This window comes from Staurois parvus, unplaced genomic scaffold (assembly GCF_062004578.1).
Source record: "Staurois parvus isolate SC_StPar_1 unplaced genomic scaffold, SC_StPar_1.0 ptg000601l, whole genome shotgun sequence".
NCBI classification, from domain to species: Eukaryota; Metazoa; Chordata; class Amphibia; order Anura; family Ranidae; genus Staurois; species Staurois parvus.
The window spans coordinates 1819586-2270715 of NW_028318397.1; the positions used below are offsets into that span (position 1 = coordinate 1819586).

A 451130-nucleotide genomic window follows, 5' to 3' on the forward strand; every position below is an offset into this window, starting at 1 on the left:
TCTTTTTATCTGTAATTTATTACTTGCTGCAGGAATAACTCTTTTTATCTGTAATTTATTACTTGCTGCAGGAATAACTCTTTTTATCTGTAATTTATTATTATTTATTTCAGGTACATTTACATATATATTGTATTCACTTCAATCCCTAACCCTCAAGGGGCGTACAATCTAAGGTCCCTAACTTACATTCATACATACTAGGGCCAATTTAGACAGGAGCCAATTAACCTACCAGCATGTCTTTGGAGTTTGGAGTACTCGGAGGAAACCCACGCAAGGCACAGGGAGAACATGCAAACTCCAGGCAGGTGGTGCCATGGTTGGGATTCGAACCAACGACCCTAGTACTGCCAGGTGGAAGTGCTAACCATTTAGCCACTGTGCTGCCCGTGATGAGGATGTGATGCTGACAGAAGGACATAAAGTATAGTTGCTGTTTAATGCTTTTCAATGAAATTGAATGTTCTTCTTTGCATTCTGCAGCAGCAATGGTCACAGTTCATAATTATAGTAAATGAAACGTGATTATGTAACTTCAGTGATATTGGTGTAACGACACTCTAGATAGCCAGGGGGAACGTGTTACATTTTTTTTAGTTAGAGGGGCTGGGTAGCAGCCTGGGCTATTTCAGGTCAGAAAAAGAGGCTCTGCAGACCAGTTCCTTGATACCTCCGCCTGCGCTAGAAACTTGGAGAAAATTATAGAAGCAGTGGGGATGAGGAGGGGTTGATCTGCATACTGAAGGATTCTGACCAATCCCCAGGCAGGAGGCTTGGCATGGGTTCAGAACAGCTTATAAGTATGATTGAGCTCACTCAGCAGCGGGAGATTACAGGTGGAAGATGTGAGGAAGGCTGAGATGCAGGAGCCTGGGAGGGGGTCCAGTGGAAAAGGGGCCTACCTACAGGTGGGGATCTCGAAAGGGGGATCACTCAGCCTCATCTGTCCCCAGAGGGAGGATCACCTGTGGAGTCAGGGAAGGAGCCAGCCCAACAGAAGGACTGAAGGCAGCCAGCTCACAGGCATGGACTAAAATCCTGCACTGCCTGGGCCAGTTGAGGGGAAAGAGCATTCTGGTGGGAAACCTGATTTGCTCTACACCCATGACTGTTCCATTTCAAGTGGCAGCTTTGGATTCCCTTGCCCAGGGATTCTTCTAGACAGCTGTGTAAAGAAGAGGATTTATCTGAGGTAGTACACCAGGAGAGGCTGGAGAGCTCACCTAGAAGAAACGTTCTATCTTGGACTTGTACCAGTTACCAGGAAGTTGTCTTCAGTTTTCGGTTCCCTTGGGCATCCCATACACCCCTTACCCCATCCAAGTTCAATATCCTTAATAAAACTAAAGAAAGCTCAAAGACTGTTTACTGTCTCTGGAATGAAAGTCTGTAAAAAAGTGATTTGCCTGGCTGTGCAGGAGTATAGGGGGACCCAAATCTTCAACAACACCTAAGAGGGTAGTGGTACATGTGGGGGCTTGTCCGGGATCCCTTATGTTAACCTGCATGGCTGTTGCCCCTAGAACCAGCAACCAACGAGCCAAGGAAAGTGTTTGCTGCATTGAAAGTGTCACAGAGTCTGGTGGGAAAAGCAGAGTGGGCTGTACTGGTGGAATAGTGACTGCTGCTGCGATTTGCTGTCATTACTGATGTTGCCCATGACAACCATGTTGGGCTCATCCCAAAGTCTCCTTGCTGCTCAAAAGGTGGCTGGCGAAAGAGACTATGTCCTTTATTCATCTGCAATTATCAGAAAAATGTGTGATACTGTCCTGCTTGCCATTGTCCAGAGCAACCAGAATCGCCCATCATTCTGCAGAAGTCCCTTTGCTGCTCTACAGGTGGCTCCTAAAAGAGACTATGTTTGCTGTGTACCTGCTTATGACAGTAATATGTCCGTTGCTATCTTGCCTGCCGTTGTCTGGAGCAACGGAGCGGCTCATCAGTGTGTGTGAAAGTCTTTTTGCTGCTCCATAGGTGGCTCCTAAACAAGACTCACCATGTACCTGCTTGCTACATTGATCTATGTTGCTACTACTACTGTACTCATCGTTGCCCATAGCAAAATGTAGCAAATAAATAAACTTTCTTCATAAATCTTGGCCACAATTTATTCAGTTATCTCTTTAGTAAAAAAAAAATAACCCAAATTAGTTTGTAACCAAAAATTATAATTTTTAAAAAATTGTTTTACATTTTAATTTAATTTTTTTTATATTATATATATTTTTTTTTTCAAAACATACTGTCACCCTATCAGTACAGTGTCACCATAGTGACACTGTACTACTTGTGGGGGGTGATGAAGATTTTTTTTTTTTACACTGATTGCTTTTACACCCATAAAGGCTGTAAATACAATTATTTCATTTTTTGAGGTTTGTGGGTGCAGTGGATACCCTGGCTGCCATTGTGCTATATGCTGGGTGTCCGTGCGCTCCTGCGCCTTTAATGAGGGGTGGGCTCCCTCATGTCCACCTGCCCTTGGTCTATCCATTAAATGCATGTTCCTCTACTATGAGGACTCTCAAAATTTGAGTTAAGACCACAGAATATCAGGGTGCCATGATGTGGCTCTGTGGCTTACGTATGTATTTGCAAATGTGTGCTAACTAAACCCCTGTTTTTAAACGCATGTTGTTAGACAGGTTAATTTGGTTGTTAGCTAACTGGCTGGCAGATTGAACTGGCTTTCTTATCCCCCTTTTTGATAAGTGATACCTATCCATGTTCCTTGCTGATAAAAGCCATTTTTAGACTGAAGCTGCTGACCAATGTTGTTGGTTAGCTGGCTGGCAAGTTGAACAGGGTAGCCCTTTTTATATTTCAAATGCAATTATTTATCTTTCTCTCTGGCTGCGTTCTTGCAGCCTTTGAGAAATACTGCGAGAGCTGTGATTGGTCACAGCTTGTCACATAGTACAAGGCTGTTGTGAATAGCCTTTTACCATGTGATCTCTGTGATCATTCACAGATTTCACACGTAGTAAGCAATGATGTCAGAAGTGACATCTTGCTTACTACTCTTCATGTGATCACTGATTGACCAATCAGTGATCACATGATCGGGACCTCACACAGAGGTCCCGTACAGCGATCAGTGTTCCACTGTGTCCGGAGGACACAGCGGGCACCAGACCGCGGTGCTGCATGCTCCCAGGGAGCGTGCACAGTCTAAAATGGCGGGCGCCATTTATAAATGGCAACCCGCCCCTGCACTGCTCCTGTCTGGTCACTTATATACATGGGCCGGACTGGAAGTGGTTAATAAAGCTAAAAAAAAAATACAAGCTCAAGGACTGTTACTGTCTCTGGAATGCAAGTCTGTGAAAAATGCGTGTTGCCTGGCTGTGCAGAACTATAGGGTGGACCCAGGTCTTCAGCAACTCCTAAGGGGGTATAATGCCCTCCAGGTTAACCAAATAGGCTGGTTTGTTTTTCTTTCTTTTTAGGAAGAGGCTGAGTAGCAGACTGGGATGAGTCATCCAGCGAGTGAGGTCACCTCAGGACAGGCTAGGGAGGTTCTGAAGGTCAGAGCTTCTGGAGTCCTCCCACCTCTCCAGAAACCTGAGAGATTTCTGGAGGAGGGGAGGAGGCTCAGATATGCATGTTTGAGGGTCCTTGGCCAATCACCTGGCAGGAGGCTGGGCATGGTGATCAAGGCTGCCCTTAAGTATCACAGAGCCTGAGAGCAGCCAGTGCAGTGTTGAGTGGAAGGTGGACTGAGAGGAAGGCTGGAGTTAGGAGCCTGAGAGGGGGCCCTAGGGAGGGGAGCCCACCTGCATGCCAGATTTTAGATGGGAGGATCTCCTCTGTCCCATTGTCTCCTTGGGAGGACAGCCTGTAAAGCAGGGAAGTAGCCAGCCCAGCATTATGCCCAAAGACAGCTACCAACCCACAAAGCAAACAGGGAAAGACAGAGTGAGTACTCCTATACCCCCTAGCCAGATAAGGGGAGAGGGCGGTCAGGTGCATTAACCAACCAGTCTTTATCTGGGACTGTTCTAAAACTACAGCTCTTGAGCCCTCTTGCCCAGGGATACCCTCAGGCAGCTTGGTGAAGAGGAGGATTCATCTGGGGTCTGAGGAGGTACACCAAAGAGGTTTGGATGCTCATAGAGGAGAGACTATTTTTGTCCTCCGTTATGCAGTTTCTTATTGCATCCAGTATAGCCCTAGTACCCATCCATAGAAACATAGAAAAGTGATAGCAGAAAAAGACTGAGTGGTGCATCGAGTCTGGACCACATCCAAGTTGTTAATTCCTTAATAAAAAAACAAAACTTACGGTTGGATGGGTAAGATTTTTTGCTTTTCAGATGGCTTGGTCCACTGACGTGACTCTCCGTAATTCTGATGGGGCGGAGACCTTGACTGGCCCTTGTAGGGCGAACTTTTCGTATGTTTTCTGTAGGTTGCGGGTTTTAGTCTTACAGTTTGGATTATTCTTCCGTGCAACACTGGTCCTCGTTCCCCGCTGCCTCCTCGCTATCCAATTTTGAGTTGAATTTCTTGGGTCCCTTTTTTTTTGTGTGTGTGTGTTTCTGCTACTGTTATTGTTTATCCAGGATTTTGGTTATGTGGATCGGCGGCTCCTGGGGTTTTTTTTTTTTTGTCTGGGAGGGGGGGGTGTTATTGTACCTCTTTATATATGCCTTCCTGGATCATGGCCTATGCCTTATACGATTGGTGCCGTTTCTGATCTTACTGGTTCGCGACCCGGGAATGTCTCCTTTTCATCATGCTAATATGCCGATGTATCTGCCTTAGTTTTTTCTATATCTTATGGTATCATATTATGCATTCCTTACGGTAATGTATTTGACGTTGTCTTTTTGCCTGTTATGTTCCTCCCCCCCCCCCCCCTTCCCTTTTTTTTTCTCTTTTTTCTCCTCTCCTTCCCCTTCCCTTTCCCTCCCCATGCAGGTTTATTATGTATTATGTTGTCTATGACGCACCCATGTTCCCGGTGGTAGAGCCACCCCCTATGTGTGTCCTTGCGATTGGGACGCAATTTCCACTGATTGTGGTTTTATTACACTACCTTACTACATTTTCTTCTTCTGTTTCTCTTTTCTTGTCTGTTTCTTTTTTCTTTCTCACAGATCCAGGGCAACCCAGGGTAAGGTTGCATTTGAGGAATGGACCGTTATTCCTAGCGTACTTTGGCAGCTGAATTCCTTCGACTCAGCATGGCTTTAAAACCTTTGAAGATTTTTTCTCAAAATATCCATGGTTTTAACTTTCCGACCAAGCGTTCTAAAGTGTTCCTTCATCTTAAGTCCCAGGACGTGGACGTAGTCTGTCTGCAGGAGACAAGGTTTTCTCAATCCTTCGCACCGCACTATCTTTCTCACCATTATCCAACCTTTTTTCTCTGCTTCGGCCATTGAGAAGCATAGGGGTGTAGTGATTGCTTTTAGACGCAATCTGCTGTTTACTTGCAACCTGGAAATAGCTGATACCACCGGCAGGTATTTGCTCCTCCGGGGAACCCTTTGGGACCAGGAGGTGACCTTGGTGGGTTATTACACGCCAAATAGATTCCAACACAAATTTTTTTCTCACTTGTTGAAGGTGATTTCGCACCGCCAACGTGGTATTCTTTCACTGCTGGGCGATTCGAATGTTGCTCCTAACTCATCTGTCGATCGCCGTTACCCGACGGGGGGGACCCCTAACCATGACCTTTCTCAGGAATCTAAACTGCGTGATACGTTGCAAGCTTATGGGTTGGTAGACGCCTGGCGGGAAATGCATCCTACGTCGCGGGAATACACTTTTTATTCGACGCCACACTTGAGCTTTTGTAGAATAGATCACGTTTTCATTTCCTTCAAACATTTATGTTTAATTCAAAAGATTGTCATCTTGACCTCACCCTGGTCTGATCATGACCCTTTGGTCTTCTCATTGTGTCTTTCTGGTATGGCTCAGCCCTCTTTTTCGTGGAGACTCAACGAATCCCTACTCACCACTCAGGCTTCTTGCTCCCAGGTTCTCTCGCACATTCAGTCCTATTTTATGGACAATGTGGGCTCTGTACCCTCAGCCGTCACTTTGTGGGAGGCTCACAATGCCACCATTAGGGGTCATTTGATTCAGATCGCCTCGTCTAGGAAACGGGCCAGAGAGAAGAGGATGTCGGAATTGACCTCGAGATTGGCCGTGGTGGACGCTACTTGGAAAGCCTGCCTGACTACGGCCAACAGGAAAGCTCGAGATGTGGTGGTTTCTGAACTTAATCTCCTCTACACTACTCGAGCTGAGAAGGCATTGAGTTGGGCTGGACATAGGTTTTATACAAGCGCCAATAAACCAGGGCCAGTGTTGGCCAAGAAACTTAATTCGCTTGGTCGCATGCATAAACCTATTCGACTCCGAATGAGGGTCGTGGCCTTACAGTTGCAAGAAAAAGTATGTGAACCCCTTGGGATTACTTGGAGTTTTGCATGAATTGGGTATAAAATGTGCTCTGAACGTCATCTAAGTCACAACAATAGAAGAACACAGTCTGCTGAACATAATACTACACAAACATTAGATGTTGCCATGGTTTAATTGCACATAACATGTAAACATTCACAGTGCAGGGAGGAAAAAGTATGTGAACCTTTGGACTTAATAACTGGTTGACCCTCCTTTGGCAGCAATAACCTCAACCAAACGTTTCCTGTAGTTGCAGATCAGACCTGCACAACGATCTGGAGTCATTTTGGACCACTCCTCTTCACAAAACTGTTTCAGTGTAGCAATATTCTTGGGATGTCTGGTGTGAATCGCTCTCTTAAGGTCATGCCACAGCATTTCAATCGGGTTGAGGTCAGGACTCTGACTGGGCCACTCCAGAGGGCGTATTCTGTGCTATTGCAGACATTGTTTTGTTGAATTACTTGTATGCTTTGGTCATTGTCCTGTTGCATCACCCATCCTCAGCGGAGCTTCAGTTGGCGGACAGATGGAAAACTCCACGTAATCCCAAGGGGTTCACATACTTTTTCTTGCAACTGTACCTCGGATCCTGTGAAGATTACATATAGATTTGCGGAATTTTTGTCCTCTCTTTACCAAAAACCAAACATCTTTGTCACTCAAGATGCTGATAGTTTTTTTAATGAGCTGAACCTACCTTCTTTATCCGTTGCAGCCCGAGATGCCCTGAATGCGGATATTTCTGAATATGAACTCTTTCAAGCCATCAAATTTTTGAAGGCCTCCAAGGCTTCAGGCCCTGATGGGTTTTCTGGGCTTTACTATAAACAATTTGCCACTGTTTTGGTCCCTCAGTTGACGGCCTTTTTCAATTCTTTGAAGCAGGGTTCACGGCTTTCTTTGGAGTCTCTTCATGCGCATATTACTATGATTCCTAAGAAATCTGAAGATGCTTTTGAACCGCAAGCTTTCAGACCGATCTCGCTGCTAAATGTGGACTTGAAGATTTTGGGAAGATTTTGAGCACCCGAATTAATAAGTATCTACTCTCCCTTATTCATCGAGATCAGGTTGGCTTAGTTCCGGGATGACAAGCTGCTGATAACATCCGTAAAGTTATCCATTTCATTCATATTTTACATTGTCGCAGGATACCAGGGTTCCTTTTATCCCTAGACATTTATAAAGCGTTCAATTCACTTTTGTGGGAATACTTGACATATACGCTGTCTAGGTGGGGGTTTAGTGATGCATTCCTGGCATGGATCTCAGCTTTATATTTGTCTCCCTCGGCCTCTGTTAAATATGCAGGATTTTTTCCTCGTCCTTTCCTATTTTCAGGGGCACGAGACAGGGATACCCATTATCACCTGCTCTTTTCGTTCTTGCTCTCGAACCTTTAGCTGCAGCCATTCAAAATCACCCAGATATTTCTGGTGTCCCCTATGCCGGCACTCAATACAAGGCCAACTTCTATGCGGATGATGCCCTTTTGGTTTTAACCAATCCTCTCATCACTCTCCCCAATCTTCAAGTCATATTGGACCGTTTTTCGACTATTTCTGGTCTCCGCATTAACTTGTCTAAAACCACGGCTTTGAATATTACGATCCCTGCCGACCTGGTTGAACGGTTGCAGACACACTTTCCCTACCGTTGGGCGTCCCATTATCTGGCTTATCTTGGCGTTACACTTACTTCCTCCTATTCTACTTTATTTTCCGCTAATTATTACCCCTTATTGCGCTCTGTTACTTCCCTGCTTCATTCTTGGCAGTATCCTTCTCTATCATGGATTGGCCGGATACATGCTGTCAAGATGACTATTTTGCCAAAGATCCTGTACTTTTTCCATTATCTTCCTATTCAGGTCCCTGCGTTTTTTCTTTGTGTACTGCAAAGCCGGATTCTCAGTTTTATTTGGACGCATAAACAGCCCAGAGTGCCTAGAGCCACTCTATATACTCATAGATTTCAGGGAGGTTTGGGAGTCCCACACGTTTCTAGATATTACTTGGCGTCCCCGATTTCCCAGTTGTCTATGTGTAAGCCGTGTACCGGGGTGGGCTGCCCAGGATACAGTGAGTCATGAACGAGGAAAGCAACCCCAACACCAGCTTTTGCCACAACAGAATTTTACTTAGATGTGGCAAATAAACACAACCACAAATGCTGAAAACATACAATAAATTTACATACACCCAGCCCAAAGGCTGAGACCCTTGTGCTGCACAGCACGGCGCCTTCTGATGGATGAAGGTAGAAAGTGAAGTAGTTTACCTACTGGTGGGCACAGCTAAGCTGCCACACTTTACCTGTTATTACCCTAAAAGAGCAGGAATCAGTGTATGGGTGTATTTTATGGGCTAGCCTGCAGTGCAGCACAACAGCTTACAATCTTACACAAATCTGCAGTATTCCCTCTCCCATAACTGGTCCTGTAGCATGTGCCTGAGTATTCCTTCTGAGCAAAACGCCAGTCTGGCTTGAGTTTGTAGGATTTTAGCAGCTCTCCGATGTGAAATGTCACTTTAAGTTGTGGAGTCCTTCCAATGATCAGTAACACTTGTGGCCTGACACAAACAGAGACCCTAACTAACTAACTATAGGCCTGGACTCAGTCTCAAGGCGCCAACACTGAAATGAGGTGCGTGAACGATCTTACCGACCCGGGTCTGCTTTGCATCTGCTGGTGACTCTGAACAGAACAAATGTCTCTCCAACAAGCATGCGGAGGGGTGCTTTCACACCTGGATGTCATCAGATTCTCAGCTCACAGTGCCCCTTATTCACCATGCTCCAAAAACATGACTGCTCTCTCTCTCTCTGTAAAAAACTCCACCTCTTCATGAATATAGAAATATCTATGCAGTCTGAGGCTGTGTTAGAAAAACAGTGACATCTTGTGGCTAAACTTCAGAATGTCAGTCAAAACATTTAATTTACTCCACACAAGCAGTATTCAAACAATGAGAGCTGTTTCCCCATCTCACATGCTCCATGCCACGACAGATATCCCGTTATGGGTACTATTGGAATTACCCAACTGTGCTCCGCTTTCCTTAACTGCACTGCTTTGGTTCCCGGCTAAGCTACGCCCGCCGGATTTGAGCCCTATCATGCTTCACAGTTTATGAACCTGGGATTCTGTAAAATATTCTGGTAATTTGATTTCATCATTTCTACCTCTTTTGCCGATCACGTATAATCCTTTATTTCCGCCAGGCCTAGAACCCCCCTTTCTTTCTCTTGGTGGACCTCCCATGGCTTTGTTATCGTACATGATTTTTTGAACGCTCGTACGTTTCCCTCATGGGAATCTCTTCAAGCATCAAAGGGGTCCCGCCACAGGAATATTATCGGTATTTGCATTTGCGCCACTGGGTCCTTTCCCTCCGTCGTACTTCTACATACCCTTACCGCAAAACGTCCTTTGAACACGTTTGTCAGCACTCCCCAGGGTCCCCTGGTCTCATTTCTGTAATTTATGCCTCCCTTAACAGTAGGTCCTCCTCACCACCCCTGTCTTATGTCTCTCAGTGGGAGCGAGATCCCGGTGGCTCGATTGCAGCTGAGGATTGGCGTAGGGCCTGGGGGACGGTGGCGAAATGTTCATTCAATACAGTCACTCTTGAGGCAGCCTACCCTGCGGTGGTACTGGGTCCCGGCTCGGACTACGCACTTTAATCCGACTGGCGGAGATAGATGTTTCTGGAATTGTGGTCTACGCGGGGACGTCTTATACATTTGGTGGTCGTGCCCACGATTGATTGGCTTCTGGTCTAGGGTTTTTGGTTTGCTACAAACGCTATTTCACATTACAGTCCGTAGGGATGCAAGGGTGGCCCTTCTACATTGCCCAATTCTGGGTCTGTCTAGATCTCAGCAGAAACTGGCATCCTACCTATTTATTTCGGCCAAACGCGCCTTAGCTCAAGCTTGGAGAACCCCTTTGGTTGTTTTCCAAGGGGTGAAGACCCGGATGAATGATATGTTGATCAATGAACAGATGTCTAGCATTCTTCATGATTCTCATCCAAGATTTCTTAAGGTTTGGGAACCTTGGATACGATACTCCTTGCCATCCCTGCCCCTTACTAGTTATGACCCCTTATAATTGCTACCTGTGCTAGCCATGGATCCGTGATTCTTCTAGTCTCCCTTTCCTCTATGTTTTCTTTCTGACTCTTCTTCTTTTCTATCCTCTTCTCTTTACCGTATTCTGTTGGACTACTGCTGATAATATTTGGTTTGGCTTTTTGCCGTCCTTCCTTGCTGTATTGGACATTTTATTATTTGGTTAATACAAGTCAGCAGGATGTACCTGTTCCTGAGTTACTCTTACGCTCGGCCCCTGCGTGGGCGTATATTGAGCTTGTTGTGTTCATAAACAAAACTTTCTTAATAAAAATATTGAAACAGAAAAAAACAAAACTAAGCTCAAGGACTGTTTACTGACTCCATTGTGCAAAGTGTGGAAGAAAATGCATGTTGCCTGGCTGTGCAGAGCTTTAGGGGGACCGAAAACTCCGCAACTCCTAAGGGGGTAGTGCTACACTATAGCACGCCTTTACCGCATTCCAGCATGCCGTATTTCACCATCGCTTTCACTGTATCTCATTATATTTTAGCTCACTGTCACTTTCACTGTGTTCCAGCATGCAGAATTTCACCATCACTTTCACCGCACCCCAGCATACAGCAGTACACCATCACCTTTCCCATTTTCCAGTATGCGGTATTTCACCATGACTTTTACTCTGTTCCAGCATGAGGTATTTCACCATGACTTTTACTGTGTTCCAGCATGCCGTATTTCACTACCACTTTCACTGTGTCCAACATGCTGTATCTCACCGCCACTTTCACCGTGTTCCAGCATGCGTTATTTCACCATCACTTTCACCGTGTTCCAGCATGTTGTATCTTACCACCACTTTCACCATGTTCCAGCATACTGTAGTTTATTGTCACTGGTGACTGGGGAAAAAGAGAAGGCAAATATATTTAATACCTTCTTCAGCTCTGTGTATACAAAGGAGCATGGGGTAGCTCTTGTCTATAATGGGCATGGTATTGACACAGCTCCAGATGATCCACATTGGCTCACAATTGATATGACCCAAAAATATTTAGACAGCATAAAGGTGAATAAAGCACCTGGACCGGATGGCATACACCCATGGGTCCTTAAAGAATTGAGCTCTGTCTTTTCAAAGCCATTGTTTCCAATTTTTAGGGACTCTTTAATGACTGACATAGTACCACTGAATTGGAGTAAGGCAAATGTGGTGCCAATATTTAAAAAGGGGTCAAACTCTTTACCAAGTAATTATAGACCTGTTAGTTTAACAGGGGATGAGCAAAACCTTGGACAGAGGGGTGGCGGTGGACATGGTATACTTGGATTTTGCAAAAGCGTTTGACACAGTTCCCCACACACGGCTAATGTGTAAGGTAAAGTGTACGGGCTTAGAAAAATCCATATGTAAATGTATAGAAAACTGGCTAAAAGATTGTATTCAGAGAGTAGTGGTTAATGATTCATACTCTGAATGGTCTGGGATCATCAGTGGTGTACCCCAGGGTTCAGTGTTGGGACCCTTACTTTTTAATATATTTATAAATGATATAGGATCTGAGATTAAAAATCCCATACAGTGGAATAATGTCATTACAGGATGTCTTCCATTTACAAGCAAACCTCAATGGTAATTGGGCAACTATGTGGCAAATGAGGTTTAATGTTGATAAATGTAAGATTATGCACTTGGGGGCTAAGAATATGCATGCATCATATATATACTAGGGGGAGTACAACTGGGGGAATCAATGGTGGAGAAGGATCTGGGAGTTCTGGTAGATCACAAGCTTAATAATGGCATGCAATGCCAAGCTGCGGTTTCTAAAGCGAGCAAAATCCTCGCTTGTATTAAAAGAGGTATAGACTCCAGAGAGAGAGATATTATATTACCCCTGTACAAATAATTAGTAAGACCTCATCTGGAATATTCAGTTCAGTTTTGGGCACCAATTCACAAAAAGAACATTGGGGAACTGGAGAAAGTACAGAGAAGGGCTACCAAACTGACGCGAGGCATGGAGGAGCTCAGCTATGAAGAAAGATTAGAGGAACTGAATTTATTCTCTCTTAAGAGGAGATTAAGGGGAGATATGATCAATATGTATAAATACATCAGTGGTTCATATAGTGAACCCGGTGTAGAGTTATTCACCCTGAGGTCATCACAGGAGGACAAGGGGGCACTCTTTACGTCTGGAGGAAAAGAAATTTAATCTCCAAACACGGATAGGTTTCTTCACAGTGAGAGCTGTGAAAATGTGGAATAGACTCCCTCAAGAGTTGGTTTTGGCCAGCTCAGTGGATTGCTTCAAAAAAGGCCTGGATTCTTTCTTAGATACACAGAATATAACTGGATACTAACATGTATAGGTGAAGTTGATCCAGGGAATATCCAATTACCTCTCAGGGGATCAGGAAGGAATTTTTTTCCCAGCAGGAGCAAATTGAATTGTGCTTTCTGGTGGGTTTTTTGTCTTCCTCTGGATCAACTGTGGGTATAGGATTATAACTTTTTTTTTTTTCTATGGTTGAACTGGATGGACTTTTGTCTTTTTTCAGCCAGACTAACTATGTAACTTTAACCATGTTCGGGCATGCCATATCTCACCGCTTTCACAAAGTTCTAGCATGCCATATTTACCGGTGACTTTCATTATGTCCCGGCATGCCATAGTTCACCAACACTTTCCTGTGTCCCTGCAATCTGTATTTCACCAAGGCTTTCACTGTATCCCAGCACGCCATATTTTACTGTCACTTTCACCATGTTCCAGTATGCCTTATTTCACTAACAATATATGAAAAAAATTATTTTAGAAACTTTTAAAATGATGTGCATGCCAGACAAAAATCACTATAAGGGCCTGTTCACACATAAACGTGCATTAAAATGCTCGAAAAGTGCATGTTCTTTCCCTGCCATTGACGTGCACTGATGTACATTTTTATGTGCGTTGACATGAATTTTAGCGCACTTTGACGTTCATTGACGTGTTTTTATGCGTAGTAATTTGCTATGCATTTTGCAGGTTATTTCCTCTGACATCACATCTTTTTAGGTTTCATTCACACCATATGCACAGAAAAACTGATAGAAACTGATGTGCAGATTTCACTTGCAGAGACATCAGTTTACATCAGTTTTCATGCATGCTTCAATTAATTTTATAGACGTTGCAGATTCCTGCGCAGAAAGAAATCTGCATGTGATATTAGTGTTGTGGTATGAACAAGACACATAGAAAACGAGTGATTTTGTTGTGCCCTTTCAGAACGCGTGCAGAAAAACTGACGTCTCTGTGCCATGGTGTGAACGAGCCCTTACTGTTTGTGGTTTGAGAGACGGAGTTAGGGAGAAAAATAGAGACAGGGATGGACACATTTAATTTTGGAGAGACATTAGCAATTGGGATGTCTAGAGCAGTGTTTCTCAACTTTTTTTTATTCAAGGCACCCTTTAAAATTATGGACAGTCTTGAGGCACTCCATTCTAAAATGTGAAAAACTAGAGGTGATTTATTCTTCCAAAGCAAATACACTTATGTACACTGTTACTGAGTAGTATTCCATGGTTTCTCTTCTCTCTCAGTTTTTCTCCATCACTGAGCTAATGTGACCCCAGCACTGATGGAGAGGGGCAGGGGAGGGTCAAACGAGGATGCTGTGCAGGCAGCTGACATCTCCTTATCAACTGAGGATGTCATTGGTTGGCAGGACACCGGCAGCTAGAAGGCCGTAATGAAGCACAATGAAAACCTGTGGCTTTGTGTAACTAAAAGGCAGGCTTGTTCCACCTGCTGGCTTGTATACAAGCTTTGGGCAATTTTTAGACATTTTGCCAAGGCACCCCTGAAGAAACCTCAAGGCACCCTGGTTGAGAAAGTCTGGTCTAGAGCAACTGCCCTAATCGTGTTTGCACTAGCTATATTGAGAACAACGGAGATTAGGAGATTGAGGCAAGCAAACAGCACTATTGAGTGCCTCCATTGCCCAAAACCATGAGCGTAAAGAGCAGTTTTGGACCTTATACCAGGCTTTACAATGTCACTCTTCTATTTCTATAAACCCTGAAACTGAGGCATCTCACTAGACAGCTTTCCGCAGCACACTCTACTTTCCCTCTAAAATGACTGCCATATGGTTCCTTGTAAGGAACAAAACAATATTAAAAAATGTTCTCAATAAACTTGTATGTAATATATAAAAAAATGTTAAGCTGGTATAAAACTTTATTACATTGTTATTATTGCATACAAACACCTTCTCATAGCCCCCACCATAAACTGTATCAAAACACTCTCCTTTATATTCTCAGTGTATATACTGTACATTGTGACAATGCTAGGCCCTGCCACAGTGTGATAATAGGAAAAAGACACACTGTAAGTCTCTGGAAGAGTGAAGAGCCCGGGGAGCTGGGACAACTCTATCTAGATGCCAGGAGTGGGCCCATGCAACAAGGTACTGTAAAAAAAAAGGCTGAGAGAGCCAGGGAGTTGGGTGAAGTAACCTGAGAAGAGCATATGGGTGGTACTTATGCTCCCTAGTGGGGGGACACTAGAACTACCCTTGCTAATTGCCTAGGTTCTAAGTAGGAGTAGGAGATTGCTATCATGTATCAGTATTAAGGCATAACTCCAGCAAACCACAATGAACAGCGTTAACCCTCTATTAACCCATGGCTAACTGACTGTACTGTTAACACAAAACACTTCAGACACTACCACAATTAGAGAACACCAACAAAGTGTACAGCATTTCAGAACTGGTGCTGCAGAGATTGCATCGGCAACCACCAACCCAGCAATACTTGTCACTTCACTCACAGTGACAAGTCCACAGTTACTAGTGGATACAGGAAATGAACCTCACTCTGTAACTAAGTGCTTGCTCTCTCTGTCTACCTAGGTACCTAAGTACTCTGTACACACTCAAATCTTATCTGCGTGGATTACTTATCCGGGAGATTACCACTATTAAGCGTAGTTCTCGGGAATGGGAGGAGGAGGTCTGTGCAGAGGTCCAGCGCAGGGAGGTAGAGCTGGTGGCCAATCCTAATCCTACCTCTCAGCAACAATGGGTAGAAGCTCCATCATTATATAATAGGGTGGTTTTGTCTGCCGCGGAGAAGAGGCGCTACTTTCTTCAGCAAAATTAATTTGAGAAGGGGAAGAATACAGGTCATCTTTTGGCAAGGGCCCAAAGGGACACCTCTACTATTGATGCTATTGCTTCTCATGCTGCAGAGGTGGTTACGTCTACTACTGAGGTCATTGACACTTTTCACCATTTTTATACCACATTGTATGAATCTAGATCCGCTTCCTCTCCTGAAATTTTAGGGATTTTTTTTTAGATGGTTGTCCTTTCCCTCAATTATCTGACTCTGAGATGGCAGAATTGAATTCCACTATAATTATTGAGGAGCTTGCGGAGGCCCTAGATGATGGCCCTACTAATAAATCCCTGGGATCCGATGGGCTCCCAGCTGAACTATATGGTAGATATGGAGAAGTCCTTCTTTCCTCTTTGCATGGAGCATGCGGGAGGCATATGATACTGGGGATCTCCCGGACTCTAAGAAAGAGGCTATTATTGTGGTGATTCTGAAACCTAGGAAGGACAAGCTACACGCTGACTCTTGTCGCCCCATGTCTTTGCTAAATACAGACGTTAAACTTCTGGCTAGGGCTCTTGCTACCAGACTTTTTCGGGTAATCGGTAAACTGATACATCCAGACCAATCAGGATTTATCCCTTCTAGATCAGACGGCCAATAACATTAAACGATTGTTTCTTAATTTGCAGATACCTGTGGATAATCCAGGAGGTAGGACTATCCTTTCCTTGGATGCAGCCAAGGCTTTTGATAGTGTTGAGTGGCCCTATCTCTGGGAGGTTTTATGGAGTTCTGGTCTGGGGGAGGGTTTTCTAAAATGAGTGCGGGTCCTCTACTCAGCCCCCTCGTGCTAGACTTCGTATTAATAATGTGCTTTCTGCCACTTCCCCTTTATACAGGGGTACCCGCCAGGGTTGCCCTCTATCCCCCTCCTGTTTGCCCTAGCAGTGGAAACCTTGGCAATCATAGTTCGCAGACACCCCTCGATTGTGGGATTCTGTAGAGGTAATGTGGAGGATAAGGTATCTCTCTATGCTGATGATATGCTGATTTATTTGGGGGACGTATCTGAATCCATTCAAACCCTAATGGAGACCATAACTGACTTTGGTAGTTTTTCAGGTTTCACTATTAACTGGACGAAATCTGCTCTTATGGCCCTGGATCCTATTTCCTCTCCTCTACAGACATGTGCTAGGCAAATCCCTGTAGTTCAATCCTTCAAATATCTTGGAGTTGCGGGGTCATGTTATACAGCTGGTGGTGGTTCAGAAGTGGGATCGGGAGGGCCGACTTTTGGAGCTTCATTCTCTACTGGCCTCTGCGGATGCTCGTTGGAAGTAATTTCCATCCAAGGCCCATAAATGCTCATGGGACGCTCTGGTGCCAGAGTTGGACCTACTTGCCTCTTCGGAGGTGGAATGGGAACTGCATTGGACCAAACACACATTTTATTCCTGTGCTAATAAGCCGGGCCCGATGCTGGCCAGGAAACTCAATTCTGTGGGGAAACCCCATAAATCAATCCGATTGCGACTTCCCGCGGGTGGCTGTACTTCTAATCCCCAGCAGATTGTCTTCCGTTTCGCAGACTTCCTTTCGCACCTTTACGGTAAACCAGATCCCTTCCCTGTGGCTCAGGCAGAGGCATTCTTCCAAGATCTCAGACTTCCTGGATTATCCGAGGCAGCGCAGATGGCCCTCAATGTCGGTGTTACCATATCAGAAGTGCTCCAAGCTATCAAATCTCTACGGTCCACCGTAGCCCCAGGTCCCGATGGCTTCTCCCGTCTCTATTATAAGAAATTTGCAACCCTGTTAGTGCTCTTCTTGGCTGACTATTTTAATGAGTTACGACAGGGCTCTTTGCCCTCTCCAGATGTGCTTAGAGCTCATATCTCCATGATTCCTAAAATGTCCAATGATGTGCAGGAACCGCAATCCTTTCGGCCCATTTCTCTTCTTAATGAAGACCTGAAGATATTGGGAAAGATTCTTAGTCTTCGTATCAATAGATATTTGCATAGTCTGGTCCACAGGGACCAAGTAGGTTTCATCCCTGGGAGGCAGGTGGGTGATAACGTTCGTAAGGTGGTCCATCTTATACATTTTCTACAACAGGGGAAAATCCCGGGATTCTTACTGTCCTTAGACATATATAAAGCCTTTGATTCTCTATCCTGGGAATATCTGCGGTTTGTGCTGTCTCATTTGGGGTTTGGGGACTCTATTCTTTCTTGGATTCAAGCCTTGTATTCTTCCCCTTTCGGCTTCCGTTAAATACGCTGGGTATTTCTCAGATCCCTTTCCTATTTGGCGAGGGACGATACAGGGCTGCCTCCTGTCCCTGGCGCTCTTTGCCCTGGTGCTTGAGCCGCTGGCTTTAGCACACTTCCTCAGACATTCCTCTCTGGGTCCTGCTGGAACTACCTAATTGTGCCCCTATTGCGACATCGATGCTTCTATGGCTTTCCCCTGCCCTGCGCCCTAATTCACTGAGTCCAATTTTGCTCCATGGCTTACAAGTGTGGGACTCGGTACGTTACTCCAGTGGCCTGATGTCCTGCCTTTGCTCCCAATTACTAACAACCCTCTCTTCCCACCTGGTATAGTTCAACCAAGGGCGTTTTCTTGGTGGGTGGCCAAGGGTATTTTGAAGGTGTGACACTTTTTGACTTCTCGGTCCTTCCCCACCTGGAATTCTCTTCGGGAGTCATGGGATGTCCCTCCGGCGGAATTTTTTTTGTTACCTTCAATTGCAGCATTGGCTGATCTCACTGCAGGGCACATCCGCTTTCCCGTACCAGAAATCTGCCTTTGAAGAGCTTTGCCAACAGCGTCCGGGCGCCCCAGGCCTTATTTTCCTTCTTTATGCAGCTTTGAACAGACGCTCGACGCATACTTCTCTTTCATATGTTGTTCAGTGGGAGCACGACCTAGGGGCAGTTGTGAATCTGGAGGACTGGAATAGGGCCTGGTCGCTTATAGCTAAATGTTCATTTAATACGACCACGCTAGAGGCGGCATACAAAGTATTGTTTTGTTGGTATTGGGTTCCGGCTCGTTTGACCCAGGAGAACCCTGCCTGCAGTGATCCATGCTTTCGGGGTTGTGGCCATCGTGGTGATGTATTGCATATCTGGTGATCATGCCCGAGACTGTTTCGTTTTTGGTCCCATGTGTTTGGCCTCCTTTTCACCTTCTTCCATCTCTCCATACGCTGGGATGCTCGGTATGCTTTGCTTCATTGTCCCATACCGGTCCTCTTGGCTCATCAGCAGAAGTTGGCTTCCTATTTGTTTTTGTCAGCCACTAGAACAATTGCTCAGGCCTGGAAGAGCCCGTTTGTCCCTCTTCAGGGGTGCGGGACCGTATTACCACTATGATGCTCAATGAACAGATGTCGAGTATCTGCAACGACTCCCAACGTAAATTCTTGAAAATATGGGAGCCGTGGTTGCAATATGCCTTTCCCACGCTCCCCTGGCTAGTCTGGGGATGTGATGTTGTTCGGTATTGGCGTTCTCGGACCCCTGCTCTTGGTTTTGTTATTTTTTTTCTTTTGTACTCCTCCTTCTTTTTCTTTTTTTTTTTTTTTTTTGGTGTGGCAGTAAATAGCTGGCTTTAGTATGAGCTACTGTCAGTGTTCTACTGTTTTTGTCATTTATGTGCCATTGATGGCCCCTGCGTGGGAGCACCTTTTGCTCTGTTGGTGTTAGAGCACTGTTTTTTCTATTTTTTTATGTGCAGTTGATAGCCTCTGAGTGGGCATTATTTGTTGCTCCTGTCTTAAACTGTTTATAAATTAATAAAACACATTGAAATACAAATATCTTGGAGTAATAGTGCAAACTGCCTCTTTCGGTTGTGGGAAGAGTTAACCATATCAAAATGATATGGGCTCAACAATTCCTGTACATACTTCATAACTCTCCTATGTGGATTTCAACGAAATGGTTCAAAAGGGTAGACTCCCAATTTAGGGCCCTTATTTGGAGAAGGGGGACAGCTCAGATAAGTTTATATACCCTACAGTATGGTAAAGATGGGGGTTGTTGGCAGTTCCACATGCTAAATGGTATTTTCTTGCAGCCCAGTTCCAACAACTTGCGGGATGGGGTCGACAGGACAATCTAGATCCGATTGCTAGATTGATAACTGTTCCCAATTCAGATTTACTCCCTGTTTCTCATTTGGACATGGATCTCCCGGATCTCCCCTCCCCAAGTCCCACTGCTGTTCACCTGCTGAAGGTCTGGGAAGCCTTGAAGGTAGTGTTAGCCATATCGGGTTTCACGGTTTTCACCCCTATTTGGCATAATCCTAGATACCCAGAATTAAATAAATGAGAGGGTTTCTCTGAATGGAAAAATAGAGGTATACTTTATCTTAGTCAGTTATATTCTGATGTTCATTTTAAGTCATATGGTCAGCTAAGTCAGGAGTTCTCATTGCCTCATAAATATTTCTATAAATATCTTCAACTCAGACATGCTATACAAGCTCAGAAGCAAACTTTATCCCTCATCAGATGCAAGTCTAGGCTGCTTCTTTGCGCAATGGTCTAATATCCTGCATCTACAAGGTATTGCTCTCCTCTACCCAGGACCATGCAAGTTTGAAATCTAGGGCCCAGTGGGTCACGGATCTGGGGGAGATAGGGGGTGATTGTTGGGATTTGGCATTGGAGTCGGTACCTGTATCATCCCTGTTTGGCCTCACACAAGTTATCCTAACTATTTATCCTTTATAGGGCATACCGAACACTGGTTAGATTGTTTGAATGGGGCAGGAGAGATACAACTTTGTGCACAAAGTTTATGGCACACAGAGGGGACTTTATTCACATGATTTGGAGATGTCCAAAATTAGCAAGCTATTGGGAGGATGTTCTGGGGGTTGTGTCTTCCCTCACCCAGACTCCTGTCCCTTCAGATTCATTAGTGTGTCTATTGAGAGCGCTGGACCCTGAGCTGTACTCTCTGGGTATATCTATATCATGATTACTCGTCTCTTGTATTTAGCAAGAAAACTAATAGCTAGATATTGGCTGTCTAGTACAATACCTTCTAAGAAATGTTGGGTGGAGTATGTTAATTCTCTCCTTTTACGAGAACAAATTACCTATCGTCACCGTAATGCCCCACGTAAATTTGAGTTAATCTGGCAGAACTGGTTAGATACGCCTGGCTTGGCACCTCCAAGACTGATAATGAACAGGCTTTTACAAATCTGATACATTACGGCTAGTTGATTGTTGAAATGGAACCTGATGGCCCACCTGCAACTGTTTTTATCGTTCCTGCTGTGTGTTCTGCTCTTCTTTTCTTTCTTTTCCTTCTCTGACCAGGGGCAGACTGACAACACATGGGGCCCCCGGGCAATAGGGGATCATGGGGCCCCTGTGTCCTTGCCCAAACTCAAAAAAGCCAATGAAAAAGGTACCAGGTGCATCTAATGGGGCCCCCTACTGACCCCGGGCCCTCGGGCAGTGCCCGAGTTTCCAAATGGTCAGTCTGCCCCTGTCTCTGACTTTTGTTTTCTCTACTCAACCATTACACACTCTAAATTTTTACTGATGTGATCTTAAAACTCTGCAACAAAGAGCTATAAAGATGTAATCCTACTGTGAATGCTGTATATGAACAATGTACATTTTTCTTGTACACATTTGTATGATTGTCTACTGCCCTGCTCTTTGCTCCTGTATTTCCCTTCATTTTTCAATAAAAAAAAAGTTTGGATTAAAAAAAAAAGCACTCTGTGCCGCAGGTGTGAATCCAAAAGGCAGGAACCGGCTGCTAGTGAAGGGGACAAGCACAACACCCTTTTACTACCAGAGTAACCATCACCCTTTGCCAAGTCACTCATTCTTTGGCTGGTTGGTTGCTTTAGGCATATAACACATATACAGTTGTCTCTAGCAACAGCACTATAGCCTACACTAGTCAGCAAACTACATGCTGGACTAAAATGTACTGCATTCCTCTAACAGTTTCCTTCTAACAAGCCCTGTTCTTTGGACCCCATTTTCCACTACATTTCTAATCCTATTATGTTTCATTTATGCAGTGGGTGTATTATCTGCCCCTCTATTGTTTTGGGACAGAGGAAGGCTAACATTTCTTCCAAGAAACAATTGCTGTTTATGCTGAGTTCGGTTGGACATTGTCTGTGGGAGTATTGCATTTATCTCTAATAAGGTAATGAAGGGCCTGGTGTTGCCCTTCTTTATTAACCACTTGCCTATAGGGCACTTATACCCCCTTCCTTCCCAGGCCAATTTCCAGCTTTCAGCACTGTCAAATTTTGAATGACAATTGCGCAGTCATGCAACACTGTACCCATCTGAATTTTTTATCATTTTTTTGTGACAGATAGAGCTTTATTTTGGTGGTATTTAATCACCTCTGGGTTTTTTATTTTTTCTTAAACAAACCAAAAACCACTGAAAATTTTGAAAAAAAAAAAGTTTTTTCTTAGTTTTTGTTATAAAATTTTGTAAATAAGTGATTTTTCTCCTTCACTGATGTGCACCAATGAGGCTGCAGTGATGGGAACTGATAGGCTACACTGATGGACACTTTTAGGTGACACTGATGGGCACTAATGAGGAAGCACTGGTAGGTGGCACTGATGGGCACTGAAAGGCAGCACTCATATATGTCACTGATAGGTGGCACTGATAGGCGGCACTGATAGGCAACACTGACGGGCACTGATAGGCAGCACTGATGCACACTGATAGGCGGCACTGACTGGCACTGATAGGCAGCACTAATTGGCAGCACTGATAGGTGGCATTGACTGGCATTGATAGGTGTCACTGACTGGCACTGATGGGTGACACTGAAAGGCAGCTCAGATGGGCACTAATATGTGGCATTGATGTGCACTGGTAGGCACTGATATGTGGCATTGATGTGGCACTGATGGGCACTGGCAGGTGGCATGGATGAGCACTGACAGCTGGCACTGATGGACACTGACAGGTGGCACTGCTGGGGCTACACTGATCATCAGGGCACACTGATCATCAGTGCTCTGATAATCAGTGTAGATGTCCCCTCCGAGGAATGCCGATTACCGGCTCTCCTCTCCTCACGAGCTGTCAGCGTGACAGCTCGTGGGGAGAGAAATGCCGATAACCAGCATTTCCCTGTTTACATGTGATCAGCTGTGATTGGACACAGCTGATCACATGACCGAGCCAACATCTTCGGCTCTTTCCGTGGATCAGTGAGGGACACAGCGCACCGCCGATTGCCGCGTTGCGCGCTCCGGGAGCCGCACATGCGCGGTTAGAATGGGAGGACGTCATATGACGTCCTCCCAGAATGAGAGAACCACCTTGCGTCCGTCATATTAGTATATGGCGGGCGGGAGGCGGTTAAAAATGTGAGTGGCCTGGTGTTTTGATGATTGATATAGCCGGGTGTTTCAGTATTATGCTATGTTATTTTATCTCTCCTACATTACATTGAGTTTCTCTGGGAAGTGGAACCTGGTGGTGTTGGAAATTGGAGGAAAGCTTTCCTGTGGTGGAGTGGAGTGCTGGAGGCATATTATAAGGGTCTAGGATCCCATAAATACCTAAAAGGCGTTTATTTCACCATAATCTGGTGAGTGCGGTATATATTGGTTTGAGCACTAATTTTTGGTGGAAGCACACTTCTTTGGAATAAGGACTTTCTGAATATTTAAGGATTTTTTTCTTCATTTTTGTATTTTTATTTTTTCACTTGTCATATTTTTCTTCACAAATTTTGGAGTGGGACTATATTTTACATGTCCCCTCGGGATGCCGATTAATCGGGATGCCGATTACCGGCTCTGCTCTCCTCTCGAGCAGTCAGCGTGACAGCTTGTGAGGAGAGAAATGCCGATAACCGGCATTTCCCTATTTATATGTGATCAGCTGTGATTGGACACAGCTGATCACATGACGAGCCGACATCTTCGGCTCTTTCCATTCATCAGTGATCCGCTGTGCCCCAGGGACACAGCGCACCACCAATTACCATGCTATGCGCTCCCAGAGAGGCGCATGCGTGGTTAGAATGGGATGATGTCATATGACGTCCTCCCAGAACGAGAGAACCACCTTGCAACCATCATTGTACTATATGGCGGGCGGGAGGTGGTTAATATGCATATGCATAGCTTATATGATTTATATTTAGAACATTTCCTATATTTGTATTATTGAATTTGGGATGCCCTCTCCCCCTATGGCCAGTAATATCGCTACATTTGGGTCCTCTGTCTTGCCACGGAAGCCATTACAACATAACATAGTGTGTAGCATTATACCCTGGACTCCTGGATATGGCACCCTTTAAGGAAATCATTATGATAGTGAATTTCTGATTAACATGTATTTACCATTGTATGTGATATTTGATATACAATGTGATGTTTTTTGCTTTTTACGTGTTTCTCTTTGTATAGTGACCAGGGACGGACTGACCATTTGGAAACTCGGGCACTGGGCCATTTGGAAACTCAGGCCCAGGGTCAGTAGGGGGTCCCATGAGATGCCCCTGGTACCTTTTTCATAGGCTTTTTTGAGTTTGGGCAAGGACACAGGGGCCCCATGATCCCCTATTGCCCGGGGGCCCCATGAGTTTTCAGTCCGCCCCTGATAGTGACATCAAGTGCAGTGCTTATTAAACTCCTGAAGAAGCCAATTTATGGTGAAACATGTTGAATAGAAGCTACTGCAAATATACTCAGAGTCGTCTTGACCTCAATTGTAATTGAGTTATGATTTTATTATCAATACCATATTACTTGGTGTTTGCTTTTATGTGTTGTTATTCAATAAAATTGTTATAGTTTTTACAACATTGTGGAATTGGATTATATGGTGACACCGTTCAAAAATCCCTCTTTTTTTCAGTATTTGGCACTTTGGATACACAATTCAATGCACTATTTAAGATTATTTTTTTTATCATACAGGATTTATATAGCGCCAACGGTTTGCTCAGCACTTTACATTATAGTGGGAGATAATACAATAACGATACAGTTCAATACAAGAGGGATTTGAGGGCCCTGCTCCTTGGAGCTTACAATCTAGGAGGGAGGGGTTAATGGTACAATAGGTAATAACTGTGGGGGATAGAGAGGTTGGAAGAGTAGAGGAATCCAGTATTAGCAGAGGGCGGGATAGGCTTTCCTGAAGAGATACTGTAGGTTTTCAGTGATCGCCTAAAAGTACATAGAGTAGGCGATAGTCTGATAGATTGGGGTAGCAAGTTCCAGAGGATGGGGGATGCCCTGGAGAAGTCCTGGAGACGAGTATGGGAGGAGGAGATAAGGGAGCAAGAGAGTAGGAGGTCTTGCGAGGAGCGAAGAGTACAGTTTGGGTGATATTGTCCTCACCTCTAGGCGCACTCAGGTTTATGACTGTGGCCTGGTTCCTAAGAATCATCCCCCCCTATTCATGTGAGCCTTATCAGCTTCTAATTGGGGCGGAGTTGAATGCTCATTTGAGCATCTCCCTATAAATTTAGTTCAGCTCATGGGGGAGATCTCTGATGGGGGGCACAGTCTCTGATGGGGGTGCTGCTTATGATGGAGTGCGGCTTTGAATGAGTGCAGAGCAGTTAAACACAGCAGTTGAACTAAAGCAGGAGAACTTAAGCAGCAGGAAGACACAACAACAGCAAGAAACTCTACTGCATGCTGGACAGACTGCAAGGAAACACCCTGGGAAACATCTCTTACACACCTGAGTCCCACTCCGTGTACCTTTATATAATACACCCCTCTTCTGCTCTTCATATTACTATCCTCTGTTCACAAATCTCATTTCTTTACCCCTCTGCTCCACCCCAAAACTTGTACATCTCCCCCTCATTGCTATCATCTCCCTACTATTGCTTTCATCACCTCCCCAAAATGCCTCTTCCACTCCTCCTTCTCATTTTCCTCTCCTCCGTTCCCAAAATCCATTCACTATATCCCTCTGCCCCTCCCAAACATTTGTATATTGTGCCCTCACTGCTTCCCTCACCCATTTATGGCACCCACCACCTCCTCCTATTACTCCACTCTCCCACTGACCCCAACACCTCCACTAGTAGTTTCTCACGCTCCTGCACATCCCGCTCCCATGCCACCTTTCTCACCCTTCTCCTCCTCATAACCGCGGGGGACATCTCCCCGAATCCTGGCCCTCCACCACCTCCCTCACCCGCACAAAACCCTCCCACCTCCACGTCCTGCCACAACCCCCGCAACTTAGTATCTGTCCCCCTGCTCCCTAAAATCTCCCCCCCGTTTTCATGTGCACTCCTGAACGCCCGATCGGTGTGCAACAAGCTTACCGCCATCCACGACCTCTTTGTTTCCCGCTCCCTCAACCTCCTGGCGATTACGGAAACCTGGATCCAGCCCACTGACTCTACCTCCCCTGCTGCACTCTCCTACGGCGGTCTCACCTGGACCCACTCACCCAGGCCCAACGGTCGTAAAGGTGGTGGGGTTGGCCTGCTCCTATCACCGCTGAGCACCTTCCGAGTCCTCCCAAACCCCCCCTCCCTATCCTTCTCCTCCTTCGAGGCCCACTGCGTCCGACTATTCTCCCCAACCCCCCTGAAGATTGCTGTGATATACCGGCCTCCTGGATCCATACCCCGCTTCCTGGAAGACTTCTCCTCCTGGCTACCCTTCTTCCTCTCCTCTGAGCTACCCACTATCATCCTTGGGGATTTCAACATCCCTGTCAACCTCGACAACCCGGACACAGCCCGTCTCCTCCACTTAACCTCCTCCTTTGCACTTGCACAGTGCATACAATCCACCACCCACTCCGACGGTAATATCCTTGATCTTGTCTTCTCCAACCGCTGCGCTCCCCACAACCTCACTAACACCCCCTTCCCTCTCTCTGACCACAACCTGATCACCTTCTCTATCTCCTCATCCTCCAACGCCTACCCCTCCAAATGTCACACTACTACCAGCCGTAACCTCCGCAACCTTAACCCTGCCTCCCTCCACTCCGCAGTCGATCAACTCCATGACAGCATCCTCCCCCTGTCCTGCCCCGACTTGGCTATGACCGCCTACAACAATGCGCTGTCAACAGCCCTTGACTCACTAGCGCCTTTAACCACACGCAACATCAGACCCCGACCGCTCCAGCCCTGGCAGACTGATCACACCAAAACCCTCAAACGACACAGTCGTGCCCTGGAGCGACTATGGCGCAAAACCAAATCCCAACAAGCCTTCACCCGATACAAATCTGCCTTCCACACCTACACCTCCTTCCTCCATACTGCCAAACAAGCCTACTTCCTGACCCTCATCAAGGCCCTCTCCTCCAATCCTCGCCGACTCTTCTCCACCTTCAACTCTCTACTCTCGCCACCCCCACCTCCACCCAGCACCTCACTCACTGCCCTTGAGATTGCCAATCACTTCAAAAACAAGATTGACACAATTCGCAAGGACATTGCCGCAACTCACACGCCTTCTCAACCCGTCCCCTCTCACACAGCTACCCCCTCATCCCCCCTCCCCCTCGACATAACCCACAGGGACTTCGTCGCTGCTCAAACTCCCTCCAACCCCCTTCCCCCTCACTCAGCTACCCCCTCTACACCCCTCTCCCACGGCCCCACCACTGCTCTGACCTCCTCTCCCACCCCACCCTACATTCCTCATACTGAAGCTCCCCCAACACTCCGCACCTTTGACCTTACTACCATCGAAGAAGTCTCCAAGATCCTCTCTGATGCCCGCCTCACCACCTGCCCCCTTGACCCTATCCCCACACAACTCCTACAACCTCCCTCCCCCTCCATCCTACGCTCCCTCACCCACATCTTCAATCTCTCCCTCTCCTCCGGCACTTTCCCTTCCCCTCTGAAACATGCACACATCACCCCCATACTTAAAAAGCCCTCCCTGGACCCCAATGACCCGAACAACCTCAGACCCATCTCCCTGCTACCATTTACATCTAAACTCCTCGAGCGCCTAGTCTACGCCCGCCTATGCTCTCACCTCAACGACAACAACCTCCTCGATCCTCTACAGTCCGGCTTCCGTCCCCTACACTCCACCGAAACTGCCTTACTCAAACTCTCCAACGACCTGCTAACCGCCAAAGCTAATGGCCACTATTCAGTGCTCCTACTCCTTGACCTCTCTGCGGCCTTTGACACAGTCGACCACCCCCTCCTCCTCAAAAAACTACACTCCCTCGGCCTCAGAGATTCTGCTCTCTCCTGGCTCTCATCCTACCTGTCACAACGCTCTTTCAGCGTTACCTATAATGCCACCACCTCCCTCTCACTCCCCCTCTCTGTTGGGGTCCCCCAAGGCTCTGTCCTCGGGCCCCTTCTCTTCTCCATCTACACCTCCTCCCTTGGCCAACTCATACACTCTCACGGCTTCAACTACCACCTCTATGCCGACGACACACAAATCTATCTCTCAACCCCCCACCTCACCCCCTCGGTCTCCGCCCGAATCACACACCTGTTGAGCGACATATCAGACTGGATGTCGCTCCACTTCCTTAAACTGAACCTCTCCAAAACCGAGTTTCTTGTCTTCCCTCCAGCCCGGACACCACCCCCCATTGACTTCTCCATCATGTCCAACAACGCCACCATCAAACCCGCCCCGCAGGCCAGAGTACTTGGTGTCATTTTGGACTCCAACCTATCCTTCCAGCCCCAAGTCCACTCTTTAACAAACTCATGCAGACTCCACCTCCGCAACATCGCCAAAATCCGCACGTTCCTAACTCCAGAAACCACTAAACAGCTCATCCACTCCCTCATCATATCGCGACTCGACTACTGCAACTCCCTCCTCACTGGCCTGCCTCGCCGCTGGCTATCCCCGCTTCAGTCCATCCTGAATACGGCTGCCAGACTCATTCACCTTTCCAACCGCTCCGTTTCCGCCACCCCCCTCTGCCAATCCCTCCACTGGCTTCCGATTGCGCAACGGATCAAATTCAAAATCCTAACACTGACGTACAAAGCTGTCCACCATACTGCCCCGAACTACATCACTGACCTAATATCCAAGTACCGCCCAGCACGCACACTCCGCTCCTCACAAGACCTCCTTCTCTCTAGTTCCCTGGTCTCCTCCTCCCATGCCCGCCTCCAGGACTTCTCCAGGGTGTCACCCATCCTCTGGAACTCCCTGCCCCAACCCATCAGATTATCACCTACTCTCCTCTCCTTTAGGCGCACCCTGAAAACCCATCTCTTCAGGGAAGCCTACCCCGCCCCCTGCTAACTTGCCGACCTCCTCCACTCTTCCTACCACTCCATCCCCCACAGCTATCTCCTCCTGTGCCACCATCCCCTCCCTCCTAGATTGTAAGCTTGAAAGAGCAGGGCCCTCGATCCCCTCATGTTTTGCATTGTATTGGTATTGTTCTGTCACATGTTCTGTCCCCCTTTGTAATGTACAGCGCTGAGCGAACTATTGGCGCTTTATAAATACTGAATAATAATAATAATAATAATATTTAGAGACAAGATCGGTTATGAAATTTGGGGCAGAGTTGTGGATGGCTTTATATGTCATTGTTAGTGTTTTGAATTTTATCCGTTGGGTAACTGGGAGCCAGTGGAAGGAATGGCAGAGAGGGGTGGCAGATACAGAATGGTTAGTAAGGTGGATGAGTCTGGCAGCAGCATTCATGATGGACTGGAGTGGGGATAGCCTGCGATGAGGTAGGCCAATGAGGAGGGAGTTACAGTAGTCGAGGCGTGATATGAGGGAATGAATAAGTTGCTTAGTGGTTTCCGAGGTTAGGAACGGTCGTATCTTGGAAATGTTGCGGCGGTGAAGTCTACATGATTTTGTCAGCGATTGGATCTGGGGCTGGAAGGACAGATGGGAGTCCAGGATTACACCTAATACCCTGGCATGAGGGGATGGACTGATGATTGTGTTATAGATATTTATGGTGAAGTCAGTGGAGGTGGCACGGGCTGGGGGGAATACTTAGAGCTCAGTTTTGGAAAGATTGAGTTTGAGGAAGTGGAGTGACATCCAAGCCGATATGTCACTTAGTAGGCTAGTGATGCAAGTGGAGACTAAAGGGGTGAGGTGTAGACAGATAGATTTGCGTGTCATCAGCATAGAGCTGGTAATTGAAGCCGTGGGAGTTAATCAAGTGACCAAGGGAGGAGGTGTAGATGGAGAAGAGAAGGGGTCCAAGGACAGAACCTTGAGGGACCCCTATAGAGAGAGGGAGTGAAGAGGAGGTGGCAGCGTTATAGGTAACACTGAAGGAGCGCTGCGATAGAGTGTAGTTTTTTGAGGAGGAGAGGATGGTCAACCGTATCAAAAGTATCAATAGTAGGAGTATTGAATAGTGTCCGTTGGTTTTAGCAGTTAGTAGATCATTAGAGAGTTTTAGTAGGGCAGTTTCATTGGAGTGTAGAGGGCGGAAGCCAGACTGTAAAGGGTAGAGAAGGTTGTTCTCGGTGAGGTGGGAGCTCACACGATTGTAGACTAAGCATTCTAGGAGTTTAGAGGTAAATGGCAGCAGGGAGATGGGTCTTAGGTTGTTCAATTTGGTGGGGTCCAGGGAGGGTTTTTTAAGTATGGGAGTGATGTGCGCGTGTTTTAGAGGGGAGAGTAAGGCACCTGTAGAGAGGGAAAGATTGAAGATGTGAGTGAGGAAGCATAGGATGGAAGAGGAGGGTACAGGGTCCGGGGGCAGGTGGTCAGGTGGGCTTCTGAGAAAACCTTAGTGACCTCTTCAGTAGTAGCGAGGTCAAAAGAGGAAAGTGTTGAGGGAGGTATAGTATGAGGAATGCTAAGTGGGGTGGATGTCTGTGTAGTGGCGATGTCCCTACGAATTGCGTCAATCTTGTTTTTGAAGTGGTTTGCAATCTCGTAGGCAGTGAGTGAGGTGCTAGGTGGCGGTGGAGGCGGAGAAAGTAGAGAGTTAAAAGTAGAGAAGAGCCGACGAGGACTGGAAGAGAAGGTATTAATGAGAGTGACAAAGTAGGCTTGTTTAGCAGCGTGAAGGGAGGAAGTGTATGTTAAGAAGGCAGATTTATATCGGGTGAATGCTTGGTGGGATTTGGTTTTATGCCATAATTGCTCCAGCATGCGACTGTGTCGTTTGAGATTTCTGGTGTGGTCAGTCTGCCAAGGTTGTAGCGGTCGGGGCCTGATGCTTCGTGTTGTTAGGGGAGCAAGCGAGTCTAAAGCGGTTGAAAGCAAATTGTTGTAGGCAGCAGTGGCCAGGTCAGGGCAGGACAGAGGATTGATACTGTCATAGAGTTGGTCAGTTGCAGAAAGGGAGCCGGGTTCAAGTTTCGGAGATTTCTGCTGGTAATTGTTTGCTGTTTGGTGAGATAGGTGTTAGAGGATGAGGAAACTGTGAAGGTGATGAGATTGTGATCAGAGAGGGGAAAGGGGGTGTTTGTGAGGTTATAGGGAGTACAATGGTGAGAGAAGACAAGGTCTAAGGTATTCCCGTCGGAGTGAGTGGAGGATTGTGTGCACTGTGCTAGTTCAAAAGAAGAGGTTATGTGGAAGAGTTGGGATGTAGCCGGGTTATCAACCTTAATAGGGATGTTGAAGTCTCCAAGAATGATAGTAGGTAGCTCAGAGAAAGGAACTTTAAGAGAGGAACTTCTCCCTTCTGGTCACAAGTTACAGCATTTATCACAGAAACATTTGATCTACTTAATGTATGTTGTCCCAAATGGTGCCTTCTAGGTATATTTGAGAAATTGGAGATCTCTGCAGTGACCAAACGTTTCCTTTTCTTGCTGTTTTACTATGCAAGGAAAACTATCACTCTGCACTGGACCCAAACAGAGGTCCTACATCTTGGGTTATGCAAAAAGCTTATTAATCAGGCATTGCCCCTTTATAAATTAATGTATGAGGCAAGGGGATGTTCTAGCAAGTTTCATAAAGTGTGGGGCCCATGGTTACACACTCAAGACACAAGCCGTTCTCTGCTAGCTTTGATCTCTGACCCAGTTCAGATGGCTTAGATGGCTCTCTGGCCACTGCACTATTTTTTCCTGTACTGTTTGATTTGCTGGGTGATGGAAAGTGTATTAACTATATAGTTTATGTAGGGTTATACTTGTTTGAAGTTTATTCATGCAGGCGTTCCCCTGTTTTATAATTCTATGTATATATTTTTTTTTTCTCTACACGTAACTATATTGAAGAAAGTCAAACATATAGGAACAGTTTTTGTAAAGCAACTTCTCATGTGAATTCCTGTACAAAGATGCTTTAGTGCCCATAATTATCATACCTGAATATCATCAGAGTCCATAGTCCTTTAGAGTGTCCATGATCGACAAATAATCCACAGGATAAGTACATCCAAGATTGGTAGGTGAGAGTCCTAAGGGTTCCCAGCCTCTCAGGGAACCCTGGCTGCCCCACCCAGCTAGGGACACAGTCCATCCAGCAACGTAACGGTCTATAGTTTGACAATGTTTCCAGCAGCTCTCTCCTGGGGCACTGAAGGGCCACTTTTTAGGAGGTTTTGTAGGAAATTGGCAAGATAAACTAGCCAATCCATTCCTCAGATCCAAATATCAACATTGTAACTGAGGAACATGAGTCAGCACAGAAGAAAAAGATTAAAAAAGAAGTAGGGCTCCCCCCCATTTTCCCATTATTATTATTATACTTACCTTGGTGGATGCAGCATTGGTCCGATGCTGCATCTGTCCATCGCTAGCTCTAAGGGTGAGAACTCAGGATATGACTGCTGAGTTCTTCTCTCCCCTCTGAGCAGAGAGCAGGACTATCAGTCACCGTCTGCTTGACCCCTCCCTGCACTCACTGGAGCGCTGGGCTGTGCAGGGGGAGGGAGCGGCTGGTTCCGGCTCTCAGCACTTCAGCCCGCTATCAGCTGAAAATGGGTCACAGGAGTGCAGAACGAACAAGCTTTTGCTGTACTTCTCCTTTAACCCCTCTGTAGGCACCTACCTGCAAACAGCAGTAAGTTCTGACATGATTCCATATTACTAGCAGTGTACACAGTGAATAATGAGAGTGGGGCTTCTCACCTGTTAGCTAGGTGTATCATCACACAGCTGAAGCAAAAGAATGTTACATCATTTCTGCTTTCAGCAGGAAACATTGTCACTTTCACACCTGAAAATCCTGTAACGTTTCCATATTTTTGTCCAACCCCGTGTGTGTGTGTATGTATGTATATATATATATATATATATATATATATATATATATATATATACATATACGCTCACACACTATATTGCCAAAAGTATTGGGAGTATTGGGACGCCTGCCTTTACACACTCACATGAACTTTAATAGCATCCCAGTCTTAGACTGTAGGGTTCAATATTGAGCCCACACTTTTTATATATATACAGTATATATATATATATATATATATATATATATATATATATATCTGGCTGTGTCCATGCTGGCGGCTCCTTGTAGCTGCACCCGCTAGGTATGCTCCAAATAGTGACTGGAGTAGTCACAGGCTGGGGATTCTTCCAGCCACAGCAGGATGCCCTGGGAATCATTGTTCCAAGTGCTGGATGGGTGAGACCTTCAATATACTGAAGATTTGACATGCTAGTGGGTCATGAGAAACTTTATACGCAAAGGATAAGTGCCATGGGCATTTGGAACGTTTGAATATAGACGTTACTATGGCTTTGTTCCACTCAGATGCATGCCGCCGGTCTACTCAATGTCATCTGCTGTCTAACCTGCTCCTCATTTGTCTCCGGCCATTGTTCCAATACAACAGCCTATACACAGTACAATGCTGGTTGATCCAGCTGGGGACTATCCATAGTGGTGCAGTAATGATCTGCCATTGAATGCGTTACTTCCATACGTTATGAGGCAATTAATCTTTTTGGATCCGGTCTCCTTTTGGACATTTATTAGGACATTTACCCATGCAATTAGTATCTCTGTTGCCATCTGCACCATTAGTATAGGAAGCACTGCTGTTTAGTATCTTCCCTTGATGCATCTAGGTGTTTGCCTTTACTTGCTTTCAGTATACCACAAGGAATATCAAGTTCTAAGTACCTGATATCTCATATGAGATGGCAATTATATAAGTCTGCTTGAACTGCAGCTGTCACGTACCTGGGTAGAATGCCTGACGTGAAGAGGCAGACCTCTCGTACAACCCCGGCTCGGGAACCGATGAGAGTGGGACAGCGGTCGCAGGAGCTCAGTGGGATAAGAGGGCCTGGGATCTGTCCGGTGAGAACGGTTGGATCCGTGCAGGATGGATGGATGCGGGTGCACTGTATAGCGAGAAGCAGAGTCAGACAAGCCGGGTTTGGTATTGGACGAGACAGATCAGACATGAACAGCAGGCAGGAGAGTAGTCAGGTCACAGGCCAGGTTCAGCAGCAGGAGGTCAATCGATCAGAAGCAGGCAGAAGAGTAATCCAAAGACAGGCCAGGGGTCAGGGCAGGAGACGATCAATCAGTAGTCAGGAACAGGCTGGATTTGGCAACGGGATAATCACAGAAGTCAGGAAACACAAGCAGGGGAAAAGACCATACGGCAACTAGATAACCGCAGCAGCCAGTTTAAATAGCCCGCTTGGCGTCAGCATAAGTGACAGGCGCACAGCCGCGTGCACCTCTGTCCGCACATCTGTTTGTCTTGCTAGAATCCTGCGCATGCACATATTCGTACACCGTGGCGCTTTTCTTGTACAATTGGAAGGCCTTTCCTGACAGGAGCATTCTCTGTGGTACAATTTTGTGGTATTGAAAGCAAATTGTGCTGATTAAAATACTCACTATTGAGTGATATGCATGTGGGTATGACTGTAGCGTGTGACAGCCCGGGCTCAAATGGAGTAACATTGAGGTGACAACGTTGTCAGCCCCTATTTTAAAAGTGATTTGGGAAAATTCAGTTATATTCACCTTTTGATGGGGATGAATTTTTAAATGTGATCTGTATTTAATAAAGGTTGTTTTTTACATTTTTTTCACAATATACTGCAATTGGTTTCCTTGTGAGGTTGCTCTCTATAGGTTAGTGCCTCTTTGGCGCTACCTACAGTATATACATTTTTGGTTGGTACCGTGCATAGCCCTATGGAATCCCACCCTATTTTGTGAGTCGGTTTTTGTGAAGCTTTTCTAAAAAGGGCCACCTTATTATTGATCACATAATCACTGTATGGGTTCAAATTAGACTTAGAACCCAAGACACACTAAAGTTTTTTTATTTTTATTTTAGGTTGGTTGACATATGACAACTGGCCTAAGCTCGACGAGGTCACAAAAGAATAAAGGTCAGAGATCAGGCCTTTCGAATAGGGATCCTTTCGGCAATGATTCTCAAAAGAGGTCAACTGCTTTGGAGGTCCAGATTAGTGCCTAAGAAGGCTGCAAATATGGTAAATGAACTGGAGGTAGAGAAAGGCCTCTGAGGCTGGTACCTTCCAATGTTCCTGTAGATAGCTAAGGAATTTGATGCCATCTAATGTTAAAAGTTCGTAGACATATTTAACTCCTTTTTCTTACCACCAGCGAAAAGGCAGCAAGTTGGCAAAAGGGCCAGTAAAAATTGGGGCGTGTTAAGAATACCCAACAGTGGGAGATGGGGAGAGATTGCTGGAGTATTTCAAGGAATCCCAAATGCACAAATTATGAATTAGAGGCGGGTTTTGGATCCAAGGACAGAGTGCAGGGGGATCCAAAGCGAGCTGTATAAAGGAAGGGGGGCACACTCAGAAATTTCAAGTGTACCCAAATGGGCATTACGGATACAGCATGCAACGAGGCATCAGAGTCACTTGAGCTGTAGTATAATAGTATTTAAGATTGAGAACTGCTAATCCACCTGCCAATCTACATTAAAAGCGGCACCACTGAGAGCTATGGGTGATGGGAGTGCCAGATGAAGCATAGAAGCCTGTGCTGTTCAAAATGCAGGATATAAGTGGGAAAGGGGACCAGTACCCTAAAGACATACAAATGTTTTGGCAGGTAGGGCATACAGAATGCATGGATCCTCCCAAACCAGGAGATTGACAAGGAGGCCCAGGTAGCCAGGAGGGCAATCAGTTCCCTACTAAACAGTGGGGGGTCGGGGGTAGTTAGGTAGTTAGATATAAAAGAAAAAGCAAATGAATGCTGTAACTCCTGCGCTGGACGATGGGCTCCACAATGTCAGTAACCCCACATGGAGTGCTTTTTAGGAATGGAAGCCTTGCTGCCCTCGACGTACCAGGGAAATCCAAAGGAACTGTGTGTGAAGAAACAAACAGAGGGCGCACAGGCCTAGTGCATTACCTTCTAAAAATGAGATTTATTGAATAAAAAGTAGTATACTCACAAAAGAATAAAATCAAAGGCATGTCACAAGAATGACAGCACGGTCCAATCTCCCTAAATGGTAGCTAGTAGGAGACTGTAGACCTCCAAATGGCTGACGCGCTTCGAGGCTGAACCTCTTCCTCAGAGCCACTGATTTTATTCTTTTGTGAGTATACTACTTTTTATTCAATAAATCTCATTTTGGGGGGGGGGTAGTTAACCTGGTAAAGAGACTCAAAAGTCAGAGACAGTTGGATCCCCAGATAGGGGAGTGAGGCAGGCCAAGCAAAGCAATTGTTGGTTTGAACTTCCCGGCGTTGAGTAGGGGTCAGGGAAAGGTTTAATGCCTACCCCTGCCATATAACATAGAGAGAATACCAAGTTTTATGACTTCCTCCTCCTATGCTCTGTGACCTTCTCACTGCCCTCCAGGGATCTTAATTAGTCTGATGTCCTACTCCCAGTGTAGGTCAACTTGTTCCCTCATACACTCTGGGGAACCCCAAAAACAGGAATATCAAATATCATGGAGAGGATGCTAGATTTTACAGCCTCCCCTTCTCAAGCTCAATGGCTTCCCCTCAGCCCTCTAGGAGTCTTAATTACTCTGATAGCCTCCCAAAATTACCTTCACACTTCCCTTTGAAAACCTCACAACAGGGATGCCAATGTCATGGAGGGGATGCTATATTTTAGTCTATATTTTTTCAATTTTCCAGGATCTCCCCACTACCATCTAAGGCCCTAAATTACTCCGAAAGTCCCTCTCACTTTTCAGAAAGCTCTGGAACCAACTTAATTCTTCCCTGGGACCCCCCACAGGTTTCACTACCAGCATTTCCCATGCCCGAGGACTTCTCCACTGCTATCTGGAGATCTTAACCACTTGCCTACCAGGCACTTATACCCCCTTCCTTACCAGGCCAATTTTCAGCTTTCAGCGCTGCCGCATTTTGATTGACAATTGCGCGATCATGCAATATTGTACCCATATGAAATTTTGATCATTTTTTTCTCACAAATAGAGCTTTCTTTTGGTGGTATTTAATTGCCACTGGGCACTTTACTTTTTGCGCTATAAATAAAAAAGTGCAAAAAATTTGAAAAAAAAAAAGTTTATTTGTTTCTTTTATAAAATTTTTCAAACAGGTATTTTTTCTCCTTCACTGATGTGCGTTGATGAGGCAGCACTGATGGGCACTGATAGGCGGCACTGATGGGCACTGATAGGCAGTACTAATGAGGTGGCACGGATAGGCGGCACTGATAGACAGCACTAATTAGGTGTCACGGATAGGCGGCACTGATATGCAGCACTGATAGGCGGCACTGATAGGTGACACTGATTATGGGTACTGATAGACGGCACTGACTGGCATCACTGCTGGGCACTGACTGGCGGCACTGACTGGCACAACCCCTGGGCACTGACTGGTGGCACTGACTGGCAGCACTGCTGGGCTGCACTGGTGGGCAGCACTGGTGGGTGGGCACAGGTGGGTGGCACTGGTGGGCACAGGTGGGTGGGTACAGGTGGGTGGCACTGCTGGGCACATGTAGGTGGCACTTCTGGGCACAGGTACGTGGCACTGCAGAGTGGCACAGGTGGGTGCACTGCTGGGCACAGGTGGGGGCACTGCTGGGCACGGGTGGGCGGAGCTAGTGGGCGCACTGCTGGGCGGAACTTGCGGGTGTCACTGCTGGGCACCGATCATCAGGGCACTGATCATCAGTGCCCTGATGATTGGTGCCGATCCCCGCTCTGACAACTACCGGTTCTCGGCAGTACTTTCCTCACGATCTGACAGCGTGAGGAAAATACAGCCGAGAACCGGCACTTGCATTTCCCTCTGATCAGCGTGTCATTGGACACCGCTGATCACGTGGTAAAAGGCCGCTGTGATTGGCCTTTTACCACATCACGTGATCAGCTGTGTCCGTAGATCGCCGGGTGCGTGCCCCCTGGGGCGCGCAGGAGAGCACGTTCTGGGAGGACATCATATGACGTCCACCCAGAACTGGCCGGCCGCGGTGAAGCCGTCATTCGGCTATGCGCGGTCGGCAAGAGGTTAACAACCCCTTCTTATTTCAGATCAATCCCTAGAAACACCTCCACCCACAGGGATCTGCAACACCAGGGAGGCCATATATCATGAGAGGGATGTGAAATTTTATGGGCTCCTATTCCTACACTACCACCACTTCAATCTTTTCACATAGCCCTCCGTGGATATAAAATTACACCAACAGCTTCCCCCTACTTCAGGGGAAACCCCAGAACCGCATTCACTATTTCCTAAGATCATCCATACCATGAAGGGGATGCCAATTTGACCTTTTCTTTTCCTGGTCGAAGACCTCCCCGTTGCCCTCCTTTGGTCTAATTTACTCAGATGGCCTTCACTTGCTTCCAAGAAAAATGCATAACCACCCTTACCACTTTCCATGCTCCAGGACGTCCCCCTCTTCACACCTCAATCACAGAAGAATGCAAGATTTCACAACCTTTAGCTTCAGAATGTCCCTGCAGCTCTCCAGGGGTCTAAATCAGCCTTTCTCAACCATGGTGCCTGGGCACCCTGGGGTGCCTTGAGGTTTCTTCAGGAGTGCCTTGGCAAAATGTATAAAAATTGCCCAAAACTTGTATACATGCCAGCGGGTGGAACAAGCCTACGAAAAAAAAAACAATGTGAACAGAGAATTCACAAGAGAAAAGCAGTTAGATAAAGGACAATGCGATACTCAAAAAATTTAATCAGAACACGCTTTTATTAGCAAATAATGAGACAATTGAGTTAAGACTGCAAGGTTGCCATCACCCCAATAAGAAACAGTACAAAAAAACCAACCTAAAACCAAAAAAGAAAAAAGAAAGACATCATGGCTAATCCATAAGTAGTAATATGCTATACAAGCTATAAAGTCTTTTGCTTATGCAGAAAAACACATCGGGGTGTACCACCGTGGTGGGGATACATGTATTATGAGACAAACACAATGACGATGCTTTTGACCAATCATAGAGTAGAACTGGTGTAGCCTCTATAGTAAAGGAAACAGAGACCCAATCAGGGAAAGGTCACCATTAAGAGATAGACTTGGTACCCATGTGGGTAGAGACAGTCCATATATGAATACGTATGTAAGGAAATCCCGGTGAGACGATTGGCACAAAGAAATGCGCGATCGCGCACGTGCACATGCACGGTGAAGATTGGCGCCAGATGGACTATTTAAAAGGTGCCTCTGCCTGTGCTGAGTGCTGACTGGTCTTCAGCTGTTCCCCGTTTCCTGCTCGTTCCTGTGTGATTTACTTGTTGCTGACCTGGCTTGTTTCTGACCTGACTGATTACTCTCCTGCTTGATACTTGTTCCTCACTTCGGCTCTGCTCCTGACTTTGGCTTGCTTATGATTTGGTACCTCACTGTCCACCCGTTGATGACCCCAGTTATTCCTATGACATTGCTCTTGTCTCCCATCCCAGCTTCCTGTCTTACTCTGGTGCACACCTGGCAACCTACTGTCAGGAATGGACTTGCCAATAATGGTGGGACTCACCTGCCTTGTGGGCTGCAGTACCAGGGCTGGCCAGCGGGTGCTTTCAGCAATCAGAGACTCAACCCTGCAGTCAGCCAAACACCTGAAGCTGATTACGAAGGTGTATTTAAGGGATGGCCAGACAGGCAGTCTGTGCCTTGGTGTGTGTTTTTCCATGGGCCCCTGTATCTTGTTACCTGCATTCCTGTTCCTGCCTGACTGACTCGTTGCCGACCCTGCCTGATCCTGACCTCTGCTGACTTCTCCTGTTTGATCCCTGGCTTGTGACCCCGACCATTCTCTGCCTGACCCCCTGTACCTACCTGCCCGTTAGTTGCTGTACCCGGCTCGTGACCTGACTACTCTCTGCCTGCTCCTCCTGTTCCTACCTGCCCGATTGTTATTGACCCGGCCTGCCTGACTACGCTTGCATTGTATGTATTGTTATCTGTGGGTGGTTTGGTTTGGTTCGTTGCACTGTGTTTACATTTTAGTATTGCACTGCGTTTTGTATTGTTAGTATTAATAAATTATATTGTTTATAACATATCTGAAGCCTGCGTTTCCCTGCGTCAGTTCACATACCTCTGGTCATACCCGGAGCCCTGACATTACACCAAGGCCAATCCTGACCAGAAGTGGCTGCACAGGGAAGCCATCTTGGCTTGTTGCTGGGAAGGATGGATCTTGATGAGGTTGTGTATTTGTCGCTGCTGGTTTTTGATGACAGAGAATATGCTTATCAGACTCTGAAGGAGTATAACCGGGATCAACTGCTAGAGTGTATACAGATCGCTCATGTTCTAGTAGATCAGGGCACAGAGTTCTCTGATGTGCAACCTTTGATTCAGGTTTGTGTAGAGTTGGCTTCATCTGGTACCCCTGAAAGCAGGAATGACTTTTTGCCACCATTTAGTGCAGACCAGGTAGAGTCCCTGGTATGGTTATTAGAGGATGATGTGGATTGCTTCTTGGAGCATTATGCTGCATGTTCACCACAGGTATTAAGGGATTGTATAAACGCAGTGCAGTCTTTGACCAGACAGGCTTTGTGTAAGCTCAGCTTTGTTCAACCCATACTGCAGACATGGTCAGACTTGTTGCACCCAGCCTCAGTCAGCTTGCAACGTCATTCCTCTGCTCAAAGCACTCTTCCTGCATCCCCGACAGCACCCCCAGTGACGGCCCAGTATACTCTGCTAACTACCACATACCAGTCCCCTGCTCCCACTCGCTGCACCTATCCTTTCTTTGGCCCTGTGGAGAGGTCCTCTGTGGCGGCTGCTCCCTCCTCTGTTCCATCTTCCAGCTCTTCTCTGTCCTCAGCTGCTCCATTCGTTTGCAGACCTGCGTTTACTTGCAGTGCTCCAGTAGTTAAAACCAGAAAAAAGCGAAAATTCTTTCCAACCAGTACCATCCTGCCAGTATCCAAACCGGTGAGCCTGCCGTATGAGAACCTGCCTTCCGTGGTTCAGCCTGGTGCCTCGGCACCCGCACTTCAGCCTGATGTCTGTACCCAGCCTGCTGATCCTATCACGCCTGATGACCCAGTGCCCACTGTCATACCTGGTGACCCGATGCCCGCTGTCGAGCCAGACGATCCAATGCCTGATGACCCAGTGCCCGCTGTCATGCCTGGTGACCCGATGCCCGCTGTCGAGCCAGACGATCCGGTACCTGATGACCCGGTGCCTGCTGTCATACCTGGTGACCCGATGCCCAGTGTCGAGCCAGACGATCCAATGCCTGATGACCCAGTGCCCGCTGTCATGCCTGGTGACCCGATGCCCACTGTCGAGCCAGACGATCCAACGCCAGATGACCCGGTGCCTGCTGTCGATCCAGACGATCCGGTACCTGATGACCCGGTGCCCGCTGTCATGCCTGGTGACCCGATGCCTGCTGTCGAGCCAGACGATCCAATGCCTGATGACCCAGTTCCCGCTGTCATGCCTGGTGACCCGATGCCCGCTGTCGAGCCAGACGATCCAGCGCCAGATGACCCGGTGCCTGCTGTCGAGCCAGACGATCCGGTACCTGATGACCCGTGCCTGCTGTCGTGCCAATTGACTCAGAGCCCACTGTCGTGTCTGGTGACTCGGTGCCCACTGCCTTGCCAGATGATGCGGTGCCCGCTGTCGAGCCAAATGACCTGATGCGTGGTGACCCGATGCCCGCTGTCGAGCCAGACGATCCAATGTCTGACCCAGTGCCCGCGGTCATGCCAGTTGACTCGGAGCCCACTGTCGTGCCTGGTGACTCGGTGCCCACTGCCTTGCCAGATGACGCGGCGCCCGCTGGCGAGCCACATGACCCGATGCCTGGTGACCCAATGCCCGCTGTTGTGCCTGATGACCCGGTGCCCGCCGCTCCGCCTGGGGGCCCGATGCCTGTCGCTCCGCCTGGGGGCCAGGTGCCTGTTGCTCCGCCTGGGGGCCCGGTGCCCATCGCTCCTCCTGGGGGCCCGGTGCCCGTCGCTCCTCCTGGGGGTCCGGCGCCCGCCGCTCTGCCTGGGGGCCTGGCGCCCGCCGCTCCACCTGGGGGCCCGGCGCCCGCCGCTCCGCCTGGGGGCCCGATGCCTGTCGCTCCGCCTGGGGGCCCGGTGCCTGTCGCTCCGCCTGGGGGCCCGGCGCCCGCCGCTCCACCTGGGGGCCCGGCGCCTGCCGCTCCGCCTGGGGGCCCGATGCCTGTCGCTCTGCCTGGGGGCCCGGTGCCCGCCGCCCCTCATGGGGGCCCGGTGCCCGCCGCTCCGCCTGGGGGCCCGCCGCTTTGCCTGGGGGCCCGGCGCCCGCCGCTCCGCCTGGGGGCCTGATGCCTGTCGCTCCGCCTGGGGGCCCGGTGCCTGTCGCTCCGCCTGGGGGCCCGGCGCCCGCCGCCCCGCCTGGGGGCCCGGCGCCCGCCGCTCCGCCTGGGGGCCCGGTGCCCGCCGCTCCGCCTGGGGGCCCGGTGCCCGCCGCCCCTCCTGGGGGCCCGGTGCCCGCCGCCCCGCCTGGTGGCCCGGTGCCCGCCGCTCCGCCTGGTGGCCCGGTGCCTGCCGCTTCGCCTGGTGATCCGGTGCCTGCTGCTCCACCTGGTGATCCGGTGTCCAGCCCGATGTGCCTCTGCCCGGAGTCCAGCCCGATGTGCCTCTGCCCGGAGTCCAGCCCGATGTGCCTCTGCCCGGAGTCCAGCCCGATGTGCAAGTCTTTGATATCCCGCCAGTTACCAGACCCGGGCGGTGGAACATTTTGCCCAGCTAGGACTGTTTGGAGCGTCCTGAGGCCGCTCCTTGAGGGGGGGGTACTGTCAGGATTGGACTTGCCAATAATGGTGGAACAGCTTGTTTCTGACCTGACTGATTACTCTCCTGCTTGATACTTGTTCCTCACTTCGGCTCTGCTCCTGACTTTGGCTTGCTTATGATTTGGTACCTCACTGTCCACCCGTTGATGACCCCAGTTATTCCTATGACATTGCTCTTGTCTCCCATCCCAGCTTCCTGTCTTACTCTGGTGCACACCTGGCAACCTACTGTCAGGAATGGACTTGCCAATAATGGTGGGACTCACCTGCCTTGTGGGCTGCAGTACCAGGGCTGGCCAGCGGGTGCTCTCAGCAATCAGAGACTCAACCCTGCAGTCAGCCAAACACCTGAAGCTGATTACGGAGGTGTATTTAAGGGATGGCCAGACAGGCAGTCTGTGCCTTGGTGTGTGTTTTTCCATGGGCCCCTGTATCTTGTTACCTGCATTCCTGTTCCTCCCTGACTGACTCGTTGCCGACCCTGCCTGATCCTGACCTCTGCTGACTTCTCCTGTTTGATCCCTGGCTTGTGACCCCGACCATTCTCTGCCTGACCCCCTGTACCTACCTGCCCGTTAGTTGCTGTACCCGGCTCGTGACCTGACTACTCTTTGCCTGCTCCTCCTGTTCCTACCTGCCCGATTGTTATTGACCCGGCCTGCCTGACTACGCTTGCATTGTATGTATTGTTATCTGTGGGTGGTTTGGTTTGGTTCGTTGCACTGTGTTTATGTTTTAGTATTGCACTGCGTTTTGTATTGTTAGTATTAATAAATTATATTGTTTATAACATATCTGAAGCCTGCGTTTCCCTGCGTCAGTTCACATACCTCTGGTCATACCCGGAGCCCTGACACCTACCATACCAGCTCTGCATATCACTACGTTCCTGAATCGGAGGTTCATCAGTCTTCAAAAGTCTCCAACTGCAGGAGCTGCAAACATCTGCTGGCGCTCTTGTCCCCCTGGTCCCTAGACACCCTCTGTTCCACTTCCAGTGGGGTCAGGTCTAGTGACACAAGTGAGGTCGACCTAGTCATTTCAGTCTCCATTCAGGTACGTGACAGTACCAGTCAGCCAGTGATGGAGTCTGAAAGGGAGGCCTCTGCAATGGGGGACATCTGTCAATCAATCTCTGCCTTGTCTTACATGGTGCAGAGTTTGCAAAGAAACCGTAAGCATATGGAAAACCAACTACCAACCAAGTCAGATGTCATGGGTCTCTCTGCAGTCTCAGACATAACTACCCAGACAAAGCTAAGCATGATTCATGGATCTTCTCTACCGGAACCCCGGATGCCAATACCTGAGTATTTCACAGGAGGCTGCAGGAAGTTTCGAACCTTTCATAACTCCTGTGAGCTATATTTTTCTCTGCTACCAAGAACCTTTGCATCACAAAGCACCAAAGTGGGATTCATAATTTCACTCCTTCAGAATGAACCCCAATCCTGGGCACACCACCTTCGTGAGCAACATGATCCAGCTCTGACTTCTATGGACTCTTTTTTCTCAGCGATGTCACAACTTTACGCTGATACCTTCCGTCATCAGACTGCAGAATCTATGCTTAGCAAGCTACAGCAAGGCCAAAGGACTATAGAGGAATATGTCACTGAGTTCCGTATATGGAGTTCTGACACTCAATGGAACGAGTCTGCTCTCCGCCATCAGTTTCGTCTTGGTCTCTCTGAAACGCTGAAAAATGAGCTTTCCCGAGTTGGGGTACCAACCAGGCTAGAGGACCTGATTAACCTTGCCATTCAAATCGATGGATCCGGGAAAGACGGGATGAAAGATTTAGCAGGGTTGTCTTGATCTGCTCAGAAATGGAGACTCCTGTCTCCTCACCCACTGCTGTCATATCAGACATACTCCAAAGCAAAAGAGGGCAGCGTAATTCTCCTAGAAGGAGCTTTTGGAGACCACTTTGGAGACTGTTGCTGAATGTCTTCGATGACAAAACTCCAACCTTTGCCTCTACTGTGGTGATGCGGGTCACTATGTACTGACATGTCCAGTGAGACCTCATAAGCCTTCTCCTAGCTGGTTCCATATAATGCACCCCCAAGGAATGAGTCAAACGCACCGCTCCTTCCATCTTCACTTACAACTTGCTGAAAGAACTATTATTGTTCTAGCAATTATAGATTCTGGTGCCTGTACAGTAGCTTCTTCATGGATTCTACCTTTGCTAATCAAAACAATATTCCTCTCCGTACTAAGACACAAATATTTTTGGTCCATCTGGCTGATGGCTCTGGTATCACTTCTGGCCCAGTGACACAAGAGACTATACCAATTTTCTGCCACTCCTCCTCGGGACATCAGGAATTTCTATGTCTGGATGTCATAACCTCACCAATGTTTCCTGTCATCCTCGGCATGCCCTGGCTAAGGGCACACAACCCATCCATCGATTGGCTTTCCGGGGAGATCCTCTTCCCTTCCGAATACTGTCAGACTCATTGCATTCCAAAGGAACCATGCGCTGTGACTCCTCTTCTTAGTATCCATCCTGATTCAGAGATGATGAAACTTGTCCCTGCCGCTTACCATGACTACTTGGATGTATTCAACAAGAAGAGTGCCAATGCTCTTCCCCCACACCGGCCCTATGATTGTCCTATTGAACTCCTGCCCAGTGCTGAGATCCCTTTTGGGAGAATTTACCCTCTCTCCGAATTGGAACTAGAGGTCCTCCAGAGTTATATAGATGAAAGCCTGGAAAAAGGGTTTATTCGGCCCTCTACATCACCAGCGGGAGCTGGCATCTTCTTTATCGAAAAGAAAGATCATACTCTTAGACCATGTGTGGACTATCGTGATATAAATAAGATAACAGTCAAGAACCGCTATCCTCTTCCCCTGATTCCCGAATTGTTCCAAAGGCTACGAGGGGCATGTGTCTTTTCAAACTTAGATCTGAGAGATGCATACAATTTAGTCAGAATTCGTGAAGGGGATGAATGGAAGATGGCCTTTCGAACACGCTTTGGTCATTTTGAATACCTGGTGATGCCATTTGGCCTCTGTAATGCCCCAGCAACATTCCAACATTTCGTGAATGATATATTCCGGGACTATCTTGATCTATTTATGATCGTTTACTTGGATTACATCCTAGTCTTTTCCAGCTCAATTGAACAACACCGGGATCATGTAAAGAAGATACTGGTTAGATTACGCCAACATCACCTCTATGCCAAAGCTGAAAAGTGTGAATTCGAGAAACAGACTATTCAGTTCCTCGGACTTGTGATCACTCCCGATGGCATTGCTATGGATCCCCAAAAGGTGACCTCTGTATTGGAACGGCCCATTCCAAGAGACAGGAAAGCGGTACTACACTTTGTGGGATTTGCCAATTTCTATAGGAAATTCATTAAGAACTTTTCCGGTATCATTGCACCAGTGACAGAGTTAACCAGGCAACATGTTGCTTTCAAGTGGACTCCCAAGGCTCAAGCCTTGTTTGAACAATTAAAGACCTTATTCACCTCTGCTCCTATCCTGAAGCACCCAGATCCTACCTAAGCTTATGTCCTTGAAGTAGATGCTTCTGAAGATGGACATAAGCTGTTGGAGCTATATTGTCGCAACGACAGGGACTCCAATCCCTCCTTCACTCTGTTGCCTTCTTCTTTAGAAAGGTAAGCTCCCCTGAAAGGAACTATGATGTGAGAGACAGAGAGCTGTTAGCCATCAAGGCGGCCCTGGAGGAATGGCGCTACTTGCTGGAGGGAGCTTCCTACCCTATCCTCATCTTTATGGATCACAAGAACCTAGAGTACTTGAGAACTGCAAAACGCCTAAGGCCACGGCAGGCAAGATGGGCACTGTTCTTCTCCTGCTTTGTGTTTCTCTTAACATACTGTCCAGGATCAAAGAACGGCAAGCCCGATGCGCTCTCGCGCATGTTTCATGACCCAATTGTACCATCCGAACCTGACATGATCCTGCCAGCTAAAAATTTTTTACTCCTACAAACAGATCTTGTAGCACAAATAAAAGAAGTGGTTCATGATCATCCACCCCCCTTGGAAATGCATCTTCAGATAAGAGACGGCCTGTATCTTCACAAAGAATAGATTTATATACCAGAACAACTCAGAACTCTCATTCTTAAAAGATGCCATGATCATCCTTTAGCTGGTCACTTTGGGATCCACAAGACCTCAGATTTAGTCTCTCGTTCCTTCTGGTGGCCAAATTTAATGAAGGATTGTAAGAACTATGTTAGATCTTGCTCAGTATGTCTCCGAAACAAGTCTGATAAAGCCAAGACCTGGGGCCTATTGGAATCCCTTCCAGTACCTGAAAAGCCATGGAGTATGATTTTTCTGGATTTTATTGTAGAGCTTCCCCCATCTGAAGGGTTCACCACCATCTTTGTCGTGATTGATCGTCTGTCAAAAATGGCCCATTTCATTCCCCTGAGAGGGACTCCTTCTGCTGCTGAGACTGCTTCTGCTTTTGTTAAAGAAATAGTGAGATTACATGGTGTTCCTAGCAATATCGTATCCAATCGGGGAGTGCAGTTCACTTCTAAGTTCTGGAAAGCTCTGTGTGAGGCACTAGAGATTGAACTTTGCTTTTCTTTTGCATATCATCCGCAAACAAATGGACAAACTGAGAGGACAAACCAGACCCTTGAACAATACTTACGATGTTTCTCATCTTATTCACAGGATGACTGGGTGTCTCTCCTTCCATTAGCTGAATTTGCATACAACAATTCCATCCACTCTGCTGCCAAACAGTCCCCTTTTTACTCCAACTATGGATATCAGCCTTCCTTCCTCCCTGAAATGCCGGTGGAACCCGCGGTCCCGGCAGTACAAGAAAGGTTGGATTTCCTCAGTAGGAACAGCCAAATGCTACAAAAAGCTATTTTAGAGGCTCAAGCAAGTAACAAATAATTTTTTGACAGAAAAAGGAGGGGGAATCTAAATCTGAAACCAGGAGATAAGGTCTGGTTATCTGCTACAAATCTGAAATTGAGCTGTCCTTCAAAGAAGCTTGGTCCAAGATACCTGGGACCATTTACAATTAAGAGAAGGATTAACCCTGTGGCTTTTGAATTAATTCTACCAAAGAATATGAAGATCCATCCAGAATTCAATGTCTCCCTATTAAAACCAACAATACCAAGTTTATTTCCAGGTCGAGATCCGGAAACTCCTGCTCCACTGCTGGTCGAAGGTAATGAAGAATATGAGGTGGAGGCTATCCTGGCTTGTAGAAAGAGGGGTGGTCATACCCAGTTCCTCATCTAATGGAAAGGCTACGGTCCAGAGGATAATTCCTGGGAACCATCTGCTAATGTCCATGCTCCACAATTAGTTCGAGCTTACCTTCATCCTGAAAAACAAGCTTTAGTGGGCATCCGGAGGCTGCCCCTAAGGGGGGGGCAATGTAAGGGAATCCCAGTGAGACGATTGGCAAATAGAAGTACGCATGCACAAAGAAATGCGCGATCGAGCACACGCACGGTGAAGATTGGCGCCAGATGGACTATTTAAAAGGTGCCTCTGCCTGTGCTGAGTGCTGACTGGTGTTCAGCTGTTCCCCGTTTCCTGATCATTCCTGTGTGGATTTCCTTGTTGCTGACCCGGCTTGTTCCTGACCTGACTCTGATTACTCTCCTGCTTGATACTTGTTCCTGACTTCGGCTCTGCTCCTGACTTTGGCTTGCTTATGATTTGGTTCCTCGCTGTCCGCCCGTTGATGAACCCAGCTATTCCTGTGACATTGCTCTTGTCTCCCATCCCAGCTTCCTGTCTTACTCTAGTGCACACCTGGCAACCTACCATACTAGCTCTGCATATCACTACTGTTTCTGAATCGGAGGTTCATCAGTCTTCCAAAGTCTCCAACTGCAAAAGCTGCAAACAAGATCTGCTGGCGCTCTTGTTCCCCTGGTCCCTAGACACCCTCTGTTCCACTTCCAGTGGGGTCAGGGCTAGTGACACAAGTGAGGCCGACCTCGTCATTTCAGTCTCCAATCAGGTACGTGACAATGTATGTCAAAGTAGCGGTGAGTGAAGCACTGAATGCAATCCAGATAGTATGTGACCCATAAGGCCAATTCCTGGGATCGATAGACACAGCCTCAGAGTGTATCATGCAATGGTAAACTTGTAGGCCCACAGTAGAACAGTGAACATAGACAAATAAAGTCCTTGAAAATGAGTGCCGTATCATCAAATAAAGAAAAAATTGCAGCTCCCTGCCAGCTGGATATAAAGTATAAAGTCATTATCCTGAATGATGAATAACTGGAAGGAAGTCCGTAAAGCAGCCGCTATGTAGAGACTTTGGTTGGCAAAACTCTGCCGTCATGTATATCCATCGTGTCCGCCAGGTGTGAGTAGAATGTAACTCACCACCTACACCATCGGTTGGAGATAGTATGACCTTCCCTTAGTTGCTCGGTTCCGTGCTCGGAGTCCTAAAGGCTACCACTTTATCATGACCTCCGGTAACAAGGCTCCGCTTCCTCGAGGGTACACCGTGGTGGTCTGCACCGGAGAGTAGCATGGTACTCCATGTCTGGGACTGGGTGTGTAAGGCCGATGTGCGCAGCTAGCTGTGACGTCACTGACGTGTGCCGTCAACGAGTTCCGCCGATGGGCGTATCTTACTCAACTTCATCAGGACCAATGGGAGACAGGCTAGCAGACCCATTTATAGCAGTCAAACTCATGCATGTCACTCATATGTTGCCATTTTACCCATTGGTAAATCAATTAAAATGGTCAATACATACACTTCAAAGCAACCACGAGGATAAATAAATTAGTAACCAGGTAGTCTGCTCCATTGGATTATAGTCAGAATGGATTAGAAGATTGCCCAGGTTTGTTGCTCTTCTTGCCACCATCTGTGGGCGGTTACCTACAATTCTACTAAGTTTAGGACATTGCATAAGTATCCTCCAGTGTTTTTCTAACACCTGTCTAACTTCTTTCCACTGTGTTCACATCTCAGTCCTCCTTAGGGGCCAGTAGTGTTTTCCTATCACTTCCATATGCTCTTTTCCTTGCCTTCCTAAATTGAGAGTGTGAGTATCCTCGTTCCCTGAACCTCTTGTATAAATCTTGTGCCTCCAACTTGAAATCATTAATATCGGAGCAATTTCTGTGACACCGCAGGAACTGCGCAATTGGAATTCCATTGATTAGAGACCGTGGATGATAACTTCCCGCCTCTAGTAATGTATTAGCTGCTGTAGGTTTCTGAAAGATATTCGTAACCAATTTACCATTTTCATGTCTAATATTAAGATTGAGGAACGAGATTTTAAACCTATCATAGATATAGCAAAGTTTAATATTCATTACATTGCAATTCAATTCTTCTATGAATAGATTCAAATCACCGACACTCCCCTTCCAAACGAGGAAAACGTCATTAATATATCTCAGCCATATCTGAACATGGGTGAGAAATAGCAATGACCGATAGACGAGCTGCTCTTCCCAATATCCAAGATGCAGGCAGGCATATGCTGGGGCCAATGGTGCTCCCATGCTTGTGCCTCTTATTTGCTGGTAGAAGTAATTGCTGAACTGAAAAAAATTATTTTGCAATGCATAATCTAAGAGTTCAAAATTAAATTCATTTTGTCCGCCCATATCCAGATAGTGCATGTCAAGAAAGTAGCAAATAGCTCTGAGTCCATATTCATGAGGAATGGACGTATAAAGGGACTCAACGTCCACTCCTACCAAAATGGAATCCTCCTCAATAACAAGTTGGTGAGTCTGAATGATCTAGGATACCTCTCTCCATTGGTTACATTTGATTAGTACTGGTAACCAATATAACCTGTTCGTTTTTGTTTATTACCAAAGTACTAATTGATTTATCCTCATGGTTGCTTTGAAGTGTATTGATTGTTTGTATTGACAATTTTAATTGATTTACCAATGGGTAAAATGGCAACATATGATTGACATGCATGGGATGAGTTTGCCTGCTATAAATGGGTCTGCTATCCTGTCTCCCATTGGTCCTGACGAAGCTGAGTAATATAAGCCCATCGGCGAAACGCGTTGATGGCACACGTCAGTGACATCACGGCTGGCCGCGCACATTGGCCTTACACACCCAATCCCTGTGGGGACATGGAGCACCACGCTACTCTCCGGTGCAGACCAAGCACCACTATGTACCCTCGAGCAAGCAGAGTCACCAGAGGTCATGTTAAAACGGTAGCCTTTAGCACGGAGCTGAGCAACTAAGGGAAGGTCATACTATCTCCAACTGATGGAGTAGGCGGTGAGTTACACATTCTACTCACACCTGATGGACACGCTGGATATACATGAAGGCAGAATTTTGCCAACAGAAGTCTCTACCTAACGGCTGCTTTATGGACTTCCTTCAAGTTATTCATCATTCAGGATAATGACTTTACACTTTATATCCAGCTGGCCGGGGGCTGCAATTTTTTCTTTATTTGATGATACGGCACTCATTTTCAAGGACTTTATTTGTATGATACACTCTGAGGCTGTGTCTATCAATTCCAGGAATTGGCTTTATGGGCCAAATACTATCTGGATTGCATTCAGTGCTTCACTCACCGCTACTTTGACATACGTATTCATATATGGACTGTCTCTACCCACATGGGTACCAAGTCTATCTCTTAATAGTGACCTTTCCCTGATTGGGTCTCTGTTTCCATTACTATAGAGGCTACACCAGTTCTACTCTATGATTGGTCAAAAGCATCGTCATGGTGTTTGTCTCATGATACATGTATCCCCACCACTGTGGTGCACCCTGATGTGTTTTTCTGCATAAGCAAAAGACCTTTGAGTCGTTGCTTCTACAACATATTACTACTTATGGCCTATCTATGATGTCTCTCTTTTTTATTTTTTGGCTTTAGGTTGTTTTTTTGTACTGTCTATTATTGAGGTGATGGCAACCTTGCAGTCTTAACTCAATTGTGTCATATTGCAATTTTGCTAATAAAAGCGTATTCTGATTACATTTTTTGAGTGTCACATTGTCCTTAATTTAACCGCCTTTCTCTTGTGAATTCTCTGTTCACATTGTTTTTTTGTAGGCTTTTTTGGTTATTGGACAATACTTTATATTTCCAGCGATACCCATTACTTTTGATGCCTCCATCTGTATGGTTATTATAGGATAGAACAAACCTGCCTTTTAGTTATACAAAGTCAAAGGTTTTCATTTTGCACCATTACGACCTTCTACCCGCCGGCGTCATTCATGACAAGCAACGATATCATCAGTTGATAATGAGGATGTCAGCTGCCTGCACAGCATCCTAGTTTGACCTTCCCCTGCCCCTCTCCATCAGTGCTGGGGTCACATTAGCTGAGTGATGGAGAAAAACTGAGGGAGAAGAGAAACACTGGAATACTAGTCAGTACCAGTGTGCAAAAGTGTATTTGCTTTGGAAGAATAAATCACCTCTAATGTTGGGTGCCCTACATGCGTGGATGTTGCTGCCATATATAAAACTTTTGGAATAGTTTTTCACATTTTAGAATGGGATGCCTCAAGATTGTCCATAATTTAAAGGGTGCCTCGGGACTCTCCATAATTTTAAAGGGTGCCTTGAATGAAAAAAAGGTTAAGAAACACTGGTCTAAATTATGATCACCAACTCCTTCAACTTCTGGGGAAGCACTAAATTCACTCTTAACCATGCCAGAGACCTGCAACACCGGGGATGCCAAATATCATAGGGGATTTTATGTCTCCACCTTCCCATGCTTTTGGATCTCCCTAGAACCCTCTAGGGGTCTTAAAGCAGAACTTCACCCAAAAAGAGGAAGTTCTACTTTTCTGCCTCCTCCCCCTCCCTTTTTTGGATACTTTTTTTTGGGGGGTGGGAGGGTACCTAGTTTTGAAAGGTACCTGCTCTCATTTCAGCACTGATCGCCTTGGCGAAACAGAAAACCTGCCTCATTTCTCTCACTCTCTATTATATTGCTGCATAACCAGGCTGCTTGCATACTGTTCAGACATTGAGCAAGATTTGTGCTTATTGACTCTCAAAGTTCATTCTAATTTTATTGCAAGATAAAGTCCACCTTGCCTCTTTCTATTTGATGCCTGTTCATGTATTCGTGCTGTCCTGGCACTAGTCTATTTCTACCACACATAAGTGAAGTCTATATTTGTAATATTTTGGGAATAATTGGGGATACTGGGCAGCACATTGGCTAAATGGTTAGCACTTCCACCTGGCAATACTAGGGTCATTGGTTCAAATCCCAACTACAGCACCACCTGCCTGGAGTTTGCATGTTCTCCCTGTGCCTGCGTGGGTTTCCTCCAGGTACTCCAAACTCCAAAGACATGCTGGTAGGTTAATTGGCTCCTGTCTAAATTGGCTCTAGTATGTGTATGTATGAATGTGAGTTAGGGAGCTTAGATTGTACACCCCTTGAGGGTTAGGGACTGATGTGAATGTACAATATATATGTAAAGCGCTGCATAAATTGACGGCGCTATATAAGTACCTAAAATAAATAAATAATATAGGGATCGGAAGGGGTTCAGAAAAAGAGGGGTGGTGGTTTTTCAATGTTTCTGTGCACCCTGTTTTGGCATTTTTTGAACCTTGACAATGCAGTGTGGTACTAAAAATAAAGACGCTAACAAACATTACTATGAAATTCTTTTGGCACTGGCCAATTTTTATGATGTTGGGAGCTTTAGCTTTACTTTTATTTAGAGTAACCTTTCCTATAGTTTTTAGATCCGTTGTGACAGCCACATCCATCCAATTAATTCAGGACTATTAGTGCTAGATTAAAAAAAAACAGCTGTTGCAGTCAAAGCTCCCTAAAATAAGCATTTTCTTTTCAGGTTCAAATGATTCAGATTTGGCTGCTGCTACCGTATTTCAGCCAAGATAAAAAAAAATCAATTACACAAACTATGTGATGCCAGAATGTTGCTGATGCTGCTCTGATCGATGCTGTAGCCATCTGAGTATGTATGTTTATTATTTTGGTTTCCCGCACTTCTCTTTCAAACATTGATAAGCTGCAATATACTACATTTTTGGTTTTGGGTTTGTTAATGCTTTCAATATAATTTACATGTAATTTGTCACAAACACCACTAGATGTCCTTAGAGATCCATGTCTCAAGTTATTCCAATTTATTCTAATACATTTGGGAGCTATGTTGTAGCAGCTAGCCTCTTTATGGTTTACATTATCATACAATAGATACAGATACATATATACTGTATGTTTTATTTATTCATTTATATTATATGGATTTATACTGTTTATTTAATAAATGGTTGTTTTAAAGTATATGCATGAGGGATTCCTATGTTATATTTATAGTGGGTGTGACTGATGTTAACAGTTTACAAATGTATTTTGGTTTCACTATTCTCTTTCAGAAATGATGCTACAAAGATAATGGACCTTGAAAAAATGTAAAAACTGTATAAGAATGTCCTCCTGCGCTCCACAGAGTAACTAAACAAGACCAGCTGCTATCATCTATACCCTATACCTCGGGATGAAAAAATATCTAATAATGGATGAAGCGCTCAGCCATGAGGGTAATAAGCTAATTAGACTAAATATAAATGAATAAATATATAAAAAAGAAATAAAGTGACTAATGTTCCAAATAAATGTGCAAACAAAGCAAAATAATACAAAATAAATATAAATATACAAAAATCTCCAATACATAAATATTTATAAAGTGAAGGTGACTGGTGCTTCAAATCAAACAATTTGTGCAAACAAAGCAAACGACCAGTCTGCCACCCAGTGGCTGAAAACTGGTACTAAATGTACACACAAGTGTATAAAAAGTGACAAGTGCCCAAAAACTAAATATATATATGTATATATATATATATGAATACACACATAATCACATATATTAAATATGTATAAGTCATCAGTATTATCGGAAGTTAATCGAGGTGGAATATCTGAATAAAGGAGGTGAGGAGGCACTCTAGCCACTGGAGGATGTATGCACTAGAGTGTCACTCCTTTTTTCTGAGCACAAAAGTTTGAAGTGGAAAAGCATATATTTATTTATTTCACATCAAAAGAGTGATAGCACGATTGTTGCACTTTATTTGGACTTGTTTATTGTTTTACACTTGTCACTTTAGTGATTTTTCACTTTGCATCAATTCACAGTTTTATACATATTTAATATATGTGATTATGTGTGTATTCATATATATATATATATTTAGTTTTTGGGCACTTGTCACTTTTTATACACTTAGTGTGTGTACATTTAGTACCAGTTTTCAGCCACTGGGTGGCAGACTGGTCATTTGCTTTGTTTGCACAAATTGATTGATTTGAAGCACCAGTCACCTTCACTTTATAAATATTTATGTATTGGAGATTTTTGTATATTTATATTTATTTTGTATTATTTTGCTTTGTTTGCACATTTATTTGGAGCATTAGTCACTTTATTTCTTTTTTATGTATTTATTCATTTATATTTAGTCTAATAAGCTTATTACCCTCATGGTTGAGCGCTTCATCCATTATTAGAGACTTGAAAAAATGTATGTGATGATCAGAGACTTGTATTGTTAGCACATAAATTAGTCCAAAAGAAAATCTTCCCTCTTTTAACAAATAATCTACCTATATATAAAACAGCAAGACCTTCCCCATATAATTATATACGTGAACTAACAAAAAATCATAAAAGTCCAGTGTCTCAATAATCAAAAAAAACATAAAGGTCCAGTGTCTCGATAATCAAAAATGGTAGAACTAAAAAAGATATATTTCTTGCAGTGTTGATTGTGTTCAATGATTTTTGTGAAAAACCTCAAAAATAAAGAAACTCACAATAGTGTATTACCATAACATAATCAAAGAAAGGAAAAAAAAAATAATACACACACACATATATATATATATATATATATATATACACCTATATATACGCATACATGCACACACAAATGTGTATCATAAAATTGTGCAACACTAAGTGATATAAAATAGTGAAACACTTGTGAAAACCTTCCAAAAAGAAAATATAACACTCGTGCTCAAAAATTATGAAATCCTGAAGTGATCCACTCAGTGAGACTCCTACCCACACGTGACACTTCTAGTGAGTAAGGCAAATATACCCTTACCAACAGTAGGAAAAACCCACGCCTTTATAGTACAATTTGTAGAAATCCTCCAAAGGAACTTTCTCCTCCTCTCCTCCTTCACTTATTGTTAGGGTAATGTTGTAATGCCATCCACATTCACAGGTCTATGATCATGAATTTACCAGGCTCCAGTATAATGGAAATTAACCATGACGTACCTCCATGTATATTCAAAGTAGTAACATTTTAATGAATCAGCTTACATTTAAAGTTAAGAATTTGCGATTTGGAACAAAACCCCACTTTGTGGGGATTACCAGGCAGTTCCCACAGTTTCCCAGGCAGTTCACACACGAGGTATCCAGCGATTCCCCAACAAAGATGGCCGCTGTAACACTTCCGGTTCCTGCTCCTTGCGTATGACGTCACTTCCTCTTGACGCGTTTCGTCACATCCGGGACTTAATCATAAGAGATAGAGACGTCCTAACACCTGGCCGCAATAAATACCGCTCCTCAATTGACTGACGATACTCCGATCGCCATATTGGAACAGGGAAACATCGCCCTTACTAAACCGCATAGGTGTATATATATATATATATATATATATATATATATGTGTATATTTTTTTTTTTTTTTTTCTTTGATTATGTTATGGTAATGCACTATTGTGAGTTTCTTTATTTTTGAGGTTTTTCACAAAAATCATTGAACACAATCAACACTGCAAGAAATATATATTTTTTAGTTCTACCATTTTTGATTATCGAGACACTGGACCTTTATGATTTTTTTTGATTATTGAGACACTGGACTTTTATGATTTTTTGTTAGTTCACGTATATAATTATATGGGGAAGGTCTTGCTGTTTTATATATAGGTAGATTATTTGTTAAAAGAGGGAAGATTTTCTTTTGGACTAATTTATTTGATTTTAAACTTTCAGGGGTTGAAAGTTTTTTCCAATTTGGAATTAGTGTAGGTTTAAGGGCTTTTTGATTTGATATCATATTCACATTGTATTTATATTGTATTGTTAGCACGTCTGAATGGATGTATCATTGTGTTTCACTAACAGTACGTCAGGTCTAATAAGCATTCAAAACCAACATTTTCTTCAGAAGTGTTCAGTGATCATTTCTTCTGTTAAACCAAATATATGACCGCAACTCTATTTTCATGCTAGGAAAAAAGTAAGTATACTATAAAGGGCTCAGATTAGCATCTGCAAAAACACATTAGCAATGGCAGCTCCACTGTCACATTACTAATATCGCTGAGTGACCAAGCACAATAATAGGGAGTTCCTACCTTCCTTTTATTACCGCTTTTTGGAAATTACTTAACATGAATTCACATTCTCTGGGAATATGCCAAGGCAGTGCCAAAGTATACAACAATAAATAAATACATAAATAAAAACCCCAGATGAGTTACAGTAAAGCGGACCAAACTCTGTACTAACTCACTAGCCGAAATTCACTCAATATGTGGCCCTGTCAGCTGCCTTCTGCCCCACATTCCTCGACTGAAAAATTGAAGGAGCCAAGATGAAAATTATCAGATGAAAAGTGGCTGTATTCAATCAGATGCAGCTGCTGTTCAGTAATTGTGACTACTTGCTAGACCAGCTATCAAAATACAGTAGGTACAGCCAGGGGTTCATCTGCAGGCTACATGAAAAAAAGAGTAGCATATGGCCAGCTTCAGTTAGTAAAGTTAATTTCTGGTCATCAACAATTTGTTGAGCCTCTCAGGGACTCTGGTGAGGAGACATTTGAACTTGGGTTGCCTTATCTGCAAACCAGGTGCAAGAGTATTTATGGCAAGGGGTGCAAGTCTGCATGATCAGGCCACCAGACGGAAATATCACATTCAAGTGGACTGACCCTTAAGCCAGCCACACACATCAAGATTTCTCTCCTTCAGCCTCCAGAGCTGAACAAAATAAATCTAGTAGATTCCTGCATCCATGCTAAACAGATTGGTTGGATGCAGGGGCAGACTGACAACTCATGGGGCCCCCGGGCAATAGGGGATCATGGGGCCCCTGTGTCCTTGCCCACACTCAAAGCACACCCAAAAAAGCCTATTAAAAAGGTACCAGGGGCATTTCATGGGGCCCCCTACTGACCCCGGGCCCTCAGGCAGTGCCCAAGTACTCGAATGGTCAGTCCGCCCCTGGTTTGATGATTCTCCTCTGCCAGCTCTTACATTCGTTTAGCCTAAAAATCAAAGAACTACACCAAAGTAGATTTTATTCCAAACAATAAATAAGTGCAGTCAACACGTCAGGGCCTTAAGAAGATATGAAATTAGCTGCTGTAGACTCAGGGTTGTGATGTGATTGGAAAACTTGCATGAATAAAGAGATACACTATATTGTCAAAAGTATTGGGACGCCTGCCTTTACACACACATGAACTTTAATGGCATCCCAGTCTTAGTCTTAATTAGGGTTCAATAGCAAGTTGGCCCACCCTTTGCAGCTATAACAACTTCAACTCTTCTGGGAAAGCTGTCCACAAGGTTTAGGAGTGCGTTTGTGGGAATATTTGACCATTCTTCCAGAAGCTCATTTGTGAGGTCAGACATTGATGTTGAACGATAAGGGCTGGCTTGTAGTCTCCGCTCTAATTCTTCCCAAAGGTGTTCTATCCGGTTGAGGTCAAGACTGCAGGCCAGTCAAATTCCTCCACCCCAAACTCACTCATCCATGTCTTTATGGACCTTGCTTTGTGCAGTGTTGTGCAGTCATGTTGGAACAAGGGGCCATCCCCAAACAGTTCTCACAAAATTGGGAGCATGAAATTGTCCAAAATGTCTGGGTATGCTGATGCCTTAAGAGTTCCCTTCACTGTAACTAAGGAGCCAAGCCCAACCCCTGAAAAACAACCCTACACCATAATCCCTCCTCCACCAAACTTTACACTTGACACAATGCAGTCAGGCAAGTACCGTTCTTCTGGCAAACTCCAATCCAAGGCACATCTATTGGATTGCGAGACAGAGAAGTGTGATTTGTTACTCCAGAGAACACATCTCCACTGCTCTAGAGTCCAGTGGCGGTGTACTTTGCACCACTGCATCTGGCGCTTTGCATGGCACTTGGTGATGTAAGGCTTGGATGCAGCTGCTTGGCCATGGAAACCCATTCCATGAAGCTCTCTACGCACTGTTGTTGTGCTAATTTGAAGGTAACACAAAGTTTGCAGGTCTTTAGGTATTGACTCTGCGGACAGTTGCCGACTTCTGCACACTGTACACTTCATGACGCTCTGTCATTTTACGTGGCCTACCACTTTGTGGCTGAGTTGCTGTTGTTCCCACTTGCTTCCACTTTGTCATAATACCACTAAAAGTTCACCGTGAATTATTTAGTAGCAAGGAAATTTCATGGATGGGCTTATTGCACAGATGGCAATCTATCACGGTATCATGCTTGAATTTACTGAGCTCCTGAGAGCGACCCAAAGTAGCACAGATCGCCTGCAGGAGTGCTTGTAGAGATAATCTAACTGAGGATGCTTGTCAGAGGTACACCCAGGAGCACAGCTGATTCACTGGAATACTATCTGCAGACAGGTGGCACCTGTGAGAGATAGCAGGCCTTCAGAGTAGCAGAGGACAGCAGAGTAGTAAGTTCGGAGCTAGGGTCAGATGCCAGGTGGGCTTAGAGCAGACATAGTCAGATGGATAGCTGGAGTCATACACAGAAGTGCAAGTGAAAATATCCATCAGCCACGCTGGGGTCATACACAGGAGAGCAAGTGAAAATATTCATTAGCCAAGCTGGGGTCATACATTGGACAGCAAGTGCAAATATCCATTAGCCAAGCCAGGGTCATACACAGGAGACAGGCAGGGAAGACAGAACCAGGAACAAGCCAAGTCAGTAACAGCAGATCACAATAGCCAGGGAACACAGGACAAAGGTACTGGGGAGCCAGAGATTAACCAGCAATTTGAGAAAGGGCTTCCTTATAAAGGCTGTCTGGCGCCAAACTGGGCTAATGCATGCGTAACTGTGCGCCAGTGCGCATGCGTGTTCCGGCTCGCATCCGTGCACCAATGCGCATAGATGTTCACCGTGCATTTCTGTGGCTATGCAAGGTACTGGCAGGAATACCAGGTCACCGCATACCTCTGTTGTGGACAGAGCCTTGACATTTCCATTCAAACCTCACCACCACATCTAGTCAAAGGATGTCAGGAACAAGATTTTAGACATGCACAAGGCTGGAATGGGCTAAAAGACCATCAGCATGAAGCTTGGTGAGAAGGAAACAGCTGTTGGAGTGATTATTCGCAAATGGAAGAAATACAGAATAACCACCAATCTCCCTTGGTCTGGAGCTCCATGCAAGATTTCGCCTCATGGGGTAAGGATGATCATGAGAAAAGTGATGGATCAGCGCAGAACTACACAGGAGGAGCTTGTGAAAGATCTCAAGGCAGTTGGGACCACAGTCACCAAACAAACCACTGGTAACACAGTACGCTGTCATGAATTGAAATCCTGCAGCACCCGCAAGGTCCCCCTCCTCGAGAAGGCACATGCACAGGCCCATCTGAAGTTTGCCAAAGAATATCTAATTGATTCAGAATAGGATTGGGAGAAAGTGCTGTGGTCAGATGAGACCAAAATTGAGCTCTTTGGCATTAACTTGACTTGCCATGTTTGGAGGAAGAAAAATGCTGACTATGACCCTAAGAACACAATCCCAACAGTCAAGCACAGAGGTGGAAACATGCTCTGATGCTTTTTCTCCAAGGTACAGGCCAACTTTGCCGCATTGAGGGGCCAATATATGGGGTCATGTATTGTAAAATCCTGAATGAGAACCTTCCTACCTCAGCCAGAACACTGAAGATGGGTTGTGCATGGGTCTTCCAGCATGACAATTACCCAAAACATACAGCCAAGGCAACAAAGGAGTGGCTCAAGAAGAAGCACATTAAGGTCATGGAGTGGCCTAGCCAGTCTCCAGACCTTAATCCTATAGAAAATTTATGGAGGGAGCTAAAGCTTTGAGTTACCAAGCAACAGCCAAAAAACCTTTGGGATTTAGAGAAGGTCTGTAAAGAAGAGTGGACCAAAATCCCTCCCGAGATGTGTGCAAGCCTGGTAAACAACTAAAAGAAACGTCTTATCTCTGTGCTTGCCAACAAGGGTTCCTCCACAAAGTACTAAGTCATGTTTTACTTGGGGATCAAATATTTAGATTATTCACTGAACTGCAACTTTTTTCTGGATTTTTGGTTGATATTCCGTATCTATCGTTTAAAATACAAAAATGATAAAAAAATATAGACTCTTAATTTCTTTGTAAGTGGGTAAACAAAATCTGGAGGGATCATATCATTTTTTCCCCATTGTATATGCATCAAAAGTTGTGATACAAATGGGTCACTAGACAACACACTCGTGTCTGTTTCACAGAGCCACCTGGCTGACAGCCATCAGACAAACAGGCTAACTCTCAGCCAGCTCACAAAATCACAACACCAACAGCTCCAATCTATGTTTCTCACTGCAAACTATTGTGCGATATCAAACAAATGTAAGAAATCTATTACTATGCCAGATGATAAATTCAAATAAAGATGCAATCTTAAGTGCAAATAATAAATGATTTGCATACAAGCCATGAATTGGTACAATTGGGTCTATTGATTGCCACAGTATTTATATTGTGGCAATCAAAAGGCCCAATTGTACTAGAAAAAGAAGAAAACAATTTACAAGAAAATTCTAATACTATATATAACACACTATGCTATATTAGACTCAATACCTAGCTAAAATAATAATTTTTTTTAGGATGAAAATAAAAAACAACGCCCAAATTATTATTGCATTATTATATAGGATTTATATAGCGCCAACAGTTTACACAGCGCTTTACAATATATAGAGGGACAGTACAAATACAATACAGTTCAATACAGAAGGAATAGGAGGGCCCTACTCATGGAGCTTACAATCTAAAAGAAGGGGAGGTGATAGCTGCGGGGGATGATTTGTTGGAGGTGTTTCAAGTACAGTTCTTAGGTGGAGGCTGGGTAGACTTCCCTAAATAAATGAGTTTTCAAAGATTGCCTAAAGGCAGACAGGGTGGGGGCTGACAAGACATACTGGGGCAGGGAGTTCCACAGGATGAGAGAGGTTCTGGAGAAGGCTGTGATGTAGCTAGGGGCAGTGTTGTGGATGGCTTTGTACGTTGTGGTTAGTATTTTGAATTTTAAAAGCTGGGTTAGTGGAAGCAAGTGAAGGGATTGGCAGAGAGGGGCAGCAGTCACTGATTGGTTGGTAAGGTGTATAAGTCTAGCAGCAGCATTCATTAAGACTGAAGAAGGGGTAGCCTGTGTAAAGGTAGGCCAGTGAGGAGGGGTTGCAGTAATCAAGACAGGATATAACCAAGGCATGGATAAGTTGTTTTGTGGTGTCGTTAGTCAGGAAGGGGCAAATTCTGGCGACGTTTGAGGCGGCAGGATTTAGCCAGTGATTGGATGTGGGGACTAAAGGAGAGGTCAGAGTCTAGGCTTACGCCTAGCACACTGGCATGTGGGGAGGGACCAATGGTTGTGCTGCTGATCTTAATGTCATGAGTGGGGGATCGGGCAGTGGTGTATTTTGATTTTTTTCTGCCCCAGTCAACACAAAAATTTTGCCCGCCCCCCATAAGAGAGAGAGAGAGTCAATAAGTGTGTGTATGTATAAATCATTCTCTCTCTCTCCCTTTCTTTCTTTTCTCTCTCTCCCTTCCATCTCTTTCTCCCTCTCTCTTTTCCCTTCCCTCTCTCCCTTCCCCCCCTCTCTTCCCTCTCTCTCTCTTCCTTATCTCTCTCTCTCCCCCCCTCTCTGTTCCCCCCCTCTTTCCCCCCTCTCTCTTCCCCCCCCCCTCTCCCCTCTTTCTCTTCTCTCTCTCCCCCCCTCTCCCCCTCTCTCTCTTCCCCCTCTCTCTCTCTTTCCCCCTCTCTCTTCCCTCTCTCTCCATTTCCTCTCTCTCTCCTCTCTTCTCCCCCCCCCTCTCTCTCCTCCCCCTCTGTCTCTACCCTCTCTTTCTCTCCCCCCCCCCTCTTCCCTCTCTCCTCTCTCTTCCCTCTCTCTCCCTCCCTCCCCCCTCTCTCTTCTATCTCTCTCTTTCTCTTCCCCCTCTCTCCCCCTCCCTCCCCCTCTCTCTCCCCCTCCCTCCCCCCTCTCTCCCCCCTCTCTCCCCTCCTTCTCTCTCCCCTTCCTCTCTCTCCTCTCCCTCTCTCTTCCCTCTCTCTCTCTCCCCTCTCTCTCTTCTCTCTCTCTTCCCTCTCTCTCTCTCTTCCTTTCTCAGATCGTATTGGGGCTGCACACACACACCTCCTCCAAGGGCTGCTGATCTCCGGGCAGCAGGAGGGGGGGGGGAGGTATGTGCAGTCCCATACGATCTGCCAGTGTAGGGAGGGAGGCAGGGAGATCCCACAGAACACAACACAGCTCACCTCCTCCGGGCTCTTTCATCTCTGCCACTTCTCCTCTCCCTGCTCCAGGCTGTCCCCTGGTCCTGGCTCATCAGCTGCTGGAAGGAGAGGTACATGAGAATCGCTCTGCAACTGCCCTCACTCACATCAATCCTCCTGCTGTCCGGGCCTGCAAGAATACCGAAGGTACCCCTCTGATGGCGGCCCTGCATGGCTCTGTCTGCTGCTGCTCAAAAGGTCCCTTCTTCCGGGGGGGGGGGGGGCGTTGCCACCCTCCTAAAAACTGCCACCCTAGGTAAATGCCTTGTTTTGCCTCGTGGTAGATACGCCCCTGGGATCAGGGAGGAGGAAACAAGCTCAGTTTTTCAGAAAGTGGTGTGACATCCATACTGATATGTCACTTAGTAGATTTGTGATACATGAACAGTTAGAGGGGGTGAGCTGGGGAGTGGAGAAATAGATCTGGGTATCGTCAGTGTAGAGGTGGTATTGGAAGCCATAGGAGGTTATCAATTGGCCCAGGGAGGAGATATAGAGAGAGAAATGGAGGGGCTCAAGGAGAGAGCCTTGAGGTACCCCTAAGAGGAAGAGGAGCAGAGGAGTTGGTTTTGTATGTGATGCTGAAAGTGTGCTGAGAAAGGTAAGAGGAGAACCAGGAAAGAGCAGTTAGTAGGTCGTTTTGAGTTTTAGTAGGACAGTTTTAGTGGAATGTTGTGGGTGAAAGCCAGACTGTAGGGGATCAAGAAGGTGGTTGTCGCTGAGGTGGCAAGCTTGGAGGCAAATGGGTGAAAGAAGATGGGCCTTTAGTTATTCAAACAGGTGTGGTCCAGCAAGGGTTTTTTAAGTATAGGAGTAACCAATGCATGTTTGAGCAGGTAGGGAAAGGTGCCAGTGGAGAAGGAGAGCTTGAAGATGTGGGTTAAAATGTCGATGATAGAGCAGGATAGAGTCTATCCTTTATGATTAAGTCCCGGATGTGACAAAACGCGTCAAAGGAAGTGACGTCGGACGTACAGCAGGAACCGGAAGTGGTACGGTGGCCATCTTAGAGTTTGGAAACCGCAGAGAAATCCACCTGGAAGCTGCCTGGTAACTCTTTGAATTGGGAATACATTCACTACGCCTGGTTTTATTTGTTTGATGAATCTCTGAGAGATCTGGGCAAGGCTCATGTGGTACCATGATGGGAAGGTAATAAAAGTGGAAAGCTTTAGGAGTAGAGGAGAGGAGAGGAGAAGAAGCGTTTCTGATGATACCTTCCATTGCTTTACAAGGCGTTTTATCTTATGATTTCTGGTAAGGGTATATTTGCTGATTTCAGTAGAGGTGACACACCACTGGAGTTGTTTTTGGCACAGAGTGAAGCACATCACTGATTTTGCACAGTGTTGGTCTATTTCACAAAACATTTTTTTCTTTTTTTTTGCACAAAAACGTTTTTTTTTTTTTTTGCACGAAATAGAGTGATATTGAATATTGATATATACCAGGTATTGAGGTAATACACTATTGTGAGTTTGTTTTTTCTTTGAGGCACTCTCCAACTTCGTGGGAGCCAGAGGAAGGGCTCTACATCTTTAAAGAATTATCAAGTTGGAGTTTGGACATTGCTTTATTTGTTTATAATTTTGGACTTTAGTGACACTGGGTATTAATTTTATTTTGTGAAGAAGACTTTATTTACCTCATTTTTCATTTCATCTCATTTTATTTTATTTACTCATCTTTGTATTAGTACTTTTTGGAGATTTATTTCCTAGGATTTGTTTGCCATTAATTATAGGGTGGGGATTTAATAAGGTGGGGATTCATTCATATTGTTACATGATTATTAGCACTTTAAAGGGTGAAAGTTTTTTTATGAATATTGGGATAGTTCAGTAGATTATTGGATACCGTATCTCACATTTATAGAGCAGGAAGGAGGCCGCAATAATTGTGAGGGGACAGGGTCCAGAGGACAGGTGGTGAGGTGAGCCTCGGAAAGGAGTTTGGCAACTTCCTCCGTGGTAACGGGGCCAAAGGAGGAGAGTAGTGAGTTTGGTGTTGGACCTGGTATGTTGGTTGGAGGAAGCTTGGCACTGGAGATCTCATCACAAATTGTTTTGATCTTGTTCTTGAAATGACTGGCAATCTCCTGGGCAGTAAATAAGTTGGTAAGTGGAGGAAGTGGGGAATTAAGTAAGGAATTAAGGGTAGAAAAGAGTTGATGAGGATTGGATATGGAGATTTTGATGACAGTGTTGTAGAAGGTTTGTGGAGGCTGGAGTTATATTTGAGAAGGGTGGATTTGTAGAGCGTGAAGTCTTGCAGTGATTTAGTTTTAAGCCACGTTCGTTCAAGAGCACGGCAGCGTCTCTTGAGACCTCTGGTGTCATCTGTTTGCCAGGGTTGTAGCAGACGAGGCCTGGTTCTGCATGTATGGAGAAGAGCAAGTGTATCCTGGGAGGATGATAGTAAGTTGTTGTAGGCAGATGTGGCCAGGTCTGGGCGGGACAGGGGTGACATTTTATCATAAAGGCACTTGGTAGCAGAGTGAAAAAGAGAAGGGAAGGGCTGAGGTTTCTGTGAGTAACTGACAGGAGAGTCAATTACTGAGAGTTACTGACAGGAGACAGGGAGAGTGTGAAACTGATAAAGTTCTGATCAGAGAGAGATATTAGAGAGGTTACAGGGAGTGCATAGGTGGGAGAATACAAGATGGAAGGTGTTGCCATTAGAGTTGAGTGGTGGTCTGTGTCCATTGTGTTAGGTTAATGTATAATACTATGCAAAAAGGAAAAAAAAGATATAAACATTTTTAATTCTCATCATAAAAAATATTAAGTGAAGATCCCAAAGCTACAAGTATATAGAAATAAATATGTAAGGACTAAATGCTAAAACAGAAGCAAAAGAGCAAGGGAAGGGAGGAGGGGAGAGAGAGAAGAGACGGGAAAGGGGAGGCAGGGAAAAGAAAGGGAGGGAAGGTGGAAGGGGTTAAAGGGAACAGCAAAAAGAATAAAAAAAACAAACAAAAAATGACCAGAAAGGAACATTTAGCTCTTTTCCATAATAGTGGATAATATCCCTTTCGTACGTTAATCCTCCTGGGATATGGGTGTCTAATTTAAAAATCCAATAAGCTTCTCTCTTGCTGACAGAAGCAAGGCAGTCTCCCCCCTTCTCCTTCATTAGAGCGGTCAACTCTTTCTATAGTCTGTACCCTGAGGAATTGTAAATCAGACGTATGGTAATGAAAAAAATGACTTTGTATTTCTAGTAGTATTAATATGTGGCAAATGATCTCACAGACATAATTCTCTTGTAGTGCATCCCACATACTGTATGTTGTAAATAGGGTAAATAGGAAAGGTGGTGGTGTCTGTCTCTATGTGAGAAGTGATCTCAGAGCGAGTGTGAAAGAGGACCTAGTTGATGGAGAGTGTGATGAGGCTGAAGCATTATGGGTGGAACTGCACATGGGGGTGCATATTACAAAAGCAATAATTGGTGTTTGTTGTAGGACTGCCAGTGTTAATGAGGAGGTGGAGACTTAGCTCCTTGCACAGATCGAAAGGGCTGCAAGGGCTGGGACAGTGATGATAATGGGGAATTTTAACTACCCGGAAATTGACTGAAGTAATGGTACTGCAGAAACAGTTAAAGGGCAAACATTTTTAAACCTACTACAGGACAATTTTTTGGTATAGTTCATAGAGACCCCTACTAGGAATGATGTTCTGCTGGACCTGGTAATCTCAAACCATGCAGAGCTTATTACGAATGTCCATATAAAAGAACATCTGGGTAGCAGTTGAAAGGATCTAGATAACCTCCATAGCTTTTTGCAGATATATTAGAAGTTTAATGAAACTTTTAGTTGCTCAAGGATGTATCAACAGAAGCTAACATGACCCTGACAATGTCTTTGTCTGGTTGTTTCTCAGAAAGTTAGCCAAAACAATTTGTACCAAGAAATGTATATGTTATGTTTCATGTAGTTAGCTCATGATGGAAATTTACAAGTTACAGTTTTGAAACTCGCTTCCCCCTCCCTTATTTTATCTGTAGTCTATATAATCTTACTAATGCCTAATAAACTTTGAACATCTCTGAACATAAGCTGCCGTTATTTCCGTGTTCAAGGGGTGTTCCCAGAATTCTGCTGATAAACCAGGAATCTCTCCGCAGATCGGGGGTCTCTGAGGGGATAAAGAAAATCATTCCTTTCAGCTGGGGGCTCGTCCGGGATGACCACCCACCTCACTTGGTAAGTAAACCTTTTGTCTTTTTATGACTAAAAGCTCTTTCTTGCCCTGTGTTGAGGGAAGGTCTTGAATTATTCTGTATTGTCTATATAGACCCGTGATAACCTGTAGCTGCTTTTGGTAAGCAGACTTAACTCTTTGGTAGAGTTACAAAATAGTGCACTATAAAAAAAAAAAAAGAGTGTTTTTGGTAAACACAGATTGTTCTCTGGTAGAACACACTGTTTTTTGGTAAAACAGTGAAGAGATAACTTTTGGGAAGTTATCAAAAGGTTAATAAGTCTGTGGAGCAGATTCTGGTTTATCTGTCTTTTGCTTTTTCTTTCTGTTGCGTAGAAGTATAAGATAATTTGTTGTGTGGAACAAAATAAGATTTTAAGGTAAAATTGTCTTATCCACTGTCTAAATTTGGGTCAAGGAGGTAGTTACCCACCAGGTCCCCTAGAAAAGGGAGAAAATTGTAAGGATTATGTTGCTAGAGTTTGTGGAACGGACTATTATTTAATAAATCCCTGGGTGGATTGTATGGCAGGTTGGACAGAAGCTATGGGAAGTACAGACCCATTCCAGAGAGAGAGGGAGAGATTTTATGGGAATTTTAGGGATTTCTCTGAGAGTAACATCAGAAGGAGGTATTGTTGCCAGATCCTCCAAAGTACCCATAATACCCACCTATTTCAATGATGAGAGTCATCCCTCACACATTACACCCCCTCCTGATACACATCCAGTTTGGGCCACAAATTCTATGGATATAGGATTAATTTCATATACACCATACACAGTCACACTCAAGGAAGGGGCATTGCCCTACAAACAGAGGCAATACAAATTGTTGCCAGAGAAGGAGGAAGGGATTGCTCCTCTAGTGGAAAGATTTTTAGAAACAGGTATTTTAGAAGAAACTGTTTCTCCTTACAACACACATATCAATCCTGTTAAGAAGCCGGATGGCTCTTACAGGTTTGTACAAGATCTGAGGGCCATAAATAATTTGGTGGTTCCATTAGCCCCAATAGTGCCTGATGTGCCATCACTCCTCACCTCCATTCCGTCCGATGCAGAATATTTTACCGTGATTGATTTAACAAATGCATTTTTTTTGGTTCCTGTGGACAACCAGACGAGGGCGCTATTTGTATTTATATTCTGAAAATTGCCAGATGAACTGGTGTAGAATGCCCTAGGGCTATGTAGATTCGCCTGCAGTCTACTCACTTGCCCTCCAGACCACACTGAGGTCCTGGACCCCTCCCAATGGTTCGGTATTCATTATATATGTGGATGACCTATTGATTTGTAGTTCAAGTCAGGCGGCCAGTCAGGAGGATAGTTGGTCTCTGTTAGAATGGTTGTCAGGGAATGGTCACAAAGCATCTAAAAAGAAATTGCAATGGTGCCAAAAACAGGTTGAGTACCTTGGTTTTATTCTAAGTCATGGTGAGAGGAATGTCAGTCACAAAAGAGCTGCGGCTCTCGTGGGTCTGCCCCGCCCACAAACAAAAAAGGACATGCTAACTTTTCTTGGTATGATTGGTTACTGCCGCCAATGGATACCTGATTGTTCATTCTATGATCACACTCTGAGGTCTGTCACACTTTCAGAATCACCTGACATTCTCACATGGTCAAATGAAATGGTTGATGCCTTTGTGTACCTGAAGAATGCTATGGTAACGGCCCCTGGTCTTGGACTACCTGATTATAAGAAAATGTTTCATCTGTATGCTAGGGAAAATTGTACAACCATGGCGGGGGTCCTGGCTCAGGAATATGGAGGCAAGCTCCGCCCTGTAGCTTTTTTTTCCAAAGTAGTGCCAACTCAGGTTCAGGGCATGCCTGCTTGTCTGAGTTTTTGCATTCTGCGTGATGGTGGTGGAGATGGCTATTTCTTTCACATTGGGACATGAAACTACCCTACACACCACACATCAAGTGTCCTTACTACTGAAAAACATACACACTCAACACGTCAGCACAAAGGTTGAGCAGATATGAAGTGATTCTTCTATCTGATCCCAACTTGATTATTAAATATTCTTCAGCAAATTCCGGCCCTGCTCCAATTTTGAATGCCCTATTGGGGCTAAAGGGGGAACAGGATGAAGTGGCACCAGAACACAATTGTATAACCCACATACAGCAAGACACTTCCCCTAGGTCTGACATGTCAGCTGTGGCTCTTGATGGGGCCCCAGATGTGTTTGTAGATGGTTCATGCTGTAGGCCAAATGATAATACTTACCACCCCCTCAGCATTTACCATGCAGGATATGCCATTGTGCAACTTCCTGACAAAATACTCGAGGCAAAGCCAATCCCATATCAGTCAGCCCAAGCAGCCGAACTGATTGCCCTTACAAGAGCAGGTCAATTGTTTGCAGGACAGGATGTCAACATTTACACAGACTCCAAGTACGCCCATGGTGCTGTACACGATTTTGGGGTCATTTGGGAGAGAAAAGAGGATTCATTGCTGCTGATGGCAAAACCATATCTCACTCTTCTTTGATATCTGATCTACTCAAAGCCATACAGTTACCAAAAACATTAGCCATTCTTCATTGCAGGGCACATACAAATCGCAGAGATCATATTGCCAAAGGAAATTGTCAGGGCTCCGGGTATGACCAGAGGTATGTGAACTGACGCAGGGAAACGCAGGCTTCAGATATGTTATAAACAATATAATTTATTAATACTAACAATACAAAACGCAGTGCAATGCTAAAACATAAACAAAGTGCAAACGAACCAAACCAAACCACCCACAGATAACAATACATACAATGCAAGCGTAGTCAAGCAGGCCGGGGGAATAACAATCGGGCAGGTAGGAACAGGAGGAGCAGGCAGAGAGTAGTCAGGTCACGAGCCGGGTAGAGCAACTAATGGGCAGGTAGGTACAGGGGGTCAGGCAGAGAATGGTCGGGGTCACAAGCCAGGGATCAAACAGGAGAAGTCAGCAGAGGTCAGGATCAAGCAGGGTCGGCAACAAGTCAGTCAGGCAGGGGCAGGGGCAGGAACAGGAACAGGAACGCAGGTAACAAGATACAGGGGCCCATGGAAAAACACACACCAAGGCACAGACTGCAAGTCTGGCCATCCCTTAAATACACCTCCGTAATCAGCTTCAGGTGTTTGGCTGACTGCAGGGTTGAGTCTCTGATTGCTGAGAGCACCCACTGGCCAGCCCTGGTACTGCAGCCCACAAGGCAGGCGAGTCCCACCACCTGTGGTGAATCCATTCCTGAGCTTGTTGTGGAAGGTGGTGTGCAGGCTGTGCTCTGAGCTTCCAGAGGCCTTTGTTGGAACCGGGGACTGGATTCCTCTCCCTGCCCAGGAAGGATGAGTGTTCCTGGGCAGGATCCTGGTGGCGGGGGCCCCCCCAAGGGCCCTAGTACCGGCCCCACAAAAACACCAGTGGAGGACCTGGGAATGGGCCCTAGGCCAGGGGAGAAATACAGTGCATACAGAGAGCGCACTGTGGCCCATATCAACCGCTTGAACAAGGAGGAGGAAAAGCTAAGTGGGTTGAGACTGGAGTTGAAGAAATTCAGAGCTTCGTATGACCGGGTCTGGTCCACCAAGCGCCATACCATGAAGCCTCAGTTGGAGATCTTGGAACAGCGTGTCAGCGAGCAGGTCAAGATGGTTGCTGCACTAAAAGCGGCCAGTGGAATCCTGCGGGAAAGACATACTAATGATGACAGGTTTAGATCTGCAAGGAGCAAGCTTGTGGCAGAGGCCCGTGGTCATGCTGAGGAGGAGTCATCTCTGGAGGAGTTTTCTGATGCACCAGCAGGTGAGGGAGCCTGCCGGGTGGAGGCTGATCCGGCCAGCCCCCCCATGCATGCTGAGGAAGTATTACCTGCAGTAAAGGTTGTGGGGTCCGGCTCCATCCCCCCCCAGCAGCAGCAGCAGCCCCTGGACTGGGGGTCTCAAGTGGAGGTGGCTGAGAGAGCTGGAACTATGCATTTTATTAAAGAAATGGAGTCCCCTTTACATGTAAAGCAGTTTGCTTTTACATCTGAGGAATCAGAGGATGAGGATGACAGGTGTAAGAAGCCAGCTAAGCCCAGAGAGAAAGAAAGAGCGGTGTTTGTCAGCTTGGAAAGGATCCCCAGCACGTTGGTGACGTCTGCAGCAGCAGGAGTGAAAGTGTCAGAGGTGTTGGGAGTGAACCCATCCAGCAGTGAAGTGGTGGCTGAATCCAGTGATCTAAGTCAAGGAGAGCGGGGTGTCCCTGCCCAGGGATGTCAGCATGCAGTCTGGAGGTGTGAAGGAGAGCGGGGTGTGCCTGCAAGTCAGCGTCCTCATGGCATGGAGGAAGACAAGGTGTTGCAGCCCAGAGGCGGGGGTGTGTCTGCAGCTCAGATTCCCTGTGGCTTAGAAGATCATGGAGTGTCCCCGCCCACTGGCAGTACAATGCTGGCTCTGGGTCTCTGTGATGCAGCACGGGGAGGACTGTCCCTGCCCAGTGGTGAGTCATGTTCTGGTCTTTGTGATGGGATGAAGAGTGGAGTGGCCCCACCCATAGGTGGAACTGAATCTGTGCTCAGAGACCAGCGTGTCTGTAATGCTGGAGGACTGGCTAAAGCCATGAGTCTGGTGGGGGGGAAGGAGGAGGAGATGATATGTGATGCACCAGGTGGGGAGAGTGTAAAGTCTGTGATCTCTGTTTCTGCTCTTACAGTTCCTGGGTCTGTCTTTGTTCCATGTGCTTCTCCCATCCCTGCTGCCTGTAAGGCAGTCCCTGCTTCTGTCATCCATGCTGGCTCTGGGCCAGTCCCTGCTCCCTCTGCTCATCCCATCCCTGCTGTTCAGGGGTCCATCCCCAGTCCCTCTGCTCATCCCATCCCTGCTCCCTCTGCTCATCCCATCCCTGCTGTTCAGGGGTCCATCTCTGCTCACCCTGGATCCATCCCAGCTGCGGGCTCTGTCAGTTATTCTGCAGCGGTCAGGGGAGGCCAGGGGGTGAGAGGGGTGTTAGAGTCCCGGGTTGGGGGTTCCCCTTCTTCGGTGGCACGGCGTAACGTGGTCCAGTTACGGTGGACGGGTGAGGGTGCCTCCCCAAATAGGAGGGAGGTGATAGACAGAATTATAGAAATGGGCTTCAGGGCTAGTGAGATCTTTGCCTTTATTGCTCCTTTGGGTGCAGGTGAATACGATGTATCTTTTGTGAGGGCTGATGGCCTGGATTTATTCTGGCAAAGGTATGATGATAAGTGGAAGGGGTCTCCCAGGTGGGCGGGTTTAACCCCGAGGGTCATCTCTCGTCAGCCTTTGGTAAAAAATGTGACCATTCTGGTGAGGAATGAGTCCATCCCAGCAGCGGACATTATGGTTTGGCTAGGCTGCTATGGAGATGTGTTGAGCCCATTAAGGAAGATACTAGATGACAGGGGAATTTGGACAGGCGGCTGGACGGCTATGATGAGGTTGAAGGTCACTGATAACGTGATCAAACACCTCCCCTCCTCCGCTTTCCTTGGGAAAGACAGACTTATCATTTTTTATGCAGGCCAACCGAAGTTATGTCATCGGTGTGGGAGCAAGCAGCATTTTGCGTCAGGATGTGCAGTCCTGAAGTGCTCATTGTGCCAGGGGATTGGGCATCTGGCTAAGGACTGCAATGAAATCAGGTGCAACCTGTGCCTTAGGCTAGGCCACTCATATAGTCGTTGCCCTGAGGCACTCCATAACCAGCCGGAGCTAATAGACGAACTGTTGAGGTTGGAAGCGGAAGAGCTTAAAGAGGCCTCCAAGGCTCGGGACGATGCGGTGGCTGTAGCCGCTGCATCGGCGGAGGGATCATCTGTTGTTCCTGATGTTGCTTCCCCTGTGTCTGCCTCTTCCCCCAAGGTTGGGTCTGTTTCTGTGAGTGTGTCTTCCCCTGCCCAAGTGTTGTCTGTGTCTCCCTCTGTCCCTGTCCCTCCGGTTAGGAGGAAAAGAATTGGTGAGGCGGCTAAAGGTGCTGGGCTTGTTGGGCAGGGTGTGCCCCCCTCTCCGGTTCTTCTTCCGCGGCGTCGCCGCAATGTCCCGGGGGTGGCGGTGGAGGAGTCAGGAGGTGGGAGGGAGGCCTCAAACCCAGATGGGGGAACCCCGGTGGAGAAAGGGGGGGGTGAAGAGTGGTCTGTAGTGGGAAAAGGTGGGAGAAATAGGACAGTAATTTCCCCCGCCACATCCCTTTCATCTCTGGAGGTGGATGATCTACCTTTAGAAAATAGGTTTGGGACTCTGTCTGGGGATGGGGAGGAGTTAGGGGACTCCCCTGCCTCGATGGAGGAGGAGGCTTCTGGTGTGTCCCTGAAAAGGACCAGGCCCTCAGCTAAGAAGGGGAAAAAGAAGGCTAAGAAACGCCTCTCTCAATTACCTTAATGGCAGTTCCCGCTCCGATAAATGTGGCAACCATTAATGTTGCCAGCATAAAGTCTGTGAGTGCTAGAAGTGCGGCCTTATTTTTGCTCAGTGGTGTTTGTGCTGACATTTTGTTTTTGCAGGAGACCCAGCTTGAGTGCCTTGCCGATATCCACCTGGCAAAGAGGGAGTGGAGGTGTGGTCCCTCCTTCTGGTCTCTTGCGGCCGAGCCTTACAGCGGAGTTGCGGTGCTTTTTTCCGGCATGCTAACGTTTCGGCGGGTCATTGAAGTGGAGGTCGGAAGATGCATGGTCTTGGACGTCCTTGTGAAGGGGCAGGAGCTGAGGCTCATTAATGTTTATGGCCCGCAGTCAAAGTGGGACAGGAAATGCCTCTTTACAAGGATTAAGCCTTTCCTTTTTACATCCCGGCAGGTTGTCTTTGGAGGTGATTTCAACACCGTTACTAGGCCAAAAGACAGGAAAGGCTCCAATGACAGGCTGGGATATGACAGCGTTTTTCTAAATGCGATAGTCAGGGAAGCAGGTCTGGAGGATGCCTTAATTAAGTGCAGCCCGGACAGCACGGGGTTCACATTTAGGCGAGGTAGGAGTGAGAGTAGAATAGACAGGTTTTTTTTAAAGGGGGACTCCGCTTTCTCGGCACCTGTGTGTCAGGCAGTGGAATTCTCTGACCACCTTTTGCTAACTGTGTCTTTGAATGTTGCAGATACTCCACTGAAGGGGAGGGGTGTCTGGAGATTGAATTCGTCCCTGCTGGACGATGAGGAGGTGAGACAATCCTTCGAGGATTTTTTCCAGGCTCAGGAGACCATCCTGGATTTCTGTGACAATAAGTCAGAATGGTGGGAGCTTACCAAGGTGCGGATTGGCAGGTTTTTCAAGGCCCTAGGTAAGAGGATACAATTTGATAAATATGTTACCTACCAACGGTTGAGGAGGAAACTCGATCGCCTTGTCTCTGAGGGTGGAGATTCTGGGGCAATCTCAGAGGTTAAACTTCTCCTCAGAAAATATCAATATGATCGGCATGCCTCCTTGGTTCTGGAGAGGGACTATGGGAAATACCATTCACCTGACCCTTACCAGAATTGTAAGCAAGGTATAGCGGTTAAGATGATCACTGGTCTGAGAGACAGTACAGGTTCCCTGACAAAATCCAGGGCGGGAATCCTGGAGGTCTCGAGGGCTTTTTTTAAGGATCTTTTGGAGGAGAAGCACCTCGACCAGGCAAGGATGTTGAGTTTCTTGGAGTCTACGCCAGGTCTAGAAAATAATGTTCTGCCCGCGAATTTGACAGGTGAGATTACAGCTGCCGAGGTTGCCAAAGCCATAGATAGTCTGGCCATCAAGAAGACGCCTGGGCCGGATGGTTTGACAGCTGAATTTTTTAAGATCTTCAAGTCCAGCTTGGCACCCCGTCTCGCGGAGGTCTTTAATAGCTGTCTTGATGAGGGCTCACTCCCTCCCTCCATGAGAGTTTCGGCTGTAATCTTGTTGTCAAAGGGTAAGGACCCTTCGGCGATTGAGAATTGGCGCCCCATCAGCCTTCTCAACGTCGATAGAAAGATTTTGGCCAAGATTCTTTTCTGGCGCTTGTCGTCAGTGGCAGACGAGTTGCTTTCACAACATCAGCACTGTTCGGTCCAGGGCAGAAGTACGTTCTCAGCGGTGTTAGCTGTCCGGGAGGTTCTGGAGCGTTGCAGGGCTGATGGCAGTGGGAAGTATTTGCTGGCGCTGGATCAGGCTAAGGCGTTTGATCGGGTGGACCACGAGTACCTCTGGCGTCTCCTTGACCGGTATGGCCTGGAAGGGAGGTTCATTGGATGGCTAAAGACATTGTACAAAGGGGCAGAGAGCTTCATGCTGGTTAACGGTTGGGTTGGGCAGCCTTTCAGGGTAGGCTCAGGGGTGCGCCAGGGGTGTCCGCTGAGCCCCTTGCTTTATGCTTTTGCCATCGACCCCTTCATCAGGAGGCTAGATGGCGGGGTTTTGGCTGGGGTGCTGGTGGGCGCAACTGGTGAGCCGCCTTTGAAGGTTGTAGCCTATGCTGATGATGTGTCTGTTTTTATCTCTGGGGCTGAGGAGGCGCAGGTGGTGGTTTCGGAGATGGAGCAGTATGCGGAGGCATCAGGCTCCAAGATTAATCGTGACAAGTGTGAAGTTTTCTGGATGGGTAGGGATGGTGAGAACTTCTCACTTCCGGAAGCCTTCCCAGTGCCCCAGTCGAAGATCAAAGTGTTAGGCATCACTTTTGGCCCTGATGATTATGGTAAAGAAAACTGGGAATCCAGGTTGTCTGATGCCGAGGTCAAGGTGAGATGCTGGAAGGGGTGGCGGCTCTCCTTAAGGGAAAGGGTCGACCTAATTAAGACTTACTTGATTCCGGTCTTTTTGTACGTCAGTTATGTCTGTCTCTTGTCAGAGTCTCTCTACACAAGGGTCTACAGCTGTTTTTTCCAGCTATTATGGGGAAACAGGCTGAACCTCGTGAAGCGGAATGTGACCTATCGACCCAGGCGGGAGGGTGGCTTAGGAATGGTCAACCCGATCGTTTTCTTCTCTGTAATGTTCATTAAACATAATTTTGGTAACATGCTGAAAGAGAGGCCGCCTGCATGGGTAGGTTTATTTCTGATGTGGTTTAGACCTTTTCTGAACTGTTGGGAGAGTGGCGGGCCAGTGAAAAGCCTGAGAGTCAAGCACGGTAAGCTCCCGGCTTATGTTGCCCCGAGCTTGAAAATTCTTAGGCGGTGGTGTGTGACAGCGGAGGAGGTCAGATCGCTTCCTGGGAGATCTCTCAGGGAGAGGGTCGTGGCCACCGTTTTTCATGCACCTCTGGCCTTGAAGGATTGCCCAGGCCATAGTTTGCGGGAGGGTTTAAGATTGATAAACATGGAAAGGATTCCCTTGAAATTTAGGGACCAGGCCTGGCTTGCGTTCCATGGCAGGCTATATGTGAGGGGGAACTTGAAGTTCCGTTCTCTGGATGACCGCGGTTGTCCGAGGGCGGAGTGTGGGGGTGAAGTGGAATCTATGGACCATTTCTTGCTTCAGTGCCCCTTCAATATAGAGGTGTACAAAGAGGTGGGGAGGGCTCTAGACATCCCGTTCCTGCACCGCATGTCTTATGCGGAGTGGGTATATGGGGCTTTTGAAAGACGTGTGGGGTTTGATTTTGACACTCTTTTTTTAGTTGGTCTAGTGGTCCGATATTTCACCTGGAACGCACGGTGTCAGGTCTCCCTTCGGCAGAAAGTCCTTCCTGTTTCGGTGGTGGTGTATGACATTCTTGGTGAGGTTGGGAAAATTCGGGGTCTTGAGAAAGACAGGCTGCGGCGAAGGGCCTGGATAAAGGCGTGGAGGAATATCAGGTCTGTAGTCGCAGTCTGTTGATCTCTGGGTGTGGATTCTGTTCTTTCTTTCTTCCTGTGTGTTTTACTCCCCTAGATTTGTGAAGAAGAATTTTTAAGAGAGGCTTTGTGCATCCGAAGATCTATGTTTCTTAGCCTTGGATTTATGTATTGTTACTGTTATAGTGTTATAGGTAGCGCCTGAAAGGCTCCAATATAGCTATTTAGTATAAAGCCATAAAGGCCTTTTTTTTTTTTTTTTTTTTTTTTTGTTTTTTTTGTTTTTTTTTTTTTTTTTTTTGTTTTGAAATGTGTTTGCATTTCCTTTTATGATATGTTTTCTTTCATGGTGAAGTAACCTTGTGTAATTGTATTTAAGGCCGGATGTGTGGCCATGTGTTTATTTATTTATTTATTTGTACTTTTATAAGAAAATGTATGCTGGTTGCAAGATTTTTTACAATAAAAAATCTCCCACCATTACTGGCAAGCCCATTCCTGACAGTACCCCCCCTCAAGGAGCGGCCTCAGGACGCTCCAAACAGTCCTAGCTGTGCAAAATGTTCCACCGCCTGGGTCTGGTAACTGGCGGGATATCAAAGACTGGCACATCGGGCTGGACTCCGGGCAGAGGCACATCAGGCTGGACTCCGGGCAGAGGCACATCGGGCTGGACTCCAGGCAGAGGCACATCGGGCTGGACTCCGGGCAGAGGCACATCGGGCTGGACTCCGGGCAGAGGCACATCGGGCTGGACTCCGGGCAGAGGCACATCGGGCTGGACTCCGGGCAGAGGCACATCGGGCTGGACTCCGGGCAGAGGCACATCGGGCTGGACTCCGGGCAGAGGCACATCGGGCTGGACTCCGGGCAGAGGCACATCGGGCTGGACTCCGGGCAGAGGCACATCGGGCTGGACACCGGATCACCAGGCGGAGCGGCAGGCACAGGGCCCCCAGGCGGGGCGGTGGGTGCCGGGCCCCCAGGCGGAGTGGCGGGCACCGGGCCCCCAGGAGGAGCGGCGGGCACAGGGCCCCCAGGAGGAGCGGCAGGCACCGGGCCCCCAGGCGGAGTGGCAGGCGCCGGGCCCCCAGGTTAAGCGGCGGGCCCCCAGGCGGGGCGGCGGGCGCTGGGCCCCCAGGCGGAGCGGCGGGCACTGGGCCCCCAGGCGGAGCGGCGGGCACAGGGCCCCCAGGAGGAGCGGTGGGCACAGGGCCCCCAGGAGGAGCGGCGGGCACCGGGTCATCAGGCACGACAGCGGGCATCGGGTCACCAGGCATCAGGTAATTTGGCTCGCCAGCGGGCACCACGTCATCTGGCAAGGCAGTGGGCACCAGGCACGACAGTGGGTTCCGAGTCAACTGGCATGACCGCGGGCACTGGGTCAGACATTGGATCGTCTGGCTCGACAGCAGGCATCGGGTCACCAGGCATCAGGTCACTTGGCTCGACAGCGGGCACCGCGTCATCTGGCAAGGCAGTGGGCACCGAGTCACCAGGCACGACAGTGGGCTCTGAGTCAATTGGCACAACAGCGGGCACCGGGTCATCAGGTACCGGATCGTCTGGCTCGACAGCAGGCACCGGGTCATCTGGCACTGGATCGTCTGGCTCGACAGCGGGCATCGAGTCACCAGGCATGACAGCAGGCACTGGGTCATCAGGCATTGGATCGTCTGGCTCGACAGTGGGCATCGGGTCACCAGGCATGACAGCGGGCACTGGGTCATCAGGCATTGGATTGTCTGGCTCGAAAGCGGGCATCGGGTCACCAGGTATAACAGCGGGCACTGGGTCACCAGGCATCAGGTTATTTGGCTCGCCGGCTGGCACCGCGTCATCTGGCAAGGCAGTGGGCACCGAGTCACCAGGCACGACAGTGGACTCCGAGTCAACTGGCATGACCGCGGGCACTGGGTCAGACATTGGATCGTCTGGCTCAACAGCGGGCATCAGGTCACCAGGCATCAGGTCATTTGGCTCGACAGCGGGCACCGGGTCATCTGGCGCTGGATCGTCTGGCTCGACAGCGGGCATCAGGTCACCAGGCATGACAGCGGGCACTGGGTCATCAGGCATTGGATCGTCTGGCTCGACAGCGGGCATCGGGTCACCAGGCATGACAGCAGGCACCGGGTCATCAGGTACCGGATCGTCTGGATCGACAGCGGGCACCGGGTCATCAGGCATTGGATCATCTGGCTCGACAGCGGGCATCGGGTCACCAGGTATGACAGCGGGCACCAGGTCATCAGGTACCGGATCGTCTGGCTCGACAGCGGGCACCAGGCCACCAGGCACAACAGCGGGCACTGGGCCATCAGGCATTGGATCGTCTGGATCGACAGCGGGCATCGGGTCACCAGGCATGACAGCGGGCACCGGGTCATCAGGTACCGGATCGTCTGGATCGACAGCGGGCACTGGGTCATCTGGCGTTGGATCGTCTGGCTCGACAGCGGGCATCGGGTCACCAGGCATGACAGCGGGCACTGGGTCATCAGGTATTGGATCGTCTGGCTCGACAGCGGGCATCAGGTCACCAGGTATGACAGCGGGCACCGGGTCATCAGGTACCGGATCGTCTGGCTCGACAGCGGGCATCGGGTCACCAGGCATGACAGCGGCACTGGGTCATCAGGCATTGGAACGTCTGGCTCGACAGCGGGCATCGGGTCACCAGGTATGACAGCGGGCACTGGGTCATCAGGCGTGATAGGATCATCAGGCTTGATCAGTTCATCAGGCTGGGTACAGACATCAGGCTGGGTAGAGACATCAGGCTGAAGTGCGGGTGCCGAGGCACCAGGCTGAACCACGGAAGACAGGTTCTCAGACGGCAGGCTCACCGGTTTGGATACTGGCAGGATGGTACTGGTTGGAAAGAATTTTCGCTTTTTTCTGGTTTTAACTACTGGAGCACTGCAAGTAAACGCAGGTCTGCAAATGAATGGAGCAGCTGAGGACAGAGAAGAGCTGGAAGATGGAACAGAGGAGGGAGCAGTTGCTACAGAGGACTTCTTTACAGGGTTAAAGAAAGGATAGGTGCAGCGAGTGGGAGCAGGGGACTGGTATGTGGTAGTTAGCAGAGTATACTGGGCCGTCACTGGGGGTGCTGTCGGGGATGCAGGAAGAGTGCCTTGAGCAGAGGAATGACGTTGTAAGCTGACTGAGGCTGGGTGCAACAAGTCTGACCATGTCTGCAGTATGGGTTGAACAAAGCTGAGCTTAAACAAAGCCTGTCTGGTCAAAGACTGCACTGCGTTTATACAATCCCTTAATACCTGTGGTGAACATGCAGCATAATGCTCCAAGAAGCAATCCACATCATCCTCTAATAACCATACCAGGGACTCTACCTGGTCTGCACTAAATGGTGGCAAAAAGTCATTCCTGCTTTCAGGGGTACCAGATGAAGCCAACTCTACACAAACCTGAATCAAAGGTTGCACCTCAGAGAACTCTGTGCCCTGATCTACTAGAACATGAGTGATCCGTATACATTCTAGCAGTTGATCCCGGGTATACTCCTTCAGAGTCTGATAAGCATATTCTCTGTCATCAAAAACCAGCAGCGACAAATACACAACCTCATCAAGATCCATCCTTCCCAGCAACAAGCCAAGATGGCTTCCCTGTGCAGCCACTTCTGGTCAGGATTGGCCTTGGTGTAATGTCAGGGCTCCGGGTATGACCAGAGGTATGTGAACTGACGCAGGGAAACACAGGCTTCAGATATGTTATAAACAATATAATTTATTAATACTAACAATACAAAACGCAGTGCAATACTAAAACATAAACAAAGTGCAAACGAACCAAACCAAACCACCCACAGATAACAATACATACAATGCAAGCGTAGTCAAGCAGGCCGGGTGAATAACAATCGGGCACGTAGGAACAGGAGGAGTAGGCAGAGAGTAGTCAGGTCACGAGCCGGGTACAGCAACTAACGGGCAGGTAGGTACAGGGGGTCAGGCAGAGAATGGTCGGGGTCACAAGCCAGGGATCAAACAGGAGAAGTCAGCAGAGGTCAGGATCAAGCAGGGTCGGCAACAAGTCAGTCAGGCAGGAACAGGAACAGGAACGCAGGTAACAAGATACAGGGGCCCATGGAAAAACACACACCAAGGCACAGACTGCAGGTCTGGCCATCCCTTAAATACACCTCCGTAATCAGCTTCAGGTGTTTGGCTGACTGCAGGGTTGAGTCTCTGATTGCTGAGAGCACCCGCTGGCCAGCCCTGGTACTGCAGCCCACAAGGCAGGTGAGTCCCACCATTACTGGCAAGTCCATTCCTGACAGAAATGCATTAGCAGATAAGGTAGCAAAGGAAGCTGCATTACAACAGGTGGCCAGTGAGCAGATGCCTTTGCTCACTTCAGGCGTCACAACCACCCCACATGACCAGATGTATGCAGATTTACAAAAATTTGCTACAAAAATCGATTTAGCAGACTGGAATGGTTCTGGAGCACAACTAGATCCAGCTTCTGGTCTAGTGTGCTTAGAGGGGAAACCATGCATTCCCATGTCAAGTGCCCCACTGTTCATTGCACAGTACCATGGTCTAGGACATAGAGGATGGAAAACGACATGTGAAACATTATTGCAGGATTTTTACATTACAAGTTTATCTAGGTTGGTGAAAGAATATGTTTCCAGGTGCATTACATGTATAAGGAACAATCCACAGAACCCAAAGAAATCACAACACCAGCATCTAGTGTACCCAACTACACCTTTCACCCATTTACAAATAGATTTTACCCACATGCCAAAAACAGGACAGAGGCAAGAGTTTTTGTTGGTAATGGTGGATATGTTTAGCAGATGGGTGGAAGCATTTGTCACTAATAAAGAAGACGCGCAGACTGTAGTCAGAATTCTTACAGAGGAGATAATACCCAGATGGGGATGTCCACTGCAAATAAATTCTGATTCTGATAACGGACCAGCTTTTGTGGCCAAGGTATGCCAAGACTTGGTAAAAGTACTTAAGATAGATTGGAAATTTCATATTCCCTATCATCCTCAAAGTTCGGGTATAGTAGAAAGGATGAACAGGGCAATTAAGGATAAGTTGAGGAAGGCCACTGGAGGAACCTATACCCACTGGAAGAAGATGTTACCTGCAATTCTATCAGAGGTAAGAATGACACCTAATAAGACTACAGGGTTATCTCCTTTTGAAATATTAATGGGAAGACCGTTCCCCACTCCTTGGGCTAGACAGCCACTTATGTTAGAAAGAGGGGACCTTGACCTGGTACAACAAGAATATGTGAGAAAATTGATTCAAACTTTAGATAAGGTTGAAAGAAATGTTGCTCGCACTTTTTCTTTTATCTTTTCAGGAACCAACACACCCTTTCCAAGTGGGAGATGTCGGAGTGGTCCGCCAACTCGCTAAAGACAAGAAGCAAGGCTACCCCTTTGGACCACCTACTACGGTGATAGCGGTTACCAGAACGGCTGTTCTGGTGGAGAATTCCCAGTCCTGGATCCATGCTAGTCGAGTGAAGAAGGTGAACCAAACATCTGAGAAACATGAGATGGAAAAAGGAGGTGAAGTATGAGAGGAAAATCCTCGAAGAGCGGGTGAAGTCGGTGAGAAAGACCCTGAAGATGACATTCCTTACTGCCCCTCATGGTGCTTTGAAGCTCTGGGTCCTATTGGGCACACTGACTGTGCTCTTTTTCCTGCCAGTATGGATCCTAACTAACTGTATTTATCACCCTGAGGACTTGGGTCTAATAAAAGGTATCTGTGGTCAAGGACTAGTTTTAAATGAGACCCAGATAACCAAAAGTGAAAGAAAGTCAAAAAGAAATTTTGAAGAGAACAATCCTTTTTCAGGAAAAATGTTGATGCAGTTTAAATATGCTTATGCTCAAAAGTCAGGTTATGATAAATGTTGGATATGTAGTAAGTTACATCCTAGCACATATGAAATTCCTCTTCTGACCGCTCCAGTCAAAATATTTTTGTTAATAAAAGGGAATGTAAGTATTGGTTTGACCAATATTACTTCTAATGCCACCATACCTTTTCCAACTCTGGGAGTCACTCAACTCCCCGATTGGTGTTTTAGACTGGGGAATACTTCCCACAAGGGAAAGGGAATGTGCTCTCAGTCCATATTAAACATATCTGATCCTGGAAGGAGGGATGGAACTTCTTCTGTGAAACTCTGGCAAGTAAATGGTAAAACCCTGAATGAAAGTTTAGAAGGGATACAAGATAATGTGGGGAAAACTATGTTTGGAAAACTTCTTTTTTTATTTTACACTTGTTGTCACCCCTGAATTTCATTCTGCAATACAAAAATTGCCAATTTCCTTGGGAAACAATACCTATATCTGTGGTAAGATCTGTTACCCTTGGATACCGAGTATTGTCCAGGGCTGGTGCTATGTAGCCCAATTAGTGCCAATCATGGCAGCTATAGACCAAAAGGAACACCAGGTAAAAGCCAGTACATACCTAAAACACCAACTAACTCTGAGACAGAGAAGGGAAACCAAACAAGAAAAGGTAGATCTATTCTCTACAGGTGATAAGGTTTGGTCATGGGTCCCTACCTATACGGGATGGGGAATAACACTCATGAACAAAATAAATAATTACACAAACATTATTGATGATATACTGGAGAGGAACTCTAAGGACATAGGGTTGCTAAATACCGAGACCAGAGCTATTAGAAAACAGCTGGAGATGCAAGAATTAGCTATTGAAAGCATGAGTGCTGCTCTGACAGGTTTGTGTGAGATGACAGAGGATTATGAATGTTGTACTTGGATATATAATACCACTAGAGATGAGCGAATTATTCAAAAATTCGATTCGGCTGATTCGGTGAATTCGTAGAAAAAAATCGATTCGAGTCGAATATATTCGCTGCGAATTTAACTTATAAAAGGGTGTTTCTAGGCTTCAGAGAGCCTTTATATTAGTGCAGAACACTGTACCTTTAATTTAAATGCCCTTGGAGTCTGCTGGGGAAGAGAAATAATACTGTCAGTCAGTATGACATGCAGATGAGTGCCGTCGATCTTAGAATCACCGCACACCGCACACTTCACTCATTTGGGCAGTCACGGGGCCAAAACCAGAGTGTGGAGCCACAGTGTGGCGGTGGAGGCAGCAGCAATGGGAGGCCATACAGCACCCTATGACAAAATGGAACCCACCAGCAGTGTGAGGAGACCTGAAAGTGGCACATGGCAGAGTGTGGCGATGGAGACAGCAGCAATGGGAGGCCGTACAGGGACCCATGAGACACTCTGGACCTGGCAGCAGCATGAGGAGGCGGTACAGGGGCCCATGACAGATTACGGGCCTGGCAGCAGCATGAGGAGTCGGTACGGGGGCCCATGGCAGATTACGGGCCTGGCAGCAGCAATGGGAGGCCATACAGCACCCTATGACAAAATGGAACCCACCAGCAGTGTGAGGAGACCTGAAAGTGGCCCATGGCAGAGTGTGGCGATGGAGACAGCAGCAATGGGAGGCCGTACAGGGACCCATGAGACACTCTGGACCTGGCAGCAGCATGAGGAGGCGGTACAGGGGCCCATGACAGATTACGGGCCTGGCAGCAGCATGAGGAGTCGGTACGGGGGCCCATGGCAGATTACGGGCCTGGCAGCAGCAATGGGAGGCCATACAGCACCCTATGACAAAATGGAACCCACCAGCAGTGTGAGGAGACCTGAAAGTGGCACATAGCAGAGTGTGGCGATGGAGACAGCAGCAATGGGAGGCCGTACAGGGACCCATGAGACACTCTGGACCTGGCAGCAGCATGAGGAGGCGGTACAGGGGCCCATGACAGATTACGGGCCTGGCAGCAGCATGAGGAGTCGGTACGGGGGCCCATGGCAGATTACGGGCCTGGCAGCAGCAATGGGAGGCCATACAGCACCCTATGACAAAATGGAACCCACCAGCAGTGTGAGGAGACCTGAAAGTGGCCCATGGCAGAGTGTGGCGATGGAGACAGCAGCAATGGGAGGCCGTACAGGGACCCATGAGACACTCTGGACCTGGCAGCAGCATGAGGAGGCGGTACAGGGGCCCATGACAGATTACGGGCCTGGCAGCAGCATGAGGAGTCGGTACGGGAGCCCATGGCAGATTACGGGCCTGGCAGCAGCAATGGGAGGCCATACAGCACCCTATGACAAAATGGAACCCACCAGCAGTGTGAGGAGACCTGAAAGTGGCACATGGCAGAGTGTGGCGATGGAGACAGCAGCAATGGGAGGCCGTACAGGGACCCATGACACACTGTGGACCTGGCAGCAGCATGAGGAGGCGGTACAGGGGCCCATGGCAGATTACGGGCCTGGCAGCAGCAATGGGAGGCCCGTAATCTGCCAGCACCCTATGACAAAATGGAACCCACCAGCAGTGTGAGGAGACCTGAAAGTGGCACATGGCAGAGTGTGGCGATGGAGACAGCAGCAATGGGAGGCCGTACAGGGACCCATGACACACTGTGGACCTGGCAGCAGCATGAGGAGGCGGTACAGGGGCCCATGGCAGATTACGGGCCTGGCAGCAGCAATGGGAGGCCCGTAATCTGCCAGCACCCTATGACAAAATGGAACCCACCAGCAGTGTGAGGAGACCTGAAAGTGGCACATGGCAGAGTGTGGCGATGGAGACAGCAGCAATGGGAGGCCGTACAGGGACCCATGACACACTGTGGACCTGGCAGCAGCATGAGGAGGCGGTACAGGGGCCCATGGCAGATTACGGGCCTGGCAGCAGCAATGGGAGGCCCGTAATCTGCCAGCACCCTATGACAAAATGGAACCCACCAGCAGTGTGAGGAGACCTGAAAGTGGCACATGTTTGGGGCATGATTCATGGCGGATTTAGTCAGTTGTGTCAGGAACTGGTGGTTTGAAATCCAGACTAATGCACGCCTGATTCATTTTCACAAACGTGAGTCTCTCCACACTTTGGGTGGACAGTCGTGTCCTCCGCGGAGTTACAATACCTCCTGCTGCACTAAACACGCGCTCCGATGCCACGCTACTGGCCGGGCATGACAGCCTTTCAAGGGCAAATTCAGCTAGTTGGGGCCAAAGGTCAAGTTTCGTTGCCCAGTAGTCAAGGGGATTGTCTACCTCGGTTGGCAGGGTGCTGTCCAAGTAGGCCCAAGCCTGTTGTTTGAGGTCCTGCTCCAGGTCCACCTGATGCTGCTGCTGCTGCGGCTGGTTAGTAGTTTCCTCACTGCGCTGGTGAAGAAAGCTACTCATCATCGACTGCAGACTGAGGCAGCCGCTGCTGGTGGAGCTGCCACTGCTCCTACCACCCCACCCCTCCCCTGCTGCCATGGCAGCGGAACGCGAGCGCACAGGGCCCACAGTGTCTGAGGATGGACGTTGGCGCACAAAGGCAGAGACCAACTGACTACATAGGTGGTTTTTATAGTACGTTATTTTGGCCTCCCTCTCAGCAGGTGTGAAAAAGGCCACCATTTTTGAACGGTAGCGAGGGTCCAACAAGGTGGACAGCCAAAAGTCATCCCTCTGTCTGATGGTTATTATTCGGCTGTCGCTACGCAAGCAACCGAGCATGCTATGGGCCATTTGTGCCAAGGAATGCAAGGGACTCCCTGCCTCCATCTCCACAGCATACTGCCACGGTGCGTCTGGGTCCTCTGTCTCCTCCTCCTCCTCTACCAGATGCTCCTGCTCCTCCACTCCTGTCCGCTGAGTGGAAAAACCACCCATTTCACTCAATAATTCCTGAGCACCAATGTCCTCCTCTACCTCCTCCTCTTCTTCCTGTCCTGCCCCCACAGGGGTCATGTGGCGTTGAGATCTGTGCGCCACGTCTACCGCACCCTGACCAGCCATTGTTAACAGCATTTGTTCCAGGACGTGCAACAGAGGAATGACGTCGTTCATCCCATAGTCCTGCCGACTCACGAATAGCGTGGCCTCCTCAAAGGGCCTGAGCAAGCGGCAGGTGTCACACATGAGCTGCCAATGGCTGACATCGAAGTTACACAGGGGAGTACCTTTATCCGCTTGTAACATCAGGAAATCGGTGATGGCCTTTCGCTGTTCGTAAAGGCGGTCTAACATGTGTAGGGTTGAATTCCACCTTGTTGCAACGTCGCAGATCAGGCGATGCTGTGGAATTCCGTTCTGCCGCTGCAGCTCAAGGAGGGTGTGCTTTGCGGTGTAGGAATGGCTGAAATGCATGCAAAGTTTACGTGACATTTTAAGGATGTCTTGCAGTGGGATGGTGGATTTTAGGAACCGCTTGACAACCAGATTGAACACGTAAGCCATGCATGGCGCATGGCACAACCTTCCTTGACGCAGAGCAGACACCATGTTCTTTCCGTTGTCGGTCAACATGGTTCCGATTTTCAGTTTGCGCGGAGACAGCCATCTGTCGATTTCTCTGTTCATTACACTCAGAAGTTGCTCCCCTGTGTGACTACGTTCGCCAAGGCATACCAGGTGCAGCACAGCGTGACACCGTTGCGCCCTGCACATGTGATATGCCGGTCGGGTAATGGGACTTGGCACGGGGGTGGCGGCTGAGGACACGGCGGAAGAAGAGGTGGTAGAGGCGGACATCTTTGCTGGACCAAGGACGTGCAAACGTGGAGGCAAAAGCGGCGTGACCTGTCCAAGTTGCTGGTGCGGCTGTGCCGGCACCACGTTCACCCAGTGGGCCGTAAATGACATGTACTGTCCCTGACCGTAGTTACAGCTCCACACGTCGGCGCTGCCGTGCACTTTGGCAGAGACTGACATGCTCAAAGACTGGCCCACCATCTCTTCTACATGTGAATGCAGGGCTGGCACTGCCTTTTTGGTGAAGAAATGCCGGCTTGGCACTCTCCACCGCGGCGCGGCACAAGCCATCATTTCTCGGAAAGGTGCTGAGTCCACCACTTGGAAAGGGAGGGACTGCAGCACCAGCAACTTGGACAGGAGGACGTTCAGCTTCTGCACCGTCGGGTGCGTGCTCGCAAACTGTTGTCTCTTGGAAACGGATTCCAAGAAAGACTGCTGACGGAATCCGTGAAGAGGAGTAGCAGGAGAAGGAGCATCTGAACAAGCGGAAGATGCCAACGAGCGACAACTCCCCTCAGCAGAGGTGTTGGAGCCTTGACTGGCTGATAGAGGGCGATTGACGTCGGGTGACGGAGCAAGTAACGGAGCGGGTGATGGAGCGGGGGCTGGGGCAGGCAGAACCGCCGTATCTTTATCACGGTTTTCCCAGGCCACCGAATGGCGACGCTGCATATGCTGACGCAACGCTGTAGTCCCAACATGGGCCCCCTGGCCACGCTTGATTTTCTGGCCACATAGTCGACATACGGCTACGTTTACTTCCTCGGGCGGCTTGACGAAAAATTGCCACACCGCCGAGTAGGAAACTTTGCCCCCGCTACTCCTCACTGGCTGACTGCTACTTCCTCCGTGCACACCGGCACCACTACTGACCGTGGTGGTAGGCTGCAGTGGAGCTGGTGCTCTACTCCGTGGCCGTTTGCCTCCACTGACACTGCTGCGACCCTGCTGCCTCCTGGGCAACCCACCGACTGTTTTGCTCACTGCCAAGCTGGCACCCTCTTCTCCTGTTGATGCGGAAGCAATAGCCTGATGACGACGAGGCTGCCAAGTGCGATCAGCCTCATCATCATCAGTTAGGGTCTCTGCCTCACTACTAGCCCCCTCGGCTGCGTGTGGGTCAGGAGACAGACCTGTCTCTAGACCGGCTACCGAGCCACTCTCCTCGCCAGTACTTCTTCGCCTGGCTGCTGAAGAGGCGGATGTCTCCCCCCGTTCCTGACCGCCCTCTGTTAGCTCTTCCTCACTGTACAGTGGGGCTGAGCCCACAGCATGCGATACTTCGCTTGGTGAGGGAACACCAAAGGACAGGGGCAGGTAGAGGACACGTGATTTCAGTGGGCTTGCTCCCGGGCCATGCCAACTAACGGTTGTGTCTGACGTACCCACCGACCGTTGGCTGTAGGTGTCAGAGGTGACCTGGGAAGAGGAAGACGACCGAGCCAACCAATCGATGACCGCAGGGTTGTCGGTGGAGACACGACCGCTGGATAACACCGGGAGCACTGGCCTCTGGCTGCGACTAGTGCTGCCTCGACCCCTTCCTCTGCTGCCACGTCTGCTCGCTCCTAAAACATATCCTCCTCTGCCACTCCTCTGCGTGTTGTCTGACATACTCTTTAATTCTATAAGCACCCCAAAAATAACGTAACGATTCTGTGTCCCTCAGTAACAATTCTGTGTCCCTGAGTAACAATTCTGTGTCCCTGAGTAACAATTCTGTGTCCCTGAGTAACAATTCTGTGTCTGTCCCTGAGTAACAATTCTGTGTCCCTGAGTAACAATTCTGTGTCCCTGAGTAACAATTCTGTGTCCTTGAGTAACAATGAGTAACAATTCTGTGTCCCTCAGTAACAATTCTGTGTCCCTGAGTAACAATTCTGTGTCTGTCCCTGAGTAACAATTCTGTGTCCCTCAGTAACGATTCTGTGTCCCTGAGTAACAATTCTGTGTCTGTCCCTGAGTAACAATTCTGTGTCCCTGAGTAACAATTCTGTGTCCCTCAGTAACGATTCTGTGTCCCTCAGTAACAATTCTGTGTCCCTGAGTAACAATTCTGTGTCTGTCCCTGAGTAACAATTCTGTGTCCCTGAGTAACAATTCTGTGTCCCTGAGTAACAATTCTGTGTCTGTCCCTGAGTAACAATTCTGTGTCCCTGAGTAACAATTCTGTGTCCCTGAGTAACAATTCTGTGTCTGTCCCTGAGTAACAATTCTGTGTCCCTCAGTAACGATTCTGTGTCCCTCAGTAACAATTCTGTGTCCCTGAGTAACAATTCTATGTCTGTCCCTGAGTAACAATTCTGTGTCCCTCAGTAACGATTCTGTGTCCCTCAGTAACAATTCTGTGTCCCTGAGTAACAATTCTGTGTCCCTGAGTAACAATTCTGTGTTTGTCCCTGAGTAACAATTCTGTGTCCCTGAGTAACAATTCTGTGTCCCTCAGTAACAATTCTGTGTCTGTCCCTAAGTAACAATTCTGTGTCCCTCAGTAACGATTCTGTGTCCCTCAGTAACAATTCTGTGTCCCTGAGTAACAATTCTGTGTCTGTCCCTGAGTAACAATTCTGTGTCCCTGAGTAACAATTCTGTGTCCCTGAGTAACAATTCTGTGTCTGTCCCTGAGTAACAATTCTGTGTCCCTGAGTAACGATTGTGTGTCCCTGAGTAACGATTGTGTGTCCCTGAGTAACGATTGTGTGTCCCTAAGTAACGGTTCTGTGTCCCTAAGTAACGGTTCTGTGTCCCTAAGTAACGGTTCTGTGTCCCTGAGTAACGATTCTGTGGCCCTAAAGTCTCTGTGGCCCTAACTCTGTCCCTCAATACAGACAGGTCTGTCTCTCTTGAATGACTGGAGGCTAATGGAGAATTCTAAAATGGCCGCGATTTATAGCTCCACCATTACACAGTGCTGGCTGGCTGGCTGCTGATTGGCTAATGCGATCACATGTCATGAATGAATGCATTATGGGTCAGTGCGCCTTGTCTGCGCGCCTTCCCAGAGATCCCCGCTCCGTCGCCACACATGTCGCCGCCATTTTTGGGAAATTTCGATTCGCGCGTCCGAAGTTGGCTAATCTTCGGATTCGTCGCGAATCGAATATTTCCCAATATTCGAAACGAATTCCACTTCGCCATGTTCGATTCGCTCATCTCTAAATACCACAATGACTATTCTAGATTATTATGAAATAATAAAGCAACACAGGGAACAGGTAGATGGTTTAATGGAAGAAGTTAGAGCTATAGGAAAAGATGGATGGACTCCTTTTGATTGGCTAGGATCAGGATTTGGTTCCATCTTTTCATGGATGAAAGGTATCGCTGTAAGCATAGTCATGATGTTGTTTTTTGTTTTATCTTTATATCTATGTTTTAAATGTTCATTATATTGCATTGCTAGAGCTACCAAGCCGCAAAAAACAAATTAAGGTTATCTGGCTATGTACAAAAAGATGAATGAAGTAAAGAATTGAGATCATGTTCATGATCTCAGAGGGGATTGAAAGGATCTAGATAACCTCCATAGCTTTTTGCACATATATTAGAAGTTTAATGAAACTGTTTTAGTTGCTCAAGGATGTATCAACAGAAGCTAACATGACCCTGACAATGTCTTTGTCTGGTTGTTTCTCAGAAAGTTAGCCAAAACAATTTGTACCAAGAAATGTATATGTTATGTTTCATGTAGTTAGCTCATGATGGAAATTTACAAGTTACAGTTTTGAAACTCGCTTCCCCCTCCCTTATTTTATCTGTAGTCTATATAGTCTATATAATCTTACTAATGCCTAATAAACTTTGAACATCTCTGAACATAAGCTGCCGTTATTTCCGTGTTCAAGGGGTGTTCCCAGAATTCTGCTGATAAACCAGGAATCTCTCCACAGACCGGGGGTCTCTGAGGGGATAAAGAAAATCATTCCTTTCAGCAGTGACCATAACATGATTTCATTTATTGTTAGCTGTAAACATCCTCCTCGCGCAGTTTAAATCCTCCTCGCGCAGGTGTATTCTGGGAAGCGCGGTGACGTCATTTTCGGCGTGGCGGCCATATTTGAAACCCCTATATCTATTACCCATGCAAGGCAGGCATAGCATGAGGTGAAGGAGCCATATATGTACATGATACATGAAAGATGAAGGAGCATGTGAGTAGATATCTTTATATACAGTTTACCCAATAAATGCGGTTTTACACTATGGGAGTCTTCTGTTTATGCATGAACCGGAGAGGAATATAGAGTATACAACGCTTGGAAAGATCCTGAGATACACCACAGTGGTGTTTGTCCCTTGAGGCGAGGTGTCCCTGTGTGATCTGTGTAAGGAGGAATCGGAGAGGGAGCTGGTTATAGAGCATACATCGCTGGGGAGTGGTGTTTGTTTCCCAAAGCGAGTTGACCCTGCAGGGTCGATGTAAGGAGGTGAGGGGCCATTGCAGCCAATTTTGGATATTCACAGTGTGGACACTTGACAACACTTGCATGAAGATTGTGTATGAGATACACTATATATATATATATATATATATATATATATATATATGGACATGTTCACACAGAGTGGCTTCTTTAGAGTATTTTGTGTTATATAGTTTGTTTGGTCACTTGGTCACTTTGAATATTCCCTTATAGGGAATACACAGATTGCACTGTATTGAGTAAAATTGATCACTTGGTCACTCTTGATGATTCCCGGTGCAATACACGTGTTACACTTTATTTGCACTGTTGCACATTTATATGATATATATTGATTTGTATATTTATTTATTTACATGTATGTTTGTTTTAGTATTTAGCGCTGCACTATTTATTTATTTATTGATTTGACTCACATTGGTAGGAGGTTAAGTGTCAGCAGCTATAGGGAGAGGGCCCCATTCTGAGCACAGGAAGTTATTTCTTAATTCGATATATAGGGTCTGGGATTATAAATACCATTTCAGTCTTTGCAGATGACACCAAGCTGTGCAGTGGAATAACGTCCTTACAGGATGTCTTCAATTTACAAGCGACCTCAATGCACTGTTTAATTGGGCACCCACGTGGCAAATGAGGTTTAATGTTGGTACATGTAAGGGGGCTAAGAATATGCATGCATCATACATACTAGGGGGAGTACAACTGGGGTAATCAGTGGTGGTAAAGGATCTGGGGGTTCTGGTAGATCACAAGCTTAATAAATGTAATGCCAAGCTGCGGTTTCAAAATCCTCTCTTGTATTAAAAGAGGTATAGACTCCAGAGAGAGAGATATCATTTTACCCCTCTAAAAATCATTAGGAAAACCTCATCTGGAATAAGCAGTTCAGTTTTGGGCACCATATCACAAAAGAACATTGGGGAACTGGAGAAATACAGAGAAAGGCAACCAAACTGATATGAGGCATGGAGGAGCTCAGCTATGAGGAAAGATTAGAGGAACTGAATTTATTCTCTCTTGAGGAGAGGAGATTGAGGGAAGATATGATCAACATGTATAAATACATCAGTGGTTCGTATAGTGAACTCGGTGTAGAGCTATTCACCCTGAGGTCATCACAGAGGACAAGGGGGCACTCTTTACGTTTGGAGGAAAGGAAATTTACTCTCCAAACACAGAAAGGTTTCTTCACAGTAAGAGCTGTGAAAATGTGGAATAGACTCCCTCAAGAGTTGGTTCTGGCCAGCTCAGCAGATTGCTTTAAAAAAGGCCTGGATTCTTTTTAGATACACAGAATATAACTGGATACTAACATTTATAGGTAAAGTTGATCTAGGGAATATCCGATTGCCTCTCGGGATCTTTAAGGAATGTCTTTTTTCAGCCAGGCTAACTGTGTAACTATGTAAGTAAACTTGGTTTAATAATTTGCAAGTTGACTGATGGGAAAAGAACCCCCATGTGTACTGGAGATAACTGTGTGGGGATGCCCAATATACAGTATTCACAACTAGTGCATCTAGTATTCCCACATCTGTATACTCCTGTGGTATTTAACCAAGTAAATCTGTGTGTGTTATATGTAAAGAGGCTCGGTGAAAGAAGATTGCCTATAGTGGCTTCTCTCTTAGCGACAAACTTAGTACTCTGTGTAACTATACAATTGTGCTCAAACGTTTGCATACCCTGTTAGAAATTGTGAAATTTTGGCATTAATAATGAAAATATGACTAATCATGGAAAAAAAATTGTCTATTTAAGAATAGTGATCATATGAAGCCATTTATTATCACATAGTTGTTTGGCTCCTTTTTAGATCATAATGATAACTGAAATCATCCAAATGGCCCTGATCAAAAGTTTACATACCCTGGCATGTTTGGCCTTGACAGACACACAAAGTGACATACACAGGTTAAAATGGCAATTAAACAGGGGGGGGGGCAGGTTGCAAACATGACGCTCAGAGCTGGCAGGTGTTAGGAGCTCTAGACATCCACCGTATAATGCCAGAAAGTTAAAGCACCTACCCACTTACCCTGCAAGTGTCCGAGGGGAGTCCTGACTGGAGAGGCTTGGTCTGCCTGGCCCTGAGCGTCCATGGGAGCGGGGTCCCGAGGCTGAGAGAGGCCAGTGAACCTCTGTGCAGATGAAGAGAGGAAAGGTCTGTCAGAGGAGTGAGGGACGCTGGGAGTGACCACGTGACCCGTCAGGTGTCAGAGGAGAGGGGTCCCGGAGCCCGGAGTAACCAGAGGATACTGCACGGTCCTGTGGAGCAGTAGCCTTTGCAGAGGGTGACCCCTGACATCAGAGGTACCTCTGGAGACCCAGGAAGATTAAAGTCCAGTAGCCCAGTGCCGGAGGTGAAGTCGGAGGAAGAGGCTTGTAGGTGGAGAGGGTGAGTTGCCGCGGGAGGCGATAAATCCCATTTACGATACTAAGTCCATTTCTAATTATACTGGATGAAAAGAGGAAAATTATAGAAGTAAGCAAAGGGTCTCAGAGGTTGTTGGGGCAGTGAAAAAGAAGTTTAATGGATAAGGGGGCACCCTGGAAGTGGTAGGTGGACTATAACTCCCAGAAAGGAAACTGAAAGGGGCTCAGGAAAAGCTGGATTGTTATCCCTGATAAGATCAGTCTGCCAGAAGATACAGGAAAACAATGAAAAGATGAAGAGCAGATCAGCTAAATGAGGAGGTATAAAAACTCCCCAACCGTGTTTAAATACTAGCACAATAAAGAAGTACATGCCTTTACAGGAGAAAAGCCCAGAGGATCTAATCCCTGTGAGACAAGGAGAAGTAAGTGGTATTGGAGATCAAACGAGATTATCTTTTGGAGCAATGGAACCAGAACCAGACTAAAGAAGTCACACACCAGGAAAATGAAATAGGGAAAAGAACAGAAGAGCAGCAAATGGCCACAAAATTTGAAATTGCAGAGATGTTTGCAAAATTGGAAAGCTCCATAAAAAGCGATATGGCGGTATTACATAAGGAAATGGGACAAATTCTGTCAAGAGTAGAAGAAACAGAAAGAAATTTGGAGAAACAAGATCAGATAATTAACAAATTAGAAGGGCAAATAGAGGAAATGAGAACAGAACAGAGAGCACTCTCATATAAATTGATGGATCAGGAAAACCGAGATAGAAGAAACAATCTGAGGATCTGGAGTTTACCAGAGGTTTCTCAAGGAGAAGATCTACTGGAAAAGATGAAGAAAGTATTTAATCCAATAATAGAAAGAGCAGAGACTGAACAGCTATAAATAGACAGAGTGCATAGGATAAGGAGGTACAAAATAGTAACATCAAATACCCCAAGAGACTTGATAGTGTGTTTCCATCAGTACGAAGATAAAGAAAACATCTGGAAGAAGCTGCGTGGGCTTTCAACAATAAAATTCGGAGAAATAAAGCTGCAAAGTTTCGCAGATATTGCTCCAGAGACATTTGTAAGAAGAAGACTCCTAAAACCACTACTGGACCAGATGGGGTTTCCCTGCATGCTTGATTGGGTGGAAGGATGGCAAATTGGCAATATTGAGATTCCGAGAAGATATGAGAGACTTTTGTGAAAGACTAGAACTACAGTCAGTGGACATTAAAAGGTGGTCCGGGGGGTTGAAGGAGAATGTAGTACTAGGAAAAGAGAAATGGCAATGAGTATCTAAAAAAAAATAGTAACAGGAAAGGATAAGGGGGAGGTGGTATTGGAGCGGTAAGAGTTCGTAGCCGAATTTTCGGACATGTGTTTCTTTCCCTCTCCCCCTTTTTTTTCTCTCTCCCTCTATATGTGATATTTCCCTCTTTCACCTCCTCAACATCCTGGAGTTAGAGAATAAACCTCATACAGGGCCTAGGGTTGAGTGGAGCAGTGGGTGTTTTTTCTTCTTTTTTGAGATGTATGGCGGGTTGTCTGGAGGCCAATCACTCTGCTGAATTTTAGACCCAGGATGAGAGTGGGTGTATTTAGGCTTTTTGCTGCCCTAGGCAACAAAAAACAAAAAAACTGGATCCCACCCCCCCCCCAGCCAGCATCTGCCACACACCCGATCCGTTGCCGCGCCCACCCCTGCTGTAGAGAGATAGACTGACCTTCACAGCTCCGGAAATTTCATTGCCCTCCCCTCTCTACATGGCAAATGTCAGGAAGTACCAATTTTTGGATGCGTGCCCTCCCCCGCCCAAAATAAATAAATAAATTGCACTTGGCTTTGTTCCCTACCCAGCACACACAGTCTACTCTCTCTCACAACTCAACAATCTGTGAGAGGGAAAGTGAACTGACTGCATATGCTCAGCTACTCATTTCTGTGCCCTTCCAATTCCATCCTGCAGATCCCCAGCAGCACCACCTCCAGCGAGCATCATCTCCCTCCCCTCCCCCTGGCAGGACTCCCTCTCTCCTCCACAGACAGCACCCATCCCTCTGCTCCATTCTCCCCGAATCTCCATACAGACAATGGACAGAGTCAAGGTAAGGCAGCACTCACAGATCAGCGGAGGCTCCTCCTCTCTTCCGACTCATGTGTGCCCTGCAGATCTGGCTGCTCAGTGATCCCAATACCTGGGGGTGTGGTCAGATAAAAGAGAGGAGGGGTTGGCTAATGCTAACGTCAAATGGGCAGAGCGAGTCTAGCTGGGCTAAACAGCCCACACATGGCACGGCATCTGCAAGTGATTCGGTCTGGGGAGTAGGACACTGGACATCTTCTCCCCCCCCCCCCCCGTCCTCCAGCAGGCTATCAGGGATTGGATCCATTCCCATCCAGGGAACATATATGAACGCATTGGAAAATTAAACAAAGATGAGGGAGGAATCATTAAAAACATATATTACAGTTAGACCAAAGGAGGGTAAAGATGGATCTCAGTGTACCAGTTGTAGACCTATATCTTTTGTTGAATGTTGATACAAAATGATATGCAAAGGTATTAGCAACTAGGCTGAATGAACTGATACCGGACTGAATACACTTAGATCAAGTAGGATTTATTCTGGGTAGAGAAGGAAAGGTTAATGGATTAAGATTATTGCTCCTCCTACAAAAAAGTAAAGAAGGTAAGGTCCCTGGGGTCATACTATCAATCGATGATGAAAAGGCCTTAGATAGAGTTGATTGGAGATTCATGATAGAGACATTGGAGACCCTAGGAATTGGGAATGGAATGTTAAAATGGATTAAAGAGTTATATAGAGACCCATCAGCTGCTGTTAAGGTTAATGGCTCACTGGCATTTTTTAGAATGTATATTGGAACAAGAAAGGGATGCCCACTTTCTCCCCTTCTGTTCATGGTATTGTTGGAATTATTGTTGGCTACGGTGAGAAGGAGTGCAGATGTGAGTAGAATGTGGGTAGGAAATGTAGAGTGTAACGTTGCAGCCTACACAGATGACATGTTATTTTATATAACAAACCCTAGAATAACTTTACCTAATTTAATGAAAATATTAAAAGATTACGGAGAGTTATCTAATTTGAAAATAAATCCATCAAAATCAGAGATATTAAATATTAATGTCTCAAAAAAGGAGAAACTAATTCTTCAAAAAGAATTCCCTTTTACATGGAGAGAAAAAGAACTAAAATATTTGGGAATAAAATTAACCACGTCTTTAAAAAATCTATACCAGGTAAATTATATCCCACTAATAAATTAATTAAAGGATCAATTGAGGAGAATTTCAGGAGGTAGAGTGTCCTGGATAGGCAGTATAAATATGATAAAGACGATCATAGTACCAAAAGTCTTGTATACGTTTAATATGCTCCCAGTACAACTACCAAGGTCTTTTTTTGTGATTCTTAAAAAAATGATACTCAGATATATATGGATGTAAATGGAATGAAAGTATAATTCACTTATGATTCCATTGGTGGAAACAAAATTTTTCCTACCAGGGAATGAAAGTATTTCGGGAAAATGGACAAAAGATAATAATACATATTTGAAAGATATTGTAAATAATGGGGAATTATGTTCTTTTCACAATTTAAAAAATGAGAGTGGACACCCACAGGCCAGAGCTTCAGGCAGAAGAGAAGAGCACTGGTGCTTGCTGGAAGGGGGAATAGGGTTTCCCAATATACTGGGAGGAGGAAATACCACTCAAACCATCCCTAATTATCCATTGAGGCTCAGTGTGGAAGGAGGAATAAGGGAGACCTCTGGTGGCAGGAAAATGGCAATATAAATCCACGGCATGGATGGAAATATATATATAGCATGAAGATTACCACCCAGTCCTGATAGGACAAAAGTGTTGTTAGCCACTTTGTTTGGCTAATTAAGGAGGTGAGCGCACACCTATCTATAGAGCACGGGGAGTGTGGCACAACACTGTATTTGTCACTGAAAAGAATTAAAGCACAAAGAGGACTATTTATGAATTTATTTTTGAGTATTTAAAGCACTAAACACTGCACTGATTTGAAGCACAAAAGTTTTTCACATCACTATTTATATGATCACTTGTATATGATTTTATGTTTATATTATGGAGCGCGACACCTGTATATGTATTTGAATATATATACATTTTTTTATATATAGATAGTGAAGGTTAGTATACCGCTAGGCTCCGGGGATTTGCCTTTTTCACATATCTTAAATTTACGTGAAGCACTATAAGAACATGATATTGTATCATTTAATAAATGCGGCTAAAGGCCTTAATCCTAAACTCTGGAAAGAAACCGAGCCCCCCAAAATAAGACAGAATATCTAGAGTGGAGTATATACATAAGATGGAGGAACTATACCATATGAATGAGGACAAAAATAAAAAATGTAAAAAGTCTTGGGGTAGCTGGTATGATTTTAAAAATCAAAAAGATATTTAGAAGAAGTTGGAATGTAATGAAAGTGAAGTTATAGAAATAAGAACACGGGAGAGAAGGAACAAGTATAAGAGAATGGATAAGTTTAGTAGGAGGACTAAGTGAAGAGAATGGGAGGATGATGGGATAATGTGGGGGGGGGGGGGGGGGTAAATGTAAGACGAAAATTTAACCTTTTGTTATAAAGTGGATTTTGTTTTAAGGAAAAATTAATAGAGATATAATATAAAAAATAAACAAATGGCAATTAAAGTGTAATTTCCCACATCTGTGGCTTTTAAATTGCAATTAGTGTCTGTGTATAAAAAGCCAATAAGTTTATTAGCTCTCACATGGATGCACTGAGCATCTAGATACTGAGCCATAGGGAACAGAAAGGAACTGTCAAAAGACCTGTGTAACAATATCCTGAGTCCTATGAATCCAGTCACCAAAAGTGGATAAAAAAAAGCTCCTTTAAAGAAGTAGCTTGAAATTCACTAATTCTACATCCACAATCAAAAAGGCTATTTTCAGAGAAAAAAAAGCTGGAAAGAAGATCCTGATAGGGGCTCAAAAGACACTTGAATGATAACTTCCATAATCAGGGATAAATCCCACTTAGGACAGATCCTAACTGATACAGTTCTACTTTTCGATAGAGTTCTGAAAAATCTCAATATGATAGGATCCTCCAAAAAGGACCCTGCAGAAATTAAACTCTATAGACACACCACATGGTTCATCTGGAGTCAAGCCTAATGCCAATCAATCTTCTGAATTTTGTCTTCCTGTAGAAAGCTCTTCTGCTCTATGGAGGTGATAGTCTGAGAGGGTTTACAGTTTGACTTATCTAGGTTGATTAGCCATCCCAGTCCTTCTAGTCAGTTCTGGGTGAACTGCAGATCCGATTACAACTGACCTACCTGAAGGAGACTGTCCAGGTAGGGTACTACTGAGATAGAACACAGCCTCAAAAGTGCTAAAGCCTTCCACAAAACTTTTGAAAAAATCCTTGGGGCCAAGGAGCATCTAGATGGTAGATATTCTACCTATATCCTCACTGCCAGTCGTGGAAACTTTGAGAAGATGTTATTCCATTGATTAGCATACTTACCAAGGGGATGAATGTATGAAAAAAAAGAGCACATAAGAGATGAACACTTCTAAAAGTGAATAAATCACTAAATAACAAATACAGTAATGGTAATATTATTATGTGAAAAAGTCCATCTATATAATAGAAAGAAATGCACATCCACTAAGTGCAGGCTTCTTACAAGGAGCAGAAGCTGACTCCAGTACATGCAAAAGAAAAAAAAGAAAGAGAGAGAAGCCCCTCTATGTGTAGACACTGTGTGAAATGTTTATTTCTTTTTTTTAACATTCAAGTTTTTATTTGGTTTTCAGAGGAAAACAGAAAAAGAAACACCTTGAGATAGAACAATAACATAATGAAAATATTAGAATGTCTTAATATAGGTGTTACAATAGAATGAATCAAACAGAAAAAATTAGGTAATTCCTAACAATCGTGAAAGTTAACAGGATTAATCAATTGAAGCAAAAAGAATAAAGTCTTGCAGAAATATTGAACATAGTTTTTTCTTTTCCGCCCTTTTTTTCCCTTTTAAGATGTGGTTTTAAACTAGTTGGACCAGGGTTTCCAATTTTTATCAAATATGGTAATTTTGTAATTTATATATGCTAAAGATCTTTCATAAATATAGTGAGTTTGAACTAGCTCAATAACCTCTTTTATTGAAGGAGCAAGGTCTTTTTTCCAGTGTCTGGTGATAGTAAGTCTAGATGCTAGAAGGATATGTGTCACCAACACTGGATATTGAGTTGGATATGCGTGTATGTTGACGCCCAGAATTGCTAAAGTGGGATTTGGTTGTTTTAATATTCCAGTGATATCTGATATCATATGAAAAATTTTGTGGCAATAGCTTCTAATGTTTTTACATGTCCATAGTATGCGAACTAAGGTGCCAGTTTGACCGCAGTTTCTCCAACAAAGGTAGCTGTGTTGTGTTGGAAATGTAGCCATTTGGTAAGGCGTTAGTTACCATCTTGTAGAGATTTTGTGAGTTAGTTCCCAGAGATTAACACATCTAGTTGCTGAAAATATAGACGGAAATGCGTGTTCCCATTGTTTATTAGATATTTTGGTTTCTAACTCAATTTCCCATTTAATTAAGGGATTAGTTTTATTAAATTCTGATTTTTGTTGGAGTAGTTTATAAAAGAGGGTTATACCTTTCAGTTTAGGGGTAGTGGAACAGTAAAACTGCAGAAATGCTTTGAGTATATAAATTGGTTTTATTGGATGTTTTAAAAAATAATAGATTATGCGTATATAAGTTGGGAGGGAGGGATATTAAACTCTCTTGTAAGAAGCTCAAACTGCTTTATATTATTTTCTGTGCAAATATCTGTTATAGTTATCTGTTATATCTGTTATCTGTTATAGCAAATATCTGTTATAGTTTGTACGCCATTGTGTATCCAGTTTGATATATTTATACTGGGCATTATAACTTTCACAGCCGTTATAGGTATAGGAATAGGATTTGTTTGGGAATGATCCATAGAAATGGAGCATAAGTACTTCCAAGCTTGAATTGAAGTTTGTATTGTTGGTGATAGCTTATTAGTGGATATTCATTGCCATGTACTTAGTATAGCGCTTAGGTCAATAGTTGAAGTTAATGTTTTTTCAATATCACACCTTTGTGTATTATTATCTACTATGAACCAAAATTTAAGTTGATCTAGTAGCAATGCTTTATGGTAGTCCTTTATGTCAACAAATTCCATACCTCCTGTTGTTTTATGTTTAATAAAGTTAGTATGTTATGTCAACATCTGGGTCTGCTGTTGTACCAGACATATTTCTTAACCATGGATTGTAGTCTTGTTAGGTATGAGGACTTAATTAGGACTGGAATTGATCTAAAAAGATATAGGATTTGTGGAAGTATGAACATTTTGAATGCCGCAAGCCTACCAGACCAAGATAATTCATGTTTGGCCATTTGATTCAGATGGGCTTGAATTTTGGGGATAAGTTTAGAATAATTTAAATCTACTAGATCTGAGGACTTTATTCCTAGATCTGGAATAGTTTCATCCTCCTAAATATAGGGGAATTCCTTTTGAATATATGTTTTTTGATTGTGATCTACACCTAGGTTTAGAATATTAAATTTAGATGCGTTTATTTTATAGTATGAAATTTTACTAAATTGTGTGAGAATTTGCTGTGTGTTCGCTAAAGAGGTGGAGGGATTAGTTAACATGAGGATAATGTCATCCTCGAAAAGGGTTATTTTATATTAAGAAGCCCTGGATATTTGAGTTATTTCTAATAGATTCAGCAAAAGGTTCAATTAATAGGTTAAAAATTTTTGGAGATAGTGAACATTCTTGTTTTTGTACCACCAGCCCCTTCCTCTTAGATTGTAAGATCCAAGGAGCAGGGCCCTCCCAACCCTCTTGTATTGAACTGTATTGTTGCTGTATTGTCTTCCTTTATATTGTAAAGCACTGAGTAAACTGTTGGTGCTATATAAATCCTGTATAATAATAATCCTGGTCTGGTACCATTAGTGATTTGGAATGTTTTAGATAAAATATTAGATACACATACTTGGGCAGAGGGAGTCGAGTATAGTGCCAAGATAGCATTAAAGATCATTCCTGAGAATCCAAACATAATTAATACTTGGTACATGTATGTCCAATGTATCCTATCAAAAGCCTTTTCGTCATCCAGGGCTAGTAATAAAGAGGGGATTTTTTTGTGATTTTGCGTGATGAACTATATTAACCACATGCCGCCCAGCCGCTGTAGAAATACGGCGGCAGGGCGGCACGGCTGGGCAAAACCACGTTTTAAAACATGTGTTTTTAAAACAGGTAGGGGTCGCGCGGGGCGCGCCGCTGCCCTACCTGTCCCGCCAATCACGGCCATGGATGTCCCGGCTATGTCCCGGCGATTAGCGGCAATCAGTGACAGAGAGCACAGCTTCAGTAGCTGTGCTTTCTGTCAGTTCCCTGACAGCTCCTGACACGCTGATCGGGACAGAAGAGTTTATCTGTCCCGATCAGCGGTGTTCCCTGCAGTACACACCCCCGCCCCCTAGTAAAACACTCCCCTCACACAGTTAACCCTTTCACTGAATAATAAATTTAACCCCTTCCTCCCCAGTGCCATTAGTACAGTGTCAGTGTTTTTGTTTTGCACTGATCACTTTATTGGTGTCACTGGGGATGTCAGTGACCCCAAGTCAGTTCCCCCCCAGTGTCAGAATGTCCGCCGCAGTCCCGCCATAAGTCGCTGATTGCCGCCATAAGTCGCTGATTGCCACCATTATTAGTATAAAAAAAATTAAAAATCCCAGTATCTTTACCGCCATTTGTAAACGCTATAACTTTCACGTAAACCAATTAATTTACAGGTATTGGGGTTTTTTGTAGCAAAGACATGTCGCAGAATGCATTTTGGCAGAAATTTATGACTAAATTTGATTTTTAAATTTTTTTTTACTGGACATGTTTTATAGCAAAAAGTCCAAAAGTTTTTTTTCCTCAAAATTGTCAGCTTTTTTTTATATAGCGCAAAAAATAAAAAACGCACAGGCGATCAAATACCACCAAAAGAAAGCTCAATTTGTGGGAAAAAAAGAATATAAATTTAATTTATGTACCGTATTGCATGACCGCGCAATTGTCCATTAAACTAGTGCAGCGCTGTATAGCAAAAAAATGGCGTAAATTGCAGTATCTATACCATAGTTTGTAGACGCTATAACTTTCACACAACGCAATCAATATACACTTATTGGGATTTTTTTTACCAAAAACATGTAGCAGAATACATTTTGGCCTAAATCTATACCTAACTTTGAGTTTACTATATATTTTTTATAGCTGAAAGTAAAAAATATCATTTTTCTTCAAAATTTTTGCTCTTTTTTTGTTTATAGCGTGCAAAATAAAAAACAACAGGTGATTAAATACCATCGAAAGAAATCTCTATTTGTGTGAAAAAAAGGACGTAAATTTCGTTTGGAAGCAGCATTGCATAACCAATTATCAGTTGAATTAGTGCAGCGCCGAGTAGCAAAAAGAGGCCTGGTCATTAAGGGGGGTAAATCCTCAGAAGGGCAAGTGGTTAATCAATCTCTGAGTGGCGTCAGATGTCTGTCTTCCTTTAATGAAGCCTAGCTGGTCAGGTTGGATCAGGTTTGGAAGTATGTTTGTCAGTCGAAAAGCAATAATTTTTGCATAAATCTTTATATCAGTGTTTAATAAAGAAATAGGCCGGAAATTCTGTGGAGTGTCTGGATTTTTCCTGTGTTTGGGTATTGTTACAATTAATGCTTGTAACATTTCAGAAAGTAGTGTAGCTGATACAAATGCATTAGAATATACGTGGGTTAGGTAAGGGCTTTTAAAAACTTTATAGTATTTGTTAGAGAAACCATCTGGCCTTGGAGATTAACTGTTGGGTAGTAATTGTATTGTTTCATGTACTTCAATTACTGTATTGTTTCATGTACTAGGTGTAATAGGAGAATTGAGAGTATTCACTTGTGTTTCTGAAAGAGTAGGTAAATGAATTTGTGACAAAAATTCTTGTATATTCTTTATGGAAGGTTGGGGTGTTGATGTGTCTTGATTTAGATTATAGAGTGATTCATAGTAGTAAGCGAATTAATCTGCTATTTCCTGAGGATTGGTGATTTTAGTGTTATTTTTAGGGTTGATAAGATAAGGTATTTTGGTTTTTGCTTGAAATTAATTTATTTTATTTGCTAGGTATTTCCCTGCTTTAGTTTCAATTGAATAATAGTTGAGTTTTGATCTTTATGTGTTTTTATTACATTGTTTTATTAATAATGAGCGCAGTTAATTTCTAAGTTTGAAAAGCGCGTTTGATGTGTTTTGATTTGGTGCTGTTTTATTTTGTGTTTATAAATTCTGAATGTTTAATAATAGGTCATTAAGTTGTTTTTTTCTTTGTTTTTTAGCTTTAGCACACATTTGTATAATAATGCCGCGTATATATGCTATGTGAGTACACCATAGAATACTAGGGTTTGATACAGATTGTGAATTAATATGGAAAAATTCCTCAAGATTTTTTTTGAGCATCAGAGTATTGTTAGGAATTTTAATAACAGATGAATTCATACACCAAATATAATGTGGTTTCAGTTAATGGTTATCTTAAAAAGTAATTGAGACAGGTGCGTGGTCTGTCCATGTTATATTCTTAAATAAGACTGGTGTCCGGCAGAAGAAAAAAGTGTAGTCTCTTTCGTCGGCATGTTGACACCTCCAGGCATCATATATGTCTTCATTTATCAAAAAAGGATATAGGGTTGGAGTATTTCTATTTTGAGATTTTGTAGAGTCTAGATCTCTATCTACTATGAGGTTTTAGTCGCTGCAGAGTATCAGAGATCCAGAACAATTCCTGGAGATTAGTTTGAAGAGTTTAGTGAGATAACTTTTTTGGTGAGTATTAGGTGCATATGAATTCACAATAGTATAGTTAGTGTTATCTACAGTATAGCAAGAATTAAATAGCGACCTTCAGGGTCTGAAATTATTTTGTGTACAACAAGATTCAGTGTGTCACTGATAGCAATAAGTACTCCCTTTTTTTTTCGGAAGCATTAGCCGTATAAACATGCGGACATTTGTTATGGGTGCATTTAGGTAGAGCCAAACTTATAAAATGGGTCTTTTGAACGCAAATTATGTCACCTTTGTCTTTAAGTGTTTGTTTCCACATGTTTGTACGTTTAGCTGGGTGATTCAAACCGTTGACATCAATTGATATAATTTTTATACCCGTTTTCGAAAAATAGTTATGATTGTCAGATGTGGTTTAGGCATAGGGCCTCTGAGTCGATAGCAAAGTTCTATAACTGTGTTGGTAATGTCATACAGATTGTCAGGAATATTACCATAATAATAAAAAAATAAAGAAAAAAAGAAAAAAAAAAAAGAAAAAAACCCCTCAGGATTTAAAAAAAGATTGGCGTAACTGAACATATGGCAAACTGCTGAAAAAATGGATTTTGGCCAAGATCTGAGCGCAGTGAAAATTGTGCGGTATTTGCGCGGTAATAACATAATATGTGGCCCTACCATTGAAAGACATACATAAAAGTAATGTATCTGGTAAAGGTAGTGTTAATACACGTCATTTAGTGCCTTGTTTAGAAATTGCTTGTACATTTTTGCAGGATGCAAAAAGATAATATGATTGTACAGTCAATGCTTGGTTTGGGGTTTATGAGTGACTAGATTCCATTCTGGAGTTGTTCTGGCAACCGGGGAATGTTGGTTTTCATTTTCTGGGAGTATATCCCATTCTCTAAGGCACTGCAGTCCTTCCTCTAGATTGCTGATTGTAGTAGTCGAATCGTTCCTAAAAACGATCAATTTAGTAGGATGTCCCCGGCGATAAATTATTTTATTATTTCTTAAGGCTTTTGTTATTGGGAGGAGATTTTTTCTGGTTTGCATGGTGCGCTTAGATAAATCTGTGAAGATTTGTATGGAAGAGAATTGAGCGGGAAGGTTTTGAGGTTTACGCATGTTTTCCATGATTTTTTCTTTAATATGAAAGAAATTAATTCTCATCAAGATATATTGTGGAATTTTTTCTGGGAGATAAGAGGGCTTTAAGAGATGGTGTATTCTGTCAATGGTCAGATCTACGTTTGTAGCATCAGGTATGAGAATTCGAAAACGTTCTTGAGCGTATGTTCTGAGCTGATCAGGCTGGATCGATTCTGGGATGCCTCTCATTTTAATATTGTTACGTCATGATCTATCCTCTAGATCTGCGATTTTGTTTTTTAACCAGTCTATTTCTTTGTCTTTCTCATTATGTGCATTTACTAGAGTATTGAAAGAAGATGCATATTCTCCCATTTTCCTTTCCACATGATCAACTCTATCTCCAAGATCATTAATCTCTAATCTGATTTGTTGCATAGAATTAATGATGTCTGATTGTATAGAAGATCTTAACGAGAGAAGCATCTCTTTCATTATCGTGTCAGAGGTAGGTTGGCTGGTAGTAGGAAAGTTAGCGATTGGATCATTCACAATATTATCAGAATGAGAAAGATTAGTATGAAAGCTTGTTTCAGTATGGAGTGTTTTAACATCTGCCATTCTAGGTTTAGATTTAGCTGGACTTGCTATGGAGGAGATAGAAGAAGGAGAAGCAGGCTGTATATAGTGGAGCTGTTACTGTGTTTTACAGGTGTCTTGGGTGCCTCAGGAGAAGCTGCTGGAACTTGTCTGTGTGATGAATGGAGATCCGGAGCTGCCGCCATCTTGGATTGTGCTTTTTTTTTTTTTTTAAATTTAAAAATTTAATACTTTTCCATATAAAATACATATTTCATCATTACTCTTATATACATAAAAAAACATCAGTTACATCCCTTTCTATCTTTATTCCCATTACCCCCCACCCCGAAACCACCCTCCCCCCAATAATAAAACCACCCACTCTGCATTTCTCCATTGTCTCTTTTCCTAAATAAGGGGTATTTTCACGTATCCCTCTCTACTGCTTCATTCACTCACATTTGCCAAATAACATACAAGCTGTTTCCCATAGCATGGGTGTATGCGTGTGGCTGAGGGTGTACCAAGATGGCGCCGCGCCGGAAGTGCGTCACCACGTATTGCCGTCGACGCGTTGCGTCACGTGACCCCGTGACTTCCTCAGGACAGCTTGTATGTTATTTGGCAAATGTGAGTGTATTATACATTTATTTTCCGGCATTTATTAAACGGTTTTACACTATGGAGGATGTCTTTTGCTTCCTTTATCCCATGGGGGCTTGAGCTGGGATGCATCCTGCTCAGCTCACCTCGGAGGATACCACAGGAGAGGTGGAAGCTGTATACTGGGGATATACCAACCATCCACTCAAGAAGAAGCATACCTTGACTCAGTGGGGATCTGATAAAGCTCTGTGGCCCTGCAGGGTCGCAGGGAGGAGGTGAGAGGCCACTTCAGCTGATTTCGGATTGCACGTGGTGGTGTGCGGGCCCACATACAGTCCAAGGACTCTGTTTGAGTGCAAATATTGATACAGGATCACTGGACTTTATATTCATATATGTGCACTGTGTGTAGGGGTTACACATCTGTTTTCCATTTTGTCAGTATCATCACGCACATATATGTATTATGTTCATATAGGATTTTAACATCATGCTGCATGTCCTAAGGCACTGACGCTTTTACTGGGTGTTTTAGCGCTACATCATTTGTATTTCTTCTTTAGTAGAATAAACCATTTCTCCCTTGGGGTTTCTTATTTTTTCTATATAATTCCTGTTTTTCTTTTTCCTCAAGGCTCTCATCAAATATTTTCCTGGTCTATCTCCCCATCTATACCTCTCACTTGCCACTTTATTAAAAACTCTTCTCCTCTCCTCTTCCATCAGTATCTCTAGTTCTTCTTTCTTTTTTTTTACCTTCTGTCTTGTCTCTTTTGTTATTCTATTTTTATGTATCTGCTTCAGGTCAAATATTTCTTTTAACAGCCCAGTAAGTTTCTCTCTTCTTTCCCTTTTCTTTTTTTGCCCTTGACGCAATCAAAATACCTCTTATGTAGGCTTTGTGGGACTCCCATACTGTAGCCACCGACACTTCCCCAGTCTCATTCTCCTGAAAACATCTTTCAATCTCTTCCCTGATCTTCTGATCAATCTCCTGATCCAGGAGAAGAGCCTCATTCAACTTCCATCCTATACCACCTGTCAACCGCCACCCCCATCCTAATTTCAATGTAACAGGGGCATGGTCTGAGAGAGACATTGCCTCTATCTCTACTTTAGCCACCATCTCAATAAGTTGATGGTCCACCAGTATATAGTCCAGTCTCGAGTACATCTTGTGTGCATTAGAGAAGAAGGTATAGTCTCTCTCTTTTCCATGTATTATTCTCCAAATATCCACCAACTGGCACTCATGCATCACCTTCTTTAAAGTTCTCAGAGACCTACCTCCCTCTCTCTGCGCAGAAGAGGTCGTATCTATTTGTGGATCCATACAGAAATTCAAGTCCCCTGCCACAATCAAGCGCCCCTTTTTGAAGGCCATCAATTTCCTCAAAACACCCTTCAAATATAACTCAGGTCTCTTATTTGGGCAATAAATATTTGCAAGTGTACATTCCATTTCTTGTAACCTGCCTCTCAAAAACAAAAATCTCCTCTCAGGGTCTATTTCTCTTTCCTCCAGCTCAAGCCTTATGTTTTTGCAAACCCTATTGCTACTCCCTTAGCTCTCTTAATTGGGGAATCTGCGTAAAACCATGTTGGATAGTTTCTAGAATTCAACTTAATATTTGACTTAATCTCAAGATGTGTCTCCTGCAAAAAGACCACAGAAGCTTCTCTATGTTGCAACTCCTTCAATAGCTTAAATCTTTTCCCAGGACAATTCAACCCATTTACATTATATGTTATAAACCGTAGATCTTCCATACTTCTTGTATCTCTTTTTTTTTTCTCCTCAATTTCCTCTTTTCCAGCCTCAATTCCCTTGTGCGTCCCTTCCTTATGCAGAGTGTTAACTTTAATACCCTCTCCCCTTTCCCTCTCACCCACCCTCCCCTGTTACTTCCCTCCCCTCCCCACCCAATAGCCCCCTTTTTTCTACCCAATCCATTTTTAGGCCTCTAAGTTGCCTATTAATCATTTGTGGGTCTATACCCACCATTGATTTAAACCTTGGGGTTGAACTCCTCCCATGTACGGCTCTCCCTCCTTCCACCTCCTCCCCCCCCAATTACCCTCCGTCTATCCGTTTATTTCTGTTAACTTTAACTTTCACGGTGCGTTTGAGAAAGAGAAGAAGAAAAAAAAACAAAAAACAGATCTCCAAAAGAAACACCATAAGGAGGAAGAAGTAGAGAGGAGACAGAGAGATAAAAAAAAAAAACACTCCCCTCTATCTCCTCCCTACCTCCCCCCTCCAACAGTCTGCCAATCCTCCTTTCCCCCAATACCTATTTCTCCCCACCCAGTAATCACTGTTCTATGCAATTCCAGTCTATCACAAAAGTCTCTAAAGTCCTCTGGAAATCTCAAATAAGCTGTAACACCATTCTTCCATTCGATTAAACACTCTGGGTTGCCCCATCTATAGTGTACATTCCGTTTTCTCATCTGCGCTAACAGGGGTTTCAAGGATCTCCTTCTCCACAGAGTCTCATACGATAAGTCCGCAAAAATCGGAATGTTTATTTCTCCGTACTTAATAATTGTTCTTCCTTTAATCCTTCTCCAAATCACTTCCTTATCCCCATACTTGTTCAACTGAGCAACCACATCTCTTGGTTTTTCCTTCTCATTTCCTTGGTGAACCTTTCCTGTTCTATATACTCCATCAAGTTTGATTAACTCTGTTTCAGGTCTGTCCATAATGGAGTTTAAAATTTTACAAACTATTTCTTGCAGTTCTCCCCCTTTAAAGATTTCTGGATTCCTTGTATCCTCAGGTTGCTTCTCCCATTCCTGTTCTCTTGTACTTCCATCTTATACAGTAATTTTTTTCTGCGTGTTCCTAATCATAGTAGTCCTTTTTTCTAAATCTGAGATGTTTTGGGTATGTTTTTTTACTTTTCCCTCTGTTTCTTCCATTCTCAGTAACAAATGCCCTAGGTCCTGCCGTATACTTGTCATTTCTTGTTTTAAAGGTTTTTGCAGATTTTTAAACATTTCTGCCATTTCTCTTTTATTCAGTACTTGTAAATCGTTTTCAGGATCTTTCCTCTCTAAGTTTTCTGTCATTTGTTGGCTGCTACTATTCAGACCCAATGATAATCTAGGCCTCTTTTCCAGGCTAGTTTCCATTTGCCTTTTTTCACTGCCACCATGGGACCTTTCTGGAGTCGCATTCCCCTGGGACGTATATTTTTTAATCGTACCCGTCTGGGACCCTTTAAGCCCACTTCCTTTAGCGCTTTTGTTCTTCATTTCTTCTGTGTAGGCTATTCTCTTTAACCAACCCAGAGGGAGACTTTAGGATATATGTTAGGGTATCAGTCAGATCTTTGTCAATTTAACACTTCTTTTTCCTCGTCTCTTCTAGAGCCATTTAACCTTTTCTTTCTCTTTCCTTCTCCTTCCCTCTTGCACTCTCAAGACCCCATGGGAATCCCCCGTCTCTCTTTTACAGACAGTTTAGATTCACTTCCCACAATCCAAGACACTATACATTTAAAATTTACTATTATCCTGGGTCGTTTTCACTCACCCTCCTTCATTCAATTCCCCTGTGAGCCAGCCCAAGTCCACACCTGTTCGCTTTTCTCTCCCAGATTGTGTCCCAGGGGGATTCCTTCAGGGTCTCTTGTGGCCCTCTGCAAATGAATGTCCAACCGCTGTCTCTGCTGTGCGAGGGGTTAGGGATTGGACCGGCATCTCCCTCTCCTCTCTGGGCGCCGGCATGCTTCTCTCCTTCCCAGTGCTCCTTTGCGGCCGACCACGTGGTCACGCTGCACCGCTCTGTCACCTCGGCAACCCTGCTGCTGATTCTCGGCTCGCCGTGGCGGAATTGTCTCCTGGAGCTCGGCGCCCGCTCTCTCTCTCCTTCCCCTTTTATGGCGTCGGCATCTCCTGTCAGAGGACCTCCTCACCCAGGTAGGGCTCCACACACCATGCCGGGAGGGTTCTCAGGGTGGCCAGTATGGAGGTTACCGGAGAGCACTCACATAGTGCTCTCCTACGCCGCCATATTTAGGCTCCGCCCCCACCATTCAGAATTACTGACAAAGGGTTCTCCTGAGACCCATCTTGGATTGTGCTTTGATCCGGCCGGAGGGAGAACTCCATTATTTTCTGGAGTTTCCTCTCTGCTTTTCTTTTTTATGTCATGATCCCAAGGGTCACCAAGGTTTCAGCTATCCTCCAGTGCCTTTGGTTATTATCTGACCTGCCTCTGCTATGTGTAGGCACTATGTCTTCAGAGAAGCTGTGTGCTCAGGTTGCCATCCCGTTCAAGCGTTGGCCACGCCCCCTGAAATGTTTATCTCTAAAAGTGGGCAACTCACATATAAATGAAGAAAAGAGGCACATTGAGGTAAAAACACCGCTTTATCTATTTTAGATCTCTTACTAGATCTAGCATTGTGGCTAGTATAGGTCTATTTGTACCTCTTGATATATTTATCACACTGAGCCTGTTGTAACAGCTACCACATCATATTTTTAAATATTAAAAATACATACATATTTTAAACATTTTTTTACCATCTAATAATTTATTGAGTCCGGTACCATGCCTAATGTAGGTCATTTTATGTTTTTTTCATGCATTATTTACACTGCTGAAAAAAAATTAAAGGAGCACTTTGAAAACACATCAGATCTCAATGGGGAAAAATATCATGCTGGATATCTATACTGATATGGACTGGGTAATGTGTTAGGAACATAAGGATGCCCTATCGTTTGATGAAAATGAAAATTATCAACCTACAGAGGACTGAATTAAAAGACACCCTGAAAATCGAAGTGAAAAAATGATGCAGCAGGCTAGTCCATTTTGCTGAAATTTCATTGCAGCAACTCAAAATGGTACTCAGACGTTTGTATGGCCCCCACGTGCTTGTATGCATGCCTGACAACATCAGGGCATGCTCCTAATTAGACGACGGATGGTGTCCTGGGGTATTTCCTCCCAAATCTGGACCAGGATATCAATAATCTCCTGGACAGTCTGAGGTGCAACCTGGGTCGGATGGACCAAAACATGATATTCCAGAGATGTTCTATTGGATTTAGGTCAGGCGAGTGTGGGGGCCATTCAATGGTATCAATTCCTTCATCCTCCAGGAACTGCCTGCATACTCTTGCCACATGAGGCTGGGCATTGTCCTGCACCAAGAGTAACCCAGGACCCACTGCACCAGCATAGGGTCTGACAATGGGTCCAAGGATTTCATCCCAATACCTAATGCCTAGCCTGTAGTGGTCTGCGCGTCCCTTCATGGATATGTCTCCCCAGACCATCACTGACCCACCACCAAAACAGTCATGCTGAATAATGTTACAGGCAGCATAACATTCTCCACAGCTTCTCCAGACCCTTTCACGTCTGTCACGTGCTCAGGGTGAACCTGCTCTCATCTGTGAAAAGCACAGGGCTACAGTGTCGGACTTGCCAATTCTGGTGTTCAATGGCCAATGCTCTATGGTGCTGGGCAGTGAACACAGGGCCCATTAGAGGATGTTGGGCCCTCACCCTCATGAAGTCTGTTTCTGATTGGCCAGAGACATTCACACCAGTGGCCTGCTGGGGGCCATTTTGTAGGGCTCTGGCAGTGCTCATCCTGTTCCTCCTTGCACAAAGGAACAAATACCGGTCCTGTTGATGGGTTATGGACCTTTTATGGCCCTGCCCAGCTCTCCTAGAGTAACTGCCTGTATCCTGAAATCTCCTCCATGCTCTTGAGACTGTGCTGGGAGACACAGCAAACCTTTTGACAATGGCACATATTGATGCGCCATCCTACAGGAGTCCGGCTCCCTGTGTAACCTTTGTAGGGTTCAGGTATCACCCCATGCTACCAGTAGTGACACTGACCCTAGCCAAATATAAAACTAGTGAAAAACAGTCAGAAAAGATGAGTAGGAGGTTGTTTTATTGTTGCCCGTCTGGTGCACAAGTTCTTAATTTCATTAACATCAAAGCAGCTGAAACTGATTAACAACCCCCTCTGCTACTTAACTAACCAGATCGATATCCCAGGAGTTTAATTGACTTGATGCTATACTCTGATTAAAAAATGTTCCTTTACTTTGAGCAGTGTATTTAATTACCTATATAAAAGAAAACAAACAGAGGGCGCTCCAGCCTAGTGCATTACCGTAAAACACATTTTATTGATATAAAGATAAGTGATATACTCACAAAAGATGAATATGTCAAGAGCTCACCATAAAAGGAACAGCACTGTCCAGTCCACATTGCATAACTTTTCACAGTAGGAACCCTGGACCTTCAACAGGCTAAAGCGTTTCGAGGACTTGCCTCTTCCTCAGAGCCAGCTAAGTTGCCTGTTGGAGGTCCAGGGTTCCTATTGTGAAAAGTTATGCAATGTGGATTGGACAGTGCTGTTCCTTTTACAATGAGCTCTTGACGTATTCGTCTTTTGTGAGTATATATCCCTTATCATCTGTACATTAATAAAATGTGTTTTAAGGTAATACACTAGGTCGGTGCACCCTCTGTTTGTTTTCTCTGTATCTAGTGTTTTCGGACTTCCCTAGTCCTTTGTGGGCAGCATGGCGTGCACCATCCAGGACAGAGTTGTAGCCTTTGTCAAGTTCACCCTCAAGCGCAGGAGTATTTGTGCTCATTTAATTACCTATATTCTCTGCTATACAATATAATTATAGCACAAATCTATTAGCTGAGGCTGAGCCTTGTAGTCCTACGGCTGCTTGAGCCCATGCCAAGTTATTCTTTAGACTTCGGTATTATATATAGCTTTATATTTTATTTTTTATACTTTATTACATATATATTGTGTGTATTGAAATTAATTCCTGTAATTGATTGCTTATTGTTAATTACAAATTTTGCATTTAATTATATATATATATATATATATATATATATATATACACATAGTGAAGGAAATAAGTATTTGATCCCCTGCTGATTTTGAATGTTTGCCCACTCATTAAGAAATGATCAGTCTAAAAATCGAATGGTAGGTGTATTGTAACACTGAAAGACAGAATAGCAACACAAAATTCAAAAGAAATGCATGTCTAACAAATTATGCACTGATTTGCATGTACATAAGGGGAAATAAGGATTTGATTCCCTTCACAAAACATGACTTAGTACTTGGTGGCAAATCCCTTGTTGGCAATCGCAGAGGTCAGACGTTTCCTGTAGTTGGCCACCAGGTTTGGACACATCTCAGGAGGGATTTTGTCCCACTCCTCTTGGCAGAATCTCTCCAAGTCATTAAGGTTTGGTGGCTAACGTTTGGCAATTCAAAATTTTAGCTCCCTCCACAGATTTTCAATCGGATTAAGGTCTGAAGACTGGCTAGGCCACTCCAGGACCTTAATGTGTTTCTTCTTGAGCCACTCCTTTGTTGCCTTGGCTGTGTGTTTTGGGTCATTGTCATGCTGGAACACCCATCCACAACCCATTTTCAATGCCCTAGCTGAGATAAGACGGTGCTCACCCAAGATTTGACGGTACATTGCCCCATCCTTCGTCCCTTTGATGCGGTGCAGTTGTCCTGTCCCCTTAGCAGAAAAACACCCCCAAAGCAGAATGTTTCCACCACCATGTTTGACAGTTGGGATGGTGTTCTTGGGGTCATAGGCAGCATTTGTCCGCCTCCAAACACGGCAAGTTGAGTTGATGCCAAAGAGCTCGATTTTGGTCTCATCTGACCACAATACTTTCAACCAGTCCTCCTCTGCATCATTCAGATTTTCAGTGGCAAACTTCAGATGGGCCGGGACATGTGCTTTCCTGAGCAGAGGGACCTTGCGGGCACTGCAGGATTTCAATCCTTGTCGGCGTAGTGTGTTACCAATTGTTTTCTTGGTGATTGTGGTCCCAGCTGCCTGGACATCATTGACAAGATCCTCACGTGTAGTTCTGGGATGATTCCTCACTGTTCTCATGATCATTGACACTCCACGAGGTGAAATCTTGCATGGTGCACCAGACCTAGGGAGATTGACAGTTGTTTTGTGTTTCTTCCATTTTCAAACGATTGCACCAACTGTTGTCACCTTCTCACCAAGCTGCTTGGCGATAGTTTTGTAGCCCAGTCCAGCCTTGTGTAGGTCTACAATCTTGTCCCTGACATCCTTGGACAGCTCTTTGGTCTGTGCCATAGCGGAGAGTTTGGAATCTGATTGTTTGATTGCGCCTGTGGACAGGTGTCTTTTATACAGGTAACAAAATGAGATTAGCAGCACTCCCTTTACGAGACTGCTTCTAATCTCAGGTTGTTATCTGTATGAAAGATACCTGGTAGTCAGAAATCCTGCTGAATGATAGGAGATCAAATACTTATTTCCCTAATGAACATGCATAATTTGTTAGACATGCATTTCTTTTGAATTTTTTGTTGCTATTCTGTCTCTCAGTGTTACAATACACCTACTGTACCATTCGATTTTTAGACTGATCATTTCTTTGGGAGTGGGCAAACATTCAATATCAGCAAGGGATCAAATACTTATTTCCTTATATATATATATATATATATATATATATATATATATATATATATATATATATACAGTGGGGCAAAAAAGTATTTAGTCAGCCACCAATTGTGCAAGTTCTCCCACTTAAAAAGATGAGAGAGGCCTGTAATTGGCATCATAGGTAGACCTCAACTATGAGAGACAAAATGAGAAGAAAAAATCCAGACAATCACATTGGCTGATTTGGAAAGAATTTATTTGCAAATTATGGTGAAAAATAAGTATTTGGTCACCTACAAACAAGCAAGATTTCTGGCTCTCACAGACCTGTACCTTCTTCTTTAAGAGGCTCCTCTGTCCTGCACTCATTACCTGTATCAATGGCACCTGTTTGAACTTGTTATCAGTATCAAAGACACCTGTCCACAACCTCAAACAGTCACACTCCAAACTCCACTATGGTGAAGACCAAAGAGCTGTCGAAGGACACCAGAAACAAAACTGTAGACCTGCACCAGGCTGGGAAGACTGAATCTGCAATAGGCAAGCAGCTTGGTGTGAACAAATCAACTGTGGGAGCAATAATTAGAAAATGGAAGACATACAAGACCACTGATAATCTCCCTCGATCTAGGGCTCAACGAAAGATCTCACCCCGTGGGGTCAAAATGATCACAAGAACGGTGAGCAAAAATCCCAGGACCACACGGGGGGACCTAGTGAATGACCTGCAGAGAGCTGGGACCAACATAACAAAGGCTACCATCAGTAACACACTACGCCGCCAGGGACTCAGATCCTGCAGTGCCAGACTTGTCCCCCTGCTTAAGCCAGTACATGTCCGGGCCCGTCTGAAGTTTGCTAGAGAGCATTTGGATGATCCAGAAGAGGATTGGGAGAATTTTATATGGTCAGATGAAACCAAAATAGAACTGTTTGGTAGAAACACAACTCGTTGTGTTTGGAGGAGAGAGAATGCTGAGTTGCATCCAAAGAACACCATACCTACTGTGCAGCATGGGGGTGGCAGCATTATGCTTTGGGGCTGTTTCTCCGCAAAGGGACCAGGAGGACTGATCCATGTACAGGACAGAATGAATGAGTGCAAACCTCCTTCCATCAGCAAGGGCATTGAAGATGAAACGTGGCTGGGTCTTCCAACATGACAATGATCCCAAACATACCGCCAGGGCAACGAAGGAGTGGCTTCGTAAGAAGCATTTCAAGGTCCTGGAGTGGCCTAGCCAGTCTCCAGATCACAACCCCATAGAAAACCTTTGGAGGGAGATGAAAGTCCGTGTTGCCCAGCGACAGCCCCAAAACATCACTGCTCTAGAGGAGATCTGCATGGAGGAATGGGCCAACATACCAGCAACAGTGTGTGCCAACCTTGTGAAGACTTATAGGAAACGTTTGACCTCTGTCATTACCAACAAAGGATATATAACAAAGTATTGAGATGAACTTTTGATATTGACCAAATACTTATTTTCCACCATAATTTGCAAATAAATTCTTTCCAAATCAGCCAATGTGATTGTCTGGATTTTGTTTCTCATTTTGTCTCTCATAGTTGAGGTCTACCTATGATGCCAATTACAGGCCTCTCTCATCTTTTTAAGTGGGAGAACTTGCACAATTGGTGGCTGACTAAATACTTTTTTGCCCCACTGTATATATATATATATATATATATATATATATATATATATATAAGTTCAGATTGTCTACACTTAGAGGGTCTTTTCTCTTTCTTTTTTTGTCCATTACCAAGGGAATGCACTAGTTCTAGGGGTTGCTGTCAAGGGGCTGTGGCATCCTTAGGCATTGCTTTCCCCAGGCACTTTTACCAGGCACAGAAGGAAGAAAGACATCAGGCCTCCTTTTGTCTGTAAAGAGGAGTCCTGGAAGGACAGCTTAGAAAATAGGCTCCTCTTAATGGCAACATGTCTGCTCTCTATGGCGTAAACACTACAACTAAGATTGCCTTGAGGACCTCCTTTTAACATTTTCCCTAGTATTTCCTTTCATGCTGTGAGAAGCTATATGTCTCATAGGCTATCCTGAAAGATGACTGGGGAAGGTTAGTTGCGAGATCTCGCTGGAAAGCATTGATGACATGGCCTTACCAGGAGGCAGCTGGGAGGCCAGGGCTACATTCCCAGTTCCTTGGGAGAAGTGTCAGAAAAAGTTATATTGTAAGTTTATTAAAAAAAGAAAGAGGAAGTTTTACTTACCAGTTACAGTATTTTATTATTAAGCATGCAGAGCTGCATGCAACTTTTTTTTTTGTTTCGGAAGTTAGGTTTACTTAAAAAAATGATAGTTGTCTGGCTGTTATGTTGGTCCAAAGGCATTAATGCTTTAAAGAAGTCATCCCCCTGGGGCACCCTGTGCACATAGCACTTGTCCCTGTTAAATTCAGTGCTGTGGTTTGGAAATAAAATGCAATTTTTTATTAATGTCAGTGCTGGCTGTAGCTTCACCCAAGGCAGAAACCCAAATTATGAGTTCTTTGAGGGAGGTACAGGCAGCACTGAAGTCACAGCCCCCTCTCAATTTTGTGGCACTCCTTACCATGAATCCAAGTAGCAGCTGTTGTGTGAATGACAGCAGATGGAGAGCAGTCCTAGTCATTCACAAATATGAGTTGACAACAGCTGATGCCAACGGCTACTACATTTGTCTGCAATAGACTATTGCAGTAGCTGTCAGTGTGTGCTGTTGTCAGCTTGTGTTTATCTGAATGGTTTTTGGCTGTTCACACAACACAAGTTGCCGGGTACTATTGTAGACATCTCCCACTACCTGGAAAATGTTGGGAGATTTTGGGCTTAGACTTAACGACAGAAGAGGAGGCATGCGGGCTCAGTCTTAGCAACAGAAGAGGAGGCACGGGGGCTCAGTCTGAGCAGAAGAGGAGGCATGCAGGCTCAGCCTTAGCAACAGAAGAGGAGACATGTGGGCTCAGTCTTAGCAGCAGTAGAGAAGGCATGTGGTCTCAGTCTTAGCAGCAGTAGAGGAGGCATGTGGGCTCAGTCTTAGCAGCAGAAGAGGAGGCACAGGGACTCAGTCTTAGCAACAGAAGAGGAGGCACACAAACTCAGTCTTAGCAACAGAAGAGGCATGCGGGCTCAGTCTTAGCAACAGAAGAGGAGACATGCAGGCTCAGTCTTAGCAGCAGAAGAGGAGGCATGTGGGCTGTCTTAGCAACAGAAGAGGAGGCACACGGGCTCAGTCTGAGCAACAGAAGAGGAGGCATGCAGACTCAGTCTTAAGAGCAGAAGAGGAGACACACAGGTGCAATCTTAGCAACAGAAGAGGAGGCATGTGGATTCAGTCTTCGCAACAGAAGAGGAGGCATGTGGATTCAGTCTTTGCAACAGAAGAGGCATGCAGGCTCAGTCTTAGGGTGGTGTCTGTGTTCCTGACGTCATCACGCGGTTTCTGATTACCAGGAAGTTGGATTTGTTCCCGGGACCAGAGGCCTTATTTTTGTATACTGCATATTTTTCTACTTAAATGTGAGTGGAATTTAACACTTTTAATAAAATTGTGTATGGTTTTAGGAGATGTTTTCTCTCCTGCTTCATCCTTTATGGTCTAATTGAATGCACACATCGGAGAGACATATAAGACGGGGATAGACTTAAAGCATCCTTTCCGCTCATTGTGATTGTCCAGCATCTTTCCTCTGCTTCAGAGTTATGGTGGATACACATCTTCAGTCCATTACATTCATGTGTTTATGACTCTTATTAGTTTAAGGGTCCACATGTTTCGGTAAGAGTCCTACCACTACTTGGTGGTGGGGCACTTGGTTTATTTGAAGACACGCTGTGTTGGATTACACATTAACAGGACTATACAATTTTTCACTTGGGACTTGATTATATGTTGATATTTTCTTTTGTACTATTTTCATTATTTATGTATTTATTTGATAATAATGATGGTGTAGCGCGGCAATTGATTTATGTTTATTTGTACACAATTGATCTGATTGTTTTGCCAGCAGCAACTTTTATTTTATTTTTAAATTTTTGCGCGACTTTCGTGTCACTTTCTTAGCAACAGAAGAGGAAGCATGTGGGCTAAGTCTCAATAGCAGCAGAGGAGGCACACAGCAGAAGAGACAGGGTGCTGTGGGAGGATGTGGGCTCAGCCTTTTATTTGTACAAATGGAGTAGAGGAGGCACAAGGAAGCACAGCAGGATGACTGCAGATGTTCTGTGTGCAGCATTCAGAGGACGCAGGGATGTTAGGACTCCTCCTGTGTGCAGCTAACATGGACCATATCATAAGCAGTAACCAATCATACCAAGCACAGATATAAACAGTGTAGTGTTCATCTGTGAACCCTCCCCTCCTTTTAAAACCAGCCCATTTATTAGTTCCAGAGCACAACAATGATCTCAGCAGTAGCAGATAAGGATAGGTTTTTTTTTTTTTCTTTAACCCTTTCACACCTTTATTCTCGCCTACACAGCCAATCTCCAGTTTGTCTCTGTATGTGACCTTGCCTGCATATTTGTACATTACACCCCTCATCTTCATCCTCCCACTGTATGTGACCTGTACATTAACACCCTTTTTCATGTTCTACAACCTCATTGCTAGCATGTTTCTTAATTTCTAAAAAAAAAAAAAAGTGGTAAACAAATTAGATCACATAAGGGTGTGAACTTTCCAAAAAACAGGTCATTTTGGGGGTGTTAATGCTGTCTTTTTATCTTAACTGAAAGAAAAATACTTTTTAAAAAGTTTTGTCTTTTATTCCTTATATACTTAAAATAAACAGTGATTATTAAAGCTTACGTTTAGCTAAAAAGAAAAAAAAAAAAACAGCACAAGGGACATTTTTATAAATGAGGTGTCCCTTGTGCTGCTGGCTCCTGTTTAGTTGCAATTTTCCTTCTTCAATTCCCTGCACCCTTACTGCCACAATCTCTTAGTGCAATGAAGGTTAATAGAACCAAGGTAGTGTTTCTATGAATGGAGGGGGGAGAAAATGGTGGGCATAGTTGACTGACACTCTTGATGAGTGTATATGACAGGTCCCCCAGGGGTGGGGTTGGAAGAATGATTTCATCTACAGCGGGAGGCAGCAGCATAGGACAACACATTACATTGATAGTAATGTTCTTTGTGCTGATCTTTTAAAATGTTTGACTAAACATAGGCTTTAAATACCACCAAGTGAAAGCCATGTAAAAAAGTATATAAAATTAATTTGGATACAGTGTTGCATAGCCGAATAGTAGTCAAACTATCACAACACTCAAAACTGAACTGGCCTGGAACAAAGGGGTATGTACAGGCTAGTACTCAAGTGGTTAATTAGCGTGGGGAATTAAGTCTGCTGTCCTTGTGGTGGCACGATGTGGTTTGAAGTTATTATGTTTCGTAGACATATTGGTGCTAGTGGTAATCTTACGACTGTGGTTTATGTACATTGTCATAATACAGCAGCCTTTTCTTCAACAGTGTGTCGGCATACTAAAATTTAATTCCTAATGATTACTGTGCAGATATTCACAGAGTGTGAAACAAAAAATTAATCCACTGTTTTTGCATGATTGTTCAATTCAAACAAAGCTGACAATGGCATGGATCATGTCTGTCACAGAAAAGAACTTCAAACATTTGGCTTCAACATTGCTTTATTATGCATTAAAAAGCAACACTAGAATAAATGAAATAAAACTTTGCACTGTTACCATTTGCATTTGAAACCTAATTAAAGTAATTTGAACAATACATTCAGCATGGTCTATAAACTTCATTAAAATTCAATCTGAGATACAATTACAAACGTATTACTAATACAAGTTAAAATAAAATAGGATAAAAAAGCATGAGCAAATTAATGCATGGAACTCCTGCGCTGGACGATGAGCTCCACAATGTCAATAACCCCACATGGAGTACTTTTTGGGATTGCAAGTCTTGCTGCCCTCAACAGACCAGGGAAATCCAAAAGGAGCTGAGTGTAAAGAAACAAACAGAGGGCGCAAGCGCCTAGTAAATTACCTTCTAAAATTGAGAGCCCCTGAGGAAGAGGTTCTGCCTCGAAACGCGGCAGCCATTTGGAGGCCTACAGTCCCCCAACAGCCACCATCTAGGGAGATTGGACCATGCTGTCTTTTTTGTGATGTGCCTTTGATTTTATTCTTTTGTGAGTATACTACTTTTATTCAATAAATCTAATTTTTAGAAGGTAGTACACTAGGCCCATGTGCCCAATGTTTCTTTGCACACTAAAATCAAATAGGAACTGAATAAATATTCTTTAAACTTAAATATAAACAGGAAAGTGCAGCGCTAAAATATTGTCCACGTAAATATGAGTAAAATTATATAAATGAATATCCCTTCTCTGATCCAATAATAAAATATAAAAAGTTCCATTGTGTAAATAATGTAAACCAGATAAAGTAACTCTTTGTGCTCTGGTGACTCTGGACCCGGTATCCGTGCAATAATGGTAACGGTAATGCACACTCACCGGACGCGCATGTTAATTGCGCCTTATGTAAATAATCCAGATGTCATCAGATAAGGAGAAGGTCAGAAGATGGGTGGTCCTCCCTCTAAGGGATGGTGGATCATCAAACTGGGTAGTGTGAAGCTGGGGTGGCTGGTTCTCGTCCTCTAGGGGTCACCCTTTCCAAGGCTTGTTGTATCCCTCTAGGTGTGCTAGGTGTGTAGATCTCCACTATGAAGCAATGATCTGTCCTGGTGGTGGATCTGTGGATTAGAGCACTCCCCCAGGGGGTAGAAACAGAGATACTCCCATAGTGTAGTAGGTGTTTAAGATACTTTATTGTGATGCATCAAAGGTAGGTAACATAAAAAAGCAGACAGAAATCGATGAGGACTAACCATCTGATAAAGCAAAATCCACGCTCCACGTTGCTCCGGCGGTGTGACGTCACGGCGTGGTGTGGCTCCATGCCGTGACGTCACGCTGCTGATCATGGAGATCTGCACACCTAGAGGGATACAACAAGCCTTGGAAAGGGGGACCCCTAGAGGACGAGGACCACCCCCACCAGCTTCACACTACCCAGTTTGATGATCCACCATCCCTTAGAGGGAGGACCACCCATCTTCTGACCTTCTCCTTATCTGATGACATCTGGATTATTTACATAAGGCGCAATTAACATGCGCGTCCGGTGAGTGCGCATTGCCTTTACCATTATTGCACGGATACCGGGTCCAGAGTCACCAGAGCATAAGAGTCACTTTACCTGGTTTACGTTATTTACACATTGGAACTTTTTATATTTATTTATTGGATCAGAGAAGGGATATTAATTTATATAATTTTACTCATATTTACGTGGACAATACTTTAGCGCTGCACTTTCCTGTTTATATTGATGTTCCAGGGTGATATTGGTTACCTTTTTTGTGCATAGCATCTTTTTTCTATATTAAGGCGCTCACACTTCTGTTTACATATTCTTTAAACTTAGCACAGCTTTATATATTGCACAAGTCAAAAAACCAAGACCTGTGTTTTTCTCCCCATTTGGAAAACATTTGAAAAATAGGATTACTATTACTGCAAATAGGGTATCATAAGAGTATAATGTCAAGTCAATACAGCAACATACATATGAAGAACAGCGCTCAACCATCTGGACTGTCAGAGTTGGGATTACCAGTGCTCAGGCTGGGGGAACATCACACCCCACAGGTCATCTATCCAACAGAAAGAAGCTGGCTACGTGGTACCATCCAAAAGTGGAACTACTTTATTGACTCTATGGTAAAATCCAACATAAGGGCAGGCTTATGCCCTAATGCATTTCAATTAGAGAGCCTTTAGCACCATTAGTCCTATGACTAAGTCTGCCTTTCCTTTGGATTTTATCATGTAGCCAATAAAGTATTAACACTTTTGGATGGTATCAAGTAGTCAGGTTCTTTCTTTTGAATATCAATTTAATACCAGTCTTGCCAGATAGCTATAACAATACATTGCAGTATGTAATCACCTGTATGTGAAATAGATTGTGTGAAAATCGAAGGGGGCAATATAAACCAACCACTAATTTCATTTTCAAGTAGCAGTTAAAGAAATGTCTGTATAGACAAAGAAAACTAACAAAAAATTAATATTTCATACAGAAACTTTATGTCTTTAGTATCAGGCAAGTGCTGCTAATGACAGCATTTTATTTCACCTAGATTGCAGATTATTTCTGAAAGCCAAAACATTTTGATTTTTTTTTACAGATAGGAATGTTTGCTGGTTGACTTTTCACCCAGAAAAGTATTATTGCAGAGTTTACTATACATACAAGTTTTTATAATTATACTGACAGTATTAAGAAAGAATGGTATGTTTTGCTGTGGGGTAAGAGGCAATAGTTTATTGCATCAACAAAAAATGGGGGGGGGGGGGCAATTTTTGACAGCATACCACAGAAATATAAAATGGAGGGATATTGCTCAGTCACTGCTCAATGTGTTATTTACTATCCAGAAATGAAGTAGGAACCTCTTTAGTGGTGTTCACAGTTTAAACCTGTTTAATGTACACTTTTTTTTTTTTTTAAACACATTACTAGTAGATCAACCCACTCGATACTTATATCTTGTTTATGCAAAAATGCTGATAGGGTGAATCACCCACTGGCCTCTGATATCTTTCAGACTTCGAAACCAACACCTCCTGCTGCAAATTCATGCCTCAATAAGTAATAAAATATCCACCAGTGTGAATACCCCACTAGGACTCCCAGGGATACTTATAAGATGAATTGTGATTCAACCTACAGCGATTAGAAATAGCAGCTTTGCATGGATGTATACTTAGGGCAATACACCAGATTTGGGTGTAATGCTTCTATAAAAATCTTCATCTTTAACCTTAAAACTCATGTACTTAGTCATACAAAATATGCAGTAAATTACATTCAGTTCAGGGACTTTGGATGACTTGTTATATGGTAAAAATACGGCAAACGTTTGAGTACAAGAATTGTTGTTTGAAGCATATCCAGCAAAAAATACATGAGCTTGAAAAGTTTAGGAACACTCATTCTGATGTAGCGTATAATAAACACAAGCATACCTAAAAATTGATGTCAGGGTATTCCTGGACATTTTCAAACCATCTTAATATTTATGATCTCCAGAAGACTAATATTTTTCAGGCCAAAAAGTTCCTATATTCTTAAAATTGTATTGTTTTGCTAAAAACAAGGCAATTTTATTGGGTCTGCGCAGCACATAAAATAATTTTATACATATTTTTGTAGGTTTCATAGATCAAACCTGAATACAATATATTCTCACCAAAATAAGGGACAGTATAGAGAGATATTTTTTGAAAAATATTTTGACATAGTTGGCTTTCTTTGACCCTAACAAAGTTCAGTACTGTCCATGATATTTTTTTTATTTGCAAATTTATTTTTAGGACAAGCTTTTAGGAGTCTGCACCTTTCTTTTTGCTCCAGTCAGCACTGTATCAGTAACAGTGTTTTCTGGACTGTAAGAAGGGGGTAGACCCCCAAAAACGTGTCCTGGAAAATCAGGGCAATTCTGATCCCTTCTGATTAATCACAGTTTGCCATTTCTCTTGAATGTGTGCATGTCGATTAGCATATTTGCAAAGAATCATGCAACTACGCAATAATGGTTGCTTGGGTTAATAAACTGCTTAGTTCACAGCAGACCTGACAAATCTGATTATTCAGAAAGGATCAGCTTTAAACTTACTTAAGCTCAGCAGAAATTGATCTCCTTTAAATTCCTAGCCACGCGCCAAACTAGAGCAAGCGTGTGGTGTCAACTAACTTTGAACTTCACTGAAGTGAAACAGAAGATAATGAGCACTATGGTCAATGAAAAGCTTGCTTCTATATTGAATGACATGAATTTGAAATCCCTCAAAATATGGTCTCCTTGACTAAAAAAAAAAAAAATAAGATCTCAATCTTTCGCTCTTGTCTCTTTGATAGATGATGAGCTGCTTTATATAGCGACCCCTGGCCAGGTCCTCACTATCTCCCCTTTCCCCCCCCCAACTCTGAGCCTTCTTATCCTTCCTATGCTTGTCTCTAGCTTTCTCTATTATTTTTGCAAATGCAGCACCATTAGTTTTCTTTTTACGTTTCCAGCATCCAAGCATGGTTTTCCTTTTTTCTCCTCCTTCCTTTGTTTACAGGCCATTACCATTTTTGATCCCTCTCCCCAACACATTTGATATCTAAAACCAGTTTGCCAGCCATATCTAGGATTGAATTTGCTTTTTGTGCTGCCTTCTTCAGTCTTCTGGTAAAATGTTGCATTTTACTTCCTCATTACTTGACTTTTAATTTCCTTGTGTACCTCAGCTTTATTTACATTGCATTTGTTTGTCAAAATTCCTAATAAAATCTTTTTAAGGGCTCATGTACACTGCAGCTACTAAATTGACATTCAAGAGCTGTTCAGCGTTTTTTTCAGCAGCCCTGAACTCTCCCTAATGTTTTCCTATGTGTCCATGTACACATAGTTGTTTAAGTCATTTACAGGCACTTGAGTTTCCGTTCGTTTTTTTTTTAACGCACCAAACTTGCATTCAGAAGTAGATTTTACCAATGTTTCAAACGCTAAATGCTTGTAAACACAGTTAACCGCGTTTAAAGGCGTTTGCAAGTGTTTTTAACTGTTCCATATCCAGAAGGCCAGAGCCTTTTTTCGTCACCAGAAATGCATGCAAAGCATTTTCCATGTATTCAAATGGACCCAGCACACCAGTGCAGTCAGTTCCAGGTTTTGCGTGAAGGAAAAAATGGTAGAACATGCTGCATTATGCTCATGATGGGATCCATATTGAATACAACCAGAAAAGACAGCTAATCTCAACACACACTGCTCTCTCTGCTTCTGCTCTCTCTATTTCTCTCAAAATGTCTGAAATAGTTAATTATTTACTATTTTTCAGTGCATTCTAGGAATTTGGGAGGGTCTCCTGAGGTTATCTTTTAAAAATGCTTCTGAACGCAAATGCACATAAATGCGGCCAAACGCGCATAAATGCAAACGCGGCTAAACTGATGTTTTTTAACCTATGTTTTCCAGCACTCAGCTTCCATCATTTAGAAGAGTTTTCCAAACGCCCCGTGTACATGAGCCCTACAACAGAAAGGATCAGCTTCACCCACTCTGACCAATTCACAAATTATTATTAGCTCCACCTTAAGTAGGAAAAATCCCAAGTGTTTCATATCATCTGAAGTCTCACCAAGCACAGGCAGTGTGCAGATATTTCAAATTAATAAACATAATATGTGGGACTGGAGGTCTGCAGAGATCTCATCCAGCCATATGGTCAGTGGTTGCATTCCTTGCATCCTTGTTGCTGGATCAAATGTTATAGAACACATAGTCTGGCAGTCAAAGTGACTAAAAAGCAACAACGAAAAAAGAAAACTCTTTCATCCAAAATTCCAGGTTATCTCTTGAGAACCACCACAGGTCTGCACAAATATCTGCAAGTCAGGCAACCTTCATCTCTTAAATTCCCTATTCATGCCCTACTTCCACTCTGTCTGCCATAACACCTAAGCATTGTCTAGTGGATTATTCTGTTATGTGTTTGTCTGCTCTAATTTTTATTTAGGTGAATGTCGACACCTTTGTTTATACTCTTACAATCTTAAATTATACGGTTTTATTTATTTTTATAATGCTTTTTAGGGTTTAGATGCCCTTCTAATAATGTTGGTTACCCTAGTTTGGAAAGGCTCAAAACTGAATTAAAGTAATAAAAGTCACTTTATTTGATCACCATGTGCACAGCCATCACTCAAACTTACAAATTATATCTGTTAAAACAGCAGGGTGTGATTGGGGGCTGTAGGCAATACAGACAGTCCTAATTTAGCAAACATTAATAAATTAGATTTATTTTCTAAAAGTAGATGGAACAGATAACAGGGGTTATTAAAGCTGTAAAATTGATTTTAAAAATGATAATTATAAACTATTCTTTTAATTTGTACATTTTTTGTGGAAACATTGTGAAAATTTTGCTGCAGAATTTAAATATGGTTTTTTAGTAAACCAATTCCATGTTGCTGAAAATTAACAGATATTACTGGCAGTGAACTGCAAATGTATTGTTCCTTTCTTCAGTACCTATGGAATGTATCACATACTAAACAGGAGGAATTTCCAATTATGGTGAAAGCAGAAAGAGTTTGTAAATTGGCAGTGCAATAACAGTAAAATGCACTTAATATTCAACAGTGAATTACACAAACTTCTTCAAATTCTATCTATAGCCATTTATAAAAATGTGCATAAAGTAGGAAGAGGCTAAACCTCTCGTTTTTATTATTGTCCATGTCTCTTCTGTGGAAATTTACCCACTCAAGTTGTTATGGTGGAAAATGCGAGAGAAAACCCAAAACTTCTGAGTTTCCCCCACAATCAGGAATTAATGGGGGGGGGGGGCAGGGGTGTGGCAGAGGGGGTTTAATGGTGACAACTGTCTAACGCTGGCCATATGTTGATTGAAATTCAGCCAGTTCAGAAGGGTCCATTTGATTTTGATCAGCCTTCCACTCAACAGAAGCTTGCGCTGGGTAATAGGGCATTGTCCTTCCTGTACAACACAGAAAAAGGTAAATGTCTCCAACTGGACACAGACCGCAAAAAAAAAAAAAAAAAAAAAAAAAAAAAAGCTTGGTAGGGGTTTAACCATTCTCTATTCTATCCAGCAGAAGAAAAAAAAAATGTTTGGCTTATATATACCGTATTTTTCGCCGTATAAGACGCACTTTTCCTTCCCCAAAACTGGGGGGGAAATGTCAGTGTGTCTTATAAGGCGAATATGGAGTGGCCGGTCCGGTATTTCCACCGCGGCCGTGTCAGAATACCGGGCCGGCCGCTCAGCTCTGCAGCGGGACCTTACCTGTTCTTCTATCCAGCGGCGCGCTGTCTTCCGGCTTCTGTAGTGTGGGCACTGGGCATGACAGCCGGGTGCCAAGTGCGCATGCGCAAGAAGCGGTGCTTTTTGTGAATGGTAAGGCGGTACCTGGGACACATGACAGATCCCAGAAGCCGCCGGACCAATCACAAAGCGCAAGTGCTTCTCGCTCATGCGCACTGGGCACCCGGCTGTCATGCCGAGCGCCATTACAGAAGCCGGGAAGACAGCGCGCGGCTGGATCGAGGAACAGGTAAGATCAAAAAAAAACTCTGCGGAAGTAAGAGCGGGTACCTGTCCAATTCAGGTACCCGCTCCCCACCTCCCCAAAGGTCAGCAGTCATCTGTACTGTCCGCAGTCTCTGGTCATCCCTGTGCTGTCCGCAGTCTCTGGTCATCCCTGTGCTGTCCGCAGTCTCTGGTCATCCCTGTGCTGTCCGCAGTCTCTGGTCATCCCTGTGCTGTCCGCAGTCTCTGGTCATCTCCTGTACTGTGTCTGCAGTCCATTAGTTCAGAATTTTTTTTTCCTGTTTTCTGCCTCTAAACCCTAGGTGCGTCTTATGGTCAGGTGTGTCTTATACGGCGAAAAACAAGGTACTTTAATTTATTAAATTATCAGCAATATGACAAAAACTGGTGTAAAATAGTGGCTCTGTATGCAAAATATTATAGGTTGACATTAAATCCCAGTTTTATATTAACAAAAAATGTTGCCTCTTTAGGAAAATTTTAATTTTGCTGCACTAATCATCCTTTCTACCTTTCAGTACTGCCCTTTTGTTCGTCATGTGACTGGCTGGAAGACACCTGAGATTCATTTGTATGCATTATATTTTTTTACAATATTTGCAAGCGGAGGGAACATAAATCTGGACTTGGGCTTTAAGGCTGGCCATAGAGGACAGTGGGCTCAGAACACAAAAAAAAAAAACTGAACAGATTCCCCCTATCCACACAAGCAAGGTGGGTGTTGAAATCTTCCCTGTTGTGCCTTTATTGAATACACATTTGCTGAAAATACCAGTGCCTGCACCCAATTGTCTGCAGCCAGCTGATCAATAAATTTTATCATTAAATCGATTTCTGTTGAGTGGGAAAACCCATAGAGGGATTGAAATGTAGCAGTTTAGCAGGGAATTTCAATCCATCTTTGAGTAACTTTTGTTTCTCAAACTCCATTTAATATACAGAAAAGACACTTCTACGAAGAAACAAATTGATATTGTTATATTGTTTTAGCAATTATTTCTTTTAAAAAGCCATGAACTGGTGATCAACAATTATGTAAGCACTTTAAGAAAATAGCTCCAGACTTGAGAAGAACCTCTGCCAGGTCTTTGGTAGCACAAACAACCTGCATTATAATCCTATGTGTACATTTACAGCATATTTGAAATAAAAAAAACCCTCAAATTTCAGCATATTTGAAATTAAATTGTTGTAATTTATACAGTATTAACCCCTTCCCTGATAAAATGCAGTTCCAAGACAGAAATTGATGTGCGGCATCAGTAATCAACAGAAATTCATATTTTACTGGTTTGGTTACAGAAAACTGTAAAGTGACATGTGTGGGTTAATCTACTTTGCACATCATCACTGTCTTTTGCACTGCATTAAACATGTTTGCCTTACAGCTGTTTCCATTAAAGCTCTGAGGGTTTTTGAACTGTATCATTAAAATGTTGCTTGTTTTCTGTCTTTATTCTGTACATACAACCATACATTTCTGCCATAAAAGTTATATTTCATTGCTACTCTATGATATATAAGATTAGATCTAGGCATCGGGTTTAAGCAGGACTGAGATGCTAAGGCTATAGTCAGACAGGCACTTTATGCAATTTTTCAAGTCAGAATTTTCCATTGATGGTTTCAAATATTCTTAATTTACATGTGATCAACATGTAGCAAGTTCTATAAAAGGTGATGTATCTTCTTCCTCACACCAATACCAAATGAGAAGCATCATGGTCTCATCACATACAGAAACATGCAGAGCCCCAAAGCAAGTTTGTAAAGTATTCCTGAAAAATGTTTAATATAGTTTCTAAGGCTAACGATACACAACCTATTAAGTTCAAGAAATGTGACTAATGAAAGCATGGCTTGAACTAATCAGGCCATAACGACGTGGTAAAGATGGCCACCAAACTTTATTGTTATTGCACAAAGAGATCTTCCAAGATCATGGATCAAGAAAATGGTGACAATGCTAATTCACAGGAAACAGATGGATTGTGTATCTCCATCTTCTCTTTATTTCATTAACTTCCAACTAAACGTTTTGCACAATTATATATAAAGATTATTTAATGCGATTTGTGCTAATGGCCAGTCTAAAGCACTATATTTTTATTATTCACTAAGATCAAGAGAATGGTTTTATGATTAGTTGTGTTTATAAGTTATTGCAAGTTTGACAGATTTATACATATTTTATGCCTTTATACATAGAACATGTCATTTGTTATCCATATTCTGCTTTTGTTACTAACCTTACAACACACATTGTGCAAGTGTTGTCCTTGATCATTAGTGAAATTATACAAGGTTGTACATCAGATCACTGAAGTTTTACGATCTGTTGGGGTCTAAAGTTTTTGTGGAGTGTCTTTACCAAAAAATATGGAAAAATAATTAAAATGCTTATCAAATGGCTTTACAGTGCATTTTAAAAGAGATACAGCATACTTGTACATAAGCAACTTAACAGTGCAAACTTGCTGATTAGTGTTACAGGAAACACTGAAAGCTGAAGGGCAATTTTCTGTTAAAATGGTGTGCAATTCATCCCAAGTATTGTTTACATTCACAGAATACACATATTATCTCTCTGCAGAGAAACAATGAGAAAAAAGCAAACATTTTTGGAAGAGATACAGCTGGGTAGAAATCTATAAAGCAACACAAATAACATATAATATTGCAGAAAGTATTTATATACAGCGTATGCTATGTAGTAACCCAGCAGTCAACATTTTAAAATAATTCCCAGAAATATTGGTAGTTGTTCCATCTAATCAACTATAGCTTACCATAAAGGTTTCACTTTGGAATCACACAATGCCCTTTAATAAATACTAACCCATACTAGCACAGTTCCACATCTCCAGTAGTTATTAAATAATTGAATATAGATCTTTAAGCCAATATAAAGCTTATAGCACAACTAATAAAAACAGTTATCAGTATCCAGAAATCTTGAGTTTGGTTAGCTGTAAAGGACATTCCCAGTGCCAAACCTTTAAAACCGAAGTCTGCTGCTGAAAACTCGAATTTTGGTTATATGTCAAGTGAACTGTATTGTGCATTTCGTATTTTGTTAAGATACAATTTTTCCATTGACGGTTTGTTGGGAATAGCCACTTTCATGCTTTCTACTTTACCATACAGCTGGTCTGGAAACGATACAAACCACCATACACTTCACACACCAAACAGGAAACAGTTACACACCTTACTCTGAAATCACAAAATGCATGTGATAATCGCACATAAAACTACACTGTCTGTTGAAAAGGAGATCACAAGATAAATAAGACATTTTCAACATAATACAAGGTGACCCTTCAGTGGAAAATTTACGTTGTCACCAACTTTAGTTGGTTTATTCAGAAAAAGAAGGGATTCTTCCTTCCACTAATGGATTTTACAGCCCATGTAAATATATTTGTGACTAGGTATGTACTGAAAGGATGTATACATTTCACCTTATTTTTTTGTGGACTTGTTTAACAACTATTTCTAAAACATCACTTCACAAAACTCACAGTAAAAGGAAAGCACATTTATGCAGCATAAAGTCACCCACGGATGCCAAGGAAGTCAATCAGACAACTTCTCCTTGGCAGCTCTATGGGTAATAAAGAGGCTACGCCTTTGTTGCTTTTCTTTAAAATTTCATCCTGAGGATCCAACAAGGAAAATAACACTGAAAAGATAGTCTTCATTTAAAATATACATCACTATAAGATAAAAAATACACACACTTTATAGGATTCTACAACATGTGCAAATATATGATCTTTGTGATCAAATCTTATAGCAACCCATCCAGGTTCTTTTGAACAGTCTGCTCTTCCTTTTCACTGTCTGGTTGCTCCAGAGGTTTATAATTGTTTTGGTATTCTTGAAGGATTGTAACAACATCATGGTGTCCAAAGTGCATAGCTTCATCCATAGGAGTATTATTCCATCTATAAGAGGAAACATGGGGTTATTTTTCCATTGCCTAACATTTGCCAATAGTCTGCTGTTCACAGACATAGGCTACATGTATCTTAATGCATACTAACTGACAAGTAAAGGGAAGAAGATGCTAGGACACTGAGCAGATACATAGGAAGGAAGACCCAGCAGTGAACTATCCAATCTTCTTCCTTTGGAACCTCTACTTTACGCCAAAACTTGGGTATCAAACTTTTTGCTGCATTTAAGTAGTACCATACACCTGTTTCTTTATATTTATTTACTGATAGTTCTGTACTATGAAGAAGGCAAATTCTAGGGTTCAGTCTAATGTCTATTTCCGTAATCATCCTAATTTGATGTACAATTTTCTTCCAGAATACTTGTATTTTTGGACACTCCCACCATATGTGATACATTGTGCCATTTCTCCACACCCAACACCAAGGTAGTTTCTCCCCACTCATCTTGTGTTCTACACTCGGTGTAATATACCATCTTATCAAACATTTATAATTCATTTACACCTCACACATACAGTCATGGCCGAAATTGTTGGCACCCTTGATATTTCTCCAGGAAATCATGTATTTCTCACGAAACGTATTGCATTAACACATGTTTTGCTATACACATGTTTATTCCCTTTGTGTGTATTGGGACAAAACAAAAAAAGGGAGGAAAGAAAGCAAATTCGACATAATGTCACACAAACCTCCAAAAATGGGCTGGACAAAAGTATTGGCACCCTTTCACAACTGCGGATAAATAAGAATGTTACAAGCATGTGATGCTCCTGTAAACTCACCTGGGGCAAGTAACAGGTGTGGGCAATATAGAAATCACACCTGAAAGCAGATAAAAAGGAGAGACGTTCACTTAACCTTTGCATTGTGTGTCTGTCTGTGCCACACTAAGCATGGACAACAGAAAGAGGAGACGAGAACTGTCTGAGGACCTGAGAACCAAAATTGTGGCAAAATATCAACAATCTCAAGGTTACAAGTCCATCTCCAGAGAACTAGATTTGCCTTTGTCCACAGTGCGCAACATTATCAAGAAGTTTGCAACCCATGGCACTGTAGCTAATCTCCCTGGTCGTGGACGGATGAGGAAAATTGATGAAAGATTGCAACGCAGAATAGTCCGGATGGTGGATAAGCAGCCCCAAACATGTTCCAAAGACATTCAAGCTGTCCTGCAGGCTCAGGGAGCATCAGTGTCAGCGCGAACTATCCGTCGACATTTAAATGAAATGAAACGCTATGGCAGGAGACCCAGGAGGACCCCACTGCTGACACAGAGACATAAAAAAGCAAGACTACAGTTTGCCAAAATGTACTTGAGTAAGCCAAAAGCCTTCTGGGAAAACGTCTTGTGGACAGATGAGACCAAGATAGAGCTTTTCGGTAAAGCACATCATTCTACTGTTTACCGAAAACGGAATGAGGCCTACAAAGAACAAAACACAGTACCTACGGTAAAATATGGTGGAGGTTCAATGATGTTTTGGGGTTGTTTTGCTGCCTCTGGCACTGGGTGCCTTGACTGTGTGCAAGGCATCATGAAATCTGAGGATTACCAAAGGATTTTGGGTCGCACTGTAGGGCCCAGTGTCAGAAAGCTGGGTTTGCGTCCAAGATCCTGGGTCTTCCAGCAGGACAATGACCCCAAACATACGTCAAAAAGCACTCAGAAATGGATGGCAAAGAAGCGCTGGAGAGTTCTGAAGTGGCCAGCAATGAGCCCAGATCTAAATCCCATTGAACACCTGTGGAGAGATCTTAAAATTGCTGTTGGGAAAAGGTGTCCTTCCAATAAGAGAGACCTGGAGCTGTTTGCAAAGGAAGAGTGGTCCAAAATTCCGGGTGAGAGGTGTCAGAAGCTTATTGATGGTTATAGGAAGCGACTGATTTCAGTTATGTTTTCCAAAGGGTGTGCAACCAAATATTAAGTTAAGGGTGCCAATACTTTTGTCCAGCCCATTTTTGGGGTTTTGTGTGACATTATGTCATATTTGCTTTTCTGCCTCTGTTTTATATTTGTTCCAATACATACAAAGGGAATAAACATGTGTATAGCAAAACATGTGTTAATGCAATACCTTTTTTGTGTGAAATACTTGATTTTCAGGAAAAATATCAAGGGTGCCAACAATTTCGGCCATGACTGTACTTATATTCTTGTGAATCAATCTATATATTTTTTTCTGTTTGTCCTCCTCTTTCTCCACCCCGAAATATCTTTCCCATTTTGCTATATACAATAGTTTTGTGTCTGTGCCTAACTCAGTGAGAATTGTATATATTTTAGCCGTGCCATGTTTTTCATCTCCCCGTGATTCCAACAACCTCTCAAACAAATTCCAATCTTTTCTAGGTCTCAAATGCTTCGCAAGATTCCCAACAAAATATTTCAATTGATTATACCTCCACACATCTATCTTAGTGAAAATCTCTCCCTCTTCCTTTTCCAAATCCTTAGGTGATCTCAGTTCTACCCCCTTCACTATATCTCTCAACTGGGCGTCCTCCTTCTTAATCCATTTTCCTGAAATTTCCTCTCTACCTGGAGGAAAAAACTCTGAATTCCTCAATGGCATTAAAAAGGAGTTGAAATCCTACTTCATCTGCTTGTGCATATTATCCCATACTCTTAACCATTATCCGACAGCTTTATGACTATTAGCTGAAGCTTGACCCCCTCTGTGTGAGTGTTTTATCCCCCCCTCCCCCCCTTGCTCTTGATGTATCTTATCTGTAGCCTTTTTTTTTTTTTTCTCAATCCCTTCTAATATTCTGCTTAAACTTTGTGATTTGTAATAGTACTGTTTGGACTTTGAAGAAGGGGACATACCCCGAAAGCTTGTCCTCAAAATTGTATGTTAGTGTTGTTAGTTAGTTAGTATCACAGACAGTACTCAATTGTTTCTATCCCATACTCTTAAAACATTTAAAGTATACACACTCGTGCTCTCTTCTAAACCTCTATACTGTGTTGGCACCCATATTATCTTACTTAAATTATTTCCACTGAGTGAATTTTCAAATGTAACCCAACTTTTCCCTTTTGAATTATGCGTCCAATCAAATATTCTTGCTAAAATTACTGCTTTATAATAGCTCTTAAAATCTGGCACTTCCAATCCACCTTTTTCTTTATTTCTACTTAACACTTCATAGGATACTCTAGGTTTTTTATTACTCCATATATATCTTACCTTTTTAATTATCTTAAAATATACCTCTGGGAGTTTGATAGAGACCTTTTGGAATTTATATAGGATTTTGGGGACAATTACCATTTTTATCAAATGTATGCGTCCTATCCAGGACAGGTTTCCTCCTCCTAATCTCTTTAATTCCTCCCTAATCTCATTTAACAATGAAATGTAATTTGATTTATACAGGGTTTTATATGAAGAAGTAAGTTTTACCCCTAAGTATTTTAATTCTCCCTCTTTCCAAACAAAGGGAAACTCCCTTTGTATCTTTTCTTTTTCACTATTTGGAAGATTTATATTTAGTATCTCCATTTTAGTAGGGTTGATTTTTAGATTTGACAACTCCCCATATTCCTTCAATATTCTCATTAAGTTAGGGAGCGTTATCCTAGGATTTCCAACATAAAACAGTAAATCATCCGCAAAAGCGGCCACCTTATGTTCTGTATTTCCTATACGTATTCCCTTTATATCTACATTTTTCCTTATTGTGGACAACAAAGATTCCAAGGACAAAACATACAACAATGGGGACAGTGGGCAGCCCTGTCTTGTTCCATTTGACATCCCAAAAGACTCTAACATCTCCCCATTTACCATAACCACTGCAGAGGGCCCCTTGTACAACTTTCCTATCCACGCTCTCATTCTAGCTCCCACTCCTAAAACATCCAATGTGTCCATCATAAACCCCCAATTAACTCTATCAAATGCCTTTTCCGCATCAATCGAAAGCACCACCACCGGAGTCTTCCCCTTTCTACTTTTCTGAATGAGCAACAAAGATCTCAACCCATTATCTCTGCCCTCTCTCCCTTGGACAAAACCCACCTGATCCTCATGTATCCATTCGGGCATTAAATCTTTCAGCCTATTTGCTAAGATCTTTGCATATAACTTCGTATCTGTATTCAAAAACGAAATTGGTCTATAACTTGAGCACTGGGAGACATCTTTTCCTTCCTTGTGAATAAGGACCACCTGAGTCTGCAGGGACTCCCGTTTCATTTCCATCTCTCCCCCCAAAGCATTCATGTAGGACTTCAGTTTAGGTATTAACAATTCACTATATTTTTTAAAATATCTAACAGGGTATCCATCTGGCCCCGGACTTTTACCCGTCATAGAGCTTTTTAATGCTATTTTTATTTCTTCATATGGAATTTCAGAATCTAGGGAATTCAATAGTTCTTCATTTAATTTTGGTAAACCTGCATTTTTTAAATATATCCTTTTTTCAATATTTGCTATTCCATCCTTATTTATAAAATCCTGGGAGGCAATATTATATAACTTACTATAGTAATCCTTAAACACCTTCGCAATATCTTTACTTGAGTGAACCAGTTCTCCCTTGGGGTTTTTTATTTTATCTATATAGCTCCTATTCTTTTTCCTCAAGGCTCTCATTAGAAACTTTCCTAGTCTATCCTCTCATCTATACCTTTCGCATATCACTTTATTAAAGGCTCTCCTCTTTTCCTCTTCCATCATATTCTGTAATTCTTCTTTCTTTTTTTTAACCTTCTGCATTATCTCTTTTGTTATAGTATTTTTATGCAACTGTTCAAACTCAGTTAGATCCTTTAGGAGCCCACTAATTTTCTCTCTCCTTTCTCTTTTCTTTTTTGCTCCAATTGCGATAAGGATTCCTCTTATATACACCTTATGGGCCTCCCACACTGTAGCCACCGACACATCTCCTGTTTCGTTCTCTTCAAAAAAATCTCCTGATCTCTTCCCCAATCTTCCGCTCAGTTTCTTGGTCCAGAAGAAGTGCCTCATTCAACCTCCATAATGAGACTCCTAACGGCCTCCTTCCCTATCCTAATTTCATTATAACAGGAGCATGATCCGAAATGGACATTACCTCTATTGTTACTTTAGCTAAAAACTCAATGAGTCGATGATCTATCAATATATAATCCAATCTAGAATACATCTCATGAGCATTTGAAAAGAAGGTATAATCTCTATCTTTCATGTGCATGATTCTCCAGCTGTCCACTAGTTGATACTCCTTTATCACTTTCTTCAATGATCTCAGGGACCTACACCCCTCTCTTTGTACACAAGAAGTTGTATCCATTTGTGGATCCATACATAAATTAAAATCTCCAGCTACTATTAAATATCCCTTCCTAAAATCCATCAATCTTTTTAAAACTCCTTTCAAGAATATCTCCGGCTTCTTATTTGGACAATAGATGTTAGCGACTGTACATCCAATATCTTGTAGTTTACCGTTTCTTATATCTATACACAAATGTTTTACCTTTCCTTTCTATTTTAAACTGAATGGGTTGTTTTACAATGTGAGGGTTTACATATTCTTTAAGTGAATGGGCACACTAAATAAAACACAACAGGATAACACTGCAGTAAAGCCGTTCATTTTTCAGTGCCCGTGTGTAGTAAGAACATTAGAGCATTCTGCAAACACAGCTGCATTCTGAATTAGCAACAAACATTTTCCCACATGATACAATGGCTATTTCAAGAACTTGTATGTATATAAGAGAACAGAAGTGTACTAAATGCAATAAAAAAAAAAAAGTGTTATTTTTGCTGCTGTGCCTTACAATGTTGAAATCATCAAGTATTGCAGATGAGCTTTATGATATCAGCGATGTAACCAATGTTTATATTTTGTTACTAGCAAACCGATACCCTTATCTCCCAGCGTAATTTTCGTATTCTACCTAATTGTACAACTCTGCTGTGTTCTCATGACAAAAGAGCATATACCGTAATAATCCCCAAAACAAGGCAGAAAATAAAAAAAAGGAATCTTCATGTGCTGCTCACCTCCACCTAATGCAATTAAAATATAATAATCAAAAATAAGGCAGACAACTATAAAAACACTTCACAGTTCAGTTCGAAGTGTGTTTAAGAATCCTTTGTAAATATCTCATAGCAATCTGAGTGCTAACCAAAGTCATAGGATGGAACTTTGAAGCATTTCACAAATTGTGTCTGCTATGCTCTGTGATATTGCTGGCGGTGGAACTCTTGAGATCATGACCCATAAAGGAGATTTGTTGCTGCATGTTCAGCTGATATGCATAGATATACATATATATATACATATACATTTAGTGAATGTGAGTTGTTTTGCCACATAGTTTTTAGATTTTTAAATACGTTGTAGCATGCCTTTTCATTTTATTTGAGCCAATCTACATTACCGATTTATGAATAATGAAATAAATGAAGACAAGAAAATGTAATATGATGAAACTGGATCAAATTGGGAATAAGTGGTTGCTAACATTGTTTTAATTGGAGGGAGGACTTGATTATTTGCCTTATATTAGCTGCTTATAATCTAGAGGTTTGATCTGGTGAGTGGTGTCCAAAAGGTGCTGGGTCATCACTAGAAAAAGATTACTGTGCATGGTGGAGATAATTTAACAAAAATTTCATCCTAGTAATCTCTAGATGACAAGGCTGCATTAATTTTCTGTTTGTTTTCCCCACTCATTTCACCTGGTGCAGGGATGTTCAATTTATATCACCTGACAGCTGAGACATGTAATTCCTGGGTGCTGGGCAGGTTGCTTTTTATTTAACCTTTATCCCTGCTGCAGGCAAGCAGCAGGGCTTACCTGTTAGGTGGAAGCATTCGGGCTGCTGCTCTGCCACCCGATTGCTTACACACAGCCCACTACAGTGCCAGCCTCACCCCTGCCCACTATGTCTCCTGGGCTCCACTTGCCCATCTGCGGACCTGGGAACTGTTCAGAGGGTGCAGGTGGGTATAGGGGAGCAGACACATTCGCTCTCCTCCCCTTCTTGTCCTGACACGGAAGTGACATCACTTCTAGGTCACCGTTGATAGATTTCCTGGCCATCAAGGCTGGGAAAAAATGTAATACAGTGTGATGTACACTGTATTACATCCAGTGGAGTACAGGGGAGACATTAGAGTTCTTTTAGACCCAGGAAGTCTCAATAAAAGAGAAACGGTCACCAAAAATCATCACATAGGGGACTTTTTGCCCGTATGTGATGGGAAAAAAAAAAAAAAAAACTTAAGCAAATTTTTTTTTCTAATTGTAAAAAATACATCCAAGTGTAGCAATTGTACATACAAATATGGACGCGAACATCCATTTTGGTAAAGACCCTCCATTTTGTATCGTTTCTCACTCCAAATCAGCCCCCCCCCTCTCCCTCTCTGTTGAGTGACACGTGGTCCTTGTGTGCTGGGTTCAGAAATGCACAGGACACAGTTGAATATCCTTCATGGTTGTAAACCCAATTAGCTGATGCCAGGGTATCTGGCAAACTCTTGCTCTGAAGCTGATCGTAAAGCCATAAACCCGGCAGTCACTGGACTTCAAAAGCATTCCAGGATAGCAATAAAACATATATCTCATGTGAAAACACTTTTTAATACAATTTCTCGTAGGTAATACATACCATAAAACATATATTCAGATTAGTCATTTTAATGCGAGTCGCCTGATATCTTACACCCCTAGTTAAAGTCTACAGGAGAGTAGGAAGTCATATAGTTCTAGCTGAAATAGTAAAATATGGCATATTTGATGTCTGGACATTCAGGATATCATTCTGCATATTAATCTACTAGAGGCTAGGCTGCTACATGTGCCTAGGGAAGGTTATTGACCATGATATAAACTGGGAGGGATCTGGTCATAGCCTGAGTTCCCCGCTTAAACCACCCCTCCCCAAATGAGGCAATTGGTTCTCTGCTTTAAGCAAACACCCTGCTGGGTTCCTAGAAAAAGGCTGTTATGCTTGGAGCAGTAAGGGAATTCTCCTTTTTTAACATCAGGAACCAACTTTGGGAGAAAAGGCACCCTTTTGCTCTGACACTTGACGCTGCTTAAACCAAGGCTGACGGCAAGTATTCTACCTCTCTAAACTTCTTTCTGTTACCTCTCTGTTGTGGTATTGCTCTCTGTATTTATATATACATATTGGCTGCATCCTTTTCTGTAAATATTTTTATTGCACCATTTTGACCCTTTTTAGTAATAAATCCTATTTTCTGAAAACTGTTGAACTGTTTCTAAAGCTCTTTAATGTAAACTAAGAATCCCTGTCTCTGAGCGCTACTGTGTGTTTTAAACTTCTGAATACATCTGCCTGCGGTGACAGTGTATATACAGACGCTTATTCAAACATCATAGTGTTACTGTTAAGATTGGTGAGTTTCCTCTTTCTCTATACAAAAAGGAGGCGGTGGCAGTGTGAAGGGTTAATTGTGTAATTAACCTGACCCAGTAACAATTGCTCTCAGGCTGCGGTACCTAGATTGTGGTCCATTAGCTGGAAAATCTTTCTGCAGGGTGCAGCTGAGCTTGGTATTGTTACGCACGTGACAGCGCGGTTTTAGATTGGCTAGTCCTTCGGTCACGAGTTGGTGAGAAGGGCTGGGGGTCTGACACCGTGACCGTCACACCAAGCATATAACCCCCCCAATTTTTTTTAGAGGTGCCCCCGATCACCGTACATGCACACATATAAACATAAAAGCACACGCTGGGGCACCTATGCATGAAAACATTGATTGCGACACGCGTTACACATCACCGAGCATGCCAGGATTAGAGCAATAATTCTAGCACCAGACCTCCTCCATAACGCTAAATTGATGACCTATAAGGGGCTTTAAAATCATCGTCTATAGAAAATATAGGGTACTAAAGTTTGTCACCATTTCATGAGCGCATGCAAATTTAAATAAATATTTACTTTGCAACCTCATCTTTTATATTTTACCAAAAAAATTGGGTAATTTATTCCTTTGTTGTTAAAAAATTAAAATTAACTTGTGTATTTTTTCTGAACACCTTTGTGGTAATATTGTGACATAAAAATTTGTAACTACCACTATTTTATTCTCTAGGGTCTCTGCTTTCACAAAATATATAATGTTTGGGGGTTTTGTTAAATCTTCAGGCCTAAAATGATTTTTTAAATGCGTGCAAAAAAAACACAAAAACAGCTCTGGCAGAGAAAGATAAAGGATAAGATAGACACTCCCCTTTCTTGAAGAGCACCCAATTGGTGCTCATTACACTGCAAGGTGTCTCCCCTCCCTGCTAGTCTCTGGTTGTGGTGCTGGAGACAGGCAGGACAGGGAGGAGTAGATAAACAGCGCAATGTTAAAAATATTAAATGCTTAAGTAACCATAAAGCCCCTTTTGTTTTTGAAAGCCCCAGACATCACTATAAGCACCTCAGATTTAAATATGGTTTGGGTTAAAAAATTTTTTTTTTTTTTATCTGGACAAATAGGTTGGGACACCAGTTTAGGCCCTGGACAAGTAGTTTTTTCAACAATTTCCACACCCCTGTGGTGATCTGGCAAGTAGCAAACATCCTGTCTTAGTCACTGATCGCACCGCTGTGATTTGAAATCAATTTGTGTTCAGCGCGATTATCAGGTGCCATTTTTGAAGACTTTTTTGCTACTTGTGAAGACTTTCATTGATTTCTTGCAATTTGCAGTGCAATTTCCATTATACTCTATGTATGAAAAATCGCAACAAAACTTCAGAAAAAGTAATGCAACTACTTTATAAATCGCGTTACAGCAATTCATGCATATTAAGACACTGACATTCACATTCATTAGATGTGATTTCAGGTGCGATTTCAATTCGCAAATCACACCGGTATGACCGGGCACTTAGGGTGGCTCCTCCATTTATGGAGGAGAAGGGGAGACACCTTTGAACAGCCGCACTGTCTAGAGAGGGTAGTGTTACAAGAAGTGGTATATTTAGATGGATATTACATAAGTGACTTAGGCTTTCATTTCTAAAAAATTTTAAGCAGTTACAGAAATGGTTTGTTTCCCTTTTGGGATAACATTTTTAAATAAATGAATGAAAGCTGTCCATAGTCAGTTTAGTTCTACTTCACCCCTCGCACTCATCCTCTCTACCCTAGCACAAATCCTCTCTCCCAAATCCTCCTACCATAAATCCCCCAATCTTGCCTCCTAGCACAAATCCCTCCAAATTACCCTTCGCAGCACAAATCCAACACCCCTGTCAGTGTTAAATGGTTTATCCCAACTTCTAACTTCCATTTTTGCTGCAAAGTTTGGTCTGTTAAAGGAAGTTGAAAAATAACAACAGGATCAACAGATGAAAAAAAACAAGTTACAGAGGGACTCAGAAAAACAAAGACTGCTTTGTTAAGTTAACGTGAGTGACAGACTGCATCATATATATAATTTTTATTTTGCCTTTAGTACATTTTTTTTGGTGAAATATTTCATATGGGCTTTTATTTTCTTGAAAAAAAAATATTATATGTCTACAGACTACTATATAAAGTACATTGTATGTCTGGAACCAGATGAGTCTTATTACTGGCTCTATATATATTGCACTACTTTCGTCTCTTCTGTATGGTGAAAAAAATAATAAAAACTACATACAAATATAAAAAAAGGAAGAAAACATGTAAATATCTACTGGTTTACAAAGGCAAAGCTGTTCACAGTATTGTAGATGCAAAATGTTTAATAGTTTTTGGCCTTCATCATAGTCTGGTTATAATACTCTTTGTTCCACAATCTTTAGAAGCCACAGTTACAATATTGTGCATGGATGTATGCTAACATGCCTGAAAAAGCTGTATGGAAGCTGGAAAAACACTTCTTTATTCTCAGTTGTATCTGTGCTCTAAACTGAAGTTGTACATACACAGTTGGATAAAGAAGCAATTATTTTTGAATTGGCTACTGAATCAATGATTTTCAGTAGACCTAAAGTGTATCTAAAGCAATGTTGTTTATATTATTGATAGAGAATACAGAAGTGTTAAAATATTACTTGCGTTTAGTCGCCATGTATGACTGTGCTGGGCAGATTCATCCTTTCCATTTATCCTGATGAACACTGTCACTGGGACAGAAAGTAATGGCCCATCTTCTAATGAGGGCAGCTATTCAGCTGTCTAGAACATGGTTTCTCAACTAGGGTTCCATGGAACCCTAGAGTTCCTCCAGAGGTTGCTAGAGGTTCCTTGAGCAATGGGCAGGTTCTGCCTCTGAGATAAGTTACTACTGACACCATTGATCTTTTTTAGCTATCTATAGGAGAGTAAATCTTCCCAGTGACCACAACTGTAAGGAGCATTCTTCCCACTAACCATCACACTAATGTATCATGAGTTATAGATTGGAATTTTAGCAGAGGTCCCCTGAGACCAGAAAGGTATTTCAAGGATTCCGCTTTGTTGAAAAGGTTGTGAAAGGCTGGTATAGATGGTGATTTTCCTTGATATAGAATAGATCTTTTTCTCACTGAAAGTATCTCTTCAGGGTGACAGGAACAAAAATGAAATAAAAAGAGACCTTAAATCAACAAACGTTAATAACTAATATTCTGGCCTTTGATGTACTTTAAAGCCCAACTGACACTTCAAGTTAAAGTACCGTATTTTCTGGTGTATAAGATGACTGGGCGTATAAGACGACCCCCTACTTTTCCTGTTAAAATGTAGTGTTTGGGCTATACTCGCCGTATAAGACTACCCCTCTTCCAATGCACACCAGTGGGAAGAAACGTGCCCCATCATTGGTGTCAGTGGGAGGAATAGTGTCCCATCATTGGTATTAGTGGGAGGAATAGTGCCCCATCATTGGTATTAGTGGGAGGATTAGTGCCCCATCATTGGTGTCAGAGCGACGAATCGTGCCCCATCATTGGTGTCAGTGGGAGGAATAGCACCCCATCATTCGTATCAGTGGGAGGAATAGTGCCCCATCATTAATATCAGTGGGGGGGGGAATAGTGCCCCATCTTTGGTGTCAGTGGGAGGAATCATGCCCCATCATTGGTGTCAGTGGGAGGAATAGCGTCCCAACATTGTTGTCAGTGGGATGAATAGTGTCCCAACATTGGTGTCAGTGGGAGGAATAGTATCCCATCATTGGTGTCAGTGGGGGGGTGGAATAGTGCCCCATCATTGGTGTCAGTGGGGGGGGGGGGGGGAGGAATAGTGCCCCATCGTTGGTGTCAGTGGGGGGGAGGAAAAGTGCCCCATCGTTGGTGTCAGTGGGAGGAATAATGCCCCATCGTTGATATCAGTGACACCAATGATGGGGCACTATTCCTCCCACTGACACCAATGACACTTGCTGACCCCTGTTCCAGTATGGTGCTGGTGCAGCCAGCATATGTGGTTGAAGCAGCACCTCTGTACGGCACACTTACCGGCCGCTCCTTCACTTGATTTTCGTGGGGCCGCTTGGCTCCGCCTCCTCGCCAGTGATTGGCCGCCTGTGTGCCTTTCCTGAGCTACAGTTCTGGCGGCCAATCACCGGTGAGGAGGCGGGGCTGAGCAGCAGCGCGAACATCCAGTGGCCGAACTGAATGAAGGAGCAGCCGCGCTTCCTGGACCGGATCGTCGTGGGACTGGAGCCAGGTAAGAAACAGCAGCCCCTGCCCACCCCTGTACTTAGTGTCCCTGCGCCGCCCCCCTAAAAAGTGTCAGCATGCCGTATACCGGCGTATAAGACGACCCCCGACTTTTGAGGAGATTTTCAAGGGGTAAAAAGTCGTCTTATAAGCCGGAAAATACGGTATGTAAAAAGGTGCAGAAAGTAAAGATTCCATTTACATTATATAAAAAGGCAATTCTGTGTGTCACAACGTTTTAGTGGTGGGCTGTCTGATTCTGATTGGTTCCTTTGCCATGACCAGGGCCAGTGCTAGACTATTTTGTACCCTAGACAAGACCAGCTACATGCACCCCCCCCCCCCCCCCCGAAAAAAAAAGGAAAAAAAAAATCACCTGTAGTTCTACTTCACCGCTCAAACACTTCCTCTATACCCTCAAATTTTCCACCCTAGCACAAATCTAACCTTCTAGCACAAATCCCCCTAAATTCCTCCTCCTAGCGCAGGGGTCTGCAACCTTTAAGACATAAAGAGCCACTTGGACCCGTTTCCGAGAGGGAAAAAAAGACTGGGAGCCGCAAAACCATTGCAACATTTAAAACAAATCCGACACTGCATATATTGCAAAAAGCGCTCTGGTCATGAAGGGGGTTTAAGGGCCCAGTAAGCAAAGGGTTAATCAGGGCCACAGTGTATCATCATAATCACAATCATAGCCTTAGGTCAGTGGTGGGCAACCTTTTTTTTCAACTGAGCCAAATCTCGCCAAAACCACGATTGAAATTTATTTTGAGAGAAACATTTTTAAAACTGAAAATACATCCCCCATATAGTAATTCATCCCCCATATAGTAATTCATCCCCCATAGTAATTCATCCCCCATATAGTAATTCATCCCCCATATAGTAATTCATCCCCCATATAGTAATTCATCCCCCATAGTAATTCATCCCCCATATAGTAATTCACCCCCCATATAGTAATTCAGCCCCCCTATAGTAATTCATCCCCAATATAGTAATTCATCCCCCATATAGTAATTCATCCCCCATATAGTAATTCATCCCCCATATAGTAATTCATCCCCCATATAAATTCATCCCCCATATAGTAATTCATCCCCCATAGTAATTCATCCCCCATAGTAATTCATCCCCCATAGTAATTCATCCCCCATATAGTAATTCATCCCCCATAGTAATTCATCCCCCATATAGTAATTCATCCCCCATAGTAATTCATCCCCCATATAGTAATACATCCCCCATAGTAATTCATCCCCCATATAGTAATTCATCCCCCCTATAGTAATTCATTCCCCATATTGTGTCAATTCACTTACCTTTGCTCCGCGTGTTCCTCTCGCTGTGTTCCTGTGCCGTTCTGGTCTTCAGGGCGGACTGTGAGAGGAGAGGAGTTCGTCACGCTGCCCCGCCTACATCCTGACAGCCAATGTTTGCCAGCGGGCGCCCGGCACACAGAAGAGCTGCATTAAAAGAGCCGCGGCTTGCCGACCCTATTGCCTGTCACCTGGTGGGCAGTGTGCTCCGGAGCCGCAGGAAAGGTGAAAAAGAGCCGCATGCGGCTCCGGAGCCGCGGGTTGCCGACACCCGTCCTAGCGCAACCCCCACCCTTTGCAGCACAAATCCTTCCTCCTAGCACAATCCCACCCAACTCCCCCCAGCACAATCCCCCCCCCATCCTCTCCTCCAAAACCCCCCTCTTAACATAACTCCCCGATCTTGCCTCCTAGCACAAATCCCCCTAAAGCCTTCCTCCTAGCACAACCCCCTCCAAATTACCCTTCCCAGCACAAATCCTTCCTCCCCACCCAAATCCCCCCTCCTAGCACAATTTCCCCCCCAATCCCTCTGTCCGAGCACAAATTCCTCCCATTCTCCTCTCATAGCACATATTCCCCCCAATCCCCTCTCGGCACAAATTACCCCCAAAAAAACCCTCTTAGCACAACCGCCCCTTCCCCCCTCCTAGCACAAATCCCCCCTCCATCCCCCTGTCCTAGCACAAATTCCCCTGAATCCCCTCTCAGCACAAATTACCCTCAAGCCCCCTCCTAGTACAACCTACCATCCCCCCTTCTAGCACAAATCCTCCCCAATCCTCCCTCTTAGCACAACCTCCCCCCCAACCCCCTCTACTAGCACAACCCGTACAACCCCCCCACCCCCCCTCCTAACACAAATCCCCCACAACTCCCCCCCGCTAACAGAAATCCCCCCCAACCCCCTCCTAACACAAATCCTTCCCTGCTAACACAAATCCCCCCAATCCCCTCTCCTAGCACAAATCCCCTCAATCCTCTCTCCTAGCACAATTTCCCTCCCAATCCCCCCTCCCAGCACCAATCCTCTTCCATCAATCCCCTCACCTTGGACAAATCCCTCCTCTAGCTAAAACCCCTCCAACTTACCATTCCCATAAAATTCTCCCACCTTACCCAAATCCTCCTCCCTTTTAGCACAAATATCCCCCCCTTTCCACAAACCTCCCTCCTACTCCTAGCACATATCCACCCATTCCTTCTCCTAGCACAAACCCCCCCCATCACCTTTCCCAGCACAAGTAGCCATTATCCCCCCCTCCTGCACAAACTTCTCATCCCAGCAAAAGTGATTGTTACCCCCCTCCTTTCAGTGTGTACAGTTCCCCCGCCACACATCCTCTTTCCCCTTAAATATTCCTCCCTAGCATAAATCCTCTCCTCCAAATCCCCCCTCTTAACATAACTCCCCGATCTTGCCTCCTAGCACAAATCCCCCTAAAGCCTTCCTTCTAGCACAACCCCCTCCAAATTACCCTTCCCAGCACAAATCCTTTCTCCCCACCCAAATCCCCCCTCCTAGCACAATTTCCCCCCCAATCCCTCTGTCCGAGCACAAATTCCTCCCCTTCTCCTCTCATAGCACATATTCCCCCCAATCTCCTCTAGGCACAAATTACCCCCAAAAAAACCCTCTTAGCACAACCGCCCCTTCCCCCCTCCTAGCAAAAATCCCCCCTCCATCCCCTTGTCCTAGCACAAATTCCCCCGAATCCCCTCTCAGCACAAATTACCCTGAAGCCCCCTCCTAGCACAACCTCCCATCTCCCCTCCTAGCACAAATCCTCCCCAATCTCCCTCTTAGCACAACCTCCCCCCCAAACCCCCTCTACTAGCACAACCCCCCCATCCCCCCCTCCTAACACAAATCCCGCACAACTCCCCCCCCCCCCCCGCTGACAGAAATCCCCCCCCCAACCCGCTCCTGACACAAATCCCCCCCTCCTAACACAAATCCCCTCCAATCCCCTCTCCTAACACAAATCCCCCCAATCCCCTCTCCTAGCACAAATCCCCTCAATCCTCTCTCCTAGCACAATTTCCCTCCCAATCCCCCCTCCCAGCACCAATCCTCTTCCATCAATCCCCTCACCTTGGACAAATCCCTCCTCTAGCTAAAACCCCTCCAACTTACCATTCCCATAAAATTCTCCCACCTTACCAAAATCCTCCTCTCTTTTAGTACAAATATCCCCCCCCTTTCCACAAACCTCTCTCCTACTCCTAGCACATATCCACCCATTCCGTCTCCTAGCACAATCCCCCCATCACCTTTCCCAGCACAAGTAGCCCTTATCCCCCTCTCCTGCACAAATTTCTCATCTCAGCACAAGTGATTGTTACCCCCCTCCTTTCAGTGTGTACAGTTCCCCCGCCACACATCCTCTTTCCAAATCCCCCCTCTTAGCATAACTCCCCAATCTTGCCTCCTAGCAAAAACCCCCCTAAAGCCTTCCTCCTAGCACAACCCCCTCAAAATTACCCTTCCAAGCACGAATCCTTCCTCCCCACCCAAATCCCCCCTCCTAGCACAATTTCCCCCCAATCCCTCTGTCCGAGCACAAATTCCCCCCAATCTCCTCTCATAGCACATATTCCCCCCAATCCCCTCTCAGCACAAATTACCCCAAAAAACCCTTCCTAGCAAAACACCCCCTTCCCCCTCTTAGCATAAGTCCCCCCTCCATTCCCCTGTCCTAGCACAAATCCCCCCGAATCCCTTTCAACACAAATTATTCCCAAACCCCTCCTAGCACAAACCTCCCATCCCCCCTACTAGTACAAATCCCCCCTCCTAACACAAATACCCCCCCATCCCACTTCCTAGCACAAATGCCCTTCAAATTCCCCCCAGCACCAATCCTCTTCCTTCAATCCCCCCACCTAGGACAAATTTCCTCAAATCCTACCTCTAACAAAAATCCATCCAAATAACCCTTCCCAGCATAAAATCATCCCCTCTTACCCAAATCCTTCACCCTCCCTTACCCAAATCCTTCACAAATCTCCAAGCCTCCCTCCTACTCCTAGCACATATCCACCCTTTCCTTCTCCTAGCACAAATCCCCCTCCTTCCCATCATACCCATTACCTTTCCCAGCACAAGTAGCCCCACCCCCCTCCTCTCTGGCACAAACCTCTCACCTGAGTACAAATGACTGTTACCCCCCTCCTTTCATTGTGTACAGTTCCCCCGGCCGGTAAGCCCCCCCCCCCCCGAACCTACAGGCGAGAAACCAGGTAGAGTTGGGGATTGTACTGTGCTCTCACTCCTGTCAGTGTAGCAATCCTCCATACAGCAGATGACACAGGATTGCTCTTGGTTCGGGCTGTACACATATCCCACCCCCTATGTCCTCCAATGACCGTTCATTTCTTGGTAGCAGAGAGCCAGGGAATTAAATACTGAACATGCGGATGTAAGAGCGATCCTGAGTCATCTGCTGTATAGAGGATCGCTCCACTGACAGGAGAGGAGAGCACAGCCCGGCTCTCTCTTGTCATTTCTCCTTTACAGGCTTCACTACTCCAGGCTGCTCTCCCCTATGTCCCAGCCTTGAGTACGGGGATGGGGGAGGCACTCAGTGGCCAGGCACAACATCTATAGAAAGACCGGTCTGGGGGGCACAACTACAACTACTGTAGCTAATGTTTCTCATTCACAACGGGTGAGCTTAGTAACCGACAGCTAAGTAAGGGAGGTGGGAAAAGGTGGACAAACCCTTTCCTTTAAATTATGCACATCAGAGTATACTAGGTGGAGGGGGCCTGGGCCACTTGTTAAGATTTTAACACATTTTATTTATTACCAAAACAACTAATGTATTCCACAAGCTTTGGAATACTTCGGGAATACTTTTCCTACCATAAATGCCATACATTGCCTTTAAAAGTACATGTCCTGAAACAATATGTCCAGATTATTGAAAAATTAATATAATCTACCACATAGATGTACTGGAAGAAACACAAAGAAGACTCTTCACAACAAATATATATAGTATATTTGCAATGTCATCTTTAGCGTACTCACCTGTCTTTTGGAAAAGGATTAACCTTGCAAGCTTCAAGGAGAAAGCGCACAACTTCAACATGACCTGTAATTATTAATAACAAAGTCTATTACAAGGCTTCTACTTATTATTTGTCTACCGTCATTTCTGCAATATTCACACAAGCGTATTTATATATAATCAAATTGTCTAGTACAAGGTCAGTGCGGTCTATGTCCTTTTTTTTAACTTAACATTTATAAGACTGGAAAGTATGAAGGTACAAAATATATTAAAAGGAATGAGACAAATATCCCCAGTACTCATGGATCTTTATTAGTGGTACACTGAAATGAAAATTCTGGTTTCAAAACCAAAACTTCAAAATGCACTTGGCCAAAAACCAAAACCAAAATGCGCAGTTTTTAAAAATGAATATATACTTTTTGGAAAAAAAATACATTTGATTAAAAAACAACAAAAAAACAACAACAATATATACCCCAATTATTTAGTAATATATGAATGTTGTTACGCGAGTAAATAGATACCCAACATGTCACGCTTTAAAATTGCGCACGCTCGTGGAATGGCGTGAAACTGCAGTACTTAAAAATTTCCATGGATGATGCTTTAAAAATGTCTACAGGTTAGCAGTGTAAAGTTACAGAGGAGGTCTAGTGCTAAAATTATTGCTCCTGCTCTGACGTTTAATGGCGATACCTCACGTGTGCGATTTGAACACCATTTACATATGTGGGCATGGCCTATGTATGTGTACACCACTACGTGCAAGCACGGGGGGACTGGGGCACTTTAAACTTTTTTTAAAAAATGTATTTAATTTTTTTTTTTGCATTGCATTTAAAAAATGTTTTAATCACTTTTATTGTTATCACAAGAAATGCATGCATCCCTTGTGATAGAAATAATTAGTGACAGGTCGTCTTTATGGAGAGATATGGAGTCAATAAGACCCCACATCTCCCCTCTGCAATGTAAAGCATTGGATAAAAAAAAAAAGCATCGATCTAGTGCTTTAAAAAAAAAATAGCAGGAACGGGAAGTGACATTGCTCCAGTCCTCCAAGGGCACCTTTCCTTCACTCATCTCTATGCCCAGCGCTGGGATTGCTCGATGGTTTCTCAGGTAAGGCTGAGAACTACTGAGTGGTGGCCGGTGGCGGCAGTGGCAGGGTTCTTCGGCACCTGTATCTGTGCTTTTTTTCATTTCGGCCGACGGCTGAAAGGAGTGTTATCGTCCGAAACTCTTCGGCCACCAAAATTTCGGTGCATCTCTAATCTTTATAACTCAATCCTTGACCATAATACTCCCTATCCAGAGTTTAATGAGGCATACACAACCTTAATTTTAAAAAACTGGGGAAAAACCCTGAATTAGTTGATTCTTACTGTCCTATATCACTACTCAATATGGACTATAAATTAATTTAGTAATTTGACAACATAATTAAACTAATCAACATACCAGGTGTTAAAATCTCAAGAGGATGTAAACAACTCCTAATTGTCTTATCCCTTGTAGTACAAAAAAAACATTTTACATAAGCGGATCTAACCAGAACCCCCCACTATTTCTTTGCTTACAGACAAACCCTCATGTTTTTCGCATGGAATGGGTGGAGGCCTCCTTGCATAAGGAGTCACAGGTCCAAAAATTCTTTGATATCTGGGAATCTTTCATTCAAACCTTGCCTACAGATACCCAAAAAATGATTACAATGTTTTCAGTATACGCAATGGTTTTAAACCAGACTGTTAACCAATGACACTGCAATTGATAGCCTACTCTCCAATTAAAATGAAAATATATTTTATGCTTTAACAGCTAAAGCCGCTCTTCATTCCATCATCGGCTAGTTGTTAGACCAACCGCCATCCGTCTTTTTTGTTTCTTTATGTCCATCCTTTCACCCAGCACTGATACCCGGTTCTCATACTATAATAACAAACTGTATACTTTCAGTTTTGTATTGTCCTACTGACCAAATGTTGTGGTTATTTGTTAACTGCATTCTCGCATCAAAAAAATACAAAATTTTAAAAACTAAAAAAAGGAATGAGACTGTACTAAAAAGGATAATAAATACATATTGTGTACAGTTATGAATTTGTGGAGAAAGTGGAACTGAAAAGGCAGACTTTTCTTTCATACTGAAAATCCAACAAACATTCTGTTCTGTTCGCAAATTTAAAGGCAAAAAGCTTGTACGAATTTAATCTCAGACAGTCTTCCTAGACACAAACATTTTGACTGTTCAAAGATCTCAGGATTGGTGAACTCAGCAAGGATCTGCAGGTGTAAACGTTATGATCTGTCATGCTCCTGCTCACAGCATACCACTCTTAAGCTGGTCGCAGTTAGTTGACACTGCAAAATTCGGAGGTTTTCTACAACAACTAGCTGCTGCCAATTGACAGTAGACCAATTCTACCTTCAGAAGATTACTCCTGAAAATCCCTTGATCAGTGACTTGTAAGTGAAATGCGCATCATAATTCTAAACCCACCCCAATCCAGGTATGATTGGAATGTGAAAAGCACATACCTTCTGCTGCTGCTACATGCAAAGCTGTGCGAGAATCATAATCACGCTGCTCCATATCCATTGCTGACAAAGCAAATCTAGAAAGAAAATATGGTAACATTTTGAAATTTAAGGCAGTGGACAAAATTAAGGATTCTTAAAAGATGCATGTCATTAAAATATTAAAACAACAAAGACAAATGCAGGTACTGTATGAAAAAAATACATTTATTTTAAATGCAATTATTAAATGGACTGAATTTGGCATGGTGTCTTCCTTTTCTATAGTAGCTGTTGTGTTTTTTTGCTGCTAATTGGTAGAGGTTTTCCGTTTTTGAACCATTGCTAAATAGTTACCAAGCAAATCCAAGGCCGATCCTACTCTAGTCCAGCCTAGCAAATACAGTATACCGTGTTTCAATTCAGCCTGCACCATGCAGTTTATTTCCTAAAACATTATGCTAAACAAAATTCTATCAAACACAACTGCGAACATGAGCAGTGTTTATAATCCACATTGCAGTCTTCTCTCCCTCTTCTCACAGGAACGTGGGCAGCAGAAGGAACCATTGGCTCCTGCTGCTGTCAATCAAATGCTGTGAGGGGGGACAGGGTGAAGCCAATCCACACTGTGTCTATGGAGCATGGCTCCATTGACACACACATACAGCTTAGGAGTGAGCATGCACATGCCCCCTGCTATGCCACTTGCTATGGGGGCACACAGAGACGAGGCGGCACCTGAAGTGCCCGTGGGGACCCTAGAAGAGGTGGTTAGGGGCTGCTCTGTAAAACCATTGCACAAAGCAGGTAAGTATAACATGTTTTTTATTTTAATAAAAAAATCTAGACTTTACAATCACTTTAAGCATCAGTATTGGAGGGGTATTCAAGCAGTGTAATTGTTTGTTTTTAAGTGACCCTGTCAGCACCTCATGCAGATCAGAACTGCTTACACTGCAATAACTGAGGCTCTCTTTCTTGTGTAGTTTTGTTCTGCTCTTATTTTGAACCACCTTCGACGGCTCTATGTGCCAGACAGACACAACGGCTTCCCCTTCTCAGTAACCTGTACTTCAGGGAAATGTCAGAGAAGGCCTGGTCAAGATTTCTGGAGATCACATTAGACTTTCATGGCCACTGCCAGGGGCAAAGGTGACATTAATCGCTTCCATACAGGGCACTTTTACTCCCTTCCTGCCCAGGCCATTTTTCAGGTTTCAGCGCTCTCACACTTTGAATGACAATTGCGCGGTCATACAACATTGTACCCAAACTAAAATTTTATCATTTTCTTCACATAACTAGAGCTTTCTTTTGGTGGTATTTAATCAACACTGGGGTTTTTATTTTTTGCTAAATTAACAAAAAAAGAAAATGTAAAAAAAAAACAAAAAAAAACAAAACACGTTTTTCTTTGTTTCTGTTATAAAAGTTTGCAAATAAATAATTGTTCTTCATAAATTTAGGCCAAGATGTATTCTGCTACATGTCTTTGGTGAAAATAACCCAAATTAGGATGTATTATTTAGTTTGTAGGAAAGTTATAGAGTTCACAAACTATGGGATATATCTGAATATTGATCAATCCTGACGTACTGATGGCCAATCTAATTTCTTGAGGTCCAAGAATGTCAGAACAGTACAGATATCCCCCAAATGACCCCTTTTTGCAAAGTAGACAGCCCAACGTATTTCATAAGAGGCATGGCGAGTTTTTTGAAGTTGCAATTTTTTTGTCATATTTCGGAAAATGAAAAAATTTTTTTCACTTTTTTTTTTACATTCTGTCACCAGTGCAGTACAGCGTCATCATATAACTGGCATGGCGGTGATCAAGGACACTGACTGGTGACAGTACAAAAAAAAAAATTATAATTTTTTTTTAATTTTAAAAAATTTAATTATTTTAAATTTTTTATTACTTTTTCAGATTTTTTTTTCATATTTCACTATGACCAAAGTAGTATAATGTTACCATAGTAAGTGATCAGTATTTTTTTTTTTTTTACACAATTTACTTATAGCAAAGAATTTACCTGAATGACATCGATTCATTTCAGAGTTTTTTTTTTTGTGCTTAGCTGTGATTTGGCCATGGCTAATCATATGACACAGCTGGGCTGTGATTGGCCCAGCTTGTGCATGTGATCGCTGTGACCATTCACAGCTAGACACACTTGTATACAATGGATGGCATGAAAAGGAAGCCATCCATTGTATACAACTCTCATGTGACCTGTTGTGATTGGTCACAGCAGGTCACATGGTACTGACAACGGGGCCGGTACACAGATCTGTCATCGGCCATGTCTGAGGTACACGGCCGGTGACAGATTGCGCCGCAGAGCGGCCTTGCGGGCAGGCGCACTGCCTGAAAGGATGCCATATGGCGTCCACCCGGAGGGACGAGCTGGTTAAAGGAAAAGTTCACCTTTAGTAACATGATACACCTGTACTCCAGCTTTCAAACTGACAGCCTGTGCTGAGGTATGGGCAAGAAAGGTGGAGGTGGTGTCTGTCATTGCACCCGCTGTCTACTGATCATGGATTCAATGCTCTGCAAGCTCCTGAGAAAAAAAAAATAAATGCAAATGTTTTACCTGCAAAAGTATGTGATGGTATTATTTTTTTTTTAAGTGAACTTAACATTTAAGGTTGGTAGTAGTTATTTCAATGGGGGTACTTTTACTTGATACTTTCCTTTGAATGATTGGTTTATGTTATGGTTATGAAATAAATATTTAACCTTTATCTATCAACTAGAGTTGCTACATACAGGCAGGATATATTCCCTTTACACACATTTCTTGCAACCTTCCCTCTCCATGACCCTTAAGGTTAGACTTAGCTACTACACTGAGAATATAGCCATACACAGGCCTATTCAGCATTTCTAAAAAGGTCCTTCCTTCTCATTTGCATCCAGAGAAGGACCTGACATTGTTAAGAAAGTCGTATTTTCCACTTGGGGTTAAAGGTGCCCGGACTCCCAAAATTGTTGGCAAAACCACAGATTAGGTAAAAAAATGGATCTGAGAATGCAGGGCCTTCTCATTGCAGTGGCTGGTTTAAAGGATGTGTGCAGTAGTTTGGCAACAACTGTTATAAACAGACTATTACACAATAGGACGACAGCTTGCAATTTAAAAAATCCAATTACAATAAATACCAAAACACAAAATTTGGCAAAGGTTTATTAAGCCCATTTTTTCTTTTTTAATTTTAAAGAACTCTGCCCAAAACTGATATTTCAGTATATAGTTCGATATGCAGTATATAATGTGGTTGCTGGCAAGTTAAATTGCATGCTGGTCTCTTATCTCTATAAGGGATAAACTTTCTTGGCAGTAGTTCAGGTCTGAGTCTGTACAAGATAGAAAAAAACAAAACAAAGGTGTCTTACTCTTCCATTGTTCGTAGTGTGGCACTGCATATGTGAACAGGTTTAGCCACTTCACAAGTATATATAGTTTGAGTTCTATTTTGCTTTATGTATGATCATAGTAGGAGTACACACATACAGTATCTCACAGAAGTGAGTACACCCCTTACATTTGTGTAAATATTTTATTATATCTTGTCATGTGACAACACTGAAGAAATGACACTTTGTTACAATGTAAAGTAGTGAGTGCACAGCTTGTATAATAGTGTAAATTTGCTGTCCCCTCAAAATAACTCAACACAGCCATTAATGTCTAAACCGCTGGCAACAAAAGTAAGTACACCCCTAAGTGAAAATGTCCAAATTGGGCCCAATTAGCCATTTTCCCTCCCCGATGTCATGTGACTCCTTAGTGTTACAAGGTATCTGGTATGAATGTGGAGCAGGTGTGTTAAATTTGGTGTTATCACTCTCACTCTCTCATACTGGTCACTGGAAGTTCAACATGGCACCTCATGGCAAAGAACTCTGAGTATCTGAAAAAAAAAAATTGTTGTTGCTCTACATAAAGTAGGCCATAAAGATGGCCTACAGTCAAGCATGGTGAAGGGAATGTCATGGTCTGGGGCTGCACGAGTGCTGCCGGCTCAGGGGAGGTACAGTTCATTGAGGAAACCATGAATGCCAACATGTACTGTGACAAACTGAAGCAGTGCATGATCCCCTCCCTTCGGAGACTAGGCCGCAGGGCAGTATTCCAACATAATGATCCCAAACACACCTCCAAGACGACCACTGCCTTGCTGAAGAAGCTGAGGGTAAAGGTGATGGACTGGCCAAGCATGTCTCCAGACCTTTTTTTTTTTTTTAATTTAAATATTTATTAATTTTTCATGTTATTACATAAAATTCCATAAGAAGAGACATAATACATATAAATAATCCATACATTTCTACTTTGTCCCTTCTATTTACCTCTTTTCTTTCCCTTCCCTCCCAACCCACCTTTTCCCCCCTTCCCCCCTCCCTCCCCTCTGCAAGGTCTCCAATCTCTCAAGGCCCAATAACTTTAAGTAACTTCCTAGTTTAGAGTTTTCTATATTTCTCTTTCAATCCTGATTTTTCCCATTTTTCCCATCGCGATTGGTATAATTTCAACCTGTCTTCCTGAGTATAATAAGATTTTTCCATTCTACTAATCTGGTTTACCCTATTGATCCAATCCTCCTCCGTCGGCACCTCTGTCTTCCACCAAAACTTGGGAACACTTCCACCAAAACTTTTGCAGCACTTAAATAGTACCATACTCCTGATTCTTTGTATTTATTTACTGTTGTCTCAACATTATGTAGGAGACACATGGTTGGGTCTAATCCTATGTCATTTCCAGTTTTTATTTCTATTAATTTGACTATTGTCTTCCAGAAAACCTGAATTTTTGGACATTGCCACCAAATATGAAACACCGTGCCCTCCTCCTCACATCCTCACATTTTTGAATTCTCCCCCCTCATCCTGTGCTCCGTGCTCGGTGTAATATGCCATCGTGTCAAACACTTATAATTAATCTCAACGTCTCTCATACTAATACTCTCGTGAACTAATCTAAATATCTTATTCTGTTGATCCTCATCTATCTCCACCTCCATATCTCTTTCCCAATTTGTTATAAAAATTAATTTTGTGTCTGTGTCTAATTCTGTGAGAATTCTATACATTTTTGTGACACCGTGTTTCCCATCTCGACGTGTTTCGAATAGCCTTTCAAACATATTCCACTCCTTTTTTAATCTCAAGGGTTTTGGGAGAGTTCCAATAAAACATTTTAATTGATGATATTTCCACTCATCTATTTTAGTAAACATATCTCCTCCCCTCTCTTTTAAGTCTTTAAATGTTCTCAATTCCCCCTCTACCAATACGTCTCTCAATTGGATATCTTCCTTTTTAAACCATCTCCCTGATATCTCATATCTCATCTTTTCCTGGAGGGAAGAACTCCGTGTTTGCAAGAGGCATTAATATAGAGTTGAATTCCCATTTCATGTGTTTATGTAAATTATCCCATATCCTTAAAACATTTAAAGTATAAGTACTTGTGCTTTCATTAATTCTTCTATAATGTGCTGGAACCCATATCATCTTACTCAAATTAATTCCACTCAGTTCATTTATAGTTAAAAGTCCAATCATAAATTCTTGCTAAAATTACAGCTTTGTAATATCTATTGACATCAGGTAGTCCCATCCCCCCTTTCTCTTTAGTCCTACTTAGTGTTTCATATGATATTCTTGGTTTTTTATTCTTCCATATATATCTTGTTAACATTCTTCTCATTATCTTAAAAAACTCCTCTGGGAGTTTGATTGGGATCATTTGAAATCTATAGAGTATTTTAGGTATAATTACCATTTTAATTAGGTTTATACATCCTAACCATGATGGGTTTCCTCCTTCTAATCTTTTTAGTTCGTCCTTAGTCTCATTTATCAGAGAAATATAGTTTAGTCTATACAGTTGTTTATATGAGGTAGCAAGTTTTATTCCTAGGTATTTTATATCTTTTTCTCTCCACATAAAGGGGAATTCTTTTTGTAGCTTTTCTTTTTCACTCTTTGATATATTAATGTTCAGGATCTCTGTTTTTGTTGGATTAATTTTTAGATTTGATAGTTCACCATATTCCTTCAGGATCTTCATTATACTTGGTAGTGTTATTCGGGGATTGCCTACATAAAACAATAAGTCGTCCGCAAAGGCCGCTACTTTATGTTCTATATTTTCTATCTGTATTCCCTTTATCTCTCCACTATTCCTTATTATTGATAGCAGGGGTTCCAATGTCAGGACATACAGCAAGGGGGACAGTGGACATCCTTGTCTTGTTCCATTGGACATCCCAATGGATTCCGACCTCTCCCCGTTTACCGTGATGATTGCGGTGGGCTCCCTATATAATTTACCTATCCACTCACGCATTCTCTCTCCAATCCCCAACACCTCCAAGTTGTCCATCATAAAGCCCCAGTCCACTCTATCAAACGCCTTTTCGGCATCAATTGACAAGAGCACCACCGGGGCTTTCCCTTTTCTACTTTTCTGGATAAGCATCAAAGTTCTCAACCCATTGTCTCTACCCTCTCTCCCCGGGACAAAGCCCACCTGGTCTCCATGGATCCATTCGGGCATTAGATCTTTCAGCCTGTTTGCTAGGACCTTTGCGTACAACTTGGTATCGGTGTTTAATAATGAAATTGGTCTGTAGCTAGAGCACTGAGAAGGATCTTTTCCCTCCTTGTGAATGAGAACGACATGGGCCTGAAGGGATTCCCTCCTCCCCTCCATCCCACCTCCCAGGTCATTCATATATTTCCTCAACTTTGGTAACAATACTTCACCAAATTTTTTATAGTACTTAACTGTATAACCATCCAGGCCTGGGCTTTTCCCTCCCCCTGTACTTCTTAATGCTGCTTCTATTTCTTCCTGGGAAATTTCCGCATCCAAGGAGTTCAATTGTGTTTCACTGAGCTTTGGCAATCCCGCATTTTTTAAATATATCTTCCTTTTTTCGTTAATACCTTCTCTGATTTCTTTTGGTGACCCTTGGTGACTGATGTTATACAACTTTCTATAATACTCCGTAAATACTTTAATGATTTCTTTAGTTGAGGGAACCAACTCCCCCTTGGGGCTTTTTATCTTTTCTATATAATTCCTGTTTTTCTTTTTATTCAGAGCTCTCATTAAGTATTTTCCTGGTCTATCTCCCCATCTATATCTTTCACTTAATACTTTATTATATACTCTTCTCCTCTCCTCTTCCATCAATCTCTCTAATTCGTCTTTTTTATCCATTAACTTCTGTCTTGTTTCTATTGTTATTTTCTTCTTATGTATCTGCTCCAAATCCAGGATTTCCTTTAAGAGTCCACTAACCCTCTCTCTTCTTTCTTTTTTCTTCCTTGCTCCCATCGCAATCAAGATTCCTCTTATATATACCTTATGACTTTCCCATACTGTAGCTGTCGATACTTCCTCTGTCTCATTCTCCTTGAAATATACCTTGATCTCTTCCCTGATCTTCTGCACGATTTCCTCATCCAAGAGAAGAGCCTCATTTAACCTCCATCCTAAGCCTCCCGTCCACCTTTATCCCCATCCTATTTTCATTATGACAGGGGCATGATCCGAGAAAGTTCTTGTCTCTATTTCTATTTTAACCAGCATTTCAATGAGTTGGTGATCTATTAGAATGTAATCCAGTCTCGAGTATATCTCATGTGCATTAGAGAAGAAGGTATAGTCTCTGTCTTTCATATGCATCATTCTCCAAGTATCCACCAGTTGGTACTCGTGGATCGCCTTCTTCAAGGCTCTCAGAGACCTACCCCCCTCTCTCTGCACAAAGGAGGTTGCATCCTTTTTTGGGTCCATACAAAGGTTTAAATCTCCTGCTATTATCAAACGCCCTTTTTTAAACTCTATCAATTTTTTCAGCAAACCCTTCAAAAATATCTCCGGTTTCTTGTTGGGGCAATATATATTGGCTAGTGTACACTCAATTCCCTGTAATTTACCCTTCAAGAACAGGAATCTCCCCTCCGGGTCAGTCCTTCTATCTTCCAACTCAAATCTCATATTCCTTGCCAATCCTATTGCCACCCCCTTTGCTCTTTTAATTGGAGAGTCAGCGTAATACCATGTTGGATAATATTTGGATTTTAGTTTCACATTTGATTCTATCTCAAAATGTGTCTCCTGTAAAAATACTACTGACGTAGCCCTGTGATGTAACTCTTTAAACAACTTAAATCTTTTCCCAGGACAGTTCAACCCATTCACATTATATGTTATAAACTGTATTTCTTCAATCCTTCTTGATTCTGTCTATCTCTCTTCTGATTCATCTCCTCCTATTAGGCCCCCCTACTATCTTGCAGCATATCAACCCAACCTCCCCTCCCTCTGGTCCCTTCCGCCCACCCCCCATCTCCCACTCCCACTCCCCTCCTTCTCTTCTTTTTCCCCTACCCATTTTTAGGCTTATAGACTGCCTACAAATCATTTGTGGATCTGTTTCCACCTTTTGATTTAAAATTTAGGGCGTAAGCTCCGCCCATGTACGGCTCCCCTCTCCTCCGACCCCCCCAGATCCCCTCTCTCTACCAGCTAGACTCAGAAAGAATCTTTACTTCTCTCCCTTAACCGAAGCTTCCTGGAGAACCTCAACTTCCGGGGGGGAGAGACCAGGGGCGAGAGAGAGAGAGAAAAAAAAAAAAAATTATTTTCCACTTAATTCTCCCTCCCTTCCCTCCCCAACCCCGAAGCCTCCCTCCCCCTACCCCTGACCCGCTGCCAGTACTCTTTTCTTGTATTCTCTGTATCTCCTTTATCTTCTTCTTCCCACCCAGCTATCTCCATTCTTTGCAAGTCCAGTCTATCACAAAAGTCCCTTAGTTCCTCCGGGAATCTCAAATAAGCTGTGACCCCGTTTTTCCAGCCAATTAGAGATGCTGAGGTACCCCATCTATACTGCACATTCTGTTTTCTCATTTGCTCCAGCAGGGGTCTCAGGGATCTCCTTCTCCATAGGGTCTCTGCTGTTAAGTCCGCATAAATTTGGATAGTTCAATCTCCATACTTAATTAATGATCTTCCCTTAGTTTTCTTCCAAATCTCATCTTTGACCCCATATTTTTGGAACTGGACAATTATGTCTCTCGGTCTTTCCTTCTCTGGAGCCTGTTTGAACTTTCCTATTCTGAACACTCCGTCCAACTCGATCACATCTGTATCAGGTCTGTCTCTTATGGAGTTCAGAATTTTTTTAACTAGATCATATAGCGTTTCGCCTTTTGCAGTCTCTGGGATTCCTCGTACTCTAAGATTACACCTTCTTTCTTTATTGTATTGAGCTTCCATCCTATAGATCAATTTTTTCTGGGAGTTTTCCAATTGGTTTATTTTTTTGCTTAGATTATCTATGTTTTGGGCCTGGATTTTAACTTTCTCCTCTGATTCTTCCATTCTTGTTAGCAGGTGTCCCAAATCATTTCGGATAGCTGTCATTTCATATTTTATCGTTTTTTCCAAATTTTGAAACATTTCTATCATCTCCTTCTTATTTGGTACTTGTAGTTCATCATCAGATTCTTTTTTTCCCGAGCCATCCACTATTTGTTGGCTACAACTGCTATTCATGCCCAATGATAATCTAGGACTGTTTCCTAAGCTAGTGTCCATTTCCCCTTTTGCGCTTGCGACTTGGGCCCTTTCTGGCGTAATATTTCCATATGATGTAAATTTCTTTATTGTTCCTGTTTGGGACCCTTTGAACCCTGCTCCCTTGAAACCTTTATTCTTCATATTCTCAAGATGGGATTTTACCGCTTCTTTATGTTTTATGGACCAGACAGGCTTGCTGTTTTTCCTATGTGTTTTTACTCTCCTGGGACCCCTAGGCCTCCTCTCTTCTTCTCTTCCAACCCCTGGGAATCCTCCCCTCCCCTCTTTCACTCCTTGGACTCCTGTGTCACTCAAGGATCCACAACACAGTAAGCCCCCAGCAGCACTCACTCACCCTTCCCTTCTCAGGAGGTGGCTCCAGGCTTATGTGGAGGGCCTTCCCTGCTGCTCAGTCCTGGGGGGGGGGGGGGATTCCTCTGGGTTTCCGATGCTGTTTTTCTTTTGGATTCGTCCCAAGGAAGCAGGATGGGTCTCTTTGCGTTCATGGGTCTCCCTGACCCAGGATTGGACAGCCAGCCAGGGGGAGCTTGCAGCAATAGACCTGCGGCTCCCTGTCACATCAGGAAGCCGGCCGGTTTCCTCGTTCCCCCAGTAATGCTCTGCGGCAGGTCACGTGATCCCGCAGCGTCTCCTCTCCTCTCAACCGCACGGATCTCCCACTCATACCTCGCCGGGGGATCCGGCGTGACACTGCAGCCTCAGACCAGCTCCCATCTCTGGCTCTCCGGGTTCACCTTCCACCTCGTCCAGACTCCGGTGAGTCAGCACCTAATGAGGGTCACTGGGTGGGTCGGGAAGTGGGACCCAGCAAGGAGCTAGAGCCGCTCGCTCCCCACAGCCGCCATGTTCAGGCTCCTCCTCCCCAGCATGTTTCCAGACCTAAACCCTATTGAGCATCTGTGGGGCATCCTCGAATGTAAGGTGGAGGAGCACAAGGTCTCTAACATCCACCAGCTCCGTGATGTCATCATGGAGAAGTGGAAGAGGACTCCAGTGGCAACCTGTGAAGCTCTGGTGAACTCCATGCCCAAAAGGGTTAAGGCAGTGCTGGAAAATAATGGTGGCCACACAAAATATTGACACTTTGGGCCCAATTTGGACATTTTTACTTAGGGGTGTACTCACTTTTGTTGCCAGCGGTTTAGACATTAATGGCTGAGTTATTTTGAGGGGACAGCAAATTTGTTATACAAGCTGTACACTCACTACTTTACATTGTAGCAATGTATCATTTCTTCAGTGTTGTCACATGAAAAGATATAGTAAAATATTTACAAAAATGTGAGGGGTGTACTCACTTCTGTGAGATACTGTATATACACACACACACAAGCTTCTGCTCAGAAATCTTACCCTTGAAGTCCCCAGTGGATGATTCATCACACGAATGTTCACCCAAGATGGAAATATAATTGTTGTGAGTTTTTAATTTTTCTGCTATTTCTATATCTAGGATAGTAAAATTACCTTCTAAGGGCAGAAACATCTCCAGTATATGCCGCAAACAGAAGATTTATCACAGATTTTACCTACGAGGAGAAAAAAAATACTACCATTTTACAACAATTAACATGCTGATTATTGGAGGGATTTAATAATATAGTTAGTAAAGATCAGTTGTCTTTTAGACTAGTAATCAGTGCACGTAGAGCTGGTGTATCATGTAAGTGGAAATAGCATCAGGTCTTACAAACGTTGCATACTGTATGCTAATAAACAAAAAAAAAGGCCTGGGGGGCCCACCGGCTGTACAAATATAATGGGGTGTTACCTAAACGCAATACATGAAAAAAAACAAGAGGTGGAGAACTTTGTGGGCGAGTGTTTTATCTCAGCTCCCTCTGGGGGGGCAGCTGAGTGAGTGTTCTTGGGGGGGTTGCTATGTGTATGTGCGTGGGGGTTCAGTGGAGGGGGCAGTACGTGTGGTCTCGGACTAGGGTGGGATTGGTCATCTCTCTTTATTTTTATTGTGGGTGCCTTTTTAGGGGGACTTATATCTGCAATGCATTGTATTTTTCATTATATTCTTTTTTTGATTTTCTGAATAAATTAATTTGAAGGATAGCCTTATGAGTGTGTAGCCTATTTTCTTTTTCTTGTTTGTTTTTCATCTACTGTATGCGAATGCAGTGAGAGCTGGGTGCATGCTTGTTTAAGGGCACAAAAGCTGAAGATTTTCCATTTCACTGTGACTGGCATCTCTGATTCTGAACTGTCCTGCACCAACTGATAGTTGAGCTGCTCATACATTACAATCTGATCATATCTATGAGAAATCAAACTGTGGGCATTTCCCGAACACTTTTAAATCATAATTACATAGTTAGGTTGAAATACAAGATACAAGTCCATCTAGTTCAACCAGCAGAACCAATTTCCAAACAATTTTCTTGCAGTCATATTCAAAAGTGGGCTCTTTTTATGGGACGTTCCCAGTGTATGGAAGCTGTACTCATCCAACTTGAATGTAAGTTGCTACAATAAAATTGATGATAATTTTAATATATATACTGATCCTTGGTCTGTTTATGAGGTCTGTGGGCAAAGGCAGGAGACGATATTTGATCCATGTGTGGAGACATTTTCATCTTTAATATGGACTCTATGCTGATTATATCTTTGATGGGGGTAATTATGCACTTCGTTTATTGTGTGCAGTGAAGTTAATAACTCAATTTATACCCTGGAGATTTCACGATTGCTGTGACACTTTTATTGTGTATTTTGCATGTTACACGTGTGGCACATAATATATAATTTTTAGGGTAACACACTATGTTTAGTTTTTTGTTTTTTGAGGTACTTGAAGATTCTCTGGAATATATCACCAATCTGATCCGGGGATAAAGACAAATTGAGAGATCACTTGTAAAGATTTTGGATACGTGAACTTTATTTGGACTTTAGGTGTATGGGACTTTATATATATTTTGATATATTTTTTGGATATTTTTTGGGTAGTCACTCATTATAAGTTTGCTTATTTTTATTATTATTTCAGATGAATGAGAAGTCCATGGAGCAAAAACAAATGTCAGGAATTTCATTCAATAAACCTGATACAATGGCTGTACACGTCTTACTTCAATAACTTAGCTTTGTTTTCTTTATATTTCTGCAATATGCTTTTACTTTGGCTGCATCATTTAATTGTCCTAATATCACTTTATTGTGTTAGATTTTAACATTATTTTTTATGGTTCAGTGTGTGTTATATAATCTATATAGTCTATATTATTTTCAATATTAGGTTGATTGGCTATATAAATTAATGTATTTTTGCACTACAGGTGCAGGTCTGCAGGACTACATAGGACCCCACTGTGGTCTTAGTCTATTTATTGTGACTACTCTATATTGTCCTTTAAGAAGCAGGGACCTCATAAGGGGAATAATGGGCTTGGGTGGGATGATAATGAAAGTTTTTAAAATGTTGGCTATGAATTATTATTTTTTTTTTATAAAAGCAGGAGTCAATGCCTTGAGTAATCATCTAAAATCAATGGATCTGTTTGTAGGAAGGCAGGTTATTGGAAAAGGTGTGAACATGGGATTAAGAAAGTCTTACTCCCTTTCTTACATGCACTCCCGACACCCTCCCTCCCCCAAAACTGCCTAAATTGTATCTACCACCATTCTACCGCTACTTCATTTGTTTTGGATATACCCCTCCACCTTTATGGATTCCTTCCTCTTGATGCTCCTTCATTCCAGATGCTGCATCACCTCCCTTAAAACCTTAATTCTGTTACATCCTACATGTCTTCTAATGTACTCCTTACCCTCTAACATCCTCTTTGTGCCTATTACAATACCTGAACAGTGCCCGCATCTGACATAATGCAGGTGCTGTTCAGCTGAGAATTTTCAGCCTGGTTCCTTCAACAACATTCAATTAAAAAATCAACTTTTATCAAGCCAGTTGGTGCCAACAGTGCCACTCATGTAATGCACTTTGTCCAATGCAGAAGAAATCGGACATAATTTGATCTACATATGGCCAACTTAACTCTTCACCACTCTATTCAAAGGAAAAACATTTTCTGTGGCTTTAAGAATTTTAAGGCGATATATGAGGCACATAAGGATACCAAATTCTGTCTTGGAGAAAAATATGAAGCAGGCTGCAACATAATTGTTCCTGTATATGAGTAAATTGTTCCCTGCATTCATTGTTGACAACTTACTTTTTTTTCTTTATTTTACAGGGGTGAATCAGAAGTATTTATTAGGACAGTAACATAAGAAGCTGTATTGCTTGCCTTGCAGAAAGTGGGATATCTCGTTTGTCCTAGATGCCATTTTTTTTAATTCAGAGGGGTTGGGTTACTAGAAGCAAATAGGTGGATCATAATGCAAGGGAAAGTGTTCTTTGTAAGGGAATTTGCTACAGCTTTGTAAATGTGGTGAAAATTCACTTTCAGAAAATACCCAATCATGTGCATAGAAAAAAAATAAAACAAAAAGCCCCAGCATTTCAGCTTGCACATGATTAGAAGATAGGAGTAGAGCTTCATCTCAATACTAAGCTCTGAAAGAAGTTCCCTTGCATCCTGCTGCATCATATCAAACTATGTTCTAGGGACCATTTTTCTCTTTGCAGTGTGGTAATGGATACCGGAAATCGGATGTGACTCCTTATTGTAGTGCAATGCACTACTGTACAGCGCAAGACCCATTACCTCAGTGTGTTGGGTTCCTCCCACAAGAGGACTAAAACACAGCAGCGCATGTTACATGCTTCACCACAAACATGTTAGTAAAAGATCCCTAACTAATTGATCAATCCTATGATACCTTCGCTGGTGGCTTGTATAAATAACACAATTCCTAGAATGCAATGCTCCAACTAGAAGGCTTCCTTTACAAGGCCTTTTAGCTGCACTTAGAATTCCTGTGGCTAGAATGACAGGTGCAATAGCAGTGGCTGCTCAGCCTGTACAAAGTATTGACAGACTGCGTCCAGGCTTGGACATCCATTCCTAACTGCAGGCAACCACTTGGTTTGTGGCTACAAGCAAAAAGTGATGGCTGCTGTGAGCCTGTCAACACTTTGTACAGGATGAGTGACCGCTGCTTTATGCATGTACGGGTCATTGCAGTCACAAGAATCCATTGATTATTGCCACTGTGTATGTGGCTAAACAGCTGTGTGAAGGAAGCTGAACTATGTGAAAATGTGCAGAAATATGGCAGTCTTTTATATTTAATTTTTAGAACAGTCAGTCATATAAGCTTTTTTTAAAAAATGGTGTTTACATTTTTTTTCTTGACATTTTCATGTAGTTTTACAATACTTAATCTATTCATAAATAACTCTGACATTTTCTCTCTACTAGTTATTACATAATTTTGACCAAGCTGAAAATAACCCTTCAAAATGTTTTAGTACAGACGTCTGTTTACTTATTAGAGACAGTGTTCCACAGGCAATTTGCCCCATGCTGTACCAGGCATAATCCATTCATTTCAATTGAGGAAAGCAGAGGGAGGAACTTTGCAATGCAATCTGTGTATTTTTTTTCCATTCATTGTATATACACTAGCTGCTGTATTACGACACCCCCAAATGTGTCAATGTTAGTAAATATATATATACACACACACATACATATACACACACATATATATACACACACACACACAGTTGTGTTCAAAATAATAGCAGTGTGTTGAAAAAAGTGAATAAAGCTCAAAATCCTTCTAATATCTTTTATTTCCATACACACAAATGCATTGGGAACACTACACATTCTATTCCAAATCAAAACATGAAGAAAAATATATCAAATTTGTGTTGTTCCTCTACAAAAATTGAAGAAAAGTGAATATTAGACTGTTCAAAAAAATAGCAGTGTTTGTATTCTTCTTTACAAACTCAAACATTCACTATATAAACTGAAAAATGTTTGAAGATTTTGCTTTCCTTTGAATCATTTAATTAATATTTAGTTGTATAAGCACTGTTTCTGAGAACTGCTGTACATCTGTGTTGCATGGAGTCAACCAACGTCTGGCACCTGTGAACAGGTATTCCAGCCCAGGATGATTGGACTACATTCTACAGTTCTTCTCTATTTCTTGGTTTTGCCTCAGAACCTGCATTTTTTATGTCACCCAAGTTTTTTATTGGATTAAAGATCCAGGGATTGGGCTGGCCACTCCATAACGTCAATCTTGTTGGTCTGGAACCAAGATGTTGCACGTTTACTGGTGTGTTTGGGGTCGTTGTCTTGTTGGAACACCCATTTCAAGGGCATTTCCTCTTCAGCATAAGGCAGCATGACCTCTTCAAGTATTCTGATGTATTCAAACTGATCCATGATCCCTGGTATGCGATAAATAGGCCCAACACCGTAGTATGAGAAACATCCCCATATCATGATGCTTGCGCAACCATGCTTCACTGTCTTCACAGTGTACTGTGGCTTGAATTCAGTGTTTGGGGGTTGTCTGACAAAATGTCTCCAGCCACTAGACCCAAAAAGAACAATCTTACTTTCATCAGTTCACAAAATGTTGCGCCATTTCTCTTTAGGCCAGTCAATGTGCTCTTTGGCAAATTGTAACCTCTTCAGCACATGTCTTTTTTTTCAACAGTGGGACTTTGTGGGGGCTTCTTGCAGATAGATTGGCTTCACATAGGCGTCTTCTAATTGTAACAGTACTCACAGGTAACTTTAGACCTTCTTTGATCTTCCTGGAGCTGATTGTTGGCTGAGTCCTTGCCATTTTGGCTATTCTTCTATCTAGTCGAATGGTAGTTTTTCGCTTTCTTCCACGTCTTTCAGGTTTTGGTTGCCATTGTAAAGCATTTGCGATCATTTTAGCTGAGCAGCCTATCATTTTCTGCACTTCTTTATATGTTTTCCCCTCTCCAATTAACTTTTCAATCAAGGTACACTGTTCTTCTGAACAATGTCTGGAACGACCCATTTTCCTCAGAATTCCTCAGAGAGAAATGCACTGTAACCAGCATGTACAACATTTGCTGCCTTCCTCCTTTAAATAAGGGCAATAATTGCCACCTGTTTTTCAAAGAATGAATGACCTCACTAATAGAACTCCACACTTGTATTATTTTGAACATGCCCCTTTCAATTAGTGATTCAATTACACAGAATCAGCAGCATGCATGTCATGACTGTTGGGTCTGTTGGATTTCTATTACTCTACTACACCTGCTAGTAAATTATTTGCCATGTAGAAATATCATTTCTACCAAAAACAGTGATTGATCAGGTTAGTGATGTCTGACTGCTATTATTTTGAACACAATTGTATATATATATATATATATATATATATATATATATATATATATATATATATATACACACACACAACACTTGACATGTGCATAAAGATTTCATACATACATTAAATTGTCCATACATAAATAAAATGTCCTTGCAAATATATTATAAACAGTGTTCAAATAAATGTGTGATGAAGTAAATGGCATAATATCTTTGGAGGGATTTTGCACAGCATTGAGAATTCTTTATATATATTTCCATTGACACTTTAATTATGCATGCACACTTGAAAATGTTTGTTGTATAATCTTTATGTACAGTACTTGTCAAGTGTATATATAATTGCTAACATTGTTTGACGCATCAATTTGGATACTACATTTATGCACAGACACTTTAATGTTTGTTATATGATATTACTATGCACTTTTAGCACTGTATATATGGTTGCCAAATTTATTTTCATTATTCTTTCACATTATAAATTTCTGCTTCAAATTCTATAGGATTGATAAAGCATCTAGAGAACAATATGGGGAAAAGGGCAGCAAATCAAAAATCAATTTTACGGATCTCAATAATAAGCTCTTCTGCGTATACCATGCGTTAGGTTTACTAATTCACTTGTACAGATTATCTACTGTATATCCAATCTCCGATGTCTGCATGAACCCTCTATATCCGTGGTCTCCAAACTGCGGCCTGGGAGCCAGATTTGGCCCTTTGCTTGCCTTTATCTGGCCCTTGGAGCACTATGCCACCAACTAACACCAATGATGGGGCACCATTCCTCCTACTGACACCATCATTGGGGCACTATACATCTTATTGATATCAACAATGGGATATTATTTCTCCCATTAAAACCAATGATGGGGCACTGTATCAGGGCATTTTCACCTTCCACTGGCCACAGTATGGCCCTCCTAAAACCTGAAAGTCAGTAAACTGGCCCCTTACTTAGAAAGTTTGGAGACCCCTGCTCTATATGCTAAAGTATATCTATGGCCAAAACCTTTTTCTTCATCTTGGATAGCATAATGGAGAGGGTTCAAATTTCTTCCAGTTTTTCTGCGATCTGCATTACATTAGGGATATTTTCCTTCACCTCCTGTGCTGTACACTTAAAAGGAAGTGAGAAGACATCTTTCCCATGTGAGGGCAATTTCCTCTTTGACAGTTGGAACGGGAACAAGTGTCCCCATTGAAAGATTTCCCCACTATCGGGTGTTGGCAACCCGCGGCTCCAGAGCCGCATGCGGTTCTTTTTCACCTTTGCTGCAGCTCCGGAGCACACTGCCCACCAGGTGACAGGCAATAGGGTTGCCGTAGCTCAGTGGTCGGCAAGCCGCGGCTCTTTACACATTTTAATGCGGCTCTTCTGTGTGCCGGGCGCCCGCTCCCCTCCCTCCTCTCGGGTGGCCGCCCCAAAAGTCAGGACTCTGCAGCTAGCCCAGCAATGGGCAAACTACGGCCCGGCGGACCTTTTAATCCGGCCTGCGGAGCGTGGCAAACATTGGCTGTCAGGATGTAGGCGGGGCAGCGTGACGAACTCCTCTCCTCTCACAGTCCGCCCTGAAGACCGGAACGGCGCGGGAACACGGCGAGAGGAACGCGCGGAGCAAAGGTAAGTGAATTGACACAATATGGGGAATGAATTACTATAGGGGGGATGAATTACTATATGGGGGATGAATTACTATGGGGGATGAATTACTATATGGGGGATGAATTACTATGTGGGGGATGAATTACTATGGGGGATGAATTACTATATGGGGGATGTATTTTCAGTTTTAAAAATGTGGCTCTCAAAATAAATTTCAATTGTGGTTTTGGCGAGATTTGGCTCAGTTGAAAAAAAAGGTTGCCCACCACTGACCTAAGGCTATGATTGTGATTATGATGATACACTGTGGCCCTGATTAACCCTTTGCTTACTGGGCCCTTAAACCCCCTTCATGACCAGAGCGCTTTTTGCAATATATGCAGTGTCGGATTTGTTTTAAATGTTGCAATGGTTTTGCGGCTCCCAGTCTTTTTTTCCCTCTCGGAAACGGGTCCAAGTGGCTCTTTATGTCTTAAAGGTTGCAGACCCCTGCCCACTATTCTTGTCCTGGTAGCAACTCAAAATTTTGGATTTACCCTCACCTTTAATTCCCCATGACATTGGCAAAGAGAACAATTAGAGAAAGCGAATCTCCCTAATGTGGACACAGATAGCAAAACAGAACAAAAAGGTAATTTTGAAACCTATGGCAACACGTCTCTAAAAAGTTGTGACAAGGGCATGTTTACCATGGTATAGCATATCTTCTTTTAACACTCTGTAAATGAAAGCACTAATTCTCCAGTGCCTCAAAAGGGGTCAATGCCAGGAAGAAGCCAGGGAATCCAATGTATTGATAGCCTTGGGATAAAATCTTGATGATGCAGCCCTCCTCAGGCTGGGAGATCAACCAAAACTGGAAAGGAAGCACACAGGTGGATCAAACACCTAGTGCATTATCCAAGGTTTAATTAAAAAATTTTAAAAAAACAGAAAACATACTCACTAAATCATTGTATATAAAAAATCCTAAAAAGCCAAAAAGGGATGGCACAGCGATCGGCCTGCTGATGTGTTTCAGGGACGTGTCCCATTCCTCAGAGCTCTGAGGGAGGGGACACAGATAATGCGTTAGGTGTTTGCGCAGCCTGTGTGCTTCCTTAACTATCTTTAAGTGTCCACGAGGCCAGTTGATGGAGTTTTTGGAGAGGAATGTTGTCCCATTCTTGACCCATATAGGATTTCTAACTGCTCAACAGATCTGGATCTTTTTTGTCATATTTTTCATTTCAAGATGTGCCAAATATTGTCAGTTGGTGAAAGGACTGGACTGCAGGCAGGCCAGTTAAACACCTGAACTCTTCTCTGCAATGCTGTTGTCAGTTACAGTATGCAGTTTACCATTGCCCTGCTGAAATATGCAAGTCTTTCTCTGAAAAAGATGTCTGAATGGGAGCATATCATGCTCTAAAACTTGATTATATCTTTTAGCGTTGATGGGGCCTTTTCAAATGTGCAAGCTGCCCATGTAATATGCACCAATGCAATCCTATACCATCACAGATGAAGGCTTTTAAACCAAGTGCCGATAACAAGCAGGAAGGTCCCTCTCCTCTTTAGTGTGAAGAACGCATTGCCCACAGTTGCCAAAACATGAATGCCCATTTTTGATTTGTCTGTCCACAAAACAGTTTTGCACTTTGTAACATTTTAAATGAGCTTTGGCCCAGAGAAGACAGTGGCGTTTCTGGATCATGTTCAGATATGACTTCTTCTTTGCATGATAGAGCTTTAACTTGTTTTTTTCCATCACAGAACCAAGCCTGTTTTAATGCAGTGCCATCTGAGGGCCTGTAGCTCACTGGCATCAAATATTGCATTTTGGCCTTTTCCCTTATGAACAGAGGTTACTCCAGATTCTTGGACTCTTGATATTATGCACTGCAGATTATATATTTAAAGTCTTTGCAATTTTACATTGAGTAACATTATTCCAAAATTGTTTATCATTTTTTTTTTTTAGACAGCTTTTTCAGATTGGTGAACCTCTGCACATCTTTGCTTCTGAGATATTCTGACTCTCTAAGATGCCCTTTTTATACCCAATCATGTGTACCGACCTGTTGCCAATTACCCTAATTAGCTGCATGTTTTCCAGCTCCTCGTCAGTACCACTTACTTTGGCAGCTTTTTGTTGCCCTGTCCCAACTTTTTTGAGACGTGTCACTGCCATCAATTTACAACTTATTATTATACTAAAATGGTACACTTTCTCAGTTTAAACATTTTCTAGGTTTCTATTGTGCGTAAAATATGGGTTTATGAGATTTGCAAATGATTACATTCTGTTTATGTAGATTTTACATGTGTCCCAACTTTTTTGGAATTGGGGTTGTAAATGAACATACACAATCTTCACGCTATAAATATCTACAAAGCACTGTGCTGCTCCACTGAGGACATAGTGTAGGTTTATGTCAACCAAAATGGAAGGTGCCAAGAGAACAGTAGATTTGTCTGAAGCTGGAGTTATCTTATTTGGGGAAAAAAAGCAATTGGGTCACATTTTTAACCCATCTAGGCATTATCCAATATCCATCACCCCCTTTCTCAGCAAAAGCTGCTAGATGGTAGCATCTTCTGGCACCCATGAAGAATAAAGTTTAGCCAAAATACTTTTGATGGGAATTCTGTCAGGTTTTAATGGCCCCCAGGGTTTTGTAAAGCGCAATTTCATTTTGCTGTCCTGGGGACAGGAAATAAGGGGAACCCTCAACAACTTCTCATAACACAATTTTCTTGAAATCAGTTGAGGAACACAGAAATTCTGAAACAGTCTATACTGCCATCTATAGGAGTTTTGGAGACTGACAAACAGAAATAAAATGGTGAAGGCCAGCCCCAATATAACCTGCCTCTAACTGCCATGGCTCAGTTTTGTGAGCAAGCAGTACATATGGCTAATATACAAAGATTGGCAGGCCTGTGTCCTTGAATGGAGTTCAAGAAAAGGTTTACAATAAGAAAAAAAAAAAGAAAAAGAAAAAAATGGAATAAAAAATAACCAGAAGGACCAACATACCCATATGAACCAGAAGAGTTGAAGTTCTCTACTGAACAGGGGAATTGTCAACAACCATAGGAAGCCATTGAGGATTCAGATTATAAAAATCACTGCCAAAGTAAATGATCTCAAAAGGACACAGAGCCCACGTGCTTATCCTTCTGGGCAGCCCTTTACTTTGACAGTAATTTTTATTATTTGAATATCAGGCTTCCAAAGGCAGAAGCTCTAAAAAGACCCATGGCCTACATTTGCAGGCCAATCCACCAAATGCATGGTGATATGAACTGCATTCAAATGGATTAAAACAACTCTTCTTGAGTCAACTGCAAGAACCTACAGTAACCCAAAAACAGCCTTTCCTACGTTGTTGGGATTCTGGCAGTCAAACATTATAACAGGGGCTGCAGACGCAGTTTGACTGACAGTCTCAGGAAGGGCAGTGGCTGACTTTGCGAGGGATGACGGCAGAGTGATCCAAGGACAGAATGGTCCATTTGCTAGGCACAAACAGTTAGGAAGTCCTTAATTGGCATTGTCTTCTCCTAATGGAGCAGAAATAGACTCTGCAGAAGAAGACCCTATAATGAGAGACAACCCAGGTTCCAGAATACAGATTCTGTTACATCTTGGAACACTTGATAAACGATCCCATGACTCTTAGGAGAGTGTAATTTGAAATCATCTGCAGCAATAGGACATCAAGACATGTTGCACTGTTGCATGCACCCAAACACCTCCCCTTCACCTGTCGGGTGGAGGAGGGGATGGGGCCAAAAGTGGTAAGCACTAAAATGTTTGTTGCATGCAATGAAATAGTACTGATGTTTATGATACACTACAGTGCATTGTTTAAAATTGGTGCATAAATATGGGGCTAACAGTGGCGAAGGAAAAAATGTTTCTGGTTTGGTGGTGTCACTGAAAGGAAAAAAAAAAATTCTTTATGTCAGCGATGTCACTGTAATGAAAAAATATTCATGAGTTAGTGGTGTGAGTGGGATGAAAACAAATGGCTCCAAGTCCGTGGTATCCCTGAAAGAAAAAATGTCCCTTCATCGGTGGTGTCACTGAAAAAAAAAATCCCTGTACAGTGGTGTCACTGGAAGAAACATCACTACAAAGCTCCTCCCTCACCCCCACCCCCAGTATAGAGCTCTTCCCTCAACCCTGAGACCCCCTTCCCTTCCCCACTACAAAGCTCATTCCCTATTTCCCCCCCACTGCCCCAAGCACAGAGCTCCTCCACTTACTCCCAGCTACTTACCCAGTCCTCAGCTCAGGAGGAGCGTTTGCCAGGAGGCTGTGCTATCACACTGCACAGCAAGGGAGAATGACAGCTCAGCCTCCTGGCAGCTGCTCTTTCTGCACCGAGGACACGCTGTCACTTGTGAACACAGAAGCCAGCACAAGAATGGCAAGGAGCATAGGGCTAGTGCCAAAGGTTCCAGTACTGAATATCGCTGAGCTCTGGACAAAAAAAGCCCTGTCGTGCAATGAGGCAGGGAGAAAAGAGCTGCAGGACCTCCCAGCACACCACCCTCATATACAGTAGTGGCACCCGGGGCAAATTGCTCTTTCTGCCCCTCCTTCACCCTTGTCCCAGCCCTGAGGGGTTTAGCAAAAAGACAATGGGCAGGACCAACTTCAGCTGGAAGAGAGACAATATTTAACTGTAATTGCAAGGAATAAAGATATAAAACATGGAGAAATGTCCATGTATTGCAGAAATGTATGGTTTTTCTTTTTTAATTTTGCGTTAACATACTTTTTAAGCAGGGCAATGCTAGAATTCCTGTCAGCTTTTTTATTATGGTCGGTTTCCCGGTTGCAGATTTTTCCACACCTACTATCTCCAACACAGTATATCAGGAAAAATATCTCTAACCTGTATACCAATAAAACCTGACAGGAGAGTTATAGCCCTTCGCCATGCGATTTGAAAAAAAACCCCAAAACAAACAAACAAAAAAAAAAGAAACCCCAAACCCCACAAATCTGGCTATAGATACACTTTAAAGTAGATGACAATTTATACCTCTGCCTTTTTGTGATAGTCACGTTCAGTTTAATGCACTTTTACCATGTGTTCTAAAATGCATAATTCATGTTGTTTTATTATTATTTTGAACTCGTGTGAAATGTTCCAATTAAGAAGGAAAAACAAATGATTACACATTCAGAATAATGTGGAAAAATAAATAAATATGAGATCACTTCCAAAAACAAAGAAATTATGAAGTAAATTTATTGCACAATACAAAAAAACATGCTGGGAAATAAAATGTGATAAAAAGAAATGTAAAAAAAAAATAATAATAATAATAATAGCATTGCACAATACAGAACTTATATATACACAGATATTGAAAAGTTTTTCAATAGAAATGTACAAAGTAAACAGAACTTTACATTGTCTTGATATTCAAGTTGCTTATAAAGGATAAACCAGAAAACCATATACAACAAACTATACTGATAAGACACAACTCTAAGCTCTTTGGTAAGCTCTCTATATACGATCTTTGTATACGATCTTTATTATGCAACCTCTTTGGTGAGCAGAAATAACTTCTGTTTCCCACATCCTACTGCAGGTAAAACCTAGATAATAAGGCCTTTCAATCTAGCCCTGCAAGTAATATTACTATCAAATAACACACAATATGTGAATGGCACCCCAGTGCTCCTTTTTGGTGCACCTGCTTTGCAGAACACTGCAATGTGTGGTAGCGTGCTGACAGTGCATCCAAACAAATATATGCACCTCCAATTTTAGTTCCATTATGGTGTGTTAGGTAGCACATTCAAGGTGCTGCCTTAATGCAACACAAATGAACATGTTTGCATTAAGCACACCGCAAAGGAGCCTAAACATATTAACCTAAATGAGACACTGGCTTATATGGGGAGTTGTACTGGATGGATGCAGTTTTTTTTAACCAAGTTAAATGAATTCATTGCATCACTCAGAGTGCAGAGGATGTACAGCATACACTGAATACTGATGCACAATTAGGTGCCAAAACATCATTTTCTAATAGTCTGTTTTTCTTGCCTGTGTTTGGCCTGCAGAAAGGGTAACTCTACCTTTTTAACACTTTTTTGAATATTACAATGATACTCTAAGCCAGAGCAATGCATAGTTTAACTTTTAAAGCGTATTTCCACTTTTACAGTTTCTCAGGAGAAGCTGTCAAAGCTGAATGTTTTTTTGAACATAACTTTCCATGTGCTGCCCAATTTATAACTGCTTAAAAAATGATTTAGAGTATTAGGAAGTGAAGTTCATGTGCAAGCAACACCATTACATATGTTGGAAAACATGCGAGAATTATAAAAAGGATTCCTTTTTTCATGTTCAATTCCTTGTGTTTATCTGAATTATAACACTATTTTTATAAAAAAACTTAAATTCAGAGACAATTAAAAATGAACTGTCTGTGTAGGTGATCCTGATCACCAAACAGCATTGCAATGAGGTGAAACTTTCATGCACCTTACATCATGTGAAGAGCAGAGACAAGCAATGTTAAAGTGGTAGTGAACTGAATTAGGGATGCACAGATACAGATATCGGTATCAGTGCAGAAACCGAGTATTTTCTCAAGTACTCGTGAAAATACTCCAGATACCGGAAACCGATACTTTGCCGTGCAATTTGTTTTGATGCAAATCACACTGCAAAGATTAGCATGCTAATTGAACAAGAATGTGATTCCTCTCCAAATCGCATTCGGTTTCCCCACTGGTCCTGTGTGAACCCAGGCTTGCCATAACTCAAGTTCACACAGGAGAAATGCAGGAAACCTCCGTGCATGGATCCCAGGCTGAGCGGAGAGTGAGCATGTGGAGATGTATATTATGGAGGCAGTTGCTCCATATTCTCAGCGGTAAGAGGAGAGAAATCAAAACTGCATCTGATTAGTCAGCACCAGCCATGTGACGGTGCTGACCAATCAAAAGCCCGCTAGCCCGAACTGTCATCACTGCAAGGAGAGGAGAGAAAGCTGCGTGAATTTCCAATCCTTGCCGCTTTCTCTCCTCTCTTATCACTGAGAATATGGAGCATCTGCCTCCTTAGCATACATCTCCACTCTCCACTGCAGGAAACCTCACTGCACTGCTCTTGGGTGAACTCGGGCTATGACAACCTGGGTTCACACAGGAGCAGTGGGGAAACCGCATGCGATTTGGACAGGAATCACATTCCTGTTCAAATCCATGCTAATCTTGGTGGTGCAATTTGCCTCCATATATTTTATATTGACGCAAATCATACTAAATTGGTATCAGCGAGTACTTGACCGAAAGTATCAGTACTCCTTCTCGCTGATAAAAAGAAAATGGTATCAGTGCATCCCTACATTGAATATTTAAAAAATCAGGCTGGGCTTTTATAACAAAAGAGACCCTACAGGCCTCTGTCATAAATTCCCCCCCCACCACCTATCAGTGGGTAATGTGATCTGAGCTGCACATGTGCGGGAGTGATATCACCTTGGTCCAGCCATTCAAGCAACTAAAGATACAAAACCCGGAAGAAAGACCAGGTAAGGATGGAAGCTGCTGTGGACTGGGGAGACACATATTGCAGCGCTGGAGGGCTCATTTGTAGGCAAGTCTGTCATATACTAGTATGCAGTGCATATTAGTACATTATGACTTAGATCTGCACAGGGACCGTTTATTTTTTAGAGTTTACTACAGCTTTAAAGTATGCTACTCTATATGCATAGATGTGAACCAGTTGCAAACAATAAAAATGTAAAATGGTTTGAAAATAGTGGAGTGAAATCATGGTTGTGTGGCATCTCTAATGGCAGCTTCACACTACCCTTTTGCTAAAGTGCAGCTAACTTGCATTTTTCATGTATGTTAGCTGCGTTTTCCCATTGACTTCTATGAGGTCCTGTGGTTTTTGGTGAAGTTTTAGAAACCACACCAGAACTCCTGCATACTGCATCTTTGATGCGCTTTCTGAAACTGCACCAAAACCATGGGACATCATAGAAGTCTATGGGAAAGCAAAGCTAAATGCATGAGACCCACGGTTAGCTGTGCAGGACCGAAACCAAGCCAGTATGAAGCCTCTCTTATACTTTGTTTCTATTTATGACAGGCTTACTCATCTATGGCCATCTTAAGGCTATGTTCACACCAAAATTAACCAATTAACAACATTGGCATGAGTTTTAGATGCATTTTCATTACAGATCACAAGGCACAAAAATCACAGCCTGTGGGGTTCTTTTTCCCTAAGAACTGCAAAGTAATTTAACAGAACCATTAAAAAATTAAACATACAATTTGCCATACCTAAAAATACAGTAAAACGTTCAGTGTGAATATGCCCCACACGGGTTTGGAAGCCTTCTTGGAAGACTCCAAATGAAAGTATGCAATAGAGAAGATGTTGAAGGGATTGCATATCCCAGTTGGCCTGGAAATGCCTCTGAACCGCTGACTCCATCAGCAAGAGCTTACGTCTGATGCCAATTACAGAAGGCTAATATAACTACAACTAGAAGCAGATGGACTAGAACAGCTGTCACCTGGCAATTAACACACCAGCTAATACTAATCAATTTGTCTGCAGGACATTTTTTGTAATATTTCTAATAATATGGGTCATTTACAAGAAACATTCAAATCAAAAAGTATAAAACTCAAGGTCATTTTTCTATCATAAATAAAATGTAGACAGGTTTTCTGTAAAACAAAATATATTTAACAGATCTGTACTAAAGCAATGCTTTTCCATACCTATCTTGTTATTTAGTTTACTAGCAGCATCATTTTCGGATTGTACCATTCTAATGAAAGAGGGATTCTTCCCTCTACACGTCACATGATCCTTATGTCCTTGGATAGATCTAGGAGTAATCCGATGTACTCCCTGACCTTAGCCTGCACATCCCCTATAAATAATACTAACATCAGGGAAGAATGCAGACTCTAAAATCACATGTCACACATAACCTGCCAACACTTGGACCTTGAATAATCATGGACAGTACTCAATTATTCTAGTTTCATTTATGAACAAGAAATGTCTTTATTTTTATGACAGCTGTTCCTTAAAATTGAACCAATCAGTGTCCTTCTGTGCAAGGTGCAAATTTGAATAATGGTAAAAAAAAAAAATATCACATTTTTATTTCGAGGAGTTAATTAACTTTAGTGAATATTTTGCCAAGCAGGAGCTCCTTTGTAGCGCATTTATTACTATTATTGGCTGTGTTTGTACTTTTTGCTAAAGCTGCTTACAAAAATAAAACCAAGCATTTTTAATATTTTTACTTAAAACATCTCCATTACTTACACCTTCAAAATTGGCATAAAACAAGTGAGTCTTTTCTAAAACATCATACTATTATTACAGGTAGTGCACAGGTATGCTAAAACATAGCATTTTCTTTAATGTGGAACACCCGTAAAACTGTTTAAGTATGCTCTGTAAAAAAAAGGTTGCATATAATGATAATAATCATCATAAGTCTTCAGTGGTGTGGCTTACTGTAAAAATCCTGGCCAAATACTGCAGGCAACACTGTTTCCAGGGCTGTGACCGACTGTTCTGGCTAGTATACTCCAAAAAAGCATTTTTTACTTTAGTTCCACTTTAAATTAAAATATAACATTATACAGACTATTATAATTCAGGCATTTAAAATGATGAATTATCCCTATGACATGGTAAGACTGGCAAGTACTGTGCCCCTGCTAAAAGAGGGCTAGAAATGTCGTTATGGAGCCCCAAGTTGGAATTGAAAATGTTATTTTTTTTTTTAAATAGATAAGCAGTGAAATATAACTACATAAAAAAAAAAGAAGAAAGAAAATTTTAAATTTTTCAGGGGGACAAAACTTCTAATAAAAGTGACCCTGTGCTTTGCTCATTGAGGGCAGAGTAAAAGGTTAACATTAGCCAGACAAAATTGCAAGAAATCAACTTGCACAGGGTATTCACTTGTTGCTTTGCTCAATGGGCAGTAGCAAGTACTGGTTTGCTTCAAGGGCCTTAACACAAACACTTACAAACACAATTCTTGCTTAACAGGTTACTACAAGGAATTGCAGATGCCTGCAGTTCATTGCTTATAGGTCTCATACAGCAAAATAGAGATTTTTTTCTATATATAACATTTTTTTTTTTTTAAACTCTTCCGCTCTCCTGTAGTAATCTAATCAGCTGTAGTGCCCACAGTGTTAATCCACTTTCTAAAACTACTACATGTAACAAATTATATCATGCTTAAAGCTGAACTCTGGGTTTCCAAAAAAATACAGCAATCAGTAGTATTGCCTATATAAGCCTAGTGCTCATTTGCACAGCCCAGCATTAACAGGCGTGGAGAGCCGAGACAGACTAGAAGACTTTAGGTCTGTCAGTCACTGTGTGAGGTCATTGGAGGCGGGACAGACCAGAAATCTCCTGAAATGATGCTGCAATAGTGGGTGTCTAAGACCGGGAGCCTGAGACTCCTGGATCCACCTACTACAGCAAGTGGGGATGTAATTACGGTCTTATAGTGGAGATGTTGAGGGGACTGAGACCCGAAATTCATAAAATGCTTAATGGATTTCTCAAAGATAAACATCTGGTGAATAAAAAGAACATCTTGGATTAAGGCAGTGTTTCTCAACTCCAGTCCTCATGGACCCCCAACAGGTCATGTTTTCAGGATTTCCCTCAGATGAAACAGCTGTGGTAATTACTAAGGCAGTGAAACTGATCAAATCACCTGTGCAAAATAATGGAAATCCTGAAAACATGACCTGTTGGGGGTCCATGAGGACTGGAGTTGAGAAACACTGGATTAAGGTATGAAGGCAACAGCATTTACATGTAATACATTTTCTGCCTAGAGTTCTGCTTTAAATACCTACGATCATTGATTAGTGATCAAAACAATGTATGTATAATTTATATAAAAATATGAAATCTACTATATTAAATTGTTTTGTAATTGTACTGTCTTGCCCTTATGTTGTAAAGCACTGCGTAAACTGTTGGGCTATATAAATCCTGTCTAATAATAATAAAAATAAAATCACTGCAATAGTCCAAACCAACACTACTATACAATTATCAATGATAGTAGATTAAGTGAGTCCTCTCTGATAACCATCAAAATTAAACGTAAATCAGAAACAATTTGTAAAATGATGTTCCACTACATCATCGACTCCTGTGGACACACACTCACTTTAAAGGATAAGTTCACCTTTTAGACAAAAATAATAATTGCAGGTGAAAAAAAAAAAAAAAGTGAATTTATTACTTTTGTTTACAGGAGCCTGGAAGCATTGCACCAGCGGTCACTAGATCACTGATCCCATACAGGTCGCCTGCAGACCTGACAGAATATCTGCTTGCAGTACAGGATGTATGAGCAAGCAGATATTCTGACAGGGAGCTTCAATAAACTACTAATTCATTGAAAACTACAAGCAAACAGCCACTAAGGCTGTCGGCACTTGCAATTCATTCATTTACGAAGTTCGGTGGGTGGATCCACGCATGGCAGCGCCGATTTCAAATTTGACAGATACTACGGGGAGACTTCTCCCCGTACTTTGTCAGAGGGAGGGTGGCAGCAGTTATGGGAACATGTTACACGTTTCACCCTAAAAACACGTAATATGTTCCTAAAGGTGAACTTCTCTTTCAAATTTTGGACCTTTATATTATAAACAAACAATCTACTATGCAGCATCCCCTGAAACAGCTGGGGACATTATACTCCACTCAGGCTATACAAGATGGGTAGATTGCCCTCCCCAGAGTGTCATTGATGTCATACTACTACTGGTGACTTCTTTCATATGATGGGCCTGTCCCAGGGTGGGGTCCTTTGGGTACTCTATCACTAAATTTATGAAAGAAAAACTAGCTTTACCTAAATCTGTAATACTAACAGGCAACTACTTGGAGACTTTGGGGATGAGGATCTTCGTGAATCCAAAAATTTGCTGCTAGTTTATACATAGGCAGGGCCTCAGTGAGAAACCTAACCCACATTTGTAAACTGACCTATACTGCTAGAAGTTGTCTGCATAAATATGATAGCGTTTGGTCTACCTTGACTTCCTCTGTATCTGGAGACAATGAGCTTTAGACTATTTTGCCCCTTTTCTGTATTTCCTCTTAGGGCATGTGGTGTCTAAGTTATAAGCTCTTAGCTTGCCATCAAGTTGGTTTTGTAATGTACCACTGATGGTATTGTATACAATATCTGTAAGACTTACTATCTGGTTTCTCTTTGATTCTGTACGACCTGTATTATGCACACATCACTGGGTACCCTGGTCCTTATTATTTCTGATGAAGAAGGTTTGGCCTTCGAAACGCGTCAGCTGAACTGAGTGTTTACCCCCATGATGGGACTCGCGCTGGCTCTCTATCTCTGAAGTCCCTGTGAGGACTTACATGCTTGATTTTATTCGCTGTTTGTGAGTACCTTTCTTATTAATAAATTTTTGTTTACTGAGGTAATGCGCAAGGTTTGTGCGCTTCTCGTTTTTATTTCGCTTTGTAGTGCCTTATTATTTCTTGTATGTTTATTTGAAACTTAATAAATTTACCTTAAAAACAAAAAAAAAAACACCACAACAGCTGGGAACAGCTCTGATGGATTATTAAAAGCACCCTTCCTTGGAAACCTCAACATAAAGAAGCATTAGTAGAATTGCTCAGAAAGAGGAAAAATATAGTGCTCTCTGTATAGCTAAAATCAATCTATCATTATAAAAAATGTACTCGCATTTAAAATATATAGAACTGCTCATCTGAACAAGATCAGCCTGGAGAAGAGTAGTCCCCAGGCAGCTCACCACTCAGACCAGCTGGTATCAGAGGAAAAAAAAAAAAGAAATCATCTGATGCATGCTGTTGCTGGCTCTGCACACACAGACAGGTGTCAGTGTAGTGAGGAGAGAGAACAGAGAACACACTACAGCAGTAGCACACATCAGATGATTTTTTTCCCCCCTTTACAAGCCGGTCAGTGAGCTGCAGGGGACGTCTCTTCTTGGGGCTGTTTATATTCAGAGGAGCTGTTGTATGTGTTTTAAACAAGAGTAATTTTTTATGAAGATGGGTTGATTTCAGTTATACTGATAGTACTGTTTTTCCTCTTTTCTAAGTGATTATACTGCTGTTTCCTTAAACTGATATTTCTAAGGAAGGGAGTTTAATCACCCACTATAGCGGTTCCCAGGGACCCTGCACAGCAGAACTACTATAATATAAAAAGGTTCAATGTGAACGGTGGAACATCATCTCACAAACTGTGTGACTCATGTTTAGTTTTGATGATTACAAAAAAAAGGACTCAGTTAAAGCAGATATACATTGCATCTGAGCACCACAAACCAAAAATGCTACTGAATTAATTTTTAAAATTCAAATCAAGCTCATCCATCTATGTCTCCATGCTTAATTTTGCTGAGAAATAACATTTTGAAAAACACCTCCTAGCATTTCTTGCCATGGCCATCGGGTAAGGGAAGAGGATTCATGTAGCATTTACATCCTGGAATCCATCTGCCCTTAGCTCAGGCATGCAGGCAGAAGGAAGGGTGTGCTTAGCTGAGAAATCCCCCCTCCCCCATCTTTGTGAAGACTCCTGGAATGTATGACATCATTTGCCTAAGCCTGGAAACCTGGAAGTAACTTTAGAAATGTAAAAAATTAAAAACAAGTAAATTATATACGTTCCTATATTTACTAATGCTAGGAGCATAAGGATTAAAGATTGTCAATGTTGTTTTATAGAGTCAAGTTCTGCTTTAATGGGAATATCATTAATAATTGTATAATAGTGCTGGTTTTGACTATTGCAATAATATTTTGTATTGTTACATAATTTATATGTACATTGTTTTGCTTATTGTCATTTGATATCATAGTTTATATACACTTGCACCAATCAAGGTTTGTAATTATTTTGCAACATGTAGTATTTATTGTAATTTGAAAGGCAGCACAAAAGTTTAAATAAACGATATTTTATGAAAAACATCTGCCATCAAGTTCTGGTCAAACAAAAATAAAGCCCCCCCCCCCCCCTCCATAAAACGGACATTAAGGATGGACAGCCTTCCTTTAGTCTTGAATAGTTGTTCAGGCTCCTCTGTACTGAAATTGCTTACTCCAAATTCCATGGACACTGCAAGCTTCTCAGTCTGGTTTGGAAGCAGCAACACATCACATCTAGCCCACCTCAATTCTGGGCTGAAGGACATCTAGGAACTTCTAGATCTTTCCTTCACAGCCTGACTGCTTTTGGCCCTCCCCTTTTTATTCATTCAATCATGGAGGTGCAGAATCACATTGTGAGCGTTACATATGGGAGTCTACGTGCAAATGAAGTAAGCCTAAGAACACTTACTGCTCCAGACTGACTCCGACATATCAAGGCATTCTGATATTTGCACAACTCCTCCCAAGAGGCAGCTCATGTTTTGCATGAGGGCTTAAAGTGGAACTTTACCCATAACAACTTGATTAAAAAAAAAAAAAAAGTGTTCTTTAGCAAGGAACATACATGCCACATTAATAATTATGCTACCAAATTTCGTGTGTGCTGTAAATTGCCTCCAGCATTGTTCCCGTTTCTTCTTGCTGGAGGCTGTCATTTAGCTAAAGCCCGGAGCCCCTGAGCAAAATTAAATCTTTAGGAAGTCAGCAGATTGGCTTCTAGTGGCTTTGATTTTTATAACAGTGCCAAAAATGGAAAGCAACTGAGCATGCGAACAGCAGAGTGAGACAGTGGGGTTGATTTACTAAAGGCAAATATACTGTGCACTGCAAGTGCAGTTGCTCCAAAGCTTAGTAAATGAGGTAAAGCTTCACTTTGCAAAGAATACCCAATCACATGCAAGGAAAATAAAAAACAGCATTTTTGCTTGCACATGATTGAAGGATAGAAATCAGAAGTTTCCCTTCATTTCAGAGCTTCCTCTAGATCTAGAGCAACTACACTTAAAGTGCACTTGGAGTGCGGAGACTATTTGCCTTTAGTAAATCAATCCCAGTGTATTACTCAACAGTAAAAACAAGTGCCATATAGGCACTTATTTTTAATGTTTTATATAGCTATACCTCTAAAAAGGGGCCCGCCTGAAGTCATCAAGCAGGACTTAATTTTCTGACTAAAGTTCCATTTTAAGACTCGAGTACTGGAGGAGTACAAAAAAAAGGGTGCGGTGATGTTTTCAGGCAGCTGGGTCCTCTCACTAGCCATGATCTGCCTACATTGCATGAAAGTGCAGATACCCAGTGATAATGCAAGTGGGTCTAAATTAAGGCAAGTGAGGAAAAATGGAGTATTGCCATTTCTATAACCCTCCTACATTCCTGACAGAAAACTCCTTTCATTGGTAGTATGCTGTAAAGCTAGATTGCTGGTCTCTGTGTCAACAGTGGTCTTCCACAGATATCCCCCCTTGAGTCAGACCTACAGCTCTACAATCAGCAGGGAGCTCAGAGCTTTGCTTTGTACATTTCATTCACACAATACTGGGGTTGATTTACTAAAGGCAAATGGACTGTGCACTTTGCAAGTGCAGCTTCACTCATTTTCCCCAGAGCTTTAAGAATGTGGCGACGTTCTGACGACTTCCATCATCCAATCATGTGCAGGCAAGAAAAAACTTTTTTATTTTCCTTGCACCTTATTAGGTACTCTCTACAAAATGAAGCTTCACCACATTCACTAAGCTCTGGGAAAAATTAGTGCATCATGGAAAAGAATGTATCAGGAAACTTTACCAATTTGAAAAGCCTACTGAATATGACTACATCAGGCCTTCGACAGTGTCGAGTTGCCGTACCTTTGAGCTGTTTTGGACAAATTTGGGATTTGGACACATTAGATTATATAAAACTCCAAAAAAGATTTTTATTCTAAAGTGAAATTTAAGGGACTTTATGACTAGCAAAGTTTCAAATGTTTCCTAAGGGCCCTATCATACTGGTTTTCTGATCAGGTCCGTCTGTCAGTCCGTAAGGCGGAAAATGATTGGAAGTTCCATGCAGCTCTATGGGCAGTTTGATGTAAATGGACTTCTCTCTGTGAGTCTTCTACCTATGAGTCAATCCAGGTCCAGACACACACATATGTAAAAAGGACTGTATACTTTTTCACAAACTGACCAGGCATTGATATAAAAAAAAAATAAAAAACTGCTCACGGCTCCCCTCTTGAACGGATGTGAAAGAGTCCTAATAGCATAGGCAGTTTGCTGGCCTGGAATTGCACTTTAAATGTAAATATATTGGGTAAAAAGATTTTAAATTGCTCACATAATCAGATCACATCTTCACACCATTTAAAACGGTCTACTGGGCACTGCCATTACTTAGCATCTGTCATGAAGCAATGTATAAATCAATATTAAAACGGAGAGAAGCATTTTCCCAAGTATTATCAAAATAGTTTTAATCAGTTTATCTGTGTGTACACACACACACACACACTATGACCACTGACAGGTAAAGTGAATGACTGATCATCCCAGTACAGTGGTATCTCAAAGTGGGTGGGATATACTAGGCAGCAATGTTGTTCCTTCCATGTGATGTTTTGAAAGTGGAGAAAAAAATGAGCAAGCTTATAGATTGAAGATACTTTGATTAACCCCAAATTGTAATGGCTAGATGACGGAGTCATGGCATCTCCAAAACTGCAGCTCTTGTGGGTTGTCCGTGTCTGCAGTGGTCAGGACCTACCAAAATGGGTCCAAGGCAGGAAAACCGGCAACAGGTTCTGGGAGGCCAATGCTCACTGATGCACACGGGGAGCAAGGGATGGCCCTTGTAGTCTGATCCAATAGAAGAGCTACTGTAGCTCAGATTGCTGAGGAAGTTAACGCCAATTCCGAAAGAAAGGTGTCAGAAGACACAGTGCATTGTAGTTTGTTGCATATGGGACTGCATAGTCAGAGACCGGACAGGGTGCACATGATGATCATATCCATAGCCAAAAAGGCCTACAATGGGCACATGAGCATCAGAACAGTACCAAAGGAGCAATGGAATGAATTTAAGAATGGTTTGAGGATATTACTGGATATATTCCATTGCTTTTTACTCTCTTGTACTGATGTAACAATCTACAGTGTTTGAAAGGCTTTGAACCTGTCGCAGACCACTATTTTGTTCAACAAAAATTGATTTTATAAAAAAGGAATGGTTTGAGGAAAGCAATAATGAGTTTGAGGTGTTGACTTGACCTCCAAATTCTCCAGATCTCAGTCCAATGGAGCATCTGGGTTGTGTACTGGAAATAAAAGTCTGATTCATGGAGGCCCCACTTCACAACTTACAGGACTTAAATGGATCTGTGGAGGACATGGTGCCAGATACCACAGGAGGTGGTATTAGAGGTCTAGTGGAGTTCATGCTTGTTATGGTGGGTGGTCATAATGGCTGATCTGTGATATAATTACACACACACATACATACATATATATATATATATATATATACATACATACATACATACATATACACACATACATACATATACACACACACCGGCCACTTTATTAGGTACCCCTTATTAGTGCCTAGAAAATATTGCCCACACCATTACACCACCACCACCAGCCTGAACCATTGGTATAAGGCAAAATGGATCCATGCTTTCATGTTGTTTATGCCAAATTCTGACCCTTCCATCTCAATGTCGTAGCTGAACCAGTCTGTCCATTCTCCTTTGACATCAACAAAGCATTTTAGCCCACACAACTGCCGTTAACTGGATATTTTCTCTTTTTCGGACCATTCTCTGTAAACCCTAGAGATGGTTATGCGTGAAATTCCCAGCAGATCAGCAGTTTTTTAAATACTCAGACCAGCCCATCTGGAACCAACAACCATGCCACATTCAAAGTCACTTAAATCCCCTTTCTGATGTTCGGTTTGAACTTCAGCAAGTTGTCTTCACCACGTGTACATGCCTAAATGCATTGAGTTGCTGCCATGTGATTGGCTGATTAGCAATTTGTATTACCAAGCAATTGAACAGGTGTACCTAATAAAGTGGCCTGGGTGTGTGTGTGATATATATATATATATATATATATATATATATATATACACACACACACACACACACACACATATATACATACATACATACATATATATATATATATATATATATATACACACACATATATACACACACACACACATATATACACACACACACACATATACATACACACACACCTTTGATGAAACCAATATATTCGCAAATAAGTCAGGCATGTTATACAAATACGGTATAAATTATGCTTTCTGATTAAAATACTGCTCACAATGGATAGTTAAAATACTAGAGCTGCCTAAACTGGCTTTCTTGTAGCCGTAGTGCATTATTATAACAAAGTTGCTAAATACTGCATGAGTCTGCAGCAGTGTAGCAATCTAGGGCCTATCACTACTATAAAAAGGCACCACGATTGTTTAGAGAAAAGCACTTAAATCCATAAACAAGCATGAATGATATAAGCTATTTCCAGTTTTGCTTTACAGCAAACATGCAATGTAAAACTGAAATAAATAGCAGTACACAGTAGTTTCAAGGGAGGAACTATCTACGCATCATGCATACAATGAAGAATGTTGCAAAACTAGAGCAAGTGTACTTAGTTTCTGTCTCCCAGGCTTTCCATTCTATATACTATGGTTGTTGATGAATCCTCATTTGATTCTGGTGACACTTTTTTCCATACTGTATCTTTTAGTGCAAGTTCCTGGTGCAGATGTTCATAGTCCAGAGGTCCAAATGAAAGTTGGTTCTTCAAGTAACATACATAATTGATTAGTTTATAAAATGATCAATACTAAAATAAAAAAAAATGTAAAAGAATGGTGTTGGTGGCAAACACATTTGTTAGAGCCAACAAGCACAAGCAAGGTTAATGCAAAGCAAAAGGCTAGTGTTTTAACTTTTCAAAAAAAAGAAAACCGCACAAGAAACTGGTGCCAAGTCCACAAACATCAAAAATTCTGTTACCTTGAATATTTTAGCCAAAGCCAACTCACATATTCCTTTACAACACATACATATATTACTCGATCATTAGTTTACAGAAGCAGAAACAATGTGGCTTCAGCAGTGTTTGTAAAATGAGAACACCAATAGTCTACAGTGTTTGTAGCCAGTGGATCATTACAGAATTTTCACATATAGAATTTGTTTTTTACATGAAATATGGCCACTGAAAAGCTAAAATTAAAGAATTTCTAAAAACTTTCACATGAAATTCCAGTGGTTCTGGACCCACTGGATTAGTTCTAATAATCATAAGGATTAAGACCCATCCCTAATCTTTAGGATTAATGTAAAATTGCAGGGTAATAAATGTGGGAGCTACCAATGGTGACTTACTTTTAAAGGTGCAAAACTCCAGGGCTTTAATCCTTGCTTCACCACCTAGTTAATTTCTAAGTGCATGCAGGCAGTAAATTGTCAAAGATCACACTCTCACCTCTAGTCTTCTCTCATTAACCTGTTCAATGCTCATGTCTGATATCCTAAGAGGTACATACATTTTATCAAGTATGTTGTCAACTTTCATTAGTCTGATGTATTTATGCATGGAAAGAGTATCATTATACACCTTTAACGTGAACTTTCCACAGCTAAAACTTATTGGTGCATCTTTAAAAAAAAAGTACAATATTTTATGGATGACCCCCTCTGCTTTCAACTTGAGGTTTTAAATAAATAGCATACAGGACAGCTATCCTACGAACTAACGAAAGACACTAATGTGTCTTTGCATTTGTTGTCCACCAATAACATTTTTTTAATTAACATTTTATAATAAGTTGCAGAATAGTTCATATTTTTCACCGCTTTCATTTCTCTTGAATTTCTACTGTACTAGCTCACAATGCATGTCCCAGTGTAAAATAAACTTACATTAAGAAACAACTGTCAGTTTTACCACCATCAACATGGTGCACATTTCAGATAATATTCTATGGCCAAAACGGAACCTTGTATTATCAACCTCTCCATATATGCACGAGATAACTTTTTTAATTTAAACAATCTCAACACTTCATTCCACAATATTATTCTTGCCACATACTGTTTTAGGTCTATCACAACCAGCTGGATGTCCACACTTATTTAAACTCTTGCATATTTAGCATTCAGGTACATTATCCACAGTTCAATATCAATTTATTTTCATAGTATCTGTTAAGATGGTCATTACATACAGTACTGTGATGTCCTAATATGATGTCTAATGAATAAGCAGTGGAGTCATACTAAAATAGATTTGATTTTATATTAATCTGCAGCACAAATTACATTTGAATTTAGGTCATGCTTTTTCCTTATTTTAGAGAAAACGGCAAACTGTCCAGAAGCACAGTTCTATGAAAAGCGAAGCAAGGGCTTGTTTTGTACAAGGAAGAATATAGCCGATGTGCCCCCTTGCTAGCCTTCTTCATGTATAAACTTAACATTTCAACGATGGGTCAATTTCCGTTTTTTTTTCCTTAATCAAGCATACCTGCCAGCATTTTGGTTTCTTATATTTCATAATTTTCCAACACTGAGGGCCACATTGCAACAAGTATTAAAGCAGTCAATCAGCATACCAAAGAAGGTATTAAAGTGTGTTAAACTTACCCTTTGGTCACCTCCTTCTCTACGTGGGTCGAGTTTCTTTGCAAAGTGCCTTAAATTGTCATAATTATGAAAATTGCAAAGTCCTACCAAGTCCTGTTAAAACAAAAGGAAACCTCTGTTTTCTGCATCTTTTTAAAAAGCAAGCAAGGCAAACTACGGCTACTTATTTGAAATAGCGTTTTTAGGAGTCAATCATCAGATGGACATCATCACTAAAGAATAACAGCATATCATAGTTTACTAGTGGTTGTATGCATGCGACTCTTATTCTTCAGAGCAAAATAAAGGATATCATAAGCCTAAACATCTACACCCTTTCTTTACAAACCTGACAAAACTGTATCCCACGGACACTATTTCCCAACTTATCCAAGGGAGGAGACCAACACATAATGCCCATAACATTGGGGACCACAAGAAGGATCCCTCCAGCAACTCCAGATTTTGCAGGGAGGCCAACCTATGACAGACCAAAGAAAGCATTTGAGTACACTGATAAGACACCTTTGACATATATACATTTCTGATAAGATATTAATATTGAAAGTTCTATATAACGCTTTAGGTCTATCACTGACAATAGAGACAATCCGGTGGAAACTGCTACCAAATAGTTCTAAAGTCAGAACATTTTTTCACCTTCATGCATTCACAGCATTAAGAAAAAAAAAACAAAGAACAAAAGAAAAGAAAAAAAAAAGTCCCACTAGTTCTGGTCTCCACCCCCAAACATTTACCTCTCTCCACTCATGGTACAGTGCAGCCTTGTCTGCAGCAGCGCTGCTTTCTCTTCCTATTCTCACAGGAGACTGAGAGAAGCAGAAAAAAAATAGGCTCCTGCTTCGGTTAGTAAAATCCAGTGAGGAAGGAGTGGGCAACATGGCCACGCTGCGCTGTGTCTATGAATGCACGCAGCTTGGATGGGAGAGCGCCTACACAGTTGCCCCCTCAGCACTCTGTGCAATATCATTGCACAGAACAAGAAGGTATGGCCTTTATGTTTTAAAGCAAATAAAAAAATAATCTTTAATATCAATTTAATAGACCAATGCAAATAGGGAGGGGAGCACTGAAAAAGACAGTTTGGTCAGGAAAGAGTGCTGGCAAACCAAGTCTCAAACTCTCATAAACCTAAACAGATAGTTTAAAGAATTACTTTATTGGGGAACTGGCCGCACGCTCCAATTCCCTGCTAAAAAGGGATTTTCATCATGTATATCTTCTTCATCTGCATAAATAGTGCAAAACGAGTTGTAACAGGCTCTTACATGAAATGCAAACTGCCCAGAGAAGTCATACATCCCACAGGAGTGCATTAGGCTTAGGGTGTTTCTCACTGCTTCTGGGCTTAGCACCCTTTCTCCTGTTATTGGACAGAAGCCACCATTAGCCAAGGTTGCGGCCATTACACTGGCAGATTCACAAGTCACTTCAATGGAACACAACTAAATAGGGGGGAAGAAGACATAAAATATTAGTATAATATAGAAAAAAAAATGTTTTAACAGAATTATGAATTTGCTTAAAAAAAATGTAACTACAGAGAAGGTGAAATGCCTATTTTGCATATCTTAAACACTTCCGAGATACTGAAACTAACAGCAAATATAATATCTCAAATGTCATTGTGAAGTTGGCCCAAAAAAAACAAAAAAAACCCCCAAAAAAACCCCAAAAAAATCTTGCTTTCAGAAATTGGAAAGTACAATAATGCCATCTTAAAAACAAATATTAAAAACGAATAGTATTTACAAGGCAAGGCTGCCACAGCAAAGCTGGATAAATAAGGCTCTTTACTTTTTGAGCTATAAATCAATGGTTCTGGTAAAAAAGTTTCCATCCACCATCCTTCATCAGTGCTGTCATACTGATCCTGGTGTCACAGTATGGTGAGCTTTCTGAACAGGAACAAGCTTGCGCATATTGGGTGTTACAAAATCTGATAGTCACATGCTCGTTCAGGGTCAGTTTCTCCAAAAAACCAAAGCCTGCATCCGAAAAAAAACATACCTTCAAAAAAATTAGGAATAATAACTATAATCCAATACTTAAAAAGGTACCCTTTAAGTGAGGAATATTGCAGTTTAGAGATGACTATACATAGCTTCCTAGGTGTTGTATTTGCATAAGCTTTTTCTCTCTATTTTTCTTTGTCATCTACTTTTCTATATTGGCCTTTCTCCAGCATATGACTTTCTCCATCATATGTAAGTTAATGAGCACAGAAAACCCAGCCTCAGTTTCTGCGCATACATTTTGTATTCCTAATACAGAGTTATGCAGTACTGTGTTCGCCTTATCAAAATATTACAGGTTTTCCTAATAGAAAAAAAAAATGTACATTTACCTATTTACCCTTTTTGCTGAACCCCTTTGGTGTCCCAATCACTGGTGAAGCATTCCATACAAGAGTACAGCCAAAAGGTTCCTCGGGATCTTGGCCAGCAATGTCTTCACCATATTAGGTGTTGAGAATTCCCAACACCCTTGTGTGGAATACAACACTGAGGATAGGCACTCTGGAAGCCTTTTACAAGGTTTTGTGAAATAACCACAACCTTGTTCATAAACTAAGAGCTGCATTTCATCTGATATTAATGCCTGAAATGAGACCAATGGTAATGCGGTATTACATTGATACATCAGGCCAATGGTGCATTGTCCCTCTAGCCACAGTTACTGAACACATACTATCCCACCTGAATAGCATTGTGTTATAAAACCTCTCAAATCCAAAGAGACACAGTCAGTGGACATAGTACCTCTTCCTCTTTCCCCAAAACTAATGTCAGTTTTTACAGACTTGAATCATGCTTGTGTTTATGGAGGACAAAGAAGAGAAAATTGTCATTCACACTGAAGTGATGGCTAACCCACATGTCCTTACACTACTTATGTTAGGCAAGAACACCAATACACCAGACTTTCATTTTCAGTTAAAGCTTTTGTAGTCTTACAATGTGGATAGGAAGTGTATTAGAGATTTCTGGCCTGACACTCTTAGTAAGACAAAGTGTGGGAAAGCTATGTGTGAAAGGCAGCAACCACGGCTCCTTGTTCTCAGAAACTAGCAGTGTAAGGAGGCTCCACACATATCATACATGGCGATGAGGGAGACTTCAATGCAATGATGTATTTACTCATTCACCAAACACCAACTTCTCCCTCAACATGATATGTGTGGGGCAGGTGAATAACAAGAATCATTATTGCAGATACTGGGTGGGCGGCAAATTCTGTAAGGTAGAGAATGGGTTAAGCATACAGACTGACATGGTCGAGTGCAGCAGGAACTAAGTGCACAGGTGCTACACACACTAGACAGTGCCAAGGGAGGGTATATGAGCATATATAGAATTACCTAACAAGATCTATTAAGACCAAAATTTTAGGATCTGCAAGAGTGCATCTGTATCCACCATGTGGTGACTGCAGAATGGATGGATATCACGGACATTTTTTTTTTTACATTGAACACAATATAAAAACGTAATGGCATTTTTGCAAGTGCTAAACGCACTAATAATGAAGAGAGCAATGTCCAAAACTGGAGCATGCAGGGTCCATGGTGCATCTGGCTCTTACAGTAGTGCCTGGCAGAAGGGCACTGGAGCCTTTATTACATTGTACACGAAACCTTTAAGAGAAAAAAAAACATAACTAAAGATTTTTAAAGCATTTTCTGATGTCCACTTGACTATGATGTCAATTCGCTTACCTGGAAATAAAAGTCTAATGTTCCAACCATATCGGTGTGCTCTGGAAAACACTGGTTTAAAAAAAAAAAGAAGAAAAACATATGCAATGTTATAGGACAGTCAATATGAAACAGCTTTAATGTAAAAATACATAAAACGTGTTACACAAGTTCAAGCCCAATGACATGAAGCAAAACAAGTAATGATTAACTATCAACTTGTTAAAGTGGAACATTGACTATTTTTAAATGAGAAGTATGGTCATTTGACAAAAGTTGGCTATACTTTTGTAGGCCATAGGAGTGCACTTAATTATGCACTCCTGTGAGTTGCTTTCAGTCAACAGCAGGCTAAAGCCCACTGTCAGCTGATGTCACAGAGCAGGTCTGGGCTCTGAAAAGATCCCGACCATATGGTTGGGATCCACCCAGATGCTTGGACCAGCAGCTGGATCAGCCTCTCAGCGATCCTATGTGTTGCAAATAGCCTGCACAATAATATGCAGGCTATATGCCACTACACTCTTCAAAACCGTCCTGGCTGGGCCCGGTGCTTACCATATTCGCAGTGAGGTAATAACTATATATGAGTCAATACTCATATTCCAACTAAAGACTATCCATAGGAATGAACATGAACTGTAGGTGTTCAGGCACAGAAAGTATAGTCGGGCCTATTTTGAACACAATAAGCAGCACTGGGCAATGCTGCACAGTGAAGATTTTCAGGAGCAGGACTGCAGGAAGTATTCATCCATTGGGAATCCACTATTAGGGAAATTCATCACTAAAATACTGTTGTGATAATCAATGGAGACAACATTGGCAACGGTGTAGTCATAAGACCCATTGAAAAGTGGTTTCTGAGGCAAATCAGGTACATATTTTGTAAACTCTTTAAAAAGAGACAAGCTAGCAGAAATCATGTCACTAAACCAAAAATGCACGAAAAATCACAGGAAAAAAATTCAAGTATTTTACTTCCAGTATTTTCCTTTTCCATAAATAAGATTTGTTCACTTGCATAATGCCTTTAAACTTGTTGTAAAATTGTAACTGCTTCTCAAGCATCAATTCCCTAGCATAGCTCCTTTCCACCTTGCACATCATAGTAATTAGCCACGCCCAGAACAGGAGAAGACTGTCTGTGCTGACCCAGCATCTCCACCATTTCACTTACCTCCCCGCATAACCTTTTATGTAGATGATGGGGGAGGAGTGAAGTGAAATACTATACAGTGTCACTTGAGTGACAGCTCTGAGTGTGCTGGAGCTACTGACATCACATTCAAGTTAGCAGCACAGAGTAGCAATCTCAGAGATTTTGGGTGTCTTCACAAGTGAAGCTTTAAAGTGTAAACATCATGGATAAAATACATTAAATGCATAAATAATCTAATGGAAAGACTGTTGTTGAAATGAATAGTCTGGCAACAGGAGCTCTTTAGAATTACTCAAGCGTAACCAGTGTAATCAGAAGGCTACCCTGAAGTAGAAACATATTTTATAATCGGTATACAGTCATGGCCGAAATTGTTGGCACCCTTGATATTTTTCCTGAAAATCAAGTATTTCACACAAAAAAGGTATTGCATTAACACATGTTTTGCTATACACATGTTTATTCCCTTTGTATGTATTGGAACAAATATAAAACAGAGGCAGAAAAGCAAATATGACATAATGTCACACAAAACCCCAAAAATGGGCTGGACAAAAGTATTGGCACCCTTAACTTAATATTTGGTTGCACACCCTTTGGAAAACATAACTGAAATCAGTCGCTTCCTATAACCATCAATAAGCTTCTGACACCTCTCACCCGGAATTTTGGACCACTCTTCCTTTGCAAACAGCTCCAGGTCTCTCTTATTGGAAGGACACCTTTTCCCAACAGCAATTTTAAGATCTCTCCACAGGTGTTCAATGGGATTTAGATCTGGGCTCATTGCTGGCCACTTCAGAACTCTCCAGCGCTTCTTTGCCATCCATTTCTGAGTGCTTTTTGACGTATGTTTGGGGTCATTGTCCTGCTGGAAGACCCAGGATCTTGGACGCAAACCCAGCTTTCTGACACTGGGCCCTACAGTGCGACCCAAAATCCTTTGGTAATCCTCAGATTTCATGATGCCTTGCACACAGTCAAGGCACCCAGTGCCAGAGGCAGCAAAACAACCCCAAAACATCATTGAACCTCCACCATATTTTACCGTAGGTACTGTGTTTTGTTCTTTGTAGGCCTCATTCCGTTTTCGGTAAACAGTAGAATGATGTGCTTTACCGAAAAGCTCTATCTTGGTCTCATCTGTCCACAAGACGTTTTCCCAGAAGGCTTTTGGCTTACTCAAGTACATTTTGGCAAACTGTAGTCTTGCTTTTTTATGTCTCTGTGTCAGCAGTGGGGTCCTCCTGGGTCTCCTGCCATAGCGTTTCATTTCATTTAAATGTCGACGGATAGTTCGCGCTGACACTGATGCTCCCTGAGCCTGCAGGACAGCTTGAATGTCTTTGGAACATGTTTGGGGCTGCTTATCCACCATCCGGACTATTCTGCGTTGCAATCTTTCATCAATTTTCCTCATCCGTCCACGACCAGGGAGATTAGCTACAGTGCCATGGGTTGCAAACTTCTTGATAATGTTGCGCACTGTGGACAAAGGCAAATCTAGTTCTCTGGAGATGGACTTGTAACCTTGAGATTGTTGATATTTTGCCACAATTTTGGTTCTCAGGTCCTCAGACAGTTCTCGTCTCCTCTTTCTGTTGTCCATGCTTAGTGTGGCACAGACAGACACACAATGCAAAGGTTAAGTGAACGTCTCTCCTTTTTATCTGCTTTCAGGTGTGATTTCTATATTGCCCACACCTGTTACTTGCCCCAGGTGAGTTTACAGGAGCATCACATGCTTGTAACATTCTTATTTATCCGCAGTTGTGAAAGGGTGCCAATACTTTTGTCCAGCCCATTTTTGGAGGTTTGTGTGACATTATGTCGAATTTGCTTTCTTTCCTCCCTTTTTTTGTTTTGTCCCAATACACACAAAGGGAATAAACATGTGTATAGCAAAACATGTGTTAATGCAATACGTTTCGTGAGAAATACATGATTTCCTGGAGAAATATCAAGGGTGCCAACAATTTCGGCCATGACTGTATATGGAAAATTAATTTTATGTACCTAGTCACAAATTAATTTCTGAATTTGGCCACTCATGTGAATGTCATATTGGATTCATTCAGATTTAATACAAATACATCACAGTAACACTGAAACACCTAAACACACCTTCTGACCATGTTTATGGAAATGACCAGCAATGAAAACCTGCATTGCTTACATTCAAACTTCAATATTCACAAGCTCATATATCATGCAGGTGCAGATGCTAATATTATACATATGTGAGCAGCATATCAAACCATCAGATACAGCACAACTAACTAATCCATAACTAACTAATATACAACAATCCATGTCAACTGTTCCCCCACAACATCACATATACAGTCAGGTCCATAAATATTGGGACATCGACACAATTCTAACATTTTTGGCTCTATACACCACCACAATGGATTTGAAATGAAATGAACAAGATGTGCTTTAACTTGAGGGTATTTACATCCAAAACAGGTGAACGGTGCAGGAATTACAACAGTTTGCATATGTGCCTCCCACTTGTTAAGGGACCAAAAGTAATGGGACAGAATAATAATCATAAATCAAACTTTTACTTTTTAATACTTGGTTGCAAATCCTTTGCAGTCAATTACAGCCTAAAGTCTGGAACGCATAGACATCACCAGATGCTGGGTTTCATCCCTGATGATGCTCTGCCAGGCCTCTACTGCAACTGTCTTCAGTTCCTGCTTGTTCTTGGGGCATTTTCCCTTCAGTTTTGTCTTCAGCAAGTGAAATGCATGCTAAAATCGGATTCAGGTCAGGTAACATTCCACTTCTTTCCCTTAAAAAACTCTTTGGTTGCTTTTGCAGTATGCTTTGGGTCATTGTCCATCTGAACGGTGAAGCGGCGTCCAATGAGTTCTGAAGCATTTGGCTGAATATAAGCAGATAATATTGCCCGAAACACTTCAGAATTTATCCTGTTGCTTTTGTCAGCAGTCACATCATCAATAAATACAAGAGAACCAGTTCCATTGGCAGCCATACATGCCCACGCCATGACACTACCACCACCATGCTTCACTAATGAGGTGGTATGCTTAGGATCATGAGCAGTTCCTTTCCTTCTCCATACTTTTCTCTTCCCATCACTCTGGTACAAGTTGATCTTGGTCTCATCTGTCCATAGGATGTTGTTCCAGAACTGTGAAGGCTTTTTTAGATGTCGTTTGGCAAACTCTAATCTGGCCTTCCTGTTTTTGAGGCTCACCAATGGTTTCCATCTTGTGGTGAACCCTCTGTATTCACTCTGGTGAAGTCTTCTCTTGATTGTTGACTTTGACACACATACACCTACCTCCTGGAGAGTGTTCTTGATCTGGCCAACTGTTGTGAAGGGTGTTTTCTTCACCAGGGAAAGAATTCTTCGGTCATCCACCACAGTTGTTTTCCGGGTCTTTTGGTGTTGCTGAGCTCACCAGTGCGTTCCTTCTTAAGAATGTTCCAAACAGTTGTTTTGGCCACGCCTAATGTTTTTGCTATCTCTCTGATGGGTTTGTTTTGTTTTTTCAGCCTAATGATGGCTAGCTTCACTGATAGTGACAGCTCTTTGGATCTCATCTTGAGAGTTGAAAGCAACAGATTCCAAATTCAAATAGCACACTTGAAATGAACTCTGGACCTTTTATTTGCTCATTGTAATTGGGATAATGAGGGAATAACACACACCTGGCCATGGAACAGCTGAGAAGCCAATTGTCCCATTACTTTTGGTCCCTTAACAAGTGGGAGGCACATATGCAAACTGCTGTCATTCCTACACCGTTCACCTGATTTGGATGTAAATACCCTCAAATTAAAGCTGACTGTCTGCAGTTAAAGCACATCTTGATCATTTCATTTCAAATCCATTGTGGTGGTGTATAGAGCCAAAAATGTTAGAATTGTGTCGATGTCCCAATATTTATGGACCTGACTGTAGTTCAGAGAACTAGTGCAAATCTGTAAGACCATTTGACATATTAACTACCTGCCGACCGCAGATAGCCGAATGACGGCTGCACTGCGGCCGGCCAGTTCTGGGTGGACGTCATATGATGGCCTCCCAGAACGCGCTCTCCTGCGCGCCCCAGGGGGCGCGCACCCGGCGATCTCCGTGATCGCTGTGTCCTACGGACACAGCTGATCACGTGATGTGGTAAAAGGCCAATCACAGCGGCCTTTTACCACGTGATCAGCGGTGTCCAATGACACGCTGATCAGAGGAAAATGCAAGTGCCGGTTCTCGGCTGCACTTTCCTCACGCTGTCAGATCGTGAGGAAAGTACTGCCGAGACCCGGCAGTTGTCAGAGCGGGGATCGGCACCGATCATCAGGGCACTGATGATCAGTGCCCTGATGATCGGTGCCCAGCAGTGCCACCCGCAAGCTTCGCCCACCTGTGCCCAGCAGTGCGCCCACTAGCTCCGGCCACCTGTGCCCAGCAGATCACCCACCTGTGCCCAGCAGTGCACCCACCTGTGCCCAGCAGTGCACCCACCTGTGCCACTCTGCAGTGTCACACACACCTGTGCCCAGAAGTGCCACCCACCTGTGCCACCCACCAGTGCTGCCAGTCAGTGCCACCAGTCAGTGCCCAGGGGTTGTGCTAGTCAGTGCCGCCAGTCAGTGCCCAGCAGTGATGCCAGTCAGTGTCGTCTATCAGTACCCATCATCAGTGTCACCTATCAGTGCCGCCTATCAGTGCTGCATATTAGTGCCGCCTATCCGTGACACCTCATTAGTGCTGTCTATCAGTGCCGCCTATCCGTGCCACCTCATTAGTACTGCCTATCAGTGCCCTTTAGTGCTGCCTATCAGTGCCCATCAGTGCCGCCTATCAGTGCCCATCAGTGCCGCCTCATCAACGCACATCAGTGAAGGAGAAAAATTACCTGTTTGAAAAATTTTATAATAGAGACAAAGAAACTTTTTTTTTTTCAAATTTTTTGCAATTTTTGTATTTATAGCGCAAAAAGTAAAGCGCTCAGTGGCGATTAAATACCACCAAAAGAAAGCTCTATTTGTGAGAAAAAAATGATCAAAATTTCATATGGGTACAATGTTGCATTACCGCGCAATTGTCAATCAAAGTGCGGCAGCGCTGAAAGCTGAAAATTGGCCTGGTAAATAAGGGGGTATAAGTGCCTGGTAGGCAAGTGGTTAATAAAGAATAAAAGGCAGCAACATCTAAGAAAGTGGGGAAAGAAAACAGACTAGCAACTCTTGAACAGGACTATGCAAGACCAAGGAGACAATCAAAACTGCCAAAAATGCATTTAGCCCTTAATACAGAAATGAAACAATATGCAGAATTTATCTAGGATTCAAGCACCTTTTTATTCTGACTTCACTGACCGACATGATCATTTTTGAGATAGGTGTCCAAGCTGCATATAAAAAAGGACCAACCTTTTTTTCTTTTAAATAGTATCCAATGGCAAAATTTCTGTCTCCACTTTCTCGCTCAGACTGGAACCTAAAAAAGGTTTTACAGACATAAAAAGCATTACACAGTGCACAATAATATTAAACAACAAAAAGGTTAGAAATGTAAAGACCTAAAACAGTTCCATTCATACACTGCTATTGTATACAAACAGAGGCTCATATCTATATAAAACCAGATGTGACAAGGATTTTGCTGTTTACAAGCCGTTACTGGCTTGTAAAACATCTGATCAAACCCAGCTAAGTTTAGTCAGATGCTTTTGAGGACAGGGGGAGATCTAGGTCTAATAGACTACCTGTCACTGGCCATGATATCACAAGGGATACTGCTCATCCCTTGTGATAGCAATAAATTTGATTATAAAAAAATAAATAAAAAATAATTTAGGCGCAAATGTGAAAGCATATGTAGGTCTCGCACGTATATGTAACGGTGAGAGCAATAATTCTCGCACCAGACCTCCTGTTTAACTCTACACTGGAAACCTGTAAAAAAGGTATTCAAAGCATAGTCTATGAAGATTTTTAAGTACAGTAGTTTTTTGCCATTCCACGAGCGTGCACAATTTTAAGGCATTACATATTCAATATCTATTGATTATTATATTGTGTTCAAATTTATTAGTGTAAATTTTTTCCAAAAAATGTGCCATTGAAAAACAGCTGCACAAATATCATGTGACATGAAAAATTGTAGTAACCACCAATTTTTCTCCAGGGCCTTTTCTTTCAGAAAATATATAATGTTTGCATTTTTTTTAACTAGATAATTATGTAGGAAGCCCATATATTTATATGTATGTGAGATGTGTTAGAAATGGTTTGGGCAGCAAGTGGGTAATTGTAAAGCTTGAAAAGGTCCCAAATCTCTCTACTAGACCAATCAGGCTCTCAAAGGAAGCATACGTATCCCCCAGAAACAATAAGGCATCATATGCGTATACAGCTATTTTCTCTTCTAAGTTCCCTCTTTTGAATCCCACTATAGATGGATCTAAGCATATACCAGTTGTCAATGGCTCAATAGCCACGCCAAATAATAGAGAAGAACATGGACATCCTCGCCTAGCACTTCTATACAGGGAAAAGGGCTCTGACAGTGTTATTAGCTCTTATTCAAGCCATCTATGCCTGGTATAACAGCTTCACCCAAGCAATAAAAATCAGCACCTAAATTAAATCTTTACTAAATATTTTCCGCAAATGAGGCCATTCAACACTATTAAAAGCCTTACCGGCATCTAATCAAAAAAGAGCTCTATTTCTTGAACTAGACACTGGGAGTTGAAGATTGAAGTATAGCCGTCTAAGGTTAACAGCTGTGGACCTAGTTGGGATGAACCCTGATTGATCTGGGTGCATTAGTCATCACTCATGTTAATCTATTTGAAAGACTATGGCCATAATTTTTATATCTGTTGTTAACAGAGATATGGGCCTTCAGGAGTCTAAAAGTGCTGTGTCCTTCCCCGGCTTAGGAACACAAATATAACTGCTTCATAAATGGACTGCGGGTAAAAGATCTATCTTTTGCAGAGGAGAGGGTTGACAGGCGATTTGGGAGTACTCGGGTAAACGCCAATAGCTTTTGTATCTGTGTTAACACGCACATGGGCATATGGCACTTTGCCCAAATGGGAGTTTACCCAAGCCTGGATACGTACAGCCACTCACTTGTATCGGTGGCTGTACATGGCACATGTGGTTTCCTGGATGTCAGAAAGCACCAGGGATTTTATGCCTCAGCACAGTGCTTGTAGGCTTCCATATGCATGAGGCCTTAACGGTTTTGCATTTGCCGATTTGTCTTTACACTATTGATAAAGAATCTTTGTAGCTACATGTATCTGGAGAGAAACCTCAGCCTGCATTGTGGTTGCGCTTATGGCTCATTCCTGTTCTGTAAGCAAGGTACATCTTTTAGCACACCTGAAAAGTAATCATGGTAAGCAAATGATAATTTGATAAATTATAATTCAAATGTATTTTTTCAGGTTTTTTTTTTTTTTTTAAATATAAGGAATTCGGCAGTACAGGATACATTCACTTGAGTGACACAGCTAGGTATACATAAAACAACCTTCAGTACAAAATATACATGCATAAGGAGAGTTTTTCAGTTTTTTTTGTCCTGACCAAAATACACAATATGAATAAAACCACTATACATTCACTTTTACAATAAATGTAAATAAATGTAAAATAATGTAAACTAAACTTTATCCACATTTGAAACATTTTTTATGTACTTACGTGGCATTACTAAACCCAACATATTCATTGCCAGCCATTTTATTGAGAAACTGCATGACCTACAAAAAGCAGAAGACAGATGTTAAGTAAATACTGGCAAGCCTAGTATTTCATCCTTTGCTCTGTTTCCTACAGCATCCCAATATTCCTTAGTGATAGTCACAGACCTACCAAAAAAGAGGCCAGCATCAAACAGGAGGTAAATAAAACATCTTTGCAGAAGGAATAATAAAAAAGACAAAGCAAATCACACTAATGCAGGATTAGGCAACAATCAGATTTACAACCAACCCTCAGATTGGGTGAGAGAGTACCGTAACCTTGATTTTGGGGTTCAAAGAGGATACTTTTATTTATTAAAGCTTTTACGAATGTTATTATGGACAGACGAAATCCCTTCAGGAAAATGTGCAAACCAACCTTTAAAAGTAATGCAACTCTCTAGAGAGGTACGATTGGTCAGTGCTACTACATACTCTTGCATATACTACAATCACAATTTGGAATAAGCTAGTCTCTGACCAGGCCTGTGACACACACATTTGGTTTGAGCACAATTTGTCAAGGCATCCATAGCTACGTTTCTAGTTACATTTTCCAATATTTTTGCATTTCTTATTTTTATCTGTCATTGCTTAATTGTTATATACAGTGTATTTTACCTACAAATGTTTGTGTGATTCTCTTTGCATATCTCAAAAAACCCAAAATAAACTATCATGTAACTGGGATAAAACACAAAGCCTGCAAACATTTTTTTAAAAAGATACCTTATGTGTTTATATTGTAGGGGAATAAATAATTAGTCTGTAAGATACTATATAGTTTGTTTTCACATCCCTAACTACCTACAGATTTTATTATTGGATGTATGTCACTGTTAATGAACATTTAAAATTTTTCCATTTAGGCAATTATTGGGATACATGTTAATTTATTTTATTCTAAAAATGGCCTTTATTGATTCAATTAAATATTCTTTAATCAAATTGTATTAGATTACTCATCAAGCAGGCTTGCTAATTTGTTTGATGATACAGGGAATAGCTAGATTTCATTATAACTGCATATATTTGGGATACATTGATTAAATAGGCTAAAAAAAAAAAAAAAAAAATATGGGTGCTGCAGTATTTGCCGTGGAAATGGTCATACGTGAGTTCATGTACGTAATACATGAGTTCTAGCTAAAAACAACTGTAAACATGTAGTGTGAGTGTGTGAGATACATGATTATTATTAGTACACCTATCCATTATTGTGTATGTAAACCCCATCAATAAACTTATCTTTACAAATAAATAAAGCTAAAAATATTGTTGTGCATAACGCACTCCTCGGATACTGAAACACACTCAGTGAGGCTTTGGGCTAATACGTCACTTCTGGCATTTGGAACACACACCCATGTCCTGAGTGTAACAAGTGGGGCGGCATTCCTATTGGGTTTTATTTTGAGGTGCAAACCGGGGTGCCAATCAGAGCACATCCAAATGTGAATTTATAACATTTTCTTTATATGATTTACATCTTTTTAATTAATAGTTTTATGCTAGTTGAGATCTTCCCATCTTTACTATATGCTGGTGTGGAGCTGAAAATTTAAACCAGAGGGGATCCATTTGATGTTATGTATAACAAGCAAATGTAGACCTGCTTATTAAAGTGTCATTAAACCCACAGCATTAAAAACTGTCAGTACGTGTTATATATATTCACTCAGTCACTATGGGATTTGTTTCCTGCATTTTGCAATTAAACCTAGTTGATACGCTGTTCATTGTCCCTCCCAGTGTCCTGCTACAGCCTGGAGAATGTGTACCCCAGCTTTTGCCACATCTGCTGAGCATGCTTCAGTTTCTAAGCAGTTCATTTCCTCCTTTTTCCTATCTGTGCAGGCCACACATGTGAGTGTTAACACAGTGGCAAATGACAGTCCACTCCCTTCCTCCTCCTCTATACCCACTAAAAAGCTAAAAACTATAGGGGCAGTATATTCCATGTTGATTGATGGAGGTTTCACCTCCCTGTAATTCAAGCACATACAAAACTACAGCCATACACTGGAGGGGCATACAACAGACTGTGATTGGCAGAACTATAAGAAACTCTACTGAATCTACAAACGTGCTGTGTATCGTTAGCCCACAAGACTTAGGCAAGCCATAGATGATGTGACTTTCCCCCATTGCTCGATTCCCCATCAACAGTCAGACTTCCCTGTTGGCAGAACACAATGATTGCGGCTGGTGGGTAAAGCCACCAGTATTAATTGCATGCAACAAATCCACCGCCCATAGATTGATCAAATCTTGGCTGGTTCCTGCTGAACCAGGCAAGATTTGATCCATCTATGGCCAGATTAAGAATCAGAGTGCATTTTTGGCAGAGCAACAGATTGTTCTTCTATTTAAAAAAATCTGTTGATCTGCTTTCCGTTACCTTCAAAGTCTTTACTGGGGTAACACATGGGTATATATGCACATATTGCAGAGATGTACTGCATATGTGTTTATTATGCCTTGGCATTTGCTTTAAGAAAAAACTGCTGGAGGTGGTGTAATCTAACAGAAGAACTAAAGGCCTTATAGCACATAGCACTTACCTTAGAAGACATTTGTACTGAAAGATGTGTAGGTTTCCATTGTTCACCTACTTCTGAAAATGCTTGTTACCTATCGGACTTCAATTCTTGAAGTCAATGCCACAGAAAGTACTGAAGCCAGAGATATCCAGGTAACTAACATTTTCAGAAGAAAATTAGTGGTAAAAAAAAGGGACAGTCCTGACAGTTTTACATAGAAAAATGTAGGAACCCGCACTGATTCCCACAATGTAATACCCAGGGTCTGAGTTACTTGTCAGCAGGCCCAGGCACAGGCACCTGGGAAGCATTCATAGAATTAGGTAAATCACTGCGATGTGAAGTCTCTATATTCAGTTCCACTTTGCGAGGACAGCACTGGGAGGGAAAAAGTTGAAATATGGATTATGTCCTGACTTCTTTTTTTCAGTCTATTCTTCCTAATATATTATACTCCTCATGTGTACTTTAACCAGCAGAGAAATACACAGCAGCATGTTTCCCTAGTAAAACACAGACCGCACACACAGTAAAACAGCACACAGTTAACCCTTTGATCGCCCCAGATGTTAACCCCTTCCTGCCCAGTGTCATTAGTACAGTGTCAGTGCTTTTTATTAGCACTGATCACTGTATTAGTGTCATTGGGATGCCAGTGGCAGTCAGTTCCCACCGCAGTCCTGCAATAAGACACTGATTGCCGCCATTTCTAGTATAAAAAAAAAAATTGCAGTATATATACACCGCCATTTGTAGACGCTATAAAACGTTCACGTTAAACCAAATAATATACACGTATTGGGATTTTTTTCTTTTTTTTTAGCAAACACATGTAGCATAATACATTTTGGCCTAAATTTATGATGAAATTTGATTTTAAATTGTTTTACTGGATATCTTTTATAAAGTCAAAAATATTGTTTTTAAAAAAAATTGTCGGTCTTTTTGTTTATAGCGCAAAAAATAAAAACCGCACAGGTGATCAAATACCACCGGAAGAAAGCTCTATTTGTGGGAAAAAAAGAACATAAATTTCAATTGGCTTGGTCAGGAAGGGGGGTAAATCCTCTGGAGGGCAAATGGTTAAGGATACATTTCATCTATAAAAGGTTTTAATTATGTACATTTAAATAAAAAACAAATAGTTTTTGTTTGTTTCTATGCAATAAGAAGTTCAATCTTGCAAATGTGAAATGCAAAATCTTTAATACTTACATAGTCAAATTTTTCTGCATTGCTTGATCCTTGCTGCAGGGAAAAATACAAAGTTATAGGTTTCACTGATTAGTTGTATATGTACTCCATTGTGCCAAGTCTTTACAAATGTGATGGTCTCAACATAATGTATATCAAAAAACAGTCAGTGACCACCATCAGGACTGAAATGCTGTGCAGTTGGATGAAACTATGTTCTCCGTGTGCTACACTCTACACTCCATAAAGGGACATGTGTTAACGTCACCATGCGTTCCCCAATCAATCATTTGCCAGGATGTTCTCCGACATTATTTTATGATATATTTACCAACTCTGGATTTCTCCATCCCAGATTCTATGCGGATTCATTAACAAATGGCAGTACTCAAACTAGCAAATGTTACAAATTTGCCCATAACACTTATTTTGCATAAATTCGCAGTTACGGCACATTCCCCTTCTGCAACATTTGCTGCCCAGACTTGCAGTACCAGTTAATTGGTGGAATCCAGACAGGAAAATAAAAGTGGATTCAAATGCATCTATGGACCCCACAGTACATTGCCAGACAGAAATACTTCCTTCACTGCTGCAATTGTAGTATATCATAAACACATTTTTTCTTACTCCGATAGCTTGCCTTATCAGTTTCTCCCCTGGACAGCAGCACTCCTTTGTAGTTCATGAATTTTTAAAAACCATACACATCAAACTCTGCAAACCTCCTTTCTCACTGTTAAACCTGTTCTTGTCCAATACCTGGCATTTGTTCCATTTACACATTTTGTATAGATGGGCAGAAGTATATTATACCCTATGAAAATACCGCAGTTGTAAAGGTTTATTTCTCACAGATCCAACTGTGCCAAAGCAGAAATAGAAAATTCTTTCCAGTGCATCTGGAGATCAGTTGAGTATCATATGGCTGGAGTAAAACTACATCACATAGGCCGAACAGAGTCCTAACCTCATGTCTAAGCTGCAGACACTCAAAATGCCAGGAATTTTGAGCTCCTGATTCAGTGTAAAAGTGGATTTCAAGGTTTATTGTGAATATAACTGATAAAATGTATTCCAGCCACCTCTTAGCCCACTGGAAGCCAGGTTGAATCTTTGACACCAGATTTTTAACTACATAGAATACTATGAGAACCAGGCAACTTGCATTTGTAGAATAAGCTAGAATGGGTCAGCAATGGCAGTAGTTAGATCTCCCATATGACAGTTTTTCTTTAAATTCTGCACATTAAACAGTCTATTCCTTGGTTCATCTGAATAAATGTGTCATATTACCAAATAAAACCCTTCCTGTAGCCTTGGTGACCAAAATGCAGCACCAATTGTGGTTTAGATGCATTTAAACATTGTAACAAAGCAAGATAAACCTTTTGTTCAGAAATAAGGGGAGAATGAAAGATCTAAAAAAACACAACCCACTACAATTACAATAACTTTGTACAGCCACAATTTGAAACTGCAGGATGTACAGCTAATTGGCTGCTGAAAATATGCATGCTCTGTAATATCAGGATTGCAGTCAAGTAGCCAGAGCTCAACTGGATAGAAAGGTAAATGCACCAGTACGATTTCCAACAATTTTTTTGGGGGGGAAATAGAAAAAAAAATCATTGGTAAGTCTACAAAATAATGTATGCATTTACTTTTTACAAGCCTGTCACATAGCTGAATGAAAATTCTTAATAACATAAAACATACCTTTATTAAAGAAGTGATGACAATGGCCCCAGCATTCACCATTGGATTATGTGGTTTCTCTGAAAAATGATGGTAACAATACATCAAAGGCTATCCTAGCTATTAATTCCCTACAAAAGCTAGGCTAGTCATAAACATTCATTTTTATATTCTGTACAAGTAAGCAATGGACATGCTCTACAATTACTAATCAGTAACTGCAAGCAACTGACTGCAAGTCTTCTTCCTGGCAAGAATCAATTTCTTAATCTATATTCCTATTCTGTATTTTCAGCAACACTATCACGGGTTCCTTTAGTTTTTGTTGTGGCTGGAAACAGAATTTGACATAAAACCTCATGTTATTTCAAAATGCCCTTTATGATAAGATTATCAAAACAAGGTTTAAATTAGATGTACATCCAAAATTCACAAATTAAGCAGGGCATTCTGCATGTATAAAATCAAAGTACCGCCTGTGGATTTATCTAGTAGTCACCTAACTGCCTCCTGTCAGGACTTTAGAAGGGCAGGAAGCTGCAACAGTGATATCATTGCTTCCGCATGGTCTCCAATTATTATCAACCCTAGCTGCATATCACACTGCTTTAGGCGAGACTAGAGTGAAGTTTAATTTTTTACAGTTTGGATTGTCATAGAATAGCTCTGTAAAGTCTGTAGTTCACACAGGCATACTACAGTGTATGCCCATGCAAGGGCAGCATCTGCTCACAGGGGAAGGCACAGGCATTCCATGCAGGTTGTCCCATTCAATTTGAATGCAGCAGCTGCATGGACAAAGCTGCTGCTCCCAATTTGACAACCATGCAAGTGCGCAGCCCCAAAACGCACACTGTCTGCATTCAAGGCTGCACACCTGAATCGGGAGCAAAGGCTGGGCCAGTGCAGCCACCGTATCCCAAAATTAAATGTATGGGACTACCTGCATGGGAATGCACAGAACACCTGTGCATTCCCATGTGGGGAAACACAGCCATCACACAGACATGTACTACAGTATGCCTGTAGAAAACAAGGCCTTAACCAGCGTGGTGCTTGACACAGAAGTTGCTCTATATCAGCTCTTATAGGCATACATATTGGCCAAGATCTCATAATTCCCTGGTGCCATACCTGGGGCTCAGAGGCCGTATACAGCCCTTTGGCACTCATTCTGTGGCCTTCATGAGTTCTTGTAGACAGTAGTGTTTTTGTTACCTAGATGCTTACTCCAGGCCAGTGAAGCAAAATAGTTTTTAGACTAGCATCTAGTGTCTTGGTTGGTTTATTTCTTTCACAGTATATTACTTTTGTGTGCTGTCCATCTCTTTTCGTAATATGCTTTCTTTTAACTTGGATCTTTTATTTTAGATCTTGCAGAGAGAGAAATATCAAATATGGCACAAGTATTTTTTAAAGGGGCTGTACTGAGGACAAATGTAAAAAGGATTTGTTAAGGGGCTGTAATAGCAGTGATCTCCAGCCAGCTCATGTAATTTTTCTTCCAAAACATGTCTTCATTCGAATTCTGTAGCTTCATGTATTTCCCCAGTCTCTAACAATTGTTAGGGTCCTTTCACACAGGCGTTCCGTTTTCTTCATCAGTCCAGTGATGTTTTTTTCAAAGAAAAAAACGGATCAGTTTTCATCAGTTTACATCCATTTTTCGTCCCTTACGTTTTTTGTTTTTTTTTAAAGGAAGAAAAAAATAGGGTTTTCGTCCGTTCAAAAGGACAGATGTTAACGGATAATGACATTATGGATGTAAACGGATGATCATCAGCTTACATCCGCTAGTCCATAGAAATACATGGGTGTCCGTTTTTCATCAGTAAACAGACAGATGAAAAAAAACGGACATGCGGAAAGAGGCCTTACACAGGTTCAGTCTGACCACTTCCTGTCTGCAGTCTTTGACTACCTCTTATAGCATTGGTGTGCAACCTGCAGCCCAACACAAAATCGTAAACTTAAAAATGTTGATTTTCTTTTTTTTTTTTTTTTTTAGACTTATCGAACACATGCGGCGGAAGAAAAATTTGACAAGATCTCTTTAGTGGGCTTTTAGAAGTTTTATCTTCCCAAAGAAAAACATCCCACTCCTCACAATCACACCTTATAAATAATCGGACTAGTTTTATGTTGCCCTGTTTTACGATTATAATAAAAACACTCAGACAGGTAATATCTATATCAGTGCTTGTTAATTTATGCTTAACAACTTTTTTCTGCTTATCAGCTATCCTTATTATTACTGTATTATGTGTGTGGCCCAAGACCATTCCTCTTCTTCCAAGGTTACCTACAAAAGTCAAAAGGACAACTGGGTTACAGCATTACATTTACGAAATGTTATGTGCGGCTTTTTGGCGATATCATAGGCTGCACTTGAGGCCTCCTTCACGCCACTGAGCTGAAAAGAACAGTAACATGGTTCTAACCAATATGACAAATAATGTGTTTTATCTTTGTAAGATAACATTTTCTCTTCTACTCAAGCTTAAAGACACGAATATGATACAATCTGGCATGCCAAGAGCTACATAGGCAGAAAAGTTTCATGAATTGTTGAATTGACATGTTCAAGTGACATGTAAACACTAAGAGGAAATGTAACCACAAAATGGGGTCAAGTGCTTATCGGTTTTGTGATACTCTTAAGGATCAGCTTCCTTCCAGCAGCACATGAGTATACATATGGATTCATTTTAAAAGGTTATGTAAAACACACGGGTCATCAACATCGTGGTATCCACATGAGAGCAAGGTCTGCTAATACTTTGATGCCATGTAGATCATAGAGTGGTTTAAAAACAAAACTTCTTAAGGGTTTAGTACTGCATGTCAGCCATAGTAAAAATGTATATACTTTAATAAAATATGTTATATAAAACCACTAACATTTATTACACATGATTTGATAAAACATTGTAAATATTGTCTGTATCTGTATGGAGAGTTATTCAACTCTCCTCTGTGCCTCCTAAGTCCCCACCAAAATAAACTTGTATTCTATTGTTATGTAAAACATCTTGGACAGAAACTTCATATTACAGTTCAAAATTCTAATAGCCTCAGGATTCCTACGACTCCAGTTATAGTAATCATTGTGATCCTGAATGTTCTCATGAGCACAGGAGAGAAATTATGCATATGAAAAAGAAAATTGTTTTGGGAAATATATGGAGGTTCCAGCTTCTAAAATTGCTAGTTACCGGTTTGCCTCTGGCTTCAACACTTTACTAATCACTTATCTGAAACATGCAGGTCTGAAGCAAGACCACCTTCTCAGCATACCAGGAAACTGTACGGTCAGCAAGAGTGGTCAGGAATGGCAGGCCACATGCTTTCCAGGTATACGTTTGCTATAAAAGTGTATTCTGTCAGGGGTAAAGTGCAACTATTCTCTCCAAAATACAGTAACCCACAGCAAAGCAAAGAGATTTTACCTTTCATCAGTTTACTAGATTGAGGACAATGAATCAGGATTGCTAATTGGCTGTAAAGTGTAAAAAAACGACTACTTTATGGTGATGTATATCATACAATTACATCAACACAAAGACAATGCAGTAAGAAAATGAAGGAAGCAGACAGGCAATATACTTCCAGATCACATCAAACAGGGTAACATCCAACTTGACCACTGAAACAACATCACTGCTTACCATCTTCATCCAGAAATAGCTTGTTAAATCGTAATCCGCTGGGTTCTTTACCAACGTATCGGTGAACGTATTCCGTACTAAGGTCATTCACTGCAATGGCATATTTCAGAGGCTTCACACAAGACTGTAGGCAGAATGGTACTTTGGTATCACCCACTGAATGCCTATTAAAAATAGACATTTTAAAAGTCCATATTTTATACAACTTCAGTTCATAAACCCAATAAACTTCTGGCAAATGTCTATAAAAGAAAAGACAACTAGAACATGACTTATTGGCCAACACAAAAATTCTGTATAATCCAGTTAACTCCTAGAAATGGAAAATGTTAAGCTGACCCCACATATAATAATATGTACAATCAACAACTGTAGTGTAAGGGTCTACCTGACTGGATATAAACAGAACAGGTTGTCTAGACAGGCCTTCTTACTACATAGTAAAGTAGACTGTAGATGGATGGAAACGTGGCAGATTCAGAAGGGGCCAGTTGAATTTTAATCAGTGTGTGGCCATCCCTGTTCAACAGAAGCTGACTGTTGGAAAGAACAACTTTTGATCGATAAGAACAGACACTAATCAATGTATTCTGACAGCACTGGGTCCTCCTGTCAGAATACAATGTCCCAGCAGAGGACATTCCTCCATCCACCTTTTGTGTTGTGTGGATGGAGAAATGTATTCTCTTTTTGTTTTGTCTGAAAAAAAAAAAAAAAAAAAACACCACCACACAGGAAAAATAAAGAATAAAAACAAAACAAAAAAAGGAGGGAAAAAAAACCTATCCATCTAAGGCCAGCTTAACACAGGTAACAGACACAAACAACAGAAATAAAAATTGTCTTTAGTAGAGTAGGGGAAGGCTAGAATTCCCATGAGGTTTTCTTCTGTCTGTCTCTATTGCAGATTTTCCCTCTAGTGATACAACTGTCAGGGGGACAAGAAGTGAGGGAAAACCTTTCAAATAGAGCAATCGATAGCCATAAAACCCCAACAGGAGTTCTAGTCCTTCCCCATTCTATCCAAAAATAGAAAAACAGTAGAATGCTTTTTCTGCCAGTTTCAAGGCTATGGGTATAATCAGCAAATCAACAAAAGATATAGCGGTATTGCAGTAGCAATAATTTAATGCTATGATACAACCTGTATGAATGTATCCTTTCATTAACAATTAGCTTATCTGCAACACAAATCAACATGCTGAAAATGAGGCATCTACCTATCTGTGGTGAAGTCAGGAACGGCTACCACTCCTGCTCCATCACTGCTGCTGGTCTCATTCCAGCATCCTGGTTTTGGCTTTGATGTTACCTCCTTGTCTGTCTGTCTACCAGCAAGGTGATTGATGTGGCCAGTCTCTGGGTGGAGACCAAACCGGATTTAAGCCACCCAAGCCTGCAGTCTCATGCTTGTGATAGTGTAATACATGCTTAAGCTCCCTGTCATCTTTCCTGCCATTTAGATTCCCTGTTTATGACTTTGGATTAGATATACACTATTCCCTGAACTCTGCCTTCCTTTTACCTGGACTGTCACTGAACCACTCTGTCTGTCTGCCAACCACAAGTACCTATTTGCTGTGCACAGTTCGCGCTTGCCCCAGCATGGTAGCCAGGCATTATAGCATTGTGTATAAGTTCTGGGGGGAAACCGAGTACTGGCAGGGCTGCTTGCTTTATGGGAAAGGGGGCTGCTGTAAGTGAGGAACACAGATGCCAGCTAAAGTGCCTGACCACCTACGCTGGGGTAAGAGTGACAGGTTAATGGCTATTGCAGAACACGCAGGGTCGAGGAGGAGCCTAATCATGGCGGCAGGGGAGAGGGCTCTCCGCAGGACGGCCACCTTCCCCTCAAATGTTCCCCGTGCAATGCTGCTGAGGTGCCCAGTTAAGACCTACTTGTGAGAGGGGGATCCCGGTGAGAAGTGGAGAGGACGGAGCTGCAGGAGATCACGGTAACGGGACGGCTCGAACCTCCCGCTCGAGGCTGCTGGGAGTGCAGGTGACGTGAGGCGGCCATGTGATCTCCCGAAAGGGAGTACTGGGAGACAGAGAAGCCGGCCGGCTTCCCGAGTCAGGGGGAGATGCCGGCTCTCTCACTGACAGGACACGTGGACCCGGCTCAGCGAGAGAAGAAGGGGAAAGAGCTGGCAAGCTTCCTATGGAATCGGGGAGACGCCAGCCCAATAGAAAAGCTTTCCTGCCCGCCGGTTACCCGTAAAGGAAGCGGACAGAGGAGGAAGAAAGTGACCCGGAGAAACCCCCCCCAAAAAGAGGAACAAAGTCAGAACAGAAAATATAGATTCTAAAGGACAGCCTCCCTGGAAAACCAGCTGGATGGAGGGTGAGTGAGAGTGGCTGGACTGTATATTAAACCTGTTTATGGACTGTACTTTGATGCAGCAGGAGAAGAATATATATAGAAAAAGGGGGGATTTCCAAGGAGGTAGAAGAAATTAGAACCTCTCTAAAGGACTCATTACAGCATATACCCTAAAGTCTTAAAGAAGAGGGACTGGATATATAGAAATTATGAAGAGTAAAAATAGTAAAGGGAGTGGTCCCAAGCACTCCCAATCTGGAACAATTAGAAAATTTACGTCTCAGGGTAATGTGACCCCAGAAAGAACTCAGGGGGCATGTGAAAAAAGTATAATGGAAAACAGTATGGATAAGAGCGTCAGGTCTCCTGTGGAAATGGACAATAGCCAACAAATAACAGGGGGAATAGAGTTAAGAGAAAATGAAGGAGAACTACAAATCCCAAATAAAAAGGAGATGGCAGAAATGTTTAGAAATTTGGAAAAATCAATTAAACAGGAGATGGGAATTATTCGGAAAGACTTGGGACATCTTTTATCCAGAGTAGAAGAAACTGAAGAAAAAATTAAAAAACATGCTCAAGCCATTCCTGAACGGAGAAATCAGATAATGGAGATTAGGCAAGAACAAAAAAAGCTGGGGTATAAGTTGGAGATACAAGGTAACATGTATAGGAAAAATAACCTCAGGATAAAGGGAGTCCCGGAGCTTGCACAAGAAGAAGATTTAATAGAGACAATACATAAAATTCTAAACTCCATCATGGGTAGATCCATAACTGAGACACTCGTATTGGACAATATATATAGGTTAGGAAGGTTCCAACGAGATCGTGTGGAAGAGAGACCGAGAGATGTAGTGGTACAATTTAATAAACATGGAGAGAGAGAAGAGGTATGGAAGAAGATAAAAGGAAGATCTAGTATTAATTATGAAGGAAAAAATTTACAAGTTTTTGCAGACTTGACACCTGAGACATTATGGAGAAAGATCATTGAGACCACGAATAGAACAGATGAAAAAACAAAATATACAATATAGATGGAGTGGCTCTATGTGTCTAATCAGATGGAAGAATGGAGTTACCGCATACTTAAGATTTCCTGAGGAATTGAGAGACTTTTTTGATAAACTTAATATTCAAAGAATAGAGATTCCAGGTTGGGAGGAAGAAGAAGGAGGGATATATGCTGAGGGAAAAGAGGAGTGGCAGCAAGTTAGAAGAAGGAATAGAGAATGGATAGATAGGGGAACATTGGGAGAAACGGAGGGAAGGTGAACCGTACAAGGTTAGAGTTCTACCTCAGGGTCAAGAATCAAACAGGTATGGGGGGAAGGTTTTAAATGTACTCTGCATAGGGAGGAGATGTACGCAAGAAATATGGAGGATATACGGTTTATAACATATAACGTAAAGGGGTTGAATTGTCCTGGGAAGAGATTTAAGCTATTTAAAGAATTACAACAGAGAAGCTTCGGTAGTTCTTTTGCAGGAGACACATCTTGAGACTAAGTCAAATATTAAATTGAACACCAGAAATTATCCAACATGGTTTTATGCAGACTCCCCAATTAAGAGAGCTAAGGGGGTGGCAATTGGGTTTGCTAAAAATATAAGGTGAGAGGTGGAAGAGAGAGAAACAAATCCTGAGGGGAGATTCTTGTTTTTGAGAGGTAGATTGCAAGAAATGGAATGTACAATAGCAAATATTTATTGCCCAAATAAGAGACCAGAGGTATACCTGAAAGGGATATTAAGAAAATTGATGGACTTTAAAAAGGGAAGACTGATAGTGGCCGGGGATTTGAATTTATGCTTGGATCCACATATGGACACAACCTCTTGTGTGCAGTGAGAGGGAGGTAGGTCTCTGAGAATTTTAAAGAAGGAGATACACGAGTGTCAACTAGTGGATATATGGAGAATAATGCATGGAAAGGAAAGACTATACCTTCTTCTCTAATGCACACAAGATTTACTCGAGATTGGATTATATAATGGTAGACCATCAACTTATTGAGAGGGTGGTTAAAGTAGAAAAAGAGACAATGACTCTCTCAGACCATGCCCCGGTTATAATGAAGGTAAGATGGGGGAAGCAGTTGACAAGGGGGTAGGATGGAGGCTAAATGAGGCTCTTCTACAGGACCAGGAGATTGATCAGAAGATTAGAGAGGAGATGGAAAGATTTTTTTCAGGAGAATGAAACAGGGGATGTGTCAGTGGCCACAGTTTGGGAGTCCCATAAGGCATATATTAGAGGTATATTGATTGCGTTAGGGGCAAAAAAGAAAAGGGAAAGGAGTAAGAAATTGACGGGACTCTTAAAAGAAATATTTGACCTGGAACAGATCCATAAAAATAGAACAACAAGTGAGATAAGACAGAAGGTAATAAAAAAGAAGAAAGAATTGGAGTTATTAATGGAAGAAGAGAGGAGGAGAGTATTTAATAAAGTAGCAGGGGAGAGGTATAGATGGGGAGATCGGCCAGGAAAACATTTAATGAGAGCCCTGAGGAAAAAGAAAAATAGAAATTATATAGAAAAAATAAGAAATCCCAAGGGAGAAATGGCTTACTCTACTAAAGAGATCGTGAAGGTGTTCAAGGAATATTATAGTAAGTTGTATAATATTAACTCTCAGGATTTAGTAAATAAAGGTGAAAATGTGAGTAGAGAAAAAAAGAAGGGTATATTTAAAAAATGCAGGACTACCGAAGCTAGATGAAGATCTATTGAAGTCCCTGGAATTAGAAATCGCGCAGGAGGAAAAAAAATAGCATTAAAAAATACTAAGGCGGGGAAAAGCCCTGGCCCAGACAGTTATAGCATGAGGTACTATAAAAAATATAGCGAAATGTTAATACCTAAATTGAAGGATTATATGAACGCCCTGGATGGAGAAATGGAGATAGTGAGAAAGAAAAGATACAAAAAGAATTCCCTTTTATATGGAGAGATAGAGAGATAAAATATCTAGGGGTTAAACTTACTGCTTCATATACAAAATTGTATAAATTAAACTATATTGCTCTTCTAAATGAGATTAAGGAGGAACTGAAGAAATTGGGAGGGGGAAACCCCTCTTGGTTAGGGCGCATAAATCTGATAATTGTACCTAAAATCTTGTATAAATTTCAGATGATCCCAATTAGACTCCCAGAGGCCTTTTTTAAAGAAATTAAAAAGATAACAAGATTTATATGTAAAAATAAAAAATCTAGAATATCTTATGACCTGATGAGTAGAAGTAAAGAGAGGGGGGGATTGGGAGTGCCAGATTTCAAGAGGTACTATAACGCTGTAGTTCTAACAAGAATTTATGATTGGACACACAATACAGAGGGGAAAAAGTTGGGTTAAGATAGAGAATGATCTGAGTGGAGTTGATCTGAGTAGAAGCATATAGGCACCCACACAATACAGAGGTTTAAAAGATACCACAAGTGTGTATACACTGAATGTTTTAAAGGTTTGGGATAATTTACATAAGTGTATGAAATGGGATTTTAATTCACAATTAATGTCACTAAGGAATATGGAGTATTTTCTACCAGGTATGGAGGGGAGTGTGGGAAAATGGTTTAAAAAGGAGGATATTCAACTAAGGGATATAATGGATGGAGAGAAATTGAAAACATTGAAGGATTTAAAGAAAGATGGAGGGGAACTTTTCATTAAGATTGATGAGTGGAAATATCACCAATTAAAACACTTTGTCGAGGGTCTTCCGAAACCTATGAGAGGGAGAAAGGAGTGGAATTTGTTTGAGAGGTTGTTGGAATCACGGGGAGATGGGAAATGGGGTACGGCAAAAATTTATAAGATTCTCACTTAGTTAGTCACGGAAGTAAAACCAATGTACATAGAAAAATGGGAAAAGGATTTGGGAATAGAGATAGATGAGGATAAACAGAGGAAAATATATAGACTTACACACGAAAATGTCAGCATGAGAGAGGTGGAGGTAAATTATAAGTGTTTGGCAAGATGGCACATTACACCGAGTGTTGAACATAAAATGGGTGTGGAGAGAGCACCAGAGTGTTGGCGGGGGTGTGGAAAGATTGGTACGTGGTTTCATATATGGTGGGAGTGCCCAAAGATCCAAAGCTTCTGGGAGACAATGGTCAACTTAATAAGGAAAATCTCAGGGATAAAGATAGGATTAGATCCAGAAGTGTGCTTATTACATAATACAGAGCTACCAGTAAATAAATACAAGGATTTGGGTATATGGTACTATGTGAATGCAGCAAAGGGTTTGATACCTAAATTCTGGCATAGTTCAGAGGTGCCAAGAGAAAAGGACTAGGTAGAGAGTGTGAATCAGATTAGTAGGATGGAGAAATTGTACTATATCCAAGAAGACAAGATGGAGGTATACAATAGGAGATGGGGGAAATGGGAAGATTTTGTACATCAAACGAATATATGTGAAGCAATGGGAAGTGATAAGTGAAGTTACTTGGTTTTTTAGGGAAAGATGTAAGAGAATTGCAGAGTGGGTGGGAGGTGGGATGTGGTAGGGAGGAGGGGTAGAGGGAAGGGATATAAAAAGGGGAAAATAGAAGGAGATAGGATTAAGGATTTTATATGTTATATGACAGTGATGGCGAACCTTTTTGAGCCTGAGTGCCCAAAACTGCAACACAAACCAACTTTTTTATTTCAAAGTGCCAACACTGCAATTAACCACTTGCTTACCTGGAGGCACTGACAGACGGCACTGATCGGCGGCACTGCTGGGCATCATTGATGGGTGGCACTGATGGGCGACACTGCTGGGCAGCACTGACAGGTGGCACTGCTGGGCAGCACTGACAGGTGGCACTGCTGGGCACTGACGGGTGACACTGCTGGGCACTGATGGGCATCATTGATGGGTGGCACTGATGGGCAGCACTGATGGGCGACACTGCTGGGCAGCACTGATGGGCGACACTGCTGGGCAGCACTGACGGGCGACACTGCTGGGCAGCACTGACGGGCGACACTGCTGGGCAGCACTGACGGGCGACACTGCTGGGCAGCACTGACGGGCGACACTGCTGGGCAGCACTGACGGGCGACACTGCTGGGCAGCACTGAGAGGTGGCACTGCTGGGCAGCACTGAGAGGTGGCACTGCTGGGCAGCACTGACAGGCGACACTGCTGGGCACTGATGGGCGACACTGCTGGGCACTGGATGGCACTGCTGGGCATCATTGATGGGTGGCACTGCTGGGCAGCACTGACAGGTGGCACAGCTGGGCAGCACTGACAGGCGGCACTGCTGGGCAGCACTGACGGATGGCACTGCAGGGCATCATTGATGGGTGACACTGACAGGCGGCACTGCTGGGCAGCACTGACGGATGGCACTGCAGGGCATCATTGATGGGTGGCACTGATGGGCGACACTGCTGGGCACTGACAGGCGACACTGCTGGGCACTGATGGATGACACTGCAAGCAGTTAATCTCACCTCTGGCAGCGTCGGTGTGGCTTCCAACCCAGCAGCTCATTCCCATCCACGCTGAACACGTTGCCCCTGGCCCCGGAGCAGTGTGGGAGCCTCTTCCTCTCTTCCACGCCCATCCCCGGCTACATCACCCCTGGTGCCAGAGCCGCATTGGAGCCGTTTCCTCTCGTCCACACCCACCCTGGCCCCAGAGACATGTGGGAAATGTAGTTTGATAGGGGTCCAGTGTGGACGAGATCTGGATGGCCAGTCAGTGTGCGCTCATCTTCCTCTTCTTCCTGGCGTGCCCACTGAGATGGCTCTGCGTGCCAGCTCTGGCACGCGTGCCATAGGTTCGCCATCACTGTTATATGAGATTGTTGAAGAAATGCTTTGTTATGTTTTTTTTCTTTTTCCCTTTTTTATATATATATATATATATATATATATATATATATATGAAAAATTAATAAATATTTGAATAAAAAAAAAAAAAAAAGTGTGACAGGTTAAAGGATAAGTGCTCAGTAAGCCAGAATGTTCGCTCTCAGGCCCCCTTTTATTTAGTTATTTTTTGTGAAACGTACTCATAATCTGCTGTATGCCGTCCAGCAAGTCAATAATTAGGTTTTTTTTGAAAGGTGAGCGCAGACATGTTCTCCTTAGCCTGGTACATGCATCCTACAACTCCACAGGTCTCCTTTCAACTGACAGATCGGGATGGGAATCAATTACATAGGGCTACAGGACATGTGCAAAGCTAAAGAGGACAGCTCAAAGTCTGTAGACCCTTTTGTCCACTTGCCAGAAGGTATTTCTGCTCTACAAAAATTAGAGAGGACTAGGAGGGAGTGATTTCCTTATACATCCTATTTGCACATTTCTTTGTCATGTAGTCATGTACTTATCCTTTGAATTGCTCAGCAACACTAATTTGCAGGTGGTTTGTTCTTGTGTACACATAAGGTCTCTTCTACTCTGGAATAGGAGCTAGCCTTTACACAACAGAAAGCATTAATAAAAACATGCTGTAAATTTGATAACAGCAATAAAACATAATATACTTTACCTCTGACCATCAACTGTACAAATGGAAACACTCCAGAGATCCGGGCTAAATTTTGCCAGTTGAGGAATGTAATCTGCAACCTGTTGAGGCATTAGTACATATTACATTTACACTTATATTACAGAAGACGTCAGTGTTTTATTGTTCAGGACATTTTTTTTTACTTATTTAAAAAAAAAAAAAAAAAAAAGAAAAAGGGACAAAACATTACACATTAGAAATTCCTACACAGCAGTCTTGACTTCAAAGAGTGCTTAAGGTAGTCATACATGGCCCGCTGACAGTGGGAAAGGAGGAATCTCCACTGCTGGCCATTATATTCAGACAGCTGCAGCACCCAAACAGTGGCTACATTTGATAGGATGCAGGTCACTGCTCAGCCAGATCAACTGGGATTTTACTGTATAGGAAGACAGAAATCCAGACGGCTGAAATCCTGAGTTCTCCTAAAAGATCAGCTTCATTAGGCATATAAATTCATAAAAACAATGCTCTCTTAGTGGGGGGGAACCATGGTTGATACATTTCACGCTGTGTTCACACTTACGCAAAACCTGTCCAAGGGCTCCAGCTTTCCACCTGATATACACTGCTCAAAAAATTTAAAGGAACACTTTTTAATCAGAGTATAGCATCAAGTAAATTAAACTCCTGGGATATTGATCTAGTCAGTTAGGTAGCATAAGGGGTTGTTAATTTCATGAACACCAAAGCAGCTGAAACTGATTAACAGGTGCACTAGATGGCCAACAATGAGATGACCCCCTCAAAACAGGAATGGTTTTATAGGTGGAGGCCACTGACTCCCTACTCAGCTTTTCTGACTGTTTTTTTTTACTAGTTTTGCATTTGGCTAGGGTCAGTGTCACTACTGGTAGCATGAGGCGATATCTGGACCCTACAGAGGTTACACAGGCAGCCCAACTCCCCCAGAATGGCGCATCGATACGTGCCATAGCCAGAAGATTTGCGGTTTCTCCCAGCACAGTCTCAAGAGCACCGAGGAGATTCCAGGAGACAGGCAGTTACTCTAGGAGAGCTGGAATGGGCCATAGAAGGTCCTTAACCCATCAGCAGGACTGGTATCTGCTCCTTTGTGCAAAGAGGAACAGGATGAGCACTGCTAGAGCCCTACAAAATTACCTCCAGCAGGCCACTGGTGTGAATGTCTCTGACCAAACAATCAGAAACAGACTTCATGAGGGTGGCCTGAGGGCCCGACGTCCTCTAGTGGACCCTGTGCTCACTGCTCGGCACCATAAAGCTCGATAGTCATTTGCCACTGAACACCAGTGGCGAGAGTATGTAGGCAGTTCCAGGAGGATGAAGGAATTGATACCATTGAATGGCCCCCACGCTCGCCTAACCTAAAGCCAATAGAACACCTCTGGGAGATCATATTTCGGTCCATCCCACGCAGCCAGGTTGCACCTCAGATTGTCCAGGAGCTCAGTGATGACCTGGTTCAGATCTGGGAGGAAATACCCCAGAATACCATCTGTCGTCTCATTAGGAGCATGCCCCGACATTGTCAGGCATGCATACATGCATGTGGGGGCCATACAAACTACTACCATTTTGAGTTGAGCAATGAAATTTCAGTAAAATTGACTAGCCTGCTGCATCACTCTGTAGGTTGAGAATTTTAATTTCCATCAACGATGGGGCATCCTTACATTTCTAACACATTACCCAGTCCATATCAGTATAGATAACCAGCATGATATTTTTCCCCATTGAGATCAGATGTGTTTTCAAAGTGTTCCTTTAATTTTTTTGAGCAGTGTACATGCACAGGAGGTTGCTTGTGTGAACTCAATCACCATTCAAATGGTTCTCATTCACAAAAAATAGCACAGGTACAAAAGTACAATGGGCATATTTAAAAAAAAAAAAAATCACATTTTGTTGCTTTGCAGCCTGAAATGAAGACAGACACAGTTTTTGTTTTATCCAGCTGTATTAACTCAGTAAAACTTATAACATTCAAGTGAAAGATATAACACCATGTCAGGAAGAAAATTTTAACATTAAAAAACAACCACCGAGTTGGAAAAGGATCACCCTCTTGTGTCAGTATTTTGTTGAACCATCTTTTACTTTAATTACAACCTTTAGTCTTTTGGGATATGTCTCTACTAACTTTGCACATCTAGACTTAGCAATATTTGCCTTCTCTTCTTTGCAGAACTGCTCAAGTTCAGTTAAATTTGATAGTGCAGACCATTTGAGGACTGCAGTCTTCAAGTCATTCCATAGATTTTCAATGGGGTTTATGTCTGGGCTCTGACTAGGCCATGCAAGGACATTTGCCTTTTTCTCCTTCAACCACTGTGTGGTCATTTTTGCTGTGTGCTTTGAGTCATTGTCATGTGGGAAGGTAAACCTTCTTCCCATTGACAGCTTTTGAGGGCAGAAGATTTTCTTTAAAAATCGGACGATATTTTTCCCCATCCATGTTGCGTTCTATCCTGACAAGCACTCCAGTCCTGCTGCAGAGAAACACCCCCATAACAGGATATTACCACCTCCATGCTTTACTGTAGGAATGGTGTTATTTGGATGGTGAGCTGTATTGGACTTCTGCCAGAAATATCGTTTAGTGTTGAGGCCAAATAATTCAATTTCAGTCTCATCTGACCATAACACCTTTTTCTATGTGCCCTCAAATTTTCAAGGTGCGTTTGGCAAAGCTCAGTCGTGACTGCATGTGGCCTTTCTTGTGGAGTGGCTTGTTTTCTTGCAACCCTCCCATACAAGCTACATTTGTGGAGAATTTATGATATTGTTGTCACATGCACACAATGACCACTCTGTCTTAAATTCCTGCAACTGCTTCAGAGATGCCGTAGGCCTCTTGGTAGCCTCTGACCAGTTTCCTCCTGGCTCTTTCATCCAGTTTGGAGCGACATCCTGTGTTGTTCCAAATACCTTCCACTTCTTAATAATGGACTTCATTGTGCATCCAGGCTTTGATAAAGCCTTTGAAGTTTTTTTGGATCCATCTGACTCTTCATGCTGAGCTTATCAAAATGACCACAGCTGATCACAGCTGAAAGTCAAATGGCTTTGTGTGCCATTGAGAAGGTGATTAGCTACACCTGATTGAGTTTACAAGTCATTTTTAGGAGGGGATGATCCTTTTTCCAACTCAGTGATTCTGTTTTTGATTTTTTTGTTTTCTGATATGTTGGTGTTATAATTTTCACTTGGATGTTATAAGTTGCAGTGAGAAAATACAGCTGGATAAAACAAAAAATGTGTCTTCATTTCAGGTTGCAAAGCAACAAAATGTGATTATTTTAAAGTGGGGTGATTCTTTTCTATACCCACTGTATTTATGGAAATATATTAGCAAACAAAACACAGATCAAACACCTATAAAATAACAAAGTAGCCAGTATGTGTAGAAAATATTAAACTACACAACACATGCATCACCTCCATCTCCTACAATCCATACAATATAATCATGTAGGTGGGGGAGATTAAACAAAATATTTGTGCACTAATCAAAACTACATACAGTATATACAAAAAAACTGCATATAAAAAACATACAAGAAAATCCTAACACATGATACCCTGCATCATACTATGGTAGAATACCTCCTACAGCTTGTAACTCGTAATAACTGGGGACATCCCACTCATGGTTTAAGCCCCCTGGATTTCTTGTTTGTAATTGGAATATCCAGAAGACTACCCTTTTACATAGAAGCATAGAAACACATCCCCCTCCTCTCCTCAGGGCTACAACCTTTTCTGTACCCAGTATCTGTAGGGCTGATGGATCACCTCCATGTTAACATTAAAGTGTCTCACCACATTTAAAGAATGCTTCTTGTCGATTTTTTAAATGTGGTTAAGGAGCCAATCCTGTAGCCTTCTAGTTGTTCTCCCCAAATATTGTACAGAGCATATTTTACATGTGATTAAATAATGTACTGAGTGTTGCAATTAATAAATATTTTCATCTTAAAGAATAACTCCACTTTTGTTGGAAAAAAAAAAAAAAAACACACATTCCCCTCTGGGTGATCTATGTACATTACAGAGATTTTCACAAACTTTGTTGCAGATTCCTACCTTTCATTACTCTATAGAAATAGCTGTTTATATGTGTCCATATGTAGAGTGAATCTGTATGGGAATGATTTCATAGTTATCAATCAACTGCTGCACATGCAGGGCTCTAATGAGGAAAATTGCAGGGTCTTCAACCCCATTTAGATGTATTTTCCCTTTGGGAGTTTCTTAAAAAAAAAAAAAAAAAAAAAGAAGAAGGATATTGTTGCAGGGGATGCCCAAAATCTGACTTGTATCTTAGTGCAGACTTCTGGGAAAATCCATCAGCCAATCAAACCATCTGTGTACAGAACACTTCCAGGTTGCCATATTGCATTTTACAGAAAATTACAGTGCTGCAGAATGAAAATGAAAGGACATTTTTAAAATAACATTCAATTACGATTTGACTTGTGTTGCCATTGTATACACTATTATTTTGCTTTTTTTTTTTTCCTACGAAAGTGGAGTTACCCTTTAAATCTCCTGTTGAACACGACTGACACAAACTCATCACTTCTTGGAATACAAGGAAAGCAGAGGCACTTGTCTTCTCCACACTTCTAATTACTTTTAAAGTGCAGCCAAGTGTGTTCCATAGTGACACTTGAAGAAAATTAACTCAGGGAGAGGAAGGTTCCCAAGGATGGGGCTTGTCGAGAAACAGTTACCACCCCTGCAGATAAAATGCTGGTATAAATATCATCTTCATATTGTACAGGAAGGTACCGTTCTACAATGTTCTGAATTTTTCTAAACTCCAAGCTATAAGTTGCGGGGAACACTAATTTTTGTTGTGGATCAAAATCTCGAGTTCTTTCTTGCAACAGATGTCTCCTATCTGCCATTCTAGCTATATGTGTTGCCCTCCTTAAGGACACATCCAAATACCCACGATGACTGAATCAATCACACGTGTACTTACAACATAAGGGGTCAATTCACTAAAGGTTTCACTTTCCAGAAATATAGCTTGAGATAATAAAAGGGTCAATTCATCAAAGTAAAATATCAAATATGAGGTAAATATCACACATTTGTTAAAATAGTAAGATAAATACTGCAAAAAAAAAAAAAACATGAGATAAAATATTAAAGTCAATTCAATAAAAAACACACATTCCTTATTTATCACCAGGTGTTTGCTGGTGGTATTTTATAAATGTACAAAGTAACAATTAGAGGAACTCTGCACTGGTCAGAAAGTGAAAAGTATACAATGTATCATTGTAAAAATGTTCTCCTCTGAGCTCAGGATTGAAAATAAAATTGTAACATTTCATCAGAGGGAGATCATTTTGTGAATGAAAGCACACTACAATGGTTTCATAGTAATACAGTATTGCAGTGTGCATTCTAATAAAAAAAAAAAAAAAACAACAAAACACCAAAATAAAAAAAAACGCAAAATGTAAGTGCTAAATAATCTCAAAACAAATATTTAACACATTCGGTAAAGAATGCATGTGAACTTACTACTTTTGAAATAAATACCGCATGAGTTATTTTAACTCAAAAATTAATGCAGTGTTTAATCTCTTCGTGAATTGACCCCAAGGTCCCCAGTACCACCCTCACGGACTTGGGGACTGGCTGTAACTTCCCAAGAAATTCCAGCCAGCTCCCCGCTGCACATACACAAGGTCCTGCAGCCTCCTAAAATGCGTGATGTGTACCACGAGGCTGCAGGCACGGAGGGAGCAGGGCGAATGACCAAATTCTTGTCTCGGCGAGACATGAGGAAATTGGGAGCAGGTATCTGACAAAGGAGGTGCCCACACCCAGTTAAAAAAAAAATGTCTGCTTTAAAATGTACCAAAACCAAGTAATAGAAGGACAAACCTATACCATCCAATTGATTTCTATGCAGTCACATAGGCCTTCACATTACTTATATATTGGTAGATCTAAAGAACACTGTACAGTGTATGGTCACCTTAAAAGGCACAGCATTGTAAAATAGATAAAAATTCAGCCTAAGCAAAGAAACAACTGTTAGGGGAATGGAGTAGAGTACTGTATGTGTTTGAATACTTTGCTAGTCACATGAGCGTTAAAAAAAAGATCTACTAGTATCAGACAACCAGATTCACTATTAGGCTACTTTCAAACTGATCCGCCACAAAAACGCACAGGCGTTTTAGGCACGATTTTTGAGCGTTTTTAAAAAAAGGACACGTGACTTAAAAACTGCACCAAAAACACTTCTCAGAGGAGTTTTTTGAGCCACTTTTCAGCCATTTTCCATTTATTTCAATGGCAAGAGACGTTTTTGGGGCGTTTTTTTTAACTCACCAAACATGCCCCAAAGATGCTGCAAAGCGCAACGCCTCAGTGTGAAAACATACATAGATATGCTTGCACATGTGTGTTTTTACATGTTTCTGTGCACTGCATTTAGGGTATCTCATTCATTTAAATGGGCTGCCTTACGTGTGAAAAAAGTACTAGAGAAGGCATGACGCTCCTGAAAAATCGTGCCCCACCAAAACGCATGGTACTTTGGTCACCATGCATTTGCAGCATGCAAACAGCAGTGGTGTATGGTGGAGCCATTAAGGATTAATGCCTGTAAAAGAGCTGCACATTTTTGTGCATTGCAGGAAGTTGTGTGCTTTTTTTGCATGTTCCCGCAACAGACAAATGTGAACCAAGCCTTACCATTCAATGTACCCTGCGTCACTTGGCATGCCAAAGAAATATGCTGAGAAACTGAGGAGTCTCCTCACTCTGTAAACTGTCAATAATAATTATGGTGGAAATAATCTTACTTGCCTAAATCCTTGTTACATTTGCTTCCTATTATATTAGCTTCCTATTATTATTATTTTTGTCTTGCATATGTGCTGCCCGGGTATCCATTCCTGTGCCACCATTCTGAAAATGTCCATGATACTGCGCATGTACGAGATGAAGCTTCATCTCGCGCATGCGCTATGTGGCACTACATTTGTTTTTTTTTTCCTGAGCAAATGAATGTGAAAAAAGTGTTAGGTGATTTAAGGCACAATTTGGGGGAAAGGTCTGCTTTGAGCCCAAACTCCCCCCCCCCCCCATTTTGGATAGAGTAGGGAAGGGTTAAAAACACTTTTTTTATTATCGGTTTCTAATTATGGTGATTTTTGCACTTGTTTCTGTGACAGCTGTCTAAGGGGAGTTTCCTCACATTGGAAAGATATTTTCTCCCATCCTGTTGAGTCTACAGGACAAGTGTCCCCATAAGAAGATTTCCCCTCTATTCCTGCTCTGGTGTCAACTAGAATCTTTGGATTTACCCCCAGTTTCATTCCTGATGACACTGGTGATCAGGACAATTAGAGTGAGGGGATGGGGGCAGAGACAGAAAAAGACTTGACAGTGGTTCTTAGGTCCTCACCACTATGCAAATCTAATCCTTTGGTTATATTTAATGTCAAGTACATTGACAACTGCAAAGAAGATTTTAGGCAATAGAGTCATCTTGATTAGGCCAACTCTGCTTGTCCCCTTTAAAGTGGAACTCCAGACACTTATGTTTTTAATAAAAGCAAGTCAAAGCAGGATATACACTGGCAGAAAATCAGCCAGTTCGGACACAGCAGCGGAGATCGCTGCATCAACATCACTTCTGTTTCAACCTGATTAAATGAAAGAAAACAGAATGTGTACCCAGATTAAATCTGTAGGGTTTTCCATCAGAATCTCTATCACAACTGTGTACAAGGACTAGGACAAGGAAGGAGGCTCTATCTTTAAATGGGGACACTGTAGACAATAAGAACCCGACATGATTCTAATTCATCCCCACTGGTTTACTATACAGTAACATTTTGCTGCATGTGCCCTCGGTGATTTGCACAGTCTTTTTGGATATATTGATATTCTGTTACACCGAATGTCTAGAAATCTCAGAGAGTGGGTGGGGGAACTCACATTGTCCTATGACCTGCTTCATACCCAGGGGACTTTCACCACCTACACATTTGCAATTGTGATGAAATACATACCAACCTCGTTAGCACTGGAGTTCTCTATGTGACCTTTGGTAATTCACTTCATACAGTAATAAAAATATCCCAGGCTTTCCCTGTCATTTATCATGTTTTTTCCCAATTGTAAAAATGTTCCTGCACCATAAGGACCCTAAAAGCAGACTCAGTAGATTTTTTCTATAGCTGTTCATTATTTTGTCCTTCTCCTTGAGTACCTTTTCTATTCTCACCACACTGCACAGCATTCCTCTCTCTTCCATTGATCTACTGACTTTTTCTACTGCATTCTAAAAGCAGCAGACACACCAAACATTTTACTAATTATTCCAGCTATAGATGTGGCTGTACAGTGCAGAACTAAAGTACATGGCATATCCTGCCTGTTTTTCTTACACTCGATGCCTTTAGGAAGAGCTGTGTAAGAATAGCAATTGTACACAGACAGAATATACTGGATTTTGTAGTTCCACACTGCAGAGGCACAGTTTGTTTTCTGTATACCCAAGTCCAGGTTGACGTTCCCCTCCACTTAGACCTCTTGTTAAAAAAAATAAATAAATAATATAGTGTATACAAAGCGGATCTTAGGTGTCTTCCAGCCTGTCACATGACAAAGAAAAGGGCAGCACTGGAGGGTAGAGTATGCCAAGAAGAAGGAATCAACACACTACCATCCTATGACATTCAAAAGGGTGCAGGCTTGACATGTACACCTGTCGTGAAGGAAGGGGGTAAGCAGGGGATAAAACCAGGCAAGGGCCAGTCAGAAGGGTTGAAATCCATTTCATGTATCTATGTAAACCCATACTCCCTGCCATATGAACCTGCAGAATGAGGCCCAGATTCATGACACATCCCCACACTATGCACACAACACCTCAAAATACAGGCTCAGGACATTCATGGACCACACCTCTACCCCGAGGCTGCATATCACTCTAAACCTCATAGAAACATAGAAGAATAACCACTGAAACACCGCCAAGTGGTCCATCAAGTCTTGTTTTGAGTTATATACAGTATGTTTTTGTTGTTTTTTTTTTGAGTATAGATTTATGTTTGTCCCAAGCATGTCTGAATCCACTTACAGTTTACAGACTCACTACCTCTACTGGAAGTCTATTCCAAGCATCAACTACTCTTTTTCGGTAAATTAATACTTTCTAACATTAGTTTTGAACTTTCTGCTAGTTTGAGATCATGTCCCCGTTTTCTTGGTCTGTTTCATATTAAAACCCCTGCACTACTGAACCTTATTCACCCCTCGATGCATTTAAAGGTTTCAATCAGGTCTCCCCTTTTCCTTCTTTCCTCCAGACTGTACGTTTTATGTACCTGAAGTCTCTCCTGACATTTCACCATTTTTGAACGTTTTATTCCTCTGACATTTCACCATTTTTGTTACCCATCTCTGGCTTCTATCTCAATAATATCTTTTTGTAAGTGAGGTCTCTAGAACTGGACACAGTACTCTAAAAATGATATCCAACTAAAAATCTATATAGAGAAATCAGGACCTCTTTCCTCCTGATGGTGACCCCACTAGTGACCCATCCTACAATTCTATTCAGTTTTCCCACTGCTTGCGAATTTTGCAATAATTTGAAATAAGTACCCCTGAATCTTTTTCCTCTGTATTGCTGGCCAGTGTTGTACCCCAATGTTGTACTCTGTTAGGTGATTCTTTTCCCCTAGGTGCAATATTTTACATTTAGAAACATTTAACTGCAGTTTTCACTGCTTTGAACAATCTTCCAGCAATACCAAATCATGTTCCATGTTACAGACACCACCTCCAGAGATATTAACCATATTACACACCTTTGTATCATCAGCAAAAGGACATACCTTACCCACCAAACCTTTAGTTAGATCACAGATTAAGAAGAACAGGACCTAGTACAGAGCCTTGTGGTACTTCCAAGTGACAAAACCTGTCATCACCCATTCCTTGCAGGCCAAGATAACTGAGATCTACTCTTTTCCTTGTAATTTCAAACAGGCACACTGCTTCTAGTATTGCAGGATTTCATCTTCTATAGTATATAAAACTGAATAACTATTGTGTATGCAGTCACTTTCTGGTTGTCAGGCGTGCACACACTGAAATCCCATTGCTTATGCACGTACATGAGCAAAAACACGAATGAAAAACTTAACTAAATGTGTGTACTAACACACCAGTGCATGTGACAACGTTAACCTAAGGATGCCTCCAAGTCAAGTGCATTTAACATTCCATTACAGAGCTAAAGCTTGTTGCTGACCTAGGCTTTCTCTGACATCTGATAACTTGGTGTTCCTGTTTCACCCTGGCTTGTTTTTGACATTTGGTGAACTCTTAAGGTTCTGTGCACACACTTGGCCACTACTCTCTGTTGGCAGCTTGCAGATTCCTATTCTTGCTGACTTACTGCTGACCTCTGGAATGTCTTCCATTCTTTACTATAAGCCTGCTGAACTAGAACTGACTAGGGACGCTCCTGCAAGCTGGAGGCCAAGTAGTTAGCATTGCAGCATTGTGATCCTTGATTCGATGCCCACAAGTCTGCCTGTGTTTTTTTGGCTTTGTACTGGGATATTTAATACAAAAACAATCTGGAAAGTTAAAAGGAATCTAGACCAAACCAGTCCAGGAGTTATGTATGCAACTGTAAAATGCAGTAGATACCTGGGATTTTAAAATCCTTCTGAGGATTTGACTCTTGTTAATGGTTCTATATACACTATACTGCCAAAAGTATTGGGACCAGGGGCGTGTTTGCCACAAGGCAAACAAGGCGTTGGCCTAGGGCAGCACTTTTCAGGGGGGCAGAAGGGACACTTAGGACAGGGGCTGCTGTGTCTTACCTGTGTCCACGACTGTATCCCACTTCGATCCGGTCCACGAGGCACTGCTGGAGGAGGGGTAGAGAGGTTGTCCGGTCTCTTCATTTCCCTGGATCTTGGATAGTGATGTGGGCGGGTTGACATGCTGGCACTGTTATCTGGCCACACCCCCAAAATAACTGGGTAGCCTATGGCAGCCTGTCCCTTCCTCTGCAAGCCCCACCTCCTCAGCGGTGATTGGCTGTCAGACCTGTAGCTCAGGGAAAACACACAGGCAGAGAGGAGGAGCCGAGCGGCAGCGCGAAGATAAAAGAAGCTGCGGGACCGGCCGGAGCCGGTGAAGAGGAGAGCGGCCAGAGAAGGAAGACAGCTGATCAGTAAGGTAAGTGTCTGTGTCGGGCCCGGTAAGGTAAGTGTGGTAGGAATAGTTCTCCATCATAGGTGTCACTGACACCAATGACTGAACACTCTTCCTCCCGCACTGACACCAGTGATGGGGCACTCTTCCTCCCGCACTGACACCAGTGATGGGGCACTATTCTTCCACTGACACCAATCCTCCAAATGACACCGATAATGGAGTAAAATAAGAAGGTGGAGCTCTAATATGAAGAGGTGGCGCCTAAAAAGGAAGGGTGGAGTTTACAGATGAAGGAGTGGATCTTAAACAGGAAGGGGTGGGACACATTAAGATGCGGGGGGCAGATTTTAGTCTTACATAGGGTAGCACAAAACCATCATTCCAGAACACACGTCTCCACTGCTCTAGAGTCCAGTGGCAGCGTGCTTTATACCACTGCTTCCGATGCATTGCACTTGGGGATTTAAGGCTTGGATGTAGCTGCTCGACCATGGAAACCCATTCCATGAAGCTCTCTATGCACTGTTGTGCTAATCTGAAGGCCACATGAAGTTTGGAGGTTTTTAGCTATTGATTCTGCAGACAGTTGGTGACTTCTGCGCACTGTACGCTTCAGCATGCGCTGACCCCGCTCTGTAATTTTACATGGCCTACTACATCATGGCTGAGTTGCTGTTGTTCCCAGTTGCTTCCACTTTGTTACAATACCACTAACAATTGACCGTGGAATATTTAGTAGCAAGGAAATTTCATGGATGGACTTATTGCACAGATGGAAACCTATCACGGTACCACGCTTGAATTTACTGAGCTCCTGAGAGCAACCTATTCTTTCATAAATGTTTGTAGAAGCAGTCTGCATGCCTAGGGGCTTGATTTTATACACCTGTGGCCATGGAGGGGATTGTAAAACCTGAATTCAATGACTTGGAGGGGTGTCCCAATTCTTTTGGCAATATAGTGTATGTACTTATGTAACATGCAGTGTAATATGTCAAAGCTTTATCAATATAGGAAATAGAATATGAAAACACTGCTTATAAGTAGCCTGGCCTACATTTCTTCCAATTTCTAACTTTATGACCAAAGTTGAAATAGTGAATAGGGAAAAACAGATATAGGAATTTTACCAGCTAGTGCAAAGTGCCTTCACTGCTTTCCTCTAGTAAAAATAATAGAGGATATTCAGTACAGGGTTGGGTAAATTCTTGGTGAAATTTCCAATGAAAATACAGGAACAAAATATACCTACAGAACAGCTTTACCTGGATTATCTGACTTTTAATGCTTGCACCTTTAACTGCCACCAACAAGGCAACTTTCCCCCCTCCTCACCTTGTTTCCCAGGCTTGGGACTGGTATAGCAGTCCAGCGAACATCTCTTTTCCAATCTTCCCTAGCTAAAAAATAACCCAGGAGGCAACAAGCATTATGTCCCTTCGGATTTAAAATGTCACTTTCCCTGGCTTTCAGATGAAGGTGACCCAGAAGTTGTACAACTGTTGGATTGCTTCCATGGATGCCTGGAACGGGATGATGTCTCAGTATAGAGAACCTGTCATAGCAAAATTATGACAAATGCGTGTCAACTCCCTATGTGATAGCAATAAAATTAAGTGAAAAAAAAAAAAAAGTTTCATAAATTGAATTTACACCCATGCACTTATGAACACAGACCCACGTCCCAGAGACGCCTACGTACAAAACGCTGATTGCACTACATATTTTAGGTATCGTTGTGCACACCAGAGTGACAACCATAAATGGTGTCCTTAGAATTGTTGCTCTCTGAACTGCTGTAGGCTATTTTAAAATTGGTGTTGATGGAAAACATGGTCAACAGGCTTGACATGTTTGGTATCTATTTACAAGTTCCTGTTTTGTGTTTCACTAAAAAAATGGGTCAATATATTGTTGTGTGCACCAAAAGGTTGTCTAAAAAATTGGAGCTCCAGGGTACTCATTTTCATTAAATGTTTGGGAGCTTTACCTAATCTTCAGGCCTATAATGTGTAACAGATCTGGCAGCAAAAGGGTTACTAAAAAGGAATACATAGATTGCCTAGAGCAGGCAAAAGTGTTAAATGTTTTTTCTAATTGGAAATATACAGTTTATTTTAAATTTTGGTTGGTTTTTTAACACACATTCACTTATATCTGCAAAGGCAAGTTTTTAATCAATCTGTAAATATACACAGCTAAAGAGACAGTACTGTAAATTAATTATTGGTCATTACCTTCCCACCGGACAATTTTTTGGCACTTTCAAAGAGTTCATCAATGTGTGAAGTGAAGGACATAAAATCTGGAATGACAAATTTCCTTCGAAATGCTTGTGTGAGCAGAACAATGTTGCTTTGTACACACCTGAGAAAAAGCAAACAGATTAAACTATGTGGCATTTAAACAACTAAATGTCAACTACAAAAATACTATTATCTTAAGGAAAAGCTATTACCATCTCTCAGGATATAAACAAAGATCTACAAGTGTTAAACTGACAATACACTGTAAGATATCCGGCAGGGCTGAATGAAAAAGCTAAACAGTGTGGGTGGAGGTATTTTCCCCCCCCATTGAATACCTGAACAGCGGCTGTATCAGACTGGATGCAGCCACTGCTGGACTGGCAATTTTCCAACCTGCTCTTTTGATTTTCAGATCTAGGTACATTACCTGGTAGAATGTTTACAAGGACACCCATGGCTTGATTTGCGTCCAGGTCACCAGAAAGCTGCTGAAATTTGCTCCATGTATGGTTGACTTTAGAATAAATCTGCTGAGGCTAAGTAGTGAATGATCGCTAAACAGATGTAAAGAAAAAACCTCTATGGTGTAAACCAAACACGTAGCAGGAGTAAGGCCTGGTTCACACCTATTTTTTTGGTACTTTCTGCATAAATGCACTATAGTCCATTTAACATGGTTTCCTATAGGACACGTTCACATCTATGCTTTTTTCAGCCACTGCGTTATTGGAAAGGGTAAGGAACTTTTTAAAATGCAAAATGGTGCATTTCTGGTTTAATAGACTTCAATAGAGACTCTGTAGAAACACATTTAGTGCGTTTTGTATGCATTTAGCATTTTTTATTCTGCCTAACAAAATGATCCCCCAAAAAACCATAAAAATAAAATGCATAAAAACATGTGTGAAAAAACTCAAAATGCACCGCATAAAGCACTCCAGAACCAGATCAATCGCAAACTGCAGGCCTAAAGATCAATCCCACACAACTGCAGTATTGTCTGATCATGGGTGATTAATCACGAATACATGTTGCCTGTGTATGAAATGGCCTGTCCTGCTCCTGGTGACCTAGCAAAACCAAAAGTACACCTATATATCAATTTTAGTCTTTGGAAAAAAAAAAAAAAAAAAAAAAAAAAAAAAAAAAAAAAAAAAATCGGTCATACACTAATCAAAATTCAGCCGATTCAGAAAAACTGACCAAATTCCGATCAGTGTTTGGCTGTCCCTCCTCGACAGACATTAATTGTTTGTAGTGCTGGGCTGAACACCCACGTGTTCAGTTTGCAGTTGATCATTCAAACCTAATGAATGTTCGACCGCGAACTTCATGCAAGTCTATGAGACTCGACCATGTAAAATTCAAATGTGCCCATTTTGAAGGCTTATATGCAAGTTATTGGCCATAGAAGGAGTGTGCCCTGAGGGACATGAAAAAAAAGTCCTTTAAAATATCATGCTTGGGGGGGCCTTAAACTACCTGCAAAGTTGCACATCTGTACAATATATAGAACCTGCAGCAGGACATTTTTTTATTTAAAAAAAATGTAATTTAAAAAAAAAACAAAAAAACACAGCGTAGACTTTTAAGGGGAACCCCAAAAATGGGGAGGGGGGAAGTGTATGGGGTTGCCCTTTAGGCCTGGTAGGACTTTTAAGTGGAATCTCACACCCAAAAAATGAGGGGGGCCCTATAAATTCCTACCAGACTCTTGATCAGAGCACAGAACAGGAAAGGGGAGGGAACCAAATGTGCCCCCCCACCCCATGTGGCTTACCAGGCCACATGCCCCCAGCACTGGGATGGTGTCCCCATGCCGATGGGAACAGGGGCCTCTTCCCTGCAACCCTTTCCCGGTGGTTGTGTCTGTGGGCAGGGGAGCTCATTAGCATCAAAGTTTTTGACAAGTCCTTTATTAAGTCTGCAAATACTTACCTCTGCTCCAGCTTGTCCCTGGCTTCATGTGTCTTGATTGGCCAGCATAGAATGATGTAACTTTTGCACATGCGAGTTCATTTATCCTGACACGGAGGCATGCAAAGCATGTACACGGAGTTGCGCACGTGCAGTTCAGTTCTAAAGTAATTGCAAAACAGCCAGGTAAATTTGTATTCTTGCAGAAGCAACATATGCCTTTCTGTAATAAAAAGTTTCATTTTTAGTGACCAAGTGACTTCCGTGGGCAAAAGATGCTGGTATTATGTTCCCAACGCTCATTAGTTTTGAAGAAGCTACTTGGATGAGTATTGAAAGGTCTTGAAAACTACAGAACAAGTCTAGTTGAATTTGACTTGAAATCTACAACTAGATATTTACAGGACTGTTTAACAATTAAATTGAACCAGGAGAAATTCTGAGCTATATAAAATTAAGAAAATAACTGCAATCATTGTAAGATGTCTAAAAATATGATCTAAAGATCACAAAATGACCCTTACTTTTTGAAGAGTTCCTTGTCGAGCATTACACCATCAGATGTAGTCTGTAGAGACAGCCTTAGCATATCCATACATTCTTTCAGCCTTGGATCAGATGTGCGCAGCCCGGTAGCCTTTAGTGCCTGCAAAACACAACACCATTTACCATAAAACAATTTTATAGTGAGCATACATTTCTGATTCTATAGCCCAAATTTTCACAGGACTAATCCAATTCTTGGAGTTTCTAAATGGCGTGCCTTAGAAAAGGCACAGCTTACATTATTATGGGTGTGATTTATTAAACTTTTACAGGTTATATAGTTACTTCTTTCATAATTCAACTCTGAATTTTAAATAAATATAAAATACACAAATTAATGCAATGTTGTGTTTATTAATACATTATTAAAAATATTTTTTTTATGCAAGCAGTGTTTGCACCTTAATGTGACTTGTATCAGTATCTTGCAAATCAAGTACATCAGAAGTGGGAAAGGGAGAAGTAACAAGAACTAGTGGTGCACTGAAATTAAAATTCTGGTACCAAAACCAAAACTTCAAGGACCGATATATCGGTGCATCCCTAACAAGAACCCAATCAGTGTATGTGCTGACAAGAACCATGCTGATAGGAACATAAGTGGCAGAGACCTTGATGCATGTTCCAATCAGCTGGAAATAAAACAGTGGTTAGCAATGGCAGCTTGCTCGTTTTGCTTATTACAGGTTTCCTTTGCCTAGGGATTAATTAGGGGAAAAACTAATTTCTATAAACTTGCCCTTTTACATTTTTGTGAACTTTAACTAGAAAATTAAGAAAATGCCCAGTCATAAGTAGCAGACATTTGTCTTTGCTAATAATCAGAGACCAGGTCAACCAGACCACTTTTAAATTGAAAACCTTGCAGCTGTAGAAGAGAACATTTGCATGTTCCCCGCTTTTAGGAAAAAAAAAAAAACCTCCAGTTTTGTGACCCGTGTAACTTTAGTAAGAATCAAATTACTTCCTGAAAGGGTTAATTTCTCTTTGTACCAACCCCTACCCAATCTGCACAGCTAGCATACTTGTAGGCAAACACTAGTATTTCAGGAAGGATCAGTGAGTGGTATCTGTGCACCCATAAAGTAATTCAGCAGAAGTGTCAGTTGTAGCAGTCATTTGTGCATAAAAATGTAAACAAAAGCAGGAGCTGACTGTAATATTTGCAGAGAGTAGAAATATCACTGCTGCCATTATTCAGAACCAAGATTTGCCAGTGTGTGCAAGCTCCTACTATCAGCCTCTTCACTCATCAGAAAAATGATAGACTGTTCAGTAAAGCTGGCCACACACACTACACAGCTGAACAAAAGATATCTGGCTATTGTATTCTAACAGCCAGCACCTGCGGATGTGAGAATACCCAAACAGTGGCTGCATCTTGCAGTTGCCATTGAATGCAGGTGTTGTTTGACTTACAATTTTCAACCCTGCCCCTTTGATTTACAGAGCAAAAGATCTTGGGTAAGTGGATGCTGAAAGGGCCACCTACAGCTATAATTTTGGCCAGTTTACCATTTACTCTGCATATGCCGAGCAAACAGATTAAAAAAAAAAAAAAAAAAAATGATAGCAGGAAATACTACAGATTGTCATTTGAATGAACGCTTTCACTGCCAAACCCATACAGCCCTACAGCACTGATTCCAGCAAGCCAGGTCACTTCAGGGACCATGAACTTATAGCAGAAATGTTCAGCAGACTCTGCTGAAGAAAATAGATCTGATTAGCGGGCCAACAAGCCACTGATCAGAACTATTCCCCTTAAAACACAGTAGCACCTACTTTTTATTCTACTGGTCATGTGCTTTCATAAAATATATGATCTTTTACAAACTCTGAAAGCTGTAAAAGGGAAAAATAAAAAAGCAATGGAAAAATTGCAAAAGTGGTCCGGCCTGCTGAATTTAAAAGTGGAGCGCAGGGCCTGGCAGTGAAAAGGTTAAAGAGTATCAAAAGCCAAGAACAAAAATGAATAATATTGCAGCTTACTGGTTCATAGATGTGGTGGATGCTTCGGTTTCCTTTTTAACACTCTTTTCCTTTATTTTTACCTGGTAATCCAACCATTAACACACTTCCTGTCCTAGGATGACAATCGTACTGTGTCAGGACTGCATAACACCTCCCTCTCTCCTCTATTACAGGGGGAGGTATTTTGTAGTCCATATAGAAAGTAGGAAACAATGCTAACTGATAACAGTCCAGAGGCAGAGTAAAGGAAGCTGTCAGCTCACAAAACTTCTGACTGGATGAAGAGCTATTTTTTTTTGAACAGATACAATAAAAAGGAAGCAAAGAAGAGCAATGTATTGTTAGTATTTACATACAATCTAATACTGTTCTTTCTGGCAGACTGTTTATTACCCTATTATATACTGACACTCAGGTGCAAAGTATTGCCATTCCAATCCTAAGTTTCATAATATTGGGTCGTATGATGAAACTGTACATATGAGACTACACAGAAACACAGGCATTTGTTTTTACTTGCTTCGTTCAAACAGGAGGATTCCTGGGTTTACAGAGTTCACCTTCAGATTAGAATCTCAAATGGCATGCGTGCAGCTAAGGGCGGTTTTATTAGTTTGGGCTGCATACCTTTCATTCATTCAAAAATTCTCCTCTATTTAACCTTGAATTATTTACAGGGTCATTAAAATGCAAGAGAATGTGCATTATTTTAATGTATAAAATGATGGCAATTTTTACATGTCTCCAGCTATTATACAGGATTTATATAGCGCCAACAGTTTGTGCAGCGCTTTACAAACGGAAGGTAGTCATTACAGTTACAATACAATTTGGTACAAGAGGAAACAGAGGGCCCTGCTCATTAGAGCCTACAATCTAGGAATCTAGCTATTTTACACATGTAAATAAAACTGTAAACTATCATCCAATACTACGTCATTAAAGCATCACAAGGGACTTTAATATTATTTGCTCATCAAAACATATCTGTGCTTCAACAGCTCTCATTTTCGATTAGCATCAGAGAAGCATAGACCCAGCTGAAGGAGTTTTTCTATTGATTAGTTCTGGCACTAGACATTCCAGTCTACCCACTTCTAGTTAAAATACAACAGACCATGGCAAAATCCAATAAACTTGAGATGTCAACAAATCATGAAAAAATATATAGGTATGGGATGCAATAAACAGACAGAACATAGTCAGGTGAGTGCCAAAAAATGTTCTGTTTTATGGTTTGATTCCTTGCATTTATTTTTTTTTTCCTTTTAATTTAAAAACTGGCGTGTTGGACAAAGTGATGACCAAGAACCCTAGGACACACCACATTCTGCCTTCTCAGATTCCTCCACAAGTTGATTCCCAATATGTACAGTAAATCCACCACGGACCACGCATCTTCCATAACAAAGAACTAATGGAAGCTTCCATATACATTTGCTAGAAAAGGTTTGAGAAACGTTTGGAAATATTGGCAGTTTTAGGTGAATGGTTCCTAAACTGGACTCTTCTTCAGCTTGGTCACAAAAGCAGGCAAGTACAATCTGTTCAAACTAACATACAGAAAGATGTACAATTATATTAAAAACTTTTTATTAAGAATGTGAAGCCTTGCATACACTACTCTTTGTCCAATCCACAAAATAAGTGCTCTCTATTAAAGCTATTCTATTGTTGAATTTCTTTGACTCTCTTGTCAGTTTCAATTCACTAAGCATAAGCTCATGTGCTATACTTGTCATAACAGTTTGTTTTCAACCATGTGACTGATTTTATGTTCTGGTCAGTCCTCAGTTCTAAAAAGCGTGACCACTACTGCATTGTTAAAGCTTACTGAATGGAGTCTGTTTTGGCATAACTAAGTTTGCCCACTTAAAATTCTCCAGAAAAATTTCTTGATACCTGGTTGACTGAATTGTTCCTTATATAACAATATTTCTTTGATGCCTTAGGGGCATTGATAGATTCTCAAACAATCACTGTCCTTCCACCATGCTTCACAGTTGGGATAAAGCACGTGTGTTGGTGTGCACTACTTTTTTCCTTCAGAGCAGTGATGAGCTCAGGCATGTTCAGATTCCAGCTCAAATCCACCTGAGCAAGCCCGCCAGGAAGCCATAGCCTGTCCGGGTCAATCATATGCGGCTGAAGCAACCGGGATTCCAAAATGCCTGAGCTCATCCCTACTCGAGACATAGCACTGCAAGCTCATGTTTATCCCAAAAGCATTCTGGAATGTCCAGGAGGTGTTTTGCAGACTTGTAGCATTGTTGTTACATGAACATCACTCGTACCCAGTGTTTTTCTTATGTTCACACAAAAAAAATTCTGCGGGTCCTTTGCTGTAACCCCTGGTTTGCTTGTTTTTTTTTTGGTTTTTAAATGTTTCTTCTTGAATGCTATGTTCCTGTCACAATGTTTCCAGAATACCCCTTCTTAGAGGAAGTACTGTATTTCATCTGTAAATAATTTGTTTTTGCCCTTCACACAGGCAATATGATTAGGTTCACCTGTCAGTTTTTCAGGCAGACCTGGTTGAAAGCTCAGTGTAAGTCTGTGGTTAGGCAGATATAAAATGGACATGCATCCTTTTAACATCTGCTTACCTCTGAGTCCGTCCAGGTCCAAAAACAAAAAACAAACAAAACAAAAAAGTGGAAGGTCTGCATCCTTTTCCATACCCAACATGGCAGTCAGAGGTCGCCAGATGTAAATATATACAAGTCAATTCTCATCTGGACACCGGTTTTTACAATGCAAGCAAAAAAACTGAACGGGCACGGATGAAGCAAAAATGCAACATTAGTTTCCCTATGCCCCAATTCAGCACAGGATCATGGACCCCCCCCCCCCCCCCCACTGATTGGACTGGACAGTTTCCGTGTGAAAGTACTAAACTGTGGATCTATGACCCCTAGGCATTTAGGAATGCTTCTATAATATTATACAGCTTTACGTTTGTCTAAAATTCAATATATTTTGATTCAGATGTGCTTCACATAAAACAGGTGTTTCTTGGGAAAAGCAGGATTGGTCAATAACCACACCTTGTAATCCTGGGGCTTCACTCCTCTCTAGAGAAGGATCCTGGCCCAAATGGGATTTCTTTTTACTGGGTAAGATATTAAGTGGGAACCTTTAACTTGCCCTCTCTTACACCCTTACACTCTTTACACCAGTGGCAATTTGCTATACTATGGATTCACTTATTTTCTCTCTCTCCACACTTTGTTAAGCTCTTTTTGTGCTAACCTACATTAAAACATCTCATAGATACTTTGGTGCTGTATTTTTACTCCATCTCCACTGTCCAATCTGCAGACCTTGACAGAGATTTATTTCTATGAGTGAAGGGTGCAATAAAATATATACAGGTGCATCTTAATAAATTAGAAGTTAATTTATTTCAGTAATTCAATTCAAAAAGTGAAACTCATTATATAGATTCATTATACAGAGTGATATATTTCAAGCATTTCTTTCTTTTAATTTGATGATTTTGGCTTACAGGTAGTGAAACCCAAAATTCAGTATCTCAGAAAATTAGAAAATTGTGACAAAGTTCAATATTGTAGACTCATGGTGCCACACTCTAATCAGCCAATTAACTCAAACCACCTGTAAAAGGTTTCCTGAGCCTTTAAATGGTCTTTCAGTCTGGTTCAGTAGGTTACACAATCATGGACTGCTGACTTGACAATTGTCCAGAAGACAGTCATTGACACTCTCCACAAGGAGGGTAAGTCAAAAAAGGTCATTGCTAAAAAAGCTGGCTGTTCACAGAGTGCTGTATCCAAGCATATTAATGGAAAGTTTAGAACTTTTTGGTCTAAACGTCACTCGTCGTGTCTGGAGGACAAAGAAGGATGAGTTGCATCCAAAGAACACCATCCCTACTGTGAAGCATGGGGGTGGTAACATCATGCTTTGGGGGTGCTTTTCTGCAAAGGGGACAGCATGACTGCACTGTATTAAAGAGAGGATGAATGGGGCCATTTATTGTGAGATTTGTTTTGTTTACAAACGTTTTTATTTTGAAAAATAGACTGTAAAACAACAGTACAGTTTCAAATTATATTAACAGCAAAAACAAGGTACTTTTGAAAAGTACAATACATAAAATTATATTAATATAAGAAACAGAGGAAATAGAAAAAAAGGTAGATTGCAAGTACATGAAATGTGTGAACGATTAAGTAGGCTAAATGTTACTTCTGTCAGCAATATATACCAGTCAATCTTCACTTGGGATGTTATTAAACATGTAATAAATGTCTATAATCCTTCCAAGATTCCCTTTTTTTATCAAATAAGCGCATCTTATCCAATAGGGTATAATGAATACGCTCCATGAGCATCACAGCATCAACTCTATGCAAAACGGTGGTTAAGGGTACAGTATTGGACTTCCAATGTGAGGCAATAGCCCACAAAGTGGCAATACAAATAGTATGTATCAATCTCATAATGTCATTAGAGTCCCCTGGGATATAAGCCCCCAATAAACAGGTCTGTATAGACAATTGCACTGGGATACCCACCAATGAGGTAGCTGTAGCAAACAGTTGGATAGTTGGATGCGGAGTTCTCCTTTTCCCTTTTTTTTTCTTTTTATTCAAGATATTTCTCATTCCTCAGCCTCATTCCCTACCCTCCTGCAGTCCTGAGAGGCAAACGTTATCTCCTGACAGATGGTGTGGGTCAGCCCAGATTAAGCATCCCTGGTTTAGTGCCAGCAGTCTGGGGAAAATGTAACCTTTGTAACCTTTCTCACCTACGTTCTGATAAGGCCAGCATTTCTCAAAGAATTGGGAAGCACTGACCCAAAACTGTGTAGGTTCACCCATCATAAAACAGATAAAGGTAGCTTGAAAGAAAGTTGAACATTTCTCAAGTTTTTTTCCCCTATGTTTCATGTCAGGGATTATGAAGCTGTTAGTTTTAACTGAGAGTCCACTGACATCCTGCCCAACATATTGTATTGGGCAGACTCAAGGCCACCCCCCAAGGCCCCCCCCCCGGCAGAGGGATTTTAAAAAGGACAGGCTGCAAGCCTGGAAGTTTTAAGTTTTACACAGATCTCCCAGCTAACATCGAAGGAGGAGATAAAGAGTCGTCTTGCTCTGCAACTTGGATCTGCAAACCCAGGCTAAGGGCAAGTAACTTAACCCTGTAATCTTCTTCCTAATTATCTCTTTGCTGAGTCTTTATATACATATATATATATATTTTTGTGACATCTCTTTGTAAATATTTTATTGCACCTGTTTGACTCTTTTAGTAATAAATCTTTCTTTTTGAAAGTGTTAAACTGTTTTTAAGCGCTTACCTGCAATTCACGAATTCCTGCCTTTTGAAGAGACGCTACTGTGTTTGTTTACTCCCTGCCCAATTGACCATATTGGACAGATGACTTTTCAATCATTATAGTGCATTTCTGACAGAGTCCGTCTTTTCTGTACATTTCAAGACGGTGGTGGCAGTGTGAAGGGTTAGTGGCGTAATTAACCTAACCCAGTAACAAGCGCATTCAGGCTGCAGGCACCGATTGTAGCCCATTAGCTGGACAATCGCTGTGCAGGGTGCAGCTGGGTGGGGCCTTGTTACGCGCGTCACACCGCGGTTTTAGATTGGCCGGTCCTTCGGTCATGAGTTTGGTGAGAAGGTCTGGGGTCTGACGCCGTGGGCGTGATGTATTACTGTTAGTCACGGTTGTGCGATTGTCGCATGTTGGTGGCGGCGACCGTGGATGCGTGACAGTAGCCACCTCAGATAACTTGCGCCAAATCAGAGATATGGTCGGCAATCCCAAAATATGTGAACCAAGGTACCTGTGGGGCCACAGCACTGGAAACATAAAGGGGATGTTTGTGGGAACAATACATGTAGCCTTTATAGGGTATAATTCCATCTGGTTAAAACCTTAAGGGCAGTCTCTCGAACTGAGAGATCTAGAACACTTACATATGTTATCCACCATGGAATCCCAGTCCTCATCTGAAAAAATGATACCGCTATCCTCCTCCCATTTTTGTCTATATAAAAGGAGGTGTAGACGAGGAACAGATCAAAAATTGGTGATAAAGATCAGAAATAAGACCTCCACCCCCAGGAGAGTCACAGCTGCTACGTTCAAAAAATGAAATCTGAGAAGAGGGTATAAGGCCAAAATGTGATTTTAAAAAAATGTCTAATCTGTCGGTAATGGTGGTATTCACGAAGAGGAACATCAAAACACACACAGAGCATATCAAAAGTAATATAAGATCCACCTCTTTGAAAGTCAGATAATCTAATGAAAGAGTGATCATACCACCAACGAAACGCTTGAGGAGAGGAGAAGGCTACATTAAAATTAGGATCACCAAAAAATAAGGCACCTGGGGGGGGACAGAAGAGACCAGGTTTAATTTAAATTTGTATTTGGACCAAAGTGTCAGTGAATGAGTCACTATGGAGTTATGAAAAGTAAGTGATCGAGGGGAAATTTTGGATGACAGAATACCCGGTAAGTAAAATGGGCGTATAGATTGAGATTCAAATTTGATCCACGGGATCTGAGAGTTAATAGTTGCCCATTGTGATAACTGCGCAAAGTGAGCTGAGAGATAATATAGCCAAAAATTGGGAAGGCCGAGACCTCCCGTCCGTTGCGAGCGGTACAAAACCGATGATGTAAAACGTGGATGTTTATTACCCCAGATAAAGCTATTAATAGTCCATTTATTGTGAGATTTTGAGCAACAACCTCCTTCCCTCAGTCAGAGCACTGAAGATGGGTCGTGGCTGGGTCTTCCAACATGACAACGACCTAAAGCACACAGCCAGGATAACCAAGGAGTGGCTCTGTAAGAAGCATATCAAGGTTCTGGAGTGGCCTAGCCAGTCTCCAGACCTAAATCCAATAGAACATCTTTGGAGGGAGCTGAAACTCCGTATTGCTCAGCGACAGCCCCAAAACCTGACAGATCTAGAGGAGATCTGTGTGGAGGAGTGGGTCAAAATCCCTGTTCCAGAGTGTGCAAACCTGGTCAAGAACTACAGGAAACCTTTGACCTCTGTAATTGCAAACAAAGGCTTCTGTACCAAATATTAACACTGATTTTCTCAGGTGTTCAAATACTTATGTTCAGCAGTGCAAGACAAATAAATTCTTTGAAAATCATACAATGTGATTTCCTGAATTTTTTTTTTTAATTCTGTCTCTCAGAGTGGGAATGCACCTACAATGTGAATTTCAGACCCCTCCATGATTTCTAAGTGGGAGAACTTGCAAAATCGCAGGGTGTTCAAATACTTCTGTTCCTCACTGTGTATATACACACACACACACACACACACACGCATTATATATATATATATATATATATACACACATACATACATACATACATACATACATACACACACATACAAACAATCCTCAATTTAGCACATAGGTGGCTGCATACCTTATCCATCCCTGTGGACGTTTTAACAATCTAAGCATGGCCAAATAAAAAAGTACAGCTTCCACTAAGTCTGCTGATAAAGCTCTGACTTTACAGCATTCATGTAAAGCAGGGGTCTCCAAACTTTCTAAACAAAGAGCCAGTTTACGGTTATTCATACTTCAGGGGGGCGTACTGTGGCAAGTGAGAGTAGAAAACGTCCTGGCACTAGTGGGTTCCATCTTTAGCATTAAGGAGAGGTATAGTGTGTCTTCATTAGTATCAGTTGAAAGAATGGTGCCCTACCATTGGTGTCAGTGGGTGGAATAGTGCCCCACCATTGGTGTCAGTGGGTGGAATAGTGCCCCACCGTTGGTGTCAGTGGGTGGAATAGTGCCTCATCGTTGGTGTCAGTGGGTGGAATAGTGCCCCATCGTTGGTGTCAGTGGGTGGAATAGTGCCCCATCGTTGGTGTCAGTGGGTGGAATAGTGCCCCATCGTTGGTGTCAGTGGGTGGAATAGTGCCCCATCGTTGGTGTCAGTGGGTGGAATAGTGCCCCATCGTTGGTGTCAGTGGGTGGAATAGTGCCCCATCGTTGGTGTCAGTGGGTGGAATAGTGCCTTGTATCAGTGGAAGGTATAGTGCCTGAAGGGCCAGATAAAAGTAAGCAAATGACCACATCCGGCCCCTGGGCCACAGTTTGGAGACCACTGATGTAAAAAACCTATCCCATTCTTTTGTTCATATGCTTAGCATTACCTTTATTGCTAGGTCTGCATGAAAGACGCAAGCATTCAAATGAACTTACTGTAATAAATTTATGAACTGGTATTTTTTCTTGACCTTCAGCAATTGTGTAGAAAAGCAAATCTTCAAGACTTGGCAAGAGTCCTTGCTTGTTTTTCCTGCAAATAAAGTCAGATAATATAATTTCAGGTAATTTAGTCCAAGGCTTTAATGAATACCAACAATTTTTTCATATAATTCCTAGTAAATAAATATCTGTTAGGTACAGGAATTAACACGTTTACAGCTACCCAGATAATATAAGATCTTTAGTAAATTGCAATCCACTGAATCATTTGTAATCTCTGTTCCCTTTCCTTTTCCTGACAGATTATTCTATGAAATCCCTGCCCCCTCATCAAAAGATAAAGCTTAAGTGGAGCTTGCAGCTTTAAAACTAAGCAATCATTATATTGCATTACTCTATGAATAAACATGGCCAACTGTTCCTGGCTTCACACTCCTGGCGTTACAGAAAGCTTGTTCTTGGACATATCTGTCTCTGGAATTTTCCTTGGTTTTCAGTAACAAGCAGCGCAATTGTATTGTAATTGCAATGTGCCGATTAAAATGTAGTCATCTGTAGCATAAGACCTGGGGGGGACACATGTATATATTTCATACCTGAAAAGCATCCACAGCAACATACAGATGTGATATACACACATATAATCTGAGCACATCACATTACAGCACATACAGTTAAGGCCTTCTTTCATTTGGTGCATATACACATTTTAAGGCAAAAACATGTGAAAGTTTTTATCATGTTTTCATTGGCACTTCCATTGAAGTATATGGGACCAAAAATGCACAACAGCTCCAAAAAATGCCCATATGCAATATCTTTTTGAGCCTCGAGCACAGAAACGTGAAGAGCCGGTATTGAAAACATTGGAATTCTTATTATTGAGTCTAGTCAGACCTAGGGACAAAAACATTCAGGTGTCAATGGGGCTTATTAAATCAATACTCTACATATTTCATAAACGTCAAAATAATATTCTAGATTGTCTGATTGTAAGGACTGTTATTTCATTGGATTGGGAAACGTTGCATTCGCAGAGGACCTTCACACAAGCTTTGCAAATTGCAAATTACAAATATACAGTCAGGTCCATAAATATTGGGACATCACCACAATTCTAACATTTCTGGCTCTATACACCACCACAATGGATTTGAAATGAAACGAACAAGATGTGCTTTAACTGCAGACTGTCAGCTTTAATTCGAGGGTATTTACATCCAAATCAGGTGAACGGTGTAGGAATTACAACAGTTTGCATATATGCCTCCCACTTCTTAAGGGACCAAAAGTAATGGGACAAATGGCTTCTCAGCTGTTCCATGGCCAGGAGTGTGTTATTCCCTCATTATCCCAATTACAATGAGCAAATAAAAGGTCCAGAGTTCATTTCAAGTGTGCTATTTGCATTTGGAATCTGTTGCTGTCAACTCTCAAGATGAGATCCAAAGAGCTGTCACTATCAGTGAAGCAAGCCATCATTAGGCTGAAAAAACAAAACAAACCCATCAGAGAGATAGCAAAAACATTAGGCGTGACCAAAACAACTGTTTGGAACATTCTTAAAAAGAAGGAATGCATTGGTGAGCTCAGCAACACCAAAAGACCCGGAAGACCACGGAAAACAACTGTGGTGGATGACCGAAGAATTCTTTCCCTGGTGAAGAAAACACCTTTCACAACAGATGGCCAGATCAAGAACACTCTCCAGGAGGTAGGTGTATGTGTTTCAAAGTCAACAATCAAGAGAAGACTTCACCAGAGTGAATACAGAGGGTTCACCACAAGATGTAAACCATTGGTGAGCCTCAAAAACAGGAAGGCCAGATTAGAGTTTGCCAAACGACATCTAAAAAAGCCTTCACAGTTCTGGAACAACATTCTATGGGCAGATGAGACCAAGATCAACTTATACCAGAGTGATGGGAAGAGAAGAGTATGGAGAAGGAAAGGAACTGCTCATGATCCTAAGCATACCACCTCATCAGGGAAGCATGGTGGTGGTAGTGTCATGGCGTGGGCATGTATGGCTACCAATGGAACTGGTTCTCTTGTATTTATTGATGATGTGACTGCTGACAAAAGCAGCAGGATGAATTCTGAAGTTTTTTTCGGGCAATATTATCTGCTCATATTCAGCCAAATGCTTCACAACTCATTGGACGCCGCTTCACAGTACAGATGGACAATGACCCAAAGCATACTGCAAAAGCAACCAAAGAGTTTTTTAAGGGAAAGAAGTGGAATGTTATGCAATGGCCAAGTCCATCACCTGACCTGAATCCGATTGAGCATGCATTTCACTTGCTGAAGACAAAACTGAAGGGAAAATGCCCCAAGAACAAGCAGGAACTGAAGACCGTTGCAGTAGAGGCCTGGCAGAGCATCACCAGGGATGAAACCCAGCGTCTGGTGATGTCTATGTGTTCCAGACTTCAGGCTGTAATTGACTGCAAAGGATTTGCAACAAAGTATTAAAAAGTGAAAATTTGATTTATGATTATTATTCTGTCCCATTACTTTTGGTCCCTTAAGAAGTGGGAGGCACATATGCAAACTGTTGTAATTCCTACACCGTTCACCTGATTTGGATGTAAATACCCTCAAATTAAAGCTGACAGTCTGCAATTAAATCACATCTTGTTCGTTTCATTGCAAATCCATTGTGGTGGTGTATAGAGCCAAAAATGTTGGAATTGTGTCGATGTCCCAATATTTATGGACCTGACTGTATATATATATATATAAAATATCTCTATATCTACAGGTGAAACTCGAAAAATTAGAATATCGTGCAAAAGTTCATTTATTTCAGTAATGCAACTTAAAAAGGTAAAACTAATATATGAGATAGACTCATTACATGCAAAGCAAGATAGTTCAAGACGTGATGTCATAATTGTGATGATTATGGCTTACAGCTCATGAAAACTCCAAATCCACAATCTCAGAAAATTAAAATATTACATACAATCAATAAAACAAGGATTGTACATAGAACAATATCAGACCTCTGAAAAGTATAAGCATGCATATGTACTCAGAAGGCAGCCATCCTGGCAGAATCAGAAGGCAGCCATCCTGGCTGCTGCTCACGAGCGCCCCCCTTAGTACTTGGTTTGGGCCCCTTTTGCAGCAATTACTGCCTCAATGCGGCGTGGCATGGAAGCTATCAGCCTCTGGCACTGCTGAGGTGTTATAGAAGACCAGGACGCTTCAATAGCGGCCTTCAGCTCTTCTGCATTGTTTAGTCTCATGTCTCATCCTTCTCTTGGCAATGCCCCATAGATTCTCTATGGGGTTCAGGTCAGGCAAGTTTGCTGGCCAATCAAGCACAGTAATCCCATGGTCATTGAACCAGGTTTTGGTGCTTTTGGCAGTGTTGGCAGGTGCCAAGTCCTGCTGGAAAATGAAGTCAGCATCCCCATAAAGCTAGTCTACGGAAGGAAGCATGAAGTGCTTCAAAATCTCCTGGTAGACGGCTGCGTTGACCCTGGACTTAATGAAGCACAGCGGACCAACACCAGCAGATGACATGGCTCCCCAAATCAACACAAACTGTGGAAACTTCACACTGACTTCAAGCATCTTCAAAAGTTGCTCTCACCAGAAAAGAGGACATTGGACCACTGAGCAACAGACCAGGTGTGTTTTTCTTTAGCCCAGGTAAGACACTTCTGACATTTTTTGTTGTTCAGGAGTGGCTTGACAAGAGGAATATGACTGACTCCAGCCTCAGTCCACTCCTTGTGAAAGTCCAACACTTTTTAATGGCCTTTTCTTGATCATCCTCTCCAGGCTGCGGTCATCCCTGCTGCTTGTGCACCTTTTTCTTCCACACTTTTCCCTTCCACATAACTTTCTATTAATGTGCTTTGATACAGCACTTTGGGAGCATCCAACTTCTTTTGCAATTACTTTTGAGGCTTTCCCTCCTTATGGAGGGTGTCAATGATGGTTTTCTGCACAACTGTCAGGTCAGCAGTCTTTCCCATGATTGTGATTCCTGCTGAACCAGACTGAGAGACCATTTAAAGGCTCAGGAACCCTTTGCAGGTGTTATGGCTTAATTAGCTGATTAGAGTGGGACACTTTGAGCCTAGAATATTGCACCTTTTCACAATATTCTAATTTTCTGAGATTGTGGATTTGAGGTTTTCATGAGCTGTAAGCCAAAATCATCACAATTATGACAAATCACGGCTTGAACTATCTTGCTTTGCATGTAATGAGTCTATCTCATATATTAGTTTCACCTTTTAAGTTGCATTACTGAAATAAATTAACTTTTGCACGATATTCTAATTTTCTGAGTTTCACCTGTATCTTTCTTTTTTTTTTCAATTCCAGGTCCACCACGCCCCCTGCCAACATTCTCGTCTATGTGGGAAGAAAGATGTGTGCCCCACTCCTGCAACTTACTAGGTTATACAAATCACATATACCAGGAGGCTTCATCTGAGGCATACACCATGCCAACGGAGGGCAGACCTGGTGGAGCTGAAGGGTACCCAGGGAGTGAAGTTGCTGAAATGAAACACTTTTCCTAGTTGCACAATCCCATACTGTGTGTTTTAAGACCTACTGTACATGATGCATTTAATGCAAGCAAGGCTTGATCCCATCACTTGCTAAATGTACAAGGTCTATGAAAACCATAATGTACTATTTGAACTGACTATTCCAAGCTGATTCACTTGGTATGTCAGGACAGTAGATCAACATATTCATTGGTTGCCAAAGCAACATGACAAAGCAAAAGTCTGCTGCATCTGTCACTGAGAATTTCAAGACTGCCTGAGCAAATCTCAGGGACTAATTAGAGAAAATATAGGGCTTTCCTGCAGTAAAGGGGATGATCCTCTCACTGTTCATAATTAAACTGAAAAATGTACAAGCTGAACGATAAACATTATCCTGGTTTGAGGGTATGACAGTTGCAGTTTGTGTTATAATGCAATCATTTAAAATCCAAATATTTGAACAGATACCAAAACGTGTTTTATACTAGATTTCATGAGCTTTAACATGCAGTGCCATTGATTTTTTTTTTTTTTAAATGCACTTCATGTAATTGCATTTATGTGAACTGTAACGCTAAACCTCAAGAATGGAAACATAATATTACCCCTTTAAAAAGCATTAATTAGACCTTATCTTGAGTATGAAGTTCAAATTTGGGCACAAAAAGGAACTGAAAAGAGTTCTGTAAACAACAACTAGATAAGGGGCTTGTCTACACAGCCTTCCAGGGATGGTAAAAGTAGGTGAATGAGCCAGGGTTTTTCCACCCTAAAACACAGAAATGCAGTCACTTAAGGCTGTACAGATCTCTCCTCTGCCCTTAAAAGCATCAGATCAAACCAAGATCAATTTGATCTGAGCTGGTAACAGCCGGTTTACATTATCCAAAACTGAAAGTAGCAAAATACTTGTCACTTCCAGTTTCTGAGACCATAGAGATGAGAGGGGACATTCCAGTCTCTATGGTACGCCGGTGGAACCACAGTTCCAGGGTTCCCGACGGAAGAGCCTGGGAAAGCACATAACAGCAATCCAGTAGCTATTTAGCCACTTTGTTTACCCTTACATTTTTCAGCATCGCCAGCTGCTGATATTGGGGTCATGACTGCAGCTATGGCCCTAGTATAACCCCTAGAACCAGAGGATGTAAGGGTATGTCCTTTTGGAAAAATAGGATTCTCAAACACTTTATTTTACAAGAGTTGGGGAGGTTTTGAATGTCTTCCACGTTTTCCTTGCTCTCTGCATTGCCACTAGGAAATTTCCTCTCACCTATTCCTATGACCATTGCCAGTAAGGGGAAATCTACCCAACAGGGACACGGCAATAAAAACCTCACAGACCATATAACCATTCCCATCCAAACCAAAAACAAAGTTCACCAAGTTGTAGGTGTGCTACTTAGGCTGTTGTAATATCATATTAAACTGCATGACAGGCACAAATTAGCAAACAAGGTTAGGAATGATTAATATGACCCTTAATCCTCTGTTCACACATGTCCTCTGGCAAATGATCCTGTCTGAACCTCTGTTATCAACAGAACATTTTAAACCAGCTGTCAACATAGATAATGCAAACAAGCATATTATTCATGGGTGATACGGCAACAAATTTAGCAAACCTTTAATGAATATAACGAACAGATGTCCAAGCAGTTTACTGAGAACTGGAGAGGTGAATAGCTGCTTTTATTGGAAAAAACAAACCGCACAGCCCCATCTTGTTGACAGTCCAGCATATAGGACAATGATAAAAGCAGACGCACAATAGAGGAGCACCACAAGAGCCGGCGTCGATGGGCCTAAGCTGATGTGTTAAAGCAGCTCATCTTCAGGTTCATTGTGCTTGCATGTGTCATCAGTTTAGGATGCTTATGAGAGACTCCTATGACTGATCCCCCCCCCCTCTATTTACAGATCATGTTACAGGCAGTACAGTAGGTGTCCCTCTGATCAGCTTCAGTGCTGAAACTTGTTAACCCCCACAGTGCTGAAAGTTCAGCACAAGAGGACAGGGCGGCCCTGCAGTGAAGATTTCTACAGAATCCAGCAGCCTGCACAACATGGAACATATTTTGTTATAGGTAAGTAAGATAACTAAAGCTGTAAAGAAAAAAAATTAAACAAAACTTCAGCTTTAAAAAGAGCAACTCCACTTTCATATGAAAAAAATAGCAAATAATAATTAAGTATATACAGTTGCTACACAAGTCATATTGTAATTGAAGGTTATTAATAATAACCTTTTCAATAGGGATGCACCGATACCAATTTTGGTATCAGTGTCAATACAGAGTATTTTCATGAGTACTCATGAAAATACTACCAATACCTTAACCAATACTTTGCAGTGCGATTTGCGCTAATGGACCGCAACGTTTAGCATGTGATTTGCACAGCCCAAATTCACACAGGAGCAGTGCGGGAAACCTCCCTGCAAGCATCCCATGCTGAGTGTCAGTGGTAAGAGAGGAGAGAAAGCGGCGGGGATTTCAAGTCCCTGCCACTTTCTTTCCTCTTCTTGCAGGGATGACAGTTCGGGGTAGACGGCATCTGAATGGTCAGCAGCTGTGGAGCTTTCCCGTACCGCTCCTGTGTGAACTCAGGTTATGACAAGCCTGGGTTCACACAGGAGCAGTAGGGAGACCACATGTAATTTGGACAGGAATCGCATTCCTGTTCAAATCGCATACTATTCTATTTGCATCCATTAACGCAAATCGCACTGCAAAGCATCAGTACGTACTTGACCGAAAGTATCAGTACTCGTACTCGCCAATTAAAAAAAAAAAATGGTAATGGTGCATCGCTACTTTTAAACCTGCAGTGCTGTAATTTTCTGTAAAATGCAATGTAATATGGCAGCATGGGAGCCTTCTGTACAGAACTTCCCCAGAAATGTCATTTCCTGCTTGTGTGATTGGCTCACTGATTTTCCCAAGTCCGTACTGTCATTTTTGGCGAGATACTCCCAAACGGAAATCAGATCTAAGGGGATGCAGACCCTGACACTTTCCTCATTAGAACTCTGCAAATGCAGCAGCTGATTGATACATATAAAATCATTCACATTCACATAGACACAAACAGCTATTTCTTCAGAAAAACAAATGTTAGGAATCTGAAATAAAGTTTGTTAAAATTCTTGCAATGTACAGTGGGGATCGAAAGTTTGGGCACCCCAGCTAAAAATTTGTATTAATGTGCATAAAGAAGCCAAGGAAAGATGGAAAAATCTCCAAAAGGCATCAAATTACAGATTAGACATTCTTATAATATGTCAACAAAAGTTAGATTTTATTTCCATCATTTACACTTTCAAAATAACAGAAAACAAAAAAATGGCGTCTGCAAAAGTTTGGGCACCCTGCAGAATTTATAGCATGCACTGCCCCCTTTGCCAAGCTGAGACCTGCCAGTGTCATGGATTGTTCTCAATCATCGTCTGGGAAGACCAGGTGATGTCAATCTCAAAGGTTTTAAATGCCCAGACTCATCTGACCTTGCCCCAACAATCAGCACCATGGGTTCTTCTAAGCAGTTGTTTAGAAAACTGAAACTGAAAATAGTTGACGCTCACAAAAGCTGGAGAAGGCTATAAGAAGATAGCAAAGCGTTTTCAGATGTCAATATCCTCTGTTCGGAATGTAATTAAGAAATGGCAGTCATCAGGAACAGTGGAAGTTAAAGCAAGATCTGGACGACCAAGAAAAATATCAGACAGAACAGCTTGCAGGATTGTGAGAAAAACAATTCAAAACCCACGTTTGACTGCACGATCCCTCCAGAAAGATCTGGCAGACACTGGAGTTGTGGTACACTATTCCACTATAAAGAGTTACTTGTACAAATATGGTCTTCGTGGAAGAGTCACCAGAAGAAAACCTCTTCTACGTCCTCACCACAAAAATCATCGTTTGAACTTTGCAAATGAACATATAGACAAGCCTGATGCATTTTGGAAACAAGTTCTGTGGACCGATGAGGTTAAAATTGGCCAGAATGAGCAAAGGTACGTTTGGAGAAGAAGGGGCACAGAATTTAATGAAAAGAACCTCTGTCCAACTGTTAAGCATGGGGTTGGATCAATCATGCTTTGGGGTTGTGTTGCAGCCAGTGGCACAGGGAACCTCTCAAGAGTAGAAGGAAAAATGGATTCAATAAAATTTCAGCAAATTTTGGATGGTAACTCGATGCCATCTGTGAAAAAGCTGAAGTTAAAGAGAGGATGGCTTCTACAAATGGATAATGATCCTAAACACACCTCGAAATCCACGGGCCATTACATCAAGAGGCGTAAACTGAAGGTTTTGCCATGGCCTTCACAATCTCCTGACCTCAACATAATTGAAAATCTATGGATAGACCTTAAAAGAGCAGTGCGTGACAGACAGCCCAGAAATCTCAAAGAAATGGAAGACTTTTGTAAGGAAGAATGGGCAAAGATACCTCAAACAAGAATTGAAAGACTCTTGGCTGGCTACAAAAAGCGTTTACAAGCTGTGATACTTGCCAAAGGGGGCAGTACAAGATATTAACTCTGCAGGGTGCCCAAACTTTTGCAGACGCCATTTTTTTGTTTTCTGTTATTTTGAAAGTGTAAATGATGGAAATAAAATCTAACTTTTGTTGACATATTATAAGAAAGTCTAATCTGTAATTTGATGCCTTTTTGGAGATTTTTCCATCTTTCCTTGGCTTCTTTATGCACATTAATACAAATTTTTAGCTGGGGTGCCCAAACTTTCGATCCCCACTGTACATAGATCACCCAGAGGGGAATGTTTTTTCTCAACAAAAGTGGAGTTAGCCCGGCCATAGATGGATCGATATTCATCTGGTTCAGCAAGAACCTGCCAAATTTCAATCCATTCATGGGCAGGCTGGTTGTACTGAAGTCGATCTATCAGTCAGCTTCAGTACAACCAGCTTGTCAGCAGCTATGGCCAGTGGCAGTGATCATTGTATACTGACGGAAGGGAAATCTTCCTGCCATCAGTATACAATAACGCAGCGGGACGGAATTGAGAGTGTGGAAAAAAATTGCATATTCTATGGCCAGCCTAACTCTTTAGGTGAACCCATGAAATCAAAAATATGGCAGCTGCCAATGCAGTTTTGTTTTGCATACTCCTGGGTTGTTATGATCCTCCTTTTTAATACCCATAGTATAAATGGCCTGCAATGCAGCACAAAATATTGTATTAAAGAATATTTCCAACCTACACAAGACCCATTGTATTGTTTCCTAGGAAAGAGTTGCCAAAACGTAACCTATCATTTTATTTAGTCAGAGCAAAGTAACAGGTTCCTTTGTAGACCAACCCTCCATTGTGGATGCCAATTTTTCCTGTGTTCACTTAGGCCCAGTTTACACTTGGAGGTTGAGCCATGATTTTACTTCCCCCTTAACCCAACACAGCAGTCAAAGGGAGTTGTACACATACATCGGCCATGATGCTTTGTTTCGCAGCCACTATAAATACTTTTCCCCATCACATTCTGCAGGCCGATGTACACAATCCATTCAAGTGAATGGGACCATACCAAAACTGCATGCAATGCACCCGCTTGTGCCATGGTAATCCAGGCTTACAGGGTTGAAACAGGTGGCAAAGAAACAGCACTTTGCCTCCCAGCTGCCTGATCCACTGTGGATCACTTTTTAAAGTGGTTGCAAGGGCTGCCACAGGTGTAAATAAGTCTTTACCACCGCATTCGTTAGCCAGAGCCCTGTGAAAAAGTCAGTACTTCCAGGAATTAGAGAGCATGTGGCTCATTAGGAGCGTTAGGCTGGCCATACATTATACAATTATCTGCAGATTTTTGGTTTAGATTTACCAAAAACCATATAATAGGACAAACCTAAACAACACTTTCAGTTGTATCCAATTAGGCAGGCCCTTGCACTACATAGTTGAAGGTAAATCTAAAGGAAATTGGGCAGAAAATCTGCAGATAATTGTATAATGTATGGCCAGCCTTAGTCTGAACGAGAAATTGCCAGGTCCTGTCACATGGGGACTGAAGAAAGGGCCTTGCTTGTGTCCGCTGTTATACAAAACTCAGGAATCTGGCAGATGAACAGAAGTGGACTATCAAGAAAGCCTGTTGGCTTGACTTATTGATGGACTTTTAAGGCCTCATTCACACCATACCTCCAGAGAAACTGATGCGCAGAATTCACTTGCAGAGACGTCAGTTTTCATGTGTTGTTATGAGTTTTATACATGTTGCAGATTCCTGCACAGAAAAAAAATCTGCACGATACTGGTGTTGTGATGTGAACAACAGATTTTGTTGTGCCCTTGCAGAACACATGTAGAAAAACTGAGTCTCTGCACCATGGTGTGAACGAGCCCTAAAGCTTTAGGCTGCATTCACACTGGAACGTTTTGTAGTGGGAAGCTTCAAGCTCCAAAACGCTCAGGGGGAAGAAAAAAAAAAAAAAAAAAAATCAATATTTCTCTATGGAGATAGTTCACATCTCCACTCTAAGTCGCCTGAAGCAGAATGCCTGAAGCTCAAAAAAAATTTGGAGCTACTTTTGTAGCTCAAATTGGGCAGATTCGCACGTTTTTTACAACAAATGATGAAATAGAATGGTATTTAGCACAATTCACTAAGTGGTATCTTACCACATCCAAGTATGCAGTAGGATACCGCATAGCTTTTTTTTAAAAACAAAAATGCTTGAATTCACAAAAAAAAATGCTACTAAAATACAGCATGAGTTATTTTATCAAGTCATGCGGTATCTTAGTAGTAAAAGCTGTCAGCGGGGTTCCTCACTGACAGCTGAAGGTAACAGAAAGAATTGCTGGCAATTAAAAAATAATTAAAAAAACGGCGTGGTGTCCCCCCCCCCCCCAAATCCATACCAGACCCTTATCCGAGCATGCAGCCCGGCAAAAGGGGGGGGGGATGAGCGAGCGCCCCCCCCCCCTGAACCATACCCCCCCCACCCGCAGACCCCCACAACCACAGCCCAGGGTTGTGGGGAAGAGGCCCTTGACCCGATCAACATGGGGATAAGGTGCTTTGGGGGGGCCCTGCCCCAAAGCACTCCCTTCCATGTTGAGGGCATGTGCCCTGGTATGGTTCCTGACCTGCATGCTCGGATAAGGGTCTGATATGGATTTTTTAAAAGAAATTTTGGTGTGGGGGTTCCCCTCAAAATCCTAACCAGACCCAAAGGGCTTGGTATAGTTGGGGGGGGGGGGGGCCACGTCATTTTTTTATTATTTTGTAATTGCCAACTAACAGCTGATTACTCATAGGTCGTTAGGGACTCGGTGGCCCATTTTTCTCTATTGGCTAATAAAAAACGCCAAAGCTCAAAAAACAACTAAAAGCGCTGTATAAAAATGCGCACAAAATCACAGTAAAATATGCGCAAAAAAAATCACACTAAAAATGCTACGCTCAGATGTGAATTGAGCCTTAGACATTGCATTCATTTTTTTCTTAGTTTCTACAAGTTAGCTAAACTTCTACACCAGACAACCAGGGGATTGTGCTGTCAGTGTCCAAGCTGCTTTAAGCCTCGGTTCACACTATGAACTGCATGTAAATCACACAGGAACCACACCACATTCCTGTGCAATTCACATGCTATTCAATGTGATGCGGTTTGATCCCATTCATTTTGAATGGGCTCAAATTGCATCGCATTGTACCAAAGTTGTGCATGCATCAATTTCTGAACAGTACTGCAACCGGATTGCATAGCAGGAAATGCGCACAGATTGCAGGTTTCCCACACAACATTTTACTCTGAATCTAGGCTAAATGCCCATTCACACCAGAACGCAGTGCAGAAAACCTGTGTTCTATATGTTTCCCACACGCTGTTCAAAATGCACTGCAGTTGAAATCTGCAGTAGGCATCAATGTTAAGCTAATGATGCCCCAAACGTTGCTCGCAAACGTCTGCCTGCACCAGATCACGATGTTAAAAGGACATTAGTTGTTTTTCTAGAAGTCACAGCCTGGCTCGAAAAATACTTTGTGGAGTGCATTATTTGGGCAACATTACAGGTCCTGTGTTGGACACAGAACATTTTTCCACCAGGTTCTACGGATATTGAAAGATAAATACTTCTATTCAAAAACAGGAAATAGCTTTGTGAACCCAATATTTATTTTTCTTTGGAAAAGGGAGGATCATATTTTTTGGCATGTCAAAATCCATACATCTACAGCAACTGGAAGCTAAGTTCACGAAAAAAATTCTAACGACACTAAGGCGAACCAATGTGCTTATAGCATTGACGAGTTTAAGGTGTAGTAACTCCCCCCCCCCCCCCCCGCAAGTATTGTTTTTTATTAAGGGAGAAGGGTTTTTCTCGACTTCACTGACATTTGATGCTGTACATGTGCCATAAACTCTACAGGCGCATATAAGGTGCTTTGCCATAGACTTGAATGGAAGGAGATGACCGGGGCGGACTGACAACTCATGGGGCCCCCGGGCAATAAGGGATCAGTTTCATTTTTGCTGCACAGTGATGGAAAGCGTCTCAAATGCTACGTGTTTTTCAAATGTGAACAGCTCTGTCCGCTGTCCATATTATCCATTGTAGGCCGCTTTGCTAGGCGTTCCAGGAGCTGCAAAAAACGCACAGTGAGGTTTATTTACTAAAGCTGGAGAGTGCAAAATCAGGCTCCCTTCTGCATAGAAACCAATCAGATTCCATGTTTTATTGCCAAAGCTTAACTGAACAAGCTGAGGTCAGAAGCCGATTGGTTTCTTTGCCAAAGTGAGCCTAATTTTGCACTCTCCAGCTTTAGTAAATAAACCCCACTGTTTCTAATGCCAGTGTGAAAAGGGCCTAAGAACCAAACCATCAAAACTGTACTGATCTGTCACAAATGACATCTCTCACCTCTATTCATCACAGCGTGTTTAATGCATGTTAACATCTGGAGTTTAGGAAAATAAAGCATATCCTAGTGAAAATTACCTAGTCTATGCAGGGGGCTGACCAGGGCAGTGCAAGCCATCATAGTGTAAAGGAGTTCTAATAGTTACTACTGTGCAATAGGTCAAGGTTGCGCTTCTTCCACACCCGCGTTGCCCCCCCCCCCCCCAAGCTGCAAAGGCACTAGATGGGGGGGGGGGGGTTCACTGTCCTTACGTCTTATTGCTTCAGTTCACACAGAGCAGCGTGTTGTGACACACAACACGCAACATGCTGCATAGAGTTAAATTACATGTCATTTTGTTGCATTTCAAGAAAAAAAAAAAAGAAAAAGGAAATCGTATAATATATTGTAAAAACACTTGTACCGCCCCTACACAACACAAACCAGTGAGTACATGACATAAAGCATAATACGTGTCCCCTGGTGCGAATAGCTGTTCACAGCTAAAAAGGATCCATTGCTGCATTGGTTACACACCAGTTTAGAGGAAAGAAGGCTCCAGTGATTAAGCCGCCTGACGCTCTGAAGGATTTCTGTGGCCTTAGGCTGTCATATGACAATACTACTTGCTTACGATCTCAATACTCCAGTCTGTCATTGCCCATAAAGAACTACTTTATTATTCTCCCTGTCTATTTGTTATCATAAAGAGCACTTTATTGATGTTTAAAACTGGTATGTCTGAACAAACACACAGGCCTACGGGGAAAGTGAAATGCAATGCATTTCTGTGACACTTGTTATATTGTATATGGTAATATTGTATAGTGTCAGCCTCCTGTGCCTGTTTTACCTAATCTCTGTATCAATAAAACCCTCCTCTGGAATACAACTTGGTGCCCACAGAAAGCATTAGGCTACATTCACACCAGCAATTAGCGCCAATGCGAATAGTAGAGTCAAGAATCAGATTCCCGCTGTGGCACTCACAGGTAATCACTGGCTGTGCAGAGACGCGAATAGGTGCAGCTGCCGATGACCTGTCATTATAGTGAACAAGGCTGGCGGCTGCACCTATCCTCTGGGAGCCGCAGCAGAACTGCCGCTACAATTTGCACTGGCCCTAATCGCAGGTGTGAATATGGCCTTTATATTTACAATGTACTCCACTTCTTAACACTAGCTATTGTCCACCCCCCATCTTTGCCAGGTTTTAAAGCGACCCTGTCATCAATATAACATTGAACAGTAAGCAGTACCCTGAAAAGATAGGGGTGAATACTAACCTATGATGCTGCCTGTGCTACTGAATGTCAGTCTGTTGCTGAGGAATAGTCCCCAAACCTCAAAAAATTTAAATTCCGAGGGGGGGGGGGGGCGTAATCTCCTGGGTCCCCCTAAAGCTCTCTCTGGTTTCCTCGCTGACCTCCACCCAATACAAGAGGATGTAGTGAAGGAGAGGTTGGCAGGAGGAACCAGTGACAGCTGTGGGGCACCCAGGTGATTGTGATGTGTTGGAGGCCTGTTCAAAGCAAATAGGTCACCTTGCTAGAACACATCAAGCTGCAAAATGTCTAAATACGGCCTTAAAGCCCAAAAGCATTCGTGTGAGTAACCCAGCATTTCTGAATCTGGTCCTCAAATTCCTAGAACAGTGCCTGTTTTCATATCCTTACAAGTAGCTACATCGTTATGTCAAATCCTATTGACCACCTGCATATGTGCGGATGCCTACAGAACATGCACTGCTGGTGGGACGCAAGGACAAATTTGGGCATCTTCTCCGCCACTTCTCTCCCTGCTCCAGACTGTCCCCTGGTCCCAGCCCAGAGTATGGCCGGGGGAAGGAGCTCAGGGGAGAGCGGCCACTCAGGAACACCAGGGTACTCCCTCCATCCGACCAGGTCTGTCTCTCCCTCCAGCAGCAGAAAGCCGACGGGAGGGAGAGGGGGAGAAACCTCAAACCGGCTTTCAGCTGCTGAAGGGAGAGATACACAGGGCATCCTTCTGCAACTGCTCTCCCCCACCACACCGATCCTCCTGCTGTCCGGGCCACTTACAGGAGTACCGGTGGTACACCTCTGATGACGATCCTGCATGGCTCTGTTCGCCGCTGCTCAGCAGGTCCCTTCTGCTGCCCCCTAAAATTGCTTCCTTGAGCAAACGCCTTGTTTGCCTCGCGGTAGATACGCCCCTTTGTGCCACCCATGTGAACTTCTTTTTCAGACTGTAATAGGAAAGGCTTCTGGGTTTGCACTTGATTAAAGTAAAACTTTAAAAAGAATTCCCTATACTGTTTAAAATCCAAGAACACCCTGCCTCACCCTGCTCTGCACATGCTCAGTTGCTCTCTATTTTTTGGCACTGTGCTGAAACTAAGAGCCACTAGAGGCCAATATGCTGACAGCCTAAAGATTTACTCCTGCTCAGGGGCTCTGGGCTTCAGCAAAACAGCAGCCTCAAGCAAGAAGAAACTGGAGCAATCGTAGAGGCAATTTACAGCACACACTAATTTTGGCAGCATAATTATTAATGTAAAACGTATGTTCCTTGCTAAAGAACATTATTTTTTGATCAAGTTGTTATGGATTACGTTCCACTGTAAGACATTTACTTCCCCATCAGTGCTCAGCTACCGTAAAAGGTTGGGAGAGAAAAGGAAAGGATACCCATACCCATCTAATGAAAGAGAATGAAGTCACATGCTGGACCTTGGGACTTGGCAACTGGCTTAGTACTGTCACATGGAGATTGAAGAAAATGCTCAGCACTGGGTAAGCGCTAAGAGCAACTCTGTACTTGAATAAAGCTAATGGAAGCTGAGTACATACAACTGGGAATGTGGGCATTAAAGTGAACCTGTTGCTTTTCCCTACATGGGCAATTATAGGTGCACTTGAAAGGAAGCCTGTATGATGAAAATACTGTGGCTGCCATTGCGAACCTCTTCTTTTAAAAATAAAAGCTGTCAAACTACTTTATTAATCCTAAGAATGAAATACGTTGAGTCACAGAACCAGAACAAGCATGAAAATGTGGAATTCATGTGGTATTGTTGTCCCTATCCTCCTCTTCTCCGAGTGCCCCATAGCAAGCCATGTGCTATGAAAACACTCATGTGTCCAATCATAGAAGGCCTTGAATTCCTTGAGAAAAATGCAAGCTGTTCCTTAAACAAGCGTTTCTCAATCAGGGTGCTGCAGCACCCTAGGGTGCCGCGAGGAGTCCCCAAGGGTACCGCAGGAAAATTGCCAAAATATCCCCCATCTATGTAAAATAGATTTTTATCACCAACCGGCAATGTTTTCTCTCTACAGCGGTGCTGGTCCACTGAGTAAAAAGCGCATGCCGATGTCACCGACACTCAGGAAGCTTGGTGGGTAACCCGCCCGTGTCCTAGCAACCGATAACATCATCATGTCCCATGTGGCTTTCTGGGAGTGTGGTAAGCGGGTAAGAGACCTGCTCTAGCCACGGTGGACAGCGCTCTTATGTCGGCAGCTGGGGCGGCACAGGCTTTTCTTCATTGCGCTGCATTTCAGCTCTGTGAACTACAACAAACTATGGTGATTCATTACTAGAGATCTGTGAACACTGTTTTTTTAACTGCTAAACTCTGAATGCATGGTTCACAGTTCAGTAATTTGTGATGCAGAGTTCAGTCATTTGTAAGGCAAACTTATGTGCCTTACAAACTACTGAACTCTGCTCTCTGTGGTGCAAACCACTGAACTCTTAGAAGTTAGAAACTAGTGAATGGTTTGGCATGGAATGTTTTTGGCAAAGAAAGGTTCTGAATCCCAGCCCAGCTCTGAATCTGACCATTCAACTTCATCATCCACAAGCAACTCAGCAGAGAGGATAGTGGAGGCCAGTATTAAGCCAAAGAAAAGACATTATGACGACAGATACCTATCGTATGGTTTCATATTTACAGGGGATCCATCATGCCCTCTCCCTATGTGTACGATATGTGGTATGAAATTTTCAAATGAAGCAATGGTTCCAAGCAGACTTAAAAGACACCTGACATCCAATCATCCATCACTAGTGAGCAAGGGAGCAGAATATTTCAGTCATTTAAAAAGTCAACACAAACGACAAGAGCAAGTCATGATGAAGAGTGCAAAAGTGTCAGAGGAAACATTGGAGGCTAGCTATCTAGTGGTCCGAGATAGTAGCTAAAGCTAAGAAGCCACAAACAATTGCAGAAACAGTCATTTTGCCAGCATGCACAGCAATTGTCAACAAAATGTTAGGCCCACAAGCAGCATACGAAATTGCAAAAGTCCCACTGTCTGACTGCACGACTGGAAGGCGAATCAATGACATGTCTGCAGATATTGAAGACTTTAAAAAAAAAAAATCAGATCTTCTAGGAAATTTTCCTTACATGTTGATGAATCCACTGATATAAGTGGATTCATCCACAGCTCAGCTCTTGGCAAATGTTCGATTCATAGATGGAGATCATATAAAAGTCTTTTTTTTTTTTTTTTGCAAACCACTACTTGAGAAAACAAGTGGAGAGGAGATTTATCGTGTGACAACTGAATATTTTAAACAGGGCGGTTTAAGCTGGAAGACCTGTATCAGTGTCTGCACTGGTGGGGCTGCTGCAATGATGGATAGTGCCAAAGGTTTCATCAGCAGAGTCAGAGTTCAGAACACAAATGTGCGAAACACTCATTGCTTTCTTCACAGGGAAGCACTAGTTGCAAAAACCCTGCCAAAAGAACTGTCAGATGTACTGAATGGAGTGGTGGACATTGTGAATTATATCAATGTGCGATCCTTAAAGACACGTGTTTTCAATTCTGTGTAAAGAAATGGGAGCAGAACATCATAGCTTGTTGTTACACACCGCAGTCCGCTGGCTTTCACGGGGAAAGTCTTGGACAGAGTTAAGAGATGAAATCATAATGTTTCTAGTAGGACAGAATTCTGCATATGCAGAATTGAGGGAAGACATGCAATGGTGTGCAAAACTTGCATACCCAGCCGACATTTTTAGACATCTCAATGAGCTGAGCGCTAAAATGCTCACACTCTGGCGCTCCTTTGTAGAACAGGGCAATCTTGAGATATTTCCCCTGTGCAATGCACATTCAAATGGCAGCACAGTTTCTGATCTTATATCTCAGCATCTAAAAATGCTCAACGAAAGATTTACTCACTATTTTCCATTGGAAACTTTTGCAGATTTTGACTGGGTCTGTAACCCTTGGAGTTCATTGCACTGGAAAGCTCTACAAACTTGACACTAGTAGCACAATAGCAACTGGCAGAGATCAGGGAGGATCGCACATTAAAAATAACATTTTCAGATAGGACTTTGGATAGGTTTTGGATATCATTGGGGAGTGAGTACTCAGTAGTTTCAAGCACCGCCATTGAAATTCTGCTACCCTTCTCTACGACGTACTTGTGTGAACTGAGCTTTTATGAGAAATTATGCAATAAAATCTATACCTGGAACTCAACTTTAAAGAGTATGTAAACGCACTAAGACAATGGTGACATATGCAGCTTACCAGTCTTTAGATAGGGATCTGTCTTTTTTTTCCCCCCTTCATTTTTACTTAGGAATCCTGTGAATTACAACTTCTTGCCCCTTCATGTCTACATTTGTTTCTTCATTGTATGCATGGAGGGAACCATGGTTGTCACCCAGGCTGGATTTCAAACATGCCTATGCTTTTCATCTCCATGACAAGATGGATCATTTGGACTTGTAGATTACACAATAGAGAAATAGGTCTTTGTGCTTCCTTTTCAACTCACAAAAAGTGACAGGGACACTGCATTTCTAATTAACTGTAATTGGTGTACTAGCTGAAATGTTCTTAGCCTGAAAAAAAATAAATAAAAAAATAGCGCAGTAACTACATTCAAGGACTGGTAAGCTGCAATATATTGCATTTTTGTTAATCGTTTTACATAAGCTTTAATTCTGGCCCAAGTTTTTCCCTTCCCTGAGAAAAATAACAGACACACAATCAGTTCTCTAATAGCAACATTGGAAAGAGGTCCAATTTTTAACTGACTCACATATGATCAGTGTAAGGAGGAAAATAACTCATCAGGGATATTAGATTACACGAGCACCCACATTACGTTACAGCGGAACAAAATGGAGGATACTCATTTTCCCAACATCCCTCACCAGCATCTTATCCTGTGTGGAGAGTTTCAGCCAGCTTCAGTGGCCAGCGTGCAATAAGGTCACCCCTGTGCACGTGCAAGAGCTAGTCATCCCAGCACACAGGATTGGCCTCACCACTGTAAACTGAGCAGCTCATTTTACAGTCTGGGGATTGCTGGAAGAAGACAGGTAGATATGTTTTTTTGCAGAAGAGACATTGCATGTCTCTTCAGCAATACTATGACTGCCTGCTCAGTGTATCATGGTGGAATTGCTTTAAAGCACAATTGCAGGTGTTTTTTTGGTTTTTTTTTTTAAACCTGCAGTGAAAAGAAAAAAGTTAAGTCTAATAAGGAGTATACCACATTCTATCGCTGTCATTTGTTTAACCACTTGCTTACTGGGCATTCCACCCCCCTTCCTGCCCAGGCCAATTTTCATCTTTCAGCACGGTCGCACTTTGAATGACAATTGCGCGGTCATGCACACTGCACCCATATGAAATATTTTTATCATTTTTTCACACAAATAGAGCTTTCTTTTGGTGGTATTTAACTAGTTGCCGACCGCAGATAGCCGAATGACGGCTGCACTGCGGCCGGCCAGTTCTGAGTGGACGTCATATGACGTCCTCCCAGAACGCGCTCTCCTGCGCGCCCCAGGGGGCGCGCACCCGGCGATCTCCGTGATTGCTGTGTCCTTCGGACACAGCTGATCACGTGATGTGGTAAAAGGCCAATCACAGCGGCCTTTTACCACGTGATCAGCGGTGTCCAATGACACGCTGATCAGAGGGAAATGCAAGTGCCGGTTCTCGACTGCACTTTCCTCACGCTGTCAGATCGTGAGGAAAGTACTGCCGAGAACCGGCAGTTGTCAGAGCGGGGATGGGCACCGATCATCAGGGCACTGATGATCAGTGCCCTGATGATCGGTGCCCAGCAGTGCCACCCGCAAGTTCCGCCCACCTGTGCCCAGCAGTGCGCCCACTAGCTCCACCCACCTGTGCCCAGCAGATCACCCACCTGTGCCCAGCAGTGCACCCACCTGTGCCCAGCAGTGCACCCACCTGTGCCCAGCAGTGCACCCACCTGTGCCACTCTGCAGTGTCACACACCTGTGCCCAGAAGTGCCACCTACCTGTGCCCAGAAGTGCCACCTACCTGCGCCCAGAAGTGCTGCCCACCAGTGCCACCCACCAGTGCTGCCAGTCAGTGCCACCAGTCAGTGCCCAGCGGTTGTGCCAGTCAGTGCCGCCAGTCAGTGCCCAGCAGTGATGCCAGTCAGTGCCGCCAGTCAGTACCCATCATCAGTGTCGCCTATCAGTGCCGCCTATCAGTGCTGCATATTAGTGTCGCCTATCCGTGACACCTCATTAGTGCTGTCTATCAGTGCCGCCTATCCATGCCACCTCATTAGAACTGCCTCTCAGTGCCCTTTAGTGCTGCCTATCAGTGCCGCCTATCAGTGCCCATCAGTGCTGCCTCATCAACGCACATCAGTGAAGGAGAAAAATTACCTGTTTGAAAAATTTTATAATAGAAACAAAGAAACTTTTTTTTTTTCAAATTTTTCGCACTTTTTTAATTTATAGCGCAAAAAGTAAAGCGCCCAGTGGCGATTAAATACCACCAAAAGAAAGCTCTATTTGTGAGAAAAAAAATGATCAACATTTCATATGGGTACAATGTTGCATGACTGCGCAATTGTCAATCAAAGTGCGGCAGCGCTGAAAGCTGAAAATTGGCCTGGTAAATAAGGGGGTATAAGTGCCTGGTAGGCAAGTGGTTAATCACCACTGGGTGTTTTATTTTTTGCGCTATAAACGAACAAAAAAAAAAGTTTCTTTGTTTCGAATATAAAATTTTGCAAACAGGTAATTTTTCTCCTTCACTGATGTGCTTTGATGAGGCTGCACTGATAGGCAGCATTGATGGGCACTGTAGAGGTGGAAAGGATAGGCAGAACTGATGGGCACTGATGAGGTGGCACGGATAGTCAGCACTGATGAGGTGGCACGGATAGGAAGCACTGATGGGCACTGCTGAGGTGGCACGGATAGGCAGCACTGATGGGCACTGCTGAGGTGGCACGGATAGGCAGCACGATGGGCACTGATGAGGTGGCACAGATAGGCGGCACTGATGAGGTGGCCCGGATAGTCAGCACTGATGGGCACTGATGAGGTGGCATGGATAGGAAGCACTGATGGGCACTGATGAGGTGGCACGGATAGGCAGCACTGATGGGCACTGATGAGGTGGCACGGATAGGCAGCACGATGGGCACTGATGAGGTGGCACAGATAGGCGGCACTGATGAGGTGGCACGGATAAGCGGCACTGATGGCCACTGATGAGGTGGCACGGATAGGCAGCACTGATGGGCACTGATGAGGTGGCACGGATAGGCAGCACGATGGGCACTGATGAGGTGGCACAGATAGGCGGCACTGATGAGGTGGCACGGATAAGCGGCACTGATGGCCACTGATGAGGTGGCACGGATAGGCAGCACTGATGGCCACTGATGAGGTGGCACGGATAGGCAGCACGATGGGCACTGATGAGGTGGCACGGATAGGCGGCACTGATGAGGTGGCACAGATAGGCGGCACTGATGGCCACTGATGAGGTGGCACGGATAGGCAGCACTGATGGCCACTGATGAGGTGGCACGGTAAGGCAGCACTGATGGCCACTGATGAGGTGGCACGGTAAGGCAGCACTGATGGCCACTGATGAGGTGGCACGGATAGGCAGCACTGATGGCCACTGATGAGGTGGCACGGATAGGCAGCACTGATGGCCACTGATGAGGTGGCACGGATAGGCAGCACTGATGGCCACTGATGAGGTGGCACGGATAGGCAGCACTGATGGCCACTGATGAGGTGGCATGGATAGGCAGCACTGATAAGGTGGCACGGATAGGCAGCACTGATGGGCACTGATAGGAGGCATTGATAGGCAGCACTGATGAGGTGGCACGGATAAGCAGCACTGATAGGCAGCACTGATAGGCAGCACTGATAATGCTGCACAGATAGGAGGCACTGCTGGGCATAGGTGGGTGGCACTGCTAGGCACTTATGGGTACAGGTGGGCAGCACCGATGGGCACAGGTGGGCGGAACTGATCAGTGCCCTGATTATTGGTGCCGATCCCTTCGTTGACAATTGCAGGTTCTCGGCAGTACTTTCCTCACGCTGTGACAGCGTAAGGAAAGTGCAGCCGAAAACCGGCAACTGTATTTACCCGGTGATCTGCTGTGTTATTGGACACAGATGATCACGTAGTAAAAGGCCGCTGTGATTGGCCTTTTACTGTATCACATTTATTCATTCTGGTGCTGAGAATGTAAACTGGGCATGTGATGCTTGGTGTACATCCTACAGGAGATTGTGAACAAACACATAAGTTTGTTTATTGCAGAGACACTGAGCAGTTTTCTTCTGCAATAAACACTTGCCTGTTCACTACTTTTATTGTTTGCATTTTAGTTGCACTTTAAAGCCCAACTCCGGACAGCTAAAAACGTATCCCTTCAGTGGGACTGTGCCCACAGTGCAAAGATTAGTTGCTAGTTTTGTCTGGGCAACAAAAGATTTACTTACCTGATGCTCTATGGCTCCCTGCAACTTCTCCCACATGCTCCACCAGTCTAGGGTCCTGATGTCTTCAATACCAAAGCAGGGTCCATAGCCCTGCAATGAACGTGATGACGCCGAGGGACAGTCCACTGCCGAAGCATGGGGTAGCACCATCTCCTCGGGGAGCGGAGGATCAGGTAAGCTGGCCAAAGATTGATTGAAATTTTGATCCATCTATGGTTGTTCCCGTTTGTGAGAAGTTGATCTAATGACTGACTTCTCACAAACAGGCTTGTTGGGAATTTGTGCTCAATCAGCCCTGTAGCCAATCCACTGCAGAAATGATCAGTGTATTATGATTATGCAGGATTCACTTATTCACCTCAAATATATGGATGAGGGAATCCATTCAGTTTTTTCAGTCAATCAGCTGCCTGATCAAGAAAAACTGATGATTGCATGAAGAGCTTAAGTGTTTCTTCTCTCCCCTAGAGAGCTTCAGTGAATTTAGATGGCAGCTTCCTTGGCTGAAAGAAATAGGAGGGTTTGGTTGTGCTTTAAGGCAGATTAAAAAAAATAAAGTTGGCCTAGAGTTCCACTTTAAATTGTCTTGACATACTTCCTATGATAACGGTTCAACTGTGAATACAATTCTTCATGATAATGATGTATGATCTAGGATCATAGTGATGTGGATACGGATTTGTATCCTCTCTGATCATAGCGATGTACATAGTGATCTGTATCCTCTATGATAATTATGATGCGAATCCTCTATGACCATAGTGGTATGGATAGTGATTTGTATACTCTATGACAATAATAGTGTGTGTTTTCTATTATCATAGTGATGTAGATAGCGATCCGCGCCCCCTATGATCATAGCGATCCGCGCCCCCTATGATCATAGCGATCCGCGCCCCCTATGATCATAGCGATCCGCATCCCCTATGATCATAGCGATCCGTATCCCCTATGATCATAGCGATCCGTATCCCCTATGATCATAGCGATCCGTATCCCCTATGATCATAGCGATCCGTATCCCCTATGATCATAGCGATCCGTATCCCCTATGATCATAGCGATCCGTATCCCCTATGATCATAGCGATCCGTATCCCCTATGATCATAGCGATCCGTATCCCCTATGATCATACCGATCCGTATCCCCTATGATCATACCGATCCGTATCCCCTATGATCATACCGATCCGTATCCTCTACGATAATGTTGTGTGATGATGAACAGAGTGTGCAAGTGAAAGGCGAGTCCCCCGAGCTGTCAGATGAGTCTTGGTCGAATCCACTCTGATGAAGGGGGGGGGACAGGAACAGACCGGTAATACTACATCAGGCTACGTGGCCCGTTCCCCCCCATTCCTCAGCGGAGAGACCGAGTGACGTCACGGCACACCCATCGCCCTCCACTTACTTCTCCTCCGTGGGGGCCTTGGCTCCATCAGCAGCGTTCTTCTTCTCCGCCCCTGACGCGGCCGACTCGTCGGACTTGGAGCAGAATTGCCGGCTCGTAGCGGACATCCAGAGCCGGTGGACGCCGCTCCCTCCTCCCCGCTCCTCTCCGGAGGGCCATTGTCGGGCTGTGGTGCGGAGGATGAGAGGCCTCCTGGAGGCAGTCCGGAGAAGGTCTCTAAGTAGAGCCGAGCCCCCCGCACGGATCATCGTCACCACAGTGATGGCTCAGGCCGCCTCCCGCACACCGCTCTATAATCGCCGCTGCCTGTCCTCAGCGCCTTCTCATTGGTCGCTGTGCCCGCGGCCAGGCTCTGGATTGGTGGGCTGTGTGAAGTGGCCTGGGTTGCTCTGGCAGGGGAAGGGATGAGGAGCGGCTGGGATGGCTCTTTTTCTGCACAAAGTTTCAGCACGATGGAGCGCTCTGCTTCCTGTTCGCCGATGATGATGCCCCTGTCAGAGCCATCCAAGTTGCGTGCGCGCTCCTGTGCGCGTCCGCGGGGCCAATCGGAGTTGTGGGCATGCGCCGATCACTGCCTCCCTACGCTGCTGCAGACAGAACACACTCCATCCAGACTCTGAATGTCATCGTGTGTCATAGTGTGCAGAAGAGATATTTCCTCTGTCCTAGAATTGTCCATGCCATGTACCAGAACCATATGTAGGTATGTTTGGGTGCTGACTTCCCGTTTACTGCTGTCATGGGTCACCCACATACATACATGGACGTTTCAGCACGCAGAAAAGGAGCCAAAAAAGTGTTATTCTGATCAGTACAGAATCCCATTAAAATCAAAATGGGGGAACTCCTCAAAGGTTTCTATAAGTACAGCCCAGTCATACTAATGTAGCGCTGCCCCCGCAGGGGCCGCTTCATCATGCTTGTCCTCAGTGGTTGCCCTGACCTTGCAAGCCTCCAGACACCTCTGACACTCGGAGTTCACACATATTTTAACAGTATAGGATAATAATACAAGAACACAATTCTTTAGCAGCACCTTTATATTAGACTTGATCAAAAGAACAGACCACAAGAATATTGGGTTTAGGATATACAACCCCTCTTAACATAAAAATAGAACACTGGTAAAACAAATAATCAATTAGTAGCAGTTAATAAAGTATACAGTCAAAAGTAGGAAGTTTGAACTATTAACCACTTCCGTCTGGCCTTTGTATATAAACGGCCGGACGGTGGCAGTGCAGGGTCGGGTGGCCGTCCTGGCAGGGGCCTCCCTGCCCCCTGCTTGTGCGCACTCCCAGGGAGCGTGCAGCCAGGGGCGGACTGGCAACTCATGGGGCCCCCAGGCAATAGGGGATCATGGGGCCCCTGTGTCCTTGCCCACACTCAAAAAAAGCATATAAAAGGTACCAGGGGCATTTCATGGGGCCCCATACTGACCTCGGGCAGTGCCCGAGTGCTCAAATGGTCAGTCCACCCCTGCGTGCAGCACTGTGATCCGGTGCCCGATGTGTCCTCCAGACACAGTGGAACACCGATCGCTGTATGGGACCTCTGTGCAAGGTCCGATCATGTGATCACTGATTGGCCAATCAGTGATCACATGCAGAGTAGTAAGCAAGATGTCACTTCTGACATCATTGCTTACTACGTGTGAAATCTGTGAATGATCACAGAGGTCACATGGTACAAGGCTAATCACAAATGCCTTGTACCATGTGACAAGCTGTGACCAATCACAGCTCACACCGTATTTCTCAATGGCTACAAGAATTCAGCCAGAGAGAAGGAGAAATTATTGCTTTTACAGCCTTTATGGGTGTAAAAGCAATCAGTGTTAAAAAAAAAAAATCTTCATAACCCCCCACAAGTAGTACAGTGTCACCATGTACTGCTAGGGTGACAGTATGTAAAAAAAACACAAATAATAATATAAAAAATAATATAGTAAAAAAAAATTTTTTTTTAATTATAATTTTTGGTTATTGTCATGGCGTGCCTGCTCCGGGATTCCCCCACCCCCTCCTAGTGCCTGTGTCCCTTCACACCCCCCCCTTCTCATCCTGTAGCCGCCCTTTGAAGTCCTGCCACACAGGATGAGAAGTGCCAATTTTCCCTCCTGCCGGGGTCACTTCCATCTGGCGCAGTCAGGTGGGAGGAAGATGACCCCCCGCGGCGAGATTCACACCTCTCCTGGCCATACAGCCCAAAGAGGGATGACCTCCCGTTGGGAGGTTCCGCAGCAGGGCCACCGGCCTGTCGCCGCACGCCCTCCCGGCAGATGCAGCGCTGGCACGAGGCTTCCCGCGCCTGCACCCACCGGAGACAAAGGTTGCGCTCTCAAGAGCGCGGCCTGTGTCAAGGGGGCGTGCCTCGTTGCCCTAGCAACGCGGCGCTGGGCTGGACGTTGCCAGGGCAACTGGGAGCGTCCTGCTAAGCCTTAAGAAGGCTGAGACAGGACTCTCCTGTGTGTTCCATTCCGCTGCGAGCTGCTGGGAGGTTTGCGCTGAGGCGAGACCCCCGCAGCCACTCTGCTTAATACTCCGGGGATCGCAGGAATATTACCCGCTGAGCACTCTGCATTATATTTGGGGAGATTCGGATTATTACCCGCTGAGCACTCTGCATTATATTTGGGGAGATTCAGATTATTACCCGCTGAGCACTCTGCATTATATTTGGGGAGATTCGGATTATTACCCGCTGAGCACTCTGCATTATATTTGGGGAGATTCGGATTATTACCTGCTGAGCACTGTGTATTATATTTGGGGAGATTCAGAGTATTACCCGCTGACCCTCTGCATACTACCTCAGGGATACCAGGAATATTACCCACTGGGCACTCTGCATCATACTCGGGGAGGCTCAGGATTGATAATTATTGATATTTATTTATTTATTTTATAAAGTTAATGCACTATATGAGTTCTCTTTTTTGGAGGTTCACATTTTCTTTGGGAGCCAATTGGAGGGTTCGGCAATAAAGATTCAGGGAAAAAATTTTTTCCATATTGGAATCAGAGTTTGGAATGACTTTTACTTTTGGACACGAGTGAACTAATTTTTATATATTTTTATTATTTATAATGTTTGGGGTTTCTGTATATTGTATGTTTTTCACATTTTGCATTCATATTGTAATTTGTTTTGAGCATATTGGGGTGATATTGAGATTATTTACACTTTCAAGGGTGAAAGTTAGAACTAAATGCTAAAGGGTTTAGTTTGGTATTTTTTCTGTTTTGGATACCGTAGTTTATATTTATTAATTTTTGGTTATAAACTAATTTGGGCTATTTTTTTTTTACTAAAAAGATAACTGAATACATTTTGGCCAAGATTTATGAAGAAAGATTATTTATTTGCAAAATTGTATAAGAAAAACACTTTTTTTCAAAATGTTTGGACTTTTTCATTTATATAGCAAAAAAAAACAAAAATCCCAGTAGTGAATAAATACCACAAAAATAAAGCTTTATCTGTCTCAAAAAATGCTAAAAAAATTCATATGGGTACAGTGTTGCATGACCGTGCAGTTGTCATTCAAAGTGTGATAGCACTGAAAGCTGAAAATTGGCCTGGACAGGAAGGGGGTAAAAGTGTCCGGACTTGAAGTGGTTAAACCACAACAGCAGCAGTACGAGGGGGAAGAAAAGGCTTGTTTACTCATCAGCTCCCTCTAAGCCACCAGCTCCACAATGGTGGATTCAGAGAATTATGAAAATGTGTGCTCTAACATAAATAAGTTTCCTAATTTGAATAATAATGACCTTATAAGAAAAGAGGTTCCTTTAACTAGAGATTGCAACTTGAGTCCTGTGAAGTTTTAAGTTCCTGATAGGGTGGTGTTTGTTGTCTTCTGCTAGCAATGAAGGGGCCCTTAAACAGTGGTGAGTAATGGTAATTCAATTAAGTTAAACAGATAGGCTGTGGTACTGCTCAAAGCAAAGATCTCCTGATAGGTGTAAAGGTATCTGCATTCAGTGTATTTAGAGTGATGACAGAAAGTGGTTGGGCATCTGCCCGCTCACCAATCCTTTGAATAGCATGGCCTCCTAGGAACAGGGTTCTTGCACAGGCTCTTGGTTGTTTGCAGGGGTGTGCAGTTACCACCTGACAGCGCATCAAGCAGAGATGTCTGTGTGAAGACTGGATAGTAACAGCCCTGATGCAGAGAAGCTGATGCGATCCCGGTGTGCCAGTCGGCATCACCGCTGTGCTGAACTGATGTGCAGAGTTCCGCAGGTATAGGCAAAGAATCCGTCTCTGGAGGAGAACGGCAGTCCCCGTGTTCAGCTCTGCATCTCACACCAAGAGAGCGAGCCAGTCCCTTGCTGTAGAATATATCTGCTCTCCCAGCAACCTTCTTGTTCCCCAGCTCTCTGGTAGTTATAGAGAGAAAACAGGTGGCACACACACCTAGTGCATTATCCAAGGTTTATTGTAGGAATTAAATCATAAAAACATACTCACAGACGAAGCATGTATCTAAAAAGCATAGAAAAATGACAATGGCCACAACGGAGGGCAAGGTGTTCTCACTGTCAGTGCGGTCAAATGGCTGACGCGTTTCGAGGACGAATCCCTTTCCTCAGAGCTGATGACCAACCTCTGATGCTGATGTATGATGAATGGAAAGTAAAGTAAGAGCCTTGCTGTTGATCAACAGCGAGGCTCTTACTTTACTTTCCATTCATCATACATCAGAGGTTGGTCATCAGCTCTGAGGAAAGGGATTCTTCCCCGAAACGCGTCAGCCATTTGACCGCACTGACAGTGAGAACACCTTGCCCTCCGTTGTGGCCATTGTCATTTTTCTATGCTTTTTAGATACATGCTTCGCCTGTGAGTATGTTTTTATGATTTAATTCCTACAATAAACCTTGGATAATGCACTAGGTGTGTGCGCCACCTGTTTTCTCTCTATCCAGTGGCTGGTTTCCCCGTCTGAGGAGGGCTGCACCCCTGGAACATTTCCTTTTGGTTGTCGCTGTCCTGGTACCCTTGGCTTCCCTTTTGGCTGTGCATATCCTGAGGCGCTGGAGAGTACATACGCTATCCGCTCTGGTAGTTATAGTTCAATCAGCACTCAGGAATACAGTATGTATTGGCTATAGGACTGCAGGCCCCAAGATCTTCTGCTGTCAGAATAACTGGATGCACTCTGCTAACAGGAAGTGATGTAGCAGTCCCAGTACTGGACCCTAGGGGAAAAAGGATTAATCATAGTCACATCTGTAAATGTCCCTGAAAGGCATAATGATATAGGTAGCACCTCGCTTCATTATTATAACCACCCACCTAATATAGAGTAGATCCCCCTTTTGCTGCCAAAACAGCCTTGACCCATCGAGGTATGGATGCCACTAGACCTCTAAAGGTGTGCTGCAGTATTTGGCACCAGCCAATCGGCAACAAGGAATGCATTAACCACTTTAAGTCCTGTAAGTTGCAAGATGGGGCCCCCATGGATCAGACTTGTTTTGCTGGCACATCCCACAAATACTCAATTGGATTGAGTTCTTCAGTATTTGAAGGCCAAGTCAACACCTCAAACTCATTGTTGTATTCCTCAAACGATTCTTGAATTCATCAGACCAGGCCACCTTCCTCCACTGCTCTGTGATTCAGATTTGATGCTCATGTGCACTTTGTTGGTGCTTTTAGCTGTGGACACAGGTCTACGCTGGAGCCCATACTGCCAATGCATAACTTTTCCAAGTTCAGGAAGCCAGCTATCAATGCTGCACAGTGGCCATCCCCCTACCACTTTGTGTTACTGGTCCTGCAGCCTCCTGGGAGATGTGAAGTGTCGGCAGCGTGGCGTCCTAGGGGCTACAGCACTAGGACGCCACACTGCTGGCACTTTAGTGGTCCCGGCAGCCACCCTGGAACACCATTACTGGTCAGTGTGTTTTTTTGTACTTTTATTTGGCTAATAAAGCACCCTCTGTGTAAATGTTATTACGCCATCAGCCTCCTCTTTTCTGAGCTCTCCACGAGCTCTTACCATCCACAGAGGAGGCAAGCTACCCACGGGCAGTAGAAGTCGGCTTAAGAGGGACACCAGACCTGACCAGACCTTAAAGGGGCACCCTGGTTCTTTGAGATAGATACCGTATTTTCCGGCATATAAGACGACTTTTTAAGCCATGAAAATCTTCTCAAAAGTCATGGGTCGTCTTATACGCCGGTATACGGCATGCTGACACTTGGGGGTTTATTTACTAAAGCTGGAGAGTCCAAAATCAGACTCCCTTCTGCATAGAAACCAATCAGCTTCTAACCTCAGCTTGTTCAATGAAGCTTTGGCAATGAAACCTGGAAGCTGATTGGTTTCTATGCAGAAGTGAGTCTGATTTTGCACTCTCCAGCTTTAGTAATAAACCCCTTGGTGTCAGGGCGGCACTTTTTAGGGGGGCAGCGCGGTGCCACCGCCGCCCCCTCCTCTTCCAGCGGAAGGGACACTAAGTACAGGGGCAGGCAGGGGGCTGCTGTTTCTTACCTGGCTCCAGTCCCAGTCCCACGATGATCCAGTCCAGGAAGCGCGACTGCTCCTTCATTCAGTTCGGCCGCTCGATGTTCGCGTGGACGCTTGGCTCTGCCTCCTCACCGGTGATTGGGCGCCAGAACTGTAGCTGAGGAAAGGCACAAAGGCGGCCAATCACCGGCGAGGAGGCAGAGCCGAGCAGCCCCGCAAAAATCGAGTGAGGGAGCGGCCGGTAAGTGTGCCGTGCAGAGGTGCTGCTGCAATCACGTATGCTGGCTGCAGCAGCACCATGCTGGAACAGGGGTCAGCAAGTGTCATTGGTGTCAGTGGGAGGAATAGTGCCCCATCATTGGTGTCACTGATACTAATGATGGGGCATTATTCCTCCCACTGACACCAACGATGGGGCATTATTCCTCCCACTGACACCAACGATGGGGCACTATTCCTCCCCCCACTGACGCCAATGATGGGGCACTATTCCTCCTCCCCACTGACACCAACGATGGGGCACTATTCCTCCTCCCCACTGACACCAATGATGGGGCACTATTCCACCCCCCATTGACACCAATGATGGAACACTATTCCTTCCCCCACTGACACCAATGATGAGGTACTATTCCTCCCACTGATACCAATGTTGGGACACTATTCCTCCCACTGACACCAATGACAGGGCACGATTCCTCCCACTGACACCAAAGATGGGGCACTATTCTCCCCACTGATACTAATGATGGGGCACTATTCCTGCCACTGATACCAATGATGGGGCACTATACCTCCCACTGATACTAATGATGGGGCACTATTCCTCCCACTGACACCAATGATGGGCCACTATTCCTCCCACTGATACCAATGATAGGGCACTATTCCTCCCACTGATACCAATGATGGGGCACGATTCCTCCCACTGACACCAATGATGGGGCGCTATTCCTCCCACTGACACCAATGATGGAGTGCTATTCCTCCCACTGACACCAATGATGGGGCACGATTCCTCGCTCTGACCCCAATGATGGGGCACGTTTCCTCCCACTGACACCAATGATGGGACACTATTCCTCCCACTGACACCAATGATGGGGCACGATTCTTCCCACTGACACAAATGATGGGGCACTATTTCTCCCACTGACACCGATGGAGTACTATTCCTCCCACTGATACCAATGATGGGCCACTATTCCTCCCACTGATACCAATGATAGGGCACTATTCCTCCCACTGATACCAATGAAGGGGTACGATTCCTTGCTCTGACACCAATGATGGGGCACGTTTCCTCCCACTGACACCAATGATGGGACACTATTCCTCCCACTAACACCAATGATTCTTCCCACACTGACACTAATGATGGGGCACCATCATTGGTGTCAGTGGGAGGAATAGTGCCCCATCATTGGTGTCAGAGCGAAGAATCGTGCCCCATCATTGGTGTCAGAGCGAGGAATCGTGCCCCATCATTGGTGTCAGTGGGAGGAATAGCACCCCATCATTGGAATACCATACTGAAATACCATACCATATTGAAATCAAATCTGATGTTTTTTCATTTTTATTTGGTGTGCGTTGGAAGAGGGGTAGTCTTATACAGTGAGTATAGCCCAAACCCTATATTTTAACAGGAAATTAGGGGGTTGTCTTATACGCCCAGTCATCTTATACGCCGGAAAATACGGTATCTCTAAATGCGCAGTGTGATTGCGTATCTGGTGAGTGCGCAGTCTTTACACTTTTTCCTCATCACCAACTATCAGGACCAGTCATTTGGATCCGGGAGACTCCTAGGCACTTTAATATTTGGACTTATACATGGCACTGTGCACATGGCGAGTCACTGATTAGTGACGCACTACACTTATCTTATTTTTGTACTGTGTCACTTTATCACTTATTCTGTGATTTTTAGGAGTACCATTGATATTTATTTATTGATGCTTGAACTACGTCATTTAGACACGATTTAATTTCCTTTTTGTTTTATATGTATTTTATCTGAGCGCTACACCCTGCTGTTGTATTACACATTTGCAAGTGCAGAGGGGGGAGGGTTTGAAAGGAACAAACTTCATTTCTGGAGTTAAGTTCCCCATCTATCTGGAGACCTCAAGTGTTTTAAGAAAGCGTTAGGTGGTTTTACTCCCCAGCGGCTCATTGAAATATAACATTTGGCCTGAGCACGCCTTTAGAGATGTTCACTCTTGTCACTCCCAACAGGATCCTAACCTTTGACACTCTTTGATTCTCTCACAAGATATCTTTGCACAAACATTATTGCTATCTGTAGCTTTGTCACTTTCTCTCTGGACTTCTTCATTCCCAATCTACTTTATACAGCCTGATGTTCTTTGTCAGTCATGCCCTCATTTGACAGACCTTATTGCATTGCTTTATTCCTCAATAATCTCTATCAAGCAACCTCCTGTACGACCACATTGACAGCAGTGGGAATGTGAACTAGGCGTGGAACTGGCTCTTGAGGACTGGCAGATCATGACCATGGCTATTGCCAAATGCTCGAAAATGTGTCACCATACTTGAGAATGTTTATAAATTGTTATACCGAATATGTTATACGCCGGCTCATCAAGCTCGTATTGTCCCTAATTATCCCTTGATTTGTTTCCATGGATGTGCCCAGCCAAGAACAATGGTGCATATTTGGTGGTTTTGCCGAAAAGAGTAAACTATGGATTCAAGTCTACGCCTTGCTTCCTACATTGCTACACCCCTGTGAAGCTCTATTCTTCAAACCTATACAGCGGGGCAAAAAAGTATTTAGTCAGCCACCAATTGTGCACGTTCTCCAACTTTAAAAGATGAGAGAGGCCTGTAATTGGCATCATAGGTAGACCTCAACTATGAGAGACAAAATGAGAAAAAAAATCAAGAGAATCACATTGGCTGATTTGGAAAGAATTTATTTGCAAATTATGGTGGAAAATAAGTATTTGGTCAACATCAAAAGTTCATCTCAATACTTTGTTATATATCCTTTGTTGGCAATGACAGAGGTCAAACGTTTCCTGTAAGTCTTCACAAGGTTGGCACACACTGTTGCTTGTATGTTGGCCCATTCCTCCATGCAGATCTCCTCTAGAGCAGTGATGTTTTGGGGCTGTCGCTGGGCAACACGGACTTTCAACTCCCTCCAAAGGTTTTCTATGGGGTTGAGATCTGGAGACTGGCTAGATCACTCCAGGACCTTGAAATGCTTCTTACGAAGCCACTCCTTCGTTGCCCGGGCGGTATGTTTGGGATCATTGTCATGTTGGAAGACCCAGCCACGTTTTATCTTCAATGCCTTGCTGATGGAAGGAGGTTTGCACTCAAAATCTCACGATACATGGCCCCATTCATTCTGTCCTGTACATGGATCAGTCGTCCTGGTCCCTTCGCGGAGAAACAGCCCCAAAGCATGATGTTGCCACCCCCATGCTTCACAGTAGGTATGGTGTTCTTTGGATGCAACTCAGGATTCTCTCTCCTCCAAACACGAGTTGTGTTTCTACCAAACAGTTCTATTTTGGTTTCATCTGACCATATGACATTTTCCCAATCCTCTTCTGGATCATTCAAATGCTCTCTAGCAAACTTCAGACAGGCCCGACATGTACTGGCTTAAGCAGGGGGACACGTCTGGCACTGCAGGATCTGAGTCCCTGGCGGCGTAGTGTGTTACTGATGGAAGCCTTTGTTACGTTGGTCCCAGCTCTCTGCAGGTCATTCAATAGGTCCCCCCGTGTGGTCCTGGGATTTTTGCTTACCGTTCTTGTGATCATTTTGACCCCACGGGGTGAGATCTTGCATGGAGCCCCAGATTGTATGTCTTCCATTTTCTAATTATTGCTCCCACAGTTGATTTGTTCACACCAAGCTGCTTGCCTATTGCAGATTCAGTCTTCCCAGCCTGGTGCAGGTCTACAATTTTGTTTCTGGTGTTCTTCGACAGCTCTTTGGTCTTCACCATAGTGGAGTTTGGAGTGTGACTGTTTCAGGTTGTGGACAGGTGTCTTTTATACTGATAACAAGTTCAAACAGGTGCCATTGATACAGGTAATGAGTGCAGGACAGAGGAGCCTCTTAAAGAAGAAGGTACAGATCTGTGAGAGCCAGAAATCTTGCTTGTTTGTAGGTGACCAAATACTTATTTTCCACCATAATTTGCAAATAAATTCTTTCCAAATCAGCCAATGTGATTGTCTGGATTTTTTTTTCTCATTTTGTCTCTCATAGTTGAGGTCTACCTATGATGCCAATTACAGGCCTCTCTCATCTTTTTAAGTGGGAGAACTTGCACAATTGGGGGCTGACTAAATACTTTTTTGCCGCACTGTAGATGCTTTCTTTTGTACTGAATGACAACTCGCTGCTCACCTTTCTACAGTGACCAAGCTTACCATTGCTGGAGCATGGAAGTCTCCTGCCCTTAGCTTTGAAGAGGTAGAGCACCATATGAATGACATCATGGTCAATGAGAAACTGACAGCCATATTGACAGATTCCTATAATAAACTCCTTCATGTTTAACAACCTTGGATACTGCACTCTCATCCATCGCGTTTTGATCATCTGTTACTAGAAATTTGATATTCCTGCGCTCCTGACCCCCCGGGATGTCTTCATCTCTCTCCCCTTCTGTTCTATCCTCTCCTTTTTGCTCTTTCTTTCTCCATTTTGCCTCATTTGGCTCTTCATCTCGATTGCCTAATGTACATACTGCTTTATGTGTTCTTGTTGTTTTCTTGTATTTGTATAGCCTGTACATTTTCATGCTTTTTTCTATGCATGACATATCTTTGTATTTTTGCTAAACATCAATAAAACCTTTTGTAAAAGAAATATAACATATGTGCAGAATGATTCTTTAAAAACGGTACTCAACTCCCCCCACCACCCCATGGTATTTTTCCCTCTTTACCTGTAGTGCTGTAGTGCTCTTCAAAGTACATACTCAACCGCACAAGGAATCCAATTTTGTCCCATTATGATACACTGCTCAGGTGCCACAATGTGGGTCCAGCAGCGCCATCTTGATCCTCTTTAAGTGGCTGCCCTTTCTGGGTGCAGGGAGCCAGCTCCGATGATGCATCCTGTTCACCCAATCTCTGGACCCCCCCCCCCCCCCCCGTGTGCTGATCCTGTAGTGTCCTGGAGATGCGATGTAAGTATCCCGAGAAGCTGCAAGACCAGGTACACGTCATTCAGGTTTAGGCCAGGGCGGGACTAAAAATGAGAACTTTTCCCTCAGTTCTGCTTGACAGGAAGGGGAGTGATAATTTATGTGGAGCTAATTCCCTTTTGGGAGTCAAGTTTCACTTTAATAATGTGAGCACTACAGTAAAGCTGGCCATTGATGGATCACAATTCAGCCGGTTCAGTATGGACCAGCCAAATCTCTCTCCATCTATGGCCATTCCTGTTCAAGAGGAGTCAACGTAGTGATCAATTTCTCTCAAATGGGACTGTTGGGAAATCTGTGTTTGATGAGTGCATGCAGCCAGTCAGCAGCAGAACGGATCAGTGTATTCTGGCACTGGAGGAGTCCTTCTATAAGAATACAGTAGCACAGCGAAGAGGATTCCTCCGTCCACCTCAAACGTATGGATGGAGCAGTACATGCGTTTCACCTGGCTAGCTGTTCCAAAAAAAAAAAAAAAGAATTGTCTATGGCCAACCATATGCACACATTACATTGTATTTACATTACTTGTCAAGGTGATAGGGTATGTTGAAAGGGAAGTTATCTCATCCGAACTAATAGTCTTGTTCAACAGAAAGGGCTTGTATACAAGTTCCTGTGCCACATAGAAAGAGCCAACAGAAAAGTGAGCAACTCCCAGATTATTCATAATAACAGCCAAATTAGTTTGATTTAAAGGTACAGTACATTACATTGGATCTACATGGATGAAACCCTTGTCAGGTCTTTATTGCTGTTTTTGACACTGTTGGGGAGGTTCACCCTTCCTATTTGTCCTGGTGAATTGTGACCTACCATCAAAACAGGAATATAGGGGACATCTCCTATTGGTGGCAGCTGTCTGAGGCCTCTTTCATGCAGGTGGCAGTTTCCACCACCCTCTGAAAAATGTATTGTGGGGAGTTGCTTTTCAGAGGATAGCACAGCATCGGCATCATATGACTATGCCTCGTCCTGAATGCATTTTTTGGCTTTTGGGGTTTTTTTTATGACAAATGTTTAGCTAGCTGTTGCAGTGTAGCCCCATTGACTTTAAAGTCTAGTTCACAGTAGATGCAGTCCAGTGCATTTTTTTTCTGCATCAAACATGCATGCACAGTGTTTTCCATGTATTCCAATGGCCCTAGTTCACATCAGTGCTGTCAGTTCCAGTCAGTTTCCGGTGCAGAAAACACATGCAGCATTTTGTTTCTGCACAGAACCATACTGGAACATGGCAAACTGTATCAAAACTGGGGGCACTGCTGCACACAGGTTTTTTTTACCTTCATGCATAGAATGCATGAAGGTAAAAAACCCTGAGCCTTTACAACCACTTTAAATAAAAACACTGCTCCTAGAGGAGTTTAGCATTTTGCCTGTAGAAGCAACTAATGTTATTCTATGTGTCTATGCACATTAGGTAGCTTAGAGGCATTTTTAAAGCTCAGCGTTTAGAGATAGAAAAAAACCCCTTCTGTTTTGCATTTTATTTCTGGTAGAAAAGCTGCTAAACGCTCTTAAATGCTAGTACAAAAAAACGCTCAAAATGGGTTTTTTTCTTCTGAGAGCAATGATGTTTTTTTTAAGCCAGTGTGTATGCAGCCAAAAAATGCTGAAAGGTAGGATATCTATGACAGAGGAAACCCTATTGCTCATACCTGCTTCTCCCTACCTGTAACGCAGGGCAAAAGGGGCAGCTGCCCTGGGCCCAGTCACTGATAGGCAGAGACTGCAGTGTTGGAGAAAGGGCCTGTGCACACCCAACAGAGCCATGCCTGCTGAAGCGTCTGTAAACAGGTGAGATAGAACTGTGGGGGGAGGGGAGGAAGGGGGGGGGGTCGCTTGTGCAGAGGTGCCAGCTGGGGGGTGGAGGGATTTGTGAAGAGATAAGAACTGTGAGAAGGAGGGAGGGTGAATTTGTGAAGGGGGGAGATTGGTGAAATTGTGAAAAGAGGTGAGTGCTGTAAAGAGGTGGGGAACTAAGTTTGTGAAGAGGTGAGAGCTCAGAAGGGAGGGGGGGTAAATTTGTGAAAAGAGGCGAGAGTTGTGTAGGGAGGGGGCAGGTTGTGTAAACTGCCTCTCACCCACAGTGTGGGGTGTAAGCTGTGGATGGGGGGAAGAGTTGAGTTGTTCACAGGGGCTACAAAGGCAAACTGTGGACAGGGGTGCACAGTTGAGCTCTGATTTGGCAAATAGGTGAACAGTGGCAAGAAAAGGTGGGCTGTCAGGGAAAAAGGTGGTGAGCTGTGGATGGAGGGGAGGGGAGTACAGAGGTGAGCTGTGGATGGGGTGGGGGGGTACAGAGGTGAGCTATGGATGGGGGGATACAAAGGTGAGCTGTGGATGGGGGGTACAAATGTGAGCTGTGGATGGGGGAGTACAGATGTGAGCTGTGGATAGGGAAGGGGGTTGTCAGGGATCCCGGGTCCTCGGTGGTGCGCGCATGCGCAGACGGCCGATCCGTCCCAGCCAGCGAGTGCAGAGTCCTCGGCGATCGCGGCGGCCGCGCATGCGCAGTAGCGATCGCGGGCACACCAATGGGAGAACAGGGCGCTCTATTTAAAGCTGCCCTGTGCATCTCCAGGTTGCCGCAAGGTCTTGTTCCTGATCCTGTAAGTACGCTTCCTGGTTGCCAAACTCTGCCTGTTCTGACTTATGCTGACCCTCTCCTGCTCTGACCCCGGCTCGTCCCTGACCATCCTTCTGCCTGACCCTCGGTACCGCGCTGCCCGCTACCTGCTGAACCTGGCTTGTGACCCCGACCATTCTCCGCTTACTCCCCCTGTACCACGCTGCCCGCACGATACCGACCCGGCTAGTCTGACCTCGCTCACTCCTTGCTGTCACCCATCCATCCCGCTCGGATCGGGATCTGTCATCCGTCCATCCTGCTCAGATCGGGATCTGTCATCCCATCCATCCGCTCGGATCGGACCTGTCATCCCCTTCACAGCAGGCTCATCCCGGGCACATACCCTCAGTGGGACCCCTCTGCCACCGCTGGGGGTGCCCAGGGGCGCGACCTGGTTCCAGTCTTGCACCAAGTCCATCCCCACCATCAGGGGCCCTGGTGAAAAGGCAGACTGGGACTTAGACTCCGCGTCCTGGGAAACCCCGTGCCGTGGACCACTAGAGATCCCGTTGGGCGGAGCCTGACAGTACCTTGCGGCCATGACTGAGCCTGGAAGGGGAACGTCCCCTCTGGATGACATCTGCCGACAGTTGGAGACCCTTACACTAGGAATTAGGGGTCTACAGGAGGGTTATACAAAATTGGACAGTCGCATGCAGACCATAGCAACATCTACCAGGGGGTCTGGGGAACCCACTAGGGAGACACCAGGGTTGTTACCCGCGCCTGAACCCCGTGTCCCCACACCAGAACGTTTTTCTGGAGACCGAAGTAGATTCAGGGCCTTTCGTAGCTCCTGTCAGCTATACTTTGACTTCCAGCCTCGGACCTTTTTCTCTGAATCAGTGAGAGTAGGGTTCATCATTGCCCTACTACATGGTGGACCCCAAGACTGGGCCCACCGGCTCCTAGAGAATCGAGACCCACTGTTGAGGTCAGTGACAGTATTTTTTGAGGCTATGGCCCTCTTGTATGACGACCCGCTGCGCGCCGCAACGGCCGAGAGGGCCCTATATACACTCAGGCAGGGTCACCAGACAGTGGAGGACTATGCCGCTGAATTCAGGCGTTGGTATAGTGACAGCCAATGGAACGAGGCGGCTCTGCACCACCAGTTCCGCATAAGGTTAGCTGAATCACTGAAGGACGAATTGGCCCGAATAGACATACCTAGTACTTTGGAGGCCCTAATAGCATTGACTATTCGAATTGACCGCCGGTTGTGGGAGCGCAGGCAGGAAAGGTGCAACCAAGGACAAGGACCAACTGAAACACCCCCCACGGCTTCAACCCAGTTCCAGCCGGCAAGCCAGAATCAGGATGCTATGGATACACCCAACACCGGGCCACCGGGAAGGACACGGCCGACACTTACACCTGAGGAACGCCAGAGGCGTCTTACCAACCATCTCTGCCTATACTGTGGGGGAGCAGGCCATGTGGTATGTACCTGTCCAGCCAAGGGGGTAAGTGTTCCGCTGTTTTTTCTACGGTCAATTCTACCAGTGTGGGCAGCACTAGTTATCTAGCGGTACCTGTGTCACTTCAGCTGCCGGGGAGAACGGTGGTGACCACAGCAATTGTGGATTCTGGGGCGTGTAGTTGCTTCATAGATTTGGACTTTGCAGTTCAGCAACAAATCCCCCTACAGGCTAAGGAGGTGGGATTGAATATTTTTCTGGCAGATGGATCCCGTATTAAGTCAGGGGTGGTGGACCACGAGACCCCACCTATCCGTACTATTATATCGACCCATCATGAAGAACTCCTTCGGTTAGACGCCATAGCATCCCCATTATTTCCAATTATTTTGGGGCTCCCGTGGTTACGAGCCCATAATCCCCAGGTGGACTGGAAGACGGGTTCTATCCAGTTCCTCTCCACATACTGCCAGCAGCATTGCCTCCCTAAGACCTCCCCGATTCCGGAGACCTTGTTGTGCCTAGAGACAGTTGTGGAACTGGAACTGGCGCAAGTCATTTCTTCGGCCTACCATAGTTTTTTGGATGTGTTTAGCAAGCGGGGGGCGGACACTCTCCCCCCTCACCGAGGTTATGACTGCCCAATTGATCTCCTCCCAGGGTCGGAGATTCCATTTGGGCGGATATTCCCCTTATCCGAGCGGGAGTTAGGGGTGCTGAGAGAATACATCGATGAAAACCTCCATAAGGGGTTTATTAGACCCTCCACATCACCAGCTGGGGCGGGCATTTTCTTTGTGGAAAAAAAGGACAAGTCCCTCCGGCCCTGCGTAGATTATCGGGACTTGAATAAAGTCACGGTGAAGAACCGTTACCCGCTACCACTAGTCCCCGAACTTTTTCAGAGGCTAAAATCAGCATCTGTCTTCACTAAACTAGACTTGAGAGGTGCCTATAATTTAGTCCGTATCAGAGAGGGGGACGAGTGGAAGACAGCATTCCGTACCAGATTCGGACACTTTGAATATTTGGTTATGTCCTTCGGCCTATGCAACGCTCCAGCCACCTTCCAGCATTTCATAAATGATGTGTTCAGGGACTATCTGGATATCTTCGTCATTGTATACCTAGACGATATCCTTATCTTTTCCCCAACCTTGGAGGACCATAGGGGTCACGTGAGGCGCGTGTTAGAACGGCTCCGCCAACACAGCTTGTATGCCAAGGCAGACAAGTGCTGCTTTGAACAGAGTAGTATCTCATTTCTGGGTCTAATCATCTCTCCCACGGGAATAGCCATGGATCCCCAAAAGGTTTCGGCCATCTTAGATTGGCCAGCACCCACCGATAAGAAAGCGGTCCAAAGCTCTATCGGCTTCGCGAACTTTTATAGGAAGTTCATTAAGAACTTTTCGGGCCTAGTATCCCCTATCACCCAGCTGACCAGGCAGGGGGTCCGCTTCCAGTGGACACCTGAGGCACAGAGGGCATTCGAAGCCTTAAAAGAGTTGTTTACGGCAGCTCCCATTTTGAGCCACCCCGATTCGTCCCTGCCATATATCTTGGAGGTAGACGCATCCGAGAATGCGGTTGGGGCGATCCTATCCCAGAGGAAGGGCATCATGGAGCTTGTGCACCTGGTGGCTTTCTTCTCCAGGAAACTAACTCCTGCTGAAAGGAATTATGATATCGGGGATCGGGAACTCTTGGCGATCAAGGTGGCACTAGAGGAATGGAGATACTTGTTAGAGGGGGCGGTACACCCGATATTGATTTTCACAGATCACAAGAACCTAGAGTATTTGAGAACAGCTAAACGTCTGAGGCCACGTCAGGCCAGGTGGGCACTGTTCTTTTCACGGTTCTTTTTCCATATAACCTATAGGCCAGGGTCTAAGAACACAAAACCTGACGCGCTCTCCCGCATGTTTGGGGATCCCGAAGAGAGTCCCAAGCCAGACACTATCCTGTCCCCAGGGAATTTCCTAGCCCTCCAATCGGAGCTCCATTCTCAATTGCAGACTGCGTCCGTAGGTATGCAAGGTCCACCCGGTGTCCCCTTACTAAATAGGGAGGGACTCCTCTGGAAGGAGGATCAGATTGTGGTCCCTGAGGAAGCCCGTACATTGGTATTAGGATACTGCTATGATCACCCGCTGGCCGGGCACTTTGGGGTACGTAAGACCTTGGAGCTGTTGCAGCGTACTTTCTGGTGGCCTAATATGGCCAGAGAGTGCGAAACGTACGTAAAAACCTGTCCCGTTTGCCAGAGGAACAAGCCTACTAGGAATAAGGCTTGGGGTCTCTTGTGTCCATTACCAATACCCGACAGACCATGGACAATGATTTCCATTGACTTTATTGTGGAACTTCCACCCTCTCAGGACCACACAGCAATCTTCGTGATTGTAGACCGCCTGTCCAAGATGGCCCATTTTGTACCTCTAAAGGACACACCTACGGCCCTTGAGACAGTACGTGTGTTTATTAAGGAAGTGGTAAGACTCCACGGAATTCCCAGAGATATTTTATCTGACAGAGGGGTTCAGTTTACATCCAGGTTCTGGAAAGCTCTATGTGATACCCTGGGAATTAAGCTATCATTCTCCTCCGCTTACCACCCACAGACCAATGGCCAGACGGAGCGTACAAACCAGACCCTAGAGCAGTACCTCAGGTGCTATACCACTTTCCTCCAAGATGATTGGTTTACTCTCCTGCCACTTGCGGAATTTGCGTATAACAATGCGAGTCACTCGGCTACTAGACAGTCCCCGTTTTTCGCAAACTACGGGTTCCACCCTGTATTCCTGCCAGATCTGATCCCGGAGGTCGCAGTCCCGGCCAGGCAAGATATGTTGAACTTTTTGTCAACCAATAGCAAGGTATTGCAGGAAGCAATGGCAAAGGCCCAGGGTGACAATAAGAGGGCATTTGATAAGAAAAGAAGGGGGGAATTGAGTTTGCAGCCAGAGGACCAGGTTTGGTTGTCCACCGCAAATTTAAAAATGCCCTGCCCTTCGAAGAAATTGGCTCCCAAATTCTTGGGGCCTTTTCGGGTAAAATGTAAGATCAACGAGGTGGCATACGAGCTTGCACTGCCCGAGTCTATGAAGGTTCATCCGGTCTTCCACGTGTCCCTGTTGAAGCCAGCGGCTCCAGACCCCTTCCCGGATCGAAGGTCTAAACCACCGGAGGCAGTAGACGTGGATGGGGAGGAGGAATTTGAAGTTGAAGCTATCTTAGATTGTAGGAAGAGGGGTGGCCAAACTCAGTTTCTGGTTAAATGGAAAGGATATGGGGCGGAGGAAAATTCATGGGAGCCGGCCCAAAATGTGCATGCCCCAAGACTTGTGCGGGAATTTTTTCAGAACCAGCCGTTCAGTAGGGGTCGGTTGGGCATCCGGAGGTTGCCCGTGGGGGGGGCAATGTCAGGGATCCCGGGTCCTCGGCGGTGCGCGCATGCGCAGACGGCCGATCCGTCCCAGCCGGCGAGTGCAGAGTCCTCGGCGATCGCGGCGGCGGACGCGCATGCGCAGTAGCGAGCGCGGCCGCACCAATGGGAGAACAGGGCGCTCTATTTAAAGCTGCCCTGTGCATCTCCAGGTTGCCGCAAGGTCTTGTTCCTGATCCTGTAAGTACGCTTCCTGGTTGCCAAACTCTGCCTGTTCTGACTTATGCTGACCCTCTCCTGCTCTGACCCCGGCTCGTCCCTGACCAGCCTTCTGCCTGACCCTCAGTACCGCGCTGCCCGCTACCTGCTGAACCTGGCTTGTGACCCCGACCATTCTCCGCTTACTCCCCCTGTACCACGCTGCCCGCACGATACCGACCCGGCTAGTCTGACCTCGCTCACTCCTTGCTGTCACCCATCCATCCCGCTCGGATCGGGATCTGTCATCCCATCCATCCGCTCGGATCGGACCTGTCATCCCCTTCACAGCAGGCTCATCCCGGGCACATACCCTCAGCGGGACCCCCCTGCCACCGCCGGGGGTGCCCAGGGGCGAGACCTGGTTCCAGTCTTGCACCAAGTCCATCCCCACCATCAGGGGCCCTGGTGAAAAGGCAGACTGGGACTTAGACTCCGCGTCCTGGGAAACCCCGTGCCGTGGACCACTAGAGATCCCGTTGGGCGGAGCCTGACAGGGGTACAAAGGTGAGCTGTGGATGGGGGAGTACAATGGTGAGCTGTGGATGGGGGAGGGGGTACAGAGGTGAGCTGTGGATGAGGGGGGTACCGAGGGGAGCTGTGGATGGGGGGGTACAGAGGTGAGCTGTGGATGGTGAGTACAGAGGTGAGCTGTGGATGGGGGGGGTACAGAGGTGAGCTGTGGATGGTGAGTACAGAGGTGAGCTGTGGATGGGGGGGTACAAAGGTGAGCTGTGGATGGGGGGGTACAGAGGTGAGCTGTGGATGGGGGGTACAGAGGGGAGCTGTGGATGTGGGTGCAGAGCCCACATCTCTGCTTACATAAGAAGTAAGCAGCGGTGTGCAGAGGAGAGAACCCAAATTTACTAAGTGGCTCTTTTGGGGGTGGCGCTACACTGGCTTTTGTTTTCCAGCACTCACACTCCACAATGTGTGGACACACAACACATGCAGCCTCCACCCTGGGAGTCTACAGCATCCTGCCTAATCAGCAATGGTCCGATGGTAGATGGATAGCGCAAATGGTCAAAGAGAATGGTGGCCTGGCTTAGATAGCAGGGTGGCAACAGCCAGTGTTGGCAGGACAGAAGTCGGGGCTCCAGAGTGCTGCTGTGCCTGGCCAGGGCTGCTCTAACTTACATGGGTTGAGGTGGCAGTGGGGAAGGAAGGTGACGGTGGAGGAGAGAGAGGTAATGGTTGCCTTTGGACACTCGACAAGGAGCTGAACCGGGAGTACAGACTTTGTGTAAGTTTCACCTGTCCTGTATGACTTCTCTATTCCTGGCTGGTCCTTCTGCTGCAGGTGGCATGACTAGTTATTTATTCCTGGCAGCCCATCCATGGGGATGCTGCTCACATTGGGCTCTGTTCCTACCTAACCTTTATAGTTGTGTGTGCTCATTGCTAATAACCATCTCAAGGAGTCCATGGTGTGCAGGCAGTGAGGAAATGATATGCTGTAACCTTCAGCAACCAATCAGTGAGCCATAATGATGTGCTATAACCTCTAGCAACCAATAAGTAAGTGGTAACGATGCATAGTAACCTCTAGCAACCAATTTATGAGCGGTAATAATGTGCAGTAACCTTTAGCAGACAAATAATAATAAAAAAAAGAACAACTATTAGGTTTTTATTGCTGTCCGTGTTGCCATGTCACCCTCATTTCACCCTTCCTCTGCCTGTTTCTGTACACCCACTTAGACTTGGTCTGAAGCCCCACACGATGAGAATATTGGACGAATGATCGTGCCTCTTTTTTTGCATACTAGTCTCATCTTCATAATGAAAAGGTTTATAGGACAGAATAAAAATTCAGAAGTGCTTTCCTGTATTGTAATATATTTGTATTGTATTCTCGGTCAAAAAATGTGCTGATTAAATGAAAATGGTATGATCTGGTATTGTACGCGAACAAATTTCATGCTTGTCTCTTTGAATAATTTTTGACAAAACCTGTGTACCAAGGATCAGATTGACATACAATCGCTTCGAAAGTGGTATTTTTAGCACAATTTTCTGATCGTGTGTACTAGTCTTAAGAGGAGCACTAAGGCTAGTTATGCATTCACATCTATGGAGTTTCCACTGGTGCATTTTCTGGGATGGTGCAGGGACTTTTTACATGCAGCATGGTGCTTTGTTAGCTCAATTGACCTCAATGGAATCACATCAAAAGTGCATGAAAAATGCAAGTAAATGCATTTTTGTTGCGTTTTCCTGCATGACAACAGACACCTCCTCCTAGCAACATTAACATATCCCAAAAACGCAAAATGTATTAACCGCTTGCCCTCCTGAGGGATAAATATCCCCCTTTCTGACCAGGCCATTTATTGCAATACGGCGCTGCGTTGCTTTAACTGACAATTGCAAGGTCAGGCAACGCTGCACCCATATGAAATTTTTTCTTTCCCACAAATTGAGCTTTCTTTTGGTGGCATTTGATCGCCTGTGCATTTTTTATTTTTTGCACTATAAAAAAAAAAGACTGACAATTTTGAGAAAAAAAAAACAATATTTGTGACATTTTGCTATTAAACATGTCCAGTAAAAAAATTTAAAAAATACAAACTTCGTTATAAATTTAGGCCAAAATGTATTCTGTACATTTGTATTCTGGCCAAAAAATCCCAATACGTGTAAATTAATTTGTTTACTTGAAAGTTAGAGCGTTTACAAATGGTGGTATAGATACTGGAATTTTTTAATTTTTTTAAACTTTTTACTAGTAATGGTGGCGATCAGCGACTTATAGTGGGACTGTGTCGGGCATTCTGACACTGGGGGTAACTGACTTGGTGTCACTGACATCCCCAGTGACACCAATACAGTGATCAGTGCTAATAAAAACACTGACACTGTACTAATGGCCCTGGGCAGGAAGGGGTTAACATGATGTGTGATCAAAGGGTTAACTGTGTGCTGTTTCACAGTAAGCTCTGTATGTGTGCTTCACTGTAATCATACTGCTTTGGATGGCTGTGCTGTTCACAGCCATCCAAAGCAGTGTGCGCGAGCTGACAGGGAGGAGAACTGTATTGTTTACATACAGTTCTCCCCGTCAGAGATGCTTGGCAATCACCAGGCGCTGGCGAGTAATCCCCGGCCGGGACCCGGTGATTGACAGCTACAGCCGCGAATGGCGGCACAGGTAGGGCATGTGCGCACCCCCAACCCAGAAATGCTAAATCACATATACTGTTTATACATGATTTTGCGTACCCGCGTCGCCCTGTAGCAGTATATCTGCTATAGGGCGGCCAGGAAGCAGTTAAAAAAGCATAAAAACCGTACATAAAAAAACCCAAAAAGGCACCGGAAAACTGGCCTCAACCACACACGCATAGATGTGAACCTAGCCTGAAGTCTCATTCATTTCATGCATCATGTATTAACAAAGAGCATAAACCACTGGCTCAAAACACAGTATTAATATTGTTGAAATATTTTTCCTTACTTTGAAAAAGCAAACATACTGTATGCTCAGCCCATGCCTGTAGCTGCAGCTGCTGTTTTTTTGGCTGTTTTTTACATAAAATTCCTGATGACTGCAGAAGTGAAAGGGCACATCACTGGGCACCCTTTAAGCCTCATTCATATGGGATTACCAATCCACATGAATGGGATCTTAGACATGTACAGGTGAAACTAAACAAAATAGAGTATCGTGCAAAAGTTAATTTATTTCAGTAATGCAACTTAAAAGGTGAAACTAATATATGAGATAGACTCATTACATGCAAAGCAAGATAGTTCAAGCCGTGTCATAATTGTGATGATTATGGCTACAGCTCATGAAAACCCCAAATCCACAATCTCAGAAAATTAGAATATTACATGCAATCAATAAAACAAGGATTGTACATAGAACAATATCGGACCTCTGAAAAGTATAAGCATGCATATGTACTCAGTACTTGGTTTGGACCCCTTTTGCAGCAATTACTGCCTCAATGCGGCATGGCATGGAAGCTATCAGCCTGTGGCACTGCTGAGGTGTTATAGAAGACCAGGATGCTTCAATAACGGCCTTCAGCTCTTCTGCACTGTTCAGTCTCATATCTCATCTTTCTCTTGGCAATGCCCCATAGATTCTCTATGGGGTTCAGGTCAGGTGAGTTTGCTGGCCAATCAAGCACAGTAATCCCACGGTCATTGAACCAGATTTTGGTGCTTTTGGCAGGGTGGGCAGCTGCTAAGTCCTGCTGGAAAATGAAGTCAGCATCCCCATAAAGCTTGTCTGCGGAAGGAAGCATGAAGTGCTCCATAATCTCCTGATAGACGGCAGCATTGACCCTGGACTTAATGAAGCACAGTGGACCAACACCAGCAGATGACATGGCTCCCCAAATCAACACAGACTGTGGAAACTTCACACTGGACTTCAAGCATCGTGCAGTGTGTGCCTCTCCATTGTTCCTCCATACTCTGGGTCCTTGGTTTCCAAATGAGATGCAAAGTTGCTCTCATCAGAAAAGAGGACTTTGGACCACTGAGCAACAGACCAGGTCTGTTTTTCTTTAGCCCAGGTAAGACGCTTCTGACGTTGTTTGTTGTTCAGGAACAGCTTGACAAGAGGAATGCGACATTTGAAGCCCATGTCCAGGATCCATCTGTGTGTGGTGGCTCTTGATGCACTGACTCCAGCCTCAGTCCACTCCTTCTGAAAGTCCCCAACACTTTTGAATGGCCTTTTCCTGACAATCCTCTCCAGGCTGCGGTCATCCCTGCTGCTTGTGTACCTTTTTCTTCCACACTTTTCCCTTCCACATAACTTTCTATTAATGTGCTTTGATACAGCACTTTGGGAACATCCAACTTCTTTTGCAATTACCTTTTGAGGCTTTCCCTCCTTATGGAGGGTGTCAGTGCTGGTTTTCTGCACAACTGTCAGTTCAGCAGTCTTTCCCATGATTGTGATTCCTACTGAATCAGACAGAGACCATTTAAAGGCTCAGGAACCCTTTGCAGGTGTTATGGCTTAATTAGCTGATTAGAGTGAGACACTTTGAGCCTAGAATATTGCACCTTTTCACAATATTCTAATTTTCTGAGATTGTGGATTTGGGGTTTTCATGAGCTGTAAGCCATAATCATCACAATTATGACAAATCACGGCTTGAACTATCTTGCTTTGCATGTAATGAGTCTATCTCATATATTAGTTTCACCTTTTAAGTTGCATTACTGAAATAAATGAACTTTTGCACGATATTCTAATTTTTTGAGTTTCATCTGTATGTTCCAGGGAGGGAGCTGGCCACTGCTTGGTGTAGACTTTAGCTATGCAGTCTACCCATCAGTTACTTGTTCACATTCTAAGACCTGTTTATGGAATAGTAAACGAGCAACTGATCAGCAAAAGCCAGTAAAGTCTGCCCCATCCAGTGGCCAGCAGCATGTGAACATTACGTGTTTTGTGGACTTATGTTCTTCTGCCTGTTATGCAGCAGCCTCTTACACCTAGAGTAAATCCAGCCTTTAGTTTTGTACAGGCCAAAAGCATTATGGGAATTATGTGTAGCGTACGACTATAGTTCAGTTTAAAACAGGTATTGTGATTTGAGCTTTAGCATCAACGCTTGCTATAGTTCTTATCACTTGCAGTATTAGGCCATCACAAATGCAGCTTTAACAGGCATATTTCTTTTTTTTCTGCCTCTAAGGCTGGCCATACACGTGCAGATTTTTGGACAAGAATATTCGTAAGAAAAGTCGTACAAACATTTTTTGAACATTCAATGAGTGGACAAATGTCGTTCGAAAATTGTCTTTTGCTTTTACCATTCAACTTTAAAATGAATGTCATTTCTGAAAGATAACCACAAACACTGGCTGAAAATTTGTTTGATCGAGAAAAGTTTTCCTTCCTGCCCCTTCTAATTTTCCCATCACTGCTGTCAAACATTAAAATCGGTTTGACTCCACTAACGATTAGAAAATCAAACGAATATTCTTGAAATGAAAATTCTTGCATGAAAATCTATACATGTATGGCCAGCTTTAATGCCCCTCTAGGTTAGCCTCAGGGGTGGATTTACTAAAAGCAAGAAGAAAAGAACAAAACAAAATTCTGCTTGCACATGATTGGATGATGGAAGTCAGCTGAGCTTCCTCTCATTTACTAACCTCTGTAGCAACTGCACTTGCAAAATGCACAGTCTGTTTTCCCTTAGTAAATCCACCCCATGTGTCATGCGCATAAAGGTGGTTGCAAGTGTTTAGAGGGAGGAAAAAAACCCATCACATTCAGAAGAGTATTTGGGTCGATAAAACGGCAAACACATATTAACGCTAGGCGCATTTGTGGGTTAATGAATTCTAATCGCCAGAATAAATGAATATTCTGACCAATAGAATGCATTAACACCAAGTACATAAACAGGCATGTGTAACTTGGTTTTAGGGGTGTTTTTAAAGCTGCAGGGGTTCCTTCCCTGGAGCATCATAGCCCAGGGGAGGAAAAAAGAATGAAAGCTTACTGTTTGTATCCATGTCATTTTTGTCAGGTAGATTTATTCACTCGTGTCATTGAGATTTGGTCTTGTCCAACAATCACGTATAAAGCAAGAACACTGCTAATATTTCAAGTATACCGAAACACAATCACTAAAATCTCATATATTGTAACCTTTATTGGGTTAGTTCACCTTTCTGTCAAAACTGCCTATGCAGGTAATGGCACTTGTAGATAAAAACAGACTGTGTAGCTCTGGCCAGAGGATGGCCTTGCTATTGGTGTAGGCCAATTATGCACACCCTGAAGCCTGTCTTAAAATTTCCACGTCCTGTCTTGTTGCTAGGACCCTCCCATTTGTCACTGTTCACCACCACAGGAGTAAGCTTTTTCTGTGATTCAAACCCTCTCACATGGGAGTCTCTTAGCAACAAGGCAAGTCAGAAGGATAGCATGTCAGCCAGGCTTTGGGAAGTAAATGGCCTACACCTATAGTAAGGGCATTAGTCAAGTTTTTTAAAATAATGCCTGGTGATCCTGCCATAAACATATTTGTTCAGGCACTTCCTGTTATAGGGTGACAACTCTTGTAGTTGCATTCTCTAATAAAGACTTCAAATTGCCACACATTGTGCAGGCATGGTCCACCATTGTCACTATCAGGTAGGTCTCCCGGATGTAGAAGAAAAAAAGATAATAATTCTGTTGAGCCCCGAGTACAAATTCTTCCTCTTCACGGATGGCTTGAAAAACAGAATAGATGATGTCAGAACACACTCTGTGGGGTCAACTGTGACATGGACTCCGAGAACACCAGTGTAGGGTGTAGGGGATCGGCAAGCCATCGATCGTGATCGGCCAGTCAACAACAGGGAGCTGACAGGTGGGTCATGACCACGGCTCTAGCACCCCTCAGCCTTCATCGCTCTCATGTTAACTGCAAAAGCAGGAGGCAGCATAGTGCTGGATAGAGGGCAGGGCGGAAGCCCTGTTCTCCGTTCTGCTGTATACACACTGGCAGGTAGTAAGTGTGTGCGAGATATGAAGGGGACACAGGAGACACTGTCGGGGGGGGGGGGGGACACAAGAGACACTGTTGGTGAGGGGACAGAAGATACACTGTTGGAGGGGGGATACAGGAGATACTGTTGGAGGGAGAATACAGGAGACTCTGTTAGAGAGGGGACAGAGGAAACACTGTTGGAGGGGGCAGACACAGGGGAGACTGTTGGAGAGGGGACAGAGGAGACACTGTTGAAGGGGGGACACAGGAGACACTGTTGGGAGAGGGGACAGAGGAGACACTGTTGTAGGGGGAATACAGGAGACACTTTTGGGGGGGGCAGGAGACACTGTTGGAGAGACTGTTGGGAGAGGGGATAGAAGAGACACTGTTGAAGGGGGGACACATGAGAGACTGTTGGGGGGGGGCACAGGAGATATTGTTGGGAGAGGGGATAGAAGAGACACTGTTGAAGGGGGGACACACAAGACACTGTTGGAGGGGGGGCACAAGAGAGACTGTTGGGAGAGGGCACAGAGGAGACACTGTTCGAGGGGGAATACAGGAGACACTGTTGGAGGGGGGACACAGGAGACACTGTTGGAGGGGGGGCAGGAGACACTGTTGGAGGGGGGGACACATGAGAGACTGTTGGAGGGGGGGCAGGAGACACTGTTGGAGGGGGGGACACATGAGAGACTGTTGGAGGGGGGGGCGGGCGCAGGAGAGACTGTTGGGAGAGGGGAGAGGGGAGAGAGGAGACACTATTGGAGAAGGGATACAGGAGACACTGTTGGAGCAGGGATACAGGAGACACTATTGGGAGGGACAACGACACAGCAGACACTGTTGGAGAGGGGACATAGGAGACACTGTTGGAGGGGGGATACAGGAGACACTGCTGGAGGGGGGACAGAAGACATTACAGTAGGGGGGGTTGATGAGAAATAGAGCACACTGCTTTGGGGGCAAAGGACACTTTGTGGGGGCAGAAGACACTATGGGGGTAGAGGACACCACAATGGTTTAAGGGAGTACAGGACACTACTGGGGGAAGGGGGCAGAGCAGAAGATACTAGGGGGGTACAGGACTTTACTGTGGGGAAGGTGGGCAGAGGATACAGCATGGGGGGGAGGGGGCAGAGGACACTAAAGTGGGAGGGTGATGTGAAGGGGGGCAGAGGACACTGCTATGGGGAGCAAAGGACACTACTGGGGGGGGAGGTGATGTGAAGGGGGACAAAAGACACTACTGTGCAGGGTGATGTGAAGAAGGACAGATTATACTACTGTGACACACTATGTATAAGCTTGAAAGTTTTTTTTTTTTTTTTTTTTTTTTTTAAGGCCAGCACCTAGTACTCCCCCTTCCCCTGGGGATCTTTGCTTTCCTCCATCATGCTGTCCAAGTAGTTCTCAACCTATGAAAGGTTGCTTACCCCTGGTGTAGGCATTTGCACTTAGGGCATGTGTCTCATGCAATTAAAAATGTTTGAAGCATCCTACATCTTTGGAATAAAACAGGGTCAGTTAGAGATTATATAAATCATTTTTGACCAAGTGGGAGATCAATGTGAGATCTCCCAGCACCAGGTGTCTCCGATGTCCTGCTAGGAGTGAAGAGGAAACCCCAAGGAAGCTGCCGCCAAGACCTACCTAAGTGTGGGTACGGTCCCCTGGGGTTGAGAGCGAGGTCCCTGCAGTGACGGTCCAAGCGGCAGTGGACATCGTGGCTGAAAGGAGGAGAGAGTGGAGGTCCCCGACAGCTTGAAGGAGCGGCGAGGACCCTGAGCGGTCATGTGACACGCCGCAAAGGAGTCCTGGGAGGAGAGTGAAGCCTGCCAGCACAGAGGATTAGGGGAAGCGGTGGATCTCTCTCCCCCCCCCCCCCGTTACTATCGGAACATAGCCGGATCAGTCGGGACCGTGGTGGACACACTGAGGGAGCCCCCCCCCCCCGAAGGCTCACATCACTGGACATTGAAGTGGCTGCCTCACTCACCCAGGAGAGAACACTGGAGAAACACAGCATTCGGTGTGGAGGAAGAAAAGGCCAAAAGGGTGAGTGAGAGACTGGTGTGCTGGAATTGTATGGGGAAAAAAAAATTGAGGGGGGGCGGCACCCACGGGACTCCACCTAGAGGGACTTGTTAAAAGAAGAAGCGGGAGGAGGATACATTTAAACAGAATTTCCAAAGGGTTCTGGAGACTGACAGAGGTCCCAAGGAGGGGGGAGAGAAAGAGAGAACAATAGAAAAAATTACAACATTATGAAAAATAAAGCGATAAAAGGAGGTGGGTCAAAGGCCCCCCAGACAAGCTCAATTAAAAAATATATACCACAACAAGAGAAACAGATCCCTGAGAGACAACAAGGAATAAGCTTTGGAACTGAGACTGAAAACAGTAATGGAGAAAGTTCTAGACTATCCCTGGAAATTACAAATATAAGTCAAGACATTGAGGAAGGAGACTTAGTTAAAATAGCGGATTCAGAGAACATAGAAGAACAAAATAAGAACTTACAATTACTCACTAAAATAGAAATGGCAGAAATGTTTAAAGGATTAGAAAGATCAATAAAACAGGAGATGGCGAAACTGCATAAAGATCTGGGACAGGTATTATCGAGGGTGGAAGAGATGGAGGAAAAACTGGATAAACATGCCCAAGCCATATTAAACATAGAGAGACGGTTGATGGTAATGAGAAAAGAACAGAGAAATCTGCTATATAAATTGAAAAATCAGAAGAACAGGGACAAAAGATGCAACTTAAGAATACAAGGTTTCGTGGAGATCTCCCAAGGAGAAAATTTGACAGAAATAATTGGGAAAATGCTTGTTATAGTAATGGATAGATCTGTAACAGAGCCTATAAAAATTGATCAAGTATATAGAATTGGAAGATTACAGCAAGATGGGAAAAAAGAAAATTAGAGAGATGTGATTGTACAATTCCATTATTATCAAGATAAAGAGGAGCTTTGGAAGAAGATTAAAGGAAGGACAGCAATAAAATATGGGGAAATAAACTTGCAGATCTTGCTGACCTAGCAGTGGATACATTAACAAGAAGGAGATCACTGAAACCAGTATTTGAACAAATGAGAAAACAGAACGTTCGATACAGCTGGGGATTCCCAGCATGTCTGATCGGTTGGAAAAATGGCCACTCAGCAAGACTGAGATTCCCAGAGGATTTGGGAGACTTTTGCGAAAGATTGGAGTTGTAGAAAATAGACATTCCTGGGTGGGGGGAAGAGGAGAAGGAGACAGGAGGTATAGAAAAGGAGTGGTGGCAGGCAGTTCCTAGGGAGAAGAAATAGTAGAAATGATGATGTGAGGGGTGGGGAGGAGAAGAAGGGACGGGGTGGGTGTTAACTGGGGTTTTTTTTCTCTCTCCCCTTCGTGTCATTCATTCTTCCTCTCATCTTTATGATTAGAGAATGGCAGGACAAGCGAGACGGGGTAAGCAATCTGGTGGAAGTCCATGGGCAAAGCTTCACCTTAAAGCTGAATCAAAGGTAGGATTAGGTCCACAAATGATTTGTAGGCAAAGCATAAGCCTAAAAGAGGGTAGGGTGGGGATCAGGGAAGGGATAGGGGAGGGGGGGTGAAGGGTATGGGGAGGGGGTAGGTTAGTTAAGACTCTGTAGTAGGAGATACATTAAAACTAAAAATTCTTCCAGCGTCCAGTGAAACACCCTACTTCAGGTTCTATCCTGCTGCTGTGCAATGTGGTCAACACAAATTGTGAAAAATAAAGATAAACAGCGCAAACATAGACCTCTACATCAAATCAACATACAAAGTGCAAACATATATAGAAAATTAAATTAATAGTGAAGTCCATCAAAATTAATAAACCAAAGTTCAAAAAATCTCAAAAATATTTTTTGTGCAAAAAGAAATTTTCAAATTCTTCTTCTATTATAAAGAAACTTCCACCTTCCACCCGTGAAAACCAACATCAAATGCACTCACCAGATTTAGGTGAATGAAACGCCTTTTAGGAATTTATGGGCTCCTAAACCCTCTTTCGTATCCACTCTGTAGGAATCCTCACCTCCAGCATAGGCTCCACCATCCGACCAGGGAGAAAAAATCTCAGATAGTGTAATATTGCAAAACACCATTCATAAGTGAAATCAAGGATTAAGGCCACTCACATTAGAATCACTTTAAAAAGGCATATTTATTAGGACCAGCTTCTTTCCAGATGAACAGTAGATGTAAGGCAACCTCCCACGGAATCTCACATCACAGCTCCAGGTTACAGCAGAAGCTCCACAGAGACCACACATATACAGATCCCAAAAGATGGCCTCTGGAACGCACCGCTCAGCGTGCGCTCCACTCACCGGAAGTGACGTCAGACGTAAGGAGTAACAACCGGAAATGCGTCAACGCGTTTCGCCCCTCCCATCGGGCGTTCTCAAGACGTTCATTTCCTGTCTGAAGCTCCCTTACATACCCAACAGGGACCCACCCCTCCGTTCCAATTGGTCAAAACACCTCCCCGGGATTGTCAAAAAACCACTCCTCCTGTTATGTGACGTGAGAGTCCTTTACAAATGAGGCATATGTATATATAAATAATAAATAAATAATAATAAATATAAATAAAAATATAAAAATAAAATAAAAAAAAATATATATATATATAAATAAAAATCTTCATATTTATTTTTATATTTATTTTTATTTATATTTATTTTTATTTTCATTTTTATTTTAATTTTATTTTTACTTTTATTTTTATTTTTACATTTATTTTTATTTTTATTATTTATTTTAATTTTATTTTTATTTTTATTTTTATTTTATTTTGATTTTGATTTTCATTTTTAATTTAATTTTATTATTATTTTATATTTAATTCATATTTTTATTTTTATTGCTATCTAGTAGTGATGTCATTCATTGCTCATTTATTAAAGAATGTTTTTTTGTAATAGTTAGGCATTGTTTAAAATTGTATTTGTGTTTTTCCCACTAGGGACATGTGGTATTATACATGTCGCTTCTGGGAGATAATTAAACAGTGCTGGGAATAACCTAAAAAAGGATTTTAAATTGTGTAGGCATATGCCTCATTTGTAAAGGACTCTCACGTCACATAACAGGAGGAGTGGTTTTTTGACAATCCCGGGGAGGTGTTTTGACCAATTGGAACGGAGGGGTGGGTCCCTGTTGGGTATGTAAGGGAGCTTCAGACAGGAAATGAACGTCTTGAGAACGCCCGATGGGAGGGGCGAAACGCGTTGACGCATTTCCGGTTGTTACTCCTTACGTCTGACGTCACTTCCGGTGAGTGGAGCGCACGCTGAGCGGTGCGTTCCAGCGGCCATCTTTTGGGATCTGTATATGTGTGGTCTCTGTGGAGCTTCTGCTGTAACCTGGAGCTGTGATGTGAGATTCCGTGGGAGGTTGCCTTACATGTACTGTTCATCTGGAAAGAAGCTGGTCCTAATAAATATGCCTTTTTAAAGTGATTCTAATGTGAGTGGCCTTAATCCTTGATTTCACTTATGAATGGTGTTTTGCAATATTACACTATCTGAGATTTTTTCTCCCTGGTCGGATGGTGGAGCCTATGCTGGAGAGGAGGATTCCTACAGAGTGGATACGAAAGAGGGTTTAGGAGCCCATAAATTCCTAAAAGGCGTTTCAATCACCTAAATCTGGTGAGTGCATTTGATGTTGGTTTTCACGGGTGGAAGGTGGAAGTTTCTTTATAATAGAAGAAGAATTTGAAAATTTCTTTTTGCACAAAAAATATTTTTGAGATTTTTTGAACTTTGGTTTATTAATTTTGATGGACTTCACTATTAATTTAATTTTCTATATATGTTTGCACTTTGTATGTTGATTTGATGTAGAGGTCTATGTTTGCGCTGTTTATCTTTATTTTTCACAATAGGAGATACATTAGTCTGTAGAAGATATGGAAAAGAGAGGAGGAGAGAGGGGATGGGTAAGAGGAGAGGAGAATAAGGAAAGAATGGAAGAGATACAGTTTGTAACTCACAATGTTAATGGATTAAACAGCCCTGGGAAGAGATTCAGGATATTTAAGGAGCTTCAGCATAGATTGTCTTCAGTGGTTTTCTTACAGGAGACACATTTGGGGAGAGAAACAAATGTGAAATTAAATTCTAGATACTATCCATGGTGGTAATATGCAGACTCCCCAATTAGAAGAGCTAAGGGAGTGGCAATAGGATTCGCAAAAAATATAAGGTTCGAGTTGGAGGACAGATTGGTAGATCCTGAAGGGAGATTTCTGTTCTTAAAGGGAAGATTACAAGAAATAGATTGTACATTAGCAAATATTTATTGTCCAAATAAGAAACTGGAGATATTCTTAAAAAATACTCTGAAAAAATTGCTGGATTTCAGGAAAGGTGGTTTAATTGTGGCGGGAGATTTCAATCTTTGCATGGACCCTCAGATAGATATGACGTCTCCTGTGCAGAGGGTGGAGAGTAGGTCTCTGAGATCCTTGAAAAAAATGATATTTCAATGTCAACTTGTAGATATATGGAGAATTAAGCATATGAAGGACAGAGACTATACGTTTTACTCTCATGCACACGAGATGTATTCAAGATTGGACTATATATTACTGGAACATCGACTTATTGAGTCTATGGTCAAAGTAAAAATAGAAGTAATGTCAATATCGGACCCAAAGGAGAATTAGTGTACTCAACTAAAGACATCGCTAGGGTGTTTAAAGAATATTATAGCAATTTATATAATATTACTCCCCATAGTTCTACAAATAATAATGGAATAGGAAAAATGGAAAGAAGACGGATATATTTAAAAAATGCAGGACTACTGAAAATAAGTGAGGTACAATTAAAATCCCTGGAATCACAAATAACGCAGGAAGAAATACAATTAGCATTCAAAAATACCATGACTGGGAAAAGCCCAGGGCCAGATGGATATATGGTGAGGTATTATAAAAAATATAAAGAACTATTAGTAGCTAAATTAAGGATATATATGGGGGGAGAAATGGAAATGAGGTGGGAATCCCTACAAGCACATGTAGTTCTCATTCACAGAGAAGGTAAGGATGTCACTCAATGTTCAAGCAATAGACCGATTTCTTTACTGAACACAGATACTAAATTATATGTAAAAGTTCTGGTAAACAGGTTGAAAGACCTAATGCCTGAATGGATACACATAGATCAAGTGGGCTTTGTTCCAGTGAGAGAGGGTACAGATAACGGATTGAGATCTTTTTTCCTCATCCAAAAAAGCAGAAAAAAGAGAAAACCCCTGCAGTGGTGCTCTCGATCGATGCCGAAAAGGCATTTGATAGGGTAGACTGGGGATATATGATGGATATACTGGAAAGACTGGGGATGGGAGATAGAATGAGAGAATGGATAAGGAAGTTATATAGTTTACCCTCCGCAGCAATCATGGTTAATGGGGATTTATCAGAGTATTTCGGGATGCTAAATGGAACAAGACAGGGATGCCCTCTGTCTCCACTATTATATGTTTTGTCATTAGAATCTCTATTGTCTACAATAAGGAATAATGTGGATATAAAGGGAATATGGATAGGAGACAAAGAGCATAAGGTGGCAGCTTATGCGGATGATATGTTGTTTTATGTGCGGAACCCTAGGATAACATTGCCAAATTTAATGAAATCACTGAAAGAGTATGAGGAGATATCAAACTTAAAATTTAATCGAACAAAAACAGAGATCTTAAATATAAACCTTCCAAATACAGAGAAAAATAGGATACAAGAGAAATTTCCCGTCGTTTGGAGAGAAAATGAATTAAAATATCTAGGAATAAAATTAACTGCTTCCTCCAAGAACTTATATAAATTAAACTATATCCCATTGTTAAATGAGATTAAGGATGAACTAAGGAAATTAGGAGGGGGAACCCCATCATGGATAGGTCCAATGGTGATTGTTCCAAAAATCTTATATAAATTTCAAATGATACCAATTAAACTACCAGAAGTATATTTCAGAATAATTAAAAAAATAACAAGATATATTTGGAGGAATAAAAAACCAAGAATCGGTTATGAAATGTTATGTAGAAATAAAGAGAAAGGCGGACTGGGAGTACCAGATTTGAAAAGATACTATAACTCGGTAATAATGGCGAGAATTTATGACTGGACACATAATGCAAAAGGGAAAAGTTGGGTTAAAATTGAAAATACACTAAGTAATATTAATTTAAGTAAGATCGTATGGTTGCCCACACAATACCGAGGATTAGCAGATGTTTTAAGAGTTTGGGATGTATTGCACAGACAGATGGGATAGGAATTTATTTCACTGTTAAGACCCTTAGGGTCTACAAATTTTTTTCCCCCAGGTAAAGAAGGTATCACAGGAAAGTGGATTAAAAAGGAAGATGCACAATCAATGGATATAATGATGGTGGAAGAAATGGGCTCACTCAAACATTTGGAAAAAAAAAAAGGGAGAAGTTTTCACGAGAATGGATGAGTGGTGTTATTTTCAATTAAAACACTTTATAGGGAAGCTTCCAAAACCCTTAAGAACAAGAAAGGATTGGAACCCCTTTGAGCGGTTATTAGACACACGGGGGGATGGGAAGCATGAAACTTCTAAAATATATAAGATTCTCACTGAAATAAACACAGATATAAGGCCACCATATATAGAAAAATGGGGAAGGGATATAGGTGTAATAATAGATGTGGAAAAACAGGGGAAAATGTATAGATTAATTCATGAAAATATAAACATGCGGGAGGTAGAAATGAACTGTAAATGTTTGGCAAGATGGTATATTACACCGAGTGTGGCACATAGATTGAGTGGAGATAACTCACCTTTGTGTTGGCGGGGATGTGGAGGTAGAGACACTATGGGGTTTATTTACTAAAGCTGGAGAGTCCAAAATCAGACTCCCTTCTGCATAGAAACCAATCAGCTTCTAACCTCAGCTTGTTCAATGAAGCTTTGGCAATGAAACCTGGAAGCTGATTGGATTCTATGCAGAAGGGAGTCTGATTTTGGACTCTCCAGCTTTAGTAAATAACCCCCTATGTATCACATATGGTGGGAGTGTCCTAAAATACAGGAGTACTGGGATAAAATAGTGAACTTGATTCAGAAGATTACAGAGGTTGACAATATATTAGACCCAGAGACTTGCCTTTTCCATAGTACCAAGCTTTCAGTCAAAAAATGTAAAAAATCTGGTGTATTGTATTATTTGAATGCAGCAAAGGGCTTGATACCCAAGTTCTGGCAGAGACAGGAGGTGCCGAAAATAGAGGATTGGGTTGACAGGGTGGATCAAATATGTAAGATGGAGGAACTTTACCAAATGAACGAAGAGAAGATAGAGAGCTATCATATGGGATGGAACAAATGGGAGGAATTTAAAAAGTTAAAGCCAAATATAGAGTTTATGGGGGAATAATATAAAATAATACGGTTACACTTTTCTCTACTCTTTTGAGGATATGGATATCCAGACAGGAATAGGAAAATGCAGAGCAGAGGGGGTGGGGATGGGTGGTATTTAGGTAGGAGGGTGGGGGTGGGGGGGTGTAGGGGGGGAATGAAAAGGTGATACGATAAATGTACTGAAAATGTGTTAATGTTTTTAAAAAAGTATGTTTGTACAATTTATTTCTTTGAAAAATCAATAAATATTTAAATAAAAATAAATAAATAATAAAAAAATAAATATATATCAATCTTTTTAAAAAAAACTGATTTATCAAATAAATAAGAACAGAAGAATTCAAAATAAAGGTAATAGAGTGGTGGCAAAACATGCAGTTTTCGTTCCATTTGTCCACAAATCTCACAGAAGAAACATCCAGCTACCCCTTGGCTGCTTCCTTTTACCTAGCATGTTAACAATGTTAATTGTTAACAGTGCTATTTTTGAATAATGTGAATTTTGTAACTAGTTTCCAGCTTAGTGTTCCTTTAAATTAATTACATATCATGAAAGACCGTAGCAGGATGATAAAATGGAAAGACACAAATTATCCACTGACATGAAAAATGAACAAAGCATATCCTTCTATTATGTGTACGTGCCTCAATCCAAAGCACCAAGTGTAATTTTTGTCTGCAGTCTGGCTCCCCTGCTATCTGCACAAATCATTTCTGACAGGCTGTGCTAACTCCAAGTGATAGAGGGGATCTCCAGTGCACAGCCTGTGATTGACAGCCTCAGCTGTGCATGTTTTCTCATGAGACTATCTGGAAGGAACTGTGTGTCCCTTCCCTCCACTTAGGTCTCAGATTACATTCAGCTCTCCTCTCAGCTCAGAAAAGCAGTGTTAGGCCTCATGTACACTGCTGATCCTAAAAGTGAGTTTAGGAGCTTTTGGCGTTTTTTTGCCAAAGCCTATGTGTCCATGTACACATAGGCTTTTACGAGCGTTTAGGAGCAGCAGAGTTTAGGGGCAGTTAAACGTTCCTCTTCTGAACACAGAATAATCGCGTTCAGGAGAGGAATGTTTTGTCCAAAAACCGCTAAGCGTGGCAAAAACTAATGTAAACGTATCTAAATGCTAGCCATGTGTGGTGCTTGGATGTTTATCCATGTCAATGGAAAATACTCTGGCCAATCAAATAAACGTCCGAGGGCTAAACGCAGTACTGTGTTTGTAAGTGTTTTTTGCCGCATTTACCATTTTGCTGCTGCCAGGAGAGTTTAACAACTTGAAGGATGTAGAGCAGGCATCACTAAATGGCAGCATGAGGCATTCTGGACTTGAAGGATGTAGAGCAGACATCACTAAATAACGGACCGAGTCACTGCCCCATCCGGACCAGTGTGGACTGTCCTATCCGGACTGGTGTGGTCTCGCCATTTAGGAGCCTTTTCTTCCCCTAGCCATCACGTGATCATCCTCACAGAGCTGACAAAGGAAGGCAGGACAGTTCTGGGTGGAGGGCGGGAGCTACCCTAGGTTAACAAGCAAGTGAATGGTTGCTAAGATGAAGGGCAGTCCTAACAATCAATAACTGTCTGTCAATCACTGTCTTTGTAAGGTAGGACAGTGGGGGGGCTGATGTGAAAAGAAACCAAAGACTGCATGTTGGGGGTCTGAGGTCATTAAGTGGGGGGGCTGAGAACAGTAATGCGGGGGCACTGAGGACAATAGTGGGGGGGTTGGGTACATTTTAATTAAAGTGGAGGAGCGGAGTACTGAAATGTGGGGGGCTAGAGGTTGAGATGTGGGGGGGGGCTGAGGGCATTAAAATGTGGGGGGCTAAGGACAATGATGTGTAAGGGCTAAAGGACATTAAAGTGGGAGGCTGAGAATTGTAATGTGGGGGGGTTTGATGTCAAGGAAGTGGGAGAACACAACTGTGAAAGGGGTGGAGGGAGTGATGTAAGGGGGGAGCGGAGGACACTCAACAAGAGCGGATCTTGCTGTGAAAGGGGAGGGGACTGTTATGTGCAGTGGGGATTGAGGACACTGATGTAAGAACAGGTTCAGATCTGTACATTTGGTGCTCACATTGTGGGTAGGTCAGCGAAAAAGTGTCAGAGAAAGAAGTCCACGACCCTTTTTTTCAAAATCACGCAGCAGCAACATGCGGTTTGGCACACACATTAATCCACCACAGATGCCTATATGGGTTTCGGACCTCTGCTGGATGAAAATTGTACTACCCAGACCTTGGTGAATTTTAATTAAATACCCCTGATGTAGAGGAAAGAGGGCTGCAGATAAACATGCTTATGTAGTAGGATTTGTTTAACCTCTGTGCATCAACTGAGGCTTGCCACATCACTGGGTATATGTAAAGGATTACAACCACTTAAAATACTAACTCCACTGCTGTTGATAAATATAAATTTCAGGATTTTTTTCTCCTCTGCTTTTATGTCCTGATACAGATTCTAAATGGGAGTGGCTGGTTCATTGTAATCAGCTGATGCACTCTTGGTGTTCTGATTAGAAAAGCTGCATTTTCTGCATCCCTTTAAAAGTATGTAACTGTTTGAAGGTATCTCACCAAAATGAGAATTTCTGTTGCAGAGGAGGCCTACAATTTGTATCTTAGTACAGATATTTGGGAGAATTAGTGAATCACTCACACAGGCAAACCTTTTTTTCGGGCGTTCTCTATAGCAACAGTGTACAGAAAGCTTTCAGGATGCCACACTGCACTGAATTGCACAGAAAATGACAGCAACTGCAGATTGAAATAGAAAAGTAATTTTATAACAAAAAATAGTGCAGCGCTGAGGGTAGTAATCATAAAACAGAAATGAGTCCACTGGATATATACTGCGTTTATATATCTTCTTTCTGGTGAGTGCGTTTTTCAGCCACTTCCTCACGGATCACCAACATTGAATCCCCACTTGTCACTTGACACGTTTTTATGAACTGGACTTGCAGTGGACTCATTTCTGTTTTATGATTACTACCCTCAGCGCTGCACTATTTTTTATGTTATTCTGTTTAAGTATATAGTGGTTGCTTAGAGTGCTTAGCTGCTGTTTAGGACAAGCGCTCACTGTTCTTTTCCCTTTTAAATTTTATAACAAAGTCTGCAACAGTCTGACACACAAGGTCTACTACCAGCACCGACATCTTTGGCTTCTTCTGGGTGCTGGTCTTCATGTATCTTGACTGGCCAATGCAGAATGACATCATCCTGGCAGTCCTTCTGGCACACAGGTACTGTGCCAGAATGTAAACTGAGCTGTGCATGCTCAGCTCAGTGTACATTCTGCAGAAGATTGCCAGCAGGCAGGCAGGTAGGTTTATTTTATAGCAGAAGAAACATTGCATGCAGGTCAGGACAGTGTTCTGATCTGTGCATCAGATGTACGCTCCACGATGTACATGTACTTCACCTCTTATTAATTTGAATAGGCTGCCTGCATGGGTCTGAACAGAACACCTTTCACAGAGGTGTACGCCCATGTGAATGAGGTCTTATACATAACTAATGTGTTTAGTGCTGTATTCCAAGAAAAAAAATTATTTTTACACCCGGTTTACAACTTTGAAATCATGCAACTTCACTTGAGGTTGCACATTTCAAAGTCAGATGGCAGTGCAACTTCAGGTGCGATTTGACTTCATGCACAGATGTCTATGAAAGTCGCACCTGAAATTGGCAAAGGTAGGGTAGGAACTATTTTTAAAATTTTTGCAATTCTGACAAAGTCCATTGCCGATCATTGGATGCGATTTGAACAGACAAATCACATAACGAGTTGCATCAGTGCTAACAGGCTTAATCAGGAAGTACATGTGTCACCTGTCTGGCTGTACAGTATGGTAATCACAAGGTTGGCTGTACAGAATAAGGCCTCATTCATATGACTGTATAAAAAAAAATAATTTTTATTTACCGTTTTGAACACAGCTGCAATAGCGACATTCACACAGGGGTGTAAACATGCACTGCATTCAGATCCGGAACACAAAATCCTAAAATCTTTGTCTGAATGCATATGCATTCTGGTATTGGAAAAAAAAAAACAACAGGACAATTTTACACGTTAAAAACTGATCTAAAAGCAAGTATCATTTACGAAGGAACTTTTGTATAAGTAACATTTTACAGCCCTGTGAAAGTTACCTTACAAATCAATTAGCAGATACAACATGAAACAATGTATTTCAGTTGTGTATTTAGCAGTTTGCCTAGTTTCACTTTAACTATTCACGGAGTCACTGACCTAGAACCAATATGCAACAGCAACTCTGAGTCACAACTCTGGATATGATGTTCTACATCAGAGACTCAGAAACCACAGGCTCAGTATGACAGAGAGGTAGCTAGCATTTTCAGATGGAAATCAGCAACGGCAGCTTACATATTTATATGATTACAAGCTTCTAATTTCCTCCAAGTTCTTTAAAGTAGAACTATAGACAATTTTTTTTTCATTTTGGATAGAGCAAGGGAGGGTTATAACCCGTCAGACTTTTTCTTCGCCATCTGTGTCCCATTGGGGAGATTTCCCTTCACTTCCTGTCCCATAACCAAACAGGAAGTGAGAGGAAATCTCTGCAATTTAAAGGAATCCCTTGGGGACCCCCAGGTCACCAGAGTCCGCACTGGCAGATCTCCCCTCTATTACTTTTCTGGGGTCAACCCAAAATTTGGGATTTTCTTTTACTTTCATTTCAAAGATAATGGTAAAAAGAACAAATATAGAAAATGAATCCCCCCTAATGGGGGCTCAGACAGCAATAAAAATGGACAGGTGTTTTAATCCATCTCCACTTATACTTTAACACATACTGATCTCTCCATTTTTTTTATCCAATATTAAACAACATGCATGCATAATTTGTTGTTATTTTATTTTTTTTAAAAACAATCCTGATCTGCTCCCAGCTTCACTATATGTAAACTTTTTTAATTCAACTACTGCAGAGTGGTTTCTCTCAGATCCAGTAGGGCCTTGGTCACAATATACAGTTGTGTTCAAAATAATAGCAGTCAGACATCACTAACCTGATCAATCACTGTTTTTGGTAGAAATGATATTTCTACATGGCAAATAATTTACTAGCAGGTGTAGTAGAGTAATAGAAATCCAACAGACCCAACAGTCATGACATGCATGCTGCTGATTCTGTGTAATTGAATCACTAATTGAAAGGGGCATGTTCAAAATAATAGCAGTGTGAAGTTCTATTAGTGAGGTCATTCATTCTTTGAAAAACAGGTGGCAATTATTGCCCTTATTTAAGGAAGGAAGGAAGCAAAATGTTGTACATGCTGGTTACAGTGCATTTCTCTCTGAAATTCTGAGGAAAATGGGTCGGTCCAGACATTGTTCAGAAGAACAGCGTACCTTGATTAAAAAGTTGATTGGAGAGGGGAAAACATATAAAGAAGTGCAGAAAATGATAGGCTGCTCAGCTAAAATGATCGCAAATGCTTTAAAATGGCAACCAAAACCTGAAAGACGTGGAAGAAAGCAAAAAACTACCATTCGTACGGATAGAAGAATAGCCAAAAATGGCAAGGACTCAGCCAACAATCAGCTCCAGGAAGATCAAAGAAGGTCTAAAGTTACCTGTGAGTACTGTTACAATTAGAAGATGCCTATGTGAAGCCAAGCTATCTGCAAGAAGCCCCCACAAAGTCCCACTGTTGAAAAAAAGACATGTGCTGAAGAGGTTACAATTTGTCAAAGAGCATATTGACTGGCCTAAAAAGAAACATTTTGTGGACTGATGAAAGTAAGATTGTTCTTTTTGGGTTTAGTGGTCAAAGACAGTTTGTCAGATGACCCCCAAACACTGAATTCAAGCCACAGTACACTGTGAAGACAGTGAAGCATGGTTGCGCAAGCATCATGATATAGGGATGTTTCTCATACTACGGTGTTGGGCCTATTTATTGCATACCAGGGATCATGGATCAGTTTGAATACATCAGAATACTTGAAGAGGTCATGCTGCCTTATGCTGAAGAGGAAATGCCCTTGAAATGGGTGTTCCAACAAGACAACGACCCCAAACACACCAGTAAACGTGCAACATCTTGGTTCCAGACCAACAAGATTGACGTTATGGAGTGGCCAGCCCAATCCCCGGATCTTAATCCAATAGAAAACTTGTGGGGTGACATCACAAATGCAGTTTCTGAGGCAAAACCAAGAAATAGAGAAGAACTGTGGAATGTACTCCAATCATCCTGGGCTGGAATACCTGGTCACAGGTGCCAGAAGTTGGTTGACTCCATGCAACACAGATGTGCAGCAGTTCTCAGAAACAGTGCTTATACAACTAAATATTAATTAAGTGATTCAAAGGAAAGCAAAATCTTCAAACATTTTTCAGTTTATATAGTGAATGTTTGAGTTTGTAAAGAAGAATACAAACACTGCTATTTTTTTGAACAGTCTAATATTCACTTTTCTTCAATTTTTTTAGAGGAACAACACAAATTTGATATATTTTTCTTCACATTTTGATTTGGAATGGAATGTGTAGTGTTCCCAATGCATTTGTGTGCATGGAAATAAAAGCTATTAGAAGGATTTTGAGCTTTATTCACTTTTTTCAATATCCTGCTATTATTTTGAACACAACTGTATATGCATAATAACTGATAGAAAATGCATAGATTTGAATTGCATGGAATATTTCAGTGCACAAAGCAAGGTCTATAAAGACATGGATGAGCGAGTTTGGGGTGGAGGAACGTGACTGGCCTGCACAGCCTGACCTCAACCTGATAGAATGCCTTTGGGATGAATTAGAGCGGAGACTGCGAGCCAGGCCTTCTCATCCAACATCAGTGCCTAACCTCACAATGCAATTCTGGAATAACAAACATTCCCATAGACACACTCCTAAACCTTGTGGACAGCCTTCCCAGAAGAGATGAAGCTGTTATAGCTGCAGAGGGTGGGCCAACTCAATATTGAACCCCACAGACTAAGATTGGGATGCCATTAAAGTTCATGTGCATGTAAAGGCTGGAGTCCCAATACTTTTGGCAATATAGTGTATATTACTATAGAAAAGTGTTTATGGAGAGCAGTTGATGTAAAACCTTTTAAAACTGCAGTTCATTTCAAAGGTCATATACAGTAACTGTAAAGAGTTGCATCAATTTCCATGGCTTTTTTTTAGCAACTGTATTTCAAAGTAATACACTAGATCCATGAATATGTCATATTAGCATAGCAGCGGATCTCTACTAGTAGAATTTTGTAAGAAATTTCTGAATCTCCATGGTCCACAACACAAAGCATGTAATAGTCACCGGAGATTGTATGTGACAGAGCTAGGGAAGACATTTAACGTTTTCAGTGGTGTTTATATGTCTTGTTGGATGCAGTACTAAATGTGCCTACCTTTTAAAAGCAGTGCTAGAATTCTAGAACCTGGGACACCCACTGCAGAACAAAGTGCAACTCCAGCCACATCGATCTTTACTAAATTCTTCAGGCAAAATAAAACGTTACAGTATAGAATTGGGTGACAAATATTCACAATGCCCTGTTTAATCTATATTCCATTCATTAGACTGCTGGGTACTACTGTGAGCCTCAAAATCCTGGTGCTTCGGCTTTGAGAGCTGCCACTTTTAAACAGTGAAGGGATCATGATATTTACAGTCCCTCTCATCTTTTCCATTCAAATAAAATGTTTTGTTTTCTGTGAACAGAATACAAATGTGTTTTGTGAATGGACTGATTGTTTCCCTATACGAGAGACACAGTTCTCATACCCACAGCGCTGGAAGTGTGACACTGACAGTAATGTCCAGCAGAATAATGAATGGACTATAAACAGTGGTGATGTGAACATTTAACATCTAATTACGAGAGATACCTTTTTTTTTTTTTTTTGCTTTAATAATTTATGTAGATCTGAAGTTCCACATTAATCTGTAGCGTGGCTTGTAGCACACCAAGATGAAAAAATAAGTGAGGTGGTTTCATGATCCTTATGTCATCTCTTCTTATTCCATTCTGCTTCCAGTCTACTGTGTTCCCCCTCTTTGATCTCTCACTATTACTCTGGCTCTTCGCTGTCAGTTGATACTGCAGGTCAAAGAATAAAAGGTACCAAAAAGGACAACCTAAAATACCCTGCAATGCCACTGCTTCCACGACACCTTATATTATACATCCCTAATTAAGTAAGTGTATACTTGAATGCCTTTCATTTATAATCCTCTTTGGGTCAGATCTGAGTGTAAGAATATTATCATTTGTTCCCTGAATAAAATGAATTGATTTATATGAGTGATTGTTACGATACTTTCATAAATAGGAGAACATTACCAAAATTAGAATGGAAGTAAAGGCAAAACCTAACTCTAAACCTACTCTCAGCCACATTCTAAGCCTAATTTATCTAGCCCTATAAAGAAAGAAAAAAAAATCTCTATACTTACCTGTTCTGCAGCCACTCCGGTCTCCAGCAATGCCCTCTGTGTGCAGGAGACAGCTGACAATGGCTGAGAAATGCCTGGAAAGTGATGTCACCCGCAGAGTTACTATGGGGCTTCTGTTGTCGGCTGCCTCCCCTACACACTGAAGCTGCAGCTGACAGCTCAGTGTAGGACCGGACCAGAGTGGCTGCAGAACAGGTAAGTATAGAGATTTTTTTTTTTTTCTTTATAGGGCTAGATAAATTAGGCTTAGAATATGGCTGAGAGTAGGTTTAGCGTTAGTTTACTTCCACTTTAGGCATTAAAAGCATATTGACGGATTAAAAAAGAAATACACCAGAAGTAGATAAAAGTTAACTATGTTTAAAAAAAAAGTGCAACAGTAAATAGCTTCAAACATGCGTGGGACAAGCACAGATCTATACTCAGACAAAAAAAAGTTAACCAAAAAAACCAAAAAACAATAAAATAAAATGGGCAGATTCGATGGACCACTCATACTTTTTCTGCCATCACTTTTTTATGTTTAAAAAAGTGCGAAAGAAATCTGCATTGTGAAATATGGGAAAACATTCAAAGACAATCTACCAGCATCCCTGCCATGTGTAAATATATAAACTGTTGGTGGTAGGTTGCTTTGATGCACTCAATTTTGAATTTGAAAGGTAGTAGAAAGTAAATGAAATTGCTGGGTAACTGCTCTTTGCACGGCTAGAAAAAAAGGAGTACAATTTTCCACTCCACCAGAATTAAATGACACCTATCAGATCTGAACTAGGCTGCATAAATGAAATGCATGTCACACATCTTATCCTGGGATCCTGGAAAGATAAGTGCTCAAATATATAAGTTCTAACACTTTATGGTGAAATAGGAAGGTGCAGATCAGCTTTTTTCATAATTGGTGTAGTACCACTGTATTGTGGGACTCCACAAGGTATCGACAAAGATATTTTTATGTACGTGCTGGCAGTTTCTGGTTTTGGAACTAATGGATGTACCTTCAAAGAACTAGCCAAAATGTGAATTATACCGTCATAAATTATAACTGTGCAGGTTTACATATGAAAATGTTATGATTTCTGCCATATTTAACTTTTCAGTTAAAGTGGCAAAGGGTAAGCTGAAGTCTAATCCGTGAAATATTGTCAAATGCCTGGTCTTGCACACTGCCTCCCATCTCTGAAATGTTTAAAATGCTGCTATGGGCAAAAAAAAAAAAAAAAGAATAATCTAAGCCATCACTAGCATTAACATAGCTGTCTTTGTTTTTCGAAGGCCTCTTTCACGTGCGTGACAAGGGAGGTAAAAACAGACAGTTGATCTATATTTTCACTGCCCCCAAATGTTTTTCTTGGAGGCCGTGGAAAATTTAATTTGCTGAGTTTCACAGGCCACACTGCCTGTCAAATTCACCCACTGGAGTTATTGGGACTGCACCACAACCACGAGGCAAACAAAAGTCCTCTTAGGAATGAAAAATAAAGTACTCATTTAAAAGGCGTCAGGATCGCCTCCTGAACATCTGGAGGATAGTGAGTTACTGCCCTCTGAATCTACCTGCTTGTTTGAATGAGCCCTCATTCACTCCTATAACACAACTGTATTTCATGTAGATCCTGTCAGCACATTTTTTTTTTCATTTCCTTTACCAGACCAGGCTGTCCTGACATTCAACAAACCATTTAACACTGGCGGGGGTGCCTACAGGGGTCACATTTTAGTCATATAGCTAAAAACCTTTATCCCAAAAGGAGAAAATCTGTTACTGTAACTGACTTAATTTGTTAGTTATTTACAGTCCATCAGTGGGGGAGTAAGTGTAATCACTCTAAGGCTAGGTTAACACCTATGCAGTTTGTGTTTGATCCGTTTCTGCATTGCATTTTGCTTTGTGTTTTTGATACTTTTATTTTTTTCTTGTTGCTAGGCAGATTTAAAATGCATCAAAAACACATCAAAAATGCACTACATGCTTTTCTGCAGCATTTCCATTGAAGTCTATAGAACCAAAAATGCTACTTTTTGCATTAAAAAAATCCCTGGCTCTTTCCAAAAAAACGTACCGGGTGAAAACACTGAGATGTGAACGTGGCCCATAGGAAATCATGTTACATGGACTGTAGTGCGTTTCTGCAAAATGCTGTGGAAAATACTTAGGTGTGAACCGAGGGTAAGACAGGGAGTGTTACTGGCCAGATAACCGGTGAAAAAAAGGGATACAACACCAAAAAAATTAAAAAAAAGAACAATAAGTATCAGTAAAGCGAACTACGATTGATTTACCAAAGCTGAAGAGTGCAAAAACTGGTGCATCTCTGCAGAGAAACCAATCAGCTTCCAGGTTTTTTTGTCAAAGCTTAACTGAACAAGCTGAAGTTAGAAGCTGATTGGCTACCATGCACAGCTGCACCAGATTCTGAGTGCTCCAGTTTTAGTAAATCGCTCCCTAGATGTCATTTTTGTTCTAGGGTTTGAATACTCTTTACCAGTTTCAGATTAGTCTTGTAGCGGTCTACATCATTATTAAGTATAGAGTCTATTGATGAGATGCAGCATTCATCAGACTTTAGATGACCCCTAGGCACTGATTCATGTTAATGAGTAAGTTGCATTTAAAATAAGCTAATTAAGGGAGGACATAGGCTGTAAATCTATTATAAGTAGGCCTGCACAATTAAATGTTAAAGAAGACTAATGACAATATTGATCACTGAAGGCCACATTGGCTTCTAATCACATCATGCATGCACCCAAAATAGTCATCCTTTCCTCATGGGTATCTGCACAGGATCAGCACGAAAAACCTGTCAGCTACTAAATACCACAATGCTAAGCATGGGCTCATGTGATCTAATCATCTAACCCAGGGGGTCATCCATTTGAAGGGTCAGAACCATGGATTTAGTACGGACACAAGTAATGGTTTCTGTAAGCAGTTTCTGAATGATACCACCTGTATATGAAAAGCGAGTCTATCTGATATATGAAAAATAATAACATTCTTACAAGGTGTCCTCATACTGTAACTGCATTTTATGTTACTTTCTACATGTGATACATATTGTATATCCCACAGTCTGTGTCCACTACATTTTTATAGCCACAAGTGCCAGGATATATCCATTCACTCTCCATCGTTTTATTGCAAGATTAGTGTTGTACCGGTTTTATCTCTGTTTATCCAGTAATACGTTGAAGTATATAATAAATACAACACTACACTTTCAAGTAAAATGAATCGTATTCACATATATTAAATAAAATACATGTTCTAACACTGTTTAACTAAAACTATTTTATACCTAAAAATAAAATTAAGTTCATTTTACATTCTAAAATATTGCAAGCCCCCTTTATTAATTAGCAGGCTGTGCCATATAGTGAGTTTGACAGGAATGTGAATCCTTTCTCCATTTTCAGTCCCATTTCAATACATTTTCTTTACCAGTTATATCAGTCAGTAAGCTTTGGCTTGAAATTCACAAATATATTGCTGAGGCAACAATGGTAAAATGTTTAAGGCTTGCTTGTCTTTGTAGTTCCGTAGTAATCTTCCAGTCAGCTGACTTTGCAGTTATATTCCATCATTTGGCTCAAGTTTGATGATTCTTTTTTCCATGCTGCTTAAGGCTGCTTGTGAATAATCCCTCAGCATCATATCTGGTGATACATAAACATAAATATAAATTATTGTCAAACTGCTTCACCTCTCCCCTTTACATAATTCAGTGTCCTACTATCCAACCTGGTGAAAAGATTTGAATCATACCATCTCATTCTTTAGTGAAGAGATTAGAAGAGGAACTTCAAAAGTTAGTATACCAGTTTTGCATTGCAGCATTTTACACAAATCAAAAATATTTAGTTTCATTTTATTACTGCCCAACTGTGTAACGTTTGCTGGCCATTCATTATAAATTATAATTCCAGTGAGTTTCTAACTGCACTGTAACGCAACAAAGGCATCCAGCAACTGCAGCTGCCCAGCTTTACTAGTAGCAGGACATGAATTCTAGATTTCAGCTGCAGCACCAGCACCATCAACTGGCAACACATGGTACCATGGCTTCTGCAGTTTGATAAAGAAATTCCAGTGAAGACTGAGATTGAGCTCTGCAGTCACTTTTGCAGCAGTTGTTTTCTTATTCTGGGTCACAATCCTGCGCAATGTCCTTTTGCCTCTGTCAGTTGACAATATTGACCGTGCTTATGCTGATCAGACGACATTTTCCTAGACACTGTATATGCCGTCATAACGTTTTATATTGTATCCTGAGACACCGCAAATATTTGGCACCTTCAGTCACAGAGGCACCAGCTAAGCGGCCACCAACAATTTGCCCTCTTTGAAGCTCAGTAAACCAGCCAATCATGTAGCGTTTCCATATAAATACCAAGATATATTTCTGTATGAATTTTTGGTTTACCATGACTATTTGGGTTAAGCTGGCACAATCCCCTGCCAAGACATAACCCTGCCCAGCTCAGCCTCTGCTTTTTTTTTTTATTATGTAGACAATGGAACAAATACAAAGCATATCTCAGTTTTGTAGCAAGCAGTGAGGAAAAAAGAGGGGATGGATCCCTGTGTTCTCTGACGTACTACAAGTTTTAGAGCTTCAGCTACAGCTTCAAAATATTCTGGATCATCAGCTAATCACGTGGATAATGCTGTAAACATCTTTGGGTTAAAGGCTGAAAGAAAAAAAGGTCGCAAGTGAAAGGCGTTCATTGTAGGTTTGTTGGGCTTACACAAAGAATAAGAGAGGGTAGAGGTTCATAAATATGCTGTATCACCCAATATATGGTTTCTGCCCAGTAACCAAAAAACATGCATACAAAAAAGCAGGGTTATGAAAAAGAAATTCACAGAAAAGTGGTTACATCATGGACAGAATGCGATACTCAGAATAATTCCCAAAAATTATGCTTTATTACACAATAATTATAGACAATAGGGTAAATACCCTGGTTCACCATCACCTCAGTATGAGATAATACACAAAGACCTAAAATCACATAAAAGCAACATCAAGACCGGTCTTAATATAAATGTGCTGCACATGCAATGACAGAAACCTGTCTAGTGCATTTGCAGCACCAACACATTGGTTACACCACCAGCAGGGGGTGTGTCAAAAAATTGTACCGTCAGGTATAATACTGTACAGCGCTATGCAATAATGGCTGATAACAGGCACCATATATTAATAAGATTACCCATAACCCAATCAAGGCAATGTGGGTGAAAAATTGGAAATATAAAAGGGGGTACGGATGCTCCTATAATAACAGGATGATGGAATGATAGCAATGCAGCCCCTATGTAAGGCACGAGTGAATGGTGAACATGTACAGATTCACAGTGGACATGCCCATATGTAAAGATGCAGAGTTATTCATGAAGGAATCACTGTTGGTATCCTTAGTGAGATTAAGATGATAAAGATGGCAGGGTCCTGCTTCATGGGGTTTCTTCACTGCAACGTGTGGACTATAAACCACCTTAATATAGATGATAGTATGAAGCCTGCTAGGTCCTCCGTCTCTTGTAATATATAATTGGTGCCTTGCACCTGGATAGTGAATCATATTGTCCCCATCCTGCAATAAATTGATGACAAATGGACAGTCAATCAATATATTCTTGCAGATGTATGTGTAGAGTGGCGAATAAAAGCCTTTTCATCTAGCTGTGTGACAGTTCACTCACCACCTGAGCCATAGGTGATACTTTCTGGAAGTTTCCTCCATCTAGATTACCAGGCATAGTCCCGGGAACAGCTGCTAACATCGGAAATGTGACTGGTGGGCTCCGTTCTCCCCTTGGTGCCTGTGCAGCCTTGCACAGCTCGTGGCACACAAATATGGCCGCTTCCCTGCTGGTCAGCGTGTATGGCGTCAATGTGTGTGACCGGAAGTGACGTATCTGACGTGTGTGTGACGTCAACGCGTTTCGCCGATGGGCGTATCTCACTCGGCTTCGTCAGGACCAATGAGACATCTGTCTTTCAGCTTCCTATTTATGCTGGGCTCAGTACCGCCCATATATGCAAATCGATTGCTGGCAATCATTCTCAATGGGAAAAAGAGCTAATTACTTACCAAGACAGCTGGTCATATAACTCAATTAAAAGAGTAGACACCTGGGCACACGGAGAGGGAGGATAAATTTCCTACTTTCTTATGTCATTAAGAGGGATCAAATGTTTGCTACCAAACCTCCCACAAGGAGGCGCTGCTAATTTATAATTCTACACACTTGACTATTTTTCTAAAAATACTTGGAGATCACATTCAATATTCAACCCTTTTGGGAATAGAGTATCAAGTTTGTAAATCCAATATTTCTCACGTTTTAATAGTTCTCTATCAAAGTCACCTCTCCTCTGAGGGAAATTTAGTGCATAAATACCTTTCACTTTAGTACCCTCTAATTTACCTCCATGGCATTTAGCATAATGCTGAGTTAATTGCTTTCGGGGTCATTGGACCTAATATCTCTAAAGTGTTCACCTATTCGTACCTTAAGCTGCCTTTTAGTTTTACCAATATACATTTTTTTACATGGACAGGTCAACATGTAAAGTACTCTGGCTGTGGAACAATTTATAGGACTTTGAATTTAAAAGTGAGCTCTATTATTAGAATCAGTGAAAATGTCTGTATGATCCACAAATTTACAAATTTGACATTTTCCACACCTATACATCCCTTTTGTACGTGACTTCAGCCATGTTGGTTGTTTTAATGGCTGATAGTCAGAGTGGATAAGAAGATCACCCAAATTTGGTGTTCTTCTTGCTACCATTAGAGGACGTTCACCTACAATTTTACCAAGATTAGGGCACTGTGTAAGGATCTTCCAATGTTTTTCTAATATTTGTTTAACATCCCCCCATTGTGCTCCAAACTGGGTTATCATCCTAACTGGTTGTATAACTTGTTTCTCCTTCTCTTCCTTTTTCGGGGACAATAACGTCTTACGATCAGTCTGATATGCCCGTTTTCTAGCTTTTCTAATCTGAGAGTGAGAATATCCCCACTCCCTAAACCTTTTATAGAGGTCATGTGCCTCTATCCTAAAGTCATTAATATTTGAACAGTTTCTTCGACACCTCAGAAACTGTCCAACTGGAATCTCGGTAAGCAATGAACGTGGATGATAACTCCTGGCCTCTAGTAAGGTGTTAGCTGCAGTTGGTTTTCTGAATGTTTTGGTGAGGAGCCTGTCACCTTCAAGTCCAAGTTCAAGGCAGGAAATACGCCTTTCCTCAAAGACATACGCGAGTCTAATATTGAAGGAGTTTTGGTTTAACTCCTCCAGAAAAAGTTTTAACTCCTCCAATGATCCCTGTTCTGTCCTCCTTATGTGTTAAGGTACATAGCTTGACAGACAGCTAAACCTTTCTCGGCAATGAGTTGACAAAGAAGCAACATCCAACTTTGTCTTTATTGCAAAGATATAAGAGGTGAAACTGAGGAACAGAAAATAAGGCGCTTAGTAACACTGTCTGCCATGTGACAAAGCATATTATACATTACAGTAAGGCAATGCACATATAAACACATGTAAGACATGTAGGTTACATAAAACACAGATGCATAAGATATAGACATGTGTGTAGACGTACCGACGATGCTATTGTGAACCTGAATGTGAGGGTTGGATCCTACCAGCAGCGTGGTTACCACAGGAATGGAGTCTGTGATGAGGAAATGGCTGCTATGAGCAGGGCTGATGATGTAATCAGAGTTCATAGGCTACAAGCTATGGAAGCTGAAATGGGTCAAACTTCTACTGTGAAAAGATGCAGTGTATACAAACAGCCACTAGATGGAGCAGTTACACAATGAACAGAGAATTACAAACTGATAAGGCATACTAATAATACCTAATTAACAAAGAACAAATTGCTGAAGGCATGACAATCCCCTCCACATGAGGAAAACATCATCAATGTATCTCAACCAAATCTGAACATGTGCAAGAAACATTGGTGATCTATAGACAACCTGCTCCTCCCAGAAACCCAAGTGCAGACAGGCATAGGCCAGGGCCCATGGTGCCCCCATACTCGTGCCTCTAATCTGTTGGTAAAAAGTATTATTGAATTGAAAAAAAATTATGTTGCAAAGCAAATTCCAGTAGCTCACTTATAAACTCATTTTGTCCCCCCATATTGAGATATGATTTATCGAGGAAAAATGAAGCCGATCTTAGTCCACATTCATGTGGAATAGATGTATATAATGATTCAACATCTATTCCAACCAAAATGGACTTCTCATCTATCTTCAGATTTTCAATTTTGGCTAATACATCTTTAGTATCTCTAACATAGGAAGAGAGGTTAGGAACCATATCCTTGAGAAACAGGTCGACATATTTAAAGGGTTAAATATTGAATGTGATCTCCAAGTATTTTTAGAAAAAAATAGTCAAGTGTGTAGAATTATAAATTAGCAGCGCCACCTTGAGCAAGGTTTGGTGGCAAACATTTGATCCCTCTTAATGACATAAGAAAGTAGGAAATTTATCCTCCCTCTCGGTGTGCCCAGGTGTCTACTCTTTTAATTGAGTTATATGACCAGCTGTCTTGGTAAGTAATTAGCTCTTTTTCCCATTGAGAATGATTGCCAGCAACCGATTTGCATATATGACCGGTACTGAGCCCAGCACAAATAAGAAGCTGAAAGACAGAGGTCTCATTGGTCCTGACGAAGCCGAGTGAGATACGCCCATTGGCGAAACGCGTTGACGTCACACGTCAGATACGTCACTACAGATACGCATTGGCGCCATACACGCTGACCAGCAGGGAAGCGGCCATATTTGTGTGCCACGAGCTGTGCAAGGCTGCACAGGCACCAAGGGGAGAACGGAGCCCACCAGTCACAGTCCAGATGTTAGCGGGTGTTCCCGGGACTATGCCTGGTAATTTAGATGGAGGAAACTTCCAGAAAGTATCACCTATGGCTCAGGTGGTGAGTGAACTGTCACACAGCTAGATGAAAAGGCATTTATTCACCACTCTACACATACATCTGCAAGAATATATTGATTGACTGTCCATTTGTCATCAATTTATTGCAGGATGGGGACAATATGATTCACTATCCAGGTGCAAGGCACCAATTATATATTACAAGAGACGGAGGACCTAGCAGGCTTCATACTATCATCTATATTAAGGTGGTTTATAGTCCGCACGTTGCAGTGAAGAAACCCCGTGAAGCAGGACCCTGCCATCTTTATCATCTTTATCTCACGAAGGATACCAACAGTGATTTCTTCATGAATAACTCTGCATCTTTACATATGGGCATGTCCACTGTGAATCTGTACATGTTCACCACTCACTCGTGCCTTACATAGGGGCTGCATTGCTATCATTCTATCATCCTGTTATTATAGGAGCATCCGTACCCCCTTTTATATTTCCAATTTTTCACCCACATTGCCTTGATTGGGTTATGGGTAATCTTATTAATATATGGTGCCTGTTATCAGCCATTATTGCATAGCGCTGTACAGTATTATACCTGACGACATAATTTTTTGACACACCCCCTGCTGGTGGTGTAACCAATGTGTTGGTGCTGCAAATGCACTAGACAGGTTTCTGTCATTGCATATGCAGCACATTTATATTAAGACCGGTCTTGTTGTTGCTTTTATGTCTTTGTGTATTATCTCATACTGAGGTGATGGTGAACCAGGGTATTTACCCTATTGTCTATAATTATTGTGTAATAAAGCATAATTTTTGGGAATTATTCTGAGTATCGCATTCTGTCCATGATGTAACCACTTTTCTGTGAATTTCTTTTTCACAACCCCTCTTTTTTGTATTGTTGGGCTTACACCCCAAGACTAAAAAATGTGTAGGGAACATGAAAGACACTAGCTATTCATGGTGAAATAAGCCAGTTTAAATAGTCTGGCTAGCCTACATCGTTCGAGCTATCAAATCAACAAAATATACCTTAGACTGTCTGCATCCAGGGTCATACATTCATACACATGCACATGTATATACAACCATGTGTACCAACAGACAGTCACTGACACCTTTCGGCGGTTGTACGCAGTAACCTTGGCTCCCTGGCAGGGAAATATGCCAGAATTTTAAGCCATAGAGAAAAAGAAGCCCATGTGTATGGCCTAAATCGATCTACTCACCAATAGATGGTGTAGCATGGCTGTGCTGATCTGTCATTGTCAGTTGTTTTTTTCCTATCCAACAGCCACATGCTAATACTATCAATTTTGGTATCTGTGTTTTTTATGGATGTTTTTTTATGTGCTTTAGGAAAAAAGACAGCCATTAAGTTAAAAAAGTTTGCTGTTGATTATAAAATTATTAAAATATATCTAAAACCAAAACATTTCATTTTAGTTTTGCATATAATAGAGAATGATTAAACATTTTTTTTCAGGTGACAACTGCAAAGGTTTGGATTGCCCAGCACTTTGTCTCAGTGGGTAAATCTCCCCAGATAGTACACAGATAGTATTTAAAATCGAACACCATGATTTCACCACTTACCACTCTATCCAAAACTAAAAAGGTTTTGGCTTTATATATACTTTTTTTTTTTTTTTTTTTTTTTTAACTCTGTTCATTGTATTATAACAGTTGTACAATATTACAATTGTGTACAAATCCAGTGTGGACATATATAAAATACAAAGTGACAAAACAATGGATCATGACAAACCAAAATCAAAAGTGTAAACACTGACATCCTTGAGTGGGATATTTGAACGCTTCTGTATTTCCAAATGAAGCATCTATCTACAATTCAAAATAAGTGCAGATTTACAATTTAGGTCCCAGACTACAGAGACTTTACTATTTAGGTCCCAGAGTTTATAGAGACTTTATACCCTTTCTAGGGTAATCTTTCCTTCCATGCATAACTTTCTCATATAGCTTTAATAGTTTCTACTTGGACATGCTGAAGAACGGGGGGTGAACATGTGGAACCAATGTAGCGCTACTCACTTAAATAAACATGTGAACCAAAATACCTAGTGAATAAATATCAAATAAGAAATAAATATCCACTAATGTGAAATCATGCACATAAAACATATATGTGATTAAACCTAAATCACTAAAGTGAACATAATCATATCAACTAAAAAATATAACGTGCTTATTGCAAATGAATATATATATATATATATATATATATATATATATATATATATATATATATATATATATATATATATATATATACACACACACACACACATCAACAATGTGTATTAACACATATATATAAACCCCATAAAGTGAAAAAAATCCAAAAGTGCATATATGTGAACTTAATACATGCACCTAAACACAAAAAACATATATTTCCGTGTATATAAAGTCCAAAATTAAAAATGATCACACTCAGGTGAACACAAAACACTCGTGCTGATATTTGTGTATAGAAGTGAGTTGATAGTTGAGATCATCCGAACACCGGCTGAATCAGCCTCTCACCTTAAGGATTCGACCCTTGCGAGTCAAAGCATTTGTTAGGATCCCTCTCACAGATCCTCCAGGTAAGTATCACTCCAAACAACTGCTCACATTGTATATGAATCTCCCCCCAGGGATCCGCACTTCAATACTGGCTCCTTTCTCCAAGTAAGGTTAAATGCTGCTCCAATCACTCATATGGTACATAAAACACAAGCTTCCATTGTGTAATATGTTTATTACCAAGTGTCACAGACAATAGAAAGCGCACTTACAATAAAAATAGTAGTAACAGTTCAGGGCTCCAATCCCACACTTTTGGATCTAATCTGCATGGGTGTACAAGGGTATACACAGGTGTACCAAAATGGTCGCCACGCCGGAAATGCGTCACTACGTTGGGCCGACGCATTGCGTCACAGTGTCATGTGACTTCCTCATATTTTTTAGTTGATATGATTATGTTCACTTCAGTGATTTAGGTTTAATCACATATATGTTTTATGTGCATGATTTCACATTAGTGGATACTTCTTATTTGATATTTATTCACTAGGTATTCTGGTTCACATGTTTATTTAAGTGAGTAGCGCTACATTGGTTCCACACCTTCTTTTTATTCTACTGGTTGTTTGTTTTCAGGAAATATATGGTTTGGGGGGGGGGGGGGGGTGAGGGCCTTTTACAAACTCTGAAAGCTGCACGTTAAAAATGAAATCAAATTTTTAAAGACATTTTTTTGCATATGTTCGATTTTCACCATTTTGCAAAAATGTGCAATTTAAAATGTACAAGTATTTGTTATTTATTAACTCAATAGAGAGAGGAAGGGATATAATGCACAAAGTGCCAACAGCCCTAACAAATCCAAAGAAGCATGCTTGATGGCTGTGGGGCTCATAGCCATCAAGCATGCTTCTTTGGATAGACTTGGTATATTGCCCCATATTAGGCTGTCTTTCACACCTCAATCCTGATTTTTATCAGGTCATCAATACTTTCTCACGCAAATTCCTTGTGGTCATCGCTTCGCGCTCATAGTAGCACTGCCCTAGCAGTACCAACCAGCAGGTAATCTTGTTGACTGTGCATTTGGGCGGGGCCCCTTCAGGAAATGTTTGGGCGGCATTCTTCATCCATTGGTCACAGTTTTTTCTTTATTAATTTTTGTTTCATCATTTTTGCCTGAGATATATGAGAAATCCGTGGCTGTGTTCTTACTATTTCTTGGCGGTTTTTACCCCACATGGAATCATACGTCATGCCTTCCTGAGTACTTCTGAAGAAGATTTTTGTTGATCATGAAATGCGGCAAGTGGGAACCATGCATGATCTATGATTATATTTGCAATACCATTTCTGATGACACAGCTGCAATATGTATTGTAGCTTTATATTTATTTTTTAAGATTGTAAAAATAAAATTTCATACTGTTTTTATAAAAAATCTCTTTTGAATTGTTGAAATTTATCATACAAGTAAATTGTGCCATTAAAGTCCCCCCCTTGTTTATTAACTCAATACAGGTTAGGCTTTTATATTTAGTGGGAATTTAGCAGGAATTTTGTAAAATTTGCTGTGTTTGTATCTGCGAACAATGATTATAGTGTATTTTTAGCGAAAATATTGTTTTGATAAACGTGTGCAAATATTCTAGGGTCTTGAAATTCAGTAGCAACTTCTTTTTATTCTACTGGTAATGTGCGTTCAGAAAATATATGGTTTGGTGGGTCTTTTACAAATTCTGAAAACTGTAAAAGGGAAAAACAAAAAGCAATGGAAAAAATTACAAAAATGGCCTGGTAACCTGAGGTTAAAAGTAGAGCGCAGGGCCTGGCAGCAAAAGGGTTAAGGTAGCGTTTGAATTCTGCTGTATGACAGACAAGAGTTTCTTCTTGAGTGGACTTTATGGTATACAGGCTCATATAAGATAATATTTTTAATTACATTTATTGAGGATTTTACACAATGCTGGTTTGCTCTCTGTCTATACATAGTATATAGTCCTCTTTAATCTGACAAACGGCTACCTCACTGCAACCTCTGCTGTGGATGAAGGCAGTTTCTGTGTGAGGAAAATATTTATATGTGTATATTCTAAACTAGAATAAAATAATCAAATAAAACAATAAGCAAAATGCTTCTGGTATGTCCCTGCGCTACATATATATATATATATATATATATATATATATATATATATATATATATATACACATACATACACACACACACACACACACACACACACACACATATATACACAGTGCGGATCGAATGTTTGGGCACCCCAGCTAAAAATTTGTATTAATGTGCATAAAGAAGCCAAGGAAAGATGGAAAAATCTCCAAAAAGGCATCAAATTACAGATTAGACATTCTTATAATATGTCAACAAAAGTTAGATTTTATTTCCATCATTTACACTTTCAAAATAACAGAAAACAAAAAAATGGCGTCTGCAAAAGTTTGGGCACCCTGCAGAATTTATAGCATGCACTGCCCCCTTTGCCAAGCTGAGACCTGCCAGTGTCATGGATTGTTCTCAATCATCGTCTGGGAAGACCAGGTGATGTCAATCTCAAAGGTTTTAAATGCCCAGACTCATCTGACCTTGCCCCAACAATCAGCACCATGGGTTCTTCTAAGCAGTTGTCTAGAAAACTGAAACTGAAAATAGTTGACGCTCACAAAGCTAGAGAAGGCTATAAGAAGATAGCAAAGCGTTTTCAGATGTCAATATCCTCTGTTCAGAATGTAATTAAGAAATGGCAGTCATCAGGAACAGTGGAAGTTAAAGCAAGATCTGGAAGACCAAGAAAAATATCAGACAGAACAGCTCGCAGGATTGTGAGAAAAACAATTCAAAACCCACGTTTGACTGCACGATCCCTCCAGAAAGATCTGGCAGACACTGGAGTTGTGGTACACTATTCCACTATAAAGGGATACTTGTACAAATATGGTCTTCATGGAAGAGTCATCAGAAGAAAACCTCTTCTACGTCCTCACCACAAAAATCATCGTTTGAACTTTGCAAATGAACATATAGACAAGCCTGATGCATTTTGGAAATAAGTTCTGTGGACCGATGAGGTTAAAATTGAACTTTTTGGCCGGAATGAGCAAAGGTACGTTTGGAGAAGAAGGGGCACAGAATTTAATGAAAAGGACCTCTGTCCAACTGTTAAGCATGGGGTTGGATCAATTATGCTTTGGGGTTGTGTTGCAGCCAGTGGCACAGGGAACATCTCACGAGTAGAAGGAAAAATGGATTCAATAAAATTTCAGCAAATTTTGGATGGTAACTTGATGCCATCTGTAAAAAAACGGAAGTTAAAGAGAGGATGGCTTCTACAAATGGATAATGATCCTAAACACACCTCGAAATCCATGGGGGATTACATCAAGAGGCGTAAACTGAAGGTTTTGCCATGGCCTTCACAATCTCCTGACCTCAACATAATTGAAAATCTATGGATAGACCTTAAAAGAGCAGTGCGTGACAGACAGCCCAGAAATCTCAAAGAACTGGAAGACTTTTGTAAGGAAGAATGGGCAAAGATACCTCAAACAAGAATTGAAAGACTCTTGGCTGGCTACAAAAAGCGTTTACAAGCTGTGATACTTGCCAAAGGGGGCAGTACAAGATATTAACTCTGCAGGGTGCCCAAACTTTTGCAGACGCCATTTTTTTGTTTTCTGTTATTTTGAAAGTGTAAATGATGGAAATAAAATCTAACTTTTGTTGACATATTATAAGAATGTCTAATCTGTAATTTGATGCCTTTTGGAAATTTTTCCATCTTTCCTTGGCTTCTTTATGCACATTAATACAAATTTTTAGCTGGGGTGCCCAAACTTTCGATCCCCACTGTATATACATACACACACACACACACACACACACACACACAGACACACACACATACATACATATATACATATATATACATACACATACAGTTGTGTTCAAAATAATAGCAGTCAGACATCACTAACCTGATCAATCACTGTTTTTGGTAGAAATGATATTTCTACATGGCAAATAATAATAATTTACTAGCAGGTGTAGCAGAGTAATAGAAATCCAACAGACCCAACAGTCATGACATGCATGCTGCTGATTCTGTGTAATTGAATCACTAATTGAAAGGGGCATGTTCAAAATAATAGCAGTGTGGAGTTCTATTAGTGAGGTCATTCATTCTTTGAAAAACAGGTGGCAATTATTGCCCTTATTTAAAGAAGGAAGGCAGCAAATGTTGTACATGCTGGTTACAGTGCATTTCTATTCTGAAATTCTGAGGAAAATGGGTCGTTCCAGACATTGTTCAGAAGAACAGCGTACCTTGATTAAAAAGTTGATTGGAGAGGGGAAAACATATAAAAGAAGTGCAGAAAATGATAGGCTGCTCAGCTAAAATGATCGCAAATGCTTTAAAATGGCAACCAAAACCTGAAAGACGTGGAAGAAAGTGAAAAACTACCATTCGAATGGATAGAATAGCCAAAATGGCAAGGACCCAGCCAACAATCAGCTCCAGAAAGATCAAAAGGTCTAAAGTTACCTGTGAGTACTGTTACAATTATAAGACGCCTATGTGAAGCCAAGCTATCTGCAAGAAGCCCCCGCAAAGTCCCACTGTTGAAAACAAAGACGTGCTGAAGAGGTTACAATTTGCCAAAAAGAGCACATTGACTGGCCTAAAGAGAAATGGTGCAACATTTTGTGGACTGATGAAAGTTAGATTGTTCTTTTTGGGTCTAGTGGCCGGAGACAGTCAGATGACCCCCAAACACTGAATTCAAGCCACAGTACACTGTGTAGACAGTGAAGCATGGTTGCGCAAGCATCATGATATGGAGATGTTTCTCATACTACGGTGGTGGGCCTATTTATCGCATACCAGGGATCATGAATCAGTTTGAATACATCAGAATACTTGAAGAGGTCATGCTGCCTTATGCTGAAGAGGAAATGCCCTTGAATGGGTGTTTCAACAAGACGACCCCAAACACACCAGTAAACGTGCAACATCTTGGTTCCAGACCAACAAGATTGACGTTATGGAGTGGCCAGCCCAATCCCCGGATCTTAATCCAATAGAAAACTTTTGGGGTGACATCACAAATGCAGTTTCTGAGGCAAAACCAAGAAATAGAGAAGAACTGTGGAATGTAGTCCAATCATCCTGGGCTGGAATGCCTGTTGACAGGTGCCAGAAGTTGGTTGACTCCATGCAACACAGATGTACAGCAGTTCTCAGAAACAGTGCTTATACAACTAAATATTAATTAAGTGATTCAAAGGAAAGCAAAGTCTTCAAACATTTTTCAGTTTATATAGTGAATGTTTGAGTTTGTAAAGAAGAATACAAACACTGCTATTTTTTTGAACAGTCTAATATTCACTTTTCTTCAATTTTTTTTTAGAGGAACAAAACAAAGTTGATATATTTTTCTTCATGTTTTGATTTGGAATAAAATGTGTAGTGTTCCCAATGCATTTGTGTGTATGGAAATAAAAGCTATTAGAAGGACTTTGAGCTTTATTCACTTTTTTCAACACACTGCTATTATTTTGAACACAACTGTGTATAATATATATATATATATACACACACACACACACACACACACACACATACATACATACATACATATACACACACACATACATATACATATATATATATATATATAATATATACACATACATTCCTTGACGAGGCAGTGCGGCTTCCACATACAGTATATCTGAAAATGTGTGCAAATAAAACCTCTGCTTTAATGCAAATTGTTAGAAAGTGTAATTTGTTTCTTTTTTTTTTTTTTGCTGCCTATCTGGTCAGTATGCTGGGAAATACATTTTGTTTTGCTTGCTTTGGTTGCCATTTTGTTTGGCTTGCTGGAACTGGCATGGAGACATACTGGACACCTTCCACTGCCATTATATTTTGATGGGCTTCTGGTGTGTCCCTGAGCTTTTAAGGAGTAATGGGCTACTGCCAAGCATACCTGCCCTTCTTTTATTAATTTCTATATACAGTATATTGCCAAAAGTATTAGAACACCTGCCTTTACACGCACATCAACTTTAATGGCATCCCAGTCTTAGTCCGTAGGGTTTAATATTGAGTTGGCCCGCCCTTTGCAGCTATAACCGCTTCAGCTCTTCTGGGAAGGCTGTCCACAAGGTTTAGGAGTGTGTCTATGGGAATGTTTGACCATTCTTCCAGAAGCACATTTGTGAGCTCAGGCACTGATGCCGAATGAGAAGGCCTGGCTAGCAGTCTCCGCTCTAATCTATTTCAAAGGTGTTCTATCAGGTTAAGGTCAGGACTCTGTGCAGGCCAGTCAAGTTCCTCCACCCCAAACTCACTCATCCATGTCTTTATGGACCTTGCTTTGTGCACTGGTGTGCATTCATGTTGGAACAGGAAGGGGCCATCCCCAAACTCTTACCACAAAGTTGGGAGCATGAAATTGTCCAAAATGTCATGGTATGCTGACGCCTTAAGAGTTCCCTTCACTGGAACTAAGGGGCCAAGCTCAACCCCCGAAAAACAACCGCACACCATAACTTTCCAACATGGCGTTAGGACTGCACTACACAGAGGAGCCTTAATGGGGCACTGCAGTTTCCAAATATATTACATATATTTGCAAATGTTGTACTAAAAACTAAAACCTCTGCTTTTAACACAAATTGTTGGACAGTGTAATTTTTTGCTGACAAGCTAGTAACTGTGCTAGGGAATACATATTTTGTTTGCTGTATGCATAGCCCTTCCTTGTTAACCTTACTATAAAAGCTAGTTCTAAATTGGGGTGGTTAAAATATTTGTTTAGCTCGTCTTTTATACCCTATGAAACCTCCCACTTAATCCTGTCCACCTACACTTCTTCAGACACTGGAATCCCTTTAGGTATGGTTCTACCTTCAATTCTGTAACTTCATTCAAACTCACCTTTTTGAGACCCACCAGACTTTCTCAAACTGTGCTTTGCAACAACCAAACTTGCATTTTTCTTTGCTACTTTCATACCTGGCCACTCAACCCAAAGATGCCAGACAGCCTGCAGACTGTTGAAAAGAAGAGATGTCTTTGTCCCATGGGATCTTTATGCCCTCCAAACAGAAGGTTTGGAATCGTTAGATTCCATACAACAGTTCTGTTTGACTTATCTTTAGTTTATGTTTTACTAAATTAGGCCAAATTTTATCACATTACAAACGAGGCAGGGTATCACCTAAAATTTGTTGTCTAGGCATTAGTAACCAGCTTCTTGCTGTTTCAATATTTTTGTTAAAGTGTTAAAAAAAAAAAATCACAAAAGGCCTGTAGTCAATATTGAAGTGCAAGATCAAGTGCTATTCCGCCAAGCAGGTGGTATAGACTTCAAACGGGAGAATGAAAAAGACATAAATGATGAATGTTAACATGTATACGGAAGTCAAAACAGAGGTCAAAGATGTCATCAACATTGTTCAGAATGAATACAAATTGTGAACAATCTCAATCAGATTGGGACAAGCCCCAAGCATGAGTTGTAATATACCTGCTGAGACACAAAAAATGAATATAGCAATGAGAGGCTAATATGACATCATTATTATTTATATTATTATTTATTTCAGGTACTTATATAGCGCTGTAAGTTTACGCAGTGCTTTACATATATATATATATACATATATATATATATATATATATATATATATATATTGTACATTCACATCAGTCCCTAACCCTCAAGGGGTGTACAATCTAAGGTCCCTAACTCACATTCATACACACACATATTAGGGCCAATTTAGACAGGATCCAATTAACCTACCAGCATGTCTTTGGAGTGTTGAAGGAAACCGGAGCACCCGGAGGAAACTCAGCAAGCACAGGTAGAACATGCAAACTCCATGGTCGGGAATCGAACCCATGACCCATTTACTGCAAGGCAGTGGCAGACTAAGCCATTGTGCCGTCCCAGGATGAAAAAGAGAGAAGAGGAAAGAAGAGGAAAAGCAACAGCCCGCCTGAACACACTCGACAGCTAGCAGCTTCCTTGTGTAACATATTTTAACAGGAGTTTCAGTCTCAAGGTGACAAGAATGGGATGCTCCAAATTGCAAATGTTTTAAAATGACAATTTTACGTCTAGACATACTAGATGATACAGTGTACAAAGTAGATAACATGAGCAAATAGCACACAGAACTGTCCTCCATAGGTTACTATGGATATTTGTATGCCCCCTGGCTCTGAGCTGGAAGCAAAAGCATTATTAAATTATTTTTAAACAAGAAGCTGCTTCATTCACAATCGTTAACTAGTAGTCTCAAATACTTTGCCTAATAGAAAACAGGTACTTACTTGAAGCCTGAGAGTTTGTCTCGTTGTTGGAGAGATTGCAATGTTCGTTACAAGGCTGCTTTCCCATGTTCTGTTCATCTGAAAATAGTTGCTGATCTTGTGACACTCTGAGGTTCAGTGGCTTCTCACCTGGAATAACATTACATAAAAAATAGTATTCTAGATATGTCCAGCTACAGAGATTGTTAACCTTGTGCACAGTATCTAAACCCAAAGACAAAAATGTAATACTGTATATTGCAGCTTACCAGTCCTTAGATGAGGTGCCTGCATTTGTTTTCTTTTTTCATGCTAAGAAGATTTTTAGCAAGTGCAGAAAATACCTGTTGATATTACCAGAAATAGCAGTCTGCTTGGAACTTCCTGTGAGCTGAAACGGCAGTATAACAATGTTTTCTTTCTTTTGTAAACTACTGGTTCTACCATCTACTGTGTAATGGCATTAAAGGCAGAGACCCATTAGGTCCAGTTTGTGTGAACACCATGGCTTTTTCCATAGATACCATGAAGAAGTGACTGTATAAAAGAAAGGACATGAAGGGGTTTATTTACTAAAGCTGGAGAGTCCAAAATCAGACTCCCTTCTGCATAGAAACCATGCAACTTCTAACCTCAGCTTGTTCAATGAAGCTTTGGCAATGAAATCTGGAAGCTGATTGGTTTCTATGCAGAAGTAAGTCTGATTTTGCACTCTCCAGCTTTAGTAAATAAACCCCGAAGTGTCATTTGCAGCAATAACAGGCAAAAAAAAAGAAAAATGCCTGAAAGTAAAATTAATGTTGCCATTACATCTAAGGACTAGTGAGCTGCAATATATAACATTTTTTGGGGGTTTAGATAAACTTTGACTGTGAACAGAGACATTCACAAAATTGCAACAAAGAACACAAACTGTTGTGATCAAAAAATGACAGGCAAATAATAAGTTGAAATAAAAGTCTGGGTATAGAAACCATTTAAAAAGTGTCTCATCCCACAGAGCCCTATTGTAGACAAATTGTGAAAATACCAATTTGAAATACAATAAACAACAACTTTGCTGATATGGTAATCTCAATGATCTGCAGGTAAACTGGGTGTAGTGAGGATTACAGTTTTTACAAAATTCTACAGCCTTTTGCACATGGCCACAAGAGGACGGTATAGAGTACATTCAGACATATTTCTCTGCCCAGGAGTATCCGCTGCATCATTCAGCTACAAATAAATGACAGATCAATGATGGCTGTATGGGTACATATGCTGAATTTTACAGATTTTGAAACCAATTTAGAATTCCAAACAATGTGCCAAAAAAGCAGGTCATTGCATGGATCACGGTAAGCCCCAAGTCTTACAATAGTCACTGGATCACTGAAGGAGTTAAATCCTGCCACTAAGAGGAGTGTCCACTTTCTGCTTAAAAGTGGGAAATCCTACCTGCATCTTAGCATTGTATACAGTTTATTTTCCTTGTCCTCCCGTCCTAACAAAACTTTCCAGGGTTTCCATATTAATGAAGGGAAGGGGCACAGCGACTCTTTTGTGTGTATGGGTGGCTGGCAAGAGTGCATAGTTGGCTACACAATACAACCTAATGGTACAATCTCCTTTATATCTACCAACAACTATAAAGCACCCGATGTGTAGAAATGTAACTATTCAGTTAATCCCTTCCACTATAATGATGTTGCACAGATGTTAACCCAACTGTAGCATGTGTGGACAGCATATCAGTGCTAATCACCTAAATTCCTTCATTAACTATATCCCAACTTTCTTTAGTTTTGGATAGCGTAGGAAATGGGTACAACCCCTGTCAGGTTAAGTTTTGCCATCTGTATCTTGCTGGGGAGATTTAATTTCACTTCTCATCTCGAAGACTTAACAGAAAATGTAAGAAAATCTCCCCAAGGTGAGAAGAATTCCCATCTTAGAAAATGGTCATCAAAACTTTTGGCCCCATTAGAAGATCTCTCGTTATGCTCCCATTTACACTCTAAAATAATCTATAAAATATACACCTTACTTTGTGATTTAGTCACCAAGACAAACATAGGTGTGAATCTACCCAGTGGGGACACAGACAACAATAAAAACTTGGCACAAGGCCACATTCCACACTCTTCCCTACACAATCCAAAACTACAATGAATAGTTTTTACTTTCCATACATTTTAAGCAGTGCAAAAAAATACAACTACAAACTACAATACTACAAATTAAAAATGAAAAAAATTACAAATTGCAAGTTTCTCTTTAAATTACCTTGTCCATCAGAACTGTCTGAAAACATAGGACTATGACTGGTATCTTCCGAATTCTGTCTGAAAAGGCCTTTCTGTGGATTTAGTACGATCTCACACCCTGAGTTACGAAAAATCTTCATCTGGGCCGCCATCACTTTTTCAATTTGAATCTATGATAACAGAGGTTTTTAGTAAGTAAACTATTATAAACTAAATCAAACACATACACAACTAAAGTCACACATGACAGAATACACACACTCAAGCGTGCCAAAATTCTGACCTCCAATTTTATTGGCACAGCTGTTTTTGAGTGCAGGGATTTTAGCACAGACGTTTTTGTCACCAGTACATAAAGCACATTCATTGCTGATATATTTTTGGCACAGATACTTTTACCTCTTTTGTTATTTTGGCAGAGTTTATTACACCTGAGAAAAATATCATATCCAAAAAACTACCGTATTTTCTGGCGTATAAGACGACTGGGCGTATAAGACGACCCCCTACTTTTCCTGTTAAAATGTAGTGTTTGGGCTATACTCGCCGTATAAGACTACCCCTCTTCCAATGCACACCAGTGGGAAGAATCGTGCCCCATCATTAGTATCAGTGGGAGGAATAGTGTCCCATCATTGGTGTCAGTGGGAGGAATAGCACCCCATCATTGGTGTCAGTGGGAGGAATAACACCCCATCATTGGTGTCCGTGGGAGGAATAGTGTCCCATCATTGGTGTCAGTGGGAGGAATAGCACCCCATCATTGGTGTCAGTGGGAGGAATAGCACCCCATCGTTGGTGTCAGTTGGAGGAATAGTGTCCCATCATTGGTGTCAGTGGGAGGAATAGCACCCCATCATTGGTGTCATTGGGAGGAATAGCACCCCATCATTGGCGTCAGTGGGAGGAATAGTGCCCCATCATTGGTGTCAGTGTGAGGAATCGTGCCCCATCATTGGTGTCAGTGGGGGGAATAGTGTCCCATCATTGGTGTCAGTGGGGGGTGGAATAGTGCCCCATCGTTGGTGTCAGTGGGGGGAGAATAGTGTCCCATTGTTGGTGTCAGTGGGGGGGGGGGGGGGAAGTGCCCCATCGTCGGTGTCAGTGGGAGGAATAATGCCCCATCATTGGTATCAGTGACACCAATGATGGGGCACTATTCCTCCCACTGACACTTGCTGACCCCTGTTCAGTATGGTGCTGCTGCAGCAAGCATATATGGTTGCAGCAGCACCTGTGCACGGCACACTTACCTTCACTTGATTTTCGCGGGGCCGCTCGGCTCCGCTTCCTCCCCGGTGATTGGCCGCCTGTGTGCCTTTCCCGAGCTACAGTTCTGGCGGCCAATCACCGGTGAGGAGGCGGAGCCGAGCAGCTGCACGAACATCCAGTGGCCGAACTGAAGGAAGGAGCAGCTGTGCTTCCTGGACCGGATCGTCGTGGGACCGGATCCAGGTAAGAAACAGAAGCCCCTGCCTATCCCTGTACTTAGTTTCACTTCCGTTGGAAGGGGGGGGGCGGCGGCGGCACCGCACCGCCCCCCTAAAAAGTGTCAGCATGCCGTATACCGGCGTATAAGACGACCCCCGACTTTTGAGAAGATTTTCAAGGGTCAAAAAGTTGTCTTATACGCCGGAAAATACGGTAATACTAAAAAGATACGCATTCTTAAATAGACTATATATGGGACACTATAACAGTCAGTTTTATATATATTTTTTTTACTTCTATAGGATTTTAAACATTGCAGATTTTTACTTTTACTACATAATTACAAATAATAACTTTTCTAACTACTTGCCCATGGGACCAATTCTGACACTTCTCACATACAGCATTTTTTGCTAGAATCAGCATTTTTTGCTGGAAAACATACATATATATATATTATATATATATATAAATAAATAAATAAAACAAACATTTTGTTTAGTGAGTTTATTACACGTTAACCTACATTAAGCCATTTTCACATTAAATGTTTTAGTCTGTCCCCTATGGACCTATTTATTCAGAAATAACTCATCATCATAACATATCATTACTAAAGATAACAAATTAATACATATGTTTTTGTTTTGATCTCATCAATGTTTAAACATTTTAGAAACTGTTTCCATATACAGGTTTTTAATTGCATACATAAATGTAGACATATTTGCTCATTACACACTTAGGCTCTTGCAATACAAGTATGTGAGTCAGCTGCCTCAGTGAAAACAGCATTCGTTTCAATAAATGTTTATTAATGGCTTTTGATATTTTAGGTACAAAGTACAAATTCGACCGCATTCCAGTACAAAAACAGAATCACAGCTATAAACAGCAGTCAACAGCGGTCTTATAGAAATGACATACAACTAGAATAGGTAACGTTCTAGATAACTTTTCTAAAACATAGAAATAGAACATCTATTTTGTGTCGGTCGATTTATTAGTGCACAGAAAGGCTGCCTAACTGTAGCTCAACAGCCGACGTTGGTAAAAGTGTTATATTATTTAAGATATGCTAAAATGTTAGCAAAACAAGAGATGTGTAGGACACCTCATGGTTCGTAGGGCATCCCTGTGGAAGAGCCAAAGAACAGAATTCAAAAGAAGAGAGAAAAAGGGAAAAATGGAGACAAATTAGAAGATGAATATCCATAACGCCTGAGTTCAGTTTGTAAGGTGTAATTAGGCTATAGTGAGGTGAAGCTAATCTGTTGAAATCTCAGGGTGGGTGTATTGGATCCATGGAGTCCAAGTTTTAAGGAATCTCTCATGGATGTCTGAGAGGATACTAGATAGTGTTTTTCGTTTATTAAGAAGAAATCAAGGCGGCGTTGAACTTCTGTAAAAGGATACGAACTGCTGTTTCCAGGCTTTCACTATGGTTTGTTTGGCCGCCAATAGTATGTGCGTAGCTAGTTTAAATTGGTGTTTAGACATACCCGGAGGTTTTAGGTGTAAAAGAGTATACCAGGGGTCTCTCAGGAAGGGACAAGTAAGCAATGTTTGGAGTAGTTTGAGAATCTTTGACGAAAAATCGGGAAAGCATTTGGCATGTCCACCATATATGTGTAAAACATCACCTGGTGCATTACAGCCGCAGAAACAAATGTTAGGGGCTGATGAGTGAAGAAAAGCTAAACAGGATGGGACAAAATATCATCTTCTCACCATTTTTAAAGCCGATTCCATAGTGAGAATGTTGATGGAGCATAAGGTCAGAGTTATCCATATCTGTGACCAGCATGCACAATCTTTAGTGTCTTTAAGATCTCTTTCCCATCTGGAAACGTAAACCTGGTTGTTGGGGTTCTGTAGGTTAGTTAATTATGAGTACAGGATAGAGATAAGTTTATGAGAGAAAGGCGTCTGGTGGCAGATGTGTTCAAATAAGGATAATTGTGTGGGGCCTTTATTGGTAAGGACCGATGTTACCCAATGCTTGATCTGTACATATCTGTCAAGGTCCTACCTTTCCTCAGACCTTGTGCTGCTCCATGTGCTGGCATCCATCTTAGGTGTCTGCAAAGCATTGTGGGATCCTTTATGCTTTCAGCCCTCTGTAGCTCCTCCCCCAGGAGGTGGCGGCTTATCACATATAAGTCTGCTGTTTGTGGCTGTCCATTGCATTCGTGTCCTGTCTGTTGCACAACAGCAAGCTCCTGTTTAGCTACTCATTGCTTTCCTGGATACCGACTCGGTTTTGGCTAAGACTCCTCCTGGCTTCTGACCCCGGCTCTGGCGACCATTCTTCCTGGCTCCTGATCCCAGCTCTGGCGACGATTCTTCCTGGCTCCTGATTCCGGCTCTGGCGACAATTCTTCCTGGCCCCTGATCCCGGCTCTGGCGACGATTCTTCCTGGCTCTTGACCCCGGCTTTGGCTACGATTTCCGCTGTTGGACTTCCATAGACTCTTGTCTTATTTTTATATTATTAAACCTACCTTTAATTGCACCTCCTTGTGTGTTTGGCTCCTCGCTCCCTGACGTTACATGAATGCCATGAATCCTGATGGTGCAGGTACGCCCCCGCTCCCTATGTTGGTTTCCAGACTTGATCAGCAGGATCTCGTTGGCTCAGTTCACTCAGGTGTTGCAGACGCTGCTTGCACACACAGCGCACCTTGCTCCTGGTGCTATTAGGCCGGTTGTCACTCCTGTGGTCGCTCCCGTTGTTGCTCCAGTTGTTGCGCCTACCTCCGCATCTGCTGCCGCACCTGCGGTGCCCAGAGGTATGACTGATTCAGCCCCCCTTCCACAGTGCTTTGGGGGTGAACAGAGTCAGTGTCGGGTTTCCTTAACCAAGTGGTCATATATTTTGAATTGATACCCTACGCTTTTCCCACTGAGAGGTCGAAGGTGGGCTTCCTAATCTCGCTGCTCTCAGACAAGGCCTTGGCCTGGGCAAATCCCTTATGGGAGAACAATAACCCTGTGATTCACGAGTTTGCCGGTTTTGTTGCCTCCTTCCGTACGGTATTTGATGTGCCTGCTCGCTCCGCCTCTGCTGCTAAGCTGCTCATGTCCATGCATCAGAGTTCACGAACCGTTGCCGAGTACGCCATAGAATTTCGTACCCTGGCAGCAGAGATGGGTTGGAACAATGAGGCTCTGGTGGCTGCTTTCTCTCATGGTCTCTCAGATGCGTTGAAGGATGAGATTGCAGCCAAAGAACTGCCTGTGGAGCTCGAAGCACTAAGCACTATTTCCTTCCTAATCCTGATTGACAACAGGCTCACGGAGAGGCCTTCACTTAAGGAGCGTCTGCGGAGGCCTCCTAACCGATTGGCGCCTACGTTTTCTGTCCCACCCGTTCCTCCCTCTCCTGCCACGCCTCCTGGGGATGGCTTGTCTGGCGGGGAGCCCATGCAGCTGGGGTTTGCTCACCTTTCTGAGGGGGAGCGTGCCTCTCGGCGTCGGGAGGATCGCTGCCTGTACTGTGGTCTCGGTGGGCATTTTCGGCAGTCCTGTCTGTCTGGGAAACGCTCGCACCTGAGATCCTGTTGGGGGCAGATCTTGGGTTGAGTTTCCTTGTCCCCGGTTTCCCGCAAAGATAAACCGCTAATCACCGTTGTCCTCTCTTGGGCGGAAGGCTCAGTGACAGCCCAGGCATTGGTAGACTCTGGTGCTGGCGGGTTGTTTATGGACAGTTCGTTTGCTGCCCAGTACTCCATTCCGCTGCAGGCTCGAGTTACTCCATTGGTCCTTGAGGCAATAGATGGCAGGCCCCTGCAACCGCCGCAGGTTACCCACGAGACCCTGCCGGTGGAAGTAGCTATTGGGGCTGTTCACAGGGAGTTGGCCTGTTTCCAGGTAATTTCTTCCCCGCACTACTCTGTGGTTTTGGGATATCCCTGGCTTCAGAAGCACAATCCGACCTTTGATTGGCGGTGTGCCAAGATTCTCTCGTGGTCTCCACAGTGCGGGGCCGGTTGCATCCGTGGATCTGTTAAGGTGTTGTGTGCCTCCTCAAACTCTGTGTTGCCCACTGACTATGACTATGGGGAGTACCTGGACGTGTTTGACAAGGTGCGAGTCAGTGCTCTGCTTTCTCATCATCCATACGATTGTGCCATAACCTTACAACCCGGTGCCACTCCTCCGCGTGGCAGGGTATATCCTCTTTCGGTTGCGGAGAATCAGGCCATGGAGGAGTACGTTGCTGATGCGCTTTCCCGGGGGCACATTCGCAAGTCTACTTCTTCAGCAGGAGCTGGCTTTTTCTTCGTGAAAAAGAAGGGCGGTGAATTGAGGCCTTGCATTGATTTTAGGGGTCTCAATCGAATCATGATTAAGAATGCTTACCCAATTCCGTTGATAACCGAGTTGTTCGACCGCCTCAAGGGAGCAACAGTCTTTACTAAACTCGACCTTAGGGCTGCGTACAACCTCGTATGGATCAAGGAGGGAGACGAGTGGAAGACCGCGTTCAACACCAGAACCGGCCACTATGAATCCCTGGTTATGCCGTTCGGGTTGTGTAACGCGCCAGCGGTCTTTCAGGAGTTCATTAATGATGTCTTTCGTGACTTGTTGCAGCAGTGCGTGGTGGTTTACTTGGACGACATCCTGGTTTACTCTGCGTCCATGGAGTCTCATATCCAGGATGTTAAGCGAGTGCTTCAACGATTACGTGAGAACGAGCTTTTCTGTAAGCTCGAGAAGTGTGAATTTCACCGATCCCAGGTTGCCTTTTTGGGCTACATCATTTCCGCTGTGGGATTTTCCATGGACCCTCAGAAGGTTTTGGCGGTTCTGCAGTGGCCTCGTCCCAGCGGTCTTTGGTCCATTCAGTGCTTTTTGGGATTCGCCAACTATTATTGGAAGTTTATCAGGAACTTCTCCACGCTGGCCAAGCCTCTCTCAGATCTGACCAAGGGCAGTAATCCCCACGAGTGGTCATCCGAGGCCATCTTAGCTTCCGAAGCTCTGAAATCCACCTTCACTTCGGCTCCGATACTGTCTCATCCCAATCCTGGGTTGCCTTTTGTCCTCGAGGTTGATGCATCTGAGACGGGAGTAGGAGCCCTCCTGTCTCAGCGTCGATCGCCCGATGGACCCCTACTTCCCTGTGGGTTCTACTCCAGGAAGCTTTCCTCCGTAGAATGCAACTACCAGATTGGAGACAGGGAGTTGTTGGCCATTATTCAGGCTCTCAAGGAATGGAGGCACCTGCTCGAGGGTTCTACGGTTCCGGTTCTCATTCTCACTGACCACAAGAACCTGACGTATCTCTCGGAGGCTAAGAGGTTGACGCCCCGTCAGGCCAGATGGGCTCTGTTCTTGTCACGTTTTAACTATGTGGTCTCCTATTTGCCTGGCTCCAAGAACGTCAGGGCTGATGCCTTGTCACGGCAATACTCTGAGCTGTCCAGAGAGGACTCTGAGCCGACCTCAGTCATACCTCCGGATCAGATCCTGGCTGCCATTCGTACCAGCCTGACTTCTCCCCTTGGGGAGCAGATTTTGGCGGATCAAACTGATGCTCCCTTTGAGAGACCGGCTGGTAGATGTTTCGTACCTGGGGGATTGCGCATCCGCTTGCTGCGTACCTACCAAAATTCCAAGACCAACGATCATCCAGGGAGGAACCAGTTGTCCTGGGTCGTTTCTCATTTATTATGGTGGCCATCTCTCCGTTCCGACATCGCCTCATATGTAGCGGCATTTTCTGTCTGTGCGGCATCTTCCATTGGACCTTCTGCAACCCATTCCCAATGGGGAGCGTCCCTGGTCACACCTGGGCATGGATATTATTGTAGACCTCCCTGCGTCTCGAGGCCATACGGTCATTTTTATGGTCATTGATCGTTTCTCCAAGATGTGCCATTGTGTTCCGTTCAAGAAATTGCCGACTGCGCAAGAACTGGCTACGGTTTTCGTCAGGGAGATCTTTCGCTTGCATGGGTTGCCTAAGGTGATTGTCTAGGACCGTGGGACCCAGTTTGTGTCCCGGTTCTGGCACGCCTTCTGCTCCCAGTTGGGTATCAAGCTGTGCTTCTCTTCGGCCTACCACCCGCAGTCCAATGGGGCTGCGGAGCGTTCCAACCAGGCCCTGGAACAATTCCTTCGCTGCTATATCTCTGACCATCAAGACAATTGGGTCGATCTCCTGCCATGGGCAGAGTTTGCGAGGAACTCTGCTGTCAACTCCTCCTCCGGGATGTCTCCCTTCATGGCCAACTATGCGTTCCAACCCGCTGTATTGCCCGAGTTGTTCTCGCCACATCACATTCCGGCTGTGGATAACCATCTTGCTGCCCTGTGTTCCTCGTGGGGGCAGATCCAGAGGTCCTTGAAGGACTCAGCTCAGCGCCACAGGCTCCAGGCTGATCGTAGACGGTTGCCCGCTCCTTCATACCAGGTCAAAGATCGGGTGTGGTTGTCCACTCATATCCTCAATCTTTGGGTGCCCGCACCGAAACTGGCTCCCCATTTTGTTGGTCCTTTCCGCATCCTCCGCAGGGTGAACCCGGTTGCCTATGCCCTTGCTCTTCCCCCTGGGATGCATATCTCCAATGTCTTCCACGTATCCCTGTTGAAGCCTCTGGTCTGTAATCGCTTTACTGCCTCTCCGCCTCGGCCTTGTCCTATCCGGGTCGACGGTCATGAAGAGTATGAGGTGAGCCGCATCCTGGACTCTCGGTTGGTCCGCGGTCGGGTGCAGTTCCTGGTCCATTGGCGTGGTTATGGTCCCGAGGAGTGTTCCTGGGTTCCTTCCACAGATGTTCATGCTCCTGCCCTCCTTCGCGCTTTTCACGCCCGCTTTCCTCAGAAGCCCTATGTTGAGCCGCGGAGGGGGAGGGGCCCTTGAGGAGGAGGTACTGTCAAGGTCCTACCTTTCCTCAGACCTTGTGCTGCTCCATGTGCTGGCATCCATCTAAGGTGTCTGCAAAGCATTTTGGGATCCTTTATGCTTTCAGCCCTCTGCGGCTCCTCCCCCAGGAGGTGGCAGCTTATCACATATAAGTCTGCTGTTTGTGGCTGTCCATTGCATTCGTGTCCTGTCTGTTGCACAACAGCAAGCTCCTGTTTAGCTACTCATTGCTTTCCTGGATACCGACTCGGTTTTGGCTAAGACTCCTCCTGGCTTCTGACCCCGGCTCTGGCGACCATTCTTCCTGGCTCCTGATCCCGGCTCTGGCGACGATTTTCCCTGACTCCTGATTCCGGCTCTGGCGACGATTCTTCCTGGCTCCTGATCCCGGCACTGGCGACGATTCTTCCTGGCTCTTGACCCCGGCTTTGGCTATGATTTCCACTGTTGGACTTGCATAGACTCTTGTCTTAATTTTATATTAATAAACCTACCTTTAATTGCACCTCCTTGTGTGTCTGGCTCCTCGCTTCCTGACAATATCGGAAAAGTTCCATAGAGGTGGCTTGATGTTTGTCCCTTATTTCTGCGCGGCATGTGAGAAATGAGTGGATACATTGGAACTTGTGGGAGAATGCAGCAGGGGATTCGAGGCCAGGTGGAAACAGAAGGTTGCCCACAAGGGGAGGAGTGGTAAGTGAGAAGAGATTAGTCTGCTGGTGTATTTTTTGAAGTCCCATAAATGCAATGAGTGGGCCATAAGGGGACTGATGGATGTGGGTCTGTGTTTCGTGGGGAGCCACAAAAGTGAAGATAGGGAGATTGAATGACAGAAGAAGTAACCCGTATGGGGGCTAGTTGTGCTGCGTACAATGAGGTTAAAGGTGAGTTAGGAAATCCCAAGCCTCTGTTTCTGGTGTGTGAGCATGGTATGTTTGATGATCCGAGACCTTTTATGAAAACAATGTATTCCTTAAGCAGGATATACACCTTGAGTCTTTTTTTTTTTTACATTCAACCAGTGACAGAATGAAAAAACCTCACAGATCCCTGCATCCAGTTTCAGTTCATGTATACTCTCCTTTAGTTGCAAAACAAAGAGGCTGAGGAGTTAAAATTTTTCTTTTATTTTGGTAATTATACATTTGCATATGAATAGTTTAATTCCCAACTCTACTTTCCATTTCTCAAGTTTACCTGTCCTACTCTATGTTGAAAAAAGCTTGTTCACAGAGCTCAGTAGCTGAAGCTTGGACCAATATAAGTATACATTCACTGCTACTACAGTGATCCTCACTGTCCTCTTGGTCCCAGGCCAAGCAGCTTCCCTGTTGAATAGTAACAACAGGGAGTTGCTCGCCCAGCATGGGCACCATTTAGAGCGTGCCTTGTATAATTCTCAACAAAATCTCTGATTGGACAAGCTGGAGATTGTGACATCACCTCCCTGCCTATCTACCCTATCCAATCAGAGAAAGCTTTGGATTCATTGAGAAAAATACAAAGCATTCTCTGAATGGCACCCATGCCAAGCTTGCAACCCCCCGTGGTTACGATATAGCAAGAAAGTCACTTGGCATGGGACTTGGAAGACAGCAGCGGCTACTACAGCGATTCCTTGCATCCACAGGGATCAGCCAAGTATGGAATATTGCATGCGGGTACAGAGATCTGTGAGGTTTTTTCATTTTACCGGCTGGTTGAAAAGAAAAAAGAAAAAAATCAAGGTCCAACCTGGACATATCTAAACACACATGTAATTCAGTTTTAGGATTATTTTGATAAAGATGTAACTGTGTTAACTGGTGATTTTCTTACTCTCTGCCTGAAGTTTAGTTTTAAATTTACAAAATTTTCAGTTAACCCTCTGCATACTCCTATACACCCTTACATACTTGCAGCAAACATTTCCATAAAAACGGATTCGGTGGAAGTCTTCCAAATTTGTGAAACAGCAGCGCAATGCCAAAAAGCCTAAGATGCACTCACAGATTTGATACTGTGTACTTTGACAAGAAAGGGCAGAACCAAATCCTTGGGACCAGAAGCTTGAAAGTGGAACTTTACTCTCTCAATCATCATTAACTATTTTTAGTTCTTATGCTGCTAGCATTAGTAAATAGATAGGAAACTATATGATATTTACTGGCTTTAATTTTTTATTTTTTTTTTTATTTCTTAGGTTACGTGGTTTTCAAGCCTAATCAAATGACATCATACATCCCAGGGGTCTTCAGGAGGGGAGGAGGGGTTTTCTCTGTGAAGCACAGCCTCCTGCCTGCACACCTGAATGAAGGGCAGATGAACTCCAGGAAATAAAAGCAATATGAATCGTCTGCCCTTACTCAAGATGGCCATTGGCAGAAAAGCTAGAGGGCATTTTTCAAATTAATTTCACAGCAAAATAAAGCATGGAGACGTGGATGGAAGAGTGAATTTGCTTTGAATGTTAAAGCATTTTTTGGTTTGTGGTGCTCAGATGCAGTGTACAATTTAGTTACACTTTCAATAATGATCTGTCTGAGCTACCCAGAGATGGTGGAAAGAGAAGCTGGTGTACCTTACGGGGATGATAAAGAAAATCAAAGAATCTTTCTGTAGGTAGTAGTTTCTCATAGACTGAATCACATTCATGCAATAGAGGGAAGTCTTCTTTTGACTGACTGGAGCTAGGCAGAGGGACAGAAGCATGATGTCCTAGATGAGGTGAAAGACACAATTACCTTAACCAACTGCCAACTGCTCACAGTAAATATACTGCGAGCGGGTGGCAGGTGCAATCACAAATATGTACTTCATCTGCCTTTTTCCAGGGCAAGTGCCCCTGCCAACCTGTGCTGTAATTGGACACAGCACAAGTTTGGCAGTTGCTTTCAACCAATGATTTTGGCTGAAGGCAGCTGATTGGCTGTGTCCAATCTCACACAGAGTTCTGTTTTTACAAAACAGAAAACTCTGTGTACAGGGAACACCAAACTGGCCGTTTCTTCTCCCTGAAAAGCAGGGAGAAAAAACAGCCATACAGTAAAGTAAAAGCAGCACGTATTACATAATTTACACATTTTTGTGTAATTTAGTGACAGTGCACAGCATTAGCACTGAGCACCGTATTAGTGTTCCTATTGATGTCAGTGTCAGTTAGTGTACATACTATATAAAGAAAAATAAATAAATATCCTGCGCTAAAGTGTCAACACCAAAAATCACTAAAAGATATCAATGAATGACAGCGAATAAACTATAAATACAATATAGTGTATAAATAAATAAACTCTCACCATAAAGTATAAATACATATACATACAAAGTCATACAAAATTTAATAAATAGGCAAGTGAATAAACAGGTGTTCAAAAGTTCATGAAAGTCCATAAAGAGTAAAGGAGCAACTAAATGTTATATTAAAAAAACCAAACGTGCTCAATTTGTGCACCTGACAGCAAGCTCAGTGATCTTGTGCCTCCAATCCTCACCGCCGTGCACACCACCAAAAAGGGGGACATCAAAGCCTCTTACCGGAAGCAAATACCTGTGTAACAGAAGGTCTAACAGCAGTATAGGGAGAGATCCCTGTAGGGATGGATGGATGGGTTGTAATCAACCAGCTTGGGCAATTGGTAATATAGCCACTCCTTATAATGCCATCATGCACCAAGCACAACTCCAGAATGAATTACTCCAAAGAGCCACATGTAAAAGGCAGGGGATCGTAATTCTGCTCAGAAAACCTCTCAGAGTCTGCAGAGTGTTAATTAAACCCAGCTGGGGGATCATCTATGCAGACCTCTGGCCTAAATTTATGAAGAAACTTGATTTTTTTTATTGGATATGTTGTAAAACAGAAATGAGAAAATATTGTTTATTTTTAAAAAATGTACGGTCTTTTTTTGTTTATATAATAAAAAATAAAAAACCCAGTTGTGATCAAATAAAAAAAAAATTATATAAAAATTTCCTTTGAGTACAGTGTTGCATGACCGCGCAATTGCCAATTTTAGTAGCGCAGCGCTGAATAGCAAAAAATGCTCTGGTTATGAAGGGCGTAAAACCTGGATGTCAAGTGGTTAAGTATAAAGGAAATGTTATGCCTCAATATCATTTGTGCAAGACCAGAAAAGATTCTTTACAGAATAAAATCATCTCAGACACTCGCAAAGGTGGTGGTAACAAATTACACCGCCTTACAGGTGAGATTAGAAATGGGAATGACAAATAGATTTTTGAAGTGCCAGGAGAATTGAAGTGCCAGATTCAAATTTTACAGGAAAATTAAATGGGGGAGCCACAAGGGAGAAACGCAGAACAATGTAGTAGTATCAGCAGAAGGATTAGTACCACACTGTTGGTGTCAGAGGGAAGAATTTTAGTCCATCTTTGGTGCCAGAGGGAGGAATTTTGCCCCACTGTTGGTGTCAGTGGGTGGAATAGTGCTTTGTATCAGTGAGAGAAATAACTACTTTTTCATTCCCACTGAGAATTGATATATGTATGTTGGGCCTGGTTAATCACTTGGCCTCTACCAGAGCTCTTTCACTTTATGCCAGGAAAGCCATAGCACTGAATGTAGATCTCCTGTGGTCCGCACCTTAGATTATTGGAAGCACTTGGTCAATTCAGTTATTCCGCTTATAAATCTAGAGGTTGCCCTAGGAAATTTTCCAAGGTCTGGGACATATGGCTCAACGCAGCTTCTACCAACGCCTCATCGGACCTGGGCAAGACCTACTTTAATGAAAGTGCTTTGTAGGGAGGTGGTTTTGTGTGAAGTTATAGTCTAATATGCATACAATATTGGTCTGACCCAGTGTATGCCAGGAGATGCAACTAGATGATTTGCTTAATTGCCTTTATGCTGTATATTCATCTACTTTAAACTGAGTATGCCTGGATATTAGAACTTTTCTTTTTTCTTGTTCTGTTTATTTCACTTTGTAAGTTTTTCTATGGAACAAGTGAGTCAGGGTATGCCCATTTGACTCTGTTTTGTACACTTTTTCGCAACAAAATAAATGAAAAGATTTTGGAAGATTAGCTGCACAACAAATAACATTATAAAGTTGCTTCCTCACCTGCAACTTGTGAACTGTGGATTCCTCTCCTTTAGCTTTGGCCATTGTAAGTTGTTCTTTTAGTGATTTCATTTGCTGATGAAGCACTGCAAGAGTTTCCTGATGATCTGCAAAATTGTCCTGTGGACAGTAACATACCACTTTACTTTATGCATAAAGATTTCAAGCAGTTCTGAAATAATGATATTTCTTAAAATGATTCAGGTGTGCTTTCCAAAAGATTAAATTAAATGTATAGTGGTTCTGTATATATATTTATTTATTGAGGTCTTAAATCTTTTAAAACATGTTTTCTCTATTTCAACTGGGTATGATAGCCTGATAATGAATATTTTGTAATCTCTTTTTAAACAGATGGTGGCGCTTTAGGCATATTTTTACATGTGTTTTCTTGCCCCTTTGTTAAAAAACCCTGCTACTTCAAGGATTAAAAAGCTATTAGATTCCTTTTTCCCCAAGGTTGAAGTTATTGCAGGCCTTAAAGTAGAATTCCATAATACAACAAACTAAACTTAAAACTGCTCCCTCCCACCTCCTAACACCTATAATAACTATGCTGCTGAAGAGATACCTGTATACTTGGCTATTTTCAAGTTGCTCCGGTGTGGTCACACAGTCGGCTTCCCTCAGCTGTCATCTAGCAGCAGCTTCAGGGAAGAGGAGGTTGCACAGACAACAAATATCACTCAACTCTTCCTCCTAGATTGTAAGCTCTAACGAGCAGGGCCCTCTGTTTCCTCTTGTGAAAAATTGTATTGTAACTGTAATGTCTACCTTCATTTTGTAAAGCGCTGCGCAAACTGTTGGCGCTATATAAATCCTGTATAATAATAATAATAATAATGAATCTGACACAAGTTTTTCAAAAACTCGCTGCATTGCTGAACACTGATGGCTGCATCTCTGCTCATCCTGCACAACCAGGATCCATCTTCACATCACTGGCAGACTGAGGGCTTTTCAAAGGCATTCCTTTACCATGATATTATACTTCTTACGTTTGTGAGTAGTGTTTAAACCTCTTGTTACCAATAAATCTTTAACCCTCTACACTGAGATTGGCGCCCCCTTGTGTCCGATTTATTTTATGGGTGACTTCACCGCTCAGGCATTCCAGCCATTGTCAGAGCACTGTCTCCTCTCCCATGTAGCTGGTACTAAGATCGTTTCAGAATGGAGAGTGGGGAAGGCGCTTGTAAATATGTAACTTACTGACGCCATCCTTTTCTGAATGAAGACAGTGAGTGATTGGTACCAATCACTCACTGTGTACATTCAAAAACTGCACAATTTACTATGGTTCCATTATGAATGAACAGGAAGCCGTTCAGCACAAAGCAGTTCCCATTCACTGTCCAATGCAGCTGAGGCTGCAGAGAAAGGGACTGGGGAAACTCTGACCTCAGTCCCTTTCTGTCACAAAAGTTAGACATCAGGGGTCTGTTTAGACCCCTGATATTTCACTGAAGCGCCCCTCCCCCCAATGGGGCTCCAAAAAAGTTGTGTAAAAAAAAATAATAATAATATTGATATTGTTGAATAAAAATCAAATTGCAAAAACAAAAACTATGAACACCACATCCACTGCTCTACTGACAACGTCCACTGCCCCACCACCAACACACTATATATATATATATATATATATATATATATATATATATATATATATATATATATATATATATATATATATATATATATATATATATATATATATATACACACACACACACACACACACACACACACACATATACATACATACATACACACATATATATATATATACATACATACACACACACATATACATACATACACATACAGTTGCAAGAAAAAGTATGTGAACCCCTTGGGATTACGTGGAGTTTTGCATGAATTGGGCATAAAATGTGCTCTGAACGTCATCTAAGTCACAACAATAGAAGAACACAGTCTGCTGAACATAATACTACACAAACATTAGATGTTGCCATGGTTTAATTGCACATAACATGTAAACATTCACAGTGCAGGGAGGAAAAAGTATGTGAGGCCCTAGCTTATTGACTTCTCCCAGAGCCAATTGGAGCCAGGAGTGAGCCAACCTTGACTCCAATCAGTGTGATGATATTGGATGTGTTGCTGACAGCTGTCCTGCCCTTAAAAAACACACACCTGTTTTGGGTTTACTGGTTTCAAGAAGCACTGTCTGATGTGAACCATGCCTCGCAGAAAAGAGCTCTCAGAAGACCTACGATCAAGAATTGTTGACTTGCATGAAGCTGGAAAGGGTTACAAAAGTATCTCCAAAAGCCTTGATGTTCATGTGTCTACGGTAAGACAGACGGTCTACAAATGGAGAAAGTTTAGCACTGTTGCTACTCTCCCTAGGCATGGTCGTCCTGTAAAAATGACTGCAAGAGCACAGCGCAGAATGCTGCATGAGGTAAAGAAGAATCCCAGAGTGTCAGCTAAAGACCTACAGAAATCTCTGGCACATGCTAACATTTTTGTTTTGCACATCTACAATAAGGAAAACATTAAACAAGAATGGAGTACATGGGAGGACACCACGGAGGAAGCCATTGCTGTCCAAAAAGAATATTGCAGCACGTTTGAAGTTTGCAAAAGAGCACCTGGATGTTCCACAGCACTACTGGCAAAATGTACTGTGGACAGATGAAACCAAGATTGAGTTGTTTGGGAAGAACACACAACACTATGTGTGGAGAAAAAAAAGGCACAGCACACCAACATCAAAACCTCATCCCCACTGTAAAACATGGCGGAGGGAGCATCATGGTTTGGGGCTGCTTTGCTGCCTCGGGGCCTGGACGGATTGTTGTCATTGATGGGAAAATTAATTCCAGAGTTTATCAAGACATTTTGCAGGAAAACGTACGACCATCTGTCCGCCAACTGAAGCTCCGCAGAGGATGGGTGATGCAACAGGACAATGACCTAAAGCATACAAGTAATTCAACAAAACAATGGCTGCAACAGCACAGAATACGCCTTCTGGAGTGGCCCAGTCAGAGTCCTGACCTCAACCCGATTGAAATGCTGTGGCATGACCTTAAGAGAGCGATTCACACCAGACATCCCAAGAATATTGCTACACTGAAACAGTTTTGTGGAGAGGAGTGGTCCAAAATTACTCCAGATTGTTGTGCAGGTCTGATCTGTGACTACAGGAAACGTTTGGTTGAGGTTATTGCTGCCAAAGGAGGGTCAACCAGTTATTAAGTCCAAAGGTTCACATACTTTTTCCTCCCTGCACTTTGAATGTTTACATGTTATGTGCAATTAAACCATGGCAACATCTAATGTTTGTGTAGTATTATGTTCAGCAGACTGTGTTCTTCTATTGTTGTGACTTAGATGACGTTCAGAGCACATTTTATGCCCAATTCATGCAAAACTCCACGTAATCCCAAGGGGTTCACATACTTTTTCTTGCAACTGTGTGTGTATATATATATATATATATATGTATACACACACACACACACATATGCACACACAAAAACATATATGCAGTATATATACACATATAATAGGCTGCGCACACCTATGGGTAAATCTATAACCCAACAAGCTGCAGCAATGGCTTTTGTTATCCTGAATGGTCATACCTGTAAACTACTATATGTTACAATATTTCAAATGTGGATAGCTTTGGTACAACTACAAAACTCCTTATCAGGAGCGGGACTAAATGGCTGGACATCATAATCAATCATCCTCATGTAACATGAAAGTCATATCCATGCACCACAAGATCTAAAAACATCCTACTGATTGAATGTGTACAAAAGAATACCCTTTGAGAGGGAAACAAGTTTATATTTTGGGTTTATCTATTGGGGGAATTTCCTCTCATTTACTGTCAAAAATAATTTTTTCACAGCCTTTCTATGCGTAAAAGCTGGCCAAGGATTCTAATGTGAGAGTAGGGGCTGAGCATTCTGATGCGAGGGGTAGGGGGAATAAGAACTCTGAATTAAAAGAGGGGACTGAGGACTCTGATGTAAGGGGGGGGGCATTCTAGGCAACAGCACTGTGGAATTATTATGTTGACATGACATCATCATCCAACAAAAAGGGATGATGATGTCACGTCCATTGGTGACCTTATAGTAGCAAGCGCTTTTCACTTTTCATTCAAACTAAGTACTGTACTTTTTTACTTATGTTATTTAAAGGGGTTTGCATCAGTCTATGGATCGAGGAATGCTATCTATTTGTGCTCTTTTTTTACAGTCCTGGCCAGCGGCGGACTGACAACTCATGGGTCCCCCGGGCAATAGGATCATGGGGACCCTGTGTCCTTGCCCACACTCAAAAAAGCCTATGAAAAAGGTACCAGGGGCATCTCATGGGGCCCCCTACTGACCCCGGGCCCTCGGGCAGTGCCCAAGTTTCCAAATGGTCAGTCTGCCCCTGGTCCTGGCTTTAGCTCTGGCACTGTGCCATTTAATCTCCTAGATTGACAGTCTTGGCACAGAACATAAAGGGTCTACTGCAATGACAAATATTAGTTGTCACATATTGCTAGCAATAAAGTTTCAGAAATCTGTAAAGATCTTATTATTACTACCCACCCATTACCTGGACATGCTGGATCACGTACATGTACAGTGGGTATAGAAAAGAATCACCCCCTTTAAAATAATCACATTTTGTTGTTTTGCAGCCTGAAATGAAGACAAACACAGTTTTTGTTTTATCCAGCTGTATTTACTCAGTGCAACGTATAACATAAAGTGATAGGTATAACACCAACATGTTAGAAAAATGTTTTAAAAATTCAAAAACAGAAATAATGAGTTGGAAAAAGGTCACCCCATGCTTAAAAAATGACTTGTAAACTCAATCAGATGTAGCTAACCACCTCAATGGCACACAAAGACATTTGACTTTCAACTGTGATCAGCTGTTGTCATTCTGATTAACTCAGCATGAAAAGAACTTTCCTGGAGCATTTCAGTCCCTGTAGTGCAACTGAAAGTGATTCTAAAGGCTTTTTTTAAATAGCAAGCATGTCTATACTTACCTGTTGTGTGAAGTGGTTTTGCACAGAGCAGCCCGGATCCTCCTCTTCTCAGGTCCCCCGCAGACTCTCCTGGCTCCTCCCTCCTGTCAGGTGTTCCCACAGCAAGCAGCTTGCTATGGGGGCACCCGCTGCTCCGTGTGTCCATTCACACACAGTGCTGCGGCTCGGCCCCATCCTCTTTTCTCAAGGCTCATTGGCTCAAGCGGGAGTCTTGGGATAGCGGAGACTCCAGTGCACATCACTGGATCGAGAGAGGGCTTATTTGAGTATTAGGTGGGGCTGGAGGGGGGATACTGCACACAGAAGGTTTTATACCTTCATGCATAGCAAAAACCTTCAGCCTTTACAACCACTTGAAGCAAACAATCAACTAGAGGTGGCAAGGCACTGTCAAATTATCTCCGGGATAAAGTTATGGACAAGCACAAGTCAGGAGATGGATACAAAAATGTCAAAGGTTTTATTAATGCCTAGAAGCACAGGGAAAAGCTACCAAGAGGCCTACAGCAACTCTGAAACAGTTGCAGAAATTTATGACAAAGAGTGGTCATTGTGTGCATGTGACAACATCACAAATTCATCACACATGTGGCTTGTATAGGAGGGTTGAAAGAAAAAAAAAAAAAAAATCAACTCCTCAGGAAAGGCCACATGCAGTCACCACTGATCTTTGCCAAAAACACACCTTGAAGATTTTGAGGCCACATGGAAAAAAGGTGTTCTGGTCAGAGGAGACTAAAATTAAATGATTTAGCCTCAACACTACACGATATGTCTGCTGGAAATCCAATACAGCTCCCCATCCAAGTAACACCATTCCTACAGTTAAGGAAGGAGGTGGTAATATATTGTTATGGGGGGGGGGGGGGCTTGATGCAGCAAGGGCTGGAGCACTTATCAGGATAGAAGGAAAAATGGATGGGGTAACATTTGTCAAATTTTTGAGGTAAATCTGAAGTCCTTTGCCAGAAAGCTATCAATGGGCAGAAGGTTTACCTTCCAACATGACAATGACCCAAAGCACACAGGAAAAATGACCACACAGTGGTTGGAGGAGAAATAAGTGAATGTCTTTGCAGAGTGGGCAAATATTGCAAAGTCTCGATGTGGGAATTTAGTAGAGACATATCCTAACAGACTAAAGGCTGTAATTAAAGCAAAAGGTGGTTCAACAAAATACTGACACAAGGGGGTAATTATTTTTCCAACTCAGTGATTCTGTTTTTACATTTTTTTTTCAGACATTTTGGTGTTATATCTTTCACTTGGATGTTATAGGTTGCACTACAACATAAATACAGCTGGATAAAACAAAACTGTGTCAGTCTTCATTTCAGGCTGCAAAGCAACAAAATGGGATTATTTTAAAAGAGAGTGATTCTTTTCTATACCCACTGCATGTAATCCAGTGCAGCGGGGCTGCCCGCCCCCAGTATAGATACTGTGGGCGGTCTTAATGTGTATAGTATATGTTTAAAATATATTCGATTTTAAAGTCATTTTATGGTTTCTTGTTCTTCATTATATTTAGTCATCTTGACCTAATCATTTGAATAATTACGATTGAAATAAAAAAAAAGCGCAAGTACAGTATGAATAAAAATGGAATGCTTCCTGCTACAAAATCATCAATGCAACCCCAAAAATCACAATCAAATATCTAAAGGCAGACTACACAAATGACACATTACCTCAGTTTTAATCCTCTTAGGCGACAGCTCGTCTCTATCTTCATATTTGGACCTGGCAATAGAAAAAAATGGAAAATGGAATATATATATATATATATATATATATATATATATATATATATATAAAAATGTATTTGGCGTGTGTGTGTGGGGGGTTTGTTAAGTTAGCTTCAAATGGACCCACCACAAGCAAAATCTTATTTACAGGGCTTTCTTCTCCATGTTTATTTAATAAAAAAAAAAAAAAAAAAAGTTAGAAAAATGTAAGGGTTACTCTCACAGGTAATTCAGCCTCCTAGCTTAGCTTTCCTTGTAGCACTGCTGTTCTGCCCTTATGCTTTAGGGCCCTGTCTGATCATTCAGACAGTACTCACACAGCCTCTTGTGTACACATGCACCAATTCTAGCTACTCCCAGCTGACTCATACCCTGACTTCTGGGCAGCGGCCTCCTGCCTCCCGGGTGGAGCCCCGAACACTTGTCAGCTATCAAACACAAGGTTTGTGCCCAGCTGCACAACCAAGTTTCTGGCTGTCAACAAAATGTGGGCCTAGAGTTTGAGGCTTCATGTCACCCAAGACTCTAGAAAGCCTCTGGCTTCCAGAACCCAGATCAGGAATTGACAATCTAGAAAAAAGCTGAAAAGCCAACCTAAAATACAAGTCAGTTAAGAATTTAGAAAGAGCTGCCCTTTCAAACCAAAATTCTTTTTTTTTTCCTTTCATTGGACTCTTTCCCTTAACTGTGGTTTTATAGATTTTGTAATATAATACCTGCATTTTTGGCTATATACTGCATATTTTAAGTACTGTCTAACAAAACTCACTATTTGGATTAAAGGGTGGGGGGCAATTGTTTTTGCACATCAATTTAATTCTTACTTTGTAGTTCTGTATGTGTATTTGTATGTTACTTCGCGGGAAATTTGTCTTGCCAGTGTGAAAAGTTCATCTCTTCTAGTCAGCAAAGCGAGATCCTTCATGCAAAGTTGAGCGGCAGCTTCATTCACTGTAAGCTGTAACACACAAGTAGAGTTTCAATGTAGAGCCTTTTTTACAGTACATTTTGAAAAGCAATTTCAGGCAACAAGGGAAAACATTTAGTGAGCTACATACAGTCATGGCCAAAAATATTTTCACGCCTGCATTTCTGTCAGATAATGCACCACTTTGCCCAGAATATTGTTGTAATTTCAAATGTTTAGGCATTCTCATGTTTATTTCTTTTGTTTGTATTGGTATTACACAAAAATATGGAGAAACAAAAAGCAAAAATTGGACAGTATTCCACGAAAAACCCCAAATATGGACTGGACAAAATAATGGGCACCTTCAATTTAATATTTGGTAGCAAACCCCTTGGGAAAAAAATTACAGAAATCAATCGCTTCCTGTAACCATCAATGAGTTTCTTACACCTCTCTGCTGGAATTTTGGAGCTCTCTTCTTTTTCCAACTGCTCCAGGTCTCTCCGATTGGAAGGGTTCCTTTTCCCAACTGTTGTTTTGAGAATATCTCCACAGGTACTCTATGGGATTGAGATCTGGACTCATTGCTGGCCAGATCAGTACTCTGCAGTGCTTTGAAATCATTTCTGGGTGCTTTTTGCAACAATTTTCTGGGTGAAGTGGTGCATTATCTGACAAAAATGCAGGGGTGCCAATATTTTTGGCAATGACTGTATGTTATCCAGTAAACACAGTAACTGTACTAAAGTCCAAATGTTCACTCAGTTTACCTTAATGCCCAACTTTGTGCTAATTATTTACATGCCCTCCCCCCAAAGGTTTAAAACAAACAAAAAAAGCAACCTTAAATCCAGAGCTACCCCCACAATACATTCTTTTCCACATAAGATGTGCTCAGTGTTTCAGGTATCATTTAAAGTTAAACTATAAACAAAACTTTTTTTTTCATTTGGATAGAGCAAAGGATAGTTATAACCCCAGTCAGATTTTTTTTTTCGCAATCTGTGTTCCATTTTGGATATTTCCCTTCACTTCCTGTCCCACAGCCAAACAGGAAGTGAGAGGAAATCTCTAAAAATTTACTTTTCTGGGGACAACCCAAAAATTGGCATTTTTTTTTACTTTTAATGGAAATGTTAAACAAGACTAATAGAGAGGGCAAATCTCCTGATCATGGGTACAGACAGCAAAAAAAAAAAAATTGGCAAAAAGGTTCTAATCCTTCTCCACTCTATCCTAAACTGGAAAAAAAACAAAAAAGTTTTAGTTATACTTTTAATTTGAAAAACGGAGGGCATGCTGTGATTGTAGGGCTTCTCCACAACATTATTCATTTACAGTGTATTGATGCAGAAAGCAGAACTGAAGTAATCAGAGCAATTCTCTGCACCGGAGCACTGCCTACTGCCAGGAGAAGACCAAAGAGAAATAGGACTCATCACTTGTACCCTACCTGAAGTCTCAAAAAAAAAAAAAAAAAAAAGAGAAAAATGATCCCTTTCAGTAACTCCTTCCATTCTTACAACATGCTACTCTATACAGGGTCAGTAGGAGGACAGTCAGAATGTACATGTACTGTCTAAGGCCTCATTCACACAGGATGTAACTCCCAGCTGTGACAAGAATTCAGCGTATTCCTGTGCCTGGATTCCTGGATTCACAGGTAGAACATGTATAGTTGTGGCCACTCAGCCTGTACAGGGCAATCCCAGGGTGAGAGGAGCTGCATGGGGAAAGAACAAAGAGAGGGCGCACAGGCCTAGTGCATTACCATAAAAAATGTTTAATAAAAAATAAAGTAGGTGTTGTACTCACAAACGACAATATAGTCAAGGCACATCATAAAAGAACAGCTGGGTCAACACCGCGCTGAGTAACAGTCCGCAATAGGGAGTTTAGACATCCAAAAGGCTCTTTTCAGAGAGGGCTCTGAGGAAGAGGCAAGTCATCGAAACGCGTCAGCCTTTTGGATGTTTAAACTCCCTATTGCGGTCTGTTACTCAGCACGGTGTTGATCCAGCTGTTCTTTTATGATGTGCCTTGACTATATTGTTGTTTGTAAGTACAACACCTACTTTATTTTTTATTAAACATTTTTTATGGTAATGCACTAGGCCTGTGCGCCCTCTCTTTGTTCTTTCCCCATTCAGTATATTTGGATTCCCCCGGTCCATTTGAGGGCAGCAAGGTGTGCATGTTCCAGGACATTCTTAATGTGGTTGTAGCCTGCATCGAGTCCATCCCCAAGTGCAGGAGCATTTGTGTTTGTTGGTTGGTTGAGAGGAGCTGCAGCTGTCCAGATGTATAACCCCAATTCCAAAAAAGTTTGGGCTCTGTGTAAAATCTACATAAAAACAGAATGCAATGATATGCAAATCTCATAAACCCATATTTTATTCACAATAAAAATAGAAAACATATTCAAATGTTTAAACTAAGAAAATGTACAATTTAAAAAAAAAAATAACGTAATATTGATATTAGCAACACATCTCAAGTCCAGACACTTTCACCCCCGTCCAGTTCAGGCCATTTTTCAGATTTCAGTACTGTCACACTTTGAGTGACAATTGCTCAGTCACACTGTAGCCATATGAAATCTATGTAAATTTTTTTGAGACAGACAGAGCTTTCTTTTGGTGGTACTTAATCACCACTGGCTTTTAATTTTTTGCTATATAAATAAAAGAATACTGACATTTTTTAAAAAAGAAATTTTTCTTTGCTTAGTTTTTGTTATAAAGTTTTGCAAATGAATAATCTTTCTTTATAACTTTAGGCCAACATGTATTCTGCTACATTTTTGGAATAAAAATAACCCAAAACAGTGTATGTTATTTAGTCTGAGTGAAAGTTATAGAGTCTACAAAGTATGGAATATACAGTGGGGATCGAAAGTTTGGGCACCCCAGCTAAAAATTTGTATTAATGTGCATAAAGAAGCCAAGGAAAGATGGAAAAATCTCCAAAAGGCATCAAATTACAGATTAGACATTCTTATAATATGTCAACAATAGTTAGATTTTATTTCCATCATTTACACTTTCAAAATAACAGAAAACAAAAAAATGGCGTCTGCAAAAGTTTGGACACCCTGCAGAGTTAATATCTTGTACTGTGCCCTTTGGCAAGTATCACAGCTTGTAAACACTTTTTGTAGCCAGCCAAGAGTCTTTCAATTCTTGTTTGAGGTATCTTTGCCCATTCTTCCTTACAAAAGTCTTCCAGTTCTTTGAGATTTCTGGGCTGTCTGTCACGCGCTGCTCTTTTAAGGTCTATCCATAGATTTTCAATTATGTTGAGGTCAGAAGATTGTGAAGGCCATGGCAAAACCTTCAGTTTACGCCTCTTGATGTAATCCCCTGTGGATTTCGAGGTGTGTTTAGGATCATTATCCATTTGTAGAAGCCATCCTCTCTTTAACTTCAGCTTTTTCACAGATGGCATCAAGTTACCATCCAAAATTTTTTGAAATTTTATTGAATCCATTTTTCCTTCTACTCGTGAGATGTTCCCTGTGCCACTGGCTGCAACACAACCCCAAAGCATGATTGATCCAACCCCATGCTTAACAGTTGGACAGAGGTCCTTTTCATTAAATTCTGTGCCCCTTCTTCTCCAAACGTACCTTTGCTCATTCCGGCCAAAAAGTTCAATTTTAACCTCATCGGTCCACAGAACTTATTTCCAAAATGCATCAGACTTGTCTATATGTTCATTTGCAAAGTTCAAACGATGATTTTTGTGGTGAGGACGTAGAAGAGGTTTTCTTCTGATGACTCTTCCATGAAGACCATATTTGTACAAGTATCTCTTTATAGTGGAATAGTGTACCACAACTCCAGTGTCTGCCAGATCTTTCTGGAGGGATCGTGCAGTCAAACGTGGGTTTTGAATTGTTTTTCTCACAATCCTGCGAGCTGTTCTGTCTGATATTTTTCTTGGTCTTCCAGATCTTGCTTTAACTTCCACTGTTCCTGATGACTGCCATTTCTTAATTACATTCCGAACAGAGGATATTGACATCTGAAAACGCTTTGCTATCTTCTTATAGCCTTCTCCAGCTTTGTGAGCGTCAACTATTTTCAGTTTCAGTTTTCTAGACAACTGCTTAGAAGAACCCATGGTGCTGATTGTTGGGGCAAGGTCAGATGAGTCTGGGCATTTAAAACCTTTGAGACTGACATCACCTGGTCTTCCCAGACGATGATTGAGAACAATCCATGACACTGACAGGTTTCAGCTTTGCAAAGGGGGCAGTGCATGCTATAAATTCTGCAGGGTGCCCAAACTTTTGCAGACGCCATTTTTTTGTTTTCTGTTATTTTGAAAGTGTAAATGATGGAAATAAAATCTAACTTTTGTTGACATATTATAAGAATGTCTAATCTGTAATTTGATGCCTTTTGGAGATTTTTCTATCTTTCTTTGGCTTCTTTATGCACATTAATACAAATTTTTAGCTGGGGTGCCCAAACTTTCGATCCCCACTGTATATCTGAAAATTGATCAGTTGAGACCCTAAAATGCTGGACATGGTATGGGGTATTGTAAGAAAAGAGTTCAAATTGAAGCACCACACCACTGTTAAGAGGATCAGATACAACTTTATTCCATTAAGTCAGGGGTATAATTTGAGAAGTAGTCAATGTGTTTTTCGGGGGTCCAAGTGCCCCTGTAAATATCCTGGGACTTTTACCTGTGGGGGGTGTAAATACTGCATATATATTAAACATCAGTAGCTCCATCACATTCCCTAACGGGGAAAAATTCACACCCAAACATTACGCGAATTGTAAAACCAAAGGGGTGATATACTTACTGATATGTAAGTGTAATTGTTTGTTGGTAAAACGAAACATGATTTTGGTAACGTGCATATCGCCATCTCTTGAGCATGACATTAACAAATGTCGAGCTCCCTTTAGGTCGCCATGTGGTGAGTCTGCATAGAGTAGTCTTTTCCAAGATCAAATTTTTATTTTGGACAGGGTCCACTTAGACCCCCATGGAGGACACTTGAACAAAAGCATCCTCCAATGTGAGCACAGGTGGATCCATAAATTAAGTGCGATCAAATTTCCAGGATTAAATTAATAATTTTCCTTTAGCCCTCTTTGGAAGGTTTTGCTTCTGGAGGATATGAAATATAATGTGGTGGTCATAGTGATACATAATATCTTTTCCTTCATTGCTTTCCATTTTCTTTTTTTCCCTCCCCTTTTTTTCATGGCTTTACAGCTAATATCCATTTCTTTGCATTCCAATTAGTTTGATATTGTTCTTTGCGATTCTTTTTATCTGTTATATAACTGGTTTATCACTCTTTTTGCCTTTTATGATTGAGAGCATATTGTGCATGATAGTGTGTGTACTGTAAAGTGTTGATACTATGTATATCATTTGCAGGATTAAATTTGCCACGCCATCTAATTGGGACTAATGTGTGTTGTCTCACAAACATTCTTTGTAAAACTGTTGCCATCTCCATTGTGCCTGTGTAAACTTGCCCAGCGCACTTGGGCAGCTATCTCGCATTTGGCTGGGATTGGTGGCCCTAACTGGTCAAGCTCCAGGGGTTGGGAGGTTATCCAATTCTTGTTTCATGTCCACCCAGGCTGCTGGTATGGGGTATGGCTGTGATCAGGATGCTGGTATGACATATGGGGTGATCAGAAAGCTGGTATGGGGTATTGCAGTGATCAGAACGCTGGTATAGGGTATGGTGGTGATCAGAGTTGCTGGTATGGGGTATTGCGGTGACCAGGATGCTGGTATGGTGTGTGGTGGTGATCAGGACGCTGGTATGGTGTATGGTGGAGATCAAGGCATTGATATGGCATATGCCGGTAATCAGGGTGCTGGTATGGCGGTGATCATGGCGCTGGTATGGGGTATGGCAAGGATCAAGACATTGGTATGGTTTATGGCGGTGTTTTTGTCAGCACTGGGACAAATGACAGGTGCTGACTTCATTTTTTATTAGAACTACACTGGGGCAGTGATCAGGGTGGCTGGCACTGCAGTCTGTGTGGTACATGGAACCTCACAGGCTCTCACAGTGACAGCAGAGAGAACCGAACTTTACTTTCACCATCTGTGGCCCGGGACCATCATAGTGGGTGCCACTGGGTAAAGGGGAAGGAGGGGAGCAGACACACGTTCGCTTTCCTCCCTATCTTGTTCCTGACCCGGGAAGCGATGTGTATGACATCACTTAAAAGGTCCCCGTTGCCAGTGTCCCCGGCCACTGAAAGAATGTAACGCAGTGTGATCTGCACTGCATTACATTCAGTGGAACACAGAGGAGACATGCAGGGTCTTTTTGACCTGTGTGATGAAAAAAAAAGTTAAGTAAAGAAAAATTTTTTTTTCCCCCAATTGTAAAAAATGTAAGTTATACCCATGCACATAAAATACCCCCCCCCCCATTTTACACACTTACAAACATTAACACACTCGTCGGGGTGCCTACACATGAAAACATCAATTGAAATAAACATGTAACATATTCTATCACCAGATCTCCTCCGTAACGCTAAACCGATAACCTGTAGAGGGCTTTTAAATTGTTGCCTATAGAAAATATAGGGTACTGAAGTTTGTTGCCATTTCTCGGGTGCACGCAGATTTAATATTTGACATGATAGATATCTATTTATGTTTTTGGGGTTTTCTGTAATCTTCAGGCCTAAAATAATTTTTTCAACGTGTGCAAAAAACACAAAAACGGTTCTAGTGGCGAAAGGGGTAAAGGTTAAGTTAATTTACATTTTTAGGGTGGAACATTTTCCCATTGCTGTGGCAGCTTGGTGTTTTGAGCCCTCTGTGTGAAACTAGTACAGGGAGACGTTCTCTGTACCAGCTGTCACTTTTTGAAAAGAGCAAGGCCATGCGGGGCTTCGCCCCCTAGAGTTCTCTGAATGAATCAACTACAAGTGCCGACATCCTTTGCAGATGTTGGCTTGTAGTTCTCTGTGGACTACCACAGCTTAAACTGAAAGTCTGTAAAGAGTGAACATGCGAGCGCTATCCAAAAGGAAATATAGCCGCTGAGACACCAAAAAAGGTAACCAAACAGAACCTTCCAATGTAAATCTCAAATATAAAGGTGCAGCGCTAAACACTAAATATGTAACATAAATCTCGTCAATCGATTAAAAGAAAAATAAGAAAATGCAGTCTCTTTAAAATAATGCTACATGAGAAAGTTAATAACATGTGCTCCGTACATAGGTATCCAGCAATAATAGATTGTTCGCGGGAATAAACCTATATAAACCAATAAAATATGCAGATAAATAAATAGATAAAATTTGTGCATAAATGATGTCACCAATCGGTGAATAAAGTGCAAAATAGTCCCAGATGTATTGCCCACGTGAGGATCCTGAATGATCCCGATAAGCGTGCGTGGAGGGTTACTTCCAGTGGCAGGTGTTCAAATATGAATGAAATGCGCACTCACCAGAAGTGCGTGTAAAAACGCATTTGAGATATAACCTATCTCAATAGGTATGATTCAGGTCATCCACCTCCCAGATCAGGTCAGGCCAGGTCAGGATACTCCCAGTCACATCTGCATGCAGCACTCAGGGATCCTTGATGCGTTTCACCTTAGGGGCTCACCCTTAGTGCGGTCTCTGTGAATGCCCCTCACAAAATAGGGACCAATAAAGGAGACCACATAGTGTGATACCGTAGGGAACTTTATTCCAACAAATAAGAAGTGCAAATGACAAAAGAAGGAAACAGGACACTGACCATGTATTAGGGATTTCGGGATGGCCACCTGCGGTGGCTAGACGTCCAGTTGCTGTAGCCCCCGAAACGTTTCGTGCGATGCACGTAGTCATAGGGTCTAGGGCTTACAGCAGAAGACGTCTTGCTCTTTGTATTTATACTGAATGAATGGCAATCGCGCTTGTTGTGCCCGCCATTTTGCCGAATACCGGCGCATGCGCAGTACGTCAGCGCCATTTTGCCATGGATCGTGAGGGTCATAGCTATTTCCTCAATCCTCGGTGTATGCGCGCGCATCCCCGCGCCATATTGTTGGCAGTATACGGACAAGGAGGGGGAGATGCAGGTATGAACCTGCAGAGCATTCCCCAAAGCAGGATATACCATTAGCGCCCATACTACTTATGGTAGTCTTCCCTCAGGGACAATGGGATAATGTATATTTGAGGACTACCCTCTATACACATATATATATGACCCTTAATTGTGGTCATGTAGATATATGTGTAAAAAAAACGGGGGAAATAGTATAAATGATTAATAATATTTCCCTTTGTGACATCAGATGGTGGATGCCAATTAGACCCCCACTATAAATAGTATAAATATAAAATGAGTCAGATGTATATTAAAAACATTATACAAGCATATATGAAAAAAAATAAATAAATAAACACTGTCAGAATACAGATGAGATATAAATAAATTTCAATAATAAAAATTGGTAATTATGATTATAGTATGTTTCCATGGGTAATAGTGTAAATAGACACAAAGTAAACCATATCTATAGAAAAAGATCATGTTATCCATTAATGTATTTGAAATTAATATAATAAATATCAAATTAAAATTATGCCAAACATGTATGAAATATGTTATATATATTAATCGATAGTAGAATAGCTGAATAAAAATATCTGGACAGCTGGATAAGGATAATATATGAATATCGTAAAACACTATCCAGTTAGACCAATAATACCCAATGGTGGTAACAATCCGGCTAATGCATCCAAAGAGACAAGCAGATAAAGGCGAGTAGATATAGTCTAACTATTGTCTATGAAGCAGTTCAAATCAAAGTCAATGTTAAGCCCTTTAGGGTATAGAGAGTCTAGTTCATATATCCATTTAGACTCGAGTTGCGATACTGCTCGCCTTTTATTTGATCCTTTCCAGTGAGTGTTAATGACTCCAGTCCCCATAAACCTAAGTGAGGATGGGTCCTTATTGTGATGTATTTTATAATGATGTGATAAAGAGTGTTCCTTGTAGCCTTTTTTGATGTTATTGACATGTTCTCTTAGTCGATCCTTTAGCCGCCTAGTGGTGCGTCCCACATATTGCATCCTACAGGGGCATTGAAGTAGATAGACGACATTTTTATTAGTGCATGTAATAAAGTCATCAATGTTGTAAGAGGTCCCTCTTACCGTGGAATTAAAGCAGAAACTTTTCTGTGTGAAGTTACTACATCGGCAGATTATGCATTTTCTGCAAGAATGGAAGCCTTTTAAATCCGAAAATAATGTGATGTTTTTAGGGGGATCCATAATATTTGGAGCTATTCTGTTTCTCAATGAGGAAGCCTTCCTGAATGTTATTTCAGGTTTATCTGGTAATAGAAGGTTAGAACTGGATCAGATTTTAAAATTTTCCAGTTATTTTTGATAATACGGGTGATAGCTTTATGTTGGATGGAATAACCAGTGACGAAAGGGCAAACCTTTTTTGGTCTTGATATAGCATCATTCTTCAACATACAGTTGCAAGAAAAAGTATGTGAACCCCTTGGGATTACGTGGAGTTTTGCATGAATTGGGCATAAAATGTGCTCTAAACGTCATCTAAGTCACAACAATAGAAGAACACAGTCTGCTGAACATAATACTACACAAACATTAGATGTTGCCATGGTTTAATTGCACATAACATGTAAACATTCACAGTGCAGGGAGGAAAAAGTATGTGAGGCCCTAGCTTAATGACTTCTCCCAGAGCCAATTGGAGCCAGGAGTGAGCCAACCTTGACTCCAATCAGTGTGATGATATTGGATGTGTTGCTGACAGCTGTCGTGCCCTTAAAAAACACACACCTGTTTTGGGTTTACTGGTTTCAAGAAGCATTGTCTGATGTGAACCATGCCACGCAGAAAAGAGCTCTCAGAAGACCTACGATCAAGAATTGTTGACTTGCATGAAGCTGGAAAGGGTTACAAAAGTATCTCCAAAAGCCTTGATGTTCATGTGTCTATTGTAAGACAGACTGTCTACAAATGGAGAAAGTTTAGCACTGTTGCTACTCTCCCTGGGCATGGTCGTCCTGTAAAAATGACTGCAAGAGCACAGCGCAGAATGCTGCATGAGGTAAAGAAGAATCCCAGAGTGTCAGCTAAAGACCTACAGAAATCTCTGGCACATGCTAACATTTTTGTTGACACACCTACAATAAGGAAAACATTAAACAAGAATGGAGTACATGGGAGGACACCACGGAGGAAGCCATTGCTGTCCAAAAAGAATATTGCAGCACGTTTGAAGTTTGCAAAAGAGCACCTGGATGTTCCACAGCACTACTGGCAAAATATACTGTGGACAGATGAAACCAAGATTGAGTTGTTTGGGAAGAACACACAACACTATGTGTGGAGAAAAAAAGGCACAGCACACCAACATCAAAACCTCATCCCCACTGTAAAATATGGCGGAGGGAGCATCATGGTTTGGGGCTGCTTTGCTGCCTCAGGGCCTGGACGGATTGTTGTCATTGATGGGAAAATGAATTCCAGAGTTTATCAAGACATTTTGCAGGAAAACGTACGACCATCTGTCCGCCAACTGAAGCTCCGCAGAGGATGGGTGATGCAACAGGACAATGACCCAAAGCATACAAGTAATTCAACAAAACAATGGCGGCAACAGCACAGAATATGCCTTCTGGAGTGGCCCAGTCAGAGTCCTGACCTCAACCCGATTGAAATGCTGTGGCATGACCTTAAGAGAGCGATTCACATTAGACATCCCAAGAATATTACTACACTGAAACAGTTTTGTGAAGAGGAGTGGTCCAAAATTACTCCAAATCGTTGTGCAGGTCTGATCTGCAACTACAGGAAATGTTTGGTTGAGGTTATTGCTGCCAAAGGAGGGTTAACCAGTTATTAAGTCCAAAGGTTCAAATACTTTTTCCTCCCTGCACTGTGAATGTTTACATGTTATGTGCAATTAAACCATGGCAACATCTAATGTTTGTGTAGTATTATGTTCAGCAGACTGTGTTCTTCTATTGTTGTGACTTAGATGACGTTCAGAGCACATTTTATGCCCAATTCATGCAAAACTCCACGTAATCCCAAGGGGTTCACATACTTTTTCTTGCAACTGTATCTTCTCTATTATATTTGCCTATGTTATCCATCACTGAATCAAGTGTAGGTGCGTCATAGCCTTTTTCTAAAAACTTATCTTTAATGGTTGATGCCTGTTTTTGGTATGTGTTGATTTCGGTGCAGTTTCTTCTAATCCTAGAAAATTGACCTTTGGGTATATTCCGCAACCATACGGGGTGGTGACAGCTGTCTATTGGAATAAAACTATCCCTGTCTGTCTGTTTAAAATGTGTTTCTGTGTTGATCTTTCCATCTAGATTAATAAGGGTTAAGTCCAAAAAATTAATCTTACTCTTACTGTAATTAAAAGTGAGTTCTATGTTCTGTGAATTAAAATTGAGAGTAGTAAAAAAGTTTAAAAGCGCTTGTTCTTCCCCCTTCCATATGAGGAGGATGTCATCTATATATATCTTTTGTATTAATGGAGTTCTGGCCAATCTCTGGCATAGTTGACATCCTCCTCCCATCTGGTCATAAAAAGGTTTGCCAGGCTGGGGGCAAATTTCGCCCCCATGGCGACGCCCCTTATTTGTAAGGTCAATTTTCTAGGATTAGAAGAAACTGCACCGAAATCACCACATACCAAAAACAGGCATCAACCATTAAAGATAAGTTTTTAGAAAAAGGCTATGACGCACCTACACTTGATTCAGTGATGGATAACATAGGCAAATATAATAGAGAAGATATGTTGAAGAATGATGCTATATCAAGAGCAAAAAAGCTTTGCCCTTTCGTCACTGGTTATTCCATCCAACATAAGGCTATCACCCATATTATCAAAAATAACTGGAAAATTTTAAAATCTGATCCAGTTCTAAACCTTCTATTACCAGATAAACCTGAAATAACATTCAGGAAGGCTTCCTCATTGAGAAACAGAATAGCTCCAAATATTACGGATCCCCCTAAAAACATCACATTATTTTCAGATTTAACAGGCTTCCATCCTTGCAGAAAATGCATAATCTGCCGATGCAGTAACTTCACACAGAAAAGTTTCTGCTTTAATTCCACGGTAAGTTATTTTATGCCAAGTTAATTGCAAACGACATACTTTTCATTTCATAACATTAAGATCAACTGACAGCTGAGTTTTCACAATGTATTGAAAATAAATTTTAAAAAAACGTACCTGCACTAATGTGAAGGGTGAAAAAGGTAGCTGGAGCTGAAGTCTCTGCTCAGCAGCCGGGAGGGGAAGAGAAACACACTTCACGCTGGAAGCCCGGCCCTGACGTCACCGCCCTCTGTCGCTCCCAGCGCGGCGCAGTCACGCATGCGCACTGCTCTCAAGCAGAAGACTGTCTGCCACAGAAGGGAGGGCCGTGCGACAGCCGCATTTACACAGACCAGGGAGAACGCTCCGCAGTCAGGCATGCGCACTGCCCTCTGCTCTCAAGCAGAAGACTGTCTGCCATAGAAGGGAGGGCCGTGGGAGGGCCACATTACACAGAGCAGGGAGGGGTGTTGGAGGGCCGTAAATGGCCCGCGGGCCGGACTTTGGACATGCCTGGACTAAGAGAACATGTCAATAACACCAAAAAAGGCTACAAGGAACACTCTTTATCACATTATTGAAAAATACATCACAATAAGGACCCATCCTCACTTAGGTTTATGGGGATTGGAGTCATTAACACTCACTGGAGAGGATCAAATAAAAGGCGAGCAGTATCGCAACTCGAGTCTAAATGGATATATGAACTAGACTCTCTATACCCTAAAGGGCTTAACATTGACTTCGATTTGAACTGCTTCATAGACAATAGTTAGACTATATCCACTCGCCTTTATCTGCTTGTCTCTTTGGAAGCATTAGCCGTATTATTACCACCATTGGGTATTATTGGTCTAACTGGATAGTGTTTTACGATATTCATATATTATCCTTATCCAGCTGTCCAGATATTTTTATTCAGCTATTCTACTATCGATTAATATATATAACATATTTCATACAGGTTTGGCATATTTTAATTTGATATTTATTATATTAATTTCAAATACATTAATGGATAACATGATCTTTTTCTATAGATATGGTTTACTTTGTGTCTATTTACACTATTACCCATGGAAACATACTATAATCATAATTACCAATTTTTATTATTGAAATTTATTTATATCTCATCTGTATTCTGACAGTGTTTATATATATATATATATATATATATATATATATATATTTTATTTTCATATATGCTTGTATAATGTTTTTAATATACATCTGACTCATTTTATATTTATACTATTTATAGTGGGGGTCTAATTGGCATCCACCATCTGATGTCACAAAGGGAAATATTATTAATCATTTATACTATTTCCCCCGTTTTTTTTACACATATATCTACATGACCACAATTAAGGGTCATATATATGTGTATAGAGGGTAGTCTTCAAATATACACATTATCCCATTGTCCCTGAGGGAAGACTACCATAAGTAGTATGGGCGTTAATGGTATATCCTGCTTTGGGGAATGCTCTGCAGGTTCATACCTGCATCTCCCCCTCCTTGTCCGTATACCGCCAACAATATGGCGCGGGGATGCGCGCGCATACACCGAGGATTGAGGAAGTAGCTATGACCCTCACGATCCACGGAAAAATGGAGCCGACGTACTGCGCATGGGCCGGTATTCGGCAAAATGGCGGGCGCAACAAGCGCGATTGCCATTTATTCAGTATAAATACAAAGAGCAAGACGTCTTCTGCTGTAAGCCCTAGACCCTACGACTACGTGCATCGCACGAAACGCATCAAGGGGGCTACAACAACTGGACGTCTAGCCACTGCAGGTGGCCATCCCAAAATCCTTAATACATGGTCAGTGTTCTGTTTCCTTCTTTTGTCATTTGCACTTCCTATTTGTTGGAATAAAGTTCCCTACGGTATCACACTATGTGGTCTCCTTTATTGGTCCCTATTTTGTGAGGGGCATTCACAGAGACCGCACTAAGGGTGAGCCCCTAAGGTGATACGCATCAAGGATCCCTGAGTGCTGCATGCAGATGTGACTGGGAGTATCCTGACCTGGCCTGACCTGATCTGGGAGGTGGATGACCTGAATCATACCTATTGAAATAGGTTATATCTCAAATGCGTTTTTACACGCACTTCTGGTGAGTGCGCATTTCATTCATATTTGAACACCTGCCACTGGAAGTAACCCTCCACGCACGCTTATCCTTATTATCCTTATTACATTATACCTATGTACGGAGCACATGTTATTAACTTTCTCATATTGCATTATTTTAAAGAGACTGCATTTTCTTATTTTTCTTTTAATCGATTGACGAGATTTAGATTACATATTTAGTGTTTAGCGCTAAACTGAAAGTCTGCAGGAGCCATGCTGTCACGATATAAGGTCAGGTTCAGAGACCAGTTGCTACAGCAGTTGTAAGGCTTACCTGAAACCAGCAGGATTGGTACACCAGCGGCCCACACTGGGAATGACGCAGGCTCACCTGAGGTGCAGGGTCTAAGCATCCACTGGTCTTCCCCAGAGCTCCTAATGGTGGAGATGGATTTGGCTGCATGTGAATGCCAGGTCGCAGATCTCAGGATCACCCCACCAGGGAATGAGTAGGCTGGAAACCAAAAGCGGATCAAACAGTTCAGGGATCAAACAGAAGCGGAGTCAGTCACAAGCCAAGGGTCAGTCACCAATGGTAGTAGATAGGATGAGGCAGAATCGTAGTCAGTAGCAAGCCAAAGGTCGGTAACGTAGATGAAGACAGCAGCAGGAACAGTAAGCGGGATATTGGCTGGTAAGGCACAATAATCTGGCAAGGAGGAAGTGCATGGACATGGCTTTTATAAGGAAGTTCATGGGAGGAGCAAGGAGTTCAAGGTTCAAGAGAAATCAAGGCACAAGGCAGGATTATCCAAGAATTGTCAACGGAGCTGTCCAGCATTCCAGATAGCTCAGTGAGAAGAGACATTGCCTCCCACTGCAGAAGGACCAGGTTAGATCCCAGGCTCTGACAGTACTCCCCTCCTCACAGGATGCCCCTGGACGTCTTAGGACCAGGCTTGTGAGGAAACCTCTGATGAAATTCTCTTGTCAATCTAGGAGCATGAACGTTTACTTCAGGCTCCCAAGAATTTTCCTCTTGCCCATATCCTTCCCATTGGACAAGATACTGCAATTTTCCTCTAAACATCCTAGAATCAAGAATCTTCTCTACCACATATTCTTCTTCACCCTGTACCTCAACAGGTGGAGGAGAAGGAAGAAATCTGCAAGAGAAAGGATTTTCATGAAATTTTTTTGAAAAGTGATACATGAAACACAGGGTGAATCTTCATACTGTCAGGAAGTTTTAAGCAAAAGGTGACTGGGTTGATCTGAGCAGAAATCTGGAAAGGTCCCACAAACTTTTGGCCCAACTTTGCAGCTGGAACATGAACCTTCAGATTTTTGGTAGATAGCCAAACCTTGTCACCCACATGAAAGATAAGAAGTGATCTGCGATGACTGTCGACAGACCTTTTATAATTTTCCTGAGCCTTCCCCAAGGTCTCGATCAACTTCACCTGAATCTTCTGCAATGTAGTTAATCTGTTGGCAACAGCAGGAATTTGAGTTGTGATAGGGAGATCCGGGATAAAAACTGGATGATACCCAATATTGAGGAAAAAAGGGGCTTTGGGAAGTGGAGCTATGTTTAGCATTGTTATAGGCAAACTCTGCCGTTGGTAGATAGTCCACCCAGTCATCCTGAAGATAACTGATGAAGTACCGAAGGTACTGTTCCAAAGTTTGATTGGTCCTCTCAGTCTGACCATTAGATAGTGGATGAAAAGCAGAGGACAGGTTAACGGTTACCCCTAAAGCTGAACAAAAGCTTTTCCAAAATTTTGAAGTAAATTGTACTCCTCTATTAGATACCACATCATCAGGGATTCCATGTAATTTAAAAACATCTCGAACCATCAACTCCGCAGTTTGTTCAGCAGACGGTACCCCCTTAACCGGTATGAAATGAGCCATTTTAGTAAGGCGGTCGACAACGACCAAGATCGTAGTCATTTCTTTTGAAGGAGGTAATTCGACTATAAAGTCCATAGAAATTGACCGCCAATGCCTTGATGGAACAGGAAGTAGTTGGAGCAACCCCAAAAGGAGAAGCTCGGGGTGTCTTATGACGTGCGCATGTCAAACAAGAGGCCACCAGAAGGAACGTGCCAGAAGATCCTCTGTTTTTGACATCCCAAAGTGTCCCGCCAGTTTGGAGTCATGCATTAATTTGAGGACTTCCACCCGAGCCGACTCAGGTACATAGAGACGATGCTCTAGAGTCCAAAACCCATTCTTGTACTCAAGGTTAATGTCTCTAGGAGGATCACTGAGAAGTGGGTCGTTCTCATACCCCTCTTTGAGAAGACTCAAGAATGTCTTTGTACTTGTGGCCCCAGAAAGTTCTTTTGGGTTAGGATCGAACATTCAGAATTACCCTCCTGGGGAGGCTCAGACAGCATCCTTGATAAGGCATCGGCCTTGCCATTCCTCGATACAGGTCGATATGAAATGATAAAATTGAATCTGGAAAAGAATAGCGACCAACGTGCTTGTCTAGAAGACACTCTCTTGGCCGAGCGAACAAATTCCAGATTCTTATGGTCATTGAGAACAGTTACAGGGTGATTAGCCCCTTCTAGCAGATGCCTCCATTCCGAAAAGGCTTCCTTAATTGCCAGTAGCTCTTTATTCCCAATGTCATAATTTCTTTCGGCTGGAGACATCAAACGGGAAAAATAGGCACAAGGATGAAGCTGCATCTTTTCATCACTTCGCTGAGCAGGATCGCTCCCACGGCAGAATTGGAAGCATCCACTTCCACTATAAAGGGTAGTTCAGGATCGGGATGTACCAAGATTGGTGCGGAAGTGAAAAGAGTCTTCAGCTTTTCAAACGCAGCTTGTGCCTCAGAGGTCCACACAAAGGGTACCCCTTTCTTTGTAAGTTGTGTGATTGGAGCTATCACTCTAGAGAAGTTTCTTATAAATTTTCTGTAGAAGTTGGCAAACCCGACAAAACGTTGAATTTCCTTAACATTTCTGGGTGCTGACCAATCTACCACTGCTTTGACCTTCTCGGGGTCCATGCTCACTCCCTCCGGAGAAATGATATAGCCTAAGAACTGTATCTGGGTTTGTTCAAACTCACATTTCTCCAATTTAATGTAAAGTCTATTTTTCCTTAATCTTTCGAAAACTGTGCAAACATGTTTGCGGTGCTCTGCCCAATTATCAGAAAAGATAAGGATATCATCCAGATAGGCAATTACAAATTGGTCCAACAGATCACGAAAGACATCGTTGATAAAATGTTGAAATGTTGCAGGGGCATTGCAGAGTCCAAACGGCATCACCAAGGATTCAAAATGCCCATACCTGGTTCTGAAGGCAGTCTTCCATTCATCTCCTTGACGAATGCGGACAAGGTTATATGCCCCTCGTAGATCAAGGTTGGTAAAGATCTTGGCAGAACGAAGTCTTTCCAACATTTCCGAGATTAAGGGTAATGGATAGCGGTTTTTAATAGTGATTTTATTCATGTCTCGGTAGTCAATGCATGGACGCAAGGTGGAGTCTTTCTTTTTAACGAAGAACAGGGCTGCCCCCGCAGGAGAAGTTGAGTGTCTAATAAAGCCTTTTCCCAAATTATCATCGATCCACTCCCTGAGTACTTTTAGTTCAGGTTCTGACAGATTGAACAGGCGGCCAAAAGGTATTTCTGCCCCTGGGAGCAGCTCAATGGGGCAATCATATGGGCGAAGAGGGGGCAATTTATCTGCATTTTTCTTGTCACAGACATCCCGGAACTCATGGTAATGTGGGGGCAAATTGTCATATGACTGGATAGCCACTATATCACTTAGCGCCTCCTTGGTTGGTGACGGACTTGGTTGGCAAGGTTTTTTGCAATATTTTTTACAGTGGGAGGATGTAAAATCTATAGTTCGTGCTCCTCAGTTAATGGCAGGATTGTGAGTGGAGAACCAAGGAATGCCCAGGATGATGGGAAACTTGGGTGATGTAATCAGCTGAAAGCTGATGGTCTCACAATGGTCAGCCTCAAACAACAGAATCAGGGGAACCATTTTATGGGTAACAGGTCCTGAAGATAAGGGTGACCCATCAACTGTCTCCATATCAAACAGGGGTAAATGTGTCTCTTGCTTGAATATTATTGCTGTTGGCAAACTCTATATCCATAAAGTTCCCCCCCACCCCGGAGTCCAGCAGAGCTGAGCAGGAGATTTTACGGCCCTCAGATACAAGTTTAATAGGGATAACAAAGTGAGAAAGTAGTGAGTTCACTTTATTCTCTTCAGGAATCAGTGGGGAGACATACTGGCTTATAGAGTTTGTGTTCAGGCTCAATCACATCAGTCACAGCAATAGTTCTTTTGACCTTGTTAGGACAATTAATTGCATAAATGACCAGAATCCCCACAATAAAGACATAAGTTCTCTGAACGTCTTCTCTCTTTCTCCTCGATGGAAATGGATCTCTTGATCGCATCAACCTGCATAGGCTCAGGAGTGTTAGAACCCAGAGAGACTCTTGAATCCTGCTGAACAAATGGACTAGCAGAGAGATGCATGCCCCTATTACTTCCAAACATTCCCAACTTCTCCTTCCTCCTTTCTGTAAGCCTTTGATCGATTCGGATACACAATTGGATAAATTCCTCAAGATCATTAGGAATATCTACTCTGGCGAGCTCATCCTTCACCTGTTCAGAAAGCCCTTGGCGGAACTGGCTCTTTTGTGCTGCAGGGTTCCAAGTGGTATCTGCCATCCAACTTCTGAATTGGGCTGTATATTCAGTGACAGAGCGTCTACCCTGTCGCAGACTATGCAATTTTGCTTCAGCAGTAGCACAACGGTTGGGATCATCAAAAACCTGATTAATTGCGGTCAAAAAGGTATCAAAATTTTTCAAAATGCTATGGTTCTGCTCTATATAAGGGGAGGCCCAAGCTAGAGCTTCCCCAGTCAGAAGCCCAATAAACATTACCTTCTTTTTCTCTGAAGGAAACGCAGCAGGGTACATTTGGAAATATACACAACATTGATTAAGGAAACCCCTGTAGTGGCGGCGGTCTCCATTAAACTTAGATGGTTGGGGCATATGTGAGCTAGGATCATCTCGGTTCAGCAGTTGTCTCTGCAGAGCCTGAATCTCTCCCTGTTGCCTTTCTACTATACCTTGCAATTCAGAAACTTTTTCTTGGTAGGTAACACCAAACTCTTGCAGCTCTGAAATTTGCTGCCTGACAGGAGCCATGGCATTTGCTATAGCGGCCTCCATGTTTTGGGCCAGATTATTCTGTCACGATATAAGGTCAGGTTCAGAGACCAGTTGCTACAGCAGTTGTAAGGCTTACCTGAAACCAGCAGGATTGGTACACCAGCGGCCCACACTGGGAATGACGCAGGCTCACCTGAGGTGCAGGGTCTAAGCATCCACCGGTCTTCCCCAGAGCTCCTAATGGTGGAGATGGATTTGGCTGCATGTGAATGCCAGGTCGCAGATCTCAGGATCACCCCACCAGGGAATGAGTAGGCTGGAAACCAAAAGCGGATCAAACAGTTCAGGGATCAAACAGAAGCTGAGTCAGTCACAAGCCAAGGGTCGGTCACCAATGGTAGTAGATAGGATGAGGCAGAATCGTAGTCAGTAGCAAGCCAAAGGTCGGTAACGTAGATGAAGACAGCAGCAGGAACAGTAAGCGGGATATTGGCTGGTAAGGCACAATAATCTGGCAAGGAGGAAGTGCAGAGACATGGCTTTTATAAGGAAGTTCATGGGAGGAGCAAGGAGTTCAAGGTTCAAGAGAAATCAAGGCACAAGGCAGGATTATCCAAGAATTGTCAACGGAGCTGTCCAGCATTCCAGATAGCTCAGTGAGAAGAGACATTGCCTCCCACTGCAGAAGGACCAGTTTCGATCCCAGGCTCTGACACATGCATTACACCCACAATCTGTTGATCACTGGTGCAATGCTTTCCAAAAGAAAGTAGTAAATGCATATTTTTTTACCTGCAAAAAAATGTGCATTTTGTATTTTATTTTTTTAAAGGCGAACTTATCCTTTAATGGAGCACACACTGGAGTTTGATTTGGCTGTTCAGCACGTGCTTGTACTGAGCACCCAAGTGCTTCTGTGTGCGAGGGTAACTTGATGGAATAAAGTTTTTTTTCTCTTTGGGGCCGGCCCCTCACTCAGCAAATGCGCTTCTGCTGAGTGTTAACAAAGCCCAACACCTGAGGAGCTGCCAAATCGGTGCTTGTCACACTGCAAGGTCTTTCCCTTCCCTGCTAGTCCCTGTGGTGCTGGAGACAGGCAGGGAGGTGAGTAGGAAATAAACAGCCCAATGTTAAAAATAATGGGGCAGCACAGTGGCTAAATGGTTAGCACTTCTGCCTGGCAGTACTAGGGTTGTTGGTTCGAATCCCAACCACGGCACCATCTAGCTGGAGTTTGCATGTTCTGCCTGTGCCTGCATGGGTTTTGTCAGGAATGGACTTGCCAGTAATGGTGGGACCCACCTGCCTTGTGGGCTGCAGTACCAGGGCTGGCCAGAGGGTGCTCCCGGCAATCAGAGACTCAACCCTGCAGCCAGCCAAACACCTGAAGTTGATCATGCAGGAGTATTTAACCATTAGCCGCCCGGGCAATGGCCGTTTGGCGGCTTCAGAAGTGTCTCTCCATTCCGGGTGCACGCCATTTGGCGTGCTCCTGCACATGCGCCGTTTGCGCTAATGCAGAGCGGCGCAGCAGTGCGATCTGTCACCGGCCGTGCACCTCGGACACGGCCGATGACAGATCCAAGTACCGGCTCCCGTTTCTGGTACCATGTGACCTGCTGTGACCAATCACAGCAGGTCACATGACAGTTGTATACAATGGATGGCTTCATTCATGATGCCATCCATTGTATACTAGTGCCTAGCTGTGAATGGTCACAGCTAATCACATGCACATGTCATGTGATTAGCTGTGACCAAATCACAGCTAAGCACAAAAAAAAAAAAAAACAAAAAAAAAAAAAAGCTGAATGAATCGATTTCATTCAGGTAAATGCTTGCTTATAGCAAAGTAATTCTTTGCTATAAGCAAATTGTGTAAAAAAAAATAAAAAAAAAATACTGATCACTTCCCCAAAGTAGTACAATGTTACTATGGTAACATTGTACTACTTTGGTCATAGTAAAATATGAAAAAAAATCTTAAAAAAAAAAAAAAAAAAAATTTAATAAAAAATTAAATATAATAATAAAAAAAAAATATATATATATATATATTTTTTTTTTTCCATACTGTCACCAGTCAGTGTCCCTGTTCACCACCATGCCAGTTATATGGTGATGCTGTACTGCACTGGTGACAGTATGTAAAAAAAAAAAAAATAGTGAAAATAATTTTTTTAATTTTTTCATTTTCCGAAAAATTATGACAAAAAAATACAACTTCAAAAAACTCGCCATGCCTCTTATGAAGTACGTCGGACTGTCTACTCTGCAAAAAGGGGTCATTTGGGGATATCTGTAATATTCTGACATTCTTGGACCTCAAGAAATTAGATTAGCTGTCAGTACTTCAGGATTGATCAATATTCAGATCTATACCATAGTTTGTGAACTCTATAACTTTCCTACAAACTAAAAAATACATCCTAATTTGGGTTATTTTCACCAAAGACATGTAGTAGAATACATCTCGGCCTAAATTTATGAAGAACAATTATTTATTTGTTAACTTTTATAACAGAAACAAAGAAAAATGTGGGTTTTTTTCAAAATTTTTGGTCTTTTTTTGTTAATTTAGCAAAAAATAAAAACCCCAGCGGTGATTAAATACCACCAAAAAAAAGCTCTAGTTGTGTGAAGAAAATGATAAAATTTTACTTTGGGTACAGTGTTGTATGACCGCGCAATTGTCATTCAAATTGTGAGAGCGCTGAAACCTGAAAAATGGCCTGGGCAGGAAGGTGTAAAATTGCACGGTATTGAAACGGTTAAGGGATGGCCAGACCTGCAGTCTCGGCCTTGGTGTGTGTTTTTCCTGGGCCCTGTATCTTGTTCCTGCATCCCTGTTCCTGTTCCTGTCTCTGTCTGATTCGTTGCTGACCCTGCCTGATCCGGACCTCTGCTGACTTCTCCTGTTTTATCCCTGGCTTGTGACCCCGACCATTCTCTGCCTGACCCCCTGTACCTACCTGCCCGATTGTTATTGACCCGGCCTGCCTGATGACGCTTGCATTATATCTACTGTTATCTGTGGGTGGTTTGGTTTGGTTCGTTTGCACTGTGTTATGTTTTAGTATTGCACTGCGTTTATGTTTGTATTGTTAGTCTTTAATAAATTATATTGTTTATAACTTATCTGAAGCCTGCGTTTCCCTGCATCAGTCACATACCTCTGGTCATACCCTGGAGCCCTGACATTACACCAAGGCCAATCCTGACCAGAAGTGGCTGCACAGGGAAGCCATCTTGGCTTATTGTTGCTGGGAAGGATGGATCTTGATGAGGTGGTGTATTTATCTCTGCTAGTGTTTGATGACAGAGAGTATGCTTATCAAACTCTGAAGGAGTATCCCAGGGATGAACTGCTAGAATGTATACGGATCGCTCATGTTCTAGTAGATCAGGGCACAGAATTCTCTGAGGTGCAGCCATTGATTCAGGTTTGTGCTGAGTTGGTTTCATCTGGTTCCTCCGAATGCAGGGATGAATTTTTGCCGCCATTTAGTGCCGACCAGGTAGAGTTCCTGGTATGGTTATTAGAGGATGATGTGGATTACTTTCTGGAGCGTTATTCTGCATGTTCACCACAGGTACTAAGAGACTGTATAAACGCAGTGCAGTCATTGACCAGACAGGCTTTGTGTAAACTGAGCTTTGTTCAACCCATACTGCAGACATGGTCAGACTTGTTGCATCCAGCCTCAGTCAGCTTACAACATCATTCCTCCGCTCAAGGCACTCTTCCTGCATCCCCGACAGCACCCCCAGTGACTGCCCAGTATACTCTAACTACCACATACCAGTCCTCTGCTCCCACTCGCTGCACCTATCCTTTCTTTAACCCTGTAAAGAAGTCCTCTGTAGCAACTGCTCCCTCCTCTGTTCCATCTTCCAGCTCTTCTCTGTCCTCAGCTGCTCCATTCGTTTGCAGACCTGCGTTTACTTGCAGTGCCCCAGCAGTTAAAACCAGAAAAAAGCGAAAATTCTTTCCAACCAGTACCATCCTGCCAGTATCCAAACCGGTGAGCCTGCCGTCTGAGAACCTGCCTTCCGTGGTTCAGCCTGGTGCCTCGGCACCCGCACTTCAGCCTGATGTCTGTACCCAGCCTGATGTCTGTACCCAGCCTGATGTCTGTACCCAGCCTGATGAACTGATCCATCCTGATGATCCGATCCAGCCTGATGATCCTATCACGCCTGATGACCCAGTGCCCGCTGTTGAGCCAGACGATCCGGTACCTGATGAGCTGGTGCCCACTGTCATGCCTGGTGACCCGATGCCCGCTGTCGTGCCAGACGATCCAATGCCTGATGACCCAGTGCCCGCGGTCAAACCTGGTGACCCGATGCCCGCTGTCGAGCCAGACGATCCAGCGCCAGATGACCCGGTGCCTGCTGTCGATCCAGACGATCCGGTACCTGATGACCCAGTGCCTGCTGTCATGCCTGGTGACCCGATGCCCGCTGTTGAGCCAGATGATCCAGCGCCAGATGACCCGGTGCCCGCTGTCGTGCCAATTGACTCAGAGTCCACTGTTGTGCCTGGTGACTCGGTGCCCACTGCCTTGCCAGATGACGCGGTGCCCGCTGTCGAGCCAAATGACCTGATGCCTGGTGACCCGATGCCCGCTGTCGAGCCAGACGATCCAATGTCTGACCCAGTGCCCGCGGTCATGCCTGGTGACTCGGAGCCCACTGTCATACCTGGTGACCCGATGCCCACTGTCGAGCCAGACAATCCAATGCCTGATGACCCAGTGCCCGCTGTGATGCCTGGTGACCCGATGCCCGCTGTCCAGCCAGACGATCAAATGTCTGACCCAGTGCCCGCGGTCATGCCAGTTGACTTGGAGCCCACTGTCGTGCCTGGTGACTCGGTGCCCACTGCCTTGCCAGATGACGCGGTGCCCACTGGCGAGCCAAATGACCTGATGCCTGGTGACCCGATGCCCGTTGTCGTGCCTGATGACCCGGTGCCCGCCGCTCCGCCTGGGGGCCCGATGCCCGTCGCCCCGCCTGGGGGCCCGATGCCCGTCTCCCCGCCTGGGGGCCCGATGCCCGTCGCCCCGCCTGGGGGCCCGATGCCCGTCGCCCCGCCTGGGGGCCCGGTGCCCGCCGCCCCGCCTGGGGGCCCGATGCCTGTCGCTTCGCCTGGGGGCCCGGCACCCGCTGCTCCGCCTGGTGGCCCGGTGCCTGCTGCTCCGCCTGGTGATCCGGTGTCCAGCTCGATGTGCCTCTGCCCGGAGTCCTGCCCGGAGTCCAGCTCGATGTGCCTCTGCCCGGAGTCCTGCCCAGAGTCCTGCCCGATGTGCCGCTGCCCGGAGTCCTGCCCGATGTGCCGCTGCCCGGAGTCCTGCCCGATGTGCCGCTGCCCGGAGTCCAGCTCGATGTGCCTCTGCCCGGTGTGCCGCTGCCCGGAGTCCTGCCCGGAGTCCTGCCCGATGTGCCAGTTACCAGACCCGGGCGGTGGAACATTTTGCCCAGCTAGGACTGTTTGGAGCGTCCTGAGGCCGCTCCTTGAGGGGGGGGTACTGTCAGGAATGGACTTGCCAGTAATGGTGGGACCCACCTGCCTTGTGGGCTGCAGTACCAGGGCTGGCCAGCGGGTGCTCCCGGCAATCAGAGACTCAACCCTGCAGCCAGCCAAACACCTGAAGTTGATCATGCAGGTGTATTTAAGGGATGGCCAGACCTGCAGTCTCGGCCTTGGTGTGTGTTTTTCCTGGGCCCTGTATCTTGTTCCTGAATCCCTGTTCCTGTTCCTGTCCGATTCGTTGCTGACCCTGCCTGATCCGGACCTCTGCTGACTTCTCCTGTTTTATCCCTGGCTTGTGACCCCGACCATTCTCTGCCTGACCCCCTGTACCTACCTGCCCGATTGTTATTGACCCGGCCTGCCTGACGACGCTTGCATTATATGTACTGTTATCTGTGGGTGGTTTGGTTTGGTTCGTTTGCACTGTGTTATGTTTTAGTATTGCACTGCGTTTATGTTTGTATTGTTAGTCTTTAATAAATTATATTGTTTATAACTTATCTGAAGCCTGCGTTTCCCTGCGTCAGTCACATACCTCTGGTCATACCCTGGAGCCCTGACAGGTTTCCTCCGGGTACTCCGTTTGGATCCTGTCTAAATAGGGACCTTAGATTGTACACCCCTTGAGGGTTAGGGATTTATATGAATGTACAATATATAAGTAAAGCGCTGCATAAATTGATGGCGCTAAATAAGTACCTGTAATAAATAAATAAATACTACAAGTTTAGGTTGGCATAAAGCCCATTTCATTTTTAAAAGCCCCAGACATTCCTAAAAGCACCTCAGATTTAAAATACGGTTTTGGTTACATTTTTTATCAGGACAAATAGATTGTTATGAGGGACAAGTAGATTTGAACCAGATTTAGTCCCTGGACAAGTAGTTTTTTTTTATTTTTTTTTTTATTTCCTCTTTAGTGCAGTGTACGATATTAGCAATGATCACTGTATTAGTGTCACTATTGAGGTCAGTGTCAGTTAGTGTACCTCCCAGCCAGTGTCAGCTAGTGATAGATTGTCCACCCCACTATCACAGTCTCACTATAATTTGCTGATCACTGCCAATACCAGTATAGCATCATAGCTGCGTAAATATACTGTATATACCATAGTATGTAGATGCTATAACTTTTCAGACAAACCAATTAATATACACTTATTGGGATTTTTTTTTTTTTACCAAAGACGTAGCAGAATACATTTTGGCCTAAATTTATAAAGAAATTAGATTTTTTTTAATTGGATATGTTTTAAAACAAAAAGTAGAATTTTTTTTTTTTTTCACATTTCGGTATTTTTTGTTTATATAATTAAAAAAAAAAAAAAAAAAAAACAGTGGTGATCAAATACCACAAGAAAGCTCTATTTGTGTGAAAAAAATACATACAATTTCATTTGTGTACAGCGTTGCATGACCGATCAATTGCCAAGTAAAGTAGCAAAGTGCTGAATAGCAAAAACATTCTCTGGTCATGAAGGGGGTAACACCTTTCAGATGTTAAGTGGTTAACAACACTCTATAAACATCTAGGAAACCAGTTGCTGGAGTTTTGGTAGAGGAATGTTGTCTCATTCTTGCATGATATACTGTAGGATTCTAACTTCTCAACAGTCTTTGTCGTATTTTTCGTTTCAAGATGCGCCAAATATTTTTAATTGGCGAAAGGTCTGGACTGGAGACAGGCCACTTATACACCCAAACTCTTCTACTAAGAAGCCATGCTGTTGTCATAGACGCAGCAAGTGGTTTAGCATTGCCCTACTGAAATATGCAAGGCCTTCCCTGAAAAAAGATGCTGTCTGGATGGGAGCTTACTGTATGCTGCTCTAAAACTTGGATATAGCTCTCAGAATTCATGGTGCCTTTCCAGCTGTGCAATCTGCCCATTTCATTTGCACCATTGAACCACCATACCATGAGAGATGCAGACTTTTCAACTGAGCGCTGATAAAAAAAAATCAGAAGGTCCCTCTCTTCTTTACTCTGGAGGACGTGGCGCTCATGCTTGTCAAAATGAATTTAAAATTTGTATTCGTCTGACCACAGAACAGTTTTTCACTTTGCAACAGAGCATTTTAAATGAGCTTTGAACCAGAGAAAATGGTGGAATTTCTGGATCACATTCAAATACGGCTTCTTCTTTGCATAATATAGCTTTAACTTGCATTTTTGCATGGCACAGTGAACTGTGTTCAGAGTGAGGTCCATCACTGAATCCTGCCTGTTTTTAATGCAGTATCATCGGAGGGCACGAAGATTACGGCATTCCAATAATGCCTTTCAGTCTTGTCCCTTGCACACAGAGATTTCTTAAGATTCTCTGAATCTTTTGATATTATGTACTGTAGATGGTGATATATTTAAAGTCTTTGCAATTTTATGTTGACAAACATTATTCTGAAATTGTTCGATGATTTTTAGGCACAGCTTTTCACAGATTGGTGAACCTCTGCCCATGTTCACTTCAAAAGACACGGTCTAAGATGCCCTTTAACAACAAGCCTACAGGGCACTTATACCCCCTTCCTGCCCAGGCCAATTTCCAGCTTTCAGCGCTGTCGCACATTGACAATTGTGCAGTCATGCAACACTGTACCCATATGACATTTTTATAATTTTTTGTGACATAGCTTTATTTTGGTGGTATTTAATCAACTCTGGGTTTTTTATTTTTTCTTAAACCAAAAACCACAGAAAATTTTGAAAAAAAAAACAAAAAATGTTTTAGTTTTTGTTAGAAAATTTTGTAAATAAGTGATTTTTCTCTGATGTGCGCTAATGAGGCTGCACTGATGGACACTGATAGGTGGCACTGATGGGCACTGGTAGGTGGCACTGATGGGCATTGACAGGCATCACTGATGGGCACTGCAAGGCAGCACTGATACATGGCATTGATAGGCGGCACTGACTGGCACTGATAGGTGGCACTGATGGGTGACACGGAAAGGCAGCTCAGATGGGCACTGATATGTGGCATTGATGTGCACTGGTTGACCCTTCCCCTGGTGGCTGTGACTGGCATATTCGGAGGCTAGAGGGTCTACCTGGATGGATGACACCTAGTGGCCTATATGCTGATGACACCTATCCTTGCAGTATTACACATCCAGAGTACCAGGAGCAGGTCTTATATGCTCCATGCGCATTAAATTGCACTATCTGGTTAGTGCAATGTTTGTCTATCTTCACAATCACAAGAGTCACAGTTTTCCTCCAGCACACATTTATTGAATATTTGCACTGAACACTTTATTCATCTCACCATATAACGGACTCAGCATCTTTTATATGATCCAGTGTGTTTTCCATATATGTTCATTTTACTAGCGCTGCATATTTATGTGTTTTATGATTCTTTTATTGGGTTCTTGAGGTTACCTCTATATGCTAGCAGCTTTTGCATTATTCACCCAGTGCTCAGTTACCGATTTTATATAATCATGGTTCTGACTTGTTGCCAATTAACCTGATTAGTTGCAAAATGTTCTTCCAGCTCTTCCTTGTTAGTACCACTTACTTTTTGTTGCCCTGTCCCAATTTTCTGAGACCTGTTGCTGCTATCAATTTCAAAATCACCATTTTTCTTGAAATGGTACATTTTCTCAGTTTAAACATTTGATGTTTTCTATTGTGAATAAAATATGAGTTTAGGGGATGTGTAAATCACTGCATTCTATTTTTATATAGATTTTACACAGCATCCCAACTTTTTGGGAATTGGGGTTGTAATGGCACATATGGTGGTTATATGAGGTTAGGGAGAGTGGTTTCCCATGGACCCATGCTGCTTGTGTCCAGGGGAGATCATCTGTGCCTAAAGGCAGGTAATCGCTTGCTTTTGTTCAGGATGAGCAACTTCAACTATCTGCATCCACATGTGAATCCAGCAACATGGATACTCTGAAGTCAGCCAAGGCTGTGAGTAAAGCCTAACACCCCTTTTTCTGACTTTTATGTCACAGATCACTTTAAAGCATCCAAGGCAGGGTTGCAGCTAAATGGTGGCTTTAAGAAACTTCCTAGTACCTCCATTTTTTTAAAAATGGGTTTCCTTATGTGAGAGGTGTGCATCCAGAAAGTATTAACGCTTGCCACAACTTTTGCCACATTTTGTTATATTGCAGCCTTTTTCCAAAATGGATTACATTCTTACTTTTATTTTTAATTTTTAATGAATTGCAAAGATTTCAAAACAAACTTCTTTCACGTTGTCATTATGGGGTATTGTTTGTAGAATGTTGAGGAAAAAAATGAATTTAATCCATTTTGGAATAAGGCTGTAATATAACAAAATGTGGCAAAAGTTAAGCGCTGTGAATACTTTCTGGATGCACTGTAGGAATATGCAGTGGGTGATTCAGCATCAAGAACAGGGTAGATTTATGATCCCATTCACACCAGAAACTACACATCTTTCAAGCACTTTTTTTCGCATGCATTCTATGCACATTTTGAAGTGTGTTTTCATGCATGCTTACATGCAGTTGATGCCAGTTTTTCCATCCATGTGTGTCCTGTAAGGTGACTTCCTTCTTTGTTATGTGCACTGCAACACTTTTTTGCACTTATGTGGTGCAGAGAAATTCAACATGCAGTCTTATTTTTTCACTGCACTGTTATAGTGTGAACTATTCTATGCAGTTTGAATGCAGTCAAAATTGCATCCTACTGCATCTGGTGTGAACTAGCCATAAAGATCACTGGATTATCAACAAAAAAGCAGTAGCAGAAGACTGAAGGAATAAATGATATGCCTGGACTTGTTCAGACATGTGGCCAAGGGACAGTAAAATCAGGCCACCCACCTAAACAACGATATGCAGCCACAGGGTTGTACACATGCTACAGAAAAAATTAAACTCTTTGTCCCATTTGGTGGGCAGTACTGCTGCCAACCAATTATTTAATTAATTCATGCAATCAATTAAAATTAATAGGGCTGCAACCGCCCTTCAACTGTGTGCAATGTACACGGTTGTAGCTTGGTGTTTCGACCGTTTCAGGGTGAAACAGGTGAGGAGAAGGTGACATAGTGCCTCCCAACCTTTTTTTCAACCCCCTCTGAAAAGCAATCCACCGTAGCCTATACAGTTGATGTGGGGCCCAGGATTGGATGAAGGAAGAAAGGGATAATGGGGAGGAGGCACTGGCTCTCACTACTGAAGAATCATGGGTTGTACAATGGACCATTATTGATTTATGGTGTCACTCACAAAGTAATGGATATTAGGGAGCATAACCAAATTGAAGAGGAAAAAGATGACTCTCAGCATAGCTATGCAGATCCACCTCTCGACACAGTATACTCTGTCCAGGGCAGTCTTAAGCTGGACATACACTAGTAGATTTTTGGACGAATTAGCAATATTTTACTTTTCATTTTGAAAGTGGACTTCCCCAAATGAAAACCCCAATCGCTGTTAGAAATATGAGAAACAATGTCCATTCTGCTGCTTTGAATTTTTCAAGCACAATTTTACTAGTGTATGGCTAACTTTAGTCACTGCAGGGCTCTCTTTCTCCATGTACAATTACCAGAGCAGATTTCCTCAATATAATACCTCAAAAGGTAGTGGGAAATTGGGTTAGTTCCTGGTTCTGTAACCTATTTTCTTTTTTAAATGAATGTTTACTGAAAGTATACAATAATTTTTCTTTACACAGAAGTAAAAAAAGAAAGTCTTGTAAAAGCAGTAATAAATAGTCATGGCCTATCAGTAAATAATCATGTGTAGCCGCTCCTTGGTCCCCAATGTCATGTGCAAAGCACCATGAATAATCTATACAGAAACTGCACAAAATATATACATAATTTATGAGTTTTTAGCTTTCAACTGCCTGTTTGATTTCAGCTGTTCCTCTTTAGCTTTAAGTTACATTATGATTCCTTTAGTTGTGAAAGCCACAAACCAAAACAAACAAAAATATCAATTCATCATAAAATCACTAACTATCACCAAGAAAACACCTGTGTAGCTTGTACATTTAGAAGGTCATATAAATATGTGCCTCTATTTCCTGTTAAGTACATACAAGTTTTGATAAATAATTGAAATATAAAACATACTATTGGTTACCTCATGTAGAGTTAAGTGCTTCCCATCTTTCCTTTTAGAGTCAAACCTGCCATAAATTGCACTGTACTTTCGTATCTCTTCTTCTTTTCGAGGGTCCTCATCTGTCATTTCAAAGATATGCCCAATCATCTTTCCTAACTTTTTGTTATTTTTTAGCAGTTCCTTCACCTCATTCAAGTCATTTTTTGGTAATGAAGGTAGCATTCTCTCAACACACTCAGTTACAGACAGAGCAGCAGCAGCATCCAAAGTCTCAGTGGTGTCTCTAGGTGATGCCGGAGAGCCAAGGTCAGCTGGAGATAGGCTGTGTTCACTTTCTGTAGTTTGATGACTTTGCCAGTGCCTGGCTTCACTGCTAACCTGCAGTGGGGAACTACACATGCCTTCGGATTTCCCAGTACCCACACTTTGAACGCATGTTGTAGCTGCACACTTTGGAATTTTCAGGTGTGGTTCTCTAGTATTATTGTTCCTTTCGTAACTGCTGGAGTTAAGCCCCAACAAAGAAGGTGATGTTTCTGGAAGCTTGTAGATTGGAATGCTGCTGACGGGTAACGATGTTAAAGGCTGGTTAAAAAGACTAGGGTTGGTAACCCAATCTCTTAAGGCCTTTTGTAGTCTTCTAACATGTAGTGGTTTGCTAGCCATTCCAACAAGTGCCATTATCTCAAGAAACTCATCTTCCCCGGCTTCACAGAGTTGCTGGACATCATCTCCGCCCTGCTGTATAAAGGCATCAAAGTAAGACAAGAGGTTGGCTCGTTGTAGTATCCTGTACAGTTGGAGTTCCCCTAGAGTTCGTGGTAATGAAGTTGCCATGTTTGATCAGCAGGATAACCCTGAAAAAAAGATAAGCCTTTATGTAAAATATTTTACAATTAAATGCAAGTTCTTGCAAACCTGACTTAGTATGTTTTAGTATTACAATTGTATTCTGTTAAAGTGTATGATGGATATTCAATTAGGGTGAGCAAAACAGGTTTCTATTTGGTCAACATTATGGGCAAAATCAGGTCATTTTGATAAAATGCATTGAAATCAATTGGGAATGTGAAATCTGATGTTTTTTAGGAATGCAAAAGGCATTAGATTGCTCCCAAGGGATACAGAAGCTTACCTATTTTTTTTCTTTTTTACTATCTTTATATTACTTTCTAGGTGTACATTGAGGACACCTTGAAAGAAATACAGTGGTAGCTGTTACTGATGTGGCTTTGTTTATGGCAGTGAGAACAGGAAAATTGAATGTTGTAAACTGTGTACAGGGGAATATTTAATTAAACTGTGCTCAATGTGTTATGCTGAAAAATTGCTGAGGATTTAATACTAATTTGCTACTAGGCTAGGTGTTGATATGGCGACCACGTGGCTTTGGCAAAATCTGAAGCTAGTTCTGGCGAACTTTTGGTGTAGGTGAAGTAGAAAATTTAACAGCAAAATCAATTTTTATCCACTTAACTCAGTACTACTATGTATAGGATGCTGATTACAGTTAGTCCCGCTGAATTTTTGCAATCCTACCTTATGGGTAAATATTATTTTTGGATAATCAAGCTAGTGCTTGAGACACTTCTGTTCTGAGGTCAGAGTTTAGAGCTTAAAGTGTTACTAAACCCAGGACCCTTCATTCGCTATGTATGGTCTCTCACAGTACACAACATAGAAATGCAATTATTTTACCAAATATAAACTGCTAAATACTTGTGACAGACCCAACTGGGACAGGGGCTTTTGGAGGGGATTGCAGGCTAGCCTCTTGCCTTATGACCATGGCCCTGGCATCTGAGGAACTCTCCCCTGTGGCCAAGAATGGAGGTTATGTGCACCGATTATGTGGGCTCACTCTGCCAGACTAAAGCATGTCCAGAACAGGTGGAAGTATGGGACCTGGCTAGTTGACTTTTGAGGGGGGAAAATGTGACAGACCCAATCAGGACAGAGGCTTTTGGAGGGGACTGCAGGCTAGCCTCTTGCCTACTGACCATGGCAGTGGCATCTGAAGGGGCTCCATTCTTTGGTGTGTGCCCCAGGGGGGGACCTTTGGAGTAGTTTACTTCGGATTCAAGTCCATGTCTCCCCAAAACACACAGCCTCTGAGAACTGGAGGACCAAGATACAGATTTTGGGGTCTCTGAGCCTAAACTAGCATTGGCTGCTTCAACGCCTCTCCTTTCTAGACTCAGAAACTCTAAGATGTTGTTGATACAGTGCCTTGAAAGTATTCATACCCCTTGAAATTTTCCACATTTTGTCATGTTACAACCAAAAACTTAAATGTATTTTTTTGTGATTTTATGTGATAGACCAACACAGTGTCACACAATTGTGAAGTGGAAGGAAAATGCTAAATGGTTTTCAAAATGTTTTACAAATATATATCTGAAAAGTGTGGCGTGCATTTGTATTCAGCCCCCTTTACTCTGATACTCCTAACCAAAATCTAGTGGAACCAATTGCCTTCAGGAATCATCTAATTAGTAAATAGAGTCCACCTGTGTGTAATTTAATCTCAGTATAAATACAGCTGTTCTGTGAAGCCCTCAGAGGTTTGTTAGAGAACATTAGTGAACAAACAGCATCATGAAGGCCAAGGAACACACCAGATAGGTCAGGGATAAAGCTGTGGAGAAGTTTAAGGCAGGGTTAGGTTATAAAAAAAAAATATCCCAAGCTTTGAACATCTCAAGGAGCACTGTTCAATTTATCATCCGAAAATGGAAAGAGTATGCTACAACTGCAAACCTACCACGACATGGCCATCAACCTAAACTGAAAGGCCAGGCAAGAGGCCCATGGTAACTCTAGAGGAGATGCAGAGATCCACAGGTCAGGTGGGAGAATCTGTCCACAGGACAACTATTAGTCATGCACTCCAAAAATCTGGCCTTTATAGAAGAGTGGCAAGCCATTGTTGAAAGAAAACCATAAGAAGTAAGTTCCGTTTGCAGTTTGCAAGAAGCCATGGGGGGGGGGGGGGCACAGCAAACATGTGGAAGAAGGTGCTCTGGTCAGATGAGACCAAATTTGAACTTTTTGGCCTAAAAGCAAAGCGCTATGTGTGGCATAAGACTAACACTGCACATCACCCTGAACACACCATCCTCACCGTGAAACATGGTGGTGGCAGCATCATGTTGTGGGGATGCTTTTCTTCAGCAGGGACAGGGAAGCTGGTCACAGTTGATGGGAAGATGGATGGAGCCAAATACAGGGCAATTTTAGAAAAAACCTGTTAGAGTCTGCAAAAGACTTGAGACTGGGGTATAGGTTCACCTTCCAGCAGGACAACAACCCTAAACATACAGCCAGAGCTACAATGGAATGGTTTAGATCAAAGCATATTCATGTGTTAGAATGGCCCAGTCAAAGTCCAGACCTAAATCCAATTGAGAATATGTGGTAAGACTTGAAAATTGCTGTTCACAGATGCTCTCCATCCAATCTCACAGAGCTTGAGCTATTGTGCAAAGACGAATGGGCAAAAATTTCACTCTCTAGATGTGCAAAGCTGGTGGAAACATACCCAAAACGACTTGCAGCTGTAATTGCAGCGAAAGGTGGTTCTACAAAGTATTGGCTGAATACAAATGCATGCCACACTTCAGAATTATGTGCCACTTTGTGTTGGTCTATCACATAAAATCCTAATTAAATATATTTACGTTTTTGGTTATAACATGACAAAATGTGATACATTTCAAAAGGGGTATGAATACTTTTTCAAGGCACTGTATAATCAGCAAAACAACCTCAGGACTCTTACTCTAATCTGTTCATTAATCGCTTCCCAACCGCCCTATAGCAGATATGCTGCCACAGGGTGGAACGGGTACACAAGATCACACAAATTTATTTATATACAGTTGTGTCCAAAATTATTCAACCCCCAATGCTGTAAAGGGGTTTAGGGACTATAGTGTACATTTGGAATTGTATTCAGAATCAAATCCTACAAGGACGTTGTAACTACCCAAATGCAACTAAAATGACATCAATTGTTTATGTAATACAGTAGTAAATGGTTCTTATGTGGTTTCTTCATTGCCACAATTATTCAACCCCTTAAAGACTACCACTCTGAAGAACAGAGGTTCATACAGGTGCTTTCCATCAGGTATTGAAAACACCTGTGGATGTCACCGAGCAGCAATCAAGCATAATAAGCACCAATTAGGCAGCTTTAAAATGACTGTGATACTCAGCTCCTTCTAGACATTTACTGGTGTGGTTACAAACATGGTGAAGGCAAGAGAATGGTCCAGGAAGACAAGAGAAGAGGTGATTTCTCTTCACAGGAAGGGCAATGGCTATAAGAAGATTGCAAAGATGTTAAACATACCAAGAGACACCTTAGGAAGCATCATTCGCAAATTCAAGGCAAAGGGCACTGTTGAAACGCTACCTGGTCGTGGCAGAAAGAAGATGCTGACTTCGACTGCTGTGCGCTACCTGAAGCGTAGAGTGGAGAGAAGTCCCCGTGTGACTGCTGAGGAACTGAGAAAAGATTTGTCAGATGTGGGTACAGAAGTTTCAGCCCAGACAATAAGACGCACACTGCGTAATGAAGGCCTCCGTGCCAGAACTCCCAGGCGTACCCCCTTGCTGTCTCCAAAGAATAAGAAGAGTCGACTGCAGTATGCCAAAAGCCATGTGGACAAACCACAAAAGTTGTGGGATAGTGTTCTGTGGACTGATGAAACAAAATTAGAACTGTTTGGGCCCATGGATCAACGCTATGTTTGGAGGAGGAAGAACAAGGCCTATGATGAAAAGAACACCTTGCCTACTGTGAAGCATGGTGGAGGGTCAATCATGCTTTGGGGCTGTTTTGCTTCTGCAGGTACAGGGAAGCTTCAGCGTGTGCAAGGTACCATGAATTCTCTTCAGTACCAGGAGATATTGGATGGAAACGTGATGCAGTCCGTCACACACCTGAGGCTTGGGAGACGTTGGACCTTTCAACAGGACAATGATCCCAAGCATACCTCCAAGTCCACTAGAGCATGGTTGCAGAGGAAAGGCTGGAACATTTTGGAGTGGCCATCGCAGTCACCAGACTTAAATCCGATTGAGAACCTCTGGTGGGACTTAAAGAAAGCAGTTGCAGTGCGCAAGCCTAAGAATGTGACTGAACTGGAGGCCTTTGCCCATGAAGAATGGGCGAAGATACCCGTAGATCGCTGCAAGACACTTGTGTCAAGCTATGCTTCACGTTTAAAAGCTGTTATAACTGTAAAAGGATGCTGTACTAAGTACTAAGATTGAATGTCACTTGGGGGTTGAATAAAACTGATAATGCTGTGAGCACAGAAAAGACATTTGTGGTTATTTCATTATAACTGTTATGTTATATTTGTCTGACCTACAAGTGCCTCTTTAATGTAAATGTAAGCAAGATGACTGAATGATCAAAAGCAATGTCAAACTGGCCAAAACACTCAATTTCAGTGGGGGTTGAATAATTTTGGACACAACTGTATATATATACATACATACATACATACATATATACACATACACACACACACACACACACACAGTCAGGTCCATAAATATTGGGACATGGACACAATTCTAACATTTTTGGCTCTATACACCACCACAATGGATTTGAAATGAAATGAACAAGATGTGCTTTAACTGCAGACTGCCAGCTTTAATTTGAGGGTATTTACATCCAAATCAGGTGAACGGTGTAGGAATTACAACAGTTTGCATATGTGCCTCCCACTTGTTAAGGGACCAAAAGTAATGGGACAATTGGCTTCTCAGCTGTTCCATGGCCAGGTGTGTGTTATTCCCTCATTATCCCAATTACAATGAGCAGATAAAAGGTCCAGAGTTCATTTCAAGTGTGCTATTTGCATTTGGAATCTGTTGCTGTCAACTCTCAAGATGAGATCCAAAGAGCTGTCACTATCAGTGAAGCCATCATTAGGCTGAAAAAACAAAACAAACCCATCAGAGAGATAGCAAAAACATTAGGCGAGGCCAAAACAACTGTTTGGAACATTCTTAAAAAGAAGGAACACACCGGTGAGCTTCACAGTGCAGATGGACAATGACCCAAAGCATACTGCAAAAGCAACCAAAGAGTTTTTTAAGGGAAAGAAGTGGAATGTTATGCAATGGCCAAGTCAATCACCTGACCTGAATCCGATTGAGCATGCATTTCACTTGCTGAAGACAAAACTGAAGGGAAAATGCCCCAAGAACAAGCAGGAACTGAAGACAGTTGCAGTAGAGGCCTGGCAGAGCATCACCAGGGATGAAACCCAGCATCTGGGGATGTCTATGCGTTCCAGACTTCAGGCTGTAATTGAGTGCACAGGATTTGCAACCAAGTATTAAAAAGTGAAAGTTTGATTTATGATTATTATTCTGTCCCATTACTTTTGGTCCCTTAACAAGTGGGAGGCACATATGCAAACTGTTGTAATTTCTACACCGTTCACCTGATTTGGATGTAAATACCCTCAAATTAAAGCTGACAGTCTGCAGTTAAAGCACATCTTGTTCCTTTAATTTCAAATCCATTGCGGTGGTGTATAGAGCAAAAAATGTTAGAATTGTGTCCATGTCCCAATATTTATGGACCTGACTGTATATATATATATATATATACACACATACATACATACACACACATATATAAACACACACACATATATATATATATATATATATATATACACACATACACACACACAATTTTGCATTTCTGGGTAAGGGGAGAGTGCAGGGCGCACGTCCCACCCGCACCACCGTTCACAGCCGCGGCTGTCAATCTCAGGGTCCTGGCCGGTGATTACTCGCCGGTGCCCAGTGATTGCCGAGGATCTCCGACGGGGAGGAGAACTGTATGTAAAAAGTTCTCCTGTCAGCTCGTGCACACTGCTTTGGATGGCTGCCATTTGTATGCGCTATAACTTTCACGTAAACCACTTAATTTACACGTATTGGGATTTTTTTTTCAGCAAAGAAATGTAGCAGAATACATTTTGGCCTAAATTTATGACAAAAATTTGATTTTTTAAATCGGTTTGATGTTTAACCAGTTCCAGCCCAGCCTATGGCCAGATGGCAGCCGGGCGAGCACCTTGTCCTCCGGGTGGATGCCATATGGTGTCCTTTCAGGCATGCGCAGTTTGCCTGCCCGCAGAGCCACGCATCGATGCGATCTGTCACTGGCCGTGTACCTCGGACATGGCCGATGACAGATCTGTGTACCGGCCCCATTTCCAGTACCATGTGACCTGCTATGACCAATCACAGCAGGTCACATGACAGTTGTATACAATGGATGGCATGAAAGGAAGCCATCCATTGTATACAAGTGTGGCTCGCTGTGAATGGTCACAGCAAACACATTAACAAGCTGGGCCAATCACAGCCCAGCTGTGTTATGTGATTAGCTGTGGCCAAATCACAGCTAAGCACAAAAAAAAACCCTGAATGAATCGATTTCATTCAGGTAAATGCTTGCTTATAGCAAAGTAATTCTTCTAAAAAAAAAAATACTGATCACTTCCCCAAAGTAGTATAATGTTACTATGGTAACATTATATTACTTTGTTCATAGTGAAATATGAAAAAAAAATTTTAAAAAAAGAAAAAAAATGTGACAAACAAAAAAAAAAAAAAAAAATTATCAATTTTTTTTTTCATACTGTCACAAGTCAGTGTCCCTGATCACCGCCATGCCAGTTATAAGATGGTGCTGTACTGCACTGGTGACAGTATGTAAAAAAAAAAAAAAAAAGTGAAAATTTTTTTTATTTCTTCATTTCCGAAAACTTATGACAAAAAAATTACAACTTCAAAAATCTCGCCACGCCTGTTATAAAATACGTCGGACTGTCTACTTTGCAAAAAGGGATAATTTGGGGGATATCTGTACTGTTCTGACATTCTTGGACCTCAAGAAATTAGATTGGCCGTCAGTACTTCAGGATTGATCAAAATTTAGATCTAGACCATAGTTTGTGAACTCTATAACTTTCCTACAAACTAAATAATAAATAGTAAATTGGGTTTTTTCACCAAAAGACATGTAGTAGAATACATTTTGGCCTAAATTTATGAACAATTATTTATTTGTAAACTTTTATAACAGAAACAAAAGAAAAACGTGTTTTTTTTTCAAAACTTTTTTTGTTAGTTAATTTAGCAAAATGAAAACCCCAGCGGTGATTAAATACCACCAAAAGAAAGCTCTAGTTGTGTGAAGAAAATGATAAAGTTTTAGTTTTTTGTGTATGACCGCGCAATTGTCATTCAATGTGTGTGAGCGCTGAAACCTGAAAATTGGCCTGGGCAGGAAGGGGGTAAAAGTGCTGGTATGGAAGTGGTTAATAGGGAAAAAATCCAAAAATATTGTTTTTTTTTCTCAAAATTGTCGTTTTGATTTTTTTTTCTTATAGCGCAAAAAATAAAGAATGCACAGGCGATCAAATGCCACGGAAAGAAAGCTCAAGTTGTGGGGGGAAAAATGGACGTAAATTTAATTTGGTTGAAGCGTAGCATGACGGCGCAATTGTCAGTTAAAATAATGCAAAGTCATAATGCAAAAAATGGCCTGGTCAGGAAGGGGTGTAAATCCTCAGGAGGGCAAGTGGTTAAGGTGTTATGTGTTTAACATCTTCTCCCATTGTGTGCCTCTTAGGTGTGCATTTCCATTGTTCATTGAGTTACCTATTGTTTGTCTGTTGGCAAATCCTTCTGGAGGTGCCTACATGATGAGATTAGACTGATGTCAGCTTCACCTCTTTTTCTAATCAGTGTGGGATGTTTATCCCAAAGTGTACTATTTGTTTTAGTGTTTATGTGGGGGACTGCCCTATTTCTGCAGTGTATAAAAACTGTATTTCTGTTCAAAAAGTAGTTCCAGTTTAGCATCCAAGCTAGACTCATCTAGTCTTGGGTGCAATGACTGGCTATAATTAGGGCTGTATCTGCCGTGAGGCAAACAAGGCGTTTGCCTTGGGTGAGAGTTTACAGAGGGGCGGCGCTTCCCCCCAGGCAGAAGGGACAGTGTGTGTCAGTGGCAGGTCCGCCATGGGTAGGGGTACAGCCAAGCCAACACACAAGTAGGGTTACCCGGGCCAAGGGATTGGCTGAAGAGGAGGGTAGAGTGGTGGACAGATCCCCAGTCGGCTGGGAGCCCGCTGTCAGTGTGCTCTGGGATGTGCAGTCTGGCAAGGAGGTGCCAGTGGAGGGCTTGTGGAGCAGGAAGAAGAAGAAGAAGAAGAGGACGAGGTCAGGGTGGAGGAGCCTCCCCGCTCTTTTGCAGCTGCTGCCAGAGCTCCTGGGGGAAATGGGACACATGCACCCCTCCTGCTTCTCCACTCCTGTCTCACTTCCCCCCCACACACACACTGCCCCCCACCTGTCACACTTCCCTCCCCCCAGTCCCATTGCCCCCCATCCTTCATTCCTCCCCATCACGCTGCCCCCACCTGTCACGCTGCCTTCCTTTCCTGCTGCCCCACACCTGTTCCACTTCCCCCCCTCCTGTCCCACTGTCTCCCACATGTCCCACTGCCCCTCACCTGTTCTGTTGCGCTCCTCCTGTCTCACTGCCTCTCACCTGTTCCACTGCCCCCTCCTGTCCCACGCCCCCCTGTCATGCTTCCCTCCACCTGTCCCCCTGCCTCCCCACCCATCAAGCTGTCCCCCGTCATGCTGCTCTCCGTCACGCTGCCCCCACCCATCACACTACCCCTCATCATGCTGCCCTCCCCGTCACACTGCCTCCCTCTTGTCCTGCTACCCCCCCACCTGTCCTGGCCAGGTGCCCCCACGTCATGCTGCCCCCCCTACTGTTCTAGGTCCCCCCATCACACTGCCCGCTTCCTGTCCCACTGCCCCCCTCCTGTCCTACGGCCCCCATCACACGGTCCCCCGATGTCACACTGCCCTCCATCATGCTCCTGTCCTGAAGAGGTAGATCTTAAACTGGAAGGGGTAGGACAAATTTAGATGTGGGGGGGGGGGAGAGTGCCCGATTTTAGTCTTGCCTAGGGCAGCACAAAACCAAAATACACCACTGGCTATAATACCTTGGTCCTATGTCCCCGTGGTGACTCTGACGGAATCACCCAATCGGGGTGACAGGTGTAGTGTCACAATACCTTTTCTCATCAGCAGTATTGTGATTTCTATCAGTGTCCAGCTGAGAACTGGTTAATCTTTTAGGATGAGTTTTCATTCTCCTCTGACTGTCCTATGAGGCTGCATAACCCCTCACCCTCGGTCTAGAAAGTGTTGATTGGCCCTGTGCTGATCACATGCACGCTCCCAAAGAAAAAAAAAAAATCTCTAGCCATACACACTAAACTGAGCATGTGCAGAGTGACTCCTAGAGCTCTGTACTATCAGCAGATGGATTGGGGACAGTAGAAGTAGGGGCGGATCAGAGAAGATGGGATCAAACAGCCTTTTTACACAATGTGGAGGATTAACCCCTTAGGTTCCACGGAGAGTATAAAAAGCATGCTTTACTGCATATACAGACTGATTTTGCTGTTGTGGGTTTACTAACACTTTAAGGCTTATATTAGTTTATTATTTTAGCAAAGACGTGGGAATAAACCTACATAAAACAAAAAAATAAATAAAAAAAAAAAAGAAGAGGATATGCATAGGCACTTTAAGTAACTATAGGTACGGAGGTGCGCAAGCCAAAACCAGGGCAAAAATATATTACATGGATTTGTCATTGCAAGCATCGTGGGTGCTCATTCAATTCTCACCAAATCCCCTAAAGCCTTGTACACATGATGAGAATATTGGACGAATGATCATCTGTTTTTTTTGCATGCTAGTCTCATATCAAAAGTGAGGAAGTTACTAAAGTTACGAAAATTCTTGTACAACAGAAAGAAAATTTGAAAGTGATGTAATGTATTTGTATTGTATTTCCGGACGAAAACTGTACTGATTAAAAACGGAAATCGTACGATTTGGTATCGTATGAGAAAAATTGTCGTGCTTGTCCCTTCAAATAATTTTGGATGAAAGCTGTGCACGAACAAGCAGATTATCGTACCATCTCTTCGAAAGCGGTATTTTTCGTACGATTTTCTGATCGTGTGCACTAGGTTTAAGACTTATTGGTGGCTGAGAACAGCACAAGCCAAATCTAGTGTTACGGGAAGTAAAAGAACATTTGCTCAATTTCATTTGTTGCTGCTGCAATGTTCCCTTAGCCTGGAAGAAATGGGATAATGTAATAGAGACATATTCATGGCTACTCCAAATGTGGGAGTTTGTTGCATTAGTGTTGAATGTAGATCAAGAGCCTAGAAGCTGTAGAAAACAATCCCTAAGTTTCATTTGGGATAACAGCTGGATGCACTTTGGCCTGTCAGATTCATCCTTAGCCACTGAACTGCATTTATAGGTCTTCAGGGAGCTCTTTTAAAAGGGCACATTGAACTTAGAATAGGTGCTCGAGAAGTGCTCGCACAATGCTAATGCTACACAAGTGCTTTAGTATAAACCATACACTTTCACTTCTATTTCATTTAACAAGAAGAATGGCACTACCCTTACATGAAATTACAGTAGAAACCAGCTGACTTTCAGCCCATGTGTACAGCTGTTTGCCTGTCAGAAGCCAATCTCACAACCAGCTTCTGTTGAACGGGCATGCTGGAAAACCAGCAGCCAATCGGCATTACTTTTTAAAGTTGGTGTGTCACATTATTTTGGTGCTAACAGCTTTTCTCTAGGAGCGCTCACTTCTATATATTCCTCAGGGCATCTGATCAATGCTTGCAGCCAATGGCTGTTCTGGTTCCGGCGGTCCCCGTCAGAACACAATAGCACAGCAGTGAGATTGCATAGTTAGTACATAGACATCCTCAGTCTTTTTTCCTTTTCGCTTGCTCGGTTGAACAAAAAATAAAAATGAACATGCGTACAAGGCATTATCCCAACCCAATGCCAAACACAGGCTTAAATGAAAGTGAATCACCACCTTGTTGAAATTATTGATATGCAGGATTTGTATGGCGCCAACAGTTCACAAAGAGATTTTCAAAATAAAGGAAGACAGTATGGTAACAGTACAATTCAAGACAAGAGGGTTAAGGGGGCAATGTAAAATGTGGGGTAGGTTATACAAAAGGTAACTGCAGGGAGGGGAGTAGATTGAGAAAGTAAAATTAATTTGCTAGCTAGAGGTGAGCTAGACCTGCCTGAAGAGATGGGTTTTCTAGGATTGCCTTAAGGCAGGCAGAGAAGGAGATAGATGTACAAGTTGAAGTAGGAAGTTCCAGAGAATGGGAGTGGCTCTGGAGAAGGTGGCAAAATGTTTTATGTTAAAATGAGTAAGAGAAAATGAACCTCCTGAATAACATACATGTGCAACTTTACAGATAATTATACTGAACATACAAGTAACACTGCAGGTTTTTCATTACATTTTTGGATGGTCAACAGCTAGTTAAAAATGCAAGTACTAATGCCTGCAGGTTTCAGGTTTCCACATTATCATTCACACTAATGACTACCACCCCACTATCCAGCTCTCAGAAACAGTCCTTCCTACATAGTTAGTCTAGCTGAAAAAAGACCATCTAGTTCAATTAAAAAAAAAAAAATTATAATTCTGCACCCACAGTTGATCCAGAGGAAGGCAAAAAACCCAGCAAAGCATGATCCAATTTGCTCCTGCAGGGCAAAAAAAAAAATCCTTTCTGATCCCCCGAGAGGCAATTGGATGTTCCCTGGATCAACTTTACCTATAAATGTTAGTATCCAGTTATATTCTGTGTATCCAAGAAACAATCCAGGCCTTATTTAAAGCAATTCACTGAGCTAGCCAGAACCAACTCTTGAGGGCGTCTATTCCACATTTCCACAGCTCTCACTGTGAAGAAACATTTCCGTATTTGGAGATTAAATGTATTTTCCTCCAGATGTAAACAGTGACCCCTTGTCCTCTGTGATGACCTCAAGGTGAATAACTCTATACCGAGTTCACTATATGAACCACTGATGTATTTATACATGTTGATCATATCCCCCCTTAATCTCCTCTTCTCGAGAGAGAAATTAAATTCAGTTCCTCTAATCTTTCCTCATAGCTGAGCTCCTCCATACCTCTTATCAGTTTGGTTGCCCTTCTCTGTACTTTCTCCAGTTCCCCAATGTTTTTTTTTGTGAATTGGTTCCCAAAATTGAACTGCATATTCCAGATGAGGTCTTACTAATGATTTGTACAGGGGTAAAATGATATATCTCTCTCTATGGAGTCTATACCTCTTTTAATACAAGAGAGGATTTTGCTCGCTTTAAAAACCGCAGCTTGGCATTGCATGCCATTATTAAGCTTGTGATCTACCAGAACTCCCAGATCCTTCTCCACCATTGATTCCCCCAGCCAGTTGTACTCCCCTAGTATGTATGATGCATGCATATTTTTAGCCCCCCCCCCTTAGCATATTCTAATCCAAACTAATTAACTCTGCAATGCTCTACTTTTTTTTTTATATACCAGAGGAAAATAAAATAATAAACAAAATATGTTTTAGGTACATCTGTTACAAAAAAAAAAAAAAAAAAAGTTTCAGGTCTCAAGGAAGTACAAATCACCAGGGATCAACAGGAAAAATGCAACTTACACTGGGGTCACTAAGAAGAACTAAACTTTACAGTTGTAGTCAGGAAAAGATAACTGGTGTCCAAATAGCATTGGCCCTGCAACCCTATTTGAGAAAGGCTTTCTCACAAGATGTTTTGCGCCTGCATGAGGCTAGATGTATGGAAAACCCAGGCACATAACATAGCAGAATAAATGGAGACTGGCTTCCCTGATCTAATCAGCTGATAAGCTACTTGAAAACATAAAATAGAATTTTTCATGCAATTTCTTATAGCACAAATAAAATTGCAGAACATGATCAGTTTTGTAGCTTCAGAACCTCTTATTATGAGAGGCCACATTGGATACAACTGGACAGCAATGTCATAAACCATCCAGACTCAAGCAGAAGGTAGCCAGAAATGGATCAATTGCTACAGTTAGCAAAACAAATTGAGTTCCTGCTACAATATATATATATCATTTCATAATCTACTACAAACTGATTAACGCTGCAATAGACACATACATCATACTGCACTTGGCAATCGAATGATATGAACTGCAATTTCTCTGAAAATGGCCAAACAGCAGTATATATAATGAAGGAAATAAGTATTTGATCCCCTGCTGATTTTGAACGTTTGCCCACTCACAAAGAAACGGTCAGTCTAAAAATCGAATGGTAGGTGTATTGTAACACTAAGAGACAGAATAGCAACAAAAAATTCAAAAGAAATGCATGTCTAACAAATTATGCACTGATTTGCATGTTCATGAGGGAAATAAGTATTTGATCCCCTTCACAAAACATGACTTAGTACTTGGCGGCAAATCCCTTGTTGGCAATCACAGAGGTCAGATGTTTCCTGTAGTTGGTCACCAGGTTTGCACACATCTCAGGAGGAATTTGGGCCCACTCCTCTTGGCAGATCCTCTCCAAGTCTTTAAGGTTTGGTGGCTGACGTTTGGCAACTCAAACTTTCAGCTCCCTCTACAGATTTGCATTCGGATTAAGGTCTGGAGATTGGCTAGGCCACTCCAGGACCGTAATGTGCTTCTTCTTGAGCCTCTCCTTTGTTGCCTTGGCCATGTGTTTTGGTTCATTGTCATGCTGGAACACCCATCCTTGACCCATTTTCAATGCCCTGGCTTAGGGAAGAAGGTTCTCACCCAAGATTTGACGGTACATTGCCCTGTCCATTATCCCTTTAATGCATTGCAGTTGTCCTGTCCCCTTAGCAAAAAAACACCCCCAAAAGCAGAATGTTTCCACCACGGCCGAGGAAACAAAGGAGTGGCTCAAGAAGAAGAACATTAAGGTCCTGGAGTGGCCTAGCCAGTCTCAAGACCTTAATCCGAAAATCTGTGGAGGGAGCTGAAGGTTTGAGTTGCCAAACGTCAGCCACCAAACCTTAAAGACTTGGAGAGGATCTGCCAAGAGGAGTGGGCCAAAATCCCTCCTGAGATGTGTGCAAACCTGGTAGCCAACTACAGGAAACATCTGACCTCTGTGATTGCCAACAAGGGATTTGCCACCAAGTATTTAGTCATGTTTTGTGAAGGGGATCAAATACTTATTTCCCTCATGAACATGCAAATCAGTGCATAATTTGTTAGACATGCATTGCTTTTGAATTTTTTGTTGCTATTCTGTCTCAGTGTTACATTACACCTACCATTTTATTTTGAGACTGATTATTTCTTTCTGAGTGGGCAAACATTCAAAATCAGCAGGGAATCAAATACTTATACTGTATATATATTTTACACACACACACACACACACACACACACACACACACACACTGGATATAAAATGTCTACACACCCCTGTTAAAATGTCTGGTTTCTGTAATGTAAAAAAATGAGACATAGAAATAATTTCAGAACTTTTTCCACCTTTAATGTGACTTATAAACTGTACAACTCAATTGAAAAACACACATTAAAAAGGTGGAAAAAGTTCTGAAATTATTTATCTTTGTCTCATTTTTTTACATTACAGAAACCTGACATTTTAACAGGGGTGCGTAGACCTTTGAGAAAATGGACAAAGGGAGATTTGAGGGGCCTTACCTGACAGAATAATTTTAGAGTCTCCTCACAATATATAAAAGGTCCCTCATGTTATTGATTAGGATAACAGTAAGGGCAGTAAAATTGCAGAGAAATAGATTAAAATTTCAACTTTGATAAATGTTTATCAGTGTTCCACGGTTTTTAAAAATGTAGATTTACACCTATGTCTTGACTAAAATTTTCTTCAGGAATCCTTCACACAGACCTAACAAAATACACCCACTCACCTGGGGCATGCACAAGAGGATTTCCAATAATGTGCATTTCCAAAAACTCTATAGTGTGCTAGTGTGGCATTTACAGTTACAGTGGAGCAAAAAAGTATTTAGACAGCCACCAATTGTGCAAGTTCTCCCACTTAAAAAGATGAGAGAGGCCTGTAATTGGCATCATAGGTAGACCTCAACTATGAGAGACAAAATGAAAAAAAAATCCAGACAATCACATTGGCTGATTTGGAAAGAATTTATTTGCAAATTATGGTGGAAAATAAGTATTTGGTCAATATCAAAAGTTCATCTCAATACATTGTTATATATCCTTTGTTGGCAATGACAGAGGTCAAACGTTTCCTGTAAGTCTTCACAAGGTTGGCACACACTGTTGCTGGTATGTTGACCCATCCTCCATGCAGATCTCCTCTAGAGCAGTGATGTTTTGGGGCTGTCGCTGGGCAACACGGACTTTCAACTCCCTCCAAAGGTTTTCTATGGGGTTGAGATCTGGAGACTGGCTAGGCCACTCCAGGACCTAGAAATGCTCTTACGAAACCACTCCTTCGTTGCCTGGGCAGTATGTTTGGGATCATTGTCGTGTTGGAAGACCCAGCCATGTTTCATCTTCAATGCCCTTGCTGATGAAAGGAGGTTTGCACTCAAAATCTCACGATACATGGCCCCATTCATTCTGTCCTGTACATGGATCAGTCGTCCTGGTCCCTTTGCGGAGAAACAGCCCCAAAGCATGATGTTGCCACCCTCATGCTTCACAGTAGGTATGGTGTTCTTTGGATGCAACTCAGCATTCTCTCTCCTCCAAACACAACGAGTTGTGTTTCTACCAAACAGTTCTATTTTGGTTTAATCTGTCCATATGACATTCTCCCAATCCTCTTCTGGATCATCCAAATGCTCTCTAGCAAACTTCAGACGGGCCCGGACATGTACTGGCTTAAGCAGGGGGACACGTCTGGCACTGCAGGATCCGATTCCCTGGCGGCGTAGTGTATTACTGATGGTAACCTTTGTTACGTTGGTCCCAGCTCTCTGCAGGTCATTCACTAGGTCCCCCCGTGTGGTCCTGGGATTTTTGCTCACCGTTCTTGTGATCATTTTGACCCCACGGGGTGAGATCTTGCGTGGAGCCCCAGATGGAGGGAGATTATCAGTGGTCTTGTATGTCTTCCATTTTCTAATTATTGCTCCCACAGTTGATTTGTTCACACCAAGCTGCTTGCCTATTGCAGATTCAGTCTTCCCAGCCTGGTGCAGGTCTACAATTTTGTTTCTGGTGTCCTTCGACAGCTCTTTGGTATTCACCATAGTGGAGTTTGGAGAGTGACGGTTTGAGGTTGTGGACAGGTGTCTTTTATACTGATAACAAGTTCAAACAGGTGCCATTGATACAGGTAATGAGTGCAGGACAGAGGAGCCTCTTAAAGAAGAAGGTACAGGTCTGTGAGAGCCAGAAATCTTGCTTTTTTGTAGGTGACCAAATACTTATTTTCCACCATAATTTGCAAATAAATTCTTTCCAAATCAGCCAATGTGATTTTCTGGATTTTTTTTCTCATTTTGTCTCTCATAGTTGAGGTCTACCTATGATGTCAATTACAGGCCTCTCTCATCTTTTTAAGTGGGAGAACTTGCACAATTGGTGGCTGACTAAATACTTTTTTGCCCCACTGTAGGTCCATATATATTTGGACACAGGCACAATTTTAGTTTTTTTTCAGGTACCAAAACATATTCAAGCTATAGTTATATAATGGATATGGGCTGAAAGTGCACACTCTCAGGTTTAATTTGAGGGTATGTACACCCAAATTGGAGGAAGGGTTTAGGAATTACTGCTCTTAAGATTAGCCATCCCTCCTTTTTCAAGGAACCAAAAGTAATTGGACAATTGAAACAAAAGCTTTTTCATGGCCAGGTGTGGGCTACTCGTTTGTTATTTCTTCATTAATTAGGCAGGTAAAAGGTCTGGAGTTCATTCTAAGTGTGGTATTTGGAATCTATTGCTGTAAACCTACATCATGTGTTCAAAGGAGTTGTCCATGCAAGTGCAACAGACCATTGTAAATCTTCAAAAATGAAACAAATCCATCAGAGAGCAGAAACATTAGGAGTGGCCAAATCAACAGTTTGGTACATTCTGAGGAAAGAAGAATGCACTGGTGAGATCAGCAACATATAAAAGGCATGGATGTCCACGGAAGACAACAGTGGTGGATGATTGCAGGATCCTCTCTATGGTAAAGCAAAACCCATTCATAACATCCAGACAAGTGAAGGACACTCTCCAGGAGGTGGGTGTATCTTTGTCAAAGTCTTCAATCAAGAGAAGACTTTACAAGAGCAAATACAGAGGGCTCACCGCAAGGTGCACACCATACCTAAGCCTGAAGAATTGAAAAACCAGATTAAATTTTGTCAAAAAACTTCTAAAAAAGCCAGACCAGTTCTGGAAAAGCATTCTTTGGATGGATGGATGAAACTAAGATTAAGCTGTACCAGAATGACAGGAAGAAAAAAGTGTGGAGAAGGCTTTAAAACAGCTCATAATTCAAAGCACACAATGTCATCTGTAAAACATGATGGAGGCAGTGTGATGGCATGGGCATGCATGGCTTCCAGTGGCACTGGGTCATTGGTGTTTATTGATGATGTGACAGAAGACAGAAGCAGCCAGATGAATTCTGCAGTGTTTAGAGATATACTGTCAGCCCAGATTCAGCCAAATGCAGCAATGTTGATTGGACAGTGCTTCACAGTACACATGCACAATGATGCAAAACAAACTGCAAAAGCAACCGAGGAGCTTTTGAAGGAAAAGAAGTGGAATATTATGCAATGGCCAAGTCAATCACCTGATCTCAACTCAATTGAGCATGCATTTCACTTGCTGAAGGCAAAACTAAAGGCAGAAAGACCCACAAACAAAGAACAACTGAAGACAGCTACAGTTAGAACCTGGCAAAACATTAGAAAGGAGGAAACATTTGGTAATGTGCATGGTTCCAGACTTCATGCAGTCACTGACAGTAAAGGACAACAAAATATTAAAAATGAACATTTTATTTGATTATATTCATTTGTCCACTTACATTTGAGTCCCTGAAAATGGGGGGACTGTGTATAAAAACGGTTACAGTTCCTAAAATTTGTACTCGATATTTAAGTTCAACCCCTTGAATTAAAGCTGAAAGTCTGCACTTCAAATTAATTTGGATTGTTTTGTTTTAATTTATTCTGGTGGCATACAGAGCCAAAAGTATGGAAATTTTGCCTGTGTCCAAGTATATATATATGGACCTAACTGTATCACTCCATCAGTATTTTTTGAACTGAATAGCTTCCCTACATGGCATAACATACATCTAGGGGTCTATTTATATATATTTTTTTCATTTAAAATTCACACAACTTGCAACCAATTGGATCTGAAAAGAGCGAGTCCTGGGTGAAAGGTTGGATGAATCTTGCATGCGAACATTTATAAACAGACCCCCAACAATTAAAAGTATGGTCAAAGATTTTTGGCCATACTTCTCTTGTGGGTCACAGAAGTGCAGTTACTGAAGTCACAGAGCTGCTCCAGGCTCTGGAAGGATCCTGACCATATTGTTGGAATCCACTCAGATGCCTCATCAGCAGCTAGCTCAGCCTTTCAGCAAGGAGCTGAGAGCTGGAACCAGCTCTGTCCACCCCCTCCCCAGCCCAGCACTCTAGTAAGTGCGGGAGGGGATAAGAAAAGAGCAGTGACTTACAGTCACTGCTCTCAGTTCCATGCGAACCACAAACTGAACTATCAGTGGTCATGTGATCACTGAGTTCTTAGGCTAAAAGCCTGCGGGGGCCAGCTGCAGCCTCAGACTGAAGCTGTAGCATGGAGGAGAGTATGTGTTTTGTTTGTTTTCTATTCCCATACTTCATCATTTAAACTTTACTTCTCATTTAAAAGTAGTTCTTGTGATAGCGCCTATTTTTAATCTTTTAAAGTTTGCCGAAGAGAACAATCTGGGAGAATGATGTCATCAGAATATTCTTCAGCCAGAAGGAAAGGATTTCCTCATTCTTCCCTTCCCCAGTGTTGAAGTGCTTCTAAACCTAAAACTAAAAATGTACCAGTCTTTAAGCTGCCCATAGAAGCTGACCAGGCTGAATTTCGATTAATCTATGGTTGTGATAGAAGTCGATCTAATGACTGATTTCTGACGTGCAGAAATGTTGGAAAACTTTTGGCGTTCAGCCGCTGATCAGTGTATTCTGACAGAAGAGTCTCACTGTCAGAACACAATGGCATAGCGGGGAGGATTCTTCCATCCACCTGGATTGCAAAAATGGGGCAATCCCTTTTTCTTTTTCTCCCCAATCATCCTTCTAGCTGATCAAAAAAAACACAAGGCATCTATGGCCAGCCTTAAGATGTGGTGGCTGCATTCGTATTTTCTTCAGGCATCTTTCCTTTATTTTTATCTGGTGATCCTGTCAGTAACACATTCCCTGTCCAAGGGAGATAACTCTCACTCACTGTACTGTGAGTATGCAGCATTGTCACTCTAGGCTACTTATGCCTGATTTGGACTAGAGAACCTCCTCCCCCAACTATCTTTACAAAGAGGGGAGATGTTCGCTAGGTCGGTGTTTCTCAAATCCAGTCAAGGCGCCCCCCGTCTAGCTGTTTGGAATTGCACATCTTGGCAAACACGGTGTGTTTTAGTATGTTTATATTTTTACAAAATGTTGGAGACTTCCTTCCCTGCATTTCTGCAGGTAAGGCTGCCCACTGAAATGATTGGGCTGTACTACACATAGCATGCAGCAGCACAAGTGTGAACAAAGTGAACAAAGAGCTTGTCCACATGAGTCTGGGGGACTGTAAAGCCACACAGTTGAGTCACAATTTTACCACCCCCAACTGCTCCCCCTACAGCTGCAAGGGCAACAGTCAGGGTTGTACACATTATGTGGCTGAAGCAGATGGTATCCTACCAGGGGAATGGGGTCATGTTGCAACTGCTCTACGACAGCATGCATTGCACGTGGTTGTGGCTTGTTGATGCCCTTGGTCATGAGCCTTTTTTTCTTCACTCTCTTTTCCTCCTTTCTTTCTCTTTCTTCCTTCTCCTTTCAGCTTCCTTGCGCTCTTCATTGACTCTTTCAATTGGGGACTGCCTCTCATCCATAGATAATTTAATTGGGTCTAGTATGGCTTGGCCCTTGGGATATACTTACTTCATTTTCTCCTGGAAAACTTTGATTGTGAAGGGCGATGACTATTTCACCATGGAATGGTGGGACTATGTCTAATGTCTATGTAAGGTTTCTTTACATGTAATTGGGGCCAATGGAGCCTCAGCTTTCCCTTTGGTGATGTTATGAATGAAGAGCTGTATGCTGCTTTAATTTTCTGTCTACCTCTGTTGACTCTGTTCACTGGATGTAAACTTGAATAAAGTTTGTTTAACAAAAAAGAAAAAAAAAAAGAAAAAAGAAAGAATTTTAAATGGCATATTTGAAGAATTATGGGGATAGTAATAAAACATTCATAGTCAACTCCATGTCACAGCATCCCTGGGACACTGCAGCTGTCCTCTGCTTGCTCATTCAGATGTTTAGCCTGTAATGTAATCCAAATAATTAACAACCAAAAGGTAAGTCAAACAGGTCCCTCCGGCATCTCTCATCAAAACGGAGGGACCGATTTGATGTACCCGTTATTGATTATTTGGATTACATTACATTCTGGCTAAACATCTGAATCTGCTGATATAGTATTTCCTGCATGATTGGATTTATCTCAAAACCAAATAAGGAGCATAATCCTCTGTATGAAAATTTTGCCTTTTATATTTGGCATCTCTTATGGTGGTGAGAAATTTCATAGGATAATTTTTGACTATCATGACCTTACACTATGTTTTGTTGAAACATCCGAGATTGCTGATGGCCCCCCAGCAAGAATAATATCTTTTGAGATTAAATATACCCATATTTTCATCCTGTTGTCCCCCAGTTGCCCCTTTCCTGGTATTGAGTGTCCTTATTCCATCAAACTGTTGAAAACCCTGTGAGTTTATGATATTGGGTTCTGTTATACAGATACTTTTCACATTTGCTCCTGATGAAGAGGTTAAAACAGTCGAAACGTATTAAGCAGTCATGCATATTTTGAATTGAAAAAAAGTTCTTTGAACCCTATTCTGAAAATATTGGATGTGGTGCTACATATATTTTAATATATAAACTTTATGAGGTTATGAAGTAATGTAGTTCTGCCATTCTCTATATGCACAAAAAAGACCACTGCTGCAAAAAATTATTTTATTGTACAAGTATTATACAGGATGTGGGCATATAAGACAGAGACCCTATAACCAATTTGTATATAACATTGACATACAGTACATAATGGAAAACACTGGCGTTAGTACATGAGGTAAAGCTTCATTTTGCAAAGAACACCCAATCACATACAAAGAAAATTAAAAAAAAAAAAACAGCATTTTTGTTTGCATATAATTGGATGATGGAAGTCAGCAGAGATATCCCTCATCTACTAAACTCTGGAGCAACCACACGTGCAAAGTATTATTATTATTATTACATTGAGTTTATATAGCGCCAAAGGGTTTGCTCAGCGCTGTACAATAGAGGGGGGGGACAATACATGGCACAGTAAAACAATAACAAACAACGTACGAGGGGTAAGAGGGCCCTACTCTTTCGAGCTTACAATCTAGGAGGGAGGGGGTAAAGGTACAGTAGGAAGTGGCTGAGGGGAATGAGGGGTGGGAGGAAAGAGGGAGAATGGCCGTTAGGTGAGGGTGGGGTAGGCTTCCCTGAAGAGATGGGTTTTGAGGGAGCGCCTGAATGTGAAGAGGGAAGGCGACAGTCTGATGGATTGGGGCAGTGAGTTCCAGAGGATGGGGGAGGACCTGGAGAAGTCCTGCAGTCGTGCATGGGAGGAGGAGACCAGGGAGCAGGATAGAAGGAGGTCCAGTGAGGAGCGAAGGGTACGGGTAGGGCGGTACTTGGGGATCAGGTTGGTGAGGTAGTCAGGGGCAGTGTTGTGAACGGCTTTGTAGGTCAGGGTTAGAAGTTTAAATTTGATGCGTTGGGCAATCGGGAGCCAGTGGAGGGAGAGGCAGAGGGGGGTGGCAGAGGTGGAGCGGATGAGTCTAGCCGCTGAGTTCAGGATGGTCTGGAGCGGGGAGAGCCTGCACTTGGGTAGGCCGGTGAGAAGAGAACCTACCTAGTCAGACTGTACGCAGTCTATTTGCCTTTAGTAAATCCACCCGGTAGACTCTATTATAGAAGTCTAACCTACTTTCAGGAAACCTGCCCATCAAAACCTTTACATATGCCCAGTGAAGTGACTTCAGTGAAGCAGTCTGACTAGGTAGGTTTTCCCCCACTAATAGGAAGAGTCTGTACTCAGTCAGGTCTTTCCAATGGAAGCCATTACTGTTGGGGCAGCATTTGTGAGGAGACACTAGACTCAATTCATATTGCTACCACACCAGGTAAGGATTAATATTTAAAAAAAAAAAAAAGGGACAGTTGCCTTCAGAGATTTGAAAAATGACAGTCACAAAGCTAAAACAGAGGTACTTATCGTTGTATAGAAGCTTTGTGAATTGAGCTTTCTGTCTGACCTAAACAGACAGGACCTTAAATCAGACTGATACGGATTACAGTTAGAGGCCATAGAAGTAGCCTCTGTAAGAACAGGGTAATTCTGCCTCAAAAGTAGCTCATGTAGCTTTTGGAGTGTAAGGATGCAAGCTACAAGAGCTTGAGCACTCATTTTTGAAAACCCACATGTGAAATACATAGGATTTGGATACTGAGTGTTTTAGAGCATCAGGCTAAAAAAACGTTCAGGTGTGAATGGGGCATTAGTCTGTGTGTGAGCAGTCTGAAGGGCAGCTCTGGTGACTGACAGAACTAGTCCAGCAGGGAGTTGAAGCTAGAGGCATCTTTGTCTGGATAAGAACACAGGCAGAGCTGTGCAACAAATAATGTGCAATGGGGACATAGTGGTTGTGGATCACACCACTGCGTGCCCCAGAGGAGGAGAACAGTGCACATGAGCAACACAACATACAAGTACGTATTGGTGCCTGGGAAAGCTGCCGGTCAGCAGTAAAGTTACTGTGGTCTCATCGCCAAGTGGTTAATGCCCCTCCTGTGCGGATACCTGCACTTTTCTGCACTTGAAAAATACAGGTCTCGGCAATGGCACACAAAAAATGGTATTTTATGTTCCCCATTCACACCACAACCCAGCACGGAAGCGTGAACAAAATGCAGCATGTCTGAATATTTTTGCACTGCACCTTTTTTATTTTTTCACCTGCTTTGTGACATTTCAAAAAAGTTTTTAAAAAAGGTAAACAGTCCCTTGAATTGTAAAAACACAAGGCACCGCTGGGCACCACCCTGCACAGGAAAAAAGCTTATTCTTCTGTGACGGTGTGAAAAAAACGTCATGATCTGTTGTGATACTGAAGACCATTTCTCCACAATGTCAGTAACTAGAGGAGTTAATGAGAGCTTGTTTTAAAGTGCTTTACTGCTTATTCAGTACATGTAAATACTTTAGTGCACACAGCCTTGGTATAGGTTCACTTTAAAAGGACTCCATTCTATGCTAGCCTTACACCATATTTATAGCTTAATTATTGTTTATGAATTTCAGGATGGTTCTGCCTATATGGGCAAGGGACAGATCTGTAGTCTACCAAAGCACTACAAATACTGTGAACTTTCCCACCATATGTTTGCCATTTGTTTTTACTGCAGTTAGCAAATTCAAGATGCTGGAGGAATTGTATGGGAAAAGTTAAATCATGCATGAAATTATTTCTGCAGAGGATCCCCCTCTTTAGCAAACTTGTGACAGCCGGGGTGCGATTCCTACTGAAACCACTGATGTTATTTTCAGTTAACAATATGAGCTAAAACACCACCCTGACAACTCATTAGCTCATGCCTTTTTAATGTATTAATTTCTGGAAAGACCTTAACCACTTCTCGACCGGCCGTTGTATATAAACGGCCGGACGGTGGCAGTGCAGGGTCGGGTGGCCGTTTATAAACAGCCTCCCCGCACCCTGCTTGTGCGCGCTCCCTGGGAGCGCGTAGCACCGCGATCCGGTGCCCGCTGTGTCCTCCGGACACAGTGAAACACCGATCGTCGGACGGGACCTCTGTACGAGGTCCCGATCATGTGATCACTGATTGGCCAATCAGTGATCACATGCAAAGTAGTAAGCAAGATGTCACTTCTGACATCATTGCTTACTACGTGTGAAATCTGTGAATGATCACAGAGGTCACATGGTACAAGGCTATACACAACAGCCTTGTACCATGTGACAAGCTGTGACCAATCACAGCTCACTCAGTACTTCTCAATGAGTGCAAGAATGCAGACAGAGAGAAAGAGAAATGATTGCTTTTACATCCTATATGGGTGTAAAAGCAATCAGTGTAAAAAAAAAAAAATCTTCATCACCCCCACAAGTAGTACAGTGTCACCATGGTGACACTGTACTGCTAGGGTGACCGTATGTAAAAAAAATAAATAAATACAAAATAATAATATAAAATAAAAAATGTAAAAAAAAAAAAGTTTAAAAATTATAATTTTTGGTTATAAACTAATTTGGATTTTTTTTTTTTACTAAAAAGATAATGGAATAAATTTTGGCAAAGATTTATGATGAAATATTATTTGCAAAATTTTATTTAAAAAAAACACTTTTTCAAAATTTTTGGACTTTTTCATTTACATAGCAAAAAAAATAAAAATCCCAGCGGTGAATAAATAACACCAAAATAAAGCTTTATCTGTGTCCGAAAAATGGTAAAAAATTCATTTGGGTACAGTGTTGCATGACCGCGCAATTGTCATTCAAAGTGTGATAGCGCTGAAAGCTGAAAATTGCCCTGGTCAGGAAGGGGGTAAAAGTGTCTGGTCTGGAAGTGGTTAAAGGATAAGTTTACCTTTGGGAACATGTTATATGTTCTACCCGTTTTTAGGGTGGAATATGTAACGTGTTCCTGCTCCTGTAGCAGCTCGGCAATCCGAGCCCTCTGTGTGACAGTATCAACTGTCACTTTTTGAAAAGAGCCTAGCCCACACGGCCGCATCATCCATACAGAGTTCTGTGAATGAATCAACTACAAGTACCGATGTCCTTTGCAGATATTGGCTTGTAGTTCTCAATGAACTGTTGAGCACTGTGGTAGTTCATTAATTATTCCTGTCAGTGTGAAACTGCCTACAGCTTACACTGACAGTCTGCAGGAGTCCTGCATGGTACCAGTGATCTGCTGATTGCTGGTACAATGCTTTCCAGGCTCCTAAATTAAAAAAAAAATAAAAAATAAATAGTAAATGCACATTTTTTACTTGCAAAAAAATCTGAATGTAGGTGAACTTATCCTTTAAATCATTCATTTTTGAATGGTATAAGCAAGATGAGACTATTAGTTACCTTGGGTGCAGGCGGGGTTTAGGTCACTAAGTGCAGTGTTGTTAGATGGGAGTTTTAGGAGGTTGGAGGGGTATTCCTAATCACAGCATGCCCCGACAGTCAGAGGACTCTGGCAGTGCTGTTAGTAGGTTTACTGCAAAAAGTAAGGTATGATATGGTACCAGTCATCTTAGCCTAAATATGTTTTTTGCATACTGCAGGTCTTCTTTTACCACATTATTATTTACTTCTTTCCCCTATAAAAGTATCACATTATCTGAGACCTTTACTAATCACTTATACAGTGGTGATTGTAAACATTCCCATAACAATGCACAGGACCAGGTAATTGATAGGCAGCCAAGGCTCCCACATTGGGTGTATCAGCATAGGGGTGGGGGAGGAGGGGAGTAAATACAACGGTCCAGTCATCCCTAACAAAATGATTGACCTTCAGGTCCAGTGGAGGAAGTACTTTTCATGAAGCTAAAGAAATTGATATGGGCTTTGTCATGATAATCTTCTCCATTACAGGCAGTCCCCAGGTTACAAACAAGATAGGTACTGTAGGTTTGTTCTTAAAGTGGTTGTAAAGGCTGAAGATTTTTTACCTCCATGCATTCTATGCATGAAGGTAAAAAAAAAAAACCTTCTGTGTACAACAGCTCCCCCACCAATACTTACTTGAGCCTCTTTGCAATCCAGCAATGTGAATGACAGCTTCGGCTGCCTGGGGTCTCTGTCCATTGTCTCCTGCTGCTGTCAATCACAGCCAGTCAGCCAATGAGGAAAGAGGGGACGGGGCCAAGCCACAGCTCGAACCAGCATGTGCCCCCATAGCAAGTTGCTTGCTGTGGGGGCACCCGACAGACAGGAGGAGCCAGGAGAGCCTGCGGGGGACCCAAGAAGAGGAGGATCCAGACTGCTCTGTGCAAAACCACTGCATACAGTAGGCAAGTATAGCATGTTTGTTATTTTACAAAAAAAAAAAAAAAAGACCCTTTAGACTTGCTTTAAGTTGACTTTGTATGTAAGCTGGAACAGGTAAATTTTTTTTAAGTGTAACTCCAGGTCAAATATTTTTAACCACTTGATGACCGCACTAATGTCCAGCTCTGGGAGGGCATCATATAACATCCTCCCAGAACCATGGCCCCCCGCGCGCCCGCTGCGGCGTGCACTCGGTGCACTCTGTGATCGCTTGGTCCTATGGACACAGCTGATCAAATGTCACAGTAAAAGGCCCTTTACCATGTGATCAGCTGTGTCCAATCAAAGCTGATCACGATGAAAACACACTTGCCGGTTATTGGCAGTACTTTTCTCACGTTGTGTAATCAGAGCACTGATTATTAGTGCAGCCCCAACAGTGCCCATCAGTGCTGACAATTTATGCCAGACAGTGCCCATCAGTGCGGCTAATCTGTGCCACCTATCAGTGCTGCCTATTAGTGCCTTTCAGTCCACATATCAGTGCCTCCTCATCAATGCCCATCAGTGCAGCCTCATCAACACACATCAGTGAAGGAGAAAAATTACCTGTTTGCAAAATGTTATAATAGAAACTAAGAAAAAGTTTGTTCTTTTAAATTTTTTGTCTTTCTTCGTTTGTTTAGCAAAAGATAAAACACCCAGTTCTGATCAAATACCACCAAAATAAAGTTCTATTAGTGTGAAAAAAAATTATAAAAATGTCATATGGGTACAGTGTTGCCCGACCGCGCAATTGTCATTCAAAGTGCGACAGTGCTGAAAGCTGAAAATTGGCCTGGGCAGGAAGTGGGTAAAAGTGCCCGGTAGGCAAGTGGTCAAAGTGTTACTAAACCCAGGACTCTGCATTCACAATACTTGGTCTTGCACTGTACATAGAACATGGAAATGCAATTATTTTAGTAAATCTAAATTGCTAAGCATCTTTTCTCATCAGCAGTATATAGCAGTTTTGTGACTTCTATCAGTGCCCGGACGAGTACTGGATACAGCTTGTAGGAGGAGTTTTCATTCTCCTCTGGCTGTCCTATGAGGCTGCATAACCCTCTGTCTGGACAGTGCTGATTGGCCCGTGCCAATCTCTGGCAATACAGATTAAACTAGGCATGTACAGCGTGCCTCCTAGGGCTCTGTACAATCAGATGGATTGGGGACAGTAGAAGGGGAGGATCAGAGAAGACAGGATCAGAACAGCCTTTTTACACAATGTGAAGGATTAACCCCTTAGGTTCCAGTGCGTATAACAAGCATGTTTTACTGTATATACAGACTGATTTTATTGTTGTGGGTTTAATAACACTTTATGTTTTGGATAACAAAGGGAAGGGCTAACTGCTCATGCAGTTATGTAGAATTGTTGACAGGTCTGCCGGACAGTAAGTTGCAGCATGTGATGAGCAGCAGGGTGGACGCCCAGCAGTTTCCAGGACCAGCATGACGTCACACTGCCTCTGTTCTTATGTATGATTTGAATGTAAGTCGGATGTTTGTAACTCGGGGATTGCTTGTACTATCAACTGAAGAATAATCGTACATAACGTTAAAGACCTAAATGCCCCAAAGAAATAAAAGGAAAGCTATTCTGGCATATAAGAAGAAAAGCTGATATAGTCACACTTTTCAAAGTCACACACTCTGATAAATCTTAGTATATACATTACCACAACAGATACTAATATCAGAGAATTGCTATTCTCCTTTGAAACACATTTCCAATAACTATAGCAAAGATGAGATCCTGGAAGAAAATTTTGATACTAGTGGGACTAGGGGGCACATAGTTAAAATATAACTGTTTGTTTATGGATAGGGGGCATAGAAAAGATTTACTTACCTGATCCTCTCCTCTGCATTGCTAGGACTGGTTGGCTCCCACAGCATCTTCTCCCCCACGTGCCAGCAGCCTAAGGTCCCGACATCACCAAGAGCTATGCGGGGTCCATTGGACAAGATGATCCAGAGGGACCGTTCACTGCCAGAACATGGGGCAGTGCCTTCTTTGACTGTATTTTCATTTAATATTCTTTTGGTAAACTTTGAATATCATGTGGTCTACACTACTTACCTCTTTTCCCACCCCTCTCCTTTTTTTCCCCCCCATTTCTCTTTTTCCATCTTCAAAACCATAAAATGGTGCTTTGGTGTGCATTGACTACAACAGCATGACTGGTAAAAGGCCAGAACTAGTCATTAGATCTTGACCATCAAGCCTATGTCATGCTTAATTCTAATATACCTATTGGACATTCCGTATGATCCATATCAACGTACTCGTACAGAGTTGTTTTTGTTTTAGCTTTATATATATATATATATATATATATATATATATATATATATATATATAAAAACCAATTGTCATGTTGTTTTGTGAAATATTTCTATGATCAATGCCCCAACCACAGCATTGTCTACCATACGTTGACTTTTGCTTCATTCTTATGGAATGCACAGATGGCATATTGTCATGCTGTTACGTTTTAATGCATACCATTAAATAAAGAATTAGAAAAAGAAAATTCTCTCCGGGTGCGAGTAAAATCACATAGGTCTCTTTATCCTTCTGGCATACTGTAAGTATAAACTAGAATACAAACTAGTGAATGAACACTTATTCTATACCTTTTTCTAATCCAGAATTGATGGCATATACAAAAAAAATTGCTACATTAAAAGACCTTAGTTTCTACAATATCCTAGAGGGGCACCCCAGTAAGGCCTGTCACCAGTTTAATCACTTTATCTTTTCTAATCCTGATAAACTCCCAAATTCCTCTCAAAAACTTTTTGAAACTATCTGCCACACAATGCTTAAAGCAAAGGGGCTTATCTCAACCCTTTATTCTCACACCAAAACCTATTAAACCAGGACATTCCAAATACCTTTGTATTCAGGTGGGAGGAAGAACTAGGTCAACCACAATCATACACAAAAGGGAATAAAATATTAGTTTATTAGCTACAACCCAATTTTTATAGAATGTAAACCTTAAATAGGGAACATAGAAGATGTCGAGCAGGTGGTATTGCACCTTAGCTGGACTTCATAAAATCTTTCCCTTCAGTTCTCCAGAAAGTGTCCCATGACAGGGACCTATAGGCATATATTTTAGCACTGCTAGGTAATTGGGTCTGGTGATGGATCTCTATAGATACAAGATACCATTTACAGCTTGAATAACATTATTGAATGTATGTCCATTGGGGCTCTTTTTCCCTCAAAAAATGACAGCAGTAAAATGGATATTTGCAAAACAATGGAGCAAACCTGATCTGTCTATCAATATGGTATATGAGAAGATTTCTAATATCCATGAATATATCCTAGGTACTTTGTTGAGCACCTTTCCTGCATTCTAGGATATTTAGTAACCTGGAAGATATATCAACAGAACCACCCTCTTCAAGCCTTCCTCTACCCAACATAAGCCTTAGAATTCCATGTTGAAACCGGGGGGGGGGTTTACTATCATACGATCCTACTCAATACAATAAGGGCACTTTAAATTGTTACTAAACCCAGGACTCTGCATCTACTAGATCTGTTCTCTTTCAGTACACAGAACATGGAAATGCAACTATTGTAGTAAATATAAACGGCTAAATACCTTTTCTCATCAGCAGTTAGAGCAGCCTTGTGGCTTCTATCAATGTCCAGCCCAGCACTAGCTAAAGCTTGTAGAAGTTTTCATTCTGCTCTAGAAGTATGCAGAACCCCTGACCTCTGCCTGGCCAGTGCCGATTTGCCCTGTGCGGATCACATGCACTCTCCCAAGAAAAAAAACAAAAAAAACAACCTCCCTAGCAATACACACCAAACTGAGCATGTGAAAATGCCTACAGTTTAGTCTGTCTTATCAGGAGATAAGAGGTGGTCGCTTAAAAAAGGGGAGGAATAGAGAAGAAAGGATCAAATGGCCCTTTTTACACAATGCAGAGGATTAACCCCTTAGGTTTCACAGTGAGTATAACAAGCATGCTTTACTGCATATACAGGCTGATTTTACTATTGTAGGTTTAGTAACACTTTAAAGTGGCTCTAAAGCATACATTTTTTTTTTAATTCAGAGAATGCATTACGGTAAAAAAAATGTTCCAGTACCTATATCGCCCCCTCACCCTCTTATACTTACCTGAGTCCTCAATCGATCCAGCGCTGTGCCAGTCTGTATTGGTTCTGCACACTCTCACAGGCTTTGCCAAGGCAGCAGGAACCACTACTGTCAGTCAAAACCAGTGAAGGAGTGGGGAAGGGGTGGAGCAGCATTCTCTGTGTCTATGGACACAGTGAATGCAACTCGGGATCGAGCCCGCAGGTGTGCCACCACAGGAAGTAGTAGCATGCCGAGAAGAGGAGGAGCCAGGAACTCTGGGGGGTGGGGGGATTCCAGAAGAGGAGGATTGGGGCCTCTGTGCAATTCTAATGCACAGAGCAGGCAAGTATAACATGCTTGTTATTTAAAAAAAAAATAGACTTTACAAGCACTATAAATATCTAGATAAAAACTGGATAACCCCATGGAGTATCATAATGAGAGTTTTGAGAAACAGGAGTATGGCCAAACTACAGTTTATTGTTTTACTCTGTGTTTTAACTGATAAATATGCAAAATATTTGCCTGTTTTATACTGTCACTAACCATTTACAATACCTATGATAACTTGTCTTCTGATATCTGTGCCTAAAATACAGCATTGTGCACATATTGAAATGAAGACAATTTGACTCTATATTTATCAAAGTTCTTTATTACAATTATATACAGATAAACTTTTAATTAAAAAAAAAAAAAAAAAAAAAAAAAAAGGTATGGCAAAAAGAAATGTAAATCTGTAAACTAGAGGAAGGGGGCTGATGGTATAAAAGCAGTTGAAGTACAAAGCTAGAGCAGCACCTCTGGACATTTGGGGAATTTGGGAACATTTGTTTTTTCCACTCCATCAAAAACCTGGGAAGGTTGTTACTGGAGATGATGGGGTAGGTGTTGGCGAGTTTGCTTTGAATTTTAAGGGGTCATTCTGGGGAGGGATGGGGAGCCTATGGCCCTAGGATTGTATACTTAACTTCTGCTGCTGCTTGCCCATTCTTTCTTGTTCCAGGACAAAGACTCAAAAGGAAAATGGTAAAGAGGATCAAGGAAGATTGAAACTAGTCTCCCACCAAATGTGGAGGCCTACAAATTCCAATTGGGTTGCCTTTTTCAGCTGGCATGATTTCTACCCAGTTTCGGCTGTTCTCCCTGCCCGTGTTTGCTTGACCAGGGTAGGGAAGGCTTACAGGAAAAAAAAAAAATTATATTATATTATATATATATATATATTTTTTTTTTAAACTGTACTTTATGCTTGACAGAAATAATACGTTAAAACAAATTGTGATGGTGGGTAGACATATAGTAATTGGGGAGGAAGGGATACATATGGACAGCAGTTGAAGATGGCCACAAATTGATTCTGCTCTGCATACGCATACTCCACGCCAACTTCAGCCAACCATAGACTATGTACAGTGCATCCAGCGCTTAACTTTTGCCACATTATGTTACAGCCTTATTCCAAAATGGAATTTGAAATCATTGCAATTTATTAAAAATAAAATTTTTTTTAAAAAACCACATGTACATAAGTATTTACAGCCTGCAGAAATGTTTTCTGTACCCTTCCCCAGATCTGTGCCTTGATAAAAACATGTCTCGGAGGTCTACGGACAATTCCTTGGACTTCATGGCTTGGTTTGTGCTCCGACATGCACTGTTAACCACTTGCCCTCCTGAGGATTTACCCCCCTTAATGACCAGGCCTCTTTTTGCTACTCGGTGCTGCACTAATTCAACTGATAATTGCGCGGTCATGCAATGCTGTACACAAACAAAATTTACGTCCTTTTTTCACACAAATAGAGATTTCTTTCGGTGGTATTTGATCACCTGTGCACCTTTTATTTTTCGCGTTATAAACAAAAAAAGACCAAAAACTATGAAGAAAAATTATATTTTTTACTTTCGGCTATAAAAAATATATAGTAAACTCAAAGTTAGTTAAAAATTTAGGCCAAAATGTATTCTGCTACATGTTTTTGGTAAAAAACAATCCAAATAAGTGTATATTGATTTCTTTTTGTGAAAGTTATAGCGTCTACAAACTATGGTATAGATACTGTAATTTATGCCATTTTTTTGCTATACAGCACTGCACTAGTTTAACTGATAATTGCGCGGTCATGCAATACGGTACATAAATGAAATTTATGTCCTTTTTTTTCACACAAATAGAGCTTTCTTTTGGTGGTATTTGATCACCTGTGCACTTTTTATTTTTGGCGCTATAAACAAAAAAGTTTTCAATTAAAAAATTTGTTTGGAAAAAACGATATTTTCTCATTTCTGTCATAAAAAAAAAAAAAAGAAAAAAAAACTAAAATTTCGTCATAAATTTAGGCCAAAATGTATTCTGCTACACGTTTTTGGTTAAAAAAATCCCAAGAAGTGTATATTGATTGCTTTGTGTGAAAGTTATAGTGTCTACAAACTATGGTCTAGATCAGGGGTCCTCAAACTACGGCCCGCGGGCCACATGCGGCCTGCCGAGGCCATTTATCCGGCCCGCCAGCAGGGGCAGGACAGGAAGGGACACTAAGTAGAGGGGCGGGCAGGGGGCTGCTGTACCTTACCTGGCTTCGGTCCCAATCCCACAACGATCCAGTCCAGGAAGCGCTGCTCCTTCATTCACTCCGGCCACTCCCTCACTCCTGGCGCTCGGCTCCGCCTCCTCGCCGGTGATTGGGCGCCAGAACTGTAGCTCAGAAAAGGCACACAGGCGGCCAATCACCTGCGAAGAGGCGGAGCCAAGCGGCCCCACGAACATCGAGTGAGAGAGAGGCCGGAGTGAAGGAGGACAGCTGACAGGTAAGTGTGCCGTGCTGATGGTGCTGCTGCAACCAGGTATGCTGTCTGCAGTAGCACCTAGGCTGGAGCAGGGGTCAGCAAGTTACGTGTCATTGGTGTCAGTGGGAGGAATAGTGCCTCATCATTGGTGTCATGGATACTAATGATGGAGCACTATTCCTCCCTCCACTGACACCAACAGTGGGGCACTATTCCTCCCCCCCACTGACACCAACAATGGGGCACTATTCCCCCCCCCCCCGACACCAACGATAGGGCACTATTCCTCCCCCCCACTGACACCAAACGATGGAACACTATTCCTTCCCCCACTGACACCAACGATGGGGCACTATCCCCCCCACTGACACCAACAATGGAACACGATTCCTCCCACTGACACCAATGTTGGGACACTATCCCCCCCACTGACACCAATGACGGGGCACTATTCCCCTCCACTGACACCAATGACAGGGCACTATTCCCCTCCACTGACACCAATGACAGGGCACTATTCCCCTCCACTGACACCAATGACAGGGCACTATTCCCCTCCACTGACACCAATGACAGGGCACTATTCCCCTCCACTGACACCAATGACAGGGCACTATTCCCCTCCACTGACACCAATGACAGGGCACTATTCCCCTCCACTGACACCAATGACGTACTATTCCTCCCACTGACACCAGTGACGGAGCACTATTCCCCCCCACTGACACCAATGACGTACTATTCCTCCCACTGACACCAAAGATGGGGCACCATTCTTCCCACTGAAACCAATGATGGGACACTATTCCTCCCACTGACACCAATGACGGGGCACTATTCCTCCCCCCACTGACACCAACGATGGGGCACTATCCCCCCCACTGACACCAACAATGGAACACGATTCCTCCCACTGACACCAATGTTGGGACACTATCCCCCCCACTGACACCAATGACAGGGCACTATTCCCCTCCACTGACACCAATGACAGGGCACTATTCCCCTCCACTGACACCAATGACAGGGCACTATTCCCCTCCACTGACACCAATGACAGGGCACTATTCCCCTCCACTGACACCAATGACGTACTATTCCTCCCACTGACACCAATGACGTACTATTCCTCCCACTGACACCAAAGATGGGACACTATTCCTCCCACTGACACCAATGACGGGGCACTATCCCCCCCCCCCCACACTGACACCAACGATGGGGCACTATTCCTCCCCCCACTGACACTAATGATGGGGCACGTTTCTTCCCACTGACACCAATGATGGGGCACGTTTCTTCCCACTGACACCAATGATGGGGCACGTTTCTTCCCACTGACACCAATGATGGGGCACGTTTCTTCCCACTGACACCAATGATGGGGCACGTTTCTTCCCACTGACACCAATGATGGGGCACGTTTCTTCCCACTGACACCAATGATGGGGCACGTTTCTTCCCACTGACACCAATGATGGGGCACGTTTCTTCCCACTGACACCAATGATGGGGCACGATTCTTCCCACTGACACTAATGATGGGGCATTATTCCTCCCCCTGACACTAATGATGAGGCACTATTCCTCCCCCTGACACTAATGATGGGGCACGATTCTTCCCACTGACACTAATGATGGGGCATTATTCCTCCCCCTGACACTAATGATGAGGCACTATTCCTCCCACTGACACCAATGATGGGGAACTATTTCGCTCCATAAGACACACTTGGGGGAAATGTCTGTGCGTCTTATGGAGTGGCTGGCCCAGTATTCCTGCCGCCGTTGTATGTCCGCAGTCTCTGGTCATGGTGGGTATTTTTGCAGATTACATTTTTTCTCACAAGGTTTTGAAATATAAAAAATAAAAGAAAAAAAATATGTCTTTGTTTTTTTTCTTCATTTTCCAAAAACTTGTGGCAACAAACGAGATCTGCAAAATCCTACCATGCTTCTTATCAAATTCCTTGGGGTGTCTGCTTTCCAAATAGGGGTCATTTTTTTTTGGGGGGGGGTTGGTGCTATCCTGGCATTTCAGGGCCTCTGAAACTGTGATCGCTAGTCAGGAAGTGTAATGAGGAGATAAAGCCCTTCAGAAGCCTGAAGGTGCTTATTAGATTTTGGGGTCCTGTACTTGGCTAGACTTCCAAAACGTCTCTCACATGTGGTACCCCCATACTCGGGAGAAGTAGCAGAATGTATTTTGGGGAGTAATTCCACATATACCTATGGCATGTGTGAGCAGCAAATCATTTAAGTAACAATTTTGTGTAAAAAAAAAATTTGTCATTTTCCAAAAACTTATGATAAAAAAATAAATTCTTCTATTGATTCAACATGTCTCTCAGCAATAGTTTGGGGTGTCTTTCCAAAAAGGGTCATTTTGGAGGGTGGGGGCATTTTATGCCCAGCATTAGAAGTTAATGCCACACATAACTCACTCTTCTAACCACCTGAAGATCAAGCCTTTTCTGGCACTTTGTTCACATGAAAAAAATTTGTATTTTTTGCTAGGAAATTAATTTAAACCTCCAAACATTACATATTTTTTTTTTTAACCACATGCCGCCCAGCCACTGTAGAAATACGTTGGCAGGGCGGCACAGCAGGGCAAAACCACGTTTTAAAATGTTTGTTTGCAAAACAGGTAGGGGGCGCGCGCGAGGCGTGCCACCGCCCTACCTGTCCCACCGATCACGGCCGTGGATGTCAGTCGCCGGGTCACAGCCAGTCGTTACCAGCTGTGTCCCGCCGATTAGCGGCAATCACTGACAGAGAGCAGGGCTGCAGTAGCACTGCTTTCTGTCAGTTCCCTGTCAGCTCCTGACATGCTGAGCTGGAGAGAACAGTTTATCTCTCCAGATCAGCTGCAGTACACACCCCCGCCCCCCTAGTAAAACACTCCCCTCACACAGTTAACCCTTTCAGTAAATAAAACCTGTATTGGTGTCATTGGGGATGTCAGTGACCCCAAGTCATTTCCCCCCCAGTGTCAGAATGTCCGCCGCAGTCCCGCCATAAGTCACTGATCGACGCCATAAGTCGCTGATCGCCGCCATTATTAGTATGAAAAAAAATTTTTAAATCCCAGTATCTTTACTGCCATTTGTAAATGCTATAACTTTCACGTAAACCAATTAATTTACACGTATTAGGTTTTTTTTTTAGCAAAGACATGTCGCAGAATACATTTTGGACGAAATTTGATTTTTAAATTTTTTTTACTGGACATGTTTTATAGGAAAAAGTCCAAAATATTGTGTTTTTTTTTTCAAAATTGTCAGCCTTTTTTTTTTTATAGCACAAAAAAATAAACGCACAGGCAATCAAATACCACCGAAAGAAAGCTCTATTTGTGTGAAAAAAAGGACATAAATTTCATTTATGTACCGTATTGCATGACCGCACAATTGTCCGTTAAACTAGCGCAGCGCTGTATAGTAAAAAAATGGCGTCAATTGCAGTATACCATAGTTTGTAGACACTATAGAACTTTCACACAAAGCAATCAATATACACTTATTGGGATTTTTTTTACCAAAAACATGTAGCAAAATACATTTTGGCCTAAATTTATAACTAACTTTAAGTTTACTATATATTTTTATAGCTGAAAGTAAAAAATATTGTTTTTCTTAAAAAATTTTGGTCTTTTTTTGTTTATAGCGTGAAAAATAAAAAAGCGCACAGGTGATCAAATACCACCGAAAGAAAGCTCTATTTGTGTTAAAAAAGGACGTAAATTTCGTTTGGGTGCAGCATTGCATGACCGCGCAATTACCAGTTGAATTAGCGCAGCGCCGAGTAGTAAAAAAGAAGCCTGGTCATTAAGGGGGGTAAATCCGCAGGAGGGCAAGTGGTTAAAGCAAACACCCTAGTGAATAGAATGGAGGGTGCTGCAATTTTTATATGTTGCAGCGAAAAAAAAAAAAACACACTTTTTTTTAACTTTTAATGCACAAAAACACAATATATTGGCCAATTATTTGGTAAAAGATAAATAAAGTAATGGTATGCCAAGTAAATAGATACCAAACATGACATGCTTTAAAACTGTGCATGCCCTGTGCAATGGCGACAAACTGCATATGTTTTTAATATCCATAAGCAACATTTAAAAGCCTTTATAAGCTACCACTTTAGATTTACAGAGGAGGTCTAGTGTTAGAATTACTGCCCTTGATCCGACGTTCACGGCGATACCTCACATGCATGGTGCAACCGCTGTTTACATACCGCCACAGGGTCAACACTCGCGCACACAGGTATGCACGTGCGGGGGGGGTGCTTTTTTATTTTTTTTTATTTTGATTTTTGTAATTATTTTCACATTGTCCCTTTTTTTTTTTGATCACTTTTAATGCTCTCACAGGGAATGCAAATATCCCCTATAACTTCAATGGGCATTGTCATATATTCTTTTTTGAGAAATCTGGGTTCTATCAGACTCTAGATATCTCCTCTGCCCTTACATTATCTAATCAAACCAAGTTTAGTGTGATCAAATGCTTTCGCAATTTAGAAATGGCACTGTTTATATCCTGCGAAACTGAAGTGATGAAATGCTCGTAGCTTCTGATTTCTTAGACTATAGAGATGATTGGCACCATTCCGGTCTCCAATCAGCTCTATGGTCAGCTGGCAGAAACACCAGCTGCATTCTCAGGTTCGTCCGATGGTACAGGACTGCCTGAGAAGGCCGTGGAAGGCAATGGGGGAGGGGGGCATAATCTCCCGCTGCTTGTAAAAGCAATCCTGCAGCTAATTAGCCACTGGGATTGATTTTACCTGAAAGCCGATCGCCGGCTAAAAAAAAAAAAAAAAACGATACTATGATGATGTCTGCAGCTGTAGGCATCATCCTGGTATAATCAAAGTCCATTGGTGAACCAGTACGTTGCTGGTCCTTGTTGGGTATATATGCGATGTTCTTTTTTTTCTATGCAGACTGTTGGCTGAATGAAAAAAAGAGAAGAAATCTCTGCCAGAAAAAGTGTGTGGTATGCCCACCATTAGAATATACCGCCCTGCATCTACTCACTTCTAATGGTGGGCACACATTAGGTCGCACGGTACCACATGCACCAGTTCCAAGATTGTACAAATGTCTAAATAGTGGCACACTTCAATAAAAATTGTCCGCGTATAAGTGGTACCCCATATGGAAAAAGAATGACACCAAGTCCCAAACTATCTTGCCACTGCGCCCCATGTAGTCTGGGCATCCGGGGGGCTCCACGTGACTATCTTTTCCCTCGTAAATCCGAAAGTTATAAGTATAGCCTGTTGCCCTCTCACAGGTCTTCTACAACTTGATCCCATATCTTGCATGCTTGCTGGGGAGAAATTGTTTGAATGCAAGGCGGCCAGAAAAATGAATGAGGGACTCATCAACGCAGATTTTTTGCTGGGGAGTACAGACATCTGCAAATTTTTGGTTAAGGTGCTTTATGAGGGGTTGAATTTTGTGGAGCCGGTCAACTTCAGGGTCATCCCGAGGATGACAGAGTGTATTGTCATTGGAATGCATAAAACACATTATACTTTCATATCTATGCCTGGCCATGACAGCAGAGAACACGGGCACATGATGATTCAGGTCTGTGGAGCAATACAACCGCAATTTATTTTTTTTAGTAATACCCATGTTAAGGGTTAGGCCCAAAAAAAAAATTTTAATTCAGAAACCATAATGGGTTTTTCATGTGAATGGTCTGGCAAGGTTTGAATTTGGGTTGGCGGCAATAAATTGTTGTGCATATAAATTGCTTTGATCCACAATCAATGCATACAGATATTCCGTGAAAAACAGCTCCAAAAAAATCAATGGGAGTGGTTAAATTTGCTGTTTCCACCAGAATTCCGGGTTGGGCAGTGAATGGGGGGGGGGGGGGGGAAGTACCGGTGCTGCAGAATTTGTGAGCTACCAATCGGGACTTGCAAGCACATCCGGAAGGATACTAGGGGCTCTACGGGCCGGTGTGCGAATTCTTGGTGGTTGCGGGACAATACTTGGGCTTGCCATTGCACCAGCTTGTACTGCACTTATGGGACTCGCCACGTCACCAAGTGATACGGCAGTGCTAGCATGTGAAAGACCAGGATGTACTAGGCCGCTGGTGCTCGCCAGTTCACCAAAAGGTAGCGTGGCACTAGTACTGGCACTCTGCTGCATATGAGAGTCATCAAAATTTACCGGCAAGTGCTAACAGAGATCAGGCCTGATTCTGCGAACACTGCGGTTTTGTGTGCAATGTATCAAGTGACAGTGACCTACTGACACTGCACTTGCTGGGGGAGAAGGAGGGGTAAGCGTAGGGGCTAAACGCAGGTGTTGGCAGGTGCAGGGGCTGATCCCGCTAACGCTGCGTTTTTGGGGACGCTATACTAATGTGAACGCTGGTATAGTGCTGACCTGATCAAAGATATTGACCCGTTCAGACACTATACTAACAATGGAGGTTTATAGTACATGAGCGTGCTCCTGGCAATCAAGGGGTTAAATGTGATGACTGGTGTACTGACGGGCAATCTGACGCTATCTGGTAGGGGCGTGAAAACCACGGGAGCGCGAATTATATATATATATATATACACATACATACATACACACACACATATATATACACATACATACATACATACATATACACACACACACACACACACACACACGCATATATACACACACACACATACATACATATATATATATGTGATTTTGCGTACCCATGACGCCCTGTAGCAGTATTTCTGCTGTAGGGTGGTCAGGAAGCAGTTACAGAAGAGATTTGTGTTACGGCGCTGAGTTACTTTAACTGACAATTGCGCGGTCATGCAACACTGCACCCAAATTAAATTTGCATTCCTTTTTTTCCCACAAATTGAGCTTTCTTTCGTCATCAAAATTTACCGGCAAGTGATAACAGAGATCAGGCCTGATTCTGCCAACACTGCGGTTTTGTGACCTACTGACACTGCACTTTTTGGGGAGAAGGGGGGGGGGTAAACGTAGGGGCTAAACGCAGGTGCTGGCAGATGCCGGGGCTGATGCCACTAACGCTGCATTTTTGGGGACGCTATACTACTGTGAACGCTGGTATAGTACTAATCTGATCAAAGATATTGATCCGTTCCGACACTATACTAGCAATGGAGGTTTATTGTGTATGAGTGTCTTCCTGGCATCAAGGGCTTAAATGTGATGACTGGGCAATCTGACGCTATCTGGAAAGGACTTTTTTCTATAAAACATGTCCAGTAAAAAAAAAAAAAAAAAATGTAAAAATCAAATTTAGTCATAAATTTAGGCCAATATGTATTCTGCGACATGACTTTGTTAAAATCCAAATTCATGTAAATTGGTTTACGTGAACGTTATAGCGCTTATTAATGGTGGTATATATACTGGAATTTTTTTTTTTTAATACTAATAATGGCGGTGATAAGCGACTTATGGCGGCGATCAGTGACTTATGGCGGGACTGCGGCGGACATTCTGACACTGGGGGGGAAACTGACTTGGGGTCAGTGACATCCCCAGTGACACCAATACAGTGATCAGTGCAAAAAAAAAAAAAAGACTGTACTAATGGCACTGGGGAGGAAGGGGTTAACAAATGAAAGCAATCAAAGGATTAACTGTGTGAGGGGAGTGAGGGGAGTGTTTTACTAGGGGGCGGGTGCTTCACTGTAACATACTGATCCCGAAGGTTCTGCTCAGCGTTCCGGATCAGTGTGCTCAAACTAACAGGGAGGAGAGGTGCAGCCGTGCTCCCTGTCAGTGTTTGCAGGGCTCCGGCGTATATATCGTGATTTTGCGTAAATGTACTGTGGCTGGTCGGCAAGTGGTTAACTGTGGGACCTTCTATGCCTTTCCTAATCATGTCCAATCAACTGAATTTCCAATGGACTCCAATCAAGTTGTGGAAACATCTCAAGGAAGATCAGTGGGAACAGGATACACCAGAGCTCTATTTTGAGTGTCATGGCAAAGGCTATGAATACTTATGTACATAGGGTTTTTTTCTTTTTTTCTTTTTAATAAATTGCAAAGATTTAAAAACAAACTTCTTTCACGTTTTCATTATGGGGTATTGTTTGTAGAATGCTGAGGAAAAAAAATGAATTTAATCAATTTTGGAATAAGGCTGTAACATAAAATGTGGCAAAAGTTAAGCGCTGTGAATACTTTCTGGATGCACTGTACATCACTTCAATTGACAAAAAGACTACTTGTAGGATTGCAACATACTCAGGATGAATTTGTTGTCAAGAAAGACAGAATAAACTTCTAATCGGAATTCTTGCCAAATTAGATACTCTGGGGCCCAGATAGTAGAGAAAGCCTAGGGCAAAAACACTGCAAGTCCTTCCTGAGTCAATCCCAGTGGATCAGAGGAAATTAAAGGATAAGTTAACCTTTTGACAAAAAATTAGAAAATGCACATTATTTTGCAGGTAAAAAAAATGTGCATTTATTTTTTGTTGCAGGAGCCTGTAAAGCATTGCACCAGCAATCAGGAGATCGCTGGTGACATGCAGGTCTCTCGCAGACTTGTCAGTATATCGGTTTGCCCATACAGGCAAGAAGAATCGATGACCTCCACAGCACCATGGTAGTTAATTGAGAACTACAAGCCAGCGTGATTTCCTCTTGGCAGTATCTCACCAAAAATGAGATTTGTGTTGCACGGGATGGCCAAAATCTGACTAGTATCTTAGTGCAGACTTCTGGCAAAATCACTAAGCCAATCACACCAGCAAAAAATGATATTCTGGGGGGTGTTCTGTACACCATCTGTGTACAGGACACCTCTAGGGTGCCATATTGCATTGCATTTTACAGAAAATTACAGCACTGCGGATTAAAAAGGAAAAGTAATTTTTAATAACATTCAATTACAGTATGACCTGCATAGCAATTGTATATGCTATATTATATATTTTTTTTTGCGCAATTTTTTTCCCACGGAAGTGAAGTTACCCTTTAAAGTGGATTCCCGGAAACTCCTTTGCAAAATCAGATAAATAAGCCATCACATACTGTAAAACCACTTGAACACAGGATGGATGATACAACAACAGTGCTAAAGGGTCACAAGCAAGAGATCAAGATCATACAAAAGATTTCGCTCTCTTTTCAAAATTACAAAAATCTTGGCAAATCTCCAACTCTGAACTCTTCTGTTACTTACAGATACAACACAATCTCCATTCCTTACTTTGCAATAAAACTGCATCCCGACTGATTGTGAACAAGTTTTGAAGGTAGATGCCAATATATTCCTCAGTCTCCAGGCCTCATTTTAGCTTTATTATTATTATACAGGATTTATATAGTGCCAACAGTATGCACAGCGCTTTACAATATAATGGAAGACAGTACAGTTACAATACAATAAGAAACATGAGGATTAAGAGGGCCCTGCTCATAAAAGTTTACAATCTAACAGATTTATACAAAGACCTCACACCCATGGACCCAATAAGCTTCCACATATGCTAAAATAGAAAGGAGATCTGAGCAACATGTTGGATAGCACTGACAAAAGATATTGTGAAATGTTGTCAAAAGCTGTACTAATATCATAGCTTTGGAAAACTCTTAAGTCCTTATGCAATTGTATTTAACTCTAGATAGCATTGCAAAATATACTCCTACTGACTCTCCCCTATGTTTTACGGTTTATGCACACAGGACGTTTTCCTAACTCCCATAGAAGCCTTTCCTCCTGGCAGCAGCATTTTGGCAGAAAAAACGCCGACACTTGTTAAAGTGTGTAACACGTTAGCCATGTCCAGTTTTTGGGTATTAAAAGGATAAGTTCACCTTGCTAAAAGAAATAATAAATGCATTTTTTTTGCAGGTGCATTTATTATAATTTTTTTTTACTAGGCTGTAAAACATCTTCTGTTGATCGAGAGTGCAATGCAGGGCTTCTGCAGACCGTCGTACAGGCAGGCAGTTACACAATAACAGGAAGACTCAATGAACTACCTAGAGTGCTCACTATTGCCCTGGTAGCTCACTAAGAACTATAAGCCATCAGCAGCAAAGGCCACATCATTCACACGGTCACGTAGTTTTCAAATTGTGACAGCTAGTGCAGGGAGAAGATCCCCAGTGCACTGTCAAAGTTAGCAGGGGGATTGGGGGGAGGCTGCAGGAGCGGGAACATTTTACATTTTCCACCCTAAAAATGGGTGGAGCATGTAACATGTTCTCAAAGATTAACTTGTCCTTTAATTAATTTCATTGGCTAGAATTAAATATATTATTTTGGCAATTGAAATGAATAAACACTCAAGCACTAAATGTGTTTAGAAGTGTTTTCTCTGCCAAAACTCTTCTGCTCCTGGACGCACTAGCAGTGGGTTTTTTCCTGCATCTAAACGCCTATGCCTCTAAACTCTAAAAGTTTATGTGTGCATGGATACATACTGTATGTTAATGTGCAGGAGTTTAAACACTAGATGCTCCTAGAAGCAGCTGTAAAAACACCAAGTGTGCATGAGGCTTTACAAGATATACCTCTTCAGGTTCTATGTTGCACATCTGGAGGGAATGCTCTAAGGTAGTGGACTCCAAACTGTGGCCTGGGGACCAGATGCAGCTCTTTGCTTGCTTTCATCCAACCCTTGGGGCAAATTTCATCCTCTGACACCAACAATGGGGCATAACCCCCCCACTGACACCAATGAAGGGGCACAATGAAGTCCACTGTCAGCTAATGTCGCTCAGCCAGTCCAGGCTGGGGAAAGATCCCAACTTCAAAGTCGGGATCCATCCCAGAGTCTGGAGCGGCACCTAGCTCAGCCTCTTAGCAAGTCGCTGAGAGCCAGAGCCAGCCGCTACCTCCACAGCCCAGCGCTCCAGTGAGTGCTGGGCAGGGGCAGAGCAGCCAGCAATGATTCACAGTCACCACACTCTGTTAACAGCTGCTGTGAGAACTCAGCGATCAGCATTCATGAGATCACTGAGTTCTCACACTTAAAGCCTTTGGGGGACAGATGCAGTACAGTATTCACCTAGATAAGTATAAATGGGGATAGAAAAAGTCCACACTTCTCTTTTCAGTATAACATGTTTGTTATTTTAAAAACAAAAATTACAACCTTTAGGCCTGGTTCACACTGGATCCAACTTTGAAATCCTGCGACTTCACTTGAAGTTGCACGATTTCAAAGTCGCATGTCAGTGCGACTTTAGGTGTGACTTGGCAGACATCTGTGCGACTTCATGCACAGATGTCTTTGCAAATCGCACCTGAAATAGCAAAAAATAGTGCAGCAGGGGTGTGTAAATTTTTTTTAAAAACTACTTATCCAAGGAACAAAATCAGTGTCCCAATCTACTTGTCCCTCAAGACAATCTATTTGTCCAGATAAAACAAAAAATGTAACCAAAACTATATTTAAATCTGAGGTGATATTAGGAATGTTTTAAAAACAAAAGAGGTTTTATGGTGACTTAAATGTTTAATATTTTTAACATACATTGTGCTGTTTATCTCCTCCTCCCCTCCCTGTGTCTCCAGCACCACATTCAGGGACTAGCAGGGAGCAGAGAGACCTTGCAGTGTACTGAGCACGGATTGGGTGCTTGTCAGAAAAGGGGCGTGTCGGGCTTATCCTTTATCCCTTTCGCTGTCAGAGCCATTTTAGCACAGGATGAAAAAAATCATTTTAATCATTTAAAACCCCCAAACATTATATATTTTCTGAAATCAGAGACCCTAGAGAATAAAATAGTGGTAGTTTAAATTTTATGTTGCATAATATTAGTGCAAAATTTCAGTAAAAAATACAAGTTAGGTAATTTTAGGGCACACAAAAAGCAATAAATTACCCTATTTTTTGTAAAACATAAAAGATGAGGTTGCAGCGAGTAAATACAGTTGCAAGAAAAAGTATGTGAACCCCTTGGGATTACGTGGAGTTTTGCATGAATTGGGCATAAAATGTGCTCTGAAAATCATCTAAGTCACAACAATAGAAGAACACAGTCTGCTGAACATAATACTACACAAACATTAGATGTTGCCATGGTTTAATTGCACATAACATGTAAACATTCACAGTGCAGGGAGGAAAAAGTATGTGAGGCCCTAGCTTAATGACTTCTCCCAGAGCTAATTGGAGCCAGGAGTGAGCCAACCCTGACTCCAATCAGTGTGATGATATTGGATGTGTTGCCGACAGCTGTCCTGCCCTTAAAAAACACACATCTGTTTTGGGTTTACTGGTTTCAAGAAGCACTGTCTGATGTGAACCATGCCTCGCAGAAAAGAGCGCTCAGAAGACCTACGATCAAGAATTGTTGACTTGCATGAAGCTGGAAAGGGTTACAAAAGTATCTCCAAAAGCCTTGATGTTCATGTGTCCACGGTAAGACAGACTGTCTACAAATGGAGAAAGTTTAGCACTGTTGCTACTCTCCTTAGGCGTGGTCGTCCTGTAAAAATGACTGCAAGAGCACAGAGCAGAATGCTGCATGAGGTAAAGAAGAATCCCAGAGTGTCAGCTAAAGACCTACAGAAATCTCTGGCACATGCTAACATTTTTGTTGACACATCTACAATAAGGAAAATATTAAACAAGAATGGAGTACATGGGAGGACACCACGGAGGAAGCCATTGCTGTCCAAAAAGAATATTGCAGCACGTTTGAAGTTTGCAAAAGAGCACCTGGATGTTCCACAGCACTACTGGCAAAATATACTGTGGACAGATGAAACCAAGATTGAGTTGTTTGGGAAGAACACACAACACTATGCGTGGAGAAAAAAAAGGCACAGCACACCAACATCAAAACCTCATCCCCACTGTAAAACATGGCGGAGGGAGCATCGTGCTTTGGGGCCGTTTTGCTGCCTCAGGGCCTGGACAGATTGTTGTCATTGATGGGAAAATTAATTCCAGAGTTTATCAAGACATTTTGCAGGAAAACGTACAACCATCTGTCCGCCAACTGAAGCTCCGCAGAATATGGGTGATGCAACAGGACAATGACCCAAAGCATACAAGTAATTCAACAAAACAATGGCTGCAACAGCACAGAATATGCCTTCTGGAGTGGCCCAGTCAGAGTCCTGGCCTCAACCCGATTGAAATGCTGTGGCATGACCTTAAGAGAGCAATTCACACCAGACATCCCAAGAATATTGCTACACTGAAACAGTTTTTTTGAAGAGGAGTGGTCCAAAATTACTCCAGATCGTTGTGCAGGTCTGATCTGTGACTACAGGAAACGTTTGGTTGGAGGTTATTGCTGCCAAAAGGAGGGTCAACCAGTTATTAAGTCCAAAGGTTCACATACTTTTTCCTCCCTGCACTGTGAATGTTTACATGTTATGTGCAATTAAACCATGGCAACATCTAATGTTTGTGTAGTATTATGTTCAGCAGACTGTGTTCTTCTATTGTTGTGATTTAGGTGATGTTCAGAGCACATTTTATGCCCAATTCATGCAAAACTCCACGTAATCCCAAGGGGTTCACATACTTTTTCTTGCAACTGTAGATATCCAGCTTGTCAACCCTTAAATTTGCGTGCACTCGTGAAATGGTGATGAACCTCAGTACCCTATATTTTCTATAGGTGATGCTTTTAAAGCCCCTTCTAGGTCATCAGTATACGGTTACGGAGGAGGTCTGGTGCTAGAATTATTGCTCTCATTCTGGCGTGCGAGGCGATATGTAACATATGTATTGCAATCAACGTTTTCATGCATAGGGAAGGATGTTATGTGCTGGGGTGTAACTTTCATTATTTACAATTAACCCCCCCCCCCCCTTTATTTTTTTATGTAATTTTTTTTCATCACATAGGGGACAATGTCCCCTATGTGATGATTTTTTGGTGACAGGCTCTCTTTATTGAGGAATCCAAGGTCTAAAAGACCTTGGATGTCTCTGCTCCCCTGAATGTAATGCAGTGCACATTGCACTGCATTACATTCATTCTTGGGAATCTCTCAATGGGAACCCGGAAGTGATATAACGTCCATTCCGGGTCAGGACAAGAAGGGGAGAAGAGTGGACGTTTCCGCTGTCCTCCCTCCCCTCTAGCCGCCGTCGGTGAGCAAGTCCCGGGCCCGCAGATGGGCAAGCGGAGCCCGGGAGACAGTGGGCAGAGGAGCTTAACACAGGGGGTGGAGAGGTTGGCACTGTGTGGAAGCATTCAGGCGGCAGCGCTGCCGCCCAAATGCTTCCACCTGACAATCGAGCAGGGCTGAAGGTGAAAACAAAACTACCTGCCCAGCGCCTGGAACTACATGTCCCGGGCATTGGGGCGATAGGAATTCAGCATCCCTGGTGCAAAAACTACTTTCCACCGGAGTCCAAGGGGACAAGCACGAAAATGTGTCATATGATACCAGAACTAAGGATTTTTATTTAATCAGTCCAGTATTCGTCCATAAAAAATCAAGTGACCAAGCCCGTGCATGCTCAGAAATGAAAAAATACATTACAATAGCAATACATTCAAATTTCCAAAGTTGTATTCTGTGCTCATTTTCTAGGAGACTAACACACAAAAAAAAACAAAAACCGGTCGATGATTTGTCCGATATTCTCGTGTGTTACAAAGCTTAAGGATGCTCATACGTTCTATATGCATGCAAACCTGGATGTGTGGCGACATCGACAGTTTGTCATTGATTCATACACCGTACAGGCAACTGTATGCATACCCCTTATCACCCAGTTGCATAAACACACACCTTCTTCACACTGTACAGCTCTCTGTGATGGTGTGAATGAATCCTAAAAGGGAACCTGTAAAAAAGAAACATGGTGGCTACCAATGCAGATTTGCTTTAAAAGGTGCAGGCTACAGGGCTGCAATCCTGATCCTGACTTCAGTACCTAGTTGGGTTCTGACCTGACACAAGTAGTAAGAAAGATCAACCTTTTCATACTTCCCTGGCTAAGCTTGTTCACATGCCTTCACAACCTAGAGAATCACTCATCTGGATGAAGATGAGAGCCGCAGAGCGTGCAACTTTAAAAACAAAGAAGCATTGTAGATTTCTAAATCTCTATCTTACCTTTAAAAAGCTCATGAGAATAGAGATATGAAAGCGGTCTTTGCATACTTGTGAATGTGCAAACAGGGATATCTTCATCCTGACTTTACCACCCAGTGAAGAACTCACACTGGTACAAGCACACAGCAAGTGAAGTCAGTGACTTGCTAGCCAGTGAAGAGGATCAGAAAGAAGCCTGCAACTCTGCAAACAAGCCACAAGTGGCAGCTCACAAACTTTATATTACGCCTAAGGTCTCTTTCACACGGAGCCACGACACTCTGTTCAGTAGAGGATCCATGAACTGATCCCCTACTTAATCAAAGCTGAACGGAATGGATGTCAGTTTTTTGACATATGTGCCTGTTAAGTTTGTGTCCACACTTCACAGCAGATCAGGGCAGACCCATGATGGCTCTATGGGTGGCTGGATGTAAACAGATTTTTGTCCATTTATATTACAGTACTTCCGATCTGTCACGTTTAGGTCTGCATAAATGGAAAAAGATGCCATCATTTTCTTCTTTTTTTTTTCCTAGACCTGGATGGACTCGGAGGTTTTACATAGGCCTAAACACAGAGCTGCATGGAGCCTCCGATAAGGTTCGCCTAAAAAATTGACATGTGGAAGGGCCCTAACCCCCTAAAAAGTGATCTGTGGTGGATCAATTTTCAGAGAACGGTACCGCACTGATCACAGCTGCTGCCTAAATGCCTGTTTTTTCCCCAAACAGGGATTTTGAATGGGATCAATGCTCCACAACCACGAATGTTCACCATGAGGTTGTGGAGCATTCCCAATGACTTCAAGAAGTGAGTTTGAGAGGCACCTATCAAACGCGACAAGCCACGGTACATCTGCTGGGAACATGAAAAGCCGATCAGCAATGGTAGATGATTTCTTTAGCTGGTCCATCACTAGGCACTGTATAATATCATATACATATGAATCCTCACATGACTTTTTATTCTGAGTTACAATATACTATTTACATAAACAACGATCTAATAAGAGATACAATCATTCAGTACAGCTTCTGAAGCCATACACCATGTCCATAAGTGACATCTCAAAGGGGGTGCACTGTATAATCTTGAGGTTTTAACAAAACTTGACGCACATAAAAAAATGTGCCTGTATTTATATGCACCCTTATTTAGTGTTTTATGTAGCAAATCAATAAAACTGTTGAACAACAATGTGTTACTTTGTAGCATGATAGTGGTGTGCTGTGTGTCCATACACATCCACCCCTCCTCTCCCTTCTGGGTTGCTACACCTTGCTGTCCACCTCAGTACAGCAGTTACGTCACTATGGTAATGGTGTATATTTTAGAACAATTATATAACTTTAACTTACAACATTGGCACAAATGCTAGATTATTTTGGCATTTGCTATCAGACATTGGAAATTGTCACATATCATTATATTTCTGGTCCCTTGTGGGCTGGGTTAGCAGTTTTAGTTTATTGATGATTGTCGTTATCTCGAACTCATATATGAGCTATGTCTGAGGTCACAATAAAGTGTTGCCTTTAGTTATACTTTAACCCTTTGCCATCCAGAGGATTTACCCCTCTTCCTGACCAGGTCATTTTTTTCTGATACGGCGCTGCAGTAGTTTAACTGACAATTGCGTGGTCATGCAACGCTGTTCATAAATGAAATTTATGTCCTTGTTTTCACACAAATAGAACTTTCTTTCGGTGGTATTTGCTCACATCTGCATTTTTTATTTTTTGCGCTATAAACAAAATAAGACCAACGCTTTTGAAAAAAAAAACTGTATTTTTTACTTTTTGCTATAAAACATATCCAATACAAAAATCTAATTTCTTCATAAATTTAGGCCAAAATGTACTCTGATACATGTCTTTGCAAAAAAAAAATTCCCAATATGTGTAAATTAATTGGTTTACGTGAAAGTTATAGCGTCTACAAACGGCGGTATATATACTGGAATTTTTATTTTCTTAAACCAGTAATGCGGTTTATTGCGGGACTGCGGACGGCATTCTGACACTGGGTGTGAACTAACTGCCAGTGACGCTAATACAGTGATCAGTGCTAATAAAAATCACAGACTCTGTACTAATGACACTGAGCAGGAAGGATTAACATCTGGGGCGACCGTGTGCTGTGTGTGTTTTACTGTGTGCTGTGTTTTACTAGGGAGACATGCTGTTTTGTATCTCTCTGCTGTGCAGAGAGATACAAAACAGCATGTCCATGCTGACGGGAGGGAAACCTGTGTTGTTTATAACATCCCTTGCCGCCAATAGCGTCCCCGTACCCAGAAATGCAAATCACGTATATATACACACGTGATTTTGAACAGCCCTGTCGTCCTTTAGCAGTACTTCTACTATAGGGCGGTGGGCAAGTGGTTAAAGTGTTTATGTACGAGATTGGTCAGAGTTGTGGGAATTTCCCTTTACTCATTTGGTGTCCGCCAGGGATAAACTTGATTCAGTTTAAAATTGCTCACAGACCTTATTCTACCCCGCACAGGCTCCATAAGATATATCCCAACAATTCCTCATTTTACTAGAGATGCTCTCACCCAGTGGGAGATTACAGACATATATTTTGGACATGCCCTGTAACAGCCTAATATTGGCAACATGTTCTTGATGTTCTTGTTTTTGTAGTGAATATTCCTATGGCCTAGTTGAAGAATTGGCCCCTAAACTGACATCGGGAATTCTATTAAGTCTACTACTTTTTTATGCCAGAAAAGCCTTCACCCCTCATTGGAAGAAGCCTAATCCTCCATCGGTTCGCTTCCGGATTAAACTGATTAAATATATGTTGCCCTCACGATACTTACCAAAAGTTTAATAAAGTATGGTCATGCTGGGCAGATAATTCTAAACAGCCACTCCATTAGATTCCTAAAAAATTCACAAGTTTTAAGCGATGTAGGATTCTAGATGGACATAGCTGTTCTTGTATAATCCACTATCTGCTTGAGCCTTGCACCACTGGTAGTTTGATTTGATGTAATTGTATTGTTTTTCTTTTGTTATGAAGTACAAGATATACATATTACTTTTTTGGTACCTTATGCTGTTATAGGGCAGCACCCCTGTGTGAGCGGATTGTGATTTTCTTCCCACATTGTATATCTTATGTACTGCCCACATTGTATGTTTATTGCAAAATAATAGAACAGATTTTAAAAAACTATTAGGTACAGTTGGCACAACAAAATAGAGAACTTGCGTTACGGCGTTGCTGATTTGATGCTGATACGGAAAATGCACCAACAGTTACTCTAAAAAAATACATATTAACACGTGGCTGGGGCAACAACACAAAGGTTTGGGTACTTGTATGCTAATAAAATGAGAAACATTTCCCTTTATGAATCCTCTCTATTATTCATTGCATACACACTGTACTTCTAATAAATGGGATCTCACAAGGATGCATTGTATTCTCCAGACCAGTGTTTCTCCACCTTTTATCATTCAAGGCACCCTTTAAAATTCTGTACAATCTCAAGGCACTGCATTCCAAAATGTAAAAAACTAAACTAATAATTTCACATAAACGTGGCAACATCCACACATGTAGGATACCCAACATTAGAGGGGATTTAATCTTCCAAAGCAAATACACCTTTGCACACTGGTACTGACTAGTAACCCAGTGTTACTCTTCTCCCTCACTCGGCTAATGTGACCCCAGTGTTGATGGAGAGGGGAAGAGGAGGAACAAACAAGGATGCTGCGCACAATTCTCTATACCTATTGCACGCACTGTACTTTTTATAAGTGAGATCTCGGGGGGCACTGTATTCTCTATACATATTGCACGCACTGTACTTATAATAAGTGCGATCTCGGGGGGGAAAGCACTGTATTCTCTATACCTACTGCACGCACTGTACCTCGAGGGGGGCACTGTATTCTCTATACTTATTGCACGCACTGTACTTATAATAAGTGAGATCTTGGGGGAGGGGGGGGCACTGTATTCTCTATACCTATTGCACGCACTGTACTTTTTAGAAGTGAGATCTCGGGGGGGCACTGTATTCTCTATACCCATTGCACGCACTGTACTTATAATAGGTGAGACCTCGGGAGGGGCACTGTATTCTCTATACCTATTACATGCACTGTACTTATAATAAGTGAGATCTCAGGGGGGGGGGGCACTGTATTCTCTATACCTATTGCACACACAATGTACTTATAATAAGTAAGATCTCAGGGGGGCACTGTATTCTCTATACCTATTGCACGCACTGTACTTATAATAAGTGAGATCTCGGGAGGGAGGCGGCGGGTACTCTATTCTCTATACTTATTGTACGCACTGTACTTATAATAAGTGAGATCTCGGGGGGGGGGGGGGGGGGCACTGTATTCCCTATACCTATTGCACGCACTGTTGCTTATAATATATAAGTGAGATCTGGGGGGGGGGGCACTGTATTCTCTATACCTATTGCACACACACAATGCACTTATAATAAGTGAGATCTCGGGGTGGGGGGAGGTACTGTATTCTCTATACCTACTGCACGCACTGTACCTCGAGGGGGGCACTGTATTCTCTATACTTATTGCACGCACTGTACTTATAATAAGTGAGATCTGGGGGGGGGGGGGGGTGCTGTATTCTCTATACCTATTGCACACACAATGTACTTATAATAAGTGAGATCTCGGGGCAGGGGGCATTGTATTCTCTATAATTATTGCACGCACTGTTACTTATAGTAAGTGAGATCTGGGGGGGCACCGTATTCTCCATACCTATTGCACGCACTGTTACTTATAATAAGCGAGATCTCGGGGGGGGGGGCACTGTATTCTCTATACCTACTGCATGCACTGTACCTCGAGGGGGGCACTGTATTCTCTATACCTATTGCGTGCACTGTACTTATAATAAGGGAGATCTCGGGGGGGGGGGGGGGGACGACTGTATTCTCTATACCTATTGCACGCACTGTACTTATAATAAGGGAGACCTCGGGGGGGGGGGGGGGCACTGTATTCTCTATACCTATTGCACACACAATGTACTTATAATAAGATCTCAGGGGGCACTGTATTCTCTATACCTATTGCACACACTGTACTTATAATAAGTGAGATCTCGGGGGGGGGGGGGCACTGTATTCTCTATACTTATTGCATGCACTATTACGTATAATAAGTGAGATCTCGGTGGGGGGGGGTGCTGTATTCTCTATACCTATTGCACGCACTGTACTTTTAATTAGTGAGATCTCGGGAGGGGGGGGGCACTGTATTCTCTATACTTATTGCATGCACTATTACTTATAATAAGTGAGATCTCGGGGAGGCACTGTATTCTCTATACCTACTGCATGCACTGTACTTATAATAAGTGAGATCTCGGGGGGGAGGGGCACTGTATTCTCTATACCTATTGCACACACTTTACCTTGGAGGGGCACTGTATTCTCTATACCTATTGCACGCACTGTACTTATAAGTGAGATCTCGGGGGGGGGGGGGGGGCACTGTATGCTCTATACCTATTGAACGCACTATAATTATAAGTGAAATCTAGGGGGGGGGGCACTGTATTCTCTATACTTATTGCACGCACTGTACTTATAAGTGAGATCTGGGGGGGGCACTGTATTCTCTATACCTATTGCACACACACGATGCACTTATAATAAGTGAGATCTCGGGGGGCACTGTATTCTCTATACCTATTGCACGCACTGTACTTATAATAGGTGAGATCTTGGGGGGGCACTGTATTCTCTATACCTATTGCACGCACTGTACTTATAATAGGTGAGATCTTGGGGGGGGCACGGTATTCTCTATACCTATTATAAGTATAGTGCGTTCAATAGGTATAGAGAATACAGTGCCCCCCCCCCCGAGATCTTACTTATTATAAGTATAGTGCGTTCAATAAGTAAGATCTCGGGGGGGGGGGGGGCACTGTATTCTCTATACCTCTTGCACACACGATGCACTTATAATAAGTGAGATCTCGGGGGGGGGGGGGGTTACTGTATTCTCTATACCTATTGCACGCACTGTACTTATAATAAGTGAGACCTCAGGGGGGGCACTGTATTCTCTATACCTATTGCACGCACTGTATTTATAATAAGTGAGACCTCAGGGGGGGCACTGTATTCTCTATACCTATTGCACGCACTGTATTTATAATAAGTGAGATCTCGGGGGGGCACTGTATTCTCTATATTTATTGCATGCACTGTACTTATAATAAATGAGATCTCGGGGGGGGCACCGTATTCTCCATACCTATTGCACGCACTGTTACTTATAATAAGCGAGATCTCGGGGGGGGGGGGGCACTGTATTCTCTATACTTATTGCATGCACTGTTACTTATAATAAGTGAGAGCTCGGGGGGGGGGGTGCTGTATTCTCTATACCTATTGCACACACTGTACTTGTTATAGGTAAGATCTCGGGGCGGGGGGCACCGTATTCTCCATACCTATCGCACTCACTGTTACTTATAATAAGCGAGATCTCGGGGGGGGGGGGCACTGTATTTTCTATACCTACTGCATGCACTGTAGTTCTAATAAGTGAGACCTCGGGGGGAGGGGGGCACTGTATTCTCTATACCTATTGCACGCACTGTACTTCTAATAAGTGAGATCTCGGGGGGGGGGGGAGGGGCACTGTATTCTCTATACCTATTGCACACACAATGTACTTATAATAAGCAAGATCTCAGGGGGGCACTGTATTCTCTATACCTATTGCACGCACTGTACTTATAATAAGTGAGATCTCGGGGGGGCACTGTATTCTCTATACCTATTGCACACACTTTACCTCGGGGGGGGGGAGGGCACTGTATTCTCTATACCTATTGAACGCACTGTTACTTATAAGTGAGTTATCGGGGGGGGGGGCACTGTATTCTCTATACTTATTGCACGCACTGTTACTTACAATATATGAGTGAGATCTCGGGGGGGGGGGGGGGGACTGTATTCTCTATACTTATTGCACACACGGTTACGTATAATAAGTGAGTTATCGGGGGCACTGTATTCTCTATACCTATTGCACACACAATGCACTTATAACAAGTGAGATCTCGGGGGATACTGTATTCTCCATACCTATTGCATACACTTTACCTCGGGGTGGGGGGGGGGCACTGTACTCTCTATACCTATTCCATGCACTGTAATTATAATAGGTGAGATCTCGGGGCGGGGGGCACTGTATTCTCTATACTTATTGCACGCACTGTCACTTATAGTAAGTGAGATCTGGGGGGGGGGGGGGGCACTGTATTCTCTATTCCTATTGCACACACTGTTACTTGTAATAACTGAGATCTCGGGGGGGGGGGCACTGCATTCTCTATACCTACTGCATGCACTGTACTTTTAATAAGTGAGATCTCGGGGGGGGGGGAACTGTATTCTCTATACCTATTGCACGCACTGTACTTATAATAAGTGAGACCTCAGGGGGGGCACTGTATTCTCCATACCTATTAAACGCACTGTACTTATAAGTGAGATCTCGGGAGGGGAGGGCACTGTATTCTCTATACTTATTGCACACACTGTTACATATAATAAGTGAGACCTTGGGGGGGGGGGGGGGGGGCACTGTATTCTCTATATCTATTGCATGCACTGTACTTATAAGTGAGATCTGGGGGGGGGGGGGGGCACTGTATTCTCTATACCAATTGCACACACAATGCACTTATAATAAGTGAGATCTCGGGGGGGCACTGTATTCTCTATACCGATTGCACGCATTGTACTTATAATATAGAAGTGAGATTTCGGGGGAGCACTGTATTTTCTATACGTATTGCTTGCACTGTTACTTATAATAAGCGAGATCTCGGGGGGAGGAACTGTATTCTTTATACCCATTGCACGCACTGTACTTATAAGAAGTGAGATCTCGGGGGGGGGCACTGTAGTCTCTATACTTATTGCACGCACTGTTACTTATAAGTGAGTTATCGGGGGGGGGGCCTGTATTCTCTTTACCTATTGCACGCACTGTACTTAGTGGAAGTGAGATCTCGGGAGGGGGGGGGGGGCACTGCATTCTCTATACCTATTGAATGCACTGTACTTATAAGACGTGCGATCTCGGGAGGGACTGTATTCTCTATACTTATTGCACGCACGGTTACTTATAATAAGTGAGTTATCGGGGGGGGCACTGTATTCTCTATACCTATTGCACACACAATGTACTTATAATAAGTGAGATATCGGGGGGGGTACTGTATTCTCCATACCTATTGCATACACTTTTTCCTCGGGGT

The 451130-nt window shown here is 42.7% G+C and overlaps 2 protein-coding genes and 1 long non-coding RNA gene across 9 annotated transcripts; 1 reads left to right on the forward strand and 2 right to left on the reverse strand.

The window, feature by feature from the left end:
• Window positions 1-130628: 130628 nt before the first annotated feature.
• On the reverse strand, window positions 130629-303250 carry LOC149449847 (glutaminase kidney isoform, mitochondrial). Of its 6 annotated transcripts, none has more exons than XM_089692706.1 (18): window positions 303081-303250; window positions 249992-250088; window positions 239757-239878; window positions 237304-237433; window positions 223838-223917; window positions 215000-215163; window positions 211353-211411; window positions 209655-209687; window positions 205856-205914; window positions 203564-203630; window positions 197011-197061; window positions 194561-194737; window positions 193621-193752; window positions 193293-193385; window positions 165216-165277; window positions 154132-154208; window positions 151605-151668; window positions 130629-133615 (listed from the first exon to the last, which is right to left on the reverse strand). In XM_089692706.1, exons 1-18 carry the CDS (start codon window positions 303221-303223, stop codon window positions 133459-133461), a joined length of 1767 nt encoding a protein of 588 aa, XP_089548832.1. In that variant the 5' UTR covers window positions 303224-303250; the 3' UTR covers window positions 130629-133458. The 6 variants fall into 6 exon arrangements, with proteins under 6 accessions (XP_089548832.1, XP_089548831.1, XP_089548833.1 ...); XM_089692705.1 differs by lacking the exon at window positions 303081-303250 and adding an exon at window positions 274564-275088; XM_089692707.1 differs by lacking the exons at window positions 130629-133615; window positions 151605-151668; window positions 154132-154208; window positions 303081-303250 and adding exons at window positions 157292-157477; window positions 274564-275088.
• Window positions 303251-303311: 61 nt separating this feature from the next.
• LOC149449848 (uncharacterized) lies at window positions 303312-355854 on the forward strand. Of its 2 annotated transcripts, XR_016315363.1 has the most exons (3): window positions 303312-303485; window positions 304870-304950; window positions 351912-355854. It is a non-coding gene; the product is annotated as an uncharacterized LOC149449848 (long non-coding RNA). The 2 variants fall into 2 exon arrangements; XR_016315362.1 differs by lacking the exon at window positions 304870-304950.
• Window positions 322344-394369, reverse strand: NAB1 (NGFI-A binding protein 1). Its single transcript, XM_089692711.1, has 7 exons — window positions 393537-394369; window positions 362412-362545; window positions 361531-361582; window positions 354799-354918; window positions 341441-341591; window positions 339194-339322; window positions 322344-322989 (listed from the first exon to the last, which is right to left on the reverse strand). The coding sequence occupies exons 1-7, from the start codon at window positions 394353-394355 to the stop codon at window positions 322904-322906; spliced, it is 1491 nt and encodes a 496-aa protein (XP_089548837.1). The 5' UTR covers window positions 394356-394369; the 3' UTR covers window positions 322344-322903.
• Between the last annotated feature and the right edge of the window lie 56761 nt (window positions 394370-451130).

Bases quoted from the DNA above. Each gene is read 5' to 3' on its own strand.
- LOC149449847 (XM_089692705.1), bottom strand. From the start codon at position 274,811: ATGATCCGTGCGGGGGGCTCGGCTCTACTTAGAGACCTTCTCCGGACT. The intron at 193,753-194,560 runs GTAAGAGCCTGT...GGTCTGTCATAG, and splicing joins CTGGGCAGTTTGCATTTCAT to GTTGGCCTCCCTGCAAAATC. The intron at 133,616-151,604 runs GTGAGTACGCTA...TTCCTCTTATAG, and splicing joins AATCCTTTTCCAAAAGACAG to ATGGAATAATACTCCTATGG.
- NAB1 (XM_089692711.1), bottom strand. From the start codon at position 394,355: ATGGCAACTTCATTACCACGAACTCTAGGGGAACTCCAACTGTACAGG. The intron at 362,546-393,536 runs GTAACCAATAGT...TGTGTGTTACAG, and splicing joins AGCACTTAACTCTACATGAG to CTTACAGTGAATGAAGCTGC. The intron at 322,990-339,193 runs GTAAGTACCTGT...ATGTATCACCAG, and splicing joins GACAAACTCTCAGGCTTCAA to ATATGATGCTGAGGGATTAT.